At 43.1% G+C, this 557,308-nt stretch overlaps 3 protein-coding genes across 9 annotated transcripts; all 3 read right to left on the reverse strand.

Moving 5' to 3' along the window:
• Nucleotides 1-3,761: 3,761 nt before the first annotated feature.
• LOC121288687 (probable G-protein coupled receptor 153) lies at nt 3,762-178,723 on the reverse strand. 2 transcript variants are annotated; one of them, XM_041207422.1, is made up of 7 exons: nt 178,704-178,723; nt 63,164-63,207; nt 60,971-61,511; nt 37,716-38,145; nt 22,760-22,949; nt 21,182-21,366; nt 3,762-5,360 (listed from the first exon to the last, which is right to left on the reverse strand). In XM_041207422.1, exons 3-7 carry the CDS (start codon nt 61,354-61,356, stop codon nt 4,590-4,592), a joined length of 1,962 nt encoding a protein of 653 aa, XP_041063356.1. In that variant the 5' UTR covers nt 61,357-61,511; nt 63,164-63,207; nt 178,704-178,723; the 3' UTR covers nt 3,762-4,589. The 2 variants fall into 2 exon arrangements, with proteins under 2 accessions (XP_041063356.1, XP_041063355.1); XM_041207421.1 differs by lacking the exon at nt 178,704-178,723 and adding an exon at nt 98,118-98,502.
• Nucleotides 178,724-186,151: 7,428 nt separating this feature from the next.
• acot7 (acyl-CoA thioesterase 7) lies at nt 186,152-452,193 on the reverse strand. Of its 6 annotated transcripts, XM_041207197.1 has the most exons (12): nt 431,687-431,840; nt 422,724-422,841; nt 391,243-391,344; nt 390,496-390,575; nt 380,092-380,248; nt 348,432-348,523; nt 339,105-339,219; nt 329,854-329,868; nt 324,521-324,607; nt 262,049-262,165; nt 224,314-224,498; nt 186,152-186,478 (listed from the first exon to the last, which is right to left on the reverse strand). In XM_041207197.1, exons 4-12 carry the CDS (start codon nt 390,559-390,561, stop codon nt 186,362-186,364), a joined length of 951 nt encoding a protein of 316 aa, XP_041063131.1. In that variant the 5' UTR covers nt 390,562-390,575; nt 391,243-391,344; nt 422,724-422,841; nt 431,687-431,840; the 3' UTR covers nt 186,152-186,361. The 6 variants fall into 6 exon arrangements, with proteins under 6 accessions (XP_041063131.1, XP_041063132.1, XP_041063127.1 ...); XM_041207198.1 differs by lacking the exon at nt 390,496-390,575 and having other exon boundaries at nt 431,687-431,839; XM_041207193.1 differs by lacking the exons at nt 390,496-390,575; nt 391,243-391,344; nt 431,687-431,840 and adding an exon at nt 452,065-452,193.
• Nucleotides 452,194-492,999: 40,806 nt separating this feature from the next.
• hes2.1 (hes family bHLH transcription factor 2, tandem duplicate 1) lies at nt 493,000-494,980 on the reverse strand. Its single transcript, XM_041207200.1, has 4 exons — nt 494,561-494,980; nt 494,353-494,448; nt 494,135-494,222; nt 493,000-493,536 (listed from the first exon to the last, which is right to left on the reverse strand). The coding sequence occupies exons 1-4, from the start codon at nt 494,657-494,659 to the stop codon at nt 493,199-493,201; spliced, it is 621 nt and encodes a 206-aa protein (XP_041063134.1). The 5' UTR covers nt 494,660-494,980; the 3' UTR covers nt 493,000-493,198.
• Nucleotides 494,981-557,308: the final 62,328 nt, after the last annotated feature.

The raw sequence follows: 557,308 nt of genomic DNA on the forward strand, positions 1-557,308 counted from the left end.
TATTATTGCATTTTGGCAGTGTTTACTGATATCCTATAGGTGGCAGTGATCGCCTGATTGAATCACTCTGCTACTGAAGTGCAGGCAGGATATTATAGTTTCACACATACTCCCATAAGCCATTCACCCTCTCCTATAAGCCACTTTGTAACTAGCCTGATCTCACTTAATGATTATCTGTTAAACATGGCACTTCAATGTCACTTCTGAGTCAGAAGGTCGTGGGTTTAAGTTCCACTCAAGACTTTGATTTGCACTTCCCAATTGTTGGCCTTCCCAGCAGCATGGGAGCTGCTTGTGCAGGTCTACTTTGCACCTCTGCTGTGGAACAAGAAATGCAGCACCAACAACATGGAGAGCCAGCATAGACTCAGTGGGCTGAATGGCCTTCTTCTGCGTCATAAATGACTGTATGATGCTATGACTGTATGACCTACTGGTCTCAGAGGCTGCCTTCTTCCTCCCATTCACTGTCTCTTTGAGTCCTTACAGCATGCAGCACGATGTCCATGGATACATCAGAGAACTGTGTGGCGGCCTTTCCTTATTGAGACTTTATTTTTCCAGTAGTTTACTCTCTCTTGACATGTGCATAATGGTTCCATCCTGACTGTCGCAGAGTCCGTTTAAATATTGATGCTTTCAACAGACGGGTGAAGTTCGTCATCATGACCGCTTGTTCTAATTGGTTGGGAAATCTGAAAGCGGGCTGCTAATGCCATGGCTCAGCCAAAGAACCACTCAAAAATCCATGCCTTGAACATGTGGGCTCCTGACCCGCTGCCCAGGCCTCCCCTGCTGTGAGGGGAACTGAACGTTAAAACGTATTCCATAATCACAAAATCCAGGTTGAGACGTCAGTGCATTACTGAGGGAGTGCTGCATTGTTGGAAGTGCTGTCTTTCAGATGAGATGTTAAACTGAAGGTCCGTCTGCCCTGCCAGGTGGATGTAGAAGGTGTCCCCAGTATTATTTTGAAGAAGAGCAGGCTATTTTCCCCATGTGCCTCAGAAGCATCCTAAAATATTTTACATCACTTTTCAGCAGCAGGGATCAACATCATGACCCAAGGTTTGTTGCCTTCACCTCATCCCATCTCAAGACAAAAAGGGGCCACTGTAGCCAAATATACTATCATATCTACGCTTGAATTGAATGAGTTCAGCAAAGATTGAATCTGGAACTTGCCGGTTATCAGTTTAACCATACACTGCATTACAATGTTGAATCATTAAGGTAACTGATTGCAATATTTTGCAATGGTAACTTCCAGTTTGAAAAAGCCATAATGAAAGATTAAATAAGCAGCCATGTTTTAGATCATGCTTCGCAAAGAAACACACCACCAATATTACTCCACTAACAGCGCCTGGACACAGACAGAGAGAAACACCAGATGGTATCAATACTGAATGTGTTCAGTGTGGATGATGTACAGAGCATGTGATTTAACAGAAGGGTAAAGTGGATGTGTGATAGCAGATGATTCACTGTTTTAGCAACAGAAAAGAGCTGAGGTAATGCCAGTACACAGGATGATAATTTTCTTTTACTCTCCTGTTCTTTTCTGGAGTGAACTTTTCTTTTGTGCACAGGAGGTCATTTAACCCATCAAGCCTGTGCTGGTTCTGGCTCATCAACTGGAGCTCCATGTCTGAACAAATTTCTTGCCCTGCTCCTTTAACTTTCAATTTTATTTCTTTCCAAATACTTATTCATTGATTTAAATAGAATGTAATGGCCCAGCTGATCTATGCTGGTACAAAAGCAAAATCGGAAATAAAGACAGAAAGTGCTGTAAATATTCAGCAATCAGGCAGCATCTGTAGAAAGAGAGACAGAGTTAACATTCCAGGTAGTGACCATTTATCAGCAGCTGATGCTTTTGCTCCATGTAAGCCTCCCCCTGCCCTATTTCATCTATCCTATTAGCATGACCTTCTATTTCTTTTTCCCTCATGTGTTTATCTAGATTCCCCTTAAATGCATCAATGCTATTCACCTCAAGCACTCCATGTGTACGTCATTTCCACATTCAATTCTATTTAAAATGACGTTATGGTCACCGCCTCAATAGCTACTTGTGACTGTAGCCTGTGGGTCTTACACAGCTCAAGAGAAGAAGCTTTAGCTGTCAGAACCGAATGCATCAGCATTGGAAAATGGGGAGGAAAACTGTACTAATGCACTTTCCGAAACAGCCCAACAGTTTCTGGAAGCACCAAAGCGAGAGCGAGAGCGAGCTATATGCTAAACTAAAATGTTGCACAGCTGAATGGATAATCCAAAAGGTCATATGAAAGTGTTACTTAACTAGTGTCGGTGATGCACTGTGGACCAATCCGGATGTGGAGAGCATAGATTGGCCCACAGTGCATCACCGACACTAGTTAAGTAACACTTTCATATGGCCTTTTGGATTATCCATTCAGCTGTGCAACATTTTAGTTTAGCATATAGCTCTCTCTCGCTCTCGCTTTGGTGCTTCCAGAAAGGAAGTAGTGGGTAGGTGACTCCAAGCTTGGGTTTGAAAGCCATGTAGATTGTTGAAATAAGGTGACTCTCAGGGAGGTGAAAAATTGCTCAGGTTCATGTACGTTAAAACATGCAAAATAGGAGCAGAAGTAGGCCATTCAGCCCCTTGAGCCTGCTCCATCATTCAATAAGATCATGACTGATCTGTTTGTATTTTGAGTTCTACATTCCCATCTACCCCTGATAACTTTTGATTCCCTTGCGTAAAAAGAAACTATCCACCTCCTCCTTAAAAAACTTCAGTGACACCACTTCCAATGCCTTCTGAGGCAGAGTTCCAAAGTTGCACAACCCGCAGACAGAAAAAAATACAACATTCCAAGACACTCTGATATCCGTGTTGCTAAAAACTGTTTATTGTCCCCAAGTTGTGAGGTTATAAAGATGGTGAAACTGTCAGTTAGCCATCGTTACAACCGTGAAACTAACTTCTCGCGTCTGTGCATGCCCAGTTAAACGTGGAAATCAGAAGTTGCTGTCTGTGATTCACTGCCTCCAGAGAGTGCACTGCTGAGGTCCTCATCAATGGAAATCACATGAGTTGATGTGAAGTTCTACTTTTTACACACTAATCTCACAGCAAATCCCCCCAAAAAAATATTGGTCCTCATTGAATGAGGTGTAACTGCGTTTTTAACAGTGTACCAAGTCATAATTACTGCTGAACAACCTCTCTGGCCCTGAAAAACTAATTTTACATTTGTGGAATGCCAAATTTCTCCGTTATGATAAAAATAGCATAGATTTTTAATATAATAAACATCATTTTAAAATACATTTTTAAATTATATTTCAGCTTCTATCTTAATCCCATGTGAATGTCCTAATTTTTATTGCTCTCTTTGTAAAATGATTAAAAAATGGAGGATAATCGGTTCATTTTACTTCCCAATGTGCTGGTTGTGAGAATTCTTCAATGTGATTGATTGCTTGGCTTGCTTGATGGCATCTTTATTGCTGAATATGAGAGACCTGCTATAATTAGTGCCAGAATGAAATCAATGTTGGGAATGATGAAATCCATGCCATAGAGATCGCCAGATCTTTGTGGCAGCTTTCTTCGAGGTCAGCAGCAGATGACGTCACCACCACTGACCGCAAAATCCAAGCTATTATTATGTGTACTTCTGAAAGGAGTGCAGCCTTTATGCCTCCAATTCTGTGGCAAACAATCACGATGAATGAGAAAAGTCATCTTTCTAATCAATGCAGGTCGAGATCAGGTATTGAAGTAGGTTTTTAATATAAACAACACAGGCCCTGGTTCTGTTCAAGGACAACGGCCATTGCAAATACTGTTAAGAAAACATTTGTTACTATTAAATTTTAGGACAACTTTACGGGGACCAAGAGAAACCAATGTCCATTTTTGCAAGGCAACAGCAACGCTGCCAATATATGACACCAATTTTACAAACGCAAAATACACAGGAAAAATAATCATAGAAGTGACCTTCTATCCCCTTCCACCCACCCCACTCTACCAGAAACAATTTCATTGTCCTGTATTTGTTAAGAAAATCATCAGCTGTAACAAAATACCAACAGAACACACCGAATGCCCAAAGTGCATAAATAGACAGACATGACCTGGAATTACCCCCAGTGGAGAAATCATTTTACAGTTTGAATGTTTTAAAAAATATAAGCAATCTAAGAACCACTTTCTCTTCCCCTCCCCACCCAACCCCCAACCTACAACCTAAATGGCACCAAACACGCTCGGTCCTGCAGGAATACCTGCTTTTAATGTTGCCTCTTAAAAATTATTCTTTTAAAAATTTAATAAAATAGAAAGCAAGGGTCAGTAGTATTGACATGCAGACATTACTTAATGTCATATTTTTCCAGACAATTCCCTCTCTACCCTCTAAAAGATTTGATTTTCTACCATCAGAAGACATGAAGATATTTGCCTGATTCTTTGGTGCTTGACTTATTTCCTCGTGGGTGAATTATAAAATTCCCGTGGTACAAAACAAACGTAGAAACACCATTTTTTTTTGTTTTTTTTTTTGAGGGGGTTGGGGGCAGGGGAGGCTCTAGACTCGCTCCTAGGATGCAGATCCGATGGAATCAGAGTGAAAAGTCACGTAGCCCGAAGAAGCAGAAGGCGAGCTTAAAAAACTGTTTGTGCTCCCTTTGCTTTCCACTTTGGTGAGTTTTTCCTGATTGTCCCAGGAGACACATAGATCTGTCCGACAGTTCCTGGAGGCTTCCTCCTTAATGCTGGGGTTGACATTTGCGGCCAGATTGTCATGAGCCTGAATGCAGGTCTCTGCGTTCTTTTGAGCCGTGGTAGGGTCACTGGGAAAAATACTCGGCAAATATTCCTTGGGCCTAGTGACCCCTGTGAAGATGCATTCCTTGCCCTCCGATAACCGACGGAGAACATGAGGCTCCTTCTCAAAATTGGTTAGCGGAAAATAGGAAAACGCGACTGAATACTGTTCGTATTTTTCTGGGATTAGGGATATGGAAGATGATCTCAGCGGGGTCTTCATTGGACTAGGGAGTGGAGATTCGTCGATGTAATTTATTATTTCATCGCGGCTGAAACATTTTAAGTCATCCGCAAAATATTCCTCCCTGGGTTGCTGCTTTAGAGATAAGACGCTATCCACAGACTTCCTTCTTTTATGGAAAGAAGCACATTCATCATTTTGGGAGAGCAGGCTGCTTCGCCTCCTCTCGTGCCTGGGGGAGCTGTAGTGCAGTACTCCTGTGATGTCCTCTGAAGACCCCCATCTGTGAAGATATGAAGGGATTGGGTTTGTTGCCCACATATCTGACTCATCATGGGAGTAGCGTCTGGTTGGAGGAACCTAAGAGATACAAAAAAAAAAGTCTGAAGTAATCTTAATGTCCTCTCCCATTTAATTGACTGGCTTGGTAAACTCTACCACTTGCTCCTATATAATTTACAGCCAATTCAACAGAGAGCCAACCCTAACTATACCACTCTCCCACACCCAATTGGCAACAATCCATCTGATAGACAAAGCTAGACCAGCCACTCCCATAATTTCCAGGGAAGCCATATGATAGTGCAAGTCATCCACCTAATTTTCACCCCATTTACAGGTTGTTGGGTTGAGATGACATGGGATGTAAGGGGACCATCACATTTATATTACAATTCTGCCACCAAGAGCCTTGGCTACCTCTGATGCCAGGCGTGTAGTATAAAATGCAGCAATAGGCTGAATCAATGCGGCACAGGGTGTTAGGTGACAAAAATACAAACAGATAAATACCAGAGTATGAGTGTTCTTCCTTAATCTCCAAATATGAACATTGTCATACTATTGCCTTTTTCCAATATGCAATGCATCTGAGAAAGTATGTATCATGCTGATTATAACACACTACTTTGAATATCAACTACAGTGAGGTAATTTCTCTTGCTCCTGGGTGCCTATATTATTTTTCAATACTTAGATCTTATCAGCCTGCAAACCCATGAGGCTACTTATAGCTGCCAGTACATTATATTGTGACATATTATGAGAAGAAAATGAACAGAAATCAACATACCATAGACAGAAAATAGAATACCACACAGCAGCAGAAGCAGACAAATTTGATACTGAGCCAAAGAAGATATGAGAACAGGTCACTAAAGAAGGTAGGTTTTAAGAGAATGTTGAAGAAAGAGAGAAGGTGGTAAAGTTTAAGGGAGAGAATTCTAGAACTCTAAGCTTAGACAGCTGGCCTCTGGAGCAAAAGGATTGGGGGATATGTGAGACACCAGAGTTGGGAGAATGCAGAGACTGAATATCAATAATGATTGCATTTCAAAAAGAAATAATTGTTATTAAGCACTTTGGGGCATCCTCAGGATATGATAAGCGGCCATAACAATGAAAGTTCTTCAACTTGTATGTGCTTCTTAAAAGGGTTGGGCCCAAAAGTAAGAGGGGAGGGCTTAATATAGCATCTTTCAAAACCTCAGACATCCCTTAAAGCTTTACAGCCAATGAACCACTTGTGAAGCATAGTCATTGTTGTAATGTAGGAAACACAGCAGCCATTTTGTACATAGCAAGAACCCATAAACTGCAATTTAACAATGACAAATTATATATTTTAGTGATCTTGATTGAAGGATAATTATTGGATACTGGGAATAACACCCTTGCTCTTCTGGGATCTATTACATCCATCGGAGAGGACAGACAGCACCTTGATTTAATATCTCATCCAAAAGGCAGCACCTTTGACACTGCAGCATTCCCTCAATACTGCACTGAAGTGTCAATCTGGATTTTGTGTTCAAGTCCCCAGAGTGGGACTTAAAACCACAACCTTCTGATTCAGAGGCCACTGCTGACACAAGATGGGGTTGGGCCAGGGGGTATGCTGCACATATCCTATCTCACATCAAACCCTGTTCACTCATCACCTTCAAGCTCGCTGACCTACATTGACTTCTGATGCAGCAATGTTTCAATTTTAAAATTCTCATCCTTGTTTTCAAATTCCTCCATGGCTTGTACATCACTATTTCCGTGACCTCCTCCAGCCCCACAATCCTCCTAGTTCTCTCTGCTCAGTGAAAACAAGTATTTTGAAAACATCCTTGAAAATCTGAAGTCAGGAGATCAGAAAAGTCAGAGGAAACCATGAGAGCAAGGGGATCAAGATATGTCGGAACATTTGTGTTAAAATCTCTCAACAGCCTATTAACAGTCTTAACAGTCTCTATTTCTGAAACCTTCTCCATCCCTACAACTGTCCCAGATCTCTGGGCTCCTCCAATTCTAGCCTCTTGCGCATCCCTAACTTTCATCCCTCCACCATCGGCGAACAAGTCTTCAGGGTGGAATTCCCTCCCTAAAGCTCTCCACCGCTTCCTTACAACACTCCTTAAAACCTACCTCATTCACCAAGCTTTTGGTTATCTGTCCTAATATCTTCTTTTGTGGCTCAGTGTCAAATTTTGTTCAATACTGTTTCTGTTAAGCGCCTTAAGATGTTTTACTATGCTAAAGGGACCAAATAAATGTGACATCTCAATGCTGTTGTTGAGATGATAAGCTTTCAGGAGATTCACTATAGAACTGAGCTATACAGACCAGAATGGTTCCGGCTTCAAACCCTAGTCTGTACTATGTCAGTGATCTCAGCTGTCGGAGCAATACTATTGGCCAAAGCACCATCAAGGAAGGGTCACTAACCAGTCACCTTTATTGAAGTGTGGATTTCTCAAGTCTCCACAATAATGGCCTCAATGTAAAGCCCAACCCTTGGTCAAATAGTCAATACTCACTGTCAAAATGTAAAATGTGAATAATGGACATTTGGGCACAATGCCAGACTGCAGGTACAGTAAGTAATTAGAAAGACAATGGTATGCTAACCTTTATTACAAGGAATTTGGATTGTTAGTGTAAGGATGTGTTGCAGCAATTGTATAAAGCCCTCTTGAGAGCACACATGGGGTACAATGTACAGTTTTGGTCTCCTCTCCTAAGGAAGGATATACTTACTAGAAGTGTTTTTTCTCTCCATTTATTCATTCATGGAATGTGGGTGTTGATGGCAAGGCCAGCTTTATTGCCCTTGAAAAGGTGGCGGGAGCTGTCTTTTTGAACTGCTGCAATCATTGTGGTTTAGCTACACTCACAGTACGGTCAGGTAGGGAGTTCCAGTGACAGTGAAGGAACATTGATTTGGTTCCAAGTCAGGATGATGTGTGGCTTGGAGGGGAACTTGCAGATAGTGATGTTACCTTGCACCTGCTGCCCTTATCCTTCTATGCGGTAGATATGGGTTTGGAAGATGCTGTCGAAGAAGTGCAGTGCATCATGTATATGGTACATACTACTGTGGAGGGAGTGAATATTTAAGGCAATGGATGGGATGCTGATCAAGGAGGCTGCTTTGTCCTAGAAAATGTCAAACTTCTTGAACGTCATTGGAGCTACACTCATCCAGGCAAGTGGGGAGAATTCCATCACACTCCTAACTTGTGCCTTGTAAATGCTGGTGAGGCTTTGGAGAGTCGGGAGGTGAGTTATTTGCAACAAAATACCCAACTTCTGACCTACTGTTGTAGCTAAAGTATTTATGAGGCTGGTCCAGTTAATATTAACTCCCAGTCTGTTAATGGTGAAGAATGCAGTGATGGCAATGCCATTGAACATCAAGGGGAAGTGGTTAGACTATCTCTTGTTGGAAATGGTCATTGCCTGGCACTTGTGTGGCACAAATGTTACTTGCCATTTGTCAACCCAAGCCTGAATGTTATCTAAGTCTGACTGCATGTGGGCATGGACTCCTTCATTACCTAAGGAACGTTGAATGGTACTGAACACCGTACAATCATCAACAAAAATCCCCACTTCTGAACTTATGATGGAGGCAAGGTCACTGATGAAGTAGCTGAAGATGGTTGAACCTAGAACACTGACCTGAGGAAGCCCTGCACTGATGTCCTGGGGCTGAGGTGATTGGCCTCCAATCATCACAACTATTTTCCTCTGTGCTAGTATAACTTCGACTAGTGAAGAGTTTCCCCAATTTCCATTGACTTCAATTTTACTAGGTCCCCTTGATGCCACACTTGGACAAATGCTGCCTTGATGTCAAGGGCAGTCAGTCTCATCTTGCCTCCGGAATTCAGATCTTTTGTCCATTTTTTTGGACCGAGGCTGTAATGAGGTCTGGAGCTGAGCAGTCTAAGTGGAAGCCAAACTGGGCATCTGTGAGCAGCCGCGCAAGTGTGGCTTCATAACACTGTTGATGACATTACTTTCCTGAGGATGGGGATAGACTGATGGGGTGCAAATTGACTAGACTGGATTTATCCTGACTTCTGTGGACAGAATGTACCTGGGCAATTTTGGTGTTGTGGCTATACTGGAACAGCAGAGGTGTGGATAGTTCTAAAGCACCAGCCTTCAGCATCACAGCCGGGATGTTGTCAGGGCCCATAACCTTTGTAGTATCCAATGTACTCAGCCATTCCTTGATAACATGTGGTGTGAATTGAATAAACTGAAAACTGCCATCTGTGATGGTTGGTCCTCAGGGGAAGGCTGAGATGGTTCATTTACTCAGCACCTCTGACTGAAAATAGTTTCAAATGATTCAGCCTTGTCTTTTGCACTGACATGCTGGGCTCCACCATTGTTGAGGATGGAGATACTTATGGAGTCTCCTCCTCCTACTAGTTGTTTAATTTTTCACCACCGTTCACAACTGGATGTTGCAGGACTGTAGAGCTTTGATCTGATCTATTGGCCGTAGAATCAGTTAGCTCTGTCTATAGTTTGTTGTTTCTACTATTTAACATGCATGTCGTCCTGTACTGTGGCTTCACCAGGTTAGCACCTCATTTTCAGATATGCCTGATGCTGCTCCTGGCATACTCTCCTATACTCCTCATTGAACCCTGTCTTGATAGTAATGGTAGAGAGAGGGATGTGCTGGACTATGAAGTTACAGTTTTTGGTGGCAATGGCGATATATGGGGTATGGGGGTGCACTTGATTCCTGGGATAGAAGGCTACCTATGAGGTGAGATTGAGTAGAATCAGCTGATATACTATGGCGTTTAGAAGGATGAAAGGTGATTTCATTGGAATGTACAAAATTCTTAGACTTCTTGATAGGTGCTAAGATGGTGATCCCCTCGGCTGGAGAGAGTAAAATTAGGGTGCTCGTTTTAAGATAGGTGATCAATTATTTAAGGGCTGAGGCAAATAGACATTTCTTTAGCCAGAGGGTTAGAATTCTCTACATGAGTTGTGGATCCTCAGGGCTGGAGTTTTGCAGAGTCAGACCTGTTAAAAACAAAAAAAATTGTTTGGGGGGACCCAGATGTGGAAGTCCTGCCCAATTTACAACATCCAATTTTTGCAGGTAGGGGAAATGATTTGAAGCTCAAACAGACCTCATTTTGGCTGTTGAAAGGGCCTTAGCGCAAAGTAGGGGAGTCAGGAATTGGTGGAGTAGATGTAAACCCTCATAAAAGGATGGAAAATTTCTGTATGACTATTAAGATCTTAAGTTTTTTAAATGCCCTGCTCCTTAAACTTAAAAAAACAGGCCACAGCTATCAGAGAGTTAGAAAGAGCTCTGCTGGGTTGCTTCGATTGTCAGGCCATCTGGTAAAAGTTAAGAAAACAATGATGCATCTGGTGGTGCAGTTTCAATAGAGCTCTTTTTTGACATTTCCCCGAGGGCTATCATTATGCCGTAATGAATGCTTGGCTGAGTTTCAAAAGCTACAGTTAGATTGACAGTTTAAAGAGTCTATTAAATGATTCTCTGTCTTTGACGTGGGGTCTGAAGAGAAGCTTGTTTTTATAATTGATTTATAAGCTTGAGATTTAAAATCTCAATGTGTTCTCTCAATGTGAATTTTTTCCACTATCAAGTATGCAGGAGTGAGAGCTGTGTTAGATTGTTAGGAATTTACTTTTCTCATCTCCACAAGGCTCTTGAGGTCTCTCCATGGTGGATACTGGGTGAGTGGCTATGGAGTGTATGAAGGGCCATAGGGGATGAATGTGGGCATGAGTTGGCATGGAGGGCATTTCCCACAAGAAAGTTACATTTTAAAATTATTTTTGACTGAAAAACAAAGCAAATGTGTTCCATGGGTTACAGGCGAAATAGTTTTCTGGTATCTGATTGATAACAAGCAAAATATTCACAGGGAGTATTTTTTTAAAAACCAATTCAGGAACAGTTTTTCGATTGTTTGTGCTTATAGCATTCTTGTTATATTTGGAGTTCAGCACCGATTACTTTGCGTACGTTAGATTATTGAGTTAATCAATTTTCAGATCCATCAGATAGAGAAGGAAATGCTTCAACTGGATGGTGCAGGTTAGGAAACAAACAGAAGAGCTTTGGATGAGTTAAGGTTTCTGGAGTGTGGAAGATAAGAGGCCAGCCAGGAGAGTATTGCAATAATTGAGTCTGGCAGTGACAAATGCGCAAACGTGAGGGCAAGATTTTTCAGAAGGTGGGGCTCCTCACCCTGCCACTCGAATGCGTCTGCACCACTCATGGCTGCCCCACAGCCATTTAACACTCGGAGGGGCGTTAGCTGATTGGAGGCAGGACTTCCACCCTCACTTGGACAGAAGTCCCACCTCAGAGAGCTGCCAGCCAATCAGATGCAGCCCCAACAGCAGCCAGAACTTTGATCACAAGCATTCTAAGTCCAGTATCAAGTCAGTGCTGGGGGGTCTTACTGTGGGGAAGGGAGGGGAGGCCCACCGGTGATGGGGTGAGGGGTCTTGGGGAGGCCAGGCGGAAGGGCGAATCCGCAGGTGAAAGACCTTGGAGGGGATGCTGGATGTGGAAAGAGGGCCCCGAGGGCGGTACCACCACCTTCCTGCCCAAGGTACAAGGCTTGCCAGGCATGCCCCCAGCTCCCTAACTCCTCCTGCCAGCCTTAAAATTGAGGCTGGACAGAAGCGGCCTTTAAATTGGCCACTTAAGGGCCTCACTTGGGGGGAAGAGAGAGCAGGTAGGTTGCCTTAGCCCTTGCCTGCCTTCCCCCTAACCCCAATAAAATTGCGAACAGGTCGGAGGTGGGTGGGGTGGGGGGGATGGCGCAGGTAGGACACCCGGGGAGTTTTGCAGGCAGCCCCTCCTGCAAACGCCTGGCAGGAGACCATACAATTCTGCCCAGAGTTTCAGCTACAGATCAACGAATGCAATAGCGGAGATGGCCAATGTTAGGGCATTGGGAGCAGGCTATCTTTGTGATGGAGAGAATGTGTGATTGAAGCGGAGATCAGGTTCAAATTAGTGGCAAGTCAGCACCTTCCCTGTGAAACATGCCTGTTTATTGCAATGTCTGCAAGAACAATGCAATCCATTACTCAAAATAAATCAGCACAACAAAATCACTGGACATAACGCTATCAACATGAAAGAGATAGGCAAACAATAATTATAATATACAGAGGATGAAGTAAACCAGCTGAGAGAGAGAAAGAGAGATGTCAGAATCAACAAAGCTTCCTTTCCTGCAGAATGTTCATTTTCATAGAGGGTATATAATAACTATTTATAACAAATGATATGACATTAAAACTAGTGATTCTTGTAAATAATCTTTGTATGTGTGCTGGCCGCTTGTGATGGAATACTTGACTTTAAAGCACAGATTATCTTACGAACAAAACCACTCGAGAGAAATCAAGAAGAAATACTGTAATATATTCCATATCTTCATTAACAAACAAGTTGAGGGTTAGGAATCTTAGTATAGCAAATTTGTCTACGTTTTCCAGATCTTCTTGACTCAACCAAGTGCTCTTGGCTTATTTGTTGACTGCTGTAGTGTTCACATGTACTGTGAGCTGCTCTGGCAGTGTCTTCCTTTTGCTAGTCCGTGAGTCTCGATGTATTTCAGGTTGGAGATGGGGCCGGCCGTTTGCAGGGACAGAGGGGTCAAGGCAGGGGGTGGGGAGGGGTTTAGGAATAGGGTGCTGATGACAGATCTGAAAGGGGAGTAGGCTATTACCTGAGGAACAGGAACCATTTACAATATCAGCTAATATGGGGTCCCAGATGGGAAGTTGGGTGGTCAGCAGGTTAAAGTTGTGGAACTCCTTACCTCCTTGAGTCTTCCCTTCCTGATAATCTTCAGGCCTTTAAAACCCAACCTTAGCATCACCTAATCACTACTTCCTAATTTATCTTCACTTCTTTCCTCTTCTTTTCAATCTTGATGGAATCCTACACTATGGGCCTCAGCTTCTCAATAGCAAATGAGGAGAGAAAATGCATTTATAGCACCACTCTTGGATATGAAAGAACCTATAACAAAGTCAGCCTCCTGGAATTGTACCAAAGCAACACTCCTGGGCATTCGACAGTCCATTACATGTACTGGGCTGCTTCTCATCATGTGGCAATCCATTAATGACATAAGGCAGCTAAGGACATTTAAAGGAGTAAAATGAGGTCAATCTTGTCCAAATCTTTTGCTGCAATTCCAATTTTCCATAAAAACAGATAATCCTAGTTGGGAACTGAGTCAGGGAGCACCCAATGGATTTAGCATAGCTCCGTGTTAATGTGCCAAACGACAAGTCCAGGCACAGTGGGAGTATCTCACTGGCCCACTGGGGAATTCATTTTGCTGGCAGTTTTGAAATTCCTGTTTGTCTTAACATCTGTAAAAACAGTATAAAAGCATATTTTTAATCTTTTCTGCATCTAAATACAATTGGAGAAGCCAGCTCAACCAGAAAACAATTCCAAAATATTATAGCCAATACTGGGCAACAGCACAAGTATTAATAACCCATCAGAGGATCATTCCCTTTATGGCCTTTAAATTTGCCTCGATCTCACTGAAATGTAACTTAACAATGGTTATAACTAATTTACAATGCAGCAGTCTTTAGCTATGTTGGTCAAAGATTTACTTCATTCTTCAGGATTATTTTTTACTATTTTACAATGTATGTTTATATATAAAATCCTGCTGAAAAATATCATAAAATCAATTAAGTGGGAATATTTTCACAATCCTGCACCTAGGAAGTTTAAGGCATGAGGGAGTAGAATATATTGATTTTCTTCAGAGATTTTTAGGCAGATATACCTGAACTAATTGGGATTAGCAAAAGGGACAACTGTGTACAGGTATTAAAGGAAGGCTCAAGGGTTCCTGACTCAGGCAGTCTTAAAGGGACAGGCATCGATTTTTCCCCACTTGCACCTCTTCCCTGTAATTTTGATGTTTAATTTTTATTTGAAGAACAATAACTGTCACTGTTAGAGGTGAGTAACCCATCTATTAGCAACTCCATTAAGTATTGGGAATCAACTGTTTGCAGCCCGAGCAAGAGTTAATTTCAGCGACTTGGATTCTGGACCAGAGGGAGGGTGTAGTGATCTCCACTCTCTGGTGATGTTGAGGCTTTCTAGAAGTGGGATTTGAACATTGAGGTGTAAAAACAAGTATGTTATTTGTTTCAGGTGACATTGACCATTGCAGACCTGGAAGCTTCCAGATTTAACCCCTGGCCTCTGCCAAGGTCAAAGCAAAGAATGTATGAATTGTGAAACGACGTGTAAAATGATCACCCTTCTTAGATCACCAAGGTAGTAGTAGTAGTAGTAGGTCAGAGGAGCAATTATGGTGGCCGGGTGGGGGGGGGGGGGGGGGGGGGGGGGGGGGGGGTGAGGGTGGAAAGTTGTGATGAAGAAAAGATTGAAGGGTAGAAGGCAGTATTCAAATCTCTGTGGGAAATGGATTTAACCAGGAAGTAAGAGTTTTGGTGGTTGGGGGGGCCAGGGGAGAAATGCTTGGCGTGAAGGAGGGAGGTATTGGAGAAAATGCACAAGTTCCATTATACATCAGAGGAAATCTGAGGCTGTGTCTGCTAATAGATTATTGTAGTAATTATAGTTTTGATAAACATAGGACTGTAGCTTTAAGAATAATCCTGTGTTGTAAGATCACATGATTTGTGTAAACCAACCAATTTGTAGTGCGGGGAATCTCAAAGAGGGAGTTCTTCTTTAGTTATAGAGTTAGATGCACACATGTAGCTGCTGCTGCTGCGTAAATAAAGTTTAATGTTTCCGCCAAGAAACGTTGCCTGAAAATTCAACTTTAACAAACTGGCGACGAGGATAAATCAGAACTGGTGCTGTCCCTCGCTCAGAGATTGAGAGTATCTAAGGTAGTTAAAAAGAAAGGAAGATATACTCATCCGAGATGCCACAGTTTGGCAGAATTGATCCCTTCGAGCCAGACGCAGATGGCTGGTCTCAACATATAGAATGCCTTGGGTTCTATTTTCAAACCAACAAAATGATGGGGGAGGAGAACGATTCTCCTGAGTATTTGTGGGAGTAAGGCCTACAGTTTAATTCAAAGCTTGACGGCCCCCAACGCCCCTGATTCAAAGACCTTCCATGAATTAGTAGACCTCGTTAAGGGACATTTTCAACCCAGCTCTCAGTTACATTATAGAGGTTCAGGTTCAATTCATGGAATAGGGCCCTGTGGGACACCATTGCTACCCACGTGGCGAAATTCAAACTACTAATGGAATATTGTGATTTCGGTGAAACCCTGAATGATATGCTCATGGATTGTTTGGTCTGTGGTGTGCAAGATGATGCTATTCAGCAAAAGATTGTTGGCCGAAGTGGATCTTGATTTTAAAAAAGCGTTATAAATAGCGCTTGCGATGGAAAGCACTGTAAGAGATTCACAAGCAATTCAAGGTGAACAAAATGGCCTAGTTGGGCAGGAACGGTCAGCCGAAAGTGGCATGAAAAGCCGGGAGTCCACTGCGATGCGGGAAACAACCCCCACTACCAGAAGATTTAGAGAAAACAATCATACTCCTAACGATTGCCGATTTAAAGAGGTGGAGTGCTTTTCTTTGTCACAAAAGAGGGCACATATTGAAACATTGCAAAGCAAGATTAAAACAGGCTTCTAGGCAACAAACGAAGTCAAATGACATACATAATGTGGAAGAACCAGAAACAACCAATTCTGACATTTATTCCTTATTCAGCATGAAAGTAGGGAAGACAAAGTGAATGGGAAACCCTTAAACCTGGTGCTTCTACCGCTGCAGTAAGAGAGCACATTTTCAGATATTTGAGTAAAGGTGCTCAACAATTAAATTTGGAACAGACTTCTGCCAAGTTGAAAACGTATACAGGTGAAGAAATCCAAGTAAAGGGTATTACTGGTGTATCTGTTTATTATAGACACCAAGCAACACAACTACCAGTGATGGTGATAGAAGGCAAAGGACCAAGCCTTCTAGCTCGTGGATGGTTGAAAGAGATTAACTTAAACTGCTCTGAAATCTCTCAGCTGCGAGGAGGACGACTGCCAGAGCTGCTAAAAAAATAAAATGACACCATCTTCCGGGATGAACTGGGGAAAATCAAAGGCTTACAGGCTAAGATTTACATGGACTCAGAAGCAACTCCTCGCTTCTTGAAAGCAAAACTGGTGCCATTTGCTCCAAGAGAGGTTGACACTGAGTTGAACCAGCTAAAGAGGCTGGGTATCATAAGAGCAGTTCAGTTCTCAGGAGTGGGCAGCACCTGCAGCTCCTGTCCTAAAACTGGATCAGACCATCTGGATCTGTGGGGACTATAAACTAATGGTCAACAAAGCAGCCAAACTGGACAGGTATTCTATTCCCAAGATTGAAGACCTCTATGCCAAACTAGCAGGAGGGACAACATATACAAAGCTTGATACGAGTCACAACATATACAAAGCTTGATACGAGTCACAACATATACAAAGCTTGATACGAGTCACAACATATACAAAGCTTGATACGAGTCACAACATATCAGCAACTAGAACTGGATGATGCTTCCAGAGAATTGGTGACCATAAACACCCACAAAGGGTTATATCAATACACATGCCTCCCCTTCGGTGTTTCTTCAGCCTGTGCCACTTTCCAGGGCACAATGGAGAACTTGCTACAAGGACTACCTCAAGTTGTGGTCTACCTGGACAACGTACTAATAACTGGATTCATGGAAATGGAACACTTGGCTAATCAGGAGGAAGTCCTGAAACGATTATTAGAAGGAGTGCACCTTAAGGAGGAAAAATGTACTTTTCAGGCAAATGAAGTCATTTATTTGAGCCACCAGGTAGATGCCCAAGGGTTACACCCTGTTGAAGAGAAGGTTAAAGCTATCAGAGGGGCACCTGCACCTAAGAACGTCTCTAAATTTAAATCATTTTTAGGGATGGTAAACTATTATGGTCAATTCCTACCCAACTTATCAACGGTCTGAGCCCCTCTACACTCACTGCTAAAGAGAAACCAGCGTTGGGTTTGGAAGTCACCCCAGGAAGAAGCCTTCATGAAAGTCAAGCAGCTCTTGCACTCTTCAAGTTTGTTGATATACTACGACCCAACTAAGGAATTGGTGCTAACCTGCGATGTGTCTCCCTAACGGAGTGGGAGCGGTACTCTCTCTCAAGATAGACGATGGTGCAGAAAGGCCAAATGGCTATGTATCCAGGACACTTACCACAGCCAAAAAAGGATATTCTCAAGTTGAAAAGGTCTGTTGATTATTTTTGGTGTTAAAAAATTCCACCAATCCGTGCGTGGGCAACACTTCACAATAGTATCGGACCACAAACCATTCTTGGGTCTGTTTAGTGAGGAAAAGGCTATTCCTCCCATAGCTTCTGCATGAATTCAAAGATGGGATCTAATCTTAACAGCATATGAATACAGTTTTGTGCATAGACTGGTGACTCATATAGCCAATGCACTAAGTCACCTTCCTTTGCAAGAGAACAATGAACATGTCTCAATTCCCCAAGAGATCGTATTTGCAATGTTTCCTGGATACCTCATCTGTGCCAGGCAGATAAGAAACTGGACAAATTATGATCTACTCCTGTCTCAAATGAGAGGCTAAGTGTTAAATGGATGGTCCCAGGAATCAGTCCCTGATGAATTGAAGCCATTTTTCAACCAAAGACCCGAAACGAGCAGTCAAGATGGTATTCTATTATGGAGTGCGCAAGTAGTAGTTCCTTCACAAGGAAGGGAACCACTCTTAGTAGAGTGACACAGCGCCCATCCAGGAATCTCAAGAATGTAGATGATCGCGCAAAGTTATCTTTGGTGGTTGGGAATGGATGACGATATTAAGAAGGTGGTTAAACACTATGTGCAATACCAACAGTTACAGAAGTTGCCAGTGGCAGCCCCATTACACCTACGGGAGTGGCCTGGTAGACCCTGGGTGAGACTGCACATAAGATTATGTCGGTCCTTTCCTTGGAATCTTGCTTCTACTGATTATTCTACTCATTCCAAGTGGATAGACATTTATGAGGTTAAGCTGCCAATGTCAGGCACTACTATATAAAAAAGTTACACCAAAGCTTTTCTATCCATGGATTGCCAGAAGTAATCGCCTCACATAATGGTGCTGCATTTACTAGCACTGGATTTCAAAGATTTGTCAGCCTAAATGGTATTAACCATGTGAAGACTGTGCCATACCATCAGTCATCTAACAGACTGGCAGAAAGAGCAGTACAAACTTTTAAGGCGGGAATGAAAAAATTAGCAGGTGAATCATTGGAAACTAAACTTGCTCTTTTCCTATTTCACTACAGAACAACCCCCAATGCTATTACAGGTGCTATCTTCGAACAAGACTAAGCCTGATACTTCCCAATATGAAGGGAAAGGTGGAGAAGAGTCAAGGGAACCAAAAAGCGAGTCATGATTTGCACAGTCGTGAGCGACAATTTACTGTTGGTGAAGCAGTACATGTGAGGAATTTCGGTGGAGGATCGAAGTGATTACCTGGTAAAGTAAGCTCTGTGACCAGACCATTGTCGTACCACATAGAAGTGGAGAGCCGGATCACCCGTAAGCAAGTGGATCATTTCAGAAGAAGGGAGGTACCCCCAACAAGATGATGTTCCACCTGTAACTATTGTTGAACCTGTTGAAGTTGTTCAATCAAGGATAGTCATGCCCGGTGTTTCTGTCAGGGTGGATGACACTGAACTGCCTGTGCTTAATGAGGTACCTCATGTTATTGCAATTCCAGAGAATGTGGTTCCTGCAAAACTTTTGGAAGTTGTGGAGCTACAATGTTCCACATGGATCAGGAGACCACCTGAAAAGCTGATCTTATGACCTGTGTAAATATTGTAATGTCATGAGATAAATATCCTTGTAAATACAAAATGTACAGAGAAGTTAAAGGAGGAGGTATGTAGTAATTATATAAAAGAGGAGGACTGTAGCTTTAAGAATAATCTGGTGTTACGATCACATGACCTGTGTAAATCAGCTTGTAATGCAGGGAACCTCTAAGAGAGAGTGCTTCTTTAGTTATAGAGTTAGATGTACACGCGTAGCTGCTGCTGTCTTTGTGAATAAAGTTTAATGTTTCCACCAAGAAAAGATGCCTGAAAAATCAATTCTATGACAGCTATGATGAAGGATGTCAGCAAGTAAAACAGCAACTAAAAGCCAGCTCAAGATGCATGTGAAGGAAGTTTAATATAATGAAGCTGCAATAGGAGGCCCAGATTGATTCAACTCTCTAGCCATCAGAGAGGAAACTTGCATCTTCAGTTTGCTTTGTATTTGAATAAAGATTCAAGAGATGAAAGTTATTCACTCTTAATGAAGAACTTAAATACTTAGGCCACAGCACATACAAATTTAAATGTTAAAGTATTGGTAAAACTTATTCCAGGAGGTTGAATTTATAGCCACCGTTTTGAAAGCCTCTTAAGTTTTCAAAATGGTGGATGGGAATAAGGCCTATGAAAGTTAATTAAGTTAGTAAGATAGACATTTGAAAATGTCAATAAGGGAAGCTCTGAATAACAGCAATTATTTTCATTTGAATTCTCACTGCGAGTATCAACAATTACTAGAATTGACATTTGTTTATACACTTCAATGTTCAAATCCCACTTCTAGAAAACTGCATTACCTCAATGTCACTACCTCCTCCCTCTGGTCCAAAATCCAAGTCACCGAAATGAATTCTTGCTCGGACCAACACTTAAAAGGAGCTGCTAAAAGATAGGTTACTCACCTCTAACAGTGACAGACATTGTGCTTCAAATAAAAAATATACTTCAAAATTACAGGGAAGAGGTGCAAGTGGGAAAAATTGATGCCTATCCCTTTAAGATTTCCTGTGTCAGGAACCCTTGAGCCTTCCTTTAATATCTCTACACAGTTGTCCCCTTTGCTAATCCCAATTAGTTCAGGTATCTCTGCCTAAAAATCTCTGAAGAAAATCAATATATTCTACTCCTTCATGCCTTTGACTTCCTAGTTGTAGGATTGTGAAAATATTCCCACTTAAGTAATTTTATCATATTTTTCAGCAGGATTTTATATATAAGCATAATTACATAATTGTAAAATAGTAAAAAGTAATCCTGAAGAATGAAGTAAATCTTTGACCAACATACCTAAAGACTGATGCATTGTAAATTAATTATAATTGTTGTTAGGTTACATTTCAGTGAGATAGAGGCAAATTTGAGGGCCATAAAGCAGAATGATCCTCTGATGGGTCATTAAGACTCGTGCCGTTGCCCAGTGTGGAAGTGGGCTATACGGGCCATTAACATTATAGGTTCCCTCTCTGCTCTGTGCTGAGTGAGTCTAGAACTGGGACAGCATTGAGGGTGCAAATAGATTTCGATGGAGAGAAAAATCAACCAAGATTCTTACACCAGCTCACAATCCAGTGACCTCTGCTGGAGGGTGCATGTGGGTGGGCAAGGTCAGACTTGACCACAACTTCTACCTTCTCTCGATGTCACAACCAATGAACCTGCTGAGACCGAACGTTTAAGTTCACATATGAAGAATGGAGGACAACAGCTACTGTCCATTGAACTGCATCCAGCACGTCAGCACCTCCAGAAGAGAGGAAACCTGAGGGGGGAGGGGGTAGTGGGCAGGTTGTTGAGATAATAAAGGGAATTTACAGGACAACTAATCTCTACAAATCATAGTGAGATGGATGACTGTAGCCAGCAAGCAGAATGAGGAGAACTGAAGGCAAATTTTGAGTCATCGGCTTGGAGTGGAGGTTTTAAGCCTGAATAATGCAACAGGAATTCTGGAATCAGTGTTTAGACAGATACCTGTAAATACTGCATCTTATCCTCTTGCATCTCTCTCATTGGGTACACCTGTGGTACTCCCCTTTCCAATGCTGAAAAGTCATACTTGGCAATGCGATCCACTGTCAGGATTTCAGTGGTGCAGTTATAATCATAGGGCCTTTCATAGAAAGATTCAGGATGAATTGCTCCATCCTGACTGTTTTCTGTAACAAAGAAATTCATCTGATGAGTTACTTTGATTCAAATCTGTGTGAAGCTCAATCTGCAACATGACTTTTTCTAGAAGGCAACTCTAATGAAGCTTGAAATTAAATTAAAAAGCAATTGCAAAATAGATGTTACATTTTACACCACAAGGAAATGTAACGGCGCATTCCACATGGGAGGGAATCAGCTGAATTAGCAATTAAATTCACAAGGAGATCTTAATGCACAGACGCCATGAACTAGACTATGCAATTCGTAGAAGTGCTGCATGAGTGGGCTAATGTTCAGTAGGGATGTTATGCACCATTTTAGGGGCTTTTTGCATCCTGTACTATGCACAAAATAGGGACATTCCATGGATTGGGCCATGTGCACAGAAGCTCTGCCCAGAATGGATCAACTGAAGATTGTGTGTTCAAATCCCACCCCAAAGGCTTGAGCACAAAAATCAAAGCTGACAGACACTCCAGTGCAGTACTGAACAAGGGCAGCACTGTCAAGGCGTTCAGCTGAGGTTCCGTCAGCAATCTCTTGTGGATGTAAAATATCCCATGGCACTATTTAGAAGAAAAGGCAGTGGAAGTTATATCCAATGTCCTGGCTAATATTTATCCCTCAATTAACATCACAAAACTAGATTATCTACAGTCATTACTACATTGGATGTTTGTGGGAGCTTGCTGTGTGCAAATTTGTTGTCGTGTTTTCTACATTACAAACAGAGTAACAACCTTTCAAAAGTATTTAATTGGCTGTAATGCACTTTGGAACATCTGCGGTCATGAAAGGTGCCATATAAATGCAAGTCTTTTGTTGTGTATTGCACTGAGTAAGGCTAACATGCTCAGCTGCAGGCAGCTCATTATTGTACTAACTTTATTTACACCTACCCAACAGGGCAGCAGAGAGCACAATATTACAAAAAACTCAGATCTTACAAATATGCTACATCATTCTTTTTTTATTTTTGCAGTGTTGTAGGAAACTGCACCATGTCCTATGTACAGAAACACCAGAGATAGGGCCATGTGCCACCACAAAGAGGTACTGCTGTATTGACAACTAGACAGAGAAGCTGTACACACAGGGCTATGTACTAAACAATAGCACTGCACAGGTTGGGTGTACACAATGGTACTGCACAGGTTGGGTGTACACAATGGTACTACACGAACTGAGTGTACACAGTGGTGTTGCAAAGGTTGAGTGTACATCATACAAGCTCCTCAGATGAACTGGGGACAAAGACTTTAAATGGACAAAACCTGCAATACTTGGCTGAACATGATACTACACATGGTATAGCATTTTAAAACTCAACACAAAGATAAATTCAAGACACTAAATGATGTTAACCATGTACAGAATTCAATAAAGGAGAAAGTTTACCTTCATCTATTTCATCATTGGACATGATAGCTACACATTTTTCCCAGACACTTTTTACATCAGCCCTGTAGCGGTCACAAGCCCAAAGGAACAATGGCAGAAGAATGGACTGCACTATGGAACACCATAGGAAACATAACACCATCCAGGTATAAGAGGTGTCATACTTGAGGCTTGCAAAACTCACCACCTGGAAAACAGAAAGAGATTTACTTGAAATCTGAAGAGCTCAGGAACAGCCTAAAACACATTAAATTTCAAACACTGATGTATGTTTTCACTCATACAGGGTTTGTTATTTCCTCCCCTCCTTTACTGAAGGCACTGTTGGGGTACAAGTCCTCAGATATTGGGGTACAAGTCCACAGATGTTGGACTACACTCTGGTACTTCATCCAAGTGGTTATTCTTCATAATGGGCAATCATGAGCAAGTATGAATCTGACCTACGAGTGTCAACAGGTGTCATGGATGAGCCTGGTCCTGTTCTCACTCTAATATCCACATCTAGCAAGAACTGGAAACAAAGGAGAATCTTGGCTGAATTTTCCTATCTCAGAGATTGTAGCCAATTGTCACCAGCTCAGATGAGCTAACTCAGTACTGACTGGGGATTGCCATTTATACAACTCAACTTCATGATTCGCCACAAACAAAGAAGGAAATGATTTGGTAGAGACAGGTGCGATTTGCAATTGTGATGACACCTAGCTTCCTAACCAGATTCCCTTTAAAATAAATCACACGTTAATATACATCTCCTAGGTTATCATCTCTATAACATGGATGCTCCATAATCTAAATTAGTATGTAAAAACCCTCCCTCTGGACCTTATTGTCTGAGAGAGTGAGGGCCTCTCCTTTGAGAGCAGATTGTTTTCTGTGGGAATTACAATCATATTATAGCAAGCATGTGACAAAATGGGCATGATGCCAAAAATAATTCCTTTCTCCAGCAACGTTTTCCCACAATTCATTAAGAGTCGAATGAACGATGGCTTGAATAAGGAGGCTACGATCAGTTTTGTTCCTAACAGCCTTTGAGCAGAGTTCTGTTTTTAAGGTGTTTAATTTTCTCAGCCTTTTCCTCTTTTTGACCAGACACATGAGCAATCTACTCAACCCTGTAATTCCGGAATACTATTTGTAGATAATCTAAGAGAGCAGAACAAGTGGATGCATGTTCAAACTGGTGAGAAGCAGGTTTAGGACTAACATCAGGGTAGAATGCCTTCACCAAGAAGTCAAGCTACACTTGGAATGAGTTTCTGGGTCACATAAGGAAAGCAAAAATCATGAAATCATTTCATGCCATTGGGGAAAGCTGTAGACCTTTCACTTGGAGTGACATGTGAAGATTGGATGAATTGAAAATCTTGAGTGCGTGCGTGATTCATTTAAGTGTGGGGCCCCTTTAAATTATTTTGGGTAGCTGTTCATGCGTGGTAACTTACAGGGGCTGACCTGGCCCACATGGGGACTTTGAGGTTGCTGTGCAGCCATCCACCATGTACCGTGCAGGAAATATTGCTGCAAAGATCCAGGATCTTGTGACCTTTAGCCTCTACCAATACTGTTTTGTAAACAGCCAATAGCAGAGTTGTTAGGCAAGCCTTCAATGGCTCTCGAGTTTTTCTCTCTCTACCCTAATGGGAAGGGCAATCTGACTCCTCTCTGCTCCACCCCCTTGTCCAGAACAATCGATGATGGCAACTCATCAAATTAACCAACTGTGATCATGAATCTAATCCAGGACACAGTATTTGAAGTCATAAACATTGTATCTCACACTACCTATTTTTCCCCTCTCCTTATCTTCTAAGCATTGTAACTCCTCACTGGGGTATGATTGCACAGATGGCCATCCAGTACATTGGCCAAGTAGCCATCCTTCATTTATGAAAGTCGGCAATGGACTTTGCCAGGCTAAACCACTTCAATCCTAGTCAACTAGAAGTCAACTGTAGCATCCATTCAGGTCACTCCCATTTTATAAGGCAGGATTTATTAAGGGAGCTGTCAGCGCAGTTTCATTAGCCTGAAGGAGGAATTGATTTCTATTACACTAATGGATTCTGTTTATTCACAAAGGTTTTCATGTTGAATTTACAGAACTCTTATCAGAAAAAACTCATAAATCAAAGAAAATAGCTGTTCTAAAGGAAGAATTACTTAAAATTATTACTGGCAGGATTGATGGATTTTAGAATTAATCCAATAATAAAAGCCATGCAGAGATCACAGCACTCAATGCCATGCCCTTCATAGCAACAGGTGACTCATCCTTCGTGATCTGGGACCTTACTGATGGGTGCAGGGAAACCAATGAGGATAATATTGGATTAAGCATCAAAGCCTGTCAGTGAGTCACAGAAAAACATTGCACAGTTTCAAAACTACAAGACGACAGCAGTGTAGTCACTGACCCCAACTCGATTCAGTGACTGTAATATTTAGTTCAGAGACTGCCCTTCCTGATACATAAACACAAGGTAGATGAACTTAATCATTTAATTTGTCTTCTCTGATGCTGCTTTCATCCTTGATGGCATGCTGAATAAATGGAGATATCTCAGCACGTTCAGCATCGCAGCATATCTCATTCTGACTCGAGTTAGCAGGATGATCCAGCCTCAAGAAAAGACACTAGACAACTTCACCCAGAGGCAAATGCCACAACAGCAGCTTGTAACATGACATTGACAGGTGTGGAGCTGGATGACATGAGAATAGATTACACGGTGCCTTGAGTTACAGTGTGAGTGTGGAAGGAAGGTGGTATGATAAAGCAATAGTGTGGTTTCTATTCAAAAGCTTCTGAAGTTCCTTTTGTTGGTTCTCAGGATGTGGGGAAATCTGGAACTAGGGTACACTTTTTAAAAATAAGAGAAATGAGGAGAATTTTCTTCTTGGAGAGTCATTAATCTTTGGAATTCTCTTCTCCAGACAGCAGTGGAGGCAGGGTCACTGAATTATATTCAAGGTTGATATAGACAGGAAAAGTGGAGTTAAAGCCCCAATCAAATCAGGTATGATCTTATTGAATGGTGGAACAGGCTAGAGGGGCCGAATGGCCTATTCCTGCTCCTAATGCTTATGGTCCTATTTACTGCCCATCCTAGTTGCCCTGAGCAGGTGGTCTTTTCCTTGCTGCAGTCCACGTGATGGTGGTGCTCCTAGGGCGGTAAAGACAGGGATTCCCAAAATTATAACCCAGCAACAATGTACTGGTATATATCCATGTCACAACAGTTGTGGTTTGGAGCAGATGCAGTTTCCAAAATCTGACCACTTTTGTCTTTCTTGGCAGGGTTTGTAAGTTGCTGCAAAGCATCCTTAACCAAAAGCATAGTTCAGTCACAGTGTGCCTATGGTAGAAGGGTTGGAATTGAAGTCAGTGTATAGGTGCTAAACAGGTAAACTGGTTTTACCTGGATGACACTGAGCTTTTGTTGCAGCGGCACCCATCCAGCCTAATGATGGCCAATCCATCACACTTCAGACTCCAACCCTGTACACAAAGGGCAGGTGTCGAGGGGTCAGGAAGCGCAAAGAATTGGACCAAGGACACTGCCTTGAGGAACTTCAGCAGCAATCTGCTGGGATGCAATGATTGGCCCTTGATACCCACGAACAGCCGAGAGCTTTCCTATTGATTCCCATTGACCTCAGTGCAAGCACGTTTATTGAATAATGCTTCCTGTTTCCTTTTGGTCTTTCTCCATTAAGCAGCACTAACCTTTAACATAATAAAGCAACCAAGGTGTTCCACAGGAGGGTTATCAAACAAAATTTGACACCAAGCCATATAAGGACTTTTAGAAAGATGACAATAAGCTTAGCCAAAAAAGGTAGGTTTTCATCACCAGGATGATTCTTCCTTGCAGATGGATGAGTGGAAATGATGTGTTGGCTTTGGGTTTGTAGATGGCTTACAAGCCCTAGCTTAACGTTGCAGAATTAACTTCAGCAGCTGTCCTCTCTCTGTCTTTCCTACCCTTGTTTCTCAGTGGCTGTCCTTGTTGATTGGAAGGTCTTGACACCATTTTTGATGGTAGTCACCATTTTGGTCGTGATTCGGCATTTGCTTCCCATGTGTTAACGTTAATAAGGCAGACCTTCATGAAAGCTTTGAGATTGTCTTTGAAGTGTTTTCTTTGGCTGCTGTGCGAGTGTGTTAAAAAGGTGGGGAGAAAGGTAGAAGAGGGTCAGAGCTTTAGGGAGGGAATTCCAAAACTCAGGGCCCATGGCTACTAATGGTGGTGCAATTAAAATCAGAGATAGTCTAGAAGACACATATCTTGGAGGGTAATGGGGCTGGAAGAGATTATAGAGGCAGGGAAGGACAAAGCCATGAAGGGATTTGAAAACAAGGATGAGGATTTTAAAAATCAAGGTGTTGATTAACCGAGAGCCAATATAGGTCAATGAGCAGAGGGATGATGGGCAAATGGGGCTTGGTGCGAGTTAGGGCACGTAGGCAGCAACATCTTGGATTCCCTTCAGTTTAAGCAGGATAGAACATGGGAGACCAGTCAGGAGTGTGTTGGAATAAATTGAGTCTAGAGGTAACAAAGGCATGGATGAGGGTTTCAGCAGATGAGTTGAGGCAGGGATGGAATTGGGTGATGTTATGGAGGTGGAAATAGGCCCTCCATAAACTTGCGGTCATCTAAAACTCTGCTGCCTACATCTTAACTCGCAGCAAGTTTGCCCATCACCCCTGTGCTCACTGACCTACATTGGCTCCTGGTCAAGCAACGTCTTGATTTTAAAATTCTCATCCTTGTTTTCAAATCTCATGGCCTCACCCCTCCCTATCTCTGTAATCTCCCCCAGCCCCACAACCCTCCAAGTATTCTGTGCTCTCCAGTTTTGGCCTCTTAACCATACCCAATCACACCACCATGGTGGTCATATCTTCAGTTTCCAGGGCCCTAAGTTCTGGAATTCCCTCCCTACACCTCTGTCTCCACCTTGCTTTCCTCCTTTAAGACACTGCTTAAAACCTAGCTCTTTGACCAAGCTTTTGGTCAACTGACCCAATATCTCACGTAGTTCAGCATCAGAGGTAAGAGCAGCTGGCACTGAGCCAACGCTGACATGTTTAACATATTTAACATGAATCTATATGGCAATTATACAGCCATGTACAGGAAACACGAAAATCTTCTTTTAAATTGAGGAATTAAAAAAGGACAAAAATCCAGGGTACACGGCACCAACAAAGAAACTCCAGCCTCCCTGGGCAGACATTTTCTTTTCCACAACAATTTTAATTACAAAACCATCTTTCGCATTTGGCAACATCCTGAGGAGGTGCAGGAAGAACACCAGCAGAAGGTAAGGGAGAAACTTAGGAGAACTGACTGAATGTATGATCAAAGAGAGCTAGTTTTGAGAACAGTGCGGGACTTGGAGATAGTTAAGAGGGAGTCAGAGTAGCAGTTAATATATGCAGTGTGGTCACCTTGATTTAATAGTTTGAAGTTCATATTTTGGTTATCACCTAAAAGTTAATTTTCAATTAAAATAAACAGGTTCAAATGCTCAACTTGTCATCTCTTTTTATTCCTCCTATTTTCTCTCCCTGGTATTTTGTTTCAGCAATGTGCTTTTTCTAATAAGCAAGCTCTGCTGGTTTTATCCTTTTATGTTCAAAACTTTCCAATATCCTGTTTTCCTTATTGTGTGCGCCCATTTTGGAGTGATTTTTTTTTTTAAAGAAGGTTTTCATTGACTGAAAACTGCATCCAAAATGGCCGACTCCCCAAAATTGACATGCTGGCATTAAAGGTTTGGAAAAACATGTTCAAAACTCTAAGTACTGCTGATAATTAAAAGATACTGGATGATAGCTGCTGGATTTCCACCTCTGAGAACTGGCTTTCCAAGAGTTTCATAAGCGTATATTTTCAACTTGCTCTTGAGGTGTGAAATCAGTGCTGCAGAGTGGCACCTGTTATAGAAACTGGCCAACTTGTATTCGGATTAAATTCAACTACAGCTGGTTTCCATCCACCACAGGGCAGCAAGTAGAAAATGCACCCCAACAATTCAGCTCAGATTGGTGGGACAAAGTCTACTCAGAGCTGTTAAGATCTTACAAGGCTTGTGTTTGAGGTGGTCCCAACTCAGTTCCAAGTGGACATGGGCCCCAGTGCACAAAATCGTTCCTAGTTGGTACTGAGGAGAATGATCAGTTTGGGAAACCAAAAGAATCCTGCTTCCTTACAACAGTTAGGACTGTTCTGTTTAAAGGCTGGAAATCAGAGACGTCGTTTGGGCAGAGTACAGAAAACTTAACTTTAAACCCGGCTTTGCTACATTGGACTTGGGAGCACCTTGTGCAGTGAGTCCCTCCTCAAAATGGAAAGCGTTCCATTTCCCAGTGCAGCATTCCTTAAACATAAATTTGGCCAAAGAGGTAAAGAGAATGAGAGAAGACCAAAGATAACAAGTGAGACAGAAAACCAGGGTGAAACAGAAAGAAAATAAAGAACGGAATGAGTAAACATGTTGGCAGGACAACACTACGACTTTTCTAGACAAGTCCTTTTTGAATGGAACATAAAGACTAACTGCTGCAGAATGAAAGAAAGGCTTGTATTCATCTTCATCACATTCCGGAAATAATTCAAGGAGATTCACAATCAATCAACTGCTTTGAGGATTTTTGTTACTTAGACAAACAAGGCAGCCATTCGGCACACAGCAAACCACATTAAGATGCATGATAAATCTGCTTCTAGTAAATGGTTTTGGAGGAGGGAGGAATATTGGCTAGCACACTGGGAAACACAGTATGCTACAACACAGAAGAGGCCATTCAGCCCATGGTGCCTGTGGCAGCTCTTTGAAAGAGACATTCAATTAATTGCACTCCCCTGCTCTTTCCTCATGGCTTACAATTTTTTTTTCTTTTCAAGTATCTATCTAATTTTTCTTTGAAAATTACTGTTGAATCAACTTCCATGGTCTTTTCAGGCAGCATCAGATCATCATAACTCACTGGATAAAAATATTCCAATTTCTCCTCGGTTTTCTAGTTGATCTTGTTGTTGGTAGAAAATCAGTTTCTTGCTATTTACTAGTTTCAAAACCTTTTATAATTTTGATCACAAAGTTTTGACTCACATATGTCCTTTTAAGTTGTGCATCAGAACATTTGTTAAGTACATAAGGAATGCTTGACCTGTGTGTGTGTTCAGCAGGTGCTGCAATGGATGGGTGATGATAGGTGATGCACTGCACTCACAGAAACAGCCTCTGTGTACACGAACAAACCCAAACCACTAACAGTCTGTCTCACAAAGGACAGGAGGGCTTTGCAGTTTCAGTGTCAACCATCACCGAATCCCTCCAGGTTGAAAGGTGCATCTAAAACGAGTTCAGCAGGTTCTGAATCAGTGATGGAAGGAGAATGGCGGAGGGGTTTGCAGGGAAATAGGATGAGGCAACCAGAGAAGCAACCGGAGCAGCACTGGCAGTATTCCGGGAGCAGCCAATTCACCATTCGTCCCTACTAGGAGATGGTGGGCAATGTGGGAGATTTGAGATGCAGGGGGTAAGAACATTTAGCTTTCTTCCACTTTTCTCCCCGTCTTTCCTGCAGGCACCATCTCTTACTGAGGTGCAGATTCCCCCGATGCTAGTAGACTCAGATACCTCCCTATAGTGGACTTTCTTCAAACATGGGACTGGATGGCTCAACGAAGAAAGCAGGAGGGTATAGCAGGAGCAGCACCAGACATACCTAAAAATGAGGCGTCAACCTGGTGAAGCTATAACACAGGACTATTTGCATGCCAAACAGCATAAGCAACAAGTGAAAGACAAAGCTAAGCGATCCCACAACCAACGGATCAGATCTAAGCTCTGCAGTCCTGCCACAACCCGTCATGAATGGTGGTGGACAATTAAACAACTCACTGGAGGAGGAGACTCCACAAATATCCCCATCCTCAATGATGGAGGAGCCCAGCACATCAGCGCAAAAGATAAGACTGAAGCATTTGCTACAATCTTCAGCTAGATATGCAGAGTGGATCATCTATCCTGACCTCCTCTGGAGGTCCCCAGCATCACAGATGCCAGTCTTCAGCCAATTCGATTCACTCCATGTGATATCAAGAAACAGCTGAAATCACTGGATACTGCAAAGGCTATGGGCCCTGAAAACATTCTGACAAGAGGACTGAAGGCTTGTGCCCCAGGACTTGCTGTGCACCTAGCCAAGCTGTTCCAATACAGCTACAATACTGGCATTTACCTGGCTATGTAGAAAATTGCCCAGGTGTGTCCTGCACACAAAAAGCAGGACAAAATCAACCTGGCCAATTAGCACCCCATCAGTCTACTCTCGATCATCAGTAAAGTGATGGAAGGGGTCATCAACAGTGCTATCAAGTGGTACTTGCTTAGCAATAATCTGCTCACTGACACTCAGTTTGGATTCTGCCAGGGCCATTCAGCTCCTATCCTCATTACAGTCTTGATTCAAACATGGACAAAAGAACTGAACTCCCGAGGTGACATGAGAGTGACTGCTCGTGACATCAATGCCTCATTTGGCCGAGTGTGGCATCAATAAACTCTAGCAAAACTGGAGTCAATGAGAATCGGGGGGAAACTCTCTGCTATTTGGACTCATACCTAGTACAAAGGAAGATGGTTGTGGTTGTTGGAGGTCAGTCATCTCAGCTCCAGGACATCACTGCAGGAGTTCCTCAGGATAGTGTCCTCAGCTGCTTCATCAATGACCTTCCTTCCATCATAAGGTCAGAAGTGAGGATGTTCGCTGATGATTGCACAGTGTTCAGCACCATTCATGGACTGCTTCAGTACCTGAGGAGTCATGTCCAAATGCAGCAAGACCTGGACAATATCCAGACTTGGGCTAACAAGTGGCATGTAATTCTCATGCCACACAAATGTCAAGCAATGACCATCTCCAACAAGAGAGAATCCAACCATCGCCCCTTGATGTTCAATGACATTACCATCATTCAATTCCCCACTATCAACATCCTGGGGGTTACCACTAACCAGAAACTGAACTGGACTAGTCATATAAATACTGAGGCTGCAAGAGCAGGTCAGAGGCTAGGAATCATGCAATGAGTAACTCACCTCCTGACTCCCCAAAGCCTGTCCACTACCCACAAGTCACAAGTTAGGAGTGTGATGAAATAATCTCCACTTGCCTGGATGAGTGCAGCTCCCACAACACTCGAGATGCTTGACACAGTCCAGGACAAAGCAGTCCACTCGATTAGCACCACATCCACAAACATTCACTCCCTCCACCACCAACACACAGTAGTAACATGTAGCATTTACAAGATGCACCGCAGGAATTCAGCAAGGCTCCTTCAACATCACCTTCCAAACCCACAACCACTACCATCTAGAAGGGCAAGGGCAGCAGATAGATAGGAATACCACCACCTGGAAGTTCCCCTCCAAGTCACTCACCATTCTGACTTGGAAATATATCGCCGTTCCTTCACTGTCACTGGGTCAAAATCCTGGAACTCCCTAACAGTACTGTGGATGTACCTATACACCACATGGACTGCAGCGGTTCAAGAAGACAGCTCACCACCACCTTCTCAAGGGCAACTAGGGACGGGCAATAAATGCTGGCCCAGCCAGCGAAGCCCACATCCCGTGAATGAATAAGAAAAAATAAAAGTTCTACACAACTACATAGAGGTGACTTTGGTGATTAGGAATAGGCCCTGGGTGAATATTCTCCTTCCTGGACTAAGGGATTCTGAGCCCAGTTATGGAACAATTCTCCTTTCTTGTCTGATAGCAGCTGGATTCCAACCAGGAATCAAAGCTGATATTTATCCAATTAAAATGCTTTGTTTACCTATATGTCATAAAAATTGGACGGCTATGTAATAGGTATTAACGCAATTATTTCACTGATATTTCACAGTTATCTCTAGATCATAGGCTTTACATTCAACCTATTTTTTTAAACAGAAGCTAAATAATAAATATCACTCCTTTGTTATGCTTTGTTTGAGCAAAATGCTTGGTTATAGAAATGTCATACGCATGTGGTACAGGAAATAATCGGGCAATATTGTTATTTGCTGAATGACTTCAGTGGGACACCACTTCAGACACATTCTGTAAAAATTTTAAATCACAAGCAACATTGAAAAGTCAGAAAGCTAAACACAAACAAGGGTAGAAAAGAAAGTAACACAGAATTGACCCAATGATCCATCATAATTAGAAGTCAACAGGAAGTGGAAGACAGAAAGCAGGAAAAAGGTGAGGCTATTCACCCCAACATATTTAATTGATCACTCAGGGAGGTGGGCTGACCTATGGAAAAGGATGACCTTGTTCCGTCTAATGATCATCTTTACTTTGAGTTCTCTTGCTTGAACGGCAAGTCCTTGGCAATTGCCAAAGGCCATGATTTTTTGGGTAGAGTGAGGAGGCAGGCCCAAGTCTGCCTCAGCCGAAATGGGGATTGAACTTTGTGCTGTGGTGATTCTCTGATCTACAAGCGTACCCCCCAACCCCCTTCTCTGCCATTCAGTTCTCAAATTCTTATACTTTAACCTTACCTACCCATCATCTCACCCTTAATTCCATTCTCTCCTCAGACATGAAACTAAAACTTTATAAATATAAGCCCTTTTAATGTAATAAAACATCCTAAGGTGCTTTATAGGGGCAATGTAAAACAAAATTCAACAGTGAGTCACATAAGGAGATATTAGGTCAGATGGCCAAAATCTTGGTCCCAGAGGTAAGCTTTATGGAGAGTCTTAAAGCAGGAAAGTGAAGTAGGGGGTCAAGAGATTTAGTGAGGGGACGGACCCCAGGGCTTGGGATCTAGGCAACTGAAGGCATGGATTAACCTCTAGGATGCTCAAGAAGTCAGAACTTCAATAAGGCAGATGTCTCGAACAGCTCTGGGACTGAAGGAGGAGAGGGATAGGGAGGGACGAGGGATTCAAAAACAAGGATGAACATTTTAAAATCAAGATATTTGATTGACCAGGAGCTAATGTAGGTCACCAAGTACAGGGTTGATAGGCGAACAGAACTTAATAGGAGTTAGGACACGGACAGCAGAGTTTTGGCTGACCTTGAGGTTAAGGATGATAGAATGTGGGATTTCAGTCAGGGGATGTACTGGAGTAGAAGATATGAAATGTCTGATTGCTTCTTCTCTTAGCCATCATATCAGAAAGCCCTGCCTGACTTCCCATCTTCCTCACAGGTAACTTAAATTTTAGGTCTTTGAAAGTTATGGAGAATTTTCCTGGACGAGCTGTGCAAATCCCCTTTCTAATCCTGAAAATTTCAATTTTGTGGCTCTCAAGGTCATCCCTTTTCCAAAGAAACCACCTTAATGTTTCTTCATAATTTAAATTCCTTATGTTTGGAATTACTTTTGTTGCTCTACCTAAGCCGCCTTAAACGTGTAAATGCACAAAGAACGCTGCAATGCCCTGGACTGTTCACTAGAGTGGGTGAAGTATTCATCTCAGACAATGAATACAGAATACTCAAGTTGTAGAGAACATGGGAAGTCGTGGACTCTAATTATGGAAATTTAAGGACAGGGGGGAAGTAATAGGTAGGGAAATGGAGGTGGAAGTAAGAAAAAATCCTGTATGGCAGAACTAAACACAACACTAACACAAAACTGGCCTCAGGAGTATAGATAAAGGTCCATGAACAAACAGTCTATGAGAAAAAAAAAATGACATTATTGCAATATTGCACAAGGGCCTTTGATAGAATAACTAGGGGCCCAGTGCTTCTACTGGCTGGAGGGTCAGTAAAGAAAGGACATAGATTTAAGTTAATTGACAAAAAGGGTCAGCGGCGGAGATATGCTGTTGTGATCTGGATCATGCTATCTGAGAGGGGGTGGAAGAAGATTCAATAGAAACTTTCAAAGGGGGAATTAGATAGATACTCAAAAGGGGTAAAAATGGTAAGGCTATGGGGAAAAAGGAGAGTTCGACCAAGTGTGTGGGAGCCAGAATGGATGATCAGCTCCACCATTAGAAGCCATAGGGAAGACTAATGTGAAAGCAAAATGCTGCAGATGCTGGAAATCTGAAATAAAACAGAAAATGCAGGAACTTCCCTGCTGAGCATGCTCAGCAGGTCAGGCAGCATCTGCAGAGAGAGACACAGTCAGTGTCAGTGACCCTTCATCAGATCTGAAGGCTAATGTTTTTTGAGGATGATTGAGGCACTGCCCACACTTATAGCAATCCCTGCCTCTACAATACCTATAAGCCTTAACAAAGATGCTGTCAGTCAAACAGGTGCCCTGAGTTAAGCAACTTTACCAAGAATTACTTTCTATTTTCATCTTATTTCTCTGGCAGAGGTGGTGGGGAATTGCTGGGGCAGGGACATGGAAATAGAGTCAGTCTAGCTGCGCATCATGCACAAGTAACATGGGTGTAACTTGGACTCCAACCTTGTCTGTGTGACTGCACTGCAAATTTTCATACATGAAAAATGTAAAGGTATAACAAATAAATGTTAAACTTTGTCAGGAGCTTGTAAACTGCTGCTCAATTACTGCAAATATTTATAAATTCCCTTACAACTGCATTAACCCATATTGAAAGACTGACTGTAAATATAATCTATATGCAGAAATGGTTCTTGGAACAATGTGCCACAGGTCACAGAAACCATTTGAAGAAAAATTTAATAGATACTTGAGGCAGAAGAAAATGTAAAGCTGTATAAAGAGAGTCAGCACAACAGTGAAATTAGTTATTCGGGAAACAAACCTACACAAACACAATGGGCTAAACAGTCTATCTTTGCTGGAAATTTCTATGGTACTATAGTACAAAATCAAGGACCAAATTTAAACAAAAACTTGTTAAATGCTTGTTAATGCCTGTACAATCTTTGTTGGAGGTTTCTCCAATTGAAATATATACTTATTTGAACATAGTCTCAATTTATAATTATTTCCATCTTCACCTACCATTCAAGTATGAATGGAGATTAACCTGATTAAATTTCAGTGATGTCTACTTTCAATGAACGAAGGAATTAGCATATATGTAGCGCCTTTCATAACGCCAGAACATCCCAAGGCAGTTTACAGAGAATTAAATATATTGCAAGTACACTTAGTGCTGCAACATAGTGAATCACAGCCATCCATTTGCGCACAGCAATATCACTCAAACAACAATGTGATAATAATCCTATAATCTGTTTTTAGTGATATTGGATACTGCAGTGGGATCTTTGACATCCAGCTGTGTGTAGGCAGGGCCTTGATTTAACATCTCAGCTGAAGGACTGCACCACCGACAGTGTGCATTCCCTTAGTTCTGCACTGATGTCAGCCTAGAGTAGGTGCTCGAGTCTCTGGATTGGGACTCACAGAGCCACAGCTAGCATTTATACAACATTCAGCTTTTCCTGCCATGCCGGATCCAAGTGATCCAAGGTCTTGGCAGTTCTCAGCTGTATCATACTATACTATCTCTTAGCAACACTACCAGTCAAGCCCAGCATGGCACACCTGAGCAATTACAGGGCTTGGCAGTGCTGAGTGAAATAAAACCCACTCTCAGCTCACAAACAGAAAGAAGTGAAATTATGGCTGACAACTTAGCTGTAATTTAATTTATTTTCATGTGCGAGTCATTTATAAATTCATGCTGTTCATAAAGTCCAGAAAATAACTTTACAATAAAATTAACTGCTTCCCATACCAGGACAATGAATAAACAGCTGAGGACACAAAGCATTCTTAAATTGAATGCATAGCCGTAAATTGGAAATAAATGATCATTTCAGAAAATAATAGTCATTCACATATTCAGCTCTGAAACTATTCTGCATCTGATGTAACACAATAACCATATACACTTGCTGTGTCTTTTGAATGAAAACTATTATTGCAATAAAAATACTTAAGAGAAAGCTTCAATAATCTTGGCTGCAGATAGTACAAGAATAAAGAGGTAACTCTCTCCCAAATCTTATAAAATTGAATCTTGGCTTGGTTGGTTGCACTCTTGCCCTAGTTAGAAGGTCATGGGGTTAACTCCCACTCCTGGGATTTGGAGCACATAACCTAGACTGATATTCCAAAGCAGTACTGAGGGAGTGCTGCAATGTCAGAGGTGACGTCCAACAAATGAGAAGTTCAACTGATGTCCTATTTGCTTGTTCGGCATAGTTTCTGTTAATGTTATAGATGCCATGGCATTACTCTAAAAAAAGGCAATGAGCTTCCTCTGGTGCTTGAGCCACTATTCTCTTAACCAATGTCACAAACACAGAAGAAGCTTTCTTATCTTATTGCCAACTTCAAGTGTGAAAAATGGCCACCATTTTTGTCCACAGAACAGCAGTCACTGCACTCTGAAGTATGTCATTTTGCCAAGTACTTTGAGTTTGTATCCGAGAGATATAATAAGGTGCTATATCATAGACAATGGCTGCAGCACAGGAGGCCGCGATTTGCCCTGTCATGACCATGTTAGCAGTCAGAGCAATTTAGCTAGTTCCCAATCCTCCATTCTTCCCTGTAGCCCAGCAATACAGGTGCAAAATTTTTACATTAGTGCATCTCTATCATTTCTGAACAAAAAATGATTTAAAATAGAAAGAAGCACAAATGAGATGGGAAAAGTGTGAAGTTGCCGAGACAAATCTCCAAAAAGATTTGTAGCATTGACCCTGTTGCCTCTGAAGATTTCCATTAAGGAACAATTCTTCATTTCTTTTTTGCCTTATTGAATTATTTTAACTTCACCAGAAAATTCCTGGGTAGCAACTGGGGAAGATTTCTTCTGTTACACCTGTTACACCTTAAGCCCACGCCTTATAATTGTGTTTACAATTTTACTGAACAAAACACAATCCACTCCCAACATGCAAATCTGTCATATTAACAACAAAAAAGCCAGCCACTTACCAAAACGGGAAATCCGGTCAAAAAGTCGTAGATAAAAACTATTCCACTGATTAAGTAAGTTATCTGGAGAGAGGTTTTTAATGGTTCAGAGCCATCAATGGATGACCTCCTGTTACCCTGTGCATCTTCCACCACTATCGTGGGTACATTGAATTTGTTCTTGTTGGCGTTGTTTCCAGCTTGAATGGTGAAAGTTTGAAAGAGGGCAATGCCAATGCATACCACACCCATCACTACACTCCCACTAATCAATAACAGGAAACAGACCCCAAAACCGAGGCCTATCTCCGTGACAATGAAACGACAGTCCTTGGCGTAGAAACGTTCTGTGGTGTCATGCCAGCCTACTGCGGGCAATGTAGATAGGATAAAGGATACCATCCAGATTCCCATCACTGTGTGCACAGCTTGCTTCTTGGTGTTACTCAACCTGGAACAGTTAATAAAAACAGTTACACATCTGCCTGGTTCGCAGTGCAGATAAACCACCAGTTGCAAATGTACTGTTCAGGCATGGTTAGTGTGAATAATACTTAGTAACTCTGACCTATTTTTTTTGGCACTACATATAAAAGATTTGTATCACATAGAATTTACAGCATAACAACAGGACATTCAGCCCAACAGGTCTATCCGTGCCTGTGCTTATGCCCTACACAAGTCCAGGCTGCCCAACCCTGTAAGCCTACATATGAAGAATCACCTTCAAGTTTTGTTGTCCATGGTTAACAACTGTAGGTAAGGTGAAAGGACATTTACAAATGGAAAAGGGACATAACATGGAATGCAAAAAGGGCCCTCAAACCTGATTCTCCCACAGGTCACATCCAATTTATCATAAGCCTTCACTTACTCATTTAAACCCCTGACCAGAAGTAGTGCAAAGCATCTCACTGCCCCAACCAAACAAGGTCAGAAATGCCTTTCTGCATCCCACATCTGCAGAGGTCACTGAGGGAGAACCATGGTTAGAAAGACTGCAACAGTTCAAGAAGAAGACTTAACACCAGCAGTAGGGATAGGCACTAAATACAAGCAACATCCAACACATTGTGGACCATCCGTTTGTTGTTTCTGGGAGTAGTTGGGCTAAGGTGTGTCAGGCAAGGAGTACAATACTAGAAAGTAAATGTTGTGGTTGGCAGGGATTGGGGAACAGAATCATAGATTATGAGGAGGGAGATGAAGCAAAGCTTACCCAACAAAAACAAGTGCCTTACAGACCAAAAACAACGCCTTGCATTTATATAGCACCTTTAATATAAAATAAATATTCCAGAGCACTTCACAGGAGCAAAAATCAGACAAAAACTGACAACAAGCCAAAGTTAGAAGATATTAGGCCAGATGGCCAAAAGCTTAGTCAAAGAGTTAGGTTTTTTTAAAAAAATGCCTTAAAAGAGGAGAGAGAGATCGAGAAGCCAAGAGGTGTAGGGAGGGAATGCCAGAGCTTACAGCTGATTTGGGGGAAAAGGGGAGCCAGAACTGGAGGAATGCCGAATTCTTGGATGACGGTAAGGCTGGTGGAGGTTACAGATAGAACAAGGACTAAGGCTATGGAGGGACTTCTATAGGAGGATGAGAATTTTTAAACTGAGACATTGGGGTGGTGGCAACCAATTAAGGTCAGCGAGTACATGATCGATGAGCGAAGCTTGATATGGATCAGGATACAGGCAGTAGAAGGCTGGATAAGTTCAAGATTACAGAAAGGGTGGAAGTTGGGAGACCAGCCAGAAGAAGACTGGAATGTTTGAGTCAGGAGGTAACAAAAGCATGGATGACGGCTTCAGTAAAAGATAAGCTGAGGGGGGTCAGAGACAAACTACGTTATGGAAGCAGAGTTACGGCGTCTTAATAATGGAGAGGGTTTAAGGTTCGGAAGCTCAACACAGAGTCACATAGGAGGCCAAGGTTGTGAGCAGTGTGATTCAGCCTGAGGCAATGGCAAGGGAGAGGGATGGGATTCGTGGGAAGGAAAGGGAAGAGAGGGAACAGTGTTTGTAGTGGTGGTGAAGACATTGAATAGATTCGGTCTTCCCACATTTAATTGTGAGCAATCACATCTCATCCAGGATTAGTTGTCCAATATGAATTGTAACAACAGAGGGATTGGCATTAGAGGAGTGGAGACAGGTGGATTGCGAGAAGTCAGCTTATATTTAGAATCTCAGAGTTTGCTGTTGAAGTTGAGGGGTCAGGGACAAGGTGATTAAACAGACAGTTGGTATTGAAAAAAGAAACCAGGGTTTATCTTTGCATTCCAGTACGACCCTGTAATGGTGAACAATTTGGCAGCGAGAGCAGGATCTGATAGTGTTTGATGTGTTTAAGCCACATCTGGTGTTGGAAGAGTTAAACCAGTTGTGCATCATGTACGTTCAAGTCTGTGCCTCCTGGCCTTAAAGAGGAGATTGGAGCCCTACAAGGCCATGAGTGGAAGCAAGTAAGGCAAGTGAGGGAAAAGCTATAAAAGATGGAGGTGAATGCGAGATTGAGCAGATTGATTAATGCAAAAGTATTGTGATGAAGTGTTAACCAAAAGCTAAACTGTTAGGAGTTTGAAAGTGTCTTTGGAAAGAGTTCTTTCTGGGGTGAAAACAGAAGGAAGTGGGTTTGCAAAAGGGATGCAAATGGTGAAATACACAAGAAAGTGATCAGGGATGGCCTTGTCTATGATTGAGACCGTGTAACTAGAAAGGCCACATAAGATGGCAAGGGCATTGACATGAGTGTGTGAATGGAGAAAGAGGTTATGGAAGGGCAGTGAATTCATAGGAGAGAGCGTAAAGCAAGTTGCGATAGTGTTGAAATTACAGAGGATGAAAGGTTACTGAGTGCAGAAACTGGAGATGGAAGGAAATGACAATGCCTCATGTGATAAACGTGGAATTGGACTTTATGCTCCTGCCAGAAAATTTGAAGGTGGAGGAGGGCGTGGGGATGGGGGAGGGGCACAAGTAGAATCCAGCAGGCGGCTTGTAAGCTGCCCACCCAGCCATCCCTGAACTGACTGAAACTTTATGGGGAAGGGAGAGGCATCAGGTGGCCTGCTCACCCAATTGATGACCACTTAGGGGCCTCATCCCGTCACCGACAGTATTTTATCCTCGGTGGGGGAGGCTTTTGCCATGCAGGAAGCATGGTTGGTGTTGGCCAAGGTGGGGTGGGGGGGGGGGGAACTCCCTTTACAGATCCCTGGGGCCCATTGGAGGCATTTCCACATCCCCCAGGTCATACTTCCACCTTTACCTTGCCCCAACCTCTTGAACCTGGTCCCTATCTCCTCGCTGGGACCCTAGGCTTCTTGGCATACTGGGGCTGCCTGTGGTCTCAGTGCTGGCCATCCAATTGTCCAGCTGCTCTCTAAGGCAGGACTACCTCCTGAGAAAGGGGCAGAAGGTCTCGCCTTAAAGCAACTAACACTGCTCCTAACTTTAAATCGCAACAGGGCAGTGGGATTGTGGGTGGGCTCTCCCTGATCTTTTGGTTGGGGGGGGTGGGGGGTAAGGAGGGGTAAGGAGGTGGAAGGGTGGGGACTGCGGTGTCCCATAAATTCCAGCCCTGGGGGTTGGATTTGGGCACTGGTAGAGCACGAAGGCTCGAAAGAAGATACATGGAGAAGTGGAAAAAGTTGAAGTGCTCAAAGGAGGAGGAGAAGGTGAAAAAAAAGCAGGCCAGGGACAGACCAAGGAGACGTCTGGTTATAAGGGACCACCACAACATTCTGGATCGGCAGGTGGTGAAAGATGGAGCCAAGTGGAGAGGCTTCAGGCTTCAGTAAGGGGCAAGGAGACATCATTCATAAGTCGTTTCCATTCAGGCCATCAACACAGACATATATATCACATATAACACACATTATATGCACGCATACACATGCATGACATGTGGGCAACATCAGGCTGTTCTGTGACACTCCCCACGTACGAAATGCCTGATGGAAATCATGAAAGAGGTATGGTCATTTTGAATAGATGACTAGCAGGGGTGGAATGATAGCCAGACAAGAAATCGTAGCCTTGAGGAGAGGAGTACTGAAAATTAACAAACAAAATGGAAACAAGCACTGGTTGAGAGTTGCAGATTCCGAATGAGACTCACGTTTACATACACAAAAGCCTATTTAATAATTACTTTTCCCTTCCATGTACTGGCCTGTTCCCTGCATAAAAGTCTTCATTTTAAAAATATTAACTTTATGCTAGCTTTGTTCTCCTGTGTTTTAGCATTTCAAGACACTTAATTAATTATTCACTACTACTGTGCCTCAGGGTCTGAATTAAATATTCATGAATAGCCCCTCCCACTCAAACAGATAAAAATTCAGTCACACTCCCTGTTCAATTATTCATAGACTAGTTTTGCTTATTAAATATGGGTGTGCCTTACTTCAGACACGAAACAGCTCAGCTCTAAACTAACTCTTGGGGGAAGCAATCTCATGTATAGGGAAAGTGTTATGTTCTGATGAGGCCGGTAATACAATGTGCTGGCAAGGGTTGAGGTGAAATGCTGCTGTAGAGAACGAGTAGGGTTGCCAACTCCTAGTGGACATATTCCTGGAGCCCTCCCTCCCACCTCCACTGTCCTTGCATACTCAACTAGTCTTCCCTCTTTCCACACCCCATCATTTCTACAAATAATAAACAAAAAAGTGTTGAAAGAATGAAAAAAAAATCAATTTTGTAAAGCCCCAATTAAATTTTCACCGGAGTTTGGAAGTGCCCAGGATATTGTTACAATTGAGGTTCATAAGATCATGATGTTTTAGACTGTCTCTTTAAACTTAAGGTAGAATCAAGGGGATCATGTGACCTGTTCTGTCTGACATTAAGCTTAGGTGATTTGATTGTTAGACTTCAAAGAAAGGCTTAGCTTGTTTTTTATTGGGAAGAAGGTGTAAGGTTGGAGACAATAGCAGTAACCTGTATATTAACAGTTGGAGACTGCAAGCCCCAGAAAAGTGTTGAGAATGTCAGGTTGTAAACAGTTGTGTTTTAAACTGTCCATTTAGTTCCAAGATGAAAGAAATTTGGGCTTTCAAGGATAGTTAATTACCTTTTCTACCTAGATGCAAGGCCCAAAGTGATTCACATTGCCATGGGGAAGGATGCAGAGGAAAGCATCATAAAGATCGGATTACAGGTTTCCCTATGAAACAATGAATATCACAGACAGCAGTTTTTGTGTGGTCAGCAGAGAGAAGAGGCCTCTTAGATTTGTGAACTTCTACATCCTGATGCAGAAGGGGGACAGTCTCTAGTCAAAGAGATGCATCCTGCAGCCATCCAAGGATTCCAGGAAATTCATTACTGCATGACCAGAGGAGAAGAATCACTGGGACTGGGGCTTTAATCATGGTAGTCGATTTAGAAAAGTAAGGGAAGCACCTGGAGGTGGTCAAAGTTACCACTCAAGTGAAATGGGAAAAACGTGAACCCAATGGAAGCTGGAAGTGACTGTGGATGGTTTGCTATAAGGACTGTAAATCTATGGAGAGTGCAATGAGTGATAAGTATAAAAGAGGAACATTCCTTTCTGCGGTTTAAAGTATAAGTTGCCTACAAAAATAGTATTCAGTTAATAGTGTTTTTAATCATTTTTTACAGTAAAAATCTTAAAACTCGAAATCTTGTCAGGTCATCCTTTTCAGCTATTGACTAGAAACTCAAATTTTAAACTTCATCAGTCTCTAAGGAAATCATAACAATATTAATCTTCAATTCCTGGAGACTCCAGGGCAATCCTGGAGGGTTGCAACCCTACATCTGGGTCAGAAAATGAAAGGTAAAAATGGCCAAAGGAAAGAGTAGCACAAAATGGAAGCCACCTGTAACCAGGCTTGTGCACGGCCTCAATCTCCCACAAGTGGTTGATGGGAGAACTCTGCCGATTTCTGGGGTGTTTTTTACGCTATGACCAGAATATGAAGCAGGAATGTATCATGGGTTATGACAAGTCTACAGGAGTCAGTGATTAGATGTTGGAGGATAAAATAAGTGATAAATACCAGTCTTGTCTGCAGTTCAAGGATAAAGGGGTACAGGGGTGAATGATTCCCATTGTGCAACACTCCCTCTCCTTTCAAGGCAGTCTCTGAAGTCCCCTCCCCTTAGGGATTCAGATATGTAATGCCACTTTAATGAGTGTCCCCTCTGTCCCTAGGCTATGCACTGCCCCTTTAATTTTTGGAACTAACTTTAGGCTAACTTACTTCCTATTTCAGACTCTGCCCTTCAGTGTCAGATTATCAAGCTTGAACACTGAAAACCTCTGAAGACAATGAAGCTCCCTATGACTCACTCTAATGCAAGTCAAAAGAGCTCTCAAAATGAGTCAGCTAAACCACGTTTAAGTCACCAGCATTCAATAGATGGGTTACTGAAGGCAGGGGAGACTTGTGCCAGTTTCATTCAATCACGGAGGCTAAATCCCAGTAATTGCAAATGGTTGATTTTGAATATTTGAGATTCCTGCTGATAACAGACGAGTTTCCCGCTTGCTTACATTCCTCCCACCAACATAACCGGTAGCCATTTGCCCAGCTGTGGGATGTGGACTCCCATGTGATTGTCCAAGCCCACCCACCATCCTGCCCGCTCCAGCAGGCTCCATAAAACATCCACCATTGTGATTTTTTTTTTAAACCCATTCTCAGATGTGGGAGCTGCCGACAAGGCTGGTATTTATTGCCTATTCCCAGTGGCGGTTGAAAAAGGTGATGCTGGACCTATGTCTTGAACTGCTGCAGTCTGTGTTATTTCTAGCAGTTTGACACTACTGGGTGGTTGCTAGGCCAATTCCCAAGGAAATTATGAATCAACCATGTTGATGTGGGACTGGAGTTGCATAAAATATAACAGGTTTCCTTCCTTTAAAAAAAAAACAATAAACCAGCTAAGGTTTTAGCTTTTGATTTCCAGATTTTTAAAACTAAATTCAAATTCTCAAACTAACATGGTAGTATTTAAACGCCACCATGACTTTGCCCACTGATCAATAGTGAGTCGAAAGCCCTTTTTACATTTCTCTCTCCCCCCATCACTTTCATTCCCATTAAAGCCACCTCACACTCCCTCCCCCTACTCACCTAAAGTTTCTACCTGAGTAAGTGCGTTATGTAAGAGACTCACCTTCAGTGGGCTCCAGTCTAATCATCTGATAAATAAGTTTGCCCATTAGTGTGACCCTGGTGGTAAAACTGCAGGAATTGGAACACACTCTGCTCCAGCCCAAAAGAAGAGAAAGAGGCACTCCCACTATGTTTGATTAAGGGCTAGCCATGGACAACTTTAACTTCATTTCAATGTAGATTTATTGCACCAAGTCAACAAAAATACCCTATGAAACATAGAATAGTGCCTACAGTATTATCTGACAGGGACTCACTTGCGACAAGAGAATATAACGATCGGGTTAGATCTGCTATCTGCCAGTATGGTGACATAGAATTTGGCCACACACACAACGGATTACTTGCCACAAACAAAAATAAATGCTTGTTCGCTACAGAAACAGGTTGCACCCACAACACAGCCATAGTTGAAGTACAAAGCTAGGCCTAGAGTGAATGTTGTTCCCCACAGTCAAGTTAAGTACCCATCTTTGGGGATATTTTGACAATTAGAATCAAATAAATTGAATAGGCTTAAAAGAACGATGCTCTTTGATCAATTTTGATCTCTTCCTTCCCAGAACAAATGCTCCACCATCTTCCCATTGCAGCTTGAGCATCCACCTATATAAAGACTACAACTTCAATTAAGATAGTCTCCAAATGATGACACTCGCTCATACTATACTGAAGTATTAACATTGATTCCATACTCGAGGTCTTCACTTGGGATTCAAACCCAAGAGATGAACTGATATGCGATAAGGGGAGCTTATTATTCAAGGATAGTTATGTACAATCACTGCAGATGTTCTTGCACAATAAAGAGAGACGGGGATAGAAATTCTAATTTGGCACTTGCCAACCTGTAATCGCTCTACACCTTGGAATTCTGCAGCCGTTCGCCGTTTAAGTAATGCTCTGCTTTTTTATTCTTCCTGCCAAAGTGAACAACTTTACATTTCCCTACATAATACTCCATCTGCCAGATTTTTGCCATTTCAGCCTATATGATCTACATCTGTCTGCAAACTCCTTGGGAAAAATTTTCCCCCTGGAGGGTAAGTGCAGGAGCGGGCAGGCGTGCCTCCGATCGGCACCCCCAATTGGGGGTGCGCCGCCATTTTACGTGGGCGGGCTAATTAAGGCCTGACCAGTGTGACATCCGTCAGGAAGCACTATGCGCTCCCTGTGTGGGCAGGAGAGGGAGGGGGGAGATTCCCTCAGCAGAGAGTGTGTTCTTTTGCACATGCCATTGACAGTCTGACAGGCGCACAGCTGATTCGGCTGCGCCCCTGCCAACCTGAAAATGGAAATGACGCGGGGTGATGTCGGGAGTTCCACCCAATGTCATCCTGCGTCATTTTACGTGTCGGCGAGCGGGCCTGCCTCCTCTCGCCGGCCAGAAGATCCTCCCCCTTATGTCCTCTTAACAAGATACTTTCCTACCTATCTTTGGGTCGTCTACAAATTTGGCTACCATGCCTTCACTCCCCTCAACTAGGTCATTGATATAAATTGTAAAAGGTTGGGGTCTCAGCACAGGCCCCATGCGGGACTACGCTCGTTACATCCTGCCAATCAGAAGACCACCCATTTATGCATACTGTTTTCTGCCAGCCAGTCAGTCTTCTATCTATGTTGTCCGCTACACCATGAGCTTTTATTTTCTGCAATAACCTTTGATGTTGCACCTTGTCAAATGCCTTCTGGAAATCCAAGTACCATACAGCACATCCACAGGTTCCCCTTTATCCACAGCACACATTACTCCTTCAAAGAACTCCAATTAATTGGTTAAACATGATTTCCCTTTCACAACACCATTCTGACTCTTCCTGATTACCTTGAATTTCTCCAAGTGCTCACCTATAACCTCTTTAATGATCGATTCCAACGCCTTCCCCACGACACTTGTCAAGTTAACTGGCCTATAGTTTCCTGTTTTCTGCCTCTCTCCCTTCTTGAATAGAGGGGTCATATTTGCTACTTTCCAGTCTTATGGAGCTTTTCCAGAATCTAGCGAATTTTGGAAAATTAACAACACATCCACTACCTCATTAGCTACCTCATAGAAGACTGTAGGATGAAGCCCATCAGGATCTGGAGACTTGTCAGCCCACAGCTCCATCCATTTGTTCAGTACTGCTTCCCTAGTGATTGTAATCTCACCAAATTCCCCACTCCCTTCCACCTCCTGATTTATAGATATTACTGGAATATTTTGCATCCTCTAGTGAAGATAAAAAGGAAAACATTTGTTCACTTCATCCACCATTTCCTTATTATCTATTATTAACTCCCCATTGTCACTCTCTAGAGGACCATCACTCACTTTATTTACTCTTTTCCTTGTTAAGTACCTGTGTAAACACTTGCTATCCATATTTACATTTCTAGTTAGCTTCCTCTCATACTCTAATTTCTTTCTCCCGATTATCCTTTTAGTTCTTTATATTCTGACTAATCATCTGATCTCCACTCATCTTTATGCAGTTATATGCTTTTTCCTTAACTTCTTTAGTCAACCACAGATGGTGGGTCCTCCCCTTAGATTTTTTTTTTTTATTTTTAGTAGAACATACATGGGGATATTTCAGAATACTCAGAATAAGTGTCTGCCACTGCTTCTCTATTGGTCCATCCCCTAGCCTAACATCCCAGTTCACTTCAGCTAGCTCAGCTTTCATGCCTACATAGTTGCCCTTATTTAAGATACTAGTCTTTGACCCACTTTTCTCCTTTTCACATTGGATGTAAAATTCAATCATATTGTGGTCACTTCTACCTAGGGGTGCCTTCATCCCAAGGTCATTAATTAATCCTGTCACATTACATAATATCAAGTCTAATATAACCTGCACTCTGGTTGGTTCCAGAACATGCTGCTAAGAAAACTATCTATCTTGAAAGCATTCTATGGATGCCTCATCCGGGTTACTAATACCAATTTGATTTTTCCAGTTTATATGTAGATTAAAAGCACCCATGATTATTGCTGTCCTTTTATCACAAACACCCAATATTTCTTTTTGTACAATTTGTCCTGCATTGTTATTGTTAGGGGGGCTTGTAGGCCATTCCCACCGGTGACTACTTTCCCCTATTATTCCTCATCCTCACCCAAACCAACTCTACACATTGTTTTCCTGAACCAAGGGCATCTCTAACTATTGCACCAATGTGATCCTTTACCTAGCTTGCCATTCTTCTTGAAAGTCATGTACCCCATAATATTCAGGGCCCAGTCTTTGTCATCCTTCAGCCATGTCTCCACAATGGCTATCAGATCATATTTATTTACTTCAATGTGTGCTATCAATTAATTTACTTTGTTATGAATGCTATGTGCAGATACAGAGCCTTTAGTTTTGTCTTTTTGTTATCTTTGTAACATCTACCCTTGCCTATTGGTGTATTCTTAGGTTTTATCTCTCCTCCCCTTCCTGCTATTCTACGACCCTCATTTCCCATATTACTATTATAGTCTCCTGCCTTGAATCTACCACTTGATTTGCCACATCTACCCAAGCTTGATCCCTCATCCCCTCCCCCCACTGCTTTGTTTAGCTTAAAGCCCTCTTACCTTCCCTAGTTATGCGATTTGCAAGAGCACACATCCCAGCATGGTTCAGGTGTAGACTGTCCCAACAGTACAGCCCCCACTTTCCCCAGTACTGGTGTAAATGACCCACAAACCAGAACCCACATCAGTCTTTGAGCAACGCATTCACTCTTTAATCTAATTTGCCCTATGCAAATTTGCATGTGGCTCAGGGATTAATCCAGAGATTATTACCTTTGAGGTTCTGCTTCTTAATTTGGTACCTAGCTTCTGATACTGACTCTGCAGAACCTCCTTCCTTGTCCTGCCTATGTCGTTGGAACCTACATGGACCATGGTGAATGGATCCTCCCACTGCAAGTTCCTCTCCAGCCCTGAGCAGATGCCTGAACCCTGAAACTCAACTTCTGGACTCTCGCTCTCTTGCTGCAGAGAACAGTGTCAATCCCCCTCACTATATTATCTACTACTACTACTACATTCCTGTTTGCTACTCAACCTGAACGGCTTCCGGTACTATGATGCCATGGCCAGCCTGCTCATCCACCTTGCAGAGCTCGCTTTCGCCCACACAGGCTACGAGTACCTCAAACCTGTTTGACAACTGCAAAGTCTGAGGCTCCTCTACTACTGTCTGCTCAGTCCCATTACCTGCCTCGCTCACAGTCACATCCTCCTGTCCTTCACCACTAATCAAAACAGACGACCCTATTCAGAGAGGTGTGACCGTCTCCTGGAACAAGGTGTCCAGGTATTCCTCCCCCTCCCTATTGTTGCGAAGTGTCTGCAGTTTAGCTTCTAGACTGATAATCCTGATCCAGGTTTCTTCTAGCTGCTTACAAATTCTGCAGACGTGTTTGTCATGGATCACCTTGGTGTCCAAAAGCTCCCACGTTTCACAGCTGCAACATAAGTTTCAATGACAGGACAGGTTACTCATTAACTTAGAATAATTCCTATGTATACTACACCTCTTTCCCCTGTGCACTGAATTCCCACATGAACCTAATTCACCACTCACTCAGTCTCACTCTGGCATAGTCGCCTGTCTCCTCGTTTGCCCTTCATCTTCTTCCAGACCAAAAAAACATCTATTAACCACTAATCTGTTTCCTGTCACTCAGCCAATCTTGCATCCATGTTGCTGTAGAGTAAAGGGTTAACTCTAATATTAGCCACTGAGTCTGTGTATAAGGAGCTATATCATAGTGACGTCACACAGAGAAGATGAGTTAGAAGCACCTTAGAGAGGAGCTGTAGCTATGTCCTGATGTTTGGTAACCTTGTAAATAGTTAGTGATGTAAATAAAAGGGATTTTGAATGAAAGGCCATAGCCTTCAGCAAGATCACTTCTAGAATAAGAAACTATGGAATCCCAAGATAAACCCACATTAACAGATTGTGGGTGTAGTCACTGCTGCCACCAAGGAACAGTAGAAAAAGGCGGGAGAAGCCTGAACAGAAACCCAGCAGTGCAGAGCAGCAAACCCAGCAACCTCACTGGGGAGGAAAAACACAAAGACAGCCCAGTGGCTAGCAAAACAAGCAGCACGGAAAGGGGGGCCTTGGCCCAGGGTGAGAAATGGCTAATGCCTTATCATTAATGCCCAGGATCATTATAAAACAGAGGGCCCCAGACAGGCTGAGCAATGACAAAATTGACAAAGGCGTTTCACCCAGTGCCACAACAGCTTCAGGCCTTGAGTGTAAAAATTTCAAAGACCAAGTTAGCACTTCGTTATATGCTGTCGGGAGGATCGTGGACGACATGCTGGCCAGGCAGGGGTTGAACAAAGAGACAGCCTCCTAAAAGGATGTCATCGGAGCCTTTTATTCATACTTCAGTCTCCATAGAAATATTATGATATAGAGCGCAAAGTTTAATTTACACAGTTAAAAGCAGGGTGAAGGGATCAACTCATTCAATGAATTGTACCATAACTGAGTGTACAGGACATTAAAAGATGATCTGACCAGAAATATAATATAATAGTTGTAGGTGTTTAGATGAAAACCTCTCCAACTTTTTAACAATCTCGGGAAGATTTAACTTTAAGTAAAGCTGTAAAACTAGCCAGACCGGCTGAAGAGTGGAGGAAGAATAGAGTCCTTGTATGGGGTGCGAGGGCAATCCCGCAGGAATAGCTTGATAAAGTTGCTCAGTATGTGAGTTGTCAAACAAAAGTATGGTGCATCAGCAACCAGGGAAGCACCATGAAAAGGTGCTAACCCTTATTTTCCAAAGTCCCAGCTTTGTCGGGAAGAAGGTGCACAGATGCAAAGAATACCCCACGTGAGTAGCGCAGTGCCATGGCTGTAGCCATTTTAAAGTGATCTGATGAACCTGGAAATCCGTGTTTACAAGACAAAAGGAGAAATCTGTTAAAAAGAACCTCCATTCAAGAAATTCAAGATGCTAACAACCAGGAAATCCCTTTCCTAGGAGTGATGAAGGAAAATAAAGGACAATATTGGAATGCTAACGCTGAAGTCAATGGACATCCTACTGAATTCAAATTGGATACAGGAGATGGAGTCTCAGTTTTATCTGACAGAGTTTCATGGCTCAACAGAACAACTCTGCAATCTTCCTCTAATCAACACCAAGGTCCAGGAGGAATCAAGCTAAATGTTAAAGATCAGCTTGATGCAACTCTAAAGTATAAAAAGGAAAATTTTTGAAACATTATACATTATTTAGAATCAAGAATGCTCTTTGTTTAACAGTAAAGCCTGCATAACTCTGAACCTGTTCATTAAAGTTGGCAAAAAATCAATATACAAGAGGGAAAATAAAATCATCGAGGAAGTTAAAGCCTTCATGACCTTAAATGCTCAGCAACAGAGCAGAAGTTGTAGAAACTTTGTGAGGCTCAAACACAAGATGAAGAGCGAACACACTGCCTGATAGATGGTCATAATACATTCCAAGCAACCCCGTCTTAAGGAAATACTTTGAACAACATTACCAAATTAGTGTTATGGATGACCTCTTGGTATAGTGATTGATTGTTGGTACCACAAGCTCTATGCCTGGAAGGAGGCACAGTGGTATACTGTCAGGAGGGAGTTGCTCTAGGAATCCTCAACAACAACTCCAGGCCCCATGAAGTCTCATGGCATCAGGTCAAATATGGGCAAGATAACCTCCTGCTGACTACCACATATCACCCTCCCTCATCTGATGAATCAGTGCTCCTCCATGTTGAACACCACTTGGAGGAGGCACTGAGGGTGGCAAGGGTGCAGAGTGTACTCTAGGTGGGGGACTTCAATGTTTGTCACCAAGAGTGGCTTGGTAGCACCACTACTGACCAAGCTGGTCGAGCCCCAATTTACATAGCTTCTAGACTAGGCCTGTGGCAAGTGCTGAGGGAACCAATAAGAGTGGAAAATATACTTGATCTCATCCTCACCAACCTGCCTGCTGCAGATGCATCTGTCTATGACAGTATCGGTAGGAGTAACCACTGCACAGTCCTTGTGGAGATGAAGACACGCCTTCACATTGAGGATACCCTCCATCGTGTTGTGTGGCACTACACCGTGCTAAATGGGATAGATTGCAAAAACATCTAGCAACCATGGGCATCCATGAAGCACAGTGGACCATCAGCAGCACTGTACTCAAACAATCTGTAACCTTATGGCCCAACAAATCCCCTACTCTACAATTATCATCAAGCCAAGGGATCAACCCTGGTTCAATGAAGAGTGTAGAGGGCATATCAGGAGCAGTACCAGGCATACCTAAAAATGAGGTGTCAACCTGGTGAAGCTATAACACAGGACTACTTCCATGCCAAACAGCATAAGCAACAAGTGATAGACAGAGCTAAGCGATCCCACAACAAACAGATCAGATCTAAGCTTGCAGTCCTGCCACATCCAGTCGTGAATGGTGGTGGACAATTAAGCAACTCACTGGAGGAGGAGGCTCCACAAATATCCTCATCCACAATGATGGGGGAGCGCAGCTCATCAGTGCAAAAGATAAGGCTGAAGCATTTGCTACAATCTTCGTCCAGAACTGCTGTGTGGATGATCCATCTCGGCCTCCTCCGAAGTTCCCCAGCATCACAGATGCCAGTCTTCATCCAATTTGATTCACTCCATGTGATATCAAGAAACAGCTGAAAGCACTGGACACTGCAAAGTCTATGGGCCCTTACAATATTCCGGCTATAGTACTGAAGACTTGTGCTTCAGAACTTGCCACGCCCCTAGCCAAGCTGTTCCAGTACAGCTACAACACTGGCATCTACCCGGCTATGTGGAAAATTGCCCAGGTATGTCCTGTACACAATGCAGGAAAAAACCAACCTGGCCAATTAACGCCCCATCAGTCTACTCTCGATCATCAGTAATGGAAGGGGTCATTCAACAGTGCTATCAGGCAGCACTTGCTTAGCAATAACCTGCTTACTGACACCCAGTTTGGGTTCAGCCAGGGCCACTCAGCTCCTGACCTCATTACAGTCAAACATGGACAAAAGAGCCGAGCCTCGAGGTGAGGTGAGAGTGACTGCCCTTGACATCAAGGCCATATTTGACAGTGTGGCATCAAGGAACCCTAGCAAAACTGGAGTCAATGGGAATCAGGGAGAAAACTCTCCATTGATTGGAGTCATACCTAGCACAAAAGAAGATGTTTGTGGTTGCTGAAGATCAGGCATCTCAACTCCAGGACATCACTGCAGGAGCTCCTCAGGGTAGTGTCCTCGGCCCAACCATCTTCAGCTGCTTCATCAATGACCTTCCTTCCATCAGAAGGTCAGAAGTGGGGATGTTCACTGATGATTGCACAATGTTCAGCACCATTCGTGGACTGCTTCAGTATCTGAGGAGTCATGTCCAAACGCAGCATGACCTGGACAATATCCAGGTTTGGGCTAACAAGTGGCAAGTAACATTCACGCCACACAAGTGCCAGACAATGACCATCTCTAACAAGAGAGTCTAACCATTGCCCTTTGATGTTCAGTGGCATTACTATCACTGAAACCACCACTACCAACATCTTGGGTGCTACCATTGTCCAGAAACTGAACTGGACTAGCCATATAAATACTGTGGCTATAGGAGCAGGTCAGAGGTTAGGAATCCTGCGACAAGTAACTCACCTCCCGACTCCCCAAAGTCTGTCCACCATCTACAAGGCACAAGTCAGGAGTGTGATGGAATATTCCCCACCTGCTTGGATGAGTGCAGCTCCCATAACACTCAAGAAGCTTGACACCATCCAGGACAGCAGCTTGATAGCCACCACATCCAGAAACATTCACTCCCTCCACCACAAACGCACAGTTGCAGCAGTGTGTACCATCTAGAAGGTGCACTGCAGGAATTCACTAAAGTTCCTTCAACAGCACCTTCCAAACCCATGACCACTACCATCTAGAAGGACAAGGGCAGCAGATCGATGGGACCACCACCACCTGAAAGTTCCCTTCCAAGCCACTCACCATCCTGATTTGGAAATATATCGCCATTTCATCACTGTCACTGGATCAAAATCCTGGAACTCCCTCCCTAACAGCACTGTGGGTGTACCTACACCACATGAACTGCAGCGGCTCAAGAAGGCAGCTCATCACCACCTTCGCAAGGGCAACTAGGGATGGGCAATAAATGCTGGCCTAGCCAGTGAAGCCCACATCCCAGAAGGTTCACCAAGGACATCTTGCTATTACCAAGCATCAAGCCGAGGCACAACAGTCCATATGGTGGGCAGGTATTTCATGCTGTATCGATGAAATGGTCTCCAACTGTGTCACCTATACCATTCACAGACAGGAGTAGAAAGAGCCACTTCTGCCTTCCTCCTTCTCACTCAGACCTCAGGGATGCCTTGGCTAAACTTGCTTGAATTCAAAGGGATAGCGTTTTTCATAGTAGCAGCTATTTATTATTCCTGCTGGTAGAGGTACAAAAGCTACATGGCTTCACTTCTGAAGACGTTATTAACTCCACACACGGCATTCCAGACGCTGTCGTCTCTGACAATGGGCCACAATTTTCCAAAGAGCGTTGCCAATCCTTTGGATTTGTCCACATCACAAGTTTGCCGAAGTGCCCTCAGTCTAATGGAGAGGCTGAGCAAGGAGCACATACTGTAAAAGACCTACTAAGGAAGAATGACAACTTTGAGCTCACTCTGCTCAGTTATCCCTCTGCACCGCTGCAGAATGGCTTTGCCCCATGCAAGCTTCTGTTGAGTCACAAGCAAAGAACCCAACTTCCTTTCCTTCCTCACACATTGATACCTAACAGTCAGTCACAGTGGAAGACCATGGTTGGGCTAGAAAAAGGGAAGAAACCTACAGAGCAAGTCAAGCCTGTACCTTTAACCAAAAATACAGGGCACATGACCTTCCCACTCATGAAAGGGGCAAGATGGTATGGATTGGAGACCAGCAGCAAGAAGGAACCGTAATAGAGAAGCTACAGTAACTGAGATTGTATCTAACTCAGACGCAGTCAGGCATCATCCGAAGGAACAGAACCACCCTTATTTATATGGACAGAAAACCCCTTAGCAGGATGGACTGCATAACCTGATCCTCAGGAGAATATCACACCTACAGAATCAAGTATGAGGGAAACCAGGTGTGAAAACCCCCAGAAACTGACTTGGGAGAGATGAGTTCCCAACCACCTCAGAAGGAACTCCACATTCATCCAGGAAGACCAAGGGGACGATCCCTTTACAAGCAGAGAATGCGTGGGGAGATGTAGGAGGAGGTGTATATAATAAGAGAGGAGTAAAGACTTGGGAGGAGATGTAAAGAATTAATTCTAAAAATAGCTACTAAGCATGCACCTAAGGAGCTATATCATAGTGATGTCACTCAATGACAGAAGATGAGTGAGGACTACCTGAGAGGGGAACTGTAGTCTATCCTGATGTTCAGTAACCTTGTAAATAGTGATGTAAATAAAGGTACTTTGAAAGAAAGACCATTGCCTTCAGCAAGATCACTTCTAGATTAAGAAACCAAGGAATCCCAAGACAGACCCACAATAACAGAGTTGTGACTTTCCCTCTTATTCCATGAACTATAACTTTCTTCACAAGTCTGTTTTGCGGCATTTTATCAACTGCCTTTAGATACAGTGTTGCTAAGTCATTGCCCTCTTGAATCCTCTCTACTACCGCTTCAAAAAACCCATAGATGTCTCAAAATGTTTTACCTAGTCAATTACTCTTTGAAGTGCAGTGACTCTTCCTATTTAAGTAAAGCTGAGGTGCAGACTCTTAAGCAGATTTTCCAATTCCTGCTTCTGGACAGGAAGTTTGACTTGCAATCCCCTCTACCCAATTTTCCTCACTGCACTTTGCCCTGCTGATCCAATACACCCAGATACAGGAACAGGAGAATCTGTCTCCCAATATTGAGATACCCTCTCTCCAAGTGCCTGTCATGATTCAGGTTTTGTTCTGTTCAATCTGAAGTTGATCATTGGAAATCAATCCCAGCTATGTCATGGAAAATCTAAGCTGGTAGCATCAACATTTGGAAAGTCAATTGCATTTGGGATATGTTAAGAGGAGGTTGGGTCTAAGAAACTCAAAAAGAAACTCTCCTTGCCCTCTAATAGAGCAATTTAGTGCTTCCAAGAATGCACATAACATCAAATATTAGGTGTGTGCAGACTATGGTATTCTGTCTATTCCACTTGCAAAGAAACAGCCAGTTGCAAACCATAAGATCATAAGACAGAGGAGCAGAAATTAGGCCATTCAGCCCTTCGAGTCTGCTCCGCCATTCAATCATGTCTGATAAGTTTCTCAACCCCATTCTCCCACCTTCACCCCGTAACCTTTGATCCCCTTACCAATCAAGAACCTATCTATCTCGGTCTTAAATACACTCAATGACCTGGCCTCCACAGCCTTCTGTGGCAATGAATTCCATAGATTCACCACTCTCTGGCTAAAGAGGTTTCTCCTTATCTCTGTGCTAAAAGGTCTTCCCTTTACTCTGAGGCTGTGCCCTCGGGTCCTAGTCTCTCCTACTAATGGAAACATTTTCCCTACGTCCACTCTATCCAGGCCTTTCAGTATTCTGTAAGTTTCAATCAGATCCCCCCTCATCCTTCTAAACTCCATTGAGTATAGACCCAGAGTCCTCAAACATTCCTCATATGTTAAGCCTTTCATTCCTGGGATCGTTCTCGTGAACCTCCTCTGGACCCTCTCCAGGCCAGCACATCCTTCCTGAGATACAGGGCCCAAAATTGCTCACAATATTCTAAATGTGGTCTGACCAGAGCCTTATAAAGCTTCAGCAGCACATCCCTGCTTTTATATTCCAGTCCTCTCAAAATAAATGCCAACATTGCATTTGCCTTCCTAAATACCAAATCAACCTGCAAGATAACCTTAAGAGAATATTGGACTAGGACTCCCAAATCCCTTTGCACTCCAGATTTCTGAATTCTCTCCCCATTTAGAAAATAGTCTATGCCTCTATTCTTCCTACCAAAGTGCATGACCTCACACTTCCCCACGTTGTTTTCCATCTGCCACTTCTTTGCCCATTCTCCTAACCTGTCTAAATCCTTCTGCAGCCTCCCCGCCTCCTCAATACTACCAGTCCCTCCACCTATATTTGTATCATCTGCAAACTTAGACAGAATGCCCTCAGTTCCTTCATCTAGATCATTAATGTATAAAGTGAATAGTTGTGGTTCCAACACTGACCCCTGCAGAACTCCACTAGTCACCAGCCACCATCCTGAGAAGGACCCCCTTATCCCCACTCTCTGCCCCTGCTAGACAGCCAATCTTCTATCCATGCTAGTACCTTGCCTCTAACACCATGGGCTCTTATCTTACTGAGCAGCCTCCTGTGCAGCACCTTGTCAAAGGCCTTCTGGAAGTCCAAGTAGATAACATCCATTGGCTCTCCTTTGTCTAAACTGCTCATTACCTCCTCAAAGAATTCTAACAGATTTGTCAGGCATGACCTCCCCTTGATGAAACCATGCTGACTTTGCCCGATTTTACCATGCACTTCCAAGTATTCTGAAATCTCATCCTTAATAATGGACTCTAAAATCTTACCAACGACCGAGGTCAGGCTAATCGGCCTGTAATTTCCTGTCTTTTGCCTCACTCCCTTCTTAAACAGGGGGGTTACATTAGCGATTTTCCAGTCCTCTGGGACCCTCCCTGACTCCAGTCATTCCTGAAAGATCACCACAAATGCCTCCACGATCTCTTCAGCTATCTCCTTCAGAACTCTGGGGTGTAATCTATCTGGTCCAGGTGATTTATCCACCTTCAGACCTTTCAGTTTTCCTAGCACCTTCTCCTTGGTAATGGCCACCATACTTACCTCTGCCCCCTGACTCTCTTGAACTTTGGGGATGTTACTCATGTCTTCCACCGTGAAGACTGACACAAAGTACCTATTCAGTTCCTCCGCCGTTTCTTTGTTCCCCACTACTACTTCTCCAGCGTCATTTTCCAGCGGCCCAATGTCCACTTTTGCCTCTCTCTTTATATATCTAAAAAAACTCTTGCAATCTTCTTTTATATTACTGGCTAGTTTACCCTCATATTTAATCTTCTCCCTCCTTTTTTCTTTTTTAGTTGTCCTCTGTTGGTCTTTGTAGGCTTCCCAATCCCCTGGTTTCCACTGCTCTTTGCCGCATTGTATGCTTTCTCTTTAGCTTTTATGCTGTCCCTGACTTCCCTTGTCAGCCATGGTTGCCTCGTCCTGCCTTTAGTATGCTTCTTCTTCCTAGGGATGAATTTTTGCTGTGTCTCCCAAATTACTCCCAGAATCTCCTGCCATTGCTGTTCCGCTGTCTTTCCTGCTAGTGTCATCTCCCAGTCAATTCTGGCCAGCTCCTCCCTCATGCCTCTGTAGTTGCCTTTATTCAACTGTAATACCGTTACATCTGAATCCAGCTTTTTCCGCTCAAGTTGCAGGGTAAATTCTATCATATTATGGTCACTTCCTCCTAAGGGTTCTTCACCTTAAGCTCCCTTATCAAATCTGCCTCATTACACATCACTAAATCTAGAATTGCCTGTTCCCTAGTGGGCTCCACCACAAGCTGCTCCAAAAAGCCATCTCGTAGACATTCCACAAATTCCTTTTCTTAGGATCCACTACCAACCTGTTTTTCCCAGTCTACCTGCATATTGAAATCCCCCATGATCACTGTAACCTTGCCTTTCTTACACGCCTTTTCTATCTCCTGATGTATCATGTGCCCCACATCTTAACTACTGTTCGGACGCCTGTACATAACTCCCAATTATGTTTTTTTTACCTTTGCGGTTCCTCAACTCTACCCACACAGATTCTACATCATCTGACCCTACATCATTTCTTGCTATCGATTTAATTTCATTTCTTACTAACAAAGCAACCCCACCCCCTCTGCCAACCTGCCTATCTTTTCGATAGGATGTATATCCTTGGATATTTAGCTCCCAGTCCTGATCCCCTTGCAGCCATGTCTCCGTGATGCCCACCACATCATACCTGCCAAATTTCAATCTGCGCCACAAGCTCCTTATTTCGTATACTGCGGCATTCAGATACAACACCTTCAGTCCTGTATTTTCCGTCCCCTTTCTCATTGTCATCCCTTTATCTGATGTGCTTGAAGTTAGATTCCTAGCCCTTTCCAAACACTCTGTCCTATTTTGTGTTCTGGAGACTTTAATAGCCTCTCCTGGGCTCTCCTTTCTTTTCAGTTTTTTCATAAATTTTCCATGAAGTTGAATCCACCCCCCCACACACTAACCTGCTTTGTTTCCCACTAGTCATACTTCTTGGAGTTTTACCCTTCCCTCCACCCCCACTTTCTAGTTTAAAGTCCTGTTGACCACCCTATTTACCCTTTTCGCTAGAACATTGGTCCCAGATCGGTTCAGTTGGAGACCATCCTAACGGTACAGATCCCTCCTGTTCCAATACTGATGCCAGTACCCACGAAATAGAACCCCTCTTTCCCACACCACTCCTTTAGCCATGTGTTTACTTCCCTTATTCTCGTGTCCCTATGCCAATTTGCATGTGGCTCAGGTAGTAATCCGGAGATTATAACCCTTGAGGACCTGTTCTTTAATTTAGTTCCTAGTTCCTGATAATCCCCAAACAGGTCCTCTTTCCTAGTCTTACCTATGTTATTTGTCCCGACGTGGACCACAACAACTGGATCCTCCCCCTCCCTCTCCAATATCCTTTCAAGCTGGTCAGAGATGTCCCTCACCCTGGCACAGGGCAGGCAACATACCATGCGGGACTCTCGATCCTGCTTACAAAGGATGCTATCAATTCCCCTAATTATAGAATCCCCTACAACTACCACTTGTCTTTTTGCTCTCCCCTCTGGAATGGCCTCCTGTGCCACAGTGCCGTGGTCAGCTGGCTCATCCTCCCTACAGCCCTGTTCCTCGTCCACACAGGGAGCAAGTACCTCGTTCCTGTTGGACAAGGTCAAGAGCTGAGGCTCCTCTGTTCCTGAACACAAGATCCCTCTACCTGCCTCAGTTGCAGTCACACCCTGCTGAGCCTAACCACTGACTGAACTTGAGGTACTTAATCTACCGGGTGTGACTGCCTCCTGAAACAAAGCATCCAGGTATCTCTCCCCCTCCCGGACGTGCCACAGCGTCCAGAGCTCGGACTCCAGCTCATCAATTCTGAGCCGGAGTTCCTCCAGCAACCAACACTTACTGCAGATGTGGTCACTGCGTCTCGCAATAGGATCTGCCAGCTCCCACATCATACAGCCACAGCACATCACCTGCCCAGCCATCTCTACTTAGTTAATTAATTTATTAATTAGCTTTGCAGTGTTTTTTTTTCAAATTTGGTGCAGATTTCCTACCAACCAATCAGGTCACAGCTTTCCTGTGATGTCACTTTTTCAGTTTCGGCTTCCGTTACTCTGTGCCCCAAGGTCACTGCTCCAGGTACATTCCCTGCAAGCAATGCTCCCCATAAGCAATAATCCCCACTGGAAGTGCTGGGCCACAGAATTAGCCCTTCATTACCATCTCAAATTATAAAAAGGGGTCTTCAGCTAGGCCCTTTGATCTTTTATTATATCTGAATTTTTACAAATTGGGTGAAGCATCGTTCTAAAACCCCTTCAAATGCATATAGGTCTTTTTCCTTATTAGGAGCAGAGGAACAGGGGTAGGCCATTCAGGCCCTCAAGCCTGTTCCATCATTCATTTAGATCATGGCTGATCTCGTTGCTATGGCCCAATACTTGAACATCTGGATCAAATAGTTGGTGATACGTGATTGTACCATGCAGTATTTCATTTGGATGCCCAGATTATAAAGATGGCTGGCACATCAGATGCATTGATAATAAAGATAGAAGTGCATCTGAAAAATGGAATGAGAACTTCAACCTCAATAGGTTTCGGGTGTCCTAGTGATCAGAAGGAAGTGTACACGTTTCCACATTCTAGGACATAGAAACAGGATTTTGGGCGAAGGCAGGGCATGTGCAGAGCAGCTGAAACCATGAGAAAGCCCAGTGGCCACATTACTAAATGCTGAGCCATTTCATTCGACCCACCCCCTTACCTGTAATTGACTGGCCACCGTACCATCCACATGCGGTGATAGGACAGGGAGGTCACAGAGAAGCATGTCACCAGGGTCAGCGTATAGAAAGTGGAGACAAACACTTTGCACAGCCCCTCGTTCCATTCATAGTCCGAATGTTGCCTCCTGAGTTGGATGACTGAGTACATGGTGATGGGGATACCCACGTTAAGAATGTGTGTACCGGCCAATGTGCAGATGAGGAATTCCAGTGGCTTCCATTTCTTCTGCTTGGCGCTGACGCTCAGGATTCCCCAGGTGTTGGCTAGCAGTGAAAGCCCCGAACAGATTAGCCAAGCCAAGGCATTGTTGTACAAGCTCTGCTCGTCTGTGTTCTCACTCATGGTGGATCGTGGAACTCCCATTGTATGGAACCTGTAGCAGATTGTGTGCAAGTATGCAGGCGAGCAACGGCATTCCTAGGATTGAATCTGTTCCAGTGAGAAGATAATCAACGTAGCCTCGAGCCCCTTCATCCCACACGTAGGAACATTGCACAGACACGGTATGTCACCATCACCTGCACATTAAAAGAAAATGTTAACAATAACACAAACGTTGAATGGTGGAACAGGCTCAAGGGGCTAAATGGCTCTAGTCCTGCTTCTCTGAGCTTCTGTCAAAGACTTAATGAGTAAAAAATACCACCCGATATTGCACTAAACACACCAAACTGAAGATCCCGGACTCGTTCCCCCCAGCCCCACCCCAGTCTGTGCTGATCTTAACCCCAGTGCCCCTGGAGGACAGGGGGAACCATCAGCCACTCCCAATTGCCAAGTCATACTCCTCACCCCACACTGCACTGCACTATAGACTCATGTCCAAATGCCCAAGTGCCTGTGTTCGGCAAGTGCCTGTGCGTGCAGTGTGTAAAGACATGAATGGACTCAACTTTGATACTTTGTGGTCAAATAAAATGCTGACACTTGGCAGATATGCTCAACTCTGAAGAATGGCCACTTGGGAATGATGGAGGAGGAGTGTGCAGAGGGTGTTCTCTGACGTGGTGGAACCATATTCAATTAAGGGAAACAGAACTGGCAATTTCGCAGTGCCTTATCGGAAATGTTTTCACAGGCTTATGACAATTAATTACCTTGAAGATAATTGTTGTCATGTAGACAAATTTGCAAATGGTTTGTGCACAGCAAGATCATATAATAATGAATGAGTCTATTCATCGGTGGTGTAAATTGGGCAAGGAATTCTAGTCAGACAGTGAGGGAACTCCCTACTCTCCCCTGATGATCCTAGCCTTTTCTGCCCTCGTTCTTGGGGAACACAACCAGACAGTTTCGGAGACACTGGATTTTGGGTCAGGACTTGAATAGACTGGTTCCTGATCTGTCTTTCCACTTTCTGGGTTGGCCTGTTAGGGGCAGAGACTCCACCAGCATAGTTATTGGTGTAGGATGGGGTAGGGTCTGAAGCAAGAACTCTCTATGCCAGAAGTACCTGTGTCATTGGCCCTCAGTGAGAGCCTGTGTATGAATGCTTGAGGTGGGTTTGGTCAGGCACATTCCCCCACCCCAAACCAACACTGCACAAATCCCCGACCCCACAATCCTCCTCTCCTTGACCCCATACTCATCACCCACCCTGAAGCAACACTCGCCTACCCCCCAACCCAATTCTGCCCTCCCCCCAGCCCCAAAGACTACCCCACCCTGACCCCACACACCCATAACAAACCCGCAACCACACCCCCCCCCCTCCCCCCCCCACCCCGGTCCTCACACTCCCCCATGAACGCCCCCCCCCCCAACCCTGACACTCCACCTACTCCGAGCTGACAGTCCTCACCTAGACTTTGTGCTTTTCAGTGCCATTTGCCTTTTGCCAAAAGTAATGCATCGACACCCAACCTCCTCACCACCTGCTTCCCCCTAACCCCAGAAACGTCAGTAACAATGGTTTCTGGTGGTGCGCATCTCCCTATTTGCACTGAGATGCCTCTCTCCACCACCTACTCCAGATTCCTGAACATCTATCCATCACAAATTGGAATTCACTCCCACCTGAAGGAGGGCACTGGGGTGTGAGCCTGGACTGACTGCTCAACTCCTACAGTGGGTCCCAAAGCCCTTCTCTCCGGAGTCAATGCCCGCTGGAGAGGGACAGGAAAGGAACTGAAAACAAACTATAAAAAGCATTCAGCACAGCTCCTACCTGCATCTGAGACAAAATGTTTTCATCCTCTTCAAGCACCCAAACTGGAAAAAAAAACAGAAAATTCTATGTATAAATTATTTCAGGGGAAACAAAACTCAAATGTCAGTCTCCTGCAGCAGGAAGCTCAATTCAGCAGCACAGCCAAAGGCAGAGCTGCCAGCCAATTCTTAAAATAAAATAGCCGAAGGAAGATGATGTACAGCATTAATATCTGAATTCTAGATTCATGCTGCATGTTTATTCAGCATCACAGGTCTCAGAGCAGAAATTAGCCTCTCAGCTTTACACAGTTACTTCTCGTATTCAGACAGACATATTGCATTGGAAAACAGTTGGGAATGCTGTCTAAAAACAGAGGAGGGGTTGTTCAATCTCCAAGAACAGTTTGTGGAAAAGATAAAACATTAATGCAGGCTGGTCCCTGCAGAGTGTTTCCATGGTCACGTATGCGTTAGGGGTGATGCAAAGCATTAGAAAGAATCCAGTCTTAACTTCCTTCTCCCTGCAAGTGCCTAAATTCCCATGTTTGTTACCATTCTTGTTGCCTTTCTCATCCCCAAAGCAACAAACGTTGCCTTTCTAAAGTAGAAATACTAAGGGAAAGGTCATTAGGCCCAACAAGCTGATCAATTTATCTTAATCAGCTCTTTCAACCCTTTCCTCATACTTAACCTTCAATCCATTATCACTCTAGAAAAGAAAAATTTGCATTTACACAGCACCCTTCACAACCTCAGGATGTTCCAAAACACTTTACAGCTAATGAAGTGCTTTTGAAGTGCAGTCACTTTTGTAATGTAAGAAACACCAAAGCCAATTTGTGCACAGCAAGCTCCCAAACATCAAAAGGTGAGAATGGCCAAAAAATCTGTTTTAGTAATCTCAGTTGGTGGATAAATATTGGCCAGGAGAACTCGTCTGCTCTTTTCAAAACAGTGCCACAAGATCTTTAATGCCCACTCGAGAGTGCAGACAGGGCTTTGCTTTAATATTTTCTCTGAAAGACAGCATCTACAATAGTGCAGCACTCCCCACTGTACTGCACTGGACTGTAGCCTAGATTTTGTACTCAAGTCTCTAGAGTTGGACTTCTAATTGTCTCTTTATACGTTCTGTGAAAATGTCCTACACTGCTAAATTATTCTACATTTCTACCAAACTTTGTGCAAAAAAATATGCATTTGATTTCTCTTATCTATTGTAACTTGCTGCTCTGAATTTTGAACTGTTTATCTCAGTGAATGATTCCTCAACATTAGTTTTGTCAACTTTATTTTTCCATTTGTCTACAGGATGCAGGTTTACATTGGCAAGGCTGCATATATTGCCCCTCCCTTAACATTATGTCAAAGGACAGGTCATTGATGAAGCAGTTGTAGATGATTGGTAGCTTCCTCAAGAAACCCTTGCAGTGATATCCTGGGGCCATGAAGACTAGCTTACAACTTCAATCACTGGAAGGCTTTCCCTTTGACCCTGCCCCCAAACCCCATTGACTTTAATGCTTTGAGATGGCTCATTTGTACCACACTTGGTTGAACACTGCCTTGATGTCCAGGGTAACCACTTTCACTATGCCATCATTTAATTCTTGCGTTTCTGTCTGGATCACTACTGTCGTGAGGTCTAGAACCAAGTCGTTCTGTTAGAACCTCAATTGAACATTGGTGGGAGTAGATTATTGATGAATAGTTGTCACTTGATGCTGCTCAGTAGGCTGAACAGAACTGGCTGGACACTAATGATAGTGAGGACTACAGAAGGTGGATTGAACACCTGCTTGACACTTTTGGCTGCAGATATTTGCAAACACTTACCTCCTGCACTCAGATGCTGGGTTCCACCAAAGTTGAGGATGGAGATTGCATGGAGCCTCCTTCCCCTGCTATGAATTGCCTCGTTGTCCACCACCAGTTTCAAATGGATAGAACATAAGAAATAGGAACAGGAGTAGACTGTTCGGCCCCTTGAGCATGCTCTGCCATTCAATAAGATCATGGCTGATGACCTTGCATTTAGATTTCCACATTCCCATCCAACCCCAATAACGTTTGATTCCCTTGCCTAACAAGAATCTACCTCCCTCTGCCTTTAGAATATTCAATGACCCCACTTGCACCACCTACTGAGGCAGAGAGTTCCAAAGTTGGACAAAAAGTTTCTCCTAATCTCTGTTTTAAAAGAGTGGACCCTAATTTTAAAATGAAGCCCCCTGGTTTGGACACACCCACAAGAAACATCCTTTCGACATCCAGGATCTTGTATACTTCAATCAAATCACCCCTTCTAAATTCCAGTGGAAACAAGCCCAGTCTGGTCCAACCTTCCCTCATAAAACAACCCACTCATTCCAGATAAAAATCTAATAAACCTCCTCTGAACCACCTCCAATGCATTTACACCCTTCCTTAAATAAGGAGACCAAAACTGCACACAGTACTCGAGGTGCAGTCTCACCAATGCCCTGTATAACTGAAGCATAACATCCTTACTTTTATGTTCAATCCCTCTCGTAATAAAGGATAGCATTCCATTAACCTTCTTAATTACTTGCTGTACCTGCATACTAACTTTTTGTGACTCATGTACTAGAACACCTAGATCCCTCTGCACCTCAGAATTATGCAGCCCGTCTCCATTTAAGTAAAACTCTGCTTTTTTGTTCTTCCTGCCAAAGTGAACAACTTCACATTTCCTACATTAAACTCCATTTGCAAATCTCTGCCCACTTACTCAACTTATCTATATCCATCTGCAACCTCCTCATATTTGCTTCACAACATACTTTCCTACCATCTTTGTGTCATCTGCAAATTTGTCTACCATATCTTCACTCCCCTCATCTAAGTCATTGATGTAAATTGTAAAAATTTGAGGCCCCAGTAGGACACCGCTTGTCACATCCTGCCAATCAGAAAAAGACCCATTTATGCATACTCTGCCTTCTGCCAGCCAGCCAATCTTCTTTCCATGTTAATATGTTACCCGCTACACCATCCGCTTTTATTTTCTGTAATAATCTTTGATGTGACGCTTTATCAAATACCTTCTGGAAATCCATGTACAGTACATCTACAGGTTCCCCTTTACCCACTGCACATGTTACTCCTTCAAAAAACTCCAATAAATTGGTTAAACATGATTTTCCTTTCACAAAACTATGCTGACTCTTCCCAATTGCCTTGAGCTCTTCTAAGTGCCCAGCTATAACCTCCTTAATGTTCAATTCTAATAACTTCTCCGCGACAGACGTCACGCTAACTGGCCTATAGTTCCCTGTTTTCTGCTTCTCTCCCTTCTTGAATAGAGGGGTTATATTTGCTACTTTCCAATCTGATGGAACTTTTACAGATTCTAAATTTTGGAAAATTAACACCAGCACATCGACTACCTCATTAGCCACCTCTCTTAGGACCCTAGGATGTAGTCCATCGGGACCCAGAGACTTGCCAGCCCGCAGCTCCATCAATTTGCTCAGTATCGTTTCCCTAGTGATTTCAGTTTCACCAAGTTCCCTTCTCCCATTCACCTCCTGATTTGCAGCTATTACCGGAATGTTTATTGTATCCTCCATAATGAACCCCACAGAAGCAAAATATTTGTTAATTTCTTCCGCCATTTCCTTATTATCTATTAACTCCCCACTGTCACTCTCCAGCGAACCAACTCTCATTTTACTTACTCCTTTCCAAGTATCTGTAGAAACTCTTGCTATCCATATTTACATTTCTAGCTAGCTTCCTCTCACACTCTAACCTTTAAGATGTTCTCTGCCGTTCTTTATATTTCATTCAATCATCTGTCCTGCCCTCATCTTTGCAGAGTTGTACGTTTTTTTCCTTAAGTTTGATGCTTTCCTTAACATCTCTAGTTAACCATGGATGGTGGGTCCTCCCCTTAGAATTTCTCTTTATAATTAGGAGAGTACTTATTCTGAATACTCTGAAATATTCCCTTAAATGTCTGCCACTGCTTCTCTATTGATCTGTCCTCTAGCCTAGTTTCCCAGTTCACTTCAGCTAGCTCATCTTTCATCCCCACATCGTTGCCCTTATTTAAGTTTAAGATACTAGTCTTAGACCCACTCTTCGCCCTTTCAAACTGGATGTAAAATTCAATAGGGGCCTCAAGAATTTTGGGACCATAAGTTCATCTATAACTTACAGTTTTTGATGTTTAGCAGATGGGTAACTTGGTGTATCAGCTTCACTATATTCATAACTCATTCCAAGATATGTTTGGTGGTGCTCCTGACACACCCTTCTACACTGAACTATGATTTGTCTCTTAGCTTTAGGTTGATCAAAGGGTTAGGAATGTGGCAGGCCACAAGGTTAAAGATTGTGGTGATATAAAATTATTCTGCTGATGGCCCCCAGTAACCAGCTTTGGGCTGCCAGATCAGTCCTTATTCTGTCCACAGCGTTAGCGCCACAGGCACAGTGCTTTCACTGTGGAGCTCAGACTTTGTCTTCACAAGGACTCTGTGGTGGGTGTTTCTGCCAGTGCTGTTGTGAGCAGACATTTCCATAACTGTAAGGAATGGGATCCAGTAGGGGTTGCTTCCTCATGCTGGTTCCTTCACCACCCAACACAGGCCCAGCTGGCAGCTGTGTCCTTTGGCACTTGGCCAGCTTGGGCACTGGTGGAATCACGTGGAAATCCAGCCCCCAAAATACATTCTACACTCTTCCTACCTTCAGTGTTTCTTCCAAAGGGTGGGGGTAGGGGTGGTAGGTAGTGATCAGCAGGAGGCTTCCTTGGCCTGCTTTGACCTGAAGCCACCATACATACCAGAGCAGGGTTAGGTCAACACAATCAGGAGGGAAATGAGGACTAATATCCACACTACAACTGACTGCAGCAAGGTGGGTGCCCATGAGGGGGTGGGGGTGGCAGGATTTAAGCTTCCCACTTCAATAGAAGACACAGCCCATAAATGTTGGGCAAAATTTCTCACTTCCAGGTGTGCAACATACTGCTATTGTGAGAAGCCCATCACCACATGACCTGGTTAAGAATAACCTTCTTGGTTAGCAGGAATACTTGGAATCAAAGAATCATACATCATATAAAGAGACAATTAAGCCCTTCACGCTGGTGCCAACTCCTTGAAAGAGCTACTCAATTTGTCCCAGTCCCTGGCTCTTTGTCCATGGCCCTGCAAGTTTTTCTCTTTTCAAAGCATTTATTCAAAACCTTGAGAATTTCTATTTAATCTGCTTCCTCCACCCTTTCAGGCAATGCACTCCAGATATATGCTGTGTAAATTATCACACCATATCTCTTGCTGTTAAAGAGAGCTCCTATAAACATTCTGTAGTCACCAGCTTTATGGAGTAGCCTGGCTGAATTGTAGTTGTTTCTGAACCACTGGAATTTAAACAATTCATTAGACAAATATTAGCTGTTATGATGAAAAACTTTAAAGATGCTGGTTTTATTTCACAGAGAGCCAGTTAATGTCCAGTAAGTAGCCTATATGACAAATCACTAGAGACAGTCAAGCCCTTAGCAGTAATGTCTCCTGAATTCCATGTCTAAGCAACTCTCGTTTATTCTTAAGGGTGACATTCAGAAAGTTGTGGCTTCAGCTTCTTCCCCAAGACTTGGCAGATGGCTGCGCTCAACAGGCCAACAAACCAAGGTTAAGATATTGTAACTCCCCTCCACTCTGCTTCCCTTTTGTACATGACACTCAGCTGTGAATGAGGAATAAAGGTATCGTTCCCATAATCTTGGGTGATTATGAAATGTGTCTGAGTGCCATCCTTCTGAATAGATATTTTTCTCAGGTAGATATTGAAGATCCCAGAGCATTATCCAAGGAGAGCAGGGAGGCCTTCCAATGTCTTAGCCAAGATTCCTCCCTCAATCAAAACCTCGTCTCATTGGTTCCTTCTGGGTCCTTGCTGTGTGCAAAATGGCTTCTCTATGTAACAACAGTCACTGTGCTTCAAAGCATTTAATCTTACATGAGATGCTTTGCAATCGTTCCTGCCGATACCTACACTAATATAAGCGCATTAGTGTATTTCTTCTTGCAGTAGAGCAAAAACCATCACCAGTCTATAGGATGCAAAAGATTCAAATTTCTGAAAGGTTAAAATTGATTAATTCAGCATCATCTCTGTCTCCAACACAATAGTATTTATAATATGTTCCAGGGACCACCACCCATTTGCCTGCAGCCCCTTAACACTTTGGATGCACATTTTGATTTTGGGTTCCCCACTCAGACAGGGTTGCCAGCTCTCCAGGATTCTCCAGCAATTAAAGATTAATCACCTGAACACTGCTGCAAGCAACCTGGGAGAAAAATCATGCGGGCATTAAAGAATTTTCTTTGAATTTATTTATTCGTTTTATTCGTTATACAAACATTGGAATTATTAAAACAGGGCCATTGACAATCACAACCCACCCAATCGGATGGCAGGGAGCTTGTTCACTTTCCGATTGGCCAGCGGAAAGCAGCGTGCTGCTCTGATGGGCTTCAGGGCAACCAGTAGCAGAAGCCTGAGAGGTCATGTGATGAAACTTCTGGAATACATCCAATTAGAGTTGGCAACCATATACACTGGGGGTGGTGGGGGAGATGACGGAACTGAAATATTCCTCTCCCTTTTCTGCTCTCTGGCAGACAAAAGCAAAGGAATGTTACTCAGAGGCAGAGATATTCCTGAAAGGAACAAGCAGTCTGTTAAGGTACATCTATTGACCAGAAATATTGGCTCTCTAGTTAATTCCTTCCTGTGGGCAACTGTCTGCCTTTCAAATCAGCAACTGCCTGAAATCCAAGACTCACTTTGTAAATGACAAGGTTCCACCAGCCATTGACGCTGTGTGCTGCAATACCCTTCAAGGTCTCAAACAAGACATTGGTTGGGATTATGGAATTCAATGAACTGTTTGAGTCGCACCCATTAGTTCAATCAGCTAAGCCCAAGGACCTTACAGTCACTCCAATCTTTCACGTCTTAGATCATAACCCATTCACCCAGCAAGTACAATACAATACATACACTCAGGAATAAGACAAAAAAAGTTAGCACATGTTTTTTTGGGTTGAAAGTGCAGGGTTCATCTGACATGTTAGTTGCTGTGCTGGGGAGTATTGCAGCTTATTCTGGGGAGCAGACACTGCTCTGGAGCTAGTCCCCTTCTTCAGCTTATGCTGGAGCCTGCAGTGAAGCTTCTCTCTCGCTCTAGTTTCCAGGCCCAAATCTCTCTCCAGTTTCTATTCCCTCAGTCCTAATTTCCTACTCCTCTGATGATAAATAGGGAAATCTCCATATTTATTTAGATAAATTGTCCTGGCCAATACTTGTTTCTCAACCAACGACACTAAAGCATATTTTCTGGACACCATCACCTGCCAATTGTGGGAGTTTGCCGCAAATTGCCTGCCATGTTTGCTATAACACAATAGCAATTGCACTTCAGAAGTATCTAATTGGCTGTGAAGTACTTTGGGAAGTCCTGAGATTGTGAAGAGAACTACATAACTTTCAGCTTACAACATTGCAACAGTGATGCTTGCTATTCTCACTGGCCCCACAGGATGATGCTACAGCATCTAAAAACAATATTTTCAAGGAGGCCTGCAGTTCCTATTCATTCCAGTGGTGGAGCTGCATTCTCTCTCACCCTGCTACAACCAGCCAAGCTGAAAGACCATGGTCACTGAGTCTGCAGCAGAACAGAAGGCCAGAACTTACACCACCGTTTTGACCTGATGACAAGGATTCATTTAAATAATCAGTGGTGGGCACTCAATCCACAGAGAAGATCTCAGACCAGCTTCAAATACAAAGATCTCTAGAAACCAGCAGCCTTTATAAAAGGACCTACTGCAACAGCCTGCAGTCACCTGGAGTTATGCAGTTCTGGGCTACATCCTGGGTACACTTCCACTGCTTCTTTGACCTGCACACTGGTTTCTCTCCAGCATCCAGATTACTCAGGTTAAAAGGAGAAGGGAGCAGTGAGAAATCCAGAGGGTAATGCCATCTCACCAACACTGCTCCTTCACGTCAGACCTTCAACATGGCAGGCAGAATGACTGCCTGCTCCCGTCATTGTGCCCAATAGGAAAGGTCAGGTGTATCGTCGGCTGAGTGGAGACCCACGATGGTGAAATCCATCCTGAGCTGCAGTGCAAGTGTCATTGAGAATGAAATTCGGGATGTGCGGCTTGCTTCTGCCTGTCTGTCCTTGCCCATCTGTCTGTCAGTCTGTCAGTTCTTTTATCGGTCTGCTTTATGGTGGATTTCAGCCCCAGACCTAGAGATTCGACACCTACTTTGGTTGTTGGAACAGCTCGGTTGAAATGCTAATGTATGTGGTTTGACAGATGGAATTGCAATTTTTTTTGATCAAGTGTGAAACTCAGTCTGGGGTCTTATTCAAAGGATGCCATAGTTTCAAAGCAGTACCATCTCACCTACCAATGTGCAAAGGCTGCAAACAGCTCTATTTACTTGTTTACTTCGATAGAAATGGCTTCATATGAAAGAAGGTTCACAGCTCAAAACACATTCCTGGCTGCAAGTTTTTAAGTTCGTGAATCAGAGCCAGAGTCTTCATGAGCAAAATGGAACTCGCGTCATTGTGGCATAGCATCTCCTCCTGAAGGAAGAATCCTTTGGTTGCCAATAGATTGTTGGAAGCTACCCACTGAAAATCAGCTTTTAACTCCTTACGAGCTGATCTATTTGATACTGTGAGGTTTTGTGGTGTTTACTATCACTTTTGCTTCCGTATATCGATTGTAAATAAATCTGACCTGGTAGTTTAGCCCGTATGCATTTCCCTGGTTATGGGTGTATACTTTTCAGCCTTCAAAGGGGAAGTGATGGTCATTGCATATACTCTAGAGTGATTTGTTATGATTCAAGGCTAAGTTTAAAACTGACAGTGCACTAACTTATACAAGACAAAAGAATTAAGTTGTAGGTTTTAGATCATAAGAGACTCTGTCTGCTTACAGAAACTCTCATCCAGCTTTAAATATAAATAAAGCTGTTGGGGGAGATGAAACCTGAACTCTAGCAAATGAAAAAAGAAAACTGCAGATGCAGGAAATCTGAAATTAAACTATAAAACACTACAAGTACTGTAGCAAGTGTGTCAGCAACCGTAAAGAAAAAAGGCCAAGTTGACATTTCAAATGCAGGCGCGTCAACAATTTGCATTGAAGTAGCTTCTTTACCATAGTAAAAATAATCCCAAGGTGCTTTCTTCACAGAAGGTTATTTAGACAGAATTTGACATTGAAAACCATTTGACATAATTTGCAACTGAAATTTGGAAGGTAAGCTAGCACCTCCTAGACACGTGACTTCTCCCACCTAGAAAGGCAAGAGGAGATACATGGGAACACCACCACCTCCAAGACACACACCATCCCGACTTGGAAATATACCACTGATCCTTCAGTGTCACTGGGTCAAAAACCTGGCACTCCCTCCCTAACAGCACTGTGGGTGTACCTACACCACAGGGGCTGCAGCGGTTCAAGGGCAATTAGGAATGGGCAATAAATGCTGGCCTTTCCAGCAATTCCCACATCCCATGAGTGGATGATTATTGGGAGTTGGGAGTTAGAAGTTAGAACAGTAGTCAATTACAGAGACAGTTAATTTGATTAATAGCCAGCAGGCTGAACTTAAAAATACAAAATATCACCACAGTGAAGCCAGGGGAAAAATGGTGAACTGCAATAGCTTTCTCGCCAGCTCCCAGTATCTCACCCCCAGGGATCTGGGCAATATAATGACAGCTAACATGAAAAACATAAGTTCTTCCTCTGAGGAGATGCGCATTCTGATGGGACAGTTATACATGGGTCACAGGTTTAACTTCAAGAAGCCAGGAATAATTTGATGTGTGGATCATTTTACATGGAATTCAGTAAAGTTGGATTAAGTATCCTTGCCAAGGCTGTTCATTCACTGCCCTTTCTTATAAATTTAATTTGTCATGAAAACATTGTCACATTTCAGAACGATAACAACTTGGAGACTTTCCCTGCATAAAGCTGACTTGATACCTCGAAAACAGAAATTGCTGGAAATACTCAGATCAGTCAGTTACTTTGTAGAGAGAAACAGAGCTAACAATTCTGATCTTCATCAGAATTATCTTCAATCTGAAATGTTAACTCTGTTTCTCTCTCCAGAGATGTTGGCAGACCTGCTGAGCTTTTCCAGCATTTTCTGTTTTTATTTCAGATTTCCAGCAATTTGCCTTTGTATTGATGCCTTGCACGTTTGCTAATATGTTGTTAAAAGAACAGGCCATTCTACAGGGTATTGGCTGTTGCTCTCCCACCTCCTCCTGATGTTTGTTGGCCAAGTATGTGATAAAGATATATAAAAAGGAGGAAAGTTGAGCTCCTGCCTTTGCTGTTGGTCGATCTTAGCCAGGGTGACAGGGGAGGTGTTGAAATTAGATGCAGAAAGAACATTGTCGGGGGACCCCCCCATCCTGACTCCTGCTGGGAGGTGATGTGCGGACGATCATCAGTTGAGGCCAGGGTTGAATTTGGCTGTGATTCTTTCCACTCCCTAAGCTCACTGCCTGGGTTTACTAGGGGGCTTCCTGCATTCAGGGAATTATACCCACAAAGAGGAGTAAAGAAAATCAAGAAATGGAGGGAAAAATTACACGCACAAATTGTTTCAAACATACAAATGATGTGCAGAAAACTACAATAAACATTGCCCCTAAATTCACAAGTGAATATTTTAACATAACTCACTGCTAACCATTAAATTACTTATGTACCCTGCAATAAACAAATATTTGTTTAACACCTACTTTTAATTTAATTAGTTCATCTTGACTGAGTTGGTGACACTCTAGCCTCTGAATTGGAAGGTTGAGAATACAAGCCCCGCTTATAGATTCCAGCCCATAACCTAGGTCAACACTTCAGGGCAGTATTGAGGGAGCGCTGCGTTGATACCAAGGCTGCCTTTTGGATGAGACGCTAAACCGGGATCTTCCCCGCCTGCTCATGGTTAAAGATCCTAGAACACTATTCATAAGTCACTTCATAAAAGGTGCTTCTCCTGAACCTTTTGCCTCTCCTTGTGCACAAAGGATGTTCTCCTAGTGTTCCAGCCAACATTCCTCTCTCCTTCAACACAAGTATATTTGGGCAGAAATTCACCTTTGGCATTCTCGCACACTGTCCAATATTCAGTCCCATTGCAGTCATGAAATGAAATATCAGGTGGCTGTATAGTGGGTGGACAACTGGTTACAGCCCATTTTGTGTGAACTCCAAAGACAAATTTCCAACCCTTTTACCTGGTCCTTGGTAACTGCTTGCACGGTTTTGCTGTGTGAAAAACTTAGTCGCTGCTTGGCCGAAGTACAAGATCACAAAATCACAAGAAATAGGGGGAGGAGGCCATTTAGCCCATCGAGCCTGTTCTGCCATTCATTAAGATCATTGCTGATCTGATTGTGGCCTTAACTCCGTTTTCCTGCCTGTCCCCCTTGATTCGCTTGTCAAATCAAAAATCTGCCTAACTCGGCCTTGAATATAATCAATGACCCAGTCTCCACTCCTCACTGGGGGAGAGAATTCCAAACACTAAACGACCCTCAGAGAAGAAATTCTTCCTCAATGCAGTCTTAAACGGGAGACCCCTTATTTTTAAACTGTTCCCCCTATTGCAGATTCCTCCATGAGAGGCAACGTCCTCTCACACCCACCTTGCCAAGTCTCCTCAGAATTTAATATATGTTGCAATAAGATTACCTCTCATTCTTCTAAACTCCAATGAGTATAGGCCAAACCTGCTCAGCCTTTCCTCATAAGAAAACCCTTCATCCCAGTTCTCCGAATTGCTTCCAATGTAAGTGTATCCCTCCTTAAGCAGGGAGACTAAAACTGCACACAAGACCTTAGGTTAGATCTGAACTGGAGTATTGCGTACAGTTCTGGGCATCACATCTTAGGAAAGGTGTGAAGACATTGCAGACAGTGCAGAAGAGGTTTATGAGAATGATTACAGAGACAAGAAACTTCAGCTTTTGAAGATAGATTGGGCTCTTTTCCTTGGAGAAAAGGTGGCTGAGAGTTGATATGATAGAAACATTCAAAATCATGAGGCGGAAGGATCAAGAAGCAGAGGGCACGGATTTAAAGGTAATTGGTAAAAGAAGCAAAAGCAATTTGAAAAAAAAAAAAATGTTTTCATACAGCGAGTGGTTAGGGCCTGGAATGCACTGCCTGAGAGAGTGCTGGAGGCAGGTTCAATCAAGGAAGTCCAAAGGGAACTTTGGATGATTAGTTGAAAAGAAACAATGTACAGAGAAGGGCACTAGGTGAAATACTCAAGAGAGCCAGTGCAGACACAATGAGCTGAATGGCCTCCTTCTGCATTGTAACAATTCTGTAATTCTGTGTGGTCACAGCAATGCCCTCCAGCTGTAGCAAGACATCCCTACTTTTATACTCCATCCACCTTGCAACAAAGGCAATTGCCTTCCTAATTACTTGCTGTGCCTACGTGCAAACTTTGTGATTCATGGACAAGCACGTCCAGATCACTGTTCTCTAGCATTCTGTAGTTTTTCTCCATTTAAATAATATTCTGCTTTTCTGTTCTTCCTGCCAAAGTGGACAACCTCACATTTTCCCACATTATACTCCAACTACCAATTTTTTGACCACTCACCTATCTATATCCCTTTGCAGACTTGTATCCTCCTCACAACTTGCTTTTTTGTCTACCTTTGTATCAGCAGCAAATTTGGCTACAAAATAGTTACAAACATATGAAATAGGAGCAGAAGTAGGCCATTCAGCCCCTCAAGCCTGCTCCATCATTCAATAAGATCATGGCTGATCTGTTTGTGTTTCGACTTCCACATTCCCATTTACCCTCGATAACCTTTGATTCACTTGCCTAACAAGAATCTATCTACCTCTGCCATAAAAATATTCAGTGACCCTGCCTCCACTGGCTTCTTGAGGCAGGGAGTTCCATAGTTGCACAACCCTCAGAGAAAGAATTTCTCCTCATCTCCGTCCTATTAAGGGTGAACCCTAATCTTAAAATGGTGCCCCCCTAGTTCTGGTCTCACGCACAAGAGGAAACATCCTTTTCACGTTCATCTTGTCAAGACCATTCAGCATCTTATATACTTCAATCAAGTCATCCCTCACTCTTCTAAACTCCAGTGGAAACAAGCCCAGCTTGTCCAACCTTTCCTCATAAGACAACCCGCACATTCCAGGTGTCAACCTAGTAAACCTCCTCTGAACCCGCCTCCCACGCCTTTACATCCTTCTTTAAATAAGGAGGCCAAACCTCCACACAGTATTGAAGATGTGGTCTCACCAATGCCCTGTATAACTGAAGCATAACCTCCTTACTTTTATGTTTAACTCCTCGTGTAATAAAGAATAGCGTTCCATTAGCCTTCTTGATTACACGCTGTACCTGTATACTAACATTTTGGTGACTCATAGACGAGAACACCTCAATTTCTCTGCACCTTGGAATTCTGTAGTCATTCTCCGTTTAAGTAATACTCTGCTTATTGGTCCCTTCATCCAAGCAACAATTCAACTTCAAAAGGAATTACTTGGTTATAAAGCACTTTGGAATATCCAGAGGATGTGATAATACACTAGATATACACATGCTTTTTCACTATTTGTTAAATATTTAATAGAGACATGCATAATGAAAACACAAAGCTACCCATGATCTCCAATTAAGATAACCAGATGGAATAAGGATTCAGTCATAAAGGAATATTATATGCACTCCTTGGGTTGGTATTTTTGAAAGAGCCTGTTTTTGCTTTATGGTTGCCTGTGTACACTTGCTGGGACATTGGCATAGAGTGTTAACATACTAGCAGATGGTGTATCTGAGTGAGTACAGGCTCAAACTTTTCATTCTGCCCAGTTGCCAATCTTTGCTATAAGGAGATGCCAGTCTCAAAAAAGAGGAAGAGTCATCAGCTGCTCCCTCCTGGTGGCTGCTTCACCAAGATCAAAGAGAAAAAAGGAGAAGGCCATTCATCCCCTCATGCATGTTCTGCCATTCAGTTAGCTCAAGGCTGTTCTGCACCTTAACTCCAATTTACTCACCATTTGCTCCATATCATTTGATACCCCAACACAGTAGAAACATGCTCTGGGACTCCATCTATTTAGTCCAGGTGAAGTGGTATGGTTTTCAAGCCTGCTGTCTGAACAACCCAAAAATGTAAACCAGGTACCGTAGGGCCACATTTACAAAAAAATGCTCCGTGCAGAGCCACAGCCATTGCCAGCACACATTGGGAAATCTACGGGCATTCCCTGTGATCTGCCTCGCACTTCCCAAGAACCACGACAGATAGCAGTCGTCGTCCTGGTCTCAAACATGACTTAATTTGTCACTAACTAGTCACCGGTTGTTCAGGATCACACGATGGTGGCGCTGTTTGAATGTGGCTTTTCCACACAAGATGAAACATTGGTAAAAAGGTAAATTACCATAAAGCAGTTAAACAAGACTTATTTTGTTGATCAGCTGATTGCACGATACACATCGAGAATCCTAACAGCTTGGCTAAATTTGAGGATGGTGGGCCTTGATATTAATGGGTTTGGGTTATTTTAACTCATTGCTGTCCAGGTGCTATTTTAAAAACACCCAGATTGCCCAAAACCACACGAGGGGCCACTAAAGCTTCAATACCTGCTTTGGGCTGGGTTTCACAGGGTGTGGGGGGCAGGAAAAAAAAGTCAGCCAGCAGCCAATGTACTGCAAAGAAACCCACCCCATTGCCAGGACATGCTGGAGAGACAGGTTAAAGCAAGGCAAGAGTGGGACTTCCCCTTAAGTGGGAGGAAGTCCATCCTCAAGAGCTGCCGGCCAATCTGATTAGCCAGCAGCACTTGAAGCTCAGGCAACGCCAAAGCTCAGTAGTGGGTGCTGCTGGGACTGCAAGGAGGGGCAGGAAGGAGAGCGATGGCTGCCGGAGACAGCCAAGTCACAAGGTTTTAGGGTGGGGAAGAGGGGGGTGAGATGCTGGGCTTTGGGGAGGGGGGGGGCCCAGGTGGTGAGGAAAGAAAGTTGGGGGTGGGGAGGTGACTTTTTCTGGGGGAAGGAAGTGGGGGTGGTGGGAGGTGGCTCCGGTGCACACTAACACCCCCACACCTCCCCACCCCCCACCACCACCCCCCCCGCCCCACCCCAGGTGAGGTGCCGCCATTTCCTTCTCACCTTTTTTCACCTAGGCCACACAAGAGAAAGCAGCCTGCCCATGCCAACCATATTATGGCTTTGTCAGCACATTACCTTGGTCAATATGCAATCGACCTTTAATTATTTATTTCCACATGGAGGGCAGGCTGCAGATTTCGACACCCAGCCACCTGGGGGTCAGCTCAGAGGTGGGCAGGAAGGTGGTGGGTTAACCACCCAATATATCTTATGTCCATCTCCCACCAAAAACATACCTGGTGGGGACCTGTGAAATCCAGCCCATTGTACCTAACTTCAACACTCAATGCAGTCATGAGGATTTTAGTGCAAGGAGACACCATTCTACCACACACATGCAGAAGCAAAAACCCTAAAATTGATGAACTCAAGATTAAAACATTTCCAAGCAAGCTGCGTACTATTCTTTTTAAAAAAGAACGATTATTTTTGTTACTGGTTTCCAGCCCCAGGAAGTGTGCAAACTCTTCTGGGTTCATTTTTTGTCTTTTCAATGTTGGATTTCATACTGCTTTTAGAAAGCAAGTTGCCATTTTCAACACACACAGGCAGAGCTCATGGACAGCTCTGACACTGTTAGAAATGCAGGTCCCTCTAAGAGTAAACCAGGACGAGCTTCAGAGTGAATTGAGAGCAGGTGATGCTCAATGAAGCCTCCACTTAACAGCTAGGTTTTTCCCTAGTAGGGTTTTTTTTTGGCTTCTGGACATGGAAAGGATCCAGAAGGGAAGAGTGGAAACTGGTATTTGTACTGAACTATAGTTTAACAATAAAACAGTTGTGATCCACAGAATGTCTTCTGCTGCCTGATTCAATAAATGGTTATCCGCCTATTAGACAGGCCCATCAAATCAGTGATGAACTTCTCTTGACCACGCACATTAATAAACCCCCTCAAGCCACCGTAGCCAGTTAGAACTGCTCATCACGAGTCCTCCCCACCAAAATACTTCATACACTCCCGAATATCTATCCTTCCTGCTTGTAAAAATAAAATGCATCACTTAGATTTTCTAAATCAATCATGGCACATATAACAAATGAAATCAAGTTTGAATTACAATTTCTGTTGATTCATTATCTTTTTCAGCTGGAGGTTTGGAGGTGGTGCCTTTTATTTTTCTTCAGAAAGAGAGGCTGAAGGTCCGGAAGTTTGGTAAATTTCTGTTTTCATCATCTGCTCCTTCTCGTGGGCTATTTCTCTCCGTTTTTAATTCCGCTTGAAGGTTTACACATTCTAGTGGATTTGCTAATAGTGAATAGGGGAATAGGAGCTCGGATTATAAAATGGTATATGCTTTGAGCAAAATAAAAACCTTGCCCTTATATAGCGCCTTTCACAACCCCAGGACATCCCAATGCGTTTACAGTCAATGAAGTGCTTTTTGGAGTGTAGTTACTGCTGTAATGTGGAAAAGGCAGTAAAAAAACTTGCCCACACGAACGGGATAATGACAGATCCTGTTTTACTGATGTTGGATGACGGAGAAATATTGGCCAGGACACCGAGGAGAACTCCCCTTTCTTCTTTGATATAGTGCCACAGGATCTTTTACCTCCAACCCCAGTTTATTGCCCCATCTAAAAGACAGCACCTCTTGATACTCTGCCAGTCCCTCATTACTGCCCTGGAGTGTCAGCCTCGGTTATGTGACCAAATAAGAGGAAATAAAGGCTAACTGACTAGAAAGAACTTTAAAAGGAGATGGTGCATCGAGTCTTAATTCCAACAAAATAATGAGTTATATAGAATTACGTGGCACAGACAGTACAGTAAAAGGACATTCAACACAACTAGTCTGCATTGGTGTTCTTCCTCCACACAAATTTATCTATCTTCTCTCAGTCTTTCAGCATTCCTTCTCTCATACTTGTCTAGTTTCCTTTTAAAAGCGTCTAAGCTATTTGCTTCAACCCCATTTCTTATGGTAGTGAATGCAACATTCAAACCACTCGCTGACTAAAAGAAATTCTCCTTATTCCCCTATTGGATATAATAGTAACTATATTGTATTCATGGCCCTCAGTTTTGGATTCGCCCTCAAATGGAAACACACTCTCCTGACAATCCATTCATAATTTGAAAAATCTCTGGTCAGGTCACCTCAAAGTCCTCCCTTTTCCAACCTGTTCAATCCTTCCTAACAGGCGCAATCCTGACTGAATAGTTGGTAGTCCAGGAAGAGGGTAAAGTTTCGAGCAGCAAAGTGTATAGTAACATGACTAGGATAGAGACAAGAAACATTGCAATGATGGTGCTGGCCAGAGATCATCTCATATGATAAGCTTTTTCTTGTATCTTGCCCAGGAATGTGAGGGAGGTGTTCGAGTTACCAGAGTTATCCTCAAGTGCAGATGCAGTATTCAAGTTTGGAACATACGAATTAGGAGCAGGACCAGGCCATTAGGCTCTTTAAGCCTGCTCTGCCATTCAATAAGATTATGGCTGATCTGATTGTGGCTTCAACTCCACATTCCCACCCACCTTCATGGAACGAAGAGAATCAAATTTTTCTCATGTCAATCACAGCCCCAAAGAAGAAAGTCGTTGTTCGGTGTTGGCTTCCAAACCAATCAATGGAGACTGGAAGAGATGGAATAACAGGATCAAGCTGGGAAGACCAGGGCCCATTCACCACTCATGGAGTAGCCCATATGCCATCTAGAGTAGACCAAATGCCACATGCAATGGATGGATGTCTCATAGACACTGATTCCAAAATTCATTCACAATACCTCATGGTAGTTATGAAATACAGCAAGATGTGTACTTAATGTTATTCAATGAAGATAGCATTTCTGTGTAGAATAGACCCCATGGCACTAAATGTTAAAAATCATCTAGGTGATAACAGTTCCTAGACTGGTGGTCATCCATCTACCAATCTCTTTGTCTATTTATGTAGAAGTCTTGTATCTCCTCTGCACTTCACTCTTTAGGTGACACACATCCATGGCCTAAACTCTTCAGTCAGCATCCACGCACGATTGGTGGGGCCAGAAGCGGATGTCAACTCCGCTCCCACCCGAGACTGGCAGCCAATAGCAATCACACCCTGGCTGGCCAATTAACAGCCACGCAGTGTGAAACTCATTCACTGAGGGTCATGGCTGCTGGGGCGTGGGATGGTGGGGGCAAGTGGGGAGAGGTGGTGGTATAGGGGCATCTCCATGAAGTTAGCTGTGGGCAGGGGGTTTAAAAGGCCACCAGGAAGGATGCAGTGAAGGTTGAGGTGAGGAACTTTGGGAGTTTTTTCTGTGGCAGAAGTCAGTCGATTCTCTGTATCCAGATTCAAAGGCAGGTCCAACTTGTCCAAGGATTTGAGTAAATGTCACCCAGAGGACCAAGCCATAGAAATGGCCACAGCCAAGCAGCCCCTTGTTTTTCCAATGACTGATTGCAGGCAGTAAGTGATCGCTGGGAGTAACCGCTGCCATGTATTGGCAAGAGGAAACCCTCACATGTCAACAAGAAAGCCTGGAGAGAGGTGGCAGCTACAGTGAACAGCCATGGAGTCGTCCGTAGAACCTGGGTGCAGTGCTAGAAAAGGGTTAGTGGCCTTCTCCGCTCTACAAAGGTAAATAAGAAAGCCCCTTTGCATCTTGAATGAATGTATGCGTGTGGACTTGCATTTGGTGAGGCTGGAAGATGTTAAGCAATCAGCTCCAGTCTCCAGGTTGACCTGCCCTACAAGACTGTTGAGTACTGGACAGGATGGTAGGCATACCTACAAAAGGTGGAAGTCCTGCAAAGTGTTGGTCACATGGACCAGCAATGCTGGGGAGGGGCAGGTAAACCTCAGCCATATTGAAGAGGGACGCATGAATCTGCTCTTGTCCTCACAGGAGGAGAGGAAGCACAATGCAGTCCAATGAAGCCGGTGGTAGTGGCGACCCGAATCTAGCTCTGATGGAGGAGGACATATTAGAGCTGGCTTGTGAGAATGGAGTGGGATCCACTGGTCATGGAGGCTGGGGTTTTGGAGGAGGGTAAGAGAGTGAAGAGGACAGACATTGAGGGGAGGGGCTCAGAAATGGAGGGCAACAGGTCAAGGATGCTCTTGCATCAGTAAATGTTTGAATTGCAAAATGCAGCAGCAGCTACCTACTCTGCTCCTTTAATGTTCACGCACACTTACTGCTGTTGTTCATCCATTAGATACAGAGGATCCAGATGGTCTGCTATTACCCTCAGAGGAGGAGGCATCCTCAGATTCTGCGATGTCACATCCTCACTCTGCACCTCACACCATCTCAGGTACTGACACCCTGGTGGGGTTAAGCATGTCGGTACAGATAGTTGCACATACTAGGGAAGTCATATCACGTTTGCCTGAGGAGCTGTTGGAGAAAGAGCGTTCCCAGGCCTCTTGCAGTGGGAGGAGGGTTATAGACAAGGAAGATGTTGAGCTCCAGACAGATGGAGTTGGACATTAGGCGGCAAATGCTGGGATTGGATATGTGGGATTTACTTGGGGATCTGGCAGAGATTCCCGAGGGTTTGTGTGCCATGGTTCGTACAATGAAGGAGCCCATGCGAAGCACAGCTCTGAACGCACGGCATCATCCGTCGAGAGATTGACGACTCTGACGGAGAGCCAGCACCCAGAGCTCAATCAAGGGTTTCTGGGGCTGTGTTCAGACCTGCAAGCCCACACACTGACAGTGACCTCAGCCGGGCATTGCCAGTGTGAGGCACCTGGCAGCTCTGCTAGCTGCTTGGCCATCTATGGTAAGCAAGTGTTGTACGTTACAGGCTCAGTGGCAGCACTCTGCATCTGGGGCTCCTCTTAGGGCACTCCTGATGACAGCAGCTTCTCCACCCCTCTGACAGTGACCATATCCTCTGAAGAAACAGAAGAGATTAGGGAGTTTTCCACCACTGTGCATGATTCCCCTGCCCAGTCGGGCCCTCACAGTCTCCGCTGGCCAAGGTTATCCAGGCCAATGGGGCATAAGAGTCACCATCCTGCCCTCCAACAGCCAGCAACGGGGGCAGGGGTGGGGCACCAAGATGAAGCACTCCTAAATGATTTAGGAAATCACTGTAAACACGGTGGGGTGGAGAATCATGGGTGAAATCTCTCTCTGGCGACTTGTGTATTGTTGTTCCACATCACTTTATTCAAATCTCCCCTCATGTCACATCTCTTTCCGGTGCTGAGTGCTGTTAAGTTAGGAGGCCTGCGAGTTGAGCCAAAAATAAAAAGTAACTGAGCACAAAACCCTTCTGCTGCTGTGCCGCCTCCTGAGAAAAGATATCAGGAGGGCTTCATGAGCTCCAAGCAATAATGTAACTGCAGCTTTTCAATGAGATGGGCTTATGACTTTGGAAGCCCACTGGAAATTCCTTTGATTGAGAGCCCTAGCTCCTAAAAGCTATAGCCTTTCTGGGTCGTCCGCAAGAGCCTGTGGCTGTGCCGGTATCATCCTCAAGCATTTGCGGGAGTACATTGCAATCTTCCTTCTCCATCTGATCTCCCCGAGAGATAGCCAGATTGTATCTGTGTGTGTCGCTTTTTGTGCAAGGCAATCTGGTGGATTTTGAAGAGATCCTCCAGGCAATGGAACCTCATTTTCGGGAGGCCTATCACTCTCTTAATTATGGTCCTCGTGGAGGCAATAGCTTCTGCTGCATCTCTCCTAGGTGGGCATTCACGATGTCTTTTTGGTGTCATCAGCCCTGGATATCCTTCATCCCCCACCAGCTGGCCATCCAAGCATGTGAGGGGGATGAAAAGCCTTGGAACCTGGGAGTGCCCAAGAATATAGGAGGATACCTTTCGAAACTTGGAGGACTTGCTGCTGGTGATTGCACGCTGACTGGACGCTGAGTGAATGGAAGCCTTTAATGATTCACAAAGGCTCTCCCATCAGATGCCTTGAACCTCAGGGTTTAACCGACCGCACCCCGAATCTTTGGGAAGTGTGCAAATTCTCTTGCATGCTCTACCTCATCTGTTCAGAAATGTGTGAAGGTATTTGCCCTTCTGAAGTGTGCATCCACAACCAGCTTTATGCAGCTGTGTACTGCAGATGGTGACACACCACAGAGATCTCCTACAGGACCCTTTCAGCGGCACAGACATGGGTGCCCACCAGAATTGGATGTGACCCGAGGCCCTACCATCTCACTGATGGAAGTCACCATCTCTCGAGAGGCAGAACCTTCTTCTGCACTGCACCTCGGTCATGCCCTGATGGTTGTATCTAACTCTGGGTTAGCAGGGTAATGGCACCTCCACTGGCACCTTCTCTCTTGCAAGGCTTCCTGGCCTTCAAACCCTTCTGCTTGTTCTGGTGGGCAAACATGATGATAGCTCTGGGCAGCTGGCCTTCTCCCCCACTCCTTCTCATCTAAGGAAGAGTCTCCACCTGACATGACAATCCCCATTTTTAACCTTCTGGATTGCTGAGGTGCTAACTTAATGGTGCTATGGGCAGTCTGTAAATGCTTCTTTAAGGACAAGCCTCCTTACCACCAGAAAATATGAGATTTATGGTTCACAGAGCCAAACAGGAGAGTCCAGGTTTAAACCAGAAATGTACGCTCCACCTCCACACTCTTTGCTCTATCCTCAGCCTTATATCTTGCCTTGGATTGAGAAAGTGCAAATTGTGCATTTCCTGCCTGCCTATTCAGCCCATAAAAATGCATGGACCTCTTAAAATAGCCATGCATTGTCTTTAATTGCCTAAATTGGCCCTTTAATTGAAGTCAAGTGGGCTGCCAACATTCAGGAACCCCTCCCATCGTCATCATGATCTTTTTCATTGCACTACCAACATCCTGGGGGCTACCATTGACCAGAAACCGAACTGGACTGGTGATATAAATACTGTGGCTACAAGAGCAGGTCAGAGGCTATGAATTCTGCACTGAGTAATTCACCTCCTAACTTCCCAAAGCCTGTCCATCATCTATTAGGAACAAGTCAGGAGTGTGATGGAATGCTCTCCACTTGCCTGGATGAGTGCAGCTCCAACAACACTCAAGAAGCTTGACACCGTCCAGGACAAGCAGCACATTTGATTGGCACCCCATCCACAAATATTCACTCCCTCCAACACCGACGAACAGGGGCAGCAGTGTGTACCATCTACAAGATGCACTACAGAAACTCACCAGGGTTCCTTAGGCAGCACCTTCCAAACCCCCGACCGCCAGTATCCAGAAGGACAAAGGCAGCAGACACATGGGACCACCACTATCTAGAAGTTCCCCTCCAAGCCAATCACCACCCTGACTTGGAAACATACTTCCGTTCCTTCACTGTCGCTGGGTTAAAATCCTGGAACTCTCTCCCTAACAGCAGTGTGGGTGTACCTACACCACAGGGACTGTAGTGGTTCAAGAAGGCAGCTCACCACCACCTTTGACAGCAATTAGGGATGGGCAATAAATGCTGGCCTAGCCAGCAATGCCCACATACTGTAAATAAATTTAAAAAACGTCAGGAGTGCTGAGCGCCCGCACCCACGCCATAAAATTCAGGTCTGTCAAAAATATAAAGAAGAGAAAGCCACTTTTCACTTCCCCCGACCTCAAGGTGGAAATTAACAAGCACTTACCAACCTGCACACTTCCTTCACCTATAGCTATTAATCTGAAGCCGATCTCCAACTGCACCAACTTACAGCAATTAAAACACTGGGGATAGGATAAATAGGAACAGCTTCCCTTAACAGCAAAATAATACTGTTCATCTCCACATCATAGCACTTCTGCAATTATGAAGTAGCACCTCATTTAATTCATCATAAGCAAGTCTGTGAGATCCACTGTCAGTAGTAAAATACTGAAGGACATCTCACCAATAACAGCACACCAACGCAAGACAAGGCCCCATTGTACTAAAATACTGAAAAGCATCTCATCAATAACAATACCTGTAAGACAGGCACCATAGTACTGAGATACTGTGGTGTCTCTCATTCATAAAAGCATCTCCATTGAACAAAGGCCTTTAATGCTAAAATATTGAAGAGCATCTCTGAAAAGAGCAGAACTATTCATTTAAAAAGCTAACTTAAAAATATTTTCATTACATGGCTTTCATGTTTTGTGCAAAACCATGATGCTGAATACTTTATAACACAATGAAAACAACATGAAAAGCAGAAGGCAATGGATCTATTTTTAGTGAACTGGGAAGAAGGAGGCTAATCTGCTCTTGCATTAGAGGATGCTCTAGGCTTGCTGCAGAAACCCTGTTATACTCCTCAAAAGCTCTACATTAAGAAATACATAATTTCTGAAGAGATTTTCTTGACTTTAAAAGAAAAGCAGGCAGCGGCATAAAATAATCACACCAGAACATTTGGACAAAAAGACAAGGGAAATAAAAACAAGTAAAATAAAGTGGATTCATAGGGATACCTTTAAGCAAAGCGATGATTGATGTAACATGATTACAGTGAGGTACAGATTCACTGTAATTAGTATCAGCAGGACTGTGTCCCGGCCATTCCTTTCATTCAATGTTGTTTATTGTTCAGAGAGCCGTGTTCTAGTAGAGGAGGCACTTTCAATCTCTCACGGTTCAATGGAGCATCTGAAAATGCGCATGCACATTTAAAGCTACGATACCACCTTTCAAATGGAAAGTGCCAGCCAGACCCTGAATTGCCCACTGAGACTGATGCTGTGCCTCTTTTAAAGATGTTCCTCAAAATCTACATTTTTGACCAAGCTCTGATATCTCCTCATATAGCTCTGTCAAATTTTATCCTATAACTCTCCCATAAAACATCTTGGGACGTTTTATTAGATTAAAGGCACTCTATAAATGCAAATTATTGCTGTAAGAAAATCTCCCTCTCTCTCCTCTTCCCTCCCGAAGGTGTCAACTCTCTACTGTTACACAGGCTGTGCCTGTTCTCAGATACTTCAGCTGAGGGGTTGCTTTGAGTAGCTGAGGGGGTGATTTAATAGAGGTTGTTCCAAATTATGAAGGGTTTTGATAAGAGTAAATAAGCAGAAATCATCTGCACCAACAGGAAAGTTGGTAACCAGCGGACACAAATGTAAGATAATTGGCAAAAGAGCCAGAGGCGACAGATGAGAAGATTTTTTCCTAAATAAACAGTGAATTGTTATGATCTGGAATTGTGGTTGTGGAAGCAGATTCAACAGTAACTTTCAAAAGAAATTTGAATAAATGCTTAAAAAAAGGGAAGCCTGCAAAAGGAAAGAGCAGGAGAGTAGGACTAATTTCACAGATCTTTTAAGCAACTGGCACAGGCTGCATGGGCTAAATGACCTCCTGTAAGATTCTACGATTCTTCTGGTGAAAGCCTAACAGTGAGGCTATTTAACTGTGGTTTTAACTGTGATGCTTAACAAAGAAAGAAATGGCCAGGACACAATCCCGCTGCTCTTGGATTAGAATTAGGCTATGCCTTTCTGTGATCATTTTACATCAATTATCACTTTCCTTAATTGTACCCAAATTAATCCCCTGTAATTCATTTGATTTTTCTCTTCCTTACCTTTCCATCCCAACGGCCGGAATTTTACTGCCCCAGCGCAGTGTCTCTCCCCCCCGCCCCACCCCCAGCAGATGTGGCAAGCTATTTAAATCTCCATTCAGTTTGGCAGGACTGTAATATCCCACCAGGCGGGAGGGACTGTAAAATCCTGACCAATGTTTCTATGAGATTATTATATAACTCCTTGATCAGTTGCAAGCAGATTGGTAAAATAAAAAATTCCTCAGACATGACCTATTTCTTAATGTAAAGCCTTTGTGGAATGTAGCAGGACTTTTTTGACAAGCCTCACTCAACGTCTGCACGTATACTTTCAAGCAATTATTACTGGTTGGTAGTTAGAAGCAAAATGCTGCATGCGTTTTCCTCTCGCAAGGAAAGAGTTTATTATTTTACATTAGCTTGCTTGATTAACACAAGAAAAATCCAGTTCTCTTCATTTCATGGGCCTGGGCAGGAATGTGGAGTTGAGGCCACAATCAGATCAGCCGTGATCTTATTGGATGGAGGACCAGGCTCGAGGGCCAAACCTGCTCCTAATTCATATGTTCCAAACTTGAATACTGCATCTGTCCTTGCGGAGGTAAATCAAACACCTCCTTCACATTCCTGGGCATGAAATAAGGAAAAGCTTATCATGTTAGATGATCTCTCTCTTATCTCTGACCAACACCATCATTTCAATGTTTCTCATTTCGATCTTTGGTTAGTAAAAGGGATTCCAGCCAGCCAGTATTATAACTGGTAAGGCCATGAACTACCTTGTTCACTCATCTTTTGGAGCTACCAAATACTTATGGACATCTTTTGATCATCAAGGTGAGAATCTAATTCAGAAAGTGACTCCTTCAGGGGTCACTGTGTAAAGTTCCTATTCAGGGACATTAATTTCTCATAAGAGAGTCCCCAGTTAAATGACTTTATTGGCAATTCAATCAAGGTGAAGCTTTGGGAAGTTCTCATCAAAACTGACATCCAGCAAATTGGATGAAGTAATACGTTAAAACATGCACATTCTCACATGGCCAGAATGAAAGATAGGTGAAAAAGGCAAGGTGTCAGAATAGATACTTCAGAATTCCATTAGGCTTGGTAGTCCAGCTGACCTCCACCCCACTGGCCCCCAAGCTTGAAACCTGTGACATGGTGAATTTTCCAGCAATGTGTTTTTGTGTAAATGTCCAAGTATAAGAGTAATTATTATTAGTAATGGTCATCATTGTATATGAGAGATAATGGTTAATGATTGTTCTTATCGAATGTTCAATTCCTATGAAAGGAAATAAATTCCCTTGAACTCTTGTGGAATAACTTATAATTTCATCAATAAGAGCATCCATTCCCAACATTCGCTGTAACCTCAGAGCAGTGGCCAAATGGACCACATTCATTACCATCTCAACAACAACTTGTATTTAGTTAACATAATAAAACATCCCAAGGATGCTTCACAGAAGCGTTATCAAACAAAAATTTGACACTGAGCCACAAAAGGCAATATTAGGGCAGGTGACAAAGAGGTTGGTCAAAGAGCTAGATGTGAGGGAATGTCTTAAAGGAGGAAAGAGAGGTAGAGAGGCAGAAAGGTTTGGGGAGTGAGGTCCAGACCTCAGGACCTTGGTGGCTGAAGGCTTGGCTGCCAATGGTGAAGTGACTAATATCAGAGATCCTCAAGAAGTCAGATTTGGAGGAGTGCAGAAATCCCCAAAGCTCGTGGAGCTGGAAGAAATGAGAGCTTGGGAGGGGCAAGGACATGCAGGGATTGAAAGCCTCAGCTAAGTCAACAAATACAAGCTAAGGATCAAAGCTGCCAATTTTGGCTCATACAAGAAGAATGACCTGGAGATCCATTCCCATTAAAAGTCATCAGGAGAGGAGAGATGGGAGCTGGGTGAGCAGCAGAGGGGAAAAAACAATCAAAAACCAGAATTGATTGAGTTTAAATTCCTGAAACAGAAGATTTTAAACAGGAAATTGCTGTTTTATGACAAAACCTGGGCTGGCACAGTACTGCAACACTGAAGGAGTGCTGCACTGTCTGAAGTTCATATGAGATGACCTACCATCTTCCATCCCAGATGGATGTGAAAGGTCCCATGGCACTATTTTGAAGAAGAGCAGGGGAGTTCTCCTGATGTCCGGACAAAGATTTATCTCTTCACCAACATTAGTAAAACAGATTATATGGTCATTATCATATTGCTGTTTGCAAGAGCTGGCTGTGTGCAAATTGGCTGTCACATTTCCTACAACAGTGACTACACCTCAGAAATAATTCATTGGTTATAAAGTGTTTTGGGATGTCCTGAGGTTGTGAAAGGTGCTATAGAAATGCATGCACTTCTATCATTTTTAACAAAAAGACAATTGCTCTCTCATTGGTTGCTAGTGTCTTGTTAGATTTCTCCTCACTCTGCTACTGTGTGACATTTAACAGCTTGTAGAGAAAGGCATGAAATTCTATAAAAAAATCAGGTTTGAAGCCATTACTATCAGCCCCACAGCCAGGACAAAGATCAATTTTAAAAGCAGGAATAAAAGAGTCCTCTATATAACTGCACTCAGGTATTGAAGCACAGGAGTTGAGTTCCAATGCACTGTTCCAAGGGATGGCACACAGGAGCTTTGATCAGAGTGTCTCATGAGCTTCCAGGCATGCTTTTGTCAGAAAACAGAGGTCAAACTATTTACCACAGGGAAAGAGGAAAGAGCTAGTTGGGTGTCCTGCTTCAGAAAGGATGTCAAGGGCAATTATATGAGATTTCATTGTCTTTAAGGGCAATTAGGAACAGGCAATAAATGCTGGCCTTGCCAGTGACACCCAGATCCCATAGAAAATAAAAAAACAATCCCAGAAATGATACCTGGGCTAAAAGGCTTAAATCATGATTGCCGAGTAGGATTTGATTCCCTTGAACATAGAAGATTAATGGGTGTTCTAATTAATGTGTTTAAGATGATTAAAGGAGTTGATAGAATGGACAGAGAGAAACAATTTCATCTGGTGGTGTGCACAGGGATCATAACCTCAAAAGTTAGAGCAAGGCCATTCAAGGGTGATGTTTGGAAATTCTTCTTCACACAAAGGGGAGTGGAAATGTCCGTCCCACAAAACTGTTGAGGCTTGGTCAATGAAAAGTTTCAAAACAGAAACTGGTCTTTTTTTTGTTAAGCAAGAGTATTAACGAATGTGGACCCAAGGCAGGCAGATGGAGTTAAGACGCAGATCAGCCACAAACTAATTGAATGATGGAACAGACATGAGGGGCTGAATAGCCTCCTACTGTTCTTATATTCCTAGATGGGAGAGTTTAATTACAAAGAAAGACTGGAGAAATTGAGGACCTTTACATTAGATCAGAGAGTTAGAAGTGATCTGATGAAAGTGTTCAGGTGTTCATTTAGGGTGCTGATAAAAGGTAAATCAAGAGAAACTATTTCAACTGATTAACAAGCTAATACCTGCAGGAGATCAATTGAAGAACACCAAAATAATGAAGGAAGAGATTAAGAGAGTTCTTTTACACAGTTATTAAGATATGTAATCCCCATAAGAAGCAGTGATGGAAACAGCAGTCAAATTGCTTTTAAAAGTTAAAGGAATAAATATTTGAAGACGACTTTTTCAATTTCACAAGGGAAATGTCAAGGAATGAGACTAAGTGAATTGCTCCTTCAAAGCCAAATGGTATCCTGCTGTGCTGTAAAATTTGATGTCTCTTGTTAACCATAGCTATTCTTGTATACCTCCAAGTACCTGACACTGCAGTTGGCACTGGCTGACAGGATTGAGTAAAGGTCATTCTGCCCACCTCCTCAGCTAAGAATAAAGTATGGTGCAGAGCGGGGAGAGAAAATAAAATGCAACTCGTTAGAAAAATGTCAGCAGCGTTCACTCCTTTTACACAAGGACAGATTGATCATTGAAACAATTATCTGATCATTGTCACACTGCTGTTTGTGGGGCCTCAATGGGTGCAAATTGGCTGCAACTTTTCCTATATTACAATAGTGACTGCACTTTAAAAGATATTTAAAATGTAAAGCACTTTGAGAATTTGAACTTCACGGAAGATGCTATATAAATGCAAATCTTTCTTTTTCCCCCTCTTATTACTCCTCAATGCATGCATATTGAAAAATGATGGTAATAGTTCAGAAATAAAGATATTGTTCTTGATGGTGGTTGAGTTAGAAGACCTGGAATCATTCAGAAGAAAAATCTGGCCTTCACCCTTCCTGGGTTAATGTTATCCTACAACTGACCAGTAGGGAATGTATAAGGGGGCCGGTGCTGACAATCTTTGATTTAAGGCCTTCCCTCTGGGGATGAGTTTTAGCTCTTCTCCGTCAGATACCTCCTTTGAATCGGACAGCTCTTCCTGTGGATCGTGAGCATGAATCAGTCTCATAGTATGTGGCCAGCCTCCCTCTTCATAACAACTTCAGTGCCTTTAACATTAAAACATCTCAAAGCATGTCACAGGTATGTGAACTAACAAAATTTGACACTGATCCACCAAAGGAAGATTTTAAGAAAGTTGAAGAAGTGAGATTTAAGGAGCGACTTAAAGGAGGGAAGCGAATTAGCTAGGTAGAGGGGTTTATGGAGCAAATTGTAGAGCTTAGGGCCTTGGCAGCTAAAAGTACAGCCGTTACTGGTGGAGCAATTATAATGAGATACGCAAGAGGCCAGAGTTGTAGAAGTGCAAACCTCTTGGAGGATTGTAGGGCTGAAGAAGATTAGCGTTATGGAGGGAATGTGGCCATTCAGAGATTTGAAGATGTAATATTGCTTCACTAGGGGCCAATGTAGATGAACAAGCATAAGGGTAATGCTTGAATGGGACTTGATGCAGGTTTGGGCAGCCAAGGTGACCAGGAGGTCATTGGAATAGTCACATTTAGAGGTAACAGAAGCGAGAGTAAGGATTTCAGCAGGCTCATCCTTTAACATGCCGAAAGATCCAGCCTGTAATGTGGTGACCAGAGCTGTACACAAAATTCCAGCTGTTGCCTAATCAGCACTTTATACAGTTCCATCATTACATCCCTGCTTTGGTATTCAATACCTCATCCAATAAAGGAAAGCACTCCATATGCTTTCTTTACCACCTTGTCCACCTATCCTGCCACCTTCAAGGACCTGTGGACATGCACGCCAAGGTCTCTCACTTCCCCAACCCTTCCCAATAACTTCCTGTTTATTGAGTATTCCCTTGATTTGTTTGCCCTCCCCAAATGCATCCGCTCACAATTTTCCAGATTGAATTCTATTTGTTACTTCACTGCCCATTCAACCAAACCATTGATATCATTCTGGAGTCAACAGCTATCTTCTTCACTATCAACTACACGGTCAATTTTTGTGTCAAGTGCAAATTTCCAATTCTGCCTCCCATATTTAAGTCTGAATCATTAACACATACAACAAACAGCAAGGGCTCCAACACTGAGCCCTGTGGACCACCAATGGAAGCCATTTCCATTCGCAAAAACATCCACTGATCATTGCCCTTCGTTTCCTGTCACTGAGCTAATTTTGGATCCAACCTGCCACCTTCCCTTATATCCCATGAAGTCTCACTTTCCTGACCAGTCTGCAACGTGGGGCCTTGTCATTGTTACTGAAATCCATGTAGACAACATCCACTGCACTACCCTCATCAATTCTCCTTGTTACTTCCTCAAAAAATTCTATTAAGTTACTAAGACATGTTCTTCTCCTAACAAAGCCACACTGACTATCCCTGATCAATCTGAGCCTTTCTCAGTGACAGTTTATCCTGTCTCTTGGAATTGGTTCCAATAATTTGCCCACCACCAAAGTCAGGCTGACCGGTCTATAATTTTCTGGCCTATCCCTCGCACCGTTTTAAATAATGGAACAGCGTTTGCAGACCTCCAATCCTCTTGGACCTCACCTGTACCTAGTGAGGATTGGAAAATGATCCTCAGAACATCCGCTATTTCCTCCATGGCTTCCTTCAACAGCCTGGGATACAATCCATCCAGCCCTGGTGATGCATCCACCTTCAAGGATGACAGTCTCTCCAGTATTTCCTCTCCCGTTATGCTTATTGCATCTAATATTTCACACTCCTCCTCCTTAACTAGAATGTCCTCTCCTTAGTGAAGACCATGACAAAGAACTTACTGAGAATCCTGCCCACATCTTCTGCATCAACGCACAAGTTACCATGTACATCTCTGATAGGCCCTGCCTTTTGCTTAGTTATTCTCTTGCTCTTAGTGTACTGGTAAAATACCTCAGGATTTTTTTTTGATTTTACCTGGCAATATTTTTTTGTATCCTCTCTTTGCTTTCCTATTTTCCATTCTTACTTCACCCCTGTATGGTCTATATCCTCTAGGCTTTCTGCAGCACTAAGCCTTTTGGGACTTCTAATGTTTTCTAATTCGAGTCTGTGCTCCCTCATTCCACTCTGGCAATTTATTGCAAAGTAAAATTCTGGGTTTACTTTTTCCATTCCCTGAACTATCTTATCTACCGATACAAGATCACCTGACTAATTCCTCCTTTCCAGGGTGAAAAGCACAAATTTCTCTCGTTTTTCCCTCATGAATCAGACCCTCGACAGAAGCCTTGGGTCCTTATTCTTCAAGGCATCTATCATTTGATCGACTACTTTGCTTTTGGTGACCAGAACCAAATGCAATAAAATGATTTCAACCATCATGATGAGTGGCCTATCAGTTTAACTAATAACATACACAGGTATTACAAGTAATATATATATTACAATGGAAGGGGCTGCACTAGTAGAGAATAGCAATTGACAGATAACTGAAAGTCCTCAGCTGACTGTACTCTTCACTGCAATGAATTCTTTGCCTAATTCTTGTCCAGTACCACACTTCTTTTGTCACCTTGACAAAACCAGAAGCTACTGCAACAGCTGATCAATCAGCTAACTCTGCAGTTCCACCCATTCAACACCGTCCATCCACTGGAATTCAGCAAGAAACACTCTTCCATAGCCAATAAGCCACAGAATCAAGCACTGAAGACACTGTGCACTTATCTCCAGAGACACTCTGAAATGCTGCACTCAGCTGAGCTGACAATGATAAAATTAATACAGTTTGTGAGAAACAAGGCTAAACAGGCAGGCAGTAAGGATCTTATAAATGAGGAGCACCCAAGCCATTTCGAGAGATAGCTACCCTGAACAATTTGTATAGTATCACAGTATACATAGAGAGAGAGGGCTACCCTGAACAATTTATATCGTATATTGCAATGGCTATCAAAGTGGTATCGCTCTGCAGCTTTCTTTAATAATACCTCAAGGATTTGCTTTGACAATTTATACAGTATCCCATCATGTACATCTCAAGGGATGCCCACAGTAGTTTACATAGTGTCTTTTACATCAGAAAGTATTCCATTCAGCTTTTGCATAATGTGCTCTGCAGGCAGAGCCTGAATTGTCCCAGTGACAATGACTAATGCAACCTGTCAAATGGCTCCTACCAGCCAACCAAGCAGGTGTTTCCTAGCTGGTGAGTTCCATGTCGAAACACAGCTGTTCACACAATAACACATCACAACTCAGGGTCTCATCATCACAACTCAGTGCACCGACTTCAAGCAAAGGTTTGGTGAGCATTGATTTCATTTTCTCTTTCTGTTTTTGCCTCAGGTCACAACTCCATTGAAACCTCCTTCCTCAGAGATCTTAAAAAGATCGAGTAAGACATCTTCCAACCTGAATGTTAACCCCAGGACCATAAAGTGGCTTGACCAATCTCACCTTCTACCCTATGTCATCTCACAATCATCGCTGATTCCTCAAATGTATTGCAGCAAAGACCTATTGTACCATCTTCTACTCATTTCTGCCCAAACCTCCTTACCTGCTTCAATCTTTCTTCCATTCTAAAATGAAAACCCGAGCTTGGTGTTACTCCCTTCTGACTTTTCTTTCCTTCCCTTTTATTCTTCTCACCTTCAGTGCTGTTCTTCATTCCGTACCTTGATTCATCACCCATGGTTCTCAATACAAAATTGCAACCTGAGATGCCAGTGAGTATTAACCATGCTAGTTGCCAGAAGCCGGTACCCAACATGACAGATCCAACATTACAGCCTTGATTCACTGGAATCTATTAACCACAATACCAATTGCACTGAGGAATTAACATATTGACTTCAGCAACTGGCTTTTACCTTTGATTTCCATTGTACAAGGAGGAGTTAACTTCAGTCTGGTACAGTGGGAAGTGTTAACCTCAGTGTCTCATGCATTGGGAGATATTAACTTTAATGTTCGATGCTCTGGGAGCTATTAACTCAATGTCACAGACTGGGGGCTATTGATTCAGTGCCAGATGGGCTTGAATGTAATAACTTCAGGGCTAGCTGCAATGGGAAGTATAACTTTAATATCAATTCCAATGTATATATATTACCTTTAATAGTGCAAAGCATCTCAAGCTGCTTCACAAAGGTATTAATTGCACACCAAACAGAATTAGGTGGTATAAGAAGATGGCCAAATGCATGTTTGAAGAGGCAGGCTTCGAGGGAACTTTTGAAAGAAGGTAGCGATGTATCAAGGCAGGAGGATATAGGGAGAGGATTCCAGAGATGAAGCCTCTGATACTCTAATGAAGTTAGGGGAAGGGTAGCTGCAGAGGAGTCCAGGCTCATAATTGAGAAAGGTGCAAGCAAGGATGTAGAGGTTACAGATTAAGGTAGGGTGAGGCCAGGGAGGGATCTATACCCACAGAAAAGAGTTTTAAAATCAATGCGGCAAGGGAACGAGCTCCTGTGGATGGCAGTGATATCTGGAGTGGTGAGTAAGCCGGACTTAGTACAGGCAAGGATATAGACTCCACAATGACTTGGAATTTGCTGCGTAAGGTGGAACTCAAGGATGCAGATTGGAAATAACAGAAGTGTCTGTGGGGATGGGGGGTGGGGAGAGTGGGGTTCAGGGAACAGAAGGTTGGAATTGGAGGAGTAGTGAAACCTTCCGAAAGTAGAAATCATCAACTCCAGGGCTAGATTGGATGAGGAGTATTTGGACTGGGAGGTCTTAACCTCAGTTCTGGTCTGCCAGTGGACATTACAATTAAGCAATCAACATATATGATTATAGATTTCTGAATGAAAGGGTATTCACTATGAATCAGCGAATCACACCAACCTAAAGCTCTCATCTTCCTTGCAACAGGGCAAGTGGATGGTTGTGGGCACCTGTCTTATAAATTCTTCCCTTTTGCACTCATCTGGTGCAAATCACAACAAATGCAATTATTTACCTGCTTATTAAGTGTTAAAGAAGAGTGGAGGGGGAGCGAGAGGCCTGGACTCCTTTAACCAGTTCCTTACCTGTCCAGATTGGTCTAGTCATGGAAGGACCACAGCCAAGGGATGGGATCTGCCTGGTGCGCGCGCACTTTCACAAATTACCGGAGCGCGTACTCGTTTACGAAAACCGCGGACACGAACCTCAAGACCAATAACAGTGAAAACCAGGCTGATCCGGGGGCGTGCCTTCCAGCTTAACGCGCGCACACGAGCTCGGGCACGCGTAGGGGGGGTACCTGATTCAGCTAATTTCATTTAATTTCTGAAGGGTGCGGAGTTCCATTGGATAAGAAAGCACAAAAAAATGAAATATTAATAACTGGAAATAATGAGGACAAAAGAGAAAGGCTCGTTTCAGTTTAAAAACTCAAAACATTTAAATACCGCGAACGTTCAATAAATTCCAAATTATTTTCTATTCAATAAATATTGCTACCTTATAATTGCAATTATTTCCAGAGGTGAACACTAATATGCAATATCTGCGGTTTCTACAAATACTCAACTGCCCTCTTCCAGCCCTGTTGTCTATTATTTTAAGACATTACAAGATGTATTTATCTAAGATAAAAACAAACTGAATTTATCTGCTCGTTTCACTGAATTTAATTTGCTGAATCAACTCTGCATTCGATACATTTTTGGAAGGGGCCGATTATCTCTCAAAACAGTTCCCCAGCAATCTTAAATGAGCAAAAATTTGCGGTCATTTTTTTTTCCTCTCTCCAAAATGCATTTAAATATTTCATTTCCAGAACTTCACGTTGGAATCTTTCTCCCTTGTGCAAAAATAGTTCTGCACAACGATTCGCAAACTAGGGGGAGGGAAAGGAGAACTGTTGACATTTTAGATAAAAGCATACCAACATACCTCCAGAGAGTTAGTTCAGCTTGTGCAGACCTCCAGCTTGCCACGGTCAGCCGCCTTTATCTCCTTCAGATAACAAATCGCAGATCCAATATTTCCCCAACTAGTAGAGTGGCGCACAGGGATCCATCTCACAGAGCAATGTGTTATCCCGTTGGAATCAACCCAACACGTACCGTGTTTCTGAGCAGCAGCAGCAGCAGCCCCGCGCTTTCACTCCAATCGCTACAATCACTCAGTCATTCATTTCGTACACATACGTGTATCCAAATAAATGCACCGGGGACGAGCCCGGACATTTGTGATTCCCCTTCTCTCTCCCTCCCTCCCTTCGCAAGTTCTATTTCGGTTGCAATCAGGAGGAGATCGGCAAGGTTTATTGGTAATTGTGGAGTCACGACAAGTAGTTGGGGGGTGGAATAGAGTGAAGCTCAAACCTACGCTAAAGGGGAGTTTTTCCCTTAAATGTTATTAAGCGCATGCTCGAGAAACGCACTTCGCACTCATTCACAGGGCTTTCCCTGTTCACTTACTGTGGAAATTGGTCTTCAGAGCGCTGATTAACATCAGAGCTAGCATTTCTCATGAGTGTTCCAAGACAGGACGAGGCATTTGACAAGAGAAGCGTTGAGTGAAGCATTCGTTCCCAATACCCTACCTGCCCACTGTCTGTTAATCCAATCATGGCAACATGTCACCTGATCGAGGTCTTTAGGATTCTAAAAGATTTTGATATGAAGTGGAAAAGCTGTTTCTACTATAAGGGAAAGGGGGACCAAAACTAGGGATGGTAAATATGATAGTGGCTAATAAATCCAATCAGAAATTCAGGAGAAATGTCCTTAGCCAGAGAGTGGTTAGTATATGGAACTGGCTACCATAGGGCATAATAGCTGAAGCAAAAGCATTGATGTAATGAAGAGGAAACTGGCTAAACACATGATGGAGAAAGGAATCAAAGTGATAGGGTTAAATAAAGAGGAGGGGTGGGGAAGACACTGGTGTAGAAACAAGGACCAACATGAACCTGTTGGGCTGAATATTTTATATAATCCGATGCAAAATTACAGGATAGACACAGGTGATAGAAGCCATTCAACCAGCCGTAGCTGAACCTTAATATAAAAACTACACGCCTCTTCAAAATAAAAGCAAAATACTGCAGATGCCAGAGGTCTGAAATAAAAACAGAAAGTGCAGATAAAACTCAGCCGGTCTGGCAGCATCTGTGGAGAGAGAAACAGAGTTAACATTTCGAGTCCAATATCACTCTTCTTCCGAATTAGAGAAAGGTAGAAATGTGAAGGGTTTTCTGCTGTTGAAATAAGGGAGGAGGTTCAGGTGGAGCAAAAGAGGTCAGGGGATACATTAACAGGCGGGGCAGATTAAATGACAAAGATGTTATGGAGCAAAAAGCAAGGTGAGTGGTAAAAAAACAACACTGCCTTCTGCTAATGCAAGATGGCCACACAAGATGGCTGCTGATACCCATTTGCGTGTGCACACTTGTCCACACATGCACAGAATACCAACAACATCATTGGCCAGAGACACAGTACCAGCAAAACCAGTCTTTAAAAAATATTTAGAAAATGATGCAATTACATAGAGATTTGCTACTTTACTGGATGGATGACCACTGTCGTTTTAATTTAAAAATACATTGCATTCATTTATTTTCCATTACAAATAAAAATATTAGGCCCATGAGTGTCTAAGCAACTGAAAAGTATAATTGACATGAATTCTGATCTCCGTCACTCGTAATGACATCACAGAGTAAAACAGTACAACTGTGCATGCACCAAGTGGGCAGCAAATGCAGCCAAGAAATGAAGCATTGATCCAGAGTAGGTGTTAACAGCAGAATAAAGGTCACTGTTCTCTGGAAGCAAAAACAAGATAAAGAATGGCAGTTGAGATAGAGAAAAAAAAATCAAAATGGAAGGTAGAGTTCATGGTCTGAATTGTTGAACTTAATATCGAGTACAGGAGGCTGTAAACTGCCTAATTGGAAGATAAAGTGTTGTTCCTCCAGCTTGAATCAGGGTCACTGGAGCATTGTAGCAGGCCCAGGACAGAAATGTGGGCCTGAGAGCAAATGGTGAATTGAATGGCAAGCGACCGGAAGTCCGCAAGATGACCCCCACCTTCCTATTCCTGATGTTCCCTTTTGCTCCACCTGACCCTTCCCCCCCTTTTTTCAACAGCAGAAAACCCATCACATTTCTACCCCTCTCCAATTCCAAAGAAGAGTCATACGGGCTTGAAACGTTAACTCCATTTCTCTTTCCCAGATAGTGCCAGACCTGCTGAGTTTTTAAAGCACTTTCTGTTTTTATTACATTCCTCATCATGTCACCTTACTCTCTCTTGAATGAATCTAAATTTCTTGCCCCCATGACCCCATCCTGCTCAGACCATTGAAATGTGGATTCATCTTTGTGTCACTATATCAGCTGTGCATAGGGCTTCACTGGAGTGGGCAGCCCTCCTGCCTTTAAGTCAGAAAGACAATGGGCTGAATCTTCCCAGATTTGCACTAAGTGCGGTAGTGGGTGGGTAAAAGGGTGTTTTAACCGCCGGCCGCGATGGTGGGTTTTCAGGCTGCATTGCCCCAAACCCTCCACATTACTTATGCATTCGCAGGAAACACACCGTTTCCATGGCGAGTGGGCTGCCATTCACCCGCCACGCCATCACCTTGCCATTTCATCACGCCAGGCATCATATTTAAAGTCCAGCCGCGTGCACACCTCTCAGTGCTTCCAACCCATGGCTACTGCAGGGAGGACATCCATGAAAGGCAAAAAGACTGCAGCCCTTAGATTTAATGATGCATTACTGGAATGCCAGTTGGACACCATGGAGACCTGCTGTGATGTCCTCCAACCCTGCTCTGGCCGCAGGACGAGCAATGGCATCACCAATCCAGCATGGCAGGTGGTGGCAGCGGTGGTCAATGCCAATGTTGCAAAGAAGAGGATGGTCATCCAATGCAGATAGAGGATGAATGGTCTCATCTGTGCAGCCAGGGTGTGGCAACCATCTCATCACTCTAAACTCATACACTCACTGACCTCTCACTCACTGTCAGCTCAAGGGACATCACCACCCATTCTCACGCACATACCCTCACATGTCCATCTGGCCTCATCTCATCTGGAATCTGCCTCCTCAGCCCTCACCATCTTAAAGCCACTTGTGCAGATCAACATGTGCCCCCACACGCACCCTGTGATATCCTCTTCCCCAGTACAGCCCTCACCCTGCAGCCTCTTCCCTTGCCTGAGGCCACTTCTCCCCCTTCCCCAGGTAAAACCTTGCCCTGCAGCTGTTGAAAAGGCACCCACATACAGCTGATCTGGTAGGTAGGGACCTATGCGTGAGCCCCCCTAGAAGTGATGTGCTGTCTGTGAAACCTGGCACTGATGACTGCGAGTGCTGACCAAAGCAAGGTAGGCAAACAAACCTTGAAGTCCTGAGCGAAGTGCAGCCCGCCAGGTGCACATCTTACTTGCTGTTGTGAAACACGTCAGCGTGTTTTCCCGACGACATGGGCAGGCGATCCAGCAGGGGGATGGGTCTGGCAGGCTGGTCTTATAATGATATGCTAATGTATTACAATGAGGATCCCAATGTCTGATGATGGGAAATGTGACCCGCCATCAACAGGCTGAGCAGCCAATTGCAAACTGGTCTCATAACGTCATGAAACTAATAACGCCATAGTGTCCCCTCACACCACCGAACACGCCCAATGCCAACGGTCACAGAAAATCCTGGCCATTGCTTCAAGTCCCATCCAACAACAAGCACAAAATCCAGGCTGACACTCCAGTGCAGTATTGAGAGGGTGCGGCACTGTAAGAGTGTCGTCTTTCAGAGAACCCGTCTGCCCTCTTAAATGGGTGTAAAAGATTCCCTGCCCAATTTTTAAGAAGAACAGGGTAGTTTTCTCCGGTGTCCTGACCAAGATTTAGCTTTCAACCAACTTTACCTATTAAAACAGAAAATCCGGCCATTATTACATTGATGTTCATGGGATCTTTCTGTATGCCAATTGGCTGCCACATTTCCTGCATTGCAACAATGGCCACGCTTTCAAAATACTTCACTGGCTGTAAGGCGCTTTGGGACATCCACATAATCTTTGTCAAATGGACAGTAAGCACAATAACAGAAGAAATATTTTCACACTGGTGCTTAGCTTCTTTCTTTAACAGATATCATCCTCTTACTGAGGTATAGCTAAAGAAATTCTATTTTAGCTCAAGGTTCTGGTCTCATTCCGTTGCTGACTCATTTCAGTTGAGTTACTGCATCTTGTTGGCTGACAAGTACTTGCTAAATGGACCATGTATCATGTTATAGACCATGTAATAGACATTGGACGTTCAAAGGCATTATGTGACCTCACAGCGGTAGGTGAAAAGGGGCGGGCCATCTGTAATTTGCACTTGAGAATTTATTATTTACAGTCATTATACAGGGTCAGATAAAATAGACAATGAAACTGCTCCTAACCCTGATAACTTAGACTATGGCAATTAGTAACAATCAGCCCTTCTCAGGGTGATACCCCAGCCCCAGATACAATGTTTAAAAGGGCAGTAGATATGAGATATTGTGCACACTCATGTATTCCAAAGGGCTATAGTCTGCGTGAACATTTTTGGAAAACAAAAAGGAAAATGTAATTTTTTTTAAAAAGTTCTTTTGAGGGGAGAAAAGGTGTTATTGCTGGAAAGTGGAACATGTTGTGACATCAGACGACATTGCCAACAGCAGGCACTCCCAGGCTAGGGTGTGGCACAGTCAACTGCAGAGTAAAGATGGAAAAGCTGGAGTTACACAGCGAGCCAGTCAGCATCGCCAAAGACAAAAGATAGATTATGATGTTTCAGGTGCGCACCCTTCATCAGAACATTTTCTTTTTTCATTCCAGAGTTCCACCTTTCATTTTGCAGATTCATGTTCCCTTTTACTAAAATAATATGGCTGCACCACACATCTTTTTACAGTGCTAACCAATGGGGTGGGCAAGAAGCATACCCACATTCAGGTGCTGGGAAAAACGCTGCTTCCCACCCAACACCTCCCGCGCGCGCCCCCGCCCTGCCCCCACCACCACTACCACCACCACCACCACCACCACCCTCGTGCAAATTTCCACCTCATGCCTCAGTTGCAGCTCTTATTGCACCATTTGAATCAGGGTCTGAACAAGATTAAGGAACTCAACTAAGCAGCTGAATTGAGAATGTCCAAACTCATTTCACATAGAAATCTCACGATCAAAAAACAGCAGAGACTATATCATATTATTCTGAGTGGATTTGAGCACAGGTTTCTACAGTGAAAAGTCAATATCTAACCTACCATACCACCCAGCCATTCTATAAAATTCATTTAACCATAAGGTTAAATGGAATCTTTTGTAAAACAAAGGTTTACCAATCTATTTTTGAGTAGAACTGATGTTGTTAGTTCAAAGGGCACATATATTTGAAGAAAAACATGCATAACGAATAGTCTCTTTGCTGTCTCAAAGAAAATGCAGAGGGAGGTAGCTAGAGAGCATACATTAAAACAGAGGATTTCAAAAGGTTCTATGTGGGGAGCAGCTGCAAATACTGAATGTACCCCCGCCACCTCTTGCAAGGTCCCAGGGATTCTCTGTAAACAATAAAAATCCCAGAGACTTCCTACATATACAGACATGCTCCTGTGCACCTTCTATACATACTATCATGTTCCTGGTGAGCTCCTGTATATACTATCAGATTCCTGGGATCTCTTTTGTATATTAATACACTCCTGGGGATGTCTTGCACATGTTAATACACCCCTGAGGATTTAACACGCTTCTGGAAAACAATTCTCTTCAAAAATAATTGATTTTTATGAAGTACCTTGAGATATTTTGACATTGTGATAAGGTGCTATATAAACACCAGCCTCTGCTTTCCTATAATTCAGTGAGAATATAGCAGAAAGAAAATTTGCCAAAATAGAAACAGAAAATATTGTCTGCCAAATGATAATTTGCCTTCCTCACTTAGAACCTGACTGACCTGTGGTATGTCTATAGTATTTATGCATCTATTTCAGATTTCCAGAATTAATTTTCTTTAAACTTTAAAATGTGTTGATACTAGGAATTTCTTTTACTGTTCTTTCAGCAGTAGTTTCACAAAACTCTGGGGAACTTGTGAATAGCTTGTGAGCTGGACAATAATGTAGCTCATGTTATTTGCCACAACTCCTTATGTTGGCGAATTCCACATTCTTACCTCTCTTTGGGTAAAGAAGTTTCTCCTGACTTATTGATTACTGCCTCTATATTTATGGTCTCCAGTTTTGAGCTACAATGCTTCATATAAGCATCACAGATCATTAGTCACCATAGTCATCTAGGTTGACTCAATGTAAAATAGCAGCTTATAAGAATTGATCTGGCGGAGAACATTTGATTCAAAAGTAAGGAAAGTGGCTGAAAGTGGACCTTGTGCATCACAAGTTATAATCTCCAATTATTAGTAAACAACATATCCTTTGACTCATTGTGAGCATTGCTACCCCAGATCAGTTAATATCACACATATATATGGTACATATGTGTGCGCATGTGTGTATAGATACTTGTAAGTACATCATGGTACAGTTAATCATAGAATCATAAATCACAGAAGGAGGCCATGTAGCCCATTGTGCCATCATGTCTTTGATAGATCTACCAATTAGTCCCACTCCCCTGCTCACTGACCACCCTGTAAATTTTTCATTTTTATGTATATATCCAATCCTTTTTTGAATGTTACGACTGAACCTGTTACCACCAGCCATTGCATTTCATATCATAATAACTACCTGCATTAAAAAATAATTCTCACCTTCCCCTAATTGTTTTACTGGTTCTTGTAAGCCTACGTCCAGCATTTTCCCAAGGACTGATGTAAGGCTGACTGGCCTGTAGTTTTCTGCTTTCTGTCTCTCTCCTCTCTTGAATAAACCACATTTGTGGTTTTCCAACCTGCTGGAACCATTCCAGAATCTGGAGGATTTTGGAAGATTACAACAAATGCAGCCACTATATCTGTGGCCATTTCTTTTAAGGCCCTAGGATGGAGGCCAGCAGGTGAAGGGGACCTGCCCTAGTACTTTTTCTCTAGTGATAGATCAATACATTTTTGCATACTAAAGAAACTGAGAAGTATGGGAATAGTGCTAGATGGTGGAATTGAGTTGAAGATTAGCCATAATCGTATTGGATGGTAGAGCAAACTCGAAGGGCTCAGTGGCCTATGCCTGCTCCTGTTATCTTATTATGTTCTCATGATATCTGAAGCACATGGTGCTTGGTTAGCTATGACCTCTATGGTGAATTTATCATTGACAAAGATCAATAGAATACTAACTTATTAATATAATGTAATTAAGTTTAGCCCATGATTAATACTGCTATTGTTCATATCATTATGATATGGAAGCCCCATTGCGACAGCATTAACTTGATTCTTTAAAACTATTTTGTCTGATCAAACTTGGAACCTGGTACTAGTTCTATTTATATGCCTGATGTTATGCAGGTTGTCTTCCAATCCCTGGATGTTTAGCATTTGGCAGGTTCTGTCCTACAGCTTGAATACATTATGAGACCATAAGATAAGCACAGATGGAGAAGGCCACTTGGTCCCTCTTGGGTCATCTTTGCTTTTTCATAAACACTTCTCAATCCCATGTTCTACAGCAGATGAACACTCCCATTCCCAAAACAAAAACAGAATTACCTGGAAAAACTCAGCAGGTCTGGCAACATCGGCGGAGAAGAAAAGAGTTGACATTTCGAGTCCTCATGACCCTTCCACAGACTCCCATCTCCAAGTTGCCTTCCAAGTCATGAACCACTTGACTTGGACACATGGCCATTTCTCCATTATTGCTGGGTATAATCCTGGAAATCCCCACCTAACAACACTATGGAAGCCCATTTGCTAATGGACAGCGATTCAAGAAGGCCCATCACCCCTTCTAATGGGAAACAAGGGATGGGCAATAAATGTCAGCCCTGCTAGAGATGTCATATCCCAAGAATGAATTTTTGAAAATCAATTGTGAATACACAAAAACATTCATTTTTGTCTCGTGACTGATCCAATCTAGGTGTTTGCCTTCAATACCCTGCCCATAAAACAATTACAATAATTAACTCTTCACATGAAGATGTTTTCCTTGACATCTGTCCCAAATGATCCTTTGAACAGTTTTAATGTCCTCTTATTCCACATCTGGAAGATGTGTGGGTGTAATTGCAACTTCCCTCTGTAATTTGGGCAGAAATGGACATTTCAGCATTTCTCCAGGGTTTCCATTGAGCTGCTGCTGAAGTTCTGTGGAACTTCTACTCTATGGTGTCTTTACTTTCTTTGAAGTACTACTCCAGATTTAAAATATCCATGCTGTTGAATATAATTTATATTGCTAAAAGATCCTCTCTCAGCCAAACCCTTTCAAGATCTGCTCAGGTTCTTCAGTCTCCTTATAATTTTTAATAACAAGGACCAACCTTTTGACCCTTCTCAGCATTGTCTCCAATGTTTCAATGTTTCCCTAATGCCTCAGTGACCAGACCTGAACACAATACTCAAGATGCGGGGTGGAATCAATGAAACTCTTGGGAATGGGAAATGAGGTGGGCAGTGGCACTTAGTTGTGCAGGGGGCAAAATGTCAACCTCCTGACAATGGGATAAAAGTTGGGTTGTAAATTGGAGGCGGATTAAAGGCAGGTTGTGGTTTCCAACAGCAAGAAGCGGAACCTATTTTTAAAACATTAGCATGTCATGCATACTCATTAAAACACATGGGGGAGAATTTTCCCCATGTCGGGCGGGCTATGCGGGAGCAGACGCAGACCCGATCGTCACCTGCGATAGGGTCCGCGCCACCATTTTACACAGGCGGGCCAATTAAGGCCTGCCCAGCATAGTTTACGACCCCCGTGCACAGCAGGAGTGGGCAGGTGGCAGTGGAGACGCTCAGACCGCCGGGTCCAATGGCAACCCAGTGGCCTGAATAAATGAAAGCCTGGCAGCCTTGGAATGCTGCTCAAAATGGCCGGGAGAAGAGCACATCAGAGCGGTAATGTGCATGACACAAGTCTGGAGGGTAGGCCAGCGGGCCAGGCCAGACCGGAGGGTAGGCCATCAGGGCAGGCCAGGCCGGAGGGTAGGCTATCGGGCAGGCCAGGCTGGAGGGTAGGCCATCAGGGCAGGCCAGGCTGGAGGGAAGGCCATTGGGCCAGGCCAGGCCGGAGGGTAGGCTATCGGGCAGGCCAGGCCAGAGGGTAGGCCATCGGGGCAGCGTGCCTGTCGGTTTTCAGATGAGTGCCTAGCTTCCTCCTGGAGGAGGTGACAGTGCGATGGGAGGTCCTTCTTCCAAGGGATGGGAGGAGGAGGAGCAGCAGGCCCCCCCCCCACCTGACCAAACGTGCGTGGGAGGAGGTGGCTGAGAGTGTTAGCTTCCACGATGTGGTGCACCGCACATGGCTTCAGTGCTGCAAAAGGTTCAATGATCTCCTGCACTCGGGAAGGGTGAGTACCATCTTGTCTCAAGTCAAATAATGCAGCCGTCACCCTTTTCCCCAACACACAACGAGTACAGTAACAGCATTGAATCCCTCAAGGCATGTATCTCTCGCTGGATGTGCCAGCAGATATTGCCCATGCCTAGTTCACCCTGAGAGGGTTGAGCTAGGATGTGTTCTGCATCCGCAGCATGTGTGACACTGACACCCAGAGTATAGAATGGGGTTGAAAGTCAAGGGTCTGCACCTAGGCAGAGTGCTGGAACTGTGAAGCATCTCAAAGTCAGGGCGCTGAAATGCTGGGAGGGGAGTTTCCAGTTGATGAGGCACCAATCCATCTTCTGGTGTTTGCGCTCCATGAACTTGTGCCTCCTTGCTTCGCAAAGTGGCAACTTGTAGCGCCACATGTAAAGGGGACAGCATTCGGCCAATGGAGTGGGGGGTCAGCCCTGGCTTGTTTGGGTGAGTGTGCGGCAGCTGGAGGGTGACAAAGAACTGGAGTCCTGCAATGTCCCATTCTGGCTGGGTTGGCAGAGATGCAATGGGAATTCACATGCAGGCTGGAGTAATCAATGCTCCTCTCTCTTTTTCAGGAAAAGACTGCACACAATGCATCGGAAGGAACGTGGACTGGCTGAGGGTAGACCCAGTTGGCCATTCTTATGGCTTTCAAACAGCAGGTCATGGATCTGGAGAGGCGCCATGCCCCCAGGTCCACCAGTGGCGGTGAGGCTGGGGTGCCACGGGGAGGTATGTTTGGCGAGCAGTCAGGTCACCATGTGTGTCACAGAAGACATGACACCGCTGAATTCTCCGGGATTGAAGTTAGCAACATGGGTTTGGGTTTACCATTGATTATGGAATGATGAGCACATAATGACCTGGGGGAGCGGCATGCAAGCTGACGTTGTCTGCACTGTAAATAATCAAATGTCCTTTTTCTTCCTTTCAGCATCACCAGTGCAGGGCCGGGAGGAGGAGACAGAGGGCCCAACTCTCACCCCTGAAACCGCCGAGCAAATGCACTCTCCAGCGTCACACCGTCTCAGCCAGGCAGGCACCAGCGCAGATCCTAGCACCTCGGTGGGAATTAGATATTTGGCTAGTGTCCCGGGGCACGGCGGGTTCACATTTGTTTGAGGTGTGGGCAGAGACAGAGAGTGCCCAGGGCACCGGCAGTCGGAGAACTGCTGGGAAACAAGTACTTGCTCGGTTGGTGGCTGATGATATGCCTCTGGAGTCGTCTGTGAGGCAGCAAATGCTGGAAGTGCAGCATGGTATGTGGGATGATCTGGCGGAGATACATGAGATTATGAGTGGCATGGTGCCCGTGCTGGAGGAGTCCACGTGGAATATTACCAATGCAATAAGCCTCATGGCTGAGTGCCATGCTTCCTCCATGGAGAGAGTGGCGACTCTCGTGGAGAGGCTTCTCCAGGAGAACAATCAGGGCCTCCTGGCGTTGCGCTTGGACCTGCAAGCCCTCACAGCGGCATTGGCCACATCTGGTCAATGCCAGTGTGGGGGATGGTCTGGGCACCAAGTATCCCAGCTTGGTGCCCATCCATCTGTGGTAAGCAGGTAGATCCGAAGCAACCTCACGTCGGCGCAGCAGCTGCCTGTCGTTTCTGCGGGGTCCTCTCAGGGCGCTTCAGATGAGGGCAACAGCTTCTCCATCCCTCTGCTGGTGACCGTGGCATCCGATGAGGCTGCGGCGACTGGGGAGAAGCCAGCTGTGGAGCTAGCCGCTCCCTCCAGGCGGGGCCATCAAATGCTCCGCGGGCCAGAGGACGTCTGCCAAGGTCATCGAAGCCAACAGGGCAGCACAGTGAGCAGGCTGGCTCAGATGCCAGTGTCAGCGAGGGGACAGCTCCTAGACGTAGCACCTGTGAGCGTAAATTTAAGGCACCTTAGGCACACCTAAGTTTCTCACTGGTGCTTTTATGTTGGCCCATAGTACTTATTCGAAAACTTGGTGTGATGTCCAACACCATTTTTGTTTTGCTTTTTGAAGTTACATTTGTTTACTCAATAAGTTTTGACATGTTGCCATGCCTCAGGGTGATTCCTTACTTCTGCAAGTGGACGGTTATGAGTGAGTTGTTTGACATTGAGCTTTATTGACAAGGGCCTTAGTTAATGTTAGTATCCAGGCTGATTTAGCACTCAGGTATCGAGTGTGGAGCCTACAGCCCTAGCGTGTGTTGTAGGTCCATTTGTGGTGGGCTAGCTGAAGGTCCTTTAGTTTAAAGCCTCCTGGGTGTCCCTGCCTCCCTGGAGCATGCCCGGATCAGTGTCTACCCCCTCAGCATTCTCCTGTGCGCGCTCATCCTCGGACTTAGTGTTGGACTTATCGTGTGCATCTGGAGCAACTGCGTCTACGTCTTCCTCATCCACTGCGTCGTCCCTTTCCAGTGCCAGATTGTGGAGAGCGCAGCATGCAACCACTATCAGTGACACATGATCTGGGGGTTACTGGAGTGCGCCCCCTGAGCGGTCCAGGCATCGGAAGCGCATCTTGAGAAGACTGATGGTTCTCTCCACCACAGCCCTTGTGGAGCCGTGGCTCCTATTGTACCGCTGCTCAGCTTCTGTTCTTGGATAGCGGAGAGGCGTCATGAGCCACCTTCTGAGGGGATAGCCCTTTTAGAACAGAGATGAGGAGAAACTTCTTTAGCCAGGGAGTGGTGAATCTATGGAATTCATTGCCACAGAAGGCTGCGGAGGCCAGGTCAATGAGTGTATTTAAGACCGAGATAGATAGGTTCTTGACTGGTAAGGGGATCAAAGGTTATGGGGAGAAGGCGGGAGAATGGGGTTGAGAAACTTATCAGCCATGATTGAATGGCGGAGCAGACTCGATGGGCCGAATGGCCTAATTTCTGCTCCTATGTCTTATGGTCTTATGGTCACCCAGCAGCCATCCATCCAGCCAGGCTGGAGCACTGAAGAGACTCGGCACCTGGGAGTGTCTGAGGATGTAGGTGTTGTGGGAGCTGCCTGGGTACCTTGCACAGACTTGTAGAATCCTGCATCCTGTGATCACACACTATCTGCACGTTCATGGAGTGGAATCCTTTCCTGTAGACGAAGACACCGGGCTCACCTGCTGGTGCCTTGATGGCCACATGTTTACAGTCTATAGCACCCTGAACAAGGGGAAGCCAACAATCGCTGCAAAGCTTCTGGCTCACTCTGTCTGGCTGGCATCGTCCCAGTGGTAGTGGATGAAAGTCAATGCACATCTGAATAGAGGGTCTGTACCCTGCTTGACACAAGTGTGGACAGGTGATTGGGAGACTCTGCAGAGTTCACCCACCAAGCCCTGGAATGAGCCGGAGGCATAGCTGTTGAGGGCAGCTGTGACCTTTAGAGCTACAGTTTGCAGAGATCTCAGGGCCTATCATCTGACAGATGGAGGTGACTGTGTCCCTTGAGAGACGGAACCTCCTTCGGCACTGGACCGCAGACATATTGAGGTAGCTGCTTCACCGCCTGTTATCCCTGGCAGCAGGATATCGGCATCTTCTGCAGCCCCTCCCGTCTTGAACTTCCTGTTACACCTGCACCCTTTGTTCCTGCGCCTGTCCTCCCAAAGGTGGCTCCCCTGGAGGCTGAATGTGGGCTCCTGGCCTCCTCCCCCTCCTGGCCCTCCCTTCCGCCTCAGAGGAGGTACGTCCAGTGGAGAGCACAACTCCCATTCCCAGGCTAAGGGAAGGTTTCCTGAAAGCTGCAGGTCCCTGAAATGATTTCTACTGTGGAGCGCTGACCAAGGCGTTTACTCCTGTCCGAGCAGCTGGTATGAGTTTTGAAGTCTCCCTGCTCACTCAGGCAAATAAAAGTTACTTTCACACTTAAATACCTCAAGCATCACATTCGCGACCCAACTCACCCCTCTTATCCCGCCTTTGGATGAGGTTTATATAAATGTCTCCTACCCGTCTGCCCATTGCGCCCAAGCAACATCCTGAAGATCGCACGGGCTGTGAAAAATCGAGATCAATTGGCTGTCTCAAAGGCCTTAACTGGCCCATTAATTGATGACGGGGGCGCATCCGAACTTATAGCACGCTCGCCTTCCTAAACATCGCGATGGCATGCGGTGATGTCGGGACGTTTGCCCGGGGTCACCGTGAGTCATTTTACGCACGGGTGTGTGAGACCCGCCCTCGCACACCAACAGGAAAATTCTACCCATGGTCACCAGGTTAAATTGTACCTTTGCAATTAAATCGGCATCAAATGAAAAGCACATATCTTAGGATTCACGGCTGGTTGGAAGTGAAGTACAGCAGGTGGATTTGGAATGAGTAGGAGCTGCTTTTCTTGTACAGGGAACGTTGTTGGACCAGGAGAGAGAGAGAGAGAGGAGGCTGAGCTGTTGCATTGAGCTCGAGTGGCAGCTGCTCAGGAAGGTTGGGTATGTCTGACTGTCGAAGGGAGTGTGGCAGCTGTCCATGGAGGTCTGAGGGAAGGAGCTCAGGTTGTAACAGCCTTAAGAAGGATCATGGGGCACGGGGCGGGGCTGGGGGGGGCTGGATAACTTCTGCTGATGAGCATGGGAGAAGGGAAATCAAGGGCGATTGAAGGCAAGTCAACAATGAGGCTGGGAGAGTCGGGGGTAACTGAGGGCAGGTCAAGGGTGTTAGAGGGAGGGTCAAGGATGACAGTTGGGTGGTCCATGGTGCTATTGCGGTGAGGGGCTGGGGGGGGGGGGGGGGGGGGGGGGGGGGTGCTATGGGGGTGCAGGCCCAGGGTGCTGGGGGACAGTTCAATGGTGATGGAGGGCAGCTCTATGTTGACATATGGCCAAGGGTGATGGTGGATGGCACAAGGGTCACAGAAGGCAGGGCTGGGTGATGAGTGATGAAGGAAGGGCTGAGGATGATGCACAGAAGGTCAAAGGTGATTGAGGGAGGGTGCAGGGTGATGGCTTGCAGCTCCCGGGTTCCAAGTGTGACAGATGGGGAGGGGATGACAATAAAATCCTCCTCTCAGACAGGCGGAATGATGGTGCTTGCAGGGAGCGGATGCCAGTCCAGGTGCCATTTAATAACGGTGCCCAGACCTTCGACCACCATGAGGTAACCGTGAGGGCACTGACTTACTGCCCGCCCCCACTGAACAGTCGGCTGGACCCCTCGACCGTGCATAACTAATTAGCTGGCCACTGTTACAACCTGAGCTCCTTCCCTCAGACCTCCATGGACAGCTGCCACACTCCCTTCGACAGTCAGACATACCCAACCTTCCTGAGCAGCTGCCACTCGAGTTCAATGCAACAGCTCAGCCTCCTCTCTCTCTCCTGGTCCAACAATGTTCCCTGTACAAGAAAAGCAGCTCCTACTCATTCCAAACCCACCTGCTGCACTTCACTTCCAACCAGCCGTGAAGTCCTGCTCACTTCCAGACCTGCCGTCTGGACACTGGCTGCTGCAACAAGATTCTGTCCGTGGTCTGGCAGGGGCAGTGTAATTTTAGCACAGCATCCTCAGGTTTATACTCAGAAACATTCTCCAATGTCTGAGTTTCTTATTAAAAGCTAGGACAGAGTTAAGCGAATTTCACACTCGTGGTATCACCTTTATTTGAATTTATTTGATTTTTAAGTGTTCACATTTGAAGCAGTACCACAATCTAGAATCTTCCACCCATTAAATCGAAAGGCAGTGGGACTGTGATTACTCATGCGTTGTTTGCAAATTGTTTCACCACATGCAGGGACTTGGAAATTTACTTTTAAATATATGGCAGGTGAGGATTGACTCCAAAAGAATTTCACAAGAAGTGAAAGACCAGCGATCGGCTGAATTCATTTTACCCTCCCCTTTCCCCAATTTATACTTGCGTTCTGAAGATGCCGAGCTACCACTGAGACACAGTTACACGGGTACTCTCTCAAGGGGCTCTTCTTCAAATGTGAGGTTTGACAGTGAGCTATTCAATTGGCTAGGGCAAGCCAGGTCTCACTCGAAGCTGATAGCCACACCTACACTTTCCTGCAGGGATCACTGGATAGCAATCAGTAATGTAAACCCTCGAGCAAAATAAATTATGCAGATGCTGGAAATCCAAAGTAAAAACAGAAAATGCTGGAATGTGCAAAAATATGCAAAAGCTGGAAATAGTCAGGAGGTCAGGCAGCATCTGTGGAGAGTGAAGCAGAGTTAACATTTCAGGTTAATGACCTGTTGTCAGAAGCAGGAACCCTGCTGATTTATTTTCTCACCGTAACCCAGAGGCAACAAAATCATGAAGGAGCACAATCTACTTCTGAAGTGACTTTTGAAAGGACAGAGCAATGTCATAAGGACATGTTATGGTAACAGTAATTTCTAGGTTTAATTCTTACTGCATTTTCCACTTGACAATAACAGAAGACCTGCTTTTCAGGTCTAAATATATTTTACAGATGAATAGATAATGCTCAGATAGGATAATGACACGAAAAAGCACTTCACTAAACTTGCCTTCACATCTTTTCACACATGTAATTTCCAAATTCTGCAAGGGATGGGGATATCATTTACAAGACCCATTTATCAGAAAATTGTGGGCCCAAGTCCCAATCCAGGATTTGAGCATTAAAAAAATCAAGGCTGACATCCCAATGAAGTACTGAGGGAGTGTGGCACTGTCAGAGGCACCAGCATTTGGATGAGACTTAAACATTCTGCCCTCTTTGTTAGATGTAATAGGTCCTATGGCATTATTTTGAAGAGGAAGAGTTATCCCCGGTGTCCTAGTCAATATTAGTCCCTCAATCAACATCACAAAAACAGATTATCTGGAGATAATCACAATGCTGTTCACGGGAGTTTGCTATCCGCTAATTGGCTGCGGTGTGGCCTATGTACCTTACAAGTGTGACTACACTTCAGAAGTGCCTCATTGGTTGTAAAGCATTCGGAAATGTCCTCTGATCATGAAAGGTGTCATATGAATCCAAGAGTAGAACGTTGCCCTCGTCGGGCGGTGCGGAGCTGGCCTGGGAGTGGTCATAAAGCCGGCCGCCACCCACATTCGGGCCCCGACATGGATTTCACGCTGGCTGGCCAATTAACGGGCAGCCAGCGTGAAATGTGCACTGTAGCGCTGCCAGGGTGTGGGAGGGCGGGAGGAGGGCGAGCGTGGAAGTGTGCACATGCGAGGGGATGCGCATAGTAAAAGCTCCCTGAGGCACAGAGAGAGGGAGCTGAGGAATTTTGAAAATAAAAAAATAAAGAACTTAAAAACGTTGATAACATGTCCCCTCATGTGACTCTGTCACATGAACAGGGACAAGTTAGAAATTAGTTTAAAATTTTTTTTTTTTAAATCACTGATCGAAACCTCATCCCACCAGTGGACGAGGTTTCGCGAAAAATCCAAAGGCCGCTTGGCCTTTTTGCCTGCCTGTCAACCATAAGGTTGGACAGGCGGCGAAAAATTTCACTTGATTAGAACTTTAATGGCCTTAATAGGCCCGTTAATTGTCAGCGGGCGCACTGCCAACTCCCGCACAAGCCCGCCGAACGAAATATCGCGCGAGTGCGTGATGATGTCAGGACACTCACCCGACATCATCACGTATCATTTTACGCTCAGTAGGGCTGGGCGTGCGCCCACCCAACGAGCACAATATTCTGCCCCAATTCTTTCTCTTCTTCAATCTTCCTCCAGGTTTGTTTCACCGGCCAATTGTACAAACTATTAATTCCCTTCTAGCCTTTTCATAGGAAGAAAGGCATTGCCAGAGAGTTGGGAAAGAGCTGGAGAGATAGCTATAAATAAACAGGTATATTGATTACAATAGAGAGCTCGAGAGAAATAAAGAAAAGAACTGAAATGCAGGGAGATAGATTGATAGATTAATAGACAGGTAATAGATGTACACAAAAATAGTCTCACATTAGTTGATAGATAAATTGACACATGGGGAGATGATGACATAGTAGTAATGTCATTGCTCTAATGATCCAGAAGCCTGGGACAAGGGTTCAAATCCCACTACAGCAGCTGGTGGAACTTAAATTCAATTAATAAATTGAAATTGATAGTTGTGCAAACCCATCTGGTGCACTAATATCCCTTAGGAAAGGGAAATCTGCCATTCTTACCCTGTTTAGCCTATATGTGGCTCCAGACCCACAGCAAATTGGGTGACTCTTAACTGCCCTCTGCAGTGGCCTAAAATAAGCCACTCAGCTCAGGGGCAGTTAGGGATGGGCAATAAATGCTGGTTTTGCCAGTGATGCCCATATCCCATGAAAGAACTTTTTTTAAAAAAGGTGTATAAGTTGAGAATAAATAGATGGATGGAAAAAAGAAATTCACAGACAAATGAATAGAAAATTGATCAATAAAGTAATACATACATTGATAAAGATAAATGACTAGACATATGAAAGGGATAAATAATGTTTATATTGGCATTAGTCTGAATATTTTTCCTTCGTTTTTTCAAAGAAAAAATATTCAAAGTGTGAGCAAAATTTAATCAAAATTGCTAATTGTTGCATTTAAACACTTTTCAGGAAATTCCTTCAAGTTGTTAACTGTCATTCCACCCACAAATCTAATTATTTATGGGGACACCCTGGGATCAGGAGACTCTGCAGGGAATAAATGGCAGAAACCATCATTTCATTCTGCAGAAATCCAATATCAGCGATTTATTCAAAAGACTTCCTGAACCATCCTTTTCAAGCAGTGACCTTTACTCAAGGATGGCATCAATATTGTTTAGTTTGCAATGTTTTGTGAGTGTCCAAAATGAAACAAGCTCTCTCTTCAGTCTTCACCTGGCTTCTGCAAATTTCTTTGCTAAAAGCAATGACCAGAAATATTGGTCCTCCCATGTTTGTTGTACTTATATTCTATATTATATTTGATATTGTTTAATTCCATAGGGTTAAAATCTATAATGCAGCTTTTATTTACTATCAGTTCAATAAGACTGAATCCCTTGAAAGATTCCCAACCTTTGGAAACAGACTGAAATACCATTCTTTTCATCTCTCCTTCATTAAGAGCTTAATAAAGATCAGGGTTTTATCACCAAGTGAAGATGATGTAATTATTGGAGTTCCACTGCATTGGTGGAACAAGTGGACCATTAACTTCCTTTGGCACAGATTCTTCTAGTTAAATTCATGACAACTTAAAATAGCCCATCATTCCCTCATGTTAATTTGAGACATGAAACGTAGTTGAAGACTGTTGGGTGAATTTGATTTACTCAAACAATATTTTAAATTGTTTTGATCTGATTGATGCTCAGGGAATGGTTCCCTGGGCAACAGCTGCTCTGCAGAAGACGCGTCCAACTGGCCTGCTTTTGTCATAGTTGGTGACTTGGATTAAACCTTGCAGCAGCAGCAACGAAATGCACATACAATGCATGCGCAAGCTGGTTTGTCATCAATCAGCAGGCCTGTAAACCTTAACCTGAATTCCGTTATATTTTGAAAAAAGACCATTCTTAAGTTGACATCATTTGATTCTTAAATAATAGCTTATATGTGGAATTTACACCATAGCAACAGACCACTCGGGGCAACTAATTTAAACCTGTGTTTATGCTCCGCAGGAGCCTCCTCCTATTCTGCTTATCTACCCTTCTGCATATCCTCTAGCACTTTTTCCTTCATGCACTAGTTTCCTCTGAAATGCAACAATGCTACTATATTGCCTGATATGCTTACCACGTGGCAGGAGCTTTATAGGAGATTAGAAGACAGAAAGCGAGAGACAAGGTGTGTGAATTGGTTAAACTTATGGTCAAGGAGATAATTTTAGGGAGGCCTTTAAAAGTGGGGGGAGGAGTAGCTTACCATATGGGGTGAGAAAGAAAATGTTGGTAGACAGGGCCTTGGTGGTCAAAGGCTCAGCCATTGACAGTGCACCCAGAGAGCAGGTAGACTGGGGAATACATGGTGGAACTCAGTCAGAAGAGATAAGGGTACAAGCTGGAGAAGATTGCAATGTCATCATGGAGCAAGGGCACAGAGGGGTTTGAAAAAGGGAACAATGTTTATAAAGTTGATGGACTGGGCAACATGAAACTGATAGAATAAAAACAGAAAGTGCTGGTAAACCTCAGTAGGTCTGGCAGCATCCATGGAGAAAGAGAGAGTCAATCATGTTTCAAGTCCAATATGACCCTTTGAAGAGGACCTGCTGAGTTTTTCCAGCACTTTCTGTTGTTATTTCCTATTTCCAGCGGCAATATTTTGCTTTTGTTTTATGAACCTGCTGGACGTTGTCAGGTAAGGGATCAGAGGTGTGCTCTATTTATACAGGATAGCACATAGTCAGTAGGGCTCTGAATGAATTGAGTTGATGTAAGGTGAAACTGAGGATACTGGCAAGCAGAGTTTTGTAAAATCTTGAGAAGATGTAGGCGTGGTAGGTGTGAACAGAGGAGAAAAGAACATCAGATCCAACAATTCTCACTTCATCACAGCAAATCAAGAAAGGTGTGAAAGAGAGGAAGTCTGAAGGTTAGAAGAAACATTCAAGTTTGGGATAAAGAGGAATCAATTTTCTTTTAAAGAGAATGTGAGGTCAGTTCTTATTTCAGCACACAATGAGAACACAAGAGAAAGCAACATTTTAATCATTGCTCTTCTGACTCTGCGTTTGACTGGTCGGTAAGCTTTTTATTGTTGTGACATCTGTGTTGTGCCGTTGAAGCAGAAGAGAATCAAAGGACTAAGAGTGGATGAAAGGGGAAGAATCCCACATATTCCCCTGACGTTTCATGCCAGCTGCCAGTTCACTTAGAACTAAAAGAGGCTGCAGAATTAGGAGGACAGTCTGGAGTACAAACTGGAAGTAAGGGTTTACAGAACAGCTTAAATCCTTCACATCATCAACAGGGTCACATGGGGATCAAGTGGTTTTGGAACTAGAAAATGCTATGGGAATTTCAAAATTATAAATCACCAGAGCATACCGATCCATTCACAGCACAGTCCCCAAGAACTGAGCTCAGGCCTGCCACTATTTTAATTTTCCTGAGTGACTCCACTCCACCATGAAACCAGGCAGATCCCATCACTACGGTAACAGCAGTATGATTAGTAGTAATGCAGTTTGAGAGCTCTTCCTCTTGCACAGTGCTTTCATTAGGAGGTGATGTTATCTACAAACTAGGAGACATCACAGTCTTAAACCTAATAGGTGAAATCTATTGAAGGCAATGGAATTCTCGGCTGCTGGCTGGAGAGCTGAGAAGACCTTCACGTCACCCCTTTTTGGAATGACTCGCCGCACCATGTGCAACTCAGGCACTTAACAGGCCAATGGTAGACCTTCCTCTGGGATCAAGGACCCCCGGGGGCAGAAGTCCAGCCCACCAATAACCCTTCTGTATTCAGCAGCACCTCCAGGGAGATAGTGGCTGCTGCTGATACTACACCCAGCTGAGGCCTCAGATTGAGGAGGTACCCAGGCTCAGGTGAGTAGTGGGGGCGGGGAGGAGGGTTCATAGGTTTGGTGTCATGGGGAGGGGGAGAGAGGACAGCAGCAAGGGTATGGGTTGGCTCTCAATGGTGCCACCACCCGCTTTCCAATGGCAGATCTCTCAATCAGGCACTGAATGTCTTTGAACGACAGACCTCCCTTGGGGGACCCCAAACAAACACACCAGGTTTTGCTCTTCATGCAGCCCTCATGGTGAGCCTCCCCTCACTCCAGCCGATGGGTTAATACCAGTAGCAGTGGGATGAGGCCCTTAAGTGGGCAATAATTGGCCACATAAGTGCCTCAATTGGCAATGGGGTGGGAAGGGCATCCACAGGCCTTCCTGCCACGGACTTAATCGGGGTGGGGATGGTGAAGTCCCCATCCACCACCTTCCTGCCTGATTAAATGCCCCATCACCGCCAAATCCACTGTAGGGGAGGACACAAGATTCTGCCCAATGTGAGAGAGAGATTTTGTTGTTCATCCCAGAGAGGTTCATGCTTGAGTTCACACAACCATCTATCACTACTGTGTAGAGCTTAGAAGGCTTGTCTTTAGGTGTGATAGTTCTTCCTGGAGTTAAGGTTCTATTTCATGTGCTGTGCATAAGATTTAGATCAGAAAGAACCTGTCACTTTGAGATAATTCAACACTTAACCATATGATATTATCTTGCTGCATCTTTTTGATCACCCCTTTCAATGGATAAGCAACATCTGTATTTTTGGGGAGTTGGCTTCCATTCCAATCTTCTCTTCCCCCACCCCTCCCCCCACCAAGGTCATGGGCTCTAGATGCATTGCACTTCATCAAAGTGACCAACTTATCTCATTACTTCATTGGCTGAAAAGCACTCAGGCAGTCCTGAGACCATGAAAGGTGCTATTAAAAATGCAAGTCCTTTCCTGTTGACATTAAAGGGGTGATCTTGGTAGATACTCTGTTCCTACTTTCTTCTTGAGTCCTCTGCCCAAAGGCAGGTCTGACCCACAGTGCTGCCATCTCCACCATGGGTAGGGCAAGGTGGCAGGTGCCTAATCCACCACAGGCAGAACGGGGATCGAACCCCATGCTGCTGGCACTATCCTGAAGAGTCTGAAGTTCCTGTGGCAACATACACTTTACATGCGTGTTGTGGCCCAGAGCTATGAATAGTGAACGTAGAGGCTACAATTTTCCTTTCCACCACATGGCTGATCAGGAATCTTTCATGTTCTTACCGCCTGCTATTGGCGTGTGTTGGAAGTATTTACATGTTATGAACACACCTGCCTTGGCCATCAAGTCCTGGAGTGGGACTTGAACTCAGAGCTTCTGGCTCAGTGGCAGGGTCACTAGCCATTGTGCCACAATACCTCCTCTGTTCCCACCATATGCCACAAAAGCAGCCCTGTTGTGTTTAGTGACTTATCCTTTACCATGGGTCACACTAAGCTGTGGCAGCAGAGCCTGTCAATATTTGCCCTTAAATACCAGCAGAATATTTGCCTGTGGGAATAGACAAGACAACAAAGTTATCCTTTCCTCGGCTAATCCGCATACACTGGAGAGTGGCCAGGGTGGCAACCCTGCTGATTTGTTCCCACTCGCTAACCCAGGAATATTAAGACCAATTCTAGCAATCCAGCTGCCATTGCAACCAGCCTGAGCTAACTCATTGTTGATGCTCCATCAATGAATAGCCATTCTATGCTATTTATCAACTGAGCCATTGAGGAAGTTTGTTTCAACAGAAAAGTCTAATAAGCATAGAGCTGTGTTAAGCCCCACCATGAAGTTAAGAAAACCCTGGCCTTTTGTGCAGTTTGTTAACTCGGCTCAGTTGGTTGTCATTTCACCCCAGGTCAGAAGAATTAAACACCTCTCTGATAGAAGCACTCAGAACTATAAGCTACCCTGATGCTCCAAAGAAGTGGTGAGGATATGTTGCACTATTAGGGGGCTCTTTGAAAGAGATTATAAACCACAGACGTGTCATTTGTTAAGTTGGATCTGGAACATTTCTTGGCACATTGTGTGCTGAACAGTATTCCTTAGGAATGGCAGCCACATTTTCTTTGATAATAGTCACTGGGCAGAATTTTCTGTGCCCGCTGGCATTGGGCATGTTTGGCAGCGTGAGCGGACAATTTGGCTTGAAGGCCAAAAATCGCTTTCATAACACCATAAAACCAGGTTGCCTGCTCTGCCTGTCAATGGCAGGCCGCATTTTCTACCATCAGATGTCTGGAACTTCATTGCAATACATCTGCATATCATTATAAGTCCAGCTCACCAGAACCATCCCCTCCCTCTGGATCGTCCAGCACAGGACATGTTTCACAACTGTACATAAGCAACATGCAGCTAGCCAGCTGCACTTCACTCGGGACTTCGAGGTTTGTTTGCCTATCTTGCTTTGGGCAGCACTTGAGGTCATCAGCAACCAGGCTTCACAGGCAGCACCATATCACTTTTAGGAGGTACTCACAGGCGTGCCTCTGCCTACCAGATCAACCATAAGGCAGGGGTGGCTTTTCAACAGCTGTAGGGCAAGGCCTTGCTTGGGGAAGAGGGAGAAGCAGCCTCAGGCAAGGGAAGAGGCTGCAGGGCAAAGGATGTACTGGGGAAGGGGGATATCCCAGGGCTTGTGTGGGGCCACATGTTGATCTGTGCAAGTGGTCTCAAGATGGTGAGGGCTGAGGAGGCAGTCTCCAGAGGAGATTAGGCCAGATGGACATGTGAGGGTATGTGTAAGAGAGAGAGTGAGTGGTGATGTCTCTTGAGCTGGCATGAGCGAGATGCCAGTGAATGTATGATGGGATTGAGTGTGTGAGTTTGGAGTGATAAGATGGTTGCCATACCCTGGCTGCACGGATGAGATCATTCATCCTTTATCTGCATTGGATGGCCAACCTCTTCTATGCAGCATTGGCACTGATCACCACTGCCATCACCTACCAAGCCGGAGTGGTAATGTAGCTGCCCCTCCTGCAGCCAGAGTGGGGATAGAGGACCTCACTGCAGGCCCCCATGGTGAACAAAAGGCGCGAGACAGACAGGGTGGAGTGGGGGGGGGAGGGGCTGCAGTCTTCTTGCCATTTGGCTCCATGTCTTCTTTGCAGCAGAGTCCTGGGCTGGAAACACTGAGAGGTGTGCGTGCATCTGCACTTTAAGTGTGGTGCCCGGCATGACGAAACAGCGAGGTGATAGCATGGCGGGCGAATCAGAGCCCGCCCACCGTCAAAATGGCGTGTTTCCTGGGATAGCATGATTAATGAGGTGGAATCGGGATGATACACCTCACTGATAGAAGCACTCAGAACTATATCCTACCCTGATGCTCCAAAGCAGTGGCGAGGATATGTTGCACTATTAGTTGGGGGGTTGCTCTTTGAAAGAGATTATAAACCACAGTCTTGTCATTTGTTAAGTTGGATCTGGAACATTTCTTGGCACATTGTGTCCTGAACAGTATTCCTTAGGAATGGCAGCCACATTTTCATTGATAATAGTCACTGGGCAGAATTTTCTGTGCCTGCTGGCATTAGGTATGTTTGGCAGCATGAGCGGACAATATGGCGTGAAGGCCAAAAATCGGTTTCATGACACCATAAAACCAGTATGCCTGCTCAGCCTGCGAAAAGCCGCCAATGCAGCCAGCGGATAAGACTTTCTTTTTCCCACCCGCCACTGCACTTAGTGCAAATCTGGGATGATTCCGCCCACTTCCAAAAGTGATCCATTGTGTGAAATACTTTGAGAAGTCTTGACGAAGCAATAATAGTCTCTGTGGTGATTCAATGATCCAGCATTCCCAGTCATCAGTTCCATTCCCTTCACCGTGGCCTGAACTCCTTAATCTCCAGTGCCTTCAGATGGTTTGAGATAACGCTTAACGCATTACGAGGTCTTTCTAAATTTTTTGTCCCTTTCTTTGTGACAATCACTTTTCATTCTCACCATGCCTGGAAAATTTGACTTACACAGTTTTCCTCTCCTACCAATAGTGTCAACACTAAACCCACTTGACTTCGCACCTGGAGTTGTGAATAATTACAAAAATTAGATTTGACCAGAAAATTGAGTAATTTTAACAATTGGGATGCAGATTGTTTTTAAAGCAACATTAACCAATTTAGAACTAATCTACACATGGGGTGGGCAGGGCAGGGCCGTAAAAAGTGGTGAGCCATTCAAAAGCCCATCGACTTTGGCTGGACCAGAAAATCCCCCCGGCATAAAATTCTGCTCATGGAGATGAAAATCCCATGCCGCCGCCACAAATTTCAGAAAACTCTTGAAGTTGATCCCCAGTTTCATATGTTCAGATGTCTAGGTAAATCTGTAGTGTGAACAGGTTATTCCTGCTCCTGGTTTTGTCATGTGATCCTCCTTGCCTTCCGAAGGAAGCAGAATAACATTACAATAATCACTGGGATAGATCTTAGTATAAAACAGGCAATAAATAGTTAGCCAGCAGCCATTTTACATCTCCCCCGACTTTTATTTTCATTAACTTCAATCAGGAGAGATGTAAAATGGTTGCTAATTCACTATCACCTGTTTTAAGGCAAGAATCACCCTCTGACAGGTTTTATTGCCAAGTAAATTTGTTGAACAGGATTAGATGAATTAAATAGTAGTAGTAGCACAAGATGCAGTTTACTTGTTGTTAAGCTCTTCAAGTAGTAGAAAATATTTTGTGACTGCTGTTTTAAGCCTCGATATAATTAATATTCTTATAAAGTACATCTTTTCTATTTCTCACCATCAATGGAAGCTATCAAGCTTGACTTTCTATCTCTGCAAGAGCTTCTTTTAAGAAGCTCTTAAAAGACAGACTTTTTAATTTAGGAAGACAGGTTGATAAATACCTTTAGCAACATAATTGGGACGAAGCGAATTTAAATAATGGTTGAGTGCAAAAAATGATGCTAATCAAATGCATTAGAATAAATCACGTAAGACGTTTCTATTTGCAGGCAGGGATCACTGATAGCAATCAAACCCAAGTCTCTTCTACTCACTAACCCAGGGATGCTGAGACCAATACCCTAACTGCTGAAATGGATTAATTAGCAATTGATTGCGAGACTAACCAGGGACATTCTATCCAGATGACTTGGTGCAACATTGGGCACTGCCTCACTCATTGAGCTATTAAAGGAACTACAAATTTGATTTATTTAGCAAGGGTTAATGTTTCTGGGCGGAATCTATCATCAATTATTATTTTAATGGTTGGTTAGAACACAACTGAAGTACTCATTCACTTCTGGTCACCCTGAAATAGGGAATCCATCTAGTCAGAAGTTTGAGGCTGAATTCTGAAGAACAACTTGAGGAGCTAAAGCACTTCAGCTTTGAAAATTGTATCTTATGGGGACCTTACAAAGGCATGTAACTTATTTAACTGGATAGAGAAAGTAAACCTAGAACAATAAATATAATTTCCATTGGCAGGAAGGCCAATAACCAAAGGATATAGATTTATTAAGACAATTAGCAAAAGAAATTGAGGGGAGATAAGGATTTTTTTTTTACACAGTGAGATGTTTTCATCTGGAAGGTACCATACCACCTGAAAGGGTGGTGGAAGGACATTCAATGGTAACTTTCAAAAGGGAATTGGATAAGTACTTGAGGGAGAAAATACTGCACAGCTATAGGAAAAGAGCAGGGAAATAGGACTAATTGGAGAGCTTTTTTAAAAACAGCTGTCATGGGCATGATGAGCTGTACAATCCTATGACTCTAATACATCATTATATGTCAGGGCCATAGGACAAGAAGGGGAAGAATTGTGAAAAACAAGTTTAGGGCCAGATGTCAGGAATTATTTTTTTCACAAAGATGTTGCCAGGAAAGATGGCTGATTACCTGGGTACTGAACTCATAGCAGAAAAATAGACAGATACTGCAATGGCCAGATGGTAGGGTTGGTATTCTAAAGAAATGAGATCAAAGAGGCTGTGGGGCCTTGTTCAGCTATCTTGTGATCCTGCGAAAGTGTCACTGAGAACTTTAGTGCTTATTAAAAGTCAAATTTATCATACTGTTTAAAGTTTAATGAGCTGTAATTAAATGTTATTTATACTATCATACAACACAGATCAGCGAATTAGATATTTGAACAGATTTCTTTTAAAAAAAATGAATAAACAGAATATATAATATGGGGCATTAATCACACTTCATCTCTGTAATTATGTTCAAATTAGATTGCTCCTCTAGAATATTCCATCAAACATGTTAATCCATTTAAAGCCATATTTCACATCAAAGAAACAAGTATTTGTTATGAATTTTACATCAAATTCTACATGTTGAACGTTAACCCATTTGCAACCACACATAGACAAGGGGAGAAACCTTAGGAGTTTTGAACTCCTTTTTTCAAAATATGACTTTTTTGCATTATTCTCTGAAATACCAGGATGTTTCAACATAATGAAACTATTCAACTGTGATATTGAAGCGAATTATGGAAGGGGTTTGCACCTTAGCCAAAATGGTGCCAGAGCCCCGATTCTGGAAGTCTGGCACTCAGTATTTTTGCCAGAGATGGCAGAAGGGGGCTCGATGTAACCTGCATACCTGTGGTTCATGGAGGTAGCTGCACATGTGCAACTGCAGCTGACTTCAAACAGATCCAATTTTCATTACTGGGATTTCCAAAACACGACTAGTGGGCTTTAGACATTTGAGGAAAAGGCCTAAAGCTGCCTGAATTATTTGGAGAGGTCAGGTGCCCCTTTTGGAGAGGTCATGGTTTGATAAGAGCAGACATGAATGTGTGTAAGAAGTCGATAAACTCTGTGGAACTGTCGGGCTGTCAAGCCATTTAAATCTTCAGGCCCTTTAAATTTTTGAAAATAAAGCAACCAGCCTACAGTTGAAAAACAAATCGGTGCTTGTAATTTCACTGTTTGTTGACATAAGGATTTGTGCTGCTACTGTTGCTGCTTGACTGCCACAACTGATCCCTGTAAATTCACAGTTTGATTGACGGCTCCAACTGTTTAGAAACAGATTAGTTCTCTTTGATGTGGAGCTATGAATACAAATGTATGTTTTCATAAGGGGTTAAGTACTTGAAGGAAATATTTGGTTTTATACGAGATTAAGTACTTGAATGGGCTTAAATGTTATCAGTGAGAATGTCTTTATTTAAATCTCATGAAGTCTGTAATGACTCTATTTTATTTCATCTCCTGAAATAGAATGGCTCCTGAGGCCTGCCCTTGGTGGTACTGGATGAGTTGGCATGGACAGTATAAGGGCAAAGGGTGGAACATGGGGGTCATGGGTCAGTATGAGTTGGCACTAAGCTGGCATGGAGCTATAATGGGCCATGGGGATGAGTGGATTGTCATGGGTTGGTATATGTTGGAACCATCTTGGCATATGGGGACTGGGTGGAGGGGCATAGGTTGGCATGGAGGGTATGAGGGGCCATGGGAATGGGTAGGGGGATGAGATAGCATGAGTTGGCATGGATGGGGCATGGGGAGTGGGTGGGGTGTGAGGGTGAGGCTAGAGGACTGATTTTTGTTTTGTTGTTTTTATTGTAACTGGAACAAAGTCGCAGAGCACTAAGGCAGGCCTTTTGAACAGCTCACCTTGACACCCAGCAGCCCTTGAGACTACCTCTGAACTCTTTCTGGGGTCGACAACCCGCGCCATCACCACCCACCCTCCCCCCCACCCCCCTGCCCACCAACCCCTCCCCCACCGCCCCCCACTCCCACCCCCACTCCCCCCCTCCCCCGTCCCCAACTCCCACCACCAGAAAGAAGATTCGAAGACTTGGAGGACTTTCTCCTGAGTCAGGTTTGCGGAGTCAGGAATTTTCCTGATTCTGCACTGCTGACTCGGGAGTTTCTCCTCCGTACTCCTCCCCAGGTGCATTGCACCATCTCCAAACTTAACCCGTTGTTTCCCAGGATATCAAACCTGGAATTCCATCCCCCATCCCCACCTCATCGCTAAAGTATTCTGTTCCTTCTACAATCTATAGGTTTTCAAAGCCCAAGAGTACTCGAGTGTGAAGGAAAAGACTTGCATTTCCATACGCCTTTCACAACCTCAGGATGTTCTGAAACAATTCACAGACAGTGCTGTGCAAGTGAGGTCACTGTTATAACGTAGGAAATGTGGCACCAAATTTGTTGACACATCAAGGTCCCACAAACAACAGTGAGATAAATTATCAGATAATCTGTTTTTAATTTAGTCATGTTGATTGAAGGGTGAATATTGCCTAATACACTGGGGGCAGCATCCCTATTCTTCTTCAAATAGGGCTATGGGATCTTTAACGTTCACCTGAGAGGGCAGGAAGGGCCTCGGCCAAGCTTAGCATTTAGTTAAGTATTTTTTCTCCTTTGTCCTCTCTCCAACTCCTTTCAAACTTACTGGTTTCCTCTGCCATGGGTTTCAACCCTTCCCAGTAGGCTCCCTAGTAAGATAAAAATGTAAAGCCTAATAGGCTGAAGATAAGCTACACAAAAATAGGAGCAAAATAGATTTGATCCTCAAACATGTTATTTCTGCTGTGCTTTTAATAAGCTGGCGCACTTCAATGAAGTGTTATGGGTTGAATTTATCTTGAAGGAGTTTGCCATTAAATCAATTAAACCAATTCTGACGCCACTTAAATCCTCTCAACAACTGACAGAAGGGAAGACCATACCTCCAAGCTTAATTCACGAACAGGCTTCTGAATGTCTGCAACCACATGACAGCACTACACACTTCTCCAATCAGTATTAGATTGGACTTTTCCATATCTCAACGCTCTTCGTTTTGTAACAAACACTTATTTCCTTGATTATTGAACGATTAACAATCCATTGCAGCAGAGTGGACTATGTACAATAATTACGTTCTATTCACATGCACAGTACCTCATAAACACTGATGGGGCAGAATTTTCTGGATGGCGTGTGAGTGGTGGGCCCTGCACTTCAGCGCTTAAAATGATGCGTGTTGATGTCGGGCGAGCGTCCCAACATCAGTGCGCACTATCGCGATGAAGTGCGATGTGCACCCGCTATTAATTAAAGGGCTTGTTAAGGCCCTTAATGCAGCAACTGAAGCTGATTTTGAGGCGCCCATGCGATCTTCGGATCCGCGCATGGGCCCAACGGGCCGGCGGGTAAGTGACTTTTGTACAAACCTCATCCACGGGCAGGATATGCGGGCTCAGTGGGGTTGTCATTGTTTTATGTGAAGTATTTATTGCAGAAAGTGTTTTAAACTTGCCTGTGTGATCGGTAGCAGTTCAGATCGATTTCCAGTAGCTTTCTCTGTACTTTGAAGCTTCAGCTCAGCAGTCTGCAGACAGTAATCTTTATCGGGCCTGCAGCTTTTCGGAGGCCTCCATTTAACCTGGGGATATGGGTTCTGACCTCACCACTGGAGGCAGCTCCTCTGAGGAGGAAGGGAGGGCTAGAAGGGGGAGGAGGTCAGGAGTGGACAATCAGCCTCCAGGGGAGCCACCTTTGGGAAGCCAGGCGCAGGCACAAGGGGCGCAGGGCCAAAAGGTTGTCCAAGGTGGAAAGGGCTGCAGAAGACGCCACTATCCTGCTGCCAGGGTATACAGGCGGCAAAGCAGCTACCTCAATATGACTGAGGGGCAGTGCCGAAGGAGGCTCCGACTCTCAAGGGAGACAGTCAACTATATCTGTCAGATGATTGGCCCTGCAATCTCCCCTAACTGTGTGGGTGGACACCCCATGCCAGCAGCTCTGAAGGTCACAGCTGCCCTCCACTTCTATGCCTCTGGCTCCTTCCAGGGCTCGGTGGGTGATCTTTGCGGTGTCTCCCAATCAGCTGTCCACACTTGTGTCAAGCAGGTCACAGACGGTCTGTTCAGACGGGCATTAATCTTTATCCACTTCCGCTGGGACCAGACAAGTCAGACACAGCGAGCCAGAGGCTTCACAGCCATTGCTGGCTTCCAGGGTGTCCAGAGTGCACATGTGGCCATCAAGGCGCCAGGAGGTGAGCCCGGTGTCTTCGTCAACAGGAAGGGCTTCCACTCCCTGAACGTGTAGATAGTGTGTGATCACAGGATGCTGATTCTACAAGTCTGTGTAAGGTACCCAGGCAGCTCCCACAACATCTACATCCTCAGACACTCCCAGGTGCTGGGGCTCTTCAGTGCTCCAGCTCGGCTGGATGGACGGCTGCTGGGTGACAAGGGCTATCCACTCAGAAGGTGGCTCATGACACCTCTCCACCTTCCAAGAACAGAAGCTAAGCAGCGCTATAATAGGAGCCAGGGCTGTGGTGGAGAGAACCATCGGTCTTCTCAAGATGTGCTTCCGATGCCTGGACCGCTCAGGGGGCGCACTCCAGTAACCCCCAAATCGTGTCTCTGTGACAGTGGTAGCATGCTGCGCCCTGTACAATCTTGCGCTGGAAAGGGGGGCTGCAGTTGATGATGAACACCTTGACGGAGTGGATGCGGCTGCACATGATTAATCCAGCAGTGCCTCAGAGGATGAGGAAGTGCAGGACAATGATGAGGGGCAGCACGCCGACCCGCTACTACACCAAGGAGGCAGGGACACCCGGGACACTTATGGACCTGCAGGACCAGCATTGTGTGGCACATCCATACGCGGCACTTAAGTGCTACATCTTCCACTTCATCAGCTGCAACTAAGGGCTTAGTACATAAACATCAATGTCCACTCAATCACTCATGATGTATCTGTGAAACAGACAAATGCAGCACAAAGGAAACACCCTCAGCCATGGTCAGAAAAGTGGACTTTATCCCCATCCATCAGATGGTGCCACCAAAAACATGACAAAACGTCACTCCGACGTTGACAAAAATAAATTCCCTAAAATAGGGCCAACAGGAAATCACCAGTGACAAACCCGTGGAGTGCCTAACTTGCCTTATGCTTATGTTTGCAGGTGCTATGTCTTGGTGCTGCCCCATCGCTCGAAGTGGCTTGTGAGGCAGCCTGCTGACTCTGCTGTCCTGTGGGCCTCGATGACCTTGGCGGCCGTCCTCTGGCCCGTGGAGCCTGTGATGGCCCCGCCTGGGAGGGAGTGGTCAGTTCCAGAACTGGCACCTCCTCAGTTGTCACAGCTTCAATGGATGCAACAGTCACCGGTAGAGGGGTGGAGGAGCTGCTACCCTCATCCGGAGCGCCCTGAGCGGAGCTTGCACAGACGACAGGCAGCTGCTGCGCCAACATGAGGTCACACTGGACCTCCCTGCTCACTGCAGATGGATGGGCACTGAGCAGCGACACTGGTGCCCAGAACATCTCCCACATTGCGAATGACCAACTGTGGCCATCAGCGCTGTGAGGGCCTGCAGGTCAGAGTGTAACCCAATCAGAAGATTCTCAATCCAACTGAAGCCCCTCTCCATGAGAGTCACCAATTTCTCAACGGAGGAAGCCTGAAGCTCTGTCCTGAGGTTCATGCCTTCACTGATACTCTGCCTGGATTCCTCCACCACAGAGACCAAGTGAAGCACACCCTCATGTAACCCTGCCAGATGCTCCCGCACACCCTGCTGCTTGCCCTGCAGCTGCTGCATGGCTGACATCTCCAGAGGCACATCATCACTGCTGGACTCAGCATGTGCCTGGTCCCCTGCAGTCCTCCGGCTGCTGGCGCCATCGGCACTCTCAGTCCATGCCATCTCCTCCAGCAATTGTGAAGTGCCCTCTCCACTGTGGCCCGGGACACTAGACGACGTTATATTCCCCACCGAAGTGGTGGTTGCTGCGCTGGTGCCTGGCTCGCTGAAAGGATGTGACGCTAGTGCCAATTGATGCCCCTCAGGTGTGGAAGGGGGACTCTGGACGTCCTCCTGGCGGCCATGCGGTGGTGATGCTGAAATTAACAACAAGGACTGTGGATCAGTTAACATTCAGTCATAATGCACTCAACCTTCAAGAACCTAAGGAGATGAACATTGGTGGGGTGGTAAGTAGTCAAGAGGAGGCCCAAACATTACATGTGCATACAGAGAGGCTGGTCAGATGGCCTAAGGAATGCCACATGGAATGTTATGTTGATAAGTGTGAGGTTAAGCACTTGGGCAAGAGAAACAAGGTATGGGAATACAGGAGAAATGGTAGGACCATGGAAAGTAAGGATGATTACAGGGACCTTGCTGGGCAGACTCGTTAAGGTAGCAGAACAGGAACATAAGGCGTTTAACAAGGTAAAAGCCATTCTTGCCTTTATTAGCCGAGGAATAGAATGTAGGAAAAGGGAAGTCATGTTGCAAGTACAGAAAACACTGTCGAGGCCACAGCTACACTTCTGCGTTCAGTTGTGACCTGCGCTACATGGGAGGGATGGCATTGGAGTGGAGACAGTGCAGAGGTTCCTGACCTGGATTTATGCTCGCCTGGAGAGTTGGAGTGATGAGGAAACATTGCAAACTTGTGATATTTGCCGTGGAACACAGGAGATTGACAGGTCACATTATTGACCTTCATACCATTATGAGGGGCATAGAATGGGTGGACAGAAGGCAACATTTCCCCTTGGCACAGGGATGACTAACGTGGTGGCATTTATTTAAGTTGAGTGCCATGAGGTTGACAGGTGAGGTGCTGAGGGCCTTTTGGACAGAGTAATGTGGGATGCACTGGCTGAAAGGGCGGTGGAGGTACAAACCCTCCTAAGATGCAATAAGTATTTGGATGTACAGCAGCGATGCCATGGCATGTTAGGCCTTGGGGATAGTGTTCACTATTGGGATAAGGTGACTTTGGAAGGTGCTAGAGACACACATCCTCAAGGGGCCGAGGGACCTTTGTATATGACACACACGTCTGAGTATATCAGTCTGTGAATGAGCAGTGTTGCTGCATTAATGATTGCAGCACCCATCAGTGCTTTTGGATGGTGGGAAGACAGAGTGGATGGGACTGTGGGCCTCAAATACCTGGCCGCTGGATCCCAGCCTCGCCGACACCTGCCCACCTGGCTGCTTGGTTTCTTCCCAACTCCATGGTCTGTTCTTCGAAGTGGTTCACTTTGTGCAGCATGGTGTGCCCACCACCAGTGCGCAAACGCTCTTGGTTGTTGTGTTTGGTTTTTGCCTGCAGAACTGAGAAGACAATTTATTGGGGCTGATCGCTCATGTACTCTGCATGCGCACGCTGCACTCCAACCACAGTGGCCCATCTGAGGCCTCCAGCAGCTCCTGTCCATGCTACTGGTGATCAGCCACCAGAAGATAGTACGGCTGCTCCCAACCCCCTCCCCCAATGGCCACCTTGGACACATTCGGCGTCCTCACTTTCAATAACACACGGGTCATAGCGCCCATGGCAAGGAGGCACACTTAGGTGTGACGCCGAGGCCAGCAGATGCTCTTGGCCATGACACCTTGAGGCTCCCCTTCCACCATCTCATCACCATCAATAAGACATGTGTTGGAGTTCTGAGTATGTGTCTGGCTGCCTCCCCTGCAGGTTGCCCCCAGACTACTCTACTGCAACAAACACCAACATATGCTGCAGGGAGAATCCATCTTCTCCTCAACCAATAAGGCTGATGTAAGCATGGTTACTATCAGTTTGCCAACCGAGCGTGCGCCAAATTCCCAATGCAGTAACGACACTAAGACGGAGGTTTGGGGGGTGGGGGGGGGGGGTGGGGGCGGGGGTGCGCTCAAAGGCTAAGGCTACCTGCTGGGTAAAATGGCCAAGGCTGACATGGTACTCACCCTTCCAGAGCGCAGCAAATCATTGAAGCGCTTACGGCACTGTGTTCCTGAGCGCTGCACAGCATCTTGGGAGCTGACAACCTCCGCCACCTCCCGCCAGGCCCGCTTCATGATGTGGGGGGCTCTCCTCCTCCCGTCCTCGGGAAACAAGACCTCCTGACTTTCTGCCACCTCTTCGAGGAGGGCAGCAAGGCAGGCATCAGAGAAGCGAGGGGCACGTTGGCCCCCTGCTGGTCTACCCTGCAGCCTGCCCTCCTCCTCTGCCCTGTGCAGACCCCCTGCACTGGTCGCTGGCCATGGTGAACAGCCTAGAGAAGGTTGCCTGGTCTTTCCTTATACAGACTGCCGGCTCCCCATTGGAACCGGCGGTCTGTGCACACCCGCCACAAATTTGAAAATCCCGCTGTCCACGGGAGTCTGCAACACGTTGGGCGGGCCTTAATTGGCCTGCCCGCGCAAAATGGCAGCGTGGCCCACTCCGCCGGCGGAGATCGGCTCCGCGCCCACCGCTGATTGGGTCAGGCCCGCCCGCCCAACAGACACAAAATTCTGCCCATGGAATCTTACTCGAGTTGAATGCAGTCCTTGAGTAAACCACGTGCAATAATTACCAGTTGGTAGTTTATCAACTTTAAGAACCTCGGTCACTATTGTATATACAATCTACAGGATGTGTCATAACAACTCAATATTTCTTCAGATGCATCTCTTTCCTCTGTGACCTCTATCATTGAGCTAGAAAGCAGCAGCATGGTTGTATGAAGGCCATCACCTCCAAGTCTGCCTCCAGGTCATGCACCATGTTGCGTTGGTAATACATCGCTGTTCATTGTGATGGGGCAGCCACCTGGAATTCATTCAAAAGAGAAAGCCCACCACCAATTATTCAGGGCAACCAGGGATGGATAATGAATGCAGCCTTATCAGCTTCACCCTCATCCTGAGAATAAGTAACAAAATAACACGACGTTGTTAAGGACAACTCATGGAACAGCGTACCCTGGGATCATGTTGAGCTCTAATACTGCTGGACAAGACAAAAAGAGGTAGGACCTTGAAATGGAAGGAATTACAATAACCAAGCCTTTCATACTTGAAGTGAGACACAAGTCCCTTTGTAAGTCAGTTGGTTGACTTTTAAGAGTGCTTTTGATTCATAGGTCAGAGACAAGAGAAATCGATCGGATATCTCATCTTCTGACAAGGATAATAGAACTTTATGAGGTCACCTTACTCTAGCGCCATGCTGTATGAATATGGGTTCCATCCGTTCACCTATTTATGCTTTAGCCACCTGTAAATTGATGTTCCAAAATAGGCTACTGTATTATACCAAAAGATTAAAATATATTGTTAAACATATTGCACAAAAATACTTACAAAAATACGAATTAGGAGCAGGAGTAGGCCACTCAGCCCCTCGAGCCTGCTCTGCCATTCAATAAGATCAGGGCTGATCTGAATGTAACCTCAACCCCACATTTCTACCTACACCCAATAACCTTTCAGCCCCTTGTTAATCAAGAATTTGTCTAGCGCTGCCTTTAAAAACATTCAAAGACCCTGCTTCCACCACCTTTTGAGGAAGAGGGTTCCAAAGATTCACTTCCCTCTGAGAGAAAAAAAATCTCCTCATCTCTGTCTTAAATGAGCAACCCCTTATCTTTAAACAGTGACTCCTAGTTCTATAGTACAATCTCCAGTTTTATCACAGTGAAGAACATGTATTTATATCGTGGCTTTCACTTCCTTTGGACGTCCCAAAGCACTTCAAAGATATGTTTGAATTCTTTTGGGTTTTATTTGTTATTGCAGTATGTACATTGCCTACATAGACTTGCAAAGTCAGCAGTTACAATGATGAGTTTCCCATAATGTGACAGCACTTTGAAATTCATTAGCAATGTATTGCTTTTCCAACTGCATGCAATCTGAGCAAGCTACATAGACCATGCAAGATGTAATGTTTAATAGCTGTGACTGTGTTACTGGCATAATGAAACTGCTCTTATTTGCAGAATAATGAGAATTCATTGTTATAATGTTTCTGAATTTAAGCATAGATTAATCTATAGAAGTGTAGGCTTATTTATAGAATGTAGGTTCACCTAGGGAAGCTGACTTGCACTTTGGGCATGAGTAGAAATCGTTGAGAGAGGACCTAAATATTAACGACAACCTTGTCATTTTCCCCCCATCTAATCTTCCTGCTTCGTCTTACTAAGGTATGTCCTCCAGCACCTCAACCAAACATCCATTCTTCTCATGTGAATTAGAGAGTGTATGTTGACAGGCTATGTGTGTAGGTCAGCAAAATCCTGCACACATCCTCATGCAATTCTCACATGCAGTCACAACAATAGTAGAGACAGAGATCAGAAGTGATCTGGTCAAGATTGCCCTCTCTCTAGACCAAGGACACAGATGCCACTACCAGCGGCCCATCTTCAATCCCACAAAAATTATAGGCACAAGTTTCATTTTTATTTATTCTTGATATGTGGGTGTCTCAGGCAAGGTCAGCATTTCTTACCCATCACCAATTGCCTCAGGCTACTTCAGAGGGCAGCGAAGAGCCAGCCATATTAGTGTAGAATCGAAATTGCGTATAAGCTAGATGACATGTGGACAGCAAATTTCCTTCCCTAAAGGACATTAATGGAACAGTTGAATTTCTTATTCACTTTCATTGATACCAGCTTTTTATTTCCAGGTTATTTTAAACTGAATTCAAATTCTCAAACTGGGATTTGAACTCGTATTCTGCTGGATTATTAATGCAGGTTCCTAAATTGCTATTCCAGTAATATAACCACTACATTACAGGTTTGGGACCTTCATAGCCTGTATGATTCAATAGCACATCAGGTGATATACTTATTATCAAGATTTCAGAGGAGCTTATCTCATCCTTTCATGAAACATCCCATTAAAAGATCCTTCAATTAAGATGGCATCCTCTCTGCTTTCTTTTCTCCCAGTGATGTCCACCCCCTCCATTTGCTTCACTTCTTCCTCCTCAGACAATATGATAGCGCCTACTTCAAAAGGATTCAGACATGGTGTGGGATGTAGATGAATCATCAAAGTAGATTTGAAAGTATAATTTATGAATACATTACTTTGAAGTTAGCATCATTTGAGGAAATTCTTTACTGAAGATTGCTGCAAAGAAATCAAAATATATATTTTTACTCAACAAACTTTATAGAGTTCAGCTAGAAACAGATAGCATGTAATGTCATATTGACATCCATAACATTCTCGCCTTCAGCACAAAATTGACACATTTATACAGCATGTGATTTATATGCCTCGCTTTTCTAGAATTATGTAATCTAGAAATTACTGTTTGTGTTAAGTAACGTTCAGATATTTAACACATTTATATTTTATTCCAATTCCACTATTTAAAGTTGACCCAGTTATTTGGTTCATTGCGTAACACTAATTTGAGTTAGAAGGTTATAGGTTCAAGCCCCACTCCAGAGTCTTGCGTACATAATCTAGGCTGAAAATAACTTGTGCATTTCTTTATTCAGCAAGGTACCAGTTCTTTTAAAAAGATAAATTATAAAGACTACGGAAACTTAAGCTCAAGTTTTGAAAGAAAAAAGGTAAGGTGAACTTTATTAAGGTGTGTAAAGTATTGATTTTTTTTACTCTTTGGGTTGTGGGTGTCACTGGTAAGGCCAGCATTTGTTACCCATCCCTAATTGCCCTTGAACGGCTTGCTAGGCCATTTCAGAGGACAGTTAAGAGTCAACCACATTGCTGTGGATCTGGAGTCACATGTAGACCAGACCAGGTAAGGATGGCAGATTTCCTCCCCCAAAGGAGGTTAATGAGCCAAGTTGGTTTTTACAACAATCAATGATAGCTTCATGTTCACCATTACTGAGACTAGCTTCCAATTCCAGATTTTATTATTTGAATTTAAATTTCACCAGCTGTCACTGTGGGATTTGAACCCATTTCCCCAGAGTATTAACCTAGGCCTACTAGATTACTAGTCTAGTGACATTACCATTACTCCATGGTATAAACCCAGTGAATTTAGGTTATTACATGAGGTAAGTGAGGTCAGTAGAAGAAGATGAGTGTAAATTGGATCTTTGAAAGAAATGTCTTTATTCAAAGGGTGCTAAAAATTTTAAATGAGCTAACTGGTTAAAAATTAATTGTCAGTGGGGAGTTCCTGATGCCATTGGATGAGTTGGAGTATCGGTGGATCCTGGTTAATGTTTTCAGCCTTGCCTTTTGTGCCTCCCCTTATACCTCATGTTTATATGCCCTGACATTATTGCATTTTATAGAACAAGGAGGTGCAAAATCCTGGTTAGAATACAATAGAGCCAACCTTAAACGGTTAAATGTTTGTTTCCATGGTTTATACTAATGCTGTAGAGGATGTAACGTGACAATTATCATGAGTGTATAGGAGAGCTCACCCGCAAACAAGACATTGGAAGACCATCTGGTGAATGACAAAATCGAGAACAGAAACAGGCCAATCAGCCCCTCATGAATAATCAGTATCCGAACTCCATTAGCTCACCTCTACTGTATGAGGCCAAAATCCTTGAACTCCCTAACTAACAGCACTATGTGTATACCTGCACCATCTGACTGGTGCAGTTCAAGAAGGTGGCTCACCACCAGCTTCTCAAGGGCAATTAGGGATGGGCAATAAATTTTGGCCTTAGCAGCAATGCCTACAACAGATGAATGAATAAATAATATTAATGAAATTCATTTTCAGGATGTGGACACTGCTGGAAAGGCCGAAATGTTCACTTCCTCACACTTTTATCCCAGTTCCTTTGAAATAAAGGTCAACATTCCACTCCACTTTTGACTATTTGTTTTGATTATTTTCTAGTTGGATGGAGCTCAGTGTAGGTTCAGTTCAGAAGACCATGTGATGGAGTCAGCAACAGGAATTGGTGTCTGCAGTATCACCTGGGCTGAAAGCATACAGCAAGAAAACAGTATCAGAGGAAACTGATGCCAGCCTTGTTAAAATGACAATGCATTAATCCTCCAGCAAACAGCCAAGCAAGCTGTCACTTCTCCCAGAGCAATAGGGAAATGATGATTTAACACATCGTGACAGAATTCTTGAAAACTAGCAGCTGTCTAGGTGAGAATACTGGGCGCGTTGCAGATCACCTGCATGCTAGCAAATCACCACCCTCTTTCCAATAGTGGACAAGGGCTACATTTTGGTGATACACAAGGGTGTAATCTAACTAGGGTTAGATTAGCTAGCAGTATAACTTTGCAAGCAGTATAGCTCCAGACCCCCAGAAGACAGTAACAGTATTAAACTGCATCTGTGCCTTCTGTTGCTCAAACCCTGTGTCAGAAGTGAGATACAACTAACAATCACCCCAAAGCAAAGCAGCTGTTGCCTGGCTGCTACAATTAGCCTGGTGCTTGTTAGAAGATCCATTTCTGTCTTCATAAGAGTGTATGAGTGTTTTTAGGAACAAGTCCAATATGTTCCTCCCCGCCAACCCACTTTCCCATTATATTTCTCAAAGCTTCTCCATCTAGAAACATACCTACTTGTCTGTTGAACATATTTAGTTATCTGCTTCAAAGCCCTTCCCTGATACCTTGCTCCAAAACCTCATTTCTTCCTTCACTTCCCCATTCCTGCCCATGAGACACTCGCCAATACACATGTTTCCTCCCTATTTCAGCTCTCCTCATTAGCCTAGCTCTAAGGGTCAACCACCCAGAGCCTCTGCACTCCCCACCTTCTACTCCTTCCCTTGCAGAACTGTTATTGCTTCCCTGATGATCCCTGTCATTGAAATCCTATTCTACTTGTTCATATTGCTCCATTTCATCTCTTTCAAACATCCAGTTGTGTTTTCCCACACCCTAATCTAAATGACAAACCCTATCATACACTAGAGTTTATAAATCTTCTTCACTAGTACCATGTGCTGGAACATAGGTTTGGCATGGTATTAAAACAAAAACTTAAACACACCCCCTTGTGGTTCCAGAGACAGATCAGCACAGAATGATCCATGTGAGACACCAGATGATATGGTCTTCTGGTCAGAAACTGTTACCTGCATGGAAGAAAGCCATAAGATTGCCTAGCAACAGATGAGGCAAGCTCATAAAATATGGACATCTCAAGCACAAAATCTAGGAGGTGCTATCTTTTGGAAGAGGTGTTAATCTGAGGCTCCTATTGAACTATCTCAAAAGAGAACAGGGGATTTTCCCCAGTGTCCTGGTCAATATTTATCCCTCAAGCGACCTAATTTAAAAATCAGTTTATCTGGTCATTAGCACATTGCTGTTTGTGGGAGCTGCTATGTGCATATTGGCTGTTATGTTTCCTACATACAACAGTGATTACATTTCAAAATTATTTCATTAGCTGTAAGTGTGATTTGGGATGTCCTGAGGTCATGGACGCCTTTTTAAAAAGATCAAAGTTCTAAATGGGGCAGATGATGTGCAGTAATTAATACCAAACCCATGACTGTTTCTATACTGTGGGTTTTAAAGGGTTATTCTAGGTTGTTCATAATAGGCAGAGTACAGACTGTACTCTACCAGCCCATACTTGAAAACCCAAAACAAACTATCTACTGTTAGATGTGATTCTGCCATTGGGCAGCACTTGCTGAACAATCCTGAGTGTGCTAATAGCTACACTAACAACCAATTTAAGATAATTAGCCAAGCTCTTAACGTGGCTCATTTACGCTTGCTAGAAGGGACATGTTTACTTCACAGGGACCCATTCTCTGCAAACAAAAGGAGTATGTTCAAGCCTTGCATCTTTTTTGAATTAACTGGGAGCTTGGGGAGCCTATAGCCCCTGTTGTTTTCTCTATGGCAACATCTCAGCTAATCAGAGTTGACCTGCCAACCAATCAGCACCCATTTTTCCTGGAGTATAAATTGTTGTGATCGTTTGAAATGTTGGCATTCTTGTGTTTGTCCTGATGAGTGCAAGATGGAAAGCTTCAACACATCTCTCTTTTCAGCAAACTAAAATTGGTTTATGAAGACAGTGCACTTTTGAGGAGGTGGTGCTGCATTTGAACCAATGATTGAGTGAAAGAGTAGTTTATTAACCCTTCTGGTTGCTTGTTTTGTTTGTGAATTACAAAAGAGACTAGTCTGGACTGCTCATTAGGTAAATCCACAGCCAAGCGTGGATCAGAGGTGCAGAGGAAGATCCCAATTAACTGATCTCAACCAGCCAGAATTAGGGGTGCTAATATTCACTTCAGTACCCCTGAGCTGGGATGGGAGAAATCAGCTCCCACTCCTAATCACAATTTAGTGTAGGCAAGGAGAAGCTTGGCCTCAGCTCTGATGCCATTCCGGTCGAATAACTCACTGCCTGCTCCACACATTAAAAACAGGCAACCGAGTGAGGTACCAGTAGGAAACTGCTGCTGTCTCCTGACATGAGATAAAATCTTCAGGAGAGGGGGGAGGGAGGCAGGAGGAAAAAAGCAAAAGAATATTGAGGGTAATCCATACTGACTTCTATTGCTCTTTGTTTTGGTGTGTCAGGGTGAAGCTAAGTTCCAAACTGCCCGATGGGTCTTGTGCACAACCAGCACATATCAGACAATTACTGGCATGCTGCCTGCGATCCTCTGATACTTGTTAATCTTTAACTAGGCCCCTTTGCTGGGGTAGGGCCTACAGACAACATTCATCATCGCAAAGGAGCGGTAACATGGTGAAGTCTTGATGATAACTGAGACATTGACAGCACAATTCCATTCCTTTTTTCAAATACTGAGGGAAAAAGCAGCACAGTGCTGGCGCTTTGAGAATGATGTCATTCATCTGTTTCCATAGAAACAGGCTTTTTTAAAAAGAGAAGATTGCAGGCCTTTCTCGCTAATGAGATAAACAGGCATCTTCCCTCAGGCACCCTTAGCAATGTGCAACCAGAGGAAAACCATAGTTTCCCACACAGGGAGCCCTCCAACATGACATTGTTTAAGTGTAGAGAGAAGCAAAAACATGATTTTAAATCAACAATACATCCTATTGTAGCCACTCAAACGGAATGTTAACCTATTAAAAGTACAGACAATTTTAAAAATATCAGACACTCAAGCTATTACTTTCAGTGTTTCACCTCAGCATATATCAAAGGCTAATTAAGACTGTCATATGTGCTAGTTTATAGTCTTGTTTCAGCATCAATAACTGGCTGCAACAGATGCCTGCAGAAAGAGTAGCATGAATTCTAACGATGTATTGCACAGAAGAGAAAATCAATTTATATACATTTGGGGGATGATTTCCCCTGGTTGTGATGAGTTAATGACGTTATAAACAAAACAGGAGGCTTTTTAAATTCACTATTTGTCAGCACGGCTTAACTGGTAGCATTCCAATACTGTGAGGCTGACCTACATCTGGCTGTACAGAAGCGGTGCTACATGATGGTTGTTTAGGAAAGGTGGTCATCTGAGAGCCCTGTCTACCTGTTCAGGTTGTGATCCTATTTGAAGAGGAGCTGAGTGTTCTTCTGACATCCTGGCAAATGTTTCTCTCTCAACAAAAATAGATCTTTCTAAACTCACTCCAGTTTGTGGGATCTTACTTTGCTAGGAATATTGACCGTAAAACACCTTCCCACTATGTTTATAGTTTGCTCCCGCCTTGCAACCAGAGGAAATTTTCTCCATGCTCCAAAGAGAAAGGCTATGATTGGTCCGCCAATATTAATTTAAATATGATAATTTTTGATAACCCCCAGCGCATTCACATTTCAAGATTAATGATGTGAAGTAAGCTCAGTCTCACTTCATATCCACTGATGCTCGTACAGTGCAAAGTACTAACGCTTGAATTGAACCTGAAGCAGAGCGAGACTGCCTTCACTGAGAAACCATACAGCCTTTTTTGGTATGGTGTCAGGTCAAAGCAGGATCAAGGCTGTATTTGCACCATAACTGCAGTATCAGTCTGAAGTCAGAGCACAACTGTTACAGCGTAAATGCACACCTTAGATCTAAAGCTCACAAGAGGGACAGTTATGTCAATGGGCAGGATTTTCGGGTCATTGGGCAGGTGCAGCAGGCGGGCCTGGGAGCGCTGGGGAAATGGCTCCCCCCCTCTCGATCGGCCCCCCGACCGCGATTACACACTAGCTGGACAATTACGGGTGGAAGGAGGGCGAACGCTGAAGTCTGCGCATGCACGGAGGAGCGCACAATGAAAGCTCTCTGAAGGCAGAGAGCTGCCTCAGGGAGCTGAAGAGTTTTAAACCAATGAATGAGGTTCTTAAAATTCCGGAGAAAGTGGACTCACTCACCTGAACAAGTAGATTTGGAAAATTCTGCCCAAAAATTTTTTTAAATTTTATTTAATTACGGAAACCTTGTCCCACCCATGGATGAGGTTTCCTCAAAAATCCAAAGGCCGCCTGGCCGATTCGCCCTCTCGCCAACCATAATGTCGGATGGTAGCAACAAATACAAGTTAATTCACTGATTCATGGCTTTAATAGGCCTCTTAACGGTGGGCGCGCTGCCAACTCTCATGCGTGCCCGTCAACCGAAATATCGCGTGAGTGTGCGATGATGTCGGAATGCTCGCCCGATGTCATCGTGCGCTATTTCACGCTCGGACATGTCAGGCGCGCTCCCGCACGCCAAGCAGAAAATCTTGCCCAATGTGTCTTGTACAGCAGCTTCCTCATCCTGAACTATTGGCCATCTAGTAATGCTGTAAGTGGTTCTACTTTACAGCAATGCCTTGCAGTATTGCTGTGGAGACTGAGAACAATCTGATTCTGGGTGGAAGCAGAGTGAGATCCCTTGGAAGATGCAAACTTTCAAATTCTTTGGTTTGAGATTTCCTGGCATAATTGTGGGGGCCAGAGTCTCATACTGGGTGCAATTTTCACACCCCTCTGCCTGCTGGGGATGGGGATGGTGATTAGAATCATCCAGGACCTCCCACCACTACCACCACCCCCAACCAAATTCCAGCCATGGTCTCATGACCTTGGTCTTTGGGTGCCCAGATCATTAGCTTGGCCTGGATCCTACCAGTGGAACCTACATCTACCCTTGTGGAAGCCAGTATATCTCCAATCACTCAGCATACCAGCCTTGGTAAGAGTTGCCGAGTGCCACTGGAACCTGAGGAGCAGGCATGTATGGAGTCCCCATCCCCTGCTTCTCCCCTGGTATGGATGTTTCATCTTTACAAAGCAATAAGAAAACTTCTGGAATTGGCAGAGTAGCCCTCTACCATTTTCTGAGAAATTCCACAGGAGTTATGCGAGAGATTGCTAAACTCACAGAGGAATTTTGTGCCCAGTCTCACACAGGTAGAGTATAAGACCAGTGTGGTGTCAAAACTGATTTTTAAAAATGTGCAGGGACATAGTGAAGCACAGATTAGAGAGGCAGGTATTTAATGGTTAGATTTTCACTTGCAGCACACAATATCCCAAGATGCACTTCCAGCGGATGAGACTGCACCGGAGTTACCTAAGTGGAAAATGTCCCCTTTAACTTTCAATCTCTTAGAGGAGCTGTGTGCTTCTGTGTAAAGCAATAGTTTGCATTTACAAAGCACATCTTCAGAACATTTCAAAGTGTTTCACAATCAGTGAATTACTTATGAAATGCAATTATCTTGTGTTTTAGACAAATACATCAATAGAAATGTGTCACGATCCCTCTGGGTAGGGACATTGCAGCTTGAGCAAGACGATATAAATAAGGTGTCGCGTGGCTAGATCTGCTACTGCAGATGCCAGTCTCAGGGTGATTGAAACTCCACTATCCATTGTTGAACTTTAGTTAAGGTGTCAGTTGTGGCTCCATGGGTAACACTTTTGAATCAGAGGCAGAAAGGTCATATGGACTCGAAACGTCAACTGTATCCCTCTCTGCAGATGCTGTCAGACCTGCTGAGTTTTTCCAGGTATTTTTGTTTTTGTTCAGAAAGCTGTGGATTCAAGTCTCATGTAGTAAAGGCTAATGTTCCAGTGCCAGGATGAAGGGAGTGCTACATTGTTGAAAGTATTGTCTTTTGGATGAGTTGTTAAATTGTGGCCCCATCTTTCCTCTCAGAGACAGAATATAATGGATCCCATGGCATTCTTCAGAATTTAGGGGCTTTCAGGGAGGGCTTGGCTAATATTTATGCCTAAACCAACACCAATAAAACATAGATTACCTGGTCATTATCAGATTACTGTTTGTGGGAGTTTGCTGTGCATAGAATTGGCTGTAATTTTCCTCCATTACAAGAGTGACTTCAAGAAAGTAGTCTTTGGCCGTAAAACCTTTGGGGCACCCTCGATTGTGAAAAGAGTTATATAAATCCAATTTATAAACAAAAATAGAAGGAACTTGCAATAAAACAGGTTGAGGGGTTTGCCTAGATGAGGCCTCCCCCGCAATGAGAAATGGACGGTAGTGCCCTGAAAAGGGTGGTCAATGGTCTACCACCCATTGCTAGCGTCGCTATGGTCATGGCAATGTTCACCAGGGCCTGCCACTGGGTTAGACTGTAGACCAATTTAAGAACAATACTTCCATTGATATAGCACCTTTAACATAGTCAAACATCACAAGGCACTTCAAAGGTGCAATTATCAAACAAAATTTGACACTGAGCTATATAAGGAGATATTAGGAAAGATGACCAAAAGCTTGGTCAAAGAGATAGGTTGAAAGGGTACTTTTTAAAGGAAGGGAGAGAGATGGAGAGCTGGAGAAGTTTAGAGCCAAGACAGCTACAGCATGGACAACAATGGTGGAGTAATGAAAATTGGGGAGACTCAAGAGAACAGAATTAGGAGAGGTTACAGATTAAATCAGCTCATTTAAAATGCTAATCATGATGTCACTTAGCCCCCTGTTGCTATTTTGGGACTGAGTTGTGTAGAGTTTTTGCCATGCACAATCAGACTAGCATTGGGCGGTGGTCTGGCCAAAGGAGAACCGAGAGCTGAGTTCCTGTTTATATCTGGGGACTGGTGGGGGGTGGGGCGCTGGACAAGGCAGGAGTGGTCCTCCACAGAAACAAGCTGGGAGGCTCAGGGTCCTCCTCTTTCTACCCACACCTCCTCCTCCTTTAATAACACAGGAAATGCTGGAAAAACTCAGCAGGTCTGACAGCATCTTTGGAGAGAGAAACACCCTCCTATATATTCTGAATTCACATTGAACACATTCTACCTATGGGTCTCAAACTTGTACTTAAAAGTCTTTTCACACTTGTTTTCAGTCCGATTTGGAAGCTAATTAGCGCTTAATAAAATGTAATGATTCATCCCATTCACAGCATACCTCTCTTCCCTACCCTCCCACACACACACACATATGTAATTAACTCTCAACTCTGCAGTTTCTAAATATGTATAATCTAGAAATATTCAGGAGAAATGCTTCAGGGGAAAACATTCTAAACATTCAAGATTTGCAATTGTAATTTAATTCTCTTTTGTTTTGAATAGTTTGTGCGTGTCCAAGGATTTCAGAGGGATATCATTCTCACCTCTGAGTTAGAAAGTTGTGTGTTCCAGAGACTTGAGCACATAATGCAGGCTGACATTCCAATGCAATACTTGAGGGAGTGCTGCACTGTCAGAAGTGTTCTCCAGATGAGACATTAAGCAAGGTTCTATCTACCCTCTCAGGATGTGAAAGATTCCATGCGCTATTTCAAGAGCAGGAAAGTTCTCCCCAATGTCCTGGGCAATATTTATTGAACACTACTGAAAAAAGTGACAGGCTTTTCATTTTGCTGTCATCAGGACAAACACAAGAATGCCAAATTTCAAAGGAAGCAACAATTTATACTGCACGAGAAAAAGATGCTGATTGGTTGGCCAGTCAGCTCTGATTTGTTGAGGAATTGCCATGGAGAATGCACCAGACATTTATTGTTCCCCATACTTATATTTAATTTTTAAAAAGACACAATGCCGGAATATGTTTTCTGCTCACAGAGGACAGGGGCCTGCATATGTATGTTTGAATGTTTGTAAATTATATATGCAGATTCTAGAAAGCATAAGTGAACTACATTGCGAACCTGACTGATAATCTTAAATTGGTTGTCAGTGTAATTCTTAGCACATTCAGGATTGTTTATGTTTATCCCTCAACCAACATCACTAAAACAGGTTAACTAGTCATTGCCGTTTGGGGATCTTGCTGTTTGCAAATTGGCAACATTGACCCCCCCTCGTTGGGTGTAAATCACTTTGAGATGTCCTGAGGTTTTGAAAGACACTGCATAAGCACAAGTCTTTCTGCTTTTGTTGGGTCCAACCCTTTCCTATGAAGGGCCTTGGTATCTTTATGCAAAATTAAAGGTGTGAGATAAATCCAAGTTGTTGTTTGACTTCTGCCCACTCCTATCATCAATGCTGTCTAGAGTTAACCTTTCTTCATATCTGGTTTATTCCCTCAGGTCACTAAAGGACAAGAAGTCAGAACTTGTTTTGTTGCCATGGTGAATGCAACTGAACTTATGTTTCACCAGGGCCCTTTTCAGTTTCACGATCTCCTTCAGTTGCTTTTGTGACTTTCTCCAAATAACCATTTATTAGCTAGAAATGATTTTAAAAAGCAATGAAGTAAAGAAGAGCATTCAGAAATAAATACACCAATATGTTTCATGACCTTAGAGAATAAGGATTTCATTCATTACTATAATGTAAGGATCTAAATGTATGCTTTTATCTAAATGTCTGCTTGGATAGATCGACGATAACATAGAAATGAACCCAAAACAACTTGTTAGTCAGGACAACAAGACTTAATCTCAAAGATAAAAACAAAAAACTGCAGATGCTGGAAATCCAAAACAAAACCAGAAATATCTGGAAAAACTCAGCAGATCTGGCAGCATCGGCGGAGAAGAGCAAAGTTGACATTTCGAGTCCTCATGACCCTTCAACACAACTAAGTAGAAGTAGGAAAGGGGTGAAATATAAGCTGGTTTAAGGAGGATGGGGAGGAAGAAGGGGGGGTTGTTGGGACAAGCAAGCAGTGATAGGAGGAGATAACTAAAAAATGTCACAGACAAAAGAACAAAGAGGTGTTGAAGGTGGTGATATTATCTAAAAGAATGTGCTAATTAAGAATGGAGAGCAGGACAAGCAAGGTAGCTCTAGTGGGGGTGGGGTGAAATAAACCATGGGTGGAATACATTTAAAAATAATGGAAATAGGTGGGAAAAGAAAAATCTATATAAATTATTGGAAAAAACAAAAAGGAGGGGGAAGAAACGGGGGGCTGGGGATGGAGGAGAGAGTTCAAGATCTAAAATTGTTGAATCAATATTCATTCCGAAAGGCTGTAAAGTGCCTAGTCGGAAGATGAGGTGCTGTTCCTCCAGTTTGCGTTGAGCTTCACTGGAACAATGCAGCAGGCCAAGGACGGACATGTGCGCATGGGAGCAGGGTGGTGTGTTAAAATGGCAAGCGATAGGAAGGTCTGGGTCATGCTTGCGGACAGACCGAAGGTGTTCTGCAAAGCGGTCACCCAGTCTGCGTTTGGTCTCTCCAATGTAGAGGAAACCGCATTGGGAGCAACGAATGCAGTAGACTAAGTTGGGGGAAATGCAAGTGAAATGTTGCTTCACTTGAAAGGAGTGTTTGGGCCCTTGGACAGTGAGGAGAGAGGAAGTGAAGGGGCAGGTGTTGCATCTTTTGCGTTTGCATGGGGAGGTGCCATAGGAGGGGGTTGAGGAGTAGGGGGTGATGGAGGAGTGGACCAGGGTGTCACAGAGGGAATGATCCCTACGGAATGCCACCAGGGGGGGGTGAAGGGAAAATGTGTTTGGTGGTGGCATCATGCTGGAGTTGGCGGAAATGGCGGAGGATGATCCTTTGAATGCGGAGGCTGGTGGGGTGATAAGTGAGGACAAGGGGGACCCTATCATGTTTCTGGGAGGGAGGAGAAGGCGTGAGGGCGGATGCATGGGAGATAGGCTGGACACGGTTGAGGGCCCTGTCAACTACCATGGGTGGAAAACCTCGGTTAAGGAAGAATGAGGACATGTCAGAGGAACTGTTTTTGAAGGTAGCATCATCAGAACATATGCGACGGAGGTGAAGGAACTGAGAGAATGGGATGGAGTCCTTACAGGAAGCAGGGTGTGAGGAGCTGTAGTCGAGGTAGCTGTGGGAGTCGGTAGGTTTGTAATGGATATTGGTGGACAGTCTATCACCAGAAATTGAGACAGAGAGGTCAAGGAAGGGAAGGGAAGTGTCAGAGATGGACCATGTGAAAATGATGGAGGGGTGGAGATTGGAAGCAAAATTAATACATTTTTCCAGGTCCCGACGAGAGCATGAAGCAGCACCAAAGTAATCATCGATGTACCGGAGAAAGAGTTGTGGGAGGGGGCCGGAATAGGACTGGAACAAGGAATATTCCACATACCCCATAAAGAGAGGCATAGCTGGGGCCCATGCAGGTACTCATAGCCACATCTTTTATTTGGAGGAAGTGAGAGGATTTAAAGGAGAAATTGTTCAATGTGAGAACAAGTTCAGCCAAACGGAGGAGAGTAGTGGTGGATGGGGATTGTTCGGGCCTCTGTTTGAGGAAGAAGCTGAGAGCCCTCAGACCATCCTGGTGGGGGATGGAGGTGTAGAGGGATTGGACGTCCATGGTGAAGAGGAGGTGGTTGGGGCCAGGGAACTGGAAAATCTTGATGTGACATAAGGTGTCAGAGGAATCACGGATGTAGGTGGGAAGGGACTGGACAAGGGTTAGAGAAACGGCAGTCAAGATAGCGAGAAATGAGTTCCGTGGGGCAGGAGCAGGCTGATACGATCGGTCTGCTGGGACAATCCTGGTTGTGGATTTTGGGTAGGAGGTAGACGTGGGCTGTCCAAGGTTGGGCGACTATCAGTTTGGAAGCTGTGGAAGGAAGCTCTCCAGAGGGGATGAGGTCAGTGACAGTCCTGGAAACAATGGCTTGATGTTCAGTGGTGGGGTCATAGTCCAGGGAGACGTAGGAGGAAGTATCTGCGAGTTGACACTCAGCCTCCGCGAGGTAGAGGTCAGTGCACCAGACTACAACAGCACCACCCTTGTTAGCGGGTTTGATGACAATGTTAGGGTTGGACCTGAGAGAACGGAGTGCAGCAAGTTCAGAGAGAGACAGGTTAAAATGGGTGAGAGGAGCAGAGAAATTGAGACGACTAATGTCACGCCGACAGTTCTCAATGAAAAAATAAAGAGAAGGTAAGAATCCAGAGGGAGGGGTCCAGGTGGAGGGAGAATATGGTATGTGGATAAAAGGATCTGTTGAATGGGGAGAGGACTCCTGCCCAAAGAAGTGAGCACGGAGACGAAGACGGCGGAAGAAGAGTTCAGCATCATGCCGAGCCCGAAATTCATTGAGATGAGGGCGTAAGGGTATGAAACTAAGTCCTTTGCTGAGCACTGATTGTTCAGCATCAGAGAGGGGCTCTCTCCCCTGTCCAGTCCCTTCCCACCTACATCCTTGATTCCTCTGACAGCTTACGTCACATCAACAATTTCCGGTTCCCTGGCGCCAACCGTTTCCTCTTCACCATGAACGTCCAATCCCTCTACACCTCCATTCCCCACCGGGATGGTCTGAGGGCCCTCAGCTTCTTCCTCGAACAGAGGCCCGAACTATCTCCATCCACCACTACTCTCCTCCATTTGGCTGAACTTGTTCTCATATTGAACAATTTCTCCTTTAACTCCTCTCACTTCTTCCAAATAAAAGGTGTGGCTATGAGTACCTGCATGGGCCCCAGCTATGCCTGTCTCTTTATGGGGTATGTGGAATATTCCTTGTTCCAGTCCTACTCCGGCCCCCTTCCACAACTTTTTCTCCGGTACATCGATGATTACTTCAGTGCTGCTTCATGCTCTCGTCGGGACCTGGAAAAATGTATTAATTTTGCTTCCAATCTCCACCCCTCCATCATTTTCACGTGGTCCATCTCTGACATTTCCCTTCCCCTCCTTGACATCTCTGTCTCAATTTCTGGTGATAGACTGTCCACCAATATCCATTACAAGCCTACCGACTCCCACAGCTACCTTGACTACACCTCCTCACACCCCGCTTCCTGTAAGGACTCCATCCCATTCTCTCAGTTTCTTCGCCTCCGTCGCATCTGTTCTGATGATGCTACCTTTAAAAACAGTTCCTCTAACATGTCCTCATTCTTCCTTAACCGATGGTAGTTGACAGGGCCCTCAACCGTGTCCGGCCCATCTCCAGCGCATCCACCCTCACGCCTTCTCCTCCCTCCCAGAAACATGATAGGGTCCCCCTTGTCCTCACTTATCACCCCACCAGCCTCCGCATTCAAAGGATCATCCTCCGCCATTTCCGCCAACTCCAGCATGATGCCACCATCAAACACATCTTCCCTTCATCCCCCCCGGTGGCATTCCGTAGGGATCATTCCCTCTGTGACACCCTGGTCCACTCCTCCAACACCCCCTACTCCTCAATACCCATCTACGGCACCTCCCCATGCAAACGCAAAATATGCAACACCTGCCCCTTCACTTCCTCTCTCCTCACCGTCCAAGGGCCCAAACACTCCTTTCAAGTGAAGCAGCATTTCACTTGCATTTCCCCCCAACTTAGTCTACTGCATTCGTTGCTCCCAATGCGGTTTCCTCTACATTGGAGAGACCAAACGCAGACTGGGTGACCGCTTTGCAGAACACCTTCGGTCTGTCCACAAGCATGACCCAGACCTCCCTGTCGCTTGCCATTTTAACACTCCACCCTGCTCTCTTGCCCACATGTCTGTCCTTGGCTAGCTGCATTGTTCCAGTGAAGCTCAACGCAAACTGGAGGAACAGCAACTCATCTTCCGACTAGGCACTTTACAGCCTTCCGGACTGAATATTGAGTTCAACAACTTTAGATCTTGAACTCCCTCCTCCATCCCCACCCCCTTTCTGTTTCTTCCCCCTCCCTTTTGTTTTTTCCAATAATTTATATAGATTTTTTTTCCCACCTATTTCCATTATTTTTAAATGTATTCCACCCATGGTTTATTTCATCCCACCCCCACTAGAGCTACCTTGCTTGTCCTGCTCTCCATTCTTAATTAGCACATTCTTTTAGATAATATCACCACCTTCAACACTTTGTTCTTTTGTCTGTGACGTTTCCATTATCTCCTATCACTGCTTGCTTGTCCTAACGACCCTGCCCCCCTTCTCCCCACCCCTCCCTTCCGCCCCCTTAAACCAGCTTATATTTCACCCCTTTCCTATTTCTACTTAGTTGTGTTGAAGGGTCATGAGGACTCGAAATGTCAACTTTGCTCTTCTCCACCGATGCTGCCAGACTTGCTGCGTTTTTCCAGGTATTTCTGTTTTTGTTTAAGACTTAATCTCAATCTTGATAATGGACGACACTAACACTCGTATCATTAGACTTAGAAGACATTCTGCTTCTAGAGACATGTGAGGCAGACAAACTACATTCCTGGAACAGGTCTCTAGCCTGAAGCCAAAGGCTATAGCTTGAGGAGCACCATTCCACATCAGGCATGGCTGACCAGGAGTCTCTCTCATACGTACCACACAGGTTGATAATCAACCTGTTTGGTCAAATCATAAACACACCTTCCTTGGTCATCGAATCCTGGAGTGGGACTTAAACCCGGAGCATCTGGCTCAGAGGTAGGGGCACTACCCACTGCGCCACAAGACCTCCCCACTTGTGCCATTACATTCTTTTAAAAGAAGTGGCTCACCTTTTGAAACTGAGATTAATATTAGCTGCACCACTAAAGTACCTGTACAGTCTGGTCGGCAAAATGACAATGTATAATTTAGCCAATAAGAATCTTTGTATTCTCAAACATTTCAAAGTACAGGTGATATGCAATTGCTATCTTATGTAAATAATGCATTAATGTTATAGTAAAAGTCTTGCATATAGTTTACACCTCCTGTACTCCACTGTTTCATCATAATTTGACAGAACTAAATTTGATGTGTGGTAAGCAGTGATCCTGCTAATACATTGTTCATTATATGGCCCAATATATTACCCCACCCACCACTTTAAACCCTTCACTCCCTCCACCACCAGTACAACATGGAAGCAGTGTGTACCATCCACAAGAGGCAGTGTAGCAACTCACCATGGCTTCTTTGAAAGCACCTTCCAAACCTGTAACCTCCACCGCCTAGGAGAACAAGGGCAGCAAGTGCATGGGAACACCAGCACCTGCAAATTCCCCTCCAAGTTTCACATCATCCTGATTGGAAATAACTCCCCCCACCTCCCCCACCCCCATTCCTGGATCAAAATCATGGAACTCCCTGTGCACAGATGTCTGCAATTCAAGAAGGTGCCTCACAACCACCTTCTCGGGGGGAATTAGAGATGGGCAATAAATGCCACCTTACCACCAATGGCATAGATTCGGAGCATAACACCCCTATTATATCACAGCAGAGTCTCCAATGCAGTGTAGGAAATGCTTTAAGCATATGCTTGTAACATACTAATACTTAATATTATATAAAACGTAACATATATTATAAAATGTAATATCTATCACCTACAGCACTTCATCAGGTTGGACAGAAAACCAGCAATTATTGGAATCAGGTTTGACAATGATCATTGAAAATTATTACTGATCTGCAGGGAAGATTGAGGAAGATCCAAGCTGGAGCCAAGGATAAAGAGACAGTTTGACTCAGGAACTGGCTGTTTAAACGTAGGGGCTAGTATTTACTGCAGAAAAATGCCCATCGAATTCTGCCTCAGTAAAATTCTGGGTGTATAATATATCAGAAATGGAGATGTTTTCTAGCAGTTTCTTACTTTGCCATTGGCATTTACACTGATCACACCTCCCCAGATCTGAGGAAGTTGAGGTTTTGTGGGTTGATGGATGCTAGATGTGGGTGAATCCTCTGGTACTCATTCAGGCCCTGGGTTCACACTTTGCATTCAGTTTTGATTATGTTAAACCTAATGATTTGAATGGAATTCTGACTCTTCTGCTCCACTACCGGAAATCAGGAGGGGTGAGATTTCTTGCCAGAGTCCAGCAGACACTATTAATGTCCTGAATCATGGCACACTGTGGGAAGAGTACGCCCTGAATGAGGGTACCCTGCATGCACCACTGCCCTAAATGAGGATGCCACATACAGCACTTGAGGGTGATTGACAGTAACCAATGCATGGGCTGCAATATTGGTTTGCAGAACAGTAAACCCAAAGGCATTTAAATCACATTCTTCATCAACATGCATCACAACAGGAGGTGATATTCTTTGCTTCAAAGTAACTTGTACTTCGCATGAAAATAATTGGAATAAGGACATTCACACTCTGTGCTTGGTCAGAATAAATAAATTCTACTCAGGGTCAATAAGTACAAATTCACAATAGCATCACTCAAAGTAAAAAGGAAAGATTTACACTTATCTGATGTCTTATCACATTTTTTTAGGAACATCCAGGACATGATTTACCCTCAAGTCACAGTTGTTATGTCAGTGAGAATGATAAGACACAGCATGATTCCAAAAAATGATTCCAAATTACCAGCTTACCTGCTTTTTGACAATATTGGTTGAGATGGGAGTCAAGATAATGGGATAACCACAAATACAAAATACTGCTGGATGCTGGAAATCTGAAATAAAAACATAAAGTTTTGGAAATACTCAGCAGATCTACGGAGAGAGAAACAGAGGGCAGTACTTAATGGTGGCGAATGAGGTCTCAGAGCCCCGCGTTGCCTCCTTTTGGGAAGGCCCACTGAATTAAGAGCCAATCAGGCACTTAACTGGGCAGCAGTGGGCCTTCCCCGGGAACAAGGACCCTAGAGGTAGAAATCCTGCCCCCAAGTGCTGCCGGCCAATCGGGGGCCAACAGCTGTGCATTGCTCGGGGTGATGGCTGCTGCCCGTAATGCGCCCACCCGAGGCCCTGTACCGCAGAGAGACCGAGGCCACAGGTGAGTGATGGTAGGATGGGGAGGGGGATCAGCAGCAGGGGCAGGGAGGTGGCTTCCAGCAGACCCCACCCCCCTCCCAACCCCGCCATCTTTCTAATGCCACGTCAATCAATCAGGCACTGCGTGCATTTGAACAAGGGACACCGCCCCCGATCCCCCAGCACCGGGGAGCCTAACAGGATTTGCTTTGCAGAGTTCCCTCCTAGCGAGGCCGTTCTCAAGCCTTCCCACCCTGGACTTAACGAATTCACAGCCAGGCAGTGTGAAGCACCCACTGAAATGCTCAGCACTGCCAGGGTCGGTGGGGGGGGGGGGGGGGGGGGGGGGGGGGGTGGAGGGCGGCGCTGACGTCAGCATGGGCACAGGCGAGCGCTGAACGAAAGCTCCCTGAAGGCAGAGAACTGCCTCAGGGAGCCGAAGACTTTATAACCAATAAATAAAACTTCTAAAATCTGGAAAACAATATCCAAGCATCACAATCAGTCACCTGAAGATATACATGATAAAAAAATTCTGTCCATACGTTTTTATTTTTTTTAAATTTAATAACGGAAACCCCATCCCTCCCTTGGATGAGGTTTAATGAAAAATGCAAAGTCCATCTGGCCGATTTGCCTGTCCACCAACTGTAAGGTTGAACAGACCATGAAAAATCGGAGACAATTACAACTTTAATTATACAAATTGGCCTCTTAATTGTCGGCGGGCATGCTCCTGACTTCCGTGTGCTCCCACTGACCGAAATATTGCTTGAACGCAGGATGATGTCAGGGCGCTCGCCTGATATCATCTCGTGCCCGATTGGGTTGGGCACATGCCCACATGCTGACCTAAAAATTCTGTCCTATATGTGATCCTGAACGAGAGTTGTTCACCCCGAAGCAGGAAAACTTGTATCAAATTACATCTGGTTTGCAGAGTAGAGGAACTAGAAAGTCGTGAAGATCAGCCTAAAAATCTCAGAGCTGAATTTCCACAGCTGTTCACAGGACTGGAAAAGCTGAAGCTATGGCCGGAATTTTCCTGCGCCCCACCCTCCCCCACACCCCCACCAACTACCCCACCCCACCCCACCCCCCACTACATTGGCGGGGCCAGTGAGCCATTGAGATCTCTGTTCACATTGGCAGGACCAGAAAATCCCGCCAGTGTGAGGGGCTGGAAAATTCTGGCTGGTGCCCTGAAACGAAGCCAATGGGCCAATGGGTGCGCAGATAGGCGCGCGCCTGACCCAATCGGGCCTAAAATCGCCGGGCGAGCCTCCCGACGTCATTGTGCGATGTTTCACTCGGCAAGCGTGTGCAAAAGTCGGAAGCGCGCCCGCTGACGATTAAGAGGGCAATTAAGCCAACTGTCTCCATATTTTGTGGCCTGTTGAACATTACGGTCGGCGGACTTGTGAATCGGCCAGGCGGCCTTTGCATTTTTCATCAAAACTTGTCCAAGGGCGGGATGAAATCTCCGCTATGAAAAGAAATAAAAATAAAAATCCGTGGACAGCATTTTAATGAGGTATATTTACAGGTGCTTGATTGTGATGCATGGACATTTTTTTGGCAGCTTTTTAAACCTTTATTTAATCATTCGAAGGTCTGCAGCTCCCTGAGGCAGCTGTCTACCTTCAGGGAGCTCTCGTGCAATGTTCACCTGTGCCCACGGTGGCATCATCGCCCGCCCTCTTCCTGCCCCCACCCCAGCAGCACTGGGCTGTTAAGCATGCATTTCACACTGGCCGTTAACAGGCCAGCCAGCCTGAAATCACAGTAAGGGGCTGATTGCGGTTGGTGGTCTATTTCCGACTGCCGCCAGGCCCGCTGATCGCACGCGCCTGTCAAAGGGCAAAATTCAGGCCAATGTGTCTGTTTATACCTAGAAAACTTCTTCATTCACTCTTTCCAAAAATAAAGAAGAAAATTGACTCTATTTTGCAGCAAAGGGTTATTTTACCTGTGACAGAACCAACAAGCTGGTGCTCGAGATGGTCGCACTCACAAAACCCAATGGATCTATTGAACCTGAACCTAACGGTTCAATGTGAAGTACGTCCTATGTCGTCTGTGGACAAGAGTCAGGCAACATTGGGAAAGAGCCCAATCTTTGCAAAGCTAGAGGTAAATAGGGTTTTTGGCAACTATCCCTTGATGAAGAGTCTAAGTTGCCATTTGGGAGATTTCATTTCAACAGATAGCCCTTTGGAATGACATCAGGGCCAGAAATCTTTTAGTGGACAACATCAAATATGCTAGAAGGATTGGGTGGAATCGTATGTCACATGGATGATGTCCTGATCCATGGATCCACTCATAAAGAACCTGCGAGCTGTGCTGCCATGCCTACAGGAGGCAGGACTTACACTCAACAACAAGTGTAAACTCGCACTGTCTACTGTCATGTTCCTTGGGCATATTGTGGTTACATCCAGTTTCAGAGTTGATCCACAGAAGCCAAGAGCAGTCAAGGAGTTTTCAGCTCCACGCAACGTGACTGAGCTCCAGGATTCATAAGGATGGCAAACCAAGTAGGAAAGTTCTTACCCAACCTAGCTGTCATCAATGAGCCGCTACTTCAGCTGTTACGACAGGACATTACATGGTGCTGGGAGGAAGCACAGCAAAGGTCTTTTGAGAAAATCATGGAGATGCTGATATCACCTGATATTTTAGTTCACTATGACCCAGAGCTACCCACTATCACTGCTTCAGATGCATCTTCTACAGGACTGGGAGCTGTACTCCTTTAGATTTAAACAAATAGAAAGCATAGACCAGTCCACTAGACATCCCGTTCACTGACAGAGACTAAACAGAGAATTGTAGTGATAGGGAAAGAAGCAGTAGCCGCAACATGGGCTTCGGAAAAGTTTATATGAACTTGGTCTCCACTTCAAGATAGAGACAGACCACAGACCCTTAGTGACACTCTTAAATTCGAAGGAGTTAGCAGAAATGCCTCCACGAGTGCAACTATTTAGACTGGAAATGATGAGGTTTGATGCAAAGACAAAGGAATTCAGAGATCAAAAACATCTTTCTGTTTATGGACAGGTAGTAAGTGGAGAAATTAGGGCTGTTTAAATTAATCCCTCTCCAGAAACTGGGGGCTCATCCGGGATTGAACCAATTTGACTTTGACCTGAGTCCAAGTTAAGAAATGAGCCAAATTAGAGATAAAAGAGTCAACTGGAAGCCAAAAGAGGGATAATTTGGTGGTTGAAGCTAATTTTAAGACAAATAATTTTACTACAGCAAATTCCTTGTCCTAATAGTAAGAAAATTGCAACATTTGATACCCAAATGTTTGTTCAGCAAAAGGAATTAAACAGGGAATCTTTAGCAGCCCTTAGCACAAATCAGTTGAAAGCTAAGTAGATACAGTTCAAATTGCCCAGCAAAATCAAAAGAAACAAACTAATCCTGGCATTGGTAGAACATCTGGATCTGACGTTACCAGTAGAGCAATCAGATGAAGAGCTCAAACATGACTCTAAAACCCCTCCCCTAGCCAAGTTCGAGCTGGAAAAGCTTAAATTGGAGCTAGGATTTAAGGAGAGGGAAAGAGATAAAGAGTGGGAAAAGAGAGCAAGGGAACAAGCAAAGGGAAGAGAATTCCAGCTCCGAAAATTGGAAATGGAGCTAGCAGCTCAAAGGGAGAGAGAGAGCAGACAACTAGCTGCTGCAGGGGGAAATCTCTGTCTAACCAGCATTATCCCCTATCAGCCTAACCTGGAACCACTCTCTGAGGCCTTCAAGTATGCGAGATTGGTTCCCAAATTTGAAGAGAGTGATATGGAGTTTTTTTTTTAACCACCTTTAAGAAAATAGAAGGAGAGCTAAAATGGCCCTCTGAGACCTGGACATTTTTAATTCAAGGGCAGCTGTCAGAGAGAGCCCAAGAGGTTTACTCCATGCTGCCTTCTGAGTTGTCCCTAAATTATGAGCAGACTAAGGCTGCATCCTAATTCCCTACAAGTTAGTCCCAGAGGCACACCATCAGCAATTCCAGAATGCTCGGAAGAAGCCAACCCAAACCTACATCGAGTTCGACTGATGGATAAGATCCCTAAGAATCTCACACACCTAAAAGGAGCTGTGTGAGTTCATACTGTTGGAAGAATTCAAAAATTGCCTACCCTCCAACCTATGAATACACCTAGAGGAGCAGAGAATCCTCACTGCAGTCACAAAAGACAGCTATGACCTCACCCATAAACTATACCCATGAGCAATGGAAAGAGAAACAGGACAATCTAGATAGGAAAGGACCCCCCCCACCCAGAAAAGAAAACACAAAAGAGAGTGCGAGAAGTGCCCTTACATCCCAGAAGGAGCGCTCTGGAGGCTGGTGTGTTCTCATTTCAACAAGATAGGCCATTCCAGGCCCCAATGCTGGAGACTGCAAGATAAACCAGTTGGCCTAGCAGGGCTTCACATGAGTATTCCCCCGATGGGTAGTGCAGCAGAGCCTTTCGCTACAGAAACTTACCCATTGGCGGGTGTGGCACTGTGTGTCTGAGCCAGACAAATTCCCGGAGAGCTTATGGAGTTTCATCCCTTCAGGAACGATATTCCCACTTACCCGGCCCATAAAGGTGAGCAAGTCTGTGGTACTGCTCTGGGACACAAGGGCCACTCAGTCCTCAATGTTACAGGGAATCTTAAAGCTACGCCCTAAAGGCCAAAGCACTGATCGGTGGAGTGGGAGAAGGATCGGTGTTGCACCCCTCCATAAGGTTCACCTAGAGTGTGACCTTGTTTCAGGCCCTGTTACAATCAGAATTGTCCCTAAGCTACCAGTAGCAGGAATCGATTTCCTCCTTGGAAACGGTTTGGCTGGCAGTCAGGTGCTAGCCAGTGAAAGAAAAGAGGCCAAGACCCAGCAGCAGAAATGTGCAGAAGGGCAGAAAGCAGGAGAAAGTCCAGAGGCCCAAAAGGGTGGGTCAGCATCCATAGACCTCGAGCGAGAGCTGCTTGAAGGTAGGAAGGCCGAAGCCAGACCAGTAGAATTAAATGGGGCCCAGAGAAGACCCCTCGAACCTAAAATAGATTCCCCAACTATCCCCAAATTAAATAAGGACCAGAGAAGTCCTAAAGCAGGGAAAGAAGTGGTGAGGGAGATGCCCCTCATAGCCAAAGAGCCTGAAAGAACTAAGGTTATTAAGCCCAGAAAGGAAAAGATTAAGGACTTGCCTGAAGTAGGGCTGGCAGAAACTTCTTTCCAACATTAAATCTGGACAAAGGGGGTCCCCAAACCAATAAGCAAATAGGAAGGGAGATGCCTCCCCCACTCGCAAAGCCTCCAGGGAAGGTAGCTGGAGCTGCACCACCACTCGAGGGCAGTGGTGTTCCAGGGGACATGGAACATGTTAGGAGAGTGCCCCCTCCAAAGCCAAAGGCCCTGGTCAGGAAGCCAGCGATTGATTTCGCTGACCACTTTACAGCGATTTAAACGTGGAGCAGAAAAGTTCCCAAATTGGCCCAGCAAGAGGGTGATGCTTTATCCAGTTGATAAGCCACCCGGAGGTACAGCAAGAACTGATCGTCCCTCAGAGGGCAGTAGTGTCCCAAAAGACACTGCACCTAACCTGCAACTGACCAGCAGATGGACCCCAACCAGCTTGGAATGCACACACGGCCCCCTCCACCCCCCCCAACCACCATTGATGCAGAATTGCAAGAGGACCAGCCAGAGTTAACCAATCCCTTTAAAATGATCCATAACCCCTCAACAGGCTACAGCCCTGTAGCCATATCCAGTATGGATGTGGGAGAGGCCCCTGCCAGAAGGCCATCTTCCTGTCATCCCAACCCCGAATGACTGGCCAAGTTCAGGGGCCAACTGTCCGCCTGTTGCTGTGCCAACCAAAAGCACCTAGCATCAGAAGCTGGAACTCTCCATTTGTGCTAGCGACCAAGCCAAACTTTGAACCGGAATTCTCTAAAGATGTCAAGTCCCCTTTAAAACGCCCGATCCTCCTGACCCTCAGCTGAACCCCAGTCTCTGGGTTTGAACACCTGGGCCCACAGGTTACCAAAGTGGATAGGCAGGAGCTAGGCTGGACAAGAGCAGTTCAGTCCTATGATCCCAGGGCCTGGCACCCACAGAGTGAAATGTCCAGCCTTCCACTTCGGATCACCCAGAGCAGCTTGACCAATACTCACCCCCTGAGTGCTACTCGCCCTGTAAAACCCCGAGACCCTTTCAAAGATACTTAATCAGGAGGTTGGAATGCCTGACCCCCAACAGAAGGAAGTCAGAACTCTACCACCAAATCATCTTCCCCAAGCAGCAGGGAACTGCCAGTTTCCCCTGCTAACAGTGCGCCTGATGTGCCAGCATGAATGAGGGAATGCCTGTATACTTCTCCCCTTCCTATTCTTCCATCTCTGACCACATTAAAAAAAAAAGAAATGAAATGGAATTCATTTCATTTTTCTCCATCGAGGGAGGCGTATCTGGCTAGAATATATATATATATCAATCTGGCTACTTTATAAAATTATTTTTATGTTAAAAATGGACAAGGCTTTACCTTGACTAGTCATGACTCATACAAGATGAAATTCTAGCCTTCAGAAACCAGCAGGGACCTTGTTACCTTTAAAGAGGTGCTAATGCCCTCTGTGATGCCGACAATCAAATTCCAAAGAAATGTAGCAATCCCCTTTGCATTTATAAGGTAGAGCTCCGGCCAACGGAGACAGTATGTCTGCAAAGGACAAAAGAGAGCCTAATTCCTCTATTAAACACCTCAAAATTCCAGATCTGGGAAAATACATCCTTTGAACAAAACCCAGGAGAAGAAATGGGAGGTATGTCACATGACCTCCCCAAGCTGCTACAACCTGTATTATTGCTGTGTGGAACCGAACCCAGGCAGTCTACCATCATTTCATCTAATGGGTAGCAGCAGAAAGAGCTCTGTCCAAGTACATTTCCCGACCCTCATCTGCACTCTGAACTACTGGAACATTGGAACTTCTGTATCTGTGCCTTCAAGACTAATTCATCTCTATGTGCCTCCTTCCATCGTGGTAGTCCTCACTTCTGGAAAGTAGAATCACCCTGCAACAGTTTCAGCCTGCTAACCTCAGAAGAAATATGCCACTCGACTTTTGAGTCTGGACTCTGGACTCACGTGAAACCATAACTCTTATTTTTATCATGGTCTTGCCCTGTATCACTTTCTTTCCCATATCCCCCTTTTATTGCATGAGTGCAAAAAGGGGCACATGTTGTGAAATCTCATTCCTGCATTCTGTGTATGTGTAAGATAAACCAACTCTCTTACTTTACCTCATCTCGAGTTTGCTGTGGGGTTATTAATAGAGGATTGGATCATTCCAAACTGAAGGGCTGGGGAAAACATGCCACCACTTATAAAGGGGAAATCAGAGATCAAAAACACCTTTCTGTTTACGGAAGGGTAGTGAGTGAAGAATCAGGGCTGTTTAAATTAATCCCCCCCTGGTCTGTCACACCATAGTAAATTGTTCCTTGATGAACTTAGTGTTTCTCTTACCTCAGCAGACTCTGTAAGTATTTTGTGTTAGCACAACAAGACCAAGAATATTATACCAGGATCTCTGCCTGCCACCCTCCCACCATCAAACTTGCCTCGAAGGAGGGCATTAAATTCCACCTGGAGATAACATTTCAGTTTGATAATCTTTCACCAGAACTGGTGAGTTGATAAACTAGCCCTGATGGAAGGCCATGGACCTGAAACGTTAACTCTATACCACAGATTCTGCCTAACAATGGGGCTACTCTCTGCTCATCTTCACAAGATCTTTTATACCCAGCTCAACAGCAAGTCCAGTTAACAACTCACTCAAAGGATGACAGTTACCAACCTCTCTTAGTGCACTAAAGTGCCAACTTAGGCTATGTGCTCCTGGAGTAGGTCTGAATCTGCAACTTGACTCAGAAATGAAAGTGCCACTTGCAAACCTAAACTGATAGAGTACATCAGATCTCCAATTGTTGTGTTATTGGAGTCAAATTGGAACTAAAAGTGTTCAGGAGCTAATTCTGTTAGTCGTACCGCACAGATTTCCTGCCACTCAGTTTTCTCTCCTTACCTGTTCAAGACATTAACTCCGGCTCCTGTGCCGGGACTCTGGCTCTTGAGCAGTATCAAGTGACCTCAATAGCTAAGTTCATGTACATAGTTTCCTGGGCAAGGGCATGATTGGGTTTGACTGAGATGCCCCATGTTGTGAATTAACCTGCTGATACTCATTGCCTAACTGACACGTGAAGAATGGTCACTTGGACAAGACGTTAAAGAACAGCCACTGAACCATTTCCAGCCTTTAGGATTATATTTAACCAGAAGAAACCCTTTCATCAACATACTAAATTGATGGGCAGGAAAGGAGGTCTATAAAGCCTGCTCCAACATAAGGGCCAGGGCATCACGAAACACTTCATCCATCCCCTCAACTCCACAATTCCTTATCTTCTTTTCAATTTATCTCCAGCATTCCAGAAGGTGCTTGCTTTTGCCAAAGTAAATTTCACAGATGTCCACATTCTTCCAACATCTCTCACAAACGGCCATATTGCATGTGCAAGCTTCGACCAGCAGCTTATTCATGGGCATCGTGGCTGAGCCTTATAGCATTTTCACCTAACACCACACATCTGCTTTCCCATTCAAGTGAGCAGTTAGGAGCAGGATTGCTGGTCAATTTTTCCCTTTGTTAGCCCAGATGTGCCAAAACCAACTGTAGCGCATCTAGACTTTCTCCCCTTTAGCTAAGATCAGTTCTCTCAGAATTAGAACAACATTCAAATCTTTCTATTCTGTGCATCTTAGAACAATATTGCGAATCATTTCTAAAGCATCTACAATGCCAGTTCTAAATACGGAATTAAGAAACAATTTAAACTATACATGCCAAGTAGCAAGCACTGATGAAAGAATTCATTATACAACACCAACATATTAAAATACAGCTTTTGGCCCTGAGAATAGTCTGAATGCTTTTAATTCTATTGTTTCTATAATTAACTGTGAGAATATCAATAACTTTACAGTAATCCATTTCTGGAGACAGGTACATACTTTGAAAGTTGAGGAAAGTATTTAGTAGCACAGGCTTCAGTAACTCAAGCCTGTATTGATTGGAGTACAATCACCATTCAATATGGACTGCAGTATAGACCATCACATAATCATTTTTCTTTGTTTTGAAAGAATTATGTGCTGTTATCCTCGAAACTATGGCAAAAATTCTGCAAGCACATGTTATATAAAAAATATATTAACCCAAGAATAGCAGATGCCACAGTGCCAACAAACTGCATTAGCTGGCATTCCTTGTGAACAAACAAACAGGACCTTGTTTATCAAAGCACACAATGAGTTTCATTGACTTCAATCTATAGACTTGTTTTCCAAGCCTAGTAAATGGTAACAGGCTCTTCAAATTACTGCAGCACTTATTAAACGGTTTGACGCTTCATCAGAAGTATTTCTTAGCAAATTGGTAAACACGTTTACGTATGACAGTGTAAAGATGATGTGTAGGATTCTTGCTCATACCTTATTTTTGTACAGCATTAGATAATGCAAGTTTTTAAAGGGAATGAGCCTTACTAGGGAAGTGATTCAATTATTTACGTCACTCTTTTCCATGAATTACTGATGCTAAAACTTACCTCATATTTTCTCCTGCCCTTTTCATTCATGCTGGTGCCCTGCACGATTGGCCTTGGCCTGTCATATATTCTTCTCTAGATAATAAGAAAAAAATTCCCCTGCCACTTTCAAATCTGCTGTACTTTTTGCTTTTCTTGATCATTTGGGTTAGCATGACCTGTTAAGCTTTATGGCTAAACAATGTCATTCCGTATTCACTGCCCAGGATGCTGTCTCCTCTACATTGGGGAGACTAAATGAAAATTGGGTGACCGTTTTTCAGAACATCTCTGTTCAGTCCACAAGCACGGTTCTGAGCTTCTGGTTAGCTGTTGTTTTATTTCTCCATCCAACTCTCATTCTGACCTCGACCTCCTACACTGTTCCAAAGAAGCTCAATGTAAGCTAGAGGAATAACACATCCTTTATTTAAGCACATTATAGGCTTCTGGACCCAGCACTGAGTTCAACAAATTCATATCGTTAACCCTGTCCCCAGTCGCTGCATCACCATTTATCTTATATAATATGGTTTTCTGCATGTGACTGACTCACAACCAGAATCTCATTGGTCCCTCACACGGCCACACACCTTATGGTGGAACAAAAACAGAATTACCTGGAAAAACTCAGCAGGTCTGGCAGCATCGGCGGAGAAGGAAAGAGTTGACGTTTCGAGTCCTCATGACCCTTCAACAGAACTGAGTGAATATTAGGAGAGGGGTCAAATATAAGCTGGTTTAAGGTGGGGGGTGGGGAGAGAAGTGGGGGGGTGTGGGGGAGTGGTTGTAGGGACAAGCAAGCAGTGATAGGAGCAGATAATCAAAAGATGTCACAAACAAAAGAACAAAAAGGTGTTGAAGGTGGTGATATTATCTAAACAAATGTGCTCATTAAGAATGGATGGCGGGACACTCAATGTACAGCTCTAGTGGGGGTGTGGTGGAAAGGCTAACAGGGCATAAAAGATTTAAAAATAATGGAAATAGGAGGGAATAGAAAAATCTATATAAATTATTGGAAAAAACAAAAGGAAGGGGTACGAAACAGAAAGGGAGTGGGGATGCAGGAGGGAGTTCAAGATCTAAAGTTGTTGAATTCAATATTCAGTCCGGAAGGCTGTAAAGTGCCTAGTTGGAAGATGAGGTGCTGTTCCTCCAGTTTGCGTTGGGCTTCACTGGGACAATAAAGCATGCCAAGGACAGACATGTGGACAAGACAGCAGGTTGGAGTGTTAAAATGGCAAGCGACAGGGAGGTTTGAGTCTTTCTTGTGGACACGCCGCAGGTGTTCTGCAAAGCAGTCGCCCAGTTTACGTTTGGTCTCTCCAATATAGAGGAGACCGCATTGGGAGCAACGAATGCAGTAGACTAAGTTAGGGGAAATGCAAGTGAAATGCTGCTTCACTTGAAAGGAGTGTTTGGGCCCTTGGACAGTGAGGAGAGAGGAAGTGAAGGGGCAGGTGTTGCATCTTTTGCGTTTGCATGGGGAGGTGCCATAGGTGGGGGTTGAGGAGTAGGGGGTGATGGAGGAGTGGACCAGGGTGTCCCGGAGGGAGCGATCCCTACGGAATGCCGCCAGGGGGGATGAAGGGAAAATGTGTTTGGTGGTGGCATCATGCTGGAGTTGGCGGAAATGGCGGAGGATGATCCTTTGAATGCGGAGGCTGGTGGGGTGATAAGTGAGGACAAGGGGGACCCTATCATGTTTCTGGGAGGGAGGAGAAGGCGTGAGGGCGGATGCGCGGGAGATGGGCCAGACACGGTTGAGGGCCCTGTCAACTACCATGGGTGGAAAACCTCGGTTAAGGAAGAAGGAGGACATGTCAGAGGAACTGTTTTTGAAGGTAGCATCATCGGAACAGATGCGACGGAGGCGAAGGAACTGAGAGAATGGGATGGAGTCCTTACAGGAAGCGGGGTGTGAGGAGCTGTAGTCGAGGTAGCTGTGGGAGTTGGTAGGCTTGTAATGGATATTGGTGGACAGTCTATCACCAGAAATTGAGACAGAGAGGTCAAGGAAGGGAAGGGAAGTGTCAGAGATGGACCATGTGAAAATGATGGAGGGGTGGAGATTGGAAGCAAAATTAATACATTTTTCCAGGTCCCAACAAGAGCATGAAGCAGCACCGAAGTAATCATCGATGTACCGGAGAAAGAATTGTGGGAGGGGGCCGGAATAGGACTGGAACAGGGAATGTTCCACATACCCCATAAAGAGACAGGCATAGCTGGGGCCCATGCGGGTACCCATAGCCACACCTTTTATTTGGAGGAAGTGAGAGGAGTTGAAGGAGAAGTTGTTCAGTGTGAGAACAAGTTCAGCCAGACGGAGGAAAGTAGTGGTGGATGGGGATTGTTCGGGCCTCTGTTCGAGGAAGAAGCTAAGGGTCCTCAGACCACCCTGGTGGGGGATGGAGGTGTAGAGGGATTGGACGTCCATGGTGAAGAGGAAGAGGTTGGGGCCAGGGAACTGGAAATTTTTGATGTGAAGTAAGGTGTCAGAGGAATCACGGATGTAGGTGGGAAGGGACTGGACAAGCGGAGAGAGAAGGGAGTCAAGATAGCGAGAAATAAGTTCTGTGGGGCAGGAACAGGCTGACACGATCGGTCTGCCGGAACAGTTCTGTTTGTGGATTTTGGGTAGGAGGTAGAAGCGGGCCGTCCGAGGTTGGGCGACTATCAGGTTGGAAGCTGTGGGAGGAAGATCTCCAGAGGAGATGAGGTCAGTGACAGTCCTGGAAACAATGGCTTGATGTTCAGTGGTAGGGTCATGGTCCAGGGAGAGGTAGGAGGAAGTGTCTGCGAGTTGACGCTCAGCCTCCGCGAATTAGAGGTCAGTGCGCCAGACAACAAAAGCACCACCCTTGTCAGCAGGTTTGATGACAATGTTGGAGTTGGACCTGAGAGAACGGAGTGCAATAAGTTCAGAGAGAGACAGATTAGAATGGGTGAGAGGAGCAGAGAAATTGAGACGACTAATGTCGCGCCGACAATTCTCAATGAAAAGATCAAGAGAAGGTAAGAATCCAGAGGGAGGGGTCAAGGTGGAGGGAGAATATTGGAGGTGGGTAAAAGGATCTGTTGAACGGGGAGAGGACTCCTGCCCAAAGAAGTGAGCACGGAGACGAAGACGGCGGAAGAAGAGTTCAGCATCGTGCCAAGCCCGAAATTCATTGAGATGAGGGCGTAAGGGTATGAAACTAAGTCCTTTGCTGAGCACTGAACGTTCAGCGTTGGAGAGGGGAAGGTCAGGGGGTATAGTGAATACACGGCCAGGGCTGGGATCGGACGATGGGGTGGGGACGGAGGGACAGGCAGGAGTGGAGGGTCCTAGATGGGTGTTGGTGTCGATGAGTTGTTGGAGCTTGCGTTCCTTAGCACTTGAGAGAAAGAGAAAAAGTTTCTTGTTGAGGCGTTGGATGAGACGAAGAATAAAATGAAACTGGGGGCATGCGCAGCTTTGAAAAAGGGTACGGCGGTGCTGCTGGAGGGAGAGGTCGAGTGTGTTCATATGGCGGCGCATGGCACTGAGTGTGGATCTCAGAATGCGACGGGAACAGCAGTCTGAGAAACGTTTTATGTCCCGGAGATACCTGTAATCCTGGGTGGGTTCGAAACAAGAGGGATGGAATTTCAGTTGAAATCCATGTGGGGTAAGTCAGAGACGGAGACAGTCACTGAGAAAGGAGATATGGCTGTGAAAGCAGGTTTTAGTAAACACCTTGTCAAACACCTGGAGAGAAATGGAAAGCAATGAAGGTGAACAAGGCCAAAGAGAGATATGGAAATCTTGTCGGAAGGAGGAGCAGTACTTCTTCAAGGTAGGCATTTCTTGAAGCGGAGTGGCAGTCAATTAAACACAGAGATAAAAACAAAAAACTGTGGATGCTGGAAATTCTTATGGTGGAGGTGCTCCAAATGGCCTTGACATTCCCAAGTAAAGAGGAGACAATCAGCTAGAGTTATTGCTCCTGATTGTATCCCAGTGACCTCAGCAGCAAAGTCTATGTGTGTGAACGGTAGATGGCCATGGGATCAAGCTCACTGTTATCTCACTGTCCAATAGCCTGCCAATCTGGGCCCATGAATGATGAACGGCATCTTGGGTGAGCCAGTAGAAAGCAGTTAGGACCTGTAAACCTTTACCCCAGAAAGATCTGACTTCTTCAGCAGACAAGGGGACAAAGCTGGACGGAAAAATAAAACCGAGAAAAAAGCAGTACCTAAAATGTCCTAAAACTCTTGTCATTTAAAATTTGACTGGAGTGTATTGTTTTAAATTTAAGTCAATTCAAAAATTCACTTCAAAATTAACAAGAATGTTACCAAAGCAATGTGCTGTTAGTCTGTTGTACGTTTAGTTCTAATTACTTACTTGCTCAGAGGTTCAGTAATAAATAGCAGTAAAACTTTGTTTACTTTCAGCAATTTTAATTACTTAAGAGTAGTTAAATAGATTATGACATAAATTAAGGTGAATCATTTTGTACTCAGATTATAAACATTTTATTGTGAATGAAGTTATGGAGATTTATCATTTGTCTTACAGTCAAGAATCTGTACATTGGGATTCAAGAATCTTGTGATACGTGACTCGACATTCTATGTTTTATTTCAGTAAATGTTTGATGAGCTAATGCCCTATTAATACCTGCTGGACCCCCACTGCAATAGGCCTCACTGTTGCTGTGGAGATAGACCCCTGTTGCAACAGGGCTCTCTGTTGCCATGGGCACCAAGAGTTCTTGCTGTGCGGGAAGCAGGTTTACCACAATGCACTGAAGATTTAAGCCTGGTGAAAGGATTCATTAAATGGATCAATTCTGCAATAAGATTCCTTGGAATAAACCTGACAATTTCTAAAATAACACAATTATTATTTGTCGGGATTGTACAATCATACATCTATTGTGTTTTTTTTACAGCAGCTTCCCATTATTGTTGAGTCCATGTCACCTCATATATTTGAACTTTTCTTGTCACTGAATATTGTCTTTGAGAAAGCATCTTTTCAGTATGCACTGACAAATAAATTATTCAAACCTCATTTAACATCACCACATTGAGCAAGCACCACTTCACTAATTCCATATACTAAAGGGTGTGTTATTCAAACTTCATTAAACAGCTCCACAAAGAGGAGAAATTATCTTTTCTATAATCCAATAGACTGCATGTTATGTTTTATTCATATTACACTCATATGGTCTGATCATGACAAGCTCACTTGGGCTCCTGAAGCCAGTGTGTTTATAACAAAACTCAAGCCATTGACAAAAACCTGCTCAAACCTGAAATATTCCTGAACTTCAAAGTCACTTTAAGTACAATTAAAAACGTAACTCAAACTCAAAATTTTTACCACTGACTCCTGTGCTAACTCAGCTTTTTTAGGGCCTCAAAAATATAGAACTCGTCACCTTCTTTTAGCTACCCTTCCACCTACAATGAATTTGATTTGATTATTTAGTACAAAACTGGGCTCATGAAATCATAGAATGGTTATAGAACAGAAGGAAGCCATTCAAGCCATTGTCTCCATGTTGCCTCTCTGGAAAAGCAACTCAGCTAGTCCCACTACTGCGCCCTTTCCCTCCAAATTTTCTCTCTCAAGTGCTTATCCAGAAAGCCCAAATTGAATCTGCCTCCATCACACTCTCAGCCAGTGCATTCTAGGTCCTAACCACTCACCATGCAAATTTATTTTTCCTCATGTCACTGTTGATTCTTTTGCTCATCTTAAATCTGTGTCGTTTGGTTCTTGACCCTTCTGTCAATGGGAACAGTTTATCCCTGTATACTCTTGTCTAGGCCCCTCATGATCTTTAATCTCCTCTCAACCTTCCCCTTTTCTAAGGAGAACAATCCCACATCTCCAGTCTATCTACTTAACTGGAGTCCCTCATCCCCATTCTTGTAAAGGTTTCCTGGAGGAATCACTTGAGTGGGAAAGTTAGCAAAAAGTTGATGGCACTTTTTTGTGTTAAAGCTTCTAAGGCCTTCACATCCTTCTTGAAGTGCAGTGCCATGAATAATACTACAATACTACAAATGAGGCCAAACCAGTGTTTTATTTAGGCTCATCATAACTTTCTTACTTTTGTACTCAATGCCTCTATTAAATAAAGCCCAGGATCCCACATGCTGCTTTGACCACTTTCTGAACCTCACCTTTCACTTCCAGTGCTTTGTGCACATACAAAATCACAGAATCACACAGTGCAGAAGAGGCCCTTCGGCCCGAGTCGGTACCAACATGTGAAAAACACCTGACCTACTTACCTAATCCCATTTACCAGCACTTGGCCCAAAGCCTTGAATGATATGATGTGCCAGGTGCTCATCCAGGTACTTTTTAAAGGATGTGAGGCAACCTGCCTCCACCACCCTCCCAGGCAGCGCATTCCAGACCGTCACCACCCTCTGGGTAAAAAAGTTTTTCCTCACATCTCCCCTAAACCTCCTGCCTCTCAGCTTGAACTTATTTCCCCTCTTGACTGACCCTTCAACTAAGGGGAACAGCTGTTCCCTATCCACCCTGTCCATGCCCCTCATAATCTTGTACACCTCGATCAGGTTGCCCCTCAGTCTTCTCTGCTCCAACGAAATCAACTCAAGTCTATTCAACCTCTCTTCATAACTTAAATGTTTCATCCCAGGCAACATCCTGGTGAAACTCCTCTGCACCCCCTCCAGTGCATTCACACCCTTCCTATAATGTGGGGACCAGAACAGTACTCCAGCTGTGGCTTCACCAAGGTTCTATACAACTCCAACATGACCTCCCTACTATTGTAATCTATGCCTCGATTGATAAAGGCAAGTGTCCCAAATGCCTTTTTCACCACCCCACTAACATGCCCCTCCGCCTTCAGAGATCTATGGACACAAACGCCAAGGTCCCTTTATTCCTCAGAACTTCCTAGTGTCATGCTGTTCATCGAATACTTCCTTGTCAAATTACTCCTTCCAAAGTGTATCACCTCACATTTTTCAGGGTTAAATTCCATCTGCCACTTATCTGCACATTTAACCATCCCATCTATATCTTCCTGTAGCCCAAGACACTAATAACTCACTGTTAACCACCCGGCCAATCTTTGTGTCATCCGCAAACTTACTAATCCTACCCCCCACATAGTCATCTATGTCGTTTATATAAATGATGAATAATAGGGGACCCAGCACAGATCCCTGTGGTACGCCACTGGACACTGGCTTCCAGTCACTAAAGCATCCTTCTATCATCACCCTCTACCTCCTACAACTAAGCCAATTTTGAATCCACCTTATCAAATTACCCTGTATCCCATGTGCATTTGCCTTCTTTATAAGTCTCCCATGTGGGACATTGTCAAAGGCTTTGCTGAAATCCATATAAACTACATCAACTGCACTCCCCTCATCTACACACCTGGTCACCTCCTCAAAAAAGTCAATCAAATTTGTTAGGCATGACCTCCCTCTGACAAAGCCATGCTGACTATCCCTGATCAAACCTTGCCTCTCCAACTGGAGATAGATACTCTCCTTCAGGATTTTCTCCAATAGTTTCCCTACCACTGACATGAGACTCACTGGCCTGTAGTTCCCTGGCTTATCTCTACAACCCTTTTTAAATAGCAGAACCACATTAGCTGTTCTCCAGTCCTCTGGTACCGACCCTGTGGCCAGATAGGAATTAAAAATTTGGGTCAGAGCCCCTGCGATCTCCTCCCTTGCCTCCCTCAGCAGTCTGGGACACAAATCATCTGAACCTGGAGAGTTGTCCACTTTTAAGCCTGCCAACACTTTGTCACTCCCTATGTCAATTTGCTCAAGAACCCCCAGATCTCTCTGTTCCTGCACCCCCTTTAGAATTTCACCTTTACTTTACATTGAAGGCTTTGGTGTTTTTGACAGAAGATACCTGACCTGGCCATGATTGGAGGAGAAGGGTAGATATATGGAGATGAGTCTGACAAAATATTGGGGTGAGACTGAATGGACCTGATGACATTTCTTGTCCTAGGTACGTAACATACAGGCTGTTAAAACCCACGCCAAAACATCCTGTATTTATATAGCATCCCAAGGTGCTTCACAGGAGTATTGTCAAATAAAATTTGATGTTAGGGCAGATGAACAAATGCTTGATCAAAGATGTAGGTCTTAAGGAGTATTTTAGAGGAGGAAAGGGGGGTAGGAGACAGAGTGGGTTAGGGAGGGAATTCCAGATTTTAGGGCTTTGGCAGCTGAAAACATGACCACCAATGGTGGAGTGATTAAAATTGAGAATGCTCAAGAATCCATAATTGGAGAGCACAGATATCTCAGAGGGTTCTAGGGCCAGAGAAGGTTACAGAGATAGAGAGGGGTGAGACCATGGTGGTATTTGAAAACAAGGATCAGAATTTTAAAATGGAGGCATTGGTTAACTGGGAGCCAACGTAGCTCAGCAAGCACAGGGGTGATGAATGAATGGTACTTGGCACGAGCTAAGACACAGGCAGAAGAGTTTTGGATGACCTCAAGTTAATGAAGGACAGAATGTGGGAGGCCAACCAAGAGATGAACTGAGGCAAGGGTGGAGATGGATGATATTATGAGGTGGAAGTAGTCAAAGGTGTGGATATGTGGTCGAAAGCTCACCTCGGGTCAAATCTAACACTGTTCTTGATTGTTCTTGTCTTCTCTGCTACGTGTGAGAGAGCATGGTGCTGTTTTCTTCCTTAGGCCCTGGCACTTTATATGTTTTTAACAAACAAAGTAAGGAAAATCATAGGATAATTTTTTTTATTCATTCATGTGACATGAATGAAGTATAACAGGCAAGGCAGTTGAGCTTAGAGCTTGGATTAGTACTTGGACTATGATGTTATTGCTATTACAGTGACTTGGTTGAAGGATGGACAGGATTGGCAGATAAACGTTCCAGGATTTAGATGTTTCAGGCAGGATAGAGAGAGATATAGAAGAGGTGGGGGAGTTGCACTGCTGGTTAAGGGGAATGTCACAGCAGTATGACAGGAGGACACCTCGGTGGGCTCATGCAGCGAGGCAATATGGGTAGAGATCCGGAATAGGAAGGGTGCAGTCACAATGTTGGGGGTTTACTAAAGGCCTCCCAATTGCCGGCGGGAGATTGAGGAACAGTTATGTAGGCAGATTTTGGAAAGGTGTAAAAGCAATAGGATTGTTGTGATGGGTGATTTTAATTTTCCCTATATTGACTGGGAATCACTTAGTGCTAGGGGTTTGAATGGTGCAGAATTTGTAAGGTGCATCCAGGAGGGCTTCCTGAGACAATATGTAAATCGTCCAACTAGGGAAGGGTCAATACCGGACCTGGTATTAGGGAATGAACCCGGCCAAGTGGTCGAAGTTTCAATAGGGGAGCATTTTGGGAAAAGTGACCATAATTCAGAAAGTTTCAAGGTACTGGTGGATAAGGATAACAGGAGTCCTCGGATTAAGGTACTTAATTGGGGGAAGGCTAATTATAACAATAGGCAGGAACTGAGGAATCTAGACTGGAGGCGGATGTTTGAGGGCAAATCAAAAACTGGCATGTGGGGGGCTTTCAAACGTCAGTTGATAAGAATTCAGGAACGGCATGTTCCTGCTAGGATAAACATGGCAAGTTTCAGGAACCTTGGATAACGAAGGATATTGTGAGATTAGACAAAAAGAAAAGGGAAGCATTGGTAAGGGCTAGAAGGCTGGGAACAGATGAAGCCCGTGGAGAATATAAAGAAAGTAGGAAGAAACTTAAGCAAGGAGTCAGGAGGGCTAAAAGGGGTCATGTAAAGTCACTGGCAACCAGGATTAAGGAAAATCCCAAGGCCTTTTATCCATATGTAAAAAGCAAGAGGGTAGCCAAGGAAAGGGTAGGCCCATTCAGGGACAGAGGTGGGAATCTGTGTGTGGAGCCAGAAGAAATGGAAGAGATACTAAATGAATATTTCTCATCAGTATTCACCAAAGAGAAGGAGTTAGCGGTCGATTTGTCTAGGGAAGAGTGTGTAGATAGCCTGGATCATATTGAGATCAAAAAAGAGGAGGTGTTAGGCATCTTGAAGAATATTAAGGTGGATAAGTTCCCAGGGCCAGATGGGATTTATCCCAGAGTACTGAGGGAGGCAAGGGAGGAGATTGCTGGGGCCTTGACAGAAATCTTTGTATTCTCACTGGCTACGGGTGAGGTCCCAGAGGACTGGAGAATGGCCAATGTTGTTCCATTGTTTAAGAAGGGTAGCAGGGATAATCCAGGAAATTACAGGCCGGTGAGCCTTACGTCAGTGGTAGGGAAATTATTGGAGAAGATTCTTCGTGACAGGATTTACTACCATTTGGAAGCAAATGGGCGTATTAGTGAGAGGCAGCATGGTTTTGTGAAGGGGAGGTCGTGTCTCATTAACTTGATCGAGTTTTTCGAGGAAGTGACAAAGATGATCGATGAAGGAAGGGCAGTGGATGTTATATACATGGATTTCAGTAAGGCCTTTAACAAGGTCCCTCATGGCAGACTGGTACAGAAGGTAAAGTCATATGGGATCAGAGGTGAACTGGCAAGATGGATACAGAATTGGCTTGGTCATGGAAGACAGAGGGTAGCAGTGGAAGAGTGCTTTTCTGAATGGAGAGCTGTGACTAGTGGAGTTCTGCAGGGATCAGTGCTGGGACCTTTGCTGTTTGTAGTATACATAAATGATTTGGAGGAAAATGTAACTGGGCTAATTAGTAACTTTGCAGACGACACTAAGGTTGGAGGAGTTGCAGATAGTGAAGAGGACTGTCAAAGGATACAACAGGATATAGATCGGTTAGAGACTTGGGCAGAGAAATGGCAGATGGAGTTTAATCTGGACAAATGCGAGGTAATGCATTTTGGAAGGTCTAATACAGGCAGGACTTATACAGTAAATGGCAGAACCCTTAAGTGCATCGACGGGCAGAGGGATCTGGGTGTACAGGTCCACAGGTCACTGAAAGTGGCAATGCAGGTGGATAAGGTAGTCAGGAAGGCATATGGCATGCTTGCCTTCATTGGCAGGGGTACTGAGTATAAAAACTGGGAAGTCATGCTGCAGCTCTATAGAACCTTGGTTAGGCCACACTTGGAATATTGCGTGCAATTCTGGTTGCCACAATACCAGAAGGATATGGAGGCGTTGGAGAGGGTGCAGAGGAGGTTTACCAGGATGCTGCCTGGTCTGGAGGTTATTAGCTATGAGGAGAGGTTGGAGAAACTCGGATTGTTCTCACTAGAGTGATGGAGATTGAGGGGCGACTTGATAGAAGTTCACAAAATTATGAGTGGCATGGACAGAGTAGATAGTCAGAAGCTTTTTCCCAGGGTGGAAGAGTCAATTACTAGGGGACATTGATTTAAGGGGAGAGGAGTAAAACTATAGAGGAGAGGTCTGGGGTAAGTTTTTTACGCAGAGGTTAGTGAGTGTCTGGAATTCGATGCCAGAGGAGGTGGTGGAAGCAGGTACGATAGTGGTGTTTAAGAGGCAGCTTGACAAATACATGAATAGGATGGGAATAGAGGGTTACGGACCCCGGAAGTGCAAAACGTTTTGTTGACAGGCAATATGATCGGTGCAGGCTTGGACGGCCGAAGGGCCTGTTCCTGTGCTGTACTTTTCTTTGTTCTTTGTTCTTTGTTCTATGAGTGTCGCTGGCTAGGCCAGCATTTAATGCCCATCCCTAATTGCCCTTGAGAAGGTGGCGATGAGCTGTTTCCTTGTACCGCTGCAGTCCATGTGGGGTAGGTACACCCACAGTGCTGTTAGGGAGGGAGTTCCAGGATTTTGACTCAGCAACAGTGAAGGAACGGTGATATATTTCCAAGTCAGGGTGGTGAGTTTCCTGGAGGGGAACCTCCAGATGGTGGTGTTCCCATTTATCTGCTGCCCTTGTCCTTGTACGTGGTAGTGGTCATGGGTTTGGAAGGTGCTGTCTAAGCAGCCTTGGTGCGTTCCTGCAATGCATCTTGCAGATGGTACACACTGCTGCCACTGTGTGTCGGTGGTGGAGGGAGTGAATGTTTAAGGTGGTGGATGGGGTCCCAATCAAGCAGGCTGCTTTGCCCTGGATGATGTCAAGCTTCTTAACTGTTGTTGGAGCTGCACTCATCCAAGCAAGTGGAGAGTATTCCATCACACCCCTGACTTGTGTCTTGTAGACAATGAACAGGTCTTGGGGAGTCAGAAAGTGAGTTACTCACCACAGGATTCCTGGCCTCTGACCTGCTCTTGCAGCTACAGTATTTACATGGCAGGTCCAGTTCAATATCTGGTCAATGGTACCCCCAGGCTGTTGATAGTGTGGGATTCAGCAATAGTAATGGTTAGATTCTCTCCTGTAGGAGATAGTCATTGCCTGGCACTTCTGTGGCATGAATTTTACTTGCCACATGTCAGCCCAAGCCTGGATATTGTCCAGGACTTGCTGCATTTGGACATGGACTGCTTCAGTATCTGAGGAGTTGCAAATGGTACTGAATATTGTGCAATATCAGCGAACATCCCCACCTTTGACCTTAAGATAGAAGGAAGGTCATTGGTGAAGCAGCTGAAGATGGTTGGACCTAGGACACTACCCTGATGGTCTCCTGAAGTGAAGACCTGGAACTGGGATGATTGATCTCCAACAACCACAACCATCTTCCTTTGTGCTAAGTATGACTCTAAACAGCAGAGGTTTCCCCCCCGGATTCCCATTGATCCCAATTTTGCCAGGGTTCCTTCGTGCCACACTCAGTTAAATGATGCCCTGATGTCAAGGGCAGTCACTCTGCCTCACCTCTGGAATTCAGCTCTTTTGTCCATGTTTGAACCAAAGCTGTATTGAATTCAGGAGCTGAGTAATCCTGGCGGAACCCAAAATGAGCGTCAATGAGCAGGTTATTGTTAAACAAGTGCCATTCGATGGTACTGTTGATGACCCCTTCCATTACTTTACTGATGATTGAGAATAGACTGATGGGGTGGTAATTGGCCAGGTTGGATTTGTCTTGTTTTTTGTGTACAGGGCATACCTGGGCAATTTTCCACATAGTTGGGTAGATGCCAGTATTGTAGCTGTACAAGAACAGCTTGGCTAGGGACGTGGCAGATTCTGGAGCACAGATCTTCAGTCCTATTGCCGGAATATTTTCAGGGCCCATAGCCTTTGCAGTAACCTGTGCCTTCAGCCGTTTCTTGATATCACATGGAGTGAATCGAATTGGCTGAAGACTGGCATTTGTGATGCTGGGGACCTTTGGTGGAGGCCGAGATGGACATCCGCTCGGCACTTCTGGCTGAAGATTGTTGCAAATGTTTCAGCCTTATCTTTTACACTGATGTGCTGGGCTCCCCCACCATTGAGGATGGGGATATTTATGGTGCCTCCTCCTCCAGTGAGTTGTTTAATCATCCACCAACATTCACAACTGGATGTGGCAGGACTGCAGAGTTGGGATTTGATCCATTGGTTGTGAAATCGCTTAGCTCTGTCACTTGCTACCTAAGCTGTTTGACACACAAGTAGCCCAGTGTTGTAACTTCACCAGGTTGACACCTCATTTTTAGGTATGTCTGGTGCTGCTCCTGGCATGTCCTCCTGCACTCTTCATTGAACCAGGGTTGATCCCCTGGCTTGGTGGTAATGGTAGAGTGGGGGATATGCCAGGTTACAGATTGTGTTTGAGTACAGTTCTGCTGCTGCTGATGGCCCACAGCGCCTCATGGTTGCCCAGTGTTGAGTCACTAGATCTGTTCGGAATCTATCTCACTTAAACCATTGTAGTGCCACACAACATGATGGAGAGTATCCTCAATGTGAAGATGGGACTTTGTCTCCACAAGGACTGTGCGATGGTCACTCCTACTGATACTGTCATGGACAGATGCATTTGCGGCAGGCAGGTTGGTGAGGATAGGTCAAGTATGTTTATCCTTCTTGGTGGTTCCCTCACCACCTGCCGCAGACCCAGTCTAGCAGCTATGTCCTTTAGGACTCAGTCAGCCTGTAGTGGTGCTATCAAGCCAGTCTTGGTGATGGACATTGAAAACCCCACCCAGAGTATATTCTGTGCCCTGGCCACCCTCAGTGTTTCCTCCAAGTAGTGTTCAACATGGAGGAACACAGATTCATAGGCTGTGGCGGGTGTGGGGGGGGCGCGGTATGTGGTAATCAGCAGGAGGTTTCCTTACCCACACCTGACATGACATCATGAGACTTCGTGGGTCCTGGAGTTGATGTTGAGGACTCCCAGGCCAACTCCCTCCTGACTTTATACCACTGTGCTACCACCTCTGCTGGGACTATCCTGTCGGTGGGACAGGACATACCCAGGGATGGTGATGGTGGTGTCTGGGACATTGTCTGTAAGGTATGATTCTGTGAAGCTGACTATGTCAGGCTGTTGCTTGACTAGTCTGTGAGATAGCTCTCCAAATTTTGGTACTAGCGCCCAGATATTAGTAAGGAGGACTTTGCAGGGTTGACAGGGTTGCGATTGCCGTTGTCATTTCCGGCACCTAGGTAGATGCCGGGTGGTCCGTCCGGTTTCATTCCGTTTAGACCTCATAGCAGTTTGATACAACCCAGTGGCTTCCATTTCAGAGGGCATTGAAGAGTCAACCACACTGCTGTGGGTCTGGAGTCACATGTAGGCCCAACCAGGTCAGCATGGCAGATTTCCTAACCTGAAGGACATTCGTGAACCAGGTGGGTTTTTACAATAATCAACAATGGTTTCATGGTCATCATCAGATTTTTAATTCCAGATTTTTGTTGAATTCAAATTTCACCATCTGCCGTGGTGGGATTCAAAGCCGGGTCCCCCAGGGTCTCTGGATTACTAGTTCGGCGGCAAAACCACTACACCACCGTAATCACCCAGCCACGCCAGCCCCAGTCGGCAATAATTTGGCACAACTACATAACATAAATACACCACATTCCTGCCTCTATGATTTTAGTGCAGCATTGATCGACCTGTTCATTTTAGTCAACTCCATGGTCTCACCCCTCTGTAATCTCCTCTAGCCCTATAACCCTCTGAGATATCTGTTTCCACACTACATGAAAATAAATTAAAACACGTGATAGAGACCAGTCGTGATAGTTTTTTTGTAAAACGGATATTTACTTAGGTTCAGCTTCTGTGACATGAAATGTACATGTAGTTGCCTCAATTCAATTAGACCAAGCAAAGAAAGGTGACCTACCTTATACTTCATTCCTCAAACAGTACACAGACTGCTGGAGTAGGCTGACACGTGGCACATTCCTTTGGTGTATGCGCTTTACTGAAATTAAGAAAACACCACCTTAGAATCGCTGCCTATCTGCTCATCAGAACCTGTCTGATTTCTAGAAATCAGGGGGCAGGTGTCCCGACTTGTATTACATTCGCACCAGTTTCACTGGAATAGATTCAAAAGTTTACATCCAACTACATATATTTTGCCATGCCTTTGTACATTTCAATTTTTAAATTACATGTTGGTTACATGATTAATACATTTGTTTGTTGGGCTCACAATGAGACCTGAAGCAGTTTGTCTGGTCTCAATCCTTGGACTTCTGAAACTAAAGATGGTGGATCAGGAACAAGGTTTAATAAAATTGGTTCACAGTGAAACCTATGGTTGCCATCAACTCTTTGGTAACTTTCCAACTCAAGTGATTCCTCTAGGAAACCCTGAGGGCGGGAGCAAAATCCAATTCAGTTTCTTCCTGTTGCTGATGATCCCACACCACTCAGCATAGATTGCTCATCTAAATTCTTTTATTGCCAATGTAGGTGCCTTCCCATGAGAAACCAATGGGTTAGTTTCGTTGTGCTATTATTTCTAACCATTATCCTCACCCCACTCCTCCCATATATGCACTCACAGTTAAAATAGTCAATTTCTTCTCAAAGAATATTAACTTTAAAAAAACTTGGAACAAATGGCACTTGCGGTGATCGGCCTCCTTGTTGGTACTGATCCACAGCCATCAGTTATTTTTGTACCTCGAGAGATTGAGGCTAAACAACAATTTGACCCAAGATAGTGGGGATAACTTGCAGGTTGAGTCTGTAGTTAGGAAGGCAAATGCAATGTTTGCATTTATTTTGAGAGGACTAGCATATAAAAGCAGGGATGTGCTGCTAAGGCTTTATAAGGCTCTGGTCAGACCACATTTAGAATATTGTGAGCAATTTTGGGCCCTGTATCTCAGGAAGGATGTGCTGGCCCTGGAGAGGGTCCAGAGGAGGTTCACGAGAACGATCCCAGGAATGAAAGGCTTAACAAATGAGGAACGTTTGAGGACTCTGGGTCTATACTCGATGGAGTTTAGAAGGATGAGGGAGGATCTGATTGAAACTTACAGAATACTGAAAGGCCTGGATAGAGTGGATGTGTGGAAGATGTTTCCATTAGTAAGAGAGAGTAGGACCCGAGGGCACAGCCTCAGAGTAAAGGGAACAGAGATGAGGAGAAACCTCTTTAGCCAGAGAGTGGTGAATCTATGGAATTCATTGCCACAGAAGGCTGTGGAGGCCAGGTATTGAGTGTATTTAAGACCAAAATAGATAGGTTCTTGATTGGTAAGGGGAGCAAAGGTTACGGGGAGAAGGCAGGAGAATGGGGTTGAGAAACTTATCAGCCGTGATTGAAAGGCGGAGCAGACTCGATGGGCTGAATGGCCTAATTTCTGCTCATATGTCTTATGGTCTTATAGCATTATCTGAATGTACTCGAACTCCTATTGCAAGACTTACATAACACTTGACCTCAGGACATCTGAAAGCATTTTACAGCCAATGCAGTTCAGAAGTGTAGTTGCTGTATTGCACATAGCCGGGTCTCACAAACAGAAATGTAATAATGATCAGATCACCTGGTTTCCTTCAGCAATGTTGGCTGAGTGATAATTATTGGCAAAGACATTGCACTGGGAAGAAATCCCATACTTTTCAGATCGTGCCAGGGGATCTTTTACACCCACCTGAGAGGTCAGGAGGGGCCTAAGTTTAATGTCTTATCTGAAAGACAGCACCTTTGACAGTGTGGCACCCCTTCAGTAGTGCATTGGAGTGCCAGCCTAGATTTTGAGTTCAAGCCTCTGGAACGGGATTTGAATCCACAACCTGCTGACTCAGAGGTGAAAGTGCTATCCACTCAGCCATGGTTGAAACAAAGAGGACTGGAATATAAAGTGCCCAGTTTAATACTGCTAAAATAAGGTTATAATTCTCCATTACTGTCCTTTCAGTATGTGCTGGCACAGCTTTCTGTTCATGATAAGCCAGGCAAATGAACAAAACAAAACTCCTGTTCCAACCGGCTACTATCAGATAAACAGCAAAGGGATCTTCAATCCTCCAGATGACTTAAGTCTTAGTAACAGACTGAGAGCCAACACTGATTAACAAGATTAATAATTTAGACCTAGTGTGCTGACAGATACTGACAGAAGCTGTTGGCATCAAAATTCATCTGATGGTGGGTTATGTAACAGCATTAATCTTTTAATAGACCTGTTGCCATCAGAGCAGGCGAATAAGGAAGGCTGTTGGTTATGGCGGACAGTTCAATTCTCATGAGTGGCTTTTGAGACAACTCTCTGTGATGTCTGGATAAAATTTTAAATGTCATTTTTCTTTCAAAGCTCACTTATGATAATTTCAGCTTCTTACTTAAGCTCATATCTACATCCCAATCATGTATTTCACTCTATTTAAATAAATTAAAAGTGAAGGATAATCAGTGCACTTTAACTTCCTGGTTTGCAGTCTATGAGAATACCACAATTGGCTGCTTACCTAGCTTGATGCCATTACTGTTTCTGGACATCTGAAGATCCTTTTGACTTGGTGCCAGATTAAAAATAATGCCTGGAAAGAGGAAATCCATGCCAAACAGATCACTAGATCTTTGTGACAGCTTTCTTCGTGGTCGGTAGCTTTGATGCTGACCATGAAATCCGGGCCATAATATTAACTTACAGTGAGATTTTAGTCATACAGCACGGAAAGAGGCCATTGTGCCTTTGTCAGCTCTTCGAGAGAGTTCTCAAATTATTCTTACTCCCTGGGTCTTTCCTCATAGCCCTGCAAATATTTCCTTTTCAAGTAAATATTTAATTCCCTTTTGAAAGCTACTATTGAATCTCCCAAACACTCGTTAAAGCAGTGTGATTTAGATCATAACAACATGCTGCATAGAAGTATGCATCTCCCCCCAACTCTCCGCTGCCCCCACCACCCTGGTTCCTTTGCCAATTATCTTAAATCTGTGTCCTCTGGACACAGACCCTCCTCCCAGTGTTTTAAGTGCTCAAAGCAAAGAACCAGGAAAGGTTATTCAGTCAAATGAATCCATTCAACAACTTAAGTTGACTTACTAAAACTCACCTCTCTTGTTTCTTGATTATTTCATCTTAGCATTCAATTGCATTATGAATGCCTCTAATGATTGATCTCAACTACCATGTCTCACAGATTATTCCAATCATTTGATTTAAGGAGTATATCACTAATATATTGGTTTTAAATTTACTTTTGACCAGTTATCAGTAGCTTGGCTTATTTAGAACCAATATTCAGAGCTGGCACCCACCATGGTCTTACAGTCTGCAATCAATCCATCTACCTTGCTACAACTCATCCCCTTTTCAGATCTCCTCAAAATCTATCTTGTTAACCATCCCTTCAATCACCTCTGCTAACTCTTTTCCTAACTCCTGTTCATCTATTTCTTCCACCTATGAAGCAACTTGGGATATTATGTGATAGTAAAGATATCATCTAATACTTCATATATCCTGATAACTAATTTCTTCCTAGACTCCTTCCCTACAATTGCTTAACAAACTCTGCCAGCTTTTGTATCTCCTGAAGATAAAACTTCGGAGAAAATAAATTTTACAGGAAACTCTACCTGATCTACAAACCATTGAACAAGAACTCACAAGGTGCCTTGTTCATCCTGGCTGATATTTGAGCCAAACAGGACTAAACCGTTCTGTTCTTTAATAATATGATCATTTGTGCTCCTCTTGATACATTAGTGTAGTCCTGAAGGAGTGCTGCACTGTCAGAGATGCCATCTTCTGGATTAGATGCTAAACTGAGGCACCATCTAGTGGGTGTAAAAGATTCCATGGCACTATTTGAAGAGTAGGAATGTTCTTCCCAATGCCTTGGTTGATATGCATCAACCAACATCGACACACAAAAATGATCTGGTCATTATCATATTGTGGGGACATTTCCCACATTGTAACAGTGATAACAATTCAAAAGTTGTTCATTGGCTGCAAAGTGGTTTGAGGTGTCCTGAGGTTGTAAAGGTGCTGTAGGAATGCAAGTCTTTGTTTCTTTTCTTTTCTTTACCTGTCCTTTCAGTCATATCTTTGCAATTGCCAAATGAATAACCATCACATCTTGTTGAAAAAAAGTTAACTTGTAGAATTTGCTGCTTTTGATGGGTGCCCAGGGCATGCCTGTTACTCTGTGCTTGTGACAAAAATAGAAATGTTTTCTTTCTAGGCTTATTTAGGTGATTTATATATTACTGTAATAAGTTGGATTAAAATGGAGCCTTTCTAAAATGGCTGATCATATTTGCCCCATGAGAATAAAGGAAGATTCTGTTGATCAATGATTAATCAAGATAAAAGCCTAAGATCTGGCACTGTCTGGGGACTGTATGCTTAAAAATCAAATGAAGATTGCACTTCAAAAAAACTGATCATTCTAATGCTGCAACTCAGCACTGCCCTACAGACATTTAGCTACACTGTATATTTTTAAAGCCCACTTCAGCTTTCTATAATAGCTCCTGTAATATTTCAATTTTAGAAAACTTAAAATGTTTTTGTCATGTGTCAAAATAGTACAGATATTTTGATATTTGATTTAATGAAGATTGATTGTCAAGCCTAACTTCGAAAGAGAAGGGTCCTTAAAACATACCAGTGCCTGATTTCATTCATCAATTTTAGCGCTTTGAAAAAAATGTATTGTGTATACTCATGAAGGGAAATCTCAAAGAATCAAAAGACATTGCTGCAGCAGAGTTCATTAAACTGCTCCTGCTGTTATGTGCAGAAGACTGTTACACAGGAGAAGCTGAGAGAACTAGTGAATGTAAGGCCTCTTCGAAAGGGCATCTCCAATTCTTATGCATATGACAATACTGTGCTTTTAATGGGAGATTTTCCTCAGTCCGTGCACTGCATATTGTGAGTGCAGCAAGTAACAGAACATTGGACGGGCTGGAGCACAAAGTGGTAAAGGATGCCACCTAATTCTCTTTGATCAACATAAACAGAGCACAGTTGGGTGGCTACCTTTACAGGTGTGTGATCCTGCTCAATTTCTAATATTCATTGCACATGGGAGCTCCAACGTTCCCAGCTACACACACACAAAAAAAATCTCCCCTATACAATTGCCTAGTTCCTGACATCTCTAAATACTACTCATATAGGAAATAAATAATAGCTTTAGCCTTTCCCTCACAACATCGTTACCACCAACAAAAACAGACTATCGGTAATTTATTCATGTGTTAATTGTGGGACCCTGCTGTGCACAAATTGGTTGCTCCATTTGCCTATAGTGAACATAAGGTAATAATAAATATATATAAACGCAAGTTCTTTATATTAGCGTGGTTCCAAGTATAATGTTTCTATAGTTAATAAACTGAAAATATAGGAGAACCCTATTCCTTACATGCAGCTAATGCAAGTATAAAGCAATTGTTAACTTTGTACTACAGTACAAAGCTTGTGGCTCTCTAGCTGTGACTCTGGAATACTCATTGAAAAGAGAATGGTATTCACAGGCTTATATGCTGACTCACACTTGTTTCCTTTGCTCTCAGTAGGAAAGACAAAGAACTTGAGTTTATATAGCATTTTTCACAACCTCAGGAAGGAACACAGATCAGGTAATTCTGTCTGCAAGAATAAATGACTCTTTTCATTACACATTTTATATGCTTTCAATCCAGTTCAGCTCCAGGATCATAAACCATTTTTCAAAATAAGTGGACAAACAGTAAATGTGGACTGTAAACTCTTTGAACCAATGTAAATGTAATGTAGCAGTTTCAAGCAGAGTTGTAGATTTACTGTAACTGAACGTTAACATACTACTTTCAGCACTGTTCAGTCAGCTGGCTCCCTAACTAGGGCCATGAATCTTTTATGTCCACCTGAGGAAGTAGACAAGTCTTTGGTTTAACATCTCATCCAAAAGATGGCACTTCGGCAGTGTAGTGTTCCCTCAGTACTGCATTGAAGTGCCAGCCTAGATCATATGATCACTGGCATGGGGCTTGGACCCACCACCTCTGACTCAGGGCAAGAGTATTATCTACTTAGCCATGAGTGTAAAATGGACACAATGAGATTCAATTTCTACCCCTGGATCTGTGACTCAGTACTGCACTACCGGTTAAGTTCATCCACTGGACCATCAAACTGATGAATGGTAGCAATTCTCTTGGCCTTAGTTGAATCTCCTCATGTTCAATACTCAGTGTACAGTGCATTAATAAACTGGAGGCCTTTTCTCCAAGCTATCAGCATGTTGAAGATGTGGAGGTGCATTTCCTGGGATTCATTTGCTACCTTTTCAATGCATCAGAGCATCTTCATACAAAGCGGGGAACGTGTTATCACCTCAAGGCCATCAATACACTGCATGGATATGTGAAACATGCTGTATGTACTTGAGTAACAGTTGATCTTATATAAAAGATGACCCCCAACTTTAGGCCAAAAAATCTTAATTTTTCATGTACGTAGTGTAAAAATTGACCCCTGACTTTCTAAGGGCACTCCATTCTAAGCTCACTGCTCCACTCTGCATTCAGAATAACGCAGCAGAGACCAGGATTTGAAGCAGGAGTTTGCTGATCCTTCTGCATCGGTTCTAGATCACAGAGAGTAAACTATAGTGGGAGTTTAATTTATTTTTTTTAAATGACAGAGATAAGAGTGCAACAAACTGCAGAGTCAGTGTACACCAACCTAAGAGGTATCTGTGTGGAGTAACCAGCTGGCTGTGTGAGCTGCAAGCATCGGTAGTTGAAATTAAGCCCCCCAAAAGCATTGCCTGTGTAAAAGTCAGACACCTTAACTTTTTGCCTAAAAAAATGGGTCTTAGAAATTTGACTTTTACATGTATATATACAGTAATAAGTGTCAGCTCAGAGTCCCTGGAATGCTTCAGTAAGTATGTCCTTTGGGTAACGGAGCCACGGAGACCACTTACCTTAATCCAGATGCCAACGGAGCAGGGGTGTTTCCCCTGCCTCCACAGCAATGGTGCGGACCATTACCTTCCCTCACCCACCTCCTGATTGCTCCCTCCCAGGACCTACCTAAGGTTTGCTTCTGGTGTCACAGGGAGAGGTTCAACATTTCTCCTCACTTCACCAGCATGCTGCCTGGGAAAGTGCAGTGGGCATCTGCTATTCGCCAGTTTAATTAAAACAAGGCCCAAGCTCAAAAATTGTTTGAGCCTCAGGTTTACTTGTTCTGCCCCAGGGATCAATCCCTTTGCCCAGTCCATGTTGGCTACTATTTCCCAGCCAGAAGTCACCATTTTCAGCAGGTGAGGGGAGCGGAAAAATTGTCAGAATAAAAAGAGGTAATAAATACCAAGTCTTTTCATAAGCCAAAGCCTGGCAGCATTTATTTCTGTAATGATATATTTTAATATAATACCTGCAAACACAAACATCTGAATGGAATGCATAGTTTTGCTTCAATAGAATAATAGTACACAACAGTGCTTTGGTTAACATTTAAGACTTAAACATTTTTCAAGTAATACAATGCTGAATGTGAATTACTTCTTGTTAGCTGTCTTGAGTTACTCATGGATTGGGAGGCAGTGGCCTTTCTGTACTTGAGCCATCCTTTTGGCTTTGGTATGTAAGTATCTGTTTCTTCCTTCTTCAAACCGTCTCTTTTCATCTTCTGTTTCAGTCTGTAAATAAAAAAAAGCTGGTGATATTGGTTGATTGAAGGAAGTTCTGGTGTACTGTATGATCTGTGGCAAATGGTAAAACTTGTTTTTATAGGCTTGAGGCAGCGATAATCATATAGAATCAAAATGCAGCCTTGTTCCTCTCTAATTAAGTAACATGCTGTGCATTGTTAGCATCCTTTGGAAGATGATGAGCCGAATAACACAACATGTTTAGGGAAACTGCCTTGGGATAGAAAACATTTCAATTAGCACCATCTTACTGTACAACTGATCGTTCTTATAAAGTAGCAGGTCACTCAATTTACCATGAGCAATGCCATAGGAGATCTGCATGTGGGTATACAGTTGAGTTGGTCACAACTCAATAGTCAGCCAATACTGCTTAATTTGCTTAAGCAAAGTGTCAGCTTGACTTTCTTGAAGGGTTCTCTGACCGCTGAGCCAGAAGGTTATGCATTCAAACCTAACTTCAAGGTCGTACAATTCAAGCTGAAATTTCAGTGCAGTACCAAGGGAGTGCTAGATTGTTGGAGCTGCTGTTTTTGGAATGAGATGTTAAACCAAAGTTACCACTGTTTGTTATGGTGGATATTAGAGATCTTACAAGCCCTTTGAATAGAAGCTGAGAATTTGTTCCAGTGACTTGGCCAGCATTCTTTCTTCAGTCAGTGTTACCAAGGCATACTATGAATGATGCCATGGGAAGTCCACTGAGTTGTTAACAACAGACGTGATTAATTGACGCACTGTTGCATGCTGCTGCTCCTGGCACCAATGCAATTATAGCTATCAAAAAAATTCTTCAAAGAGTAAAAAATGCTGTATTGAGGATTTATCTTTAATTCTAATCCAATTGCAATAATTAGTTTGTAATTGAATAGTAGGTTGTAAGTAAGGTGACTAGTTTGATCAAAAGACTCAAGATGTGTTCTGTTTCTGACTGTAATTCCAAGGACTTTCCTGTGTTTAGTTATAATTAAGATTTTTAGTATTCCCAGGTAGGACTTGACCCATGATCTTGTCCTTTGATTGAGCTGACTATCCATCAATCTGAATCCTGTGCAGACCTACACATCTATTATTGATCAGCGCTCTTGTGAGGCCATAGGCTCGAGTATGATGTCCCAAATTGGTTATATGAGTCAGTGTGGACATGATGAGTTTTCACAGTTAGTTGCCAGGTTGGCTCCATGAGCCCCCATGAAGAACACTGCAGACGTGGAGAAACGGCTCCTGCACCTCTCCCAGGTACATAGTGTCATCGGTAAACTTTATAGCCTGCCATCTGTACGATTCATGTTGGTTAAACCAGAGAGGTCCAGGCTTGAATGCAGCACGCCTCACTGGATAACTCCTATAATACACAGCTTAGCAGAGATGAGAAGCAGGACTTTTTTTGCTCACTGTGACCCAAATACACTTTCCAGAAGAAATCACTAGATAGTGATCAGAAGCTGTAACCCTGATTGATTTTGGTAGGAAGAATAAGGAAGCCACATACTGTTTGACAAATACAGTCTAATTGGTGTAGAGGCACAAAGGGATCTAGGGGTGTAGGTACAAAAATCATTAAAAGTAGGGATGCAGGTTAATGAAGGTATAGAAAAAGCAAACAAAGCACTAGAGGGACAGGATTGAAAAGCAGAGGGGTTGTGTTAAGTCTATATAGAACCTTAAGAGCATAATGCACAGTTCTGGTATCCATATTATAAAGAGGCTACAGAGGCACTGGAGAAAGTGCAAAACAGATGAACAGGATGATAATGGATCTGGGAGGTTATATCAGGAAAGATCCAACATTTCTCTATTAGAAGGTGGCCAAGGGGTGACCGATAGAGGTCTTTTAAGGTTATGTAAGTATTGGATAGGGTAATCATGGAAAATGTGTTTCTAGTTCTGAGGGAACCCAAAACTAGAGGCCATAAAATGATGATAAATTCAATAGGGAATTCAGGAGAAACTTCTTTATTCAGAGAGTGGTTAAAATGTGGAACTTGTTACCAAAGGTAGCAGTTTAGGCAAATAGGATAGGGATATTTAAGTGGAAGATGCATAAGCGCATGAGGGAAAATGGAATAGAAAGGCTATCCTAATAGGGTTAGATGAAGAAGGATGGGAAGAGGCACGTGTGGAGCATAAACACTGGCATGGACCTCTTGGTCCACATGACCTATTTCCATGCTGTACATTCTATGTAATATTTTCCCCTCTAGCCCAAGGACATTGAGGTCAAGTGTAATAACTCTGCTGTCACCCCAGAGGAGCTGTGCTAACCCTGCACACACTATAATAGGCCCAGAGCCTCCAAGGAGTGGCAATCACCATCGGTCGGATCGCCACTCTGCTCCTTTCTACTTACCCAGGTAGAGAGCTGCACATTTCCTAGTCGATGGTCCATCCTGAACGTGGTGAGAAACGTGCAGCACTGCAGCTCCGGACTCCTTCCAGTGCAGGGCAGCAGCATCAGGGGGAAGTGAAGCCACACTCTTTTGCAACCCTAGTTGCTATAAACCAGTAAGTTTAAGGGTCCCAGTTACCTTGAGAAGCCAGGGAGAAGTTAAGTGTGTAAGGTAAGTGGTGAGGGGATAGGGTGTTCGGGGGTAGTTGGGTTTGGGGTGAGGGGAGGGGGTTGGGGTGTTGTGAGGGTAATGAGAGGATGGAGAGAGAGTTGGGGGGGTTGAGATGGTTGTCAGGGGACTGGGGGATAGTTTGAGAAGTGGGGGAGTAGTCAGAGGGATGGAGGGGTAGTTGAATGTAGGGTAGTCAGGGGTTTGGGAGGGTAGCTGAGAGGGTTAATTGAGGGGTTGGGAGGTACTCAGGAGGGGTAATTGAGGGGTTGGGAGGTAGTCCGGGGTGGTGGGGGGTGGTGGTGGTGGTGGTGTTGGGGGGGGCGGGGGGAGTGGTGCAGGGTGGGTCAGTACCAAGATTACTCGGAACTTAAAAGTGGTTTTAATCTTTCTAACTTTTCCTGGGTAACTATTTGCTAAGAGAGTCAGCATCATCTGAAGTCTCTGGGCAGAAGTGTCCCAGAACTGCGCTAGGTGCAGTAGTGGTTGTGAAAAAAAAGACGTTTTTACCCGCCGGCCACAATGAGGGGTTTTCACGCTGTATTGTCCATTTCCTGGTGCATCCCTCCTCATTAATACAACATTCATGGGCAACATGCTGGATCACTGGTGGGCAGCTCAGATTTGCCCGCCACGCCATGACCTCAGCGCTTCCTCACTCCGGGCACCATACTTAAAGCGCACCAGAGCACATGCTTACTTTATGTCTATGGGCCAGGACTGCTCCAGGCAACAGATGCTTGTTGCAAAGTAGACGGCAGCCCCCAAATTTAGTGATGCCTCTCTGGGGTGCCTGCTGGATACAGTGGAAGGCCGCCACGATGTCCTCCGCTCTGGCCGCATGAGGTCCACTAGAGTCACCAATCTGGCCTGGAAGGCGGTGGCAGCGGTGGTCAGCACCACTGGAGCACAAAAGGAGGTCAGCCATCCAGTGCAGGAAGAGAATGAACGCCCTCATCAATTCTACCAGGATAAATCAGCCCACCTCATCACCCTCAACTCACACAAATCCGTCACACATCCACAGGGATCTCACACCTCAAGGGACAACACCACTAAGTCTCTCACACACCCACACATCTGCATCAGGCTCATAACCTCTGGAGCTTGCGTCCTCATCAAGTCCATGGCTCTGCTCACTGTACAAACATTCCACGCAGTGCCATGTGTCCTGCTCACACTTGCTCCATCTGTTTTCATGCAGGAGAAGCTGGCTCACAACAGCAGGGAGAGATGCCAGACCAGGGGTGGAGTGGTCAACATTAGGCCCCTTACTCACTTTGAGGAGCATGCCATCGTAATGACTGGTGAGGACGTGGACTGTGCCTACAGTGACAGTGAGGTTGGCGGCAAACACCCACATGAGGATCCTGCGCTACATAATCCCTCTCTCAGTGCAACTGTGAGTGCTCTTTCTCCTGTTTTTGACTATGCTGCCATGCACTAATTATCTCCACTTTGGTTCACAGGGAGCTCTGCCAAGGGACTGACACCCTCAGCCTAGCTCCATCTAGGCCCCCACCTCCAACGAAGAGGACACCTCCTCCATTGAAGAGTTGGAAATAAGCAGCCTGGAAGACCAATCACAGCTCTTACCCGGACCCTGCACCAGCGCAGAGACACACATGTCAGTGGGACCTAGTTCTAGAGCAGGGGCTCGGGTTTACAATCTGGTGGTCACTACATGGACATGTGTCCACAGCAGGAGGAGGCAGGTTCAGCCATGCTCCCTGGCACTCGGAGGACTGCTGGGGAAGAGGCATCTGTGAGGTCCGTGTCAGAATTCAATCTCGGAATTCAGCCTTCCAACTCATCATGGAGAGTCAGCAGAGGTTGGGGGAACATCACGCAGAGCTGTTGGAAGCTCTCAGAAGAGTGGAACGCGACTTGGAGGAGAGCGTCTGCCTGCTCTCTGATGAAATGGTGCCCACATGTGTGGGTATGGAGGTCTCCATAGGAAGGATTGCGGATTCCATGAAGACCCTGGTCCAGCAGAACACGGAGATGTGTGCAGACTTGCACTCCATCCGGGAGCCATGGGTGGGTTCCTACAGTGGCAATGTGAGGGGGAAACAGAGCACCTTGGTGTCTCGCCAGTTGTTCCTTCCCAGAGTCAGGCTGGGATTCTCAGGCACCCAAAGGGAGGTGGAGCGGCAGCTGGACACACCTGGGTCATCCACTCAGGAATCTCAGAATGGCTGTCCACTCCCTCCGAGTCCCCTTTGCCTGTGACCCCCCCCACCCCCCATCCTAGTCTTCTGTCACTGGCGAGGGAGCAGCTGGCCCACAGGAGGTCAGCCAAAGCAAGCCAGGGCCCTCAAGGCCTTAGCTCTCCAGAAGGCGCACACCGAAATCATCAGAGGCAACAGGCCAACCATTGCACAGGCTGTCTCCACCCCTGCTGCAGATGTCAGGGCAGCACTTAGAAGAAGTGGTAGGCCTAGAAAAGTTAAGAAATTCTGATCACAAGTGGTTGCACAGGTGAACACATTTTGTTACTTTATAATCTGAAAATATAATGTGTAATGTTGTCTTTCAGCTTGATTAACAGGCTTTGCGAGTGCTCCTCCTTCATCCCCCCACTACTAGCAGGTGCACGCAGCCAGACCAGGAGTGAATCTGGAGGGAGAAGTGTGTGTGTGGCGCAGGGCTTTTCGGAGCCTCGTGCAAGCACTTTCTCATGCACACGGAGCCTTCATCCATTAAACTCATCTCACTGTCCTGAGCATTTTCAGTTGTCCATCTGAGCTGATCTGCACCTGCACCCAACTACTGATCATACTCCCTGTGCCTGTGCAGTGAGGCTCTGCCCACTTTCCATTTGCACAGAATGGTAGTCATTAAGTTTTTGAGTAGTTCCCATCCTTTCCCCTCCCCCAGTCACCCCTATCCTTTCCCCCAATTACAGTTGCCCCCCCTTACCCAGCATCACTTTCGACCTCCCCACCGTTACCCTATAGCTCAAACCTTTTCCTTCACGAATGTCTAGGTGAACAAGCACATTCCCCACCTTCCTGAAAATTCCACCCCGATCCACATTGACCTCTACAATTTCCTCCTTCCTACCCCCAGAGTCAATGTTTGCCTCCATGTCCCCACCAACCACCCTCACTGTCCCTTCTACCCCTACTGGCTCACCCTCACCCTCCCACCCGCTCCCTCTGCCCCCTTGCACACTCACCATTCCATCCTACTATGCCCACCCTGAGTTCACTCCCCAGGAGGCAGTCAGTGACTCCAATGACCCCTCCCCTGAAGGTTCACCTGGGCATTCCAAACACCCCTAACACTCTCCTCTCTCCCCCACCTCCAGACTCCATCCTCACCTGGGACACCTTCCCTTCTCCTCCCTCCACCCTTCGAACTCCCTCCTTACCCTGGACACCTTCCCCCCTCCAGACACCCTCCTCCCCTGGACACCTTCCCCTATCTGAGCTCCCTCCTTTCCCTGAACACCTTCCCCCTCTGAACTCCCTCCCTTAAACCTACCTCCGCACTTGTACCATTCTCCCTCATTACATACTCCTCTGCGCGTATTCCCTCCTCCTCCGTACCCTCTCCTTCCCCATCCCAACCTCACCCCCCAACACCTTCACCCCGCCCAACTTCATCCCCTGACACCTTTGCCCCCACAACCTCAGCCCCACTATCACTTTCGATCCCTCTCAACCTCAACCCTGCGACACCTTTGCACCCCCCAACCTCACCCCCTCTCTAAAACCATCACGCAACCCCCCAATTCCCCTTCCCCAGTAGACCTTCCTCTCCCCATCCCATCCACCTTTGCTGATCATCCGTACCAGCCCATGGTGAAGTCCGTGAAGTTTTGAAGCAGGTCCAAAACGTCAATGGAGACCATGGCAAAAAGTCCATGAAGTTCTGAAGCCTCAGTTAAGCCGAAGCTGTTGGTCCCACCTTCCAAGAGCTGCTTGGTGGTGGAGCCATGTCCATGAGGATCTACCCAGCATGTGATGCATGTGTTCCTCCAGGGTTGGGTAGCTGTAGGGTTCCAGCATCTTCTGCTCCTCGGATGCCTGCGATCTGTGCAAGGACCTAAAGCTAAGTCCTGACTACTGCATGTCACGCTTGTCCAGGTGTGTTCTTGGTTGGTGTGTTTTCCCGCTGGTGCAACAGTGAATCAGGTGTGGGGGGAACGGATCAGTCGGCCTTACTTTGCATCCCATTAGTGGGATGCAAATCGTGTTCACGCCGGCCTCCAGTGGGATTCACGATCTGCCATGGTGGATACCACTGGATGATCCTGTTATGATTCCACGCTGCTGTAAAACCGATTTTTGTCCACCCCCCCCACCTCCAACAGTAGCAGATGATTCCAGCTCTGGTTTAAATTGGAGTATCAGATAGTTCCAGGTGCAAGGTAATGGCCCATTGGTAGTTTAAATTTCCTGGGCAATTCCTGTGCAACCCTTGCATGGGGACTTCCAGGGGGTCCCTCAGCACATCATCTGGGATTGCTGGGATACGGGGTCCTGGAAAATGGAAGTTCTGGGCCTTAGTCTATATGGCTCAGTGCTACATTGGGCAGCACACGTTGTCATGAAGCTATTAATATATATATTATTGGAAAATATTATCTTTTAAAATAGAGATTTAGTCTACTGGTGTGTCTTAATTGCATTAAAGCCAGCTAGTCTGGGTGTTTTGATGTGTACTAGTTTTGATATGTAAGAGAGATAGAGTGTATTTGCATTTTTTGAATAGAGCATTCAAGAAGTGGGGTGAAAACTGACGCCTATCCGGCAGATAGCAAGCAATATGTTTATATTACTAATAAAATTGGTACTATGAGAGGGGTTTTATTGTTAGAGAGGTTTAGTTCAGAGGTCGGTGGTACAATGAGAATTTACATTCAATGGGGGTGGTAGGTATAACTTCAGTAGTTTTGTGTATGCAGGGCAGAGGCAATGTGAGATCAAAAGCCTCCAACTGTCTCCACAGGAACCAAAGTGAAAAGAACCTCATTTTGAAATCAAAGTGAAAATGCTTTGTCCAGTGTCTGGTTATGTCTATGGGTTGCTGTTGCCTTAATGGAGATTAGTTTGGGAATTTGTTAAATGTTATGATAGTAGTAACTTGTAGCCATGTGTATAGATGTTTTAATCTGTGTAAATTAATAAAATGTTTCACTTAGTTTAATGTAAAACCTTGAGAACTGGTGGTCGGATTCCTGAATTTAGAGTCGCATCTCAAACATAACACTTAAAATTATAGGTTATGACAGTTGTTAATAGTTTCCCTCTGGGATTTTTAAATAAGTCCGCTTTACCAAGTGCTACGGTCATAACATATGTACATACTAATCGGCGGAAGCTAAACTTATGAGTAGTATAATGACAAGATCATCCTATAGTCACAAGAATCACAGTAGCAGTGCAAAGAATTGCAAAAGACACATTAGCAATGTATTGAATGTATTAGTAAGCACTCCAATTTATTGCTTTAAAAACTGACTAAAATAGATACACATCCTCCTGTGCTGCAATTCTCTCTCAATGTCAGTCAACGTGTGCTGCACTTGACACATTTTTTGCCAGCATAATGGAATGAATTTCGAGTGTCATTCCACCAACATTACTCACCAATGTATTTGTCACTGAACATAATGGAGGTGTAGTTAGTGTCAAGGTCAAGAGACTCTTAACCACATAATCACAGAATCAATTGGTGCAGCGACAGAAAGAACTATCAAACATTATTAGTGATATCCACTGAGCCATGAGTTAAACAACTGAGGCTAGCACCTGCCTAATAATTAAATAACTAGCACAGCAAAGGGGCCACTTGAGCAGTTTCTGGTTTAGAATTATGACAACAATATTGAAAATTTGACATTGACTTAGTCAATCCACCTGTTATTTCTCCCCACTCACTGCATACTCCAACCTATCGCTGTTTCCCTGCCTTACAACTTGAATCTCTTTTGCATAAATCCACAGCTGTCCTCTGCCACTCTCAGCATTCTCCGAAAGGACCTACTGAAACGCCTGTTAATCCCTCTATGAGCAGCAATCCGAATTGTCTCACTGTCCTTTCTCTTATTAACCTCTCCTCCAGCACACCCACTGGGTCTAATACTGCCAATTCTTACAAAAACTCCACCCACCACTGTCCCGAGATCTTTTTCTTCACTACAAACTATCTCCTTAATCACTTTTCCTTCAAGGAGTTCGTGAACTTCTTTGTCGCTAAAATTGAGATTATGCATTCTACTGCTTCTCTTGCTCCATCTTTTCCCCTCAATCCTCAACACTCCCAAAACCAAATCTCCTCCAGGTTGTCTGTTACCTGCTTTTTTCTCTAGTTTTTTTTTTTACTAACTCATGCCTCAAGCCCCCTCTGAGCAAGTTTTGTTTATAAGGCCACCTCCTGGCTCTGTTCACTCACTAAACTGCTGACCACCCAACTTCCCAAGTCCCCACTGTACTTTGTAAACTTCCCTTCATTAGGTACTGTCCTGCTCTTTTTCAAATCCACTGTCATCACCATCCTCCTCAAAAACCCACTGTCAACTCTCCAGTCCTTGCGATTACTCTTCCATCTTCAACCTCTCTTTCCTCTTCAAAGTATGTTGGAGCTTCCCAATCCATGCTCATTTTCCCCAGAACTCCATATTTGAATCTCTCCAGTAAGAATTGCACCCCCTGCCGCAGCAATGAAGCAGCCTGAATCAAAGTCACTAACAACATCCTGTGAGCATGACCATAATGCACTACCCCCATCTCAGATCTTCCTATAGCCTTTGACATGGTCGATTTACACTGTCCTCCTTAGACCTGCATTTACCCCATTCTTGAGGGCCATACCAGCAATCACACCACAGCCCTGATCAGGAATTTACTCCCTACTTAAAACCTAACTCTTTGACCAAGCTTCATCACCCCTCCTAATGTGTCTTGGCTCGGCATCCATTTATATTGATCACAGTCCTGTGAACCACCCCTTCTCTCTGCTAATGGCAACATATTTTTCTCATCAGTTCCTATTTAATGTTTGGCGCCATCTATTTTTTTTAAGTCCTATGCAGCATGCTTTACACCATTTTAGGCCAGTGTGCCAAATTACAAAGTTTCAAGAGAATTGCAAAATTGTTCTGAATCTTTCCATGCGAGATTTTTTTCTTCCATTTCCATTTGTTGGAGCACTTTGAATTCTCATAAGTTTGCTGCATTATACAAACTCAGAAATGAAAAGCTAATTATTCCAATCCCCTCATGCTGGAGGTGCTACAGAAAAAAAAGATGCCTAATTAACAATGGGCAAGTTACCAGAAATTAATTACATGCAGCTGTCATGTTTTTCAAACACCTTCAGGTAGAATTGTGACAGGGCACTTGCCCAGGTATTTGTACTTTGAGATATTCTATACATTTATTCAACAATCACATCACAGAACTGTGAGAGAACTGCATGAGATTTCGCAGAACTTTAGAAACAACGGTAGATGCAGAGGACAATCAGATTATTGTGCTTTGCTGATGCTGGTTCACTACTGGAGTGATTTGCTATAATCCCATTTCCTTTTATATTCTTTTCAAATACTTATCAAAGTCCCCATGAAATGATGTTATAGTCTGTTTCTCCATAGCCACTTGTCCTGGAGCACTCTGAAAGAAAAATGCTTCTAATTTACACCTCTTTCTGATATTAATGATGATTCATTAACCACTGAGTGCCAACTCCAAACCCTTAAGATGTTTGAAAGTCCCTGTATGATCAGCCTCCCCTGACTTAATCTTCCTTTTTCCACAGAATATTAGCTCAATTTTGGAAGCTTTTCTTCATAATTATTTGGTACAATTCTAGTGAATTTAGATCTGTGTTTAATAACTAATGCCAAAAGGTAGCAAAAATACAGGGCTTGTAATCAGCACGATTCATATCAGATGAGTCAATGCCCTGTTGACTTGTAAGTAATAAAGTCAAAAGTGGCATATGCCTTCATGTCATGTTTTCAGTTTCCACAGTATCAGAGAAGTCATCAACATATAAAAGAACACTGTTTATGGCAAAATGTTTGTCAAACTGTTTTGTTTTGGGAGGAGGTGGAATTAATCGCCCTATCACCATGTGTTTGGACAGCGTTTGTGGCAGCACGCTGGAAGAAGAATCACATTCTAATCAGTGGGCACAATGGCACTACACAGCACTCAGGAAGATTCCTTCTGGTTTGTTTGCAAAGATTAACAGAGAAAATCTTCCTGTAGTTCATTTACATTCCTGCCACAAGTAGATAGATAACAGAGCAGTTTGACACATGCTTTGTATTTGTAACATACATGAAAAAACGTTCTCCAAGACACTATTTCATGAAAACAGTGATACTTTTAACATGATTCATGGGAGACAGAATGACATAGTGCCACTTCTATCTGAAACTCAAACACTCAAATGAAAGTCCAGAACAAAAAATCAAGTCAAAAACACACTGGAGCAAAAGCTGAGACCCCACCTCACAGTATTCACAGGTGACTTACTTCACCTTTTCTTTCTCCGTGAAATGAAAGGGAAATTCTGTTGTTGCTTAACCAAAAATTACATTCACAATCATGAAATTAAGGCATTATTATTTCTTCCTAAATCTTTTTTCCCTTCATTTCTGAACTGGAGGGCAGGATTTTCTAACCTGCCCACCATCGCATCTCCTATGGCAGGTGCTGCTATGACAGGGCAGAAATTCCAGGCCAGAAAATGTTATGGTAGGACAGTTATAACTATAAATCCACCAGCTTAACTTCCAGGAATAATAATGAGTTTTGCCCCTGTTTAGTAATGCTAGCTCAAAAAAAGTCCATGAGGAATAGGATGAAAGTCCTATGTTTTCTACATTTATATAGTAATGTTAAAACAGTAACCATCCCACAGTGCTTCATAGAGGAGGGACGGAACAGAAGAGAGTCCAGGAAGATGCCAAAGAGCTTAGCTAAGGAATCAGATCTGAAGAGGATTTTGAAGGTGGAAAGAGGGATAGCAAGGCAGAGAGGTTTTGAAGAAAGAGTTCGGTAGAACTCAGGTCTTCAGCGCTGATGGTGAAACAGAAGGAAGGGAATATACACAGAAGGCCAAGGTCAGAAGAACCAAGGGCATGTGCTGTGATGAAGGGTGAGGAGTTAGCAGAATCAGGAGGAGATAAGGCCGGAGAGATTTGTAAATGAGGACAAGGAGTTTGGATTCAGTGTTTTGGGGTCAGAGAGCCAGTGGAGGTTGGGAAGCAAAGGATGAAATGTCTGTGGTGTTTAGTACAGAAGAAATTAACAGGTGTGCGGTTTTTAATGAGCTGGAGCGTATTCAGTGTGACGCTGGTGTTGAAGCAGTCAAACTTGAAGGAAAGAAAGGCATGGATAATGCGTTCAGTGACAGTGGGAGTGAAATAAGAGCAGGCAGGGATGCATCATGGAACACAAGAATTAGGAGCAGGAGTAGGTCATTTGGCCCTTTGAGCCTGCTCTGCCATTTAATGATATCATGGCTGATCTGATTGTGGTCTCAACTCTACTTTCCTGTCAGCACCTTATAACTTTTGACTCCCTTGTAAATCAAGAATCTATCTAACTCAGCCTTGAAAATATTCAATGACCCAGTCTCCACTGCTCTCTGGGGAAGAGAATTCCACAGGCTAATGACCCTCAGAGAAAAAAAATTATCATCCCTGTCTTAGTGGGAGACCCTTATTTTTAAACTGTGTCCCCTAGTTCCAGTTCCTCCCATAAAGGGAAACATCCTCTCACCATCCACCCCATAAGGTCCCCTCAGGATCTTATATGTTTCAATAAGGTCATCTCTCAATCTTCTAAACTCCAATGGATACAGGTCCAACCTGTCCAACCTTTCCTCACAAGATAACCCCTTGATTCCAGAATTAGTCGAGTGAACCTTCACTGAACTGCTTCTAATGCAAATATATCCTTCCTTACGTAAAGAGACCAAAACCGTACACAGTACTCCAGATGTGGTCTCACCAGAAATGGAACTAAGCAATCTTACCGAGGCTAGGATAGGATAGGATTTGGAATTCAGCTCAGGGTGGAATAGAACATCAATGCCATACAAGTTGAGCCAGGCTGAAGACAGGTGGAGTCAAAAGGTAAAGTTATGGAGGATGGTATTAACTAAAGGGGCAATATATACCTGGCACAGGCATTGCAGCAGAAGGATTTCAGCTTCTATGAGAGGAACCCAATGAAAATGAGAAGCACTTGCTTTGTGCTGAAATCTTTTTTTTTTAGATATTTTCATGGTTTTCAACTACAAAGGCAAGTGAAAAGGAGCAATGGACTGTTTAAAAGCTACAACAGATGGGGCACACACTTCAGAGGAATCAGCTGCACTCCAGAATAAAAATAAAACATTTGATCTATTTTTCTCATGGCACCTGTGTTTAATATGAAAAAGAAAAATGCACCAAGGACTCCTCCTAATTGTGTAACTAGATTCTATTAATATGGATGCCAAATTGTTTATGTCACTTGTATTATCTTCAATGACTGTACCGAGATAATAAATTCAGATCCTCCTCTCCGTCATCTATCGGAAAGGTGTTGATTTGTGTTCGACTATAGTTCCATGGTTGTCAGGCGCCCCCTGTACCTCAGCCATTCGCCCTGCAAGATGATGCCAGTGTGAGCACAATCCAGGCAGTCTGATGTGCATCCATGTGCACTTTTCATGAGAGGTCATCAGATCCTGATTTTTCTATTCTTTATCTTGGGGATACAGAGAACAATATTGGGGCCTATATTGCTACAACAGATGAAATTAATTAAACTGGCATAGTCAGTGAACAAAACTGGGTCCTTCTGGCCTGTATACCATAGTAAATCACATAAGGTATTCACATCCCTTTTTATTTCCAATGCTGATCAAAAGAACCTCACTTATGTTGCCTTGCTGGTTGGTTAGAGGAGAGCAGTACCATACCAGTCTCCCTATATCACACTCCCTGCTACATTTTCGCTTTGGAGATGTGTACACAGCAGCGAAAACTGGCTGAAGGTGAAGTAGCAGTTACAATAACCTATTACCACAGATATCACCATAGTGATATTTACTCCACACCCTCCACTCCACCTTTTGGAGATTTGATGTGCAGAAATGGTGTCAACAGCTATTATATTGGCAAGGCCTCCATGTGACATTGACAGATTAAAAGTAAAATAATCACAGCCACAATTCACCTCAGAACTACAGGCGGCCAAGCTTGTGCAATACATCATTTCTAACATCCTGTTAAAATTGCAATATGAAACACACAGCTACCTTATGTCACTTTTTTTTTAGCAGTTTCTGTAACATATTAAAAATTTGAGCCCTGGTAGAATGCAATTATTGTGATATCCATATTTCTCAGCAGGTGAGTCCTAATATCTGCAGTCAAGGTTACAAGTTATATTCACATGCTCTGTGCTCCACATGACCCACCCCTCTTCATCTAACCCTATTAATGTAACACTCTATTCCTTTCTCTTGAGGGTATCTAGTTTCGCCTTAAATGCATCTATGCCATTCACCTCAACTATTCCTTGTGGTAATGAGTAGCTTTCAACTAGAGTATCCCAGTACTGTTGCATAAGCATGAATATCCTGAAGTATGCTCTGGGCAATATTCCTTTACATTGTCAAGATGTATCTCAAGGTGGATGGAATATAATCTGCAAACAACACCTGTGCAGTTCAGAACTTTCCTTATTCATTTTTTAGCCTATTAAATACAAAAAAAAATTGAACCTACAACTACATAGAAATCTGCTTCTTGTTCCAGCTGAATGAGGTTACACAGTATAAGAGGAGTGAGGTAGTCTGTAGTTTATTCACCCAGTCTTCTGGCTGACTGACAAAAAAACAAACTCATATTTATATAGCACCTTTCACATTTTCAAAATGTCCAAACTATTTTTGAAATCAAGTTATATGTTACGTGGGCAAGTGCAAAAGTAAATCTAAGCACTGCAGAGTCCCTTGACAGCAAATGAATGAATTAATTACCAGATAGTCTGTTTTTAGTAGTGATTCAGTGAGAAATATTGGCAGGAACACTAGAAGAAATCACCACTCTTCCTTGAATAATGCCACGCACAGCCAGAGGGTATAATGCCTGATCTAAACGACTGATCCCAGTATCTAGCACTCAAGTGCCAGTCTGGATAATGCACTTAAATCCATAATGATATTTGAATCTATAATGTCCTGATTAAGAAGCAAGAAGCTTATTAACAAAGCCAAGTTGAATTTGAGGCAGACTGCAGCTTGCTTACCCACTCTCCTAGTTATGGCCCTTTTCTTTTGTTCTTCCCTAGGTTCAGATAAATTATTCCCCACACTCTTCCTGCTCCCTGCATCCTAAACTGATTGAAATCAAGGCTCTGATTCCCAATTCTAACTCAATCGTTCCAAGGTCTTCAAAACTACAGAACATCCTAATTTCCTCGGTCTCTCCTGCCTTCAGTGATCTTCTAGATTTTAAAACTCAAGATTAGTGTCATCTAGTTAGTGTTCCATTTACCTCAGATGCTCTTCACAGCCTTGGTGCTATCCTGCAGTCTGGATCATGGACTTTCACCCGAGTTTCTCAGTTAAAATGAAAATGACTTAAGGAGGGGAGAATGTAATGCTGGGCTCTGCTTGCACTTTGAGCTCAAAGTTTGAAGCCCAATACTCATTGATCCCCTCAGCTTTGTGTCAGAGTCTGAAGCCCAAATGCCTGACCTTAAAGCAGGAGGAAATTTCACTGAGGTCAAAGTCTTTCTGTGAAGAGAGAACAATATAACAATATTGAAGAATCAATATGATGAACTAGAGCTGAATAAAACTCAGGAAGGAAAGAGAGCAAGTGTAATTCTACATGTTAATACCTAATGTTCAGTCTGATTCTGTGCTACAAGCACTTTCAGCTGCAATGATTCATGTAGAGCCTCTGAAATTATCCTTATTCTCTATGCCTGAGAGGCACATCATGAATTTTTCATGAGTAACAGTGCTCAAGTGCTATTCCGCATGCCTCAAAATAGCATCAGAGATGTTATTTATATTGCATTATTATTTGCACAGGGAAAAAATAGCACCACAGATCTATGCCAAGATATTCATATTGCTCAGCCAACACAAAATCAATACAATGATTGCTCCTCAGTGTGTGTTGCATGGCAACATGTTTCCATCTAACAAGCTGGAAATTAAGAAATTACTTTCTATTCCATATATTCATCTTTTTCAGTTTCTAGCTAATACTTCAAAGTTGTTCACACATTCACAAAATTGAGCAGCTACTCTGGGACTTCCTACAGGAAAAAGATAAGTACAGATTAAATATGGCCTTTTGTGAGGCAATTATTGCTGTTAATTGTAGGTTGAAAGGGGTACTCTGCAAAACGTACACCATGAGGGAACACACCGACATACCAAAACAGGGCATACTGGGCACATAATAGGTCACACCAAAACAGGGCATGCCAATACACCAAATAGGACATGCCAACATACCAAAACAGGACATGTTGAGGGAGGCAGTGAGTGTAGTGGTATTGTCACTGGATTGATAATCCAGAGACCCAGGGTAATGCTCTGGGGACCCAGGTTAGAAAATTTGAGTTCAATAAATATCTGGAATCAAAAGCCGAATAGTGACCATGAAACCTTTGTCAAATGTTGTAAAAACCCATCTGGTTCACTAATATCCTTTAGGGAAGGAAATCTGCTGGCCTTACCTGGTATTACATGAGACTCCAGACCCACAGCAATGTGGTTGACTCTTAAATACCCTCTGAACAAGAGCAATTAGGAATGGCAATAAATGTTAAACTAGCCAGCAACACCCACATCCCAAGAAAGAATAAAAAAAACCAAACAGGACACACCAATAAACCAGAACAAGATAACCAACACACCAAAACCAGACACGCAACATACCAAAACAAGGCTTAGCATGACACACCAAACAAAGCACACTGCACATCAAAAACAGGGTACATCAACACATCAAAACAATATGCATCCAAGCTATTCACCTCAATTACTTCTTGTGGTAGCGAATTCCACATTCTAACCACTTTCTGAGTGAAGATATCTCTTTTGAATTCTTTCTTGGATTTATGAGTGACTCCTATCTTATATTTAAAGTTCCTAGCTTTGGATTTCCACATAAGTAGTTAGTGAGATACCAGTAGTGCCCGTTCCCCCAAGTTTTCTCTCTTCCAACTTTAGCCAAGTTGTCATTCTTCTGAGGACCAAGACAGTGAGCATCTGCAGACTAGTTTAATGTTTTTACCTGATGTCTAAGCTCCCTGTGCACTATCCAGCAGGAATGAGTGTAAAATGATCAGGAAATGGCTACATCCCACTTCCTCTAACCTTGGCAATGGGGGCCCGATTATTGCTTTGGTTGAGATCAACTAGCTGCACGGTCTGCTGACTGAAGATAAGCTTGAGGTGTGGCTGAATTGCACAATGTCTTAATTCACCAGGTCATCAAGGATGTTACCATGAATTTTTCTGTTATTAACTAATAACAGTTTAATCAATTATTATGCAGTTAATTGACTCTAGTTGATGACTTTTTATAATGGATATAACTCCATACTTCTGTAGATCAAGGGAGCCAATTATCTGATCACAATTGCTTTTAAATTTCAATTAACTTGATGCTTCATACAATTAAATTGGCACAGGCTCGTGATCAAGGCTGTTACCTGACACAGTAAAAGACACCGTGATACAACGGCAGACCGGGCAGCTGAGTTCAATTCTTTCAGGCAATATTAAAATTCTGATAAATAAGCTACGCATTTTCAGCTACTAAATGCCTTGGATTGCCTATTATTTGGGCTGTCACATTCTGGTGTGCATTCTGGCAGGTGCAATCTACTATAGCAACAATATCTGATATATTAGGATTTTATCAGCACAATTAGATTACAAGGATGAGTTATTATTTCAATTTCAAAGCAGCTGCTTTGACATGAAACAAGATTGTGTCAGATTGACATTTCTTGTTGGAATTTCTTGCAGGGCTATGAGGAAAGAGCAGGGCATGGGAACTAGTTGGATAGATCATTGAAAAAAGTGGCACAATACAATGGGCTGAATGGCCTCTTTCTATGCTGCATAATTCTCTGAACTTCAGATTTCTGTTTAAAAAAGCAGCATACGTTCCCCTGATGGCTCAGCTGGTAGGTGCACTCCATCATGTTACTGAGTCATTCAACTTATGAGGATCCCAGCAGGGTAAGGTGCTAAAGCTGGTCCCAGTAATCCTGGAATAAGGAAAACAGTTAGCCAAGGTTTCTGTTCCAATCACATCCAGTGCACTCTGCTGCAAAGTACATATGTATGGACATTGGATGAGGAGATACTTGAGTTCAGATGTGGCACCCCTAGTGTCCACCAGCCTGGAGGAGGCACTGGGACAATGTGTCAGTGATTTAGCATCTTTGGAACAAATGCTGGGAATAGGAGAAAAAAAGTGGAAATCGCCCCCCACAGGGAACACAAACATCTTAGCATAACACTTATACCAATGTACAAGGAGTAACAAGTTGGGGTTAAAATTACTCTGTATGCTATTACATTCATATGAAACTAATACGTTCAGGTTAATGACTTTGCTGAAGTCGCACACATGGGTATTTGATTCGATGCATTCATTAATGCACAGATCAATTGCGAACACACAGTCTGTGGTGTTATAAAATAGTTGCACATTGCGTGACTGAGAAGTCAGACTGATATTTACTGGGGTGGGGGGATAGGGAAGGTGGTGAGGGGAAGAATTTGGGCGGGAAGCCTGGAAGTCTGAGTTTCCCCAGCATGCAATGGAACTTTAACTCCATAGTACGCATCATTTGGCCCTGTTCCCTACCTAGAAGCTTCATTGACATGTTTATCTTCCAGTCTGGCAGGGAGCACTTTGGAGAAGTCACAGGACCAGGTAGGTCCAATGCCCGACCTGGTATGGGGGTGGGGGTAATTCCATCATTCGATCCTGTATATTTTGATGTCTGACCTCAAGGAAACAGTGCCCCTGTTCCTCCTAGCCCACAAGCAGCGTTGTTAGAACAGTTCTCCTTCTTCCCAAATCAGTCCCCACCTCCCTTAAGCTGACGGGTTTTCTTAAGCATGGGAAACAAGGCCACCCACTGCAAAAGCAGGTTAAATCAGTGGCTGCCAACCTCATTAACATATTCAAAATGTACCCAACCCTCTGGGAGCTGGTTGGCTGCCTGGCCTTTGCCTCTCCTCCATAAAATCTGGAAGTCAACAGGTTGGAGCTGGTTTCCTAATGCCCTTGTAATGTTTCCTGATTTAGGTGCACCCATTCCCAGGCCCTGATCTATGTTAAAACTCATTCCTTTGTGTTGGCAACCCTCCAAGATTGGCCTGGAGTGTACAGGAATTGAATTGCAAAAACGCTGGAGAAAAATCTTAGCAACATATGTAAAAAAAATACCTGTGTTTGCTTTCATTTACTTTGAGCACCTTTTTTTTCCAGTTAAAAATATTGATGATGGGAGAATAAGGGCTGTTTGACTGACAGGCAAAAATTATCCAACTGCATAAGGACAAGTCTGTTTGCTTTCCAATTAGAACGAGAAGGCGGGGAATCATGAGGATGGATGTATTAGGCAACCAACAGCATGAGCAGGGTAGTTAGATATGTTCAACCCTACTGAGGCTACATGATAACCCTCAAAAACCCGAACAATTTATAGACTTCAGTTTATTTACTGACAGATGCTACTGCCTGAAACTATCGTCTGGACTGCTTTAATATCTGAAAGGGGGGATTAAGCAATTTCTTAGCACAGTGTGGGATGGTAACTGTGAAAGACAGTGAGATTCCAGGATCAATGCACAGAGTGTGAAAAGCAGTGATATTCAGATTTATATTAATGAATGACATGATGGGAGTATTCACCTCTTCGGGAGGTTTAACTAAAACTATGGCTTTTTAGTTTATTGCTAAAATTGTATTTTCCCACCTGGCTGGGCCTAATATCTTATCCAAACAATGCAGGCCACTATGACTTCCTTTCCCATGGCAATTTCATAGTGATTGTGGTTTTGCTGACACCATCTCTACATACAACTAAACGCATTGCTATCTCTGCTACACCTGATACAGATCAGAAGTACTCCATTATTGATCATGGGGCTTTAGGAAGATGGATATCCATTAGAAGCTCTTTTCTCCAGATTCAGCACTCATGGTTTTTAACTTCACAAAATCCAGTGCAGTACTGAGGGAGAATTGCACTGAGAGAGCTTCTGTATTTTATCTGCCTTCACATGTGGGCATAAAAGATCACTGCGAAGACAGCACACACCTGAACCTGAGGATCACCAGGACTTGGTCCTTGGGCCTTAGCCACATAATTGGGACAAAGTGTAGCACTCTACAGGCAGCTCTGCCTGATGGGAAAATAAAATTTGGGCCATTAACCTTTTCAGTAGCACTAGCAGCTTCAGGTAAGTCCCAGGAGAGGGGTGAAAAAGGCGATCGGGGCTCGGGAGGGTGGGGGGAGTTTGGGGGAGTGATCGAGTCAGGAATGGGGGAACACTCTTATTCTCCTGGTTCCTCAAGATGGTTTCCATTTGAAAGAACCATCCTTCAGTTGGCGGTCCCCAGGACTGCTGTAGAATTCTGAGCCGGTCTCGATGCCTGTTCCATTCATTGTACACTTCTTTCAGCAAAGTGTTTCCTAAAGTACTACACATCTTCCCACCAACTACACATCTTTCCTTTGCCCCCCGTCAGCGTTCCGTAGGGACTGATCCCTCTGGAGCACCCTGGTCCACTCCTTCACTGCCCCTACACCTCAACCCCCTCCCACAGCACCTTCCCATGCAATCGCAGAAGATGCAACACCTGCCCCTCCACTTCCCCTCTCCTCACCATCCAAGGGCCCAAACACTACTTCAAGTGAAGCAGCACTTCCCTCAATTTGATCTACTGCATTCACTGCTCCCATTGTGGTCTCCTCTACATTGGAGGGACCAAGCACAGACTGGGTGACCGCTTTTCGGAACACCATCGGTCTGTCAGCAAGCATTACCCAGACCTCCCTGTCGCTTGCCATTTCAACACACCATCCTGCTCTCATGCCTACATGTCTGTCCTTGGCCTGCTGCAATGTTCCAATGAAGCTCAACGCAAACTGGAGGAACAGCATCTCATCTTCCGTTTAGGCATTTTACAGCCTTCCAGACTTAACATTGAGTTCCACAACTTCAGATCATGAACTCTCTCTTCCATTCTCCCCCTTTTTGATCCCCCCTTTTTCAAATATTTATTTTTTAATTTATATGTATATATTTTTCCCCTGCCTATTCCCATTATTATTATTAAAATTTATTATTTTATCCCCACCTTTTAGCCTATTTCAATCTTTGCTCCCACACCGTCCCCTCCCTCCACCCCCACTCGGGCCATCTGTCACTGGCTCATCCTACTCTTAATGTCACCATTAGCACCTCCTTTAGCCAGTATCACCACTATCAACAACCCTTCGACCTTTTGTTTATGACATCTTTTGCAATGTCTCCTTTGCCTCACCTATCACCAGCTTTCTTTTTAGCTTCACCTGTCCCACCCCCTTAAACAGTATATACTTCACCACATTTTTACTTCTCTTTCATTCTGAAGAAGAGTCATACGGACACAAAACGTTAACTCTGTCTTTCTCTCCACAGATGCTATCAGGCTTGCTGAGTTTTTCTAGCAATTTTTGTTTTTGTGTCCTTAAAGTACTGTTAGGCCACTCGTTTACATGACCAAGGCCTATTAAATACAGCAGCCCACTATAGAGAGTGACTGAAAAACTACACAGACCCATACAGATACTTAGGAGTGGTCAGGAAACTGTACAGATCTGTACATATATTTGGTAGAGCCCAGGATACATTAGTACGGTACAGATGGTCACTGATGTCTATTTGACCTGACCATTCAATTCTTTAACAGATCTTTAAACAACAATAAGCAACATGAAAAAGAGAACTGGAGTATTGGGTTGTACCGTTAAAGATTGAGGCCAAGGGCATTAAATCAGTTGGTTGAAGAATTGGCAATCCTTCTCTTTGTGATGTTCCAGTCAGAAATTAATTACTCTGCTTGATTGTGCTGATTCAAGGGAGATTTTACATTCAGAGTTATGATAATGAGTTTGCATCAGAACTTGATTGTAATTTCATCTTCATAAAACCGTCAGAGAAAACTAAAGTCCACACTCAGCGGCGTAGTTGCCAAAATGCACCCAAAATTCTGTGCCAGCACATTTAAGAACATGCAGTCAGGAAGTTTTTCAATTTATGTGACTTATACCGATACCACAAGGAAAATGTGTTCAAGGAAACAGAAAATACAGTGCAAGGTCCTAGTGAGAATAAACGTAATTTTCTCTTAAACAGTATTCAAAATTCTGAGTACAAATGACCATGAAAATTACACTGAAACATAATAACATTGGAATATTTAACATGTTTGTATGAAACTCCTTTGTCAACTCTTTTATGGAAAACATTAAGCTGTTTAAAATAAATGGATTAACCTCGCTAAAATGGCAGACAAAGATTTGTCAAATATGCACTATTGTCTCACATTGTAATTTCCAGGTAAAGGAGGAGCTGCTGGTGACTCTTGGTTAACAAAATATTGAGTTGCAGTTACGAAAAAAAAATTAATTGCAATTCCTCATTCTTTATCAGTGAATGCCACATTGATGTGTGTGCAGCATTGATTTTACAATGAACAGATAATATTACAAGGCAAAAGCAGAGCTCAGCTAATGACTTCCTGAAGGAATATTTTTGTCAAAAGGTTTGCAAAAGTTTTTAACGTAAATTTAGGATAAAGCAGCAGACTCAAATATCAAAGATTTTTTTAAAAAATTGTTTTTGAAATTAAAATTCTTTATTTATTCTGTGTTTTGTTTGTGAAGATAACTGACAGGGTTGTGGAATGAAATGGTTTCTTCGTTTGCCATTTGTGATAGTATCAAACAGGACATCACGCAGAAAGCAAACTCAATATGGCCTTGCCCTCAGAGCAATGCTCCCTACTGCACTAGTTTGACACCTCCGTTTTTCACAGCTGCTACCTTTGTGTTGCTTGACTGTTCAATTAGTGTCAACAAGAAATCTTATGCCTCAAACTCAAATCTGCAGAAATGTAGACTACCTAAACCTATTTAGTTCACAAATCAAAACCCTTGGGTTATTGCCATCATGATAACTCTTTATTGATGCACCTTCATTGCTGATATCTCAGGGGACACAGTGTCATTTGACCGGATCCCTCTCACCCAAATTTTCAATAGTCCACATCCCAGCTGGCAAATGAAAGAGGGGTTTTCAGGCAGTCTGAGAACTAGTTTTAATGATGTAGATCTAGCTCCATGGTGGACTAGACAGAATATAGGAAAACAAATATGCTTCTCCAAACCAAGAAAATATCAGGAAATGTTTAAAAGAATGCAATACAGAAAAATGATACTGCAACAGTTAAAACAGAGAATGGGAAAGGAGAAGGAAAAACAGGCAGTAAAGTAGTAATCATTTTGGAACTATTTTATTTAAAATATTTTAACTTAATAATGAATAAATTTAGTTATTATTGACAGATAACTGTATCAATTTTATAGGATAATTGCCATGGTGTCCGCAGATAATTTTTAAGTGGCCGTTTCAGAGAATACGAAATGTCAATGGGCTTCTAACAATCGCAGGGTTAAAGGCCTCAGGAACACAAGACTTTTTAATCCAGTCTCAATATATTAGTTTTGAATTCTGTTCTTACTGTTGACTTCATGGTTGTTGCCTTCTTTAGCTTCAGGTGGATCTTGCCTAACACAAAGTGGTGATCAGATTCTACATCAGCACCTCGACATGTCCCGGACATCTTGTGGGATTTCCTCCATTTGCTGCTGATGCATATATAGTCAATCTTGTTCAAGGTTTTACCATCTGGAGACCTTCATGTCTTTTTGTGGATGTCCTTGTGTTTGAAGAAGGTATTCCCAACACTGAGGCCATTGCTGTTGCAGAAGGCCAGCAGACACTCACATTTCCGTTGACCCATGGAGTTCAATCATACCGCTCAGTCCTCTCCAGTTACCACTGAGCTTGCATGGAGGTCACTGATCGGTAACTTGGTGCCATAGCTTGTCCTGCGATTGGTGGTAGAGTTCATCTTTGTGCCCTTCTCTAATGGTGCATAAACTTGCACGACAGTGACTTTGGTCTGCCTTGTATGGAATATGGTGGTGATGATGTGAAGGTTTACTGGTTTCAATCCCACTAACATTTGTGCTGAACAACTGTTGAGTACAAGACCAACTCCATGGATGTGTTGTTCTTCTTGCCTGGAAAACAGAATCCTCATGCCCTCTTTGCTAATTTGCCCTTGGCCTGTCCACCATATCCTGCTGATGCTAAGATGTCAAGTCGATACGTTCTCATTTCTTGCAGCACCTAGGACACCTTCCCACACTGGAAGAGTGTTCGGACGTTCCAAGTGCCGATTCTGATGATGGGTTTAGCATTGAAGGTTGGGCTTGCCAAGGATTGGATCTCTTTTCGACTTTCATCCAATCCCATCACGTACAACTTTGGACGTGCTGTCCTTTCTTTGTCAGGATTTGCCTGTATGGCTACTCCTTGCTGTTTTTGTAGTGGTGCTGGGTTTTTACAGGGTGAGGGTACTAGCTCCAAGACAAACTATCCTCCTTTTCCAACCAGGACTCAGAATTGGCTTCAGCAGAGTCAGGCCATTTGCAGCAGAGAAACTGAAGGATGAGGAATCAGCAGAGAGGGCACGACATAGGAACACAGGACTTGTTGGACAGTTTTCAGCTGGCCCAGGCAACATTGAGGAACAGTGGGGGATTTCCAAAAGGAGATTAAAAAGAGAGTGGAAGTCACCATTGGGCGGAGGAGAGGACCCAAAGAAGAACGATAGATCACTGACCCAATGTGGAAGTTGATTAATGAAAGAAAGCTGGTGAAGAGCAAGAGGAACCAGGAATGAACATTGAACAAAGCCTAGAAAATGATGAGAAGTATAGAAAACTGGATAAAGCAGTGAAGAAGAGCCGTAGGAGAGACAAACAAGGATGAATAGAGTTAAAAGGCAGGGAGGCACAAGAAGCAGCAAACTGGAGCGACTCCAAGACACTTACAGGATCCTACAGGAATTGACTGGTACAGGAAGCAATAACACTGTATCAATCAAGGGCAAGGATGGTCAGATGCTTCTGATGGATGAGGAGCAGGAGGTGAGGTGGGTGGAACGCTTTCAGTAGATCCTCAACCAGCCCACCCCAGCTCCATGCTTGAGTTCATCCACAGCACCGCACCTCAGCAGTTGAACATCAGCCTGGGAGAAATTGCCAGATCAGAAGTTCAAAGACCCATCAAGAGCCTGAAGAACAATGAGGCACCTAGGATCGACAAGATATCAGCAGAAGTATTGAAACATGACAAGAACACCATCAAAACAGAGCGCATGGTCCTGTTCAACAAGATCTGGATTGCAGAAGACATCCCAGTGACTGGAGGTGAGGAATAATCTTCAAGCTGCCAAAAAGAGGGAACCTCAGCGACTGCAACAACTTGAGGGCATAACACTGCTGTCAATACCTGGCAAGGTCCTCATCATGACTGAAAGCAGAAGTGGACAGTATCCTTTGCGAAGAATAGGCAGGTTTCCAGGGTGGCAGATCATGCTACAAGCAGATCGTTATACTCAGGGACATCATAGAACAGAGTCTGGAGTATCAGAAGCCAATTGTTATCAACTTCATGGATTTCAAGAACGCATTTGATAGCATCCATTAGCAGTCACTCTGGTACATCACAAGACAGTACCACATCCTGAAGAGGTATATTAACATTTTTAATGCTCCAGCTGCTGTGTCAAGACCAGCATGAGTACCATGGACGCTTTCAACATCACCACAGGAATACAGCAAGGCCGCATACTCTCCCCATTCCTTTTCCTCTTGGTTACTGATTTCATCATGAGGAAGCCGATGGTGGGTGCAGACTTTTGCACCACCTGGCAACACCACCGGTTGACAAACCTGGATTTCGCATCTGATGTTGCCTTGCTGGCCAAAGCCGCTCCAAACCACCAGATTTGAGAGTTGCAGTGCCAAGGTTGGCCAATGCATCCACTGTGAGAAGACCAAGACAGTGATGGCTGTATGGCAACAAGGCCCTCTCATCACCATTGGGCAACAGAACATCAAGGACATTGACTACTTCCCCCATCTCCAGGGACGGTAATGCAAAGATCAACAAGAATTGGCAAAGCAGCATCAGCCTTCCAGTGGCTCTACACAGTCTGGACATTCAACACCATCAACATGGCCTTGAAGTTGCAATTCTCCACATCCATAGTTGTACTAACTGCAATCTGCGCCAGTGGAACATGGAAGAGAACGGGAAAGATGTCACGTAAGTTGGTCTTCTTTTACGATTGTGCATCACATGGATGGACAACTTCACCAACGAAGAAGTGCTACAGAGAACTGGTCAGAAGCGCCAGTGGTATATCATGACAGAGAGATGAATGAGGCTGGTCGTCATGTATTTCACCTCCCAGAGTGACAGTAGAATGGACACCACCAAATGGAAAAAGATGACGAGGCCGGCCAAAGAAGACCTGGAGAACTACATTTAAAGAGGATCTTCAAGAGGGGCACACCACCTGGGCTGAAGCAAACAAAACTGTGATGAACCAGGGCTGGTGGCTGCCCATTGTCCCACATGGGACCGGAAAAACTAAGTCTAAGTAAGTCTTACTACTGAAAATGTAAATTACTGAATATATTTCAGTGTGCAATTCCTACATCATTGCTATATTTATATGGTGCATGCCAAAAAATGCAACAATGGAACAATGGATGGGAAGTTGACTTGAACACAGTGGTTGAGTACACAGTTTTGTCAATCTGGACGGTTGAATCTGCATCACAGTGGGACAGAGACAAATAAAGCTGAGGCAACAGGGACTATTAAAACATGTGCATATTAGCCATCCCAATTGATTTGGCTATAGAGTGAGTATGTGACTGAGAAGAACTGGGTTACAATGGAGGTAGATGTTTAGCATTTTTAAACATTAGTCACATTTTTGTTGACTCATGACTATATCCTTCAGCCTCACTATTTTGAAATGAAGATTCATTGCATTATTTCCTTCTCTGACTCATTTTTCACCATGACCTTAAAATGTCCTCAGTTCCCTTAATTTTTTCTTCTCCTGCAGTGTAAGTTATACAATATATAATGCAGAGCCAAGATTGATGTCATTTAACCAATGCACCTTGATGTTATCTCAGCTCTATTTCATTCTTCTATTAAGCCCATCAAGTTTTGGCCTTTTCCCTAGTTTTCTCAAATAAAAAAAACAAATGTCAGTTGTAGTTTATCATCCAGAATTTCCTCAGGGCTGCTGTGGCTCTGCAGCTATAAGGAACTTTGTTCGAATTGCAAGACCACTAGTGGCAGGGCAGGCGCAGATCTGGGGTAATTCCACATCCACGGGTTGGATTTTCAGCTGCTGGTTGAGGCGGGAATGACTGCAGGCAGGATCTGAAAATCGCATTCCCAGTGAGTGACACTGCATCCTGCTACGTCTGGAATGCAACATGATTCTCAAAGGGAGCTGGGATGGGGCATTGGGGTGGAATGTGGAATTCACTCATTTTTCCAGTTAACTGCCCATTCAGCACCTTGAGCAGCTTGTTAAGAGGTCAGTGAGGGCCTAGAGGAGATTTTCAATGGGTAAGTGCCAAACTCTAACAGTTTGGTGCATGTTAGTGCACAACTGTCTGGTTCAATGTGGGCAGAAATAAAATGTCTTTCTTTTATGTTGAAAGCTTTCGGGAGTTGGGGGATCTTGCCAGATCGTGCACAGTACCTTCAATCTGGCCATTTGGCCACTTTTGTGCACCATGAGGCTGCTGGATCTCTAAGCCAATGGCTCCTCTCCTCTGCAAAACAGAGGGAAGGCCACATCATGGTTGAGGTCTGCCTTTGCCACTCATGATCTGCAGGCAGCTCCCCCCTCCTGGTGAGGATCAGCGCCACTAACGGCAAGCTTGCCTCCGGCCCAATTAGGGCATATATGTTTGAAGATTGGTTCGTGTTGAGCAAGGCAGATGCAGCTCATATTCCTGATCTCAAATTGAAAATTAAGCCCTGTCTGTGCCTGACCCCAGAGAGAGAAGAATAAGCAGCCAAGGCTGCTATTCCTGGTGCTCAATGAGTCCAGTTGGAAAGTGCCCATGTTGCATGTGAATGCAATTCTGTCAGTTTCTCACAATCTCTGGAACAAACATTGCTGCATTTTAGAATTACAGCACTTAGCAGCACTTGGGGAATAGTTCAGTGGTTCTTTTTACCAGCTACTAATCCTGATTTGCAATAAATAATTCATTATTTTTAAATTATTTAAAAATCTTCTATTCTCAGGCTTTTATTGTGAATGTTGTTCAAATGAAATGTAAACTTCTGTTTTAACCTCAGTCCTTCCAAGGTGTCCACAGGATGCTTGTGAAATAATGGCATCCATTTATATCCTGAGCTCTCCATTTTGTTCTGAGAGTATGATTTCTTATAGTTGTGGAGTGTGCAAAGGGAATGTACTTTCTTCCATCTCATTCACACAGAATTACGTGAGTGGTTTATTAAAAGCAGTGGTAAGACTGTTCAGTCTAGATCATTCAGAAAATCTGTGATATGAGTGAGATCTTGGATGATCTTCAAGAAAGAATTGATTTATTAAATGTATCAAAAAAACTGAATTAGATAACCAGCAGAAGAATATGGCTAATAGGATCTAAACTGCTGATAAAAGATCGATTCAAATTGAGAGAAATGTGGTTAGTTGTAGGTAGCTGTTAGCTTGGCTCAATTGGTAACATAAAGTCCTGGATTCAAGCCCACCCCAAATCATAATCTAATCTGACATGATATTGCAGTGAGAGAATGCTGCATTGTCAGAAGTGATGTCTTCTAGGTGGCACATTGAATCAAAGTTCTATTTGCTTGTTCTGGTGGACACAAAAATCTGTAAAAGTAAAGGAATTCTTCTAGTGCCTTTGTCAACATTTACCCCTCATCCAACACCACCAAAACAGATTAGCTGGTCATTCATCTCATTTGGTGTTTTAGGACCTTGTTTTAAGAGACTAAATTAACTGCCCTGTCTGCCTACATAACACTTCAAGGAGTAATTGATTGGTCGTGAAGCACTTTGAGACCTCATGAAGATGAGAAAGCTGCTACAGAAAGTTTGTTCTTTTGATTTGAAGACAATAGGGAGGCATGCTCTCACCTTGTAAAAGCAACAAATGTTTTCAAAAAAACTTGGCATGCATGAAATGTTCTTGGCGGATTGAAACAAACATCCAGTTACCAAATGTTTCAGAAAATGGTGGTTCAATTCCTACCACTGATGATCGAGTATACAATACAGCCCAGGCATTCCTTGGGCCCAAGAGGGTGGAAAGGGAAATTTCTGCCTCGGACCTCAGAATTTGAGGCAGAAGCCCCATGTACTGACTTTCTGCTGCACTGTAATGACAACTGTAAATTTCTGAGAGCTGTTGCACGATACGCTGAGACCAAAGGACGGCCCAGAAAATCCGGCATCACATACTTTCAAATGCACCCAAATAGTTCTCATTTGGAGCAAAATATTCAGTGGCCTTGGCTCTTTCTCTCAGCTCTTTATAGGTTCCTGTCGAAGTGACTGGGTAGTGTCCCACCATCACTGCTGATGCATCCCTGCAGATGTGATGCACCCACCGCAATCTTACAAATGAACCAATCCTGAGTATGGGAGGGTGTTTGTGACATTAGCTGCAGGCTGACCCATATGGGGGTTGTGGCAGTCAGCTCAGCTGACCTTGTGGTGAGGGGCCAACACCCTGAAATTCTGGGGTTTATATTCTTTAAATACAAGCTTAAAAGAGCATAGGGTTTCTCTCTAAAAGGAAAGCTCCTTCGAACTCCCTGTTGCAGTTAGGATGAAAGATCTCCCCAGAGATATTAATCCTTTTGCTTCAGGTTCTGATGGCCTTTTGTACAAAACCAGTAACTTTACTTCAAAAACAGAACACAAATATCACTTCTGGGAAAAAACTGATATAGTAAAGTTTCTGATGTTGATCAAGTACATTTTGTAAACAGGTAGGCATCAAATGTTCAGCTCAGAAGCTGGCAATGAATGTTCTGGTAAATGGCAATGGATGTAAAGAAAATGAAGACATTCCTACCATATGGCAACAAGACAACTTACCCAGGGATGAACAGTAAAAGCACCATTTCTGTTATCTTCTACCGTCTCCCTCTTAGTCACTCAGTGTGGAGATGGATTTAAAAATAACCTCAAAGTCACCTGAAGACAGCTAAAAAAGTGGCTTAGTAAAGTGCTATTTATATAAGATACAGAGGCAGCAGTACTATTTATATAAATCAGAAAGACCACAGTGCTATTTATAACCATTGGGCAAGGTTATGTTCCTATTTTAGCACATCAATAAGGATACCATTTCTCTCCTGCCCAACCATCAAATATGTTTTTTTTTACTTAAGCTACAAATACCACTTGTTCCCTGAAGGCCAAGGTTACTGCTGGGAGAATAATGAGCTCAGATTAGGAGGAAAACAGACAGTGTGGACAGTGTTTTAAGATGAAGGGATAAATAAATTGTGACAGTGGGTTTACATCTTGAATAAAATCAGGCTGTATCACTTTTCCCCCACTGCTTTGAAACCATGAGCAATACTGGTGATCTATTAGGTGCAAGTTGCAAGAGGAAACAAGGGATAAAGTGAGTGACGTAAGAGGCAGATTGTAACAAATGTGAAGCAACAAATAGGCACTTTAGAGGCTTTGTGATTCCAGTACCATATTTTTCTACACTGTCAAAAAAATTGGCACTGTTAACCTCATCATATTTCCTTGTTAACAGACAGTCACTTTCTGTTGTCTAGTCTCGTACCACCAGCCCATATTTGTCATCTGACAGAAATACATCACCCATTTGGGCTTGAATCTGTATTTGGGAGGCCAGTTGAAGTCAGTCTTGAATGCAGCTGTCATTGCTCAGCCTGTTTGTCTTGTAGATATAAACTAATGAGTTGTGTGGGTACAAGTTGAACTGCATGCCAGCAACCTATCTGACGAATATTATTTAGCTTTCTCATATGGATCCAAATCACTCAATGATTTGATTTCAAATTGTATTAAAAACTATGTTTGGTGCTTGTCCAAAAATATGGTTCAAAATGTTCTGCAAGCAGAGTTTGGTATTTGAGAAATGGTGGCTACACTGTGGTGTTGAGTTGGGAACACAAACATACAGGACCACTGAATGATGGAATGTGGATCTTATCCACTCCTCTGAGCATCTAAAATCAGTCATGGTCTTTTGAGCATTTGGAAACATCGGGCGAAGGCCAGGCACAGGGCGAAGGGGGCTGGATTCACCTCTGCGATTCCATCCACAATCAGGCCAGATCATGATTGAGAAGGATAGAAAATTCAGGTAGGAAGGCCTGACCAGGATTTTCCTCACTAGGGCCACTGTTGGCTTGCCGACACTCCCCACCGCCCCACCATGCAAACGTGTTTTGATGACACTTTTGGGGACCTGCCACATTAAGGTCTCTTGCATCTGTTGTGGTGCAGCATTGTCCTTGGAACGAGTTCTGCCCCAAAGAAAAGTATAACATCCAGAGCCTCTATCAAACTGTTTCCCCATGCCCCTAATAGCTGGCTATGAACAGTACTGGCATGGCCCAGGAACTAACTGTTTACCAGATACAGTACAGAAAGGCTTGAACATTGGATTCCCCTGGTCTGTTTAGCTTAGCATTACACTGGGTAGGTCATGTACCACCAAAGGTAATTCTGAGATGGTCTGTCCTGTGCAAAGCCTCACTAATAGCAGCACTGTAGTAGATATAGGACAATGTATCTTCAATTTTCCAACTCACGCACGCTTGGAGCAAGGTTCCGCGATGGGAATGGGGATACATGGGTATTAGCCCTACTAAGTAAAATGATGGAGCAGCTGTTGTTTTATTTATTTACTCAAAAGCAGTCACAGCAGTTACACGACTACAGATTGCTGCATGTGCTCACCATCAGTAAATACCGGATTTACGAATCTTCCAAAAGTCTATCTCACCTCACTCATACTGAAGAAAATAGCCTAATACCTGTCTAAAAGAGATAATATTAATTCCTAACTCATCAGGAATTGTAAATAAATTATTTAATGATTTGTACTATATAGCAGGGAAAGTCTTGTGGCTCTGTAGATAAATGCCCCTGCCTCTGAGCCAGAAGCTCCAGGTCCAAGTCTCACTTCAGGGGCTGAACTTTACAGGGGTGGGGGGGTGGGGGTTGCTGCTGGGAAAACAAGCAGGCCCTGGGAAGATCAGCAATGGATCCCAGAATAAGGTTAAGTTCTGGGTTTTTAGGGCGGGAAGGAATGTGGCACCTTAGGGAGGAAGGGGAGCGAGGGGGACTGGGGGGATGAGTTTTGGAGGTCAGGTGGGGAGATACAAAGTTGCGGGCTATCACCTTGGGGTGGGGGTCCCCCCGAGGTGCACCGGGCAACTCCCTGAATGATGTATCCCGCTTCCTTAACCAGTTGGGTTAAAAAAATGGCCAGCCCACTCCTGCCTGACTGCTTATGCCAACTGTATTATGGCATGGGCGGAGCACTCGGGCCAATTGGCTTGTTAACAATCTCAACTGCCAGTTAATTTTTTTTTAAATGGTGGGTGGACTGTCCATTTTGGCGCCTGTCTGCCTGCCTACCATTTTTTGGGGACTGGGCTGGGGCTGGGCAGGCAGGCAATGTTGGGGGGGGGGTGGTGCAGGGGGGTCACTAGTCAGATTTTATATGCCCCGCCCCCACCAAAAACATGCCCAATGGGGTCCGGGGGGGGGGGGGGGGGGGGGGGGGGTGGGGGGCGTAAAATCAAGCCCCATTACTTGTTGGGCACGAAAGAAGCATTCATAATGTGGCCAAACAGCTGATAATCAGGGGCAGATTTACAATGAAACACACCGTGTTGTGGCACGGAACCCCCAAATGACAGGGGGCCCTCAAAATGATGGGTGAGTGCTGAACTGTTGGAAGTGCCAACTTTTGGCTGAGACGTTAAAGTGTCTGCTCGCTGTATACAAAAACTCTCCTGGGCAGTTAGGAAACTCTTAAATCCGCTTGATCGAAGGCAAAATTCAGTCTTTGATCTTTAGGAAACTGGTAAAAGTCCCCTGGGTCTCGTGTTTCCACTAATCTCCTTATTTTAATACAAGGTTTAAATGAAACCATTCACTTAATTTGTTTAGAATAAATGCAAAATTAAAAATAAGCACTAAGGAAGTACTGCAGATGCTGAGAATCTGGAAAGCAAAACAGAACCGGCATGCTTGTCCACAAATGCTGCCTGATCTGTTGAGTATTTCCAGCTTTTTCCTGTTCTTTCTTTGTATAAACTAACCTGGTATGGTTAGCAATGTTCAGCAGCTCTCATTCATATTAACAGCAATCTATTATTGTAATTCATTCTTCTCAATTAATCCCACAATCAGTTCCGTTTTGCTGGACTACCTGCTTGAATTTAGATCTGGGGCAGAATTTTCCCTCATCAGGCGGGCGCGTGCCCGGCCTGAACAGGAGTAAAACAGTGCGCGATGACATCGGGCGAGCGTCCCAATGTCATCGCACACTCTCGTGATACTTTGCTCGGCGGGCATGCTCGAGAGGCGGCAGCGCTCCCACCAACAAGCAGCCTGTTAAAGCCCTTAATCACTTTATTAAATTGAATTTTTCGCTGCCCATCGAACGTTACGGTTGGGAGGTGAATAGGCCAGGCAGCCTTTGCATTTTTAACCAAAAAAAACCACATCCATGGGTGGGATGAGGTTTCCGACAGGAAATAAAAAACCAATAGAAATTTTTGAAACTAATTTTTAACATGTCCCTGCTCATGTGACAGATCCACATGAGGGGACATGTTTTCCTTATCTTTGAAATCCTTATTTTTAATGTTTAAAATCTTCAGCTCCCTGAGGCAGCTCTGTGCCTCCAGGGAACTTTCACTGAGCGCACCCACATGTATGCGCTGACTTGCACTCTTGCCCTCCTCCCCCACACCCCCCACCAAGGCAGCGCTTTGGTTCACACTGGCTGGCCGTTAATTGACCAGCCAGCATGAAATTACAGTCGGGGCCTGATCATGGCTGGCGGACCGTTGTGTGGCTGCTCCCAGGTCCACCCGACAAGGGGAAAATCCTCAACACCTGACGATCAACCTCCTCAAACTGAACCTGGGGATGATGGAAGCCAACGGCTTTTGGCACCCCACCTAAAACTCCTGTCCTTTGCAACGATTCACTCCCAACTCATTTCACTGTAACAACCACTTGTTCCATCCTGAGCCAAGTTTAAACCCCACAATCTACCCATTTCCAAGGCTATTCATTCCCACCTGCACAACACCATCAATCCCCATTATTATCTTATTCCTGGTGAATCCATAGAGGTTAGTCTTAGGTGCAAAATTTGATCGCCAGTTAGCTGAACTAAGGTTCGTCTGCGCATCCCTGTAATCCTCAGGAACCCAATCCATTGAATTGAAGTTTCTCAGTCTAGTTTCAATTCCTAGTCTGGCCCCTTCCCAACCTACCATTGCAATACTGACATCCTTATGTTCCCTTCTGCAACACTGACCCTACCCCCATCCCCCCAAAACAATGCTCTTATTGTCTGTACCTCACCACCACCCCCCACCGCATCGGTGACACAGGTTTCAGTGTCTCAGCCTCACTCTTTGGGATTTACTCCCTAAATCCCTTCGCATCCTAATTTTTTTCTCTATACTTAAAACTTTCTCAGAATTCAAGTTTTCAGCTCTCCTTGGAGTTCTCCGACCTATCTGGCTTCCCCTTTCTTTATTCCTTGATATCTATCCCTTCTCCCTCCTTTCCCATCATCTTCCCCACCTTTAACGTGCTGTGGGATGTTTTTGATGTTAAAGATTTATTATTCTTGAGAGGTTTAGCTATTTTTGTTAAAGTTCTTCCACTGACTTGAAACACTTCCACAATTTGCCAAGGACCAATTCGATATTCCCAAGATAAAAGTAACAGCCTGATTAAAAATTGAACAGTACATGGACAGCACACGTTACAAATGAACAAAATTAGATCTGAAAATGTTGTTCTTGAATATTTTCTTGAGCTAAGTCAAATGAGGAAATATATTAATTTTAATGCCACTTTTAGCAGTATTCATTCAAAGAAGTCGGGGAATATACAGCCATTCACGCTTTCCGTCAGTGTTATATCTTATTACATCTGATTGCAATAAAATCGGATTTCTTTTTGCTATTGTTCTGTGGTATCGAGCATATGACAAGCTATTCATTTCAAGGCAAAACGAGATCACAAATGAAACCAGTCTATTAAAAATAAACAAAAAAGCTTGTGTCTATGCAACAGAACCTGGAGCAAAGTTTGAAGCAGCGACGACTCTCTGTGTGCAAAAGTAGTTACATGACTGTGATAAAGCCGGTGAAATATCCAAGGCCCCATAGTTTTGGGTTGTGACTGGTTGGGGGGAGGTGGGGGGAGCGGGTGCGGGGTGCACAAAAATGAAACTGAGCACAGAGCCCCACTGACTGGAAATTCATCACTATTGACAATCAACCTGCTAACCCTTCCAACAAACCACTGGCAGGCATTAAGAGCATGAGAGATTCCTGGTCAACCATGTTTGATGCAGAGTGACACCCCTCAAGCTATATACACTTGGCTTTCTCTAACAGAGAGAGATGCCGACAGTCCCTTGCAGACTATGGTTTATTATGGTCAGACGGACAGCATAGCAGAATAATTCCTGTGTTCAAAAACAACCATTTGCTTGTCCCAAAGTAAAATCCTACCTGTACTCTGATGTAAATTACTCTGCTATAAATTACTTACCTCTTTAGGTCCGGGCTGGCACTAAGATGGCACATCTGATAATGTGGGTTTGGAACCAAGTCTGTAGCAGGCTTAGATAACTAGCAACCAAGACAAACTAGTCACTAGTATGCCAAGGTGCTTTTGACAGTTGACCAGTCATCCTAGCTCACTGGCAAAATGGAAGTGCTGACCTATCAATTGAAGCTGGGACTTCTAATGCTTGACTCCAGATTACCATGCAACCCAGCACTTTAACAGGTAAGGTCCTAACTAGGCAAGCTAGGATTACATAGAATTTACAGCAAAGAAACAGCACAGGCCATTCGGCTCAACTGGTCTCTGCTGATGCTTTTGCGCCACACAACTCTCCTCCCACCCTACTTCATTTAACCCTCTCTGCATGTCCTTCTATTCTTTTTTCCTCATCTCTCTTTTGAAAGTCATCTATGCCACTCACTTCAGGTTGGGGATCTTGCCCAGTACTCTCTAGCGGTTTTTAGCTGTAGAGCTTTGTACACTGGAAGCCAGTTGATCTGCCTAAATTATTCTAGGTCAGTGAGGTGCATCCCTACATGGAGACAGTATGCATTCCATATCAGGCAATTAGAAATCAACCTGTGGGGGTCTTATCAGTAGTTTGGTTTGGAGACATGGTTTCGTGCATATCAGATATCCAACTGGCCAAAAAATAGACATTTTCAACTAACGCACTCTTACATTTCGTTCATTTCCCATTATCTATGATTCTAAAGTAAAGGCAAAAATCACTGGATATGCAGCACAGGTCAATAATTGAAAGTGAAAGATTCATTAAAGTTGCAGTTGCGATTCTTTGTTGAATCTCTAGAGGCTGATTGAAAACTTACCTGAAATGCTGGCCTACCTTTCCCTTTCAGATGCTGAGTGACTTGCTGTGTATTTTCATTACTCATGTAATTGGAAACTGTATTTCCAGCATTTAAGACTTTTCTTTTTGCCTCTACCTCTATTCTGTAAGTACTATCTCAGAGAAATTTGTTTGTGTAGCACCACTTGCAGGTTTATGTCGGTTCCTTGGGAAGAGATCTGCCTCGTGCGACAACTAGCACAGCCCACGCTGCCCACTTTGTTTTCTCCAGCTTTGCCCATGGCACCTCCTGCCTTGACAAATTGAGATAAATCTGCAATGTGATGCTGGCCAATTTCTCCCCCACCTTATCAAAAATTATTCGCTATTCTATCTGCAATGCATCCTCACTTATTATATAAATCAAATGCATTGTGCTTGCTAATGATATTCACTCTCCCCAGTGAAACTGAGAACTTAAAATATTCCTTTTACAGGATAATGTGGTGATTTCTATTGTTCATTTCTAGGACATAAGCAACACAAAATCACTTCTCCTTATCCTCCCCCAACACACCATGATGAATAGCACATATTACAGTGTGCTGTGTCAGGAAAGGCTTTTCCTAATAATTTTAGTCCAAAGTAGTTTTTACAATTAAAAAACGACAGAGAATCAATAAAAGGCTTTGATCTCCAAATTTAAAAAAAAATCAGATTTGGATTTTTGTGCCTTTGCAGCACTTTTCCCTCTACTGTTTAGATTACCTTGGACTTCAAATGCAGCCATGCATCAGCCAGTCTGACAATGACACGACAAAAGAAGGATAAGGAGAAGCTTTGATCTACGCAGATATTGCCTTCCCTCAAGATGCTGAGTATTTCTGAATTACTGTTTCAGCAGCTCTTCAGTACCTTACCTGAGAGACTATGCTCTTCTGAGTGGTTACTCTTCATCTGCAAGCCCAGATAGAGACCATGGGAAGGAATAGTCATCACTTAAAGAGGGTATTTCTGCTTTCTAAACAGGTTCATAATTTCACTGTAACTGGTGCATAAAGCAAATCTTCCTCTTGGTGTCTACTTTCCAGCAGCTGTCACTGGGCGGTCACCAGGAGAGGACATCCTGGCTGTTTTTTCTCCTTCTCTAGCCCACATGCCAGGACCAATTGTAGCACTTTTCCTGCTACTTTGGCTGAGGTCAGATAACAGCAATGGCCAGTTACTGAACCCCAGTCATCCTCGGCCAAAGAGAGTAAAACCTGACTTCCTTTAGGGAAATGTTCAAATGTACTTTAGCACTAACATTAATCAGCTATGCTTATAACATGACATTAACCCTCAGCTTGCTGTGGATTGATTTTTAGCATGTAGAAAAAGAATTCCTGCATACAGGTTAAAACTGGTAACACAAATGCATACATACTCTCACCTTCAACATAGGGATAGGAAGTGCCTTTCCTTCCTTGTCCAAGGAAACATAAGTGAAGAACGCAGTCGCGGCAGGAGTCTTTCCTTTCGGACTTTCCATGACATGGTCAATATCCACAAAAACTTCAATCTCCATGGATTTATTACTGGTAAACGTCATTCGACCAGACACGGTAATTACAGACCCTATAATGGGAAGATATCGCTGGTTAGAAAGAAGACATTACCTTCTGTAATCAGAGAAATGACTATGAAAGGAGCACTTGCATTTATGGTGCATTTCACATCCTCATGATATCCCAACGCAATTGACAGCCAATCAATTCTTACTGAAGTGCAGTCCCTATATTCGTGGTAATTTTTTGTACAGTGCAGGTTGATGGATGAATGTTGGTCAAGACACTGGGAGAACGCCCTGCTCTTCTTCAAAAGTCTCTCACATCTACTTGATCAGGTGAAGGGGGCCTCAATTTAACAGCTTGTCCAAACAAGGGCACCTCTTGACAACTAGCAACCTCTGTAGCCCACTGAAGTATCAGCCTAGATTTATGTACTTAAGCCCTGGAGTGGGGCTTGAATACAAACTTCTGATTCAGAGGTGACAGTGTCACTTCTGAGCCAAGCTGACACTTGTGCTCTGCTTCCTTGCACAGAAATCCAATATATTTCCCTTGACATGGTTATTGGCTACAAGGAATACTGCTTTTCATGCAACATACTCAATTGGTATAAGAACCTTGATTGTTGACCTTTTTCCCTGCTTCAAGGGAAGTCACCTCTCTCATGTCGTTACACATTCAATCATTTACAATTAAATAAAATTAAATACTAAATCCAGGGTAGATGCGTGTCATACCTGAGGTGATTCAATTCTGTTAATCAAAAATGTAAGGCTATTATCTGCTGCCTTCAGACAGATTTTTAAATCACACAGCTTAATAGTAGATTATCAATATTTTACATGAAAAACTAGAATTGTTAACATCCGTATTGGTCAAGATTAGAACAGGAAGAGTGAATCATTATGCATCACTGCAGACAATAATGAAGTGCAAGTGCTGTTCTAGGTACCAACAGATAAAAGGATATTCAGGGGATCATTCTGGTTTAAACATATATTTTCTCAAGTGCATTGTCCAGTCTGCTGTTGAGACAGAGTTCAGAAGGGTTCCATTTCCCCGGTCTGTGTTTGCTGATCTGTTGAGTGATTCTAAGATAAACAGAATAGGTGGCTCTCTACAGGTGGCATTGGGGTGGTGGTGGTGGGTGGCGGAAATCAGCCAGGGCTTGCTGTATTTTGATCATTGATTAGTCACTCCTGATGTGAGTATGAGGTGAGTAAAGCATTAGGTCTGGCTGTTAGAACCAATCATATACTTCTCTTCAAGATACTTGTCCAATTTTGCCTTGAAGATATTTAAGCTTCTTGCCTCTGCAACTCCCTCAATAGGTAGATTCAATAATCAGCTAGCCTTCCAGTGAAGCAATGCATCCCATCTAAATCTACTTCTTTTTAACTTAAACTCTTGTTCTCTTGGTTGACAGAATTCCCAAACTACTCAAATAATTCAACAACATTAGAGTTGCATGCATGACACGATGTTGGAGAATCACAGAAATCAGTCGCTGAACGAATGAGCCATACAATAGTTGCCAGGTTTTCTGGCATTGTGCAAACACCCAGGAACAGCATTTTCAGAATTTGACAATGTCTTGAGACAACAATCAATAAAACTCTTAATGATGCAAACCAATCAATGAAGCAGTAACCACATGGGAACAGGCTGAAAGAATAATTTCATACAAAACTGTATAAAACTAATTTTAATTCAGAATTCATGCTTATGCAACAACTAAAGGAACAGTGATGGGAGTAGAGCTGAGAAGTAGTGTAAAAGTTGCTGCATTGGTATACCATTAAAGTGTAGTTTCCAAGCTATTTATGTCCAGTGGCCAAAACATCTATTACACCACTGCATAAGTCACAGGTCATAGGTCACCAAATTCTGAACTATCCATCATATTTTGCTGCAAAGACATTACCTACTTTCAGGATTAAGCCTGCATTGTCTGACAAACCTACTTTGCAGTTTTGGACTGAAAATGCAAAGGCTCTACTGCCAGCATAGAATCTTATGAAAGGTGAAAGAAAAATCTGAATTCATATAACAACTTTCATGACCTCTGTATATCCCAAGGCACTTTGCAGCCAATAAAGCACTTTTGACCTGTAGTCCACTGTTATAATGTAGGAAAGACAACAGTCGATTTGCCAAGATCTCTCAAACATCAGTGAGATAATGACCGGTTAATCTGTTTTCGTGATGTTGTTTGAATGATCGATATTGGCCACTAAGGAAGGTTCTTAGCTCTTCTTTGCAATAGTGCCATGATGTCTTTTAGGCCCATTTTAGAGGGCAAAAAGGGCCTTGGTGTAAAGTCTCATCTGGAAGATGGCACCTCTGACAGTGCCACATTCCATCAGTATTGAACTGAGATGTTAGCCTGGATTTTGTTCTGAAGTGGAGTGAGACTTGAACCTTCTGACTAAGAAGTGAGAGTGCTGCCAACTGAGCCATGGTGAGCACAGCTCAGAGACAGAACTACAATGCCACTGCCCTTGATTCTGTGACTGGTAGTGGAGCCTTTCATTTCTGACCCTCTCATGTTTCCGCAGCAGTATATCAATAAAGATTGGTACTGAAATGAAGTTAACACCAATAAAACAAGGCAAAAAGGAAATGCAGCTTTTTATCCACAGTGATAGATTTCCTAATTAGCACTTATCAGTCAGCAAGACAACGGAAGTGAACAAAATGTGATGCCAAAGGAAACACCAGCAACACCATTTTAAATTGGTTGGGGTATGGAAGACTCAAGAGTTAGGACTTGCAATTTTTCATATTATTTTCTTGATAGACCTGTGGCTTCTTCTGGGTACAGTTAAATTGATGATGGGGGCCTTCCATAATTTTGCTCACGAATGTTGACATTGAAAATTAAATGGAAAAATTGGAGAGATGTATAATGGGCAACTGAGCGGATGTTGCCCCTTTCACGCTATCATCCAAAACCAAAATGATTTCCCATGGGCAAGTGTGGAGCTGGGCATTAGCAGGAGTCAATGTGCTGGATTTTGCAGTCAGCAGTAAAGCAAAGGTGCTTGCTGCTGACCTCAAAGGCAACTGACCACAAAATTCTAGCAAGCTCTGTGGCATGGATTTCCCCTTTCCTGAAGGCAGTTTAAATCTGGTGCCAAGTCAAGGGATCTCCAGGCATGCAGAACCATTGATGTCAGCAAGCAGGGTAAGCATCCAATTACATCAAAGTAATCTCACAGACAGCAAACCAATAAGCTATAAACACCGATTATTTTTCACTTCTACTTTAATTTTTCGGATAGCAAAATAAATGTGTGGATTGGCATAAGATTGAAGCTAAAATGTCATAAATAAAGTTCAAAAAAATTCAAATTCATGTGACTTTTTATCATAATATCTGACATTGCACAAACATAAAGTTAGCTTTTCAATGCCAGTGAGGAGGTTTAGCAGTAATTATGAACTTATTACGCTGTTAAAAACCTACACTTTTTTCAACAAGGTACAACATTTCCAAAGGTTTTTACAGTAAAAAAAAAGCATCAAATTGATGTATTTTTAAATTCACTGATTGTTTAGGGATTTTGCTCTGGAGGAATCTCAACAGTGTACCCTCTGGAGGACCAAAGAATAACTGACAACAATCTGACATCATCTTCCAATCCCACGACCTCTACCACTGTCTGAGAAGGACAAGGGCAGTCATATGAGAACACCACCACCTGCAAGTTCCCCTCCAAGTTCCACAATATCCTCACTTGGAACTATATTGCCTTTCATTCACTGTTGCTGGGTCAAAATCATGGCACTCCCTTCCTAACGGCACAGTGGGTGTTGCTACATCACATGGACTGCAGTGGTTCAAGAAGGCAGCTCACCACCACTTTCTCAAGTGCAATTATGGATGGGCAACAAATGATGAGTTACCAGCAACACCCACATGCCGTGAAAGAATTAAAAAGAACTTCTGGCTTTTCATGTGATGCTGTGCATGTGCGGACTCCCGACGTTGCAGTTAATGTCAGCGGGGAAATAACAATTTAGTTGTCATTACCATCACAAAGTCCAGACTAACATTTTTAGAAGAGGAGGGCAGGAATAATGTAGATAAATCTGGGAGGAGGCAGTGTGAGCTAATTCCTCAATCTGGCGCTGAGGGTGTAGGATGGTACGCACAGGGAGCACACCTCAGGAAGTGCAGGGACATTCCTCTGCATCTCAATTTTCCTGTTAATTTAAAGTAAAATCAGGGATTTCAAATCTGCACATTTCCAAACAATTCTCCCGATAGGCTCTGACCAGTGCCACAGGCACCCGAGGGGGGAAATCAGCCTTTGTGTTGCAAGTGTTGAACTTTACAATTACATTTTGCTTTGGTAAGCAGTCTGTATTTAAAAAATGCTGAAAGTAAATCCCTGGCCACAACTACTGCTCAGGAAACGACATAACATGTAGTACGTGACAGATTAGAGGAAATAATATGGCTAATTGAGAATAATTTTGTACTCCCTGCAAATCTAGCACTTGGATCTTATCACCTATAATTTTCCATGACAGAAGTTCTTAGTTTTTCCATGAATCACTTGAATAAAGATTTTTTGTTACACTGAGAGCAATAATAAACAGCTTCTGTATTGAGTGTGTTAGTGAGAGTGTGGATGCGTGTTTGTGCATTTGTGTCTATTTATTCTTGTATTTTTAGTTCTGATTTGTTTCTCCCCAATAAGAGTGTGAATGTACATTCAGAATCATCATGCCTAGTTGCTGAAATAGTTGACTTAACCTAAAATATGTAGAAGGTCTCAGCTAATGGGAGCAGATATATGTGAAGTGAGTTAACAAGCAGGAAATGCTACAGAGTCCTGGAACAAAGCTAGAGAGTTTGACATGCAATCATTTCAGCAGAAGACATTGTGGCACCATGAAAAAGGGAGGGACGCAGAAATTACTTTGAATTTGAGACAAAATGAAAAAGGGATGAGGGGCTTCAGTTATGTGAAAAGAATAAAGAAACTGGGTTTGTTCTCCTTAGAGCAGAGAAGCTTAAGGGGAGATTGAAATGAGGAGTTCAAGGTTCTGAAGGGTTTTGATTGAATAGCCAAGGAAAAGCATTTTCCACTGCCAGGAGGGTCAGTGACCGAGGACAAAGATCTATGGTAATTGGCAAAAGGAATACAGGGAAGACAAAGAGTTTTTTTTCTACATAATGAATTGTTATGATCTGGAACGCACTGGCTAAACGGATGGTGGAAGTAGAGTCAACAGCAACTTTCAAAAGGGAATTGGGTATATACATGAAAAAAATTCTATTCTTATGAGGAGAAAGCAGGGTGTGGGACAAATTGGATAGCTCTTTCAAAGAGCCAGCAAGGCCTGATGGACTGAATGGCATCTTTCTGTGCTATATGACTCTATGAAAAGAGGGAAATAATTTCACAGAGCTGGTGAAAACGACCTCTGGGTGCAGCCTGTTAAAAAGTAGGCAAGGAAGAGGCTGCACATACGGATGAACTTGGTGTGGCAAGGTTTCTGTTCTGCAGCCTCACTTGATGGGAACATCAGAAAATCAGGTGCTCCCAATTTACATGTAATTAAAATGGATCACAGGAAATTCTGGAGTGGATTACATCAGCCAAGTGGTTATGGTACTGGGTTTGTAACCCCCAGATCAAGAGTTCAAATCTCACAATGGCAAACTATGAAACAATGTAACTTCATCTGAAACAGATGGAAACAGGTTTACTCAAAAGAGTATCAAGAGTTCAAATCTCACAATGGCAAACTATGAAACAATGTAACTTCGTCTGAAACAGATGGAAACAGGTTTACTCAAAAGAGTATCAAGAGTTCAAATCTCACAATGGCAAACTATGAAACAATGTAACTTCATCTGAAACAGATGGAAACAGGTTTACTCAAAAGAGTATCAAGAGTTCAAATCTCACAATGGCAAACTATGAAACTATGTAAGTTCATCTGAAACAGATGGAAACGGGTTTGTACTCGAAAGAGTTACATCAGCACCAGGAGCAGACCTCTGCAAAATTTACTCTCTGCGCTAATGTTATCCTTGAAGATGGTGTTAAATTTGGCAGCAACAGCATTGAAAACCAGCAATCACAAAGTCACTGCATTCAACAGTGTGGTACAAGTCTGGAACAAAGCATCACAGCACTTCAGAGCAATTTTCCCCAATAGTTTTGATTTTAGCAAATGGTGATTGCAATCTTAAACGCAGGGTATACATACTAATTTGCAGAGAAATCAATGGTGAGCAATTAAAAGTCATTAAGAGTAGTTATGTTACTTGTAGGAGTTTGACTGATGTGGAGCCAGCAGGCTTAAGTTATACTGCCAGCTCCACTTTGCTCTCTAGACTGCGACAGTGGAAAGCTGTGCATGAATGGTTAATATTGGCCAAGCCTGAAAGGAAAGTTGACTCCTTGCCAAACTTAAAAATTTTTGAAATTAAGTTTCAAAAGTTGTTGGGCAGTCAAATGCACTGGGTATCCGCAGACTTATTAAACTTAAATTTTCAACAATTACAGTTACATTTCAATTCACATGAAGCTGAAGTGACGCTTACTTCCTTGGGGTAAGACCCACCCCACCTGCTAAAACACCTCCAGTTCAATGATTTCACACCCAAGTTATACCATTCATTTCTATTTCAGTGCAAAGCAAAAGCTCTTTGCAAAATGTACAATGGCACTACCCTGTATGAATCGCAAGGCTGTGATGTTTCATCGAATTCCAGGGGCAGACAGAAAACACTTGTGAACATTAAAACAGATAAGGATAGAAGCATGGAGGGAGGTTAATGAAACATCACAAAGGTTATTAGATACAGGCTGACACCAGAGGGTGTCATGAAATATAATTTGGTCCCAGTTTTCAAAAAGAAGCAATTGCATTTACATGGTCCCATAACATGGCCTCAGGATGTTGCAAAATGTTTCATAGAGTCATACAATTGTTGCAGCACAGAAGGAGGCCCTTCGGCCCATCAAGTCCCTGCTGATTTCAAAAACAATTAATTATTTTTGAAGTGTGGCAGTTGTTGGCAAAAGCAATAACTAATATGCGTGGAGCAACATCTCCCAAAGTGCAAGCTCATGAATAGCTAAGTCATTGTTTTTTGATGCTATTGGTGCAGGCAGGAATGTTGGCCAAGACATGGAAGACTTCCACTCATTTTCTTTAATAATATCATGGGATTTTTTTATATCCAACCCAGCAAGCAAAAGGGTACATGGTTTTAAATCTGATCAAAAAAGCTGATGCAGCACTTCCTCAGTACTGAACTGAATGGTGAGCCGAGATTATGTCTTCAAGTCTGTGGCAAGCTTTGAAATTACAATCTTCCGATTCAGAGATAAAAGAATCAGAAGCACAATTCTGTGAATCAGAGACCATTTAGCTTGATATCTGCAATAATGAGCACCAAGTACCAGAGCCTTTTATAAAGGAAGCAATTTCAGAGCAGTCAGCAAGAATTAAGACAATAATGGGTTCAAAGCCTTTGTGTAGGAGTTTCATAGGGATGTGATAAAATGCTTAATATTATGAGTATGTTTTCACTTCCCTTTCCTAGTGCACTAACAAGTGCACTAATCTGTTGATTTTACAGGAATTTTAGAGCATCTTCAAACAAGTGCCTTGATGCACTCGTTGCTAATTTTACTCAGTAGGATTTCAGCAGAATAAAAATCAACAATAGTTAAGGAAAGGTTAAGTCATACCCAGTAATGGAGGTGGTGAGAGATATATATTTTGATTTGGAGAAAACATCGAGCATGGTCCATTCTAGGAGATGTAAGGTTAGTGTGAAAAATTACTGAAAAAAGATAAGGCATCAAACTGGACTATGAATTGACTGGGCAATCAATAACAGATGGTAGTTATCAGTGAACATGGTTCTGAATGGTCAATTGCAAACAGTGGCACCTCTCCCAGCATCTCTGCTGGGAACCCCGCTGTTCACAGTAATTATTAACGGCCTTCACAAAAGCAGCATCTGTAGATTGATTAAGCTGGTGGATGGCACCAACTTGCATGGCTCAACAGGATGTTCCTAGGAAAGGAATAAAATTTAAACTTCATAGTCATTTTGCAACTGGGCACATAACTGGCAAATGGCATTTTATATTAAGAAATGTAATGGATTACAGTTTGGTGCTAAAAGTAGTACAAACAACTACATAATAAGTGGCATGTTATTAGACCTGATGAAGCAGAAAAAAATATATGGAAGTGCTAATTGAAAAAAGATTGCATCATCTCACAGCATGCCAGCAATTGCCAAGCTAAATGGAGCATTCTGCTGCATGAGTAGGTTCATAAAGTATATATTAAAAAAAAGGCAATAACATTCTAAAAAACACGCCACCATTTTGGGAGTTTTTCAGAATGTTGAAGGGAAAACAATGGATGGGGTTTAGAGAAGAGAAATAAAGATAGTGTTGAGTCTTATAAGTGATTTTGTGAGGAGAAGCTGGAGGAGCTATATCTCTCCTTGATGGAAAGAAGGTAAGACAAGAAGATATGATCCAAGCTATTTTTAACTCAGTTTATTAGGGAATCAGCCATGTGGATATGACAAAGTTCTAAGTTTGAAACTAGAAAACTTGATTATTAGTTTAAGAAAAATAGAAACAAAGGCCAGGATTTTCCATGCGTCGGGTGGGCTCGGTGGGAGTGTGTGGCCGAGGAGCTGCCCACCGTCCGCGATTGGCTTGGTACTGCGATTTCACACTGGTGGGCCAATTAAGGCCTGCCCAGCGTGGATCGTGAGCAGTAGCGCTGAGCATTACCTGTGTGGGCGGGGGGAGGGGGGAGAGTTGAGTCCAGTGCTCTTGCGCGCATGTGCACGAAAGAGCGCTTCAATCTCCCTAAGGCATGGAGCTGCCTCAGGGCGCTGGAAGCATTTTTTAAAGACATTATTTTAAACATTAAAAAATTTAATGAAACATGTCCCCCCCCAACGTGTGACTGTGTCACATGAGATGGAACATGTTTTTATTTTCAAGTTCTGGGAGTAATTTTGCAAAGGCTACAATTCTGGCGAGAGTGCATACTCTTTTATTTCAGATTTTCAGCATCCGCAGTATTTTGCTTTTGCTTAATTAATGTATGGAACACACTGCCACTTAAAGCAAGTAAGTTATTTGATTTGTAACATCCAACAAGTAAATAAATTGACTCCTAATTCAATAGAAGGTGGAGAAAAGCAATTTGGGATCAAAGCAGGTGTGTAATGAAATTGATCTGAATGAGTCCTGGAAGAAGCCCTAGATGGCTGGATAAGACATTATTTCTTTCTTATGAGGACACTAAGGTATGCATTTATCGTTGGCATGAGAACACAGTGACCTATAAGGGGCACTGTACTCATGCGCAGCACTGGTAATTGCTGACAGTATAAATCAGGTAAGGTGCCTCCAGGACCCCTCTGCTTCAGAAATTGTGCTCTTGCAGAAGATGGAATAAATTCAGAAAAGCCAGTATCTCCCTTGAAATGGCAGGGTACAAGGAAGAAGCCCTCTTGTTCAATTACCTCCCCATCTTTACTGCATGCTATCTAATTGATGTTGGCTGCACAGACCCATTATTATGGTTTCACATCAGGGTGCAATCGTTGTCATCTCATACATGGTAGAACTGGCCTTTAATACCATAATCTGGCACACACTCTTTCTGCAAATGGATTTTGTCTGTTCACACGTATATTCAGTACAGTTTATAAACAGAGACACCTGCAACTGAGCATGTCCCCGGAACTAAGAAAATCCTATAGCCGCAACTCAAGAATCTGTGAAAAATAAAATCATGTAACTAGGTAAGAGAAAATTTTTATTTCCAGGGATATGTTTACAAGACTCTAAAATCCACACTGGTTAGTGCCTTTATGCAAAACCCTTTAGTGTATTTAGTGCAATTGTTACTCCATTTAAAAGAGCATGCAACTGAAAGTAACATAAACATGTTCTTGGGGTGTGCACTGGAGGAAACCTGTGTCAAAGAATATCTGTTTTATACACAGATAAAACTATGAACAACATGCATCTCTGAGTGTAGTACAGTGAGGGCTTTGAGTGTTACAATAAAGTGAACAGAATATACAGAGGATTTTATACCATTTAGGGGTAATTCTGTGATCCAGGGTTCGCAGCAGAGAGCAACAATCGCAGGGAGCACATTTCGAGAAATCACAGGTACATAGTCCTTGATTTTCCATCTGTTACAATCAATCATAGCCAGTGCAGCTAGACTTTCTTATGATGCCCCCGGATATGTGCTGATTCTCTCTCGGAAAGCTGGATCCCAAAATCACCCCTTTGTCGAATACAGCCTCGCGAGCTTTTATGCCCACCCAAAGAAGCAGACAGGGCCTTGATTTAACATCTCATTCAAATGACAGCACCTCCACCAATGCAGCACTCTGTCATCACTTTCCTGGAGTGTTGACCTTGATTTTGTGCTCAAATCTTTGGAGTGGGACTTAAACGCACAGCCTTGGGACTCAAGAGCTGAGAGTGCTGATACTGCGCTATGGGTGACTCCTCAGTACTTTTGAAGCACCTTTGAAATGTAGTCACTGTTGCAATGAAGGAGCCATAAACAAGGCATTGTGTGTCCAAGAGTGTCTCCTCTAATGCGCGTACTATAAAAGAATTTCCTAGTGCCTGACGCTCAATGCTGTTAATTACATACTGCACATATTAAAAGTCTGAATGTAGCAGTTAGATTAGATATTGCACAAATACAGTTGACAAAGCCAGTCTTTTCCAATTCCAGCCAGACTGCGTGCACTCTCGTAGATCTAATGTCATCGTCACTCAGTTCTTCTGACCAATTGCTGGCAGGTAAAAACTAAGGTTTTCTTTTCTTCCCCACCACTCTACAAAGCTTGTCTTTTCTCTGCTCAGTTCCATGCAGTTTTTCTACATCTGGTGCATGATATATCCGATGCAATATCATTTTCCACAGGGAAGTTAAAAATAAACAGCCTTCTATTCACTTTTCTGCCTCTCTCTCTCTAAAAATATATATATATATTATATATAAATATCTATATATATATATAAAAACATCCTACGCATATCACCTGACCATTAAATGTCACCTCATCAAATTATTAACAAAATGGGACACAAAGTCAGTCATTTCCTGCTGTTTTTCTGAGATTGATAACTTGAAGCTAGGGATTTATAAGGGTCCACCAGATGACAAACTTTTCTCAGCTACTAGTTGTCTTCAGAATGTAGCTATTTAAACTCTTCCGTACATACAGTATATGAGAAGTGAGCACAAGGAGTCAAACAAATTAAACACAGCTCCAACTTAGCAGCTAAACTTAGTGCTCCACACTATTGACGAGCAATGCCACAGGAAATCAGTTAGTTAGGAAATAAATACACTTCGATACACCTTGCTGTACATTAAGAAAAACCTATCAAAAATGTACAGTATCTCCCCCCGGGTAGGAAAGCTGGAAAATAAGATAGGTAGGAAGTAAGTTGTGAAGAGGGTATAAGTAGGCTATGAAAGGATATAGATAGGTTAGATGAGTGGGCAAAGATCAGGCAAATGGAATATTAAGTGGGAAAATGTGATATTGTCTATTTTGGCAGGAAGAACAACAAAGAAGCATATTATCTAAATGCTAAGAGACTGCAGAGCTCTGAGATGTAGAGGGACCTGGATGTCCTGGTGCATGAATCGCAAAATGTTAGTACAACAAGTAATTAGGAAGGCTAATAGAATGTTATTGATTACTATGAAGAGAATTAAATGCAACAGTAGGGAGGTTATGCTTCAGTAATACAGGGCATTGGTGAGACCGGATCTGGAGTACTGTATACAGTACTGGTTTTCTTACTTAAGGAAGGATGTAAATGTGTTGGAAGCAGCTCAGAGAAGGGTTACTAAAATAATACTTGGAATGGGTGGGTTGACTTAGAGGAAAGCTTGGACAGGCTAGGTTTGTATCCACTGGAGTTTAGAAGAGTAGGAGGTGAATTGATTGAAGCATAAAAGATCTGGAGGGGACTTGATAGAGTGGATGTGGAAAGGGTGTTTCCTTTTGTGAGAGCATCTAGAACTAGGAGTCAATATTTTAAAAATTTAAGACTGAGATGAGGAGAAATTATCTTTCTCAGAGGATTGAGAGTCTTTGGAACTCTCATCCTCAAAAGGCAGTGGAGACAGAGTCTTTGAATATTGTTAAGGCAGGGGTAGATAGATTCTTCATAAGCAAGGGGGTGAAAGATTATCAGGGGTAGGCAGGAATGTGGAGTTAAGGTTAAAATCAGCTCAGCCATGATCTTATCGAATGGCAGAGCATGCTCAAAGGGCCGAGTGGCCTACTCCTGCTCCCAATTCATACGTTCGTATGCTAGACTGTGAGGGGCTGTCTAAGCTTCCTAGTGCAGTTGCTCCTCTTCAGCTAAAAGAACAACACTGTAACAGTCAGTGAATTTTCAGATGACCTAACAATAATGTCGAAGTCAACTAAGTTTTTAAAGGAGCCATAACTTGAATGGCACGCTGATCATTAATGCTGTACTAGAGTGATCAGCTTTAAGCTCCGCCAGTGACAGAAATCTTTCACTCTGCATGCTGACACAAGTATAATATAGCACTGGTCTGCATTGCATTGTTATTCCAGAGCCTGCAATGAATGTTTCAAATGGTAGAATGGGGCTGGCTTTGTTCTGCATTGCAAAATAAATACATTTCTTCGGTGGTGGTGGTGGGGAACGTGGGGGTAATCCCTTCATTTACAGCTAGAAATTATTGTTGGTAATAATAGTGGACAAACATTTAATATCTTTGCATGATATTTCTCTGTTTGCTATTTTAACAGAGGCATTAAGTTGCTTGATTTTATTTTCTGTAAAATAGCAGAGCATTGCAAAAATGCATTAAATGTTCAGTCATTATCATCATCAGCCATAGTATTTAGAGAAGCTGTGCAAAGGAGAAAAGGGTGAAAAGAATCATATCCATTAGATGCTGAAACTGTGCACCATTTTCCCTGACCAGCACTGCCAGGATGCTCTTCACCAGGAGCATCTGATTATGAAGCAACTCTAACACCCAAGTTTAGTATAAAAACCACATCTTTCTCGGATCAAGCTGGCAATCAACATATCAGCTCTTACTTGACAGAGTGAATGAAAAGCACTATGTATGGTTAGCGCACAGCCAGCTAATTTTTGGGGTGTGCATTTAGCTCTTGACTACAGCAGTAAGAAGCATGACATCTTATTCAATCATGGTTATCATGTGCAATTGTATGGAGGAGGAGCTCACCACCCTGATCAATAAAAGTGACATCTTCATTTGTGGTGCACTGGTAGAATGGTGTTCTGAAGTGTGATAAGTGTGTCAGGCCTTCTAACATTTGCAGCCAATTGTAGCGAAATAGATATATTTTCAAAAATATGAAATTTTGAAAGCACTATTAATAAGTGACACAAACTACTTGTGTTACTGAATAGGTTTTTAAGAACAGAGGAAAAGCCAGGATAAGGAAAGTCCATTTGGGTCATCAAAGGTCAGTCTTCCAGTATTTAAATTCTCCTAGTCAAGGATGCAAGTTATTTCACATTCTTCTAAAATCTCCATTTCATTTCTTTATTTAACGGATTATTCCAGACATCCACACCACCTGCGTTCACCCTAATATCTGACCTAAGTTTAATTGTCACTGGTTTAGATTTCTAACCTCTGGTCAAATTATTCTGCCTTATTCAAGAATTTATCTAACTGCAAAATATTTTATACACATTAGATTCCCCAGTTTTCCTCAAGGTTATTTAGCCTTTCATAATAAACAAAGCCACTGGTTTGAACTTGTCATGGAAATTATCAAGAGAAACTGCATTCATTTCCTGAACCTGGACACGTAACTATGGCTGATACTACCGAGGGAGCACTGCATTACCAGAGGCGACAGTTTTCAGATGTGATGTTAAACCGAAGACCCAACCGTTTGTGCTGGTGCATAGGTGGATGCTGAAGATGTACAACATTACTTGAAGTAGTGTAGGAGTAGCGGCCAACAATTTTCCCTCACCCAATACAACCAAATGCAGATTGAACTGGCCACTCATTACACTGCTGTTTGTGGGATCTTGCTGTGTGCACAATGGCTGCCCTCCTTCCTGAGCAACCACTGTATTGCAAAGTAATTCACGATATGCAATACACTTTGGAGTGTTTGTAAGACACATGGTAAGGTGTTACTTCAATCAAAATCTTTTTTTACTCTGAATCACATAATGTAAAACTGTGAGTATTGTTAAAATTAAACTTTGAAAAAATGGAATGTCAAAATAGCCCATGTTTTGCTTATAATTGACAATTTGTAAGTGGGAACCTTGTCATCATAATTTTCCATTTTTCTCTGGATATGAATTTTGATATAGTCACGTTGGATCTGTCACTCAACTCACACACTTCTGCTGCTGCATGAATATGGGAATCTCACAGGCATGCTGTGAAGGACAGTCACCGCAGCAGACTGCATACAGCCAATGTGATACCAGCTGCATCCTCTCAACATCACTTTAATAGTGATGCAATCCAGCACTTTAATGGCCCCACACAAACCAATAATGAGCTCTGAACTAATATTCAGAATTGGAGTTACTTACATGAAGAGGAAGACAAGATTATCACAAAAGATGAGTTCTTGAGCTCTGTAATAACACGTCATCCATACTGCTAGGTATATTTTAAGAACTCTGTAGTTTATATTTAAATTAAAGGGAACATTTTGGAGAAACTTAAGACTTTGCAGCCTAGAAGGGATGCCTCCATGAAGCAATTTTATAAAGTCATCCAAGATAGTTAAAGGAATAGAAAAGGCAAATGTGGAAAATCACATTAAATCACACTAACAAAAGGCACATTTAGAATTGGCATTAGGAAGCTCTTCACAAAAAAATTATCAACATATAGAATGGACTCCCAGATGGGATATTTGAGTCAAAATTCCTGGAATTTTTTTAAGAAACAGATAATGCAGTTGGGAAAACTGTGGAATTTTTCTGAACTAAAATGAGGTAAATGTCCATTATCCATAATGATTTTACGATCTTGAGATTAACATAATGGAACTTGCATTTATAGCACATTTCACATCCTCAGGATGTCCCATATCCTTTCACAGCCAATGGGTTATTTTATTAATAACCCTGATGTGTAAAAAGACATGAGTGGCAGATATTCAATAAGTACTTATCTGAAACACTATCACTGCTTTCTTGCAGCTTGTTTCTGGGGCAACAAGGTGAGCAGCTGCTGCAACAGCTTCAATGTCCTGTGATACCCAGCTAGACTACATTAGGCTAAGGGCTGAAATGTCTTTTCCAAAAGAAGTCGAGGGAAGAATTTCCCCCCGTTGGTGGGGAAAGTGCAGGAGTGGGTGCGCCCATATGCGGGCATGGTGGGGGGCATGGGGGGGGAGGGGGGTGGAATCCCTCAGCCGAGAGAGCATCCCTGAAGCCAAGTGCTGCCTCAGGGAGATTGGCACCAAATTTAAAAATGGTCAAGGAGCAGAAACATAATTTCCCTGTCATGTCCCCTCATGTGACACGGTCACATGAGTTGGGACATGTTCATCACTTTAACCTTTAGTAAATTTTTCAAAACCCTCATGAAACCTCATCCTACCCGTGGATGAGGTTTCATGCTTTTTCTGAAGCCCACCAGGGCTCCTGGCCTGCCCGGCAACCTTAATGTTGTAATTTTGTCACATGATGACCAATTTCCTTTGCAATTTAGGCATTTTCCATTCTGCAGAGTCAGCAGCTGTGCTATTCAGTATTTTTCTTTCTAATCAACATCAAAATTAGCAGGAATAGGATGACTGGACCTATATACAATCAGATCTTTGCACAAAAAACTGAATTTGGATACTATTTGATATTGGGTTTTAATTTATTCTTGATGTATCAGGCAGATATTTGATTAGAGTCATTTTAACTCCTGTTTTTATGTTTAGCATGTTTCTGCAAGTCTTTAATTGGTACACTATTTTTGAGGTGTACCGTTTCAGTGCTGATGGAGAGAACAGCAGTATAATTCACTGTGCGGTCATTTACTCACACTTTAAAGTACATAATTGGTACATAAGGTAGAGTGAGCAAACAGGAAGCATTTTGGGAAGCAAGGTGCATAAAAGCTTGTTCCATGACATCTTTATTATTTAATCTCTCCTGCCCCCTAACCTATCCCAAAACTTTCCTTTTGTGCGACCTCCCCACCGCCGAACTCGCCACCTTTCAACAGCATAAAACACAACACATTTCTACCTCCCTTCAATTCTGAATAAGTATCATTGGACTCAAATCTTTAACTCTGTTTCTCTCACCACAGATGCTGCCAGACCTGCTGAGTTTTTCCAGCACTTTCTGTTTTTATATTAGTGCAGAAAAGCTATATTTACTGACAGTGCCTTGGGGATTTTAGTCAGCTTGCCAAAGAAACGCCCTTTATGGATCTGAAAGGCAACCAGCAGATAAACAGCAAGTCCTGAAGATCTGGCAGTCAATCACCACCAAGGTCAATAAGGTGACCCACACCGTACTTAGAAAGATACATGTAAGAAGGTGTCTGATTTAAACCAATGTGACTATCTAAGTAAGAAGGATGATTGCAATTATCCTACAATACTATAAATGGGTCTGAGTCACAAATGACCTTACTTAGCAATATCTGGGTCTGATTTTCAATTACCTAACATAGTAATATATATTTATTTTATACTGATGTCAGTGGTAATCCAGGGAGGTAATTGGTATCAGCCATGGCTTAAAGGCTAGCTTAGTTAATGTGGCTATCCATTCACATTATGCATATGCACCATAAATGTTATGTAGTCAAGATATTAGGGTGGAAATTGGTTTATATTATACTCATTTCTTGGGTGTAAAATGGAGGCAAAATATACCAATTTAGCAGTAGGAGGGCTATGATTGGGGTTGGATGTTGGCCCTGCTGCTAAATTTATTGAGGCCATTTTTAGGCATACATCTAAAACAGGAATAAGCTTTTAAATATGTTAATTAGTAACCTAACCTATAATTGCCTATTGAAGGGCCCTGCGTAAAAAAATTCTCAAAGAGTGGACTGATGTTGGGGCTCCTGCGGCTGGCAATGAAATAAATTTTAGATTTTTTTTTGTTTAAATTTTCTGTGGAGCCAGGAGGAACAGGAAGTCTCTCTCTGACTCCACAGTCCTGGTCGTTGTCCCACCCCTCCACTGCCTGATCTAACCCCCAAGGCCAGGCGCCAGCAGCCCAAATTCATTTCTCAGGTGAGGTGTCTGTTAAAGCATGATAGGTACCAAGAGCTCACATTGAATATGTAGGTGAGTCTACTTTGGGTACTGTATCAGGCCTCTCTGTTCAGGTGAAAGCTGGGTCCAGACTAATGTATACCCAGTTAAATAAGGAGAAACAAAGTCTCTCAAAACATCTGTGCCATGTTGGGATGTCTTTGGTGGTGGGCAAATTACTGAAAACAATTTTGAGAGCTAGGATAAACTGTCACTTAGAAAGGCACAAAATAATCAGGGAGAGTCATTACGGTTTTGTTAAGGGGAAGTCATGTCTTACTAACTGAATTGAATTTTTTGAGGAAGTAACAAGGAGAATTGATGAGAATAGTGAAGTGGATGTGGTCTACATGGACTTTATTAATGTATTTGACAAGGTCCAACATGGCTGACTGGTCAGAAAAATAAAAGCCCATGGGATACAGGGGAATGTGGTGAGTTGGATCCAAAACTGGCTCAGAGACAGGAAACAAAGGGTAATGATCAACAGATGTTTTTGCAAATGGAAAATGGTTTCCAGTGGCAGTCCACAGAGCTCAATGTTGGGACCCTTGCTGTTTGTGGTATATGTTAATGATTTGGACTTAAATGTGGGAGGCATGATCGGGAAATTTGCAGATGACACAAAAATCAGCTGTGTGGTTGACAGTGAAGAGGACAGCTGTGGACTCCAGAATGATATTAATGGTTTGGCTGAGTGGGCGGAAAAGTGGAAAATGGAATTCAATCCACAGAAGTGTGAGGGAAAGGCAAACAAAGCAAGGGAACATACAATAAAAGGGAGGATATTGAGAGGGGTAGAGGAAGTGAGAGACCTTGGAATGCATGCCCACAGGTCCTTGAAGGTGGCAGAACAGGTGGACAAGGTGGTCAAGAAGGCATATGGAATGCTTTCCTTTATTGGGCAACGTGTGGAATACAAAAGCAGGGATGTAATGCTGGAACTGTATAAAACGCTGGGTAGGCCACAGCTGGAGTTTTGTGTACAGTCCTGGTCACCACATTACTGGAAGGACATAATTGCTCTGGAAAGAGTACAAAGAGATTTACAAGAACATTGTCAGGGCATGAAAATTGCAACAACGAGGAAATATTGGATAAGTTAGGGTTGTTTTCCTTAGAAGAGAGGAGGATGATGGGTGACTTGACTGAGGTGTACAAAATTATGTGGAGCCTAGATAGAGTAAAAAAGAAAAGAATTGTTTCCCCTAGCAGACAGCTCAATTTACCAGGGGGCACAGATTTGAGGTGATTGGTAGAAGGGTTAGAGGGGATATTAGGAAAACACTTTCACCCAGTGGGTGGTAGGTGTTTGGATTCACTCCCCTGATTGGTGGTTGAGGCAGATTAAACAACTCATTTAAAAGATACGTGGATCTGCACCTGAAATGCAGTAACCTGCAAGGCTACGGACCAGGTGCTCGAAGCTGGGATTAGAATGGTTGGCAAGTTTTCTCGGCCGGCGCAGACACGATGGTCTGAATGGCCTCTTTCTGTGCCGTAACTTTTCGATGATTCTATGGTCTTGCCCACTAACATTCCGAAATGAATCTGTCAAATTCAGCACATATTGCTCGTGAGTATTTGACTGCATCATTGTATTAGCTGCACGTATAAAAAAGTATAACCTTCACTTCTCTCCAAAATGTAATCTTATGCAATGTGCCCTAACTCTTTTCTTTACAGGAAAAGACAACCGATGAAATATCAAGCCCTTTACAGGGACGTCAGAAAAGGGTCAGCAGGTGGGAGGCTATGGAACCATTGTAGTTACATTGCAAGCAGCCAAATGTGTCTATTCCAGCTCTTAGCTACAGCAATCCAAAAATAATTCCCTTTTTCTTTTCTGTTCACAAACACCTATCTTGTTCTCTGCTTCAAATGTTTAACCAATTTTCCCTTTAAAGATGCAGTGGTCTCTTCCTTTCCCAAGGCAAAGCATTCCATGTTCCAAACCCACTGTGTAAAGAAACATCTCGTCTCTCCCTCTCTCTCAATCTTTTATTGACAATAATACATTGATGACTCATCACTGACTATCCAGAAATTAAATATTCTTTTCCTATTCACTATCAAAACACTTCATTTTAAAGAGACCTCAATTAGGTCTGCTTGTAGCTAGCTCTGACTTCCCTGGCTTCACCCTATTGAATATATATTTTCTGTGGTTTTAATGTGAGACAGGCAGACAGCTCAGATGATGCAGAATTTTAGTTTCAGAATTTGTCATATGTTAATTGTATCCGTTCACTGAGTCAAAGATTGCCACTTGAATCAAATTCAGAATTATACTGTATGAGTGTAATGAAACTCTGACATTGCCTTTTGGACCATGGTGTCACTTGGTTATCATGGGCCACTTAAGATTCCTTTCACTTGTCTATGCTACCCACCTGATACTGGACTGTTGGGGAAAATAATCAATGGGCAGAATCATCCCAGATTTGCATTAAGTGCGGTAGCAGGATAAAAAGACATTTTACCCGCTAGTTACAAGGTGGGTTTTCGCGCCGTATTGCCTGCTTCTCACCTCATTAATTATGCAGCCCCAGGAAACACGCTGTTTTACTGGCAAGCGGCCTCTGAATCACCCACCACACCATTACCTCACTCTGGGTGCCATATCTAAACTGTAGCCATGCACACAGTTCTCAATGCTTGCAGCCCACAACTGCTCCATTGAAGTCATGGCCCTGACAGCCAAGAATAGTTCAGTGACCCATCACTGGAATGCCTTTCAGAGACCTGCTGTGATGACCTCTACCCCTGCTCTGGCCATAGGAGTTCCAGCAATCTTACCACTCTGGCTTGGGAGGCCATGGCAATGGTGGTCAGTGCCAATGTTGCACAGAAGAAGTTGGCCATCCAGCGCAGAAAGAGGATGAATGATCTCATCGTGCTGCCAGGGTAAGGCAACCACCTCATCACTCCAAACTCTCACACTCACAAGCCCAGCACACACTCACTGGCATCTCACTCACTGCCAGCTCAAAGGACATCACCACTCACTCTCTCACACACACCCGCACATCTCTGTCTGGCCTCATCTCTTCTGGAGACTGCCTCCTCAGCCCTCACCCTCGAGGTCACTTGCGCAGATCAACACGTGCCCCCACACGCACCTTGGGATACCCCTCTTCTCCAGTACAGCCCTCACCCTGCAGCCTAATCCCTTGCCTGAGGTCACTTCTCCCCCTTCCCCAAGCAAGCCCAAGCCCTGTAGCCGTTGAAAAGCCACCCCAGCCTTACAGCTAGTCTGGTATCTAGAGACCTGCTCTGAGTCCCCCACAAAGTGATGTGGTGCTGCCTGCGAAGCCAGGCACTGATGACCGCGAGTGCTGCCTGATGCATGGTAAGCAAACAAACCTCAAAGTCCCGAGCGAAGTGCAGGTCGCCAAGTGCACGTTACTTATGTACAGCTGTGAAACACATTGGCATGCAATCATGCTGCGTACCCAGATGATTCAGCACTAGGGGATGGTTCCAGCAAGCAGGGCTTATAATAAGATGCTAATGTTTTGAAATTAGGTTCCCAACGTCCACCTCCCACAATCAACCCTCCTGAAACTGGCACATTGTTTCCACCCCAAAGGTCTTGTTTCCTTGTGACCAATAACCTTCAAGGCAAATACTTTCCCTCCTGTTCTCCCTCAGGATACAAATAATGGAAAGCAGATTCTCTACTGTACAAAAATATTTTCCCCCTCTTTCTATTATGATTGCATTATAAAATAAAATTGGGAAGGAGTAGGGAAACAGAATTAGAGTATATAGCTACATCACAATGGGCCAGCAAAATCTATGGAATATATGTTATTTAGCTTTGTAATGTCAATGTGCAAAACTAATCTTCCGGCATAGAGCGGAGATCGACTGCCTCCCACACAGTATATCGACTTGCCAAACACATTGGATTGGAGAGAACACAGAAGAATTGTACATAATGGTAGCAACTCACCATATACTTTGTAGTTAAAGTTAACTTGTGCTCTATGTTGTGGTTTACATGAAAGATAGATACCCCGAATTGCACACAGAGGCAAGGCACCATGTATAAGTGGTTAATGTGTGCAATGAAATTCCTTCATCTGCTATGTTAACCCAGTGTTAACCCATTTCCCATTTAAAATAGATGATGTAACACTCCTACTACAATGGCACAGAGAAAAGTTTCAGTTCCCTGAAAAGGTGGTAGAGGCAGATTCAATAGTAACTTCCAAAAGGGAATTGGATATACTTGAAAAGGAGCAATTTGCAGAGCTATGGGGGAAAAAAACAAGGGAGTGAGACTCATTGGATAGCTCCTTCAAACAGCTGGTGCAGGAAGGATGTGTACAGTGGTCTCCTTCTGTGCTATGATTTGATGATGCAGATGTTTCTATCCCCATAATGCAACGGCAGAGCTGGTATATTTCGTTCACACAATGATGAGGTATAAGATAAACAGTGAAAAGGCTGAAAAATAGCACATTATTAGGTATTCTTTTGCACTATTATGTTTACTAGACAATGTCAGTAATTATATGATTCTACGGTGGTGGAGCAACAGTTGACACAAAGAATGAATACTCTAGTCTGTGACTCCATAGTTGCTTATTACTCAAGATTTCTAATTCATGGTGCAAAAACTATATCATCGCATAAAGTCAGTTACCCTATATTATACAATAACTATTGATATTGTGTTGTTCCTGACCTGGATTCATTTTCTCGAAGGCTGCACAATATGGTCTGTTCATCTGAAGTTTCTGAATTCAAATTAATTATTTAGTTGAACTGAAATTTTGTGAAGCATCCTAATTGTGTTTCATTGAAATTGCTTAATTCACACTAATGTATAATTCAATTCCCCTACCTCCACCACCCAACTCCCTCACTTCCAAAGTAAAAAAATGGCTGAGATATGAGTTAACAGTGAAGAAAATGCAGCACTAACTATAATTATTCTCTTTATTAAGAGGGAGCGATAACTTACAAAAAAAAAATCAGCTATGAGAATTGACTATAATATGAAATAACAGTAACAATACAATTAGTTAAGGCCTATAACATAAATTCTGTCAATGAGTGGCAGAGAAAGGTGTCCATTCAGCCTGTCCCACATAAATGTGATACTCTGAGCATTACAATATATACACTCCCTACCTGACTCAAAACCATTGGATCTCTGCAGAGAGGCAGGAAGCCAGGGGAAAAAAATACTTAAGCCAACTTGGGAGGGAGAAAATTCAGGCAACTTCTCTCCTACCCCCTTAGGTGATCAAAGCTAACCCAGGAGATCATAGTGGCCTTGGTAATTTTATACTGTACCTACTTTTTGGATGAGATGGGAGTATATAGATACTATATACTATTAGGGCTGTGTTTGTAATCACCGTGCTTGCAGGATCATTCATGAAACTATAACGTTGTAGTCCTGCTTTCCATTTCTCTTCACTGTGAATGCAGCTTCACCACTTGGACCATGGGATTGCGGAAGCGCCATAAATGTTTTCAGGTTTTCCAATTCATCCTAATCCATTTATAATTCCATGGCCAGAAATTTTCAGTTGGTGGGCGGGCTTGGCAGGAGTGGTCGGGAACCCGACTGCTGCCCGGGATCGGGTGCGCACTGCAATTTTACGCGGGCGGGCCAACTGAGGCCTGCCCAGCCCAATTCGCAGCTCCCGAGATCTGCAGGAAGGGTGGGCGGGGGCAGAAGGCCAACGTCCGCCGGGTCCAATGGCGACCCGGAGGCCTGTTCATAAATGGTGCAGGCAGCTGTCCTAAGGCTGCCACTGAGTTCGGTTAGCTGCAATGGACAACGTCGTTGGAGAGCAGGCCAAGCGGGAGGGCAGGTCAGCGGGGCAGTCGGCCCTGAGGTTCTCAACAATGAGTGCCTCACTGCCCTCCTCAAGGAGATGGCAACACGCCGGGATATCCTTGTCCCAGGGGACGGGAGGAGAAGGCCGCCCCACTACCAAACGTGCCTGGGAGAAGGTGGCATCACAGGTCAGCTCCCACAATGTGGTGAGACGCACACGGGTGCAGTGCAACAAGTAGTTTAATGACATCCTGTGATCGGGAAAGGTGAGTACCGTTTTGGCATGGGTCACTTAGCACAGCAGTTAGGTTGCAAGATTTTCCTCAGGTGGGGTTGGGCAGGCTGCAATGGCAATGCAGGTACAGGATGGGCTAATCAATGCCCTTCTCTCCTTTCAGGGGAAGACAGCTCACAATAATGCTGAGAGGCTGTGGACTGGCGGAGGGCAGCCCCACCTTCTGATCCTCACCAGATACAAACAGGAGGCGCTGGAGCTGGAGAGGCGCCATGCGCCTAGAGCAACTGGCCACAGTGAGGTTGGAGTACAACTGGGAGGTAAGAGTGCCATGCACTGAGGTCACAATGTCTGTCATTGCAACCATTCCACTGTTGACCATATGTTGATTTCAGCCTCCAACATGGAATCCCCATTGATAATGGAAAGACGAGCGCATCCTGATCCAGGTGCCAGGTACGCACATTAATGGTGTAACTGCTTCAACTAATCAAATGCCCTTTTTCTTCCTTTCAGCCTCACCAAAGCATGCCCGGTCTCAGGAACCTGAAGGACCACCGCTGACCCCTGAAGGCACAGAAGATATGAATGCACCAGCATCAAACCCTCTCAGCCAGGCAGGCACCAGCGAAGATGCCAGCACCTCGGTGGAAATAAGAGGGTTGGCTAGTATTTCGGGGCACAGTGGTGAGGACACTTGCTTGAGGTGCAGACGGAGGCAGAGAGTGCCCAGGGCACCAGTAGTCGGAGGAGTGGTGGGGACCAGGAACATGCTCAGTCGATGGCTGATGGTGTGCCCCTGGAGTCATCCCTGAGGCAGCAGATGCTGGATGTCCAGCAGGGTGTGCGGGAGGATCTGGCAGAGATACATGAGGGAATGTGTGCCATGGTCTCCGTGATGGAGGAGTCCATGCGGGACTAGCAATGCAATGACCCTCATGGCCGAGTGCACTGCCTCCTCCATGGAGAGTGTGGCGACTCTCATGGAGAGGCTCCTTCAGGAGATCAATCAGGGCTTCCTGGGGATGCGCTTGACCTGCAAGCCCTCACACTGGCAATGACCTCAGGTGGTCACCATCAGTGTGGGAGATAGATTGGGCACCCAGTATCTCAGCCAGGTGACCATTCATCAGTGGTGAGCACGTAGGTCCAAAGTGACCTGACGCTGATGCACGAGCTGCCTGTCGTCTCTGTGGGCTCCTCTCAGGGGACTCCGGATGACGGCAGCAGCTCCTCCACCCCTTTGCCACTGACCGTGGCATCTGATGAGGCTGCGGCGACTGTGGAGATGCCAGCTGTGCCACTGGCCGCTCCCTCCCAGGCGGGGCCAGCACAGGCTCCAAGGGCCAGAGGAAGCCCGCCAAGGTCATCATGGCCAACAGGACAGCAGAGTGAGCAGGCTGTCTCCAACGCCGATGCCAGCGAGGGGGGGGAGCACCGAGACGTAGCACCCGCAAGCAGAAACGTAAAGCACCTTAAGCACAACACAGACTTGTCACTAGTGGTTTTGTTTTACCCCACTTTTATGTAACTGTTAAGTTGGTGTGATGTTCAACACCTTTTCATTTAGTTTGATTTCTGTATGTCAAACTGCAAAGCATTAAATGTGTTGATTCTCAACAAGGTTCTGGGTGCTTCATTAGTTCTGCAGGTAAAGGGGAACCCATGGTGTTATGAGTGACTTGTTTGTCATTGAGCTTTATTGCAATGGCACATAGTGCATGTTGTTGACCAAGCAAATTTTGCTCTCAGGTATTGAGTATGGAGCCTGCAGCCCTGGCATGTAGTGGTGGTTCATCTTTGGTACGCTAGCTGAAGGAGCGTTGGATCAAAACCTCCTGGGTGTCCCTGTCTCTCTGGAGGTTGCCCAGGTCAGCGTCTATCCCCTCAGTGTTCTCCAGAGCGTGTTCATCCTTGGGCTCACTACTGGACTCATCATCTGCTACCAGAGCAGCTGCATCAACATCTTCTTCCTCCACTGAATCCCCCCTTTCCAGCGCCAGATTGTGGAGAGCGCAGATGCAACCAATACCAGCGACACCCACTCTAGGTGGTATTGCAGTGCGCCCCCGAACAGTCCAGGCATCGGAAGCGTATCTTGAGAAGACCAATGATTCTCTCTACCACCGCTCTTGTGGAGATATGGCTCCTATTGTACCGCTGCTCAGCTTCTGTTCTTGGATGGCAGAGAGGCATCAAGCGCCAACTTTTGAGGGGATAGCCCTTGTCACCCACCAGCAATCCATCCAGCCAGGCTGGAGCACTGAAGAGCCTCAACATCTGGGACCAGGATGTAAGCATCATGGGAGCTGCCTGGGTACCTTGCACAGACTTGCAGAATCTGCATCCTGTGGTCACACACTATCTGAACGTTCATGGAGTGGAATCCCTTCCTGTTGATGAAGGCACCCGGCTGAACAGCTGGCGTCTTGATTGCCACATGTGTGCAATTGCGGCAAAGCCTCTGGCTCACTCAGCCTGGCTGGCCTCGTCTGTGCGGTAGTGAATGCAAGTCAATACACCTGAACAGAGCTTCTGTCACCAGCTTCACACAACTGTGGACAGCTGATTGGCAGACTCCACAAAGATCACCCACTGACCCCTGGAAAGAGCTGGAGGCATAGAAGTTGAGGGCCACCGTGACCTTCAGCGCCACTAGCATGGCGTGTCCACCCACACAGTTGGAGCTGATCTCAGGGCTGATCATCTGACAGATGGAGGTCACTATCTCCCTTGAGAGGCGGAGCCTCCTTTGACATTGCACCTCAGACACATTGAGGTAGCTGCATCACTGCCCGTAAACCCTGGCTGCAGGATTGTGGCATCTTCTGTGGCCCTTTCCACCTTGGACTTCCTCTTGGCCCTGCGCCCCTTGTGTCTGCACCTGTCCTCCCACAGGTGGCTCCCCTGGAGGCTGAATATGGACTCCTGGCCTCCTCAACCTTTTGGCCCTCTCTTCCTCCTCAGAGGAGATACCTCCAGCGGAGACCACAATCCCCATTCCCAGGATAAGGGAAGGTTGTCTGATACCTGGAAGGCCCCAAGTGTTATGATTCCTCCAGAGTTCTGAACTGAAGCCTATTATTTCTGTCAAAGCAGCTCTGAAGTGAAATTAAGTAGCAGTAAGTAATACACTAAAGTTCTAACAACTCACATTAGCGGCCCCATTCACCCCTCTTATCCCACCCGTGGATGAGGTTTATACAAATGTCTCCTACCTGCCAGCCCGTTGCACTCGTGCGACGCCCTGAAAATTGCAGAGGCTGAGAAAAATCGTTGTTGATTAATGACTCAAGGGCCCGTTAATTAATGGCGGGCACGCCTCCGAACTCAGTGCCTGTCTTCTGGAGCATCACAATGGTGCACAGGGTCGTTGGGGCACATGCCCAACGTCATTATGCTTCTTTTTACAAGCATGCATGTCGGGCCCGCCCCTGCACGTCAACTGTGAAATTCTGCTCCATATATACTAGTCCTGCCTATTCATTCCAATAAAAATCAATTTCAGAATAAATCAAATTCATTTTCTGCACTGAGCCATCAGAAAAGCCCCTGCAGGAACTTATGAGTGGATGGAGGCAAGATTATGATACATACGAACATACATACCAACAAGGAGCAGGAGTAGGCCATTCAGCCCCTTGAGCCTGCTCTGCCATTTAATAAGATGATGGCTGATCTGATAGAGTACTGAAATCTGCATCCCACCTACTGCCGATAACCTATCATCCCCTCGCTTACCAAGAATCTCTGCTTTAAAATATTCAAAGCCTCTACTTCCATTATCTTTTCAGGAAGAGAATTCCAAAGACTCATGACCCTCTGAGTGAAAAAGTTTCGCCTCATCTCTGTTTTAAACGGGAGACCCCTTATTTTTAAACAGTGACCCCTAGTTCTAGATTCTTCCACAAGAGGAAATATCCTCTTCACATCTACCCTGTCAAGGCCCCTCAGGATCTTAAATGTTTCAAACGCTCATGTCATTTCATTCCTTTTCATTCTTTTCCACTCCAAGTATGCCTCTGCCCTTTCAGAAAAAAATACTTGCAGCAGAGTCTTCCAATGGCTCAATAAGTAAATGGAGCACATGCTATGGTATTAACCCATTCAGGCCAGGAAAGTCCCATGTTCTATTCTTGATTAATGCTCAGTGAGTTAAACTCAGTCAGGACATCCCCAAACTAAGGAGGAGAAAATTGGCCATCTGTTATGCTCCTGATTATAACACCGTTTTCCTGCTGGCTAGTATAGATCTGTCAACATCTGTTTTGGACAGGCTTCATTTAGCTGTTGTCTCCACAGATAAAAAGACACTTATCCATTTTGGCAGGAAGAACAAAAAGGAAGCATATTATGTAGATGGTGAGAGATTGCCAAGCTCTGAGATGCAGAAGGATTTGGTGCATGAATCGCAAAAGGTTAGCATGCAGGTACAGCAATTAATTAGGAAAGCTAATAGAATGTTATTGTTTATTGTGAGGGGAATTGAATACAAAAGTAGAGAGATTATGCTCCAGTTGTACAGGGCATTGGTGAGGCCACATCTGGAGTACTGTGTACAGTTCTGACCTCCTTATTTAAGTAAGATGTAAATGTGTTAGAAGCAGTTCAGAGAAAGTTAACTAGACGATTACCAGGAATGGGCGGTTTGTCTTATGGGGAAAGGTTGGGCTGGCTAGGCTTGTATCCACTGAGGTTTAGAAGAGTAAGAGGTGACTTGATTGAAACCTTTAAGGCAGAGTTAGATAGATTCTTGATTAACAAGGGGGTGAAAGGTTATCGGGATAGGCAGGAATGTGGAGTTGAGATTACATTCAGATCAGCTATGATCTTATTGAATGGCGGAGCAGGCTCAAGGGGCTGAGTGGCCTACTCCTGCTCCTAATTCATATGTTTGTATGTTCACAGCCTAGTTTTGTATGTAAAGAACATGTCAAGCGTTTATATAAAAACCATATGAGTTCACTAATCCCCTTAAGGAAAGGAACCCCCTACCCAATTTGGCCTAGATATGACTCTGAAATGACCTAGCGAATCACTCATTTTAAGCAAGGTCCATTACCATTTTCTCAGAGCAACTAGGGATGAATCATAACAATAGACTTTCTGGCTTTGCCCACATCCCAAGAGCAAATATTGTTAAGGACTGAGGGCTGTTGGCTCCTGTAAACACAGTACAGCAACTTATAAGCACCTTCTTGAAAGGAGGGGAAGATATTTGGGAAAAAATCTTTTGTTCCTGGCAAAGGATTCGGATGTACACCAGGAGAGCAACTTACAGACATGTAAGTTAGGTACCAAATAGTACAGTAAGTGAGGATGTTATCTAGGCAAAATACATCTTGGATTTCAGATGTCAAATTGTGACAGTTTTGACTGCATATCTGATTAAAATATATTTGATAGCAGCTCATAATGACATGCAATCTTCAAATGATTGTTTTTAAAAATTTCTTTTAATATGTAAATCCATTTTGGCTTATACTGAAAGATGACCTAAAAGAAACTCTAAGCCTCATCAAACATTATTTAAGCATCTTGAGGAAATAAAATGCCTTGACTGTAGGTTTTGTTACACAATGCAGAAAGTAGGAGCATTCTACATACATCCATAGGCCACATTTTTCCCTTTCGATGCTGAGCAAGCGCATCAGGAGGTTCAAACTGGAGGTGTGCATGGCTTTAAATTTAAACTTATCAGGCCATTCCCAACATACACCATTTTTTCTGGGGCGGGAAGTCTGGCAGATCATAAAGTGAAATCAGGGTCGCCATTTACATGCCTATTGCAAATGCAATTTTCCCTGACATTGATATTTTCGTTGAGGTGGGTGGGTTACTGAAGGCTATGGGAACCATGCTAGGTAAGTCAATTTGTGAACCTTAGAAGGAGCCTGCTGTGGAGTCGGGAATCTTTTGACAATTGAGTTTAAAAGGTCTTGCCAACTTCAAATATCATAATGTAATGGTTTATGATGATTTAAGTATACTTTCAATGCAGTGATTGATCACAGGGTCCTGTCCTTGAAAGGTAAGTGACCATTAAATTGACCAGCATTGCGTACATGTTCACATGCATTACAGTATTTCATCTAGAGGATTAAGTGCTCTTATGCATTCAACCGGATTGAGAATCTGATTTAAACATTGAGTTTTAAACATCTGAACTGTATATTGATTACAGTCTAGAGATCTGTTGAGACTTTGTAAAAATACTGAACAGATGTCAGACTTTGATTGAATTGCCATTGACCCTTTGAAAAAAAAGTAGATGGCTAGACATCTGGTCAGACAACTTCAAATACTTCATTGTATTGCGTTCTGTAGGCTCTGTTTATTCAGCTGTGCAATGTAATTCCATTATGAATACATGCTGAGTTCCAAACCCTACTAATGGACTTAGCTCCACAGGGGTTGTTTTCACAGCTGTGGAGGGGAATATGTACTTTGTTTAATTGACAGTTTTATGAGCAGATAATAGTTTTAAATGTTTTGAAAGTTTTTGAATGGCTGTTTGTTTATTTTGACAGATAATTGAGCACTTGAGGGAGATGCTTGAATTTTCACGCAGACAGAGGTCTCTGGCTTAGCCAAAATGACATTGGAGCCCTGATTCCAGAAATCCCACCCCTGAACTCGATACCCCTGTTTTTTTTCGGGGTGGGGGGTGTGGGAGTAATGGGGGCAGGCTGCAGTTTGCAGATCCGTGGTTCATGGAGGCAGCTGCACAATAAAAAGTGCAGCTACCTTCCAACAGATCCAACTTTTGTTAGTGGGATGTGCAAAAGGTGATTATGGGCTTCAGACCTTTGAGGAACAGGTTTAGAGCTGCTGGAGTTGTTTGGAGTGGTAGGGTACCCTTTTTGATAGTTCAAGGGACCCCTTTCTGATAGGTCCATGTATTATTTGAGAGCGATTAAGTGCCCTTTGGGAAAGGTAAGGTGGTCTTTGGGGTTGGTAAGAGTAGATATGAATGTGCATGTAAAGTGGATAAGTTTTGTGGAACGATCAAGCTAAATATTTTTTTAAAGTCTGCAGTTTTAAAAAATCAGTTCTTGCAATTGCACTCTGTTGACATAAGTCTTAGGGCGATCATTATAGTATTAGTGGTGCATGATTGATTCCACAACCTATCATTATCACAGCGAGGTGCCTGTTAGTTCACAGCTTGATGATAGCTCTAAGTGCTTATAAAGCCTTTGTTGTGGGGCTATAAATACAAATGTGTGTTTTCATAATGGATTAAGTACTTGAATGAAATGTTTGCATTTATGAGGAATTAAGTAGTTGAAGGAATTTAAATGTATGGAGTGGGTTATTATGAATGAGTGTTTTTTTAGAGAATAGTGAAGTCTGCAATAGACACTTAGAGCTTTATTTTATTTCATCTTAGCATGATTGCTGAGGCCTGCCCATGGTGGATACAGGGTGAGTTGGCATGGAGTGTGTAAGGGCAAAGAGTGGAAGGTGGAGGCATAGGTTGGCATGAGTTGGCACTAAGTTGGCATGGGATATAAAGGGCCATGGAGGGGTGGATAGAGGGGCATAGGCTGGCATGGAGAGTATGAGGGAGTGGGAATGAGGTGGCATGAGTTGGCATGGATGGGAATGTGTGGGAGGAGTGAGGGCTAGAGGGGTGCTTTTTTGTTTCTCTTTCTTACAAGTCCCAGAGCACTGAGGCGGGCCTTTCACATAGCTCACTTCCGCACCTGGCAGCCCCTGTGGCTGCTTCTGAACTCTTTCCAGGGGCAGTGGGCCCTACTCCTGCTAAACCCTCACCGCACAACCCACTCTGCCCCACCTCACCTGAACGAAAAAAATAGAAAATCTGGGGCAGTTTCTCCGAGTCAGGTTTGTGGAGTTGGGAATTTTCCCCACTCTGTGCTCCTGACCCGAGAGTGAAAATTCATCCAGAGTGTTTTTTCAAGGTGGGGGTTTCAATGGATGTATGTTTGATTGACCATTTTACAAGCTTCTAAGTGGGCATTTTTTTCAACTGGAATTTGAATGGCTGGTTGCTTTTCTTTATTTCCTGAGCATTTCAAATAATTCCTAATGTTATCATATAGCTCATGAGTCCTGTAATAGTGGATACTGGGTGAGTGGGTACGGAGATGGATGAGGGACACGGAGATGGATGGAGGGGCATGCAGAATGCATGGAAGTATGGAGGATGCTTGGCAGACATGGAGGGGTGAATGGGGGCTGGGTAGAGGAAGGGTGAGAGCTAAGGGGCCAAACAACCATATAAAGAACTGGGCCGATGTTCTAGTTAACGGAGGTGAGCCTTTTAACCTATCCGCCTCTGCATCTGTGCCTCTCTGTTCCCATCAGACTTGCATTGGAAGGTGACGGCCTCAACTCCAGCCTGCCCCCGACTCTGGAAGATGAAAATTTCAGGTGAATGAGCTGACTTTCACAAGTCAGAAACGATGTCAGGAAATAGCCTGACAAGTGCTACCTGACACCAAGGGGGAAAATGCTGCCCAGTGACTCCCAACTCTAAATAGTATGGTTTCACAACAAAAGCACAGCTTTTGCATTCATTTTTTTCCTGATGCTAGCTAACAAATTACCAAATTTATTGAATTCAATTTCACATTTGCCACAGCAGAATTATGAACCTCTGGGTTTCTAGTCCAGTACTATGTATCTTCTCAATCCTCTTTTCATAATTGAAAACAAACTCAGTTCTTGATTCTCTGTTGATAATTTTAAGTCCTAAAATTCTACAATTATCCCTGAATTCTTTCCAATATTTCAATATAATTCTGAAGGGAGAATACCCAGATATTTGTACATTCTAATATGTCCTCTCTGATACTTTATACAAGGCTAAAATATTCAATGAATTTAAAATCAAATAGCCTTAATGTGCTCCCTGGTACTTGATGAGCCTTACTAATAATACCTTCATGCTGCCTGGGTGCTTTTAGTGAATAGTTGATTATCACACTCAAATCTTTTCCCATTCTCACTGTTGTTAATATAGACCAATTGACTATGCAACTATGCTTTTTCATCCTTTTCTGATATGCTGATCCATGTGAAAATTCATCTGTAATGCCTCAAACATTCACTTACTTTGTATTCCAGGACTTGAACACATAAACAAGGATGACACTCTAATATCGGTTGGGGTTGTGCTGTATTGTCAGAGTTGCAATTCTGCAGAGCAGACATTCAACCTTGGCTTGTTTAGGTTGATATTAAAAGACTCAACAACACTATTTGAAAAAGAGCATTTAATTCTCCCAGAGTGCTTTTTATCTAATTGGAGTATTCCAAATGGCTGCCACATCTGCCAACATAATAACAGTAACTGGATTTCAAAGTAATTAACTATGTGAAGCAATTTGGTCAATTTCACAGGTACAAACATACAAAATAATGGACAGGAAAAGACTGGCTGGTCAATTAGCATGCCTGTTCTCATGACGCCTGTGGCATGACCAGACACTTTCTGATTACACAAGATTCTACCTTGTGAAGTAACTTACTATGAAGTTATTTGTCAGAGCCATTCTGAAAATATAGGTAGTCAATGTCAACCAGGTTACCTTCCTCCACCAATTTAGTAAGCTCTTCGAAAAACTCAATCAATTTTGTTACGTGACCTTCCTTTCAGGAAGTCATGTTCAGTGTCATCAATAGCCCCATCTCTTTCCCTGTAATGATAAAGGGCATAACTAGGATCCCTGCAAGCATCTCCACAATGATAGATGTCAGGCTGATAGCCCTTTAGTTCCCTGGCTCTGTAATGACTCCTTTTTTGAATATTGGAACACAAGTGACTGGCTTTGCAATGTAATGGAACTAGCCCTATCTCTATTAAGCTCTTGAAGATGCAGGCAAAGGGCTCACAGATCACCTGTCCCTTCCCCCTGGGTAGATGTAATCTGAAACTGGAGCCCATTTCTATTTTGAGATTTCCTATTTTATCCAAGATAGTATTTCTGTATTAAAATTGATAAGGCTATTTAAAACAGGGCATCCTACAGCTAGAACATGAGCTGTGATAAAGCACTATGTACATGCAAGTCTTTCAAGTCTTATAAAGTGTTACAAATGAACTGAATGAGCATTTTCTTTTTGCAATTGCTCAGTCACGAAAGCATGTAAGAAAAGATCATCAGTCTCAATGCCTGGCAGAACCCTCCGAGGAATCAATACATCACAGGATGCTGCAAGGCTGTCAAAAAAATTGATACATTCTCAGCTGGTGACATAGATGTGTCAGAATTATTATCATGATAATCCCCCTCATCTATCATCCTGTCTGTACAGCACTAAAACTTCACAGAGTGAGTCACTGTGATTCCATTAGCAGTCCCATCTCAGCTCTCTACTTGCTGGTATTCCAAAGTAGCTTTAGGCAACTGGTAGCAGTTGGGCTGAAGCAAAGCTCTAGAGGTGTGAAATAAACAAAATTATTCAATTCCACATCAATATCTCTCTGCATACTTTCAGAGTTGAACCAAAAATATCCAAGTTAACCAAGTGTTTCATTAACAAGTTATTTGCCGCCAAGCATACTATTAAGTCATACACACCAGCAAGGATCCAAATTTGATAACCAGCTCACATTGAGTTAGCTGATGTCAACTTGATGCAATGAATAAAGATGCTGTAATTGATTTCAGTACACTTGGACTTGGAAGTGGAAAGAAAACAACCAGGGTTCCTGCATTAGATTGATGTCAAGTGACCCCCAACAGAAAAGTGTGAGTAAGGTGAGGACCAAGTTCAGAGCCCAGATTGTCTGTGATGCTGTTCAAAACTGAATATTAAACAGGTAAAAGAGCAGTACTCAGTACAAATAGTATATTTAAAGTTATTACAAACTTGACTGTCCTGTTCCAAATGGCAAAAACACCATTCTGATCTCATTAAAGTTGGTATGTGTACCATCTTGCATGTGACACTGCATCCATCCCATAAAGGATTAAATGAATACATTCTAATCGGTAACAGTTCTCTTCAAATCTGTGATCATAATCGTACACGTCATCCTCTGTCAAAACAACACAGCGTCCTTAAGTGTTTCTGGCTAGTATTCTCATCAAGGTTTTCTACCAGCAATGCTTCTTTAGCACTTATTTCACTGAACCACAGGCATTGATACAAAACATTACAAACACTGCCTCGACTGGAACCCTAAGAATATTGCAAAGGAATACTGCAAATGAACACCCCAGGTTAGTCATCATGCGCTGACTGAATTTAAAAGAAAAATTATTATAAAACTAAACAAGAACATTTCCTGTGCTCACAGTTAGGCATTTCTGGAACCAATTAAATTGAAATATTATCTACATTATTCCACAACTCATTGCAGCCAAACCTCAACTGGAATACTAACATTCCTGGTTTGTGTCTGGGCAGAAATAACTTTATTTTTGCTTTCATAACCTTCAATCCAGGGATTTGCTATTATTTTTATTAAGCATTCATTATAGACCAATAATGTATGCGACAAGCAGTTGAATTACGGACATACGAATTGGCACTGCCTAGGAATCAAATTGCCTCATGTGAAGGTCTTGGCAGGAAAAGTACAACAAGTTCATGTGACTAAACACTTGCAAATCTTAAGGAGGAATAATTTGTATCTTATCTTTGGACATCAAAAACAGTTGTGAATTCTACCATTCCAAATAGTAAAACTTCACCATTCTGGAATGAGGATCCTGGAATCCTCTGCCTGAAAGGGTGGTGGAAACAGATTCAGTAGTCATTTTCAAAAGGGAATTGGATATATACTTGAAAAGTTAAAAATTGCAGTGATATGTGGAATGAGTGGGGGGATTGGAACTAATTGGATAGCTCTACCAAAGAACCAGCATAGGCACGGTGGACCACATGGCCTGCTTTACATTTTTTTTTTACTGTTCCATGATGCCATGTTGTGATAAAAAGTAAAACTGCGAATGGTGAAAATCTGAGATAAAATCAGAAAATCCTGGAAATGCACAACCGTCTTGTCAATGCCTCAAACAGAAAGAGAGATTTGTGTCTAAAGTTGAAATCCCTTGTTGGAATTGACGAGAGCCTCCACTTGAAACAGCCATTTGAGCCACATGTTTTTGTCTTTCAGATACTGATGAACTTGTGTATTTCTAAAACTTTAGTTTTTATGCTACATTGTACTTGTGTTGCCTCTTTTTTTCTTATCCTTCTCAAGGTTGCGCCTGCAATGGCTCAGTGGTGGCACTCTCTCCTCTGTGTTAGAAGGTCATGGGTTTAAGTCTTATTCTAGAGGCTTGAGCACATATTCAGGCAGACAGTCCCAGTGAAAGGGAGTGCGCTGTACTGTCGGAGGTACCGTCTTTCAGATGGTGAACTCTTGATCTTGGGATTACAAACCCAGTACCATAGCCACTTGGCTATTTAGGCCAAGCCCTAATCTATTTAGGCCAAGCCTTTTCAGATGGTGAAGGTGTACAAAAGGGTCTATCCTCTAAGGCGGACGTAAAAGATCCTCCACCACTTTTTCAAAAAAACGTGGGGGAGTTCTCCTCAGGCTCATGGTCAATAGTTATCCCTCAACCATCATGGCAAACAGATTATGTGGTCATGTCTAAGGACACCCATCATTGTCACTTCTGTTTCACAAAGCTATGCCATCTACTGCAGAAAGCAGGTGAGAGCAGGATCAATAACCTGCCAACAACGCAAAGAATGGCCACTTGGGTGAGGTGTAAACACTTGGTTGAGCCGCTTATGAAGCAGATTGAAACAATAGGAGTGAGAGGTGAGATTCAGTCCACTATGATAACATTTTCTTGGAGAAATATTAAAAATGAACCATTTCTTTTTTTGTTTGTGAAACACTAATGTGGAATAGATAAATTAATGCATTCTAAAATAATGTTCAAAACAAAAATGGTTCAAGACTAGGTCCAAAACATGGATAATAACAACTGTATTAACAAGATACAGAATTGTAATTCCAGTAAGCAAGAGAAGTGGAAATTATTTCAGATAAAATCATTTCTGGAATCAATCAATGTTTCCAACAACTTGTACTGTGCCTTTAACATAACAAAATGTCTTAAGGCGCTTCACAGGAGTGTTATCGAACAAATTTTGACTATGAGTCACTTAAGGACATATTAGGCCAGATGACCAAAAGTTTGGTCAAAGTAGTAGGTTTTAAGGAGTGTCGTAAATGTAGAGAGGCAGAGAGGTTTAGGGAAGGAATTCCAGAACTGGTGAACCATCTGATAGAGCAAATATATTTATCTGGTAAATTAAAAAAAATATTGGGCAGAATTTTCTGCCTGCCGGGTGGGTGGGCCCAACCCAATCTCTAGCAGGCGGGGAGCCATTTTACATGGACAGACCAATTAAGGGGGGTGGGGGGGGGGGGGGGGGGGGGGGGGGGGTGGGGGTGGGGGAGGGATTCCTCAAAGCGAGAGTGCGCTCTTTCGCACATGTGCACAAAAGAGCGCACATCTCCCTGAGGCTAAGTGCTGCCTCAGGGAGATCGCTGACACTTTTAAAAATATTAAAAATAGGAAAAAAAAATCCCTAACATGTCCCTCTCAACTGACAATATCACATGAGATGGGACATGTTCATTATTAACATAATAACTTTATTAAAAATTTTAAAACCCTGCAGGAAACCTCACCCCGCCCTTGGATAAGGTTTCATGTTCTTTCTGTTTGCCGCTGGGGCTCCTGGCCTGCCTGCCAACCTTAAGGTTGGACAGGGAGGTACACTAAGTACTAAGTACTTTAATTGATCTGTCAAGCCTCAATTGGCCATTGACAGATCGGTGTGCCCGCAGCTGATTTTGCTGTGGGCCCGCCTTCCTGAAAATTTAAATGGACCAGGATGATGTCGGGAGTTCTGCCCAATGTCATCCCGCGTAATTTTACGCGTCGGCGAGTGAGCCCCGCCCCTTGCTCACCAGCGGCAAAATACTGCCCATTGACTATAAAGTAAATAAGTTAAACAGTGCATTACATTCTACACATTCTCCTGTGGTTTGGTTCCAGTGTTGTTGGAGGTGGGTGATGGCTTGTTATGTTAACATTGTTGGAATGTGTTTGAAAGTTCCGATTTTGAAGCAACTTTCAAGGGCAAAGTTACACCATTTATATAGGCAGTGCTATTAATAATTTACCTGTAATATGCAAACCATTTCATGAAAATAATACAAAATGCTCATACAGCAATGTGACAGTGCCAACTAAAGTACTCTTGTGGCAAAAAGTGTGAAAATGGCAAATGTGGTACCTTTCTGAATCTTCTGGTGAAAGTTGATGGCGTCCACAGATGCAGTCACAATGTTAGTCTTGCAATGCCGAGCTGCCACAATGCCAGCCACCTCATCCATCAGCTTCATAGTGACACCTGAAAGGAAAGATCCATTTAAATAACTGGCAAACACAGTATAAACAAGTGAAAAAGATGAAAAAAACCTCTTCTAAACATATTGCCAGTGTCTGAATAAACCTTGACTTTAATGTTCATTTCTCACTATTTACAAACATTCAGTTGGTAATGGTTTAGGAAAGTAAATCCTGCCCACTACCTCAAAGTCAGCCTTGACTGTAGGATAAAGGAGTACTTTTTTAAACTATCGTAGGGCAATTTTAGAATATATCAAGGAAGTCTTTCTTCACACATGGAATGATCGACATTTGAAATGGACTTCCCCCTTGGGTAATGGAATCAAAATCCTTGGAGCAATTTAATAGGCAGTTGACTGCAGGCTTAATGAAAGACTTGCATTAATATAACACCTTTCACAACCTCATGATATCCCAAAGCATTTTACAGTCAATGAAGTAGTTTTGAAGTATAGTTTCTGTTGTAATGTGAGAAACGCAGCAGCCAAATGGCACACAGCAAGGTCCAGTAAACCACAATGTAATAATAACCAAATAATTTTTTAGGTCCTGCTTAGAAATTAGTAATGGCCAGGACATTGGGTAGCAGTCCCTTGCACTTCTTCAAGATAATCCCATGGGATCTTTTACACCCACCTGAGAGGTTAGGCAGGGCTTCCGTTTAATGTTTCATTCGAAAGACAGCACCTCCAAAAGTGCAACATTATCTCAGTGCTGCACTGTCAACTTAGACATTATGTTCAAGTGTTGGAGTGAGGCTTGAACCCACAACCTTCCGACTCATAAACCAGGATTTTCCAGTTGTCGGGCTGGCTTGGTGGGAGCGGGCGGTTACGGAGCCGACTGCCGCCTGCAATCGGCACCGCACCGTGATTTTATGCGGGCGGACCAATTAAAGCCCGCCCTATGTGAATTGTGAACGGTAGCGCTGAGGTGCTTCCTGTGCGGGCGGGGGGGAGGGGGTAAGTCAGGTCCAGCGCTCTTTTGTATATGCACGCAAAAGAGTGATTCAATCTCCCTGAGGCACGGAACTTCCTCAGTGAGATTGAAGCACTTTTTAAAAAATACATAAGGACATTAAAAATTTAATGAAACATATCCCCTCATGTGACTGTGTCACATGAGATGGGACATGTTTTTATTTTCAAAATAAAGCTTTTATTTCATCAGTATTAGCTTTAGGAAACCTCATCCCACTCATGGATGAGGTTTCCTAAAAAACGTAACAACTTTCTAAGTCTTTTACAGTGAAGACAGACTTTATTATTTAAGTTTCTAAGTTTTTTTTTGTGGTTAAGTTCTTCATCAAAGGGACATTTTGTTTGGTTGTTAGTTATTTTAGAAAAGGCATAATGATGCTAGGGTAGGCTGCAGTGTTGTTAAGCAAATAGGAGCATGGGAACATAGGAACATAGAACTTAGGAGCAGGAGAAGGCCATCCAGCCCTTCAAACCTGCTCTGCCATTCAGTAAGATCATGGCTGATCTGGTTGTGGTCTCAACTCCACTTTCTTGTCTGCCCCTATAACCTCTGACTCCCTTGTCAAAAATCCTTCTTGCTCTACCTTGAATAAATTCAATGACCCAGCCTCCACTGCTTTCTGGGGAAGAGAATTCCAAATACTAATGACCCTCAGAGAAAAAAATTCTCCTCATCTCCATCTTAAAAGGGAGACTTCTTATTGTTAAATTGTGTCCCCGAGTTCTAGTCTCCCTCTCAAGTAGAAACATCCTCCCAGTATCAACCCTGTCAAGTCCCCTCAGGATCTTATACATTTCAATAAGATCACCTCTCATTCTTCTAAACTCCAATGGGTATAGGCCCAACCTGTTCAACCTTTCTTCATTAACTAAGCCCCTCATTCCAGGAATGAGTCGAGTGAACCTTCTCTGAACTGCTTTTAATGCAATTATGTCTTTTTTTCAAATAAGGAGACCAAAACTGTACACATTATTCCAGAAGCGGTCTCATCAAGACCCTGTACAATTGCAGTAAAACTTCCCTACTCTTATTTCCATTTCCCTTGCAATAAATGCCAGCATTCCATTTGCCTTCCTAATCACTTGCTTTACTGCATACTAACTTTATGTGATTCATGTACCAGGACACCCTGATTCTCTGAGTTTTGCAACCTCTGTCCATTTAAATAGTAAACTGCTTTTCCATTCTTCCTGCCAAAGTGAACAAGATCATATTTTCCCACATTACACTCGGTCTTCCAAATTTTTTCCCACTCACTTAATCTGTCTATATTCCTTTGCAGACTCTTTAGCTCCTGACAACTTATTTTCCTACCTATCCTGGAGTCATCAGCAAATTTAGCTACCATACATTCGGTCCCTTCATTTAAGTCTTTGATGTAGATTATAAGTTGTCAAGGATCCAGCATTGATCTCTGTGGCACTCCACTAGTTACAGCTTGCCAACCTGAAGAAGACCCATTTATCCCGACTGTTTTCTGTTAGCCAACAAATGCTTTACCCATGCTACTATGCTACTCCCTACACCATGAAATCTTATCTAGTGTAGTAACCTTTGATATAGCACCTTGTCAAATGCCTTCTGAAATCCAAATACACCACATCTACCGGTTCCCCTATTTTCACCTTGCTTATTACTTCCTCAAAAATCTCTAATAAATTGGTTACACACTATTTCCCTTTCACAAAGTCATGTTGGCTCTGCCTGATGAAATTATGATTTTCTAAGTATCCAGTTATAACCTCCTTAATAATGGATTCTAGAATTTCCTATGACAGGTGTTAGACTAACTGGTCTGGAGTTTCCTGCTTTCTGTCACCCTCCATCCTTGAATAAAGGTGTTATATTAGCTATTTCCAATCCACTGGGACCCGTCCAGAATCTAAGGAATTTTGGAATATTATAACCAATGCATCTGTTATCTCCACAGCCACTTATTTTAAGACCCTGGGATGCAGGCCATCTGGTGCCGAGAACTTGTCAGCCTTTAGGTCTAATAGTTTTCTGGCACCCCTTCCCTAGGGACGGTGATTGTTTTAAGTTCCCCCCTCCTATTCACCTCTTGATTCTCAAGTATCTTTGGGAAGTTTTCTAAGTCTTTTACAGTGAAGACAGACACAAAATACCTGTTCAAGCCTCTGCCATTTCCTTATTTTCCATTATCAATTCCTCAGACTCACTCTCTAGAGGATCAACATTAGCTTTAGTTATTCTTTTCCTATTTAAATACTTGTAGAAACTTTTAATTTTTGCTTTTATATTGCTAGCTAGCTTTCTCATACTCTGCTTTCTCCCTCTTTAATTTTTTTAAGTAATTCTTTGCTGGTTCTTAAATCTGACCAATCATCCGACCTATCATTAATCTTTGCAGATTTGTACAGTGTTTCATTCAATTTGATGCTGTCCTTAACTTTCTTATTCAGCCATGGATGATGCATCCTTCCCAAGGGTTCTTTCTTTCTCACTGGGATAAATCTTTGCTGAGAGTTATTAAATATCTCCTTAAAAATCTGCTACTATATCCTAATTGTCCTACCTTTCAACCTAGTTTCCCAATTCACTTTAGCTAGATCTGCTTTCATACCCTTTTAATTACATTTATTTAGGCTGAAAACACTAGTCCTAGACCCAGACTTCTTCCCTTCAAACTGAACATGAAATTCTATCATGTTATGATCACTGTTGCCTAGACGCTCCTTTACCATGAGGTTATTGATTAATCCTGTCTCATTGCTCGATTACCAGGTCCAGAATAGCCTACTCCTTGGTTGGCTCCAGAACGTACTGTTCCAAGAAATTGTCTCGCAAACACTCTACGAACTAATTTTCCAGGCTACCTTTGCCAATCTGATTCACCCAATCTATATGCAGAGTAAAGTCACCCAAGATTATTGCAGTACCTTTCTTACATGCCCCATTTATTTCTTCCTGTATACTTTGTCTTACTATGTAATTACTGTTAGGGGGCCTATAAACTACTTCCACAAGTGACCTCTTACCTTTCCTATTTCTTATCTCAACCCCAAACTGATTCTAGATCTTGCTTTTTTGAGCTGTCATCTCTCATTATTGTACTAACGATATCCTTAATTAACAGAGTTACCCCACCACCTTTTCCCAGCTTCACATCTTTTTGAAATATTAAATATCTTTCAATATTTAGGTAACAGCCTTGGTCACCCTGCAACCATGTCTCAGTAATGACTATCAGGTCATTAACATTTATTTCTATCTGTGCTAACTATTCATCCATTTTGTTATGAATGCTGTGAGCATTCAGATACAGCGCCTTTAACTTTGTCTTTTTTATCACTTTCACAACACCTGGCCTTATCTGCTGGTGCTTTCTGTCCCTTCCTGCCACACTCTGGTTATTGATACCCAAATAACTACCCTGCTCTAGTACCTCATTGCTTCCCAATGATTTACTACATCTCCTCTCACATGATCCCTTCCCCCCACTTTTTAGTTTAAAGCCCTCTCTACTATCTTAGTTATTCAACTTGCCAGAACACTGGTCCCAGCACAGTTTAGATGAAAACCTTCCCAACTGTAGAGCTCCCACTTTCCCCAGTACTGGTGCCTGTGCCCCATGAATCAAAACCCATTTCTCATGCCATGCATTTAGCTCTCTAATCTTATTTATCCTATGCCAATTTGCTCATGCCTCAGGTAATAATCCAGAAATTATTACCTTTGAGGTTCTGCTTTTTAACTTAGTCCCTAGTTGCTCATAATTCCTAATAATACCATAATGGCCATTTCATGTTGCCAAGCAAACAATCTTGCAATAGGTCGTTAAACATTCTTTAATATTGATGATTTCTCAAGTCAAAATCCAACTCAGTCCGTTTATAGAAATCTAATATATCACCAAATTTAATTAATACAGGTGAGATATGATAGCTGATTTCAGATAGAAATTTAAGAACGTAATAAAGTCGCAGAAAGAAATTTCATATCAATTATATTACATGAATTATCTGTGAATATTATGAACATCTGTGCCTGTCCCCAATTCCCCAGTGTAGCAGAGAATCCTCCTGATTTACACTCTCTGGGGCAGGACAGTTGGGGATGTTTGTCTGCAATGCCATGAGTCAGGAGCCAACAGAGCTAATCCAGGGCCCTCGTGGATGACTTTTCATGGAGAGACATGGTCACGAGTCTTCAGGCCATCATTCTGAATGAGAAATGTTATGTAGTCAATGAGTACTGCTATCTTTGCCTTGTCCTCTTCCCCTCCCCCATCACAATTGCACACTTTAGCTTTTTCAAAGACTGCGTGATATTATGAAGTCTTCATCCAGTGTTCAATGGTTGAAGAAAAGACAAGACCAGAAAATAAAAGTCGTGTGTAATACTACAATTGATGGTCCAGGTTAGATTTCTATTCTGTTTTTAGTGACTCACAGATCTGTTGATGCAGGCTGCAATAGCAAGGTCTAGGGCACACTGATCCATGGCTCTATGAAATTAACTGAAATAAATAAGTGTGGGGACATCTTTCTCTCAGCTCACTTCATTTGTGTGCTGGGTTGGAGATGCACTACTAAGGAGCAGTGATGTGCAAGTGCACTGTGTCTTCCTGAATATCCTTTCAACAGGAGGAGAGATGTTAATTGGGAAAGGAAACAGGTTTCCAGTTACAAGTAGGCAGTACAAGTCATGGCCAACCTTTTCATTACTGAGCTTTGTGGGGTCAAAGGAAGACGGGTGCACACAGTAAAATCACAGCAGCCCCACTTTTATAGCCAATTCCCTTTAAACTGCTATTTTCAGAATATATTACTAAAGATTCATTGTTAGTTTGCAGAAATGTGTTTTTTTCCTTTAAATTTACTCTCCTCAACCCAATTTACTTATAAGCTAAAAAGCAGACAGCAGACACCTCATGCTGGGTGACCATATGTTACAGAGTCCTCTTGTTCAGAGAGCAATCAAGTTGCAGACTCCTCCATGTCACCCAGTGTAGCTGGCAGAAAAGGTCACTTCCACGCAGCTGAATTTGATTGAGAGCTGCAGCCTTGATCAGTTGGAAGATCTTGTGATAGTTTTCCTTTATGTTAATTATCAAGAGTCGTTGCTCCAGTAGGTCAATGTACCCAGGTGCAGCGCTACAGATGTCATGTTGCAAATGCCACACTCCAGATGTCACACTTCATTACAGGTGCAAAACAACGTTAAAATGCTGTCTGCATCTGACCTGTACTTTGAAACTCCACCTTAAAACTGACAAACACAGTCCAATATTCAAATTTCTCTGACCAAACAACAGCTAAACTCTGCCTGATCTGAGAGACTTACAATTAGACTATCCTGTCATAAAGAAACACCTTAGCAAAATAACACAATATACATTACATAGTATAATACTGCTGCTTTTATAAGTAAATTATCCTTCGTTTCAGCTGTGGCTATAGAAATATGCTTGTACGTATATACCCAAATCTTCAATGTCCAGAGAATTGAAATCTGGACTTAAGATTGTGTTGCGTGTTGGGGCACTACGGAAGTCCTAGCACACATGCATGCACTATAATTGCCCGGGAAGTTTAAACTTCCAATGGGCTGATTTGCACTGCTAGGCAACCTCCGTGAATGTCTCCAACCCTCAGCTCAGTGTCAGAAACTTGGGCCACATACTTGGGGCTTATCTGGATACTTACCCTGGAAATGTTACACTGGTGAATACATGGTCTAGCTTAGAGATTAGTCAGTGTAATTGAAGTGCGCACCACAACCTATCCCGCCAATCACCCCACCCAACCCAACTCTCTCCTGTTGCCAGCCACCCCCCCTGATCCTACTACCTTCCTGACCCAACCAGACTGCCCACCTGACTCGATCACCCACCCAACCGAACTCCCCAACCTGACCACAGCCCTGGTCCGACACAAACTAAGTACCTGACACTGCCCACTTGATTCGACTGCCCACCCAACCCGACTGCCACTCCTGGCCTGACCACCCCACCGGCCTGACTAGATTCCCCAAACCCTTGTAGACCTGATTACCCAACCAACCTGACTATCCGCACCCCCCCTCCCCACCCCCCAAGCCGACTGCTCACTCACCCATCTACTCACTCATTCATCCATTCACTAACCCATATTCATTGATGAAAAGACTTGGGACCTTTAAAAACTTATCTGAATACAGCAGCTAGTGCAGAATAAAGGGGAGTGTCCTCTCCTTCCTTCAACTTTCCTGTGCTCGCTGGGCTTACCTTGGAGAGGCTGCGCTGGCCCATTTCTGCGTCAGCCAGAATCAGCTGAAAATGGGCAGTTCTGTCAGGGCACAGAAAACTCTGCAGGCCATGGCAAGGCCCATTACGACTGCTGACTAGAAGATCTGGGCCATAAAAACCCTACATCCAGCATAGGTCTGTCACATTCCAGACTGGACAATTCAAAGTGCCAAGATCTTTTGTACAGATGCAAACAATCTTACAAAAAGAGAAGGAAAGGGAATCATTTCATGCTGGATTCTTGTGTCCTGGGGCCAGAAACTTACAAGTTGCTTCAAATCTTCTCTCACCAAGGTCAGGAGTTTATACATGCAGCAACCATCATCCTTATTTACCTACCTTTGCTCCACTTCAATGTAGGAATACTTGAGCAATGGTCTTAAAAGGACAGACTAGATTAAACAAAGCCCCAACTTTACAGCTAAAAATCATAGCTATGCTCCAGAATATCTGTGAGCTATACCCCAGGACTTAAAAATCCATTTTTTGAACAAAATTTAGTCTCTAAAATGCTCTTCCTCATTTCTGTAGGTTGATAAAAGAAACCTCTCAGAAATATTCCCAGTTCCAGCTGCAATATTTTACATTAGTGTGAAAATTGCTCTGCTTCAATTAATTATTTTGTAACAAGCACAGCGCACGGTAGTGATATTTTATTGTCTAACCTCTTGATTGTTTTTAAATAAAACTTGCTGAGGTCAAGTAAAAAGACAATATATATTTCTTGTTAATTCTCTAAAGGTGGCTGCATTGTTGAAACACACCGGTGTTTATTTTAGATGCCCTTCCAACAATTTGTACTGGAATTGAAATCATATCCCAGAAGTGAAAGGGCTGTGTGCTAATCTAATCATCAAAATGGTTCTCTAGTCAGCAAAAGAACCAGAGGCGACATGAGGAAAAACAAGTTTATGTAGTGGGTTGTTATGATCTGGAAATATACTGCCTGAAAGAGTGGCAGAAGCAGATCCAATAATAACTTTTGAGAAGAGAATTGGGTAAATTCTTAAAGGGGGAAAAATTGCAGGGCTAAGAAGAATGAGCAGGGAAGTGGGACTAAATTAATACCTCTTTCAAAGAACTGACAGAGGCATATTGGGTCAAATAGTCTCCTTGGTAGTGTATCATTCTATGATTCTGTGCAGCAATCTCATCATGAATCCTTCAATTACAGAAATTTCCTTTTAAAATCTGAAAATTATCAGCCTATTGAGTCTTAATTGACAAGGCTGGGCGAAGGGCCCAGATTCAGAGTACAAGGCACTACAAAGGTTGAAAAGAGTACAAGAGGAGACAAGGAAATCAAGAATTGTCGTGTCAATAAAAAAAAAAAAAACTGCAAACTCTGGAAACTGAAAATTGAAAAACAGAAAATGCTGTTCAGTACACCTCCAGTCAGTATTCATAAGGAGAAAAGCGAGTCAATGAGCTGGATTTTACAGGAAGTGGTGGGGGGGGGGGCTCCATGAGGAAAACTGCTCACCACCTGGACTAAAGAGTCTGCCCCACAGCAATAACACTCTGCAGGCAACAAAAGTGTGGGACTTCCTCCTCTCACTGGGAGGAAATTCTACCCTTGGGAGCTGCTGGCCAATCTGATTGGCTGGCAGCACTTGCCGTGGGTGGGAGGGGAGGGTGGTGGCAGTGTGGATATTTGCAATGCAGTCAAGGAGGAGGTGGTGGGGGTGGGGGGGGGGTGCAATACACAAAGGCAGTCCCCGAAGTTAATACAACCGTGTTTTAGCATGGGCACCATAATATTGGGGTCAACTGGCTTGTAAATAAGCTCATTTCATAAAATATAGCCCAATATTTTAGATGCAGCCCCTTCAGCAGGACAAACCAAAATATTTGAAATCATTTTGATAAGGTTAGAGAGAGATGAATAGAAGAAGGAGAAACAGTAGATACTCCGATTAAGTGAGAAAGTTATTAAGGTGTATGACCTGCAAACTACTTAATATCAACTGTTAGATCCTATAAAGGTCATCGATGACGCAATGGCAGGTTATTATTTTTTTTAAATGTACAAGTTGTTGAGAAGGATAGAGGCCCACACAAATGAAAATGGAAGAGATTGGTGCAAAAGAAAATGAATCTAAATCTAGGAGGTCTGAAATGAAACCAGAAATTTCTGCAAGAATTGTAGTCGGCCAGTCAGAATCAGATAATAAAGTAAACCGAAGCCATAGGTGTAGGCAGTTCCCAACAGCTGTGTTCCAGACTAAGATCTACAACTGAGATGTCAACCTGAATTCCATGCCATCAGCAAGCCCTACTACAAAGAAAACAGAGGTTACTAAAGACAACCAGAGGCCTGCATTGTGCCTAGTACCAAGATAAAATGTTTTTACTGAAGCTTGTGTTGAATCTGGTTGCAATAATGTAGGTAGACACTTCTTCATGCAAAAGATAGAAAAAGTATAGAATAGAACTCTCTCCCACAGAAAGGCTCCAATAATATTTTTAAATTTGAGATCGATAGCCAAAAGTAGAAAGGTATTTTAAAATTAACTTATGGGATGTGGGATTCGATGGCTGGGTCAGCATTTATTGCCCTAGTTGCCTTTGAGTAGGTGGTGGTGAGCTGCCTTCTTGAACTGCTGCAGTCCATGTGGTGTAGGGCACATCGACAATATATGGAGCCAAGGTGGGTGGATGGAGTTAGGATACAGATCAGCCGTGATCTACTGAACCCCTAACTCCTGTTTCTATGTTGAGATCAGAGTGCAACAGGATTAAAAAATGCTGAGCCACAGGGAGATCAGGCTCACACCTACAGACTGAATGGGGATCTCCTGCAAAATGGACACTACGGGGCTCCATTTTCAACTTCTTGCTCTGCACGCAGCAAATTTGTTGAACAACTCCTTTGGTGTGTTTACAGATGGTGAAAAATTATTATATAGCAGCAAATATTAAGGGCTTGAATTTGCTGAAACCTTGTGCATTAGTAATGGTGCCTCTATGCTGTCTGCACATATTACGTGCAGACATTCCAGGAAACTATGGCTGAAGTCATTATGCTATTATGTCAGCAATGCCATCAATATATTTAAGGAGAATCCAGATAAACACATGAAGGAGAAAGGAGTAGAAAGTTATGTTGATAGGATGAGATGAAGAAGGAGGAGGCTCATGTAAAAAATAAATACCAGCATTGACCATTTAGGCTGAATGGCTTATTTCTGTAATCCCATATAATTTGCCATAGTTGTACATTGCTTTACAGAAGCCTTTGCTGCAAAAGTTGGACATTTAATTATTATAGATATGTGACCCCCATTGAAATCAATGCCAAGATCATGTTTGCTGAATTTATGTCATTGTGATCATCTCAGCCAACATAGACCTATACAGAGTACTGGAGGGTTCTGAATCACTAAGGTATTTAATCACTCAGCATGTTTTGACAGAGTTTGCATGAAGTTTCCATTAAATAAAAGTCCCTGGGTCTAATACATTGAAGGAGAGTTATACTCAAATGCAGCTATTTTGGAACAACCAGGTTACATGTCGAGGGACTGAACTTATTTATTTAAAAACCTGAGCCTAGTAGCAGGAAACACAAGGATTTCCTGGTGTTGTTCAGTGTGAGTTTAGAGGAATCTCCTTTCATATTAGTCCAATTTATCAGGAAAGGAAGTATGAATAATTACATTAAATACGTTTGATCTTTATTAAAAGTATAGCTTGTAAATAACTGAACCCCCCAGCAGTCAGTCAATAAAGTACTTGACACAATATAATCCCGAGTTAGGTCAATACCATAACACTGTTTGGGGTATGCTGGGAGTGAAATAAACCACTATTGTATGAGGTATGGGCTGTGTGTGTGGCGAGTTGCCAGCTTCAGTCTTTCTCCATCAAACTGAGATGGTGGCATAGTGGTAATGTCACTGGACTAGTAATCCTGAGAGCCAGGTGAATTGTCTGGGGTCAAGGGTTCAAATCCCACCAAGGCAGCAGATGGAATTTAAATTCAATTAATAAAAAAACAACTGGAGTTGAAAGCTAGTCTCAGTGATAGTGTCCAAGAATTGTATTAAAACCAATCTTGTTCACTAATGTCCATTAGGCCTACATATGACTCCAGATCCACAGAAATGTGGTTGACTCTTAATTGCCCTCTGAAATAGCTTAGCAAGCCACTCAATTCAAAGGCAATTAGGGATGGGCAACAAATGTTGGCCTTGCCAGTGACCCACATACCATGAAAGAATACATTTTAAAAAGTCTTATTTTACTGGCCTGGAATTTGCAGTTGCAATGATGGCAAAACTGTCAGCGTTCGCCATCATTATTGTGTAAGACAGGCAGCAACTTCTGCCGTCTGCACATTTGCAATTAAGCGAAGAAATCTAGAAGATGCTGCCAGTGATATACCGCTCCTCCCTAGAGTTCAGTATTGTCATTTTCGCAGATACAATCAGCACAGAATCAGTTACTTTGATGTCAACTTCAACTTTTTACACACTATTTTCACTATAAAATCAATTGGAAAAATTAAGTTTGTTGAATAATGTGTAACTGAAATTTTAACGGGGCTCTAAGTCATAGTTACTGAACAAAAAATTCTCTGGCCTTGTGAAACTAATTCTAGAAGATTGGAGTGTCATTACCTCAAATTCCATCAATTTTTAAAATATTAATTCTTTTTTAAGCTTGTTCATATTTCACTTTTTACCTTAATCCCATGTATATATCCCAATGTTTATTTTGCTGTCTGTAAAATGATAAAACAAGTGAATGATAATCAGTGCTTATTACTTCCTAGTTTGCTCTCTCTGAGAATTTTTCAATCTGTTCAACTGCTCAGCACTATTTGATGACTTCATTGTTCCTGGGTGCCAGAGACTGCCAGTATGAAATTGCCATCATCAATTAAGGGAAATCAATGCCACAGAGCTTGATAAATCTTTGTGGACAGCTTTCTTTGAAGTCAGCAGCGAGCACCATTCCTTCATCACTGAATGCAAAATCTGGGCCAATGTCCTAATTTTGTTTACAGTAAAGCAACTGGCCATTTACCGACGAGACACAATGTCAGAAGTTAACTGCTGACACTATTATAAGGAATGAGAATTCATGACAAAATAATACATTTTTTAAACATGAAAATTGAAAACTTGCATTAATTGTTTGGCTTTTTAACTGTTTTATTGCTGCTGTTGTTACTAGTGCCATCTGTGGCTCAACAGGTAGCTCACTTGTCTTTGAGTCATAAGCTTCCAGGTTCAAGTCCAACTCCACGGCCTGAATAAAAAAATCAAAGCTGACACTCCAGTGCAGCATTGATGGAACACTGCATTGTCAGAGATGTGGTCTTTTGCATGAAGCATTAAACCAAGGCCCCATCAGCCTGCTTGGGTGAATATAAAATATCCCACGGTATTATTTTGAAGAGGAGCAGGGGAGTTATCTTGAGTGTCTTGGCCTATTTTAACCCTCAATCAACATCACAAAAACAGATTATCTGGTCATTATACATTGCTGCTTGTGGGTGTTTGCTGTATACATATTGGTTGCTGCGTTGCCTACATGACAACAATGGCTACATTTCAAAAGTGCTTCATTGACTGTAAAGTGCTTTGAGATTTCTGGTGGTCATGTTAAGTGCTACATAAATGCAAGTTTTTCTTTCTTTTTGATATTGAATCATTAAATAAGATGCTGTCATCCTCTTTATTGGGCCCTGGTACCCTGAATGTATATTAGACATTGACTATGCTGCTCTCAAGCTGTTGCTATTCTAGCTGTGGTGTTTTCTAATTATTTTTGTAGCAAACTGTGAACTCAACACTGGAATATCAGGGAGCACAACAGCCTAACTTATGGAGCTAGACGTTATTGAAACATGAATAGCACATGCCGTTATTAATACGCAAATCGGACAGCAACTTGCTGCAAAGAGATACCCTGTGAATTGCCAATCAGCAGAAGTTGCCAAGTTGCTGATTTGTGTTATGTGCTGTTAGCTTTGCAAAAAGAGCATTTTGTGCTAAATATCCCTGTGATCTTGTGACGTTGCTGTCTTAGCACATTAATTGCCCAATAAGTTCATTACACAAAGTTAAGTCTAATAATTATCAACGTTACTAATTTTTGAACGATGTGATATTTGGTCACGATTCCCAGTCAACATCTCTTGCCAAGAAGGTAAACAATTATAAGTCTTATTGCTTCAGATTGTGAGTTGTATTAGAAGATTTCAAAAATGTCAACTCCAAAACTTGAAAGAAAAAATTCTTACTTTTCCCACCTGTCTTTTTCTCTCTTGGTCCAATCTTTTTTTCCTTCTCTTTATTTTTCTTTCTATACCTGATTTGACATTGAATTCACCCACTCTAATTTATCTTCCTTCTCATTAATTCCTCAGACTATCCAATGATATTTAAGGATTGAGAAATAAAGAAATACCATGCTAGACCTGTGGCTCACTAGCATCTGAGATGCTGTTTTGCTCTCACTGCACCATTATTGGCTCACACATTCAACAACTTTGTGGACAAAATATTTTAAAATCTAAACGTCCTGTCTAATGACCGGCAAAATGTGGCCCATGGTGTTTGCCATCAAAATCTCAATTACAGGGAATTCTGGGCTTCTAAGTATTGTGCAGGGTGGGGGTAGAAGGGGACGAATCTATTAAAGCACTGAGATCGCAGAAACTGTAGAAAGTCTCACAGAATTGCTTTGGTATTTGGGAGGAGGCATTTGAACTCGAATGTTGTGCGTGCCTCTATGAAATGTTGACTACCTGCTCAAAGATTTTTTTAACGTCTGCTTTACAAAGTACCAAGGTGTAGGTGTGATTTTTCACTTGTAAATTGCGCCCGCCACCCCCTCTGTCCGCCCCCAACGACACTCAAATTTCAAAAATGTTAAGGTTTTCTTATGATTGGATTGCTACAGCAGGAACCTGTCAGAATTTTCACTGGGAGAACAATAGCAGGCAAAGACAAAAAGCAAGCCTACAGCAAGAAAACTGCAGGTGACTCAAACACTGAATTTATCTATTTCTGACCTTTACTTCCACAGCAACAGGCAAACTGGAAAAAGGCAGAGACACAAAAATGCTGTATTGATTATGAAATGTACTTCTTCTTAACAACCCAAAACACGAGCTTTTTGAGATCTCTAGGTTGTGCATTTAAAGAATAACTTGCCACTTCTGTCTACTTGACAATTGCAGATGCTTTTGAGTGTTATGCGGTTTAAACATTGGCAATTGGAATATTATGCAATACATAATGGTTTGAATGCTTCATATTAGCTCTACTATGAGGCATAGTATTGAAAGAAATACTTGTATTTCTATAGCACCTTCCACAACTTCAAGATGTCTTCCTTCCATCATAAGGTCAGGAGTGGAGATGTTCGCTGATGATTGCACAATGTTCAACACCATTCGGGACTCCTCAGATACTGAAGCAGTCCATGTCCAAATGCAGCAAGACCTGGACAAAACCAGGCTTGGGCTAACAAGTGCAAGTAACATTCCCACCACACAAGTGCCAGGCAATGGCTATCTCCAACAAGAGAGAATCTTACCATGCCCCTTGACATTCAATGCCATTACCATCATTTAATCCCTCACTATCAACATCCTAGGGGTTACCATTGATCAAAAATGGAACTGGACTAGCCATATAAATACTGTGGCTACAACAGCAGGTCAGAGGCTATGAATCCTGCATTGAGTAACTCACCTCCTGACTCCACAAAGCCTGTCCACCATCTACAAGGCACAAGTCAGGAGTGTGATGGAATTCTATCCACTTGCCTGATGAGTGCAGCTCCCACAACACTCAAGAAGCTTGACACTATCCAGAGCCAAGCAGCCCACTTGATTGGCACCCCATCCACAAACATGCACTCCCTCCACCACTGTCGCACAGTGGCAGCAGGGAGTACTATCTACAAGATGCACTGCAGGAACTCACCAAGCCTCCATAGGCAGCATCTGCCGAACCCATGACCACTACCATCTAGAAGAACAAGGGCAGCAGACATGTGGGAACACCACTACCTGGAAGTTCCCCTCCAAGCCTCTCACCATCCTACTTGGAAATATATCATCGTTCCTTCACTGTTGCTGGGTCAAAATCCTGGAACTCTCTCCCTTAACAGCACTGTAGGTGTACCTACACCACATGGGCTGCAGCAGTTCAAGAAGGCAGCTCACCACCACCTGCCCAAGGGAAATTAGAGATGGTCACTAACTGCTGGCCTAGCCAGTGATGCCCACATCCCTTGAATGAATAAAAAAAGTGTCTTCAGTCAATTAAGTATTTTTAAGTGTAGTCACTGTTAAAATGGAAGAAATGTGGCAACCAATTTGCACACAATGAGTTCCCACAAATAGCAATGTGATAATCACCAGGTGATCTTTCTGTGATGTTGATTGAGGGATAAGTATTAGCCAGGATACCAGGGAGAACTTCCCTGCTTTTATTCCAGTTAATGCTGTGGGGTCATTTACATGTACCTGAGGGGCAAACAGGACCTCAGTTTAATATCTGAGAGACATGTTAATAATGGCAGTGCAGCGGTCTCTCAACACTGCAGTCAAATGTCAGCCTAGTTTTCTATACCCATGTCGCTGGAGTGGGACTTAAACCTACAACCTGATGACTCAGAGGAAAGAGTGCTAGCAACTAAGCCATGCCTAACACTTAAGCTATCAAACCACATCACTACGGGTTTGAGAAATTGGGTTCAGAAATGAAGGCAATGACGAACAACAGTGAAAAATGAGAATATGCTGGAAACACTTAGTATGTCAATTGACACCTGTAGTATATAGGCAAGGAAAGGTGATCCAAGACTGCAATGCTATGGAGCGACGGAAAGAACAAAACAAGGAAGATTATAAAGAAACTATTGCAGTGGTATGTTTTCTTTTAAATTGAACAAACTAGGTGAGAGGCCAAGAGCAGAACACTAAGGTTGAAAGTGGATGTTTCGGTTCAAAAATGAGGTGCTTAACCAACTAATTTTGACTCACACTCATACCATAAAAAAATGCATGGTTGCTGTGTGATGTCATCCACTGTTCGCATGACTGGGATTGGGAACTGTCAGCTTGTTTCAGTTGATAGAATTCTTGTATCTGAGTCATAGGATTGTGGTTTCAGGTCCTACTACAAACTTGTAGACATAATGTAGGCTGACATTTCAGTGCAGCACTAAAGCAATCCTTCAATGTCAGAGGTACCATCTTTCAGATGGGATATTAAGTTGAAGTGAAAGATTTCCTACTGCTACTCAATGAAATGCGGGGAGGTCTCTGGAGTTCTGGCCAACAGTCCTTCCTTAACTTTTTTATTTCACCTTATGTGGATTCAAAATCATAAGGCTATATCCTACCACAGTCTGGACCAAGTGTTGATGTGCCAATGAAATAGGTAACAGTGATGCCCATTTGTATGTATTTGTGGTGGCTACTTGGAGTTCGCAGGCAATAGGCATAAAATCTGCCCACTCCCTATGGTGAATGGGACTCCAACACTGCTACATACACTCACGATCTAGAGGGAGAAAATTGGACCAGTGAGAACAAAAAACTCTTGCCAAAGCTCTACAAAAGTGAAATAATATAATCTTGCAATATCACCACTTCACTTAGGTAAAGCCCTTACTTTTCCTGTGACTCAGCTGAATCCAAATATTGTCACCAAATTATCCGAGCTGGGCAAACAGTGTGTATATACAGCAAGGTACACAATCTCATGGTACCAATGCATTGTTCTTTGTGCGTGATTTGACAAAACTGTACAGCAACTTCGCATAACATCAGTATTAAAATTCTTGTGCATACTTGCATTTCCCATCTACAAACTTCATTTATGATTATGGTTATACTTATTCAGGATATTTTAATCACACACTTTGTGCCTACGTTTAACATTGTAACCAGTTGCAATGGGAATTTCCCATGTAAACAGGTCCCAGTGACACTGTAGTTGCAGGCTGCCACCACTAGGTGATACTGTAGCTCCCCTGTATCCTTTAATCAGTGTATGCTCTGTCATGGGTCATAACACTATTATAGAATGGACAATTGTGGTTGATCTTTACCCTTCCAATTTAGTTCTTTTCATCAATTGAGCCTTTGAAAGGCAAGAAAGAGGCTGCTATGCTGTAACCGCCAATGGCCATGTCCAGAGTCACAGAACCATCATCATGTATGGGAAGATGGTTGTGCAGTGGTAATCTCACTGGACTAGTAATCCAGAGGCCCAGGCTATTGCCCATGGGCTCAAATCCCACCATAGCAGCTTGTGGAATATAAATTCAGTAAATAAGCATGGGCCAGAATATTGCCATCGGTGTGTGGGGGTGGGCCCCACTCGCAAGATGACATCAGGCATGCGTCCCAATGTCATCACGCGTCATTCCAATATTGTGCTTGGCGGGCATGTGCCGGAGGCAGCTGCGCATCAGCCAAACTGTCAAAGGCCTATTAAAGGCATTAGGAAAGTAATTTAGCTTATTAACAGCACTGTATAAGTACAACAGGCAAATAGCTTGGCCTAAATAGCCAAGTGGTTATGGTACTGGGCTTGTAACCCCAAGATCAAGAGTTCATATCGGAAGCTGTGATGGCCAAATAGTTAAGTCGTTGGACTTGAAATCCAATGGGGTTTCTGCACGTTGGTTCGAGCCCTGCTCGCTGCGAGTCGGTGCCTTAATTGAAGCATTAATTCAAATGTCGATTTGGCTTCATTTTGGCTTGGCCTAAATAGCCAAGTGGTTATGGTACTGGGTTTGTAACCCCAAGATCAAGAGATCAAATCTCACACTGACCAACTATTAAACAATGTAACTTCATCTGAATAGGAACAGATGGAAACGGATTTGTACTCGAAAGAGTTACACCATTACTTGCAGTACTGTGCCACTTTAGGGGCAATTTTAATCTAAACAATTTGGTGGGAAACAAATTCAAGCCAGGCAGCTGTTTTGCTTGGCCTAAATAGCCAAGTGGTTATGGGGTACTGGGTTTGTAACCCCAAGATCAAGAGTTCAAGTCTCACAATGGCAAACTATGAAACAATGTAACTTCATCTGAAAAAACAGATGGAAATGTGTTTGTACTCGAAAGAGTTACAAACAGCCCAGAAATGACACAAGTAAATCCCAATGGTGCAGAGCTTTGGGAACCAAAGATGGGGGCTTGGCCTAAATGGCCAAATGGTTATGGTACTGGGTTTGTAACCCCAAGATCAAGAGTACAAATCTCACCATGGCAAACTATGAAACAACGTAACTTCAACTGAAACAGATGGAAACGGGTTTGTACTCAAAAGAGTTACAACAGGCAAAGAGGGCTTGGCCTAAATAGCCAAGTGGTTATGGTACTGGGTTTGTAACCCCAAGATCAAGAGTACAAATCTCACAATGGCAAACTATGAAAGCTTAGCCTAAATAGCCAAGTGGTTATGGTACTGGGTTTGTAACCCCAAGATCAAGAGTTCAAATCTCATAATGGCAAACTATGAAACAATGTAACTTCATCTGAAACAGATGGAAACGGGTTTGTACTAGAAGGAGTTACATCTTCTTTTGTCGCTTTATTGTAACTCTTGCGAGTACAAACACGTTTCCATCTGTTCCTATTCAGATGAAGTTACATTGTTTCATAGTTTGGTACAGCTATAATTGGTGTAGCGGTATTGTCACAAGACTAGTAATCCAGAGACCCAGGTTCTAATCCCATCATGGCAGATGGTGGAATTTGAATTCAAGAAAAAAAGCTGGAATTAAGTCTAATGATGACCATGAAACCATTCTCTGTTGTTGTAAAAACCCATCTGGTTCATTAATATCTTTGTCACACAGTTCCTGGTTGTCATTTGGTCCTTGAACTGAATGTCAAGACTCCAGAAATGTTGCTGGCTCCACTGTTAGCCAGTGAGTTCCCAGTTAAGCGGCTTTTTGCTTGGCCTAAATAGCCAAGTGGTTATGGTACTGGGCTTGTAACCCCAAGATCAAGAGTTCAAATCTCACAATGGCAAACAATGAAACAATGTAACTTCATCTGAATAGGAACAGATGGAAACATGTTCGTATTTGAAAGAGTTACATCTCCTTGTAGGCTGCATTTCCTTTAAGCTTGGCCTAAATAGCCAAGTGGTTATGGTACTGGGCTTGTAACCCCAAGATCAAGAGTTCAAATCTCACAATGGCAAACAATGTAACTTCATCTGAAACAGATGGGAAAAAAAACAGGTTTGTACTCGAAAGAGTTACACCAACTGGAATTTTGCTTGGCCTAAATAGCCAAGTGGTTATGGTACTGGGCTTGTAACCCCAAGATCAAGAGTTCAATTCTCACAATGGCAAACTATGAAACAATGTAACTTCATCTGAATAGGAACAGATGGAAACGTGTTTGTACTCGAAAGAGTTACAACAGACAAAAAGCCTTCCATGCTCGGTGGGCACCGTGGGCACTGGAGTATTTTATTGACCCCCTTAATCACATTTTGGTTTGAAGTTTGTAAGTTTCCTTTAAACTTTGTCCTTAGTTTTACAGCTGACCTGATTTAGGAGCTGTGCTTGATTTGTCCTTCACTTTGTTAATTTAGTTTAATTGTTTTAACTCTAAAAAAGAGTTACAACAGGCAAAGAGTCCAAGCGGCCTTGGTGTTTTTCACGAAATCTCATCCACTGGTGGGATGAGGTTTCCTGAAGGTTTAATAAAATAATTAAATAAAATTTGCGAAATGTGCAAACATGTCCCAGCTCATGTGGCACTATCACATGAGGGGACATGTTTAAATAATTTTTTAGACCATTTATTCAAAATTTTCATGGCCAATTTAATCTCCCTGAGGCAGCTCCGTGCCTCAGGGACTCTGCTGCGCTCTTTTGCGCGCATATGGGAAAGAGTGCAGGCCCCGACTCTCCATCCTCCCGCACAGAGCTGAGTGCTACCGGCCATGCGTCACGCTGGGCGGGGCCTTCATTGGCACGTCCACATAAAATGATAGCGATCGGCTTCGCGCCACCTTCGCCCAGCCAACATAGGTAAGATGCAGCTCATGGAATTTAAAGCTAATCTCAGTTAAGGTGACCATGAAACTATCACTAATTGCTGTAAAAGCCCATCTGGCTCACTAATGACCTTCAAGAACGGAAATCTGCTGTCCTTACCTGGCCTAGCCTATGTGTGACTCCAGATCTACAGAAATGTGGTTGACTCTTAACTGCTCTCTGAAATGGCAAGCCACTCAGTTCAAGGGGAATTAGGAATGGGCAACAAATGTTAGCCTTGCCAGCAATGCCCACATTCCATGAAAGAATAAAATCGGTAGACACGTAGTTAACTAATCTGTGCTTTCCAGTGCTACAAAGTATTTTAATTCTTGGAATTACTGTCTAAGAGTTGCTTGATCATTTTAATTGGTCCCAGTGGGATTTACTACCACATACCGTGCAGACAGAATTCCTTGGTTTCAGGATCATTAGCTATTGAATATAGCAAAACATTTCCAGAATATAAACTAGCATTTACTTGGAGTTACATAGCCATGTTGTAGATGATCCCTTTTGATCTGTCCCTAATTCTGAACATGGCCACCTTTCCAATTTTCCACTTCCACATTTTCTTGTAGCTACCTTAATGGCGTACATACCACCACAACTTAAAATCATACAAACAGAATGGTACATTCACAACTGAACAATAATAATAGTTCTTCACCTGTACCACTATCTAGGCTAGGGTACAGTACTGGCTTTCCACTGAATTGGCTCTGGTGTTTACAATGGGAATCAGGACCCAAAATTAAAATTAACTCAAAAATATTTAATCAACTTTCTTATGTTAACCGGAGTATGAGTGGTTATATACTATAGTCTCGAATCTTCTGGCAACCTTTCTACCTCTGTAGGGTTGCGTTATAGAGGTGGTCTTGTTCTATATATCTTGAGGAGAGGGGCCCAAACTACTCTGTACTTGGGTAGCCTGAACCTGAAACCAAATAATACTCACCCTGGCTGAGGCCAACTTCCCCTTCACCTCTCTTCTACTGAAGGAGGTGACTGTTAGTCGGGTGCAGGCTAAGGCATACTGACAGCTTTCTGATACCTTACCCAAGTGCCCTTCATCATCTGAAAGTCCAGACTACTTGCCCACAGAAGATCAGAGCCAAAACCGCATCGCCACACATGCAGGAACCCTGGTGGTATTTTCCCTCCATACTTCTGGGGCATTGAGGCTAACTGCAGCACACCAACTAAAAAACTGCCTGAGACAACCAAGTCACCAAAGGCCAGGAATCAAAAACAAGATCTTCTATTCTCTATCAATGCTACATGGTGCTTCCTCCATAAGCCATTAAAGGGGTCTTGTACTGGTCTTTATCAATGAATTGAAATCGGATCTCCTGCTTCAAAATTGATATATAATTTGACATTCAGTTGAAGAAAAAGTTTATATAATTGTAAATATCTGCAACACAGCAAACTTTTGACAGTGATCCTACTAAAACCATTACTGACAGAATCTCCAATTTTGCTTTAAACTCTGTATGAAAAGTGTTCCCTGGTCCTTGAAATTTTAATTAAGATTTTTAACTATGGCTCCATTAATCATAACATCCATATATAATCTTTGCAGAATTTGTATCCTTTTAAAAATCTAATTCTGCATATCCCCAGCAAGTTCTGAAATTCATCAGCAGTATACCAGAAATTGACAGTAACCTATCAGGAAATTAATATCAGCAGGGAAAAAGTATTGGAGAACTTAAGGAACTAAAATCTGACAAATCCCCTGGAGCTGATAGCCTATACCCTAGGGTTCTAAAAGAGAGAGCTGCAGAGATAGTGGATGCACTTGCTATGATTTTCCATAATTCCTTAGTTCTGGGACAATGATCCGAATTGGAAGTTAGCAAATGTTAAACCGCTTTTCAAGAAAGAAGGCAGAGAGAAAACAGTGAATGCAGGCCAATTAGCTTAACATCAGTTGTTTTGCTGGAATCTATTATTAAGGCAGTCTTAGCAATCCACTTAGAAAAGCATAGCATGATTAGAAAAAGTCAACATAGTTTTACGAAAAGGAAATTCTGTTTGACAAATTTCTTAAGAGTTCTTTCGAGGATGTAACTAGTAGGGTAGGTGAAGAGGAACCAGTAGATGTAGTATTCCTGGATTTCCAAAAGGCATTCAATCAGGTGAATAGGCAAGGTAAGGGCTCGTGGCATTGGGGTTAACATATTAGCATGACTAGAAGATTTGTTAAATGGACAGGAAGTGGAGAGTGGACATAAACTGAGCATTTTCAATTTGACAGGCAGTGAACAGTAGAGTGCCGCAAGGATCAGTGCTGGCCTCAGCTATTTACAATCTATATCACTGACTAAAATGAGGAGACAGAGAGAAATGTATCTAAGTTTGCTGATGATACAAAGCTAGATGGGAATGTAAGCTGTGGGGTGGACACAGAAAGGCTACGAATAGATATAGACAAGTTAAGTGAGTGGGTGACAAGATGGCAGATGGAGTATAATGTAGGGAAGTGTGAAGTTATTCACTTTAGTTGTAGGAATAGAAAAGCAGAATATTTTTAAAAGGTGCGAAACCTGTAAGCATAGATGTTCAAAGAGACTTGGGTGTGCTCATACAGGCAAGGCAGAAAGTTAGTCGGCAAGTACAGCAAGCAATTAGGAAGGCAAATGGCATGTTGACCTTTATTGCAAGGGGATTGGAGTACAAGAATAAACATGTCCTGCTACAGTTGTACAGGGGTTTTGATGAGACCACATCTGGAGTACCCTGTGCAGTTTTGGTCTCCACATTTAAGAAAGGATACTGCATTGAGGCAGTAGAGCGAAGGTTCACTAAATTGATCACAAGGTCGAGGGGATTCTCCTACAAGGTGAGGCTGAGTAAATTATGCCTATATTCTCTGGAGTTTTAGAAGAAAGGCTAATCAGAAGAAAGAAATTAGAGCATGAGAGGAAGCTAGCTAGAAATCTAAAAATAGATAGCAAGAGCTTCTCAGGTATTTAAAAAGGAAAAGAGTAAGTAAAATGAGTTTTGGTCTTCTAGAGAGTGACAACAGGGAGTTAATAGTAGATAATAAGGAAATGGCGGATGAAACAAACAAATATTTTGCTTCTGTCTTCAGTAACGAGGATACAAAAAAAATTCCAGTAATATCCGTAAATCAGAAGGTGGAAAGGAGAGGGGAACTTGGTGAAATTACAGTCACTGAGGAAGTGGTACTGAGCAAACTGATGGAGCTGCGGGCTGATAAGTCTCCAGGTCCTGATGCACTTCATCCTAGGATTTTAAAAGAGGTGGCTAATGAGGTATTAGATGCAACGGTGTTAATTTTCCAAAATTTGTTAGATTCTGGAAAATTTCCATCAGATTAGAAAGTAGCAAATATAACCCCTCTTCTAGAAGGGAGGGAGGTAGAAAACAGGAAACTGCAGGCCAGTTAGTTTGACGTCTGTCGTGGGGAAGGCGTCAGAGTCGATCATTAAGGAGGTTAAAGCTGGGCACTTAGAGAAATTCAAGGTAAGCGGGAAGAGTCAGCATGGCTGTGTGAAAGGGAAATCATGTTTAACCAATTTATTGGAGTTCTTTGAAGGAATAACATGCACTGTGGATAAAGAGGAGCCTCTAGATGTGCTGTACTTGGATTTCCAGAAGGCATTTGATAAGGTGCCACGTCAAAGGTTACTGCGGAAAATTAAAGCTCGTGGCAGAGGGGCTAACATATTAGCACGGATAGAAGATTGGCTGGCTGGCAGCAAACAGGAAATATGCATAAATGGGTCTTTTCTAATTGGCAGGATGTGACAAATGGAGTCCCGCAGGGGACTGTCCTGGGGCTTCAACTTTTTACAATTTATATCAATAACTCAGATATGAAGGCTTGATAGCTAAATTTGCTGATGACACAAAGAAAGATAGGAAAGTATGTTGTGAAGAGGGCTTAGGGGGTTGCAAATGGATATAGATAAGTTAAGTGAGTGAGCAAAAATCTGGCAGATGGATTATAATGTGGGAAAATGTGAAGCTGTTCGCTTTGGCAGTAAGAATAAAAGAGTAGAGTATTAATTAAACGGAGAACGACTGCAGAATTCCGAGGTGCAGAGCGATCTGGGTGTTTTCATGCATGAGTCACAAGAACTTAGTAAGCTGGCTGACAAGTGGCAAGTAACATTTGTACCACACAAGTGTCAGGCAATGACCACCTCCAACAGGAGAGAATCTAACCATCATCGCTTGATGTTCAATGGCATTACCATCACTGAATCCCCCCCCTTATCAACATCCTGGGGGTTACCATTGACCAGAAACTGAACTGGACTAACTAAATAAATACTGTGGCTACAAGAGCAGGTCAGAGGCTAGGAGTAACTCACCTTCCGACTCCCCAAAGCCTGTCCACCATCTACAAGGCACAAGTCAGGAATGTAATGAATACTCCCCATTTGCCTGGATGAATGCAGCTCCCATAACACTCAAGAAGGTGGACATTGTCCAGGACAAAGCAGCCCGCTTGATTGGCACCATATCCACAAACATTCACTCCCTCTAGCACCGATACACAGTAGCATCAGTGTGTACCATCTACAAGATGCACTGCAGGCATTCACCAAGGCTGCTTAGACAGCACCTTCCAAACCCACAACCACTACCACCTAGATGGACAAGGGCAGCAGATAGATGGGAACACCACCACCTGGAAGCTCTCCTCCAAGTCACTCACCATGCTGACTTGGAAATATATCACCCGTTCCTTCACTGTCGCTTGGTCAAAATCCTGCAACTCCCTTCCTAACAGCATTTTGGGTGTACCTACACCAGATGGACTGCAGTGGTTCAAGAAGACAGCTCCACCACCACCTTCTCAAGAGCAACTAGGGATGGGCAATAAATGTTGGCCCAGCCAGCGAAGCTCACATCCTGTGAATGAATTTTTTAAAAAGTACAGCATGTAATCAAGAAGGCTAATGGAATGCTTTTGTTTATTATGGGAGGAATTAAACATAAAAGTAAGGATATTATGCTTCAATTATACAGGGCATTGGTGATGCTACATCTCAAATATTGTATGCAATTTTGGTCTCCTTACTTAAGGAAGGATGTAAATGTGTTGGAGGCGGTTCAGAGGAAGTTTACTAGATCGATACCCGGAATGAGCAAGTTGTCTTATGAGGAAAGGTTGAACAGACTGGACTCATTTCTGTTGGAGTTCAGAAGAGTGAGGGGTGACTTGATTGAAGTATATAAGGTCCTAAACGGTATTGACAAGGTGGACACGGAAAGTGTGTTTTCTATTGCGGCTGAGTCCAGAACTGGGGGTGCGTTGTTTTAAGATTAGAGATTGCCTTTTTAGGACAGCGATGAGAATTTTTTTCTCTCGGGGGCTGTGCGACTTTGAAGCTCTCTGCCTCAGAAACCATGGAGGTGAGGTCATTGAATATTTTTACGGCAAAGGCACACGGATTCTTGTTAGGCAAAGGAAACAAAGGTTATTGGGGGTAGATGGGAATGTGGAATTTGAAACACAAACAGATCAACCATAATCTTATTGAATGATGGAGCAGGCTTGGAGAGCTGAATAGCCTACTTCTGCTCCTACTTTGTATGTTCATATGTTCGTATGTTAAAGAGAGGCAATCTCATTGAAACATACTAGATTCTAACGAGGCTTGATAGGGTAGATGTTAAGAGATTGTTTTGCTTGTTGGGGAATCTAAAATAACGGGTCTCAGGTTAAGGGGCTGAATCACTTATGTCTGAGATGAGGAGAATCTTTGGAATTCTCTACCCAGAAGGTTATGGATGCTCCATCGTTGAACACATTTAAGGCTGGGATATACAGAATTTGGGTCTCTCAGGGAATCATAGGATATGGGGAGCAGGCAGGAAAGTGGAGCTGAAACCCAAGATCAGCCATGATTGTACTGAATGACAAAGTATGCTCAACAAGCTATGTGGTCTACTCCTGCTCCTGTTTCCTGTGTTCTTCTGCTGGGTCAGGCTTATTTTATATCTATTAAACTCTGTTTCATTGAGTTTTACAAGAAACAAGTGCAGAGCATTCTAAGTAACAATAATCAAGACAGCACAAAGTCTCCTTAGGAGTAATCCAGCTTCCTCCTGCATAATCAAATCTCATCAAGCCCTGCACAAGTGCCTACTCACATATTATGGGCATAATTCTCCTAAGCTCACAGAAGTGAGTGTGTGTCTTACATTCTCTGCATGGCCACAAGCTCTCCTCTGTCATCACCAGTCACTGACAGTCATCTCTTCTGCTCCTACATGGAAGATAGGTGTTACACACACCCACAATCTTTACAAAAACTGTCACAGCCTAGAGAGATATATCCTGCTGTATCTTGGATAATGGCAGAGTCAAGTTGACGAATACACCTACCTCGGAAGGTGGAACCATCTTGCTTTCACTAAGTGTTCCATGCAACACTAGCTGACAACAATGTTCCAGACAGCCCTGGAATACAAACTCTGGCAAACTACTGACCCATATTGTATTAGTTACTAAAATAATTTGATAGCATATCTAACTGTCTAATGTAATTTGAAAGTTTACAACAAAATAGAAGGTTAGTGTCACACTTTAGTAGCAATTGGGGGTGAGCAGAAGGTAAGATACATATTACCAACATGCATACCTGATGGCTCCCGTCTACTGTAAATTTTCCACTGAAGTATTGCAGTAAATAAAGTCTTAGTGTCTTGATCAGTTTATAATTACAATACTGTGCAATACTTTAATCCCAGCCAGGATTAAGTAAGCAGGAAGATCATAATTATATTATATCAAGAAAGATTTCTAAGACAAGCAAAAAAGAACATAATGCAATTATCAGTAGATTTATATATTGCCCTATATTAGCACAAATGAGAACGAGCTACAGTTTAATCTGTATGTAACTCAGGCCTTGACTTTCCCAGATGGTTATTATTGGCCCATACTCTTCTGAGGGTAATTCACTTGAGGCTTAGAAGTCTGAGCAGTTGGCTACAATGTGGGACTTGACCTTTTTTCTCATCTGATGCCATTCGCTGAACGCCCCCTTTGCTATCATATGGCATCTTGTGCTGATCCCTTTTGTTCTTCTATATAACTAAAGCCTTGACTATTAACTCTGACCTGCCCTTATCTTTGCCTCGAGGCTTCACTGATCCCTTAGTGCCTGGTGTCACCAAACATTAATACCTTCAAATCTTTATAAGTCTCTAAATTCAGCTTCAACATTTAACATTATTTCTATGGATCATAAATGTATAAGTGTTGATTTTCATAAGTGCAATTGTTTACACAGCAGCTACAAGAGTACTACGGTCATACGAATTAGGAGGAGTAGGCCATTTGGCTACGTGAGCCTGCTCCGTCATTCAATAAGATCATTGCTGATCTGATTGTGGCCTCAACTCCACATTCCCACCTACCCCAGATAGATTCTTAACTAACAAAGGGAAGCAAAGGTTATCTACCTCCACCTTAAAAATATTCAATGAACCTGCCTTTACCGCTCTCTAGAGAAGACAGTTCCAAAGGTTCATCACCCTCAGAGGAAAAAAAATTCACCTAATCTCAGTCTTAAGTGGGAGACCCTCTTTTTTAAACTAGTTCTAGTCTCTCCCACAAGGAAAGCGTCCTTTTAGCATCCACCTTGTCAAATCCCGAGGGTCCTATATGTTTCAATAAGATCACATTTCATTCTTCTAAACTCCAATGGATACAGGCCCAGCCTGTCCAACCTTTCCTCATATGATAACCCATCCATCCCAGGTATTCATCTGAGTGAACCTTCTCAAACATTTATATCCTTTCTTAAATAAGGAGGCCAAAACTGTACGCAGTACTCTACATGTCGTCTTACCAACGCCCTATACAACTGTAATAAAACATCCTTACTTTTATATTCTATTCCTTTTGCAATAAATGACAACATTCCATTTGCCTTCCTAATCTCTTGCTGTATCTGTATACTAACTTTTTGTGATTCAAGTACCAGGACACCCAGATCCCTCTGTACCTCTCAGCTTTATAATCTCTCTCCATTTAAATAATGTGCTGTTTTTCTATTCTTCGTGCCAAAGTGGACAAGTTCACATTTTCCCACATTATACTCCATGTGTCAAATTGCCCAATCACTTAACCTATCTATATACCTTTGCAGACTCGTTATGTCCTGTTAATTTTCTACCTATCTTTGTGTCATCATGAAATTTAGCAACCACACATTTAGTCCCTTCATCCAAGTCATTGATATAAATTGTAAATAGTTGAGACCCCAGCACTGATCCCTGTGGCAGTCCACTTGTCACATCCTGCCAACCTGATAATGGCCTATTTATACCTATTATCTGTTTCCTGTTAGCTATTAAATCCTCTATCCATGCTAATATGTTACTGCCGACACCATGAGCTCTTACTCTAATAGTTATCCATGTTGGCTGTGGTTCAGTTGGTAGCACTCTGGTCTCTGAGTCAGGAGGTTATGGGTTCAAGCCCCACTCCAGGGCTTGATACAAAAATCAAGACTGACATTCTGGTACAGTACTGAAGAAGTCTTGCATTGTTAGTGGTGCCATCTTTAGGCTGAGACCGTTAAACTGAAACCTCGTCTGCCCTCTCTATTGTACATAAAGGATCTCGAGGCACTATTTCAAAGAACAGCAGGGGAGCTATCCCCAGTGTCCTGGCCAATATTTATTCCTTGATCACCATCACAAAAAAAATTACCCCGTCATTTTCACATTGTTGTTTGCAGGAGCTTGCTGTGCACGTATTGGCAATAGCATTTCCTATGTTACAACAGTGACTACATTTCATAAGGACTTCATTGTCTGTAAAGGGCTTTGAGATGTTCAGTGGTCCAGAAAGATGCTGTATAAATGCAAGTTCCTTCTTTCTTTCTGTCAAAGCCTCACGAAGGTTTATACATCATTGTAATGTCTCCTGAAATATATGTACTGTTTGATGTATGACAATACAGCCAGAAATAAGCCTGAATCAAAATGGTAGTCTGGGGTTAATAATGGCCATGAGTAAATGGTACACCAGGTTTTGACTGGTAGGAACCATTAAATTTGTCACATCACCATAATTTAAGCAACTGAATGAAATATTTCAGAACAATGACCTGAAGACTACAGCAAAGTTATTAGATGCAATGGAAGGCCCATGCTGAAGATTACAGGCAGCAATTTAACCACTGCTTGCAGTGGAGGAGGCCTACAGTGGGTTGAGAACCCAGATGTTTAAGAGGGTTTTCCCATGGCTTTTTAACTCAGCCACAGCATTAGCATCCTGCTTCCTGGTTGCCCAGACAATCGGAGAGCAGTCAAGATTAAGACCCACACTTGACTGTTCAAGCCCCACTATTTAGAGGTATTCTGGCAGGGCTCAGAGTGGACCCATTTTGCAATTGTCAGGGCAAAGAGAGCAACAGTACTAACTGGGGGTCCCAATGTGGAAAGGCTGCCACCTCCAATCTCGGGTTTTTGGAAACAATACTGTGGGCTGTAAGGGCCTGAAACAGTCTTCCCTGCAGTCGGGAGAAAGTGGCCAGCAATCGAGATGAAGCAGGTATGTGGCTGGAAGTCGCTGAGGAGGTGAGTAGAAGAGTGAGCAATCAGGCATGCATGCTAGTAATGTGTATCTTTTATTTCCCAACCCCTACCTCTGACCAAAGTGTGACAGTAAATCTCCAAGTTGTTGTAAGTATTCAAGTTACATTCAGCCAGTTAAATATGCTTTCAATAGGTTCCTCACTTCCGGATACAGAGTCAAAGTAGGTTCAATAACTTCATCAAGGCAGGAAAGGTGAGTAGCATGCCACATTCAAATGCTAACCCACTCACTCTGACTTTGCCAGCCTTTTCTTGACAGCACTCCTCCGACCAATGCACCTTACGGTTCCACCAATTCCTCTCTCACAAGGCATTTCTTCACATCCCCATCTGAACAGCCGCCACTGACACCCACTCTCATTGTACTGCCATTGCACACCCATCCCTCATCCATAAAAGTTGTCATTCCATACTCTCAACACATTCTAGTTGCTGGTGACATCAAGTCAACATGTGTGATTGTTGTGAACCATGTGGCTGTGTGATATCTAATCTGTCACCAGTTATCTGGGAGACCTCCATCTCTCCATCTCCAATAGGCATGCACTCCATTTCTCTGCTAGTTTCCATCATTTTCTTAGAGGTGTGAAGATCTGTGGTAGACTTAACTGGCACAACATGAAGGCACCATGGCATCTTCATGGATATCTTGCATGATAATCTCTGGCTGGCAAAAAAGCAGCTAAACATTAATGGAAGTAGAATCCCTTTTAACTAATGAGTGCTGCTGGTTGTCCAATGGCACTTGATTGCCACATGGGTGCTGTCTATGGCTCCTTGTACCTGAGAGAATCGGTCATTACAGAAAATTCAATGGTCCTCTGCATCTGATGAGGCAAGTCAGAATGAAAGTGGAGCTAATTGGTGACCTGGGCAAACATAGCTTCAGTCACTTGGCATATGCACTTTTGTGCAGCAGGTCATGAAATCTGAAGTGGTCACCAGCACTCTTGGAAGGAACTGGAGGCAAAGAAATTTAGGACTGAAGTGTCTTGATGACAATTGGCGATGCATGAACACATGCTCCACTTGGTTGGAGGTCTTGTTCCAAGAGCCTCCACATGTCAGCAATCGTAAAAGCCTGAGCTTCCTGACGAACTGCTGTTCAGTCATGCCCAGAAAGCTGGTCCTCTGTCTATACACCTGGTGTTGGGGGTATCGCCTCCTGTGAACTGGGGCTGTGTTCATATCCCCGTTTTTGTCCTGTGGACAATACAGCTGCTGCTCCTGCTGGTCTTTTTGTTCCTCATCAGGAGTCCAAGGTAGAGCTGCATTCGCAGTTCCCAAGATGCTGAGAAAGCTGGTATCAGGAAGTACAGATCAAAGTCAAAAAAGTATAAGGTAGCAGAAATTACCTTCAAAGTTTTGCAAATCACCTTAAAAGTCGTGAAAACACACTAAAAACAACTCCTGTGAGCCTAAGCCTTTCATTTAAAGAAAGAAGCAGCTGTTATAGTTCAGTATTTAAAGGTTTTCTGGCCTGTCAATTTCACAACCCCCTCAACCCCTGCTGTACTGTTGCCTTCTCAACCTTGGTGGGTTTCAGGCAGTCTGAGAAGCCTACGTGCTGGCGATTACAGCCAGAATCTGGTGTTCAATTTGCAGTCAATTGACTTTTTTCATACTTAATTCACAGACCAGCCAGTGCCATAGGGGTTTCCCAAGATGCCTGGAAATGTGCCCAAGTTAAATGCAGAAGTTGGCGGATTCCTGACATGTTGGTATTTTTTGATGTTCTAACCCCCCACATACAGCACCACCCAACTGACAACCTTGCAGGTTAAAATTTCCCCCCTATGTTATAGTGTAAGACCCGTGCAACACAAATTTATAAGTAAAGTAAGTGAGGTACTGAGGTAAAGGCCTGTAACAGATCTCTGTGTAAGCATGGAACTCTAATTCCTAGATTCCCAGATCCACAGTTACAGGTTAAAATCCCACAGCAGTACTTGAGCATATAAACTAATCTGACCACCCAGTGCAACGCTGTCGAAGTGGATGAGACTTTAAACTGCTTCCATCTGTCTGCGTAAGTGGAGGTTAAACATCTCATGGCATGACTGAAACCATGAACAGAAACCTTTGTTTTTGTCCTGGCCAACATTCCACCCAACAATAAATGGTATCAAAAAACAGATTAACTGGCTGTTCATCTTATTGCTGTCAAAACTAGTGAAATACTTCAATCGCAATGAGGTGCTTTGTAAATGCAAGCATTTCTGTTATGGTGAAAGTTAGAACTCACTAATTCCAGTAATATGGCAATTTTGACTGAAGACATAATTCAGAGCCATCATTCTTTGCCTTAATTAACACACAAAAAGGAAAGAAGAGTGCAATTCCCAAATTGTTTTGTCCCATCAGGACTAAGATTGATGAGTCTATTGGATGTGAGAAGATTTGTAAATAGCTCAGAGAAGACTTAATACTGAGTGGCAGTGGTTTAAGTTAGCTAACATTTCACACTGTACCAAGTAGTAAGCAATATGTGAATAAAAACATTGGTGGAAATGCACAGTAGGGCAATCTGCATTTGAAAAAAGAAAGGTTAATGGTTTAGGTTGAACCCTCTATATTCTCAGGAAGGGTCTATACGTGGAACATTATCCTACCTTTCTCTTCCATTCACTGCTTGACCTGATGTGCATTTCCAGCATCTTCTGTTTTCTGGTGTTCAGAATTTTTCTTCTTTTCGTTCAAACCTAAATCTATCTTTTTGTTCAGAATAGTTCAAACTTAGCATCAGTAAACCATTATTCAGAAAACAAAATAGGCAATTCCTGCTGCTTTGAATTCCGTGATATGCTTTGATGGACAAAGTTAGATGTGTCACTGACTACCGACTGCAAATAAGTTCAAGACAAATTTAGAATGCCAGGCAGAACTTCAATGAGAGATTTATGCTCAGTGTCAGGATATGCTCCATTTGCAGGCTGACTGTCACTGTCCTGCATTTATCTTCTTTCATCTCACTCTACAAATTCAGTGACAAATCTGCTGACTGCAGTCTGCAAATAAATGAAACTGTAATGGTTGATGGCATCCTGATTTTCATTAAAATAACAATGGCAATGTGGCAAACACTCATTTTATTCATGTGTATGTCTGTCAGGTTGGGGAGCAAGGTTTGAAATAAAAACAGAAAATGCTGGAAAACCTCAGCAGGTCTGACAGCATCTGTGGAGAGAGAAACAGAGTTAACATTTCGAGTCCTTATGGCCCTTCTTCAGAGGATTGAAGCTTGGCTGATGGATATGCTGCGATAGGTACGTTGTTTGCTCAAGACAGTTTTTAAAAGCTCAGAAAAAATGAATTACAATGTTTTTGACTGTTGAAAACAAGCCATGATGTAACATTCTGTGTGACTATAGTGGAACTGAAAGGCAGGCTGCTTTCCAGGGTGGCTCCTGTGGCTAAGTCAGTGAAAGCTGAGGCAGCAAGTGATGGTATCAGGAGAGATATCTGGCTGTGAGCTCTGCAGAGGTGATAACAAAAGTCACAACATAATCTATGCGATTTCACCAGTCAACAAAAGCTGGGTTGCAGAAGCCTGTGAAAAGGGCTGGCTAGGTGGGGTGGGGGTGTTGGGGGCAGGAAGACATAGATGGTTGCCAACCATCCAGAATAGTCTTGGAGTCTTCAGAGATTAAAGATTAATCTCTAAGACAACCCAGGAGAAAAATCAGAGGGGCATTTAAAATATTGTTTTAAATTTTTTTGTACACTCGTTGTTTAGTTATAGAAATGTTGGACATGGAAAAAAGACCCCCTACTCCTCAACCTCCACCTATGGCACCTCCCCATGCCCACGCAAAAGATGCAACACCTGCCCCTTCACTTCCTCTCTTCTCACCATCCAAGGGCCCAAACACTCCTTTCAAGTGAAACAGCATTTCACTTGCATTTCCCCCAACTTAGTTTACTGCATTCGTTGCTCCCAATGTGGTCTCCTCTACATTGGAGAGACCAAACGTAAACTGGGCGACCGCTTTGCAGAACACCTGCGGTCTGTCTGCAAGAAAGACCCAAACCTCCCTGTCGCTTGCCATTTTAACATTCCACCCTGCTCTCTTGCCCACACGTCTGTCCTTGGCTTGCTGCATTGTTCCAGTGAAGCCCAGGCAAACTGGAGGAACAGCACCTCGATCTTCCAACTAGGCACTTTACAGCCTTCCGGACTGAATATTGAATTCAACAACTTTAGATCTTGAACTCCCTCCTCCATCCCCACCCCCTTTCCATTTCTTCCCCCTTCCTTTTGTTTTTTCCAATAATTTATATAGATTTTTCTTTTCCCACCTATTTCCATTATTTCTAAATCTATACCTTTTATGCCCTGTTAGTCTTTCCACCCCACCCCCACAAGAGCTGTACCTTGGGTGTCCAGCCATCCATTCTTAATTAGCATATTCGTTTAGATAATATCATCACCTTCAACACCCCTTTGTTCTTTTGTCTGTGACATCTTTTGATTATCTGCTCCTATCACTGTTTGTTTGTCCCTACAACACCCCCCACCCCTCACTTCTCTCCACCCCACCCCCCCACCCCACCTTAAACCAGCTTATATTTCACCCCTCTCCTAAAATTACTCAGTTCTGCTGAAGGGTCATGAGGACTTGAAATGTCAACTCTTTTCTTCTCCGCCGATGCTGCCAGACCTGCTGAGTTTTTCCAGGTAATTCTGTTTTTGTTTTGGATTTCCAGCATCCGCAGTTTTTTTTCCCATATATATATATGGAAAAAAGATTGTTGACCGACAGGAAAGAATCATCCAATCGAGTAATGAAGGACCTATTCACTTTTCATTTGGTGTAGGAAGGTGGAACACCATGAGGATCAAAATGCCGGGCGGCCACTGGCAGGAATGTGGAGGTGGGGCAATTGGTGAAACATTCAGGAATATAACTAAACAGCATTGGCAACCTTGGGGAGGTGGTGGGTAGAGAGATGGGGGAAAAACTGCAGCTGTCAAATCATGCCCAATGGAACAAGGGAATGCTCACCCCTCACCCTGCTCACTGACTGAAAAGGCACCATATACTGGGTCAGTACGTTCAGTCACTCCAGGACCACAGCAGTGTTCACGACCTTCCCTCCTGCCGTCTGAGGTAGCTTTAGCAAATTACCTGCTCAAGTGAGAAAAGGGAAGCCATTGAGTACATTGCCTGGCTGGGGGCAGAGTGAGTCACAGTTGTGTGCAGCTGCTGTGACCAGGTGATGCACAGACCAGAGGAATCTAGGAGCAGCACCCAGTGTATGTAAACCTCCTTGCGTATATCATCGTGGGCCAATTTGCAGAGTTGGATGCAGCATTTACTATTATGAAAGATTGACATTTTAGAAAGAATGCAATTCAATTTATTGTTTATGGCTGAATGCTGTGTCTGGATATTTTTCATATTGGATTGAATCAGCCTCAAGCAGCAAGCAATGAGTTATTTTTGCTTGTTTTTGTAAATGGATATAGTAAGTTCTTTAAAAAAATGATAAAGCAACTTAAGTACATGCAACTCAATGATTGACTCTCCAGGACTTGATCTTGCTTGTTTTTAAATGGTTTCTACCTCATGGTATCTAAGCAGGACAGAGGAGCTAGCGTTCAGAAAAATGCACCAGCATTTTTATACAAAACTTATTTTGTAAATTCTCAAACCAATCACATAACCTAAAATAAATGTTTTCATTTGCATGCTAAAATAAATGATTTGCCTGCCATGTTGCTTCTGATCACCATGCTATCCAACTGTTGATAATACTTTAGCATTGCAAGGTATCAGGATTACTCTCTTCAGGAAGGGAATCTATCAAGAAGCAGGGTTACCTTATCATCTAAGCTTGAGTGAAAAGGCTCTAATGACTATGTAGAACCATACTGCCAATAAGAATATTTTCACCTTATGTTACAGCTGATGGGATAGTCTAGTAGTGTTCCCTTGCTTTCTCTCATGGGAGAGGGAGATAAACCAAATCATAACACTGATATTGGCAATCATTTGTAAGTAGAAGTATACAGAACATGATGGTGAATGGAGTGGAACTTGTAGGCAATTACTGCCTGACAAAAGTGTACTCGTGTACAAGAAATTGCAGAAGCTATTCAACACACAAGACAGTGCATAGACAGAAAAGAGAATAGGTGATCCATGTATAAAATCTACTTCTCCATATTTCTAGAGTAAACAATTTGTTATTTTCTATGAATGTTGGTATCTCCTATTTAAACCAATTACTATCTGTGAACCTAGATAGGTAAGTACCCATGGAGAGCATCCAAGTCAATCCCAGTACTGGCTTCACCTGACATTCATTCACATACTCAATTCCCAGCAGCAGAAACTCAATAGCAAACAGAAAGAACACCAGCAATTTTTTTCTGCAATATCCCAAGGAAACTTAGGCCAACTGTAGCTTCACAACTGCTGCTCTGGTTGAGACAAGCAAATTCAGCATTGACTGGAAATAGGACCTGGGATATCCTGATCAGTATAGTTCAATAGCACTATGTGTGATTTATTCATCCTTGGGATGTGGGAATCACTAGTAAGGCCCGCATTATTTGCCCTGTCCGTAACTGTCCTCGAGAAGGTGGTAGTGAGCGACTTTTTGAACTGCTGTAGTCTTTTTGGTGAAGGTGCTCCCATACTGCTGTTAGGTAGAGAGTTCCAGGATTTTGATGCAGTGACGAGTGTGTTTATCCACCGTTAGATTAGGTAAATTAGGTGATTTCTGTGTTCTCTGGATATCTTTTTGGGCGCACGACTTGTTTTCCTGTTTTATTTTTGTTACAGTAATCCGCTTAAAGTACTGCCAGTCAGATTTCCACACATTTATGACCTTTGGAGAAGGGGCAGGTTTAAGTTAAAACTAAAAAAAAATCCCTACCAGAGTCTGCAGTCTTATCAAGTCGAACTCCACTTTGGGAAAGCCACAAGCTGTCAGTGGACTATCCTGAACTTGGCATGATGGTTGGAAACTATGTTTTCAATTGTTTATAAAAGCATATTTTTGTTTAACAAAACTTAATCTCTGAAGATTGGACATGGTCAGTTTTCTGATGAGGTTTGTAAAATGTATAATTGCAGAGTTCAACAGAGGTTTAAAAAAACAATCATGTCAATTGAAACCAAGCCAGAGGTTTAACCCAGCGCAAAGGCTTCACAGAAAGACTGTGTGATGTTTTTGGTAGATTCATAGCTGCTGGTCAGTAACATTTTGAGAATTGCAATGGTACAATACCATTCAGGTGAAGTAATGCTAATCAGGTCTTAGTATTATAGTGGTTATGTTACTGGACTAATAATCGTGTGGATCTAAGTTCAAATTCCACCAAGGAGCTTGAGAATTTGAAGTCAGTTTAAAGCAATATTGAAATATACAGCTGATATCAATGAAAGTGACCATGAAGCTGTTGGATTGTCACAACAGTCTAACTGGTTCACTAAAATCCTTTAGGGAAGGATGCCTACCAGCCTTAGCCGGTCTTGCCTATTTACGAACCATGAACTAGATGGACCAAATGGCCTTTTTCTATGCCATAATGATTCTGTGCCTAACTCACACACTAATGTGGCTGGCTCTGAAGAGACCTAGCAAGCCACTTGTTTGTTAACGATGGGCAATAAATGCTGACCTTGCCAGCAATACCCACAGCCCGAGAATGAATATAAAAATTAGTCATTAGATAAGACTAACAGAGTATTAAGGCTCTTGTCAGCAGCAACTTCCAGTGTAGCGTCAGTAAGTAGCAGCTACAAGGAGTTTCAAAAGAACCAATAAAGATCAAAGTTTTAGTATTAGCTCCTGACAACTGACTAACCAAAAATGAGTCAAACAGCCCCCATGCCTGTGAAAAAAGCCCTATATTAGTTACAGCAGAGGGTAGTGCCAGAAGTGAATCACACACAGTACTTAGAAAGAAGTTGCATTTATACAGTACATTTATCATGTCTCTCAGAAGGGTTGTAGAGCACTTCATGAACTAAGAGTTACTCTCCAGTTCAGTCATTATACATAGGCAATAACACAGAAATTTTGATCTCAGCAACAGTAATTTTTTAAAATTAATCGTGGGATGCATGTCTCACTGGCTAGACCACCATTTATTGCCCATCCCTAATTATCCTTGAGAAGGTTGTGGTGAGCCACTTCCCTGAACTGCTGCAGTCCATGTGTTGTAGGAACACCCATAGTGCTGTTAGGAAAGGAGTTCCAGGATGAGACAAGTAAACAGTTAATCTATTTTTGGTACTGTTGATTGAGGCAGAAAGGTTGGACAGGGCTCCTTTCTGTTCTTCAGGCATGCTATCTGACCTTTAGCATTCACCTGAACCACTGAAACAGAGAAAAGGAACCAGACAAGCCGATCTCTATTTGATACCAAAATGCTGGGCAGGGGAATGATCCTAAGTTTACTTCACCGTAAGAAACACAGTTATGCATAAACTGCGCAATTTAGTTTAATGTCAGAATGTGTATGTTTTTCTACAATATTATTCTCTAATATCAACATTCATTGTAACTCTGTTCTATATCTCTGTTTCTTGAACAGAACATTCTGTTGACCTGCACAGTTATTTCACTCTAACGTGATGCTGTTATTTTATCACCTCCCAAAGTAAGACTAAACAAAATTCAGAAGCGAAGCAAGTAAAAATTTCAGTGACAATAGTCTGGTGCTCAATTACTAATTAAGATGCATCAAAATACCATGGGGTTGAAACTATATCCCTAACCTACCACTGTGAAGTAGGTACAGTGAACCATCCCTGCACCAGAGCAATTAAGCCTGAGGCCCACTTAATATTGGGCCTAGGGTTGCAACTAAATTAAGCTGGTGAGCTAGGGACATTGGTTGCACTTCACCAGGCAGTTCACCAGTGATCTGGATTTAAATTGCGGACCATTGCGTTGCCAGCAGTGGCCCTTGGATAGGTCCTCGGAGGAAGGTTTGGGCTGAAAAAAATGACTAACATCCTCTCAGTCAGGGTTAGGAACCATTTTCAAGACTGCTGTGAAGCTGGAGGAGCACTCTTGCTCCTCCCAGCTCCACATTTAGGTAAAACTTTTAAATTTGCACCTCTTTGATAGCAGCTAGATGCCTAATATGGGTCTTTACTGCTAAGGTGGGGTCAGTGCACTTTGGCACAGAATATACATGCACACGCTACCAGCCATATTGGACACATAGGTGCCTGATTTATGCCTATAAAACAAATGCAGCTTTTACAAATCTCTAGACCCATGTATTCAATATTCCTTGTGAATGCACCATTAGCTACTTCGATGTCAGATCTAAAAAAAATGGGGGAGAAAGGTAGACTGGATGAAGTAAGCTTGGCTTACATCTTGACTTACTTAGTCTTCTCGCCATACTCTTTCCAACACCGGTACTCAGTAATGTAGCACTTGGCCTAACTTAGTATTTCATAAACATGGTGACATTCTGTAGATTTTGTTCATCCCTGAAACAGTGGGCAACCTACCTACAGAATGTGCTATAACTGTGTGATACAATAACGTAATGGGAAGCTGACCTTCCAAAACTGAAGTTTTGTGGATATATTACAAATTTTGGGTCTGCCTTCGATACTCTCTTAGGTCAAGCAATGTTGGTTACTGTAGTAAGCAGTGCCCATTTTTTACCTTCAGGCCTGTGTCTGCCCTGCTCTGCCTGATGTCTAACTCACACAAAAGTGTAACACAGGGGTAGTAACAATAGTACCCCTTTGTGATCTGAACTGAATATTGTGCCTTTCCCATCTAGCCTCATGTGCATTTTGAATATCTTCCAATGAATGGACAGCTAAAACTTTAGTTGGGCAAGGCCAGATAGAGGTTGTTAAGCTTTTTATTTTACAACAGTGTGAATGTACAGAGTAACCACTGGTATTGGTTGGAAAAGCTGTCAATCAAGCCTTCTACAAGCCATCTTGCACCCTGCCCCAGTGCAATTACCCAGCTATTCTCGCAACAAATTGGATCACCTTGACATAATAAGACCGGGTTGAACAATTTAGCTCTTACTGTCTCAATTCAGAGAAGTACATGAGTAGCAAAATTCCACAAATTGTTTAATTTTAAACACAAAATTCCTCCTTTCCCCTCACCACTCACCTTCCCCCTACCTCTCTGGTTGCTTTGGTCATTTTAATCCATTGTGAGTTGGATGTAACTAATTTGTAGCAGTATTAACATAAACTGCACTGAGAAATCTCAAAATGTGAAAGGTTAGGATATGGCATTCAGACTCCAAATATTGGTATCTATACACAACAAGAAATGCGTAAATGTACTGACAGCTGTTTAACAGGATTTAAGCCAGCTCGTGAAGACAAAACTAAGACACAGAGCCCTTCCATGCTGGGAGAGTTTATTGACTTTGTCGAGTTTCAATACTCCTTGCTCACACCTAGTGTCCCAGCTATCCCCTATTTATGTGTTCAAACACCCATCACCTGTTTTCCTTAATAGTTGACATTAACAAACCTTAACAGTGTAATTGATAAGACACCGACAACAGCATCGCTTAAACTCACGTGTTTTTTCATTAAAACAAACATGATTAAGAGATCTAAGATGTGGTCAAAAGACATACTTGATAAAGCAAATCAAGAAAAACTACTTCCACTGGTAGAGGGCATAAGTTTTGGATCACTCGAAAAAGAACAAAGGAAGAAGCTAGGAGAATTGTCTTAAAACAAGTAGCATTGTTGGGGCATTGAATGCCTTTTTAAAAACAGTGGTACAGCAGAGTTTTAAAAGGGGATTGGTTAAATATTTGAAAGGAAACATTTAAGATGGCATGGGAAAAAAAGACCAGAAAACTGGACTAAGTATGCTGGTCTTTCAGCACAATTGGTCAGATCACCTTCTTCTATAGTTCAAAATTTTCTCTTCTAGGTGGCAACCTGACAGTGTGATTGTAAAGAGGAAATCAGGCAACTGCAAACTATGAGGAAGAAGGGGAGAAGCAGGAAAAAATAATTTTGCAAATTCTGAAACACAATGTTATCAACGATAATTTACCGAAGTGCAAGAGTTTATCCACATAGCGAAGGTAAGCTACATCGCCAAACTCAGTACACATTTCTAGTAAAAGAGACGATAGTTCAGTCAATCAATGACAGAACTGAAACACAAAATCGCCATGGGAGATTCTGGTACTTACACAAAACTTCCAGGGCTGCAATTATTGGTAACAAAAACATTCTAATTTTAGAACTGTAAATTAATTCACTCCTTCAGAGAATATTTTCTAATCACTGCCTGAAGCTGTATAATTAAAAAAAAGGACTGCCCGATAATGAACTGTTGCTATGGTAACCAGCTTCTTGGATCACAAAAACTGCGCTTCTTAGTCTTCAACAGTGTCGATGTTTTCAACTGATCATAATACCGTTACACTAGTTAAAGGGAGTTTTGTGATTATCACTCTTCTTTCCTCCTCTGAAGTCTAAGACTCTAAGTCTTGCGCTGAATCCAAAACTTTGACATTACTTTAAATTTTAAATACTCAAAAATCAAAAGTAAGCTTTACCACATTGATAAACAAAACTGCAATTAATAAAATGAAGGAGTAACAGAGGATCATCTTTCTTTTGTTGCTGTTATTTTCCCACAAAACAATGCTTAATAACAACATGCAATATTAGTTATCTGTTGGATGTTGGTACTCAGGGAACCAGTGTCAACATCAAGCACTCTCAAGTCAATTAAAGCACGACTCAATGTGGAGTAAAGCTTTCTCTGCTCTAGCCTGTCAATATACCTTGTCCCAAATCCCCAAAAAGCACTAATTAGGGACTACCATTCCAGTTGTTTGTATGGGCAGAGACTGCCTAAGCTCAATTCACTTAGGTCCCATACAGCCAACAGACATAATGAGTCTGCCATTTCATCATCTAGGCTGCATTTGAACCCAAGTCCAAGAGACAAAAGGCCAGTATCCTTCAGTTCCCCAAACCATGGTGGTAAAAAGTTAAATCAATCCTATTCTCACAATTTGTCACATCACATGGTGCAGTATCGCTTATTAAATGTTGGATATGATTACAGATATTACCTAGCTATCATTATCCACGAGGATATCCTACCTGGTATAAAATAAAATCAGCAAACAATGGTTTGTGTATATTCTAAAGAATAACATCCATTATAGTGTTACTGCCTGCTTCATAAAATTGCTCAATGTATTACCGACATAGCCACAGAAAATGTTTGACCTGCTGTGCATTTCCATCAGATTCTGAAAGAAAACAAGTGGGTAATTGTTTTGGGCAGCACCTTTCTTCACAGCCTGGCCAAATGGCTGTGTGTTCCGAGCATTTTCTATTTCTATTTCAAAATATCCAGCATTTTTAATTTCTCTTTTATCTTGCTCAACTATTGTCTTGCAATTTTGCAGACTGTGTGTTATTCTAAATTTATACTTCTAACTGTACCAGCATAGGTTTTCACTGGTATCTGTTTGTTCCTTTAGGAACAGTCATCACCAAGTTCCTGAAGCTATTCAGGGAAGAAGTAGCAAATCAAATACAGAAATTACAACCTATAGGAATGGATCCTCTGGCCCTTCCAGAAAAGAATAGTTTATTACTCACTAGGCAAGTGAAAGTAATTTTCCTTCAGCCTTCAAATGGTAGGCTCCTACTCCCTATATTTCCACCAAGAAGCTCTTATTGCTTCACTGCTGAATTACGTTTAATCAAAAGTCATTTATCTTCATTGGTTAAATGCAGGAAACCATTGTCGTTGTTGGCTGTCCCTTGATTCGAGGATGACGTCTACTCAGGATCGCAAGTTTCTGCCATGGGTTATCATGTGATTGAACATGATTCTCGATCCACAGGGAAAAGGGCATCCCACGAGTTGGTGAAATCCAGAGTGCAGGAATTGTTTTCTTTTCTTCTCTGTCACCGGTCTGCCTCACCATTACGGTGTTGGGACTCAATGCGTGATAAGGCATGATGGACAAGTTGTCGCTATTCTGAATGATTGGTAACAAGCTTCTTCCAGTCATTAAGGTCAATGCTGCTGCATTTCAAGGAGGGCTTCAGATTGTCTTTGAAGTGTTTTCTTTTTTCTCCGCTGGAATATCGGCCATTTGAGAATTAAGTGAACAGGACCTGGCGGGGAAGATAGTTTTTGGCTATTCGGGCGCAGTGTCCAGTCCATCAAAGTTGATTTTGCAGGAGCTTTGCCCGAATACTTGTGGACCTGGCTTCAAGGAGGACACTAGCATTGATTCAACAGTCACCCTATGAGGAACCGTAGCTCATCAGCTTTGGTTTGGCACAAGCGACTTGTTTCCTCAAGGAAGGGTAACTAGTTTAACAATTGAGTTCAACGGGATGCTTAAAAAATGGTGTCAGAGATTGATTTAGTCATGGTTATAAGACAACAGTGTTCATGTTCAAACATCTAAGCCTTGATTGGCTAAACAACCAACTTTGGAGCCAGTTATCAGTCACAAAGGCAAGTACATCGCACCTTCAAAACAGACCTCATGATTATAAGGCAATGGAAAACAGCTAAGTTTGTATTTAATTTTCAGAAAATGAAAGCGTATGATCAATAGAATAGAGAAGAAAAATAAAGATGAGAGTGGGTAAATTATTTAAATGTCTTTAGTTATCACTTTTGTACTGCATGGTTAATATTAAATGAATAAAATTTCTATCAAATGAGTGGCTTTTCCAATCTGCTGTAATATTAGCTCGACTTTCAGTATTACAATGAGTAAATTAAAAAGATATCTGCTAGGAAACAGAACACAATTCCTTAAGTTGCCTGCAATCTAAGAGTTATTGACTATTTAATCCATTCGAAACAGATTGAAGGCTACTTTTATATTTAATTTGTTACTTTAATAGCATTTTGGATTTTGTTTAAGATTGTCATGCAACATGAGGCTGATCAGTATTCGCCTGCATACAACATACAAAAGACTTGGTTACACAAATCACGAAGCAGAAGCATGTTACAGCAACCCGTGTAGAGCCAAGGCAAGGTTTAGGATGATAAAAATGTGACAATGTCAGCACTATTAGAGCCAGATAAAGACTAGCTGGGGAATTGTTTACAAAGCTAATGTTTAAAACAGGCATCAGGCAAGTCTTTACACAAAAGGGTGATAAACATCTGGAAAAATCGACCAGGCAGGATAGTGGAGACAAAAACACCAGGGTTGTTCGAAATGTAATTGAATACTAAACTGGGGGAATTAAGGTACCAATGAAATGAGTTTCAGTGGGCGAAAAACCTAATCTCAATGTCAGCTTTTTTAATGCAATTCTAAAATGTATTCAAAAGACACTCAATTTCCATGGCAATGCCTTTCTGATTGTGTCCCAAATTCTTTGTAAAAATTCCGTGGGGCGAGCATATGGAAAAATTGACACTAAATCTACACAGTGTTATCATAAGAATGTGGAAAGGCCAGGAATCTGAAGAACCAATCCAAAATAATGCAGTGGGAAGTTTTTTAAATTTCAGCTTATTTTTTTAAGCCTCTTTCAAAGTAATCTTCAGGCAGGTAGCTCAGCTTTAACACTTCGGACCACAATACAGCCGCATACTGATGTCACATATTTATATGAAAAATGATGGTGAATGAGTTTTACCTCTAGTAATGTTTGTAAACAACATATCTCAAAAACTAATGGAACACAGATAAGGTATGGCATGGCCCAGGGAAGAACCGATTAGTTTTGGCTAAGATGTGGATCTGGATCCTGGAATTTTTTTAAAGGGTCTGTTAACACTGGGAGATAGGCAAATTGTTTTTTTTTAAGAATGCTGTGGGTTGTTTGATTTTGAATGTTGTTGATTGCTTTAGAATGTTGTGGATTGACTCAGTTACTGTGGTGGAATTTGTTACAGCTGTCAATTGTGAGCAGAGTTTTCAGAGCAGGTTGTTGGATGTGCATTGGCCTGAAGCCTCCTCGGAGAGATGGAAGCTCTTACTGAAAAGATTTCTTTTTTCAGCTTTGGAGGTACAGTGCATCAATAAGGAAGAGTTGGGTAATTGTAATGACATTGTGTCTTTCTTGGACTCGAACTCAAGTTCTGTCGAAGGGTCATGAGGACTCGAAACGTCAACTCTTTTCTTCTCCGCCGATGCTGCCAGACCTGCTGAGTTTTTCCAGGTAATTCTGCTTTTGTTTTTGTTTTGGATTTCCAGCATCCGCAGTTTTTTTGTTTTTATCTTTGAGTTAACACAGCTTGGTGGCAGTATGTCCTTTACTTAGCACCTTCTTCACTTGTTTAAGTATGTATCTATTCTGACAAATAAGGGATAGAGGGTTTCTTGTGTTGTTCTCAGTGAGGTATACAGCCTCACTTTAAGATGAGATGCTACACTGATCATTTTTTGGATAGGTGAAAATTTAACCAGCGATTGCACATTTTTTTCAAAAATTCACCACTTACTGAACAAAAGAAATCAGAGTGGTATGTTAAAAATATTATGCATTTCCTGATATAAACCAGGTCTCTTTTTAGAGGCTGATATATAAACCCATTGGTGTGTCCATTTCAATGTAAGAAAAAGCAAATGCTGCAAATTTGGGATCAAAACTGAAAATACTGCAAATATAATCACAAGTTCATTATCATTCAACAATTGTAAAGATATGTTGACCTCTTTGATGTAGGTACACTATTAGAGCCAGAAACCAAATGGGAAATGCATGGGACAGATAGTGATCTATAACCTCTGGGATCTGGATACAAATCCAGTTCAAATTAATGGAGTAAAGGAGCCAGCTTGTGGCTACTGAGGTGGGTAGCTCGAGTTGGGAAACTTCATGACTCATGGCACCTGCCTTGACAAAAGATTAGCCAAAACTTGCAATTTGTGCATGATGGGAGGGGGACAGGCAGGTGCGAGATAGAGTTGGGGCCACTGCAGCCTCCGGAAGCAGAGCATAGGTAGCCACAGGGATGGATGGGTGCTGAAGCGGGCTGGTTAGAAGGCCCATCTTGGTTCTCTGGGACTTCATCCCATTTGTTTTAGAAGTTGTTAGGCCCTCTAGCCTTTACAACCTGAAACCCCCAACCCACCATGGCCCCTCATCTCCTCCAAGCCAACCCATGCCCCCGCCCAACCCCACATGGCTTTTCATACGCTCCATGTCACATCTATAGCCATTCACTTGTTATCCAACATAGGTAGACCTCAGAAGCCATGTGGAGATTTAAAAAAAACTAAATTCCCAACAATCTAATACAGCTCTCACTATTACACATTTGATGTTGGAAAAAAAATGCCCATTCAAGCTTTTAAATCTCTTCAAGTGGTTAATCCCTTACAAAAACAAACTTTATTCAGAACCAACAAAGACAGCTAATCCTTTAATAGATTCTTTAAACTGTCAATCAACAATGAACTCAGAATCCCCTGCTGACATAATTTCAGGTTTTGAAACACAGGCAGACACTCATGACATAATGACAATCCTTGGGGAAATATCAACAAAGAGCTCTATTGAAACTGCAAGACAAAATGCTAATATTCTTTTCTAACCTACGCCTACCAATCGAAGCAGTCGAGCGGAGGGGCTTTTAGACTCACTAAAAAAAAGGCTGCAGCTGCCAAAGTTTAAAGAGTGGGACAATTAAAAAGTTCAGATCATGAACGTTATACAGACCTATCCACCCTTCAAGAACATTTACGTCTACTCCCAATTTGTGACTCTCACACTGTGGGTTAAGGCCCTTGCAACAGCTAAAAGGGGCTCTGTCTGAACTCAGCACTGAGGTCCAATGGCCCTGCTGAAGTTGGGTTTCCCTCCGATGTGAATCGTCCCCTACCGGCAAATATTTGATCTGTTAGAAATGGGGGCAAGGACTTCTGCTCGCCATTTCTAAAGGTCAGTGAAAATCTGGCCCGAAGTCTTTTCTGTTTGTTAGCTGGAAAGTTCTGATCTGAAATAGGTTTGGCCTGCCACAATCCAGCTCCAAACTGGCAGCCACTCAGACAATCTTTAAGATAGTTGGTGTGGGAAATTAGAAAATAAATACTGCAGTGGAGTTGCTCTTCTGACATTGGGGCTCAGGAATATTGTTGAGATGCAGTGTGGGGCTGACCTTTAGGCTCTACCAGGGCCTGGATAGTGGCAGGCTGGCATTAAAAATATTACAATTGGTCTGCATGCTGGTTTCCTGACTCCATCCCTTTCCCAGGCCTTTTTTTTTTGTGGAGACAGCAAGGGGTACGGTGGCAGGGCCACCCATCTGTACATGGGGTTTTCTAGTCAGCCTCCAGGTTTCCACAGGCAGTGAGGGCAACTTAAGAAGCTGCCACCCAGTGGCAGACCAGGGGGCCAGCGGTCCAGGAAGGCCTGGAGGCCCCCTTGCCTGTTGGGTGCAGCAGCAGCTGCAGACCACCCTGTAACCTCCACCCCACACTAATGGCTTGGCTCTACAACAAATTTTTTGCCTTTAATTTAAAAACAGCGGGGAGACGGGGGCTGTTTTTTGAAGTGCCCTCTTCCTTATTTACCCTCCATTGCAGCCTGCTGCTCCTTTCAAGTTGGAAAGCCTCTGATTAGCCCACCAGCTTTGAGAATATGACCGTTGTCCTTAATGGATGGCAAGCCTGGCCTCTGGCCATTAATTAGTTGCACCATGGAAAATCACAATGAGTGATATTTTTCTCCACACAGTGTGGGCTTCTGAACCATATTTCAGCCTAATGGTGGGCTTCCGCCCAATAAAATGTTCCATTCCTTAGCTTGATGAACATTTTCTCTTTCGATTTCTAATATCCAGCACCCACACAGTCTTTTGTTTTCATATTAGGTAAAGTTAAGAAGTAGGGATGGGGTCTTTCGGTACACCTGAACACTCTAAAATTCCAATCGCAAGACTAAATAATCAGATCTGCATCCTGAAATAGTGTTAAACAATGAGGTTTCTACCCAGCTCCAGGATAATCTCAGTTTATACAGCACTCTACTTTGTGCCAGTTAAAAACCACCCCCTACTGCAACAATAGGCTGTTTCTATCTCCTCAAGCAGCCATCCTTATGGTCTTTCTGAGCAAGGCTGTCAATTTTCGTACCTACCAGTGGATAGTTTAGTGCTATGGAGAAAATGGATTCAGACTGCCCAAACAAATTATACTTAACACCATGTTAACTCAAGCTGAGTGAAACTATGCTGTTCTAAGCTACGGTATCAACTAATCATCCTGATATATTTGCTAGGTAAATGACGTGACATGTTTGTTCCACTGTCAGTTGCAATCACAAATCCATTGTTGGAGCAGGCCCAGAAAATGTAACAGAGCCCATTTCAATGTTTAATGGATAGCACCTGTGGAGCTCACACCATGGCTTAGTGGCTAAACACACTGCCCAACAGAATAGAACAGCTGTATGTTTAATTCTTGGCCTGATTTCAGATGGGGTAGAGGGTTGGGTACCACAATTGGTTTCTGTGCACCAGGATTAGTGGGGTGGGGGGGGGGGGGGTGGGGGGGGGCGGAAGAAACAAAAAAAAATCAGTAAGAGCTCCTCCGTTTTAGCGCTAAGCTATAACTCTGACTGAGGACAGTGCTGCTGGAACCAAATTGCAAGAACAAAATATTTCTCTAGGTTGACTGGAAAAGGTAGAACTCATTTTGATTCCTCTCTTGGTTGTGTTCACTGTTTTTCCAAAAACCATATATCAATGTTTCCAAGACAGGAACCTACTCACAAGCATTTGATAATGCTGACACTCAGCCAACAGCTGGAACACTGTCCCCTGATGGCTGAATTGTTTACAGCAAAAGCTATTTGAGTTTTCACAGACCAGGAAGCCCTCCAGTCCTATCCCCAGTCAGCACTGAGTTAGCACGAATTTCAGGCAGCAGCAGTAGCAAGGCTGTGACAACTGGCTTTATCATCTCTGGGTTATGGAAGGAAAAGCTGAGAGGCTTTCTTCCTTGGTCTCACAGCTGAAGGATGCAGAAGAGTGTGCTATCCCCCAAGAGTGAATGAATACCTTCAGAAGGAGAAGGGTGAAAATTGATGGAAAAAAGGCAGACAAAGGGGAATTAGTCTTAGGAGTTTATGGGCAATTATTCTTGTGAATCTCTGACCCCACCCCTTCTCTGAAGGGTCATACCCCAGTATCTGCTTCATCTCTTGCTGTCATGGCATAGGGGCGGAATTTTCCGTGCCCGCTGGTGTCGGGCATGCTCGGCAGCATGAGTGGACAATAATGATAAGGCTGGAAATCGGTTTCACGACTTCATGAAACCAGTTTGCGATCATGAGCTCAGCCTGTCAATGGTGGACTGCGTTTCCTGCCAGCGGATGTTGGGAACCTCATTGTAATACATCTGCATATCATTATAAGGCTAGCCCGCCAGAATCATTCCAATCCACCCACTGGGTCGTCTGCCAACATTGGCGTGATTGCATGCCGGTGCAGAACACGTCTTGACAAGTGGGACTTGCATAAGTCGGAATTTACCACCAGGGTCTTGCTCTCATCATGGACATCTGAGGAGCAAAAGATGCTGGAGCCCAACAGCAATGGCACACTGGGTGGATTCTCATGGACATGGCTCTGCCGCGTAGTAGCTCATGGAAACTGGAAAGTTACCGTTGAGGGTCTGCTCACAACAGATGATGGTTGAGGGGGTGGAGAGGGAGGTCCAGCTATGTATGGGAGAGGAAGATGTACCGGTGGAGGGGAGGAAAGTCCAGGAAAGGAAGGGGTGCCGGGGGGATGTTGAGGTTGTGGGGGGGTAAACGAAGGTATCGGTTGGGAGGGAGTACAGGGGAGGAAGGAGTAACGGGGAGAAGATAGCAACTGGGGAGGTAGGTGTAAGGGGGGGTGGGAAGTGGAAGGGAAGGAGTTTGGAGTGGGGAAGGAGTGTGGAGAGGGGAGGGAGGAGTCGGGGGGGGGGGGTGGTGGTGGGAGGACTAAGGGTGGCGAAAGAAGTAAGGGTGTCTGAAGGAGTCAGGAAGGGGGAAGGATTAAGCAGGGGATGGGGAAGGGGAGGACTAATGGGGGGAGGGTTTTAAACAGCGGGGGAGGAGTTCCAAGGCGGGGTTAGTGAGGAGTTCAAAAAAGGGGGGAGGGGTTCCAAGGGAGGGGAAGGGGTCCAGAGGTGGGGTAATGTCCAGGTGAATGTGCAAGGGAGGGTCCACCTGGGGAACGAACTGAGGGTGGGCATCGTACAAGGAATTGGTGAGAATGACTGAGGGCAGAGTGAGGCGGTAGGGTGGGGAGTTGAGAGTTTGACGCAGCAGTAGAAGAGACAGAGTGGGTGGTTGGCGGGGACTCGGAGGCAGACACAGACTCTGGGGGTGGGAAGGAGGAGGTCAGGGAGGTTAATGTGGATGGTGGTGGGATTTTCAGGAAGGAAGGGAGCATGTATGTTCACCTGGACATCCCCAAAGGAACAGGGTTGCGGCTAGGGGGTCACGGAGAGGAGATGGAAGGTGATGCCAGGGGTGTTCAACAGTGATGGAAGAAAGGAAATGGGTGACTGGGGGAGGGGAAAGGACGGGGGAGCAAATGAAGAACTGAATCACCACCATGCTGTCTAAATGGAAAGTGAAACGAGAGTCGTGGTGGGCGAGATTGGCTGCTGCACGTGAGTGTGATCAGTGGGTGGGTGGAGATGCAGGTCAGCTCAAATGGCCACCCGAAAGTGAACCCCAGCAGACAGCATTGAAAATGCTCAGGACATTGAGGTGAGTGTGATACGGGAAGGATCCGCGTGTGTGGGAGAGTGCTTGCACAAGGCTCCGAAAGGCCCTGCCACACATACACTTCTCCCTCCAGAATCACTCATTGGCCAGTTGCTCCCTCTGCGCTGACAAAGGATGAAGCTGAGGGGCTCACAGGCAAAGGGGACTCAGAGGGAGAGGGTAGCCTCTGAGATTACTGAGTGGATGACCCAGGGGTGTCCAGCTGCCACTCTTCCATCCTCCAGGTACCCCGACCTGACTCCTCGAGGGGAAGGAGCACCTGGAGGGATGCTAAGGTGCCCCATTTCCCTCTCATATTGCCACTACAGGAACTCACCCTTGTCTCCTGCAATGCAGTGCGCCTCTACGTTCCACTGGACCAGGCTCTCCGTGGCATCCACCATCCTCCCCATGGAGACCTCCATACACACACGTGGCCACCACTTCATCAGACAGCAGGTGGACAAACTCCTCCGACTCGTGAGCCACTCTGTTGAAGGCTTTCAACAGCTGTGTGTGATGTTCCCACGCATTCTGCTGACTGAGTTGGAAGGCCAAATCCAGAGGTTCGTCATCTGACTTGGACCTCACAGATGCCTCTTCCCCAGCAGTCCTCGGGAGTGCCGCAGGGCTCAGCTGAACCTGCCTCTTCCTGCTGCGGACATGTGTCCATGTGGTGACCACCAGATTGAGAACACAAGCCTGCTCTAGATCTAGGTCCCACTGACTCCCACCGAGGTGTGTCTCTCTGCGCTGGTGGAGAGTGTGGGTAAGCGCGGTGACAGGTCTTCAAGGCTGCTAATTTCCAGCTCTTCAATGGAGGGGTCCTCTTGGCTGGAGCTGAGGGACTGGCTGGCTGAGGGTGCCGGTCATTTGGCAGAGCTCCCTGTGAACCAAAGTAGAGATAATTAGTGCATGGCAGCACAGTCAAAAGCAGGAGCTAGAGCACTCAAATTTGCATTGAGGGAGGAGTGATGTGCTACAGGATCCTCACGAGGATGTTCGCTGCTGAACTTACCGTTGCTGCAGGCACGGTCCATGTCCTCACCAGTCAGCGCGATTGTACGCTGCTCAAAGTGAGTGAGGGGTCTATTGTGGACTACTCCACCCCCAATCTGGGACCTCTCCCTGCTGATTTGAGCAGGCTTCTCCTGCACAGAAACAGATGGAAAGAGTGTGAGCAGTGCGTGGAATGTTTGTGTGGTGAGTGGAGATATAGACAGGATTAGGGCATGAGCTTCAGGGGATATGAGCCTGATGAAGATGTGAGGGTATGTATGAGTTAGTGGTGTTGTCCCTTGAGGTGTGAGATCCCTGTGGATGCGTGGTGGATTTGTGAGTGTGAGAGTTGACAGTGATGAGAAGACTGACTTACCATGACGGAACGGATGAGGCCATTCATCCTGTAGTGACACTGGATGGCTGTCCTCTTTTGCAGGGTATTGGCGCGGACCACCGCTACCACCACCTCCCATGCTGGATTGGCAATGCTACTGTCCCTCCTGCAGCTAGAGTGGGGGTAGAAGACATCACAGCAGGCCTCCACGGCATCCAAAAGGTGCTCAAGGTACACATCGCTAAACCAGGGGGCTGCAGTCTTTTTGCCTTTTGGGGCCATCCTGCTTTCTGTGCAGCAGTTCTGGGCTGGGAGCACTGAGAGTTGTGAGCACGGCTCATTTAAATGCATTTAAATGTGACGCCTGGAGTGATGAAGTGGCGAGGTGATGGCGTGGAAGAGAGCCTGCTTGGCATCGAAATGACCTGTTTCTCAGGAATGTGTAATTAATAGAGTGGATTTGAGACGACACAGCGTGAGAAGCCACCACCATTGCGGCTGTCAGCTAAAACGTAATTTCCCCCATTCACTTAGTGCAAATCTGGGATGATTCCACCCAGGGCTGAAAATTAAAACTAAAGTGGTATGAAATTAAGCTAGTGTCCTGTTGTTAGCCAAGTGCAACACAATAATGCTCCAGTGAATTATGGCACCATAACAGGAGAGAATATACAGAATTTGTATTTTGATCTCCCATTTGTGAAGAACAACAATAATTTCAGTGCATGATCCTGTAGAGATTGGAATATTTTGTTTATTGGAGGTGCTCCTTCATGAAATGAGTGGACAACGTACAGTCAATCGTAAGGTGTGCAGCATCAACAAAGCCGATCCAACAAATGTTGATTTCTTAATTCACTTCCTGGAAAGTGGGAATCAGCACCTCCACTCTCCATGAATAAAAAGCAAGTGACAAAGGCCATTGTACAAAAAAAATTGCAGCAAAATTATTTTGAATATCGCACAAGAACAAACTTCGAATGAATTCTGTTATCAGCAAGAGCTCAATGCTACACTGGTTCAGCAAACACACAGAGACATTGAACCAGAGGCTGAATAAAGATAATTACATTTTTAATAAAGAATCAGAACAAGAGAGTAATGCAAAGTGCAAAACTGAGTAAACATACCGCAGGCAGAAAATGGGGGCCATGCATTGATTTATTATTGCATTTCCTACTCTCTATCTCTCCATGGAGTAGATACTTTATACTGTTCTGTGACTCCTATCCATGTTCCATCACCTGCCAGCAGAAAGCAGACTTGTAGCAAAGTGATGAATTGCACCCTCCTCCCCCCAGCTCTTCCCATAATGGAGCACCTAAACATAAATAGTCAGAAATGTACACTATCTATACCATGAATCAATGACAAATAATGAGCACTGGGATCACACTACATCCTTTTGAACTGGTATGCATTAATACTTCACTCATGCATGTTCATACCAAAGAAGCAGCGTGTACTGTACAACTTTATCTAACCTTTTAGTGCTGTCTGCACAATATTAGGCTGTACACTGCCACCTGCATACTGCCTAGCTTTATTGTATTGCCTGCACACTACCAGACCCCACAGCACTACCGTCATACTATGAGACCCTATAGTACCACTCACGTACTACTGGACTCTATAATAGGGCCTATTCCCTCCCAGACCCTATAAAGGTATTGCATGCACACAGCAAGGCCATTTGTACTAGGGGAACATTAAAGGATGATGAGCCACTTTCATATTCCTTATGAAAGGTAGAAGAATCTTAAGTGTCCATAATTGTGCCTAGGAATGCCATTGAGATAAGGAAGCCTGATTTAAAAGTGTGAATGCCGATGTCTTGGAATTGGATTGGAATAGAAACCTGTATAAAAGTGGCTTTATAATACCGCCTGCACACTATAAGGCCTAAAAGTGTGCAGGCAGTATATAAGATTTTATGGTACCGCTCAAATGTTGTACTACAAGAATGTACAGTACCATCCCAGTACTAACAGGTATTAGCTGCATGCTGTCAGTCTTAATGCATTACCAAGCCATTGTTAATACCTGACACATTTCAACATTTATACAACTGGGCCATATTGTACATATTTTTTGCAATGCATCCCATTTAGTCAAAAACTATTACAACAGCTCATTTCAATCATATGTGCAAAGAAATTGGGAAAGTGATTCTAAATTATATCAAACCAGTTGCTATTTGTCTCAACTACTTGTGGTAGTGGGTTCCCACAGGGAAAGAAGTTTCTCCTGAATTCCTTATTAGATTTATTAGCTTATATTTATGACCTAGCTTATACTTATGACCTGATATTCAACAACTTGAAACATCAAGGCCATTTCTCTCCCCACAGATACTACCAGACCTGCTGAGAGTTTCCAATTTAATTTAACCTTAAAATGTCAATTTAAAGTGGGTAAACATCTATTAAGCAGTATTTTATGAAAATTTTCTTCAAGTGGATTTGACCATTTCATTTGGAAATGTAGGTTTTATTTTGCTAATTTTGCCCACCCTGAAGGTTTTGAATCCTCCTATGGCATAGTTCCTCTTGGTGTGTCCTCCAGTACCTCATCAACTGGTCATTCTTCACATGCAAGTCTCAAGAGTGAATGTTAAAAGGCTACTCTACCATGAAGGACCCAATCTTGTCCTTACCCACCACACACTTTCCAGCAGGGGGTCACGGAGAGCATGTAGATTCGCTCCTGGCCAATACCTGGGTCCAGTGGCCAAACATAGCACCTGACTGCCACCTTGGCTGAGCACAGACCACAGATTAAACTTGGCACTAAATACCCTACATCGCAGCTAATCAAAGATTTTACCAGCTGCACCACAGGGGTTACTGGAGCTGCAATGTATGAACAGTTAATCATTCAAACATTTTCAGCCCCCTTTGTACATATCATGCAATGTATCTACAATAATTTTTGCCCTTTTGGAATTTGGCAATATAAATTACAACAGAGGAACAGTCCATCTGGCCCATAAAATGAGAAATAAAAATACGTCATGCATGGTTCCAAATATCTATTTTTATGTTCTAAACTACAAACCAACCACGAGGCTACAATCTAATATAGCAGACATGTAGGGGTGTTGCAATGTATCAGGATATTCTAAAATACACAGAGCTGAACGAATCAATGCTGTAACTTCAAAATGATTTAATGAAATCCTGTAAAGCATTGCATGGATATCTGAATTTAGTTGGAACGATACTCCTGCAGGCTTCCTTACTGTTTTCAGCAATCAAAATGAGTTTCCATGACAACAAGCAGAAACACTCTCCTTGGTAACAGATAAAAGGTACATTTGAGAGCCAAAAAATTGCAACAATATGTAGATCCGAACTGTACGAGAAATTTCTTGCCTGCACAGTGATAGGGAATAATTAAGTACAAAAAAAGGAAATTAAAAATATAAACATTGAAAATCTGAAATCAAAATAGAAGATTAGATAGAATTACATATTATAACAAATTATAACATAGAAGTGGGTAATTTGATCCAACTGGACTGTGCTATTGTTTATGCTCCACTCGAGTCTTCTCCCACCCTACCCTATTTACATTCCCTTTTATTTCTTTCTTACTCTCCTTAAATGCATTTCTTACTCCCTTTAAATGCATCCATGCTATTTGTCTCAACTACTTGTGGTAGTGGGTTCCCACAGGGAAAGAAGTTTCTCCTGAATTCCTTATTAGATTTATTAGCTTATATTTATGACCTAGCTTATACTTATGACCTGATATTCAACAACTTGAAACATCAATGCCATTTCTCTCCCCACAGATACTACCAGACCTGCTGAGAATCTCCAACATTTTCTGTTTTTATTTCAAGTTTCCAGCATCTGCAATACTTCGTTTTTATATTTATGACCCACTGGTTTCAATCATAAATACACAGAAATAAATCTAAATATTTAGATGCTGTAGATACGCAGCAAGTCCACCAGTTTTTGCAACCAGAACAGACAGGTTAATGTTTTCAGGATAAAGGGTCTCCACACTCATTCTGAGTCTGTCAGATGCTGTCAGATCAGTTGTTCATTGCCAGTGTCTCCTGCTTCTAAACAAGAAATTGAGTTTCACACATAAACTCTGTTCCTGTCAGGACTCCACAGTATTCATTCTTCCAGCCCTTGCTTATATGCTTGAGCAGTTCAATGTGTGGCCTGTTTAGACGGAGAATACTCAGTGCCACAAGTCTAACTACATTTCCTCTTGCTCTGGACTGCTCAGCAGCATGATTGGTGTTGAAACACAATTTCCCTTAAGCAGTGGATTGCCATAGGTAGGAAATATCATATTGTACTGAACTGCTAGCAACCTCCTGGAAAAATCCTTGCTGCTCAATTCCACATCATAATTAGAGAATCAGGTATTCTCTATTAGATTGCTGTAGCTTTACCAACAAATGTTCCTATCACAGCTCTCCAATCCCTGCTCATTCCCCATTAACTTGTAATATTTTTCTTCAAGTGTTTATCCTCCCATAAATGTTGTGATTGACTTTATTTATGGTAATGTATTTCATGTCCTAATAAAACATTGTGCAAAAACAATGTTTTCCAGTTTGCCTTTCTAGTCTTAATTATAAATTTATGCTCCTGATTTAAGAATTCAACCACCTATGGAAATAGTGTTTAACTTCTTCAAATCCTTTCAAATATATTGAACATCTAGATGCCTCTCTCAACATTCTCTCAACAAAGATTGCCACCTATTGATAATAAATAAGGTTTAGATGATTGGGAAAGACCATGAATGTAACTCATTGAAAAGAAAAAAATTTCCAAAAACTGACCTTTTAAAAAGAGTCAGTATGAGTTGGATTTTCCTGTTCCTGCACCTGGGGTTACTACATTTTTGAAACCCAATAAACACAAGAATAATTGGATAAGAAAGGGCATACAACAGTAAGGGAGTTGGCCCAATTTTCTATTTGTTTACATTTATGGGTGGAAAATCAGGCCAGCTGCCTAATATTGGTGTGTTCAGTTCTCCCTGATTTACTTACATTCACTGCTTTCAGATTGGCCTTGGCATGGGGTCAGGAAATTCTACCTCCACATCTGTTGATAGCTCTATTCACCATCATTGTCTTAATAATTATTTTTGCCCCTGCACTCACAATGGTTTCATTATTTTCCATTTTGAGAAACCTAGGTGAAAAGCCGAGGCCCACAGTGAAGGACAACATTAAGTATAAAAATAATGGGATAGAAGACAACATAAATCACAGTAATGGTTAGGCACTGCCAAGCTTTAAAAATTTGCACAGCATAAAGGGAAAGGGAGGATGAGAAAGTTGTGGAATTCCAAGGTTTTGAAATCCTGGGAGAGTAGGAGATTCCCAAGCATCAGTGACATAGTGGCTACGAGTTCAGCCTCTAATGGAGGGAGTGGGTGGCAAGTAGTGAAGACAGAGAAGCAAAGGTTGCAGGCTTAGACAAAATGCTGGAGACTATTTCCATGGAATGAGGCCATGGAAAGACTCACTGGGGCACAGGGTCAAGGCAGCTTTACTGAAATATCATCTTTAAAACAAGTGTGCATTTTCTTCATCGTGTAGGTTACTCAAACAGTTGGGCTCAGTTCACTTCCTCTTTATTAATTCGCACTACAATATTTATCATTATAGGCTCCAATAGGAAAAGATGCAAAATGCTCCAAAAATAAAATTAGTGACAGAAACGTCAGTGATCTATAGTAGATTTATTGGACAGGGAAAGAATCTAGAATAAGAACTTGTTAAAACACCAAAGCACAATTCTACCTTTAGTGTGACAGATACAAATCCTCAACCTGTAAATTACTGTTACACCAAGTGACACAAAAGCCCAGATTTTCTGATCAATGTTATTTTTAAAATAGGCAGCCTCTATTCATTTTAAATGGGCTGATGCCAGCAGTGAAATAATGGAATAAGAAGATCTGAGCTGTAGTATCCATCAGGTAATATCTTAGTGTAGACATGGAGGACTGCAAATTTGCTACAATGACACACTTGCAACACAATAAAAATGTTTGAGAGACAAATGAAGAAGGCTTGCTAAACATTTCAACCTAACTCTGTCCTCAGCAGGATGACACACACATAAGCACTTCCTAGCAGCAGAAGCAAGACAGCAATCAGGATCTGTATCCCTGGCTGCTTTTCACCTCCCATACCCTTGCCCACTTGTTGTGCTGGCTGAGATAAGCTACCAGGCTATGAAATCAAACCTCAGGCCTTTTTGTTCTGTAAGGCGCGGTCATACATTAGCCTGGATTCTCTGCTTAGCTATTCCATTGGCAGAAATGCAGTTGGTTAGGAACTCTACCTGGCATAGGATGCTCACCTGTCACCTGACAATTTTCTCCACTGATCTTGATTGGTTCCCAAAAGTAACTTACATAATTTTGGTGGACAGACCATTTGGAAATGGGGGAAGAGAACCTCAGGGGTCTCTGTGCTGCCAGTTTAAATTGGTCAAGGAATTTTTTTTTTCATTAAAATGACACCTATGCTGTCATAGAAACGCTGGATACTGTAGAGAATCGGACATCTCTTGGGCCCAATGTTGCTGCAGCACAAATGAGAGAAGATACATCAAATGATATATTTTGGTAATTTGCATAGCATTTCAGTACACTTGCCCGTACATGGGTAGATCTGTTGTAAAGCCTTGGCATAACTCTAGAAAAAAATCTAGGCTGCTGGGTGCACCAACTGAGCAATCAGGTTGAGTACCAACATTTTGCTGTAATGAAAGATGCACTTCTTTAAATAGGCTGTAAATATCAGTGCTCCTTGCAACAAAAATATTTCCTGAAAATTATAATTATTCCTTTTATTCCTTTGTTCACTTTTTAAAAATATACCATTAACGGCGAGCAACAGTGGGAGAAAATAAAATGAAGATCCCAGTTCCGAGTTCTAATTGTCCTCTTCACCAGGCATCACTTATAAAACAAAAACAGAATTACCTGGAAAAACTCAGCAGGTCTGGCAGCATCGGCGGAGAAGAAAAGAGTTGACGTTTCGAGTCCTCATGACCCTTCAACAGAACTTGAGTTCGAGTCCAAGAAAGAGTTGAAATATAAGCTGGTTTAAGGTGTGTGTGTGGGGGGTGGAGAGAGAGAGAGAGAGAGAGAGAAGTGGAGGGGAGGCGGTGTGGTTGTAGGGACAAACAAGCAGTGATAGAAGATCAAAAGATGTCAACAACAATAAAAGATGTCAATATCGCTTTTAAAACACAGTTAAGAGTCTCTTGGAAAATGGGATAAATCTTTCATTGTCACAAAAACAAAATTGATTGATGGAGCACATAGGAATACAAAAGGGTGTGCTGTTTTGTCGGTAATCCTGTTTTAATTGTCTCTTAATTACAGATTAAACAGTTTAAGGGTTCAGACCATCAAGGGACAGCTTGACACCTTAGGGGCAGTAATGAATCAGCGTCCATCACAGTGTAAACTGGAATAGTTTCAAAAAGGTCTCTGGCTTTGACTCTGGCAGAAAGGTGTTTGATTGGTGTATTTTCCCAGGGTAGGCAATTAGGGAAAACCACAAGGCGCTTCCACTGTGAAAATTGCACACAATTACTGTGGAACTATAATTTGTTCATCAATTCAAAGGAAAGTTGTCAATATTGTCCTGGATGTGGCCAGCTTCTCCTAACCTGCTGATGCTTCTATAAATGAAATACCCTATAGTCACAGTAATCATCTGCAGCTTAATTCTGAATAAGTGAGGTTAAATGCTAGTTAAGTAAGAGGATCAAAGAAAGACTAATAGTTAAATAATGGGGGACTCACATTTATATTGGTAATACGTTCATTATTCCAGCATCCTAGTTATATAAGACACACAGAGGTTGAGAAGATGTATCTTTGAACACAATCCACAGTGTTTTCTTTACATTGATTCTATTGAGAGTTATATTAAGGGAAATGCTATATTGCAGGGCACAGGAAGAGTGGGAGAAAGGATAAGATAAATCAAATAGAGGTTAAGTGACATGAAACTTCGTTATTTTTAAAAGTCTGATGATTTTGGGAGCAAGGAAGGCTGCAAGAGGTTCAGGAGTTCCTCACTTTCGCGATGCTCGCAGAAGAATGGGAAACAGTTCAATGAGGCTTGATTTTAATACAATGAGAATGCAGGAGATCATATAGCACAACACATTTGGAATATACAAGGAACAAGAGAGAAACGTTTTGAGGTGCAAAGATCATAGTAGCATCAATAAAATAAAGAGGCAAAAAAATTGCTAATTAAGAGGGAAAGAAAGTCTAGGAAAGTATCTAAAATAAAAACAGAAAGCGCTAGAAATACTCAGCAGATCTGACAGCATCTGTAGAGAGAGAAACAGAGTTAACATTTTGAGTTAAGTATGATTTCTTCAGAACTGGTATTTCTAGCGTTTTGTTTTTATTTTAGATTTCCATTATCTGCAGTATTTTGCTTTTATTCTAGTAAAGTACCTTTTGTTCTTTGATTTAATTTTTTTTTAAATCAGTGTTTTTGTTACACTCAAGTTATATCTCCCTCAGTATTGGACCACTGCAGTTAGATCGATGTCTGGGTGCATGGCTTTGTATTCCAGAGCTGCTGTACTGGAACAGAAAGGGCCACAACTTCAGATCTGCTGAGAGCCTTGGGGGCCTCAATAACCTTCGCTACTGGATGGCAAAGCAGCTTCCCCAATCAATAGCTCTTCCGCGGCATCACGGCTCCTTAGACAGCACCTTCCAACCCACAACCGCTACCATCTAGAAGGACAAGGGCAGCAGATAGATGGGTCCCCTCCAAAGCACACACTGTCCTGACTTGGAAATATATCGCTGTTCCTTCACTGGTGCTGGGTCAAAATCCTAGAACTCCCTCCCTAACAGCACTGTGGGTGCACCTACACCACATGGACTCTAGTGGTGCAAGAAGGTAGCTCACCACCACCTTCTCAAGGGCAATTAGGGATGGGAAATAAATGTTGGCCTAGCCAGTGACACCGACATCCCCTGAATGAATAAAAAAAAATTGCAACTCTAAGTTAAGGCTTTCCAAATCAGGAATCAACCTGATGGATTTTTAAAAAGTGATTGGTTAATCTTCTCCTGAGACTATTATTTTCTCTTAGAAAATGGGAGAGTACTTTCAACAAAGAGTTTTTCCCCACTCCCCCCCTTAGACCGTCCATTGCTTTGAAGGTTTTTTTCTCATTAAACTTCACTGTATGGGTGCTTTTCAGCCAAGTACTGAAATCACAGAGATTCATGTGACTTTGTTTGATATTTTTAGTGAAAAAGTTGACGTCTGTGTAAAACTGAATTTCTCCAATTTATTCTTTGCTTTTATCAGCAAATGGGAGAAAATATCCTCCTACTGATTTTAACTGACAGACATCAATCACTCAATTCTGGCCACAGTAATGACAGTTAACTAAAATAGCAATCCATTGGTCTGATCAGCAACATGAGATACAATCCCATGCAAACTAGTCTGGGTGATTTTCAATGCTTCTGTGAAGAAACAAATAGCCTGATAGCAAGAGGTGTCTCTTTCAAGCTTAGTGAACTAATTCTCTAGAGACAGAAGAGCCCAGATATGCATCATCATCAGTACATTGCGAAACCTCAACAGGTTGTCTGGACTTCAAGGTACATCTTTTGGCGCTGTGTGAAATTCATTGAGGCAGCTTGATGTTAATTTGCATCTAAATAATATGTAAATGTTGCCATGCAACCTCACCTGTAGATCCACTAGCTTGAGAAACTGGTCACAAAGCTAACAAATTCACAGGAGCAATTTGAGTTCTTCCATTCTAATAAAGCAGTATATTCCTTCTCATTGTCCATATTCACAATTGTGATCACAGTGACATTGCTGAGCCTTGCATGAGTGTGTTTACTTGCATACTTCAATCATCTTGGTTTAGCTTCAAGGCACATTTACTCTATATGGGGGTGGAAACATTCTGCACTCTACTCACTAAGGGATAAATTTTCCAAGACTCCATTCCCCAGTGCTCTGTGGAAACACAGATCAGATGATTGAGAGTGGAGGTGAGCTTGCCTTACTTGCAGCTGACCTTCATGCCTGATTCTCTGATCTGCAGTCTCAGCAAGTGATACACCACACCAGAAGCACCTGTCTCCCCAAAAATCACGGCTATTTGCACCAACATTTTTTTAAAAAAACCTAGTAATGATTTTGCTACACAATGAAGCTAAAGAAGTTCTTGTCCCTCTGTTATAAGTTCCATTGTTAGACAAAATGCTGATGCAATGGAATTTTACACATTAAAGCCATGCCTCAATGAGTCCCTTCAGTTGTCCACACTTGTACAGAGAAAATGTTGTACCTCTACATTCTCCCCTTAGCGTACAATGCTAAACGAGTATTTACCAAACATAGCCACTGTGTTCAGATTATCAGATGGAGAAATACAATACCTCCTTGGACAAATTTGTGGAGGGCACAGTCAGATGGTCCAACAAGGTGAATCAGGCTAGATTGGCTGTATCCTACAGTATATGGCTCTGCAATAGAAGAAAGCAAGAGAAAAATACTCTGTCATTGTTATTAGAGCAGAAACACACTCTTCAAGTATTTTGAACAAAAATGGACTATTTGGTCAATTGTAAAGGTAACCTCCAATTCATTTTATACCAATGCTGCTTTGGCACTCTGCAGTGAAGTTCTATCCTGATGCACTGAAAAATTGAATCAAGAGCAACAGCTTGCATTTAGGTAGCACCTTTAACATAGTGAAATGTGTTTCACAAGTGGACAATCAGACAAACATTGGCAAAATCATGGCTATTTCATCACGGAAATGGATGAATTAATCATATCTGTACTGGTGTTAGTTCTGTATTGACACTCTCTCATTTCATTATTCCGCTCTATCCCCTTGCTCTTTAATCACTAAATGAACACTTCAAAATAGGTATCACTTAAATCACGTGAATGACTCAGCTTCAGTAGTCACTGGTGGTTGAAATGTTCCATGTTCCTTTAGGATAAAAATATTACTTTTAACCACTAATTCATAAATCCAATACAAATCCTAAATTTATGCCCTTGTTATGAAATAATTTACCAGTGGCATTAAGTTTCCATATTTTTACCCTTCTCTGCGATTCTGTATCCCTTTATAATCGAATCTCTAAAATGCCAGTTTAAATATAGAAATTTGTTCCTCTGACCCCAAATTCCTGATATTTAGGGGGTGGTTTTCAGTTTTGCCACCCAAAGGGAAACCTGGCGGAACTGATTGGATTACCTATCCATTGTACAACTTGTCTGATTCTTATCCTGTTGAAATTGGATGAAAATCAAGGAAAGTTCTGGTCCACAACAATGAACAATCCATTCCACCAGGTTAATGGCCAGGTAGCAAGGTTGAAAATTACACCTTTATTGTTGTGCTTCATTGACATCCCCACTTTAAATTCATATCAAGACAAATGGCTGAGTGAGTAAATGCATTAACCAATGAGACATTGAGTCAGGGTGGTTCTAGTTTCAATTCCCCATCGGTGCTGTGCTAGTTGATGTCTGGCAGGATGGTGTCCCAATTAGGCTCAGCAGAACTCAGTTGGAAATGTTTAAAATCAATCTTGGCTCTTGCTCCTGAAAACTGCTCTACTCAGCCCAATTGCAAGGTGTACTTGTGCACAAGTCAGATGAGGACATCTAGTTCCATTATAATGTTCACAATTGAAAAGCCTGGTGAAAGCTGCTATTCAGGCTCAGGATATGAAAGATGGCCAATTGGGCAAGATACCAAATTGGCTATCAGCATCTGTGCAACTATGTCTCGTGAAGAATTGGCAGCTTCAGAAGAGAATGAAATATGCAAAAAGATTCACATGGAGTCCTTCCTGTCCTGTGGAACTGCAAATTTAAATGTATAGTTTTTTAGGATAGTGCAGTTTTGCAAATTCCAAATTTAATGAATTGGATATGCCATGTGCTCAAAAGCAATTTGTCCTTGAAACACACAAAGGAAACAGCAAGAAACCCCTTTCATTTTAACCAGCTGGGATAAAGATATTTATTTCACCTGCTTTGTCCATGGAACACTGAGCCACATCAGAGTACAAGACATCCTGTGCTACAAAGATTTTAATGATCTGGTATATCAAAATGCTTGTTGTACTTTGCAAAAGGCAATGTAGAATGTACCCCAAACTGCTTCATAGCGAAATAATCAATAAAATGGGTGCCAAGCGAAGGAGAGTTTAAGAGGAGTAGCCATAAGCTTGGTCAAAGTCACTGAGCCAAGCAAAGGCAGTCCCATAGATCTGGACAATGGAAGAGAGGTGATTTGGTTAACTCTCTTAATTGCTGCACATAGGTCATGGAAAACAAGGATGAGGAACATAACCACAGTCACAGAAGATCTAAATTGTCACTTTAGTAAAGGGTGTTTGGTGTAATGACAGTAGTGGAAATCTGGAGAATTCAAACAGGGAGTTGAAAGCAAGATGACACAGATTCAGGAGATGACAACTCATTCAAGGAATTTGGAGTGGTCAAAGGTGTTTTATTTGGAAGGTGGGTAACATAATGGCTATTTTGAAAGGGGGGAAGACCATTTACAATGTCAACTAGCATGGGAGCTAGAAAGGACAATTGGATGTCAGCAGTTTAGTTGAAATAGGATGGATTTCTTGGAGAAGAAGATGAGTTCAGAGAGGGCATCAAGAGAAATGGGAGGAAACTAGAAAGAGATACGGGGTCATGGGTAGGGGCAGGGGAGATATTGGCTTGCTGGGCAAGGGGTGGGACTGGTAGGGGAGGCAGTGGAGGGACCTGAGACAGCACTTGATCTACTCTGCATTCAACCATTATTTCTGGAAGTCCATAATATGTTTAGACTGCGAGTGAGGGAAAGACCATGCGTATATGGTTAGTTGTGACATATTACTTAATTTACATTCTTTTTCTTGCTTTGCTTATTACAATCAACCCCTGTCATTTGTGATCCCCCTCTACTGCAAATTTGTTTACCCACGCAAATGTGTATGTATACCAAATCGCGGTTCATGGCCCCAAAACTTCGCTGATCCGTGATTTAGAATGTTACAATCTCATCTTTCCCACATAGAAAGTGCACACTATTCATGCGCTGTCTCTGCACAAGCGCATGTTCACCATTTGTGATTTCACCCTTCACAAGATTCCACAGGAACGGAACCCCCGTGAACGACAAAAGTTGACTGCACTCACTTTGCCCATTTCCCGCTAACTTAAGTTTTTTTTAAAGAAACAACCATTTAACGTTTTGAAGGAAAATGGAACGTGGATCATGGACACAGTTTGAAAAAAAAAAATGGGCTGCAAATAAATATAATTCCTTCAATTTTGTTTTGATTAATTTTCATTGACCTTCCTTATCATTTGCTGTCAATCAGCACCCTTCCTACCCAGTTCTGCCACAACACAAGTTGAGAGTACATCAAGATTTAAACGCTAATGCTGTTAACTATCAATCTCTTCATGAGAAAATCAAATTTAAATTTATGTCTAAGCCTAATGCTTCTTTTAATAGGTTTTAAGTGAAATTAAATTATTTCCTACATTATCTGCAATAGCTCTAAACTCCTAGGCCTGGTCCCAAATTAAGTTAGATTTCAGATGGTTAAAAGCCAAGACAGAAAGGAACAAATGAATTCAGGACATCATAACAGAGTATATTTTGTTCCTTGTAAACAAAAGCATCCACAGCGTGGTCACCTACAAATAAGTGATCAAGGTCCTAATGGTTACAATATTATCCCAAGGGATTTTCATATGAAGAGCAAACTACTTATTCCATTCAAATTAATGCTTATTGTATGGTTGCAATGAACTTCTTCAGTCATCCTCACTAGAATCAGAGCCAAGTCTAGCAATATTTGTTGCTAGACACTACAAAAAGAATAACCAAAATTACTGGCTTCATGGGCCACTCATGTCCGCTCACAGGGTTCTGTGGGTCAAATATATACAAATGAACAAATACATACATGTATGGCAAAACAAAAACAGAATTACCTGGAAAAACTCATCAGGTCTGGCAGCAACAGCGGAGAAGAAAAGAGTTGACGTTTCGAGTCCTCATGACCCTTCAACAGAACTGATTTAAAATCAGTTCTGTTGAAGGGTCATGAGGACTTGAAACATCAACTCTTTTCTTCTCCGCCGATGCTGCCAGACCTGCTGAGTTTTTCCAGGTAATTCTGTTTTTGTTTTGGATTTCCAGCATCCACAGTTTTTTGTTTTTATCTCATACATGTATGGGCCTGGCAAATTGAAGGTTGCAACACTCTAATTGGTAGGTTTAGATCTTAAATCTGCCAATGAGAGAGTAGTCCTTTCTAAACTACCTGGGCTACAGATTCAAAACAATTAAATGAATAGTGGAATGAGTAGAGTTTAAAAAAGCAACCATACACAAGGGAAATGAGCCATCAGGGACTGGAGCTTTGTAGGGTGAATAATCAGAGTTTCAGTCTGTGTTCTGCAATTTGGAAACCCCAGTGCAAAATGACTTGGGTGCTTTCTGTCACCTGAGGTATGTTTTGGTCAAAATGGGAGTGGGCCAGGGAGCTTTACTGTGACTGTGGTCAGGTAAGACAAAAGCAAAATAAGATGAGCATGCTCAGAGGCCATAAGGATAGCTGACCCATGTAATAAGGTGCCTATAAGAATGCATTTTAAGAGCAACATTTTAATACAACAAATGTTTGTCGGTCATATAGTAAAGCTCTCTTATACTATGCCAAAGTTCTGCAATTCACAAAGAAATAAAACAAAACAATCTGTTTTCCAACTGTGTAAGCTATACAAAAAAGTGACTGGACACAAGGCATGTTGTAAAAGGGTTTTGTACCCACAATGTTCATTTGGGAATTGCAAATATGCACCCTGTACAATATCTGGAGGCCTAATGTCCTCTGTCCAGTGGCCTGCCCACATTTAACAATTTAATGGATTCAAGCCCATACCTTTACAGTTCTATGGAGAAATCCATTAGTGTGCTAAACCATCACATTGGCCTTGGAACCAACCATCAATTATTATTTCCATTTAAATTATGCTAACAGTTTATAAAGCTGCAGTATTCTAATGCCTTTCCCTCCCAAGTATTAATTCCTCTACACTCTGCCCACTTGTTCTCCAAGACTATGCACCTATTGTTGGCAAGAGGGTGAATGGGTAACCATGCTCCAGGTTCTGCCAATTGCATTCTGAGCCAGCTACTATGGAGTACAGAAGAGCCACATAAGGATGGCTGTTCAACTTTGCATCATCTAATCACCACTTCTTTGTCTTCACTCTTTCAATCATTGTGGTATCCTTTACATGGTCGCGGCCCTTCACCTAGGTTTCTCTAGAAGAATTGCCCCTGACCCTACAGGACAGTGAACAATCTCCATTCACTCCAGTACCTGATGTCAGCCGGATAGGGAAAATGAAACTGATGTCCCGCCACCCTTTGGTGGCTTCCATTAATGCTATAACTTCTGGGATGAATAACAATAGAATGCTCCCTTCTTTAACAGAGAACTTTGCACAACAACATCAAAATGACAAATTTCATTCTGAAGTCCTTCTTATGTTTCATGGAGAAAAATAGCAGCTACTTTTATGTATCTCTCAGACAAATATGCAGCAATATTCACCTACACCTTTGCTTCAGGATCTTGAGCCTTGTGATGTAAATTGTAGATTAGCTGTACTTATACAAGGAAGGTTCAAAGAACTGGTAACAGTAGAATGAGGCAAAGCTTACCTTTAGATTGTCGGTCTGCCAGGGAAAGTAATAAAAAGGAAAAAAGCAAACTAAGGTTAATGTATTTCAAGGGAAATGAATCCTTTATGTGGTTCTATCTTTAACTGGTTAGAAATTAAACATACTTCACTTCCATGAATTAAACATTCATTCTATTTCGATCTAATTCAAGTTAGCTGCAAACTGTGGCAGAATGCTTTGCGTAGATTGTGTGTCAGTGGACTCCAGATACAAAGGAATAAGAAATAAAAGGTTAGAAAGTGCCAATAATAATGAATGAATGTTTTACATGCTCACATGGCATTCTTCTGCCATTTTAACCTTAGGTTAATGCTTTTGCTAAAATAGCAAATAACAAAACTACATGGAAGTTACAAAACAAAACAGGTTATTTGGCCCAACCAATTCACACTGACATTTACAGTTATACTCACATATACCCACCCTACATTCATAAAACTTAACACCCTATTTGCTTTCTTAATGGGAATTAGACATTGCCTTGATGCATCCACTAGTTTTCTGGCAATTTGTTCAGTCCAAATCTCCTTGTCTTCCTATTTTCCATCATTATTATCAAACTCTGTTATTTTGGTGTCAGTTACCTACATAAATAACAGTAATTGGCTTCAAAGTAATTCACATTATCGAGACCACAAAATTTGAGACACACAATAAGGCATTATATAAATCCAAGTCTCTTTTTACCTCCAGGAGAGAGAGAGAGAGAGAGAGAGAGAGAGAGGAAATTGGGAGGTGGGAGGGGAGAGGATGTTTTGTAGATTCTCACTATGTTTCCTAAGCCTCTGATTTTCATTTGTCCTTGTTTCAATTCACAAGGGCCAATTTTCCAAGCTCACACAAGGAGCCTTACTGGTCAGCCACACCTAATGAAAAATCATGGACAGCATATCCATGCCCAATGGGCAAGGCTCCCATCAGCAGCACAATCGCAAAAGAAACCTGGCTCTATAATTTTCCTCCTTGGCCTGGATTTTCATCCTCAGGTCGGGAGCATTTGGGGTGGGCAGCTCTGGAAGTAATGAGGAGGATGCCGGCTGCGGAGATGGGCTGGGCAGAAGACCTGCCTCGGGACTCCAACACCGTGTCCAAAAGTTTTGTTTAAAAAGAATAAAACATAAAATATCCCTCCAGCCTTCACTCTTCACACCCTACACACTCCCCATGGCCCATCCATGCCATCTCATGCCCTGTACCCACCCCATAACCCCTCTTACCCTTCATGCCAACTGATGTCCCTGCACCCACCCCCTATGACCCCTCATACCCCCCATGACAACTTGTGCCCATGTATCCACCCCATTGCCCTTTATAGCCTTATGCCAACTCATGCCAACTCATGCACTGCCAGCCACTATCCTTTACCCTTACACCTACCATGTCAACTCACCAGTATCGACCATGGGTAGGCCTCATGCAGAGATGAGATAGAACTCATTATTTTAAGTGTCTATTGCAGACTTCACTATATTGAAAAAATGCTCTCATTCATGAAAACCCATTTAATCCATTTACATTCTTCCAACTACATAAAGCCATTTAACAACAAACATTTCATTCAAGTATGCAATCACTTATAACAATCAGCATCAGAATTCATAGTCCCACTTCAAAGTGTCTTAATCACTTGTAGCTGTCAATAAAACTGTGAAATGGCAAGCACCTGGCATGATAAGTGATGATTGTGAAATCAGTTATGCAGCAATAATTTAGTAATGGAAGTCCTCAGGGTTATGTCAACAGAGTGAAATCGCGAGCAATGATTTTAACACTCCAGGCACTTTTTTCAAAGATTTAAAGGGCAGGCCTTTTAAATGCTCTGACAAATTCACAGCTCCCTTTAACAGGTCCTCTTGACACTTTTGACAGGTCTTCTTGACAGTTGATTTTGACAGGTCTGTTGATAGTTAATGAGTTTATGCACTTTTTACGCACATTCATGCCTACTTTCACCAATTCGAAAGGGCAGCTTGCCTCCCCCAAAGGTGTCCTGGGACCAGATCCAAAGGGCTACCTTATTTTTCCAAGAGGCACCCTGGCTATCCAAAGGAATGTACGAAGTTCAGACCTGCTCTTACCAGGTCTGTCCTGCACACTTTGGGTTTCACACTCCTGGGCTACCAAAACTTGACTTGCATGGAGGCAGTTGATGGTTTATAATGCCAGCTGCCTCCTTAAACCATGCATGCATGAAACACGAACTGTCCCCATTCCCGCCTCTGCAAGAATGAGAAGTGTTGGGTTTGGGAGTGGAACTTGCGATTTCTGAGCTCATCTGCCATTTTCACCACCACAGAGAGTCTCTCATGGCAAAAATCCAGGTCTGTTTTCCTCTTCTCTCTGATGTATGTGAAAGTTATAGGTGATTTTTAAACAAAAAATAATATTGCTGGTGTGAATAATTAAACTATAATTAGTGTATTTCAGGTGAGAATGTGCAAAGATTAGCATATCATAAATATCACTTATAAATTAAAAAATTTATGAGGAAAACAATTCAATTTCAACTGCTGTAGTCTAAAAGATTATATGGGTCTTAGTTAAAAGCAGCATTAGTAAATGTCATTAACAAATGATCGTAATATAAATTATGGAGAGTAAGAGCAAATCTATGACTATGAATCCAAGGAAATGTTGCTGGTATTTTATGAACCATTAATGAGACTAGATGTGCAGTATTGTTTGCAAGCATAGTCAACATTCTTATAAGCATTATATTGGTGCTGGGACAGCAATGTCTAGGTGGAGACCAATGACCTGTGAGAATATTCTTTCCTTTTTTCACATTTACCAACATGTTTCTGTTTGGCCAACTGGAGGGCCAATATGTCCCTTAGTTACTCTCAAAACTCAAGAAAAGCCACATCTTAAAAGTTGACAGTTTACCTCCTTGATGTGGAATTTTTCAATTCAATCATTCTCTGTAAATCAGTGCCATATCTTCAGAAATAAATCATTGATAGCTTCTTCAATAATACAGAAAGTGCATATAGAATCCACTTGGTAAGCGACCTCCTTCTTCACTACAGTCTAATCTCTCCACATGTGCATACATGTGGTCTCTCATAAACCTCAACTTAAAGGGGCTTTAGTGGTTTTTATGTTTTATTCAGGAATATAAAAAGATGCCTAGAGTTACAACTAATGTAGCCTGGAAATTGTGTGGCATGACATTATCGAGTTAACATTTCTATCAAATCCTATTGTTTCCTATTTTATTGGAGGAATTAACACATTTATAATGAATGGCTACTGCCTTTGTTAAAATCATCGGCAGAGGAATTTGATGTAAACATATTAAGGATTTGAAAAACAACATTGCACAGGGAAATTTAAAGCTGTTTATGTAACAAGATCACATTCCGGCTAACTTTTAGGGATGGATCTTATATAACACGTCATATTGGCCTGCCTTACAATGATATACCACAGATACAGTCTGCGTGGAATAAGTGGACATAGTATGCTCTGAGAAACTGGCCTTTGTCAGCTTTAGACTGACAATGCATCCATTTGTAGTGGATGAAAATGCAAGCCTTTTAGTGTAGTAAGCGGATTAAGTACTGTGGCAGAGCCTATGAGTGAACAATGTGACCATGAACAATGACACTGCACTGCACCATAGAGATGGGCACCACCAGAGCAATCCCTTAATGACAATAGGATAACTGTTATTAAGGCTACTGCAGCTAATTCAAAAAACAGCAATCAAATGACAGGCATTGATTTTAGACCATCTGGAGAGGCACTTAGTGAAAGATAAAATCATTGATGAAAGATGTTACATCCCTCACCACTTTCAACTAAGTTTCAGCAGCAAATTCAAAAGGGCCACAGACATATGACTCAGAGAAAGGGATATCATCACTGCAAGAACTGGAGACATTCAAGCAACAAGTAGGAATGAGCACTAAATGTTGCCATGCCAAGGCCACTGTGTTAACAAATCTGTGACCAAATTTTAAAAGCTCTGATGTTCTTTTGTTTGGGGCCTGTCATATGCCATGGAAGGGAATTGTTGAACCAAAGGAGGTAGAAGAAACATTACTTTCATAATACAGAGCAGCAAAGAATCCTTAGTTGTTACAGGCTACAGGTAGCAGTGAAGCCAAAAGCATTAACTGAAAAAAAATGACAAGAGTTCTGAGAAATCTGATGGGGATACGTAAGATGATTAAGGAGTGATTTAATTGAGGTGATTAAAATGATTAAATTAATTGACAGCGTAGACAGAGAGAAACTATTTCCTCCTGTGGGAGAGTCCAGAACAAAGGGGCATAACCTTAAAATTAGAACTGGGTCATTTAAGGTCAATTTCAGGAAGCACTTCATCACACAAAGGGTAGTGGAAATCTTGAAAGCTATCTGCCAAAAAGCTGTTGAGGTTAGAACAACTGAAAGTTTCAAAATTTAGATTAATAGATTTTTGTTTGGGAAGATATGAAAGGTTATGGAATAAAAGGTGGGTAGATGGAGTTAAGGCTCAGTTTAACCATGATTGAATTGAATGGCAGGGCAGGCTTGAAGGGTTGAATGGCCTTCTCCTGTTCCTATAACTGAAGCTCGAGGAAAATCTAGAGGAGCAATTTAAAAAATATATCACTGAAACTCACTAACAGAGGGGGGAAACAACAGCTAGGCTTTTTACTCTTGATCACTATCCAATAATTCCTGCTGGGAAAGTGAAGACATCCATGTCATCAGGAGAGCAGAAAATTGGAAATACCTACCTGCAAATCCAACCTAAGATTAAAATCCACCAAGGTAGCTATTCTGCAAGTGGTTAACATGTAATTTTGCACTTCATTACATAACTTGATAATGATCAAACTGAGCAATTTCTTTGTCCCCCCACGTATACAGTGCATTTCAACTAAGCCATTTATTTGGCATCAGCTTTCCCTACATGTCCACCCAAAATAGACTGTAAGCTTCAAACAAAACCCTACAGATTAGCCTTCTAATCAAACTTGCTAAAATTCCTGGTAATTATGTTTTTAATTGGCTGTCTTCAGCGTTCATTCTACTTAGTTATTTTTGCTCTGTTTTTCACTAATACACTACCGGTGCAAGTAATTTTCCTTTTCTAAGAGCATTAGTTCAGAGGGACTAAGTATTGGGGATGGTGTATAACTGCCTCAATGTTGGGCCATACCTCAGCTATGTCATTTTTCTGAATAAATGGCTAAATGGAAGATTCCACAGGAGAATCCTTGAACTAAAACTATTGAACCATCTTGGGAGAACGTGATGAAATAACAAAAAAAAAAAGAAAAACATATAAATTGGAGTTGTAGTTCGGGAACTACAGTTCCAATTGGGCCTTGGGACTTCTGTGCATGCGCTGGCTGGGAAAGGGCCACACACACGCAGTTGGTGTCTTTCATGTCTTCAGGCTGATAACAGGCCTTCTGCACGTGCGCAGTTCATTTCTTTAATGTCTTTAGGCCAGGAACTGACTCTGCGCACATGCACAGAAGAAAAGTGAAACAGCACAAAGCTGCAGGTCAGGTGACCTGAAGAGGAGCATCATTGCAGAGAAGATACACCAGGGAGCAGGACATGGGGAGGGGGATAGAGAGAAGGTCCCAAACTAAGAAGAAGATCCCAAACCAGGAAGTGAGGCACAAACAGGTCCCAGCGGGAGGTCTCAGGAAAGGGACAGGACAGAGATCAGAAACAGATCCTGTTAATTAAAGTTGAGATAAGGAACAAAGCAATAGGCTCTGAATTAAAGAGGGAGAGCTGCGGGGAGCAAACTTGGAAGCAAAGTGGGCTCAAGGGAAGTCTGAAGATCTGAGAGGGCAGCCAAAGGTTGGTGACTCCGTGCTGAGGGCCATAAGGATAAAGGTATCCTTTTGGAGCAGTGGTATTCTGTTTGGCATGGCCGAGGATCTGAAAGTGTGCTTGGAAGGTGAAGCTTGAGTGTAAATGGAGATCCAGAGGAAAGGTATCTCAGAAGGCGAGACAGAAATCCTGGGAGTGAATCCTGGTGAAGTTGTCCAGGAGAGGGCGACATGAGGGAGAGAATTCCCAGGCGAGTTTCAAACGTGGGGATTGGAAACCCCTGTGAGAAATACAATCGACGGGGTTTTCTGCACCCGCCACCGTGATCTTCTGGTCCTGCCACAAGTCAATGGACTTCTGGCTGGGGCGTCGCCTCTCCCGCCGCGGGGTCCCACCCGCGACAGGGCCAGAAAATCCCGGCCAGTGTTTCAATGAGACCAGTTGGCTCATGGTGTGACAAGGGCCTGGGTGGGTTGCTGAGAAATCCACAGAATCTGCTTTGGTCACATCTGTCATTTACTTTGTAGTGTAGTGTGTCTGTCCACAATTCGCTAGTTGGTTCACAAGTACTGCATACTTACCCCGAATGTTAGAGTATAAGATAGATATGATAAATTGTTTTATCTTTTTGAATTCATATGTGCCTGTAAAGAGGTGGCTGAGGCGAAGGAATAGTGAATGTTTGGATTATTTTCTTGTGTTTGTATTGGGATCTTTCTAACCTTTTTGTTTGATGTAATATAGTTCATTTTTCTTTTTAATAAATGTTTTATTCTTTGTGTGAAAAGTTCATCATCATGCTCTTGTGAATTTGTTCACCATCATGCTCCTGTGAATTTGTTCAGTAACTTACCTCCACAGTTTCTTAAAAAATATATAAAAGTTAGGATCTATCAAGCCAGGTTTCACTCTGGGATTTGACTTGTCCAGTATTAACATCAGCTGGGATTGTAACAAGAAGCAAATGAAATGCTGAAGTCTGTCCTCCGGCTAAAAAAATCACCAAGCATTTTACTGCTGGTCTTATTTTCCATTTTATAGTTCTCAGGAAGATTTGAAGGTCATTTATTTAACTTGAATGTCACGTATTTAAGCTCCTGGCTGTTTGAAGTATCATTTTCACACCATGAGGCATGATCCTTTACCAAGAAATAAACCAGTAAATGGGTAATTGGGTTTAGGAATTGGAGTTGACAAGAGAGATTACATCTGAAGGTCAATTCTTGACAAATTGCTACCCATATATAATTTATATATCACACACACATGGAACCCTTTTAATATCAAACATGCATGATTTCCAATATGTTAAAATATCACATTTGATTAATATATTTTTAAAAAAATTATAATTGCTTCATAAAATACCTTTGCCGGTGACAAAATCAATCAACATGAATAAAGCTGCCTCACATAAACTCTCAGTTTTGGGGCCAGATTTTCATCTCCCGTTGGAGCTGCACATTGAGTTGCGCAATGCTAAACTCTGCCTTCCCGACCACATGCCATTTTTGTGTCGCCTCTTGGCAAGTCGAGAAGGTCTTGGGTGCAAAACCACACAGACCTCTTCCGAGGTTGGGTCCCCATTGTGAGGACCATTGGAAAATTGTATTTCCTTCCACAGACTATTTCCATTTGGTGGTATGGGTTTTATAAATCCTAAAAAAAAAACACGCCTCCTGGAGAGTTTGTGACCACTGGGGGGAACCTGTTGAGGAGTGGGGATCATTCTGAAACATAAGTGTAAAATGCTTTGACACCTTCAGATTCCACTATAGATGCTGTACTGTAATGCAAATGTGTTTTCAATACAGTGATTCATCAGAGCGTTCTGTCCTACAATGGTAAATTAACCATTACATTGACCACCATTGTATAGGTTTTGACATTACAGTATTACAGTACTTTTTCCATTGGACAGTACCATAATGTATTCAAAAATGTAGAAAAATATCCTGACAGCTTCTGCTGTCATGTTTTGTGCTGTGATTTAAAACAAATGACAGCTCTGGCTGTTTAAAAAACACTGCTTTTGAAAGTTGAAAAATCTCTGCTCTTGCTCCCCTCCATTGACCAACAGGCACGCTGCTTTTAAATTGAAATGGTTCTGTTCTGTCAGTTTCAGGAAATGTAACTAGAAGCTTTTGCTATGACAGCTGTAGCCATTATGAAAGCTTGGCTGGTTTCCAAAGTTGCTAATGGTTTCAGCTCGGCAGGTGGTCTATTGACCCAAGTAGGACAGAAAATAAGAGGCTGAAATAACAGAATATGCCTTCGATGCGGTTTCTTGTTTGTTTACAAACCTACTAGGCACTTAAAGGATTATAAGATTTTTTGTACCAGAATAGTTTTTTTAAAAGTATCAATGATAGTGTTTTTGAATTCAGGGATTTATGAGATTGTTAGAGGTTTAATTTTTTCCAATGACTTTAAAATAATTCTCTTTGCTATTGCATGATCCTAAGGACTGCGCATTATGCAAGCTGACTGAGTGGCAATGGAGGATATATGGGAGTATGGAGGTGACATGGGAGATCTGAGGGAACATGGGGTGGCATGGGGGGCCAGGTGGGTCTGAGGGAGCACGGAGGTGGCATGGGCATCTGAGGTGGCAGTATGGCACGGGCAATCTGAGGGGCCATGGGGATGGGTGGGGTGCTGAGGGGTGAGGTTAAGGGGGCCTTAAACGATGTTGGGAACTGGGCTGCTGTTTTTGAGGACAGAGGAGTGCCTTCTAACTGGCCCATCTCCACAACCACACTCCTTGTGCACTCCACTGCAGATTGCAAAATGCACTACAAGCCCCACCCTTGTGTGAAAAGTCAAAATTTCTTGGCAAAGTCACACGTGTGCATTTCAGAAGGCGCAAAAGTGTGCAGGTTGTGTTTTCCCCGAATCCACACAAAAATCTGGGTCATGGTGTACGAAAAGTGACAGCTTTCTTATCATGCAACTTCATTTGTGACAGATTTACAGCTGTAACAAAAGCTCTACATATGCTTGAATTGTGAAACGAGTAGCTGAACCTCCATTTTCCTCCAACTCTGGTCTTCTGATTTTCATTTTTTACTTTTGACCTGAATTTTTCTCTGTTCGGGTGAAAGTAGCTGTAAGTGAATGGAACGATCAGCTGAAGTGTTCCCTGCACTAGGTGGCTGCATGTGCCACACCAGAGCTGTAATGAGCTGATGCTGTGTTTTCATGTTTTATTGGGTTTAACCTAAAATTGACACAACTTTTATTCAGGATTATTAATGTGTTTTATTAAGTTGAAATTAAGATTAGAAAGCTTAATTTGAAGTGCCATTGTGTTCTAAACAACTTACATGAGCATTGTAAAAAGGTAAAAGCAATATGATAGGGTGATACTGACCAAATGATTACCTCACAACTCTCTCTCAGATCATTGTAAAAATGGAAATAAACGTAAATGTGAAGCTTACCCACACTGATGACAGGCAAGATGATATCTTCGCTCCTTTGCTTGGTCTCTAGTCGGTCCAGTTTCTGAGCTTCGTACCTCTTTTTACCTTCCTCCTGCTGTTCTGGACTTGTATACTTTAGAAGTGTACAGGAAGAAAAGCAGAAACTTCCATGTTTATTATGCGACTTTACTTTTACTATGCAGCATATTTGATCATTCTAGTCAAACTTTTTATTGCTCCTCAACAATTTCTCAAAAGATCTACTTCCAAAATCAATAGCAACAGTGGCTTACAACTGTAGAGCACTTTCTTACTTGATAGAACAGCTGAAGGGGCTTCACATCTCTACCATCAATATTGAGGGAAGGGGTTTGGCGGGGGGGGTGGGGTGCAGTTGGTTGGTGGAGAAACTAAAACAAAAGCAATATACGCTAGAAGCTAGAAATCTGAAATCAAAACGGAAAATGATGAAACACCAAACAGATCAGGTAGCATCTGTGGGGAAAGAAACAGATCTACATTTCGGGTTGGTGATCCTTCATCAGAAAATCAGACTTTAGTCTCAGAGAGTTTTACATTGACATTTACATCTGCAATAGGCAAGTGATATTCAGATAGCCAATGCGGCATATCAATATAAAAATGACAGTTAGTCAACATTGTTGGGGCAAATCAAAGGGAACTTTAATTTATGAAAAGTGGAAAAAACATGCAATACCCAGGATCTGGAAAATATCTGGAAAAATCTGTGCCCCAAAATCAGTCCATTCCCTGAAATGCTTTGAAACATTTCAGTGATAAGGCACAAAATAAAATACAAATATTTCTAGTTTATTACATCCTTCATCTTAATGGCCATAAGGTGCACTTAACAAATTAAATGACAAAAAAATTATATTGATAATTCATTACCACAAATCATTTATAAGCCTGTAACATTCCAAGAAAGATAACAGGATCAATTTTAATTTAGGCATAGTACGAGTAGTTGTGTGCCCTTCCACCCATCTCCTGCTGCTCCTGCTGGAGACCAGAGTCACTTTGAGAGTTGGGTCTCATTGTGTAGTTTGATCCAGCAAGCTAGATGGGCCAAGTCAGTGTTATGGTGCAGCTTGCCGATTGAGGAAGGTGGGTAATTGGTTGATTGAAGAAGGCAGGGGCAAACACAGCAAGTGACCAAGAGGTTTTGTTAGGCCAGGAGAAGCATTAGCCCTCCTAATTCTATGAAGATAAAGACAACAAAGGTCCCAGGCCATTTTTTGAGTGGCCTCCAATAGTTCTTTAAGGACCACAGGTCAGGTTGGTCAACACCAGTACAAATCTCAACTGCGGAATACAGTTAAGCTATATATCCTCCTCTTTTTGGAACTACAATTTCAAGGAACCAAGATCTATGTACACCATGTCCTTTAGTTTGTATCTGACAGAAATGCTCTCAAAGTTAAAAGCAAGCTTCCTCCAGACACAAGGTCGTGGGAAACAATCTGGCTGTGAGAAGTAATGGAAATATAATAGTTATCAGGGGGACTGAACAGAATGTCAAAAGTTCAATGATAGGAAATGCAGACCAGTGCTGATGATATAAAGCCATGGATTTTTAAACCAAGTATCTTATATTTTTGAAGTGTTATTCTGAAATAGAAATGGTTACACTGAGTATTTCCTGAACTTATTTTGCCATTCTGTTCAGCTGTCTATTTTCTGTGACAATTTCCAAATGTTCTTCAATCTTTAGTTTGTCGTTAGATTATGATGACAATTGTTAATGAATTGTTATTAAATATGTTAACTGTACTTAAGAACACCAGGTCTTTTTTTCAAATCTCAAACTGAATGGGTGGAATTTTCCCAGTTCAATTGAGGCACTTTCAGAGGCAAAGGTTGTGTGGCTGGGAAAATTGCAGGAAGTGAAGATGGATTGGGATCTCAACGTCAGCTCGACCCCTTCCAGCTTTCCCGGGTTATGTTGGGAGTGGAATGGACAGCCCCGAGGCAGAGGCAGGAAGCCAACTGAAGTACATAGGTTGCAATTAGGAGTTATTTTCCATGGGTTCCCTCTTACCCAACAGAGCAGGAGTTCAATGCTGTGTCTCCAACCCAGCAGGTTGGAGAAGGCCAGTGCACACAGGGAAGAAGATCTTTAGTCAAACTGACAAACTGTAGAGGTTCTGATCAGTCACATTGAAGAGCTCCAGCCATAGCCAGGTGAGAGGCTGCTGTCCAAAACAGTTCTTCTGTCAGACAGTGCTATCACTGCTTGATAGGTGGTTGCCAACTGCTTGGAAGAAACTTCACCTGTCCAGAATTCACCCATCTTCAGGTGCATTTCCCTGCTGCTAGCCTACAGACTTCTGCTCAGGGTCTAGGGTAGCAGCCTCACCACTGCCAACAGCAGCAGCAGCTGCTTTCTCCTTAGCTGAATGTCCCTCCACAGGGCAGAAGGATGGCCACGAGATCCAAATGGAGGTAAGAACCCCAACACATTGGCCCATAGCTTCCGTTCCCTGATGTGTTGTACGTGGGTGAGTGGGTATACCCCAAAGATGAGCTGGGGAGCCCCCACCCCCAGGGCCCCCCATGTAAGGATTGCATGGCAATTGCCCAGAAAGTTCAAACTTCCGTTGGGCCATTACCCTGCAATGGGAACTATCCGCTATGCTGATTTAAATTGCAGTCGTCAGATGGTTACGACTATCTTACAGGAATTGTTACCCAGGAAATGTTAGAAGAATTCAAACCACTTCTAACTTGTGACCACCCTGACCACCTGAAAACCTACCACACCCCCACCCCCCACAATTGCCCTCCTGAATCCCAACTACCCGCAGCCCCCAGACTGCCCTCCTGATCCTGACTACCCTCAACTCCCCAACTACCGTCACCAACCACACCCCCAATGCTCATCCTCCACCACTGACCACCTGACCCCTCCCCCGCTGACTACCTGGCCACCCTACACCCCCCACTGACCACCTGAACACCGCCCCCCTCAAACCCATCACACCACCACCTGCAACCCCCCACCCCCTGCCCCAACCCATCCCACCCCACCATCCTGCCTACCTTGCATACTTACCCTCTCCCTGGCTTCTCAGTGGCTGGACCTTTAAACCTATCTGCTTTATGGCAACAAGTGCTGCAAAAGGGGCCATATCTTCCTCTCTCCCGACTCTCCTGCACTTGAATGAAGACCCTGGGAACTTGCTGCACTACACTATTCTCACCCAGCCCGAATCAGAAGGTCAGGCGAGAAAGGTGCAGTTGCATTTTACTGTAAGTGAATAGGAGCGGGGGTGGGATTGGGCAGCTTCCTAGGTCTCCTCTCCATTCTATGGGTGCTGCAACCTGAAAAAGCCAAGTGTTGCTGAACTTTTCGAAACATGTTATGGTCCCTTTATGGAAAATGGTGGCAAGGTGGCAGTGTTACTGGACTAGTAACCCAGAGGCCCAGGCTAATGTTCTGGGGACATGGGTTCAAATCCCACCAAGGCAGCTGCTGAAATTGAAATCCAATCAATCTAACATCTGGAATTGAAAGCAGTCACGCTGACCATGGAACTATTGTTAATTGTCAGAAAAAAACCCATCTGGTTCACTAATGTCCTTTTCTTTAAGGAAGGAAATATGCCATCCTTACCTGATCTGGCCTACATTTGACACAAGACCCGCAGCAATGTGTTTGACTCTTAACTGCCCTCTGAAATGGCTTAGTAAGTCACTTAGTTCAAGGCAAATTAGGGATGGATACAAATGTTGGTCTTGTCAGTGATGCCCGCATCCCATGAAAAGAATAAAGAAAATAAATCCTTTCTCTGGCAAAATGGCTGGATCAGCTTTCCCACCTTCCCTAATTGATTGAGCAGCCTGGAGGCAGGCTGCTAAATAGCTGGAAGGCCCACTAATCAAGGGTTGTCTTTGCTACCCGAAAATGGTTCCAGTCTTGTGTCAGAGACGAAGGCAGTAAGATTCTGCCCAATCAGACTACTTTGAAAAATAATCTCAATTAAAATATTTCCCTTCATTCAAACACAAAGATATCATGCTAAAAAGAGATGCTAAAATATGTCCATGAAAGAATTCAACATATCCAGATCATGACACAAATACGATCAAAACAAATTAATTCATGCACTTCTGTTCACCCGAATGAAACCCTTGCATTTTTCAAGAGGTATCATAAGACCATAAGACATAGGAGCAGAAATTAGGCCACTCAGCCCATCAAGTCTGCTCCGCCATTCAATCATGGCTGATAAGTTTCTCAACCTCATTCTCCCACCTTCGCCCTGTAACCTTTGATCCCTTTACCAATCAAGAACCTATCTATCTCGGTCTTAAATACACTCAATGACCTGGCCTCTACAGCCTTCTGTGGCAATGAATTCCATAGATTCACCACTCTCTGGCTAAAGAAGTTTCTCCTCATCTCTATGCTAAAAGGTCTTCCCTTTACTCTGAGGCTGTGCCCTCGGATCCTACTCACTCCTACTAATAGAAACATCTTCCCCACGTCCACTCTATCCAGGCCTTTCAGTATTCTGTAAGTTTCAATCAGATCCCCCCTCATCCTTCCAAACTCCACTGAGTATAGACCCAGAGTCCTCAAACATTCCTCATATGTTAAGCCTTTCATTCCTGGGATCGTTCTCGTGAACCTCCTCTGGACCCTCTCCAGGGCCAGTATATCCTTCCTGAGATATGGGGTCCAAAATTGCTCACAATATTCTAAATGTGGTCTGACCAGAGCCTTATAAAGCCTCAGCAGCACATCCCTACTTTTATATTCTAGTCCTCTTGAAATAAATGCCAACATTGCATTTGCCTTCCTAACTACCGACTCAACATGCAAGTTAACCTTAAGAAAATCCTGGACTAGGACTCCCAAGTCCCTTTGCACTCCAGATTTCTGAATTCTCTCCCCATTTAGAAAATAGTCTATGCCTCTATTCTTCCTACCAAAGTGCATGACCTCACACTTCCCACGTTGTATTTTATCTGCCACTTCTTTGCCCATGCTCCTAACCTGTCCAAATCCTTCTGCAGCCTCCCAGCCTCCTCAATACTACCTGTCCCTCCATCTTTGAATCATCTGCAAACTTAGCCAGGATGCCCTCAGTTCCTTCATCTAGATCATTAATGCATAAAGTGAAAAGTTGCGGTCCCAACACTGAGCCCTGCGGAACTCCACTAGTCACCGGCCGCCATCCTGAGAAGGACCCGCTTATCCCCATTCTCTGCCTCCTGCCAGACAGCCAATCTTCTATCTATGCTAGTACCTTGCCTCTAACACCATGGGCTCTTATCTTACTGAGCAGCCTCCTGTGCGGCACCTTGTCAAAGGCCTTCTGGAAGTCCAAGTAGATAACATCCATTGGCTCTCCTTTGTCTAACCTACTCGTTACTTCCTCAAAGAATTATCAATCGATATGTTGTTTATTTACAGTATTTACTGCCTTTATCTCGGCTTTTCAGCATTTGTACTTATCCTTTAACGCTGCATCAGTTGTATACAACAGCAGTGTAACAAGATAAAAGCAAAATACTGCAGATGCTGGAAATCTGAAACAAAAACAAAAATAGCTGGAAAAACTCTGTAGGTCTGACAGCGTCTGCGGAGAGGAAGACAGTTAACGTTTTGAGCCTGTATGACTCTTCATCAGAACTAAGGAAAAATAGAAATGAGATGAAATATAAGCTGATTGAGAGAGGTAGGACAGGGAGAGCTGGATAGAGGGCCAGTGTAACAAGATTAGTTTCTTCTCCCTCCCATCCCCAGGGAATAGATGGTATAGCTTTTTTTCAGCTGGCACTAGCACATTGGACCAAATAGCCTCCCTCTCTGTCTTAAATGTCTACGGTTCCATAAGCAGAAAAGGCTTGTCAAACAACTTCTCGTAGATATAGTGTCCCTTTAACTTACAACACATCACACTTAGTCACACTGCTGTTGGTTGATGTCCTCTAATAGGTAGAGGGTGTCTTCTGTAGTTAAGAAAGAAATCTTGCATTTATATAGTGCTTTTCATGACCACGGGACATCTCAAAGCATTTTAAAGCCAACGAACAATCTTTTCCAATAGAAACAAATGACAGAAAAAGAAAAGCCACAATGCCCTGACAAATGTTTACTTCTCAACCAACATCATTTAAACAGGTTATCTGGTCATTATTACACTGCTGTTTGTGGGACCCTGCTGGGCACAAATTGGCTGCTGAGTTTCAAATATTACAACAGTAATCACATTTCAAAAGTACTTCATTGTCTGTGAATAGCTGTAGGATGTCCCAAGGTTATGAAAGGCGGTGTATAAATGCAAGTCTTTCTTCCTTTTGCTGCAGAGTTGTCAAAAAGCAAATCTAACCTTTAATTTCCCAGACTAATGCAAATTAGTTTTGAGTAAGCTGTAACACTGAAATGGCAGCTCTCACTGCTTGTGAATGTTCTGAATGTAATCAGAACTCAGGCCTCAATGGAAATCAACAGTGCTTTCTTGGATCTACTGATGGAATTCTATTGTTTAATCATTCTAACTCTCCTTTCAACTGGTTACATTTATCAGAGATTATATATTGAAAGGCTATATTTAATTAGTAAGCTTATAACATGTACCACCTAGCTTTAAGTTGCACCTAGATAAAAGCAAAAAACTGCAGATGCTGGAAATCTAAAACAAGAACAAAAATACCTGGAAAAACTCAGGTCTGGCAGCATCTGCAGAGAGGAACACGGTTAACAGTTAACTGTGTTCCTCTCAGCAGATGCTGCCAGACCTGCTGAGTTTTTCCAGGTATTTTCATTTTTGTTTAAGTTGCACCTAATACTTTGAAGGTGTACTTGCACTGCACCCACCACCACCTACCCCCACCTCCTGACCCCCTCTTCACCCACATAAGCCATTAGATGAGTAAAGATAGTTCTGGGAAATTGATTATTTCATTCCCCCCCCCACTTAGAGTAGAAAGCACCATAAGGAGGGCTTAATTTACAATGACATGACAATATGTCTCAGCTCCAATGTGAGAACAGCATTGGTTATGTTATTTTCACTTCTCACACAGGGGAAAAACAGTTGTTTAATCTCATGAGTCAGATGTCTCAGCAAAAACCTTACACTAGGGAAGAAAGGGGGCTCCTTCCACAATTGGAATTAAACTACGTTATTGAAAAAGAGCAGAGGGATCATTCCTCTATATCTGGCTGTGCTGCATCTGGCTGTTCAATGCTCAATTTTGACTTAATAAAAATACACTCGCTAGCATCCACCATTTTTTCAGGTGCCTGCTGTGAAAATGGGCACTGCAGCATATACCATTAGACATTTTATATTTGATTAGTTTTATTCACTCATTCTCTTTTCATTTCTGACTGTTTCAGCCAGTTGTTGTGTGTGAATTTTGCATTAAACAGTAAGGGTAACATGGTTCTTTGCCCAATCTTAATATAAAGGCCACATCCCAAAAATAGATATTTGCTTGTATAGCCCATCCAATATTTACCAACCACTCATAACCATTTCAATACATTCTTCTCTAGAGGAAAGACCTATTTTAGTTCTGTCAGGTGCAATGGTCATTCGCAAACTGTGGTAGCTGATTCAATGGTAATTTTCAAAAGAGAACTGGATAAGAATTTGAAGGGAAGAAATTTGCAAAAGCTATGAGGGAAGAGCAGGTGAGGCAACTAAATTGCTCTTTCAAAGAGCTGGCACATGCATAATAGGCTGAAAGGCCTCCTTTTGTGCTGTAAGATTCTATGAAGTGCACTGCTTCCAATGGGTGAGTAGGACTGGATAGTGACAAATTGCACACAAGATAATCCAGTGCTAGAACATCACCAGTCCAACTGAGAAAAGTAAATAAGTCAGAGATGAACAAAGGAAACAATTAAAAATGAAACATGGTAAAATGTGGAGTTCAAACACTGAACACAAAGAAACCTAATTGAATGCAACTTCATGTAAAAATCTAATGCACTTCTACAATTTTAATGTTCATTTTGCTATAATCCCAAATGCTTTTTTTTAAACAAGGTTCCACAAAAATGTGACTCATTCGATATCAGAAGATTTCAGTCATGTTACCATCATAGATTATAAAGAACAAAAACAATGGGCCATAACTTCCTCTGAATGGCAATCAGTGTTGGACTGCCACTCTGTGCCCAATTACTTACGCAAAATTTCTTCCAGGCCTGTCTCACTCGACCTTCCGGCTCAGGATGGGCAAGATCAGGCAGTGCAGCTGTCTCCAAAGCCCAGCGCGCAGTCCATCAGAGTCAGATTGAAGAAGAACACGTCTCCATTTTTTTATGGCCCTGGCTGCCGTAAACCAGGCAGGTTTAAAGGTCCAATTGAAGTTGACAGGCCAAGGAGAAGGTAAGTCTCTAAGGTAAGTGGATAGGATTTGGGGGTTGGGGGCTGGAAATCGGATATTTGCGGGGTGGTGGTGCGGGGAGGAGTGGGGGGTGGAAATCAGACGTTGGGGTGGATCAGACAGGCAGGGAGGGCAGAGGGGTTAGACATGTGGGAGTGGTGGGGAGTGGATTGGGCATCAGTGGGATGGGGAGCAGACACTGGGGTGGGGGGGAGATATCCACCCTCACCTCAACTGAAGCACTTAATTGGCCACTTAAGGGCTCCTTACTGCCCTTAATTTTGAGGTTGGCAGAAGGAGTTCAGGGGCAGCAGGGAGAAACTGAGCAGGTCATCCAGCTAGAGCCTTGGGTGGGAACTGGGTGAGTGTGGGGGTGGGGGGGTCCTTCAGGATCCCCTTTCCACAATGTGTTCCCTCCTCAAAATCTGCCCACCCCGTCAGGGTGCTCCCTCCCCCAATAGCGTCTTCATTAAGACCTCTTCCAGTGTTTCCCTACCCCAGGCCTCATTTTCCCTCCCTGCTGTGAGCCCACCCCAGCCTCTCCCCACACGCTTACCTGATCCTGGACTCCGGGATTTAGATCTGAGAACTGCTTCTAGTCCCAGTCCTGGCCACTGGTACCACTGGCCAATCAGACTAGCTGCAGCTTTCTGAGGCAGAACTTCCGCCCCTCAATCAGACAGGAGTTCGGTCTCCAACCAATTAACACTCGTCGGAACGTCAAAGGCTGTGCAGCTCTTATGATTGGCGGGCTTTTGTTCCTTGCTGACTTTTTGGGTGGCAGGGCAGGAAACTCCACCATCCAAAAAAATCCTGCCAATTATTTTAAATGAAAATGACCTGACCTGCTGTGCATTTCCATTATTTTTTTTAGCTTTAATTCAGATTTCTGCCATGTATGGTTTTTTTCTTCTTCCTCTCATCTTTTAAAAAGTTCCTTTTTCACAAAATCAAATGGCATGTACTAGTTACCTGTATAGAAGGAACCTCGACCACTTTATCTACATTCTCCAAGGACAGTGCCACGTACCACAGTGTTGCTCTGTTGGTCAATCGCTTAGCACCTATGACAAAAAAAAATCTTTTTTTAATTCAAATCATCTAGAGCAACAACAATAACAACAACAACAACAACAATATCCATTTATAGTGCAACTTCAGCATAATAAAATGTCCCAAGATGTTTCACTGGAACACAATCAGGTCATACTGGACACTGAGCCATACAGGCAGATATTAAGATGGATGACCAAAAGCTCTTTTTAAATCATTGATTCACGGGATGTGGGCATCGCTGGCTGGGCCAATATTTATTGCCTATCCCTAAACGCCCTTGAGAAGATGGTGGTGAGCTTGAGCTTCCTTCTTGAACCGCTGCAGTCCATGTGGTGTAGGTCCACCCACAGTGCTGTTAGGAAGGGAGTTCCATGATTTTGACCCAGCGACAGTGAAGAAACAGCGATATATTTCCAAGTAAGGATGGTGAGTGACTTGGAGGGGATCTTCCAGGTGGTGGTGTTCCCAAGTGTCTGCTGCCCTTGTCCTTCTAGACGGTAGCAGTCAAAGGGTTTGGAAGGTGCTGTCTAAGGAGCCTTGGTGAGTTCCTGCAGTGATCTTGTAAATGGTACACATTATTGCCACTCTGCGTTGGAGGTGGGGGGGGGGGCGGGGGGGTGTTTGTGGATGAGGTGCCAATCAAGTGGGCTGCTTTATCCTGGATGGTGTCAAGCTTCTTCAGTGTTGTTGGAGCTACACTACACTCATCCAGTCAAGTGGAGAGTATTCCATCACACTCCTGACGTGTGCCTTATAGATGGTGAACAGGCTTTGGGGAGTCAGGAGGACAGTTACTCGCCACAGGGTTCCTAGTCTCTGACCTGCTGGTCCAGTTGAGTTTCTGGTCCATGGGAACACCCAGGATGTTGAAAGTGGGGGTTCAGCAATGATGAATGCCATTGAATGTTAAGGGGTGGTAGTTAAGATTCTCTCTTGTTGGATATGGTCATTCATTGGCACTTATGTGGCATGAATTTTACTTGCCACTTGTCAGCCCAAGCCTGGATGTTGTCCAGGTCTTGCTGCATTTGGACATGGATTGCGTCGGTATCTGAGGAGTAGCGAATGTGCTGAACATTTTGCAATCATCAGCAAACATTCCTATTTCTAAGGTTATGATGGAAGGAAGGTCATTGATGAAGCAGCTGAAGATGGTGGGCCGAGTACATTACCTTGAGGAATTCCTGCAGTGATGTTCTAGAATCGAGGTGATTAACTTCCAACAACCACAACCATCTTCTTTTGAGCTGGATACGACTCCAATCAACAGTGAGTTTTCCCCGATTCCCAATGACTCCAGTTTTGCGAGGGCTCCTTGATACCACACTCGGTCAAATGCTGCCTTGATGTCAAGGGCAGTCACTTTCAACTCACCTCTGGAATTCAGCTCTTTTGTCCATGTTTGAACTAAGGCTGTAGTGAGGTCAGGAGCTGAGTGACCTTGGCGGAACCCAAACTGAGCGTCAGTTTGCAGGTTATCGCTAAGCAAGTACTGCTTGATAGCACTGTTGATGATCCCTTCCATCACTTTACTGACGATTGAGAATAGACTGATGAGGCAGTAATTGGCTGGTATGGATTTTTCCCACTTTTTGTGTACAGGACATACCTGAGCAATTTTCCATATTGCCAGGTAGATGCCAGTGTTGCAGCTGTACTGGAACAGCTGGGTTAGCAGCATGGAAAGTTCCACAGCACAAGTCTTCACTGCTATTGCTGGAATGCTGCCAGGGCCCATAACCTATGCACTATCCAGTGCCTTCAGCCGTTTCTTGATATCACGTGGAGTGAATCAAATTGGCTGAAGACTGGCATCGGTAATGCTAGAGACCTCCAGAGGAGGCCGAAATGGATCAATCACTCGGCACTTCTGGCTGAAGATTGTTGCATGTGCTTCAGCCTTATCTTTTGCATTGATGTGCTGGGCTCCCCTATCATTTGAGGATGGGGATGTTTGTGGAGCCTCCTCTTCCAGTGAGCTGTTTAATTGTCCACCACCATTCATGACTGGATGTGGAAGGACTGCAAAGCTTAGATCTGATCTTTTAGTTGTGGAATTGTTTAGTTCTGTCTGTCACTTGCTGCATATGCTGTTTGGCATGCAAGCAGTCCTGTGTTGTAGCTTCACCAGGTTGACACCTCGTTTTTAGGTCTGCCTGGTGCTGCTCATGGCATGCCCTCCTGCACTCTTCATTGAACCAGGGCTGATCCCCTGGTTTGGTGGCAAGTATAGAGTGGGAGATATACCAGGGCATGAGGTTACAGACTCTGGTTGCAATTCTGCTGCTGCTGATGGCCCACAGCGCCTCATGGTTGCCCAGCCTTGAATTGCGAGATCTGTTTGAAATCTATCCCATTTATCTCTGTGGTAGGGGCACACAGCTTGACAATAAGTAAAGCAGTCGGTTTTAAGGAGTATCTTAAAAGCAAGAAGTGGAGGGGTTGAGGAAGGGAATTTCAGAGCTTAGTGTCTAGGCAGCCGAAGGCACAGATGCCAATGGTGGAGCGAAGGAAACAGGAAATTAGAAATCTGGAACAAAGGTTGGGTAATACCAGTGATTCTGAGCAGGAAAGAGCCCCATGTCCAAAATTTTAAAATGGCACTTTCACAACACAATTAGAGTTGGCATGTTGCCAGATTGTTGTTGAAGGCAAAAGTATTCTCAATTAATATTGCAGAAATGAGATTTGCATCTATACAGTGGTTCATCGTGTTTCTCAAAAATTACATCGAATACACAGCACAGAAACGTGGGAAGGTATGTCACAGAGAATGAAGTACAGGTTTCCTTGTTGCATAGGTACAAGCAAGTACTCTAACACATTAACACAAAAAAGTGCTGGAACCACTTAGCAGGTCAGGCAGCATCTGTGGAGAGAAACAGAGTTAACGTTTCAGGTTGATAGCCCTTCATCAGAACTGAGGAAAAAACTGTTCTGGCTCCAATTAGCAAGGGCAGGCAGGATACCACACACAAGGATGTATCAGGAAGCCAATGAAGGGTGTGTGGGGGTGGATTGGTGCTAGACAAGATGTCATGTGATGAAACCTCCAGGAAAATCAACGGAGTTGGCTGGCTAAGAGTGTTAAATTTTCAAACTGTTGTTTGCAATTTTAGTTTACAGTTTTTAAAATTAAGACTCTGGCCTCTTTTACCCACCCAAACCTGTCAAACCTGTGTGTCTGAAATAAAAACAGAAAAGAAATACTCAATAGGACAGGCAGCATCTGGAGATGGAAACAGAGTAAATACTCCAGGTCGATGATCTTTTGTTACATTCTGACTTGCTGAACATTTCCAGCATTTTCTGTTTTGTTGTCAGATTTCTGGCACCCACAGCAAATTGCTTTTGAACTGCGTGACAGGATCTTGCTACCTAAAAATCAAGTCTCTAACATTACGAATCTGTGATGTTAATGAAACACCTCTCTGTTGCTGAATTCAATGTTGGGATTGGTGTTAAAAGCTTCGAGCCACATTGTGCCCATTAATTCCCTGCACAGTGTGCTCCTGATTTGAGCAAGGCTGTTAGGTACCAAGCTAAGATGAGAGAGCCAAATGGGGTGTTAGGATCAAACACAGCTGTCCTGAGCCCTTCCAATTCTGTTTGTGACTATCTAAAATAAACCGGCATGGAGTTCTATCGTTACGACACCATCAACGTTGAGTTGCTATGCAGGTTTATTAATGTCAGCTCAAGCTTGCCCGTATAAAATCTGTTGGCAAACACAAGGAACACATATAAACTGTCATTTTAAGCCAAATATATCAACTCCCCTTTGGAACTTATACCAAAGGGTAAATTTAAACACATACTAGAAGGCCTGCATTTGAACTTCTTTCCTAAAAATCATGCAAAACACAATGATTTCGCAAGCTATCCCTTTCAAAGTACGTTGTAGAGAAATGAATGTTCGTAAGAATATCATGTATATTTTGCAACCAGACCATTTATACCAGCTCACATGAAGTTGTAAGGGATTAATTACAGAGGTGTAGGAAGTTTGTGTAACTGGAGCAGTAAAAGCTTTCTACTCCCTCAGTTACCCAAACAGAAACTGCTAGTCAGCAGACAACTACTGTGTTGCAGGTACTCCATCTCTGACCAGTTTATGCCCTTTCCCTTGCATCCAGCCTGTAACATACAACATACATGCATTGAATTACATAGAATGTACAGCACAGAAGCAGACCACTTTGCCTAACTGGCCCACACTGGTATTTATGCTCCACATGATCCTCCTCCCCTCCTCCTTCGTCTAACCCTATCAACATACACTTCTATTCCTTTCTCCCTCATGTACTTATCAGCATCCCCGTAATTGAATCTAAGCGATACGCTTCATGTACTCCTTATTGTAGAGAGTTCTACATTCGAACCACCCCTTGAATAAAGAAGATTCTCCTGCATTCTCTATTACCTTTACTAGTGACTACCTTCTCAATGTTTACCCTATAAAACCTTTTCATGATCTTAAAGACCTCTTTGAGGTCACCTTGCATCCTTCTCTTTTTGCAGAGAAAAAAGCCCCAGCCTGACCAATCTTTCCTGATAAGTATAACTCTCAGTTGTGGTGCCATCTTTGTACATCTTTTTCACACCTTCTCTACCGCCTCTACGCCCTTTTTATAATATGGGGACCAGAATTGTGCACAGTTTAAGTGTGACAGATCAAAGGTTCTATATAGATTTAACTTAGCTTCTCTACTTTTCAATTCTATTTGTTTCATTAATTCAAGGGATGTGAGCATCGCTGGCTAGGCCATTTTCTGCCCATCCCCTAATTGCCCTTGAGAAGGTGGTGGTGAGCTGCCTTCTTGAACCACTGCAGTCCATGTGGTGTAGATACACCTACACTGCTGTTAAGAAGGGAGCTCCAGGATTTTGACCCAGCCAAGGTAAAGGAACAGCAATATATTTCCAAGTCAGGGTGGTGTGGCTTGGAGGGGAACTTCCAGGTGGTGGTGTTTCCCATGCATCTACTGCCCTTGTCCTTCCTGATGGTAGTGGTCGTGGGTTTGGAAGGTACTGTCTAAGGAGTCTTGGTGAGTATCCCTCCAACAATGAACCCCCGTGCTTCTTTTGCTTTCATTTTAAATGGCCTCATTAAGTGTGTCACTACTTCTAGCAAACAAGTATCTCTACCCATCAGTTCCCTTTGCTCCATGTAGACACTTTTTTTCCAAGCAGAATGTGACCTCCTTATTATTTATAAGGAATTATTCTCCCCTTTACAGCTTTGGGGGCTGTTTGAAAGTACTGGTGGGAAATCCAGTATTCTATTACTGTATTTATTCTGCTAAATGCTTATTTTTGTATGGTTGCTTTTTTGTTTCAGTGATTTACTTTTAATGAAGACGAACTAGCAGTTTTCACCCTGAATTTGGATGACAGCACATTATTTCTGACAATTTTGGAAAGGTTAGAAATTTTAGGAACAGCCCACTTCGACTCTGGTGTACACACTATTAGTAAAAAGACTTATTGCTCACCCTGAGTATGCCATATCTTGGACAGGGTGTGTCAAGTTTCAGTCCAGAAGAAGCTCAGCCACGAGAGCTGACTTAATAGGAGCACAAAATGAGACTATTTGGAGAATGAATTGTAAACCCCTGATGTGTATACATTGGGATATTGTTTGAGTTAGCGTACCACGTGCGGAGCTTCTCATGTCAGTAAATACTATCGGCAATTCAGGCACAGAGCTCAGCATGCCCACACATCTTTGTGGCCCACACAACTTTCTGCCCAATTGTTTTAATAGACACATTCACCACGGTCACTAATTATTGACCTCCATAGCTGAAATCTTGATCATGCTCATAACACCAGAAGGGCTCAACTGCAAATTTTACCTATTGTCTGGTTCCATTACTATTACTGCTTTGGATTTTAAATTGCTGCTTCTCATAAAACCCACTTGTTAAATCATAAGCACCAAACATTCTCGCACAGTAAACCTAATACTCATGGGCAGTTCTACCAGATGGTCACTGGACCACTTCAACATTTCACACTCTTATTGGCTTTATATGTGAGATAACAAACTGATAACAAAGGTCAGAGAAAATCAAACTGTGAATGAATTACTAAAAGACACAAATTAACTTGCAATTATTAAACAAAGAGATTAGGTATAATCCTGGCAAGACAGGATTATCACAGGATCACACAGTGCAGAAGAGGCCCATCGAGTCTGCACCGACGCGTCAGAAACACCTGACCTACCTATCTAATCCCATTTACCAGCACTTGGCCCACAGACTTGAATGTTATGATGTACCAAGTGCTCATCCAGGTACTTTTTAAAAGGATGTGAAGCAACTCACCTCCACCACCCTCCCAGGCAGCACATTCCAGACCATCACCATCCTCTGGGTAAAAAAGTTTTTCCTCACATCCCCCCTAAACCTCTTGCCCCTCACCTTGAACTTGTGTCCACTCGTGACTGACCCTTCAACTAAGGGGAACAGCTGCTCCCTATTCTTCCTGTCCATGCTCCTCATAATCTTTACACCTCAATCAGGTCGCCCCTCAGTCTTCTCTGCTCCAACGAAAACAACCCAAGTCTCTCCAACCTCTATTCATAACTTAAATGTTTCATCCCAAGCAACATCCTGGTGAATCTCCTCTGCAATCACATCCTTCCTATAATGTGGCGACCAGAATTGCACAGAGTACTCCAGCTGTGGCCTCACCAAGGTTCTATACAACTCCAACATGACCTCCCCACTTTTGTAATCAATGCCTCAATTGATAAAGGCAAGTGTCCCTTTTTCACCACCCCACTAACATGCCCCTCCGCCTTCAGAGATCTATGGACACACACAGGAAGGTCCCTTTGTTCCTCAGGTCAAATTTTGAGAAGCAAAACCTTTGATTATTCCAGTAAAAATGCTTATAATGGAGACAAATTAAAAATGATTCCTGGGAGTGGATAACAATCCAGGAGACATTTATGGTGATTCCTTGATGGTCACTTTCATAAGCGAAACAGGTCTTTCAATTCCAAATCTCCAGCCTTGGTCAGAACCCATCTGGAGTACTGCACTCAGTTTTGAGCTGAAACTAGCATCAAACCTCTGTAAGCATAAATTGGCTATGCAGGGTGATGGTGCAGATTCGCCAGATATCAGCACTTAATGAGGACAGGTTATATAAACTTGCTTTGTATTCCCTTGAGTTTAGAAGGTTGAGTGATGATTTATTTAGGGGGTTAAATTATCAACTGATTTGAAAGAGTAGATACACAAATGATGGGGGAGTCAAGAATAAGGGTTCGTGACCTTAAAATGGGTCATTCAGGATTGCAGTCAGGGAGCACTCTTCCACAGAGACAGCAGTGGAGATCTGTAGCTCTCTCCCAGGAAGGCTATGTCAATGTTGAATCAAATGAAATCAAGATTTGATTGACGCACTTTTATTAGATAGGCAAATGAAGTGATATGGATTATAGGTTGGTTAATTGGAGATATAGATCAGCCATAATCTGATTGAATGGCAGATCAGGGTCAAGGGACTGAATGGCCTAGTCTTGCTCCTATATGTTATTGGCCAAAAGGACGTGAAGCATCATCATCCACATTCTGTCACCTCACAAGGGAAGACACAGGACTTCCATTTCAACCATGAGTCCATATCCCATTAGTCCAGTGTTTCTCCAACCTATTCCTACTCTCGTTTCTGTTTTTGGCCTTCTACGCTATTTGGAAGATGAGGAGAAACACCTCATCTTGCTATATCTTTAGTTATTTCCACACATTCCCTTTTAAGTGCCTTTTATTTCTTTAATTTCTTTCATTATACTTTTTAATCGCCTACACATATCATTTCTGCCACTTACCAATCTCATATTCTCCACCTAAGCACTTTGCAGGCAATGTCACTTCTTTCTATGTGTAGGGTCATTCTATGTATTTCTTTCTTCCCTCTTTTCCTGTTCCTCTCAATGTTCCTTTAAAATCAGAAATGTGCTGAAGGTGGGTCTTATATCTGAAACATTGACTGACTTGAGTTCTCTCCATCAATGGTGCTCAAAGTCTACGGTGGTTTCTTGTTTCATTTCAGATTTGCAGTACTTTATATTTTAGTCAACCCTGTCACTTATTATGGGATGTCTCAAGAGCAAATTAAATCAGTTTTAAAATAAAGGTGACATTTCTTCTCTGAATTCTTAGGGCTATTTCTTGCAGCTATTCACAAAGCTTTGAGGGTTTTGTCTATCACCTCATCCCTGAGGCTGGATTACTGTAATTACATGAGGTGGATAATGAGTCACTTTTTTTTCAATTAATTCATGGGATGTGGGCGTCTCTGGCTAGGCCAGCATTTATTGCCCTTCTCTAATTGCCCTTGAGGAAGTGATGGTGGTGAACTGCCTTCTTGAACCGCTGCAGTCCATATGGTGTAGGTACACCCACAGTACTGTTAGGGAGGAAGTTCCAGGATTTTGACTCAGCGACAGTGAAGAAACAGCGATATATTTCCAAGTCAGGGTGGTGAGTGGCTTGGAGGGGAACTTCCAAGTGGTGGTGGTGTTAAGGAACAACACAATATATTGAGGTACAGTTCCAATAATTCTTTTATCATCAGCCTAAATATAGAGCAATGGCCCAAACACTCACGGTTCCTATTGCACTGGCCCAGTTATGATCTTGTAGACACCTAATATTCGCTTTTATATACAAAGCATTCAATCCTTGGTCTGTGCTGACTTGACCGATTTCGGCTGGATCAATGATGGAGTGCTACAATTCACCTCAGCACTTCTGGGCTAGGAAGGATGGGGTGAGGAAATCAGCCTGGGTCACTATCCCTGACCACTATCCAGTCCAGTGACTTTCAGCAAGAAAATTTCCAAGCATAGATTTTGGACGAAGAAAGGAACAGGCATAGACATGATACTCGCATGGTTAGATATCCAGTTGTCATCCATTGCCTTGAAGGAAGGCTCTCATGCGGTGGCACAGCCAGGACCCACAAAATCCTATACCGGCATCAGTCAGCATTTTCAGACTAGAATGGAAGAGTGTTTTCTATCAATCACGCCACCTAGGGGGAAAATGGGACCCATAAGATATAGGAACAGAGTAGGCCATTCGGCCCATTGTGTCTGTTCCGCCATTCAATGAGATCTTGACTGATCTGACAATCCTCAACCCCTCTTTCCTGCCTTTTCCCCATGGCCCTCGATTCCCTTACTGATTAAAAATCTGTCTATCTCAGCCTTGAATATACTTAACGACCCAGCCTCTACAGTAAAGAATTCCACAGATTGACTACCCTCAGAGAAGAAATTCCTCCTCAAATGGGCACCCCCTTACTCTGAGATTATGTCCTCTGGTCCTAGACTCTCCCATAAGAGGAAACAACTTCTCAGCATCTACCCTGTCGAGCCCCCTAAGAACCTTATGTGTTTCAATATGGTCGCCTCTCATTCTGCTAAACTCCAATGAGTATAGGCCTAACCCAGTCAACCTCTCCTCATAAGAAAATCCCTCCATCCCCAGGATCAACCTAGTGAACTTTCCCTGGACTACCTCCAAAGCCAATGTATCTTTTCTTAGATAAGGAGACCAAAACTGTTCATGGTATTCTAGGTGTGGTCTAACTAGTGCCTTATATAGTTTTAGCAAGACTTCCCTATTCTAATACTCCATTCCCTTTGAAATAAAGGCCAACATTCCATTTCCCTTACTCATTACCTGCTGAACTTGTATGCTAGCTTTTTGGGATTCATGCACAAGGACCCTCAAATCCCTCTGTGCTGCAGCTTGCTTCAGTCCTTCTCCATTTAAATAATATTCTTCCCGCCAAAGTGTATTACTTCACACATTCCCACATTATATTCCATCTGCCATGTTTATTGCCCACTTAACATATCTATATCCCTCTGTTGACTCTGTGTCATCCTCACATTTTACATTCCCACCTATTTTTGTGTCATCCGCAAACTTGGCAATAGTACATTCATTTCCCTCATCCAAGTCATTTATATTGTAAATAATTGTGGCCCCAGCACTGATCTCTGTGGTACTCCATTAGTTACAGGTTGCCATCCTGAAAATGCCCTCTGTATCCCAACTCTGTCTTCTATAAGTGAGCCAGTTCTCTATCCATGCTAATATACTACCCCCAACACCATGGGCTCTTATCTTATTAAGTGGCCTTATGCGTGGTACCTTATTGAACACCTTTTGGAAATGCAAATATATTACATCCACTGGTTCCCCTTTATCTATCCTACTTGTTACCGCCTCAATGAATTCTAATAAATCTGTCAGACATGATTTCCCCTTTATGAAGACATGCTGACTTTGCTTGATTATATTATGCATTTCTAAATGCTCTGCTATTACATCCTTTACAATAGACTCCAACAGTTTCCCAATGACAGATATTAAGCTAACTGGCCTATAGTCACCTGTTTTTTTGTCTCCCTCTCTTTTTGAATAAGGATGTTACATTGTCAATTTTCCAATCCTCTGGGACTTTTCCAGAATCTAAGGATTCTTAGAAGATTACTACCAGTGTATCCACTATTGCTGCAACTATTTCCTTTAATAACCTAGGATGCAACCCATCAGGTCCAGGTGACTTACCAGCCTTTAGCTCCATTAATTTTCCTAGTATTTTCTCTCTAGTGACAGTTATAGCATTTATTTCCTCCCTCCCTATTGCCCCATGATTATTTAGTATTTTTGGTATGCTATTAGTGTCTTCTACCATGAAGACCAATGCAAAGTATTTATTCAACTACTCTGCCATTTTCTGGTTCCCCATTATTATTTCTTCACCCTCATTCTCTAAGGGGCCTATATTGACTTTGGCCTATCTCTTCCTTTTTATATACTTAAAGAAGCTCTTTATATTACTTGCTAGTTTACCCTCAAAGTTTATCTTCTCCCCTCTTATTTTTTTGGTCATCTTTTATTGGTTTTTAAAACTTTCCCAATTCTCTGGCTTACCACTAATCTTTACCACATTGTGTGTTTTTTCTTTCACTTTGATATTATCCTTAATTTCCTTGATTAATCATGGTTGGTTTATCCCCTTCCTACAATCCTTCTTCCTCACGGGGATATATTTTTGTTGTGAGTCATGAAATATTTTCTTAAACATCTGCCATTGTTCATCAACTGTCTTTTCTGCTAAACCCCTTTTCCAGTCGACTCCAGCCAACTCTGCCCCCATTCCTTGTAATTATCCTTATTTAAGTTTAGCATAATTGTTTCTGAACTAAGTTTCTCACTCTCAAACTGAATGCTAAATTCCACCATGTTATGGTCACTGTTTCCTAGGGGATCTTTTACTCTGAAATCATTTATTAAACCTGCCCCATTACACATCACCAGATCCAAAATAGCCCGATCCCTGGTTGGATCCACAACATATTGTTCCAGGAAACTGTCCCAAAAGTACTCTATGAATTCTTACTCTTGGCTACATCTGCCAATTTGATTTTCCCAATCTACATGGAGATTAAAGTCACCCATGATTAATATACTGCCTTTTTTACATGCCCTCATTATTTCCTGATTTATTCTCTGTCCTACAGCACGGCTACTGATAGGGGGTTTATAGACTACTCCCACCAGTGTCTTCTTCCCTTTGCATTTCTTACCTTCACTCACATCTTCTGATCCAAGATCATTTCTTGCTATTGTACTTATTCCATCTTGTACTAACAAAGCTACCCCACCACCCTTTTCCTTCCTGCCTGTCCTTTTGAAAAGTCACATACCCCTGAATATTTAGTTCCCAGCTTTGATCTCCTTGTAACCCCCCCCCAAAACCACCGTTTGGTTTAAAGCCGTCTCTACAGCCCTAGTTATTTGATTCACCAGGACACTGGTCCCAGCATGGTTCAAATGAAGCCCATCCCACTGGAATAGCTCCCTTCTACCCCAGTACCCCATGAACTGAAACCTAGTCCTTCCACACCAATCTTTGAGCCACACATTTAACTTTATTTACGCTGTGCCAGTTTGCCCATGGTTTGGGTAGTAATCCCGAGATTAATACCTTGGAGGTGCTGCTTTTTAATTTATCTCCTAACTGTTCAAAAGTCTTTCAGCAGAACCTCCTTTCTAGTCCTATCAATGTCACTGATACCAACGTGGACGACAACAACTGGATCCCTCCCCTCCCACTCCAAGTCCCTCTCCAGCCCTGAGGAGATGTCCTTAACCCTGGCACTGAGCAGACAACACAGCCTTTGAGACTCATGCTCACAGCTGCAGAGGACAGTATCTATCCCCCTAATTATACCGTCCCCTACTGCTACTACGTTTCTATTTCCTCCCCCCACTTGAATGGCTCCCTGTGCCGTGTTAAGTTCATTCATCCTCCCTGCAGTCCCTGCTCTCGTCCACACAGCTTGCAAGAACCTTGCTGTTGAAAGATTTTCCTATAATTTTCTCCCCGTCTCTCCTGAAATCGTTGGGGTAAAAATGCAGCACTGCGCCAACATCATAACCAAGGCAAGAGGCATTGACATTGATTATCCTGAACAGAGCAGGACCCATGCATATGTAGTATAGGAAAGAAAGAATCTGTGTTCATTCAGTGCCTTTCAAAGGTCAACTGTGGCATTAACTGTGATATGATGCTACATTTACTTCAGGTGCATCAGGTTCGAGAAAAATTAAAACACACTGATAACTACGCTTTAGGAAAGAAGGATGTGAAGGAATTAGATAGGGTGCAGAAAAGATTTAGGAAGATATTTCCAGTGATGAGGGACTACAGTTATGTGGGTAGATTGGAGAAGCTGGGGCTACTCTCCTTAGCGAAGATAAGGTTGCTAGGCAATTCGATAGAAATGTTCAAAATCATGAAGGGTCTGGACAGAGGAGATAGGGAGAAACTGTTCCCATTGGCGGAAGGGTCAAGAACCATTGGACACTGATTTAAAGTGAATGGTAAGTGAACCACTGGCACCATGGGGAATTTTCTTTTTAAAGCAGCATGTTTGGGATCTGGAATTCAGAGAATACTGTGGAGGTAGATTCAATTGTAGCTTTCAGAGTGGAATTCAATAATTGTCTGAAGTACAGAACTTGAGCATTGCTCAAAGAGAGACATTTTGCCAAAGCTTTTTGTCTTGCACTCATCAGCACAATTTGCAAGAATCAATGTAAGAGAAACCAACAAATTTATACTGTATGAGGAGTGCTGATTGATTAGCAAGTGGACTCTGAATGGTAGAGGTGTTGCCATGGAGAATGCACCAGTTGATGATGACTGACAGTTAACTGCCAGACATTATTTGAATTTAAACCAGGCAGCTTGACTCTGATTGGTCAAGGCATTGTCCTGAGGAATAAATCAGCAAATGGCTGTCACATCTTTTGTTTATCTGAAATAGGCGCAATGTGCGTACATTTTCTTTCTGTCTGCAAAGAACAGGGCCCTGTGTATTAACATATGTAGCTTCCAGTCCATGTAAATGCACCACACTGCAAGACCGACTAGCAATCTTAACTTGGTTGTCAGCATAATTCTTAGCACACTGAGGATTATTTAACAAATGTTGTCCAATCATAGAATCACATCTAATGTTGGACACTGTGTTTTGAGTTTTGCAAGCACAGGCTGGTTGGGTACAGCCTGTACCTTGCCCCCTTTCAAACTGCAGAAGGGACATGCTGTTTGTTACAAACCACCAACCTTTGGATTGTACAGCCTATATACATATCATCACACTGGCACTGAAACTCATTTACCACATTAGTCCTTTGTGTGATAGACAGAATGTCTTTTTGGCTTGCATCCTGCTATTGATTGAAAGGTATTGGCGAATACCACTCGTGTTGCTACTGCATAATAGCACCGTGAAACAGCTAGCTTTACCTGTTGCTCAAATTTTTGAGATAACTTAAACTACCAAGGTAATCTGAGGTAGACTGGGCCACAAGTGACGGCCTCAGGTCCGTTCATGAATGTGCACGAAATACAGTGCAAAATGATTTGATCAAGGTAGCCATTATCCCGCATGATGCCTTTGATGCATCCTATTTCAGCTTCAAGCTTGCCTGGTGAGCAAATGGCTCAGACCCTATTTACGAGATTGACAATAAGGCCAAGCTTATAGCACGTGGAATTGTAAGAATCCCAACATGTATATTGACCAGTGAAGGTAGGCTTGCGTTAGACCATGGTAGAGGACTGCCTGGCAGATTTCTCAACTTGTACATCAAGAAAAGGGAGTTCATTTGACTGCACCATTTCAAAGGTGAATTTGAGCACAGGATGAGGCCCATTAAAATAAGTAAGGGAATTATTACATGTAGCTGCGGATTTAAATATAGCAAACGTATCATCCACATATCAGAAATAGGCAAGGGGTAGGAGATTAGGTGCCATTCCATCGAAGACATGTTTCTCCTGGAACCTAACAAAGATGCTTGTGAGAGTTGGGCCTAAAGGGGATCAGGTGGCAACATCTATTTGGGCATACATAGTGTGGTTAAAACTGAACTCAACTGTGTGAGTTGCTGAGTTCATAAGTTCAATGAATACTGATTCATGCAATGGGGCCGGGTCTAGACCACCATGATATAGTGCTACAGTGCAAATATCTATGGCTTCCTTAAGTGGAACAGATGAATAGGCTAGCAATGTCAAATGAGCACGTGGATACAGCACTGCTATTGATATGCAAGTCCTGTACGGTCTATACAAATGTGAAGGAATCCTTCAATGTATTACTTTTGAAAAAGGCTGTTCGATCATGTTGAGCGGCAGGTTCAATGGATACGAATCTGGGCCCATCATTAAGCACGGTGTGCATGTTGTTGATTTAGCCACACTTGCTAAGGATGACTATTCCAGTCCCTTTGTCAGGTTTACTGTTATGTATGTCCGGGTTGGCTTTAAGGCCTCGCAATGCTATAAGACATTCACATTGCGTGTGAAAATCAGACAGGTCACTTGGAATCCTGCAATATGCATGCACTAGATCAGCTAGGTGCACTTTCTGGGGTTCAATGTCTTTATTGGACTCTGCTTTGTGGCGGGATGATTGGGAGTAGAGGAGCTCAAACTCTGCATAAACTTCTTCCCATTTGTTTTGGGATGAAGACACAACAAATTTAAATTTCAAACAATGCTCGGCAGTTAACTGTCAGTTGCCATCAACTGGTGCATTCTCCATGGCAACGCCTCTACCCATCAGAGTCCACTTGCCAACCACTCTCTTCTCCTTAGATATAAATTTGTTGTTTTCCCTTATATTGGTATTCTTGCGAATTGCCCTGAAGAGTGCACAACGAAAAGCTTTGACAAAATGTCTCTTTCTTCAGCAATTATCTGAAGGGAAAAAAATTGCAGGGCTATAGGGAAAGGGTGGAGGAAGTGGACTAGCTGAGTTGCTGTTGCACAGAGCTGGCACAGACACAATGCTTCAAATGGGCTCCTTTTGTGCTGTAACCATTCTATGATGTTATGGACTGAATCATCAGCTGATATTTCAGTATAAAGTACCATACTGGATGGTGCATGGTTGTGGGGACCATGAATCCATTCAGATATACATGCATTTTATACATTGTGAAATTTATCCACTCTTGCCTTTCAGTTAGAAGGTTATGGGGCTATTCCCCGTTCCAGAGACACAATTTAGATCAGCACTTCAGTGTAGTACTGAGGGAGTGCTGCACTATCTGCGGTGTCACATTTTGGATGAGGCACTATACCAGGTTTAACGTAAAAATTGCTATGGTGTTATTCAAACAATAGCAGGGGATTTCTCCCGTTGATCTGTCCAATACTGACCTGTCAACCAACACCAAAACATAGATTATCTGGACACTCACTTCTGCTATTTTGCTATGCATAAATTTTCTGCCGCATTTCCCTACATTACAACAATGACAACATTTCAAGGGTACATCATTGGTTGGAAAGTGCTTTGGGATACTCCATTACTCCTAGGTCATGAAAGTCTCTTTTTAAATGCATACTCTGTCTTATTTATTTCATTACTATTTGTGGGACCTTGCCAAGTGCATCAGCTCCTGCATTTCCCTGCATTACTGCAGTGACGGCACTTCAAAAGTAATTCGATTGTTGTGAACTGCTTTGCGACATCCCACAAGGTGGTGCAAAGTTATTCTTTCTTTCTGGCCAATATACCATACATTAATATAACCTAGAATTACTAAGTAAACCTAAGTATTGAGAAACACGGGCACTAACTGATTTCCCAAGAAAAACTTCACTTGATGTTATTCTTAAATAAGAATGGTGTGGTGCAAAGCTGTATTACTCGTAGTTGAGTTATGAGTTGTGCTATTTCAAGGCAATCCTGGGGATGGGAGGGGGCTGGGGAGGGTGAAGTGTGCACATGCCAGCTAAAAGAATTTGTCCCAAAGTCCCTGAAAAATGCAATTCTTTTTGTGTATGGCAGATATGGTGATTCATTGTACCTTCCTAGTTTCTCAGCTTCTTAATTTTTTAACAGTCAGCATTCAGGACCTATCCATCGCTGGAAAGGAGACTGGCAAACTTGCTGTCAATCCTAAAAGTAATGTTGATTTGTTGTGCACTCCAAAACTTGGCATCTTTATTCAGAAGTGAGGTAGGCTGTTGTAATGCTCAAACTGCTTGCATTGTGACACTGGGACTTACTTAAAGCTTTGTCTAGTGTCCTTACAGAAAAACAAACTCTTGAGTTTCATTCTGCTACTTGGTTAAGCTTCTTCGTTCAACCAGCAGTGATAGCTCTTGGAAGTCCCATAAGGGGCGAGGCCATGGCACAGTGGTATTGTCACTGGACCAGTAATCCACAGAACCAGGGTAATGCTCTGGGACTGCAGGTTTGAATCCCTCCACGGCAGATGGCGGAATTTCAATTCAATCAATAAAAATTATGAAATAACTGTCATAAAAAAACCATCTGGTTCCCTTTAGGGAAGGGAATCTGCTGCCCTTACCTAGTCTGGCCTACATGTGACTCCAGGCTTCCAGCAATGTGGTTGACGTTTAAATGTCCTCTGAAATGGCCTAGCAAGCCATGCAGTTGTATCAACGAAGGAATGAAACCAGACGGACCACCCAGCATCGATTTAAACACTGGAAACGACAACAGCAAGCTTAGCCCTGTCAACCCTGCAAAGTCCTACTTACTAACATCTGGGGGCTTATGCCAAAATTGGGAGAGGTGTCCCCAGACTAGTCAAGTGACAGCCTGACATAGTCATACTCACAGAATCATACCTTACAGGTGATGTCCCAGACCGCACCATCACCATCCCTGGATATGTCCTGTCCCACCAGCAGGACAGATCCAGCAGAGATGGCGGCACAGTGGCATACAGTCAGGAGGGATTTGCCCTGTGAGTCCTCAACATTGACTCCGGACCACATGAAGTCTCATGACATCTGGGTTAAACATGGGCAAGGAAATGTTCTAATTACCATGTAGTGCCTCGCCCCCACCTCAGCTGATGAATCAGTACTCCTCCATGTTGAACACCACTTGGAGGAAACACTGAGGGTGGAAAAGGGGCAGAATGTACTCTGGATAGGAGACTTCAACGTTGATCCTCAAGAGTAGCTCAGTAGCACAACTACAGAGCGAGCTGGCCGAGGCCTAAAGGACATAGCTGCTAGACTGGGTCTGCAGCAGGAGATGAGGAATCAACAAGAGGGAAAATCATACTTGACCTCATCCTCATCAATCTGCCCACCGTAGATGCATCTATTCATATCAGTAGGGGTGGCCACCGCACAGTCCTTGTAGAGAAGAATTCCCGTCTTCACATTGAGGATGTCCTCTATCGTGTTGTGTGGCACATGGCACTACCACCGTGCTAAATGGGATAGACTTTGAACCAATCTAGCAGCTCAAGACAGGCTGTGGGCCATCAACAACAGCAGAGTTGTACTCGACCACAATCTGTAACCTCATGGCCACCATTACCACCAAGCCAGGGGATCAACCCTGGTTCAACAAAGAGTGCAGCAGGAGCAGTACCAGGCATTCCTAAAATTGAGGTCTCAACCTGGAGAAGCTACAACACAGGACTACTGGAGTGCCAAACAGTATAAGCAGCATGCAATACACAGAGCTAAGTGATCCCACAACCAACGGATCAGATCTAAGCTTTGCAGTCCTGTCAGATTCAGTCGTGAATGCTGGTGGACAATTAGCAACTCACTGGAGGAGGTGGTTCCACAAATATCCCCATCCTCAAAGATGGGGGAGCCCAGCACAATACTGCAAAAGAAAAGGCTGAAACATTTGCAACAATCTTCAATGAGCAATACCGAGTGGATGATTCATCTCGGCTCCCTCTGGACATCCCCAGCATCACAGATGCCAGTTTTCAGCAATTCAATTCACTCCACATGATATCAAGAAATGCCTGAAGGCACTGCATACTGCAAAGGCTATGGGCCCTGACAATATTCCAGCAATAGTACTGAAGATGAAAAGATAGGCAGGTTGGCAGAGGGGTGGGGTTGTTTTGTTAGTAAGAAATGAAATTAAATCAATAGCAAGAAATAACGTTGGGTCAGATGATGTAGAGTTGAGGAACCGCAAAGGTAAAAATACCATAATGGGAATTATGTACAGGCCTCCGAACAGTAGTCAGGATGTGGGGCACAAGATACACCAGGAGATAGAAAAGGCGTGTAAGAAAGGCAAAGTTACAGTGATGCGGTTTTCAATATGCAGGTAGACTGGGAAAATCAGGTTGGTAGTGGATCCCAAGAAAAGGAATTTGTGGAATGTCTACGAGATGGCTTTTTGGAGCAGCTTGTGGTGGAGTCCACTAGGGAACAGGCAATTCTAGATTTACTGATGTGTAATGAGGCAGATTTGATAAGGGAGCGTAAGGTGAAGGAACGCTTAGGAGGAAGTGACCATAATATGATAGAATTTACCCTGCAATTTGAGAAGAAAAAGCTGGAATCAGATGTAACGGTATTACAGTTGAATAAAGGCAACTACAGAGGCATGAGGGAGGAGTTGGCCAGAATTGACTGGGAGATGAGCCTAGCAGGAAAGACAGTGGAACAGCAATGCAGGAGATTCTGGGAGTAATTTGGGAGACACAGCAAAAATTCATCCCTAGGAAGAAGAAGCATGCTGAAGGGAGGACAAGGCAACCATGGCTGACAAGGGAAGTCAGGGACAGCATAAAAGCTAAAGAGAAAGCATACAATGCGGCAAAGAGCAGTGGGAAACCAGGGGATTGGGTAACCTACAAAGACCAACAGAGGACAACTAAAAAAGAAATAAGGAGGGAGAAGATTAAGTATGAGGGTAAACTAGCCAGTAATATAAAAGAAGATTTTTTTTTAGATATATAAAGGGTAAGAGAGAGGCAAAAGTGGACACTGGACCGCTAGAAAATGATGCTGGAGAAGTACTGGTGGGAAACAAAGAAATGGCGGAGGAACTGAATAGGTACTTTGCGTTAGTCTTCACAGTGGAAGACACAAGTAACATCCCCAAAGTTCAAGAGAGTCGGGGGGCAGAGGTGAGTATGGTGGCCATTACCAAGGAGAAGGTACTAGGAAAACTGAAAGGTCTGAAGGTGGACAAATCATCTGGACCAGATGGACTACACCCCAGAGTTCTGAAGGAGATAGCTGAAGAGATCGTGGAAGCATTAGTGGTGATCTTTCACGAATCACTCAAGTCAGGGAGGGTCCCAAAGGACTGGAAAATTGCTAATGTAACCCCCCTGTTTAAGAAGTGAGTGAGGCAAAAGACAGGAAATTACAGGCCGATTAGCCTGACCTCGGTCGTTGGTAAGATTTTAGAGTCCATTATTAAGGATGAGATTTCAGAATACTTGGAAGTGCATGGTAAAATAGGGCAAAGTCAGAGTGGTTTCATCCAGGGGAGGTCATGCCTGACAAATCTGTTAGAATTCTTTGAGGAGGTAACGAATAGGTTAGACAAAGGAGAGCCAATGGATGTTATCTACTTGGATTTCCAGAAGGCCTTTGACAAGGTGCCGCACAGGAGGCTGCTCAGTAAGATAAGAGCCCATGGTGTTAGAGGCAAGGTACTTGCATGGCTGTCTGGCAGGAGGCAGAGAGTGGGGATAAGGGGTTCCTTCTCAGGATGGCGGCTGGTGACTAGTGGAGTTCCGCAAGGCTCAGTGTTGGGACCACAACTTTTCACTTTATACATTAATGATCTAGATGAAGGAACTGAGGGCATCCTGGTCAAGTTTGCAGATGATTCAAAGATAGGTGGAGGGACAGATAGTATTGAAGAGGCAGGGAGGCTGCAGAAAGATTTGGCCAAGTTAGAAGAATGGGCAAAGAAGTGGCAGATGGAAAACAACGTGGGGAAGTGTGAGGTCATGCACTTTGGTAGGAAGAATAGAGGCACAGACTATTTTCTAAATGGGGAGAGAATTCAGAAATCTGGAGTGCAAAGGGACTTGGCAGTCCTAGTCCAGGATTCTCTTAAGGTTATCTTGCAGGTTGAATCGGTAGTTAGGAAGGCAAATGCAATGTTGGCATTTATTTCGAGAGGACTAGAATATAAAAGCAGGGATGTGCTGCTGAGACTTTATAAGACTCTGGTCAGACCACATTTAGAATATTGTGAGCAATTTTGGACCCCATATCTCAGGAAGGATGTGCTGGCCTTGGAGAGGGTCCAGAGGAGGTTCACGAGAATGATCCCGGGAATGAAAGGCTTAACATATGAGGAACGTTTGAGGACTCTGGGTCTATACTCGATGAAGTTTAGAAGGATGAGGGGGGATCTGATTGAAACTTACAGAATACTGAAAGGCCTGGATAGAGTGGACGGGGGGGAAGATGTTTCTATTATTAGGAGAGACTAGGACCCGAGGGCACAGCCTCAGAGTAAAGGGAAGACCTTTTAGAACAGAGATGAGGAGAAACTTCTTTAGCCAGAGAGTGGTGAATCTATGGAATTCATTGCCACAGAAGGCTGTGGAGGCCAGGTCATTGACTGTATTTAAGACCGAGATAGATAGGTTCTTCATTGAGAATGGGGTTGAGAAACTTATCAGCCATGATTGAATGGCGGAGCAGACTTGATGGGCCAAATGGCTTAGTTTCTACTCCTACGTCTTATGGACTTGTGCTCCAAGAACTTGCTGTGCCCTGGTAAACTGTTCCAGTAAGTTACAACACTGTTATTTACCCAGCAATGTGGAAAATCGCTCAGGTATGTCCTGTACATAAAAAAGCAGGACAAATCCAACCCAGCCAATTACCGTCGCATCAGTCTACTCTCGATTATCAGTAAACTGATGGAAGGAGTAATCAACAGTGATATCAAGCTGCACTTGCTTAGAAATAACCTGCTCACTGACGCTCAGTTTGGATTCCAGCAGGATCACTCAGCTCCTGACCTCATTACAGCTTTGGTTCAAATATGGAGAAAAGAGCTGAACTCCAAAGTTGAGGTGAGAGTGACTGTCCTTGACATCAATGCAGCATTTGACTGATGTGGCATCAAGGAGTCCTAGCAAAACTGGAGTGAATGGGAATCAGGGGGAAAACTCTCCATTGGTTGGAGTCATACCTAGCACAAAGGAAAATGATTGTGGTCGTTGAAGGTCAATCATCTCAGTTCCAGGACATCACTGCAGGAGTTCCTCAGGATAGTGTCCTAATCCCAACCTTCTTCAGCTGCTTCATCGATGACCTTCCTTCTATCATAAGGTTAGAAGCGCAGATGTTTGCACAGTGTTCAGCACCATTTGTACCTTCTCAGACACTAAAGCAGTCCATGTCCAAATGCAGCAAGAGCTAAACAACATTCAGGCTTGGGCTGACAAGTGGCCAAGTAACATTTGCACCACACAAGTGCCAGGCAATGTCGATCTCCAACAGGACAGAAATGGCCCTTGACGTTCGGCCCTTGGCATTATCATCGCTGAATTCCCCACTATCAACATTAACCAGAAACTGAACTAGACCGGCCATATAAAGACTGTGGCTACAAGAGCAAGTCAAAGGTTAGGATCCTGCGACGAGTAATTCACCTCCTGACTCCCCAAAACCTTTCCACCATCTCCAACACTCAAGAAGCTTGGCACCATAAAGGACAAAGCAGCCCGTTTAATTGGCATCCCATCCACAAACATTTATCTACTCCACCACTGATGCACAATGGCAGCGTGTACCACCTACAAGATGCACTGCAGCAATTCACCAAGGCTCCTTCGACAGCACCTTCCAAACCCACGACCGCTACCATCTAGAAGGACAGGGGCAGCAGATACATGGGAACGCCACTTACAAGTTCCCCTCCAAGCCACACACCATCCTGACTTGGAAATATATCACTGTCCCTTCACTGTCACTGGGTCAAAATCCTGGAACTCCCTCCCTAATGGCACCATGGGTGTAATTACACCATATGGACTGCAGCGGTTCAAGAAGGCGACTCACCATCACCTTCTCAAGGGCAATTCGGGATGGGCAATAAGTGCTGGCCTAGCCAGCAATGCTCACATCCCATGAATGAATTTTAAAAAAGCTCACACGCTGACTTCTCAAAGGGTCAGGCATCCAATAGAAAATATTGAAGACAAATCAAATGGGGCTGTAAGTTGTGCACCACCTATTTTCACTAGAAGAACAGACATGAAAATTGAGCCCCCTTCCATTTATATTTAGTACACTGTTCCTATCTTTGTGAGAAAATAAAATTGTGGATCAAAAGATTTCTAAAACTATTTAGAGCTATTTGTAGACTGCTGATTCTAGAAGAATATTAGAGCCAAGGTTTTGTAACTGCAGAGTTTTATTCAGGGAGAGGTTCCACTTAATAAGTTCAATATTTATACAACAAAAAAGACAACACAATCTTATTAGGGAAATAAACTGCAACCCTAGCCATGCAAGGATTCGAGTCCCTTGAACATTATAAGGAAATGATTTCTTCTGTGCACTGTGTGTAGTGGAATCAGAAAGATATTCGCTGCAACCAGAGTTCTAATCTCACTGATATATAGCCCACAGAGAAAATCTTCTCTATTGTAATGCAAACTTTTTTTCTTACATAAAATATTTCTTAATTCTTTCTGACACAATTGTGAATTACAATGTAGTTGTTATTATACCTAAAGGACAAAATTATAATTTAGATAAATCTGCCTACACCATTTTCCCACAAACTGACCTAGGCTGCCAGATGTATGGAAAGATTAATCACACTGAAGAAAGATGTTGCAATTATTTTTTCATATATATTTTTAATAATCTTGTAATGATCTATTTGTGCAACAAAGACGTACATCTCAATACAATGTTCAGAATAGGTGTCAAAAACTAAATAGGGTCTCTTTCCATTTCTAACCACCACCCCCCCACTCCCATTTCATTTTTGTATATGCAAATTTCATCCACTAACTGATCCATGGCAACCTGTTCTATTTATTCACTGAACTTTGCTGGAACTCAATCCTTTCTTCATCGTATAAAGCATTTAAAATTCAAAAAAGAAACAGAATGGCAAGAGGTTTTGTAAACCATTTCTTGGTTTCTGGACTACCACATAATAATAATTACATGCAGCTAAAAATGTACAGGGGTCTTGACTCAAACTGAAACTGACAGTATGCTTTTGGGAACAAGATTTGCATCACACCCAAGCAAAACAATCCTGACAGGAAGGTTTCTATAGCAACGATATGGAAATGTCGTATGTCTCCTTCTGAGAACAACATCCAGCTAACCAAAAACCGCTCTCGTCCTTAATTTTCTTTTGACTGATCACAAAATTATAAAGTACTCAAGGTGCAGTCACTGTCCACCCAAATATCTCCTGACATTTACATAAAAGAAAATTCACAATCACAACTCAAATTGACTAGGAAATATGATGGAGGAGGGGAGTGGATTACAGAAATATGTGATATGCCCATTCAGTATACTTCAGTCTCCTTCACAGAATACAACACACTTCCCAGAAACTGGAAGCTAATTGGAAATGACAGACAGCTAATAAATTCTGCTCCGATTATTTTCTGTTGTCAGATACTGTAAAACATTGCTTTAAGGGAAGTGCTCAGGAAAATTTGTCTTTGTTTTAGAATTTCCCTCTCTTTCCCTACCGCTTCACCACCCCACATGATCATTTTTAACTGTAGATTTTCCATTTGCTGACAATCAAACACTTGGAGATTCTTTCTGCACTGCAATATAGTAGTTTGCCACATCTGAGTAGTGGGTGGCGGTAGATGGGTGAAATTTGAACACTGTATACTCCGATTACTTTCATACCAATCACTGCAAGGAACAAAAGTGAACATTTACAAATGAAGATTCAAGAATCAATAATTATGCAGTATTGTTTAGCATTATTGTGGGTGATGATAGCTAATACTTGTGGCATTTCTCTGACCACTGTTTTCGTGAAAGCACCTTACTTAAAATGGTGGACAAAGACATGTCATATGAGGATGTTAAACAATCAACCACTGATGTTGACAACAGTAAAGGTGGATTTCATAGAAACATAGAAAATAGTGGCAGGAGTAGGTCTTTGAGCCTTCTCTATTATTCAATATGACTATGACCGATCCTCTATCTCAACGTCTTACTCCTGCTCTCTCCCCATCCTCTTGACGCCTTTAAAGTCTAGAAATCTATTTTCTTCTTGAATATATTCAGTGACCTGGCCTGCACAGCCTTCTATGGTAGAGCATTCCATAGGTTCACCACCTTCTGAGTGAAGAAATTTCTCCTCATCTCAGTCCTAAATGGCCTTACCCCATATCCTGAGACTGTGACCCCTTGTTCTAGACCCCTCAGCCAGAGGAAACATCATCCCTGCATCCAATCTGTCCAGCCCTGTCAGAATTTTATACATTTCAAAGAGATCCCCTCTCATTCTTCTAAACTCCAGTGAATATATTTCACATCTTTAGATACTGCAAACAAAACTGTTATAATGCCATATGTTATGGGTAAACATAGGTTAGAAAAAAATCAGTAGGACAGTTGTCTCTTGGAGAACCTCTCCAGCCACAATTCACTTGGTGTCTTGCTAAATGGCATCAATAAGACCCCTGGTTGTTTTGCATAAATGGCAATATATGCACAATATTTGACTCACTATTGACTTACCTTAGAGACTGAAATAACATGTCAAGGAGAGAAAGGAAGCCCTGACTCAAAGACTGGAGCGGTGTAAATGAGCACGGTTGATTCATGGACTGAGCCAAAGTGCACAAGCAAACCTGACATAAAGTATGTGATTAACTGCAGGAACCAAGTTGACTCAATATTTCAATGTGTTGTACTGGGGCCAGCACTAGAGATTTTATGATCTTACTATGCCTGTGGAAAGAAAGTGTGTTGCTTGGACTCATTATTCATTTTCCTGTAAACATATAAACTGCAAAGTTCTTGCTTCTGTTTGTCACTATATCACATCATTATATCATCTCAAAAACAGAATGCTGCAATTTCCAAACATACACATTGAAGATGGTGGAAGTATACATCAGTAGTTTATCATTGATAAATGGTCTTTCTTTAACTCTAGCATATCTACGAGAACCTTCCTTGTTTCTTTTTAATTAATCAGTTCTATTATGGTCATTGCTCTTGCAAAGTTTTCTCTCTTGATCCTAGAGGTCCAATTATGCTGTCTAACAGGTTCTCCCAACTCACTGTACCCTCATCACATCGTTTCCTTTCCCAGGACCTCAAAGCTGCAGAATTCCTCCTTTTCCTCAGTCTTCCTTTCCTCTAAACTCTCCAGGCTTTGAAAAATGAAGTTTGCTGTCATCTAAATATTACTTCTGGTTTTACTCTCTCCTTTGCTCTGCTATTTTTAACCTTCCTTGATAAAAATACAAAAACCTATCCTATTTTCATGACACAAGGTATCATCAAACACTGAGCACAATAGTTCTCTATCATTCCAGAGTGTACAGTTCCAGTATAATTTTTTAAACAAACAAATTAAAAGTTTATTAGACAAGAGCCTACAGAATTTTAATCTGCAACTATTGATTACAGAATTTTCTGATTCAATATGCAATAAATGACTGATTTCTAGAATAAGAATCATTAAAAGGGTTCCTGCCACTCATCTATCTTGTTCCTCACCAATGGGCTCTTGCATAAGTCCACCAGCAGTTTCTGCCTTACTCCCTGCACAATCCCCACACTCATTGGCAGTTGTACAAAGAGAGGGGAGGCTAAATGCATTCCAATAGCAACCAATGGTCGCAGGGACATTTTCAAGAGGAGGCAGAACAACAAGCTATTTTCTTTTGCATTGTATTGGCTGCTGAACAAAAAAGTCTCTTATTAACTATCACTGCAGCAAATAACTGAATCATGAAGAAAACACTGGTGACTTTTCCAGGAAGAGTCAAAGTGGTGCATGGTTATATATTGCATGGACCACAGAGAAATTTGTACAGATTCACTAAAAACAAGTATACAATGGGCAGAGTTTTATGGTGATCGGGTGGGCCACGCGTGCCCGACCCAATCGGATGTGAAATCACACAAGATGACATCGGGCGAGTGTCCTGACATCATCCCGCGCTCACGTGATATTTCGGTCGGTGAGTGTGCACAGAAGTCGGAAGCACGCCTGCCTACAATTAAGAGGGCAATTAAGCCCATTAATGGAACAAGTGACTCCGATTTTTCATGGTCCATCCAACCTTACAGTTGGCGGACGGGCGAATCAGCCGGGTGGACTTTACATTTTTCATGAAACCTTATCCAAGGGCGGGATGAGGTTTCCATTGTGAAATATAATAAAAATAAAAATCTGTGGGCAGCATTTTCATCATCTATATTTTCAGATGCCTGATTCTGATACTTGGATATTATTTTTCCAACCTTTTGAAGCTTAATTTCATGGTTTTTGGGTCTGCAGCTCTCTAGAGGACCTTCCAAAGGGCTTTGGGCATTGGAGTCAAGGCCTTTGACAGATCAATAAAGGCCATGTTTGCATAGTCCCATACACTTTTCTTGGTTTGTCAAGTGACAAAGATCATGGGTCGAATTTTACACCTCCCCGGTGAGTTTGCAGGTTGGAGGTGAGGGTGAGCCTATAAAAATCTTGGATGGCCATCTCAGCTGGGTCCCGCCCACTCCAGCCTCCCTGCAATTTTACAGTGGGATGGGCGAGGCCCATCCACTCTTGCCCCAATTGAGGCAAAATAATAACCACCTAAAGGCTGATTCCCCACACAACCTCAATTTTTAGGCTAGTGAGAATGGTTCAGGGGCAGGGGTGGAAGCCTGGAAAGTGACCCTGCTCAGACCTCAGACAGAAAGAGGGGATGTTGCCTCCATCAACAGCCTCTTTCCAATTTCATATGCCTCATCCACAAGGTCTGGCCTCTGCAAGCGCTCCCTAACCCCCCTCCCAGCCTCTCCACCTGCACCCTCAACTCCTTCCGCCCAACCCCTACAAATGAGCCTCACCTTCCCTCCCTGCCCTGAGACCCCATACTTACTTGGTTCTGGGCTCCTGGGACTCGGACTCTGTGGGCTGCCTGGCGACCTTGTCCTGTCTACTGCAGCTTCTGGTGCTGCAGGGACCAGAGAGCTGTTCGCCAATCAGATTGGCTGGCAGCTGTTTGAGGCAGGACTTCCTCCCGATTGAGGGGCGGAAGTCTCACCTCCAGCCAATTAATGCTCCAAGGCTGTGGGGCAGCCAGTATCGGTGGTGATGTGATGGCCTCCGACTCTTTGAGTGTCAGGAAGGGAAACCCCGCCATCCTAAAAATCCTGACTCATATCTGTGGTTCCACTGGATAGTTGGAAAGCATTGGGTGTGCAGAAGTATGTCTTCAGTGATGGATAGGAGGCGGCTCAGGAGGATTTGTGTGAGAATCTTCCCCACAGTGGACAGAAGGGAAATACCTCTATAGTTCCCACAATTTAATTTATCACTCTTACTAAAAAGTGAAGCAATGATGGCAAAGTGAAAGTTGGGAGTAGGACTTCTACTTCTCAGATTTTTGCAAAAAGGTCTGGCCAACTGAGCTGGAGTTCATACCCACCAGCTTTAACCCATCTGCAGGAATGTTGTCTGGATCCCATGCCTTGTTATTCTTCAGCAAATGTCGGCAGCAAACCCAAATATGCTCTCTAAAGCTTTTGAGGGACTGTTTTGATGGTTTTGTCTGATTATGTTGACTATGATTGAGAATGTTCCAGTAATGGCTCCTTCCAATGGTCTCTGATAGCTGCAGCTATTGCCATTGCCATATTGCCAGAATATTTCCATCTTCAACTTGGAGGGAGGCAGCACCATTTGTTTTTGGTCCATATATGGTCTTGGGACTGGAGGAATGTGCACACGTCATGCAGGTCTGCACAGCATTGGATTTCATTGGCCTGGTCTACCCACCACTTATTCTTAATGACACATATCATTCTGAGCTGCGGATTTGAGCAGTAAGTATTCTTCTCATTTCTGCTGTAATGCAGGCAATTTTGACACATAATGAAGTTTTGGTGTTTCTAATTAAAAAATTTGAGTATTTCTTTGTCATTCTTGTTGAACCAGCCTTGGTGCCTGCCAGATTATCAACCCTTCTTATACCATCTTTCATAAGATGCAAATAAATCAGAATGCTTTATTTCACCCACACAAAAGTTAATACTCCTGCACTTCCCAAGCTCCACTAGCTCCTGTCACTCAGAGAATTAACTATTTTTAGTCTGCATCTTCAAATTACTCCATGGCATCATCCTATCCTACATCTGTTAACTTCTCCAGCCATACATTACCATATACATGTCTGCTTCTTTGACACTGGTTTACTTTTGTTTCGTTGCTACTTCTGATATCTTCACCATCAACTGCCATTCCTCAAATCACTGTGCCCCGGTTCCCTACAGCTACCTCGGTCAACACCCCAACTTCTCATCTTTTTTTTAAAAGCTTCATAATACCTTACCTTTTATCATGCTTTCACCAACCCCAATCTCTTTCCCTCTTGCTTGTTCTTAACTCATCCCCCAACCTGTAAAGGACTCTAAGGTGTCCCTCTGTATAGGGAGAATATTATAGAAAGCACCTCCCAAGGGGGAAGATTTTCTCCCTGTGTTATTGATAAGTAGATTTGTAATTTTGTTCCATTTACTACAGAAAGGAGATCTTTCCCCTCAAATTCCTTAACACTTCATTGTCAGTTTACGCTAAAGGAAGGAATTGTGTTGCCTCTGTTGCACTTTTTTCACTTGCTGTGCGCAGCCAACTTGAGATAGATGCCCCCAATCAACTACACCCTCCCCATTGAGAAGTCACCAAGTGATTGAACATTTCTACAGAGATACATTTTTTCGCTCCAGCAGCCATGCTGAGGATAAAGATCGACAAACTGCAGATCAGAACCTCTTTGCAGCTTTCATTCAGTGCACTGCCTCTTAAACATAATGTTTTCTATTAGATGTAATACTAAATTATACGCAGTGTATTCATACTGCCAGGGTTATACTAGATATACTAAATATAGAGTGTACTAAGTTTTGTCATACAGGTAACCTCATGAGTCAGATCCTCACAGGCACTGACATATGTGCACATTCCCAAAGTATTACTAAGACGAAGGACTGCAATGAATAAATACATGTGAAAATGTCCCCAAAGAGAGAGACAAGAGTGACCTTGAATCATATAACAACACATGTTGCAGACAAACTATTTACAGAAGGTAGAAGACATGTTTTTCCCAATGGGATCTGATAAGCACTATGTTTAGAGAATGGATGCAAAGAGGATCTTGTGTCTGCCCTACATATTTCTTTCACTGCAAGCAAAGACGTTATTCCTCCGGTAGTTAAGTCTCGTGGATAAACTAAAGAGGGGTGTGCTGAGGAAAGACACTTTACAACATGTTTGTGTTCTGCTATTGGTGAATGGGTGGCCTACAATTTGTCTCCTTTATCGAAGACAAAGAACAAATGTGAAGGCCATTAAGACTTGGTGTAGTCAACATAAAAGTAAACTGCCTCATAAATAAACATTGAAGAAATGCATTTTGGCCTCAAATTTAGGTGCATGTGGATGAGAATACAAATGCTGCAGTTTTATGAATTTATTGAAATGAAAGTTGGAGACAATTTGGGGTCAGACATTAAGTATCTGTATTAATGGAAAATCAATGATAAGAGCTCAAAATTTGCCAATGCATTCAGCTGATATGATGCTTAAAAGCAACACCTATGTCCAGTACAGAAATGTTAAATTACACATTACTACTAATTTAAATTGACAGGCATATACTTTGAATTACTTTATGTTTGGTTCTGTGCTGGAAGGTTGACAATGTATCTTCCAGGAGGCATACTAAGCAGACTTAAATATTGGCTGTACACCCAAAACTGTCTATTCTATTTACAGGTGCTGACTAACTTGCCATGTATTTTCAACATATGTTTTTTATTTCAGATTTTCAGTATATTCAATTTCACTAGCCTGACCTGGCTGGGCTACTTAGCTCTCATGCACCCAGGTTTTAGAAAAAGACTAAAGGCAGGGTTTTCCACACCTGCCTGCCGCTGGGATCTTCTGGTCCCGCCACAAGTCAATGGACTTCTGGCTGGGACGCCACCTCACACACGGCAGGTCCCACCCATGACGGGGCCAGAAAATCCTGGCCTAAAGCTATAGGCTAAATATCAGAGCCTTGCTTATGCACATGAAATTTAGCACGAAATCTTGCTCGAATACACTGCCAACTTATCCGTGCTTTATCTCCACCTTCTTCCTTATAGTTCTTTTCATTGAAACTAGTTCTTTCTCATTATGTTCATTTCACATTCTCTTCCCTCATTATACCAATTATAACCTCATTTGTCTAATTTATATATTAAAGTCATTTATTATTTCACATATTGGGATTTTGCATTCCCTATGTGCCACCTTACTCATCATTAAAATAGCGCTGGTCAAAATTTAACTTCAAGACATTAACCAGTTTTCCAGAAATAGCACAGAGTAATTTAAACCTATTCTTTGATTATATCCTTATCTTTTCACTCTGCTCCACATCTCTGAGTTTTCTCATCTTCCTTGCCTGCAGGTTGCCCGTGAAGAAGACCCAATAGTTGAAATGTTCTTAACCCTTTTCTTTGTTTAATGCAGAACCCCAGAACCACCTGGCTTACCATCTGCTGCCAACACAGTGAAACAGCTACCATTCCAACGCAACTCCCTTCTTAGACTTCTTGCCAACATTTCACTTTGAATCAGTGAAACATAACCCAATTCAGGGGAAATGTTCAGAAGAACATTCTATATAACATATGAAAAATGTAGCCCGAATTGGTCATGTCAACGAAACAAGCTCAATTCCATAATTGTTTTTTGGGACATGAGGCACAAATTCAGTAGTCCGGTAGAGCACACAGTTTGGACAGCACTGAAATGAAGGGGCATATGGAGTGTCATATATAATCAACCACACCAATTCATTAGGAAAATCGTGGAGATAGTATAAACCCCATCAGAAAATAATTTTCAAAGGTTTTGCAGTGGATATCTTTTGTTCCAGAGAGCGTGAGAGACAGAGAGAGTACAAAATGAAACATGATCAAAACGTATCCAGTTTATAATAATTTTCCCTACCTTTAAGAATATTTTCAGCCATCACGTTAACTTGGACCTCAACAGAGTGCTTTGATGTGTAGGTTATCTCAGCGCTGACATGAGCTACGTCTCCAATGGACATTGGTGAGAGAAAGTCTGTGCGCTCCACACGAGCCAGTACAGCTACACAGCGTTCCTGAAATAAAAGTAGAGATGATAAACCTGTTGATCACCAACAATATATCCAGCAATAGCTCTTCTTACTGTTTTTTTCCTTTTAGCTACAGAAACAAGCATTGCTCTGGATCTCATTATAATTTACTGGTTCTACCTTACTAATTGATTCAGCAAACCTGGCAACAAATTATGGTAAATCAATCTCTCCTCGGAACTCTAGTATTGTTGACCACAATACCAGTAACCCCATGATATCATATGAACACCTGATACAACAGTGGTACCTGTATCAGATCTGTAGCACTGTGAGCATCAGAGGGACCTTTCATCTGAGTTAGAAGGTTTTGAATTGAAATTCCACTCTAGAACATAAGGCATAACTTAGGTTCTCAGTAGGCACTGAGGGTTCTGCAATGTTGGAGATGCAGTCTTCCAGATAGGTTATTAAAACCATAGCACTGATTTACTATCTAGTCAAAAAAGCTCAAAAGATCCCATGGCACTATTAGAAGAACTGTATCCCAGCCAGGTACCATTGGCAAAAAGTGCCATATGATTCTGAATCACAGCAAAACAGAGAAGGTTAGGATTGAATGTGCAAAAGTGTAGCAGAGTAATTGATGATGCTATCTGGAAATATAGAGCCGCAGTACAAAGCGGGTTAGGGGCAAACCATAAAGAGTGCAGTAGTAATTGGTGGGATGTCTAGATGCAGAGTACCATAATGGTCCAACTTACTTATTTAGGCTTATTTCCTCTGTTTACAGGTAGGAAAATGAGCTGCAAGACTCCGCCACTGGCCCTTGTCCATTGCAATTTCTTTCACACCAGTCCAGGTGGTGTCCTGCGCTTGAAGATCCTCCCTAAATGTACTTCTCCAGGTCTTCTTTGGCCAGCCCCATCTTCTTTGTTCATTTGGTGGTGTCCATTCTACTGTCATTCTGGGAGGTGAAATACATGTCCAGCCAGACTCAGTCGTCTCTCTGTCACAATATCCCACAGGTACTTCCGACCAGTTCTCTGTAGCACTTCCTTGTTGATGATGTTGTCTCTTCATATGATGCCCAGAACCTTACGTAGGCAATGCTAGTGAAAGACATCCAACTTAAGTGACATCTTTCTTGTTCTTTTCCATACCTCACTGGCATAGATTGCAGTTGGTATAATTCTGGATGTATAAAGTCACATCTTCATGGCCGTGTTGATGGTGTAGATGCCCCGACCGTGTAGAGCCACTGGAAGACCAATGCCACTTTGCTGATTCTTGTGTGGATGTCAATCTCCACATCTCTCTTCCTGGTGATGTTGCTACCTAGGTAGGGAAAGTGGTCAATGTCCTATATGTTCTGTTGCCCAATGGTGATGAGAGAACCTTGTTGCCTTATCGCCATCACTGTCTTGGTCTTCTCACAACTGATATATAGACCAACCTTGGTGCCACTATTCTCAAGACTGGTCATTCTTGGAGCATGCATGATTCTTCGGCCAGTAAGGCAATGTCGTCTGCGAAATCCAGGTCTGTCAACCTGTGGTGTTGCCACGGGATGGCAAAGTTTGCACCCACCATTGCCTTCCTCATGATGAAATTGGTCAGCAAGAGGAAAAGGAATTGGGAGAGTATGCAGCCTTGTCATACTCCTGCAGTGATGTTGAATAGTCCAGAAATGACTCCAATTTAAAAGTATCTTTGTACTCAAATCCGTCCATAGTCTCTCCTCTCCCTAACTCTACAACTGTCACCAGCCCATAAAACCCTCCAAGATTTCTGCACTCCTCCAAGTCTGGCCCCTTATGCCTGGTTTCCTTTGTTCCACCACTGGCAGCCATACCTTCTGCTGATTCTAAGCTCTGCAATTCCCTAAATCTCTCCTCCTCTCTAGCTCACTCTTTAAGATTCTCCTTAAACCAAACCAGTCATTTGCCATACTATTTCTTTATATGGGCAGTATCAAATTTTGTTTCCTAAAGCTGTGAAGCATTTTACTAGGTTAAAGGCACTATATAAATGCAAATTTCTGCAGTTGTTGTGGAGAGAAGGCCTGGACAGGCAGTGCATCAGAAACCAATAGTTTTTCCCCACAGCTGATGATTGTTATTATGTCATAACAGGAAAAGCATCCATTATAGAAAATAACACCAACTTTAGTTACTACTTCAGCAATACAAGTAAAACAATCCAATGCTTTTAATGCTAAAAAAGAGGAGTCTTTTTCTTCACTACATATTGCTTCCTGAATGCCTCAGTCTAATGTTAAATTGCCAGGGTTCACCAGTGAATCATCTCAGAAAGCTATAAGCTGGGGCCTTTTTCTGTATTCAATGGTAAGCCCATGGAACTGCTATGGTTACAGAACATATCTATGCATCAGGTCTACAGACAACTGAGTGCAGTATGTTTTTCAGATAGTGAAGCTACAACCAGCTGGAGAATCTCTATCTGTGTAGTACTGTTGTCACCAGGTTTGGCATGTACTACGCCAATATGATTTACTAATTTGTCAATGTGTTGTATGAAATTTTGAATTCCTGGCCTCAAGTCTATCCCATCACTAGCCACAGATCTGTAACCATTAGCACTTTAGCACTTTACACTTCTGATTTCAAGTATATTCTCTCCAGGTGCAAGATACATTTGGACAGACTCTGTACTCATAGAACCAACTATCTTCCACAGTCCAAAAGTGGATATAAGAAAATTTGATATGCTTGACATTAGTGTTTTACTGAATTCCTAGTGACATAGAAACATAGAAACTAGGAGCAGGAGTAGGCCATTCGGCCCTTCGTGCCTGCTCCACCATTCACTATGACCATGGCTGATCATTCAACTTAATAGCCTGCTCCTGCTTTCTCCCCATACCCTTTGATTCCTTTTGCCCCAAGAGCTATATCTCTTCGAGATGACTCTCTTCTCCACACTTATCCTTTGTTGCATGTTAGCTTTGTGATAGATTCAAGAAAGTATCAAAATAGCCCAAGTTAATTGTTTATGCCAGGAGGTGCAACACCTGTCAAACGGGAAAGTCCAGCTAGTTTATTCAAAAGTCGCATTGTGCAAAGATCTAAGTGAAATGATAATGTGGAGCAATCAATTTTGCTTTCACGTGTAGAAAAGATCAGCTACCTGCCGTCTGCTCAAAGAGGCCGGTTACATATACTACAGGGCGATCATCACCTGCAATATCAATGCCTGTCACGCCAGGTGAGTGACATTCCCTAGCTCTAGCAGCAACAATCTACATTTAAGTTATACCTTTTAACATAGTAAAATATCCTGAGAGACTTTACAGGAGCCTTATCAGATACATTTAACTCAGGGCCACATAAAGAGATGTTAGGGCAGGTGACCAAAGGTTTGGTCAAAGGTTTTAAAGAGTGACTTAAAGGAAGAGAGAAAAGTTCAAGAGGCAGACAGATTCAGGGAAGGAATTCCAGAGTTTAGGCCTAGGCAGCTGAAGGCACAGCCACCCATGGTGGATCTAAGGAAATTGGGATTGTGCAAGAGGCCAGAATTGGATGAGTGCAGATGCCTTGCAGACTTGTAAGGTTGGAGGAGCTTATAGAGATAGAGAGGTGCAAGGCCAGGGAGGAATTTGAACACAAGGATGAGAATTTTCTAATCCTAAATTTTAAAATTAGAACTGATACCAATTAGCTTTACAGGGGTTTGTTGGTCACGTAGCAGTGCCAAAGTGCACCATGGTTTAATAAGACACTGCTCAAAAAGGCAGTATGGAATCAAAATAAACCTGCCTACTAAATAAAGCACAGTGGCAGTGCCAGAGCATGCACAAAAGGCTAGGGTTGGAGGACTTGCAGGTGCAGGAGGGAATATAAGGCTGGATAAAATGGCAGAAATGGGATGAGGTAAAGACATGAAGGGGTTTGAAGATGAGGACAAGAATTTTGAATTGATTCTTGTTGGGACACTGGTAGGTCAGTGCAGACAGGGTGATGAATGAATGAATCACAGTATGAGACAAGATACAGGCTGCTGCATTTTGGACCTGTCAAATGAAAGGGCTTTTTTCTTTTACCCACAAAATACAGAGAATAAATTTGGTTATTTTTGTGAATTTTACAAGTGCGTCCTTCATTGTGAAATTAAAACTCACTCAAATATTTGCCCCAGCAATAATCTCATCAGCAAGTTATAGATGTAAACCAAAAGTGTGAAATTTCTCCAAAGTTTTCAGCTACAAAATGTTTTACTTGCACCAATTTTCCGATTCACAGCAAACAGCAGGTATCAAAGAATTAACAAATATTCCATGGTGATCCACTTATATAACTCACAAGATAACCTGCAGTTATACCATGATTAGATTACTTTCCGTGTATATCATGGGCACTTGTTGCTCTTCCTGGAAAACATACAGAAATCAAATTCTACATTTTTTAAAGGGACATTTGTCAGTGTAGAGTATTGGGTCATTTTGGTAGTCTTTGTATATGTATAACAAAGCCACCCCATCAATATTGCATCACAACACTATCGGCAGTAGCATAAAGTTCTCCAAAAACCAGTGCACCAGCTCCAAAATAGTTTGAAAGTACGTTGTTACACGCTGACCTAGCATCCATACCTACTGAAAAACTCCATTGTCGATAATAGAGGCTGGGTCTTTAGACTGCAATTAACTGTGCAGCCTCTATGGTACATTATGCGATAAGTACTCTACTTCACAAAATAAATTGATTTTTAGTAGGTGTATTAGTGAAAACAGAAGGTATGGTCCACTTAGCTAGAATGCCCCTGGGCTAAAGAGAAGAAAACCAACCAATGTGCCTGTTCTTACTCCAAAGGGACATCTGTAAATGCATTTTTGTGAATATCTCATTTGCTGCTTGTGGGATCAGGTTGTGTGGATAAGTGTACCTGAGAATAACTGGTGCCTGTGGATCTAAGCCTCAAACCAAATTAAACACCTTCAGCAGAGACCAAGGGAAAAAACTCAGCAAGAAAATTCTAAGAAAAGGGGTGATTTTTTTCTATTAAAATCAAATTAATTTAATTTATTTCCACAATTTGCATTTATATAGCATCCCTAACATAGTGGAAAATACCGTAACACTTAGCAATGTAGAAAAAAGGGAAATTAAAACAGGATAAAATGAAATTGAAAGAATACCCTTGGAGTATGGAGAGAGAGAGAAGGCATCAAAGAGAAAGTTATTAATTCTGGAGGTAGGTAGGAAAGATGGAAAAAGTTTCAAAGGATAAGGATATAGTGCCTGAGAGGATGGACAGTAAATGCAGCAGAAGGATTAGGGAATAGGATACATAGTAAGTGGTGAAAGAGGAGGGGTCATGAACTTTAAAGGTAAATTAGTAAATTTATCCATCATTTAAAGTATTATCTCAGGGATAGCTATCAATATTTTGTGTATCAAGTAACTTCACTCGTCATCACTTTATACTTGCAACGTGTGCATTTTATTTGCTTCGGATGGTGAAAGATCAATGCATAGACACCTAGTACATTTATCAGGAATTCTTCTGCCCAACGCATTATAAAAGCACGAACCCAAAACAGACTAATAAGAATTTCATACAAACGCATCAAAAGTTTATATGTCAACACTGAGCTGTGAAATTTCAAGGTCCAAATTAGAATACTGTAATTGGACAGCACAGTAAGTAAATAAAGCTGCAATTTAATTTGGGTGCTTTTTTATGTTTAAACCCAAAATTAATGGATGCAATTATAAGACGAGATAACGGGGTTGTTCTGAGAACATGAAGCCTGTGAATGAGCATTCTGATTGGAGACTGCTGAAATCTCCCATGACTGAGAACCTATACTACCACCTAGTGGAAACTGGTGGTGATTGCTACCAAAAGTTACAGGTTTCATGGTTATTCAAAAATTCACACGTTTTCAGTTCATGGGATAATGGAGAGTATAGCACAAGGTATCTGGCAATTTCAAATACATACCATGTGGCATTAACATGATTTGGTACATTTGGATGACATCACTTACAAGCATGCCACAAGGTATAGTTATAGGAACATAGAAACAGGAATAGCCTATGTAGCCCCTTGTGCCTATTCAATGGAATCATGGTTGATTTGCAACATAGCCCTATATACCCCATCATTGTTCATTATTCTATGATACCTTTGGTTACCAAAAATATATCAATCTAAAATTTTAAATTTACAACTGATATAGCATCAACTGTTAATTGCAGGAGATAGTTCACATTCCAACACCCTTTGGGTGGAGACAACGGGAGTCTCACTCACTGACTGGACAGCCAGCATGAGCCCGGCATCATCTCTTCTTGGGAAGGCCTGTTGTATTAAGTGCCAAGCAGCAAGGGCAGCGGGACGCCTCTCAGTGAGATGCTCTGAGCATCTTTGAATGAGGGGCCCCACCCCGCCAGCCTGCAAGCAACCACGACAGGGTTTACTTTTCGGACTTGCAGCACGGCGCGCCCCCAGCCTGCCGCTGAGTGGGAAGATATAATCGGGGCAGTGGCGAGAAGGCAGCACGGTCCCACCTGCCACCCTCCCACCTGATTAAATACCACCCCCACCATGAACCTCTCCACAGGGGAGGGCATTAAATTCTGCCCTGCGTGTAGAAGTGCTTTGTAATTTCACTCTTGAAAGGTCTGATTCTAATTTTTAGACTATGAGCCTGGCCTCTCCAACCAGCAGAAATCAATTCTCTATCTACCTTTTCCCCTTAATATCTTGAAAACTACAGTCAAGTCACCCCTTAACCTTCTAAATTCCGGGGAGTATGATCCTATTTTTCTTGTAATTTAAACCTTGATGGTCAGGTATCATTCTGGTAAGCATATGTTAAACTCCCTACAAGGCCTTCCAGTCTGCTGTCCAGATTGCTCACATTACCCTAGATGTGGTCTAAGCAGGGTTTTGTACAGCTGACGCAGGACTTCTACCCTGCCCCTGCATTCTAGTCCTCTGGGTATAAAAGCCAGCGCTCCATTGGCCTGAGATTATTTTTGCTACTTGTTCGGATACTTAAATAATTTGTGTACCTGGACCCACAAGTCTCTTTGGGCTTCCACTGTTTCCAGCTTATCACCAATTCATAAGTACACTGTTCTATTCTTTTTTGGCCCAAAGTGAATGACTTCACATTTGCCTACATTGAAATCCATTTGCCACAGTTTTGCCCCTTCACTTAATCTATATCACTTCCCACTCTTATGCTGTCATCTACATTGCTTACAATGCCACCTTTTCTTTTATCAGCAGCAAATTTAGATAAACATCTCTCCATCCCATTTTCTTGCCATCCCGTTTTCCAAGTAGTTAATAAATATAGTGAATAGTTGAATTCCCGATGCAGATCCTTGCAAGATACAACTAGTCACATCCTGCCAATTAGACGCCTATTATCCCTATTCTTTGTCTCCTCCAACTCAGCCAACTTACAAACCAGGTCAATAATTTTCTTTCAATTCCATGAGTCTAAACTTCTAAACCTCTTCAAAGAATTCCATCAGGTCCTTCAGGCATGACCTGCCCTTTACAAATCCATGCTGGCTCTCCCTGAACAGCTGAAAATTATAGTTAATTATGGACGCTAGTAATTTTCTGACAGTAAATCTGGTCTATAATACCCTAGCTTTCCTCTCTCGCTTTTCTTAAATAGCGGAATGGCAGGCACAATTATCCAAACTAAAGAAATGGTTCCTGAATCAAGGGAACTTTGGAAAATTATAGTTAGGTCACCTGCAATGTTCTCACTTACTTCCTTTAAAATCTCAGGATGGAAACCATCAGGTTCTGGGGCTTTATCACTTTTAAAAGCCATTATTTTCTTCATTACTGTTATTTTGATTACATTAATTTTTGAGAGCTCAGATTCAATATTCGTTTCTTTGGGATGTCTTGCATGCTATTGTATATACTGAAGCAAAGTAATTGTTCAACACATCTGCTATTTCCTTAGTTTCATTGGTAATATTACCGTTATCAATTTTAAAGGGGCTCATACTCTTCTTTTGGGCAGCAGGCCATTTAAAACCTCAGAGGGTGGTCATTCCTGTCCTTGGTTTAGAAGGTGCTGTCGTAGGAGCCTTGGCAAGTTCCCGCAGTGCATCTTGTAGATGGTACACACTGCTGCCACTGTGCATCAGTGATGGAGGAAGTGAACATTTAAGGTTATGCTGGGGATGCCGATCAAACAGACTGCTTTGTTCTGAATGGTGTCGAGCTTCTTGAGTGTTGTTGGAGTTGCACTCATCCAGGCAAGTGAAGAGTATTCCATCACACTCCTGACTTGTGTCTTGTAGATGGTGGACAGGTTTTGGGAAATCAGGAGGTGATTCACCTCTGATCTACTCTTGCAGCCACAGTATTTATATGACTGGTTAGCTACATCTCTGGTCAATGATACCTCTTACTTGTTTCCTTTCATGCTCTATTTTTGTAGCTTTGCTATCTGTTCTTTTTTTCCTCCCATTCACCAGGATCTGCGCTACTTTCTGAATTTATGTTTGTTTTTTTCTTTTAGTTTTATGTTTTTTCTTTAGTTGTCCATGGCTGTTTTTTATCGCCAGGTACATTGTGGACAGTCTCTGTCTCATCACACTGAAGTCAGCCTTAACTAAATCTAGAATCCTAGCTGTTTCACATTTCTCCCTTTCAAACATTGTGGGCTCAATTTTCACTCTGTTTAAGTGGATGGGTTTTGAATGGCTTAAAGGTGGGTCCTGTTGAACTCAATAATATTATGAACGCTGTCACAAACCACTGGGGATAGTGCGCTGTAATATTGAGCCCCACTGTTCCCCGAGCTGCGACAAATGTGAAAAGTTTGACCAAACCACCCGATTGCCCCAATTCTACCTAAGTGTTTAATTTAGGTTAGCCGAATACGAGCACCAGGTTCGTAAACGTAATAAGTAAATAACTGTTTATTGAACAAACTGTCGTTAACCAGTGGCAAAAGAAAGAAATATGAACTGCCAATTTCTAACTCTATAATTTAAGCTCTACCCACTCTTAAATCCCTATACACACATACAAGACACATAAGACGCACAAAAACATGGGTTTTAAGGGTGGGATAAATTAGTTCAATAACACCAATTCCAGAGTATAGGATTCAATGGGTTGATTTTGATTGATGTCTTCCAAATTCCTTTCAGTTCTTGATGACATGAGGTGGTCTTCCAGCACTTTCAGTATTTAGTTCGCTGGTTGAGAACTTGCTTTTCAATGTCTCTAACAGTGGTTTTCCCCTTTTCCTTTTTACAGGGGTTTCCTCAGAGAGAGAGCAGGTTATAGAGATATGAGGAAAGAGATTTTAGATGTTTTCTCTTTGCAGGCCAGGAACTTTTATTGTGGAATTACTGGAATCTTCCACACACAGGAGAAAGAGGTTTTAGGTCTTGTTCCTTTTAAGCTAGGGGCTATTAAGCTGCACTACCCTCACACAAAACCCTGATCACTTGGTCAGGAGCCAATTAAAATGCTGTTGTCAGGCAGCTCCCTTGGTCCAGGACTCCTTTCCGGCACCATCCTGTCTTTCATGGCACACTCTGTTTTAGGACTACCACATTGTATATACCTCTCATCCTGTTCCAGTGGACATGTCTTTCAAGCTGCAGCCATTGTCACTTCAACCCACAGTCCAACATAAAATAAAAAGATATATGTTTTTTACAACAATCCAACACAAATAAAAAGATATGTTCCTTACAGCACTGTTATATCAATTTTCATGCACTGTTAGGCTGTTAACTAAATCTTGTTATTAAATCTAATATGGCCTTCATAAAATGTAATATTAAGATCTATGTTTATATTCACAGACCACATGGTAATAATTTCGCACTGGGCTCCATTAAAGAAATTATCATAAGACACCTGTATATTGCCCATCAAGGCTCACATGGTGCAGATACAGATAATGTTTGAATATAGTAGAAGCAACATCCAGTTGAGTAAGCAACATACATTGTAGTTGTGGTGATTGTTGCTTTAAGGCCTGCCTTACTGAGTGAGGGTCACGTGGTCAGAACAGCCAATCAGCACTGAGCACAGGGAAGCTTATAAAGGGGCGGCGTTTTCCTAGTCTAGGGAGTGCATTGTAGCCTTGCTGGTGGCCTACAACTAATCCAACAGCTCTGTAAATAAAATTTGTTGTTCAACTAAAGAAGCCTCTTGGTAGCACATCTCTACATCTGGTGGCAAGGATAGATGATCCTGGTGCTGCCTCTCACCCAACAACTGTGAGTATCTTGTTTTAAAGAAGGAAAAAGATATATACTCACCAGGGTAGCTCTCTTAGGGAGGATTGACCCACTTGAATCCTCCATGGAGGACTGGACTTGATACATCCCGTGCCTCAGGTCTTATTTACAAGCCAAAGAAATAGGGGAAGAAGCAAAGTGCAAAGCAATTCTCTTGAGCATTTGTGGGAGTCAAATCTACAACCTTATTCGCAGTCTCACAGCCCCAAGTGTGCCCATCTCCAAATTGTTCAGTGAACTCGTGGATTCAGCCCAAACCATCAGTCATTAAGAAAAGATTCAAATTTAATAGGAGGGTGAGGGCCCCAGGTGAATCAATCACAACTTATATTGCTAAGTTGAGGCAATTGCCAGAATCTTTAATTTATCGCAACCTTGTATGACATGCTACTGGATCGGTTAGTTTGTGCCGTGCGCAATGATGCCATTCAGCTGGCAGAAGTCGATATAAATTGTAAACGAGCAATGGAGATAGTGCTAGCCATTGAGAGCGCTGTAAAAGATTCGAAGGAGATACAAAGCTAGCAATATCACACTGTTTACCAGTTAGGGCGGGAACCTGCAGCCAAGCATAGCGGCAAAACTGCAAAAGCTGCTGCAAAGCGGGAATCATTCCCAATCATCCAAAAATCAAAATAAATACTGGAGGTCAATCCTACACTAAGTTAGATACGAGCCATGCGTACCAGCAACTCGAGTTAGATAACACATTCCCTTGGTATATCACAACAAACACACACAAAGGCCTACTCCAGTATACACGCCTACCTTTTGGCGCATCCTCGGCATGTGCAATATTTCAAAGGACGATGGAGAGTTTGTTACAGGGATTACCACGGGTTGTAGTATACCTTGACGATGTCCTCATAACTGGAAAGGCAGAAGCCGAGCATTTAGCAAATTTGGAGGATGTATTGAAAAGATTTCTGGAAGCCAAAGTCCGCCTAAAAAGGAGAAATGCACTTTCCAAGCCGTCAAGGTTACCTATCTGGGGCACTGTACAGTCACACAAGGATTACACCTGTGGAAGAAAAGGTTAAGGCAATAAAGGAGGCACCTTCCCTCACAAATATCACCAAACTCAAATCATTTTTAGGGATAGTAAACAACTACAGATGACTTTTACCCAACTTATTGACTATACTGGCCTCCTTGCACATATTGTTACAGAAACACCATCATTGGTCCTGGAAGGCTCCACAGGAGGTAATCTTCAACAAAGTAAAACAACTGCTGCACTCCTCAATCTTGTTAGTGCACTTCAACCCACCTAACGAATTGATATTCACCTGCAATGGCTCTCCATATGGTGTTGGTGCAGTATTGTCCCATGAAATGGACAATGGCTCTGAGAGGCCAATAGGTTACATATCAAGAATGCTCTGTGGCCAAAAAAGGTTATTTGCAGATTGAGAAGGAAGGACTGTCAATAGTCTTTGGAGTTAAAAAATTCCACCAGTACTTACATGGCAGGCACTTTACTTTTGTCTCCAATCATAAACCGCTTTTAGGTCTTTTCAAAGAAGACAAGGGTATCCCACTGATAGCTTCAGCAAGAATTCAGCGATGGGCATTCATTCTGTGCGTCTATGAATACACTTTGGAGCACCAACCTGCTTCAGACATAGCGAACACGGACAGTTTTAGCCACCTATCCTTACAAGAAAGCATCTCCTGTACCCCTGAACCTCAAGAAATTGTCCTTGCATTGAATTGTTTAGACACGTTGTCAGTCTGTGTGAAGAAGATCAGGAACTGGACCAATTGAGATCCGCTTCTGTCCAAAGTGAAAGACCAGATACTTGCAGGTTGGTTAACTGAGCCAGTCTGAGGAAATGAAACAATTTCTTACCCACAAATATGAATTGAGTTGTCAGGATGGCATTATACTCTGGGGAGCAAGAGTAGTCGTTCCTGTACCAGGCAGGGAACTTCTCCTAACCGAACTATACAGCACTCATCCTGACATTTCTAAAATGAAAATGCTCGCCAGGAGATGTGTATGGCCTGGTATAGATGCAGAAAGAGAAGTTAGTCAAGCACTGTCAACAGTGCCAGCTGCAACAGAAGTTGCCTGCTGCAGTCCTACTACATCTTTGGGAATGGCCACATAGACTACGTGGGTCCATTCCTAGGCACAATGTCTTTGCTCATAATCGATGCACTCAAAATGGACGGAGCTTTTTGAGGTGAAATCACCCATGTCGCATGCTACCATCGAAAGGTTACGCCAATGCTTTTTGACTCACTGACTGCCCGAAGTCATTGTATCAGACAATGGAGCCATATTTACAAGTGCTAAACTTCAGAACTTCAATCTAAACGGCATTAAACACAGCCAAACTGTGCCTTACCACCCAGCATCAAGCGGGCTAGGCAAGACAGCCATCCAAACTTACAAGTTAGGACTAAAGAAATTGTTGGGTGGAACCTTGGAAACCAAAATCTCACATTTCTTTCTTAGCTACCGCACAACTCCACATGCAGCAATGGAGCTCCACCACCAGAACTGCTTATGAAGCATCATCTCAGAACGAGACTGAGCCTCGTATTTCCAAATTTGCCAGGGAGGGGAGAGAAGAACCAAGCTAATCATAAAACAAGCTACGATTTGCATAACAGAGCGCAGAAATTTATAGTAGATGAATCCGTATATGTAAGAAACTTCGGTAGTGGTCCAAGTTGGAAGCCAAGAATTATTGTCTGAGAGACCGGACCACTTTCATGCCAAGTAGACATGGAAGGCCAGATCGTTTGTTGCTTTAAGCTTGGTACAGGGTAACAGTCATATGGTCAGAACAGCCAATCAGCACCAAGCACTTGGAAGCTTATAAGGGACGGAGCTTTCCTAGTCTAGGGAGTGTATTGTAGCTTTGCTAGAGGCCTGCCGCTAACCCAGCAGCTCTGCAAATAAAGCTGGTTTTTCAACTAAAGAAGCCTCTCAGTAATACAGTTCTATAGTAGTGTGGAATTTAAAAGGCTGTAAGAGAAAGGGTACACTTAGGGAGCTAAGAAATTCCACATTTTAAGGACTTGAGAAGACAAAAGCAAGAATAAGATGTCCAATCATTCTTGATTTGAACACAGTGAGGAGGAAGAGTGCGTAGGATACTCCTACTATACTGTTATTTTTTGTTTAGGTTCTTCAGGCCATGAGATGTTCCAGAATGAAAATTTACCTTTTGCAGTTGAGCAAAACATGGGAATAAATGATAACAAGGATGCTGAAGCCAGTCACTGAATCCAGTCTTTGCTTCCAAGGTTTGAACTAAAAATCATGGAGGAGAAAACAGAAGCACAAAATTACAGCTTGTATTTTTGCAGGAAAAGTGGTCCAGTGGTGCTGAGCCAATTCATTTTCAACAAGACACGAAGAGCAGAGACAGCCATCCAAGCTCTCACTGTCAACTAATACAGGTATCTCTGTGAACTTGTTATAAAATCAAACTGCAGCAAAACTACAGATCACTACATAGATTTACATTGGGTCTACAGTGCAGAAAAAGGCCATCCAACCCAACGGGTCTATACCAGCATTTATGCTCCACACTGGTTCCTCATGCCCCTCAATTTAACTCTATCAGTATATCCTTCTATTTCTTTCTCCCTCGTGCATTTAAGGAGAAGCTAGGTTAAGAATATCTATGTTATTCACATCAACCACTCCTTGTGAGTTGCACACTTTTATCACTTTGGGTAAATATTTTTTTTCTAATTTTTCCTTATGGATTTATTAATGTCTATTTCATTTTTATGACCTCTAGATTTGGATTCCTCCACAAGGGGGAATTTTTTTTTTATGTCTACCCCATGAAATTCTTACATAGTCTTATCAGGTCACACTTCAGGCTTCCCTTTTCTAGGTCTATTCAGTCTTTCCAGAAAGGTAAATTTAAGCCTGGAACTAAGCTTAATGCTCAAGGTTCTGGGCTGGAAGCAAGGAGATGATTGCAGGAAATAAATGCAAAATATTATACTTTCAAGATTTAACATGAGGAGAAAATCAACTCGGCTCGGTCACTTGTGCTGCCAGCTATTTGCATGTGAGTTCTTTTGATTTAAGGACCCAGATTTTCCTATGGGCTCAGGAAAACATAACCTGCGTACTTTTGTGCCTTCCAAAATGCACATCCAACCGTTGTGTCACTTTACCTAGAATTTTTGTCTTTCACACAGGGGTTGGGTTCCCAGTGAACTTTGTGAGCTGCAGTGGAGTGTAGGTACATATACAGGTCAGTTAGAAGGCCTGCCTCGGTTCTCCAACACAGCAGCTGAGCTGCTGACATCATTTATAGGCCCCCTAAACCTCATTCCCCACCCCTCCCCATCTACCCAAGCAGCACCCCAGGCCCCCTCAGATTGCCCATGCCCCTTCACCCACAATCACCTACTTGCCACTCCATGCCCCCTCAGATCACCCATGCCACTTCTATGGCCCCTCGCCCCCTCTACTCATATCCCCATGCCACCTCCATGTCCCTATGTCTCCTCCATAGCCACTCACCCAGTATGCACAATGTACAGTCCTCAGGAACCATGCAACAGCAATGGGGATTATTTTAAAATAATTGGAAAAAATTAAATTTTTAACAATCTCATAGAACCCTGAATTCAAAACACATCATGGAAAAAAAAACACTACTCCAGTGCAAAAAATTGTTATCCTTTAAGTGCCTATTAGGTTTGTAAACAAACTAGAAACCACATCAAAGACATATTCGGCTATTACACCCTCTTAATAGTTTCAATTCTTCTTGGACCAGTAGACCACCTTCTAAGCTGAATCCTAGATTCATGATGACTACAGCTGTCATAATAAAACCTTCCAGCTACATTGCCTGAAATTGACAGGACAGAATGGTGTCCCACTTGCATTTCAAAGCAGTGTGCCTGTCAGTCAATGGAGGGGAGCAGCAGAAGAGGTTTTTTTTCAACTTTCAAGAACAGGGTTTTCTAAACTGCCAGAACTGTAACTTGATTTAAATCACAGCACAAGACATGACAGCAGAGGCTGACATGACTTTTTTGTTTACATTTTTGAGTGCCTTATCGCATCTTTGATCACTGGAAGTGTACTGTAATGAATGACAACAATTACATAATGCTGGTTAAGTCCCTATGATGAGTTACCGCATTATAAACACATCAGCATTACATTACAGCATCTAATAGAGACACAGGAAGGTGTCAAAACATGTTCCTGATTGCTCAGCAGGCTTCTCCAGTGATTATGAACTCTCCAAGGAAATACATTTTTTTTTTTAGGGTTTACAAAATTCAACCAGCACACAAAAATAATGGGAGGAAATACAATTTTCCTGTGGTCCTCACAATGAGGACCTCAGAAAAGGCACGTGTGCTTTTTGCACTAAAGGTGTTCCGACCTGCCAAAAGGCCACATGAAAATGGCAGGGGTTTGGGAAGGCAGAGGAAAATTGTTCTTGCAGCAAAAAAAACTGAAGTTCAGTGTTTTGCGACCCAATTCACGCCTCCATTGGAAGATGAGAATCCAGCCCCAGGTCTTCGGTTTGTATAATAATGTTGATTGGTGGTTTGGACCCTTTAATTACTGGAATGTTCTGTAATTTTTATGGTTGGAAATGGTGACAAACACACCAGTCACGAAAACACACTGCACAGCAATGTATATTGTGAACTATTGTTATCTACCGTTCTTTGATGGATGATATTAAAGTCAGGGAACTCTTGAAAGGCTAATCTACTCCAGTCCAATCAGAATTGGCTCTTTCTTGCTTCTTTAAGTGGAAGAGTACTGCCTTCAGCTCAGTCTGACATGCCCACTATTTTAAAACAAATCCAGCTTGTTTTGACTAAGAAAGGGCCTAAAATCAATTTGACTTTTAAATTTCACTAAAGTAATTGCAAGACTATCTTTGAGGTAACGTGTATGAGACCATATTTGAGGTAATGTGTACAAGGACCTTACTAATTTACTGTCCTGGTAAACCAGCTATTGCAGAAACTATAAACCATCCATTAGTCCTGAATCTCTTACATGAAGATGGATTTGTAAAACAAAAAACAATAATCTGTGAATTATGTTATTAAATGAACTGGGACAAATTAATATAATGTTTGAGATGATTAAAGGATAGGATAGATAGAGAGGAACTATTTCCTCTGGTGAGGAATTCGAGAACAAGGAGGCAAAGCCTTAAAATTAAAGCAAGGCCATTTAGGAGTGCTGTCAGGAAGCATTGCTTCACACAAAGGATGTGAAAATCTAGAACTCTCTCTCTCTCAAAAAGATGTTGAGGCTGGGTGTCATTTAAAATATCAATATGGAGATTAACAGGTTTTTTTTGGCAAATATATTAAAAGTTATAGGTAAATGGAGTTAAGATACTGAGCAACCATCTTCTAAATGAATTGTGGAACAGACTTGAGGGGCTGAATGGCCTATTCTTTTCTTATATATTCCTGTACACCAGTATTTCCTTTGGTTCTCCCAGAAGTTGGTATGGCAATGAAGATTACTGAGGGCTGAGGGAAGGAGTGCACACAGTTACTGAATGGATCTGGAGGGATGTTTCAGAGAGAAACAGTCATGAAGTAACTTTTTAATTGGTCCCTGGAAAAGTAAGTAAATGGTGCTATTCCTTTCTCAGATGAATTTCAATTTCTCCTGCTAACATACCACAGTTACATATATAAATCTGTACATGTGATGTGTTGTTGTCGTTACACAAGTAAACAGCTCCTCCAGTATATAGCTATTTGCATATTTTTCCTGTCAAAATTATCTCAGATAAAATTTAAAAATTTAGGCTTTATATTATTTTGATATTTTCAGTTAACCAAAAAAATCTCAATCGTCAGCATGGACCTAATAATAGCTTTTATGATTTTTTGATCTCTAGAAAAGGAAAGAGAGAAGCAAGATCCACAACCAGCAACTTTCGGCATCCTTCGTAAATGGCCGTCTTGCTGTCAATTACAAAAATAAATCTTGGATTATTGTGCACTGCACACCAGTCCCATTAGACTCAAAAGGCAGGCAGCTAAATTCAAGAACCATCAAACTGGGAGAGGGCTTTCGATGGTTGACATGGACTCTTAGTTAAGCAGGGGAAATCAAGGCATCAGCAGTAAAAATAAAAGGACAACAAAGCTCAGCTCAATAATTGAAACAGAAAATGCTGGAAATATATCAGTCTATATCTGTACCAAATCAAAACAGCTGATAAAGAAAGAAAGAATCTGCATTTCTACAGTGCCTTTCACAATCTCAGGATGTCCCAAAGCACTTTACATCCATTGAAGTATGTTTTGAAGTGTATTCACTCTTATGATTAATGTAGGGAAATGCAGCAGCTAATGCACAGTAAGGTCCTAGAAACATCAATGAGATAAATTACATACTAATCTGTATTTGTGATGTTCGTTAACAGTATCAGAACTGAATACAGATACAACAGAATAATGCTGTAAATCAGGCATATAAATGAAAAATGCTGGAAAAACCACAGCAGGCCAGTCAGCATTTGTAAAGAGTGAAACAGATAAACATTTTAGTAGTGCACATTTCATCAGAATCACAAGGATGCACATTCAAAATGTCTCCTCCCTTTATAGATGCTTATTCTTACTCGTTGAATTGGCCCTTTGGAATAGTAACTTCCTGAAAAGCAATTTTGTTGCAAAGCTTTCCCATTGTTTTGGGAACCTGAGGTTCAATTTGGAGTACGTGCCTGGAGCCAGTGAATTATTGAAAATCTGAAAAGGTATAAAAACATGGCAAAGTGTCAGTAAGGAGAAAAATTTAATTTTGAATCAAATTTGTGTCATATGCTTAGGCATATTTTCACAGAGCTGGTAGATGGTGACCTTAACCAAGATTACCAAATTAATTTAGTAATTTGATTGGCTAGTTCATGTAACTTGCCAGTTCAGGAATAACATTTTTGATAAAATGTCCATTGTTAACTACCAATGCTTTCTGATTTGTTCACATTTAGTCAGTTGAGTATTTGATAGTAACTACAGATGCTCATTTCAGCCAATCACAAATGTTTGTTCCGTAAATGTTCAACACTTTGGTTCAGACAGCTTTTGGCTGCTACCACATCAGTGACAATTGCAAGGAATAACTTTACACTAGCATCAATTCAGGGGGACAACAGTATCCCCATGCCAATTCAAAGGCTTAATTTTTTAATGCAATCCAATTTTAGAAGCTTTAAACCTTAAAATGCTATGAAAGAAACTGTGTTTCAAAGTCATGGACATAGCTCTGAGACAAATTAATTCCACAGTAACTCTACTAGAAAATCGAAAACAAAAACAGAGCTATTCAGTCCACCATTTTGGGCAATGTAGTTGGTGGACTGAGATGAAGCAAGAGTAGAGTAAGGAAAATTGAAAGATCTGCTGGGATTTTCCTTGCCTGCCAGCATTGGGCGTTTTCAGTGTCATGAGTGGACAATATGGCAAGAAAACCAAAAATTGTTTTCACAACGCTGTGAAACCAGTTTGCAATCGTTCACTCTGCCCGCCATGGCGGGTCGTGTTCCCCACCATCAGATGTCAGGAACCCCCATTGTAATACGTCAGCAATATTGTTATAAGGCCAGCCCACCGGATTCATCATCTCCCACACCCATCACCACCCCCCCCCCACCCCACCGGATTGTCCATCCATATAGTCGGGAAAACATGCTGACATGTTTCACAACAGCATATATAAGGTGTGCACTTGGCGGGCTGCACTTCGCTTGGGACTTCAAGGTTTGTTTGCCTACCTTGCTTCAGTCAGCACTCAGTCATCAGCGCCAGGCTTCAGAGACATCACCACATCACTTTTAGGGGGGCTCACGGGCAGGTCTCTACCTACCAGATTAGCCACTTGTGGGTGGCTGTTCAATGGCTGCAGGGCAAGGTCTTACTTGGGGGAGGGGGAGAAATGGAAGGGGCCTCAGGCAAGGGAAGGGGCTGCAGAACAAGAACTGTACTGGGGAAGGGGGTATCCCAGGGTGTGTGCGGGGGCACATGTTGGTTTGTGCAAGTGGCTTTAAGATGGTGAGGGCTAAAGAGGCAGTCTCCAGAGGAGGTGAGGCCACATGGACATGTGAGGGTACGTGTGAGAGAATGGGTGGTGGTGTCCCTTGATCTGGCAGTGAGTGAGATGCCATGAATGTGTGATGGGCTTGAGTGTGAGTTTAGAGTGATGAGATGGTTGCCATACCCTGGCTGCATGGATGGGATCATTCATTCTCTATCTGCAATGGATGGCCAACCTCTTCTGTGCAAAATTGGCACTGATCACCACTGCCATCGCCTACCAAGCCAGAGTGGTAATGTAGCCGCCCCTCCTGTGGCCAAAGCAGGGGTACAGGACATCACAGCGGGCCTCCATTGTGTCCAAAAGGCACTCGAGGGCTGCAGTCTTCTTGCCTTTCAGGGCCATGTCTTCTTTGCTGCAGTCCTGGGCTGGAAGCACTGAGCGCAGCTGTACTTTAAAATGTGCCGGCTGGCGTGATGAAGCGGCAAGGCGAAGGCGTGGTAGGCAAATTGGAGCCCACCCGCCATTGAAACGGTGTGTATCCCGGGAACGCATAACTAACGTGGCAGGTTTGGGACGATAAGGTGTGAAAAGCCACCACTGCAGCCGGCAGGTAAAATGTCGTTTTATCCACCCACTACTGCACTTAGTGCAAATCTGGGACGATTCCGCCCATCATCTTTACCGAGTACAGAGTAAATGGGTTGGGAAAGGGAGATCGTGAAGAACTATCCAATGTAAAACTAAGTGGAATCTTGTAAAATTATTAATACCTATAGCATCAAGAATCACCTGCTACTTTATACTTCTCTTTTTCTGTAGCATATCAAATGAATATTATGCTAATTAATTAATGGTAATTTTTCTTTACTAAAACAACAATTCAACAAACGAACTGCTGTGATAGTAAGTCAACAAACCTGGAAATGAGCAATTAATCTGCAAACATGCATATCAAAATCCTGGTTCTGTAGGTATAGATTTCAGACTGACGTCAGGATGCTTTTCTTCACTCAAAGTGTAAAAAGCAGGTGGAACTGACTTTTAGAGGGGTCAAGAGGGGCAAAATCCCTTGGAATAATTTAAGGAACAGTTTAAACAATGTGGGAGTTATAGATTTGTTCTGGCTGAATGAGCCCAAAAGCCTCCCTCCTCCCTAGCTATCATATGAACATATGTAAATTGGTGAGGCAATTAATTAATTCAGTTTTAGTTTATTAAGAACTCATTCAGTGAACAGCTCCTTTAAGCCTGCTGGGTTGTTTTTACTATTCACACTGTTTTCCAGGTGGTAGAGCACTTGCTTCATTAGCTTTGCATTTCAAACGCCTTATCAGCTGAATCACATGTTCTCAAGCCTAGCCCTTTTACCCCTTCTCAAAGTCAATGAGCAATGATGTATAGTGAGCTACAAAACAAGTGGTGTCATCTTTGGAATCCCTAACAATCGCATTCTTACCAACTAGCAATCAACAGCCCAGTACTGGCATTTCATAATATGAACTTTCAGTCAACAATTCTAAAAATTAGATGCAAACAAGCTGTTAAGACGGCTGCTGCAAATCATGTGACTTTTTACATTTGGACTACAGACATTATCAAGTCTCTGGTGAACACCTAATTAACTATGGACACTGGTGAGGGTATCTCACAGCCAACTATGGAATTCACACATCTCACTGTTTAAGGATGGGCCAACACCTAAAGACTATGGAGTTTCCAGACTGCCTGTCTTTACGTTTCATACTGGACAAAAAGGGAAGATCAAAACTCAATGGCCACAATCAACTTCCCTTTTTGTCACGATGGCTTCCCCATCCAAACTAGACTGGGTGGACCTCAGAAGTGTTAACTCAGTCATGTGATCAAAGTAGGCTTCAGGCATGCACCCTTATTACCCTAGTAACCAGCAGATCCATCAGAACCATTTGTTGCCAGGCAGTCTGACAACTAGATTCTGAAACTAGCTGCAAGTCATCAAGCAGCCAAAGTATTTAACCTGTTCCAGTTTCAAAGTCCACCTGAGAACCAACCTTATTCAACTACAAGAAATCTCACAACCTGCTGTGAACCCTTCGCTTTACATGACCCTCACTTCAACTTTAAATCATCAAATCCATTCAAGAAACCACAGGCCTGCCATGTGGGCGACCGAAAATCATAAATCAGAGACGGAATTAACTGTAATCTATAAAAGTGCACTATGTTTGTCTGTATCCAATCTTTTTGTGTGTGTGCACATGCGTGAGAATGAGTGTGTGATGTTGTATTAATTCAGGGTAAGTGTGTGAGAATAAACAACATTTTTTATTTTAAACTCATGGGGCAGAATTTTACAAGTTAGTGAATGGGGGCGGGGCCCGCTTGCTGACACGTAAAGTGACACATGGTGCCAGCGTGGGGGGGGGCGGGGGGGGGGGGGGGGGGGGGGGGGGGGGGCGGGGGAGACTCCCAACGTCACCACGCCTGATTTAAAAATTTTCAGGAAGGCGGGAACGGTGGCAAAATCAGCTGCGCGCCCGCCTACCTGTCAATGGCCAATTGAGGCCATTGACAGGGTCAATTAAGTAATTAAAGGACCTGCCCGTCCAACCTTAAGGTTGGCGGACAGGCCAGGAGCCCCGGCGGGAACTAGAAAAAACATGAAACTTCATCCACGGGCGGGATGAGGTTTCATGTGGGCTTTAAAAAATTTTAATAAAGATTTTGTAAAAACTTTGGACACGTCCTAACTCATGTGACATGGTCACATGAGGGGACATGTAAGGGAAATTTTATTTTTCTATTTTTATCTTTTTTACATATACAGCTGATCTCCCTGAGGCTGCACTTAGCCTCAGGGAGATGAGTGGAGTCTTTCGTGCACATGCGCAAAAGAGCGCACTCTCGATTTTGGGATTCCCCAAATTGCGCTTCTGTGCGGATGTCACACTGGGTGGGCCTTAATTGGCTCGCTCAAGTAAAATGGCGTCGCACCTCCAATCAGGGGCTCCAATTGGAAGCGGGTCCGGCCATCAACTTACCCCCAAACGGGGGGGATATTCAGCCTATGAAAGCTTGTCGTTGAATTATTTAATTGAAATACACACCCCAAGGGTAAGAAAAGACACACCTCTTTCCATACAAAACATAGACTGTGGGCAGTAAAAAAGCAAATACATTCTGTCCATGACTGATAGAACGGAAAGATGAGCAGCAAGTACTGTGCTCAAATTTGGTGAATCAGTTACCTTTCTAATTGTTCATAACACTGTCAAAGACTGTGTGAAATGGAGAAGACAATCCATATGATGCTGCCCATGAAGTTACTTGAATGGATGTAACTAATATTTATCTGAGCATTCATAGTCAGAAATAAGAAAATGGGCTTGTACAACATAAGGAATCTTTCTCATTTATCAGGCCAGCAACAGTTGACCTTGAACTAAGATACCAAAGTAAATTGAATCATTCAAGGTACCTAAGAACCTATGGGCAACAAGACTCAGTTCATTGAAAAGGAGTATTGCTCAGAAATACAGTAGGACCAGATAATAGATTCATCCACATGATCCCATCACCACATGAAAAAAAGAGTGGTGGTTATGCAAGTGTTTAGCCAAAAGCCATCTCATGTTTCATCCAGTTCACAAAGCATTACACAGACATGAAACTACCGGTTCCGAGGAGGTGAAATGCTCATAACATTAGATTTTCAATGGTAGAGGTGAAAATGGTTCTTTCCCATATTCACAATCTCAAACAAATATGCTTGCTGCCTTTCTGTGTAATTAGTATGTTTCAACATACATTTAGAACAACTTGCATTTTCAGAGTAAAACATCCTGAGGTGCTTCATAGGGGTGTTATCAAACAAATTTTGACACTAAGCCAGATAAGGAGATTTTGCCAGATGAGAAGATAAGGGTTTTATGGAGCATTTTAAAGGAGCAGAGAGAGCAAGAGATGTGAAGAATTTTACGGAGGGGTTTCCAGAGCTTAGGGCTTAGTCAGGTGAAGGTATGGCTGCCTTTGGTAGAGTTATTAAAGTTCTGGTTGAGTTATTGAAGTCCAGGATGCACAAGAGACCAGAATTGAAGGGTTGTAGGGCTGCTAAAGGTTACAAAGCTAGGGAGGAGGCAGACTATGGAGGGATTTGAAATTAAGGATCAGCATGTTAAGATGGAGGCAATGCCAGGCCAGAAATCAATGGAAGTCAGTGAACACAGAGATGAGGGGCGAAGGAGACTTGGTGAGAGATAGGAAACAGGATGCAGAATTTTGGATGAGCCAAAGTTCATGAAGAGTAGGAGATGGGAGGCCAGCCAGGGGGCATTGGAATAGGTAAGTCCATAAGGTAACAAAAGCATGTTAGAGGGCTTCAGCAGAACATGAGCTGAGGCAGGAGTGTGGATGGATGACATACGGAGTTGCAAGTTGGCACGTTTGGTGATGGAGTGGACTTACAGTCAGTAACTCAGTTTGGTCAACAGGACACTAAGGTTGCAAACAGGCTTATTTAGTTTCAGAAATGGTCAGGGAGAGAACAACAAAGAACAAAGAAAAGTACAGCACAGGAACAGGCCCTTCGGCCCTCCAAGCCTGCACCGATCATATTGCCCGTCAAACATTTTGCACTTCCGGTGTCCGTATCCCTCTATTCCCATCCTACTCATGTATTTGTCAAGCTGCCTCTTAAACACCACTATCATACCTGCTTCCACCACCTCCTCTGGCAGCGAATTCCAGACACTCACTACCCTCTGCGTAAAAAACTTGCCCCACACATCTCCTTTATAGTTTTCTCCTCTCACCTTAAATCTATGTCCCCTAGTAATTGACTCTTGCACCCTGGGAAAAAGCTTCTGACTATCTACTCTGTCCATGCCACTCATAATTTTGTAAACTTCTATCAAATCACCCTTCAATCTGCGTCGCTCTAGTGAGAACAATCCGAGTTTCTCCAACCTCTCCTCATAGCTAATAACCTCCAGACCAGGCAGCATCCTGGTAAACCTCCTCTGCACCTTCTCCCACGCCTCCATATCCTTCTGGTAATGTGGTGACCAGAATTGCACACAATATTCCAAGTGTGGCCTAACCAAGGTTCTATACAGCTGCAGCATGACTTCCCAGCTTTTATACTCAATACCCCTGCCAATGAAGGCAAGCATGCCATATGCCTTCCTGACTACCTTATCCACCTGCGTTGCCACTTTCAGTGACCTGTGGACCTGTACATCCAGATCCCTCTGCCCGTCGATGCACTTAAGGGTTCTGCCATTTACTGTATAATTCCTAACTGTATTAGACCTTCCAAAATGCATTACCTCGCATTTGTCCGGATTAAAATCCATCTGCCATTTCTCTGCCCAAGTCTCTAACAGATCTATATCCTGTTGTATCCTTTGACAATCCTCTTCACTATCTGCAACTACTCCAACCTTAGTGTCATCTGCAAACTTACTAATTAGCCCAGTTACATTTTCCTCCAAATCATTTATGTATACCACAAACAGCAAAGGTCCCAGCACTGATCCCTGTGGAACTCCACTAGTCACAGCTCTCCATTCAGAAAAGCACCCTTCCACTGCTACCCTGTCTTCTTTGACCAAGCCAATTCTGTATCCATCTTGCCAGCTCACCTCTGATCCCGTGCGACTTTACCTTCTGTACCAGTCTGCCATGAGGGACCTTGTCAAAGGCCTTACAGAAATCCATGTATATAACATCCACTGCCCTTCCATCATCAATCATCTTTGTCACTTCCTCGAAAAACTCAATCAAGTTAGTGAGACACGACCTTCCCTTCACCAAACCATGCTACCTCTCACTAATATGCCCATTTGCTTCCAAATGGTAGTAAATCCTGTCACGAAGAATCTTCTCCAATAATTTCCCTACCACTGACGTAAGGCTCACCGGCCTGTAATTTCCTGGATTATCCCTGCTACCCTTCTTAAACAGAGGGATAGAATCGGTTCACTGAAAAGAATCAACTTACTCAGGAATAGAATAGGAGCAGACAAATGAATTGTGTGTGAACCTATGACCTACCATTCCATTGTTATGCAGTATCTTTGAATTGATTGGCAAGAATGTATGATGTAGAGGGTTATATCTTTCCAACTGACATGTGGATAACCAGCACATAAAGAGCTAATCATTCTAATGCACAATGATGTAAAATCAATGCATAAATACAGTTACTATACAAACCAGTTCTGGTCCATCTCAATTCAATCATCAGTGAATGTGCGCCCTAAGCATAAAATCTGTCGGTAATTCAGTAATAATTGACACCCAATTAGCAATTTCACTTAAAATTCTCACAGGAAGACTGCTATGGGAAATGGAAAGCATCTCCCTTGAGCAGTTGCTGTGAGGTTGGGACTGAGGGACATTCGCCATGAATCATTCTTTTGCCTGACACTTGAGTATTTCCCTTTCGTATATCTGAAACATTTTTTTTTTGCTTGCAATTGATGCCAAGGAGGGAAATATGCTAACTTGATCCTGAAACTGAAACTGAAGGCTGGACTTTCCTTAAAGGGCTGGGAAACCGTCACTCATGGGAACTTTCAGAGGTTCTCCCTTAATTGGTATGGAAACAGGTTCCCTGTCTACTTAACGGGAGTTGGGGGGGCTCTCAAAGCTGGAGGGCCAATCAGAGGCTTTCCCGCTCAGGAGCAGCAGCAAGCTGCGATGGGTGGTATGTAACGGAGATGGCGCTTCAACATGGAGGCACCCTCTCAACTGTCCTCCTTTAATTGTCCTTAACAAAGCTCATAAGGCTAATCAGCTGCCTGTCGCTGGGAATAGAATTGAAAAACCTACACGCTGGCCAGCGCCAACATTGTTGGACCCCATCCTCCTCCGTTCCAGCCCCTGGTGGGGTCTGATAATCCAGCCCTGGACATCGGAAACAGAGTGTTGAATTGCATTGCATCATTAACTCTCTCCTTGAGGAGAGCTAAATTATGAAAGACAGTTGAAACTCATTTCCTGTAGAGTCAATAAATAAAGGGTTAAAAAGCAGGACTTGTCACTATCAAACCTACTATCAATATTGTTCCATTCACCTTGAACCACAAAACAGTCCATGGCAGCATTTCACATAATTATTCCATGTCCTTCATCTCATTTCCAGGAATCAGCATATCTAACATCACAGCAGAGGCAGTAGAAGCCTGCTTTCCCATTGGGATAAATATGGGCTTCAAAGAAGGACAGGCTGCAAGCTGCAGATTCAGACTCCAACTAAAAATAACCACTGGGCTTACAACAGTTTCTGACCTGTAGTGAAACACCTCCTCCACATTCAATAAATTGATTTTTAGTTGGCAGAGAACAATTACTGGTGATTTTGCCACCGTGATTTAACAGCAGGTGGGTTGCACAATTTCCAGTTGAAATCTACATTCAAGCATCTCCATGCTAATTACTGACACAGCTGTCAATGGAGTAACCCTCTTACACATCTTTGCACTTGTGAATTAGAATAGGCTGCAAAGGGATAGAGGGAGGTTAAATGAACGAGCAAGAACATGGCAGATGGAATATAATGTGCGGAAGCGTGAAGTTATCCACTTTGGAACAAAAAGTAGAAAAGCAGAATATATCTTAACTGGTGAGAGACTGAGAAATGTTGGTACTCAGAGAGATCTGGGTGTCCTTGCACATGAAACACAGACAGTTAACATGGAGGTAAAGCGAACAATTAGGATTGCAAACAGTACGTTAGCCATTATTACGAAGGGATTGGAGTATAAATATAAATGGGCCTTACAAATGTTATATTGGGTCTTGATGTGTACAGTTTGGTTTCCTTACCTAAGGATAAATATACTTGCCTTAGAGGGAGTGCAACAAACATTCACTAGACTGATTCCAGAGATGAGGGGATTGTCTGATGAGGAAAGACTGAACAGACTAGGCCTATCGTCCCTAGAATTTAGAAGAATGAGAGGTAACCTCATTGAAACATACAAAATTCTTAAGGGGTTCATTAGGGTAGATGCAGTAAGGGGTTTTCCCTTAGCTGGAGAGTCTAGAACTAGGGGTTAGTCTCAAAATAAGAAGTTGGCTATTTAGGTCTGAAATGAAGAGAAGTTTCTTCACTCAAAGGGTTGTGAATCTTTGTAATTCTCTAACCCAGAGAGCTGTGCAAACTCAAACCTTGAGTATATTCAAGAGATCAGTAAATTTTTGGATATTAAGGGAATTAAGTGATATGGAAATAATGCAGGAAGGTGAAGTTGAGGTAGATGATCAGCCATGATCTTACTGAATGGTGTTTACTATTATGTTCTAATGTCACAGGAGCAGAATAATTAAAATGAATGATTCAAGAAGAAAAACATGCATTTATATAATGCCTTTCATGATATCCGGATGTCCTAAAATGCTTTACAACCAATGAACTATTTTTGAATTGTTGTAGTGTGGGAAACGCAGCAGCCAATTTGCACACAGCCAGTTCCCACAAACTGCAATGTGATAATGACCAGATTATCTGCTTTTAGCGATGTTGGTTGAGGGATAAGCATTGGCCCTGACACTGGTGAGAACTCCCTTGCTCTTGTTCGAATATGACAATGGGATCTTCTAAGTCCAGCTGAGAGGATAGCTCTATTTAACATCCCATCAGACACCTCTGACAGTGTTGCACTTCCTCAGTGCAGCACTGGGTTGTCAGTCTAGATTTTATGCTCAAGACTTGAACCCACAATCTTGCATTTCAGAGGCCAGATTGGCTACCAAGTGAGCCACAGCTGACAAGTGGACCCCAGCAGTGCTCAGCTAAGAAGATTATGCCGTCCATAATGTGGGCTGGACCCAATTAATCTAGCACCAATATTTTTTATATCCAAAGGTTTCAACGCTGCATATTTTGTCCCTAAAAACTGCACACTATCCATGATCACACCGCCTCAATCAGAATGGTGCAACCAGCGTTTGTTGTCGAAGCAAAAAAAAAATGAAGCCCACAAACGAAGGAAGCATTATTAAACAAGCATTATAATTTTATGCAGCTCCAACAATATTTTAATAGTTATAATGTTTTACCTGGAATTTCACCTCTATTTCTTTTGAATTCTAACTTTCCTTGACTGATCATAGAATATCAAGTCAATAAGGCTTGCAGAACACATACCATCAGTGGTGCTTTAACAAACAAGAACTCCATAAAATTCATATAACAATGGCTGTAATCAGTACCTTAACCATTGCACTGTGGAATAAAGTAGTATTTCCATGCAATTAATGGAACTTTTACTTAACTGCAGCACTGCTCATTAAAATGAAAGTCTATACAGACAAACAATGAGTGTATTAACTACCCACCTGTCTAAAGATTAAAGTACTTGCTAAAACAGTTAACTGTCCATACAAAATTCCTCTTCAGCAGTGAAATAGTGAAAGTATTTAGCAAGGTCATTTCTGCTCAGTTAATATAACTCTCATCTCCAAGTTGAATAAATGAGGGTTTAAACCCAACTCCAGGGCTTGATCTAGGCAGGCACTCCAGTGTGGCACTGAAGGAGCTCGGCATGGTTGAAGGTACCGTCTTTCAGGTGTTGAGCTAAACCAAATGCCATAGCTGTGTCTTTCAGTGTCTCATGTGGCTATTAAATCTCCCACGAGTAGAAGACATTGAGGCTTCTCCTTGTCTCCTGACAAATATTCCTCCCTCAAATTATTGCAAATTAACAGGTCATACATCTTGTTGCACAAAAATGGCTGTGTGTGCACTTATGGAGCAACAGTCACTGCACGTCACAGTAGTTCAAAGTATGTGAAGTGCTTTAAAAGTTTGTAAGACAAGTACAGTACTATAAAAATGCCTCTTAGGCAGGATTTTACTTGCATTATTTCACTGTTCAATAAACAAGATGTAACTAAGAACTTTATACAGTTAGGAGAAAAAAAAACGCTACAATTAATTGTAATTAGTTAAACATCCGGTGCTTTTATACTGCTATCTCTGATTTCTTCAAGTTCTGATGAAAGATCATTAATCTGAAGTGTTAACTATTTATCTGCCAAAGATTCTGCCCGACCTGCTGGGAGTTTCCAGTGTTTTCTGTTTTTATTTATTCTGTGTTTCCATCGCTTTAGAAGTACTGAGACTTTTTATTTTGAAGTTAAATGAAATAATAACTTCAACAGCCATCGGTAATCGCAGGGTCAGTAAGATTTGCTGGAAGGGACAGAAACAAATCTCAATTTTTAGTTTTGGCCCTAATTAGTTTAAAAGACCTAAGATGCCGAATGCATTTGGGGACAGCTCTTAATTACAGCAGTGCACCAGAAGGTTGAAAGCTAAAAGCAAAAAACGGTGGATGCTGGAAATCTAAAACAAAAACAAAAATACCTGGAAAAACTCAGCAGGTCTGGCAGGATCTGTGCAGAGGAGCACAGTTAACGTTTCGAGTCCGCAAGACTATTCAACAGAATGTTGAAAGCTCTCCTGCTGGAAGAGCTATAACATAGCCAAAGAGCTTTTGCTCCAGAAAGAGAATAAAATACTTGTCCACATATCAAACTGAACAATGACCCATTATGTAGACCGTGAATATATCATAGGCTCAGCTCTTACTAACAAAAACACTACATAAATCAAAACTATTGATTGTGTGCCATCAAAACGTAACAGAGTTTCATTCAGAGGGAATAAGTTCAGAGCATTTTTCCAATTTGTTCAATTTAATACAAAAGCAGCTGCTCGTAATCTGAAATAAAAACAGAAAATGCTGGAAATAGTCAGTAGATCTGGCAGCACCTGTGGAGAGCGGAACAGAGTTAACCACTTCACATCTGAATTGAATTGAAGAAGCATCTCTCTGGGTACAGTATTTATATGCAATTTGGGCTTCGCTGGGGTTCCCTAATTTTGATGTGACCACTTTACAGTGTTACCATGTCTGACTAGAAAAGCACGCTCAAACCATAACCCAAAATCAGGAACGAGGTTGAGGTTATCAAAGAAGAAAAAAGTAGACAGTGAATACCATGATTTTGTGCCCAGGCAGGTAAACGTTTGCTTGACAAGGCAAACCATTGTAAGACGTGTCAAGAATATCTCAGAGAACCTGAAATGCAGCTGGGAAGTAAGGTGAACAATTTTTCCTATTGTGCATGATTTGTTGTAATTTCAAAGACACAGGCCAGTGGTTGAGTTTCATTCGAGACATCACTGAAAATTTTGAACTCATAGAAGAATTGGCATCGATGCAGCCAATGAAAGATACAGCATAGGGAAAAGATTTATTGGAGACCATTATTCAGTGCACCTCAAAATTAGGAGTGGAAAAGACTGGCAAATGTGACCAGTGATGGAAGCCCAAATCTGACAATATGTTGGATTACTGCAAAGACAACATCACCAAATCAAAGAAACAAATCAGAAAATTATTTTTCTACATTCTAGTGTTCAAGTGTTCCTCTGTAAAATTGTTCTAAAATTAAGCAACACCATGGGCACAGTTACGAAATTCAAGAAAAAAGATTAAACCACAGGCAATTTAGAACTCTGCCTAAGGAGCTCATGGATATTCTGTATCATACAAGTGTAAGATGGTTTAGTTTGGGTAAAGCTTTGAAAACAATGTGGGAACTGAGAGCCGAGACCGGCTTATGTTAGAAACTGAAAGAAAAAGAATTGGATTTTTTGTTACAGTTGAATGATGTGGTTTGGCTCTTCAATCTTGTATTTGTTGTTTGATAAGATAGACCACATGAACAAAATGAATTTATGACTGCAAGGGCAGGGGCTTTTTGCTCATGATTTGCATTTCGGTGCCAAGTCATTTATCACAAAGTTACTCCTTTTCTCCCAATAGAAAACAAGCAGTTCAGCCATTTTCCCACTTTGCAACAGATTGCTGCTTGCAATCAAAAGCTGAAAAAATACACATCATCTGTACTTGAATTACACACTGAATTTTGTTACCGTTTTGAGGATTTTAGAACGTTAGAAATTGACCTGTCTTTGATATCCTCATTGTTTATACTTGATGTTGGCAATGCTCCACATGACTTCAAACTCGAGCTTATCTTGCTTGCAGAGCTGCTTCCTGGGTTTTATGGCTCTCTCAATGAGTAGAGCTTTCCAAAGATCAAGGTTCATGCTTAGAAGATGCTGACGTTGGTTGGATCAGCATACATATACAAGCAGACATTTTCTGTGATGAAATTCAATAAATAAAGACACAGATCTTCAATTAGCGATGACAACCTTGCAGCAGTGTTCTGCATTGCATTAACAGAGATGGTGCTGTTTCATCTTGAGCTCAGAGTCTAGCGGTTTCTTCAGGCTTTGCCTGTTACCCCAAGAATCCTACGATTGCTTTTTTACAAAAAACAGTCTTTCTTTTTTTATTTACAGATCAGTGTACGTCTCAGTACTCGACACGAGGTTATACTACTGCTTCCCTCCAGGTCTCGGTCACTTAAACATGTAACATTACATCATCGTTACATCAATATCAGGTCCTCCTGATTTTAACCGTGTACCCCAAGTCTTTATCGCAACTATAAACATTTTACTATATCTCACCTCCCCACCACAGTCTCGAACTTCACAGGGTTAGTCTCTGTTATGCCTTGACCAATCTCCCTGAACTGGTCCCAATTTAGTATCGAGGTTGAGGACGAACTGCATTTGCTCATCATTCCATTTGGTGATTGTAGAGTTTCTACTTGTTTCTGGTTCCTTGTCTCCATCTGGATCTAAAAATAGTATGTCCAAGGTTCCATTGGTTTCCTTCCCAATGATCTGAAGGGTCTTTGGTTCTATCTGATATTTCCCTGCTCTGTCTCAATTCTATAAGATTTTGTTGTGAAGCTCCTTCTATTACAATGTCTTCTTTCTGTTGATCTCGTGTCCACACTCTGTCCCTGGACTGCAGTACATTAAGTCTCGTGCTCAGTGCCTGAAGTTGAAATTACAAACTTGACTGTCTCTTTGTTGCTCATCACACTTCCTAACTTGCTCACGATCTGAGACAATATTAGGTTGTGGTATTTGTTGTAGAGCTGAAGATTGCATTCACAGCAATTTTCCCCATCAATAGTTCTGATGGCGAGAACCCGTTTAATAGCAGTGTGGTTCTGTAGTTAAGAAGGGAAGTTAATATTTTTGTTCTTTTTCATCACTTCCTTGATTGTTTGAACTCCCCTTTCTACTTCTCCATTCAACTGAGGATATCTTGGCAAACTCGTCACATGCGTGAAACCATATTCCTGCGCAAAGTTATGGATAATAAAGTGGCTGATAATGCTTCTTTTTCAGTGGTTGCATACCTCTTTTGTGTTCATGAGAGATCTTGAGGTATAATAAACCAGACTTCTTTGTCAGTCTTTTTGAACTTGAAACAGCACTGCGCTCAGGCCTGTGGAAGATGCATCTGCTGCTACAATTGTTGGCAACTCTGGATCATAGTGTGCTAGAATTTCTGGTGAAATTTTGATCTTGTTGAAAACATTTTGTTGGTCCATATTCCAGCACCACTGTTGACTTTATCTCAATAGTTTGTTGATTTCTGCCAAGTTTGGTTGGAACTGGCCTACTTGGTTGACTATCCCAAGGAATCTTTGTAATTCTGTGATGTTTCTAGCCTGTGGGTACTCTCTCTAATGACTCTGGATTTCTGCAGGTCGGTAGTAATTCCAGAAGCTTGCACAATGTGCCCTAAGACTTTTATCATAGGCTCTGCAAATTCACATTTTTCGCTTAATGTCAAACATGCTTTTTGTAGAACTTTGAGGACTGCTCTCACTCAATGGTCATGTTCTTCTCTCAATGAACTGTGTACAAGAATGTCATCCATGTGGCATATTACACCTTCCATGCCTTCCAGGGTTTGAAACATTGGACAGAATTTTGTTGTCGGCGAGCAGGGGGCGGGGCCAGCTCGCTGATGCGTAAATTGATGCAGGATGACATCAGAGGGAACCCCTGATGTCATCCCGCCCCATTTAAATTTTCAGGAAGGTGGGCCCGCAGCAAAACCAACTGTGGGCCCGCCGACCTGTCAATGGTCAATTGAGGCCATTGACAGGATCAATTATACAATTAAAGGACCTACCCATCCAACCTTAAGGTTGGCGGGCAGGTCAGGAGTCCCAGCGGGCAAAAGAAAAAACATGAAACCTCATCCACCAGCGGGATCAGGTTTCATGTAGGGTTTAAAAAAGGTTAATAAACTTTTAATGTAAATTATGAACATGTCCCATCTCATGTGACATTGTCACATGAGGGGGACGTTAAGGAATTTTTTTTTTCAATTTTTAATATTTTTAAAAGTGTCAGCACTCTTGCTTTTGGGGAATTCCCCCCTAACCCCGCCGGGTGTCACGTTGGCCGGGCCTTAGTTGGCCCGCTCCCATAAAATGGCGGCGGGGCCCACTTCTCCGGCGGGGATCGGCTCCCCGTCCGCTGGAGATTGGGTCAGGCCCGCCCGACATGCAGAAAGTTCTGCCCATTGTCTTTTGGAATATCTCAGGTGCAGAAGCAATTCCAAATGGTAACCTGTTAAAACAATAATGACTAATTGGGGTGATAAAAGTAGTTAACAATCAGGATTCTTTGTCCAAAGGCGACTGCCAAAAGCTATTGTTCACATCCAATGTTGTGAAGAGGGTGCTTTTTAGTGAGGCTTTCATCCACAGATGCCATGGGGTGGATCTTGCGATTTACTGACTTGTTTAATTGAGTCAAGTCCACGCGGATTCTAATTGAATCATTATGCTTTGGTACTGTGACCATTCCAGAACACCACTTTGTTGGTATGATTACTGGAGAGATGATCCCTTTTTGTAACAAGTTCAATCTCACTTGACTTTATCTAAGGGTGGGTGAGGGACCTTCCTTGCTGTGAAGAGACATATACTGAAAGGCCTGGACAAAGTGGATGTGGGGAAGATATTTCCATTAGTAGGAGAGACTAGGACCCGAGGGCACAGCCTCAGAGTAAAGGGAAGACCTTTTAGGACAGAGATGAGGAGAAACTTCTTTAGCCAGAGAGTGGTAAATCCATGGAATTCATTGCCACAGAAGGCTGTGGAGGCCAGGTCATTGAGTATATTTAAAACCGAGATAGATAGGTTCTTGATTGGTAAGGAGATCAAAGGTTACAGGGATAAGGCGGGAGAATGGGGTTGAGAAACGTATCAGCCACGATTGAATGGCGGAGCAGACTCAATGGGCCGAATGGCCTAATTTCTGCTCCTACGTCTTATGGTCTTATATAGGCTTAGCATCCACCTTTAGAGTTACATGATATACTGTCTTCAGCTTTCCCAAGCCTGAAAATAGAGATGAAAAATCATTTCTGAATACATTACTGAAGTGATCAGCAATTTCATCAACCTTGTAAATCAGCCTCAATTGCAAGCATGCTTTCCTGCTCAGTAACGATGACTCCTGGTTCTGCAGAACATACAAGGGTTCAATAATTTCTTTATCCTTGTATTTTAATCTCGCCAAGTGTTGGCCTATTACTTTCAGTGTAGTTCTTCCTGGACCTTGCAACTGGATGGAGGGCAGCTGTAGCATGATAATTCTGAGTCACTTTATTTCATCGAGTAATACCGAAACAACTGCACCAGTATCTAGCTTGAATTCTGTAGGGATGACCAGCAATTTCCAGTTTCATGCTCCAGTAATTACTTTCTATTTTGCTAACTTTTCCTAGGAAAGTTACTTGTTTTTTCTATAGCTCTTCCACTTCTTGAATATGATTTTTTCCCTGTTATTTTTCTCTTTCTTCCTGTGGGCTACTTGGATCTTAGATCGGCAGGCATTTTAAAGTGTCCTAATATTCCACAGTTGTGCTACTCTGCTCCCCCTGCTGGGTATTCTTCCCGCTTGTGCAGGGTTTTCATGCCACACCGACAGCATCTCAAGATGGCGGCTGGTGCATTTTTTCCTGATTTTGCATGCTTTTGCTTCACTGAGCTTTTTTTTGTCCAACATATCGAATGGCTTCACTCATTTTTTTTCTCTCAAGTGACGTCACTTTCCCCACGTGCAACTGCTCTGTTTTGCTTCCTAAGCTGGATCCGACAAGCTATTTGCATTGTCTTTGAGAGAGTGAAATCTTCCCTCATTTGCAAGAGATCTGACAGGGTTTCACCTAAGACCCCAATTACTATATGATCAATATTACTTAATCTCTGAGGATCACATAGTCACAATGCCCCACGATTCGGTACGGGTCACTTATAAATGAATCCATGCATTCACCCAGTTTTTTGTTTCCTCTTATTAAATTTTGCTCATTCAATGATCAAATTTTTCTGAACACTGAAGTTCACGGCAAATGCCTGGAGGACTTAATCATGTGAGCTTGATGCCTCATCAACTCCTAGTTCGTAGTCTGCAATAGCCCCTACTGTATAAAGAACTGACCTGATCCTTTTTATGCAAACCTGAAGCTGTCCTGTATCTGGAGAATCTTTTTTTTCCAATTGTCCCAGTGTTGAGCCTATTGTGAGCCTTTAACGCTTCAGAAAGGTTCTAGAGGTGGCAATGTATATTAGGACATGCTTGTCCTAAACTCTGGATCTTTTTCTGCTTCAGTAGTATGGCTTGTAGATTGTGATCTGTACTCACTGCTGTCTGGACTCCGGGTCTGTGTGTCTGCTTGCATCTGCAGCACTCACAATGCTCCATTCTCAGGTGAATCTTCAATCTTTTCTCTTCTTGTCCTTTTTCCAAGTGTTTATAAGTCTTTCAGGTGTGCAGTCTTCGCTTGGACTTTTTCTGGGTCTTTACACTCTGACCGCTGTCACTATGTTTTATCTTGGGTCTGGGGTCTAGATGGGGTTCCTTTAGGGATTGCCTGTTATGCTAAGAATGCTACAATAGACTGTTAAAACCATTCTTATTTATTAACAGATCTACGTAAATCTCAGTAACTCTACACAAGGTTGTACTAGTGCTTCCCTCCAGATCTTGGTCACTTAATCATAAGACACTGCATCATAGTTACATCAGTATAGGTACTCCTGATCTTAACCCTTTAGTCTAGAGGTGTCTGACTTCAATTTTCTGATTAATACACATCTGAGGCTTCATTCCTCCTATTCATTGAGTCTTTTTTCTTTAACCCAACTTTCAATGTAAAAGTGTAAGGCTATACTTTGACTGTTATGTCATCATTTCTATAAAAAAAACTCTTTGAAATAAAATTAAAACATTCTATGTTGATTTTTGATTGTTAATATAGGAATTGTTTCTTACCTTTAGCTGTTAAAATAACTTATGAACCACTTTAAGGTTTTTTTTTACTCACCAAATGTAAAATTATGTAATGTGTTTTACAGTTTTATGGCATAATATCAATTGATAAGACAAGTTGAGTAAATCTGTATCATATCATTAGCATGTTAATAAGTGTGATTTTTATTGAGTGTTACAATGACACAAAGGGTTCTTTGTACAATACTTATCATAAAATTTAATGATAGCTGTTAACATAAGCCCATAAGACATAGGAGCAGAAGTAGGCCATTTGGCCCATCGAGTCTGCTCCGCCATTCAATAAGATCATGGCTGATCTGATAATCCTCAACTCTGCTTTCCTGGCTTTTCCCCCATACCCCATGATTCCTTTACTGATTGAAAACCTGTCTATCTCAGCCTTGAATATACTTAATGACCCAGCCTCTACAGCCCTCTGCAGTAAAGAAATCCACAGATTGTCTACCCTCTGAGGGAAGAAATTCCGCATATTTCATTTGCGTGTGGCCCTTGACAGTTCACCAAAATCCGTTAAAAGGCCCTCCTGTCCAAATTATTGTCCAATCCTGCTTTAATTCCAAAGGTGAACATCTTTGTTCTGCCACTTTGACGTATTGCTCATCCCTAGTTGCCCCTGAGAAGGTGGTGGTGAGCGGTCTTTTTGAACCGCAGCAGTCCAAGTGGTGTAGGTACGCCCACAGCGCTGTTAGGAAGGGAGTTCCAGGATTTTGATCCAGCGACAGTGAAGGAATGGCAATATATTTCCAAGTCAGGATGGTGTGTGGCTTGGAGGAGAACTTGCAGGTGATTGTGGTATTCCCATGCATTTGCTGACCTTGTCCTTCTAGGCAGTAGAGGTTGTGGGTTTGGAAGGTGCTGTCAAAGGAGCCTTGGTGAGTTGCCGCAGTGCGCCTTGTAGTTGGTATACACTGCTACCACAATGCATTGGTGGTGGAGAGAGTGAATGTTTAAGGTGGTGGGTGGGGTGCTAATGAAGTGGGCTGCTTTGTCCTGGATGGTGTCGAGTTTCTTAAGTGTTGTTGGAGCTGTACTCATCCAAGCAAGTGGGGAGTATTCAATCACACTCCTGACTTGTGACTTGTAGATGGTGGACAGGCTTTGGGGAATCAGGAGGTGAGTTACTCTCTGGAGAATTCTTAGCTTCTGACCTCCTCTTGTAACCACAATATTTATATGGCTGGTCCAGTTCAGTTTAAGGTCAGTGGTAAACCCCGGGATGTTGATAGAATAGAATGTGTGTTAATGAATAATATGTTTATACATATGTTCCCATAGAAAAATATGTTTATACAATAATACAAGAGGCTTTGGCGAAAGATACTCACGTATTAGCACCATTTTATTACACAAAACAGTTGCCCTGATGTATTTAATGTCCCAATTTCAGTTGTCAATCTAAGTCATATCAGTATTTATAGGCTCATGGAAATTCATTTCAGGAAAGGAGGATGATTTTTATTTTTTAAGATATCACTATTACTACACAACAGCACCACAATCTGAGAGTGTAAGTTACTTGGTAACAAGCAAGCTGTACACGTATCAGTCTGCCCTCTCTGATCCTGCAACAGCATTACAGGATTGGGGCTGAATCAATGCATTGTTTTTGCTGCACCCTCACAATGCCAACACCAAAGCAATGCAGCAGTGTCTCACGCTGTCATTTACTAACATTGGCTTGCCATTTTATAGATAGAAAAAAATATATTTAAGGAGAGCAAGAGAGACTGAGTGAGCAAATGAGAGAGTGAATTCCATGACTGCAGTGAGCCAAAGACTCCCAATTGCTTTTGTACAATTTAATTTCTGTTTTGTTTGTCTGAAATTTCACCTTTAAACCTCGTGAATCATTAGAGTTAACTTCCTTCTCCATTCTGTAGCCTAACTCCAGTGTACTGGCATGCCTACACATTGAAAATTAGCTAATGCATATTCATTCAGCATCAATAGAATGCCACGATTGTGACCAGTGCACTAAAATATGATGAGCACTGAATTGAAAATGGAATTCAGCCTACAATTAAACAGCAGCAACAAACTCAGAGATGTTCTTTGCTCTACATATTTCGGTAGCTGTTTTAATATCTTTTTTCCCAAATTAATTTTCAGATTATAGGCATTGCTGGCAAGGTTAGCATTTACTGACCAGGCCTAGAGGGGTTTAACATTTGACCAGGAGAATGGAAAGAAACCACCTGTACTTGGTATACAAGATAAGGCACCGATTCTGAATTTGCAGAGCAATGTCCTGAAGAGCTGACAGGATCAGGCTGGATTAGTCTAACTGTGGTTTCCAATGATACTTATTTACTAATTGAAGTTATTCTTTTTCTCCCCTTTTCCTTTTTATTAGAATTCCTCCTCAGCAACCAGACAGACTAGAACTGAGTCCCACCCATCTTCTGTGCCTCTGCCTCACAACTAGATTATCAGTGACAAAACAAGAAAATGCTGGAAAAACTCAGCAGCTCTAGCAGTATCTGTGGGGAGAGAAACAGAGTTAACATTTCGAGTCTGTATGACCCTTCTTCAGAGCTGAAGAGAAGTGGAAATGTGATGAAATTTATACTGTTTAAGGGGGATGGAGCAGGTGAAGCTGGATAGAAGGCAACCCCCCTGTTTAAGAAGGGAGAGGAGCAAAAGACGGGAAATTACAGGCCGATTAGCCTGACCTCGGTCATTGGTAAGATTTTAAAGTCCATTATTAAGGATGAGATTTCAGAATACTTGGAATTGCATGGTAGAATAGGGCAAAATCAGCTTGGTTTCATCAAGGGGAGGTCATGCCTGACAAATCTGTTAGAATTCTTTGAGGAGGTAACGAGTAGGTTAGACAAAGGAGAGCCAATGGATGTTATCTACTTGGACTTCCAGAAGGCCTTTGACAAGGTGCCGCACAGGAGGCTGCTCAGTAAGATAAGAGCCCATGGTGTTAGAGGCAAGGTACTAGCATGGATAGAAGATTGGCTGTCTGGCAGGAAGCAGCGTGTGGGGATAAGGGGGTCCTTCTCAGGGTGGCGGCCAGTGACTAGTGGAGTTCCGCAGGGATCAGCGTTGGGACCACAACTTTTCACTTTATACATTAATGATCTAGATGAAGGAACTGAAGGCATCCTGGCTAAGTTTGCAGATGATACAAAGATAGGTGGAGGGATGGGTAGTATTGAGGAGGTGGGGAGGCTGCAGAAAGATTTGGACAGGTTAGGAAAATGGGCAAAGAAGTGGCAGATGGAATACAATGTGGGCAAGTGTGAGGTCATGCACTTTGGTAGGAAGAATAGAGGCATAGACTATTTTCTAAATGGGGAGAGAATTCAGAAATCTGGAGTGCAAAGGGACTTGGGAATCCTAATCCAGGATTCTCTTAAGGTTAACTTGCAGGTTGACATGGTAGTTAGGAAAGCAAATGCAATGTTGGCATTTATTTCGAGAGGACTAGAACATAAAAGCAGGGATGTGCTGCGGAGGCTTTATAAGGCTCTGGTCAGACCACATTTAGAATATTGCGAGCAATTTTGGGCCCCATATCTCAAGAAGAATGTGCTGGTCCTGGACCAGAGGAGGTTCACGAGAACGATCCCAGGAATGAACGGCTTAACATATGAGGAACTTTTGAGGACTCTGGGTCTACACTCGATGGAGTTTAGAAGGATATGGGGGGATCTGATTGAAACTTACTGAATACTGAAAGGCCTGGATAGAGTGGACGTGGGGAAGATGTTTCCATTAGTAGGAGAGACTAGGATCCGAGGGCACAGCCTCAGAGTAAAGGGAAGACCTTTTAGAACAGAGATGAGGAGAAACTTCTTTAGCCAGAGAGTGGTAAATCTATGGAATTCATTGCCACAGAAGGCTGTGGAGGCCAGGTCATTGAGTGTATTTAAAACAGAGATAGATAGGTTCTTGATTGGTAAGGGGATCAAAGGTTACGGGGATAAGGCGGGAGAATGGGGTTGAGAAACTTATCAGCCATGATTGAATGGCGGAGCAGACTCGATAGGCCGAATGGCCTAATTTCTGCTCCTATGTCTTATGGTCTAAGGCCAGCGATAGGTGGGGACAAAGGAGAGATTGACAAGGTTGTCATCAACTAAAGGACAAAGGGAGTGTTAATGGTACTGGTAAGGGCAAAAGAAAAGGTGCTGATAGTGGTGTAAAGGTAAGAAAGCAGAATGTGATAATAGCAGAACAAGGGTAGCATTGTGTGAAAGAACAATTTTGGGGATGGCGTGGAGGGAGGGGGTCGTGGTGGGGAAAAAAAATGTTAGAAAAGGGGATAAAACCATGAATAAAATGAATTTTAAAAAATAAAAATAAGTGGATTAAAAATAAAAATGAATGTAGAAAAAAGGGGATGAAAAGGAAATCATCGGTGACACAGACTTTGGTCACACTTGCTGGCTTACTTTCCTTCCAAGGCATTTTAAAACTTTGAAAACCAGGAGGAGTGTTGGTAGATGAAAGCAAAAAGATAAAAGCACTGAAGAAGGGTCATATAGGTTTGAAATGTCAACTCTGTTTCTCTCTCTACAGATGCTGTTAGACCTGCTGAGGTTTTCCAACATTTTCTGTTTTTGTTTCAGAAATGTTAGTAGGTCCACTGCAGCAGCTTGGTTCAGTTAGTGACACTCATGTCTCTGATACAGAAGACAGGGTTCAAAACCCACATGGAGGACTGGAACGCAGTATTTATGCTGACAAATCATCTGTGCAGTACTCAAAGACTGATGCTGTCCTTACAAGACATTAAATCGAGAATTTGAGTGCTTGTTCTGGCAGTCGGGTGAATACTAAAGATCCCATTGTTTGAAGAAGAGCAAAGAGTTCTCCAACTGCCCTGACAAAAACTTATCACTCAATCAGCACCACCACAAACCACAAATAGAGTAGCCAGTCATTCAGCAGGTCTGGCAGCATCGGCAGAGAAGAAAAGAGTTGACGTTTCGAGTCCTCATGACCCTTCGACAGAACTTGAGTTCGACTCGAACTCAAGTTCTGTCGAAGGGTCATGAGGACTCGAAACGTCAACTCTTTTCTTCTCCGCCGATGCTGCCAGACCTGCTGAGTTTTTCCAGGTAATTCTGTTTTTGTTTTGGATTTCCAGCATCCGCAGTTTTGTTTTTAGCCAGTCATTCATCTCATTTCAATTTTTAACACAATGCTATACACTAAATGGCTCCTGTTTGCTTATGAATCAACACTTCCTATGCAAATTAAATGTGTTGACACCTTTCTGAGAGATACGATAAGGGTACAATGTAAATACAAGCTCTTCCTTACAATACCCCTGATTACCTCAATCTATCCATTTGATAGGAACACTAACAATAGGAGAGCAAATCACTTTACCATGCTGCAGCATAACAAACTTTATTTTAAAATTAGAAACAAAAAACTGCGGATGCTGGAAATCCAAAACAAAAACAGAATTACCTGGAAAAACTCAGCAGAACTGTTGTGGAAGGATCATAAGGACTCGAAACGTCAACTCTTTTCTTCTCCGCCGATGCTGCCAGACCTGCTGAGTTTTTCCAGGTAATTCTGTTTTTGTTTTTATTTTAAAATTATCTGACCGCCTTACCTCCTGGTGCAAGGTCAAAGCTAGGAGTTGTTGAAAACTGTGGTTTTCAGCACAGAAATAAAATAAAATCTCAATGCAATCTGCACGACTATACAATACCCCTCGTTTTGCATCCTTTTCTATAAACCTAAGCTCTTGTACTCGACGGGAATGACTATCTGGAAGTACTGCATTTAGCGGAAAAGCAGTTATTTCAACCCAGGCATTCTCACCCAATTTATGGGATCTCTTATCGCTCCATTTTCCCCACATACATGCCATCTGTAAGCATTGTACACTGATAGTCAGCATTCAAGGGGTCAGCACCAGTTTGTCTGCATTTGCCAAGACAAATCAGCGCCAACAAAGCTCTGGATGCCCTGGTAATTTATAAACTAAGATTTATCAAGACTCACCTCATTCTGCCTGTTGCAGTGCCTGGTACTAATGATGACTCCAGCCTCTTCTATCATCTTCAATATTGTACCTCCATGGACATTGCCTGCGATGTTGGCATCATCAGGTCGCATGATCCTGCGATTGTTAAAAAAAATTGAAGTGTCAAACCTCTCGAGACATGAACAGCTAAAGAATAGTCAGAACTTATAAAAAATTTAAACATTAACAAAATATGCTGGAAATATAATGTAGGCTGGGGCCCCAAACATGCATCAAATGTGAGGCCATAATTAACATGTATTACTTCTAACCTAGTAGCCTGCAGTCACTGCTCGTGGTGTAATCTTTGCTACACTAGGGAGACCGATAAATTTCATCACATTTGTACTTCTCTTTAGCTCTGAAGAACAGTCATATGGACTCGAAACGCTAACTCTGTTTCTCTCTCTACAGACGCTGTCAGACCTGATTAGTTTTTCCAGCATTTTCTGTTTTTATGCCGATCAGGTAAGTCTCTCATTTTCTGGTGCAAAATTACTCAGGCCCCCAATTGCTAAATGTGCTGATGACACAAAGATAGGCAGGAAAGTAAGTTGTGAAGAGGATATAAGGGGTCTGCAAAGGGAGAGATAGGTTAAGTGAGCAGGCAAAATTTTGGCAGATGGAGTAAAACTTGGGAAAATGTGAATTTGTCCACTTTGGCAGGAAGAATAAAAATGATGTATATTATCTAAATGGCAAGAGATTGTAGAACTCAGTGGAACAGAGAGATTGTGGTGTCCTGGTACATGAATCACAAAGTTAGTGTACAGGTGTAGCAAGTGATTAGGAAGGCAAATGGAATGTTGTCATTTCTTGCAAGATAAATGGAATATAAAAGTAGGGATGTTTTGCTACAGTTGTACTGGGCGTTGGTGAGACTACATCTAGAGTACTGTGTATGGTTTTGGTCTCCTTAGTTAAAAGACATAAATGTATTAGAAGCAGTTCGGGGAAGGTTCACTTGACTGATACCTGAGATTGGGAGATTATCTTATGAGGAAAGGTTGGGCAGGCTGGGCCTGTATCCATTGGAATTTAGGAGAATAAGAGGTGATCTTATAGAAACATTTAAGACCCTGAGGGGACTTGACAGGGCGGAAGCTGAAAGGATGTTTCCCCTTACTGGGGAGACTAGAACTAGGGGACACAGTTTAAAAATAAGGTGTCTCCCATTTAAGGCAGATATGAGAATAATTTTTTTCTCTCAGAGGTTCGTGAATCTTTAGTACTCTTCCCCAGGCAGCAGTGGGGGCAGAGTCATTGAAGATTTTTAAGGCAGAGGTAGATAGAGCCTCGACGGACAAGGGAGTCAAAGGATATCGGATATAGGCAGAACGTGGGAGTTGAGGCCAAAATCAGATCACCCATTTAAATGGTGGAGCACGCTCAGTATGGCCTACTCCTAATTTCTATGCCCGTATGCATATTCATAATTCCATTTGATTTTTTACTCAAGAGTCATGCTTGGGGATGTTGTAACATTCCACACCACAGACATGAGACTGCACATGTAATTCCTCACACAGCGAGCTTTTAATTTCTACATTGCCATTTGGCCCATCATGCCGGCTCTTTGAAAGATCTATCCAATTAATTCCACTCCCTTGCTCTTTCGCCACAGTCCTGCAATTTCTTCCTTCATTATGAGAGAAAACAAAATAGGATCAATGATTCTATTAAGTAGTCATATCTTAAATGGGTTATTTCACTTGTTACATGGAGGTTGGAAAGCCAGAAAAGCAGAAGGAACAGCAGTGTATCTAAGTTTGATCAATATCCCACAGCAGGTCAGGCCACGGATGGAGGGAGAACCAGAAAAACTGCTGAGAGCTGTAAGCAGGGGGAAGGGACTACACATAGCCCATTGGCTGCATTGCGTGCAATCCTTTTGATAGGCCTGATTTGAGAAGGTCTTATGGTACAGTGAGTAGCATCCCTGTCTCTGAGCCAGAATTTCCAGGTTCGAGTCCCACTCCAGGCCTTGAAGGTGCGTTCATAATGCGACCAAACAGGTTGCATATAAACTTATAAATCCTTCCAACATATGGAAATGGCAGGCGATATGAGTGGGAGAGATTCCTGGTCAGCCACATGATGGAAAGAAATTGGAGCATCCAACATCACTATCCATAGCTCCAAGATACAACATGAATGTAAAAATGCATGTTGCCACAGCAACTTGGACTCCTTGGGGAGTTGTTTGGCTCAGTTGGCTGGATGGCTAGCCTGGATCAGATTGATGCCAACAGCACAGGGTTCAATCCCGGTTACAGCTGGGGTAGATTTGGGGCTTGCCTCCTTGCCCAACCCATGGTGGAGATCATGGTGCTGTGGGTTGAACCTAACTTTCGGCAAAGAATGCAAGAAGAAAAAGAAGATGACAACTTAATTTCTCAGCCCCTTGTCTGTTACCCAACCATTCCATTACAACCCATCTACAGCAATGACATTTGGAATCTTCAGTGGTTTGCAGCATTGCTGAAAGTGGGAGTCAACAAAAAGGTCAACTGGGATGTAGACCTGAGAAAAAATTAAATCAGGAAGCAAGGAATTTACAAAGCAGCATTTCAACTGAAATCATTTGATCTTTTCTGTGCTTCTACCATCAGTGATCAAATACACCAGAAGTGCAAAGCCACTTCCTGTAGCAAACTTATACCTCTGACTCCGAAAGAAATCTGTTTCTTCAAAATCCTTGTGAAAGGGGAAAAAAAATTACATTTCATGTCCTCAGGTCATCCCAAAGCACCTTACCAACCAATTAAGTACTTTTGAAGTGCAGTCACTGCTGCAATGTAGAAAACACAACAGACAATTTTCACACAGCAAGCTCCCACAAACAGCAATGTAATAAATGATTGGATAATCCATTTTATTGATGTTGATTAAGGGACAAATATTGGTTAGGACATTGGGAATAAGCTCCCCCTGCTCTTCTTTAAAATAGTGTTAATTCTAATAATCGTAGGTTGAGGAAAGAATGAGTGTGAAGCCAGCCTATACCTTAAGGCAGGTTTAGTTCCAAGCTGCAGAGTAAAGACAGAGACTCTTCCAATTCCCCCCAACATCCAGTGTGAACACCTTTTTATACTCTTGTAATGAAGCCCTAATACTTCCCCAATTTGGAATAGTTGCTCTCAATTACCAACTTAAAGCACATACTCTATTGCACCACAATTGCAACATTAAGAGATTCCCTTCCTTTATCACAAGTGCATTTTCTTTTCAGACAAAAAAAACTGAAGACAGAGAAATAAGTCACACATTTTGAAAACTCACATCCTGCGTTGTCCCTCTTCTAATACCCACAATAATTTATCTTTACCCTTTTCCTACATTTCCCTTTTGGTTAAACAATCTGACAACTGATGGCTTATATCAACCCATTGCAGCTTAGAGATCTCCTTTTCCTTCCCCATTTGTTTTAGACTTGCGATATCAATTCATAATCTTTTTTCACTCACTCTTTGTGGAGTGTATGTTATCCCAAAGGATACTCTTTTGAGACATTTCCTTCATCATTTCCCCCATGTAGTATTTCCCCTAACATTTTAGATAAAAAGAATAGCATGTCAATCGCCTACACTGGTGCGGGAGTCTCTGCAGCCAGAGTGCTCTTTACTAACCACCTTATTTTCTTGGCTTCATAAGCCAAGGGAGAATACTTTCTATTTTCACCCACAAGGAATATTATAAACCTGTTGCACTTGAAAACCCATGAACAGGGCTTGTGTGAGAGGTGCCATTGAAGACAATCGAATATGTATTCTTCAGGTCGCCCCCAAAGGTAGAAACTTCAGCACACATTTCTCAATCTTTAAATTTTTTAATGTTTTGTTCACTGTAAGACGTCCTGGACCTTGAGATGTTTCCAATATATTTAAATGCCGCATTAGCCTGGCTCACAACCATAAAGTCTGTTCTAATTCTGTCAATAACTTTGTATTAAAATTTACTAGTGCCACCCCATAGGAAGTCATCAACTTGCATCATGAAGATGCCACAAGTTTCCCGTCATGGTACCAGTAAAACATGGCAAGATCTGCCTTCAGTTAGAGAGAATCCAACTTTAACAACACTGATCGAACTGACTAAAATAGAGGTAAAGATTTACAAATATTGGCCAGATTAATGGGATAGTAATGCAAGTATCATTATAAATTAACCAGGTAGATATTTTCTTTGGCTGCCATTCATTTTAAATTTACCTTAATTTCCTGCAATAAGTGGACATTTCTTTCAAGCGTTCTTTCCATAGTGGCATTTAGACCCATTAGCCTTCCTCCAAATTCATGCTAGTAATCACTGCTAACAGATAAACCAGGCATAGCAGCAGACAATGTGCACCCATTGATGGGCAAATTAAAATGTCGTTTTACCCGCCCACTACCGCATTTAGTGCAAATCTGGGATGATTCTGCCCAGAGACTCTTCCAATTCCCCCCAACACCCAGTGATAACACTTCTTTATACTCTTATAATGAAACTCTAATACTTCCCCATTTGGGGACAGCCACTCTTGGTTGCCAATTTGAAGCATGTACTCTATTGTAGCACAATTCCAACATTAACAAATAGTACCTTCAGATCTTTCACTTTGCAATAATCTTGCGGGTTACTTAGAAGACTCAGTTGCTCTTTACTTTGCTGACAGTACACTCTAGGCTTTAAAATGTTGAACCAACCGAGATTAGAATACTGGCAATGGTTAGGTATGGCCTCAAGTTCCCATTCTTATCCCAAAACATTAATGGTCGGAGTTCATTTGGGATATCTCCAATTGCTGCTGCCTACACGAACAAATGCTTTCCATTGTTTTTATCACAAAAAAAAAGCCAAAATAAAAACAGCCACCGCCTACTTTTTAAATGTTGTTTTAAAACTGTCCTATCTTTTGTTAAAACAGATGCCAAGTGGCTACACCTATTTGAAACAACTCTACAAAAGACAAATTTCACTATTATATAATCCAATCTGAAGTGGAGGATGTGAGACTGGGATGCCCAGACTAAGCGTGGCATCTTCACAAACCTAAATATTGATCAATGAAGTAAAGTAAGGCATGCTGCAGCAAAGAACAGAAAGAAGCTATCCAGTCTATCATGCCTGTGCAGGCTCTTTGTAAGAGTTTTCCAATTAGTCCCACTCCCTTGTGCTCCTCATTGCTGCAAAGTTTTCATTATCAAGTGTATATTCTTTTCCCTTTTGAAAGTAGATCTCATTGAATCTGTTTCCACCACCCTTTCAGGGAGTACGTTGCAGATCATGACAACCAATTGTTTTAACAAGCAACTCTTCAATTATGCTTTGGGTTGGGGTTGGCAGAGGGTGGGGGTGGTGTAGGATATCAGCAGATTGATCGTTTGACTCAACTGGACCTAGGCAGAAAGTTAGCTGTCATTCCAGAAGTTCAAAACTTTGACTTATTTTTATAACAATGTTGAAACTGATACTGCGCTGAGCATAAACTGGCCTCAGTGAGCGGGAGTCAATCACACCAGTAGCTCAAGTGATTGGAGCACAGCGATCCAGACCCACAAATTTCTCCAAACGCCATTCGAAAATGGAAACTCTTGCCATTGGTGACTCCTTTTACACGCTACATGCCACCCACTGCCTCCCACCTGAAAAAGCAGAAAAAGACAAGAGCAGCAAAAGACGACAGAGAAGCAAAGTAAAATTAGGGAGCAGGACATAAACAAATAAAGAGAGATGGAAGTGGAATAGTAGAAACAACACTGAGAAGTATGAAATAGAACATAAGAAATAGAAGAAAGAGAAGGCCAGTCAGCCCATCATGCCTGCTCTGCCATTCAATAAAAGCATGACTGATCTTATTGTGCCTTTAACTCCACTTTCCTGCCTGTCCCCCAAAACCCTTGAATCCCTTGTCAATCAAATATCTGTCCAACTCGACCTTGAACATATTCAATGACCCAGCCTCCATTGTTCACCAGATGGTGGGGGTGGGGGGGGAGGGGATTCTAAAGAGTAACAACCCTCTTGAGAGAAGAAATTCCTCCTCAACTTAAATTGGAAACCACTTATTTTTAAACTGTGTTAGATCTAGATTCCTCCCCCCCCCCCCCCCCCCCCAACAGAGTGGAAATATCCTCTCAGCATCTACCCTGTCACGCTCCCTCAGAATCTTATATGTTTCAATAAGATCATCTCTTATTCTCTTATTCTTCTAAACTCCAATGAGTATAGGCCCAACCTGCTCAACCTTTCCTCATCAGACAATCCCTTCATCCCAGGAATCAGCCCAGTGAACCTTCTCTGAACTTCTTCCAACTCAAGTATATTAAGTATATAATCTCCTTAAGTAACTGTACACAGTACTCAGGTGCAGTCTCACCAACACCCTGTACAGTTGTAACGTCAATGCAGTGCCACTAAAGATCCAATGGAAATACATTAACTCTCACTCAACCATGTTTAAACTTCAATCAAAACACTAGCAACAACAAATAAACCAAACAACATAGTTTCTTCTTCTCTAATAGCATCCTTGGGAACATCAGAAAGCTCACTATTTATAGGTTCTCAAATACTAAAGACCAGGAGCTGGGTATGTATATCTTTGAATTTGAATAGAATTTCAATAAGAACATAAGCAAAACTTAGGCAGATTGATTGGCTACTGAAGTTTGGTTGCACAATCTTCCCCAAAGTCCAACACTGAAAAGAAATAATACTGAGAATGGAGGATAAATATTTACTTAAAACCAGACTGAACAGATGGAACCCTAAAAATTGATCAATATTAATAAAATAATTACAGGTATTTATGTAATTATTAATTAACTAATCAAAAGTAAAAATGTATCTCCACAAGCCCTGAGAAAAGAAAGGATTCACTCACATCAAAGGGACATGTCTCCAGCTGAGCTTATTTGAACTCAAGATTATTAAATTCAAAACTGCATTGGAAACAGTCCAACACATAGGAGAGTAAGGTTTCTGGAGCAAGGATTTGAGAGAGTGGTCACTTGCTGAGAGATAGGCAGCTGCCAGTCATAGAGGAAAGAGTGTTGACTATTCATGGGTGAAGTAAGTGTGGAGGGACAAAATAGAGCAGGAATTTCCAAACACAAATTAGTCATTCCAATCAAATTTGAAGCACTGGCTTCCTTTGCAGAGAATGAGGTTTCTGGTAATGACTATTAAATGGATTCCTAGGGCACCAAAAATGAGATGGTTCCAGGGAAGGAAGTTATCTGTTCATTTAGGTAATGGTATTAAGAAACTAAATGGCTAAAGGGATGGAGACTAATTTTGAATCCAGACCGAGGAAGAATAAAACCAGAAAGACCACAAAACTGACTGAGGCACCAGACTTCACAATGACGCACCCGGTCAAATCAACCCTGCAAAGTCAACCTCACTAACATCGGGGGCTTGTACCTGAATTGCGACCTGTCCGACAGACTAGCCTAGCAACAGCCTGAGTCATACTCATAAAATCAAAGTTTTCAGCCAACATCCCAGACCCATCCATCACCATCCTGTATGAGCTGGCCCACCAGAAGGATCGACACACCAGAGATGATGCAGCACAATGGCACACAGTCATGAGAGAACATAAGAAATAGGAGGAGTAGGCTATTCGACACCTCAAGCCTATTCAGTCATTCAGTAAGATCATGGCTGATCTGATTGTGACCTTAACTACACTTTCCTGCCAATCTCCATTACCCTTGACTCCCTTGTAGATAAAAAATCCATCTATCTCAGCCTTGAATATATTCAAAGACCCAGCCTCCTTTGCTCTCTGAGGTAGAGAATTCCAAAGATTCCCCAAGAAAAGAAATTTTTCCTCATCTCCTTCTTAAATGGAAAACCCCTTATTTTGAAACTGTGCCCCTTGGTTCTAGTGTGGCCCTAGGAGTCCTCAACATTGACTTTTGAATCTATGAATTATCATGGCATCAAGTCAAACATTGGCAAAGAAATCTCCTGCTGGTTATCACCTACTGTCTTCCCTTAGCTGATGAATCAGTCCTCCTCCACATCAAAACTCACTTGGAAGAAGCACTGTGGGTAACAAGGGCACAGAATGTACTCTGGCTCAGTAGGGTATTAGCTTAAAAGTTCAACTCAGTATCAATCTAATTCAGTCTAAGATGGTGGCCAGGGAAGGGGCCCAAACCAGTGGCAAGGAATGGAGTTTATACTGACACCAAAGAAAATGGCATCATCATTTTGAATAGATTTGTTTAATTAATTTATTTTAATTCTTCCAAAGTTTAATCGAGAAAATTGTAGCTCATCCAGGATCGGAAGTCAAACAAGCAATTTGACAGTGCAGCACCAGCGGATGACTCGAGAGGGGTGCTGGTGAACTAGAACAGGGTGTGGGCAGCATCCACAGAACCTGATATCATGTCTTCAGGTGAATATCGCCATGGGGCAAAATGTAGATGAAAAATAAGAGAGGTTCAAGAATCGATTCCAGTGCAGGGTGCGATAAGATAAGCCATTACAGGAAATGATGCGAGTCAAACACAGCCAATAATGGACTCTGATAGCTCACCACAATGTGTATCATTCATCCACTAGTAAACTTAGTCACAGTTTGGGGTCAGCTCAGTTTCCTATGATCCTAATCAATTCACAATCATCACCGATACAACACCTTATAACTTATCAATCTACGTGGAATACTACTATCACCAGCTTGGAAATATTTAATTGCAGATATTGGGTAGGTAAGTGATTCATAAATTTGAATAGAACAATACATCAACTATATTTCATTTTACTCCCCTCACAGAGGAATGACTTAGGGTGCGCAACAGTAAGGAAAAAAATGTGGCGAAAGTACATTTTAAAAGCAAAACAGTAACTTTTAAGTCATGTGATTCAAATCTTACCCAACACCTTTCCTTTCAGAAAATTCAATTGAACACACAAGCTTCAGTAGCATTTACTGTACCTGATTACCATCGTCATTGGAAGGCGGAGGTGTCACACTTGAGCACAGAACTTAAAAGACTTGTCACAGTAATGTAGGGAGCATCTGCCATTAAGTGCTTCAGAGGCAAGCTGCTGAATATAGTAAGCCTCAGTACTCCAGTCAGAAGCTTTAGTTTAGCTTTCCGTTTGTGCTGCTTTTGATGTCATTATTGACGTTGCAAATTCCACAGAAACCACCCACAATCTACTTGCAAAATTGTATATGGCTTGTGGTTGTTCTTCCTTTAATCCAGACGTCATGAATCAGGCTGTGACAGAGCAGACACCAATTGAATCAGGCTGTTGCAATCTTGTTGTCAAGACAACAGAATTGCATGCAAATTAGAGATCAGTAAAGACAATGGCCATTTCTCCATCGACTCACAAAAAAAATGAAAAATATCACTATCTCCTTTTCTGAAAGGGTAGGCCTCTGTGTCTGGACTGTTACCTGTGCAATCTTTCCTGCCTCTAAGCTTGTTTTTCCCATGTTTCGATTGGTCTGATGTATGGTCCTGAGTCAGAATACTGTGAGGAAAGCATGAAAGCCACAAATGTTGAAATATTTTGATTCCAAACTCAAAAGTGAGCTTAAAAGCAAAATATTGATGCTGGAAATCTGAAACAAAAACAGAAAATGCTGGAAAAACTCAGCAGGTCTAGCAGCATCTGTGGGGAGAGAAACAGAGCTAACATTGAGTCCGTATGAGAACCTTCTTCAGAAGTGAGTTTATTTTCCATCAAAAATAGGTTTCCTTCAGACAAAGTGCACAAATTGGAACATTACAACTGGTTTTCTCCCCTTCTCTCCCAAAAGTGCAGTCTCGTGATGAAGATTGGTTCCACTGATGGCAGCAGCCCTTTGACCTCACCCAAGTGTCCATCCTTCAAGTCAATGAGGGTCAGCTGGATATATGATTGAAACACAGGGAGAAGCATAGGACACCATAAAGTTCAGATAATGAGCTGATGTGCAACACTACAACAGTAATTACCTTTCAAAAAGTACTTCAATGGCTGTAAAGCACTTAGAGACATCAAGAGGTCATGAAAGGTGTGATTTAAATGCAAGTTTTTTTGTAAGCACACAGAGGTCTATACCCCTTCTGAGAAAAGAAGGTAAATCGAATGATTTTTGGGACTGACACTGTCAATCTTCAGTTACTTGATAGCTCAATCGCAAGTCTTTTCAAGTGTTGCTAGGTGTAGTGCCAGCATCACCTGATGAGCAACCCTGAACCTTAATATCTAGCTGATAGCTTCATCCACAGAGTCTAGGCCCATCAGTGGTCCAGTTATATCACAGTTTCTTATTCAGCATGTTATCGAAGTACTATATGGACTCAGAAATGCCAACTGAGACAGCTGGTTGAATGGCTCGGCAACCTGCCTTATGCTGGTCACTTGAGGAGCAATCAGGTACATGTTTCTATCAAGATGAACTCATCCCTGCCACACTTCCTTCGCTATACGGTATATGATTTAGAAATACAACTCCCATTTTACATGGCAGCTCAAGTGAGAGTCAGCGCATAGTTCCAGCCACAATATATGGACTCTTCTGTCCCTAGCCAACCCTCTCCAGAAATCATTTGGTTGAACTCGTTTGTTTGATGGCACCAGTCCAGTCTCAACAAGCTCAGATTTATGCCAGGGTTGATTGAGCATGCTTCCACAATGCAGGGTCCAATGTATAGTGTATTCCCGATATCTACTGAATCCACAGTAATTAAGATGCATGTTGCATTCCAGACTAACTTCTACCCTAACAGTGACATGACCATCAATGTCTGGAAACATTGCTGGTTTGACCACTAACAATTCTACCCTGATTGCCATTACACAACTTGCCAATATTTTATGACTAAATTTCCAACTAAAGTGGCACCTTTATAACCCCACAAATGTAAAATCTAACAGAAGCTGGACTGTGAACTCCACTATGCAGGCAATGTTTTTTTCTAACTTTTCTTTTTTCTCTTGTCTTCTGCACCTTTCATCTCCTTCATTGCCCCTTTCCTCTTGTGACTCTTGCTGAGAAAGAGAGAGTCATGTCTAAGCTGTTCGTTTTGCACTCATCAGGACACTTGCAAGGACACTAATATAAGGGGGAAAACAATAATTTACACTGTATGTGAAGAGAGTGCTGATTGGTTGGAGAGTGGCGTTGCCATGGAGAATGCATCACTGATGGTGACTGACAGTTAACTGCTAAGCATTGTTTGCAATTTAAACCAGGCAGCTTGACCCTGATTCTTCAGGGCAATGCCTTGACCAATGAATCAGTGAGTAAGTGACAGCCATTCACTGACTCATTCCTCAGGGCAATGCCTTGACCAATTAGGGTCAAGCTGCCTGGTTTAAATTGCAAACAATACTTGGCAGTTAACTGTCAGTCACCATCAGTGGTGCATTCTCTATGGCAATGCCATTTGCCAACCAATCAGCACTCTCTTCACATGCAGTATAAATTGTTTTCCCCCTTATATTGGTATTCTTGTGACTGTCCTGATGAGTCCAAGACAAAAAGCTTAGACATGTCTCCTTTATCAGCAATACTGAAGTTCTGTACAAATGACTCCTGTGATTCTGCTTTATTCTGCCCAGTCAGCTTTCCAACTGATCAGGCATCAAATATTCAGATACTTTTTTTAATTCAATGTGCTGAGTCCAATTACTGGCAATGTTTGGTCATGCTTTTTATTGTTATAAATAATAAATCTCCACAAAAAGCAATGAAGTGCTTTCTGAAGCCTCAGTATTGATCTCAGTCATCATAACCCATGAGTTGCTGCAATTGGTCTCACTTGCCTTGGGCAAGGGAAGGAAAAATTATTGAGGAATACCACTGCTGATCCTGATCCAGCAACTCCTTCAGGAAAGTGCTTCTGCATGGTGCACTGGGGAGAACAGGATCAGGCATGATCCCCAACACCCCCACTAAAACATCAGTGGAGGGATCCTGCCCAGGGAAAGAACAACTGCCCCTCAATTATTTAATGGCTAATTGGCCATTAACAGACTGGAGGTGGGACTTCTGCCACTTAGGACCAGAAAGCCCCACCTCAGATTGCTCAGGCCAATCAGAGGCCAGCAGCTCTCCAGTGCCAGCACTGCCACTGGGGGTGGTGACCACTCCTGGTACTGCATTCAGGGCTTGAGGAGATGTGCTGCAACTCCTAAGTTTTAGGGAGTCTCACTGGGTGCCAAGCTGGTAGGCCCCAGCGAGGGGGTGGCAGGCAAGATTTTGAGATTCCATGGGGGTAGGAAAACTTGGGGGCAGGGGAACCTGAGGCTGGTAACACCATGGCAGGGCCATCCGATGGGTCCAGGAAACCCAATAAGGAAGACCCCACTGCCCACCACCAGCCCACGCAAGGAAACCTGTCGGGCTGGGCACTTGGTGTGGGCCTCTTCCACCACCCGTTGAATCCTGGCAGCGAAATGTGGCCTTTAATTGTGCATCAATTGCCCACTTAAGAGCCTCAACTGACCCACTTGGGGGGGCAGGCAGGCCACATGATACCACCCCTGCCGCTGATAAAATTGCGATGGGGGCAGGGGCGGTCCTGTAGGAGGCAGGGAGGCCACCCGCTGGATTTTATGTACCACCCCATCTCTGGCCTTCATAGCTGCCAACAGGGGAGCATTAAATCCATGCCCATTTGAATAACTTACACAACTCTAAGGGGAGGCGGTGGCATGGTGGTATTGTCATTGGACTAGTAATCCTGAAATCAAGGTAATGCTCTGGGGACCCTGGGTTCAAATCCCACCACAGCAGATAAATTCAATAAAAATCTGGAATTAAAAATTAATAAATCATCATGAAGTGATCATAAAAACCCTAAAAAAAACTAATGTCCCTTTAGGGATAGAAATCTGCCATCATTACCTGGTCATCCTAACCAGACCACAAAGCAATGTGGTTGTCTCTTAAATGCCCTCTGAAGTGGCCTACCAAGCCACCCAGTTATATCACACTGCGAGGAGGTCTTCAAGAAATGAAACCTAACGGACCACCAGAAATGACACTGGTAGAGTGAGGAATACAGACTGTAGTTGAGTACAATTCTGCTGCTGCTGATGGCCCACAGCGCCTCATGAATGCCCAGTCTTGAGCTGCAAGATCTGTTCAAAATCTATCCCATTTAGCAGGGCTGTAGTGTCATGGAGCGTATCCTCAATGAGAAGATGATGTGAATCTCCACAAGAACTGTGCGGTGGTCACTCCTACCAATACTATCATGGATAGATGCATTTGCCACAGGCAGATTGATGAGGATGAGATCAAGTGTGTTTTTGCCTCTTGTTTGTTCCCTCACACCATCTGCAGACCTGTTTGGCAGCCAGTTAGGACCAGCCAGCTCAGTCTGAACTCGTACTACCGGCACTCTTGGTGATGGACATTGAAGTCCCCCATCCCGGACATTTTCCGCACTGAGGGTGGAAACAGTGCTTCTTCCAAGTGGTGTTCAACATTATCAAGTAATGACTTATCAGCTATCGACCCTGCAAAGTCCTCTTTACTAACATCTGGGCATATCTGGATGCTTGTGCACACCCCCAAGCAACAGCCTGACATAGTCATATGCACAAAATCATACCTTACAGATAATATCCCAGATACCACCATCACGAGGGAAGGAGTTGCCCTGGGAGTCTGCAACATTGGACCCATGAAGTTTCATGGCATCAGGTCAAACATGGGCAAGGAAACCTCCTGCTGATTACCACAGATCGCACCCCCTCAGCTGATGTCAATGGGAATCAGGGGAAAACTCTCCGCTGGTCGGAATGATACCTAACACGAAAGAAGATGGTTGTGGTTGTTGGAGGTCAATCTTCTCCATTCCAGGACATCACTGCAGCTGGTTCATCAATGACCATCCATCATAAGGTCAGAAGTGGGGATGTTCGCTGATGATTGCACAATGTTCAACACCATTCGCGACTCCTCAGATACTGAAGCACTCCATCCTAGACTGGGTCTGCGGCAGGTGGTGAGGGAACCATCAAGAGGGAAAAACATACTTGACCTCATCCTCACCAACCTGCCTGCCACAGATGCATCTATCCGTGACAGTATCGGCAGGAGTGACCACCACACAGTCCTTATGGAGACGAAGTCCCAACTTCACATTGAGGATACCCTCCATCATGTTGTGTGGCACTACCGCTGTGCTAAATGGGATAGATTTCAACCAGATCTAGCAACTCAAGACTGGACATCCATTCAGCATAGTGGGCCATCACCAGCAGCAGAATTGTACTCGAACACATTCTGTAATCTTATGGCTCAGCATATCCCCCACTCTACCATTACCATCAAGCCAGGGGATCAACCCTGGTTCAATGAAGAGTGCAGGAGGGCAAGGCAGGAGCAGCACCAGGCATACCTAAAAATGAGGTGTCAACTTGGTGAAGCTACAACTCAGAACTGCTTGCATGCCAAACAGCATAAGCAGCATGCAACAGATAGGGCTAAGGGATCCCACAACCAATAGATCAGGTCCAAGTTCTGCAGTTCTGCCACATCCAGTCAGGAATGGTGGTGGACAATTAAACAACTCGCTGGAGGAGGCTCCACAAATATCCCCATCCTCAATGACGGGGGAGCCCAGCACATCAGTGCAAAAGATAAGGCTGAAGCACTTGCTACAATCTTCAGCCAGAAGTGCCCCAGCAGTCTATTCTCAATCATCAGTAAAGTAATGGAAAGGGTCATCAACAGTGCTATTGATCGGCACTTGCTTAGCAATAACCTGCTCACTGATGCCCAGTTTGGGTTCCGCCAGGGCCACTTAGCTCTTCACTGCATTGCAGCCTTGGTTCAAACATGGGCAAAAGAGCTGAACTCCTGAGGTGAGAGTGACTGCCTTTGACATCAAGGCAGCATTTGGCAGAGTGTGCATCAAGGAGCTCTAGCAAGCCTGGAGTCAATGGGAATCAGGGGGAAAACTCTCCACTGGTTGGAGTCATACCTAGCACAAAGGAAAGTGGTTGTAGTTGTTGGAGGTCAAGCATCTCAACCCCAGGACATCACTGCAGGAGTTCCTCAGGGTAGCGTCCTTGGCCCAACCATCTTCAGCTGCTTCAATGACCTTTCTTCCGTCATAAGGTCAGAAGTGAGGATGTTTGCTGATGATTGCACAATGTTTTGGCATCATTCGCAACTCCTCAGATATTGAAGCAGTCCATGTCCAAAAGCAGCAAGACCTGGACAATATCCAGGCTTGGGCTGACAAGTAACATTCACGCCACACAAGTGCCAGGCAATGACCATCTCCAACAACAGAGAATCTAACCATCGCACCTTGATGTTCAATGGCATCACCATCACTAAATCCCTGACTATCAACATCCTGGGGGGTTACCATTGACCAGAAACTGAACTGGACTAGCCATATAAATACTGTGGCTACAAGAGCAGGTCAGAGGCTAGGAATTCTCCAGCAAGTAACTCACTTGCTGACTCTCCAAAGCCTGTCCACCATCTACTAGACACAAGACCAGAATGTGATGGAGTACTCTCCACTTGCCTGGGTGAGCGCAGCTCCAACAATACTCAAGAAGCTTGACATCATCCAGGACAAAGCAGTCCACTTGATTAGCACCCCATCCACAAACATTCTCTCCTTCCAAGACTGATGCACAGTGGCAGCAGTGTGTACCATCTACAAGATGCACTGCAAGGACTCTGCAAGGCTCCTCAAACAGCACCTTCCAAACCCAGAACCGCTACCATCTAGAAGGACAAGGGCAGCAGATGCATGGGAACAGCATCACCTGAAAGCTCCCCTCCAAGCAACGCACCATTGTGACTTGGAAATATATCGTCGTTCCTCCACTGCCGCTGGGTCAAAATCCTGGGACTCCCTCCCTAACGGTACTGTAGGTGCCATAGTGGATTACACCACATGGAGTGCAGCGGTTCAAGGAGGCAGTTCACTACCATCTTCTCAAGGGCAATTAGGGATGGCCAATAAATGCTGTCCTAGCCAGCGAGGTCCACATACCATAAATGAAATTTAAAAACTCCTCAGATAAATACATTTTGTTCCATAGTTTTGTTTAACTGGTTAAGTAATATGTCTGATCTGCTGCAACACTAACTGATTTGTATTACTATTTTTGTGCTGCAGTAGGTTTCATTTGCCAACTAAGATGGGAAATTGGAGGCATAGAATCCTGCAGCACAGCAGGTGGCCATTCAGCCCTGCGTGCCTATCTCAGTTTCTGAAGCTGCTAACCAATAAGTCTCAATCCCTTAATCTTTTCCCAAGCCTCTACATTGTTCTCCTTTTAAGTTCATATCTAATTCCCTTAAAAGTTACTAATATTCCAGATCATAACAACTTGCTGCATAAGAGAAGTCTAATTAATCCCCTACCCCACCTGTTATTTTAATTACCTTACATCTGTGTCCTCTGGGGCTTGATTTTCAATCCGTGATGGGGCTCCTGAAGCCTGATCATTTCCAGGTCCTTCCCCACACCACATCACTAATATGATGCTATATTTAATGCAGATCACCTAACTGGGCTGATGGTGAGATTGGCACCCAATCAGTGGCACTGAAAGCTGCAACGAGGCAGGAACTGACTCCAGAGTACAATCCTCAAAGGAAGACAGTAGACAGTTTACTGCAGTCTTGCAGAGTAGAGGAAGCAAGAGATCAGAACACCAGCAGCCTCATACTGCAGTCAAGTGGCCAAAAAAAAGTAGTTGACCCATCCTGAGAGAATAACCCTTTTCACTAAAACTTTCTCTGAGGTACAGAATATATCTGCACTTGGAGAGACACAGATTAATCAGGGATAGTCAGCATGGATTTAATGGAAGATCATGTTTGACAAATTTTTTTTTGAACTGATGAATTCTTTGAAGAGGTAACCAAGGTGTTGATGAGGGTAATGCATTTGATATGGTCTACATGGACTTTAGCAAGCCTTTTGATAAGGTCCCTCATGGCAGACTGGTCAAGAAAGAAAGAGTCCATGGGATCCAAGGCAAAGTGGCACGTTGGATCCAAAATTGGCTGAGAAGCAGGAAGCAGAGAGTGATGGTAGAGGGGTGTTTCTGTGACTGGAAATCTGTGTCCGGTGGGGTTCCACAGGGCTTGGTGCTGGGGCCCTTGCCATTTGTGGAGTAAATAAATGATTTGGACTTAAATGTGGGGGAATGATCAAGAAATTTGTGGATAACACGAAATTTGGTAGGGTGGTAAATAGTGAGGAGGATAGCTGTAAACTGCAAGAGGATATCAATGGACTGATCAGGTGGGCAGAGCAGTGGCAAATGGAATTCAACCCAGAAAAGTGTGAGGTAATGCACTTGGGGAGGGCTAACAAGGCAAAGGATTACACTATGAATGGTAGGACCCTGGAAAATACTGAAGATCAAAGGGACCTTGGTGTGCAAATCCACAGATCCCTGAGGGTAGCAGGGCAGATAGATAAGCTGGTTAAGAAGGCATATGGGATACTTGCCTTTATTAGCCAAGGCATAGAATACAAAAGCAGTGAGGTCATGCTGGAACTGTATAAAACGCTGGTCAGGACACAACTAAAGGACTGCGTGCAGTTCTGGTCACTACATTATAGGAAGGATATGTTTGCACTGGAGAAGATGCAGAAGGGATTTTACAGGATGCTGCCTGGGCTGGATGGTCTAAGCTATGAGGAAAGATTGGATAGACTGGGGTTGTTTTCCTTGGAGCAATGAAAATTGAGAGGGGACCTGATAGAGATATCTAAGATTATGAGGGGCATAGATAGGGTGGAAAGGAAGGCACTTTTTCCATTAGTAGAGGGGCAATAGCCAGGGGGCATAGATTTAAGATAAGAGGTAGAAGGCTGAAAGGGGAGTTGAGGAGAAATGTTTTCACCCAAAGGGTGGTGGGAGTCTGGAACTCACTGCCTGAAAGGGTGGTTGAGTCAGAAACTCTCGTAACATTTAAGAAGCATTTAGATATTCACTTGTGTTGCCAGAGCCTCCAGGGCTATGGGCCAAGAGCTGGAAAATGGGATTAATGTTGTCAGACCTCTGTTGACCGGTGCGGACACAATGGGCCAAATGGCCTCCTTCTGTGCTGTAAATGGTCTATGAACATAAACATGACCTATCGCCTCCCTACATTGCACCCACACTGTTCGGTTTTGCCAATCTGCGATTTGAAAATCGTCTTCCCGCCTTCCCCAGCCTACAAACAAGTTCCTCAAGGAGTTTAATGGGCAATTAATTGGAGGTGAGTGGGTAGCTGGCATTTCCCCCAAACTCCCATCCCCCACCGCCCTCACTTTGAAAACAGGAGCACCTTACGGAGGCGTCAGGACACTGACAGGTCATCTGGGATCACTATTTTCAAAGCGCCTGCACCCGACCTTGCTCCCCTGGGTGATTAAAATAGAGCCTTGGTTACCAATCCCCCTGCCAATGGAAACAGTTTCTCCCTATTTACTCTATCAAAACCCCTCATAATTCTTCGCATCGCTAATAATCACAATTTAACTTTCTCCGGTCTAAGGACACCAATCCCAGCTTCTCTAGTCTCTCCACTAGCATATAAGGAGTTAAATAAATGTATCATCACCATTGAATATTGTATGGAAATCTTCTTTCACATTACATGGGATTGATTCTACCATCAGGTGCTCCCAGGAATATGTAGTGGAAATTCTGGATCTACGATACCCAATTCTCTGTCCATTCATTCACTCACTATTATTCATTTGTGAAAATTTAAATGATTTAAATTTCACAAACTCATTTTAAATTGCACACTACAATTCAGTGCAATGCTGCTAATTTCCATTTGGTGGTGGTAGTGAGCCATTTAAAATTTTCAGTCAGATCTCAGAGGAACTGCTGTCCAATATCCTCTAACAAGCTCTCAACCTTGCTGCTTCTAAACCGCACCCCCCTCTCCCGAGTATCAAAATTCTACAGACCCCCTTGACAACTATTTTTCAAAAGTGGCTCCTATCACGCAGTAAAAACCAGCGGCAAATTTGCACAACGGAAATTCAGATGGATGACCATGGATGAGGTCTACCCAAGCTCCAAGCTCACTTCCCCATATAAAAGATCAACTTTCATGGCCACTTGCACATCACATGAATGGCACCCCTGAAATCCATAGCCAGGATCTCTAAACTTCTTGCTGCCGCTGGGGAATTCATCAACTGTCTGTGCCATGTTCAACTCTGTAAACAACTGTCAAAGACGTGAGGCAGTCAGCCAAATAAAGAGGGAAAGGTGGAGTCAGCTAATCATGCACTTACACTCTGATTAATTTCTGGCCCACTTTCCCCACAAAATGGGCATCAAACCCTACTGACCTCTTGCTCAGTCACCAGATTGAAAGACGGAATATGGTGGCAGGACAGTGTGTGCCATGCAGCCTGCCAGGTAAATAACCCACTGCCAACTGTCATTAATGGATCTGGGGATGGGAGGGGCAGAGTGTTCTCTCCTCTAACATCAGTAGCTATCCCACATCAGCCAAACGTTGCATTGGTGAACTGAATTGAACTCTTTTTGAAGATGGGTTTAAAAATATATATATATATAGTTGATTTCAAGGTCTCACTCTTCCTAATAAATGGGGCACCACTGGCACTGGTAGTGGTCAGTCTCACTCTTTCCTTTTGTTGACCCTGCTCACAGAATGAGATTTTTAAAAATATTTTATTCTCGAAAGATGCTGATTTGGCAGCCCCCTTGAAAACTTCTTAACGGACCCCAGTCGAGAATTTCTGCTAAAAAAGAAAGAAAAAATAATGTCCAACCTCTGGCCCTCCACACCCAGGCAACACTCATGTTTTTCTTTATTGATAGTTGATCCGGTTACCAATATTTCTGGGTCGAGAGGTTTTGAAAGGGGTGCTTGTAGTGTTTTTTGCTGCATTGACAAATAAATTTTAAATTAGAACACTTGAGATAAGTAAACATCAGCAGTTAATGGGGCCATTGCTTTAAATTTCATGGGGCGATTCAATGATCTAGTACTCCCACCTGGAAGCAGTGCCAAGAGAAAGTGGGAAATTGAGGTGTACAGTCTGTAAATTGCCATCTAATAAATTTAATGATTGACTATAAAAATGACTTCACAAATAGCAACAGGCCATTCAGCCTAACGAGTGTTTATGCTTCATGAGACTCCAACTTATCATCTGACCCCATCATTATCTCCTACTTTTCCTTTCCCCCTTGTACTTATCTAGCTTCCCCTTAAATGCAATTAGGCTGTTCACCTCAACCACTTTATATGGTAGCGTGGTCCACTTTCTCATTACAGTTAGTGTGATTTCCCACAACATACTCCTCATGAGCACCAGCCCCACTGGAAATACTAAACAATAGAATTACACACATGTCCCCTTCAGGATTCTTAGTATACACCTATATAGCCCACGAAGACAAGAATTTGGACACCATGCTCTACTGTGGCTTCTGAAGCCCATCACTTTGTTTCTGCATTGTTAGTTTTCACAATCATTTTGCTATACTGAAGAGAAGTGGAGTCCACAAATCAGTATTACAATACCACAATATCATTGTTATTTTTTCCAAATGTATCCATGTACGATTGTTAAGAGCTGGCTGAGCAGATAGGATGTTTTATTTACATCTTTTAATAGAGCACATTGCACATACTAAGTCCCTCCAACTTGCTTCTCCTTTCCCAAAGCTGACACAAGCTAGGGCAACTTGTGATGTTGTCTATGAAATATAAATAACACTTTGTGAAGATCTTGAGGTAATATGCAGTAGAAATAAGACATGAAAAATAGAAAATATGTCACAAATGTTCATAAATTAACTCGATTCCTAATAGTTCTTCCTTTGTTATATTCTTAGTCATATTCTTGGCTGTCATCAAAGCCTGACAGGGTCTAATGCCATGCACTTCGATCTGAACCACCATCACAAGCTTTTCCCCCAAACTACATTTAGACTGATTAAGGCTTTCTTAAATTGCAATCTGTGCTAGAGTTAGTGTACCACATGGCTTCTCATTACATCTGCTGTTTGTGCCTTTGAATGGCTTAAGGACCAATGTTACCCTAAGTTCCTACTCTGGCACAAGGCCCTAAAGTGCAGGAGAAAGCTACCTCTAGCTACCTCTCAATCATTCTCAAATTTGATGATACCATCCATCTTCCCACATTATGTAATATCAAGTCTCTCTTGGGTTCACCTTCTTTAGGGGCACATACGTCCAAAGGGAGTACTTTATTTCACTCGGTCTACCTCATATATGCACCTGGGATTCACAATTACTCCCTGACGAAAGGAGGGGAAATTCACAACAGTGTCACGGTATGGCAAGGAGGGTTGCATTTTTGTACTAACACATTCCTAACCATGTTGTCCGCAGAATTAAAACATTACCATTTGCTTTTACTGCCAGCTGTTCAGAAATAATAGGCACAAAGCAACTTCTGCAGTCCTTACAACAACTAATAAAATGAGCTTTCCTGAGTTTACAATGATAATTTTCTTCTTAAAAAGCGATGACAATATTTATGACAACCTCTACTTTTCCCACGACTGTTTAGTAGGATACTCGGCTCTTGCTTTTGTAGAATATGTAATGCCAGATAAATATAGCGAGGGGATGTTTGACAGGCTCAGCAAGTTTGTTTAAATAATGAACACATTTGGACTTTAATTTACAGAAAGTAAACAATAAAGAAACTTTCTTGAATTACTATTCTATCCAGTTGCCTTTCAGTGGGCAACAGTCATGGTGATTGCTTTTATCATAGTCCATGGTAATGATTCTGCAAGTCTTTGTACTTGTTATTCTGGACCCTTCTTTAACGAAGGTGTAGCGATAACAGTTGAGATATGATTGATATATATTCATCAACAAATTATACCCTTTGCTCCTTGTTCACTGAAGTTAGTGTGACATCATACAGGTATCAAAATTCAACAGCTCATCATTTTTAACCACGCTGCACTTTGGGGTTTTACTGATAATATTTTCCCTCAGGCTCCGCCCCTCAGATCATTCCCACAGTCGAGCTTTCACTTTCCATGACCCAGCATGTGTTTTACCTGCCCAATAGCTAAGACATTATAGTGTGCTCTGGGATTAAACAGAAAACTCAGCTTCCTGGTTACATCCTATGATCTTGCTTGCCTTCTAAAGGTGGTAGAATAAACACTTTCACAAGGCCATGGCTCAGGCTATAAATGCCCAACAAAACTTATTTGTGGATAAAGTGGGTAAGTGAACAGAAGCAATTTAGATGCAGTCGGTAGAACAAACTCACTCAATATTAATCTTATTGATTGAGAGTCTCTCTCTTTCGCTCTGATTCCTTCAGATGAACTCAAGTTACACCAGCTGGTTTGAGATATACTTTTCAAAAAAAAACTGACTGGCACAAATGAAATTTAAATATTTGCCTGTTAAGCTCAACATCAGAGCTACCAATCAAACTTATTTTTCAAACAACACCCACGAGACTTGAATTGACTTTGTTGAGGGAGGAGTTTGACCAAATAACTGGGAGAATTCCCTGCTCTTCTCCAAGGCATCTTTAACCAGAACAATCATGGTTTAACACTGGACACTGCTCCAAATGATAAGAAGTCTTAAACCATGCTTCTCAGTGTGTAGTAGAATGCTTTCATCTACATCAAGCAGTTAGTGTAATGGGTCAAGCTGTGAGATCGCACTGTTATATGCTCTGTTTTCTTATAAATGACGTACTGTTTCACTGCCAAAGATACAGATCAAATACTTAGTGAAATTCATTCCTATGCTCTCGCACTGATTGAATATTCTGCTCCAGTACAGGGATACATATGGTTTTTTGCTCAATGCCCATCATTATTTTCTTATTTCATGCATGCTGATGTGAACAATTAAAATCACTTTACTCCTCTTCTGAAAAAATTAAATTTAACATTATTCTAAGATTAGAAGCATTTTGTCTCAGTGGGTCACTTAGCTCCATAATAGCAGCTAGATCCCTGTTTCCATTAATTTTCATCCATCACAAATTGCGTTATGCTGATTTAGGATTCACGTACCAATGAAACAAACACAACTTCCACAAAATTCAAACAGACCACAGGCAAGGAAGAAAGATAAAAGCAAAAACAGGAACAGCACCTCATCTTCCGACTAGGCACTTAACAGCCTTTCAGACTGAATATTGAGTTCAACAACTTTAGATCATGAGCTCTCTCCTCCATCCCCACCCCCTTTCCGATCCCCCTTTTTCCAATAATTTATATATATTTTTCTTTTCCCACCTATTTCCATTATTTTTAAATGTATTTCTATTCATTGATTTATCTCTACCTTTTAGCCTATTTTGATCCCTTCCCCCCACCTCACCGCCACTAAGGCTATCTGTATGTTGCTCGTCCTGCTTTATGTCACCTATTAGCACATATCTTACTTAATGTCACCACCATCAACACCTCTTTGTCCTTTTGTCTATGACATCTTTGGCAATCCCTTCTTTGCCTCTAGCTATCACTGGCCCTCTATCCAGCTCTACTTGTCCCACCCCCCCACCCCCCCTTAAACCAGCTTATATTTCACCTCTCTATTTTTCCTTAGTTCTGTTGAAGAGTCATACTGACTCAAAACGTTAACTGTGTTCCTCTCCGCAGATGCTGTCAGACCTGCTGAGTTTTTCCAGGTATTTTTACTTTTGTTTTTGTTAAGGAATAAAGATAGTCAGTGGGAGCCTCCTACTTTAGGTTCCATTCATCTCCTCTGTCAAATATCAACTACAACGAACAGATATAATCAAATGATGATTCCTGCCAACTCATTCTGGGCTTTTTCTGAAATCCTGAAGATTTGCAGTATTGCCTTATTTAACACGCCATTCATCACTGTCACCAGCAGATGTCAATAGACATCAATTAATCCAAAAGTGCTGATTACACACTGTAGATCAGACACTCTTCCCAATCTTGCACCAAAAATAAGTAATATTCTAGATATTTGTTTGTTCTTTTTTCAGATATCAAGATATGTTTACAGTTGTTAAATTCAAGGCTATTCCCTTCTGCTATTGTTTGGTGGAATTTTCTGTTGATAAATTTAGATTAAGCAGTAAACAATTTTAAATATCAAATAAAATCACACACATTGTAGAAGCACCAAAACAAAAAAGGAAAAACTGCAAATGCTTTAAATTTTGGAAAAACAGCAGAGGCATAAGAAAAAAAGCAGCACATCAGTCAGCATCTGGAAAGAGAACCCAGCTACTTCTGGGCGATGATAATGATGGCATCCGTCCATCTCGGCAGACAACGGACCGTACCCAGGGTGTGTATCACTTCTGTATTCAACATCATCTGTTGTGCTGTAGAGGCCAATTTGCAAATGACAGTCATAGACACTAGGAGCAGGGGTAAGCTATTCGGCCCTTCGAGCCTGCTCCACCATTCATTATGATCATGGCTGATCATCCAACTTAATAGCCTGCTCCCGCTTTCTCCCCATACCCTTTGATCCCTTTCACCCCAAGAGCTATATCTAACTCCTTGGAAACATACAATGTTTTGGTCTCAACTACTTTCTGTGGTAATGAATTCCACAGGCTCACCACTCTCTGGGTGAAGAAATTTCTCCTCATCTCAGTCCTAAATGGTCTACCCCATATCCTCAGACTGTGACCCCTGGTTCTGGACTCCCCCACCATCAGGAACATCCTTCCTGCATCTACCCTGTCTAGTCCTGTTAGAATTTTTAGGTTTCTATGAGATCCCCCCTCATTCTTCTGAACTCCAGCGAATATAATCCTAATCGACTCAATCTCTCTTCATATGTCAGCCCCGCCATCCCAGGAATCAGTCGGGTAAACCTTCGCTGCGCTCCCTCTATAGCAAGTACATCCTTCCTCAGATAAGGAGATCAAAACTGCACACAATATTCCAGGTGTGGTCTCACCCAGGCCTTGTATAATTGCAGCAAGACATCCCCGTTCCTGTACTCAAATCCTCTGGCTATGAAGGCCAACATGCCATTTGCCTTCTTTACCACCTGCTGCACCTGCATGCTTATCTTCAGTGACTGGTGTACAAGGACACCCAGGTCTCATTGCACATTCCCCTCTCTCAATTTATAGCCATTCAGATAATAATCTGCCTTCCTGTTTTTGCTACCAAAATGGATAACCTCACATTTATCCACATTATACTGCATTTGCCCACTCACTCAGCTTGTCCAAATCACACGGAAGCATCTCTGCATCCTCCTCAAAGCTCACCCTCCCACCCAGCTTTGTCATCTGCAAATTTGGAGATATTACATTTAATTCCCTCATCTAAATCATTAATATATATTGTGAATAACTGGGGTCCCAGCAGATCCCTGTGGTACCCCACTAGTCACTGCCTGCCATTCGGAAAAAGACCCGTTTATTCCTACTCTTTGTTTCCTGTCTGCCAACCAGTTTTCTATCCATCTCAATGCACTACCCCCAATCCCATGCACTTTAATTTTATACGCCAATCTCTTATGTGGGACTTTGTCGAAAGCCTTCTGAAAGTCCAAATAAACCACATCCACTGGCTCCCCCTCATCAACTCTATTAGTTACATCCTCGAAAAATTCCAGTAGATTTGTCAAGCATGATTTCCCTTTCATAAATCCATGCTGACTCTGTCCGATTCTGCCACTGTTTTCCAAGTGCTCAGCTATTAAATCTTTTATGATGGACTCTACAATTTTCCCCACTACTGATGTCAGGCTGGCTGGTCTTTAATTCCCTGTTTTCTCTCTGCCTCCCTTTTCAAATAGTGGGGTTACATTAGCTATCCTCCAATCCATAGGACCTGTTCCAGAGTCAATAGAATCTCAGAAGATGGCCACCAATGCATCCACTATTTCTAGGGCCACTTCCTTAAGTACTCTGGAATGTAGATTATCAGGCCCTGGGGATTTATCGGCCTTCAATCCCATCAGTCCCTTCTGCAGCTGGCACAGATGAATAACCTTGGCCCGAGGTCAACTTTTGTTTCCTTCTGTCTGGTCACTTCTTTTGTCCTCTGCTTTTACCAAGCCCTTCCTGGCTGTTTGCCTCCAGGCGCTCTGGTCAGCAGCAAAGGCTTCCCATGGATTGACTCCATTCCTGGACAGTTGAGATCTCACTTGCAGACATCGCTGTATCACAGATGTGGATGGCTTGTTAGTCTCGTGCTGATAGCAAGCTCACCATAGAGCATACCTTTGGGGATGCAACCATCATTTGGCTCATGAAATGGGTACCCAGCTGTAAAACCAGCCTGTCTTTTCTCTTTCTTAGTGCTAGTTGATCTGTTGTGTATTTTCAACATTGTGTTTTTACTGCGCAAACATGCCTTTGTTTTTTAAAAAAAAACTTGAATGGTCATCAACATTTCAAACTAAATTTAGAATCTAATGTATTTCATTTTACAACTGGTGGATCTCCTGCAGCCTGTTTCAAGACTTTACAATGCAAACCTCTGCTCCAAGCTCACACTTACTTCCCCACTCATCACTTTCCTGCTCCAAGGGTGGGTGGGTGGGAGGAATGAAAAATGTCTTCCTGAACTGGAACTAGATGCCAAAGCACCAGAAATAGACTTAGTTGGGTTGCAAGTGTAGCAGGCATAACTAGGTGTAGATCTTGACTTTGTGTTACAATGTAAATTGGACGATGGTGATAGCAAATCAACAGCCTCTTTTACATCTTTCCCAATTTTCATTCCCATTTGAAAAAAAATCTTGCATTTATATAGTGCTTTTCACCACTTTAGAACATGACCAGATATTGGAAAAGGGAACCCACCGGAAGGAGAGAGAAAAAAAAGAGTTGGCCTCGGGCCAACGTTATTCATCTGTGCCAGCTGCAGAAGGGACTGTCATTCACAAATCGGTCTCTACAGCCACAACAGATGATGTTGAATACAGAAATGATGCACAGCCTGGGCACGGTCCATTATCTCTCAAGATGGACAGATGACAAACTGCCATGGGAGATTTTACTTCCATTCAAGGCAGCAGACAGGGCTTTGAATTAACATATCACCCAAAAGACAGCACATCCATCAGTGTAGTGCTTCTTAGAAACCACACTGCATCATCAGTATAAGTCAATAGAAATAAGTATCGGGAGAAATGCAAAACCAGTTGCTGACTATTACCCACTTCACATGAATAACACTAAGCCAAAAATTTACCTCTTTGAGTCTCTGTTAGGAGTGAGAGATCAAGTGGGAGGCCAGGCTTAAACAAAAATAGCAAGGTGGCCAAGAACACAGCAGAGAGCCATTGCCTGAAAGAAACGATCCAGGCAGTCACCATTCTGTGGCTTCCACAGGCCAATCACCTCACTTCAGCAAATAAGAGGGACTTAAGCCATGATTCCCACAGGTAAACTGGAAGGTTAATGGAGGCAGGAGTGACCTGACTGTCACCAACAACTCAGGTCTCTAAGAAGCAACTGTTACACATTTCAGGTCTGCACTTGATATTCTTCTGGGTTCGGTGTCAGATGTTTCTCCTTTATGAGAACCTGCTGTTAGAACATGATAGAACATTGGTGCTTGTCTTTATACACTGTCAAGATTTTATTAATTGAACACACGTTGTATAACATATCTCCAACAACAACCCCTCTTTTATTCTGCTCCTTTACAGGTCAGGCCCAACAACTGAATACAATTAACAGCCATTGGTACACAATTATGCCCCATCCCTTCCCAAAGGGCCTAATGATCAGGAATTTACTCCTACAGCCCCACATTTACAATAGTGTAACCCAGAGATTATAACATTGCAACATGAACTTATGTATATTGGACACAATAAACTCATATATTCCTCCTATCCTCCAGAAAACAGACTAAGTGAGACAAGGTCAACCATAACCCAACAAATTTTTATAACACACAAAATATCAACTAAATGAAGTTTACAGCCAGTTTCAATATATTTTGTACCAACCCTCATAACACAAAATAATAAAAGCAATCACACTATGTCAACAGGCTAAATTCACTTCATGAATTAGATGAGTTTTGAGATTTTTTTTTTAAGAAGAAGCAAAACTTTAGCCAGGGAGTTCCTGACAAATAGGACCAAAATACCCAGAGTATGAACTGAAGGAGGAAGGACTGGAGTGTGCAGGAAATATATAACACTACACAGGATTACACAAATAGCAGATGGCTAAGGCCACAGAGTGATTTAGCAATGAGGAACAAGTTCTTAAATGTAATGTATTGGGAAACAGAGCCAACAAGAGAACTGGGTGTGGGTGGAAGGATGACGAGCAGGGCTTTTGGACTAGTTGGAGTTAATTGGGAGACAGGAAGATTGGATTCTAGAAAAAGAGTGAACGGTTAAGACTGGAAGTTACAAAGGCATGCATGAGGATTTGAGTGGTACTGTTCTGACAATGGAGGTAAACGACACTGGTGATAGACAAGAGATGGTGATTTAAGATCTGCTCAGGGTCAGTGAACACAGACTATATGAGTTGTTGAGGGGGAGGAGCAGTTAGGTGCTGTAACAACAATTTGCACTTATGTAGCACCATCAAGTCGTCCCAAGCCAACCTTGCGTGAGTGTAATCAGACAAAAATTGACCAATTTGTAGGAGACATTAGGGCAGGCAATTCAAAAGGAAGGTTTTAATCTTAAAAAGGAGGTGAGAGAGGTGGAAATGCAGACAAATAAATTCCAGTGAGTGGAGTCTGAAACAGAGTCAAAAAAACAATCGTTTTGCTTTACCCAATGTTAAGTTAGAGAAAGCGTGACTCCAGTTCCTGCTATAATAATTCCAGTGCACTTTCCCTGTCACCTGAGATAGCATCACTTACATACAGGGTAAAAACTGCCTGAGGGCAGAATCAACACTCTGACTCCTTCTATTATGTTTCCTCCAACACCGCTGATGTTTTTTTTTAAAAAGAAAAGAGCTGCTGCAATATGTATTTGTATTAGATTTAAACGTTGATGGGGGGGGGGGGGGGGGGGGGATTTAACTGAAACACGCAGAATTGGGCGATGAATGTTTCCAGCGGAAAGAGGATGGGGGGGGGAGGGTGGAGGATGACCTCCATGTCCTTGTGCATCTCAAGCTGCAGCGTGGAGCGCAGGAGGTGTCCCTCCCCACCTACCCCACACCCCATCCCCGGGGCCCTCCACAGCCACACCTGCCCCGGTCGGTGCGGCGAGGCCGGTCGGCCGTCCCAGGCGAGCTCGGGGATGAAGGGCCCAGGGGTGGCGGTTGCCAGGGGTGACGCGGCGGTTGAGACGCGGAGGGGATGGTGACCCCGCCTCCCACCACCCAAACCCTCACTTCCCCCTTTCTCCCCTTTCTCCCCTTTCCCCCCACTTACCTGCTGACTTGGATGGAGCAGCCGGGGCTCTGGCAGAGCGGCTTAGTGGCGCCCTCCATCCCTCCTTGTCGGCTTTGATCCGGATCCGAGCGGCGGTGCTGATCCTGGTCCTGCGGCTCCTGGTGCTGTCTGAGGGGGGAGGGGTGGGGAGGGGTGGGGAGGGAGGGGGAGGGGTGGGGGGGGAGGGGGGGTGGGGTGGGGGGGAGGGGGGGTGGGGGGGGGTGGGGAGACGCTTCAGACTCTGTCACACACACACACTCACTCACTCAGGGCAGGGGGGCAGGGCTCATCCCATCTCATCTAACCTGACACAGCACAGACTTAACAGCATCAATAATTCAGGTTTAATCCATCCCTCCGTCTATACATTATTGAAGTGTTTGGTTCCGTGCTCGGTGGGCACCGCGGGGACTGGGGTGTTTTGTTGACCCCTTTAATCCCATTTTGATTTAATGTTTGTAAGGTTCCTTTAAATTTTGTTCTTGGTTTTACAGCTGACCTGAATTAGGGGCTGTGCCTGATTTATCCCAATTGTGTTGATTTGGTTTAATCGGTTTAACCTGAAAGATTATTGAAGTGTTTGGGAGCATGCCACAGTTTTCCTGCCCCAGGTGGTCCAATGTCTTGGCTTGCCGGTTGCGCTTGCGAGTAACTGCGCTCTTGCATCACCTTTCGCATCCACCCAGCCGTCTCAAGATGCATCGTTTGGAGGTTCGCTCGCCGTTGTTAAGTATAGCAGAGCCGGACACAGCAAGGTCCCCCCAAAAGCACCAATGCAGTAAATGACCGCAGGGTAACCTACTGTAATTGACGTTGTTTCAGGGTAAATGTCGGCCAACATCCCTCCCCTTGCACACGTGGGAATAGTGGTGCGTGGCATTGTGTACACCCACCTGAAAGAATTCTGAAGGACAGAATACAGCTGCACTTGGAGAGACGCGGATTAATCAGGGATAGTCAGCATGGATTTGTTAAGGGAAGGTCGTGCATGACAGGATATAGCTGCACTTGGGGAGACACGGATTAATCAGGGATAGTCAGCATGGATTTGTTAAGGGAAGGTCGTGCATGACAGGATATAGCTGCACTTGGGGAGACGCGGATTAATCAGGGATAGTCAGCATGGATTTGTTAAGGGAAGGTCGTGCATGACAAATTTGATTCAATTTTTTGAAGAGGTAACCAGGCATTTTGATGAGGGTAATACATTTGATGTGGTCTACATGGACTTTAGCAAGGCTTTTGATAAGGTCCCTCATGGCAGACTGGTCAAGAAAGTAAGCCAAGGCAAAGTGGCATGTTGGACCTAAAATTGGCTGAGAGGCAGGAAGCAGAGGGTGATGGCAGAGGGATATTTCTCTGACTGGAAGTCTCTTTATAAGACCATAAGACGTAGGAGCAGAAGTAGGCCATTCGGCCCATCGAGTCTGCTCTGCCATTCAATGGCTGATCTCAAGCCTCAACTCTACTTTTCTGCCTTCTCCCCATAACCCTTGATTCCCTTACTGATTAAAAATCTGTCTATCTCAGCCTTGAATATGCTTAACAACCCAGCATCTACAGCCCTCTGTGATAAATAATTCCACAGATTGACTACCCTCAGAGAAGAAATTCCTCCTCATCTCTGCTTTAAATGGGCGCCCCCTTCCCCTGAGATTATGCCCTCTGGTCCTAGACCTGCCCACAAGGGGGAACAACCTCTCAGCATGTACTCTATCAAGCCCCCTAAGAATCGTATATGTTTCAATAAGGTCACCTCTAATTCTTCTAAACTCCAATGAGTACGGGCACAACCTACTCAACCTCTTCTCATAAGAAAATCCCTCCATACCTGGGTTTCAACCTAGTGAACCCTGTATGGACTGCCTCCAATGCCAGATAAGGTGACCAAAATTGTTCACAGTATTCTAGGTGTGGTCCAATAGGATTCCACAGGGCTTGGTGTTGGAACGCTTGCCGTTTGTGGAGTACATAAATGATTTGGACTTAAATGTGGGGGAATGATCAAGGAGTTCACGGATGACACAAAAATTGATAGGGTGGTAACTAGTGAGAAGGATAGCCGTAAACCGTAGGAGGATATCAATGGACTGGTCAGGTGGGCAGAACAGTGGCAAATGGAATTCAACCCGGAGAAGTGTGAGGTAATGCACTTGGGGAAGGCTAACAAGGGAAGGGATTACACTATGAATGGTAGGACCCTGGAAAGTACCAAAGATCAGAGGGACCTTGGTGTGCATATCCACAGATCCCTGAAGATAGCAGAGCAGGTAGATAAGAAGGCATATGGGATACTTGCCTTTAGTAGCCGAGGTATAAAATACAAGAGCAAGGATGTTATTCTGGAATTGTATAAAATGCTGGTTAGGCCACAACTGGAGTACTGCATGCAGTTTTGGTCACCACATTTTAGGAAGTGTGTGATTGCACTGGAGAGGGTGCAGAGGAGATTTACCAGGATGCTACTGGGGCTGGAGGGTCTGAGCTATGAGGAAAGATTGCATAGGCTGGGGTTGTTTTCCTTGGAGCAGCGAAGGTTGAGAGGGGACCTGATAAAGGTGTATAAGGTTATGAGGGGCATAGATAGGGTGGATAGGAAGGCATTTTTCCATTAGTAGAGTGGTCAATAACCAGGGGGCATAGATTCAAGATAAGAGGTAGAAGGCTAAGAGGGGAGTTGAGAAATATTTTCACCCAGAGGGTGGTGGGAGTCTGAAACTCACTGCCTGAAAGGGTAGTTGAGTCAGAAACTCTTGCAACATTTAAGAAATATTTAGATATTCACTTGTGTTGCCATAGCCTCCAGGGCTATGGGCCAAGGGCTGGAAAATGGGATTAATGTAGTTAGATATTTATTGACCGGCATGGACATGATGTCTGAAGGCCTCCTTCTGTGCTGTAAATGTCTGAGTCTATGAGAAGCCAAACAGAGTCTCAGTTTAACATCCCATCTGACAGCTCAGTACTCCCTCAGTACCACACAGAAGTTTTAACCTAGATGTTCGTGAGCCATCTTCTTGAAGTGCTGCAATCTATATGATGAGAGTACTTCCACAGTGCTTTTAGGCAAGGAGCTCTAGGGGTTTAACCCAGTGACAATAAAGGAATGGCAATATATGTCCAGGGTGAATGGTTTGTGACTTGGAGGAGAACTTGTGATGTTGTTCCCATGAACCTGCTGCCTCCTTCTAGATAAGAATGGTTTGGAGAAGCTGTAATATATGCTGCAGCCTTAATTCAGGAAGTAAATGTTTAAGGTGGTGAATAGCCTGCTGAGCAAGTGGATTGCTTTATCCTGCATAGTTTTGAGCGTTTTGAATATTGTTGGAGCTGCACCCATCCAGGTAAGTGGAGAGTATTCCATCACGCTCCTGACTTGCACCTTGTAGGTTGCTGTCAGGAGATGGGACACATTACAGGCTGTACGACCTCTGACCTGCCCTAGTAGCCACAGGATTTATAATGACTTGTCCATATGAGTTTCTGGTTAACGGCAAGCTCACCCACCCCGCCCCCTCCTTTCCAGAATGTTGAGGGGGGTTCAATGATGCCATTGAATTTTAAAGGAGGGAGGTGGCTGCACTTACACTTTCCATGTCATAGAATTTTTATGTATACCAATATGAAAAAGCATAATTCCATTTGTCTAAATGACTTTGTGATCTGACTAGCTGTTTAGATCACTCCACAAATTGTATTTATTTAGCAATTTTAACATAGTAAGATCCTGAAGTTTCCCAATTTGATTGATGTTCGGTGGGCTTTCCAGTTTCTAGCATCAATGTACAGTGCACGGCAAACCATTAGCTGCTTCCTGTGACTAATGAGCACTGCATGATCTATGGTTGTGAAACCTAAATCAAGGGCTAGAGCAGATATTGCAGGACAATATGAATGTTGAAAAAAGCCTCGCCGACCATGTGAGTAATATAATTGGGGCCTGATGTTTTACTTTTCTCTCAGTTAGGTCTCATGCTGCTTTAGATTAACATTTCAAACACTTTTCTGATTTGCATAATTAGCTGTTCTGACAGTATTGTCACTATGTACCTTAGGCTATTGTGATATAATTCAGGAACAGTTCAATCCCATACATAAAGCCCCACAACATGCCAGAGCTCGCATCCAGACACATTGTCTGCTTCTGTGCAAATTGTTTTACTCTGTTGATTATACCAGTCTATTTTTATTACACTTTCCCAATGTCAGATCTCTCCATACTGCCCCCAGGGCCACACACATCCTGCAGCTGTGAGATCAGCCAACCAACCTGTTCCTGGATCTCTACTAATTCAGCCACAAACTAATCTAAAAGGTGCATGACAGCAATCAGACATGGTTTACCTTTCAACAATTGCTGATCCCTGCAATGATGCTGCCCTACAGCAAAGCAGCCGATTGGCAACTCAAGAGCAACCAGAAATAGGACCTGCATCCCCTACTGCTATGGCTCAAATGTACCACATTACATTGTCCCAGTCCTAATCAAGGAGTTTCATGCATTATCTACGATGATATAGCAGTCCACTGAAGGAAAACTGCATTGTTGGAGGTCCGGTTATGATTCCCATACAGAGTGATAACTTTTAAAAAGAAATTAATTTCCCAGCAACTGATGGAAAGAGCTGAAGGACAAGATTTCATACTTTAAGATTTTTACTGTAACGAACTAACTAAAATCAACTGATTAAATATTAATTAACAGGCAACTAATTCATCAGATGAAAAAGATACTTTCTCATGAACTAACTAATGCAACCAAAATATGTCTCAAGAAACGTTTTCTATGCAATGCCTTGCTTCTAGCAGATGTGTAGCATTACAGGAATAGTCCCACAGTCCCTTCCAGCTCTCCAGCAGGCTCACTTCTCCCTGCCATGATAGGTCAAACTTTGAGTGTCCTTTGACAATCATTCCACTCAGCCTGAGTTTTCTGAATCAAATTATCACCAGCAAGACATATCTCAACAACTTTCCATTCCTTAAATCTCCAAGAGCACCCTCTGTACTGTTCCCTTCCTTTGTAACAGAATCCGAATTTTCACAAGCATCCTGCTTGGTTGTTAACACAAAGTAATTCACCTGCTTACCCACAGCAGTAGCTTTTTTGTTTCCTGCACCTCAAACAGCAGCTGTTCTTTTTCTGTGAATTTTTGTGAAAGTTGTTAAAACTGATGCCTGATACTCCAATGGGCTCCTATTTTGAGTTTCTCTCCCCATGACAACTGGACCACACAGGCATCTCTCTGAGTGAAATCCAGAAATCTCTGTTTTACGTTGAGTTGAAGGTACGTTTCAAAACGTAACTATCTTGTAAATTTTTTCCTTCATGACAGTACCATCCTTCAGATGAATTGGCTTTCGCACCCACTTGTTCTGTGATCCAGGTGCATGTTAAAGATCCCATGATACTGTGTGAGGAGGGAGTCTTCCTGATATTAGGGGGGAGAGTTTCTTCCCTCAAACAGCACCAAACACAAGCAGATAAACTAGACGTTCTATCTCATTGAACTTTTGTGGTGTGTTTCTGGCCATCTTTGTCACTAAACTCTTTTATATTAGAGGATATTTTCCATTTTTGTGCTCTTATTAGCCAGGTAATCTCAGATAAGTTATCATGTATCATTATCATATATTATCAGTTCGAGCTGCTGTTCCTGTGCGCATATTGTCTTCCGCTTTTACTACGTTAAAATAGTGAATGAACTTCAAAACAAAAACGTATTTCACTGGCTCTAAATCGCTTTTGAGATTTCTTGTGGTCATGAAAGACACTATAATAAGTGTGAGTTTATGTTCTTTCTTCCAGCACATATCAGGTAGGTGTGCATATCAGGAAATCACACCGCCAGCGTGTGCTGTTTCCATTCATTAAAATGTTGGTCAGAGGTTTGGGGTGCTATTTTCCCAATGTGTTCTGTCGGTGTACATTGTTCCCTGAAACACAGTCTCCCTTTAACTCAGTGTGAAAAATATTTTGAGATGTTTCAGGTGCGATATGAATGCAAGTATTAATGTTGTATTATGTTCACCTCTTTACGGGTGATGCTATCCTGACAAACTACGTTGCTAGCTAGTTTTCGCGTGACTAAAATGTTGTTATTAAATAGGTTCCACCAAACAATTTTAACGTTATCAGGTAGCTAATACAAACCATTGTGAAATCTATCTCTTAGCTCTAATGTAGGAGCACTCAACTGTAAATGCAAAACTGCCCACTGGCATATTGTGCATCTAACGTGTCCTGAGACTTGGGATAATTTCCTCAGCCTTGAGGTCAGAAAAAACTTTGCACCCTAAATTGCTGGAACAGGTTTTCTAAGATCTTGCTTAATGACAGAACCAACAGCCTAGCTGCTTCGCCTATGAAATTTAAAGATAGAGAAAGAAACAAAGGAATGACAATGGAAAAAAAGGGAAAATAGAGTCAAGTTAGATGCAGAAAGAGGGATAAAGAGAATGGGAAATTATATTAATAGAAGACTGAAATGACGAGTCAAGAAAACAAATTACATTTTCAAATTTAAAAAGAAGACTCAGGAACAATTTACTACCTGCAGGAATTATATTCTGCAGCTTTAGTGATTTCCTCTCTAAACTTCCGAGATTGAGTAGTATAAATCGGGACGATAAATTTTGCCATTAACCAGGTACAAATGCATTGCTTTTTGAACCTCGGTTTCAGGGACCTGCTATTTATATGAGGCTGACTTCCAGCAATTTCTACATTTTGCAACTCCTGGGGTATCTTTTCCTCACCTTAAATTGCTGGGGATTTTTTTTACACACTAATAAAGCCATGAGCATTAAACTTGCCATTATTTTTCCAGTTACTTCTGGGCCATTGAAATGTTCAATAGTCTTTAATCAGAGAAATGATGAGAAAACAAGACTCTGGTAAACGCTATGCAGCTATTTATATTTTGACCACAAGATGTCACTGTTCTTTCCAAAGTAGAGAACTTGCATTTCAGTACCTCAGAATTCGCTAAGTGTAAATGAAGATCCCTTGTAGTGTAAGGAAACGCTGCAGCCAGTTTGCACCATAGCAACAGTCTGCTAGCAGCAATGAGATAATTGTCGGAAAATGTGTGAATGATGTTCGTTGGGAGAAATGACCCTGTTATTAATTGAATAGTTCCGTGGGATCTTCCATGTCCATCTGAGAGACCTGACAGAGCCTTGGTTTAACCTCTCATTCAAAGGATGATCCCTCCAAAAACGCAGCACTCCAGTACTGTACTGAAGCGCCAGTGTAAATCTTGTGCTCAAGTATCTAGAGTAAGGATTAAACCTTTGCACCCTAGGTTTTAGGTGTGTGTGAGCCACCATTGAGCAAAGGTCAATTATGTTCTGTCTTTCTAGAAACCAGACAAAAAAAAACTATTTAAAAAAAATTGTAGTTGGCTTCTACCTGCTGTTCTTGCTTGTTACATTTATATACATCAATATGGACATTTACAATTGATCCTCTGTGATTTTCAGCATTTTTTTGTGTGTTGCTGCCTGGATCTAAGCAAACTTCTTCAAAAATGCAAGACTTAATGTAATGACCTACATCTGGCATGGTTTTGTATTAATGACCTCAATGCTTCCACAGCTTTTTTAAAAACTTATTCTTTCATGGGATGTGGGTGTCACTGGCAAGGCCAGCATTTGTTGCCCATCATGCTGGCTGAGCAGTGATTTGCTGCTGAGCTCCCTAGGTTACAACAGTGACCACACTTCCAATGTACTTCAATGGCCTTAAAGCTCTTTGGGATGTTCTGAGACCATGAAAGGCTTCTCATAAATGCAGTTTTCTTTAAACTTAAATTATTTTACTGACATCCCAGCACCTGAAGATCAAGGTTTTAGATAAATTACTATGTTCAGTTAGGTTTTCTTGCAAATATATTAATGTTTACAAAGAAGTATTTTTGATAGGTTTTTTACGACATGTCATGAGTTTGCTTTTCATATTTATTGAAATCCTGCTTAAGGACGTTTAAAGGGATTTTGTAATTTTTTAAATAAAACTGAATTTATACTTGTAAAGAATATGTAAAAAATACATGTCTAGATCTGCCCTCTGTGCAAAGTAAAAGAGTGACCCATCTCATCCATTGTTCAATGAATAATAGATACTCTGCGTGTCTTGATGTGCTTTGCTGGGACAAGCCCAAACATATTTCTGCTCTGTCATTGCAAATCTACTAGGGGCAGAACTCAAGGTAAACCACTTTTTCTCGACTATTTTTTAACTGATTCTCCCCTCCTGCCAGTTACCTGTTGCCAATCTCTTCAGAATTGTTTTTCCTGTCAACTGAATATGAATAACTGTTGGTGTCAGCCTTGCTTCAGTGGTAGCAGAGGCAGAAGATTGCGGGTTCAAGACCCAGTCCAGAGCCTTGAGCCCGTGATCTAGGCCAACACTCCCTGTGCTTTAATGAGGGAGTGCTGTGCTGCTGGAGGCACTGTCTTTCAGATGAGATGTTAAACCCAATCATTTCCTGCCCTCTCAAGGTGAACATAGGGTGATCGAGATACGTTGATAGGTCCAGATGAAGAGGGGTAGAAGGAGGCTTGTGTGGAGCATAAACATCTGCATGGACCAGTTGGGCTGAATCACATGTTTCTGTGCTGTAGACACTATATAATTTTCAGGTAATATAATCCATAGCATTATTTTAAAGAAGAGCTGGGGAATTCTACCTGGTGTACTGGACACCATTACCCTACAACCAACTTCACTAAAACAGATTCTCTGGTAATGCATCATAACGCTATTGTGAGGGACCTTGCTGTGCACATATTGGCTGTCACATTTCCCTACATTACAACACTGTGTAGCAAAGTAATTAACTGGCTGCAAAACACTTAGGGCTGTCCTGAGGTTGTGAAAGGTGCTATTAAACTGTAAGTCCTTTCCTTAACTCATTCGTTCTGTTTCTTTTATTTTCTCCCCACCTCTCCATTTTTTTGGACTTCAATTCCAAGAGCATGAGAAGCCCTCCACCTGTGAGCCAAGACAGTGAAAAACATCAGCCTATTTGATCATGGAAGGCATCACATCTGACATCCGCAACCAAGTTGCCAATACAAATCGCTATGTGGCAATCACAATGGTGGCTGATTTAATTTTCCTCACTGCCTTAGAGTGAGTCAGGTGTCAATTTTTGCACCTAACACCTGTTTGAGGTGTGTGCCCTGGATGCCTAAGGAGGAGTCCTAACCAAAAAGATGGGTGTTGCTTTTCAGTGCAGAATGGTTGCAGACCATCGCCCACTATATTGGACCTTTAGCCAACCAATCAGATTTCTAGGCCTGCAACATGCAATACTTCTCTCTTCCAGCGAAGTCTATCAAATTGTAGCATCAGTAATCAACCACATGGACACTTTTCAGGCAAAGTCTCCATTCCTGTAGTGGACTTTCAGGCAGGGCAGTGTAGGTAAAAAAAAACCTTTGGCATCACTTAATGAAGAGCTTGACTCTATCACGGGGGATTAACTTTATGGGTTTGCTCTGGATGTATGAGCTAGAATGGGTCAAATTACCTTCTTTCTCTGAATATATCTTGTGTCCTGAAGCCAGAAAGATGGAAGGTTAAAGAAAATTTCCTGACTGCATACTCCTGGAATGGAGTCTCGCTTGAAGTGCACAACCTCTTGTACTCCGTGCAATGCCTCCAAAATTCATTGATACAGGATAAAGCTTCCCACCAAGAGAATGCAACTGGAGAATTGTCCATAATTTTTAAGAAACCTCCTGATGACATAAGAACAGGATTTTTATTGCAGAATGATCAGAGGGGGTTCATCAGGTGAGGCACTGGAGCGCTTAGATTTTCAGCACAGAAGGTGTAGTTGTTTCTCATACTCAAAGTGACTGATGGTTCTACATCATATTACATGGTATTTACAGCACTGAAACAGGCCATTTGGCCCAGCATGCTTCACATAAACCTCCTCCCACCTTTCTTCATAAAACCCGATCAATATCTCCTCCTATTCCTTTATTTTGTTTTATTCTTTCATGGGATGTGGGCATCGCCGCGAAGCTGACCTCCGCCAACCACAACCATCTTCCTTTGTGCTGGGTATGACTCCAACCAGTGGAGACTTCACAGAATCACACAGAATCACAGAATCTTCAGCCCATCGAGTCTGCACCGACACGTGAGAAACACCTGACCTACCTACCTAATCCCATTTACCAGCACTTGGCCCATAGCCTTGAATGTTATGATGTGCCAAGTGCTCATCCAGGTACTTTTTAAAGGATGTGAGGCAACCCGCCTCCACCACCCTCCCAGGCAGTGCATTCCAGACCATCACCACCCTCTGGGTAAAAAAGTTTTTCCTCACATCCCCCCTAAACCTCCTGTCCCTCACCTTGAACTTATGCCCCCTCGTGACTGACCCTTCAACTAAGGGGAACAGCTGCTCCCTATCCACCCTGTCCATGCCCCTCATAATCTTGTACACCTCGATCAGGTCACCCCTCAGTCTTCTCTGCTCCAACGAAAACAACCCAAGTCTATCCAACCTCTCTTCATAACTTAAATGTTTCATCACAGGCAACATCCTGGTGAATCTCCTCTGCACTCCCTCCAGTGCAATCACATCCTTCCTATAATGTGGCAACCAGAACTGCACACAGTACTCCAGCTGTGGCCTCACCATGGTTCTATACAACTCCAACATGACCTCCCTACTTTTGTAATCTATGCCTCGATTGATAAAGGCAAGTGTTCCATATGCCTTTTTCACCACCCCACTAACATGACTCTCTAACTTTCCCCCTGATTCCCATTGACTCCAGTTTTGCTTGGGCTCTTTGATACCACACTTGGTCAAATGCTGCCTTGATGTTAAGGGCAGTCATTCTCACCTCACCTCTGGAATTCAATTCTTTTGTGCATGTCTGAACCAATTTCTCCTTCATATGTATATTTACCTTCCCCACAAATGCATCAGGGTTACCACCACTCCAGGGATTGGTCAGGAGTTTTCCGAAGTGGAACATGGATCTCCTGAGCACTGCTTCAAGCTGTTCACAAGATGCTCACATTTGAATTTCCCATTTCACTGCAACCCACCAGCTCCTCATCACCCACCACTCTGAGAGGTCACTGGCTGATGCCACAGAGAGTCAGGACTGGCTGGTGTTCAGTGAACAGTTCGGAGGGGGAGAGAACTCAAGAGTTGGGAGGGGAATGAGGGGTTGGAGGGAGAGAGTGACTGGGGAATGGAGATTTGGGGGGAGAGGGTGACTGGGGAATGGGGACTCAGGGGGAGAGGGTGACTGGGGAATGGGGACTCGGATGGTAGAGGGCAGCCAGGGAATGGGGGCACGGAGGGAGTGGGCAGCCGGGGAATGGGGGCTTGGAAGGAGAGGGTAACTGGGGAATGGGGGCTCAGGGTGGGGGGAGAGGGGGAATGGGGAATATGGGCTCGGGGGGGGGGGAGAGGGAGAATGGGGACTCGGGGGTAAAAGGCAGCTGGGGAATGGGGGCTCGGAGGGAGAGGGTAACTGGGGAATGGGGGCTCGGGGCAGGGGGAGAGGGGGAATGGGGAATGTGGGCTCGGGGGGGGACAGGGAGAATGGGGACTCGGGGGGGTAAAGGGCAGCCAGGGAATCGGAGCTCAGAGGGAGTGGGCAGCCGGGGAATGGGGGCTCGGAGGGAGAGGGTGACTGGAGAATGGGGAATTGGGGGGTAAAGGGCAACCAGGGAATAGGGGCTCGGAGGGAGTGGGCAGCCGGGGAATGGAAGGAATTTGGAGACCAGCATTTCCCACGGGCCAGTGAACAGCAGTGACATTGTAATGAGTGGGAGCAGCAAGGTGACAGAAAGTCAGTAAAAGAGGGTGAAACATATGAAATCTTATCCTGTGCAAAGTGTAAGATTGTTTCCATTGTTGCGTAAATGAGAGATAAGGTGATGGAGGCAGAGAGTTCACACTATGAGAACCAACGGGAAGGGGAGGTTCTTGGTCTCAGTGTTCAGGAGACGCATCACCTCAGACGGCTGTTGAAATAGACCAGAAGATTTATTTGAAAGGCAATGAGATAACAATTTGAAAAGGGGGAATGGGAGAGTACTTTTGGAAGAGTGAGGGTACAGGAGAGTGTGCCAGCACCAGCACAAGCACTAGGGACCGAATGGCTTCATCAAGTGCTTTACTTTGTGCCATTGATGTGGGATTTAGCTGTAAAACCTACCCCACAACCAGTGTCCACAAGGTGGCCCATGGAAGCATGTGTAATGTCGAATGCAACAAGCAGTTTCAAATGCTCTAGGATGGGATGAGAGATTGCACAGTACCTTAGCCATACTGAGCTATAGATCAATGTCGAGTATTCATGACCTGCTACATTGCTGAGGTTAGTTTTACGTGAAACAATTATGACACTTCAAAATGAGATTAAATGTCTTTCATAAACATGACCTATTGCTGCCTTATAATACGTAGCCATGTAAAAATACACTGAACAAAAACAAAAACAAAAATACCTGGAAAAATTCAGCAGGTCTGGCAGCATCGGTGGAGAGGAGAGCAGTTGACATTTCGAGTCAACATGACCCTTCAACAGAACTAAGTAAAAATAGAAAAGGGGTGAAATATAAGCTGGTTTAAGAGGGGGGGGGTGGGGGGGGGTTGTTGGGGGGGGACAAGAAGAGCTAGGTAGAGGGCCAGTGATAGGTGGAGATAACCAAATATGTCACAGACAAAAGGACAAAGAGGTGTTGAAGGTGGTGATATTATCTAAAGAATGTGCTAATTAAGGGTAGAAAGCAGGACAAGCAAGGTACAGATAGAAAACAAAAACAGAATTACCTGGAAAAACTTAGCAGGTCTGGCAGCATCGGCGGAGAAGAAAAGAGTTGACGTTTCGAGTCCTCATGACCCTTCGACAGAACTTGAGTTCGAGTCCAGGAAAGAGCTGAAATATAAGCTGGTTTAAGGTGTGTGTGTGGGGGGCGGAGAGATAGAGAGACAGAGAGGTGGAGGGGGTTGGTGTGGTTGTAGGGACAAACAAGCAGTGATAGAAGCAGATCATCAAAAGATGTCAACGACAATAGTACAATAGAACACATAGGTGTTAGAGTTAAAGTTGGTGATATTATCTAAACGAATGTGCTAATTAAGAATGGATGGTAGGGCACTCAAGGTATAGCTCTAGTGGGTTTTTTTTTATCTTTTCTTTTAATAATGGAAATAGGTGGGAAAAGGAAAATCTTTATAATTTATTGGAAAAAAAAACAAAAAAAAAAAGAAGGGGGAAACAGAAAGGGGGTGGGGATGGGGGAGGGAGCTCACGACCTAAAGTTGTTGAATTCAATATTCAGTCTGGAAGGCTGTAAAGTCCCTAGTCGGAAGATGAGGTGTTGTTCCTCCAGTTTGCGTTGGGCTTCATTGGAACAATGCAGCAAGCCAAGGACAGACATGTGGGCAAGAGAGCAGGGTGGAGTGTTAAGATGGCAAGCGACAGGGAGGTTTGGGTCATTCTTGCGGACAGACCGCAGGTGTTCTGCAAAGCGGTCGCCCAGCTTACGTTTGGTCTCTCCAATGTAGAGGAGACCACATTGGGAGCAACGAATGCAGTAGACTAAGTTGGGGGAAATGCAAGTGAAATGCTGCTTCACTTGAAAGGAGTGTTTGGGTCCTTGGACGGTGAGGAGAGAGGAAGTGAAGGGGCAGGTGTTGCATCTTTTGCGTGGGCATGGGGTTGTGCCATAGGAGGGGGTTGAGGAGTAGGGGGTGATGGAGGAGTGGACCAGGGTGTCCCGGAGGGAGCGATCCCTACGGAATGCCGATAAGGGGGGGTGAAGGGAAGATGTGTTTGGTGGTGGCATCATGCTGGAGTTGGCGGAAATGGCGGCGGATGATCCTTTGAATGCGGAGGCTGGTGGGGTGATAAGTGAGGACAAGGGGGACCCTATCATGTTTCTGGGAGGGAGGAGGAGTGAGGGCGGATGCGCGGGAGATGGGCCGGACACGGTTGAGGGCCCTGTCAACGACCGTGGGTGGAAAACCTCGGTTAAGGAAGAAGGAGGACATGTCAGAGGAACTGTTTTTGAATGTAGCATCATCGGAACAGATGCGACGGAGGCGAAGGAACTGAGAGAATGGGATGGAGTCCTTACAGGAAGTGGGGTGTGAGGAGCTGTAGTTGAGATAGCTGTGGGAGTCGGTGGGTTTGTAATGGATATTGGTGGACAGTCTATCACCAGAGATTGAGACAGAGAGGTCAAGGAAGGGAAGGGAAGTGTCAGAGATGGACCACGTGAAAATGATGGAGGGGTGGAGATTGGAAGCAAAATTAATAAATTTTTCCAAGTCCTGACGAGAGCATGAAGCGGCACCGAAATAATCATCGATGTACCGGAGAAAGAGTTGTGGAAGGGGGCCGGAGTAGGACTGCAACAAGGAATGTTCCACATACCCCATAAAGAGACAGGCATAACTGGGGCCCATGCGGGTACCCATAGCCACACCTTTTATTTGGAGGAAGTGAGAGGAGTTGAAGGAGAAATTGTTCAGCGTGAGAACAAGTTCAGCCAGACGGAGGAGAGTAGTGGTGGATGGGGATTGTTCGGGCCTCTGTTCGAGGAAGAAGCAAAGGGCCCTCAGACCATCCTGGTGGGGGATGGAGGTGTAGAGGGATTGGACGTCCATGGTGAAGAGGAAGCGGTAGGGGCCAGGGAACTGGAAATTGTTGATGTGACGTAAGGTGTCAGAGGAATCACGGATGTAGGTGGGAAGGGACTGGACAAGGGGAGAGAGAAGGGAGTCAAGATAACAAGAAATGAGTTCTGTGGGGCAGGAGCAAGCTGAGACGATCGGTCTACCGGGGCAGTTCTGTTTGTGGATTTTGGGTAGGAGATAGAAGCGGGCCGTCCGAGGTTGGGCGACTATCAAGTTGGAAGCTGTGGGAGGGAGATCCCCAGAGGAGATGAGGTCAGTGACAGTCCTGGAAACAGTGGCTTGATGTTCAGTGGTGGGGTCATGGTCCAGGGAGAGGTAGGAGGAAGTGTCTGCGAGTTGACGCTCAGCCTCCGCGAGGTAGAGGTCAGTGCGCCAGACAACAACAGCACCACCCTTGTCAGCGGGTTTGATGACAATGTCAGGGTTGGACCTAAGAGAATGGAGTGCAGTAAGTTCAGAGAGAGACAGGTTAGAATGGGTGAGAGGAGCAGAGAAATTGAGACGACTAATGTCGCGCCGACAGTTCTCAATGAAAAGATCGAGAGAAGGTAAGAATCCAGTGGGAGGGGTCCAGGTGGAGGGAGAATATTGGAGATGGGTAAAAGGATCCTCTGACACCTTACGTCACATCAACAATTTCCAGTTCCCTGGCCCCTACCGCTTCCTCTTCACCATGGACGTCCAATCCCTCTACACCTCCATCCCCCACCAGGATGGTCTGAGGGCCCTTTGCTTCTTCCTCGAACAGAGGCCCGAACAATCCCCATCCACCACTACTCTCCTCCGTCTGGCTGAACTTGTTCTCACGCTGAACAATTTCTCCTTCAACTCCTCTCACTTCCTCCAAATAAAAGGTGTGGCTATGGGTACCCGCATGGGCCCCAGTTATGCCTGTCTCTTTATGGGGTATGTGGAACATTCCTTGTTGCAGTCCTACTCCGGCCCCCTTCCACAACTCTTTCTCCGGTACATCGATGATTATTTCGGTGCCGCTTCATGCTCTCGTCAGGACTTGGAAAAATTTATTAATTTTGCTTCCAATCTCCACCCCTCCATCATTTTCACATGGTCCATCTCTGACACTTCCCTTCCCTTCCTTGACCTCTCTGTCTCAATCTCTGGTGATAGACTGTCCACCAATATCCATTACAAACCCACCGACTCCCACAGCTATCTCAACTACAGCTCCTCACACCCCACTTCCTGTAAGGACTCCATCCCATTCTCTCAGTTCCTTCGCCTCCGTCGCATCTGTTCCGATGATGCTACATTCAAAAACAGTTCCTCTGACATGTCCTCCTTCTTCCTTAACCGAGGTTTTCCACCCACGGTCGTTGACAGGGCCCTCAACCGTGTCCGGCCCATCTCCCGCGCATCCGCCCTCACTCCTTCTCCTCCCTCCCAGAAACATGATAGGGTCCCCCTTGTCCTCACTTATCACCCCACCAGCCTCCGCATTCAAAGGATCATCCGCCGCTATTTCCGCCAACTCCAGCATGATGCCACCACCAAACACATCTTCCCTTCACCCCCCTTATCGGCATTCCGTAGGGATCGCTCCCTCCGGGACACCCTGGTCCACTCCTCCATCACCCCCTACTCCTCAACCCCCTCCTATGGCACAACCCCATGCCCACGCAAAAGATGCAACACCTGCCCCTTCACTTCCTCTCTCCTCACCGTCCAAGGACCCAAACACTCCTTTCAAGTGAAGCAGCATTTCACTTGCATTTCCCCCAACTTAGTCTACTGCATTCGTTGCTCCCAATGTGGTCTCCTCTACATTGGAGAGACCAAACGTAAGCTGGGCGACCGCTTTGCAGAACACCTGCGGTCTGTCCGCAAGAATGACCCAAACCTCCCTGTCGCTTGCCATCTTAACACTCCACCCTGCTCTCTTGCCCACATGTCTGTCCTTGGCTTGCTGCATTGTTCCAGTGAAGCCCAACGCAAACTGGAGGAACAACACCTCATCTTCCGACTAGGGACTTTACAGCCTTCCGGACTGAATATTGAATTCAACAACTTTAGGTCGTGAGCTCCCTCCCCCATCCCCACCCCCTTTCTGTTTCCCCCTTCTTTTTTTTTTTGTTTTTTTTTCCAATAAATTATAAAGATTTTCCTTTTCCCACCTATTTCCATTATTAAAAAAAAATAAAAAAAAAAACCCACTAGAGCTATACCTTGAGTGCCCTACCATCCATTCTTAATTAGCACATTCGTTTAGATAATATCACCAACTTTAACTTTAACACCTATGTGTTCTATTGTACTATTGTCGTTGACATCTTTTGATGATCTGCTTCTATCACTGCTTGTTTGTCCCTACAACCACACCAACCCCCTCCACCTCTCTGTCTCTCTATCTCTCCGCCCCCCACACACACACCTTAAACCAGCTTATATTTCAGCTCTTTCCTGGACTCGAACTCAAGTTCTGTCGAAGGGTCATGAGGACTCGAAACGTCAACTCTTTTCTTCTCCGCCGATGCTGCCAGACCTGCTAAGTTTTTCCAGGTAATTCTGTTTTTGTTTTGGATTTCCAGCATCCGCAGTTTTTTTGTTTTTATCTCAAGGTACAGATAGCCCTTGTGGGGGTGGGGTGGGGTGAAGGAATCTAAAAAGGCTAAAAGGTAGAGATAAAACAATGGATGGAAATACATTTAAAAATAATGGAAATATTTGGGAAAAGAAAAATCTATATATATTATTGGAAAAAAGGAGAGGAAAAAAATGGAAAGGGGGTGGGGATGGAGGAGAGAGATCATAATCTAAAAATGTTGAATTCAATATTCAGTCCAGAAGGCTGTAAAGTGCCTAGTCGGAAGATGAGGTGCTGTTCCTCCAGTTTGTGTTGAGCTTCACTGGAACAATGCAGCAAGCCAAGGACGGACATGTGGGCATGAGAGCAGGGTGGAGTGTTGAAATGGCAAGCAACAGGGAGGTCTGGGTAATGCTTGTGGACAGACCAAAGGTGTTCTGCAAAGCGGTCACCCAGTCTGCGTTTGGTCTCTCCAATGTAGAGGAAACTGCATTGGGAACAACGAATGCAGTAGACCAGGTTGAGGGAAGTGCAAGTGAAATGCTGCTTCACTTGAAAAGAGTGTTTGGGCCCTTGGACGGTGAGGAGAGGGGAAGTGAAGGGACAGGTGTTGCATCTTCTGCGGTTGCAAGGGAAGGTGCCATGGGAGGGGATCGAGGAGTAGGGGGTGATGGAGGAGTGGACCAGGGTGTCCCAGAGGGAACGATCCCTATGGAATGCTGCCGGGGGGGTGAAGGGAAGATGTGTTTGGTGGTGGCATCATGCTGGAGTTGGCGGAAATGGTGGAGGATGATCCTTTGAATGCGGAGGCTGGTGGGGTGATAAGTGAGGACGGGAGACCCTATCATGTTTCTGGGAGGGAGGAGAAGGTGTGAGGGCGGATGCGCGGGAGATGGGCTGGACACGGTTGAGGGCCCTGTCCACCACTATGGGTGGAAAATCTCGGCTAAGGAAGAAGGAGGACATGTTAGAGGAACTGTTTTTGAAAGTGGCATCATCAGAACAGATGTGACGGAGGCAAAGGATCTGAGAGAATGGGATGGACTCCTTACAGGAAGCAGGGTGTGAGGAGCTGTAGTCAAGGTAGCTGTGGGAGTCGGTAGGCTTGTAATGGACATTGGTGGACAGTCTATCACCAGAAATTGAGAAAGGGAGGTCAAGGATGGGAAGGGAAGTGTCAGAGATGGACTATGTGAAAATGATGGAGGGGTGGAAATTGGAAGCAAAATTAATAAATTTTTCCAGGTCCCGACGAGAGCTTGAAGCAGCACTGAAGTAATCATCGATGTACTGGAGAAAAAGTTGTGGGAGGGGGCCGGAGTAGGACTGGAACAAGGAATGTTCCACATACCCCATAAAGAGACAGGCATAGCTGGGGCCCATGTGGGTACCCATAGCCACACCTTTTATTTGGAGGAAGTGAGAGGAGTTTAAGGAGAAATTGTTCAGTGTGAGAACAAGTTCAGCCAGACGGAGCAGAGTAGTGGTGGATGGGGATTGTTCGGGCCTCTGTTCGAGGAAGAAGCAGAGAGCCACCAGACAATCCCAGTGGGGGATGGAGGTGTAGAAAGATTGGACGTCCATGGTGAAGAGGAGGCGGTTGGGGCCAGGGAACTGGAACTTGTTGATGTGATGTAGGATGTCAGAGGAATCATGGATGTAGATGGGAAAGGACTGGACAAGGGGAGAGAGAAGGGAGTCAAGATAGCAAGAAATGAGTACCTGATTGTCGCCCAACCTCGGACGGCCCACTTATACCTCCTACCCAAAATCCACAAACAGGACTGTCCCGGCAGACAGATCGTGTCAGCCTGTTCCTGCCCCATGGATCTCATTTCTTGCTATCTTGACTCCCTTCTCTCTCCCCTTGTCCAGACCCTTCCCACCTACATCCGTGATTCCTCTGACACCCTACATCACATCAACAATTTCCAGTTCCCTGGCCCCAACTGCCTCCTCTTCAGCATGGACGTCCAATCCCTCTACACCTCCATCCCCCACGGGGATGGTGTGGGGGCTTTCCACTTCTTCCTCAAACAGAGGCCCAAACAATCCCCATCCACCACTACTCTCCTCCGTCTGGCTGAACTTGTTCTCACACTGAACAATTTCTCCTTTAACTCCTCTCACTTCCTCCAAATAAAAGGTGTGGCTATGGGTACCCGCATGGGTCCCAGCTATGCCTGTCTCTTTATGGGGTATGTGGAACATTCCTTGTTCCAGTCCTACTCCGGCCCCCTCCCACAACTCTTTCTCTGGCACATTGATGATTACTTCAGTGCTGCTTCATGCTCTCGTCGGGACCTGGAAAAATTTATTAATTATGCTTCCAATTTCCACCCTCCATCATTTTCATATGGTCCATCTCTGACACTTCCCTTCCCTTCCTTGACTTCCCTTTCTCAATTTCTGGTGATAGACTGTCCACCAATGTCCATTACAAGCCTACTGACTCCCACAGCTACCTAAACTACAGCTCCTCACTCCCCGCTTCCTGTAAGGATTCCACCCCATTCTCTCAGACCCTTTGCCTCCGTCGCATCTGTTCTGATGATGCCACTTTCAAAAACAGTTCCTCTAACATGTCCTCCTTCTTCCTTAATGTTTTCCACCCATGGTGGTTGACAGGGCCCTCAACCGTGTCCGGCCCATCTCCCGCGCATCCGCCCTCACACCTTCTCCTCCCTCCCAGAAACATGATAGGGTCTCCCTTGTCCTCACTTATCACCCCACCAGCCTCCGCATTCAAAGGATCATCCTCCGTCATTTCCGCCAACTCCAGCATGATGCCACCACCAAACACATCTTCCCTTCATCCCCCTGGCAGCATTCCGTAGGGATCGTTCCCTCTGGGACACCCTGGTCCACTCCTCCTCCACCCCCTACTCCTCAACCCCCTCCCATGGCACCTTCCCTTGCAACAGCAGAAGATGCAACACCTGTCCCTTTACTTCCCCTCTCCTCACCGTCCAAGGGCCCAACCACTCCTTTCAAGTGAAGCAGCATTTCACTTGCACTTCCCTGAACTTAGTCTACTGCATTTGTTGCTCCCAATGTGGTTTCCTCTACATTGGAGAGACCAAATACAGACTGGGTGACTGCTTTACAGAACACCTTTGGTCTGTCCACAAGCATTACCCAGACCTCCCTGTTGCTTGCCATTTCAACACTCCACCCTGCTCTCATGCCCACATGTCTGTCCTTGGCTTGCTGCATTGTTCCAGTGAAGCTCAACACAAACTGGAGGAACAGCACCTCATCTTCCGACTAGGCATTTACAGCCTTCTGGACTGAATATTGAGTTCAATAATTTTAGATTATGATCTCTCTCCTCCATCCCCACCCCCTTTCTGTTTTTTCCCTCCTTTTTGTTTTTTCCAATAATTTATATGGATTTTTCTTTTCCCAACTATATCCATTATTTTTAAATGTATTTCCATCCATTGTTTTATCTCTACCTTTTCGCCTTTTTAGATTCCTTCACTCCACCCCACCCCCACGAGGGCTATCTGTACCTTGCTTGTCCTGCTTTCTACCCTTAATTAGCACATTCCTTAGATAATATCACCACCTTCAACACCTCTTTGTCCTTTTGTCTGTGACATATTTGGTTATCTCCACCTATCACTGGCCCTCTACCTAGCTCTTCTTGTCCCCCCCCCCTTAAACCAGCTTATATTTCACCCCTTTTCTATTTTTACTTAATTCTGTTGAAGGGTCATGAGGACTCGAAATGTTAACTATGCTCCTCTCCGCAGATGCTGCCAGACTTGCTGAGTTTTTCCAGGTATTTTTGTTTTTGTTTTGGATTTCCAGCATCCGCAGTTTTTTGCGTTTATAAAAATACACTGATATGTCTACTTTCCTGGAGATTGTGTTAAAATGCATTATCGGAGAGAGGAAGAAAGGCTACATTTAACATTTTTTTTGCATAATTACATTTAGTTAACCTCGAAGTGCTGCAATGAACAGAGGTAAAATGCTGCAAATCCACAGCAGCCATATCACCAACCGAAAAGGGAACATGTTATCACTTGGGAGGTAAGCAGAAACCTTATATGGGAGGCGGATCAGAATGAAGAGCAGAACAAATGAAAATCAAAACCCGAGCTCAAATTCCCACATATGGTGGGAACACAAGTGGTTGAATTGTCGGTTGCGGGCTCGTAGGAACAGAACTAGGCCAGTCGGCCCTTCCAGTCTCTTCCGCCATGTTTTTGGTCCCGTTCACTTTGTTCATTCTCATGCTCCCACTTACGGCCCTGCTTCTAGCTACGACCAAATATCTGCACTGAAATACTAACATGCCTTGTTTTTCTTTCGGATGTTGACTGACCGGCTATTATTCTCTGAGGGTTGGGTGGAGGGGGCGGAATACGGTGGTGGGCGCGCAGTTGACCCCGGATTTCCATTATTTACATTTTTTTAAAAATCGTAGCAGAATAACCGAGAGAAGTCAAGTAGCATTTCGTTTTTCAAGATTTTCAAGTTTCTGTTTTGCAAATGCATTCAAAATATCGGGCATAGGGACAGTTTGGACTTTTGCAAACTCGGCATGAGTGAAAGGACAACGACTTTGTTGAACCGATTCGAAATGTCGAACAACTTGTTAAACTAAACTTTCAATAATAACTGATATATTTCATAGTGTAGGCTGCCTGGCCACAGGGCCAAGTTAGGCTTTAGTGTCTATACGCTGCATCTTAATAAGCGGTGGAAGCATTTTTTTTGAACAGGAGGCGTTACTGATTAAATTTACCAAATGGTTTTAATTCAGCCTTTTCGAGAGCGGTGCGCTGGGGGATGGGGTGGCGACGTGTCGGCTTCTTTAAAATACTTGGCTGTGCTCCTCCTTAAAATGGGATCACAAGCCTGATGCTTGATTCAATTGAGTTTCCTTAAGCTATTTAAAAAGTGCTTGCGGTCTCGAAACTGTTAGTCCCGTTTCGTGTGGCTGCTGGGAGCAGTTCAATGAATCTTTGTCCGGCCGTGGGAAAGGTGCTGCAAGCAGGGGATGAATATGTTGGGACTTGCAAGGGAGCTTGAACCCACTATATCTCCCAAGCACCGGTTCAGCCCCTTTTATAGGTTTTAAATCAAACATCGTGACGGCTGATTAAGAAATCTTTAAAATAGAGGCAACGTCTGTGCTGTCTGAAACACCTTACATGGCACGGGTGAATCACTGACAACACTTTGCACATTTCCAACCCATGCATAAAATATATCAAACGCCACACAAGGAAGTTTGGTTTCGGTAACACGCCCTGTTGCTTTGAACAATGTAAACCTACTAACCTCTAAAGATGCGCTTTATCTTTTTCAGGATCTGAGAATTTCTGCAAGATGAATGTTTATTCAGTGTGGTGAAATATTATATGTATGTTAAGGATACTTGCCTGGTGCTTACCCTGTTAAGTGCTTGCTTTCCGCTTCTAACGATCGACAGCAATTCCGTACCTTCCAAACCACAATAATTCTGCACAAATAATTAAATCCAACCAGACCTCCACTCATAAAACTAAACAGATCCCAATTCTCCCGATGGCCTGGTCCCACTTGGTATGAGCCCGATTTTAACTCTACGGAATTGGAAGGATCTTGAATAAGTTCGATCTGGCCCCACAAGCAGGAATCGCGGAATAACATTTACAAGTGGGAACCCTCCAGAGAATGTGAATCATGGGGCAACTGTGGAGCATCTCTCTCTCTCTCTCTCATCAGTCCTGCCTCAGTTGGTAGCACTGATTTCAAATTCTACTGCGGGGTACTGACCCCTGGAGAGGGAGCACACGGTGTCTGCCGGCACCTTCGAGGCCTTCCTTGCTCGGTGGGCGCCACAAAGACTGGGGTGTTTTATTGGCCCCTTTTAATCATATTTTGATTTAATGTTCGTAAGTTTCCTTTAAAATTTGCCATTGTTTTGGCAGTTTCCCTTTAAGGGGCTGCCTTTTACTTTATCCCAGATCTTGTTCATTTAGTTTATTTGTTTGTAACCAAAAGAGTTACAGAGAATTGAGCACAAAATCCAGGTTGACACTGCAGTGCTGGTACTGAGAGGTTGCTGCACTCAGGTGCTGTCTTTCAGGTGAAACCAAGTCCTTGTCTGCTCCCTCAGGTGGATGAAATTATCCCATGGCACTACTTCAAAGAAGCACAGTGGAACTTTCCCCGGTGTCCTGTTAGCCTTCAACCAACTTCACTAAAACGGCTTTTAAAATATAAAAAAAAACCCCAGAAAGTAATGGACAACATTTAGTAGGTCAGGCGTCTGTGGAGGCAAAAACCAGAGTTAATTTTCAGGTCAATGACCTTTCGTCAGAACTGGGAAAAGTTAGAAGTGTACTAGGTTTTGAGCAAGTGAACTGAAGAGAGGGTGGAAAAAGTACAAAGGGGAAGGTGTGATAGGGTGAAGGGCACAAAGGACTTGGTTGTGTCGGACCAAATGGAGTGGTAATTGGCCAAGTGAAAAAAACACGATGTTCAGATTTGCTGCCACATTGCCTCTCTCACAGCAGTGATGACACTTCAAAAGTATTGGCTGGAAAGCATTTTGACAGAGTCCTGAGCTTATGAAAGGCAGGACTCAATCTAAACTGAGGTGGTACATGGGATGCTGATCAAACCCAGACACCGCAAACAAAACAGCACACCCAGCCCTGTCGACCCTGCAAAGTCCTCTTTAGTAACATGTGGACAAGAGAGCTGAACTCCCGAGGTGAGGTGAGAGCTCTGCCCTTGACATCAAGGCCACATTTGACCAAGTATGGCATCAAGGAGCCCTAGCAAAACTGGAGTCAATGGGAATCGGGGGTTGGGGGTGGAAACTCTCCGCTGGTTGGAGTCAGACCTAGCACAAAGGAAGATGATTGTGGTTGTTGGAGGTCAGTCATCCCAGCTCCAGGATATCAGTGCAGGAGTCCCTCAGGGTAGTGTCCTAGGTAGAGTCATATAAACGTTTAGTTGTTGGCTGTGGGATAGTTGGTCAGGACACCAGGGAGAACTCGGCTACTCTTCTTCAAAATAGCGCCTTGAGATCGTCTATATCCACCTCAGAGAGTCATGAGGACCTGGGTTTTAACATCTCATGCGAAAAACAGCACAGCACCCGGCACTGAAGTGCCAACCAAGCTCGTGCGTTCAAATCCCCGAAATGAAACTTAAACCCACAACCCTCTGACTCAGAGGCGAGAGGGTTACCAACTAAGCCACAACTAACACGAAAGTGAATGCTCCCCCCACCACCCCCATTAATTTTGCGTATACCACAAGTAGCGTTCTGACTTATGATTGGTGAATTACTCAGGTAGCAGTGCTGAGGAAAGCCGTAAAATTGAGGCAGAACTAAAAAAGAGTGGGGCTGGGTTGCGGGGGATTGGTATGACATATTGCATAGACTGATTTGCAATGGATCGGTGGGAAGTAAGGGGCAAGAAATGTGAGAAGAGTTACAAATGGCAGCGAGCTAAGAACGACAGGAGGTGGCAAGTCAATCTGTGGGTGGAGGTGCATGGCCTCTGGCCTTGTTTGGTGAGGTTTGGTTCCCTAACGTGTGGAGCCATGAACTCGGCTGCCTAGGCGTGCGTTTGCGATGCAGGTGTTGTAACATCTGGCAGCTCCTGTCTCTCCGGCGCGTGGGAAATTGCACCGAAACTGCTTACTCAATGCAAAAGAGTGTGGGCGGTGAGCTGGGCAGACTGCAGGCCCGGGCTCGTTTACACCAGTCAGGCTGCTCAGGCCAGGATGTATGTGTGTGTGTATGTGTGTGTGTGTGTGTGTGTGTTTAGTTGTTGTTGTAAAGCACCATTGTTCATTGTTCCAGTCCCTCCGCCGCAGCGCTTCTATTTTAACACTTTTTTTGGTTCCAAATCTCATTCCTATATGGCACACGTAAGGCTAGCGAAGGCGTCTCCCCGTCTTAAAGGGATTATGCGTCCACACTGCAGAGTCAGCTTTTCTTCAGCCCTGACAGCCTCCATCTAAAAGCAAGGCCCCGCAAGTTTAACAAAGGAGTACTTTTTTTTTAAAAAAAGGGACCCTAGTTAAAATGAAATTGTTCGCCCTGGACATGCAGGACGTTGTGGAAAGGATATTAAAATCATAGCGGGATGTCGCCAAGGTTCACTGGAATTATACTAATGAGAGGTTAGGGATGAAAAATAAGAAGAAAACTGCTGTGACAGAAGGGTTCAGTGATCAGAGGACACCGATTTCAATATTGTCCACAAGGACAATATTTACAAAGCGAATTATGACCTGGAATGCATGATCTCAAACGTTGGAGGAAGAAAGTTCAACCGGAGCTTTCAAAAGAGAATTGGTTAAATACTTAAAGTGAAAAAAAATCAGTGCCATGGGGAAAGAGCGGGGTAGATTGAACTATCAAAGAACCGACATAGCCATGATAGGAACAATGCAAATTGTTAATTTGTAGAACAGTACCAGTATGGTTTGCAGTAGAAGTTGTGTTTGCAGGCCAATCTCAGTCAGCTGCAAGCTAGATTTCTTCACTCCGGCCTCACCATTCACCTAACTGACGCAAACTCCATCTTACCCACAACTCTGCTACATACATCCTACTCCTTACCAAGTCTCACTTACCTATTACCCACCCTACTTGTGTTGACCTCAAGTGACTCTTCATTCTCCAATGTATTGATTTCAAAACTTCTGTTCCCATCTATAAACCTCCCCTCGGCTGCAATCTTCTCTGAACCCCAACTTTGCTGTTGGAAGTCTGAACGACAATTTGGTTCCATCCCTCCATATGTCAGAGGCTTCTGACAGGTGTAGAGTCAGGACAGGAGCACAGAATAGTAATATGAGAAATGAGGGTCAGAGAATGACAGGAAGGGACAGAGAGAAGTAACTTAAGAATACATCAGCAGTCAAGACTACATGTTACAAAGGTAACAAAAAGACAAAACTGAAGGCTCTCTATCTGAATGCACAATGCATTCATAACCAAGTAAATGAATTGATGGCCCACATTGAAGTAAATAAATATAATCTGATAGCAATTATGGAAACGTGTCTGTGGGATATTGAAGGATACATGACATTCAAGAAGAATAGGAAGCTAGGTAAATGTGGAGGGGTAGCACTGTTAATTAAAGAGGGCATTTGTGCAATAGTTAGAGGTTAACTTGGCTCAGGAGATCAGATGTAAAATTGGTTTAGGTGGAGATGAGGAATAGTAGGGGAAATAAGTCATTATTGGGAGTAGTCTACAGGCCCCCTAACAGTAGCCGCAGTATAGGACAAAATATTCAAGAGAAAGTATTGTGTGCTTGTGATAAAGGGATGACAATAATTGTGGGTGATTTTAATCTACACACAAACTGGAAAAATCTGATTGGCAGTAATGGCCTGGATGAGGAGTTCTTAGAACACTTTTGAGATAGTTTCTTAGAGCAGCATGTTCTGGAATCAACCAGAGAGCATGTTATATTAGATTTGGTATTTTGTAACATGCCAGGATTAATTAATGACCTCAGAGTAAAGGCACCCCTAGGAAGCAGCGACCACAATATGATTAAATTTTACATCCAGTTTGGGTTTAAGATTAGTATCTTAAACTTAACTAAGGACAATTTATGTGGGGATGAAAGCTGAGCTAGTTGAAGTGAGCTGAGAAACTAGGCTAGAGGATAGATCAATAGAGATGCAGTGGCAGACATTTAAGGGGATATTTCAGAGTATTCAGAATAAGTACATTCCTACTATCAGGAAAAATTCTAAGAGGAGGACCCACTACCCATGGTTAACTAAAGATGTTAAGGAAAGCATCAAACTTAAGAAAAAAGCATACAACTCTGCAAATATGAGTGGCTGGACAGGTGATTGGATAGAATATAAAGAACAGCAGCGAATGACTAAAAGGTCAATCAGGGGAAAGAAATTAGAGAATGAGAGGAAGGTAGCTGGAAATGTAAAAATGGATAGCAATGTTTCTACAGATATTTAAAAAAGAAAAGAATAAGAAAAGTGTGTGCTGATCCTCTAGAGAGTGGCAGTGGGAAGTTAATAGTAGAAATTAAGGAAATGACGGAAGAAATGAACACATATTTTGCTTCTGTGTTCACTATAGAGGATACAAAAAACATTCCAGTAATAGCTGCAAATTAGGAGGTGAACGGGAGAAAGGAACTTGGTGAAATTGAAATCACTAAGGAAACGATACTGAGCAAATTGATGGAGCTGCGGGCTGGCAAGTCTCCGGGTCCCGATGGATTACATTCTAGCATCTTAAAAGAGGTGGCTCATGAGGTAGTTGATGCACTGGTGTTAATTTTCCAAAATTTACTAGATTCTGGAAAGGCTCCATCAGATTGGAAAGTAGCAAATATAACCCCTCTATTCAAGAAGGGAGGGGGCAGAAAACAGGAAACTATAGGTCTGTGGTGGAGAAGTTATTGGAATTGAACATTAAGGAGGTTATAGCTGGGCACTTAGAAGAGCTTAAGGCAATAGGGAAGAGTCAGCATGGTTTTGTGAAAGGGAAATCATTTTTAACCAATTTACTGGAGTTATTTGAAGGAGTAACATGTGCAATGGATAAAGGGGAGTCTGTAGACATACTGTACTTGGATTTCCAGAAGGCATTTGATAAGGTGCCACATCAAAGACTATTATGGAAAATAAAAGTGCATGGTGTAGGGTGTAACATATTAGCATGGATAGAAGATTGGCTGGCAGAGAGTATGCATAAATGGGTCTTTTTCTGATTGGCAGGATGTGACGAGCAGACTCCCACAGGGGTCTGTACTGGGGCCTCAACTTTTTATAACTTATATCAATGACTTAGATGAGGGGAGTGAAGACATGGTAGCTAGATTTGCAGATGAGACAAAGATAGCTAGGAAAGCATGTTGTGAAGAGGACACGAGGAGGTTGCAGATGGACATAGATAGGTTGAGTGAGGGGGCAGAGATCGAGCAAATGGATTTTAATATGGGAAAATGTGAAGTTGTTCACTTTGGCAGGAAGAACAAAAAAGCAAAGTATTACTTAAATGGAGAACAGCCTCATGATTCTGAGGTACAGAGGGATCTAGGTGTTCTAGTACATGAGTCACAAAAGGTATAGCAAGTAATTAAGAAGGCTAATGGAATGCTAACCTTTATTATGAGAGGGATTGATGTTCTGCTTCAGTTATACAGGCACTGGTGAGACTGCACCTCGAATATTGTGTGCAGTTTTGGTCTCCTTATTTAAGGAAGGATGTAAATGCATTTGAAGCAGTTCAAAGGCGGCTGATTAGATTGATACCTGGAATGAGTGGGTTGTCTTATGAGGAAAGGTTGGACAGACTGGGTATGTTTCCACTGGAGTTTAGAAGAGTGAGGGGTGATTTGATTGAAGTATACAAGATCCAGAATGGCCTTGACAAGGTGGACATTGAAAGGATGTTTCCTCTTGTGGGTGAGCCCACAACTAGTTTAATAAAGAAAGAAAAGCTTGCATTTATATGGTGCCTTGTATGGCCCCAGGAAATGCCAAAGCACTTACAGCCAATAAGATACTTCTGAAGGGTAATCACTGTAAGAAATGCATCAACTAATTTGTGCACAGCAAACTCCCATAAACAGCGATAATATAATAATCAAATCATCTGTTTTGTAATACAAAAACAGAATTACCTGGAAAAACTCAGCAGGTCTGGCAGCATCGGCGGAGAAGAAAAGAGTTGACGTTTCGAGTCCTCATGACCCTTCGACAGAACTTGAGTTCGAGTCCAGGAAAGAGCTGAAATATAAGCTGGTTTAAGGTGTGTGTGTGGGGGGCGGAGAGATAGAGAGACAGAGAGGTGGAGGGGGTTGGTGTGGTTGTAGCGACAAACAAGCAGTGATAGAAGCAGATCATCAAAAGATGTCAACAACAATAGTACAATAGAACACATAGGTGTTAAAGTTAAAGTTGGTGATATTATCTAAACGAATGTGCTAATTAAGAATGGATGGTAGGGCACTCAAGGTATAGCTCTAGTGGGTTTTTTTTTATATTTTATATAATGGAAATAGGTGGGAAAAGGAAAATCTTTATAATTTATTGGGAAAAAAAAAAGAAAGGGGTAACAGAAAGGGGGTGGGGATGGGGGAGGGGACTCACGACCTAAAGTTGTTGAATTCAATATTCAGTCCGGAAGGCTGTAAAGTCCCTAGTCGGAAGATGAGGTGTTGTTCCTCCAGTTTGCGTTGGGCTTCACTGGAACAATGCAGCAAGCCAAGGACAGACATGTGAGCAAGAGAGCAGGGTGGAGTGTTAAAATGGCAAGCGACAGGGAGGTTTGGGTCATTCTTGCGGACAGACCGCAGGTGTTCTGCAAAGCAGTCGCCCAGTTTACGTTTGGTCTCTCCAATGTAGAGGAGACCACATTGGGAGCAACGAATGCAGTAGACTAAGTTGGGGGAAATGCAAGTGAAATGCTGCTTCACTTGAAAGGAGTGTTTGGGTCCTTGGACGGTGAGGAGAGAGGAAGTGAAGGGGCAGGTGTTGCATCTTTTGCGTGGGCAAGGGGTTGTGCCATAGGAGGGGGTTGAGGAGTAGGGGGTGATGGAGGAGTGGACCAGGGTGTCCCGGAGGGAGCGATCCCTACGGAATGCCGATAAGGGGGGTGAAGGGAAGATGTGTTTGGTAGTGGCATCATGCTGGAGTTGGCGGAAATGGCGGAGGATGATCCTTTGAATGCGGAGGCTGGTGGGGTGATAAGTGAGGACAAGGGGGACCCTATCATGTTTCTGGGAGGGAGGAGAAGGAGTGAGGGCGGATGCGCGGGAGATGGGCCGGACACGGTTGAGGGCCCTGTCAACGACCGTGGGTGGAAAACCTCGGTTAAGGAAGAAGGAGGACATGTCAGAGGAACTGTTTTTGAATGTAGCATCATCGGTACAGATGCGACGGAGGCGAAGGAACTGAGAGAATGGGATGGAGTCCTTACAGGAAGTGGGGTGTGAGGAGCTGTAGTCGAGATAGCTGTGGGTGTCGGTGGGTTTGTAATGGATATTGGTGGACAGTCTATCACCAGAGATTGAGACAGAGAGGTCAAGGAAGGGAAGGGAAGTGTCAGAGATGGACCACGTGAAAATGATGGAGGGGTGGAGATTGGAAGCAAAATTAATAAATTTTTCCAAGTCCTGACGAGAGCATGAAGCAGCACCGAAATAATCATCGATGTACCGGAGAAAGAGTTGTGGAAGGGGGCCGGAGTAGGACTGCAACAAGGAATGTTCCACATACCCCATAAAGAGACAGGCATAGCTGGGGCCCATGCGGGTACCCATAGCCACACCTTTTATTTGGAGGAAGTGAGAGGAGTTGAAGGAGAAATTGTTCAGCGTGAGAACAAGTTCAGCCAGACGGAGGAGAGTAGTGGTGGATGGGGATTGTTCGGGCCTCTGTTCGAGGAAGAAGCTAAGGGCCCTCAGACCATCCTGGTGGGGGATGGAGGTGTAGAGGGATTGGACGTCCATGGTGAAGAGGAAGCGGTAGGGGCCAGGGAACTGGAAATTGTTGATGTGACGTAAGGTGTCAGAGGAATCACGGATGTAGGTGGGAAGGGACTGGACAAGGGGAGAGAGAAGGGAGTCAAGATAACGAGAAATGAGTTCTGTGGGGCAGGAGCAAGCTGAGACGATCGGTCTACCGGGGCAGTTCTGTTTGTGGATTTTGGGTAGGAGATAGAAGCGGGCCGTCCGAGGTTGGGCAACTATCAGGTTGGAAGCTGTGGGAGGGAGATCCCCAGAGGAGATGAGGTCAGTGACAGTCCTGGAAACAATGGCTTGATGTTCAGTGGTGGGGTCATGGTCCAGGGAGAGGTAGGAGGAAGTGTCTGCGAGTTGACGCTCAGCCTCCGCGTGCCGCGTTTTTATCTCTGTTTTTATCTGTTTTGTAATGTTGGTTGAGGGATCATTACTGGCCAGGATAACAGGGATTATCCCACTGTTCTTCTTTGAAAAAGTGACATAGGACATTCTCCAATATCCTGAGAGGGCAATCTCATCCAAAAGACAGCACCCCCTAAAACACTAAGATAAAAGCAAAATACTGCAGATGCTGGAAATCTGAAACAAAAACAAAAGTAGCTGGAAAATTCAGCAGGTCTGACAGCATCTGCAGAGAGGAACGCAGTTAACGTCTTGAGTCCAGATGCCTCTTCATCACTCCCTAGAACACAACTATCCCTCAGGACCGTGCTGGGGTGGCAACCTTAACATTTGTGCTCAAGACTGGGGGCAGATCTTGAACCCACAATTCTCTGTCTCAAAGGTGAAAGTGTTATCAAATGGGCCATAACTGATGAATAATTTTATTTATTCTTTCATGGGTTGTGAGAATCACAGACAAGGTCAGCATTTATTGCCCATTCCTAGTTGCTCTTTGAGAGGTGGTAGTGAGGTACTTTCTTGAACCACTGCAGTCCATGTGATGTAGGTACACCAACAGTGCTGTTAGGAAGGGAGTTCCAGGTATTTTGCACAGTGACAGTGAAGCAATGGAGATATAGTTCCAAGTCAGAATGGCACCAAGGAAAATTCCCCTGTTCCTCCTTGAAACAGTGCCATGAGTTTTTTGTCCCCTGGGAGGGAGGAGGGTTTAACATCTCATCCAAAAGACAACATTCCAACAAATGCAGATCTCCTTCCATACTGCAGTGAAGTGTCAGCCTAGAATATGTGCTCAAGCCTCTGGAATGGAAGTTAAACCCTTAATTAATCATCTCAGAGGGGGTAGCATTGACACCTTGCTCTTGTGATGTGGTTTACACTAGCGAGGCATTAATTTCAGCTACTCTGATTACATGTAATGTGGTACTGGACTCATGTGTAGCCTGGGTCGAAATCCCTACCTAATAGTATTATGTTGGCACCTTCACAGCATGGATTGCAGTTTTCAAAAAGAATAAACTCACCACATTTTCATGGGCAAACAGACATGTGCATTAGATGCCAACCTTATTAGCAATAACACAAACCCAATAGAAAGAAAAGAAAGACTTGCATTTATATCACACTTTTCAGGACCAGCAGATGTCTCAAAGTTCTTAACAGCCAGTCAAGTACTTTTGGAGTGTAGTCACTTTTATCATGTAGAAAATGTGACAGCCAATAGGTGCACAACTAACTCCCACTGACAGCAATATGATAATTACCAGATGATCTGTTTTCAAGATGTTGATGGAGGGATAAATCAGCTCAGCCTTTGGCCAACCGAGGAAAAGAATATCTGAGGACCAGGATCTCAAACCCAAGACTAACTTCATTGTTTACTGGGCAGCAGTTATCCCCATGCTTCTATTTGTTTTGGTGGCTTGGACAACCCACAGGAGACACTGCAAAATGCTGGGGAGGTACCACCAGCAGTGCCCTTGCAGGATCCTCCACATCCAGTGGAAAGAAAGGAGGTCAAACAGCAACGGCCTCTCCCAAGCCAACTTACCCAACATTGAGGTGCTAATCAATCAAAACCAGTTCCACTGGGCAGGACATGTCATTCGTATTCCTGGCGCCAGACTCCCGAAGCAACTGCTCTACTCAGAACTTAGTCACAGCAGGAGACTCCCAGTGGAAATGCTTTAGGGATGTCCTCAAAGCATCCCTGAAGAGATCAAAACCTCCAACTAACTTGGGAGCTCCTGGCTTGTGGCCAATCAAAATGGTGGAAGTTCATTCGGAAAGGTACAGAACACATTGAGAGACTTCATCAGGAACACACAGAGGGGAAGTTGAGGCATTGGAGAGAGCGCACAAACCTCCCAAACACCTCAGCTGTCCACCCTTCAAATACCACCCGCCCTGCATGTGGCAGAGTCTGCAGTTTGCACATTGGTCTTCTCAATTATCTCAGAACTCATTGAACTGGAGTGAAAGTGAGTCATCCTCCAGCCTGAGAGACTGCCTAAGAGGGAGAAAGGGACACTTATTGCCCTGGACACTGGGTTGAACTCCCCTGATCTTCTTCAGCATAGTGCCGTGGGATCTTTTACATCCACGGTCCAAGCAGGCAGATGGGGCCTCAGTTTAGCACCTCATCCAAAAGATGGCGCTGCCAGTAGTGCAGTGCTCCCTCAGCTCTGTACTGGAGTGTTAGCCTAGACTTTTGTCCTCAAGTCCTCCTTTAACCTGGAATCTTGTGACTTAAGAGGCGAGACTGCTACCAGCTGAGACACAGCTGACAGTGGGGCGTGGGGGTATGCGGGTGGTATGTACCATTCCCTGAAAGAGACATTGGTGAACTCATTGGGTTTATTCAACAATTCACATTATTCATGGTCTTGACGTTTTTTTCTTTGGTGCCAGACCACAAACTATCACGTTTATTCAATTCAGCTGAGTTATTGACGCAATGCCAAAACCGCGTGGCAAACCTCCCAGCTCTTCGTAAAAGGAAGGGAACGACTTCAATCTTCCGGCTTGTAAAAGTCAAGCATTCGTTCATCTTTTCCCTCTTTCACCCCCTTTTTGCTAAACTAGAGCAGCAATACTGTACGCACCGATACTCGAAGGGCTGGTGTCGCTCATTGTGGATTGTGTCAGATATGTGCAAATGACATCCGCTGAACTGGAAATCATGTTACTTCAGGCAAATCTTACAAAACCCTTGCTCCAATAACGACGTGTGCAGGTGTACTCCGAGTTACTAACAGACTGCTCAGCGCTCAGCGCTAAGGGCGACCAATGCGGACGTGACACCTGTAACTCTTAAACTGCACTTCACCCTCTGACAATTCGTTTCGCCCAGGAGCTCACGCATGGATAGTCTTGCTGAGCTGATTGCATAAAACTGGTCCTAAATCATAAAGCAGATTTCCAGTCTTGCGAACTCACACATACACCGTGATGGACTGGCCGCAGAAAACAAGCGTCCTAGTGTATAATTTTAACATAGTTATCAATGAAGAAGAATTGAACTCCCTGAGATGTTATTCCCTGATTTTACATGTTCCTTGACTGTATTTTCTTTCTCCGGTGAACTGCCTCTGTTTATCGTTATTATTTGGCGTTGAATATTGTAAGTTGGGTTTTGAGGAAACCCATTGAGAACGTGGTTCTGAATTTGCACACCGGCCCTGTGCTGTTTCCCTCACTGAGACTAACGCTTGGAACTTTCTGCTCTTTATTTAATCAGTGAGATCAGTTATCAGACAGCACTTTGCTATCAGTACCCACAGTAAAGGGCATCACTCTAGATCTACACGATATACAAAATGAATTCATGCAATTTAGGAATCCGATTCATTACCTCTCTATTTAACACTAACAAATATATATCATTCTAAGTGCTTCAGTGTGAATTTTAGTGAAGTTTGTTGCTGGAGATACCTGATGACTGAAAAGTGTAAACCATAAAGATAATATTTGAAACTGAGTTGACGTTTAATTTACTCAGAATGACTATGGCCTGTGTAGAATCATTTGTGATTTTTATTAATATAAGTACTTAAATTATATACTAAAGATAATACATTGCCAGTTGACTTGTGTGTAGTGTCAGCAAACCAGAGAGTCTTATTGAAAGTTTCCCACACGAAATTGTGTGTGAAATTAGCTTGGGGTTGATACAGTAACTGTGTCAACCTCCTTGCTAAGCAAGATACAAACGAAATTCTGACACCATCGCACACAACTATTTAGAACCATCTGCAAACTATACATCTTTTAAAAGATAAAGGGTCCAGATAGACCAGACGATCTGAATCTTACAATGCAATGTAAACCCCTCAAACCAAACTCTGTATAAGGATGTGAATTCTAATACATTGCATTATACTTATAAAGTGCAATCACATCCAGCTATGCAGAGAGATTAAAAAAGTACACGGGGATTTCAATCCGTCCCCACCACACTTTACACTGAATCCAGTCTTACCAAAACAACAGAACGATTTTAGTGATGAGGATTACTTTAAGTACTTGTAGACATTTTAAAATGCTAGTATGGTGAACAATATATCAGGTTCAAACATCAATTTCTTATAAACATTTTAAGTCATATTTTGTGACTATATCTCTTTATTCTGCTGTCATGAACATCAGGCGATTTCTGCACTTTAAAGGCGCTATATAAAGGAATGGTGATTTAGTTCATTGTGAAGTGGTGCCAGAATTAAAGCTCTCTCTCTTCACATCAATTGAACTTTCATAACAAACAAAAACATACACTCTTGTGATAGATATTTCTGGGGCAAGACCATTCCATATCACCTCTCCCTCATGGAAAAGTTTGTGGAAACCCCCCCCACCCAACGCCCTCTGCAGCACGCCCCCCCCCCCACCCCCCCCCCCCCCCCCCCCCCCACCCCCCACCACCACACACACACACACCTCCATCAGGCACACACATCCTCAAGGCCCTGAGGGGAAAAGATGGAAAATCCTGCCGTATGGTTCCCTGAGCAGCCTGCCAAAGTCATGGCCAGAACTTACAAGCAAGCACCAGGCAGAGCTTGTTCAGTGGTGAGAAAGGCCCTCCCTATCAGATCCTTCCTGCATGCTCAGAGTATCAGCCCTGCCCTTGAGACAGTTGTGGTGGAGAAGAGACTGCCATTCACCTCCTTTAGAATGTGTCTTTGCAACGAAAATTTGGAAAGAGATGCAGTGATTTTTTTTTAATGCTCTATGGGCTGTTCTCAAGCTGCACAGTGAGACTAATAGCTGCTGCTGGAGGACCATCAACTCAGGGAAAGATGCTCTTTCATTTGCCCAACCTTTGATGGCCTTCCAGTGCAAAGAACCGTACATGGTCAAGTGTTCGGACTGGCACATTCCAAGGTGCAAGGCTACATGTTATGGGACATACTGAAGCTTGGAGCAGCCATTGCAAAGGCTCAATTGGGAAAGGCCACTGCCTGAGGCCCTCCCACCATAATACACTGGGGATCTGGAACCTGTGCAAAACCCACTCAACCTGCATGCACTAGAGAATATTTCACATTAAATGCATATTGTAAATATAACCTGTAATTGTAAGGGTAGTGAGGTAATGCAGAGTATCCCAAACTGTATTGAAAGAAACTTAACTGTATTGCATTATTTGTCATGTCAAATTTGAACTACTATATAATTTACTTCTACAAATTTTATGAACAAAGCAATTTTTCTGAAAAATATCTTGCAAGACATGAACCTTGCCATTAAAGAGTTAAAGATTTTGTTTTCCATTTCGTTCAAAATGGGTGTTTTATTGGATACTTTAGAATATATTTGCCAGAACATTTACTAGTTTTTAATAGAGAGAATGATGCAAATCAACCAAAGAAATGTTAAGGACCAGATTGAGTGAGCACTTTCATGTTACAGCACTGATTGCCCATCACTCTTACAGTACTGTTGTACTCCCAAGTTGTATTTAGCTGCTATGTTCCAGGGCACAAAATCACTGAAGTTCACTTGCAACAGGTTGTAGGTCAGTTCTTCCAGGCCTGCAAGGAGCTTGGACTGACAATCAGCATCAAGAAGACCAAAGTTATTGACCAGGACATAGAGACTCCACGTTCCAACAATATTGACAAGCACACTCTGGATGCTGTCAAAGCTTGGATCAACAATTACCAGCAACCTGTCTCTTGATTCGAAAATCAGCAGCAGGATTGCCAAGGCTGTAGCTGTCATGTCAAAGCTGAAAAGTCGAATGTGGACCAATAGCAAGCTAACTGAAAATGCAATGCTCCTCATGTATACCAGACTAGTGTTCTTAGCAATCTCCTTTAAAGTCGCGAGGCATGGACAACTTATGCAAACCAAGAAAAGTGACTGAACAGCTTCCACCTCCGCTGCCTCAGATGAATATTGGGCATCTCAATATGGAATTGAATAGGGAAGTACACCAGAGTCAGCAGTGACTCCATTGGCTGGGTTATGGTGAGCTGAATGGATGACAGCTGCATCCCCAGAGACATGCTCTATCAGGAACTTTCTAATGGCACCAGAATAACAGGTTGCCCACTGATACAGTATATGATACAAGGATGTCTACAAGCATGTCTTCAGGTTGATCGGAGTCGGAATCGATGCATGGGAAGTCCTTGCTGCTGACCAGAGTACCAGGTGGCAAGCAGTCAGGAAGGGCATGGAAAGATCAGAAGGCAGAAGAAATAACCAGATGATGGAAAAGGGAGCCCACCAGAAGGAAAAAAAGTCAGTCGGTCTTGGATCAACGCTATTCATCTGTGCCAGCTGCAGAAGGAGTGCCATTCAGAAATTGGCCTCTACAGCCTCAACAGGTGATGTTGCATAGAGAATTGATGGACACCGTGGGCAGTTCATCATTTCCCGAGATGGACAGATGCCATGGTCATTGATAACGAGTGCATCAACTATGGCAGTAACTTAGCAGTGAGTTGGGGGTGGGGGGACAGGAATAATGGAGGCACGTCATGTAGGAATGAAAAACAAATATTTAAAGTTGTTTTTTTTACCAGAATCTCAACTGAGTTTGTTCTTTACTGAGTATTAACTGAGATTATATAACGGATCGCCAAAGTAGCCCAGTTGGCAATCCAGACATTGGCTATCAAAGGCTGGATTCTGCTGCAAATGAACTCCCAAAGAAGATAACTGCAGAAATCGTTAGAAGACAATTTTGTTCATGAATGTAATATTGAAACAAGCTTACATTCATTTAATATGTGTTTTAAAACCTAGGTTAATACAATGTAGTCCTGTACAATCCATTCTCCATTTAACAAGGATATTAGAAGAGGTTTCTCATTTTGAAAAATGTGCATCCATTTTTGAAATTCCAGTAATCTAGGAGAGAACAGCTTACTGTAAAGTACATCTATTTTAGTGAGAAGCGAAATTCGCCTAATCGGCGCTGAAGGGCAAAGTCATTGATTATAATTGAGCTTCCATAGAATGTGTTAACCCTGCTGATATGAAGGCTGCAGAATCATATTTAAAATATTCTGTACAATGTTATTAAGAATGGATCAATTGAGTTTCTAAACATAATAATGATGAGGAATATGAGTATAAATAGGCAGGTGTGACCTGTCTTAGGCGATGCAACATTTACCAATCAAATGCAGACTATGTTGATATGTACCATGTGATAACAGCCGTGGAACAGGAATGAAAAATTGGTATGTCCAACATTGAAAGGTGTTGGTTATATTTAGTATTGAAGGGTAGAATATGCAGCATCTCCTTCTTCTTGAGTTCTTTTCTTGAACCATGACCTCTACCATAGGTAGGGCAAGGAGGCAGGTCCCAAATCCATCCCAGAATTGAACACCATGCTGCTGGTGCTAACCTGATCCAGACCAGCTGTCTAGCCAGCCAGCCCCACCAAGGAGTCTGAGTTGCTATGCAACTTACACTTTTACATGCATGTTCTAGTCTGCAACTATGGATAGTGATAGTGGAGGCTCCTACTTCTTTCCATCACATGGCTGACCAGAAATCCCTCCCACTCTTATTGCTTGCCATTGGCGTACATTGGAAGGGTTTGCAAGCTGATAATGAACCTTTTGGGCCACATTATGAGCACACTTTCCATGGCCATCAAGTCCTAGAGTGCAACTTGAACCTGGAGCTTCTGGGTCAGAGGCTGTGATGCTACCCGCTCCACCACAAGACCTCCTGGGTATCTCCTATAATGAAGGATGTAGGCTATGTGGAGAAATGCTGTATTGCTCTGTGCTGAAAGGGGTAGGATAAGTGGTATTGGTCTGTACTGAAGAGTATATGATGTTTGGGTATGCCCTCTATTGAAGGATATAGGATATGTGGGTATGGCTTATTTTAAAGGGTGTGGAAAGTGCATGTTCCTTCGAGAAAAGGAGCCTGAGAGGAGGCTTGATAGAGGTATTTAAGATCCTGAGTGGTCTGGACAGGGTAAATAGTGAGAAACTGTTCCTACTCAAGAGAACATCGAGAACTGGACCACTCAGCCTGACATCAGTAGTGGGGAAAATTCTAGAGTCCATTATAAAAGATTTAATAGCTGAGCACTTGGAAAACAGTGGCAGAATCGGGCAGAGTCAGCATGAATTTATAAAAGCGAAATCATGCTTGGCAAATCTACTGGAATTTTTTGAGGATGTAACTAGTAGAGTTGATGAGGGGCAGCCAGTGGATGTGGTTTATTTGGACTTTCAAAAGGCTTTCGACAAAAGCCCCACATAAGAGATTGGCGTGTAAAATTAAAGCGCATGGGATTGGGGGTAGCGTATTGAGATGGATAGAAAACTGGTTGGCAGACAGGAAACAAAGAGTAGGAATAAATGGGTCTTTTTCCGAATGGCAGGCCGTGACTAGTGGGGTACCACAGGGATCAATGCTGGGACCCCAGCTATTCACAGTAGTTGAGTAGTTGAGGCTAAAAATCGTATGTTTTCAAGAAGGAGTTAGATATAGCTCTTGGGACGAAAGGGGTCAAAGGGTGTGGGGAGAAAGCAAGAGCAGGTTGTTGAGTTGGATGATCAGCCATGATCATGATGAGTGGCGGAGCAGGGTCGAAGGGCCGAATGGCCTACTCCTGCTCCTATTTTCTATGTTTCTAACTAAAGGGCAAAAGGAGTGAATGTGATGTGGGGGAAAATGTTTTCACCCAGAGGGCGGATTGGAGTCTGGAACAAACTTCCTGAAAGGGTGCTGGAGGCCGGTTCGATCGAGGTATTTAAAAGGGAATTGGATTGTTACCTGAAAAGAGAGAATGTGCAAGGTTATGGGGATAGGGCAGAGCAGTGGGACTAGATAGAATGTTCTTTCAGAGAGCCAGTGCAGACTCGGGCCTAATGGCCTCCTTCTGCACCGTAAAGATTCTGCGATTCTATGTGCTGTATTGAAGGGTATAGGATATGCCTGTATACTGATGCTGCAGTATATGTGGATGTGCCCTGCATTGTACGGTATGGGATAATCGGCTATGTCCCGTATTGAAGAGTATCGAATATGCGAGTATGTCCTATAATGATGCCCCGTATTGAAGGGTGTAGAATAATCGAAAAGGTTTTGTATCGATGTTATCACCTGTAACTCAGTTGGTGGCACTATCAGCTCTTGAATCAGAGGTTGTGGGGTTAAGTCCCAATCCAGAGATTTGAGTACAAAAATATCGGCTGACGCTATATATAAATAATTATAACACAATGGAAGAGAATATATTGTTGGGAGCCTCCAGTTCTTGCTGCACTCTGCTTCTAGCCTCATATTTACGAAACGAGTGTCCAGGTAGAGATCCCAAGAACGGACAACTCTGAGTGAAGAGGCTTATCTCTCCTCTCGATTTTATGCTAACAATTTTAAATGATTAATGACAATGGCCTTTTTTGATGGACGTGTAAGGCGGGGGGTGGGGGGTGGTGGTTGGGGGGGGGGGGGGGGGGGGGGGGGTTGGGGGGCACTGGGTTGTCCCGGGGTCTTAATGACACGCAGGAGAGGGACAACTTCTCCAGCCCGGTTGACACTCGTCTCTAACATCAATGTGACTACACCCGCGGTTCTGTCCTGGATCCTGAAGCTTGCTTGTCCCAGCCCCACGACTGGGAACACTCCCTTCACAAAGTGACAGGAATAAAATTGCTGGGAAAATCAGAACACCCGAAGCTGTCTAGTTCATTTAGTGTTTCGGTTTATTTTCAGCCATCTCGTACAATCATTAAACACCTTTTATATTATCTTTGAATTTTCATATTTAAAATATATTCCCTTATATTACAAAAAAGTCGGCATGCCACCATAACAAAGTGCCCAATTGTGAATCGATATTTAATCGGATCGAGGTAAACAAAGGCTGCTGTTTTGCATAGAAACTACAATTCTCAAAACTGTAAATGCCAGCATCATGCAAAGTAATTCCATATGTACACATTTTCTTTACAGTTTAATTCTGTACAAGGTATTTATAAGTGTTAACAGTCTTTTTTTTAAAAAAATTCATGTGTTCACGCCCACTACCAGGGCCTCCAGATACAGTTCTCCTGGTGGACTGCGATGTCCTGTGGGTTGAGGCGGGGGCTGCTGACGCTGGGCGGTGATGGTCGGCGAACCGCTGGGCCCCCAGTCGGGTTAGGTTGGACTAAGCTCCGTCGTCCCTCTCTCGAAACCTCTGCACCGACCGGGCTCCTGGTGTTGTGGGAATAAGGATAATAGGAGACCGAAGGCATGCACCTCTCCAGGTAGTCCGTGAGGCGATCGCAAGCTTCCGTTCCCATGAGTTTTGAAGGCGGGAGGAGGTTGCCCAGCTGAAGGAGGCAGGCACGGTAACCCTCCCGGTAGCTATCCAGGCGATCTACAAGGAGGGCAGAGAGAACATTGGTTATTTCCCACCTCTCTGCCTCTTCATCGTGTTAAAAGTTTAAACTGCCACCTGTCCATAAACTCGCTAGCTGGCCCCTTCCCTCTTGCAAATTTGCATTTGGAAAGAGAAGACAGAATCAGTAATATGGATTAAAGGATGGTTTGTCTGTATTGTTTTGTGTGTAAAATAGCCACTGCTTTAGCCTAGACAATACTTCAAAAGAAAGGCATTGGTTATAAAGCGTCGGAGGAGATGAAATGTGCTGTATAAATAGTGCTCCCCGTCTCCCTATGTATCATTGTCCTCTTGTAATTAGTCAGTATTTTAAGAATTGAATGTTACGAAGGAATAAAATCATGTTAAATGAGCAAAGCTGAAAATAGTAACGTTTCATCAGCTATTCTGATTAATTCTGCAGACAGAATCGTTTCTGAGGTTACCGTTCAGCTACCGCTTGTGAAAAGGATTAAACATGCCCAAATCCTATTGACTAACTTGGAAGTTCGCTTTCGTCTCTGTTACCCATTCCAGCATGTCCAAATAATAGAAGCGTTTTTCATTTAAAACAAACCGAACCAAATGCACTCACCGTAAAGTGGTGTTTTCGGCAAATCCTGGAGAAATCGAACAGTCATTTCCAGAATATCAGCCTTTTCCAATTTGGAATACCGTGGACTCTGCCAAAGGGAGAACAACGAAGTTTTATTAATTAACTCGTCCTCTTGTAAAACCGGATTGGGATGCTCGTTAAAGGGTTAAAGGGTTTAAAAATAACCAGCAAAAGAGACAAAAGAAAACCGCACTTACATCTTTTCCAATTAGAGGCAGAATCAGAGTCTTTAACTGGTTCAGACTGTCATTGATCCGCGCACGTCTTCTCTTTTCCATAAGTGGTTTCAGAGTCTGCAAGAAAATCAAATCAAATTTCAGACGACACAAACAGAGTGACACGCACTGAAGTGACAATTGTGTCGGGGCCTCTGGCTCCAGATTCAGTATCGGGGACCTAAGTTACCTTTCTTAACTCGCTGGCTTCTCTTTTTTTACTTTTGCTTCCTTGTGCAGGGAGCTGTCCGTGCTCGGTAGTGTTCGACTCGCAGAGATGAGGAGACATGCTTTATATTTGTGTGTGTGTGTGTGTGTGTGTGTGAGAGAGAGAGAGAGACGGGTTTCTTTCAGAAGATATTGGGCTAGAGCGATAAAGACTGTTCGTCCAAGAGTTGCGAGTGTGGGAATGGCTGTGTGACTCCGCTGCTGAATGAATTTATAGAGGCTGGGAGTGTCCGCGTCCTGCCCACTAGTCTTTGTGCAGTGAGACGGGAGACGCCTCTGTGCTCCTCAGCCACCCACCGAACTCATTACAATAAAGTTACCATCTGTCTCGCGATTCTCGACTTTCAATGTGCAGATAAAATTCTCGCAAGAATCACAACTTATAGTCAGTAAAAGCAGACCCGAATAACACTCCTGTTTCAACACGTGGTGCATGGCGAGTCTAAATTGAAAAAATGCTGCAGAAATCCCTCATTAACCCCACCGAATTATCGGTGTATAAGTCAGTAAAATGTCAGCGAATTCAGAATAACTCCCGTTTTTCTGTAGTATTTTTAAAACGATCTCTTCAATATGCACAATCCCAAGCACCTGACTTGCAAGTACAGACAAGCTAAACGAAAGCTAAAAACTTTTCAGAAAGTTTTAAAAAAAAACGAATCATGATTCTTTTCAAAGTCCAGGCTGGTATAATATATTGCACAGCGCAAGACGGTGATGTTTGTTGCTTTTTGAATTGCAAACAGGTGCATGTTTTGTAACGCCGATCTGATGCGGTTTTCCAATACTTCCACGATCTCAGGTTGAAAGCAAACCGGTTCCTAATTGGAAAAGGACAGCTTCCCAAGCCGAAAGCTACGCCGCCTCACCTCCTCCCCCCACCCCCCCCCCAAAAAAAAACACCTGTCTCTTCGATCTGCAATGATTTGGGTATTTAACACGAAATATTTGATTAATACTAATACGGACTGGGATGCAGGCTAAAGGAAACTGGGTCAACATCATCAGTTCGACGTTGCTTGTGTTTTCACAAGCTTTTGCTTGGTAGCTTCAATGCAAATAGTTTCGTTTTAGTTGTACATTGAAAATTCTGGTTGTTCCCCCCCCCCCCCCACCCATTTTCCCCCCAGAAACAGGAATTTGCCTAGCCAGAGTTAGAACTGAGTGAAAGGTGCAGACATGTGCTAAGTCCTAGTGTCTGGATTCACTTTGCAAAGGCAAGTGAACTTGAAACGGTGCTGTTTAACTAGGGCAAAGAGAAATATATATATATATATGTGTATAATAGATGTACAGGGTCAATCTGAAATATATCAGTTGGAATTGAGAGTCGAACACGTTTTCTCTCTCCCTCGAGGATTAAGAGGCTTGAATTGAAGCCACGCGTCAGGCACATGCCAGCAGCAACCCACCAGCCAAGCATCACCCGAATAGAACCATTTCCAACCACCTCAACACCAAAGACGCGTTTTAATTCAAAAATCTAAAAGAAGCATATAAATGTGTGGTGCATGCAGTCTCTACGCGCGCAGAATAGTTTCATTCCAGTTTTAAAACTTATATAACTTTGTACTTGATCTGTGACATTAACACGTTCAACTGGGGGAATCGGGGAGCGAATCGATTAAACTGCGGTTCAAAATATACGTCAGGAAACGTTTTATTTTAGTTCCACTTGTGACGCACATTTGTCTGTATTTTGATACCATGGGGCTTCAATGTGCGATACAATTAACCTAGACATAGTTGCTGGATCGTTGAGGTTTGACTTAATATAATGGGAGATTTTCTATATATAACATTTTATATTGTGTAAGGATTTCTATAATCGTTTATACTGTGTAAGGACCCCTCTCTCAGAAACAATGTTCGACCAGCCATAAGTTATATTCTCAAATGTTTAGCGTGTTGTAGGATTACTGAAATGGCATCCAATCTGTCCCAGAATTAAGAGGGCGCGTTTATTTTGGCTTGGGAAGCTGCCTTAGATGAAACATCTGCCCCCCACCCCCCTCCTCCACCCCCCTCCACCCCCAAACACCCAACCCTCAGACAGAGAGATTTTCAATTTATTGGAGGGTGAGCCGCAAAGAATCACGTGATGTTAAAAGTTTTTAAGTAGAAGTCAGCAGCAAACAGCAGCAAATCCTGTGCTCAGAACCGTTGTGAGCGCATGTGGTCCAACACCAGCCTTGTCCAAGCCGCAAACTGGCTTTTTCATTCCTTTATTATTGTCCCGAGGTTAAATTCGAAAAGTCATTTCTTCATTAAACCCCAAATTTCCTAGCGCTCGCCCTTGTGGAGGCGACTGCTCAGTAATGTGGCAGTTTGATTTCAACAGAAAAGGTGCGCTGAGTGCTGTCGGTGAATCCAGTACATTCTTGTACATTGCTCTCTGTTTCTCTCTCTCTCTCTCTCTCTCGGTTGGGTCTCTATGGGATTAATTGTGTTGAATTGAAATCATGCACTCGGCACGCGTCAACATCAGCTCAAAGAGGCTTGTGACTGTGGACCCCGGGCGCTTAGCCAGAGGATGGGCGATTTGAAAAGGAGTAGTTTGCAATATAAGTCTGAATACTAAAATCAGATACATTTTTACGTTTGTAATCTGTCCAGCAGATGCATTGGAATGTATGAATTATATTCCCATCAAATGGTAAATTGACTCTCAGTAAACCCATATTGGTCGCGTCTGAAAATAGATTTTTAAAAATCATAGAATTACATTTAATTTACAACACACCCCAACTGGTCTATGTCGGTGTTTCTGCTCCACGCGAGCCTCCTCCCGCCCGTCACTCACTAACTCCGTTAGCATAAGCTTCTGTCCCGTTCTCCTTCATGTGTTCTGTAGCTTTCCCTTCACCGTATAGTTTAGGATAGTGATTAGAGAATATTTTATTAAAAGTGCCCATTGGAGTTTTAAAACGCCCTATTGCAGTATAAATAACCTATAAGCCATTATAATTTATTTTATTTGCTTTGATTATGGCAAAATGCCCGTTAGATATTTGCCCCGTTGTGCCCTTTCTTTGGGCTCTTTTCAAAGGTCCAGGTTTTTTCCTTCACTCTGACGTTACAAAACAGGCGCCAACTCTTCACACTTTTATTAGTTGAGATTATTCGGGGAGTGAAGAACTTTGTTAGTTCCCCTCCCCTCCTCTCCTCTCTCGCCCCACCGCTGACGTCTTTCGATTGCAACGTTTTCATTTCATTCAATCTAACCTCAAGACGCGTCCCAAAGCTCAAACGAACGCTATCCGGGTGAAACATCTGCCCCAAAATCTACACCCATACACAATTGGGGTTTTCCTTATTTACTGTTTCACAAACAACAACAGAAATCCTCTAACTGCACACACATTGCCGGGGGGAGAACAAATTAAAGTTCACTGCTTTTATCATTAAAGAGTTCTAAACAATGGGAACATTTAAAGAATCGACAAATTATGAATTATTTGTAAAATTATAGTTTTGAATAAGCAGCAAATTACTTATTTTAATTTTAAGCTGAAGTTATGATATTTTAAATCGAGACATACGCGAACAAATTGCTGAACCTGTACATTTAATTTTACTTATGGTGTTCATTTTACCCCTCATAATCGCTAAAGTATATTTCTGATGAGCAGTTTGGTGTTGGGAGTTGGATGCATTCTTTTGTACCCGTGCCTCTGATCGGGGTCATTGGGGGATTAATTGAGATGAATCGATGCCACGCGTCTGACACGAGCCAGTGAACAGCTGGAGCAGGCAGAGGGTCCAGGAATGAGCGAAAGCAGTCAGCGCAGGGAGCAGCCCCTCTCTACAAGTTCATACCCCTCCCATTCTCTTCTGAAAAGTTCCTTATTCCCATTTCGTTTAGAGAGGTTGTTGTGTCCCAAACAATTTTGGCGTCAGGGTCCCATATGCTCACCTCTCTGGTTGACATGGTGTTTGGGGAACAATTAGACTGACCTGCACGTGATGTACAGATTCGGAAGGAGTTCGGAGCTGGTGTCGTCAGTAGTCAGTCACCAGCAACTGCGTCGAGGTAAGGGCTTCCTCCAAATAAACATAGATTCTTTCCCTTTAACAATAGGTTTATAGCTTTAAACAGTTTTGTTACGCCATCATTACGATTATTTTGTGATATTTTAATTTTAGTGACTGTAAAATATATCTTAAAGCCATTTTAAAGCGCCTTTATATAAATGGACGCCAAAATGCAGGTGTGCACTGTGCTACACTTAAGATTGATTTTTCTAACTGCCCACCCTCTATGAGCATTGATATAGCCCCATTTAATACTGTTTGAGGTCAAATTTACGTCTTAAACTTACATTAGTACACCTTTAGTTTTCTAGCGCGGTATACTGAGTGTGAACATTATAATTTGTGTCAATTCTATGCGGTAGAGCAACTGGGCATTCTTTAATGCTGCATCATTATTATTTGGAGTATGTATTATATGTTCTCACAGAAGGCGGTGCGTATATCCAGTTAAACTATTACATACCGGAGGTTGCCAGCATAGAGTATTGAGTAAATTACATGGCCAAAATCAGACACTGTAGTGCACTGTACTAAGAGTGAATTGGCATCAGAATATATTGTCATTGTATGTCATCTAATCAGCCCTTGTGACTTAATTCAAACACTTGTTAGACTTAAGAAGTGCTTTATGTTTTGTGAAGAAATTATGAACTTATTATCGTTTGATGTATTTGCTGTTAACCATGCCCAGAACACTCCGGAAATAGCATGATATATGCTTCTTTATTCTTATTCTATTTCCAATTATTCGCATTGATTAGATTTTAAATCAGTTATGCGGCTTTGATTCAGTGGGTGATGTCCAGCGGACTGATATAGATGGGAGTTCTTCAGGTAAGAAACAATTACAATAGTTGGGTTGAAGGACATATAAAACAGCTTCTTCCTGTGAAAGGATAACAGTCAGAGGATGTTCTCGGTGTGTGATCAAGAAGAGATGTACCGTGTAAATGTTTTTTTATATAAAATAATCAATGCCAATCAAAATCAATTCTTGCATTATCTCTCTCGGTAGATTAGATTTGAAATCCCACGTCAGATGTTTTTGAATAATGGGATCATTGAGAATGGTTTTCTAGTCCGCTTCCCCATTACCCAATTCATTGTACTCTCTGTCCTAGCTCCTGACGGTAAGAAAATCATTAACTCATGCTTGCTGGTTGACGCGTGCCGCCTTTTTTTCCCCAAATTTTGCTGAGCAGGAACAGGCTTGGGGAAAGATTGCAGTCAGCGAATGATCTGTTTCCCTGTCCGCCTCTCTCTGTCACTTGCCTATTCATTTCCGCCCTCAGTTGAAGTCCACTTCTTTGTAGGAGTTTATTAAGCTTAACACCAATGGTACAATGACATTAAGTGTAAGGTAACACTTGCTGCAGTTTAAAAGCGCCGGAACTCGTGCCAATGCGTGAACGCAGTGGGCCATGTGAGTGAGATGGAAAGTCGAAAGCCAACTTCTTTGTAGCTGCGGTTCCAACTTTACGATAATGCAAGAATAGGAAGAGAGAGAGAGAGAGAACCGGAGAAGTGAAAAAAATAAACACAACAGAAAAGGGATGGAGTGAAAGTGTGAAAAAACTGAATCATAGAAAGAGAGTGAGAAAGAAACTAAACCCAGGAACGGAAGAAGTAAACTGAGAGAGAGTGGGCAGGACAGAGAGAGAGAGAGAGAGACAGCAAGGAAAATAACACGGAGAACTTCAGAAAATGAAAAATCCTTAGAGAGAGAGAGACCGACAGACTGCGGGACATCCGGAATAAGGAGACAATCAGGAAAACCTGAACAATCACTGGAATAATTTGTTGGGAAGGGAGACCAAAAACTTGGTCAAGGTCGTGGTTTTTTTTGTCCATTTAGGGGATGTGGGCATCGCTGGCAAGACCAGTATTTGTTGCCCATCCCTAACTGCCCTTGAACTGAATGTCTTGCTAGGCCATTTCGGAAGGCAGTGAAGAGTCAACCACATCAACCACCATTGGCTGTGGTTCGGGAGTCACATGTAGGCCAGACCAGGTAAGGGCAGCAGATTTCCTTCCCTAAAGGACATTAGTGAACCAGATGGGTTTTTGCAACAATCGATGGTGGTTTTCATGGTCACCATTACTGAGACTAGCTTTATATTCCAGGTTTATTAACTGAATTCAAATTTCACCAGCTGTGGTGGGATCTTACTCTTGTCTCCCAAGCGTTTGCCTGAGCCTTGGAGCTAGCCCAGTGACATTAACACTACACCATTGCCCCCCACCCCCACCCCCACCTCCCCACTTAAAGAATAGTGAGGGGTGGAGAGGTTTAGGAGGGAGTTGCAGGGAATAGGCCTGGGCTGCTGAACTCACAATTCCCATGGTGGGACAAGGCCGGGATTCAAAAGAGGCCAGATTTAGAGGAGTGGGAAGTGGGGGAGGGTGCTGGTGAGAGTCTAGGGCTGGAGAATATTAAAAATACAGATGGATGAGGTCATGAGGAAAGGATATAAACATGAAAATGAAAATTTTAAATTTGAGGTACCAAGGGTATCAGAAACCAATGTCAGTCAGCGAGGTAAAATCAGAAAATACTGGGAATATTGATGACTGCACATTGTTCAGAACCATTCACAACTTCTCAGATACTGAAGTAGTCTGTACCTGCATGCAACAAGATCTGATTATTAACTCACATCCTGACTCCCCAAAGCCTGTCTACCATCTATAAGGCACAAGTCAGGAGTGTGATAGAATACCCTCCACTTGCCTGGATGAGTGCAGCTCCCAAAACAAGCTCAATGCTATCCAGGGCAAAGCAGCCCACTTGACTGGGACCCCAAACACCAACCTCAACATTCATTCCCTCCACCACCAATGCACAGTGGCAGCAGTGCACACCACCTATAGGATGCACTCCATCAACTTACCAAGGCTCCCTCAACAGCGCCTTCCAAACCCATGACCTCAACACCCCAGGAGGACAAGGGGGCAGATGCATGGGAGCACCACCACCTGCAAGTTGCCCCTCCAAGTCACATACACCATCCTGACTTGGAAGTATATCACCATTCCTTCACTGTTGCTGGGTCAAAATCCTGGAACCCCTTTTCTAACAGCACAGTGGATGTACCTACGCCACCTGGACTGCAGTGGTTAAAAAAGGTGGCTCACTACCATCTTCTTAAAGACAATTAGTCAGTGATGCTCACATTCCCATGAACAAATGGCAAAATAAAACCTCAAGAGGCCTGGCAGAACCTGTGGAGAGGGAAACAGGGTTAAGCTTTCAGGTGATGACCTTCCATCAGAACTGACATTCTGAATTCTGACAAAGGGTCATCGACTGGAAACGTTTATTCTGCTTCTCCTCCCACATGTCCCGTCAGACTTGTTGAGTATTGTAGCATTTGCAGGTTATATTTCACTATTTCATTCAGGTTTCTAGCATCCGCAGTATTTTATTTTAATGTTAGGCCAGCAAGGACTGGGACCTTGGATTTAGGGTAACACGGGGCAGCAGAGATTGAGATGAGCTGAAGCTGGGGCGTGGGATGTTTGCCAGAGCGGCAGAGTTAAGTGCGGAGATGACATAGGCACGGAAGATCAGTGGTAAATAGACTCGGGCGGGCAATGTTGCAGAGTTGGAAATAGGCCACCTTAGTGGTGAAATGGATATGGGGCCAGAAGCTCTGACTGGGATCAGATGAAATGCTGAGGTGTGAACAGTGTGGCCATGGAGCCTGATGATATATCACAGAGTCATAGACTCAGATTTAAAACTGTTAAAGTCAGATTAGCAGATAGACGTGTCATACAGTGTCGTACACACATAACGGTGCCATACAGTTGCGCATTCCCATGTTGTGTCACACAGCCAGTGTTGTACAGTATCACAGAATTAAGTATGAAACAGTGTGGCCTGCTCAGATACAGAAGTGATAAAAGTCACACAATGGGGTCTAACGGTGCCCTACAGTGTCGCACATCGGATACAGCAGAGTCTCACGATCAGTTGCACAGAAGTCATATTGCAGCAGCGGTAGCAGGAAATGAAGCAAGCATTTGTGGGCATGTTGCTGGAAGTGAAAAGGGGTTTCTTTTTAGCTGAAAGTTAAGTCTGAAGACCCAATGCTTCAGAAAGGATTAAATGGCGCTGGAAGGAAAACCAAGGAAACTTTGACTTCTTAAAACAAAAAAAAACAGCCGTTTGACTAATTGAAAGTCCTGACATGAAGCAGGGTCTCCTCCAGTGTACAACAGGGACATAAATATTCACAAAGCGCCCGGTGCTTGCCCGCTGTCCCGATAGATTTAAATGAGAACACTCCAGGTGATGATCATGTGGAGAAGGAAAGAGAAGGGAGTGGAGTATCCATCACTTTATACGAATTCTATTTACGTCCAAGTGGTCTTACATTCCCAGGGTTATATTTGTGCATTAAAATTAGTTTTTAGTTCAGTTCCCCCCATCCCCCAAAATACCCAGTGCCCTGGAGGAAACCATTTGGTGAGTTGAAACACATACGAGCAGAAATTATTTGACTGGCTTGAAAGGCACAGGTTTGAAACGTTAAAATGAATTTTTGCCTATGGCGAATGGAGTCTATTTGCTCTCCTGTGGGATACATTCGGGGCAACAGGAGCCACCCGTTTAACATGGGGAAGAAAACCTAATCAGAGCCAGAGTCTAGTCACTCTGCCAGGCCAAAGGGAGGTCCGAATAAACCGGGGGCTTTGATTCCATAACAAAGGGGGTTAACTATTACCAGCATTCGCGGTTTACCTGACAACCGAAGATAACGGAGAATAGCATCGCCCTATTCATAGCTTGTTTCAAATTGGCATTGACAAGCGGGAAGATTTCGATGACAAGAGATAAAAGGGGTTATATCACAATCTTTAGATGTCGGTTTTGTGAGATTAGATTGAGATTCGAAAAGCAAACGCTTCCAGCTTTTAAAAACAGGGAATCTACCGGGGGTCGGGTAGATAGCGCAGGTTTAAAAAAGGGATGATCTTTCAAATCTTCTCCCCCAAAATAAAGAAGATACAATGTGCCCCAAACCTCTTGAAAATTGGTTTTCTGATTATGATGCGTGGCTAAGTCTACGTGGATTGTAATGGGCAGTGCATTTATATCCCAAACAGTTTGGAAGTAGAGGGTCATTTTTTCGATTACTTTTGGTTGAATCCAACTGACATCAAATCTGTCCCAGGATGGAAGGACGGCTTCCCAAGCTAAAATCCACGCTATCAGAGCAAAACATCTGCCCCTACAGCCTGCACACAACAGCTTTCTGACTTTACATATAGACCTGGATGTCAAAGCATCACCAAATTATACCAAACTTGTACTGAGGGACATAATGCGAAGCTTCTTATAATTAATCGTGCCTTTCCTAATAGGGACAATTAAAATCAATTAGTTCAAGCATTAAGCCAAAATTTCAAAGCATTATGTGTCCATCTGACTTACTGGGTGATTTAATATCAGCATATTAAATATTTAGGATGGTCGATTCATAGGATGCTTAATTCAAAACAATTTAATAAAACAAAAATCCAATTTAAAGTATTGCTACTGAATGATCCGATTTTGAAGTTATATAATGGAATTGAAGTTATCCCCAGATTGTAGTTTATTGAAAACCTTAAGAGTTGACGACATTCTTGTACATTCTCCCTCTCTCTCTCTCTCTCTCTCTCCCGGTCTCTCTGGGACTCATTGAAATGAAAAGCACGCGTCAGGCACGTGTCAGCCTCCGCCTTACCAGATGGGAGCCCCGCAAGTCATCAGATGTCGGGAGCAACGGCCCAGCCGCTGGAAAGCAGGTTGAGCCCTTCTTTTAGCCATATTGATTTTTAATTCGTTTCATATCACTCGATCAGCGCGAAGCTACTAAATGCCAGGTCTGTCTGAAAGATTTCGAGCAAGATGGTGTGGCCACTCCGAGTGCATATCTGTCTTCCACATTTGCAGTATCTACAGATCTTTGTACTTGGGCATATTCTGCAGTCCTTGTTTCCAGCCCGTTCGTTCATTATTCATTTTTTAAAAATATGATCTAAAGTCTGGAGCTTCTTAAACCATTTGGCCTCTCTGGCCGCTTTGTCTTAAAACCTACATCTTTGGTCACCAGTCCTAAAATTTCCTTCTGTGGCTCGGTGCCAATTTTTGTTTGACATCGCTCGGGTGAAGCGCCTTGGGACGTGTTACTACGTTAAAGGCGCTATATAAATGTAAGTTGTTGATGGTGGATTTAATTTTTGTGCGTACCGAAAACGAGATTTTTGGATGCCTTGTCACATCCTCCCAGCTCCCTTGAAATAAAAACTGGGCTCCCTCTGTGGGCTTAAAGCGGGCGGCCGGCTTCAGCAAACCTGCCCTGGACCAAACCTGTCCGTTTATCGAGCGTCGGCCCCAACTCCAGCATGATGTGAGTTTAGGAGAAACTCTGTACATGCTGGAAATGTGAGCTAGAATCTGAGTTCTGGTCGAGACCCACAACCTCCAACCCCAACCCGTCTCTTCTCTTTCCAGGCGTCAGTGGACAAACTGTGGTGTTTTCTGGTTTTGTCTCGGCACCAAAAAGCTGACAGGCTTTGGAAAGCAGACGATGTCCGAGTTCCCAAGGAAAAGGGGAAGCTTTTTTTTTCACCCTTGTCATAGGATGTGGGCGTCACTGGCAAGGCCAGCATTTTCTGCCCATCCCTCGCTCAGCCATTTCAAAGGGCAGATAAGAGTCAACCACATTTCTGTGGATCTGGAGTCACGTGCAGGCCAGATCAGGTGAGGACGGCAGATTTCCTTCCCTCAAGGGCATTAATGAACCAGATGGGTTTTTATAACAACCAATGATAGTTTCATGGTCAACATTACTGAGACTAAGCTTTACATTCCAACCGCCAGGCTGGGATTCGAACTGTGATATTACCGCTACGCCACTGATGCAAAGGGTTATCTTTCCCCCGATTCTACTATTATCCACTAAAGGCCCGATGCTATTCTTATGATACTTCTTGAAAACTTTCCCATTCATACACATGGTGTCTGAAACTGAACACATCCAGGCAATATACTTGCACGGATATTCTGAGCTGTAGCCCCAAGGGTGTTATTGCAGAGCCCAACGCTCAGCCTCTCAAGACCTTGGTTACCTTGAGAGCATTGTTGTCCTCCAGACTTCCCTTTCTTGTCTAAATGGCAGCATCAATGTGTGTTGTCTGCCTGTGTGTTGGTGTCTGTATGGTGTGTGTGTTTTGTTGGGTGGCGGGCGGTGGACGCTTGTGTTCGAGTAATTATAATTACTCTAGCCCCTCATTCAGCGAGGCTAACGGCGCAAGCTCCAGGAATTTTTGGCGCGGTGTCAATAATGGCCTAAATTGCATATGCTATCATTCTCGGACACTTCCGCAACTGAGGGGATAGATGCAACTGCAACGGCGGGACCGTTCAAGAAATTCTGGGCCAGATGGTAACTTTCCTTACGTTAGGAAAGGCTGGTGTTTTAGCTTTTGCGAGGGAATGTGGGTGATAACTTGGGATGGAGGCTCGTCTTCCACAGGGTCCTCCATATGTTCAAACCTATGGTTGCATTTTAACTGTTCTTCTGAGGGATGATCTGAGGCATCGTTAAACATTGTTAACAAAGACATTCGTTTATTAATTTGCCACTTTGCGCTATTCCTTTCTCTGGAGTCTGATTGGTTAATGTCGGCCCAATATTACCCCCCTTCCCTAATTTTAAGTCACACAATCGTTTCCCTTCGATAACATTTCAGCCCGCCTGCCTGACTGACTTTACACTAATACTTAGCAGAAGAAACTCCCTTCTCCAACACGTGAGGAGTTTCTGATAAAGATTAAATTTAAGGTCACCTTATCATAGGAACACGTTTCTCTCAGCACCTTGGTCCTTGACTGGGTTCTGTGAAAATGCTACAAAAGTAACGAATTCAGGACAGCGATTCAGGTAGAGACTATTCAGTCAGTGCCCCAATGTCCTTTCTCCAGCTCAAGGTTCAAAGAAAAATATTGCAAATGTTGGAAACCGCAAAAATACAGGAAATGCGCAGGAAGCCAGTCAGCACCTGAAAGGGAAAGAGACGGGTTAACAGTTCAGGTCCAAATGGGTTCTGACAAAACGCAAACCAGCTCAATAAGGGAGGATGTATTGTCTGAATCCGTGCCCATTGCAAGTGTCTATTGCAAAATCACAGGCCCACCGGATGTAATTTTCCTTTCACTCATTTAAAAAGAAACGAGAATCAGCTCACAGCCAAGTTTCCAATACTTCCATGCCATGATTGTTATTAACCAGCTTCTCATTATTTGATTTGTGATCTTTAGCAACCTCTCCCAGTTTTCACCCTACAGCAAATTTCACTGATTCTGCCTTTCACTTGTGTGGGATCTGAACGTTTCATACCTTAGTTACAAACTATTTATGCACTTCATGTTTTCCCTTCCTCACCGTTCTCCTGTCTTCATGATTAATGTGCTAGTATTCTACCTGTCACACATATTATCCCTTCATGCTATTATTGCATGCTCATCAAAATGCATCTCAATGGCTCAGCTATTAAATACACTGTTAAATGTAGAGTTCAATGTAGTTCTACAGTCCTGAAAAAACTTATGTTTCTTATTTTCTTCCCCAGTTTGCAGATCTGAACCGGGACAGCAGTAAGAATGAAATCATTGGCTTCAGTGGAGTGGCCATGGAATAAATTAAGATATGAAAATCCAATGGCTCACTGATTTATTTTTCACTGTGCCAGCTTTCCAGTGACCCTCATATTTGCTATGTCTCGCTGGTTTTCACTGTGTCTGCTATCCAGTGGCTCATTAGTTTTACCTGTGTCTGCTATCCAGTGGCTCTCTGGTTTTTGGTGCCCCTTCTATACAGTGGCTCACTGGTTTTCAATGCCCCTGCTATCCAGTGGCTCAGTGGTTTTTGATGCCCCTTCTACCCAGTGGCTCACTGGTTTTTGATGCCCCTGCTATCCAGTGGCTCACTAGTTTTTCCATGTCCCTGCTAACCAGTGGCTCACTGATTTTTGCTGCACCTGCTATCCAGTGGCTCACTGGTTTTTGCTGCACCTGCTATCCAGTGGCTCACTGGTTTTTGATGCCCCTGCTATCCATGTGTGAAGACACTAGGTGAGGAAAGCTTGAACATCGATGCCTCCATGGTTGAATATCCTTTTGACAGGAGGTTGCTGAAGACAAATGACTCATTGTAAACACACCCCAGAATCAGTCAGTGCCTTAGTCACTGCAAGAACATGGAGAGGAAAATGGAAATGTATCACCGCATCATTGAAAGATCTTTGCATCAGCTAGAAAGCACCTGCATTTATATAGCACCTTTCACAACCTCAGGATGTCCCAGCCAATGAAATTCTTTTGAAGTGCAGTCATTCTTGTAATGCAAGAAACAGCAGCTAATTGCACACTGCAATGTCCCACAAACAACAATAAAATAATGACAAGCTGATCTGCTTTACTGATTTTGGTTAAGGGATAAAATGTTGGTCAGGACACTGGGGAGAAGCCCTGGACTCTTTCCCTGAACTGTGCTATGGGATCTTTGACATTCCCCTGGGTGAACAGATGGAACCTCAGTTTAATTCACTGTATTGTCAGGCTAGATTTTCTACTCAAGCCTCTGAAGTGGAGCTTGAACCCATAATCTCCTAACTGAGAGGCAAGAGTCCTAACAGCTACGGCTGAAACCAGTTGTATGTAGTACAGTCATAAAGGTTGCAAAGGACTGTTTCTCTAATCCACCCCACCCCCTATGACTAACGCAGTGCCTCTTAGAGTTGGCCCCCAACACACACCTGTCCTGGTCCCTATAGTCTTTTCCAATTTGTTATGTAATCTGAATCTAGGAGCTTCCCTGGGAGATGTCAGGGCAGTTTACTGTTACCTGCCCATTGTAAACAATTCCTTCCCTATGTGTAAGTGGAAGCCTCCACTCAACATCTCCCTTGAAGATAAAGCAGAAATTACTAACTTGGTTTTTGGGAATATGCTGGCTTTCATTTTCTGTTTGAGTGAAAATGTTTTATATTATTTAAGCACTTGTGTGGTGAACATTTCTTAACTGTTTGAAAAATGTAAAGTATTTTTCCTACAGAATTCTTGTTGAAGCTGTTGCCAGGCACTATCATTTGCAAACAACTTTGTTTACTTGGTGCCCCACTCAACTTTATTTTTTGCTGAGAAAATTTTGCCCCCAACTTTGCCATTTCTCCCTTCTGTGACCTCCATGCGATCATTACACCTTGGTGCACCCATTGCTACCAAACTCCGCAGTACAAGAGCCCAACAGGAAATATCCATTGCGAGGAGACATGATGGATTATGAAGTATTTATTAGATAATAGCCCAGTTTGGTAATAAAAAGCCTTCAGGAAATGGAAGGGGAGACACAGCAAAATAATACAGAATAAGTGGGGAAAACACTGGCTGGCACTGTGAAATTGGCCCAGAATGGAGATTTTAAACTATTGAAATTAAAATAAATTCTAACTCTTGAATGGAAACACAAATGTCATTTTATCAACAAATTTGATAATTCTAAAGTTCAAAACAAGCAGAACTAACCCAGCTGACATTTAAGATGCCGTGTTACGATTCTTATTAAATGTTATCTTCTTCCTCTTGGATTGAGTTAAGTGTAAATGTGCAGACGCACACTCTCTCCTCTCTCTCTCTCTGTGGGCTCATGGTCTCTCTATTGGAATAATTGAGTTCAATTGAAGCCACGTGCCCTGCACAAGCCAGGAGCAGCTGCACCAGATGGGGGTCCCAGGGAGCATCCAAACAGCCTCGACAGGCTGACTGAAAATTACCATTGACAGTTCCCCTTGTTAATCGGAACTAATTTCTGTCTCCTGGCACGTGCCATTTCTTCTCATTGTCTGACAACAGATGGTTCCTGCCCCTGAAATTCAATACAATAATCAGATCCGAGTCAATGTGACATTTCGTCTGAATCTCTTTGTTCATTCACTTATTTTCTTGCACCAAATAGAATGTTATTCTACATTGCTCCTCTTTTATTACTCTTAATGGGCTTAAAGCCATGACCTTCTGACTCTGCTTGGAGACTGCTATCCACTAAGCCACAGAAATCTTTTCCATTTGGCAGATGCTTTTTTTTAAATGAAGAACATATTCTGTTAAGATTCCCCCTTCCATGATTCCCACTGACATTTGTTTCATCAGAAAATCACGTCATTTGACTATTGCACTGCTGGAGGTATTTTGTGAATTGTGACCTCTAGTGGCAGAAAATGAGATTGCGGCATATCCTTGACTAGTTTCTATCTTGGGCTAGATTACAAGGAATGTACAGTGCAGAAACAGGCCATTCAGCCCACCGAATTTGTGCTGGTAATTATCCTCTGTACAAGTCTGCTCCCATGTCTTCTATCTCATCTCCGCCTGTCGGTCTATCTTTCTATTTCCTTTCATTTCGTGTGTTGTCTCACTCATCATGTGCCACTTGTGGGTCGCAAATTCCACATTCTAATCACTCTCTGAGTCAAGAAATTTCTCCTTATTTTCCTGTGCCACCGGGGATGTGGTGGCGCAGTGGTATTGTCAGCTAGTATTCCAGAGACCCAGGGTAATGCTCTGGGGATCTGGGTTGGAATTCCACCACGGCAGATGGTGAAATTTGAATTCAATAAAAATCTGGAATTAAAAGGCTAATAGTGACTGTGAAACCATTGTCGATTGTTGTAAAAACCCATCTGGTTCACTGACGTCCTTTAAAGAAGGAAATCTGCTGGCTTTACCTGGTCTGGCCTACATGTGACTCCACACCTACAGCAATGTGATTGACTCTTAAAATGTCCTCTGAACAAGGGCAATTAGCGATGGGCAATAAATGCTGGCCTAGCCATCAATGCCTACATCCAATGAATGAATAAAAAAAAATAGATTTAATAGTAACTATACCATGTATTTATGGCCCCCTAGCTTTGGGTTTTCCCATAAATGAAAGCATTCTCTCCATATCTACTCCGTCCAACATTCATAATTTTAAAGGCCTCTACATCTTAATTTGTCTAAAGAACAAAAAGCCCCAACCTGTTCCATTGTTCCCAATAACTGTAATCTCTCAGTTCTAGAACCATCCTTGTAAATCTCTTTCACACCTTCTTGAGTATTTCAATGTCCTTTTTGTCAATTGGAGAACAGAACCATACACAGTACTCTGTGTTATCTAACTAGGGTCCCATACAAGTTAAGCATAACTTTACTGCTTATGAATTCAGTACGTCTAGAAATAAATCTGTGTCTTGTCAGCATGTTTAAATGCTTTGCTGACTTGCAATGCTGTTTTTAATGATCTGTTCATCTGTGCCTCCAGATCCCTTTGCTCATCTATCCCACTAAGTTTCTAATTTTCTAAGGTATAGGCAATGTTTTTCCTACCAAAACTTCACACCTCACCATTATCGATGTTAAAATTTGCTGGCTACTTAACTGCCCAGTCTACAAATTTTGTGATGTCTTCATGTATTATGTTGCATTCTTCCACAGTATGGGCTACCCATTAAACTAGGTCCCGTCCATTCCCTCAAGTCAATATTAAAGATTCCATGGCTCTTGGGGACTTGCACGAGTAATGTAGGGAGTCTACAGAGGTGGCAAAGAAAGAGGAAATCATGGAGTAAGTGACAATGCCATTATTTATACCATGCCTGCATGTAAATGGCATGCAAATATATTTGCAGGTTGGATCTTGTTGAAAGGTAGGTTTGTAAGCGTCATCATTATCATGTCAAATAAAGTATCATTAACAATTCATTTCATTTAAGTACATTTTTAACTGTAATTGTTTTTAAGCATTAATTGTTGCTACAGTATAATCATTTTGAGATTGAGGTCTTGTGTGGCTATACCTTCCCACACCACTGACATCGAGATGATATGGAGTATAAGGCAGGAAAATGGTGTTGAGTGCATATGAGCCATAATCTAATTGCACTGAGTAGGAGGCTGAGGGACTGAATGGCCTACACTTGCTCCTCAATTTTGAAACTATGACACAAAAAGACTGGGCTGCAGGGTGCAGCAAAAGCTGTTCCAACGAATATCAATGGAAGTCACAACGTTGATGGACTCTTTGCCCGAACTTTCCTCTGATAGTTAGATTAATATATTCTATATCTGTATGGAATGTTGGTTTCATGGATTTATTAATATAACAAAGTTTGCTACACTTTATATTCAACATTAGAAAAGGCCTGGAATTAATTGGATCTCCAACCTGCTTATATCCAAGGTTTTATGTTGTCTCCAGTGGTAATTGTGAAGATGACAATGCTCCAGGAGACACTATTACTTATCACTGCCCCCAAGGTGATGAAATACTTTGAATCAAATGAATCCATCAAATTGCTGGTAAAATAAATGCACTGCGTCCAGTTCATGCTGTCATGCTTGCTATGGTGCATTCTAATTAGAAACGTAGGAAACATAAGAAAACATGGAGGAAAATAGCTGTTTCAAACTCTCAAGGTGTGAAATCCACAGCACAGGATGTATAGTCAAAATAATCACCCACCTTCTTTGGAAAAGAACTTTGAACTTGTGAAAGTCACATAATGAGGAAATCATTTGTTATGGTATTTAAAAAAAATAACAGCAAGAAGCTGTTCTCCAGACAGAGTTCCATCAGAAAGCCTTCAAACTAGCTGCAAGTCATCTAAACAGCCAAAGTAATAAAGAGTAATATCTTGAAAGTGAGAGGGGGACTCCACCAATGTGTCCCAACTTCAAGTTCACCTGAGAAGCAACCTCCTAGAAATTCAGCCACAAGAAGCCTTGCAGCTTACTGAGAATCCTGTTTTACAAGACCTTTACTTCAATCAAAGTGTCAACTCATCCAAGAAACTATAGGCCTACCAAGAAAGAGACTGAGATAATCTAAATTGCAACAGTATTGTTTTTCCTTCATTTGTATCTAATCTTTGTGTGTGTGATAGTGTGCATGAGTCGAGTGAATGAGGCATCGCATTTTAAACATCCAGGGTAAGTGTGTGATAATAAATAGCCTTTAAAACTTACAAACATCTTGCTTCTGGAATAATTTAATTGGGACAATCAATCTGAAGGTAAGAAAACACACATTCCTTATATGCAAACATATTGATCATGAGCACTAAAATGGAACTCATATATTCTGCCCATGACACCTGTGACTGTGAAAAACATTCAGGGCTGCACTCACTAGCTCTGAATTCCAGAAGACTCTCTAATATTGGCAGAAGCATCAATCCTGTTGGTTCTTTATGAATATTAACAATATTTATTGATACCCTCCTTAAACCCAGTTTGGGTCTTAAGAGAGGAATACTTGTCCAACAAATGCACTGCAGTCTCCTGCCTTTATCCTGCCTACTTGATCTAACATCTGTGCCAGCTGCCAAACTATAACCCTTCTGTTCCTCAGGTGCTATTTCCTTATGCTCATGGATTTACACATGCTGTTTTGCACTGATACCATATAAGCATGATACATAACACTGCAGGTGTGATGTGCTTGATCTGTTCAGCACATGCACGGAAAAATCATGCTAGAAAGCGAGGGATGCACATATGACATGTATATCCTTCAAGTGTCAGTGGGGGAACATTTAGGAGACAGTGATCATTATATTGTATGTTTTAGGATGATGATAGAAAAGGACGATAAGCAATCCAGAGTAAGAATAATTAACTGGACGAGATCCGACTTTGATGGGGCAAAAACAGAGCTGGGCCAGACAGACTGGAACGAAAGATTGGCGGGAAAAACTGTAACTGAACAATGGGCTACCTTCAAAAAAATTGGTTCAGTCACAGTCAAGGTATAGTCCATCGAAAGGGAAAGGTAGGGCAAACAAATCCAGAGCTCGCTGGATGAACAAGTAGATAGAAATTAAGATAAAGAAGAAAAAGTGCACTTATGACTGGTGTCAGGTAGAAATTACAACTGAGAACCAAAAGGAATGCCGAAGGATCAGAGGGGAGGTGAATAAGTATATTAGAGGAATGAAGAGGGATTATGAGAAAAGACTGGCAGCCAACAAAAAGTGGAATCCCAAAGTCTTCTATAGACATATAGATAGTAAAGGGATGATAATAGGAGGAGTAGGGCAGATTAGGGACCTAAAAGGGAATTTACACATGGACAAAGGGGCCATGGCTGAAGTATTAAATAACACTTTTTATCCATCTTTACTGAGGAGGTAGATGCTACCCAGGCCATGGTGACAGATGAGGAAACTTTGTCACTAGAAGGGTTCAAAATTGATAAGGAGGAAGTGTTGAATAGACTGTCAGTACTTAAAAATTGACAAGGCATCAGGACCGGATGAGATGCATCCAAGGATATTGAAGGAAGTGACAGTGGAAATTGCAGGGGTACTGACCATAATCTTTTAGTCTTCCCTAGACTCAGGGGTGGTATCAGAGGACTAGAGAATTGCAAACATTATGCCCTTGTTCAAAAAAGGTTGTAAGGATAAGCCCAGCAATTACAGTCCAGTCAGTTTAACTTCAGTCATGGGCGAGACTCTAGAAACAATTATTTGGGATAGAATTTGTAGTCACATGGAAAAATATGGGTGAATAAGGAAAAGTCAGCATGGATTTCTAAAGGGGAAATCATATTTAACTAACTTGCTGGAGTTTTTTGATGAGATAACAGAAAAGGTCGATAAGGGTAATGCTGCTGATGTGGTGTACGTGGACTTTCAAAAGGCATTTGATACAGTGCCACGCAACAGACTTGTGAGAAGAGTTATTGCTCATGGAATAAAAGGGACAGTAGAAACATGGATCCAAAATTGGCTGAAAACTTGGAAGCAGAGAGTAGTGGTCAGTGGATATTTTTTGGGCTGAAGGAAGGTTTGTAGTGGAGTTCACCAGGGGTTGGTATTGGGACCCTTGCTTTTCCTGATATATATTAATGATGTAGATCCCTGTGTGCAGGGGACAATTTCAAAATTTGCAGATGATACAAAGCTTGGGTGTGTTCTGAACTGCGAGGAGGATGGTGTGTAACTGCAAGAGGATATAGACAAGTTGGTGGAGTGGGCAGATAGATGACAGATGAAGTTCAATGCGGAGAAGTGTGAGATGATGCATTTTGGTAGGAAGAACATGGAGAGACAATACAAAATAAAAGGTGAAATTTTGAAGGAGGTGCAGTAGCAGAAAGACTTGGGTACATGTGCATAGATCATTGAAGCTGGAAGGACAGTTGGAGAGAACAGTTAATAAAGCATATAGTATCCTCAGCTTTACTAATAGGGGCATTGAGTACAAGAGCAGGGAGGTTACGTTGAATTTATATAAGACTAGTTAGACCTCAGCTGGAATATTGTGCACAGTTATGGGTGCCACACTATAGGAAGGATATGAACACGTTGGAGGGAAGGCAGAAGAGGTTTACAAGAATGGTTCCAGGGATGAGAAACTTCAATTATGAGAATAGATTGGAGAGTTCAGAACTGTTTTCCTTGGAGAGAAGAAGGCCAAGAGGAGATTTGATAGAGATGTTTAAAATCATGACGGGGCTGGACAGAGATAGGGAGAAACTGTTCCCGCTCGTAAAAGGATCAAGAATGGGAGGGCACAGATTTAAAGTGATTTACTAAAGAAGCAAACGTGACGTGAGAAACAACTTTTTCACACAGCGAGTGGTTCGGGTCTGGAATCTGCTGCCTGGAAGTGTGGTGGAGGCAGGTTCAATCAAGGAATTTAGGAGGACATTAGATGATTATTTGAATAGAAACAATGTGCAGGAGTATGGATTAATGGTCGGGCAATGGCACTAGGTCACAATGATCATTTGGAGAGCCAGTGCAGACACTATGGGCCGAATGGCTCCTCCTGTGCCATTAAAATTCTGTGATTCTGTGATATGATTCTCTAAAGAGGAGATTAAAGCAAAAAATGTTTGGGAATCTCTGAACTAAGACAAAAGGATCTAAAACATTAAGACAATCTAGTAAACCAATTGGGAGTGTTTCTAAGCTGGAGAAATGATAAACCCATATACATTATTAAAAGTCATGCATATGGTACCAACTCCTTGGCCACAAATTAATTTCAGATGGGACTCCTGTGGAGAAGAATCACTAAGAATTCAGTAAAGCATAATGATGAGCATTGCCACACCTGGAGTGTGAAATATTCACTTTACGTCTGTCTTAGTTCCTTTTAAATTTGTTGCCAATTTTCTTTGTTTGGGGGGGGCTTCCAAACTGAATAGTTTTGTACCAATTAAGGCACAGTTTCCCCATTCTCCATCCCATCGTCTCCCTCACCCAACACTGACTACTGATCTTTCCCCTCCTTCTCCACACTGGTCCTCTGCATGGGATCCACCTTCTCCTCCCTTGACCCTTCCTCATCCAAATTTCTGAGCACTCTATATATTTTCTTTTTGCCTCTGTGTTTGCTGATATGAATTTGGTTTGGACCCTCATCATCACCATTATCAGCTACCATTATCAATGCTAATTCCTCCATCCTTCTCAACTACCACTCATTACCTCCATCTCCTCGAGCCCTCAAACTCATTGTTGTTCTCAAGCTCCTTTGTTGTTTTATGGCATTGTGTTCAGAAATGACAGGTCAGATGCATTTCTGTGAAATCATTGAGCCTGTCATATCAAAGACATGATTCGAGATAAATCCCTGAAGGCGTAAGATGAGCAGGTCTGTGCATGCAGGATTAGTGGTAGTTGTTGTGGGCAATGACTCACTAGCTTATGTGTCAATAATGCTGTTCTTTCCCTCACACTGCAGTTGGTTTGCTGAGTAAATATCTTTCAGTTATACCACAGAATTATTCAAATAACCTTAGCGAAGCTTTGAGGTGAACCTCTGTTTGCTGGGAATGTGCAGTGAGATCATTTTCCTGAATGGACCATTTCAGGCCACAGGATAACCACGCAGAATCAGAGTGCCACAGCTCCACAGGTCCTTGCTTTTGACTTGCAGACCAGGGCTATATGAGTTCCCATCCTTGGGTTGGGTTGGATCTGTCAGTGAGCAGAGGCCAGGAGATTTCCAACTGAGAGGAATGGGAGAATTGGAGAGTGAATCATCCACGTCTGAGGAACCTATTATTAACAAGCTAAAGTATAACTAGGTGGTAGCTCAGGAATCAGGCTGACTGCCTTTGCAACAGGGGAATGCTAGGTGAAACCTACAGAGAGGGCTATGCTGGCAACATTGGGATTGTAGGTGGTGCACATGATGAATATCAAGATTCCAGAGTCAGTTCAGGAAGTTTTAAAAGTTTTCCTACTTCTTCTCAGATTCCAAACATCAAGCCATGAAGCAGACTCTTCTCCAGCCAGATCTGGGGCATGCAGTGCAGAAATCCAAATGGAAAAAAGATGCAATCTGACTCATTTTCCTAATCCATTTATTGACTTATTTGTCCTTATTTTTATTCATTCATGCAATATGCGTGTCACTGCAAGGCTAGCATCTATTGCCCATCCCGAATTGCCTTTGAGAAAGTGGTGGTGAGCTGCTTTCTTGAACTATGCAGTCTATGTGGTCTAGATGCATCCACAGTACCGTTGGGAGGAAGTCCCAGGACTTTGACCCAGTGACAATGGAGGAATGGTGATATTGTTCCAAGTTAGGATTGTGTATGAATTGGAGGAAAACCTTCAAGTGGTGGTGTTCCCATATGCTTCTGCCCTTGTCCTTCTGGGTGGTAGAGTCACAGGTTTGGAAGGTGCTGTCAAAGGAGCCTTGGTGAGTTGCTGCAATGTATCTTGTAGATGGTACACACTGCTGCGACTGTGCGTTGATGGTCAAGGGATTAAATGTTTAAGGTGGTGGTTAAGGTGCCAATGAAGCAGTCTGCTTTGTCCTGGAAGGTGTCGAACTTCTTCAGTGTTGTTGGAGAAATGTCCTGGGCCTGTGATAATTGTCTTCCAACAACCACAACAATTTTCCTTTGTGTTAAGTATGATTCCAGTTAGTGAAACATTTTCTCCCTGATTCCCATTGACTTACATTTCACTAGGGCTCCTTGATGCCACGCTTGGTCATATACTCTCTTGACATCAAGGGCTGCCACTCTCACCTCACCTCAGGAATCCAGCTCTTATTAATTTGTATTTCAGATTTCCAGAATCTGCAGTATGTTAGTTTTGTCTCCTGGCCATGATTGGATCAAGGCTGTAGTGATCCTGGTGGAACTAATCTGAGTATCAGTAAGCAGGTTATTGGTAAGTGCTGCTTATTGCACTGTTGACAATACCTTCCAGCACTTTGCCGATAATTAAGAGTGAACTGATGGGGCAGTAATTGGTGAGACTGAATTTGTTTTGCCTTTTGTAGACAGTACATACCTGTGAAAATTTCCAATTTATCAGATAGATGCCAGTGTTGTAGCTGCACTGGAACTACTTGGCTAGAGATGTGGCTAGTTCTGCAGCACAAAGCTTTGGCAATACAGCCGGGATGTTGTCAAGGTGCATAGCCTTGCTGTATCCAGTGCACCCAGCTGTTTTTTGATATCATGCAGAGTGAATTGAATTGGCTGAAGACTGAAGCATCTGTGTTGGGGATGCTGGGGATCAAAGAAAGAGGCCAAGTTAGATCACCATTTGACACTTTTGGCTGAAGATCATTGTGACTGCTTCAGCCTTCTCTTTTGCACTCATATTTTGGGCTCTGCCATCATTGAGGATGGGAATATTTAATGAGCCTCCTCCTCTAATTCGTTGTTTAATTGTCCAACAGCTTTCACAAATGGATGTGGCAGAACTGCAGAGCTATGGTCTGATCAGTTAGTTATAACATCACTTTGCTCTGTCTATGGCATGCCCCTTCCTCTGTTTAGCATGAGTGTAGTTCTGTGTTGGTGCCTTATTTTTAGGTACAGCAGGTGCTGCTCCTGGCATGTTGTTACACTCCTCATTGAACCAGGATTGGTCACCTGGTTTGATGATAATGATAGAGTGAGGGATATTTTGGGCCATGATCTTAAAGCTCGTGGTGGAATACAATTCTGCTGCTGCTCACAGTGTCTCATGGATGCCCAGTTTTTAGCTGCTAGATATATTCTGAATCTAATCTATTTAGCACAGTGGCAGTGTCACACAACACTATGGAGGGTCCTCATTGTGCAGTTGGGACTTTGTCTCCACTAGGACTATGTGGTGGTCACTCCTGCCAATACTGTCACTGTCATGGACAAATGCAGCTGATAATTAGGTTGGTGAGGACAAGGTCTGGTAGGTTTTCCCCTCATGTTGGTTCTCTCACCCCTTACTACAAATTCAATCCAGCAGGTATGGCCCTCTTAATTGTCTCTCACTGTACTGCTGGCACTCCTGGCAGTGCCAGTGGGACAGGACATAGCTGGGCTGGTAATGGAGAAGCCTGAGGTGTTGGCTGAAAGATATGATTCTGTGAGTTTGATTTTGTCAGGCTGCTGCTTGACTTGTCTGTGGGACAGCTCTCCTAATTTTGGCACATGCCATGAGATGTCAGTGAGGAGAGTTTTGTTGGGCTGACTGGGCTGGCTGTGCCTTTGTCTTGTCTGAGTCCAATGCATACATCGCTACTGGGTGGTCTGTCCAGTTGGTGGGAGGAGGGGAGCAGGGAGGAACATATAAGCACTTTTGGTGGCCTGCAGACAAAGGATGCAATGGGTAAATTTAAAGGGAAGTATCCACATAAGGTAAATTGTTACTATGGAAATAAGAGCCTTTAAAACAGTAAAAATTACAGCAAGGCAGCATTTATTACCCATTCTTAATTACTCAGGACAACTCAGAGTCACCTCATTGCTGTGGGACAGTTGTCACTGTTAATTGGAGAGAGTGGCACAGTGGTAATGTCCCTGGGCTAGTAATCCAGAGGCCCAAGCTTATGCCCTGGGAGCATCAGTTCAAATCCAAGATAGCAGCTGATGAAATTTAATTCATTAATAAATCCGATTAATAAAAAATCTGGAATTGAAAGCTAGCCTCAGTGATGGTGACCATGAAACTCACCTGATTCACTCATGCTCTTTAGGGAAGGAAACCTGTTGTCCTTACCTGGTCTGGCCTATTTGTGACTCCAGACCCAGGGTGATGAGATTGACTCTTAGCTGCCCTCTGAAATGGAACAAAAAGCCGCTCAGTTGTAGCAATTATGGATTCGCGAAAAAGATGCTGGCCTTGCCAGCAATGCTTGCATCTCATGAACGAATATAAAAAAAAATAAATTAATGTTAAGGGTTACCCTTGAGGCCTTCGGTGACCAATGGACACCAGAGGAGCTGGAATGCATCATTGTCACTGGGAATGTTATTTTGATTTGTTAAGTTTCCTTTCACGATTTTTTGTTACAATAATCGGAAACTACCTCTTTAAGGGGTTGGCCTTTTGTTTAACAGTATTCTAAGGAGACACTTATTGACGCCAGTGGTGTGTTGTACAGTTAGGAGTGATACATTTGTAATACCTCGCTTAGTGAATAAATCTAAAACTGAGTAAAGATTGACTTCTGATCTTCTGATGGATTGGCTATAAGAGATTTAACAGTTACGTGTAGGCCAGGCTGCCTTAGGACAGCAGTTTCCTTGCCTAATATCTGAACCTTTGTTAGGGTGGTTTGGGTAACAAAAATGCATGTGTATGCATCAAGTTTGGGACAAGTGTGTCAAGCTTCCGCCAATCCCTACGGATAGATAAAGCTGCATTGTCCAAGTCTAACACAAGTGTTCTTCCCTAAAGGGCATTAGTGAACCAGATAGCTTTTTATAACAACAGTTTCATGGTTATCATTAGACTTCTAATTCCAGATTTTTATTGAGCTCAAATTCTACTATCTGCCATGGTGGGATTCAAACCCAAGTCCCCAGAGCATTACCTTGGGTCTCTAGAATACTAGTCTAGTGACAATACCACTACACCACCGCCTCCTCTTTGTGTAAACTAGCCACTGGACTGAGTCAGTATGATTTTACTATACATCAGAAAGATGAAGAAAGACTTGGATTTACATAACATCTTGAATGATCTCTGGATGTCCATAGCACTTTTGTAGACAATTAATCATTTTTGAAATGTAATCACTGTTATGATGTAGGAAATCCAGCAGCTAATTTGCATACAACAAGGTTGCATAACAGCAGTTAAACAAAATCAGGTGACAGTTAGTCAAAATGTTGATCAAGAGATAAATATTGACCAGGACAATTGGGAGAATTCCCCTGGTCTTCTTTGAATACTCCCGTAGGATCTTTTACATCCACCTGAGAGAGCAGATGAGGCCTCAGTGTTTACACCTCATCCAATATACAGCACCTTGGACAGTGCAGCACTCCCTCAATCCTGCACTGGAGTGGCACATTAGATTTCTTGTGACCATGGAGTGGGACACGACTCACAACCTTTGGACTGAGTGCTTGTGCCACAAATGACATTGTACCTGTTTCAGCCACTGCATTGACCCATAAACCGTGGCATCCACCATTAAGGGCCTCGCTCCTTCTCTATGCTGCCTCTGTTCTTTGATTTGAAACCCAGACAGGTGCTGGCATCACCTGAAATGAAGTCACCGAGAAGGTGCGCCCCACTGTTCTGAAATGTCGCTTCTGCTGTCTGTCCTAAAACCACATAAGTCTGTAACTCAATGGAACAGCCAAGTTTTTATGCCTTCAGGCAACTGAACGTATGACAACAAGCAGTGCCTCGGAACCACCACAGGGTTTCACCAGTACACTGGAACTCCACTGGTGTGGCCCGTGACAGCCTCGACTCCACCCAGATCCCTTCCTCACAAGCAGCACTTTAGATAATTGGTTTATTTGCTTTAATTCTGCTGAATAAAATGAAATTTCTTGGCTGGTTTAACTACAGAGTTCACATCCACCTCCAAACATGGCTCGTCTCTGCCCTTTCCTCAACTGCAGCTGAAACCCTCATCCATGCTTTTGCTACTCCCTCGTCTCAGCTATTCTATCTCCCATCAGCTATAAAAGTGAACTCCTCTAAAACTCTGGTGCCCGTACCCTAAGTTGCACCGTGTCCCGTTCTCCCGACATCCCTGTGCTCACTGATTCCCGGTCAGGGAATGCTTCAACTTTAAATTCCTCCTCCTTGAGTGCAAATCCCTCCACGACCTCCCCCTTCCCTATCTCTGTAACCTCCTCCAACCCGCTGAGATTTTTGTGTTCTTCCAACTCTGGCATCTTGTGCAGCTCGGACTTCCTTTGCCCACCATTGCCAGCTGTGATGTCAGCTGCTTAGGCCCTGAGCTCTCGAGTTCCCTCACTAAAACTCCACCATTCCCTCCTTTAAGATGCATCTTAAAACCTACATCTTTGACCAAGCTTTTGCCTGAATGTCTGCTTCTTTGACCTGGTGCTGTTATTTTTTTTTGTCTGATGTTGCTTCTGTGGAGTACCTTGGTGTGTTACTATGTTAAAGGTGCTATATAAATTCAAGGCGCTGTTGTTAACTGGCCATGATTTTAATAGAAAAGTGTTTGTCTAAGTCACTGTCATCAGTAAAAATGACACTGTCAGGCTGCTTAATTGTTCCTAGGTACAAGGTTTAATCTTTTCCAGGCTAAAAAATGTGAAGTCTGTGTAATGACAGAGCCATGCTTGTAGCTATTGATTTATCATGGCAAGCAAGCAGCTATTCACATCTAGGGAACTTTCACTTCTACTGAGATCAATTGATTAATATTAAAAACAGGTAAGGATCTCCCAAAGGCAGCGTGTGAGTGGCTGAGCCATTAAGACTGGGAAGGGTCATGGTCCAAGTTAGCTGATCCCAGCCAGTGTGATAGTAAAGGGGCCAGGAGGATTTAACCCAGAGCAACTGGGCTGTGGAAGGGAGCAATCAGCTTTTCTTTGTTACCCTGTAACCCCCTGCTGGAATGTGCATGTGTGGGCACTGAGTGAGGATGGGACCAGGCTTGAATTTGAAGCCCCCCCATGGTCAATTAGCCCACGTCGATGCCGACTGTTTAATTTCACACTTCAAGGGTGACCATTGGATAAGATAACCAATGGTGATCAGTGCGTGTGGAAGTGGACACTGGCACAAGTTAGTGCCTTCGCAGGGGAGATGATTGCGTAACAGGAAAGGTTGCAGTTGGAGACAGTGAGACATTTTGTAATTACTTGAAGTGAGAAACCTGCCCCTTTAAGGTGCATGAAGTAACTCGTTACTAAACATCTCCTGTTGAAGGACCAGGTTTTTCTTGTTTGCTGAACAGTGTGGGGTCCAGCTGTTCACACAAGTTTCTCTCTCCTCCTCCTGGGCACCACTCCAGGTATCAGTCGAACAGGCTCAGTCACTCTGCGGCTGTTCAGCAGCCACACTGCTAGGCTGTATGTACACTTCTAATTATTAAATCAGGTAGCAAAACTCCTTCTCTTTCCCTGTGTGTTAGCAGCTAACTGGAGCCAAGGTGATGCATTTAAACAGGGAGCCAGCTCCCACCGCAGCAATAGAAAGGAAGAAAATCCTACATTTATATAATGCCCTTCACAACCTCAGGATGCCCCAAGGCACTTTGCAACCAGTGAGGTGTAGCCACTATTGTGATGTAGCAAAAGTGGCAACTAATTGGTGCACATCAAAATCCCACAAACATACAGAGAGATAATCTGTGTTAGTGATGTTGGTCAAGGGATATATTTGGCGAGGATGCTGGTCTGGAGAACTGGTCTTCTTGAAATATCTTTTATGTCCACCTGAGAGGGCAGATGAGACCCTGTTTAACGTTTCATCCAAAAAGTGGTATCTCTGACAGTGCAGTGCTTCCACAGTGCTGAAGAGTTGGCCAAGATAATTTGCTCAACTCTCCAGAGTAGACCACAACTTTCTCTGACTCAGAGGTCAGAGATCCATCAACTGAGTCATGGTTGCCATCCTGTATGGAACCTTACCTTATCCTTCAGTGTGTCATAATGAACTACTTTCTGCAATGTAATTGCATAGGCTAATAGAGTAGCAAATTCTAGCAATTCCAATTAATAACCAGTTAGTCAGTTTTTGGTTAGAGTTCCAAGATTTGGATAGTACCTTGGGGCCCTTTACACCCACTTGAATATACAGACAATTTATTCACTGTCCATCACTGACACTTCCCTTCCCTTCCTTGACCTCTCTGTCTCAATTTCTGGTGATAGACTGTCCACCAATGTTCATTACAAGCCCACCGACTCCCACAGCTACCTCGACTACAGCTCCTCACACCCTGCTTCCTGTAAGGACTCCATCTCAGTTCCTTCACCTCTGTCACATCTGTTCTGATGATGTCATTTTCCAAAACAGTGCTTCTGACATGTCTTCTTTCTTCCTTAACTGAGGTTTCCCACCCACTGAGCGTCCTTAACCGTGTCTGACCCATCTCCTGTGCCTCTGCCCTCACACCTTCCTCTCCCTCCCAGAACCTTGAAAGGGTCCCCCTTGTCCTCGCTTTTCACCCCACCAGCCTCTGCATTCGAAAGATCATCCTCCACCATTTCTGCCAACTCCAGCATGATGCCACCACCAAACACACCTTCCCTTCACCCATCCTGTCAGCATTCCCTCTGGGACACCCTGGTCCACTCCTCCATCATCCCCTACACCTCAACCCCCTCCCATGGCACCTTCCCATGCAACCGTAGTAGGTGCAACACCTGCCCCTTTACTTCCCCTGTCCTCACCATCCAAGGGCCCAAACATTCCTTTCAAGTGAAGCAGCATTTCACTTGCACTTCCCTCAAGTTGGTCTACTGCATTTGTTGCTCCCAATGTGGTCTCCTCTACATTGGAGAGACCAAATGCAGACTGGGTGACCGCTGTGCAGAACACCTTCGGTCTGTCTGCATGTATGACCCAGACCTCCCTGTCGCTTGCCATTTCAACACTCCACCCTGCTCTCATGCACACATGTCCGTTCTTGGCCTGCTGCATTGTTCCAATGAAGCTCAACGCAAACTGGAGGATCAGCACCTCATCTTCCGACTAGGCCTTTATAGCCTTCCAGATTTAACATTGAGTTCAACAACTTCAGATCATGAACCCTCTCCTCCATCTTCGCCCCTTTTTGATCTCCTTTTTTCAATATTTATTTTTTAATTTTTACATATATATATATTCCTACCTATTTCTATTATTATTTTTAAAGTTTATTGATTGTTTGATCCCCACCTCTTAGCCTATTTCGATCTTTCCTCACACACTGTCCCCTCCCCCCACCCCACCCCCACTAGGGCCATCTGTCACTTGCTCATCCTGCTTTCTACTCTTAATGTCACCATTAGCACCTCCTTTAGCCAGAATCACCACCATCAACAACCTTTCAACCTTTTGTTTATGACATCTTTTGCAACCTCTCCTTTGCCTCCACCTATCACTGGCCTTCTATCAGCTTCACCTGTCTCACCCCCCTTAAACAGTATATATTTCACCACATTTTTACTTCTCTTTAGTTCTGAAGAAGAATCATACGGAATTGAAACGTTAACTCTGTCTTTCTCTCCACAGATGCTGTCAGACCTGCTGAGCTTTTCCAGCAATTTTTGGTTTTTGTATCAGATTTCCAGCATCTGCAGTGTTTTGCTTTGATCAATTTAATCTTTCACCTGACTGATGGGACTGCTGGCAATGCACCATTCTGTCATTACTGCACTGAAGCACCAGCCTTCTGACTCAGCGGTTAGAGTGAGCCAAGCAGATACTTAAGCTGTTATGTCCCTGAACACCACAACCGGCATCACGACTAAGGGCTACAATCCATGGCACGACTAATGGCACAACCAGTACCACAATGGCAGTCATAATGGATGATGACATCACTCATCAGGGCCAGGGCCAGCTTCAGCTTTGCCAAACATGAGTGGAAGTCTCTGTCAGGAATGAAGGGGTGAGACTGCCAGCAAAACTGGCTGATGTGCCGAACTGTTGAATAATGGAGAGCTCGGGTCTTGTCTCTGATTTAAATTTTGTTTTGTTGTGTGGGCTGGGATCCACTGCAGGTAGTGTGTTTAACAGCTCTATACCAGGTAAACCCATTGTGCATTTAGTGCTGCACAGCTAGTGGTGCAGCCTCCTCATCCATGTGGACAGAATATGGCAGCTAGGCTGCACGCCAGAATTCCCAGCTGCTCCCAACTTTAGGTGCTTTTCAAGGAAGCAGCTGAGGGAGCCCTCAGGGGGCAAAAGTAAACAATTAAGATTGGCACAAATGTCTTACCACCACTATAGAGCAGATACCTGCAGTAGTGTTCATTTTTTTTTGCTGTCAATGCTGTGAATACACCTCCTTTTAATCTGGCTTTTTCACTTGTAAAGTGAATTGCCATTCAGTGATGTCAAGGTAACATCCCATATATACCACAAGTTTAAGTGAGACACACACTCATTAACCAGAGTATTATTGTTTTCCAAACATCCACAGCTGCCCAGAACACTTTATCTATATAGAAAGTATTTGTATTTGAATAGTGACTTTCACAATCTCAGGATGTCCCAAAGCAATTTACAGCCCAGGACATCACTATTCCAGGACATCACTGTAGGGGTTCCTCTGGGTAGTGTCCTCGGCCCAACCATCTTCAGCTGCTTCATCAACGACCTTCCTTCCGTCATAAGATCAGAAGTGGGGATGTTCGCTGATGATTGCACAATGTTGAGCACCATTCATGACTCCTCAGATACTGAAGCCGTCCATGTTCAAATGCAGCAAGACCTGGACACTATCCAGGCTTGGGCTGACAAGTGGCAAGTAACATTTGCGCTACACGTGTCAGACAATGACCATATTCAACAAGAAAGAATCTAACCATTGCCCCTTGACATTCAATGGCATTACCATCACTGAATTCTCCACTATCAACATCCTGGGTTTAGCACTGACCCAGAAAATGAACTGGACTAGCTGTATAAATACTGTGGCTACAAGAGCAGGTCAGAAGCTAGAAATCCTGTGGCAGGTAACTCATCTCCTGGCTCTCCAAAGACTGTCCACTATCTACAAGGTACAAGTCAGGAGTCTGATGGAATACTTCCACTTACCTGGATGGGTGCAGCTCCAATGGTACTCAAGGAGGTCGACACCATCCAGAACAAAGCAGCCCACTTGATTGGCACCCCTTCCACAAACATTCACTCCCTCCACCTGACTTGGAAATATATCACTGTTCCTTCACTGTCACTGGGTCAAAATCCTGGAATTACCCCCTTGACGGCACTGAGGGTGTACATACACCACATGGACTGCTGTAGTTCAAGTTGGCAGCTCAGCACTGCCTTCTCAAGGGCATTTAGGGATGGGCAATAAATACTAGCCTAGCCAGCAATGCCCATATCCGATAAATGAATTTTTAAAAGAATTAATTTTGAGGTGTAGTTACTATTGTAGGAAACAGTCAATTGTGCAAAGCAAGATCCCACAAATAGCATGAGATAATGACTGGATAACCTGATCTGGCAATGTTGGTTCAATAGTAACTGTCTAAATGGAATTAGATATACTTTAGAAGTGAAAACAAACTGCTGGCTTTTGGGGGAACGAGTAATGGAACTAAATGGTTGGTTCTTTCAAAGTGCCAGCACAGGCTTAATGGGTTGAATGGCCTCTTTCTATGCTGTAAGCTTCTATGATCTGAGTTCTTCCAAGTGTTGGGCTTAAAATTGACCATTTCCCTTGACCAGGACACCAGGGAGAAATTCCCTGTTCTTCACATAGTGTCAATTGATCTTTTATGTCCCCTTTTTTTCCAAAAATATACTTTATTCATTAAAAAATTGTAAGATTACATTAAATAGCAGTTCAAATTGGAAATTACCAGAATTGCAATCAGTTCAATTTCTTTCCATACAGAATGTATGTTAAACTGAGGCCCTGGGCTGTATCGTCCCAGATTTGCACTAAGTGTGGTAGTGGGCGGGTAAAATGTCATTGCTTGCTGCAGTGGTGGCTTTTCATGCCATATCGTCCCAAACCCACCAGATTAATTTCGCATTCCCGGGATACATGCAGTTTCAATGGTGGGTGGGCTCTGATTCACCTGTCACGCCATCACCTCATCATGCCAGGTGCCACATTTAAAGTGTAGCCACGCTCAGTGCTTCCAGCCCAGGACTGCAGCAAAGAAAACACGGCCCCAGAAAGCAAGAAGACTGCAGCCTTGAGTGCCCTTTGGACACTGTGCAGGCCGCTGTGATGTCCTCTATCCCCGCTCTGGCCACAGGAGGGGCAGCTACATCACCACTACAGCTTGGTAGGCGATGGCAGTGGTGATCAGTGCCAATGTTGCACAGAAGAGGTTGGCCATCCAATGCAGATGGAGGATGAATGATCTCATCTGTGCAGCCAGGGTATGGCAACCATCTCATCATCTAAACTCTCACACTCAAGCCCATCACACATTCACTGGCATTTCACTCACTGCCAGTTCACTCATTACCAGCTCAAGGGATATCACCACCATTCTCACACACATACCCTCACATATCTATGTGGCCTCACCTCCTCTGGTGACTGCCTCCTCAGCCCTTACCACCTTGAGGCCACTTGCATAGGTCAACATGTATCCCCACAAACACCCTGGGATACCCCCAGTCCCTAGTATAGCTCTCATCCTGCAGCCTCTTCCTTTGCTGAGGCCAATTCTCCCCCTTCCCCAAACAAGACCTGCCCTGCAGCCATTGAAAAGCCACCCACATATGGCTGATCTGGTAGGTAGAGATCTACCATGAGTCCCCCTAAAAGTGATGTGGTGCTGTCTCTGAAGCCTGTCGCTGATGACTGAGTGCTGACTGAAGCAAGGTAGGCAAACAAACCTTGAAGTCCCGAGCGAAGTGCAGCCCGCCAAGCACACCTTATATATGTTATTGTGAAACACATTGGTATGTTTTCCCGCTGACTTGGACAGATGATCCAGCGAGAGGAGTGGATGAATCTGGCGAGCTGGCCTTATAATGATATGCTGATGTATTACAATGAGGTTCCCGACGACTGGTAGCGGGGAAAGCAGCCCACCATCGGCAGGTGGAGTGGACGATCGCAATCTGGTTTCATGACATTGTGAAACCGATTTTTGCCCTTCTAGCCATATTGTCCACTCACACCACCGAACACGCCCGACACCAGTGGGCACAGAAAATCCCAGCCCCAGTCTTCCCTCTGACTTGGATGTAAAAGAGCCTATGGCAGTGTTTTGAAGAAGAGCAGGGCATTTATCCATGGTGTCCTGCCCACTAAATAATTACAATCACAAAAAACAGATTATCTGATCATTATTACATTACTGTTTGTGGGAGTTTGCTGTGCACGAATTGGCTGCAATGTTTCCTGTACTACAACATTTGGGTTGTTGTGAAAGGAACAAATAAAAAACAAATCCTTCTTCCACTTCTTTTTAGCATTGTCTAGTTTGCCTTTTACTAGTTTGAACTTGTGTCCCCCCCCTTGTGCCCACTGTCACGGTACAGACTGATGTAGTGTTCGGGATCCACCCTTTCCATAATAATGACTCTCTTATGTACTATTATACCATCACCTATGAATTACTACCTTGCAAGGCTGAACTGCCTAAGGCCTAGGTGTTTGGATTACTCAGTTCCCTTATATTGGGCACTAAATGGTCTCTTGAATCTCTAATATGTTGGGTAGGAAGCACATGCTCATTACGAACTGGGGGTACGATGCCTGCATATTGGTAAAGGCCAAAATATTGGTGCCTTGGATCCATGACTTTAATAGACACATTGCAGGTGCAAATAAAGGAGCTTACTCCTGTTTGAGACCCACTCTGAAAGATTGTTTTGCCCTGAAGCAGATAGTGCTGCTCATTATTATCCCACATATCCACTATTCTTCTGAACTCAAACTTGCTCACAACTGGTTTGTTTAATACTCACGGCCATAGTTGTGCAGTGATATTTCAAGTTAAATAATTTATTTCCATCCATTTTATCTATTCCTATTAGCATTTTAAAAAATCTGGATCATGTCTTCTCCCAATCTGCTTTTCTCCAATGAAATTAAATTCTGCTCAACGCGATTTTTCATGGTTTAGCTCCCTACATCCCAGAAAAATCAATTCCATGCTTCCCATTATCCTCTCCAGCTCAGCAATGTCCATTAGAAGATAGTAGGAATCCCCATCCTAAGCCTGTCCACTTCTCTCTACTCCTTTAGGGCACCCCTAGGTCATTTGTCTTAATATTACCTTATGTGCTCGGTATCAAATTATGTTTGTTAACACCACTGTGGAGCAGTTTAACTAATCGACCATGTCATAGCACCTTTAGATTTCTTACTATGTTGAAGGCACAATATAAATGCAAGTTGTTGTGGTTGGTAGAACAGGTGGAAATGAGTCTTAGCGGGGTAAGTGCAAAACAGACAATAATGAATCAGCAGCCTCTTTTACAGCCTGCCTGATTTTCTTTTCCATTGGCTTCAATACAACAATTCACTGTCACTCATTTTGTGTGATACCATCAAGGACCAATTTCACCCTCAGAATTCAAGAAGTAGGTTCCCATCAATGATGAGTCTAAACTGAGTTTAAACATGGTTTGACTTATAGTCAACTGAGTTTGGGATTCATCCCATGCTTGATCTTGGGGATAACGGTTCTATATTGACTAGGAGAAGAGGACTCTTGCTTATAACAATCTAGCAGTACCAGAAAGAGGGGACTATCCCTTGAGATTAAAGAACCTGGGCTTTGGGACAAAACTGTGGTACATGGCATTGGCTCTCACCTACATGGTTAACAGAGGATCAGTGATAAACATCAACTACTGCTGAAGGACTATCAACCTGGTAAAAGATGCTCTTTGGCCTGCCCGAAACTTGTTGGTCTTCCAAAGAGCTATCGGCAATTGAGTATTGTAGACTGGCACATTCCAAGATCCAGGATTAGATGCAGAGGACTGCACTAAAGCTTGGGGCAGCTGCCACAAAGCTGCAATGGGGAAGGACCACTGTGTAAGGCCCTCCTGCCATGATACACTGAGGGGTTGGAGACTGTTGTAAAACCCCTCAGGCTGTATGTCTGATATGTGATGAATATTATAAATATTAAATGTAACTATAAAAGTAATGAGTAACATACAGTATCGATAGAAACTGATCTGTTTTGCACATTATGTAATGTCAACTTCGAACAGTCATGCAATGTACCTCATAAATTTTAAGAATAATGTTTATTTTTGGGAAAAATAATCTCAGAGGCCAGTGGTATCCTAAGTACTTTTGTAGGTCAATGCTACTATGCTTAGGAGCTGATTTCCTTCTTATCAGCATTCCTACCGACCCAGTCTCAGATTCATTGCAGGGCATGTCACATCAAGAATCATAGAATTGTGCAGCTTCGAAGGACACCATTTGACCCACCTTTGAAAGCGCTGTCCAATTAACCCCACTCTTCTCTTTGCTCATAACCCTGCAAATTTAACCTTTTCGTGTACTTAACCAATTCCCTTTTGAAAGTTCTATTGAATCTGCTTCCATCTCCCCTTTCAGGGAGTGCATTCCAGATCAGAACTCATTGTGCAACAATATTTCTCCTCATCTCCCTTCTCTGATTTTTATCCAATTACCTTTACAATCTACTTCTACTTCTCCTTAGCTCTGAAGAAGAGTCGTACAGACTCGAAACGTTAACTCTGTCTTTCTCTCCACAGATGCTGTCAGACGTGCTAAGTTTTTCCAGCGATTTTTGTTTCTGTTTCAGATTTCCAGCATCCATAGTATTTTGCTTTTAACCTTAATCTGTGTCCTCTGACCTTCTTGCCAGTGGAAACAATTTAACCCCATCAAGGCTATGGGCCAAGTGCTAGTAGATGGGATTATGTAGGTAGGTCAGGTGTTTCCCACGTGTTGGTGCAGACTCATTGGGCTGAAGGATCTCTTCTGCACTGTGATTCTGTAATTCTGTGACTTACTCCACCAAAACCCTCATAACAAGTAACTTTGAAATGCAGTGTTTGTCACGTAGGCAACAGAAGCTATTTTATAACTTCTCTTAGATAACTATGATATGGTCAACTAGTTAAACTGATTTTGAGCCAGTCGCATGGTAGCGGTAGTTGAGGGAAAATGTTATCCATGACACGAGGGGAAATCCTGGTTATTTTCCTATATTAAATAGTGACTACACTTCAAGAGTACATCATTAGCTTTGATCCTAAAGTTGTGAAAGGTGCAATAAAAATGGAAGTCTTTCTCTTTTTCCTTTATTTTTGAAGTAGCATGATGGGATCATTAATTTTCACCTGAACCATTCCCCCTTTCTAGATGATTTCCCCTCTGTCCAAGGGATGAGAACAGTAATAATGCCATACTCCCTCAATACTGCACTGCAACGTCAGCATTGTTCTCAAATCCTGGAGTGGGACAAGAGGCTAGAATGTTGACACATTGTGCACTTGCTGCAAATTGATGTGTCAAATGTAAGATGAAAGGCTCCTGTTCAATTAAAGTACAAGCAAAAAGTGATTCGTGGCAGACGATGACAGATATGTGTGCTAATTTTCTTGGTTCCAACTGATGACTCATCTATCCTCTCAGATTCAGGTCCAGTCAGGAGGTTTCTGTACAGACAATAGCTCCTGGGCAGTGGAGAAAGCTGCCAAAACTGCTGATTGTGTCTGTGCCTTTAACTCTGTTTTCTCTCTCTTTCTCTCTCTTTCTCTCATCCTTTCTCTTGCTCTCTCAGAAATGGCAAACTGCTACCTAAGATCAAGGCTCATGAATTTGTGAACCACAGAATGAAAAAGATAATTTAGAACACTACCACCTGCAAGGATACTTGGAGGCCCTATCAACGTATGAACAAGGAGCAGGAGTAGGCCAATTCAGCCCCTCAAGCCTGCTCTGTCATTTAATAAGATCATAGCAGATCTGATAGTAACCTGAAACCTGCATCCCATCTACTGCCAATAATGTCCTTTAGGGAAGGAAATCTGGTGTCCTTACCTGGTCTGGCCTACATGTGACTCCAGACCCACAGCAATGTGGTTGACTCTTAACTGTTCTCAGAAATGGCCTAGCAAGCCACTCAGTTGTAACAAACTGCTATAAAGTCACAAAAAAGGAATGGAACTGGACAGACCCGCCTGGCATCGAACTAGGCACCGGAAACGACAACGGCAATCATAGCCCTGTCGACCCTGCAAAGCCCTCCTTACTAACATCTGGGGGGTTAGTGCCAAATTTGGGAGAGCTGTCTCACAGACTAGTTAAGCAACAGCCTGACATAGTCATCCTCATGAATCACACCTTACAGATAATGCCCCAGAATCCACCATCACCATTCCTGGGTATGTCCTGTCCCACCGGCAGGGCAGACCCAGCAGAGGTGGTGGTACAGTGGTATAGAGTCGGGAGGGAGTTGCCCTGGGAGCTCTCAACATCGACCCATGAACCCATGAAGTCTCAAGGCATCAGGTCAAACATGGGCAAAGAAACCTCCTGCTGATTACTATGTCCCGCCCTACCTCAGCTGATGAATCAGTGCTCCTCCATGTTGAACATCACTTGGAGGAAGCACTGAGGGTGACAAGGGCACAGAACGTACTCTGGGTGGGGTCTTCAATGTCCATTACTAAGAGTGGCTCAGTAGCACCACTACTGACCGAGCTGGCCGAGTCCTAAAGGACATAGCTACTAGACTGGGTCTGTGGCAGGTGGTGAGGGAACCAACAAGAGGGAAAAAGATACTTGACCTCATCCTCACCAACCTGCCTGCTGCACATGCATCTGTCCATGACAGTATCGGTAGGAATGACCACCGCACAGTCACTGTGGAGACAAAGTCCTGCCTTCACATTGAGGATACCCTCCATCGTGTTGTGTGGTACTACCACTGTGCTACATGGGATAGATTTCGAACAGATCGAGCAACTCAAGATTGGGCATCCATGAGGCGCCATCAGCAGCAGCAGAATTGTATTGAACACAATCTGTAAACTCATGGCCCGGCATAACCCCCACTCTACAGTTGCAACAAGCTAGGGGATCAATCCTGGTTCAATGAAGAGTGCAGGAGGGCATGCTAGGAGCAGCACCAGGCATAACTTAAAATGAGGTGTCAACCCTTTGAAGCTATAACAGAGGACTACTTGTATGCCAAGCAGCATAAGCAGCAAGTATAGACAGAGCTAAGCGATTCCACAATCAACGGATCAGATCTAAGCTCTGCAGTCCTGCCACATCTGGTTGTGTATGGTGGTGGACAATTAAACAACTCACTGGAGGAGGAGGCTCCACAAATATTCCCATCCTCAATGATGGAGGAGCCTAGCACAGCTGTGCAAAGTATATGGCTGAAGCATTTGCAACAATCTTCAGCCAGAAGTGCCAAGAAGATGATTGATCTCAGCCTCCTCCAGAGGCCCCCAGCATCACAGATGTCAGTCTTCAGCCAATTTGATTCACTCCACGTGATATCAAGAAACGGCTGAAGGCACTGGCTACTGCAAAGGCTATGGGCCCTTACAATATTCCGGCGATAGTACTGAAGACTTGTGTTCCAGAACTAGCCGCACCCCTAGCCAAGCTGTTCCAGTACAGTTACAACACTGGCATCTACCTGGCTATGTGCAAAATTGCCCAGGTATGTCCTGTACACAAAAAGCAGGACAAATCCAACCTGGCCAATTACTGCCCCATCAGTCTACACTCAATCATCAGTAAAGTAATTGAAGGGGTCTTCAACAGTGCTATCATGTAGCACTTGCTTAGCAATAATCTGCTCACTGATGCCGAGTTTGGGTTCCACCAGGGCCACTCAGCTCCTGACCTCAGAACAGCCTTGGTTCAAACATGGAGACAAGAGCTGAACTCCCGAGGTGAGGTGAGAGTGACTGCCCTTGACATCAAGGCAGCATTTGACCGAGTGTGGCATCAAGGAGCCCTAGCAAAACTGGAGTCAATGGGAATCAGGGGGAAAACTCTCCACTGGTTGGAGTCATACTGAGCACAAAGGAAGATAGTTGTGATTATTGGAGGTAGTCATCAAAGCTTCAGGGCTTCAGTACGTGACTTCCTCAGGGTAGAGTCCTTGGCCCAACCATCTTCAGCTGCTTCATCAATGACCTTCCTTCCATCATAAGGTCAGGAGTGGGGATGTTCGCTGATGATTGCACAATGTTCAGCACCATTCGTGATTCCTCAGATACTGAAGCAGTCCATGTCCAAATGCAGCAAGACCTGGACAATATCCAGGCTTGGGCTGACAAGTGGCAAGTAACATTCACGCCACACAAGTGTCAGGCAATGACCATCTCCAACAAGAGAGAATCCAACCATTGCCCCTTGACATTCAATGGCATTACCATCACTGAATTCCCCCACTATCAACATCCTGGGTGTTACCATTGACCAGAAACTGAACTGGAGCAGACATATAAATGCAATGGCTACAAGAGCAGGTCAGAGGCTAGGAATCGTGTGACGAGTAACTCACCTCCACTATCTACAAGACTCAACTCAGGAGTGTGATGGAATACTCCCCACTTGTCTGGATGAGTGCAGCTCCCACAACACTCAAGAAGCTGGACACTGTCCAGGACAAAGCAGCCTGCTAAATTGGCATCACATCCACAAACATTCACTCCCTCTGCCACCGATGCACAGTAGCAGCAGTGTGTACCATCTACAAAATGTACTGCAGGAATTCACCAAGGCCCCTTACACAGCACCTTCCAAACCCATGACCACTATCACCTAGAAGGACAAGGGCAGCAGATAGATGGGAACATCACTACCTGGAGGAGCCCCTTCAAGTAACTCACCATCCTGATTTGGAAATATATCGCCATTCCTTCACTGTCGCTGGATCAAAATCCTGAAACTCCCTTCCTAACACCACATGGGCTGTAGTAGTCAAGAAGGCAGCTCACCACCACCTTCTCAAGGGCAACTAGGGACGGGCAATATATGCTGGCCCGTGAACCAAGAATAAAAAATGGTCACCCCTTTGCTTACCAAGAATCTATCCACCTCTGCCATAAAAATATTCAAATACTCTGCTTCCACTGTCTTTTCAGGAAAAGAGTTCCAAAGGCTTAAACCCTCTGACTGAAAAATACTCCCCTCATCTCTGTTTTAAATGGGCGACCTCTTATTTTTAAACAGTGACCCCTAGTTCTAGATTCTTCCAGCAGAAGAAACATCCTCTGCTCATCCACCCTGTCAAGACCCCTCAGGATCTTATAGGTTTCAATCAAATCATCTCTTACTTTTCTGAACTCCAGTAGATACAAGCCTTGTCTGTCCAACTTTACCTCACAAGACAACACACCCATTCCAGGTATTAGTCTGGTAAACATTCTCTGAACTGCTTCCAACGCATTAACATCCTTCCTTAAATAAGGTGACTGATACCATTCACAGTACTCCAAATGAGGTCTCACTTGTGCCCTGTACAACTGAAGCATATCCTCCTTACTTTTGTATTCAATTCCCCTCACAATAAATTATAACATCCTATTAGCTTTCCTATTTACTTGCTGTACTTGCATTCTAGCCTTTTGCGATTCATGCAGTAGGACACCTAGATCCCTCTGCACCTCAGAGTTCTGCAATCTCTTACCATTTAGGTAATATGCTTCTCTTTTATTCTTCCTGCCAAAATGGACAATTTCACATTTTCCCACATCACACTCAATCAGCCAGATCTTTGCCCACTCACTTAACCTATCTATATCTGATTGTAGCCTCCTTCACAGCTCATTTTCCTACCTATCTTTGTGTCATCAGCAAATTTGGCAACCATCCCTTCAATCCTTTCATCCAAGGCAACAGGCACTTGAGGATGTGATTCAGCTTTTCCTATATTGAAGCTGGCAGCTTATAAGATACAACATATTTGATTCAGTCACAGCACTGTTGTCTTTGAATCGGAAGACTTGGTTTCCAAGTCCAATCCAGTGTCCATGCACATAATCTAAGATAAAATTCCAGTGCTATGGTGGGGGAGTTTCTCCTTGTCAGAAGAGCTGTCTTTCAGATGAGAATATTAAACGAGGCTCTGCATGCTGATTCATGTAAAGGATTCTGTTTAAAGAGGAACAGGAAGTTCTCCTGTTAACCGGGCCAACATACATCCTTTTAACCAACAACCCAAAGAGGGAGTGTTACGCTTTTGCAGGTGTCGTCTTTTAGATGAGACGTTAAAGTGAGATCCTGTCTGCCCTTTCAGGTGAACGTAAAGATATTAGGGCACAATTTTGAAGAAAAACAATGGAGTTCACCCCGGTGTCCTGGCCAATGTTTATCACTCAATCAATAAAACTAAATTAGATTAATTGGTCATTCATCTCAATTTCTGTTTGTGGGACCTTGCTGTGTACAAATTGGTGGCTGATGCTTTAAAAATATACTTATTGCGGGTTACATGAATACCTTATTATTTGGCCCATCATCACACCATGGCAATGCTTGGAGATTATAGGCAGGGTCACCAGTTCCCATTCTTATAAGAAGCGCTACATTTTTTTTTATATTAATGCTTTGTTAAAGGTAATCCAATTCTGCAATTCTATGCACTTGCCTATTAAAAATGTAGATTAGTGGCCTTGGTCATAAGGATAAGTTAAATGGTCAGATCAAAAATTCTGAAACAAGATGGAAATGTAGAACCTTTACAGCATAGTAGGAGGCCATTCAGCCTATCATGAAAAACAGCTGACCAGTGTAATCCCATTTCCCAGCTCTTGGCCCGTAGCTCTGTAGGTTGCAACATTTCAAGTTCACATCCAAGGACTTTATTTGTTAAATGCAACAAGGGTTTCTGCCTCTACCACCCTTTAAGGCAGTGAGTTCCAGACCACCCATATGCTCGGGGTGAAAACATTTCTCCTTGAGTCCCCTCTAACCTTCTGCCAATTACTTTAAATTTGTGCCCTGGTTATTGGCGTACTTATCGAGGGAAATAGATTCTTTCTGTACACCCCCTTGAATTCTTCCCTCATCCTCCTCTATTGCATACAAATAACAACCCGAGCCCATCCTATCCTTTCTCGTCGCTAAAATTCTCCAGTCCAGGTAAATCCTCATAAACCTCTCCATACACTCTCTGGTGCAATTACATCCTTCCTGGAATATGGTGATCAGAACTGTGCACTTTATTTGAGCTGTGGCCCAGCTAGCATTTTATGCAATGAGAAAAACAGAAAATGCTGGAAATGCTCAGCAGGCCAGGCAGCATCCATGGAGAGAGAAACAATGTTAATGTTTCAGGTCGATGGCCATTCATCAACATTTCGTACAGGTCTAACATAACCTCCCTGTTCTTATATTCTATGCCTTGGCTAATAACGGAAAATATCCCATATGTCCTCTTGACCACCTTATTCACATGTCCTGCTATATTCAGGGATGAGTGGGAATGCACTCCACTGCTCCTTTACACTTTTCAGTTTCCGACCATTTATTATGTGTTCCATTGCCTTGCTTCCCCTCACCAAATGCATTACCACACACTGCATCTGGTTAGACTTCTGTTTGCCAATCTCTTCTGCCATTGATAGCATCCTGCAGTCAACAGCATTCTTCCTCACATCCAACTATGTGGCTAATTTTTGTATGATCTTCACACCGCTTAATTATGCCCCCTACGTTTAAGTCTAAATTATTGATATACACAACAAAAAGCAAGGCACCAAGTACTGAGCCCTGTGGAAACCAGGGAAAACACAAGGTGTCAACCTGATGAAGCTACAACACAGGAATACTTGCATGCCAAACAGCATGAGCAGCAAGTGATAGACAGAAACAAAAACAAAAACAGAATTACCTGGAAAAACTCAGCAGGTCTGGCAGCATCGGCGGAGAAGAAAAGAGTTGACGTTTCGAGTCCTCATGACCCTTCGACAGAACTAAGCGATTCCACAACCAATGGATCAGATCTAAGCTCTGCAGCCCTGCCACATCCAGTTGTGAATGGTGGTGGACAATTGAACAACTCACTGGTGGAGGAGGATCCATAAATATCCCCATGTTCAATGATAGGGGAGCCCAACATAGTAGTGCAAAAGACAAGGCTGAAGCATTTGCAACACTCTTCAGTCAGAAGTGCGAGTGGATGATCTGCCTTGGCCTCCTCCAGAGGTTCCCAGCATCACAGATGCCAGTCTTCACTCAATTCAATTCACTCCACATTATATCAAGAAACGACTACAGGCACTGGATACTGCAAAAGGCTATGAGCCTTGACAATATTTCGACAATAGTACTGAAGACTTGTGCTTCAGAGCTTGCCGTGCCCCTAGCCAAGCTGTTTCAGTACAGCTACAACACTGGCATCCACCTGGCTATATGGAAAATTGCCCAGGTATGTCCTGTACACAAAAAGCAGGACAAATCCAACCCAGCCAATTATCGCCCCATCAGTCTATTCTCGATCATCAGTAAAGTGATGGAAGGGGTCGTCAGCAGTGCTATCAAGCGGCACTTGCTTAGCAATAACCTGCTCATTCACTTTGTTTATCCTGTCCAATATTTCACACTTGCCCCCACTTAACTACAATGTCTACATTGCCCCTCCCCCCCATCTTTTATGAAGACAGATGCAACCATACCCAACCCTTCCACACAAGAGTTATCTTTTTGGTCCCTAATAGGCCCGACTCTTGATTTCCTAACTTCCTTTTCAAATTTTGCCCCTGTGCTTTCTATACACTTTCCATGGCCCTGTGCAGTTGGATGAAAGACACTAGTCTTGAATAAAAAATGCGAGAAATACACTGGAGATCAGTTGACATCTGAAAGTAAAGAGCAAACTAAGTGAAATGTTTTGGGTTGAAATCCTAAGTGTCTTTCCCCAAAATCTTTCTTTTTTTTTAACGATGCTGGTGGGCATCTGCTCTTGTTTCAGGTTTCCAGCATTTGCCGCCTTGTGGTGTAGAGCCTGATGGTTTGAACAGTTAAGATGAAAACGTGGAAGAATGTTCTGGAGTTTTGCTTTTATTGCTTGTGGGGACCAGGGAAGCCCTGGTACAGAAAATCCCTCAGATTCAGCAACTGAGCTGGAGTGCGCAATAGGGTAGGTTGTCCACAGGCTGCAGAAGAAGCTTGATGAGCTGAACAACATGCTTCTGTTCCCATGTTCTAGAATTCAAAGAAAGGCTTGCATTTAAATAGCGCCTTTCAAGGCTTCAGAACATCCCTAAAGACCTCACGACCACTGAAATACTTTGGAAGTGATATCACTTCAGTAATATCAGTAATGTGGCAAACTCAACAGCCAACATATTCACAGTAAGATCCCACAAACAACAGCTAGATAATCACTAGATAATCAATTTCAGTGATGTCGACTGAGGGAAAAATATTGACCAGGACCACAGAGAATTCTTCAGCTTTTCTTCCAATAGAGGCAGTGGGATCTTTTACATCCACTGGAGAGGGCAGATGCGGCCTCATTTTTAATGTCTCATTTCTAGGGTGTTTGCCTAGATTTTAAGCTCATGGAGCAGATCATTTTTTAAAAAAAAAATATTTGTTCACAGGATGTGGACATTGCTGACTAGGCCAGCAGTTATTGCCCATCCCTAATTGCCCTTGAGAAGGTGGTGAGCCGCCTTTTTGAACTGCTGGAGTCCACGTTGTGCAAGTACCCCCACAGTGCTGTTAGGAAGGAGGTTCCAGGTGATGAAACCAGAACCTCCTGACTCAGAGACAAGAGAGATTCCCTGGGCCAAAGCTGATACAGCAGTTACAACAGACTGTTCTTTGTACTCAAGTTAACAGAGGGGAAACTTTGACATTCTGATGACCCATATATGTGTCACATTGAGGTCATCATACTGTTAGGCACATTTGCAACACCATAAATTTTCTTAAAGAGACAGCATCTCCCTGTAACAATCTTGGGAGAGCCATTTTTGTTTTAAGAGGGACCCACAGTTTCTGTTTTGGTTTCATGTTATTTTTCTCTCAATAGCATCATGCTCTGGTTTTTTGCTTGTTTATTCACAGGATGTGAACATTGCTGGCCAGGTCAGCATTTATTGACATTGCCCTTCAGAATGTGGTGGTGAACTGCCTCCTTGAATAGTCAGTACTGAATAGTTTGCTGGATCATTTTAGAGGGTAGTTAAGAGTGACCATATTGCTTTGCATCTCGAGTCACATGTAGGCCAGACAGGGTAAAGAGGGCAGATTTCTTTCCCTAAAGGGGATTAGTAAACCAGGTGAATTTTCATGACAATCCAGTAGTTTCATGTCACCAGTGCTGATACTAGCTTATTTAGATTTATTTAATTAAGTGAATTTAAATTCTCTGGCTGCAGAGTTGAGCCCATCTCGTTGAATCATTACCACAGACCTCAGGATAATTCGTCCAGTAACATAACCACTGTGCTACTGCGCCATTTAGTGACATGATGATGGGTTGTGATAAGCTTCTGTAACTTCATTACATGATTGTGATGAGAAATGTACTTAATGTCAGATTGTGAATCCAGTACTTGTGTGTGAATCCTTCATTATTAGAGTGTTTTAGGGTGGCCAAGTAGTGTTATTGATGATAGAGTTGATCAGCAGACACTTCTTGGGTGGAAAACGTTAAGTTTATTTACAATATACTCAGCAGCAACTATACGTGTGCTTTCAACTCCAACTCTATCTCTACACTGACCACAGAGGTAGCCTGTGCTACTCTCCTATTGGTTACTACAGATCATGTGATCTTTCCTAACAAGTATTATTCTTAAAAGTATATTACTACATTCCTGTCCCTTTAACTTGGCTATACATATTATATTTACAAGTACATATTTTTCAAGAAACATAATATTTACACTGGGTGAGCAATTTACAAGTTCAGTCTTTCAGGTGGTTTCCTGGTACGTGTGGAACGTCACAGCTCCACAACTTCAGATTCTTTATCAGGAACCTCCTTTTCCAGAGTTGCCTGAACAGCAGGTGCTTTGTTGGGCACTTGCAGTTCTCAACGTTTACAGGAACATCAGACATGTCAGTCCTGGGTTGAATATTCTCAACAGGAAACATGATCACTGGTGGATCCAAATCTTGGTGATTTGTCTCTCTCTTCATTAAATGGTCCACATGTTTATGGATGACCCGGTGTTGCACCTCCACGTGGTAAGATAGAGGTCCAGTCACTGCACTTATTTCGCCCGGTAACCACTTTGGTCCTACCCCAAAGTTTTTCAGGTACGTCGGCTCTCCCACGGTAAATTTCCTCTCACGACTATGCCAGTTGTGTCTAGTTTACTGGCTTCCCTGACTCCTTTCCACCTTCCCTTCTAAATTCAGTGTTATCAAGCTCAATCTCGTCCTGAGATGTTGTTTCAACAATAACTCCACAGGTGTGACACCTGTTGTGTGAAGGGTAGTCCTGTAATGGAAAAGAAAACGTGCTAGCTTGGTTGCCAAGGAATCGCCAGTTAGCTTTATCATGCCTGCCTTGAATGTCTGAACCGCCCTTTCGGCCAGTCTGTTTGAGGAAGGGTGGTACGGTGCAGTGTTCACATGAGTGATGCCATTGAGGCTGATAAACCGTTGAAACTCAGTACTCGTAAATGCCGTGCTGTTATTGGAAATGACTACTTCTGGTAGTCAGTGAATGGCAAAAACTCTGACAGAGTTTCTCAATTGTAGGCCCGATGTTGGTGACATCACCTCATATACGTCCAACCATTTTGAATGGACATCGACAATGAGCAGAAACACTGTTCCCAGGAAAGGTCCAACGTAGTCAATGTGTAACCGCACCCAGGGTCTATCTGGCCACTCCCACAGGTGTAACGGAGCTGTCACTTTCAATTTTTGCAGTTTCTGACATTGCACACAGTGCTTTACTAAACTCTCTATTTTGCCATCCATCCCAGGCCTCCATAGATAGCTGCATGCTATGGTCTTCATTCAGGAAATTCCTGGGTGGGCACTGTGTAGTTCAATTAAAAGTGGCTCCCTTCCCTTTGGAGGAACTATCACTCATGCTTCCCACAATAAGATGCCATCCTGGCTGGTTATTTCATGTCTCCTGTTGAAGTACAATTTCATTTTGTCAGATACGGGCTCCTGAGACCAAACAAGTAGCACTTGTTCTCGCACTTGAGATAGGACTGGGTTCCGACTTGTCCAGTCTCTGATCTGTTGAGCACATACCGGCAAGGAATCTAAAAAATTAACAGTAAAAGAAGTTCCTGTGGAACTGGGATGTGCTCATCATTTTCTTGTAAAGGCAAACGACTAAGGACATCGGTGTTTGCAATTTGATTGCCAAACCGGTGTATGAAAGTGTATTCTAACGTTGCCAGAATTAAAATCCTATTAGTATTTCTGCATCATCTTCCTATGTGCCTTCTTTTTTCTAGCACAGGCTTTAATCTCCGACTTCTTTTTGACTTCACTATTGGCCAGATTTCTCTCAGATGCAAGCTCAACTTATCTGAACTCAGTGACTGAGTCTCCCAAAATTTCATTATCTGTCTGATTCTTGGAAAATTCTGTGATTTTGCTTCCAAAGCCTCTTTGGCTTCATTTAGCTGATTCTTCAGCTCTTCCATATCTTTTTTGTATTGTTTGCTGCCTCCTGGAAGATTGAACATTGGTGTGTCTCCTCTGCCAACTCATTTTTCAGTTTGTTCAGAGAAGTGCTGAATTCTTTCTGTTTCTCTTCATACTTTTCCAGAGGTACAAACATTGACTTGAGGGAACCTTGTCGTGTGTGAAGGTCTTTCAATAGGTTTTCTTTTTCCCTGAGAAGGTTGTCCACCTCATCTCGAACTCTGTCATCAAGCAGGGTCTCTTTGAGTTCCTTCTGCTGGTCTTCCAGGTTTGGTTTAGGACAGCCTACATTTCTTCAGGTTGTTGAGTCCTTACACACTCCTTTTTCAAAACAGCAATGCTTCCAGCTTCCTTTTGGACTCCCAGTGGCCAATCAAGGTTGATTTCCCTTAGCCAATTTTGCCCTAGAGGGCTTGGTCCTCTGCCTATCAATACTAATGCTGGTAGCTTTGCCGATTGGCTTCCATAATGGACAGTTACTCTGCTTATGCCTTTTACTTGAATGTCCTCATCTGTATACGTTTCTAGTTTGGCAGCTGTTTGTTCCAAACTTAACTGATGTTCACCATTATTCAAATATCTGTAGGTTCCCCAATTACTATAGTGGAAGCTCCTCTGTCCACTTCCATTCTAACAGATTTGCCTTTTACTTTCACTGTGACAAATATTGGTTCTGTCTTTCCAACTTTCAGATTAAACGAATAAATGTCAAAATTTGTTGTTTCAGGCTCTTCTACATTGTAGATTTCATTGGGCTTCTTCTTTTGTGTGCAAGCCTGCTTGAATATTTCCTTACACTGTCTCATCACATGTCCATTTCTGTGACAATAGCAGCATTCGATTTTGCGTAGGCTGTTTTCCGTTTCTCGGCCGAGGCTCACTTTTTCGCACCACTTTCACCTGAGGTTCCCTGCCCGATGTGGAGGACGGCGCCATTTTTGCGCACCCTGTATTGCTTTCGAATCTCTTACTCCACTTTCCAGCGCTATCTCTAGCACCTTCTTGAAATCCAGATTCACTTCAGACAATAATGTTTTCTGAATAGTGTCCTCTTTCACACCACACACTAAACAATCTCTGAGTGTATCATTAGGAGCTGTACTGAACTCACAATGTTCCGTTAGCTGCTTCACATTTGCCACATAGCATGCAATTGTCTCACCCGAGGCTCTATTTTGCGAATTAAACCTTAACCTCTGCATCATGACTGAGGGCTTGGATTGAAAGTGACCCTTTACGAGGTCCACCGATTTATTGAGGTTTTTTGAATCTGGGGCATTGGGTGCTGTCAAGCTTCAAATCAAGCCATAGGTTTTGCTCCCACAATTACTCAAGAGGATTGCTTGCCTCTTCTCTTCCCCATAATCTCGTTCGCTTGAACAAGGAACGTGAGGCATTCCATGTATTGAGACCAATCGTCTGTGGCTGGTTCAAAAGGATCAATTCTCCAAAATTGCGGCATTTTGAGAGGGGATAACTTCTCCAATTCTAACAGAGCTTGCTGCTTACAATCACTGGGTGAGGTATAGTGCCGGTTTCTTTTTAACTTGATTTCTTCTTTTCAATTCTGTTTTATCCTCATTGCCAGTTTGTTGTAAGGTTGTAAGTTATACTATTAATGATGGAGTTGATCTGCAGACACTTTTTGGGGTGGAAATATTAAGTTTATTTACAAAATACTTAGCAGCAACTACAAGTGTGCTTTCAACTCCAGATCTATCTCTACACTGACCATGGAGATAGCCTGCGCTTCTCTCCTATTGGTTACTACAGATCGTGTGATCTTCCCAAACAAGTATTATTCTTAAAGATACATTACACACTAAATAAAACCATAATTACTACAAAGAGCAAAGTATAACCAGCGCAAGCCAGTGCCTTTCACTTGTAAAAATGATGCATAGAGCATTAAGGGTGCCTTCCTTCATAATGGTGTGCACTTGATGAAGCCTGATCTTCCCCAAACACCCATTGTGTAAAAGGAACCTCCGGTACTTTGGAAAAATCCCAGGTATGTTTGCTGCTCAGCATTGAGTTGTCTGACCTCAGAGGGGCAGCAGTCAGAGTTTTACACCAGACCTCAGGGTTCCTGTGTAAGGGAAGGGGAAATCGCCGAGGAGTGACTGCTATTGAGCCATATTACTCAGGAGGGCACAGGTGTGGATGAGATCAGCACTGGGCTTTGTTTTGAAGTCACCTGCAGTTGAATAACTTAGAATCACTTTCCCGTCTCAGCTGACACACAAAGTAAATTAAACTGGGTGGGATTGGCGGGGTGGCTGTGAGGGATGTTGTGTCTGCCACAAATCATGGGACAGTACCCCAGTAAGAGTCATCATCTTCACAGGGGCACAGGGGAGGAAGCTGGAAGGAGAGATGTTTAAAAAAGGGCTGCGGAGTCAGAGCAGCACGCCCTCTCTCATACAGACAGCAAGTGCATCCACGGGCAAGCAGTGTGCTGAATCAACATGCTGGGACAGGAGAGTTTATCTTTCAGTTTACTGACACAGAGGGCTGGGCAGTTCCTTCTCTATAGGTGACATCATGTGAAGAAGTCTCTGAAACAATGGAGAGAGAGTTAACCCCATCAGAACCACAAAAAAGTTGAAGGTTTTTGCAACATGTCTAGGCAAATATCTGGGTGTTTTGAACATGTGCAGTTCTGAAAATCCTGGGTTAGAAATGATTACATTTACCAAAATGATAGCAGGCAGTTCGGCCTGGACTTTGACATGTTAGGCTGAGTTTTCACTTTACAGACAGGAAACAGGAGGCGGGATTGTTTGCAGATCCTGAACCCATCCATTTGTGGGGGGGGGGGGGGGGGGGGGGGGGGGGGGGGGGGGGGGGGGGGGGTGCTTGGGGAGGTGGAATGGGGAAGGAGCCAGGGACTGCCTCAGGGAGCCAAAGGTTTTTAAACTGAAAAATGAAGATTCCACGAATAATATAAACATGTCCCCACACGTGACTCAGTCACATGACGAGGGACATGTTAAAAATGATTTTAAAGTTTTTCATTTGTTTTCTTATTTACCGTCGGAAACCTCAACACGCCCTCGGATGAGGTTTCGCAAAAAAAAAGCGAAGGTTGCCTGGCCTATTCCCTGCCAGCCGACTGTAAGGTTGGACGGGCAGTGAAATATTCTACTTAACTGCTTGCTTTAGGGCTTTACTAGGCCTCTTAATTGTCGGCAGGCGCGCTGCCAACTCTCACCGCCCACCCGCCGCCTGAAATATTGTGCGAGTGCACGATGACATTGGGACGCTCGCCTGACATCATCGTGCACTATTTTACTCCCGCTGGCACACACACACCCACCCACGGGATGAAAAATTCTGCCCTGTGTGTGCGTGTGTGTGTATGCAAGCGGGTGGCCACAGTGTTAGGAAGTACCTCTACAGGGTGGTCTTTGACTGCAGGAAGAGCAAGAGCCTGTAGGCCTGGCTGGAGTGCTGACATCCTGGTACGTCACCAAGTTCCCAACTCCAAATATTAACCTGCTCCCCATCACGGCAGGAAACTGGAGGCCGACTGGAAAATCCTTTAATAAAGTTCTTAATGAGCCTAACTGGCTTCCTGCCTCATGGGGTGGTTGGGGTTGGGGTGGGGGGGTAGTGGGTAGTGGGTAGCCCAAACCCACCTCGGCTAAAATGGCCAATGCTGGAAATAGGCTCGGAAAATTGGCACGCTGGCCAGTTCCAGTATTTTTGGCCCTGACCACCACCATTCCTGTCCTTAGCAAGGCCCGAATATCCTGCCCTTAGTGTGTTTGAATAGAAAGGGATTTTAGAGTGAGATTATGGGCCATCAGAATTGTCTTAAAGGCACAAAGATGGGTATGGATTGGGCCTTTCCCCTCTGTGCAGTTTAAATCCTGGTGTCTTTCACCCTCCAAACATGGACAGCACCATTAGATTTGGGTGCCTATCCAATGGTGGTGTATTATAGTTCATTCAGGGAGACCAAGTTGCTGCATCAACATGCCCTTCTACATGGAGCTATGGACAGTGATGGCAGAGGGTCCAACATCCTTTACACCAGATGACTGGCCAGACATCTCTCTCACTGCCTCCCAATGGTGTGAGTTGGAAAGTTGATACTCAAACCTGTTTGAACACACCTTCCTTGGCCATCACATCCTGGGATGGGACTTGAACCCAGAGCCTCTGGCTCAGAGACAGGGACGCTACCCATTGCACCACAAGACCCCCTGAGTAGCACAATAAGTTGGTCTTCTCCATTTGTCTATTGAACGGTCAGGTAACAGAGAGTAAGGAGATTTTAGTTGTGAATCTCCACTCTCCCAGTTCTCTGCAAATTACACTTGGGAAATAAAGGCTTCTTTTGAGGGTAAAGCCATACCCAGTGTATTAACCCATAGAAACTCCCAAGAATCTAACTTCAATCCTAATCTATACTAAATTACATAGGAACAGGAGGAGGCCATTCAGCCCCTCGAGCTGCTTTCACCATTCAATTCAATCACGGTTGATCCGTACCTTCACACCTGGAGGACACCAGGGCCCACAATAATAAATGTTAGCACGTACTTTTTCAGGCTCCTTGTGCCATTCTCATGCTGTGCAACAGACAGTTAAAATGAGTTTGATACATGTCACAGGACAGGGCCTGATATAGAAGCTCCCACTCGAACCATCATGGTCACCAACAATTGGGGGGGTTTCAACACTTCACCTGATGCTCACAATCTCCCTGCCCTCACACTCTGCCATTGGTCACCCAACAGCCAATTGAAAAGCAAACCAATTGTTCCTTACTGTTGTGTTCTTTCTGTCTAGTCGCTTTGCTCAGAGAACAGGGTTGCACGCCTGTCTACTGGTGAGTGAGTTGGCAAACAATATACTGCAGACGCAGAAACCAATGTAAGATGAAGCACATGCGGTTTATTAACACAAGTAACAGAGCACTAACCCGCGTGTGCTTCTCCAACCAGGCCCTATTCTAAACTACCCATTAACATTGTAGCCTGTGCCTCACAGCCATTGGCTAACACAATCACATGGTCAATCTGCTCACATTCTCTTAAAGGTGCACTGCACCTCAGATTACCACACTTAACCAATCAGATCACCCTTAACCACCAATCAAACAACCTTTAAGCCACCATCCCTGATATTTTTATGGCTAACAAACAAAGGAAATATAAGAAGCACGCAATTTTAACACCAGCGCCACAACCCCCCCACCGCCAGCCCCACCTGCCCATGAATTTTCTCCCAGGTGTTTGCTCATAACAGTGTCCTGGAGATTAATCTACAGTTTCTGTAGCCTTCAGGACAACCCTGGAGGGTTGGCAACCCTATGAGTTAGGCGGGCCCCTCAGATGGGCCACTGGACTCATGGCACTGGAGTGGGAACCAGGCCAGGTCAATCCTCCCATCTCCATCCTTCCAGCTCCATCTTAGCTCCCCCCCCACCCCCCCATCTCGCTCCCCATTGCACCTGGGCTTGTTGCCTTGGCGATGGTGGGTGCAGCATTGATTGCTAATTGACTGTTGCCACGGGAACATTTGTTTAGTGTGGTTAGTCTTCAGCGCGTGGGCGTGAGGAGGAAGGTGTCAAAGCCGCCAAGTGTCACTGTTACGCCCATCCCAGAGAACGAAGCAGACCTGGGGGAACTGTGCCTTTAATGGGCGTTCCATCGTGAGCTGGGCAATTAGAGAACGTGAGCAAGGAGAACTCTCTTCCTGAGTCATGTTTCCCCGTCGCAAAATCAATAGAAACCCAGGATGCACAGGTACAGAATGACTGAGAATCACTTAAAATCTACACACAGCACAATATCAAATATGGATCCCCTCAAGAAATTAACCTTTCCTGAAGCCAGAAAGTGAGGGTTTTGGAAATATTCTGTCAGAGAAAAGGCAAAATAATATTTTCAGTGGGGCCTTTTTGTCCAAACTTTGCACCAGAGTGATTTCTTTTGCCAACTCCTTTTGGCTACGAACCTGCTGTTCACTTCCAGCATTTTCTGTATTGATTTCAGATTTCCAACATTAGCAGTTTATTTGATAAATACAATGTATATATTATATATCTTTCTGCTGTTCTGGTTAAGATTGTAAACATCCTCAAACTCCTTGGAGGATACTGCCACCCAGTGGTGAACCTCAGTGACTGCAGGCACCCTTGATATCTGCGCAGGACTTTTCAAAGGTTGCTTCCGAGGTTTCCATAGAAACCCAGCAATTGAATCTACCTGCAGCATTGCACTGAGACGCTGATGTGATCCTTTAAACACTGAACATTATAAGTAACTTAAAGCAAGTCCCTCATTGTCAATCTTTGAGAAGAGGGCAAAGATAAAATTCTTAAGAGGCCTTGGCTGGGTGGATGCTGAGTTTCCCTGGTTGGATAGTCTAGAACGAGGGTCATATTCTCAGGATAAGGAGGCAACCATTTGGGACCAAGATGAGGATATATTTTTGGAATTCTTCAGGCAGAAGATCAGCCACGATCTTATTGAATTGTGGGGCAAGCTTGAAGGCCATAGCGCCAATTCCTGCGCCAATTTCTGATGTATTGAGCACATCTTTCCTTGGCCAACTTCTCTTGACAAAAGTGCATGTGATTAAAACAGCAAAAACAAAACTGCACACTTGCTTGTTGACAATCTCTTTGTGGAGGAGAAATTTTCCGGATGGAAAACAAGTGCAAGAAATGCCAATTTCACAGGGCAGTGCCCTGTGTCCTAAGGATGCCTGGTAAACATCCGACCCCATTTCGGGCATCTGGGAAGGCTGCCTAAAACAGGTGTTAGGCGCCTTGCATATGTCAGTTTTCCAGCTCCCCAACACAAACACAAAACTCCATTAATAAATAAAGTTCCATTTACTGGCATGACCAAATGTTACTTATCAAGGAGTGATGAAAAAGGTGCATTCTTCAGTCAGCCAGCCTGAAACAGTGATTATCCATCTTTAGACAGTGACTCTTAAACAATATGTGTATGTGGATCAGTTATAAGTGCCAGTTAGTATAGTTAGGTAGCGCTAGTTAGTATTGAAACAATCTAGATGATGCGCTGCACTAATACAATAGACAAACGGTGTTAACCATTTGCCAGTATCCTAAGAGCTCCAATGTATTAAGTATGCTGGCTGTTTCAAACAGTTCTTTGCATCTCTTTGACTTGCTTGGTTCTTGGTGCAGACTGATGCCACCCTAGGCCACTAGAGGAATGGAATGGATTCTGCATCCCAACACCAATTAGTATTTTTATGACCAGCAGGGTTCACAGAGGGTGGAGATTGGCTTCCAGTGGGTAAAAGTGGTAACACCAATGCACCCGCTATTCCACAGTAGGGACCATACTCAACCATGAAGGTTCTAGTCTCAATTCCTGGCCTGTACTCAGTTGCTGATCTCAGCATCGGGAACCATAACTGACCGCAATTCCCCTGGGAAAGGGAGACAATGTGGTCAGGAGGAATTCCTGCAGCACTATACAGGAACCTGAGCACAAAACCTCACCTGACACTCCCTGTACGGTACTGAGAGAGTGCTACACTGTTGCAGGTGGCATATTTCAGCTGAGACGTTAAACCAAGATGTTAAAGGTCTGGCCTCTCAGGTGGGTGTAAAAGATCCAATGGCCCTATTATACAGTGAGCAATGGAGTTCTCCCCAGTGTCCTGGTTAATGTTTATCTCTTAACCAATATCAATGAAGTACATTATCTGCATGTAATATCAATCACAATAAAACTGAGGAATGAAGTCTCCAATCAGACTGTGTATCAATGTTAATGGAAAACCATCTGGGCAGATATTCTAATCAGAGTTTAATACCTTACAGTTTTCATCACATGGACAACTGCGGTTCATGAAGATGATCCACTACCACCTCCTCGAGGGCACCAGGAAAGGGTGATAAGTTCCAGCCTTGCACATCTCGAGAATGAATTCAAAAAAGTAGCACTTTGTTTTCTTGGCCATTTTTCTTTTTTCTGCTCCTGAAGGGTTCAGTCCCAGAAGCTTCAACCCTACGGTACCAAGAGCCATCCTTCACATGTGAATATAAACAGTGAAGGGCAGCACAGTGAAACCTAATCCTGCCTCTACATGACTTGCACATGCATGCATTATCCAACAGATGTCACTGGTTAGCAATCAGGCAATGGTGGGGCCCGCAGGCTGATTTTTCTCAGAATGGTTTTGTTGTAACCATTTAAAGCTCCTCTGGACCTGCATTTCATTTTTTGTACGTGTGTCATTATCACCCACTTTTAGCTCTGTACCATGATCACTTCTATCATTTATTCCCCCCTGTTCTTCACCCTATTCCTTTGTTCAATGCTCCAGCATCCCACCCCCTTTCCCCTGTCTGTGAGATCTCTCTAATTTCTTCCAGTCCTGATGAAAGGTCATTGACCTGAAACGTTAACTCTGTTTCTCTCGCCTGCTGAGTGTTTCCAGCATTTTCTGTTTTTATTTCAGAATTGCAACATCTGCAGCATTTTATTTTTGTTCCAGTGGTACTCAACATTACATTAATTTGGTCTACATTATAACACAGCGGTAAAGGCTATTATTACCCATGTAAAACACAGTCATAAAATCTATCATTAACCTTGTGTAAAACAGAACTAATTCCTATTTTTGCTCCAGGATGCTACAAAGCTAAATTATTGCTGAATACACCACAGGTCATTATTATCCTAATATATCACCAGACTAATGAATGTCATTGCCCCAGTGTATCACAATTCTACTGCTTGGGTCAGGTGGTCAGAAAGTGGCAATTGGAACTCAATCCAGAAAAGTGTGAGGAGAGACCTTGGAGTGCATGCCCATAGATCCCTGAAGGCAACAGGACAAATCGATAGAGTGGTTAAGGAGGCATACGGGACTCTTTCCTTTATTAGCCAAGGCATAGAATAAAAGAGCAAAAGGGATTTTGCTAGAAATAAAGACTTGCATTTATATAGCACCTTTCATCACCCCTTGATGTCTCGACATGCTTTCCAGCCAGTTAAGTATTTTTGAGGTGTGCTCAATGCTGCAGTGTAGGAAACACAGTAACCAATTTGCACACAGCGAGCTCTCACAATTAGCAATGTGATAATGATTAGATAGTCTGCTTTTTTGTGATATCAATGATGAATAAATATTGGCCAGGACAACAAGGATAACTCCCCTGTTCTTCTTCCGGGCAGTGCCATGTGGGGATCTTTTGTGAGGGCTGTCAGGGTTCTCAATTTAATGTTTCATCAGTGAGGTGGCACCTCCCACAATGCAGTGCGGTACTGTCTTGGGATGCAACACTGATTAGATCACAACTACAGTACTGTGTACAGTTCTGGCCACTGCGTTACAGGGTGGATGTGATGGCATTAGAGAGGTACAAAGCAGATTTATAATGATGTTTCCAGAAATTTATAAATTTAGCTATGATGAAAGATTGGATAGGCTGGAGTTGTTTTCTTCGAAACAGTGGAGGCTAAAGGGATACTTAATTAAGGTGTATAAAATTATGTGGGGCCTAGTTAGTGGATTGGAAGAACCATAAGCAGGGGGGTCAAAAGCCAGGGGGCATAGATTTAAAATCATTGGCAGAAGGATTAGAGGGAAGTTAAGGAGTTTTTTTTTACCTAGAGGATGGTGGTAGTCTAGAGTTCACTACTTCCAGGGGTGGAAGAGACAGAAACCCTTGTCATATAGCTCGGTCCCAGTACAGACTGCTAACATTTAAGAAGAGATGAATTGCCCAGCGACCAATGGAAAGAAGAGCAGGACAAGATTTTACATTTTAGGACTTTTACGGTAACAAACTAAAAGCAACCTTGATGAAACATTAATTAACAGGCAACAAATACGACAAGCTAATAAAAAAGATGAAATTTGCATTAACTCATTAACACTTCGTCACTGACAATAGGCCAGTTTTTGTTGCTCATCCCTAATTTCCTTTGCAAACTGAGTGGCTTGCTAGTCCATTTCAGAGGGTAGTTAAGAATCAACAGCATTGCTGTGGGTCTGGCATCACATCTCGGCCAACTGGGTAGGAATAGAAGATTTCCTTCCCTAACGGACATTAGTGAATCAGATGGATTTTTACAATTGGTGATGGCTTCATTGTTACCATTACTGAGACTAGCTTTATGTTCCAGATTTATTAATTGAATTCACCAGATTTGAACCTGTGTCCTCAGACTATTAGCCTGAGCCTAATGGATTACTAGTCTAGTGACATTATCACTGCATCACCGTCTCCACTAGTATGTCTTACAAAACGCTTTTGCTGGGCACTGCACTTCTGGCACGTAAATAATATTACAGGAACAGTCTCACAATCACTCCCAGCTCTCCAGCGGGTTCACTTCTCTTCCCTACGTTAGATTGAAATCTCCACTCAGCCCGTGTTTTCCTGGATATGATTAATACCAGCATGGTACACCTTGCCAACTCTCTGTTCCTGAAATCTTTAAGAGCCCTGCCTGTTCTGTTCCCTTTCTTTTGAACAGGAACTGAACTCACACCAACACCCTGGTGTAAATAATAAAAGGGTGGTAAAGGAAAGAGTAGGGCCGATTAAGGACAAAAAAGGGAACTTGCATGTGGAGGCTGGAGAAGCAGGAGAGATGTTGAACGAGTACTTTGCCTCTCTCTTTACAAAGGAAGAACTTGCTCCCAGGGCCGAGGTGAGAGAGGAGGTAACTAGAAACACTAGAAGAACTTACAATTGAGAGGAAGGAGGTGTTGGAAAAGCTATCTTTACTTAAAATAGATAAGGTACCAGGACTGGATGAGATGCATCCAAGGGCACTGAGGGAAGTGAGAGTGGAAATAGCAGTGATAACCTACAGTCTTCCTTAGACACAGGGGAGGTACCAGAGGACTGGAGAACTGTGAATGTTACAGCCTTGTTCAAAAAGGGGTGCAAGGATAAAGCTGGCAACTACAGGCCAATCAATTTGACCTCAGTGATTGGCAATCTCCTGGAAACTATAATACAGGATAAAATCAATAATCACTTAGACAAGTGCAAGATAATTAAGGAAAGCCAGCATGGATTCATCAAGGGAAAATCATGTTTAACTAACTTGCTGGAGTTTTTTGAAGAGGTAGCAGAGAAGGCTGATAAAGGAAATGCTGTTGATATGGTGTACATGGATTTTCAAAAAGCATTTGATACAGTGCCACACAACAGACATGTGAGCAAAATTCTGGGTCATGCAATAACAGGGAAAGTAGGCTCTTGGATAAGAAATTGGCTGAGTGACAGGAAACAGAGACTAGTGATAAATGGTTGTTTTTCAGATTGGAGGAAGGTTTCTAGTGGAGTTCCCCAAGGGTCAGTGTTGGGACCCTTGCTCTTCCTGATATATATTAATGACTTAGACTGTGGTGTACAGGGCGTGGTTTCAAAATTTGCAGATGATACGAAGTTTGGAAATGTTGTCAACTGTGATGGGGATAGTCTTGAACTTCAAAAGGACATAGACATGTTAGTTTGGGCAGACAAATAGCAGTGAAGTTCAATGCAGAGAGGTGATTTGTTTTGGCAGAAAAGATATGATGAGATAGTATAAAATAAAGGGAGAGCCTCTAAAGGAATTGCAGTAACAGAGGGATCTTGGTATATATGTACATATGGTCATTGAAGATGGCAGGGCATGTTGAGAGAGCAGTTAAAGCTTTATTATAGGGGCATTGAGTACAAGAGCAAGGAGGTTATGCTGAACTTGTATAAACACTAGTTAGGCCTCATCTGGAGCACTGCATTCAGTTCTGGGCACCATATTTGAGGAAGGATGTGAAGGCATTGGAGAGAGTACAGAGGAGATTCTTAAGATTGATTCCTGGGATGATAAACTGTAGCTATAAGGATAGATTGGAGAGGTTGGGACTCTTTTCCTTGGAGAAAAGAAGGCTAAGAGGAGACTTGATAGAGGTATTCAAGATCCTGAGGGGTAAGGACAGGGTAGATAGTGAGAACCTGTCCCCACTCAAAAAAGCATCAAGAAATACAGGACAGAGATTCAAAATAATTGGCAAAAGGAGTAAATGTGATGAGAGGAAAAAAAAATTCACCCAGAGGGTGATTGGAGTCTGGAACAAAGTTCCTGAAAGGGTGCTGGAGGTAGGTTCATTTGAGGTATTCAAAAAGGAATTGGATTGCCACCTGAAAAGAGAGAATGTGCAAGGTTAGGGGCTGAAGGCAGGGGAGTGGGACTAGGTGAAATACTCTTTCAGAGACCCAGTGCAGACTCAATGGACCAAATGGCCTCTTTCTGCACTGTAAAGATATTGTGATACTGTGATCAGTAGCTCACAACAGCTTACCTGTTTCCCCACAGCAGCCGCTTTTTTGTTCCTATGTCTCAAACTGCAGCTGTACTTTTTTTGTGAAATACCATGAAAAAGTGTTAAAAAATGGCATCTGACACGTCAATAAGTTTTTGTTTGAATTTCTCTCCCCATGGCAACTGGATCACATGGGCATGTCTCCAGGCAGAGATATTTATCCAGAATTCTCTGTATTACTTTGAGTTAAAAATATATTTCAAAACATAACCATCTTGTAAAGTTCAGCATTCATGATAGTATTAAAAAATTTGGAAATGCACTTGAAGTGCCATAATCGACAGTTTTATGAAACAGGAGCTGGAAAGTGGGATTAGGCTAGATTGCTCTAATTTAGCCTGAACAGAGACAATGGGCTGAAAGGCCCCTGTCTGTGCTGTAAATTTTCTACATTTCTATATTTTTATGCAATTATTAACTGACAACAACAATAACTTACATTTATATAGCACCTTGAACATCATGAACTATCCCAAGGCACTTCACGGGAGTTTTATAAAACAAAGAACGACACCAGGCCACAAAGGAGGTGTTGGGTCAGATGACAACAAGTCTGGTCAAAGAGGTTGGTTTTAACAAGCGTCTTAAAGGAGAGTGAGGTATAGGCAAAGAGGTGTAAGGAGGGTAGTCCAGAGCTTAGGGCTTTAGCGGGTGAAGGCGTGGCCACAATGATGGAGCGATTAAAGTTGGGGATGCTCAAGAAGCCAGAATTAGAGCAACACAGGTATCTTGGATGGTTGTGGGGCTGGAGGAGATTACAGAGATAAGGGAGGGATTTGAAAACAAGGATGGGAATTTTAACACCAAGACGCTGTTTGACCGGAAGCCAACATAGGTCAGTGAACACAAGGGTGATAGGTGAACAGGGCTTGGGGAGAGTTAAGGAATTGGGCAGCAGAGGTTTGGATGACCTCAAGTTTAGGGAGGGTAGAATGTGGGACACCAGCCATGAGTGTGTTCGAATAGTCAAGTCTAAAGGTAATGAATGAGGGTTTCCACAGTGGATGAGCTGAGAAATGAATGATGAGGTTGAATGATATTATGGAGGTTGAAATAGGTGGTCTTAGTGATGACACAAATATAGAACGTAATAATATATACCCCAGTGTACTAAAATGCTAGTGTACTTCACAGAGAGGTAGTCAAACAGAAATTGACACCGAGTCAAAGGGATACCTACCTTTATTAGCCGAGGCATAGAATATAAGAGCAGGGAGGTTATGCTGGAACTGTATAAAACGCTGGTTAAGCCACAGCTAGAGTATTGTGTGCAGTTCTGGAATCTGCATTATAGGAAGGATGTGATTGCCCTAGAGAGTGTGAAGAGGAGATTTACCAGGATATTGCCTGGGCTGGAGGGTTTTAGTTATGAGGAGAGATTGGATAGACTGGGGTTATTTTCCCTGGAGCAGAGGAGATTGAGGGGGGACATAATTGAGGTGTATAAAATTATGAGGGGCATGTATCGAATAGACAGGAAGGAACTTTTCCCCTTGGTGGAGGGATCAATAACCAGGGGGCATAGATTTAAGGTAAGGGGCAGGAGGTTTAGAGGGGATGTGAGGAAGAATTTTTTCACCCAGAGGGTGGTGGGATCTGAAACTCACTGCCTGAAAGGGTGGGAGAGGCAGAAACCCTCATGACATTTAAGAAGTATTTGGATGTGCACTTGCAATGCCATGACATACAAGGTTATGGGCCTAGTGCTGGAAAATGGGATTAGAATAGTTTGGTACTTGTTTGATGGGCTAGATGGGCCAAAGGGCCTTTTTCTGTGCAGTAGACCCCATGACTCTATGACAAAGTAGGAGATACTAGGACACGTGACTG

The sequence above is a fragment of the Carcharodon carcharias genome, chromosome 15, assembly GCF_017639515.1.
Source record: "Carcharodon carcharias isolate sCarCar2 chromosome 15, sCarCar2.pri, whole genome shotgun sequence".
NCBI classification, from domain to species: Eukaryota; Metazoa; Chordata; class Chondrichthyes; order Lamniformes; family Lamnidae; genus Carcharodon; species Carcharodon carcharias.

What these genes read in the sequence shown, in the direction of transcription:
- LOC121288687 (XM_041207422.1), bottom strand. Translation starts at nt 61,356, where the DNA reads ATGGGAGTTCCACGATCCACCATGAGTGAGAACACAGACGAGCAGAGC. An exon ending in TGACCGGATTTCCCGTTTTG is followed by an intron (nt 22,950 to 37,715) that starts GTAAGTGGCTGG and finishes TCTGTTTTCCAG; the next exon opens with GTGGTGAGTTTTGCAAGCCT. An exon ending in ATAAGATGCAGTATTTACAG is followed by an intron (nt 5,361 to 21,181) that starts GTATCTGTCTAA and finishes TGTATCTCTTAG; the next exon opens with GTTCCTCCAACCAGACGCTA.
- acot7 (XM_041207193.1), bottom strand. Translation starts at nt 452,123, where the DNA reads ATGGAGGGCGCCACTAAGCCGCTCTGCCAGAGCCCCGGCTGCTCCATC. An exon ending in GGCTGAAAATATTCTTAAAG is followed by an intron (nt 348,524 to 380,091) that starts GTAGGGAAAATT and finishes TTTTTGTCATAG; the next exon opens with GTGCTAAGCGATTGACCAAC. An exon ending in CCACAAATTTGTCCAAGGAG is followed by an intron (nt 262,166 to 324,520) that starts GTATTGTATTTC and finishes CTTTCCTTTCAG; the next exon opens with GTGTCACTATGAAGCTGATG.
- hes2.1 (XM_041207200.1), bottom strand. Translation starts at nt 494,659, where the DNA reads ATGTCTCCTCATCTCTGCGAGTCGAACACTACCGAGCACGGACAGCTC. An exon ending in TGCCTCTAATTGGAAAAGAT is followed by an intron (nt 494,223 to 494,352) that starts GTAAGTGCGGTT and finishes TCCCTTTGGCAG; the next exon opens with AGTCCACGGTATTCCAAATT. An exon ending in GCCGAAAACACCACTTTACG is followed by an intron (nt 493,537 to 494,134) that starts GTGAGTGCATTT and finishes CCCTCCTTGTAG; the next exon opens with ATCGCCTGGATAGCTACCGG.